Source organism: Pinus tabuliformis, chromosome 3_2, assembly GCF_031772625.1.
Source record: "Pinus tabuliformis cultivar Carrire ecotype Pingquan chromosome 3_2, CPIR1, whole genome shotgun sequence".
In the NCBI taxonomy this organism is placed as follows: Eukaryota; Viridiplantae; Streptophyta; class Pinopsida; order Pinales; family Pinaceae; genus Pinus; species Pinus tabuliformis.
This window is the reverse complement of record NC_142302.1, coordinates 446,354,700-446,931,415: the sequence shown is the minus strand read 5'-3', so window position 1 is coordinate 446,931,415 and position 576,716 is coordinate 446,354,700. Positions and strand designations below refer to the sequence as shown.

At 38.7% G+C, this 576,716-nt stretch overlaps 1 protein-coding gene across 4 annotated transcripts; it reads left to right on the top strand.

Annotated features, from left to right (window-relative positions):
• The first annotated feature begins 170,711 nt into the window (after window positions 1-170,711).
• On the top strand, window positions 170,712-484,198 carry SOS4 (pfkB-like carbohydrate kinase family protein). 4 transcript variants are annotated; one of them, XM_089416505.1, is made up of 13 exons: window positions 170,725-171,124; window positions 171,304-171,412; window positions 228,084-228,177; window positions 228,342-228,446; window positions 228,752-228,835; window positions 228,969-229,042; window positions 236,198-236,262; window positions 265,998-266,061; window positions 266,341-266,406; window positions 300,210-300,266; window positions 417,369-417,413; window positions 417,555-417,608; window positions 483,823-484,198. In XM_089416505.1, exons 1-13 carry the CDS (start codon window positions 171,063-171,065, stop codon window positions 483,958-483,960), a joined length of 1,017 nt encoding a protein of 338 aa, XP_089272631.1. In that variant the 5' UTR covers window positions 170,725-171,062; the 3' UTR covers window positions 483,961-484,198. The 4 variants fall into 4 exon arrangements, with proteins under 4 accessions (XP_089272634.1, XP_089272631.1, XP_089272632.1 ...); XM_089416506.1 differs by having other exon boundaries at window positions 171,102-171,218; XM_089416509.1 differs by having other exon boundaries at window positions 171,109-171,154.
• The last annotated feature ends 92,518 nt before the right edge of the window (window positions 484,199-576,716 follow it).

The window sequence follows — 576,716 nt, the reverse complement described above, 5'->3', positions numbered from 1 at the left end:
CATTATAAAAGTTTCCTCTTTGGTAACTTTTGACCTGCAACAATCCCTGTACTTATTGTTGAAGGCTTGTTGCATCTGAGCCCAGGTGGTGATGTTGTCCCTAGGTAACCCATGAACCATCGCAAATCTGCATCTTTGAGGGTGGATGGAAACAATTTCAACTTCTGGTCATCGAAGGTATAATCATAAGTTCGGCATGTGATAGAAAATTTAAACAAAAAGTTATTCGGGTCCTCTGAGGTCAAGCCATGGAAGTGAGGAAGGGCAGAGGAGCTTATATTTTTCATCCTACCATCTCCATTAGTTTCTTTGATGGGAAAAGCACCCTCAGATCTATTTTCATCTCCTTCTCTATCTTCAATCCCATTTCTATTTTCAGCCATGGTGTAGGTTGGTGGAATGTTCTCTTCTTCTTCCCCGATAGGTTATTCAAATATCTTTGGTTGTGCACCTAATGGGTCCTCTAAATCACAGCCACCGAAGAAGAGGGAAGGTTTGTTGTTAGATTTGGTGGGGGTATTTGGAAAAAATATTCCTAATTTGTCTCTACTCCTATGAGCCATGGTAGGAATTTGTTTTTTTTTCAGGGTCTTTTTCAGAATTACTTGCAGAACAGAAAGAAAGCAAAGATTTGCAACTATTTGTTGAATGGAACTACTTTGCAGAATTGGAAAGAAATAAAAGATTGCAACTAGTTGTTGAATGGAACTATTTTGCAGAATTGGGAAGAAATCAAAGATTGCAACTATTTGCTAAATGGAGAAAAAAAAAAGCAGAAATCACATCTACTTAGACACCTCCCCGACAACTGTGCCAAAAAGTGATGAGCACTAGTATTGCAACAAGAATGTTGCAACTCCTAGGGCTACCAACTTTACTTCATCAAACCGGGGTTTCTACAAACTTGGAGTTGACAGTGTTGTACACACAGTAAATGCAATGGTCTACTCTTGTCACTTTTCAACTGGGGCTATAGACCACTAGGGTTTTTCAAACCAGCCTTCTATTGACTAGAAGGAGTTTGACTACCAAATGGAAAAGAGAAAAATATTCTTAATGAAAAAATGGAATGCTACCTACTCTAGGAAATGAAAGTGCTGAATTGGAAGGTGTTATAAAGTGACATGAAATCATCTAGCTAAGCATCTACAGCTTTTGCTTGCAAAAGAGACCTAACTTAAACTTGTATATAACATATAGTTATCTGGACTAAATAAGCATGGAATTTTATCTAAGAACTATTGTGACTACTGCATGCATGTGCTAACTTAGAAATTGCAGGCAAAAAAAAAAAAAATCCTTTTTGGTTTTCAGTGTTATGAATGCAAATGCTAATTTAACCAATTTGTTCTTTGGCAAGGGATACAGGTATGGGGGAACATGTCTGGAATGGTTTCAAGGCCATGGAAACCAAGTGGAGGCCTAACCTAAGCTCAGATGACCATTTCTGCTCAATTCGTGCTTAAAACAGGTTGCTACAAGGTTTCCTGTAGTACTACAGGATGTCCTAGTTCTACTACAGGATGCCATGTTTTACTATAGGAAATAGGCCGAAAGCTTATAAGGAGGTAGGAAAGGTAGAATGAAGTGTGGGAAAGGTGTCTGATGGGGAAATAAGGCATAGAGGAGGTGCACACTACCCAAGGCTCAGTCAAAGGCTTCAAGATGGTTGGACTTGCTCAAGGAAAATGTCCACTTTGCTTACAAAACAAGAATTCAGATTAGGGTTTGGTGGAATTTGGCAGTGTAGGTGGAGAAGACTTGGATGAGGCTGGTGAGATGAGGTCTCCCTGCAGATTAGAATCTCCTACAACAACATACACTCTTTTCTTCATTTATGCACAACTTCATTTATACATGGAAAAGATGAGTTGAATGTAGGAAAAATAGAGTTATTAATAGCTAATGGCTAAGTTTATGAATGGAAGTGCTTCTAAACCATAGAAAACTCAAGAGATCAAAATGACAATTGCAGATACTTCTAAGAAATTTAGAGACAGTGATCTATTCAACAAGAAACCCTAGGTTATGCAGTAATCAAATAATAAATTTGTTTTTGGGTTGTGTGAATGGAACCCTCAAATCATGATCCAATAAGGGAGATGGAGCAAAGGCCACTGTCACAAGATTTTCTGAAGTGTTTACTGTCACTATTTTACCAATGATCTATCTATCCACAAATGGAAACAAACTAAGTAATCATCCAAATACTTGCAGATTAAACAAAACCAAAATCACTTCAGCAGCTAACTATGAATGTAATCTAAGCATACATGTACAAAAAGAGGAACCTCTACTGCTAGGGTTGGGCCCTAACCCAAGAGCTTCATCCCTCTGAGACAGCTTTGTGCTAGATCAAGGGAATGTTTTCCATTTTCATTAAAATGTCAAAAATACATGAGAGTTATTAGTCACAATGTCTTAGCTCAAAAATGCCTCTTGGATACAACAACAAAAATAAGGCTCTAAGCCTTCTTTTTATACAACTAAAGCTACCAACAGCTTTTTTAAATTTAGAGAGGCTTGGCTCCCAACTCGAGATCAACTTGTCTTCAACTATCACTGGCTTGGCTGCTAATGACCTCAGTGGCTTAGCTGCTTGTAACTCTGAACTGATGAGATCTGGTGGAGGAATCTTCGAGTGAGTGAGGAGTTAAGGAGGGATATCCAATCTCCTAAAATCCCTCTTGCTTGTCTACTTCGAGTTCCTCCACTTAAATTAGCCAAAATTGCTCAAAATCTTGAAATTTATGCACATTAGGACACATGACATAACATCTCATATTTACCCTTCTCACTAAGAAATATATAACAAAACATGTAAATAAATGTGAGAAAAGTTAATTTTAATAAGATGGAGAGTGGCATTAATGTCCATATAATTTACCTGTTGATAAGCCTCATCATCATCCCCCTACTAAAAGTGTTTCTCATCCTCTGAGAAACTTAATCTATGTCCATGTCTTTCATTTCTCTTGTGGCCTCTCTAACATTCCAGGCTTCTGTTGATGTATTCTCCTCTTGTGGATAAAATCTTGCATGCTTCTCTATTTCCTCCCACTGCTTTCTTTCTTCTTCTTCTTTTATTCCTTCTAACATACCCAAGAGCAATGGTGGACTGAGTTTCAAGCCAATCTAGTTGATTTTGAGCCTCTACAATTCCTTCTTATACAGTGGGGTCCTCTCAAGGGCATCCCTCATTCTTTCAGGGAAATGATACTCCCTGATCTTTAGTTTGTATGGTAGGGTGCCCCATCACCTTTGGCATGCTTACTGGATTTCATCCCCTATAAATCTCAAAGTGTCCTCAAAATGAGTGACTGCTTTCTCTTGTGTAGCTAGGTATCTTAGTGCAACATGGGGATCATTGGCGATGAGGTTGTGGGTGCTAATGACAACCATGGAATTGATATGTTCTTCTCTGATGTAAAGGGGATTTTTTCTTCTCTTTCCAACATTCTCATTACTTCCTTGACCCTGCCCTCCTCATGACTCATCCATGGTGCCAAGGCCATTAGTTGTAAGTCCCCCAACTTTGGATTGGGGTCCCACACATTCAAGTTTGTTAAGGCCAAGTTATGTAAGTAGAATTCAAATACTTTGGCCCTATCCTCCAGGGTGCTTTGGTCACAGAGGTCAATGAACTGTTTATAGTCTTGGAAAGGCATAGTCCCTCGTTGTGCTAGGGTCTTTATCTTAAATTGTAACCATTGATCTTTTAGGTACAAGGCATATGATTTTGCTGGCATCCTGCACCGGAGTGCCTCCATAGAGAGGTTTTCCATAGTTCCCAATTGGCTCTCTTTCTCTTGTACCTGCCTCCTCAACCATGTGTTCTCAGCTTCTAGTTGAGGTTTCATAACTCTTTCCCTATCTCTTATCTCACTCAACTCTCTGCCCATCTCTAGTAGCTTCTCTTCCATATGGCCCACATCCTCTACATTATTTGATTTAGCAATTTGTATCCAGCGATGTGTCCTTGCTCTCTCCTTATCAAGCTCAAATAAGAGAGGGATGGGAAATTTTTGTGGTATTACTTTGCCTCCCTCAATGAATCTGTAATAGGAGATGAGATTGGGCTATGGGCTAGGTTCTTGCAGCTCTTGGGGTTCTCCCTTTACTTTCTTTGGAGCATCTGTCTCCCCTTGTACTTTTGTTTCTACTTCGTTTCCTTTCCTTTGTTCCCGATGTCCTTCCTCCTGCTTTTTCTATGTTTCCTGTAGTGCTGACAGAATTTCTCGTAGGACTGTTTGTGTCTCCTATAGGAGGTTTTTCCCTCTTTGAAAGGGGGTAAAAGATTCTTTGATTTGCTTTGTTGAGGTTTACCTGGTAACAGGCCTCCTAACATAGGTGATTGGCGACTTTGGGAAAGCCTGTTTTGATGTGCCCTCTTCGCCTTTCATTTCTGGGGAGACTAGTTTTTCTTTTCCTTTTGGTGATTCTTCAATGATGATAGGATTATTAGTAGGTGTTTGTGGTCTCCCCTATTTTATCCTAGTGCTCCTCCTTGTTTTCAAATATAGGGGAGTCTTCCTTTGCCTTTTTCTTGTTGACCTTATGGGTGTGCTTAGGGCAGTCAAGGCAGCAACTTCCTCCTTCTCTATGGGTTCAGGAGACACTCTTGGTGATTCCTCCCCTTCCTTGGTATATGTTTCAGGGATTGCCTCATCCTTATGTGCTTCTTCCCTAGTTTTATTTCTCCCTTTGTTTATTTGTCTATGCCTCCTCTTCTTCCTCTAGTTCTTCCTCTTCTTCTTCAGGTTCCTCTTCTTCTTCTTTAGGTTCCTCCTCTTCTTCTTTAGGTTCTTCTTCCTCTTATTCATGTACTTCTTCGTCCTCACCACCACTAGAGGTTGGGTCTCTTTCATACTCAATTGCTTCAATTAAATCCTCCTTTTCCATGTTCGTAAATGTGCACTATAGAATAGGGACTCTTAATTGGCTTAGGGCATCTTCTAGTATGAGCTTGATTAGTCCATGATGCGCCAGTTGTTGATGCTTTCCTTCCTATACCTTGATGCTCATATCTATTATTGATTGCAACAAGATGTAGGGAACACTAAGTCTTCTATTAATTGGTAACTCTTCTCCAAATCTCTGATTATTTAGGAGTCTAGACTGGTAACCATAGACTATACTGAGTCTTCCCTAACAAGAAATATAGTTGAGAATGTGATAGCTTACTTCATCCCAACGATAAGGAATTCTCTCCCTTCTAATCCCATTTGTGTCCTCAATTGGCTCCTCATCTTCGAAGAAATGTTTCTTCTTGTTATAAGTGATGCTAGCTTAATCCTCTTTTCTCCATTGTAAAGCTAGAGGAAGTGTAGTGATTCTGTTAATGCTTTTAGGGGTAATTGTTACTGACAATCCTCTCACCACAAAAGTGGAAATGACTCTAGCCTGAGGTGTGAGTGACAGTGCAAATTCCCAAGCTACATCATCAACATATCCTCTAAGTATCTCGATGAATCCCAACCACTTATGCCTTCTGAATATCTCTACCACAGGGGGATGGAGATGTATTCTAGATGTCCTTGTGGGCTCCCTTCTGTTGAAACCTCTTGTCATTTTGTCTCTCTTTCAATCTAATTGTATGTAGTTTAATGGATTTAGCTTAAGAACTTTCCTCGGTTACTAAGGGTTTAGAGTTTAGGAGGGTGATGACTACAATTATTCCTTTATCCCCCACACATTTTCTCCACACAATTATGTCTATCTCTATGTACATTGTAATTACTAGGAAAAAACTAAAAATTTATTTTCCTTTTCTCTTTTCTAGCTATAAAGTCAAAACACAGAGGATATGGGCCACCTACCTTTCACTGTAATGCCCTGTTTTACGAGAATTCTTGAATATTTGGGCCTTAGGAACCCCCGCGTAGAGTTTTTGACAATTCCCGTTGTTTCCTGTATTTTTTTACGTTTCATGTAGGTGCTCACTATAGGATGGTCGAGACTAGCTTCCTATTTGATGGCTCCTCCGGGTGGTCCCAGTTCTCTAAATATCGAAATGAACGATGTACGCATGAAAGTTAGGGATTTGTTTCTATTTATGGTCGATTCCTTGGAGTGGTGTGCTGGCTGGAAGGGTACATGTTTTCTCCTTTTGGACCATTGGCCCACTATTAGTTATCACACAGCCCTTTCTCTTAATCATCACCCACTCCTGTAAAACTTAACTCAACCACCTTTCCAACTTATTTTCTTTGATGTGACCTTGCCACATGGCCTGCTGACTAGAACTTCACTCTTTTTTTTGGGTTGAGGGTGGCTAAGTTAACTGGCCACCTTTAGCTTATAAAATCAACTTTTTCATATTCTTACAGTTTTATCATATTTGTACTTAGCAAAGAGTGTGGATGAGGTTCCATACATGTGGCTTCCTTTGCTCGGTCGATGCATGCTAGAGAGTGGCTCTACTGCGCTTCTTCTGGTTAAACTACATATTCTCTTTTGCTCTTGTTTTGTTGATTTCACCCCACTGATAGGTTGGTCTTCTTTGTTGTGATGTGCAGGTGTTGGCCTCTTCTGTTGTTGTTGAGTTTTGGATAGGTGCCATAGTGCCTGCAAGGGTGTTGATAATCTTCCTCTGCATGGATGTTGAAGGAAGAGCATGGAAACTGTTGCTATTATAATATAGGTTGGCTGTTACATGGTTTCCTGTAGTACTACAGGAAATCCTATAAATGGCTCTTTCTTAAAAAAAATATTTTTTTTTTCTCTTTTGAGGAGGAATAGGTGTTGAAGTAGGAGTGGAAGGGGTGGAAATGGGGAAGATGGGGTGGTCGGTGAGGTAGACTACTAATGCTATGGCCCTTGTACTTTTCTTTGTTTTCCTTGTGTTTTCTGTTTTTTCTTTTCTTTTTCTTTTTTTTTTTTTTTTTTTTTTTTTTTTTTTTTTTTTTCAAAGTGGATTTCTTGATGGACATAGAGGGTGACATGGTTATGAAATGGTGATGGTTGAGATGTGGTGAGGTCAATGGCCTCCTCTTTAACCCCAATACAGGCCTCCATCATTATTTCTCAACCAGGATTCCATTCTTGTAGATTTTCAGGACATCCTGTAGTACTACAGGAAACTACTGTAGTACTACGGGAAAATCCTGTAGTAACCACAGGAAATCCTATAGAAGTCAGAAAATTGCCTATAAATTGGTTTTTTTTAATGGTTGGAGATGAGAATGGATGCTGGAGACATGGTGGTCATGGAAGATATGAAATGAATGAAGGAAAAATGTGGTTTTTCTTGGCTCGCTGCCCTCTAAACTTGATGTCCTTTATTTCCTTGAAAACGTGCAAAAACCATAGACTTTTATTAGTGGACAGGTTTGAGGTTCCTACCATAACATTTTTCTTTTTTTTTTCTTTTTTTCTTTTTTTGAAAGACACACAGGTGGCCTCAAAGGAGGTTTTCAACCTGTTTTCCTGCCCTAGGCGCCTCAAGGGAGGTTTTCATCCAAGGATCTTTTATTTTTTATTTTTTCACTCTTGGGTTGCCTCAAGGAGGTTTTAGACCCAAAAATTGGCCTTATGTGCCTCATGGAGGTTTTCGCCTAGGTCTCTTATTGTTTTTTTCTTTTTTTTATTTTTTTCTTTTTTTTCTTAATTCACTAGTCTTTAATAATTCGGTGAGGTGGAAGCCGAGATACCTCCAATCGCCATCTTTGCCTTACTTATACTACTAACGAACCCTTCTTTTGACAGAGGTTTTTTGTAGGCTTTCAATCTATACAAGGGGATACCTTCTTCGTCAATGGTTCTTATCTGAATAGCCCCATTGTCATGGAACTTTTATATCACATATGGGCCTAGCCATATGGTCACCAACTTGCCTTTGAAATCCTTGAACCTGGAGTCATACAGCAGAGCCCAATCACCTTCTTGAAACATTTTGTCTTTGATATTTTTGTCATGCCAAACCTTTCTTTGTGCTTGAGTCACCTCCATGTGTAGGAGATCCTGCATCCAAAATTCATCTAACCCATTGAGCTGAAGTAGCATCTCTTGCTATGCCTTTGTAACATCCAAATCCAACTATGCTACCATTCTTAAAGTGTTGTACTCAAACTCAATGGAGAGCAGAGCCTTCTTCCCATAGACCAAATCATAAGGGGTGAAGTCATTGGTTGTCCTCCAAGTTGTATTATAGGCCCAAGTGGCCTCCACTAGTCTATCAGCACAATATTTCTTGTTGCTTCTCACCAACTTTGTGAGAATGTTCTCCAATGCTCTGTTGGTAACCCCTACTTGTCCATTGGCCTGAGGGTCTAAGGATTTGATTTCTTGTGCTTGATCTTATGTTGGCTTAATAGATTCTCAATCAAGTGTGACGTGAATTGAGTGCCCAAATCAGTGACTAGCTATCTAGGGTGTCCAAACTTGTAAGACAGATTCTCCCTCAAGAACTCAACCACTTTCTCTTTTGTGCCTACCTTGTCTGCCTTGGTTTCATCCCACTTTGTCAAGTAATCAGTGCACACAATTATGTACTTTTTTGTCCTGATGTTGAATCAATGGACCCAATGAAATCCATGTCACACTTGTAAAATGGCTCAAAAATCACTTTAGGTTGCAAAGGCATTTCATCCCTCGAAGTAGCTTTCCCCATTCTTTGGCACCAGTCACATTGGCTAGTATATATTCTTGCATCTTGGTGGAGATTGGGCCAATAATAGCTAGCTTGTAGTACCTTGAACACTTTCCTCTTGGTTGCAAAGTGACCTCCACAAGGCCCATCATGAAAGGACAGAATGATGTCAAAACTTCCTCCTCCCTGACGCATCTTCTCATAATTTGATCAGGGACTGGCTTGAAGAGATTCCCCACAATCCAAGTGAATGGGGCGCTTTTCCTTGTAATTATGCTATTTTCCTTGGAGGACAAATTTGGAGGGAACTGTGCAGCCATAAGTAGTTGGCTATGTAAGAAAAGCGCGAAAATAGAAATGAAATAGCGAATAGATTTTCATCTAGTAGCTGGTCATCAACCATTCCTTCCTCACCTATAGGCAAAGCCAGTCTGGACAAAAAATCTGTAACTACATTTTCTCTACCAAGCTTATCAATGATAGTTAGATCAAATTGTTGTAACAAAAGAAACCATCTAATAATTCGGGCATTCACATATGTCTTGTTCATCAAATATCTAATACCATCATGATCAGTATGTACAAAGGTCTGGTAACAGTGATGTAATGTCTAAATTTATTGGCAAGGAATGGAGACAAGCTATGAGCTCTTTTTCAGTCATAGTATAGTTCAATTGAGCCTTGGATAGATTTTTGTTGATGAAGTAAATGGCATAAGGTAACTTGTCATCTATCTGCCCTAGAGTTGCTATTATAGCTTTGTTAAAGGCATCAACATGTATGTGGAAAGGAAGAGCCCAATTTGGGCCTCAGAGTATAGGTGCAGTAGTCAACTTGTCCTTTAGGGTTTCTAATGCCTCTTGGCAGCTTTCTGACAATAAAAATTCAGAGTCCTTGGCCAATAGTCCAAACAAAGGTGAGGCTACTTTGATGAAGTCTTTTATGAATCTCCTAAAGTATCCTGCTAAACCTAAGAAACTTTTGACATCCCTCTGCTTCTGAGAAGTAGGTACCCTCTTTATGATAGTGAATTTATTTGGTTCCAATTGCAGTCCTTCCTGGGATATTGAGTGACCTAGAAAAGTCCCTGCACTCATCAAGACCTCACACTTCTCAGGACTAAGGGATAAGTTCATTTCAATACACTTCAAGTTCAGGACTAAGGAGTCATGGACTAGCTCTGCAAAGATTTCAATACATTAATGTATAAGCAAAGGTACATGAAAGTCCTTTCTGATCTCTAATTTCACTGAATCCATCCAGGAAAGAGAAGAACTTCTTTCCTGCCATACCATCTAATACTTGGTCAATGAAAGGTAGAGGTAAATGGTCCTTTTTTGCGCTTTTTTTAGCTCTCTGTAGTCCACACAGATCCTCCACTTCCCATTTTGCTTTGGAACCAGAACCAGATGAGATACCCACTCACTATCTGAGATGGGGTAAATGAACCTTGCATCCAAAAACTTTTGCACTTCTTCTTTGACTATATCCTTGAGGGATGGGTTCATTCTCCTCTGATGTAAATGTGGTGAGTACACACCGAAGGGTGCACTCCCTTCATCTCCTTATAACTCCAGGCAAAGGCATCTAGATGCTTTCTTTGTATGTCACGTAACTCCTCTTCCTTATGTGCAGAGAGATAGGGGTTGATTTTCAATGTTCTTTCTCGACCAAATTCTATCATCTTGAAATGAGTATGACTTGATTAAGCTAGGCCCAAATCAGTCCAAGGGTTATCTTCAACTTCCTTCACTAAATCCTCAAGAGACATGGTGTTAGGGGGCTTATTCTGGAGCATTTTCTTAATCAGGTCGTCTTCATCAGGTTGCCCCCCTCCTATAATAACATCTAGGGTACATATTGGGGAAGAGTAGACTTCCTCTTCCTCCTCCTCTTCTAACCATAAAGGTAATACATGCTCCAGAGATGGTTGCGCAGGAGGGTATAAGACCAATTTTTTAGGCAAATGCCCATTTTAATGGTCATATTCCCAGCCCTGCAACATATGTAAGCAATAACAGTGGCTAACCATGGCCTTCCAAGGATGATAGGATAACCATTGAACTTGGTATTAGGTTGGAGAACTAAGAAGTCAACAGGGTATTCCCAGGAATCAATGGAGACCATCACATCCTCAACAACTCCCTTAGGAGCTACTGTGGACCTGTCTGCAAGATGCAAGACTGTTGTGGTCTTTCTTAATGATCCTTGGAGATTCAGTTTAAGCATAGTCTCCTTAGTCATCACATTGATGGAAACCCCAAGATCGATCAAGGTATGGGGGACAATGATACCATCGATGTGCACATCTACCACAGGACTTCCAGGATCTAGATACTTTGGGAAAATCACCCGCCCCAACATTAAGTCAGACAGTTGTCCAATGACATTAATGGTAGGGGTGTCTTTCTTTCACCTCCCAGGATGTTTGAAGCATTTCTCCTTGATTAACTTGTTGTAGATGGGGACATCCTTGATAGCTTGGAGGAGTGGGATTTTAACACACAAGTTTTTCAATTCACCCAGAAGTTCAGTCTCTTCTGGGGTGTGCTGGATAGGATGGATTAATCTCTCAGGAAAAGGAGGTGGATTTGCTTGAGGGACACTCTCCTCCTTTTCCTCTTCAAGCTCCTCAAGTGGAGATGGAGGTTGATTATCTAGAAGCACTCTTCCAGACCTGAGGTTGATTTCTTGAATTTCCACAGCATAGGTAGGGTAAGATGTTTCCCCATTGTAGACCTGTTGTGCCTGTCTGTTGTTCGGGTTCAGATTTGGTTGAGAAGGCATTTGAGGTTGCTTAGGTGGAGCAGGGTGAAGGAGTTGTGGTTGAGATGGAGGTGGAGGTAGTAAGGTTGAAGATTAGTTCTATGGGGGCCTCCACCCCTGGGATGGTGCATTCCACTAAGGTTGTGGAGGATTTTATGGCTGAAATGGTTTGTTGGCAGGTTGGGAATGGTATTGAGGTGCAAAAGACTAGGGAGAACGTGTGCACCATGAAGGATGAGAAGGATGGAACCAAGGGGGAATGGATTCATTCTGGTTAGGGTTGTAATATGAATAGGATGCCCCTTCCATGCCTTGTCGGTATGGTCGATGTCCTTGAGGCCTCCTTTGGTTGATATAGCAGAGTTGTTAAGTCACCCCTTCAGTTCCTTGATACACATCTTTCAATCCCAGCAGAGAAGGGCACTTGTATGTCAAGTGGTTCTCCTCACAGACTGAGCAGATCTCTATAATATTTAATGGACATTCATTTCTAGGGTTCCTTCTAGTGCATCTAGGGAAAAAGACAGCTAAGGCTCTTTCTACTTCCTCCTACTTCCTCTTTATCTACATGGTGTCCATTTGTAGAGCAAGAGTATGCAGCATTTCACATTTATATTCTTCCAACATGTTCCCAATTTCACTTTTTATGGATGTTTTGGAGGAGGATGAACTGACCAAAGCATGACTAGCCCTACCCTTCTTTCTGGATACTCTAGAATGATTTTTGAAAATTGTCTTGATATCATCGTAGGGTAACTGATAGATGTTCTCTCCTGACAGCATGTTTAGGGTTTCTAGGAGATCTTCCCCGATACCTCTAAGAAGGACTAGATTAAGTGATTATGGATCGAGGGTGCAACTGGCCCTCTTGTAGTTGAGTTGGAAAGTTTCCTCATAATATTCCAAAGACTCTCATGTCCCAAGGTCATTCTAAAATTTCCTCTTTGGTATATTTGGACCTGCAATAATCCCTGTACTTATTTTTGAAGGCTTGTTGCATCTGAGCCTAGGTGGTTATGTTTTCCCCGGGTAACCCCATAAACCAGTGAAAGATTTCAACTTCTGGTCATCGGAGGTATAATCATAAGTTCAGCATATGACAGCAAACTCAAACAAAAAGGTATATGGGTCCTCTTAGGTCAAGCCATGGAAGTGAGGAAGGGCAGAGGGGCTTATGTTTTTCATCCTAGCATCTCCATTCGTTTCTATGATGGTAAAATCACCCTCAGCTCCTTCTCTATCTTCAATTCCATTTCTATTTTCAGCCATGGTGTAGGTTGGTGGAATGGTCTCTTCTTCTTCCCCAATAAGCTCTTCAAAGATCTTTTATTGTTCGCCTAACGGGTCCTCTAGCTCACAGCCACCAAAGAAGAGGGAAGGTTGGTTGTTAGATGCGGTGGGGTTATTTGGCAAAAATTTTCCTAAGTTGTCTCTACTCTTACAAGCCATGAAAGGTACCTTTTTTTCAGGGTCTTTTTCAGAATTACTTGCAGAACATAAAGAAAGCAAAGATTTGCAACTATTTATTGAATGGAACTACTTTGCAGAATTGGAAAGAAAGCAATTATTGCAACTATTTTTTGAATGGAACTATTGTGTAGAATTGGAAAGAAAGAAAAGATTGAAACTATTTGCTAAATGGAAAAAAAGAAAGCAGAAATCACATCTACTTAGACACCTCCCCAGCAACGGCGCCAAAAAGTGATGAGCACCAATATTGCAGCATGAATGTTGCAACTCCTAGGGATACCAACTTCACTTCATCAACCCAGGGTTCATACAAACTTGGAGGTGACAGTGTTGTATACACAGTAGATACAATGGTCTACTCTTGTCACTTTTCAACTGGGGCGATAGACCACTAGGGTTTTTCAAACCAGTGTTCTATTGACTAGAAGGAGTCTGACTACCAAATGGAAAAGGGAAAATTATTCTTAATGCAAAAAGGGAATGTTGCCTACTCTAGGAAATGAAAGTGTTGAATTGGAAGGTGCTATAAAGTGACATGAAATCATCTAGCTAAGCATCTACACATTTTTCTTGCAAAAGAGACCTAACTTAACCTTGTATATAACATCTACTTATCTGGACTAAATCAACATGGAATTTATCTAAGAAATACTGTGACTAATGCATGCATGTGCTAACTTAGAAATTGCAGAAAAAGCCTTTTTGATTTTTAGTTTTATGAATGCAAATGCTAATTTAACCAATTTGTTTTTTGACAGGGGAGACAGGTATGGGGGAACATGTCTGGAATGGTGTCAAGGGTATGGAAACCAAGTGGAGGCCTAACCTAAGCTCAAATGACCATTTTTGCTCAATTCGGGCTTAAAACAAGCTGTTACAGGGTTTCCTGTAGTACTAAAGGATGTCCTAGTTCTACTACAAGATGCCCTGTTTTACTACAGGAAACAGGCCTAAATCTTATAAGGATGTAGGAAAGGTAGAATAAAGTGTGGGAAAGGTGTATGATGGGGAAATAAGGCATAGAGGAGGTGCACTCTACCCAAGTCTCAGTCCAAGGCTTCAATATGGTTGGACTTGCTCAAGGAAAATGTCCACGTTGCTTACAAAACAAGAATTTGGATTAGGGTTTGGCGGACTTTGGCAACGTAGGTGGAGAAGCCTTGGATGAGGCTGGTGAGATGAGGTCTCCCTGCAAATTGGAAGCTCCTACAACAACATACACTCTTTTCTTCATTTATGCACAACCTCATTTACACATGGAAAAGATGAATTGAATGCAGGAAAACCATAGTTATCAATAGCTTATGGCTAAATTTATGAATGGAAGTGCTTCTAAACCATAGAAAACTCAAGATATCAAAATGAAAATTGTAGATACTTCTAAGGAATTTAGAGACAATGATCTATTCAATAAGAAACCCTAGGTTATGCAGTAATCAAACAATAAATTTGTTTTTAGGTTGTGTGAATGGAACCCTCAAATCATGATCCCATAAGGGAGATAAGGAAAAGGCCACTATCAGAAGATTTTCTGAAGTGTTTATTGTCACTTTTGTACCACTGATCTATCTATCCACAAATGGAAGCAAACTAAGTAATCATCCAAATACTTGCAGATTAAACAAAAGCAAAATCACTTCAGCAGCTAACTATGAATGTAATCTAAGTGTGCATGTATAGAAAGAGGAAACTCTACTACTAGAGTTGGGCCCTAACCCAAGAGCTTCAGCCCTCTGAGCCAACTCAGTGTTGGATCAAGGGAATGCTTTTCATTTTCATTAAAATATCAAAAATACATAAGAGTTATCAGTCACAATGTCTTATCTCGATAATGCCTCTTTGCTACAACAACAAAAAGGTCAAATCCTAATGAGGCTCTAGGCCTTCTTATTTATACAACTGAAGCTACCAACAACTTAATTATATTTAGGGAGGCTTGGCTCCCAACTCGAGATCAAATTGTCTTCAACTATCATTGGCTTCGCTGCCAATGACCTCGATGGCTTGGCCACTTGTAACTCTGAGTTGATGAGATCTAGTGGAGGAATCTTTGAGTGAGTGAGGAGTTAAGGAGGGAGATCCAATCTCCTAAAATCCCTCTTGCTTGTCTACTTCGAGTTCCTGCACTTAAATTAGCCAAAATTGCTCCAAATCCTGCAATTAATGCACATTAGGCCACATGACATAACATCTCATCTTTTCCCTTCTCACAAGCAAAATATAAAAAAAACATCTAAAGAAATGTGAGAAAAGTTGATTTTAATAAGCTGGAGAGTGGCATTAAGGTCCATATAATTTACCTATTGATGAGCCTCATCATGCTCCTTAATTGAGATCTTCACCATACCAACGAGGTTTCCATATATATGGTTGAGATATGTTCCTAACTCCACTGAGATCATGATTGTCTCATGGCTACACCTTTTAGATTGAGTTTCTTCTCATCATGATTATGTCAAGACTATGTGTGCCATTGTTGGACCTTGAAATCATCTTCTTCACCGAGACTGTGACTATGTTTTTCCATTCCAACGAAAATCTTCCTTGCCATAATTATGTCGAGACGAATTTACTGAGATCCCTTAAGTCGAGACTGTAGTATGCTTTCACCGAGATATGTACCATTAAGGAGGAGGCTCTGTAATCATTAACGAGATCTATACCTATCCGAAGTTCAGAGAGATTCCAAGTTTATGCTCTTCATCTGAAGTTGTAAGACTAGTCTGAAGTTTTGTACCCAATATGTCATCTGAGATTCTGTAGTGGACTTCCGATAAATCTCAGACAAGTCTGGTATTCTTCCTTTGCTTTTGCGGATACCCCAACTAGGTATATATAGGTGTTATGTCTTCATTTTGAGTCGACTTGTCCAGGTGAATTGTTGTGTCTTTTATATGAGCCGACATGATGTTCTCTTCATTGTTTTGCTTGTAGTCTTCTTTTTTGAATGATGGTGCTTGTCTTAGAGAGCTACTTGACACTAGGTTGACCCATGTACATTACATAAATGCTCAAGAAGAACTCTTTGACGTGATTTTGATTCTTTGACTTTCCTAGACCTATGGAATGAGCAAGAAACTCATTCATATAATTTATAAAAATAATATTTCTTTTTCTTGACAAGTACAAAGATCAAAATTACATTGACAAATACCGAACCTAGTTACACTTTTCTTCAACATTTTTAATATTTCATGATAAAGTAGATATAACATTGATTTTTTAGCTTTACTATTATCATGTTGAAAATTTGTTTTAAGAAATGGGGAATTTGTAATGTTTGCTTTATATATATATATATATATATATATAGATAAAAAAATTGTATGTTATGTGTTGGGGTTGTTGCATTTGCTTGTTACATTTGGGGTTATCTGGGGTGGATGGGTAGAATGGTTGTTATCTCACTCACCCTGGTTCAATTCCTTGCAAGTGCCTTAATGATGTGGAGCCATTGATGTTGGAGTGTGTGAGTCTTCAACTTTGGAGCTTGCACAAATTCATGAACCTATGGGCCCATAACCTACGGGTCCCAGGATCGAAACCTATGGGTTATTGGCCCACAAATTAAAAGATGTTAGAGGGGTGTTATATAACATTCTTATGGCTGGGAGTCACCCTTAGTCCAAAATCGATTTGGCTTTACCTGCTTAAACATTGGATACACATGGGTCCATATAGCATCAGAAGATAAGTATGTAATGTTAGTGGACAATAAACAAACTCAAAATATAACCAAAAGAAATGTAAATTAGAGCCATATAAAACAATGAAAGATGTTGATTAGAACGACTAATAACACAGTATAACCTTGAAACCATCACACAATGACAAGATCTAATGGATCCTCATCCAACATTCTATTATCCACAAACCAAGACAAATCAGAATAACAGACACGAGAATCCCTGCAACAAGGTCAAATTGACTACATATTTTGAGGGGAATGGCATCCGAGAAATTAAAGTTAATGCACCTTGTGAATTGAGGCATAAAGCATCTAAGTAGGGTCGGATTCAATGAAGGCAACTGATAAATCAAATTTAATGCAACAACAAGATACCAATGCAATTGCAAGGCAGACACGAGAATCCCTGCAACAAGGTCAAATTGACTACATATTTTGAGGGGAATGGCATCCGAGAAATTAAAGTTAATGCACCTTGTGAATTGAGGCATAAAGCATCTAAGTAGGGTCGGATTCAATGAAGGCAACTGATAAATCAAATTTAATGCAACAACAAGATACCAATGCAATTGCAAGGCAGACACGAGAATCCCTACAACAAGGTCAAATTGACTACATATTTTGAGGGGAATGGCATCCGAGAAATTAAAGTTAATGCACCTTGTGAATTGAGGCATAAAGCATCTAAGTAGGATCGGATTCAATGAAGGCAACTGATAAATCAAATTTAATGCAACAACAAGATACCAATGCAATTGCAAGGCAAGTCTTTGGGTGAAAACAATCTTCAACCAGTTATAATGGCACGAATACCCATACCAACAAATGTGACTGTCGCTAAATACACACATGTATATAGCTTTATTCACCCTAAAGAGAGTAGAAATAGGCAAAAAGCCACGGGATTCATCACAGATCTCTATGGTGATCAGATCCGATCAGTAAACCAGGTAATGCAATTTTAATCTATCATAAACAATGAGGACAAGGAGTCGAGAAGGGAAATCTCTATTCTAATCCAAGCGGGCATCAAGACATTTCACCTCTCCTCGTAGTATTAATGTTTCGCATATTTGGAACCCACCATATACATCTTCTTTTATCATATTAATAATGGCTTACATGAAAATCATGCACGCAATGTGAATTGATTTGATGGGCATATATTTGAGACAAGTTTAACAATTCCATGGTTTTATTGCAAGCTTTATAGCCACAAAACAACTATTTCAATGAATTCACATTCAGAAAACTTATAGAGAATGAAACACATAGACTCCAAATCTTATCTTAATGTACAAACCTTAAAGAATCTTAAAGTATGCCCAATAGTGCAAAATATACATAAATATATTCATATTCAAAATATTGTAAGGGTTTGATTAAAGTGGGTAGGTTTTCAATCAACATAGTGCAAAATATACATAAATATATTCATATTCAAAATATTGTAAGGGTTTGATTAAAGTGGGTAGGTTTTTAATCAACATAACCTCTGAAGATCGATGAGTACAAAAAAAAATTAAACACTGATCAAACTAATCTCAATGGATGTCAGCGATGACAGCTTCAAGGGCTTCCTCACTCAATACTTCATTTACACAGACATTAATGGTGATCGGGAAATCTCTATAACATATTTTTTAAAAATATTAACGATAGTTTTCAAAATAAATTTAAAATGACAACATTGAATTTAATGGTTTCCATGTAGACTTAGGACAATAAAAATAGATCATTTAGGTTAGACATTGGATCTTAGAGGGATAATACATCCAAAATGTTAAACCGCAAAGGTAGGTAGGGTTTGAAAACATGATACCATGTGTAACATCCCCAAAATAAGGCATACGACAAAATACAACAACCAAGATATTAACATATCCAATAAAAATTTAAACAGTTTGGCGTATTTACGGAGTGAAGATTTCTTACTAATTTAAACATTTTGGCGTACTTACCAAGTGAAGATTTCTTACTCGCGTTTATGGTGTGGTGGTTTTCTTCTTTATTTGTTATTTTATTTATTTATTGATATATTTTTCTCATTGATAGTTATTTTATCTTTTCTTTGTTGGTTGTTATTATATTTATATATATTAATATTATTTTATTTACTTTATTGTTGTTATTATTATTATAGAGCATTAGAGACTAGGTCAATTGATTGTTAGACATAATTTACCGTTTTCACTAGTTTAAAATTTAAATTTAACCTTTCATTCTTTATTATTTTTCATTATCTTGAAAAACAAGTCGTGATGCAGCCCTAGGTTATAACTCACATCGATTATTGATTCCTATATATGCCACAAAGGTTGACAATACTCCAAGGCATTCTAGTCACACTAAAAAGTTATATATGTATTGCACACAAATTTCCCACACTCTCTTATATGCTAATGAATGCACAAATGCACTGGCGTGGTGCTTCCATTAAGATGAGGCACACCACACATCCTTGGTAACTAAATTGAGTAATAGTAACACGCATATTGATAAATAACAACACTAGACCATTCACCACACATCCTTTGTAACTAAATTGAGTAATAGTAACACACATTTATAAATAAGAACATTGGACTAGTGCTCGTTGTGATTTGTAGTGGACTGTAATCTTTGATGCACTGAAGAAAAATAAATAAATAAATATGGCACATTGAAGATGGAGCATCGATGTAAATAAGGTGCATTGGTATTTAAATCACATATTCTAATACTATTTTTAAAACTCCTTGGACTAGGTAGTGCATTAACTATTTAATGATAGGATTAGTATTAGTGTGTTATTACAACTTTGGGGCATTGTGATGTTTGGCGTGCTGTAAAATCTTATGGCATGTCAAAGAATATGCAATAACATAAATATGCTACATAGATATTTATGTCAAATGGAGGACCAAAAATATTTATTGAACTAGTAGATGTGTGAATGATTGAAGCACATTATTAGTGCATTATTTGAAATGTGGCATATCAAAGTATTCAGTGCACCATAATGAATTTATTTAAACTTAGTGTATATGTTAGTTCTACACATTTTTTATGCAAAAAGATAAAGTTTAGTTCAATTTAGTGCCACATGTCTCTCGTAATACTTTAATCCCACTTGTTCAAAGGAATGCATGTTAATTAATAAATCAAGGAATTTCTGAATTTAGGCTTTTGTGATCCATATTATGAATGTTGGGACATTTTTTGGTACTAATCACATCCATAGCTTTTCATCGACACGTTTCAGACCATCTAGTGTGGTTCATCATCAAGACAGGGTGTAGAATCAGATCATGGCAACAGATTAAATAGCGATAGCGATGAAGAGAGTTAATTTTTTTACCATTAGGGTTTAACAGTTAGTTTTGACTAAATATTAATAAATAAATTTTTAATTAATGAATGTAGAACTTAACTATTAATTGAAATCAAATTTGAAATTTATTCAACAAGAAAATTCTATTGAATAATATTAATACACCTAATTTACCTATTAAAGTCCAAACATAAATAAATCAAGGACAAAATAATTAAATAAAAAATATAAAAATAAATAAATATTTAGTTTTGAATAATTAAATATTTAATTTTAACTAAATAAATATTTAACTTTGAATAATTAAATATTTAATTTTAACTAAATAAATAAACAAATATTAAGATTTTTAACTAAATAAATAAATAAATTTATTAAGCAAAGTCTTTCGGTAGAAATCACATAAGAGATTATTTTTTTTGGCCGACGCATTTCGAACCAACAAGTGTGGTTCATCATCAGGACCAAATGATGAACCACACTTGTTGGTTCGAAATGCGTCGGCCAAAAAAAAAAAAATCTCTGATGTGATTTCTACCGAAAGACTTTGCTTAATTCATTATGGATCACAGAAGCTTGAATACAAAAAATAAATTTATATATAGATTTGACTAAGAATTTTATTTAGTTTTGATAAATAAATAAACCGCTACTAATTGGTGCTGAATAAAGTAAAGTTTTGTAAACCTCTCCATAAACCCCTAAAAATTGTGTACTGAAAAATGTGAAGTTTTGTAAAATTGGAGTGGTTTTTTAAGAATATTTTCTCGTAGAACTCCAAGCACTATTAGGCATGAGAACTAGGGTAGAAAGGAATAAAACGTCACAAACATGATTAGGAAGGAATTTGTGGCTTTTTAGGCCCATATATATATATATATATATATATATATATATAAGAAAGAAAGAAATTATTTTAACGTCCATGAGGCTAAAGATAGCATATGGGACTATCGCTTCTTCATCTACTTGATGTATTCGACCCTTTTTATGTGAAGCTTCACAATAAATGCTCCCAACTTCTCGACAAACCCCTCGCTAAATAGGTTATCCCAAGAGCTAGCTACTATCATATCCACATAACTTTCTCTGTTGTCTTTGAAGGCCTCACATTCTAAAATGAAATGCTTTTCTGTTTCCACTTTTCCGAAAGAACAAAAAATGCATACTCTTTCCTCCCACACTTTTTTTGGCATTTTCCAACGCCCTGTTTCACAACATAGTTGATGAGAATTGGTCCTTAACTGAGCAATAAGAATTTTGGCTCCCCAAGAGATATTGGTCTCTATGTATGCTTTTGGTTGATGACTATGAGTGGGATTAAACACTTCAATATAGTACTTTTTCTTTCTTCCTAGCTCCTTATCCCAAGTACGCTTGTGGAACTTATCCATAATAAAATATTTTACTCTTTGTTGTTTATACGACATGTGTTCAAGCAAATACCCTATTTACTAAACCATTTGTTATTTTGCTAGATCCAAGTTTTGTTTTGTTTTGTTTTGTTTTTGTTTTTTGTTTTTTTGTTTTTTGCACAATTTGTCATTGAAGACAACCTTAGGCCATCTACCCTCTTCAATTTGCTCAATTTTTTTTCAATACCTTATTACTTGCACCATAGCAATTGCTTCAATAGGAGCAGCCCTGTTTGACTTAACAGGATAGCATAAGGAACTGCACTTTCCAACGTTCAATTTGCACAAGATGTCTGAGAACATGATAGCAATAAATCTAAGAAATAAAATTCCATATCTTCTACAATATTAGGAATTTGTTTGAAAATAGTAAATAGGTGTATTCCTTTGTATTATTATTACTTGTATGAAATTAATCCAAATTAACACCATCAATTTGTGATTAAAGACGTGGAGATTTGCCTTAATGAAATTACTTGTGCATGAATATCATTTAAATCACCACAATATCTATTTCTATTTCTGGTGAGTGAAATATGATGTGTGTTACAAGAGCAAACTTAAAATGAAATTTTAAAACCATGACATGCTCTTAGAAGTACCAAATCTATTTAGGACAATAATGAAAGTAATTTCTATATTTGGTTTTAAGATCCTTGAATGTAGAAAATAAATCAACCAATAAGGAGTTAAGCTAAAGAATTAGAATTATTGCAACATTAGACTTTCCTTTGCATTGATTTAGCTCTTTAGACCCACTTCAATTTTGTCAATAATATGAGTTAGATCTACTCTAGTTCCATGAAAAAACAGTAAGTTCCAGGAAATAAGAGGTCATAAAAGAGACCAAACCATCCAATCATTCCACAATTCGTAGCATTGTTTTGATCATTTTTAGTGTCTAAATACTAGATCCATGTATGTTGTGTAAGATTAAAGCACAATATCTAGTCAACTTATCTCTTAATGATATGATTATTGTTTTCTCTTAATGATATGATTATTATTAGTCCCTGCCATCTGGCAATGGCCAGGGACTATAGTAATCGATTTGCGATGTTATAACATTAATTCACCTGTTTGTTATTAGTCGCTGCCACTTTTAAACCAAAGTTTTCAAAGGCATATGGTTTTCCTATTTTATATAAAGCAAAGTTTCCAGAGGAAACTAGTTTTGCCATCTTATTTGGCCTCTTCCCGAGGCATAGAGGCAAAAACCATATGTTATGTGTACTTATTTCGCAAATTTGAAACTAATGAAAACTAATGCTAGCATTAGTTTCATAGTTGAACAGATATTAAATGCTATATTCGTAACCAAGTTCCCATGTTCTAATTGTTCTTGTGCATTGAACTTGCCATGTGGTGCAACAGCTGCCAGCTTTGACAATTCGACAACAAGACCGGTGATGCATGAAGGGGAAATTCGACAATTCAATAACAAGACCGCTTCTATTTTCCTTTTGATGCATCCACCATGCCTGGAAGTTGATTTTTCTGTTGAATTGATTTTCTGTTGCAGGCTTCAACTCCTCTATCTTTGTTGTTGGGGCTGGATCTATCTTTTTTGGGTCGTTTGGTTGCAGAGGCATTCTTTTCTGAACTGGAAAGGGGGCTAGCCTTGCCCATCGAATGAATCACTGTTGGCAATCTCCCAAACTGCATTGTATTTGCGCGAACTCATATCGTACCATCTCCATTGTCCTACCTGCGATACCAGTCAGTCCATTGAGGTTCAGATGGTGTGATTTCATTTAAGCATACATTTTTGCAACGTGTTTCTCAATTATTCTATTTCTCTTTTAGGTGGGATTCTAATGTTATTTGTTGATTAAGATTATTAGAAGAGACGAGTGATATGAAAATGACAGGTGGTTACTCACCCGGGCAACTTCAACGGCGGAAATGTCTGTTTGGCCTCCTTCGTACAAAAACTTGACAGCAAGAAAATTCGGGTACGCACTGCTTTCGTCTACCTTGATAGCCATATTTTGACCTGGATACTCGCATGGGACTCTGCAATAATACGCGCATATAAATATAAATATTCACACTTGTAGCTGCAAATACCATCGATCTTATGGCTTTTTTGTTTGTTTCTGTTTTCGTGCTCACCGTTTATACTCCACGTCCAGGCCAGCCCCCCTGTTCAGAAGCTGCTCACTTTTGTTGGGGCGAGCCAAGCTCAGGAAATCCTTAACTACGCCTTACTAGTCCTCCGGTAAATAGGCTATATCTTTTATTAAGTCAAGGTTCTGAAAGAAATCACATACTACTCTTTTGATTTGACTCAGGAAGTAGCTTTACTAAAACAGATAATTCATAAGCAGGGTATTAATTCACCTGGAATAACTTATTTTTTCTTTTCAACAGGAAACTATTGTATTTCCAAGATAAAAGCTACAACATCCCAACCAGAAAGCAATTCTATTAATTGAACAGGTATGCAGTTACCAGTTTACTGACCTGCACATAATATGACAGCATCCAGACGTTTTTTCAACAATATGTTTGCATCTTGGCCACTGCTTGAAGAGTGCCATGTTACCTTTCACTTCCTCGCGAGGCGACACCTTCTTTATTTCAGTGCAATCCAAACCCTCATGCCATGGCACACTGCACTGAACGCAAATTAACCTTGCGCAATGAGGGCATTCTGACTTTTTAATAACCACAGCAGCTGCCGCAGTTGAGCTTCCTGCTTCAGGCACATCCTTCAACAAGGGTGTCGAGCAATCCTCAAAAGGGAAACAGGACCTCTGAGAAATGGGATTCTCCACATCCTAAGCTTCGAAAGGATCGCTTCACATATCTGAGGAATCAGATTCTCACTGCAACTGGGTTCTGGGCAATGAATGGGCAACGAATTTTCTTGCAATTTACCACGGATATGCAGGGCCATGCAAGAAGAGCAAAACCTGTGCGAACAAGCCATTCTATCAAAAAATTCAAATGGGTATTTCGCTTCAAAACAGATGCAGCACGATTCTTTCATAGAGTGGGCATCTTGATTTCCTTCCACCACCCTCTTCCCAGTCCTTCTCAGCCTTTTGGGCAAGGGAACCAATATCCATCCACTTATCAGGTGCTTACCCACTGAATTCTGAGGTAAAAACAAGCAGACAAAACACCCACAAAACTGATCTGTGAAAGCTAATAGTACTGAAGCAAGCCGATACAAAATTCTACAGAAAATGCAAACCATGAGTACCAGCAGCAGCACCCCAAGCAGCAGAGCAACAACAGGGCTACGTGGCAGTTAGCATACTATTTGGCCTCGCCTAAAGATTGCAGTGTGTCGTTTGGGCAGAGAGGGAGAGTGACGGAGACATTGGGTTGCTCACATGGAAGCCGATAATGGCTACACTACTCACGAACAGCTCGTTGGCCTTCCTTAAACCGATCCCTGGGATGACAATGACACAGCTGAGCGCATTTGACAAGTTACCCTAGCCGCACATGCAGCCAATGATTTATCTGCATGAGTGTTTCCACGTTGCGAGGAGTAATAATAAAATGTACTATCCTGATGACTCCGTTGTATAAAAGTTACTCTTGTCAATTGGGCTTAGCGCATTTCAATTAATCCAATACCTCGTTAAAAGATAAAATCACTTAATGGAACTCCAACTTCAATATTTGTGATCAGCATTGCGCTCACATGTAACTTAGGGAGATATAATTTTTATTTCCTTTGTTTCAATTTATAAAACCCCGCATTTACAATTTTCCCCACGGGCGTTGCAACATAGTTGGGCCTTAAATTAAAGTATTTAAATCATGAAACAAATTTGCATTATGCAAAAGCCCACAAAGTCTATAAACTTGTCGCCAACGGTGGCGTTAAAATTCCGTTTAATTGTCTGTAATTATGGCATTTTTAACATTGATTCGAGGGGTCTTAGTGGTGCTGCTAAAATTCCGTTTAATTTTCTGTAATTGTGGCATTTTTAACATTGATTCGAGGGGTCTTAGTGGTGCTTCGGGGGTTATTGAATCGGTGTTCTGGAATAATTTATACAAACTTATAGATGAGTCGGACTGTTGGAGACCAAGTGCAAGGGTGGAGCCAACGAAGTTACACCCTTGTCACTTGATGACTTATACAATATGAATCCTGCAGCCCAGTCTGATTTCGATTAAATCTACTTTGGCGATTATGCAATGCGGTGGTAATCTGTTAGCATTATATAGATAGGTACTTGTTAACCTGAAGTAATATATATACCCAGAAATGCCTTCTAATCTGTGGAGATCAATCCCTCATGATCTCTAGGTTGGCAATGTTTATTCTTTTGCTATTCTCAGTATTGTTTGTTTCTGTTATGCTTGGCAGCAGCATTGCTTGTGGGTCTCTGTATTATTTCAGCAGTATTGGCAGCAACATTTCTTAACTGTAGCTGGAAAATACTTGCCCACTCTTGCATTCTCAGGATGAACTTAACGCAGGGACTTTGCCTCGCAGCTCATCTTGTTAAAACAAGAGATAACATGTGCAACTTGACTATTATTACCTTTTAAATTGTGAGAATCATAAACTTGATAATGGCAATCTAACCATAAGAAAAACAAACTCAATTTATACCTAGATTACAAGAGGAAGGGAAAAAAAATGATTTTAAAATTGTGGTTGAAAAACACGAATGAGACCAATGCCTTTGTCCAACATGGCTATGTATTCATTCTTGGTCTTGCATGAGGCTATTTCTTTTTGTCAAGTTTGGGGTTACAAGCGACATTTGAGTGTGATGTGTAATTCCCCAATGGGAGACACTTGGAAATTTCAAGCTTCTATGGGAGAAGAATCTTATATATAATCATCTTCCAAGAAACGCAAAGTAGCCTCTATCTCTACCCTAAAGAAAGAACCAGGAATACAAAAATTGCTAAATTCAATGTTATGGATCTAGAAATAAATAATTAAAGATTACAATGTGTGAATTAACAACACTTTGTATGCTTTTCCAATTGTAGCAAGATAATGCTCCTTTGGCTTTATGCTAGCTCTTTCACCCAAGAAACTTACAATAAAACAAATGCTCCTAGTTTCCTTAGACAAACAAATCTTCAAGGCAATGCTAAGATAAATATAACTTTAGTAAATTTAAGACAAAAGCCTTTCATATTGTTCTCCAATGAGTTACAAAGGAGTAAGACAATTCTTTATATAGGAGAGATAGCTTAACAAACTCATGACTAAAAAATATCCATGTGGATATTGGTGGCCACCCACCTATTCCACTAGCTCACAGTAAAATTTCCCTATTTTGGTAGTTCTTTTATTTTGACAATTTTCAGTGCTTGAAGTTTCGGAGCCATTTTGAGTCCCTAAACAATGTTTTTTGGGGAAACGGGCCAATGTTATTCATAGATTCCCATCAATAATTGGACATTGTACTCCTTGGATGGAAATTTCCAATGGGCTATCATGCACACCAAACAGAGATGTATGCAAAAGTTACAACCTCGGGAAGTTGACATTCCAACTTACCCCTTCGCAGCCCATAAGCCTTTGGTGCTTCATCTCCTTGGGTTAGGTTTATGTTTAGGATTTCTCATTGCTTCTTCATAATAAAAAGGCCTTAGAGCCTCATTGTAACACAATTTTGAAGGGTGTAGCCGTCACATCTCTTCTTAGAGATAAGCTGCCATTGTTCAAAGCTAGTTTGCTTTCATTTTGCATGTATACAATTTTAACGTTTTCCATTTATTAATTGAAGTTGAGTTTCATTGTATCTTTATGTTTTGGTTTTAGATATGTATTTCATTTCACTCCCTTCAAAATTCAGATGAAAAATATAATAAATCTCTAACCTTCTACAACAAAATAGTAAATATCCAACAAATTATACTGGATATGGTCAAGATACAATAAAATAATGAAGGTGAGTGCAAAAAGATATTGGTTTCCTCCAATGATCCATAAATTATCATGGATATTCCACTGGAAAATTTATCACAATATATCTACTAAAATATATTATAAAATTGGAAATATATGCTATGAGGGTTTATTTCTCCTTAGATTTCTATAATTGTTAGATACTACTTATTGCATATGCATGAAAATTATAATTATGTAGAAAATAGAGAACATTGAAATAAAACTCAAAAACATAAATTAACACAAGGTAACCTAGGAAACCCTTTCGAGAGAAAACTCAGTTGGAAGGTGAGGCCACTACTCTCTTTTTCTGAATGGAAAATTGGATGCAAGTACAAATAAGTGAGGCATGTGGCCCATGTGCTACTACAGTGAACAAATCCTCTTTGTTTTCTGATGTGGATCTTGGGGGCTAATATCCAAGAACCAAGAATGTTGTGAGAGGAGGAGAGATCCAAAACAAGAAAAATAATGGAAAAATTCATGAACTGAATGCATCTCAAAACAAAATATGAAACGAGAAAACAAGATATACTATAAAACCCAAATCTTTACTAAATAACAAGGAAAGCATTGTTTCCCGGATGCGGGTGTTTGATAGATCATATGGTATGATGGAGGCGCATCGAATGGGCAGGTGTCAGCCCAAGTGCGCCACGGGTTACAGCTCTGGGCGGGCGAGCTGGTCTCGCACAAGTATATTAATGGCCGCATTAACTTCCTCCTACAGTCTCCTGGTTATCTGCGCTATGGCGTTCAATAAGTCCATCATTCCCGCGGCTTCGTCGCAGACCACTGTTGCCTTATGGGTTGCTGCTCTGAGTGTATCCCTGAGCCACTCTGTTAGTGAGCTTCTGCCTGTCATTCCCTCACTCGGCTCACGAGCATTCTCCATTCGCTTGGCTCTGGTTCCAGGTACTTACGGACTTGTCGGGGTTCCGTTTCCGCTTCTCTCTGGGCACTGGGTTCTTTGTCATTCCTCTCTGTGTATCCGCTCCTTGGACAAGCCTCTGCACGTTATCATGCCGCGTGAAAGGCCCAGAATGGGGAGCAGGCGAGGCGGTTCCCGCGGTCACGCCACCTTTCAGCGGTCCACCCCCATCTTGGACCCTTCCTCGGAGGCGTTGGAATCTGGTCGTAGCAATCCTCCAGCCACCAGAAGTGGCAGGGGCAGGGGTCGAGGGCGAGTCAGGAATGATGAATGTGAGCATAATGCTCACCCCACTGTCCGTTACCGCATCCCGTGTTCTTTAGCTAACTCATCCTTCATAGTTTCAGTTACAATTGAAAAATGTGAAGATGCCCGGGGTTCGGGAGCGGCCCATCCTGGGGTTCTTGCAGACTAGAGGACGGCAAATCCGATTGATAATCAGCGCCAGGTCATGGGAGGTCTTTCTGTGGTGAATTCTGAAGCCACTGCAGGTCCAAGCGTGCCAGCAAGAGGAGAGCCTACAGGCTCAGAGGTTCATCAATCCGACTCTGAGGACTCACTTCAGTTCGGGTGCAGGGTCGTTGAGGAGCCATATACCTCCGAGGACGATTGATCCAGCCCGTGCCTCCGCTCTTTGCAGTTTCTGAAGTAGGAGCTAGCCTCCTTTTTTGAGTCTCGATGTTAATGCATGTTTCAGGTCTCTGTCAGTCCATGTTTCGTTTATGTTTAGCGTTGGATAGTTGTGGATCAATTTTGAGTTTTATGCGAAGTCAAAAATACTGTTGTAGGTCTTCTGTGTACTGAGGTTAAGCATATTTTTGTAAAATGCCAACTTCATGGCAAGACTTTTCAAGGCAGCTGCCTTGCTGTAACTTTTTTGTATAAATAATAGGAGTAGACTGATTGAGGAAAAAAAACAAGGAAAGCATTGTTACATCTACATTGTGTGGATCGATATCTCCTTTTACAAAGTGAGGCCCAAAATTTATAGCCTTTTGGGATACAATGCCATGGGTAATTACCATGGGAAAATACCATAGGTGGATGCGACTTTCCATTTGGATCATTCCTCCCTCCTTAGGAAGAAATGGTCCCCATTGCTTAGAGTTCCCTCCTGAGAAGCTCTTGTTGAACATGAGCCAATGAAGAGAAAGGTTGTGTGGTTAACCCATAACCATGGGTTTGTGGATGACCCATAACTGTGAGATGTTGAAGACAAGGGTTTTGTGAGGTTGACCCATAACCTTTATAAACGAAGATTTGAGGATAGAGATACCATGTAATGCTTGTGATCCAACTATATTAGTGATAGTTGCGGCCTAGCAAATGGACTTTGGTGATAAGGGTTTTCTTTGGTTGACTTAAAACTACGATGAAAGAAGATACAAGGATAGAGATATCCTGTAATTCTTGTGGACCAACTGTGATGTTTACAGTGTGTGTCCTAGCAAATGGACTTCGTTGGCAAGGGTTTTGTGTGGTTGACCCATAACCATGAGGAACGAGGGTTTGAGGATAGAGGTATCTTGTAATGCTTGGTGAATATTTTATCAAAGTAATAGCTAATAAGTTATCTTTCAATGCTCATGAAGAATCAGTAGTTGTGGAGCTGAAGCAATGAAGTAAATGCAAATGGCACCATCAATCTTTTCCAGCTATAAATTTTGTTCCTACACTAGGTTTTTTTTTTTTTCTCAACCTGAAAAACTTTGTTAAGGTTGTTCCTAGGGCATGTAATATTAACATGGACTTATCATGCAAGAAACTACTCAGAATAGGCATGCCACACATGTCTCAATGATGACATGGGCATACTTAGAATAAGCCTAAAGGCCTTTTTTTCCTGAATTACACCAGAGTCAGTCAGCTACTTAACATTCAAAATTTTACTATATGGAAGTTGAAGATGGATCATGGTATTCACCCTTGTGAGGATGAAATTCTGCAAGGGACCAGGGTCGATTAACGTAACGATGGGTAATCAAAATTTTATTTTTAATGACCCACTTTTGGTTGCAGACTTCATGGAGACACATTTTCTTGTCTTCTCTTGATAAGTGCAATTGTACCAATAATCACCATAAATTGGAGGTTCTACAAGTGGATCCACACAGGAACCTGAGGAATTGAGCTTATTGGAAGCTCCCCTAACTTCACAATATCACCAATGTTTCAACAATCTTTGTCCAATAAGTGTCCTACTACATCTTAATTCAAGAATATTCTTATCGGTTGATTTTTATTCAATGGTGCATTCTTGTTGGCAACAACCAATATTTTCCTGCCTTTCTTGTGATTTTCTATAAAACCATATCCATCCCCATATGTCTGAGGAGTTACAGAATATTCCTTGCATCCAAACCGATGATGTTGTTCCAAAATGTGATCATGAATACAAGAATGTGATTGAGGAACCTCAACCATCTACTCCATCTTCTGCATGTGTCACCCAATTCCCTCATCTTTGCAACCAACAGTAGCTATCCAGAGCAGTTGCAGGAGTATCTTGTGCATATCCAAGACAAGGATCCATGATCTGAGACATCTTGTTTTCTTTTTTCTTTCTTTTATTACACCAAGTTTTGTGTTTCATCACATCCATGGTATCGTCTGATTCTCGACACAACACCTCAATCCAAGGCTTCACCTAGATTTCAAGCTCGGTCTCATGGAGGCTCATCTAATTCACCATCTATGCGATCAGACAAAAACCCAAATCAACAAAGACTAATAAGCAATGAAGAAGTCGAATTATTCCAAATATCCACAATCTTAAAATAAAAGGATCCATGACCACCAATACAAGACAAATATTAAACCGTGGTGACACAGGTTATTTTTCTCTTCTTTACACGTCAAGCGAGTGGTGGCTTGGGATTAGAACTTTCCAACTTTATAGCAAGATGCAGTAAGAAGTTCGATCCTCGAAGAATAATAATGCCACAACAACATAAATCACCTTTCCCCTTCACCAATCATGGAAAATTTTCAAAAAATAAAAAGGTACCATCCATGGAATCATCGATTCCTTAAGGTTTCAAGCTCCTCAAAATGCCAATAAAATTTCAAGTTTTCCACCATGACTGCGACACCGAGAAGCATAAAATGCATCCATCAGGTTGCAACATTTGTGATTCGGTCACATATGCAAATGTTTTTTAGGGTCGGTTCTATTAGGGCCTAAATCTACCTCAGGCTGAGAAAGGCAAGATCTAGGGTAACATCAAACCACGCTTAACCTGGTAGCTAGCCCTACCAGGTTGGGAGAGGGTTCTCTCCATGTCAATCTCAGAAAAGATGGATAATGAAGCTTGAGATGACTGATGTAAGGACTGATTTTAGGCTAGGTATGTGTACAGAGCTGTTTGATTGAATTTAAGATGGGTTTGTTGGCTCAATTGTGAAAGGCAGATTTGGGTCCAGGGAATGGACACAGTTTTGTAGAGATCTCTATGGGGAGAGGTAGGCAAATGGTTTAGCACTTCAGATTGAGTGAGATGGAGAGATTTTAGATTGGTGAGTAGTTGGAGAGGGCATGAAAGTCTCAGGGATCCTCTTCAAACAGCTGAAAACATAGATAACTAAACAAACCCTAGGTAAAGCACTACAATTTCAATGTATTCTACCTTTTATCCTTGTTTGATTTAGTTAAGATGAAGTAAAGAGAGATAATGGCATACATAAAACACATGTAAACTTGCAATTACAGAAGGAAACACAATACCAAATCAAGATGCCACAAGAATCCCATAAAGTTTTGCAAACCCTGGTCAATTCCTTAGCCAAACTACTGAAAAGAGTGTACAACAATGCTCAAAGCATTCACAAGATTCCAACCTTTCTCAATGACTGAAAAACTACTAGATACAGGCATCAAACAACTCATGCTATGCTTTAGGGGTCGATCTCATGATTTTAGGAGCTATTTCAACAAGATCTAAACTAAGAACTGAAAAGTAGGCAGTGGAACAACATGCCTCTAAAACCTAGGAAACTGATTCATTCAGTTGCAAACTACTTTTTCATGATGAATCTACCTCTATGAGTGAAAATTTAGCATAATTACATCAAAATCCATCAAGTCACATTAAATTACATCATGATTTTGACTTTTAGAAGGAGAAAAGTCAAACTGTGAAGAAACTAGGCGAAAAACAGAGTTTTCTGGCCAAAATGAGCAAATTTCCTCCAATGCGCCGCGTTGATTTCCCAATGCATAATGCCTTTTTGTAGCTGATTTTGGAGGCCTTCCCGTGCACCAAATTTGCTCCAAGTGGGCTTGTTGGAAAGGTATGCCTGTCTACTTTCCAAAACAAGTGGAATTTCTGAATTTGGCCTCCATTTTCCCATCCAAAATTGAGTTCTCCCAACACTGCTTCTTGTGTGTCCGAAAAGGGGCAAAAATGTCATTTTTGAGGTGTTTTTGACCTTTTTGGAAGCTCAAAACCTGTCAAAATTTCTTGGCCATGTGAGGGCATTCATATTTTTCCATGACAAATCCAAAAATGCAAGCCATTTTGCAAAATTCCTAGCCAAGTGAATGTGTAGCGCCGGTGGCGCGGCGCATTGGGCAGAAAAACCTGTTTTTTAGCCCAAAAATTTCAAAATTGCAAAATTTTTTCCAAATTTCTTGAAATTTGGGCTGAGTGTTCCTCATCAGGTGTTGTGTTGGGCTAAGGAAGCCTCAGCCAAGATCTAGAGTCTATTTGTCTCTTTTCTCTTCCTCATGGCTTTCTTCAATTTGGCCTTCAAATTCCTGATTCTTGTTTTGCACACCATGTTTCTTGCCAAGTAGTGGTATGCCATGTTCCTCAACATGTTTTTCTCATTGTTGGCCTTCTCCAGCATCCTCTCTAGGTGCATGTTTTTCCTCTCAAGCCAAGATTCACGATCAGCTTGAATTTCTTGCTCAAGTGTGGTCAATTTGATTTTCCTCCTCTTGGCAGCTTGCCGATTTGCCCTTATGTTTTGGAGCTCCATGATAGTTTGTTGATATTCTAGCTGCTTGTTCCTCTACTCCAAATAATTAATGATCCATTTGGCTCTATCCAAGTTGAGAGCCAAATGCTAAATGTCATCTTGCAACTCCTGAATGATCTCTTTAAGTCTTGAGCTTTGTGAGCCCAAATTGGTGTCCTCATCCTGAATGAGGATGAAATCTGTCTCATGACCTCCTGAAGGTCCCTCATCATGCAAGGGCACCTTACCCTTGCCTTGTACCTATTCTGCTGATGGAAACGAGACCCCTTCCACCCCGGGTGGAGATAGTACTCATTTTGCTGTTGCAAACAACCTTTTAGTGCCCTTTTGATATGTGATAAACACTAGCACACTAGTGGTTTGTGTTATGAAACCAGCTCAAGAAAAGATAGAAAAGATAGATCAACGCCTTAGAATTCAGCCTCTTCGAGGGGGCAACCTCCTTTACATTACATAAATGAACAATTCTTGGATCATACAAATGAAAAGACCTCCTTTCTATATATAGGAGTCTAAGGGGTCATAAAATAATCAGAGCTGACATAACAATAATAATGTAAGGGCATAATAATAACAATAGTGGGCTTCTATGGGGCACAATAGTAACAATATGGGCACTACATGGGTACACCAATATAATAAGTGGGTTATACTAATAACAATAAGGGGTTACACTAGTAGTATAGGGGCCTAACATGCCCCTCTCCTTCAAAAAGCGTTGTCCTCAACACTTGAGTAGTTCTTGATGCTTCTGTATAAAATTCTTGTCCTCCCATGTGGAATATTCAGCGGGTAAGTTCTTCCACTTGATGAGATACTCTGAAATTGATCGATTTCGTAGCTTTCAGGTTCTTGTTTCTGTGACTGCTCCAGGTTCCAATATGATTTTTCCTTCCTCTTTAATTTCTGGAAATATTGTTTGAATTGGGATCTTTTGTAACTTTTGAATAAGTGGCCATACTTCTTCGTCCTTCTTCCATTCATCCCTTGCTTCGTTTATCCAATCTGGTTGGATAATATAAATAGCACAAAACAATGCTTGCACATCCTCATCCTTGAAGAGTCTTCCCATTCGGCAAGGTCGCCATTTTTTAAGTGCCTGTTGTTTCGTTTGATTTTGCACCGAAGTGGCGTTATCCTTTAAAAGTTTGAGAACTTGTTGTTGATGCTCGATGTGATCTTTCACTGCTTGAACCTTTTTCTTCTTGATATGTCCTTCTATCTCTAGAGTTTGAGGAGTGGTAATTTCTTCCAATCCTTTACAAGATATGGTTAGATTTATTTCTTGATGCTCGATGTGATCTTTCACTTCTTGAACATTTTTCTTCTTTATATGTCCTTCTATCTTGATAGTTTGAGGGGTGGTAATTTCGAACAATGAATTACAAGATATGGTTGGATTCATTTCTTCTTTCTCGATGTGATCTTTCACTTCTTGCACCTTTTTCTTCTTGATATGTCCTATCTTGAGAGTTTGAGGAGTGGTAATTCCTGCCAATGCTTTACAAGATATGGTATGATTCATTTCTTCTTTCTCTGGGGTGGGGTCCTGGCGTATATCTTCTTCTTTTGTTGTTTCTTGATCCTTTTCTTCCTCCTCTTCATATTCTATGTAAAATAATTTCTTCTTAGTACACTTATGACCTTTAGTTCATTTGCTATCACAATTGTAACAAAGCCCTTTTTCTCTTTTTTCTTCCAATTGTTGTGGTGTAACCCTTGTAGGTTGTGGAAGGCTAGGAGAAACAACACTTCCATCTTTATAGTTGTGAGGGGTACACTTCCTGGTTTCCATAATTTTGCTTTCCACTATGTCACAAAGTCCTTTTACTCTTTCCAATTGTTGTGGTGTTGCTCTAAAGAAGGTGTTGCTCTTTGTATCCTCATAATGTGCTATCATTTCCTCCGTGAAAATTGACCACGTAACAAGTTGTTTACGAGAACAAAGCCCTTTGTACCATAAAAATTGATCTGATTCTAAATATGAAGATGCAATACATACCTTTTGTAACAGTTGTACACCATGTATATCAAAATATTGCTCCATCTGAAGTATCCAATTTACCAGATCCTTGCCATCAAACTTCCTCATCTTGCTTTTTCTTGATTTTAGGAGTTCTACCTCGAAACGACTGTAACTCTGTACTTTCGGATCTTTAAGTTCTGAAATTGTGACCTGTAGTATCCCTCTGTGTCCTCTTTCCAATGCCACCAGTCTGATCCAAATTGGATTCTCCAAGAAAGAGTTATGCACAATCTCCCAAGATGACCTGATTATAGACTAGTTCAGTAGAGAGAACTTGTACGACGTGCCATGAGTCACTGTTTCAACCTTTGGATCTAAAAAATGCATAAAATAAACTACAGTCCATCCTCTTTCTGCACCTTCTTACGAAATTTCAATCTGATCCCCAGAGAGAAAGTTATGACGATTTTCCCCAGGTCACCTGTTTTGAATATAATTCAGGAGTCTGGAAAAAGACCAAATTCCTCAGATCATATCTCCGCAAATATCACGCAAAAAGCTCTGAAATTCGGACCCAAGGTTCAGCGCGATTTCTTCTCAAATGGGTTTTTTTTGCGACTTCTGAAACGTCACAGAAAAAAAGTTATAGCGAAAATTCCACGATGACCTGTTTGGAGCAGCGAAACCCTAGAATCCAAAGCTCTGATACCAAATGTTATGAAACCCGCTCAAGAAAAGATAGAAAAGATAGATCAACGCCTTAGAATTCAGCCTCTTCGCAAGGGCAACCTCCTTTACATTACATAAATGAACAATTCTTGGATCATACAAATGAAAAGACCTCCTTTCTATATATAGGAGTCTAAGGGGTCATAACATAATCAGAGCCGACATAACAATAATAATGTAAGGGCACAATAATAACAATAGTGGGCTTCTATGGGGCACAATAGTAACAATATGGGCACTACATGGGTACATCAATATAATAAGTGGGTTATACTAATAACAATAAGGGGTTACACTAGTAGTATAGGGGCCTAACAGTTTGTGTCTCATGAATCTCTTGCTGATGTGAAGGCTCTCCCACCTCATGAAAAACTGTTGGGGGTACTTGAGGACCTGTAAAGACCTCATGTGCAATGAAATCCTCCCATGAGATGTTCAATAAACCAAGCTGATGCAAGACCACAATTTTGATTAGTGCAAGATGATATATGTTGTTATACTGCTGCTGAGGAGGCTTCTTTGGTACTAAGGAGGTCATCTTCTCAATGTTCTGGTAAATGAAATAAAGGAAGTTCATCATCCTCACCCTAGTAAAGTGCATCAACAATCTGATATGATAGGCATATAGACGAGAAAATCTACCCTCACAACTGAAATATTTAATTATGAGTTTCATCAAGGGAGCATATGTGTCCTAAAGATACTTGAATGGAAAAACTCTGTTGATATGCCTCTGAAACCTAGCCATGATGTAAGGCTCATAATGATCTTTGTCTATTAGTTGCCTATTATACCATTGCTCACCTACATTTGGAATGTCGGTTGCTTGAGCAATAGTCTCAGGTGTCAAGGTGAATGTCACACCTGCCAAAGTGACTTGGCCATTATGAAGATGGAGCACAAACAATCTGGCCAACTCAAGGTGATACTTGACTCTCTCCACCATCTCACAAAACTGATAACAAGATTGGTGTTGAAAGCATGTGACAGCAAGAGGATAGGCCAACAACTCGGCAAGTGAAGTAGGCTCCTCCCTGTTATGTTTTCCACCCTTGTGAGGCCTCCTTGGTGCATGCATTTCTCTAGAAGAATCATTGACTGTCTCCTCATCTCTGTCATAGGAAGATTCTGACTCCATGTTTGCCAATGTTTGAGCTTTCTTAGATGAGTATGAAGAGATTTTATGGTGTCTTTAGGTTTTTTTTACTGCCAAGGATATGAATGTGTGAGGGACTGTGGAGGGAGTGTGTATGAGGGATTTTGAAATGTTGCTGATAGGTTTTTGAGGAATAGAAGGGTTTAGGGGATGATTTTTAGAGTTTGGGAATAGTAATTAGGGTTTTGGGATAATGGGATTAGGGTTTTAGGGTTAGAAATTTAGGGATATGGGGTTGAGGGAATGGGTAGATGAGAATGCAAAGAGAGGGAGAAAATGATTGAGGGAATGAAGGAGTGAGGGAGTGGGAAATGGCTAGGAGTGGAATTAGCAGCAAGAAATCCAATTCATAAACCCTATGCAATTGTATTTGACAAAAAATGCAAGGAGGTAGGGTTTTAATTTTTCACCATTAAATCACCATAAACACCAAGAGAAATTCATTCATTGGTCATGGAGGGATGTTGACTTACTTGAACAAGTGAGGATTTGGCAAATTTGAAGTTTTGGAAGAGATTGGGAGTGATTTCGGGCCTTGTACCCCTGTGCGTCATGCCACCTCACAGGTGCGTCATGCCACCTCACAAGTGCGCCGCGCCTTTTGAGTGCACCACGCCCGTTACAAGTTTGCACTGCAGAGTGCAGCCCAATGCGCTGCGCCCACGACCCAGTGCGTCGCACCCCGATTTTCTCTTGTCTTTGGCACAAACTCACTCTCTTGGCTCTTGGAAGACCAATACACTTGCTCTCTTTCTCTTGAGGATGCAAATGAACTTTTTAAACATGAAAAATAATTTATATACATATAGTTTTGATTTTTCATTTACAAAAACCCACTTTTCTAATGTTTGCTTTTGACTTGCTTTTAAAACTCTGTTTTTGGGCAGTTTGCTTTATTTTTTCCTTTGATGGACTGAATACTTTGACTTTTTGTTTTGCTTTGCAGGTGGTGAAGTTGCAGAGGCTTGGCAAGGTGACCAGGGCTGCCTCTGAAGTTATTACATATGGAACAACTGAAATTACATCAAATTTGTACATGAAAAGATAAAAAACTTTATTTTTCCTCAAAACAGGGTTTTGAGGAAAAATCAATCACTGAGCATGTGATTATGGAAATTATTGTTGCTGAAACTTTATTTGACCTCCTCATGCGCCTGCTGACTGTTATTGAGCGTTTTGAAGACCTTGTTGATGAAACCCTAGACCTAACAAGACCTAAAACCCTAACAATGACTATGGTAAATTTAGAGACAAAAATTAACTGTAAATGACCCAAATGTATGAAAATGGGCCAGCAGGTAAAGGACATGAGGGAAAATGTACAATATACCACTACCATCAGATGATCCATGACCCTAATGGAATGCAGTTGATCAAGTGAGACACCTATCATGCAATGAAACAAGAGAATTTGATCACCGATGGAGGGATGAAGATACCGACACTAACATTGGCTCCAATGGGGATGGTAGCTCCTTGGAGGTGCCAAGAACTACAGACCTCTAGAAAGCAGACAGTGCCTACTTCCATTGGGGTATGGAGTCAATAACTTCAACAAACCAAAACCAATATTTGACTCAATTTCAGGACTGAAATCTGACTCAAAACTGACTCAATTTCAAGACTGAAATCTGACTCAGACTAACTCAAAAAATCCAAACCAAAACTGAAATCAAACCTTCAATTTTATAGCCTTCACTTTGGGCCCCAAACTGAATGAATGATTACAGTACACACTTGCAATGAAGGAAATAAAACGGTATATACAGTGATACATATGACAACAAAAGATATTTCAAAGATGGTACCGTTTCAGCAGTCAACCATTGACCGGCCCACCAGGACAATCGTCTCCATCCATTTCTTTCAGCAAGAAAGCATTCTGACCTCAGTATGCAACAATTCTGAAAGGTCCTTTCCACAGGTTCTCGAACTTGCCATGTTTCCCTTTATCTTCGTTTCGGGCATCCCATTTCAGCACTATGTCTTCAATTTGAAACTTATCCGCCTTTGCCTTTCGATCATATATCTTTTTTATTCTCTCTTGCAGCTTGAAGGTATTCTGAAAAACCTCCTCTCTAGTCTACTATAAATGGATCATTTGATTGATTCTCTGCTGCAAATGATCTTCCTCACTACCAGCTTCCTGCAGAAGTTTGACAACCGGAACTGCGAGAGATGTAGGAAAAACTGTGTCCACACCATACACGATCTCGAAAGGGGACATGCCTATTGACTTTTTCTGACTCACTCTATCCGCCCATAGTGCATTGACCAATTTCTTATGCCAGCTCTTCTTGTTTGTTTCTAGCAGCTTTTTGATGATGTTGACTAAAGATTTATTCGAGGATTCCGCCAAACCATTACCTTGTGGATAGTATGCAGTTGAGTGGCCCAAGGTAATTTGATATTTATTACAAAAATCAATCATCTTTTTAGATTTAAAAGCTACTGCATTATCTGTAATCAGCTTATTAGGACAACCAAAACGTGACAAAATATTGTTCTCAAGAAACTGAATTATTACCGTATCAGTGGCCTGCCGAGTAGGAATCGCCTCTATCCATTTAGTGAAGTAGTATGTCGTTGTAAGGATCCATTTATGCTGTGCTGAAGAAGTAGGATGGATCTCACCAATAAAATCTAAACCCCACTGCTGAAAAGGAGCGCTTACTTCAACCGGTTTGAGTGGTAAAGGCTATAATTTTCTCTTACCTTGAAAAATATGACATTCATGGCAACTTGTAACCGTTTTGTACAAATCAGAAAAGAGATTTGGCCAATAATATCTTGCTCTCAAAATTTTATTGGTTGTTGTCTTCCAAAATAGATGACCTCCACAATCTCCTTTGTGAAAATCATTCGTGACCTGTTTTGCTTCTTCTTCAACCAAACAATTCAACAAGACACCACCGGGATCTTTCCAATAGAGTGCATTATTCATTATACAAAACTTTGCAGCCTTTAATTTCAGGGTCCTACTTTTGTTCTTAGCCAATCCGGGTGGCGGTGAAAGATGTTGGAGCACATAAACAATATCCAAATACCAAGGAGAAAATAAAAACATTTCAACTACCTGAACAAGAGAACTTTCCTCATCGTCTTCAGACATAGCAGCAATGAGATTTATGTCCAAGGCATGCAAATTAGATTCTGCCATTAATTTGGCCAGCCCCTATCCTTTGATGAGCTTTGTTGGTTTGATCTCCAAATCATATTCTAGCAAAGCAGCAATCCATTTGCCTCGTCTCCCTTCTGGATCTGTTTGCACTAAGACGTCTTTTACGACAGTGTTAGGAACATAGGCAAGGATATGAGAACGCAGAATATAAACTCTAAAATCTTTCAATGCCTTTACCAAAGCAAGGGCTTGTTTTTCAATAATATTGTACTTCAAAGTTGCATCTCTTATCATTCTGCTGAAAAAAGCAATTGGTTTCTCAAGCTGGTCCCTTTTCTGCATTAAGACCGCTACCATAGTATGATCCGAAGCAAATGAAAACAAAATAAAATCTTGGGAATAATCCGGGCTAATCAAAATTGGAGCTGAAGAGAGGGCTAGCTTTACCAAATTGAAATATTTGATGGCTTCCTCAGTCCACTTCACAACACTATCTTTCTTTAACATGTTTGTGATCTCCCTCAAATGTTCTGCAAGATTTGGCACAAAACGACGTAAGAAATTCATCTTACCGTTGAATGACTGGATCTCCTTTTTACTTCGTGGAAAATCAATTTTCTGAATGGCCTCCACTTGAGCTGGATCAATGTGGATGCCTTCTTTGGATATAATATGACCGAGAAGCTTGCCTTCATCCATGGAAAACAAGTTTTTCTTTGGATTGAGGGATATGCCATACTTTCTACACCGCTGAAATACAATCTTCAAATGATAAAGGTGCTCTTCATCTGAATTAGAAAAAACTGTCAAATCATCAAGATAAACAACTAAAAATACATCTTTCTCATTTGCAAATGCAATATCCATAGCCCGCTGAAAGGTTGCACCAGCAATTTTCAATCCAAAAGACATCTTGGCGTAATGGAAAGTTCCCCACGGAGTGGTGAACGTTGTTTTGTCTCTATCATCCTCATGGACCAGAATTTGGTTATAACCGGAATAACCATTGAGTAGCGACATGCGAGATGCTCCAACTACTCGCTGAAGGATGTGATCCATCTTGGGCGATGGATAGTTATATTTCAAAGATACTTTATTCATATTTATGAAATCAATGCATAATCGAATCTCACCTGTTTTCTTGCCCACGGGCACCAAATTAGAAATCCAATCTGAAAATCTTATGGGAACAATTATACCCGCTTTGTATAATCAATGCACTTCCTTCTTATGGGAATGATTATACCCGCTTTGTATAATCAATTTACTTCCCTCTCTATTGAGGGCAGTAATTTTGGATTTATACTTCTTAGCTTCTGTCGAAAAGGCTTTTGATTTGGCTTGATCGGGATGATGTGTTGAATTATACTTTTATCATATGCCTTCAAATCTGAATAGTCCCAAGCAAATACATCAGTAAATGAAGATAATAAACTAATGTATTTTTCCTTTACCTGTGGAGGCAAAGCCTTTGATAACTTGACCATTTTAGGATTTTCTGTTGATCCAATGTTTACATCTTCAACTCCTTTCTCGGTGGGTGTCAAGCTCGGTTTCCGGGCTACATCATCTTGATCAAACAACTCCTCTAAAGGTATTAGACCTTTAGGAATGACATTGTCCTTGAGCTGCAAAACTTCCATCTGATTTACTTCCATATCTACTTCACCATCATCATTTTCTCCATCTATAGAAGTGTCTTTGTATTTGCCTTCATTCTGCAGAAATTCCTCAATCTCTTTATCATCTTGAAACACCTACCAATATCTTTGGTTATCTGGGACAGTAGGGCGATGTTTCACATGAATTTCAAACTTATTGTTTGAATTCATTGGAATATTGAAATTACTTGCAGCTATTGCAAGCAAATTTGCAATAACATTTTGAACACGAGGGACACATGTCAAAGTGTAATCTAGAAACATTCTCAAAATATCTAGCACCGCATTCCGATAAGCTCGCATGCGAGGATGCTTAGCTTGGTATTCACCTTTCACTTTTTTGATAACTAACTCAGAGTCGCCATATACTGAAATTCTTTTAGCATTTAACTTCTTAAGGATTTTCAGACCAGCAATTAAAGCTTCATATTCAGCCTCATTATTTGAACAATCAAAAGCCAATTTATACAAACATACCCTTACATTACTTGGCACTTTGTTTGGAAGAAATGCAGGGCTGCATATCCAAATGCCAATTCCAGCACCTTCTCTTCCTACCGCGCCATCAAAGTCCATGCTCCACAACCCGGCCTCATCTTCCAAATGCTGAAATTCATTTTGCTCTTCTTCTTTTGCTTGTTGTCCATCAACTTTTTGCTGCTGTCGGAAGGCTGATTGCTCAGCGGTACTATCAAGCTTTCGTCTTTCTTGATCTAGTACAGCTCTAAAATTTTCAGTGATCTCTGGAATATCTTCTACTTCAACTACTTGACTATTTACATCATTAAAACTATCAAAATATAAAACAAAAGATTCCAAATCAATATGTACATAGTTGATTGGATGATTTAGAGGTTTCTCCTTACTAGTGATCATGTACTTCATCTTTTTCTCCCGGTATAATCTCCTCAACTGACCGAACACGGGAATAGTTGCATAGGAAAAATCAAGCTGCAATGTCCCTTTGAGTTTTTCTCCCTAATCTTTGGAAAGAAGCATGCCAAATCTAGGAGGAATATCCGCCACAACTACATCCATCAAAAAATTCTTCGTCGGGATCTGATCTAAACTGACAACCAAATCTTTAATAAGCCCAATGCATCTAACCCTAACAGAATCAAAGGAATATAGATCATGGTACTTGCGAGTGATATCTATACCCAATTTTTCCATGATTTCTTTAGGCATGAGATTATGAGAGGCTCCGGAATCGAACATGGCATTGTGCAATACAAAATCATGCAGTCTAAGGCTGACGTAAAATGGAGCTACATCACTGTCCTCAGACTGACCCTCTAATGTTGGCCCAAAGATAAGTTCGGGTTGATCATCCTCCACATTTACCATATCAGATAATGGATCCAAATTCAAAATCTTAGACACCTGACCTTTATAGCTGCTACTTTTCATTAATTCAGTCAAAGGAATTGACACTTTCAACTTAGCAATTTCATTTTCTAAGCTAAAGGCTGATTTTTTCTCTACCTCTTTGATTGGAGTATCCTTCTTTTCAGTATTCTCCTTTGATACAATTAACTGATTTGATCTTTCGTTTGTTGATTGTGTTTTGCTGGTGTTAGGATCAGCTGTCTCTTTTCCCTTTCTCTGCGATATGGGAGAATTGTTCTTTGGCGGTGACACTTCCTTCCTTTTCTGAATTGGATTGATGGGAACTTCTCTACTCCTTAGTGAATATTTTCACTGCTGAGCTGTCAAAGCATTCATGTATCCCCTCTGATATTCATCAGACTCTTCTTCTAGAACTGTTTCATTTGCAAAGATGAAATTTTCATCTTTTTGTACAACTGGGCTTTCTGAATACTCTTCATCTTTGGTGATATAAATGAGCATATCATCAGGTGTAAAGAAATGATTCTCCTCACCAATTATGTTCTCATCATCATCTGATTCCGGACCATGTACAAAATTCTATTGTAAGGGTGTCTTCACTTGTTGTTGTGCCGCTTGGTCTTGTGCTCTTTGTTCTCGTTGCTTGATTCTGAATTGTGGTTGCTGCTGGCCACGAAAGTTTGGATTTCTGACTTGTGCTTTAGGCTTATCAACAATTGTGAGCCTATAAAACATCTTCTCAAGCTTATGAAGCAAATGATCTGAGGAAGAAGCTTCCTCTTTTATGGTCACCTTCTTTTCAACCTTTGCTCTAGCCCTCTTGGCAAGCAGATTTGCCTCAACGCTGACTGCAATTTTCTACATGTCCTCCAATGTTTCCGGATCTCTCTCCCTCAATTGATACGCCATGTTAGGATCAAAGCCATCAGGAAATTTAATCAAATCCAAGCCCATAGGTGGCTTTATATCAGCAGGAATTGCATTGTAAATAGTATTGAATCTGACACAATAATCTTGGACACTCTCACCAACATTCCTCTTGATGTTCTCATATTCAGAAAGAATTTGAAGAGGGTTTTTCTTTACCTCCCAGTGATCCAAGAATTTTCTCTGAAGATTTGTCAATGTAGTGATACTTGCAGCCGGCAAAGCTTTGAACCACTTCCGCACTTCACCTCCAAAAGTTTGCACAAATAATCTCATAGTCACATTTTCAGCATCAATCTCATGAAGGTCAAAGAAATCTGTCATCCTATCCACATGCTGTTGAGCTGTAATGCTTTGAGGAGTGCCATAAAACAATGGGATCTTACTTTGGTAGTCAGCGGGCATGTCATCCAAATTTTGAGGCAACACAAGGGGTGCATATCGGGCAGCCATTTCTCTAGGTGGATTTACAACTGGCCTTGGAGATGTAGGAGGAGTTGGAACAATGATAGCAGTTGATGATGTATTTGGTGTATGAGGTGTCGATGGAGGGGATGAAACACAAGATGTTTGAGGTGTTGATGGGGTTGATGGGGGAGAAGAGACAAGAGGTCTTTTATCCGATTTCGTGGGTTGGACGGGAATGGTGGGAATGAATGGAGTTTCAGTAGGAATTCTTGAACTAGATGCAATTGCGGATGAACCAAGGGTTGATGATGCGGATTCTAAGAACTCGGGAATATTTGAAGCCACAATGGAAGTCTGAAGATTCAAGAAGTAACTGTCAATTGATCTATTTGCCCTTTCAGTTTCAAAATCTTTGACAAACTCCGGATTTAAAACAGTGGAACCAACAGCACTTTGAGATTTAGTCTCAAACAACGACAGATCAAAACGTTCGTCAAATTCAAGATCTTCAAGATATTCAAAAACAACAGGACAAGAACAAGATTTAAACACGGGAATCACATAACTTTCTTGTTGAAGAATTCTTGGGATGAGATTTGGATTTTCATACACAGGAGGAGGATCAGGATCATCATTAGCTCTGGTGTATCGTCTGGAAGCCAGTGTGTTGAATTAATCCCAAAAATCAAATGGACAAAATCAACTTGTTCAGCCTATCAAATTCTAAACTCATCATCCAAAGTCTAGAATTGCTTAATGCTGCTGGGGTCATCATTTAGATCAGCTATTCAGTTTATAAACTAGACCGGAGATTGACTGAAGCAGCATTCATCTACTTTCGGTAATGCAAAGCAAGAGCGTTTCGAAGGCTACCTGGCTAAATTCAGGCTCCGTCTGTAGTCTACAAAGCAAAACAATGATAATAAACTTTCAGTCCCCAGTACAGTGGCCACTATGTTAGGGCCTAAATCTACCTCAGGCTGAGAAAGGCAAGATCTAGGGTAACATCAAACCACGCTTAACCTGGTAGCTAGCCCTACCAGGTCGGGAGAGGGCTCTCTCCTTGTCAATATCAGAAAAGATGGCCAATGAAGCTTGAGATGACTAATGTAAGGACTAATTTTAGGCTAGGTATGTGTACAGAGGTGTTTGATTGAATTTAAGATGGGTTTGTTGGCTTAAAGGCATATTTGGGTCCAGGGAATGGACACAGTTTTGCAAAGATCTCTATGGGGCGAGGTAGGAAAATGGTTTAGCACTTCAGATTGAGTGAGATGGAGAGCTTTTAGACTGGTGAGTAGTTGGAGAGGGCATGAAAGTTTCAGAGATCCTCTTCAAATAGCTGAAAACATAGATAACTAAACAAACCCTAGGTAGAGCACTACAATTTCAATGTATTCTACCTTTTATCCTTGTTTGATTTAGTTAAGATGAAGTAAAGAGAGATAATGGCATACATAAAACACATGTAAACTTGCAATTATAGAAGGAAACACAATACCAAATCAAGATGCCACAAGAATCCCATAAAGTGTTGCAAACCCTGGTCAATTCCTTAGCCAAACTGCTGAAAAGAGTGTACAACAATGCTCAAAGCATTCACAAGAGTCCAACCTTTCTCAATGACTGAAAAACTACTAGATATAGGCATCAAACAACTCATGCTAGGATTTAGGGGTCGAGCTCATGAGTTTAGGAGCTGTTTCAACAAGATCTAAACTAAGAACTGAAAAGTAGGCAGTGGAACAACATGCCTCTAAAACCTAGGAAACTAATTCATTCAGTTGCAAACTACTTTTTCATGATGAATCTACCTCTATGAGTGAAAATTTAGCATAATTACATCAAAATCCATCAAGTCACATTAAATTACATCATGATTTTGACTTTTATAAGGAGAAAAGTCAAACTGTGAAGAAACTAGGCGAAAAACAGAGTTTTCTGGCCAAAATGAGCAAATTTCCTCCAATGCGCTGTGCTGATTTCCCAATGCGTAGCGCCTTTTTGAAGCTGATTTTGGAGGCCTTCCCATGCACCAAATTTTCTACAAGTGGGCTTTTTGGAAAGGTCTAGATGTCTACTTTCCAAAACAAGTGGAATTTCTGAATTTGGCCTCCATTTGCCCATCCAAAATTGAGTTCTCCCAAAACTGCTTCATGTGTGTCCAAAAAGGGGCAGAAAGGTCATTTTTGAGGTGTTTTTGACATTTTTGGAAGCTCAAAACCTGTCAAGATTTCTTGGCCATGTGAGGACATTCATATTTTTCCATGACAAATCCAAAAATGCAAGCCATTTTGCAAAATTCCTAGCCAAGTGAATGCGTAACGCCGGTGGCGTGATGCATTGGGCAGAAAAACCTGTTTTTTAGCCCAAAAATTTCAAAATCGCAAAATTTTTTCCAAATTTCTTGAAATTTGGGTTGAGTGTTCCTCATTAGGTGTTGTGTTGGGCTAAGGAAGCCTCATCAAAGATCTAGAGTCTATTTGTCTCTTTTCTCTTCCTCATGGCTTTCTTCAATTTGGCCTTCAAATTCCTGATTCTTGTTTTGCACACCATGTTTCTTGCCAAGTAGTGGTATGCCATGTTCCTCAACATGTTTTTCTCATTGTTGGCCTTCTCCAGCATCCTCTCTAGGTGCATGTTTTTCCTCTCAAGCCAAGATTCACGATCAGCTTGAATTTCTTGCTCAAGTGTGGTCAATTTGATTTTTCTCCTCTTGGCAGCTTGCCGGTTTGCCCTTATGTTTTGGAGCTCCATGATAGTTTGTTGATCTTCTAGATGTTTGTTCCTCCACTCCAAATAATTAATGATCCATTTGAATCTATCCAAGTTGAGAGACAAATGTTGAATGTCATCTTGCTGCTCTTGAATGATCTCTTTAAGTCTTGAGCTTTGTGAGCCCAAATTGGTGTCCTCATCCTGAATGAGGATGAAATCTGTCTCATGACCTCCTGAAAGTCCCTCATCATTCAAGGGCTTCTTACCCTTGTCCTGTACCTATTCTGCTGATGGAGGAAACGAGACCCCTTCCACCTCGGGTGGAGATAGTACTCGTTTTGTTGCTGCAAACAACCTTCTAGTGCCCTTTTGATATGTGATAAACACTGGCACACTAGTGGTTTGTGTCTCATGAATCTCCTGCTGATGTGAAGGCTCTCTCGCCTCATGAAAAACTGTTGGGGGTACTTGAGGACCTGTAAAGACCTCATGTGCAATGAAATCCTCCCATGAGATGTTCAGTAAACCAAGCTGATGCAAGACCACAATTTTGATTAGTGCAAGATGATATATGTTGTTATACTGCTACTGAGGAGGCTTCTTTTGTACTAAGGAGGTCATCTTCTCAATGTTCCGGCAAATGAAATAAGGGAGGTTCATCATCCTCACCCTAGTAAAAATCTGTTTTTGGGCAGTTTGCTTTATTTTTGCCTTTGATGGATTGAATACTTTGACTTTTTGTTTTGCTTTGCAGGTGGTGAAGTTGTAGAGGCTTGGCAAGGTGACCAGGGCTGCCTCTAAAGTTATTACATATGGAACAACTGAAATGACATCAAATTTGTACATGAAAATATAAAAAAACTCTGTTTTTCCTCAAAACATGGTTTTGAGGAAAAACCAATCATTGAGCATGTGATTATGGAAATTATTGTTGCTGAAACTTTATTTGACCTCCTCATGCACCTGCTGACCGTTATTGAGCATTTTGAAGACCTTGTTGACAAAACCCTAGACCTAACGAGACCTAAAACCCTAACAATGACTTTTGTAAATTTAGAGACAAAAATTGACTGTAAATGATCCAGATGTATGAAAATGGGCCAGCAGGTAAAGGACATGAGGGAAAATGTACAATATACCGCTACCATCAGATGATACATGACCCTAATGGAATGCAGCTGATCAAGTGAGACACCTATCATGCAATGCAACAAGAGAATTTGATCATCGATGGAGGGATGAAGATACCGACACTAACAGGTTCCGAGACGGAGATTGGGTAAGGCCTTAACAAAAGCAGCGATGGGCATCCATCTTATGAGGCCCTATCCTACCCCAACAAAACGTTATATCCTTGTGTTGCGGCCTCAGAATTATGCTGCCAAAACATGGGGGATAACCACCCGGTCTAGCCCCTTTTCCGTTTAAAGTGGTGGCTCCGACTAGGGATAATGGGACCAGTTTCCCAATGTGGGTTTTAAAATGAGAATGGGTGGTTCATGAGTGTTTTGAAATAGAATAATGATAATCTAAGTGAATTATTCTATGATGCAATTTCCCTAACTTAACTTATTCTAATATAAACCCGGGTGTTCTTATATGGTATGTGATCTACAAAGATATCCGTTTAACATGTGATAATAAAGATTGAATACAATTAAATGGAGATGATAACGTAAAAGATAATTCCTTTGACTAAGTAGTTAGTCAAAGAAATTTATAAAATATATCACATATCTAATGAGTTATATATGAAAGTCAAAACTTCAGTTATGGCATCATACAAAAGTGCAATTAATGCTTCACAAAAACAATAAATCTCACATATAATTCATGAAAAGAAAGTTTTGCCACTAATTAAATGTAAACAGAATTATACATACACGATAATAGTACCAGATGTACGAAGTCCTCCTCATTTGACAAATGACATAAACCAAATTCTTCCTTCAAATCAAATTGTCTCCCAAGAAGACATAAGTGCATCAACAAAGGAAAGTAGTCTAATATCTAAAAGAAAAGATCATGTTCCATCATTTCACCAAAGCATTCACAAACCTACAATAGTGCATTCTTTGCAAATGTTTTTGATAAAATTTTGGACCCTTCTCTAAATGCATGAGAAGGGTATAAATACTATTCTAGCTAAGTTTGCAAAAATAGATTATACAAAATTTAAGGGGGTTTCCAACAACCTTCCTCCTACATAGGTAACTAACTCCAAAAATAAATAGAGACCAACTAAACAGAACTAAGAGGATGACTTGTTCTCTACCAGCTTGTCCTTTAAATCGCAAATATCGATCATCGGTTGAATTTGAGGAGGTGGCCCGAAATGAGATTTGAGTTGTCCTGTAAAGATTGCATCGGCAAGAGGTGGCAGCATCCTTTGAGTCGCATGGAGAGAACAGTTGAGGGTCATAATCTGGCTATGTGGCTTGACCAGATACTGCCAATACGACTCCCAGTTGGTCGTAGTCAATTTTGTAATTGCATCTCTTTGATTCCCCGCTTTTTCTTGCCAACCTTTACTCAGAGCATTTAAGTCGGGCATTTCTTTCGCATTACGCTCCTTCATGAGATTGGTTACGAACAAGGTATGATTTACTACCTTAATGATGTTCTTTGATACTCCAGCTACCCTCGCGATTTCCAGCTCAACCTGTTTTATCCTAGCATCCCAATCAGTAAAGAGGATGTCTTTGTGAGTTCCTCAATCTCGGGTAGATTGGTATTCTCTCCCTCTTCTGATTCCTGCCATTCAATGAAATCGGAGATTTTGGTGTTTAAATCATTAAACTATGTTCTCTAGTCAATGGCTTTGTCTGTGAGCTGGTCATTGGTAATCAAGTAGGGAGTGATGTGTGACAGCTTCTGGAAGAAATACTCATGCTGCTTGACTAGAAGAGAATTTAGTTTTAGAGCCTCTTTAATGAACTCCTCAGTTGTGGGAACATTCTTGTACCTATCCAAGGATTGGTGTAATTCTTGGAGTTTCATGTTTTTGGTTGATAAGTCGGCTTCATGGCTTATTTTCAAGACTTCTATGTCCTGTTGCAATTATGCAAGTTGCTCGACTTCCTGCTTGTTTGCGCTTGCTTTTTCTGTCTCGAGCTCTTGTTCGAGATGCGCTATTCTTTCATCCTTTTCCTTTAGCATAGTAGACACCTCAATAGCCTTGTCCATAGTGTTCGATGCGTATGCTCCTATGAACTGTGACAATCTACTTGTTTAGTCAATTTGGTGTCCTAAATCGCTTGCATGAATTATCAACCAAGGTTTGTACGCTGATGAAGTGTAGTGCACTATATGTGCTTAGTTAACCCTCCCTACTTCGTTGTTTTGTATTTTTATATTGTTTTGGGGGTTTCGGTTCTTTGATTCCTAATGATGTACAAACTGAATTATGAGAAACTGAATCTAAACTTCCTAAAGGTGAACTAAGAGCTTAAAACTAGTCAAAATCTAAGTTAAAAGAAGGAAAATGGAGCATTTGTCGTATCTTGTCATTAAACCTAAGTCATGAATCTAATTCTTAAAATTAAGAGGTGAAGTTGTAAGTCATGTTGAAATAAATATAGAGAATGAAATTAACTGAAGTACTTCTAGTTACTCTAACCTTCAATTTTGAAAGATAACCTTCTTGAAATGGAATACAAGCAACTTTCTATACTTCATGATCTAGAGAACTAAATAAAAACATGTAGAAGGTAACTGATTGATTTCAACCATTGTGTAAAGTGAATGTTTAACCATTTAGTTTAGGATGCGTATCAGCTGGAAATGGTGATCAAAAACATTCGTTAACACAGTGCGTTGACAATCTGAGCTAGAAAATAAATAACAAAAACAGTGAGTAAACTAGTCAACAATGCATTCTCGTTACTTTCAACCTTACTCTGTTTAGAAACAAATTCATTTCCTTTATGAAATGGAGTGGAGAAACAAGACTGAACAATTGAATTCTAACATTATGTTACTGATCAAAACTAAAAGAAATCAAACTACAAGGAATCAACCTAAGCTAGAAACACTGCTAAAAGCAAATGGCGAAATTAAAACTGAACAGAAAACAAATGAAAAGAAAACCTCCTTCAGTGCAGGGGCCCTCTTCAACTGACTGGGTTGAGCTGATAACTAGTTGAAAATGCTCTTTCAAATGATCATTGGTCAACACACGGATTTATATTATAAACAAGAACAAAAGTTCAAAATTATAGAGCTGAAAGTCTAAGCTTAATACATTGAAAACTTCGAACGCCTCTCAGTTCTGTACAACTGATATTTAAAAGAAAATATTCATAACTGTCTTTCAGGAAAATTAGTTGTAGGTGGTCTACACGTATCACAACAGGACTGCGTAAATGTTTGGTCAGCTATAGGTGACTTGAATTCGAGCAAGATGGTTGCACAGAACCGCTAACACAGATGGTTGATTCGAGTTAATGTTGCAACAGAACTATTGGATTTATTAATTAAACACGAAAGAGTAGACAAAGAGTCCTATTGCTTCCGAGTTTCATATGTTTGACTCCACCTTTGACTGTGGTCTTGAGCTGGCTTTCTTATCGATCTGGGTTTAGTGACTAGGATAGGATTCATGTGAAGTCGATTCCAGAGATGCCCATGTGGCCAATTTCTTCATTTGACACCTAGAACCTACCAGACCATGGAAATAGCTACGGAATACACAGTTAGTTGTAGAATAGGTTGCTCCTGTAGCTAATTTGCAAAAAACTTATTCAAATAGCAAAAACATAAAAATATAACATGTCAATCATTTAATTCTCTCCTTAATACAAAATCTATCATTTATCATTGATGGGGATCTGTATTCTTATGGAAAAAACAAGGGAAAGAAGTGAGAAAATTTGTCAAGGAGAGGGTAATTCTGAGGTTCAACACTACTCAAGTTCTCGACCGGATTGAAAGGCATGTCCTTCCAAACAACGTCCATTGGCTCATCTCTAGGTGAGAATTCAGGTGCATCTACCCTTCTCCTTTTCCTTTGCCTTCAGACTATAGCCTTGTAAAGAGGTCTATAGAATACATCAAGTGGAGGTATCTCTGTCACTTTCAGAACAATTTCTAATGTGGGTAGAGCAGGGATAATTTCAGCATGCTGGGATGTTGTTGTATCTTGATCCATAGGTATAGATTGTTCGCCGACAGACTTGGGTTCTGTATCTTTATGAATTTTCAGAGGAGTTTTGAATTCCTCTGTTTCTTGAGTATTTGGAGCTTTGGGCATGTCTTGCAATTTCTAATTGAATTTATCCCATTCCTACTCCAAACTAGTGCCCTGGGCTTCTAAACTTGTCTCTGTGGTCGGGGTGTCCATTACCTGTTTTTCAGCTGGCTTCCTGCTAGACTCAGCCGTATTGTCTACATCCTGGACTTTCCCTATGTCTGGTGTATTCTCAACGTTTACCTAAGAGTCCTTTTGAGAGATAGGGGCTACGCTATTGACAGTGTTACTTGGGGTAGGCTTATTCTCGGGCTTTAATAGATGCATTGGAATGACCCGGAGCCTCTCATTCGTGAATTCCTGAAATCTTTGAAAATCTTTGGGTTTCAGGTTCGCCTTTGCCCATTCAAGTGCTTGCTCAAAAGAAATCGCTGACTGTAACAAATCCTCAAAGTAATTATCTCCATGATTATATGCCTTGAGCTTTAGTCCTGTAGTGACATTGTATGCCTTGAGCTTTAGTCCTGCAATGACATTGCATGCCGCTTTGTTTGGGTCGAATTGCCTTGTAGTCAATGTATGAAGCTTGAGGGCTTCCATTTGTGTTGATTCCTTAGTAGCATGAACAAAATTAGCTAAAGCAAAAGAGCCACATTTGATAGGAAACAAGGCCATAATGACTTCTTGCCATCTTTAAGAACTTTAGTCAGGCCCTTTCCCACAATCTGGTAGGCAATCTCCCTTTCTAATAGCTTATCAGAAACATATAAGGGAAGGACGTGTAGGTCAACAGTGTTACCAAAAACCCTAATGTAGGTGAACCATTCCTCAATAAAATACTTACCTACAACAAGCAGGTCTGCTGCAGCTTCTTGGGACAACCTAGGGGATTTCTTATTGAAAATCATTTGGTGTAAGGACAACACGATAGAATGAAATATTTTATAGAAATGAGGTATGTAATGTGATTCCCATATTTGTTTATGAGTGAGATGGATTGGGTAAGGATCTTGTATGGTCCATTTCTAACCCATGGTTGGAAATGTTGTGCAAAAACAGATAGCATCCATAATATAAGCATAAAAATAGAAGGGAGGGAGGTTATCTGAAGAGGAGGCTTTCATTTGTCGATATTTAGTAATGGAGGTGGCTAAGTTGTCAAATAGGATAGAAGGGAAATCCATGATATAGGAATTAACACAAGCATCGATCAAGGGAATCCATTCTATTGAAAACATAGTGTTATTTGGCAATCCATATAGTCTACATAACATTGCTCCTGAATAATTGTAGGGTTTTGCCAAAGAGGCTATTGCATACATACCCGGTTTGTCATATTTGAATTTGTTTTCTAACATTCTCCAAGTCTAAATTAACTTGAAGGGATCTGGATTATTCTTTGCAAAGTTAGCCACAAATGTGTTGTCGTAGATTTCCTGCAAGTCAGGTATGTGATACATTGCCTTCAAGTCTTCTGCCCTAAACGATCTTATGAGCTCCATCCTAGAATTATTGAACTACCTATCTTCAATGATAAGGTTTTCGACCACCCATCTGATCATGTCTATGTAGGGGAGGATTTTGGCTCTTGCTCCTATCCTATGGAGGAAAGAACAGGAGGCATCCTTGCATTGAGGTCCTGAAGTCTTTGTTGACCTAGTTGTTTCTCTCGTAACAGTGATTTTAGGACACTTGTCCTCCAGTCTATTGTAAATTACTTCCCAAGATATTGCGCCTCCAGCTGCATCATAGATTGTATCAACAAAGATAGGATCCATCTCTGTATCCTTTGTTTCAACAATGGTCTTCTTAGTTTGAATCTACATCACCTTTCTTAAGGACATGTCTTTTTTCGCTTCCCTGAAACAGACAAGATATATCAGCGCAGACGATATCAAGTAATTAAGACTGAAATCCCCTATGAAATGACTTTGGATCGTGAGAAAGGTTTATATGAGATATTCAATTATAACTACCCATAACCTGGAAAATGATTATCCTCCCTCAGGCCGCTAAACATTAAATAACTTGTCAACTCGTTTGTTCTTATTATTTAAAATGTAATTATTCTGCACGCTTTACCTCCTTAATTGCAGATCGTGGTCTTTAAAGGGGTACCGTATAACACTTATCAGATATATTGAGCGAAATGCGACTTCGAAAATTGCAATATCGTATTTCACAAATCGTTATCGTTTGTCCTAAGTCATGTTCAAGTTTTTTTGCAAATTGTGAAATGCGATTGTGAAATGACGGGATGAGGTTATCGCAGCGGGAGACCTTTTCACATATCGCAATTTCGTCAAGGTTTTATAAAATAGTGATGTGGAAAAGCGCGATATGCGATTTGTGATATAAGTTTCCTCCTTAGCTTATTTTGCAAGGTTTTTCTAAGTTTAATCTTTAGAGTTAGGTATTATTATCCTAGGCTTAAAAATTTAAAAGGATCCCCATTTTTAACTCAAATGCTAGCTATTGTTAGTTAAAAATGCAGGGGTTGTTTCATAGTACAACAATTGGAGATTCACTTGGGAGAACCAGTTATCTCTGAGTAATTTTCTGAAATTTCTAAAAACTTTCACAGTAATTGGAGTTATAAGAATAATGATTTCATGAGTTATAAGGTAAACAACATTTCTCTTGAACCACCATTACTTACTCAGGCCCATATGCTTAATTACTTCACCCTTGTAATGATAGAAATATAAATGTTAGCATCAGTCAATAATAAGATTTAAAATAATATAGTAGGTGCCTCCTGCAGATTAGTTTTTTGGTTTTTTACTCATTTATCACAGATAGAGCCTCTGCTGCCAGCAGGCGTTCATAGCCTCAACAGGGTTACCTTTTAACCAACAATGATCCATTATCCCATCTGTATGAATTTTCAGATTTCAAAATGATATTCATTTGAATTGAATCTCACTTGGACTTTGTCCCTTTTTTTTACCTTTTGAGTGTAATCTTTTTCCTTAAAAGACATTGTCTAGGCGTGGTAACCTACTAATGACAATGCCATTCACCGGTTGTAAATAAACTGAACAAGCTGGCTCTTGATGAGACCCCTTGTCTTCTGATCAAGAAGATCATTAGCTATTACCCTGTTTTGATATGCAATATTGGTAATATCATTTTTAATTACTTCCCTATGAACATGGTAAACAAACTCATAATGAGACTCTTTATCTTTTAAGTTTTTATATTTTAGAATTACATCTGAAAAAGGAAAATTTTAATAGATGGGGTGGACCATTTGCCTTTTTAAGGGTTTTGGGTGATAATGATAGAGTTTTTTAAGATACAGATCTGCAAGAAGTCCTTGCTAGGTTAAAGATTCTTTTCTTGACTGATAACACAACTTTCATGTCCTATAAAGATAACAGTTTTTCGTAAAAATAAATGTTTTTAAGCAAGATCAAGTTTTTCCAAAGGGATGAAGTTTATTTTAGTACTCAAATGTCCTAATTGTTCCTTTTAACTCCTACTTTCTTATAGAAGCAAAAAATAGAAATGTTATCAAAGACTTATTTGAAAAGCCAAGAGTAAATACTAGTTAACCGTTATTTTCCTAAAAAGCAATATATTACAAAATTGGAAGAGGTTATCTCCTAAGAAAAGTATCTTTTCAATATTTGCCCATTAACGGGCAAAGAATCTTTCCTATCGGACAAATCTTGTAAAAGAAATGTTGATTGTCCAATTTTTTCAATAATTTGAAAAGGGCCAAGCCATAGTCTTTGGAATTTGGTATGTCTACCTTTTTCCTCATGTGCCTTGTCCCATTTTAGAACTAAGTCACCTACTTCAAAGGATTTTTTACTGGCAGAAGTTGTATCAAAAGAAGCTTTGACTAATTGTTGATGATGGAAGTGGGTTGCTTTAGCCTTTTCCTTTTCTTCTTCGAGTTTGAGAATTTGAAATTGTCTAGCCTGGAGAGAAGATGAAGGGCTTTCATTGATAAATTGTACTAGGGAAAGAGATGGGATTGCTACATTTGTGGGAAGAACAACTTCTTTTCCATAAAATAAAGCAAAAGGAGAAGAACCAATAGAGGCTTTATGAGTAATATTATCTGCCCATAGAGCAAATGTTAATGCTTTATGCCATTTCCTATGATTTTGATCAATAATTCTTTTGATAATTTTGACGAGGTTTTTGTTTGTTGATTCTTCTAATCCATTAGCTTGAGGATAATAATTAGCTTAATATTTTAACTTGAAACCTCGCTTAAGAGCATTCTACCATTGTATTTCCAGAAAAGTAAGATGCATTGTCAAACATTAAAGTTGAGGGTAAGCCAAACCGGGTAATTATGTACTGATCAATGAAATCTATGATGTTTTCTGTATTATCTATCTTTAATGGGATAGTTTCTACCCACTTAGTAAAGTAATCAGTAGTTGTAAGGATGTACATATGCTGCTTGGAAGAGTTAGGAATAATCTCACCAATTATATCTAATCCCCATTGTTCAAACGGTTGTTGGATGTTAACTGGTTGTAAAGGTAATGTCGGGTTTCTTTCTCTTCCGGCCGTGTTTTGAGAAGTTTTGCACTTCCTTGCATATTCATGTGCATTTTTAAATACCGTTGGCTAGTAATATCCTACATGCAGGATTTTGTGAGCAGTGGTATTTCCTCCAAAATGTCCTCCAGTTGGTCCATCATGTAATTCCTGCATGACCCTCTCAGCTTTAGGTTTCTCTAAGCATCTTAGCAATATTGAATCATAAGTCTTCCTAAACAATACGTCATTGGCTAGCTCATACTGATTTGACTTCAATCTTAAATCTCGCTTTGTTTTATAATTAAGGTGCATAGGAGCATATCCATTTTTAAGATAAAATCAGCATATTGTGATTGCGTATCCTTGAGGCTTACCTCTGATATTTGCACTTCATTACCTTGATCTTCCTCTGATGGCAACTGTGAAACTCCTGTTAACATCCTGCAGAAACCTTGGCCCCTGACAATTTTAGCTGACCGGATTTCTAAATCATATTCTTGGATGCAGTTACCTAATTAGCTCTTTTCTCCCCTACTTTTCTTTGAATCAGTAGTTGTCTAAATGCAGGGTAGGACACAACTATCTTTGTATGGGTTTTAAGAAGAAAAGGTCTGAAATGTTTCAAAGTTTTAAAGATGGCAAATGCTTATTTCTCTACAGCTGAATAATTTAATTCGGCGCCTTGCAAGTTAGAACTGAAAAATGAGATGGGTGCCTCGACATTTTCATCGTTCAGCTGTGTCAAAACTGCAGCATACGAAGTATTAGATGAAAAAGTATATAATACAAAGGGCTTGAGAAAGTCAGGAGTTTTTAATGAAGGGGCATTAATAATGGCTTTCTTTATCAACTCAAATGAATCTCTTTCATCCTTGTTCCATCTGAAAACTGCATTTTTCCTTATCATCGTTTGAAGGGGTAAGACTATTTGTGAAAAATCTGGGACGAATCATTTAAAATAATTTATTTGGCCTAGGAATGATTGCATGGTTTTCTTGTTGTGTGGGAATTCCTTTCTTGGATACTATAAATCCAAGGAGGTTGCCTTCTAGTAAAGAAAAATAAGATTTTTGGGGGTTTAAGGAAATGTCATATTTCATGCATCTTTCAAAGATGTGCTTGAGGTCTCTTAAATGATTGTTCCTATCCCTGGAATAGACTGGGATATCATACAAGTAGATAACAACTGATTTATTGATTAGACCTATAAAGGCAATGTCCATAGCACGTTGAAATGTGGCACCAACATTTATGAGTCCAAAAGGCATTTTCTGATAGGCATATATTCCCCACTTGGTTCTGAATGTTGTCTTTAATTTGCCATCTGGATGCACAAGGATTTGATTATATATTGAGAATCCATGTAGAAAAAACATTGATTCGAAACCTGCAACTGATTGCAGTACCTGTTCCATAGTAGGCAAGGGAAAATTATCCTTTTCGCAAGCTTTGTTTAGGTTTCTAAAATCAATGTAGATCCTAATTTTGTCGTTCATTTTCCTCACAGGTACCATATTTGATATCCATTTAGAATTTCTGATAGGGAAGATTACCTTGGCCTTCAGAAGCTTGTTCAATTCTTATTTAATTTGACTTTCAAGGTTCGGGTAAATTGTTCGAAGCTTCTGCTGAACTAGTTTTTCATTTGAAGTCATGGGTATGGTACGTTGAATTATAGAGGTATCATATATTTTGAGAATTGCATAATCCCAAGCGAAGACACCTTTATATGTTTTCAATAACCTGATGAATGATACTCTTTCTTGAGATGTTAGGTCAAGACCTAGGTTGATATTTTGAGGTTTCTCATTTGATTCTAGGTTTACTACTTCAAATCTCAGAGTAGAACTTTGAGTTTTGGAGTTAGTAATTTTCTTAAATCTATCTTTGAAATCATAAAGATCTTCCATCTTAACCACAGACTTAGGAATTGGGTTTAGATCAAGATTATATTTTATTTCTATATCATGCTCGTGCTCATCTATGATCTGCTCTTCATATGATCCTTCTGATGTAAGGAAATTTACTATATTTGCATCATTATTGAATACTCTCCAATTTGTTATATTGTCGGTAATAGATGGCCTAACTATTAATTCTATTGAAAATTTGTCTGGACTAAAGTCTTCTGATGGTATAAGTCTAGATGCCACATTTGCAAGTAAGTCAGCACTTGCATTCTGGAGTCTGGGGATTGAAGAAATGTTGAAAGCAGAAAAATGAGAAGTCAATTTTTGAGCTAAAGATTGATAGTGTTTAAGATGCCCAGAAACACAGTGAGTTGTATTTCTCACTTGTTTCACAATTATTTCAAAGTCACCATAGACTCGAAGGAATTTGACATTAAGACTGATGGCTTTATACAATCCTTGGATCAATGCTTCATATTCAGCGATATTATTTGTACATTGAAATTCAAGTCTAAAGGCTAGCATAATTTTCTCTCCTTGCAGATTGATCAAAATGCATCCTGCACCTGCACCGTCTTCTAATTTAGAACCATCAAAATAGAGAGTCCAGAACAGAGATTCATTATAAACTTTATCAACTAAATTTAAACACTTGGAAGCATTTGTTTGTGAGAAATTCTCAATTTGAAGACTATAGCATTATCTAAAAAGGGAGACTTCTGAGCATTAAAATATCCTAAAGAGGACTCAGCTGAGTAGTTTCCAATGATTTTATTAGTGAAGGCAACAGGTTCATTGCTTCCCTCAAGGTCTGTGATTGTATATTTCATGAATTTTTTTCATTCTACCCTGATTTGGTTTGGTTTACCGTTGTGTGGCAACCACATGTGAGACCAATCAGTTATAAAATAACCATGCAACTTTTCAGACCAATCCCTACTGAGAATCAAACCATAAAATTTAGGGATATCAACCACCAATATATCAATTATTTGTGAAACTTTTGGATTAGAGGAAAGCCTAATTGAAACTAATGTTATTTCTCCAAGTACTTCTATTTTCGTCATGTCTAACTGAACTATGTGTACTGCAGATTTTTGAGGTGTAATGTTCAATTTAGTACACACAGCCCTTGGCATTATGTTTGAGGAGGCTCTTGAGTCAACAAGGCAGTTATGAACATTCCTGTTGAAAATTTCATAAGTAAGCAGAAAGGGAGGAACATGAGAAATAGACATATCACTAATCAGAACTAGATTTGAAGGATATACTTTATTTGAGGATGAAGGAGGTTTTCCCATATTATAGGTGGCTTGAGCAACTACAATAGATGGCAGGGGAGATAATGTAACTGCTTTCAATTCTCTTAATAAGATTTTTTGTTGTTGTTTGAGTTTAGTGAACTCATGCAATGTGATATTAGTTCTGGTATTTTTCATGTCTTCCACTATATTGTATTCGACCATATCCGAGATTACCAATGTTTTTGAGGAATTCGGGGAATCTGGAGGAATAGGGTCTGTTTGGCTGGTCTTAGATTTCTTAGTTACTATTTTCTCTTTTACAAGAGTAGCAACTTCTTGCTTCTGATTTGTGTTAGACGTGTCAAGATAATTTTTGCTTCTGGTAGTTACTAGCATAGCTTGTGCTTCTTCTTCAGTTGGGAGAATAAAATCCCGCATTCCATTTAGTTCAATTTCTTTTTCTGTTTCAACTTATTCATCGTTTGGTGAATCTTCTCCTGATTCTTGGTCAGATTTAGCATTTGAAATGTTGTTTGGGGGTTGTGATATAGAAGAGGAGTTATTTTTGAATGATTGGAAAGGTCTTTTAGGAGCAGAAGATTCTGCGACCTGTTTTCTAATTTCTACCATTTCATTGGACATTGTTTTTAACACTTTCTGAAGGCCTTCCAAATCGAAAGGGTCCTTTGAATTTTTCTTCTTAGAGTCATCCTTAAACATTATTTTCTTGGTCTTCCCCTCATCTGTTTGTGATCTTTTTTCCAAAGCTAAGATTCTTCTTTCTATAGACAGGGCTTATTTCATGTTTTCTACAAGGGTAGCCTTATTGGCTCTATCTACAAAGATTGCAATATTAGAAGGAAGAGATGATATATGCCATTCTATTTGTACATCAACAGCAGGTTTAGAGGCAGTTGGGATTTTGTTTAGCAATTTGTTAAATCTGGGGTTGAAATCTTTGATCTTTTCATCTATATTAGCTTTTAAATTAGAAATATCATTGATCAAGGATGCTATAGTTCTATCATCACCAAATTTTGCAAGAAATACTTCTTGAAAAGTATCCCAGTCTCTAATTGAACCTGTTGGAAGGGGAAAATACCAAGATCTAGCAGATCCTTGGAAAGTATAAGGAAACAGTCTGATTACATCATATTCATGTGCAACCCCATTGAGATTCATGGCTAACATAAAAATATTTAGATGTTCTTCAGCCGGGAGAGCATCGTCAGGATTATACTTAGGCAGCCATTTTTCTGGATTTGTTGGGAGTGCATTTGGATTTGCAACCAGGACAGCACCAGGATTTGTCCAAGGTTGAGCAGGTTGATTGGCCATAACTTGAGTTGAGGACTGAGAAAATGGGAAGGTCAGTCCAAACGTAGGTATAGATGGCGAAGAACTTACTACTGGGTTAGTACCGATAATTGTAGTATTTAAGAAGTAGTGGATTGAATAGAAGTGGATGAAGGAATAGATAGTTGGAAAGGTGAAGTGATCTCGCTAGTATCTGATTCAGATAGTGATGGAGTGAATGTCCTACGTCGTGGAGGGATAGGGAACTCGAGAGGAGCGACCCCAAGTTTCTCACTTTGCAGTCTAGTCAGTACACTAGTTTGTTGTAATAAGGAGGTAACGCTTTCTTCAAATAATTCAGGTCTCTTTGGCTTCTCAGCAGAAATGGATATCTGTTCGAATTTCTATATTAAAGAATGAACTTCAGGAGATTCGGGAATATAATCTGGAGATGGTGGTTGCCTTACTACTTCAAGAGACGAGGGAGATGTTTCTATAACCTCAGATTTCTGGTCAGGAGATTCTGAACAAGATCTAGAAGGTATAGAAGTGGTGGAGGGGTTTTGACTCTTGTGAATGCTTTCCGAATGATCTTTAGGTTTATATGCCATTCACAGCTAAAGGCCCTCCTTCTAGCGCCAAAATGTTGTGGCCTCAGAATTCTACTACCGAAACATGGGGGATAACCACCCGGTCTGGACCTTAAGACAACTCCTTTTCCATTTAAAGTGGTGGCTCTAACTGGGGATAATGGGACCAGTTTCCCAATGTGGGTCTTAAAATGAGAGTGGGTGGTTCATGAGTGTTTTGCAATAGAATAATGATAATCTAAGTGACTTATTCTATGATGTAATTCCCATAACTTAACTTATTCTAATATAAACCTGGGTGTTCTTGTATGGTATGTGATCTACAAAGATATTAGTTTAACATGTGATATTAAAGATTGAATACAATTAAATGGAGATGATAATTTCAAAGATAATTCCTTTGACTAAATATTTAGTCAAAGAAATTTATAAAATATATCGCATATCTAATGAGTTATATCTTCAGTTGTGGCATCATACAAAAGTGCAATTAATTCTTCACAAAAAGAATAAATCTCACATATAATTCATAAAAAGAAAGTTTTGCCACTCATTAAATGTAAACAGAGATATGCATACATGATAATAGTACCAAATGTACGAAGTCCTGCTCATTTGACAAATGACATAGACCAAATTCTTCCTTCAAATCAAATTGTCTCCCAAGAATACAAAAGTGCATCAACAAAGGAAAGTAGTATGATATCTAAAATAAAAGATCATGTTCCATCATTTCACCAAAGCATTCACAAACCTATAATAGTGCATTCTTTGCAAATGTTTTTGATAAAATTCTAAACCCTTCTCTAAATGCATGAGAAGGGTATAAATACTATTCTAGCTAAGTGTGAAAAAATAGATTATACAAAATTTGAGGAGGTTTCAAACATCCTTCCTTCTACATAGGTAACTAACTCCAAAAATAAATACAGACCAACTAAATAGAACTAAGAGGATGACTTGTTGTCTGCCACCTTGTCCTTTAAATCACAAATATCGATCATCGGTTGAATTTGAGGAGGTGGCCCAAAATGAGATTTGAGCTGCCCTGTAAAGATTGCATCGGCAAGAGGTGGCAGGATCTTTTGACTCACATGGAGAGAACAGTTGAGGGTCATAATCTAGCTATGTGTCTTGACAAGATACTGCCAATACGACTCCCAGTCGGTCGTAGTCAGTTTTGTAATTGCATCTCTTTGATTCCTCGCTTTTTATTGCCAGCCTTTACTTAGAGCGTTTAAGTCAGGCATTTCTTTTGCATTACCCTCCTTCAGGAGATTGGTAGCGAACAAGATATGATTTACTGCCTTAATGATGTTCTTTGATACTCCAGTTACCCTCGCAACTGGTAGCTCAGCTTGTTTTATCCTAGCATCCCAATCAGTAAGAGGATGTCTTTGTGAGTTTCCTTAATCTCTGGTAGATTGGTATTCTTTCCCTCTTTTGATTCCTTCCATTCAATGAAATCGGAGATCTTAGTGTTTAAATCATTAAACTCTATTCTCCGGTCAATGGCTTTGTCTGTGAGTTGGTCGCTGGTAATCAGGTAGGAAGTGATGTGTGACAGCTTCTGGCAGAAATACTCTTGTTGCTTGACTAGAAGAGAATTTAGTTCTAGATCCTCTTTAATGAATTACTCAGTAGTGGGAACATTCTTGTACCTATCCAAGGATTGCTGTAATTCTTGGAGTTGTATGTTTTTTGCCGATAAGTCAGCTTCATGGTTTATTTTCAAGACTTCCATGTCCGCTGCAATTGTGCTAGCTGCTTGGCTGCCTGCTTGTTTGTGCTTGCTTTATGTTTCGAGCTCTTGTTCGACTTGCACGATTCTTTCCTCTTTTTCCTTTAACAGAGTAGACACCTCAGTAGCCTTGTCCATAGTGGCCGATGCGTATGCTCCTATGAACTGTGACATTCTAGTCAAGTTCTTGGCCGAATTGAAAGGCATGTCCTTCCAAACAACGTCCATTGGCTCATCTCCAGGTGAGAATTCAGGTGCATCTAACCTTCTCCTTTTCCTTTGCCTTCGGACTACAGCCTTGTAGAGAGGGCTATAGAGTACATCAAGTGGAGGTATCTCCATCACTTTCAGAACAATTTTTGATGTGGGCAGAGCGGGGATAATTTCAGCATGTTGGGATGTTGTTGTTTCTTGATCCATAGGTGTAGATTGTTTGCCGACAGACTTGGGTTCTGTATCTTGATGAATTTTCAGAGGAGTTTTGAATTCCTCTATTTCTTGAGTATTTGGAGCTTTGGGAGTGTCTTGCAATTTCTGATTGAATTGATCCCATTCCTGCTCCAAACTAGTGCCTTGGGCTTCTGAACTTGTCTCTGTGGTCGGGGTGTCCATTACCTGTTTTTCGGCTGGCTTCCTGTTGGACTCAACTGTATTGTCTGCATCTTGGACTTTCCCTATGTCTGGTGTATTCTTAGTGTTTACCTGAGAGTCCTTTTGAGAGCTAGGGGTTGCACTATCGACAGTGTTACTTGGGGTAGGCTTATCCTCGGGATTTAATAGATGCATTGGAATGACCCGAAGCCTCTCATTCCTAAATTCCTGAAATCTTTGAAAATATTCGGGTTTCAGGTTCGCCTTTGCCCATTCAAGTGCTTGCTTGAAAGAAACTGTTGACTGTAACAAATCCTCAAAGTAATTATCTCCATGATTGTATGCCTTGAGCTTTAGTCCTGTAGTGACATTGTATGCCACTTTGTTTGGGTCGAATTGCCTTGTAGGCAATGTATGAAGCCTGAGGGCTTCCATTTGTGTTGATTCCTTAGTAGCATGAACAAAATTAGCTAAAGCAAAAGAGCCACATTTGATAGGGAAAGTAGGCCATAATGACTTCTTGCCATCTTTAAGAACTTTAGTCAGGCCCTTTCCCACAGTCTGGTAGGCAATATCCCTTGCTAATAGCTTATCAGAAACATATAAGGGAAGGACGTGTGGGTCAGCAGTGCTACCAAAACCCTAATGTAGGTGAACCATTCCTCAATAAAATACTTGCCTACAACAAGCAGGTCTACTGCAGCTTCTTGGGAAAACCTAGGGGCTTTCTTATTGAAAATCATTTGGTTTAAGGGCAACATGATAGAATGAAATATTTTATAGAAATGAGCTATGTAATGTGATTCCCATACTTGTTTATGACCGAGATGGATTGGGTAAGGATATTATATGGTCCCTTTCCAACCCATGGTTGGAAATGTTGTGCAAAAACAAATAGCATCCATAATATAAGCAGAAAAATAGAAGGGAGGGAGGTTATCTGAAGAGGAGGCTTTCTTTTGTCGATATTCAGTAATGGAGGTGGCTAAGTTGTCAGATAGGATAGAAGGCCAATTCATGATATAGGAATTAACACAAGCATCGATCAAGGGAATCCATTCTATTGAAAACTTATAGAAGTCCAATTCATGATATAGGAATTAACACAAGCATCGATCAAGCGAATCCATTCTATTGAAAACTTATAGAAGACCAATTCATGATATAGGAATTAACAGAAGCATCGATCAAGGGAATCCATTCTATTGAAAACTTAGTGTTATTTTGTAGTCCATACAGTCTACATAACATTGTTGCTGCATAATTGTAGGGGTTTTCCAAAGAGGCTATTTCATACATACCCAATTTGTCATACTTCAATTTGTTGTCTGACATTCTCCAAGTCTGAATTAACTTGAAGGGATCTGGATAATTCTTTGCGAAGTTAGCCACAAATGTGTTGTCATATGTTTTCTTTGGGTCAAGTATGTGATACATTGCCTTCAAGTCTTCTACCCTGAACAATCCTATGAGCTCCATCCTAGAATTCTTGAACTGCCTATCTCAATAATAAGGTTTTCGACCACCCATCTAATCATGTCTGTGTAGCGGATGATTTTGGCTCTTTCTCCTATCCAATGAAGGAAAGAACAGGAGGCATCCCTGCATTGAGGTCCTGAAGGCTTTGTTGACCCAGCTGTTTCTCTCGTAACAGTGATTTTAGGATGCTCGTCCTCCAGTCTATTGTAAATTACTTCCCAAGTTGTTGTGCCTCCAGCTGCATCACAGACTATATCAGCAAAGATAGGCGCCATCTCTATATCCTCTGTTTCAACAATGGTCTTCTTATTTTGCTTCTACATCACCTTTCTTAAGGACATATCTTTTGTCGCTTTCCTAAAACAGACAAGATATATTAGCGCAGACGATATCAAGTAATTAAGACTAAAATCCTCTGTGAAATGACTTTGGATCGTGAGAAAGGTTTTTATGAGATATTTCATTATAACTACCCATAACCTGGAAAATGATTATCCTCCCTCGGGCTGCTAAACATTAAATAACCTATCAACTCATTTGTTCTTATTATTTAAAACGTAATTATTCTGCATGTTTTACCTCCTTAATCGCAGATCGTGGTCTTTAAAGGGGTACCGTATAACACTTATCAGATATATCGAGCAAAATGCGATTGCGAAAATCGCAATATCGCATTTTGCAAATCGTTATCGTTTGTCCTAAGGCATGTTCAAGTTTTTTGCGAATTGCGAAATGACAGGATGATGTTATCGCAGCGGGAGACCTTTTTGCATATTGCAATTTCATAAAGGTTTTATAAAATAGTGATGTGGAAAAGCACGATCTGCGATTTGCGATATAAGTTTCCTCCTAAGCTTATTTTGCAAGTTTTTGCTAAGTTTTCTCTTTAGAGTTAGGTATTATTATTCTAGGCTTAAAAATTTAAAAAGGGTCCCCATTTTTAACTCAAATGCTAGCTATTGTTAGTTAAAAATGGGGGGGTTGTTTCGTAGTACAACACCTTGCAAAATATCAAGTCGAACAGTCATATTTGTTAGTCACCACCTGGTATTGTCATCGACTTTAACAAATCTTGTTTGGCCCTCTCTGTCTTCCACCATGCCAACTACCCAAGATACCCAATTTTACAACGACAAAATGGATGACATTTTGACACAGTTAGGGCCTAATGTGAGAGCCTCCTTAGCTAACTTTAGCCTTTAAGTTGCAACCTCCTGTTCTCTAATAGATCCAGGCCCCATGCAGACGGTGGTACCAATCATTTAATAAAATAAACCAGAAATCTTTATCTGCTCTTCAAGAAGTCGTTGTCAATATCAACCACGTAGAAAAAGGGGGCATGGAGAATTTCTAAACTGACCAACTGCTCAGTTGGGCCATGAAAAAAAAGAACTTCAAGAAGATCAACTAATTAGCTTGACCAATGGTCAGTTAAATGTGATTGTGGTCTAAACATGAGCTTGGTAACTTGTCATGGTCACCACACTGGGGTTGGATTAGCAGAGAACATTCCAAAGCCGTGACTAGTGTAGCGTTTTAGCATATTAGACAGTGGGGGGCGTTGGAAAACTTGTATGCCAAAAAAGGGATTAGAAGTGGGTCGTGTGTGGCACCACAGGTCAGCTTGGGCTAACAAAGGGGTTGGCTGACTGGTGCCAAATCTGGAAGTGAGAAGTGGGGGGTCGGTCACAGATGTGCGACATTGGAAAAATCAAGTCGGTAGAAAAACGGTTTGTTGTTGGCAGAAGGAATCAATTGAGGAGTGCATAAAATATTTAGAAACTATAAATGGTAATCATAATTCTTAAAATACCAAATTTCTTGGCTTTTCATGAAACTTTCCCGTAGAGCGCAAGATGAAAAATAGAAGATTAGATTTGAGAAATTTCACTGCAAACCCTAATCGCCATGGAGTCATAACCCACTCTGAAACTAGTGATATGGATTTTGGGGGCTAAGATCTAGCATACCAGTGATATGGATCTTGGGGGCTAAGGTCCAGGAACCAAGAATATTGTGAGAGGAGGAGAGATCTGAAACAAGAAAAATAATGGAAAAATGCATGAACTAAATACATTGCAAAAAAAAATATGAAACGAGAAAACAAGATATACTATAAAACCTAGTTATTTACTAAATAACAAGGAAAAAAAATATTATAAACCCAGTTCTTTACTAAATAACAAGGAAAAAAAATTATAAACCTAGTTCTTTACTAAATAACAAGGAAAATTTCGTTATATCTACATTGTGTGGATCAATCTCTCCTTATTTTACAAATTGAGGCCCAAATTTAAATCCTTTTGGGATACAATACCATGGGTAATTACCATGGGCAGATACCATGGGAAAATACCATGGGTGGATGTGACTTTCTATTTGGATCATTTTCTCTCTCCCTAACCATGAATGGATATTATTCTCATCAATGGAACAAAATGCACTTGAATAGAATGAAACCCCTTTTCCTCCTCCTGACCTTGTTAAAACACAACCCAATAGCCTACTAGTGGTTAAGTTTGATTCCTTCAACTCCTAACTAGATTTCAATATGGACTCTTCTAGAGTTTTCTTCATTAGGGTCATGTGGTTAGCCCCTTTTACATGAATAATTGGGGCTGATGTGGCATCCTCTTGAATTATGATGGTCAAAACAAGGAGGTCAACTTCCGAGTGGCATAACTTTTGCATATAACAGAGTCTAATTAAGGTGATTCTTGCGTTGTTGGAAAATTATCTCTATGTAGAATATTTTAAAAAGGTGTCATGATTAAATGGAAAATTTTACCCTCAAAAAACACCATTTGAGGCCTCAAGTTTGTCCCAAAATGTTTCTGACCCCAATTTTCCAAATTGGTTCTCGTTGGTAAAAATGGCCCTATGATTTAATTCCTCCATTTTTTCTTCTCTAAAAGCACGAAGATGGATGACAAACAATATAATGATCCAATCTGGATCATCCCAACCATGGTCAAATGCCACAATTTGTAATTAAAAATGGTCTAAGAAGATATGTAACCTCCATAGAATGCTCTAACCACCAACAAAATGTCACACATGTTGATAAAATAGCTCAAGAAAAGGTGCACCCTCCCAAATTTATGTTAACCAACTCATCCAACTCCATGATGTGCGAATTATAGTCAACAATATGAGTGCATTGCATTGGGAGACCATAACAACTAGCACATGTGGCACAAGAATAGGGAACTCCAATAAATGATGCATGTGTAGCACAAGAAGAGAGGTGTTCCAATGCATGTGTAGTAACATAAACGCATAACTCAACAACCTCAGGAAATTATCCAAATGAGTGCAATAACCTCTCAACGCACTCCAACTACCATGACCATCTTTCACGTGTGGAGAAAAGGTACAACAAGCTCAATAAATCCACATGTGTGGGAATATTCCTCTGAGAAAACAAGTGCACCCTTAAGAGATGCTCTAGGTGGCATACATTATTCAACAAATCCACGTGTGGGAATATTCCTCCAAGAAAACAAGTGAACCCTTAGGAGATGCTTTAGGTGGCATGCATTATGATGTGGAGTCCCTAATACACTTTCCAATGAATTGTGATGGATCCTAATGTAGTGACATCTGCCCCATTAATTATACATAAATACCAATGTAATGTCATGGATCCTAAGAAAATATCATGAGTCCCAATGTAGATATATATGTCTATATGTTGGTACATGGATCCCAAGGAAATATCATTTATCCCAAGGCAATGTCATGGATCTCAATACAAGTATACAAATCTTGAAGCATAGTACACATATATCAAGTTAGATATACCACCCTTGATGCAACTAAATGGATCCCAATGCAAGGTGTCTACCTATAATAGCGAGTCACCATCTTGATATTTGTGGTATCAAGCAATAAACATATGAATGTTTTATTCTAACTTCTCAATAACTCATTTAAATTTTACACTTTGGGCTAAGTTCAACCATGATGAGAACAACATTAACCTCTATTACATGTTAAACTCCTAATATCAAGAAGTATGTCCTAGATAACTGATATGTAACTGTTGTGGATATTCCATTGGATTGTTCGTCACAACAAATGTGATAAAAATATATTTTTAAAAAAATATAAAATATACATTATTATCATTTATTTCTATTTAGATTTCTGGATGTGTACATTATTGTTTATTTTGTATGCATGTAAATTAAAATTTATGTGGAAAATAGAGAACAACAAAATAAAAACTCACAAACTCATTTGACACAAGATATATCTTGGGAAACCCTATGTAGAAAACCCAAATGAAAGGTGAGGTTGCTCTACTCTCTTTATCTAGATAGAAAATAGCTACAAGTACAAAGAAGTAAGGCTTGTGGCCCATTGGCTACTACAGTGCACAATTCATCTTTGTGTGCTCTCTCGCTATCCCTCTCAGTTACTCTGCTCAACTATGGTAAAAGTGCACTTGAAAATAATGAAGCCCCTTTTCCTACTAGTGGTTCAGTTATAACAGAGTCTGATAGCATACTGGTGGTTAGGTTTGAATCCCTCAATTCTTAACCAAAGTTACCATATGGCATATTCTATATTCTTATTCATCATAATCATGTGACTAGTTTTGGGGCAAATTTTGGCTTAGAAGACCCAATGTTCAACCAATAGTTGCCAACAAAATCTCTGTTGTACTCTAGTGCAACATCAACACTTTCATTCCTCTGCAAGGGAGAAACGTTTCATTTGAGGCGTGCTGAGACTTTCAAAGATGAAGGGGATAAAGGGATAGTGTCGAGGATCGATGGACAAATAGATTACTCATTACTTTAATAAATATGTGACATTTGCACAACTATATAGAGATCTTCATACACTTGAGAATGCAACATTCCCATAAGTAAATATCAAAGAACACATTGAAATAACATAATAAAATGTTTAAATGGATGCTTGAATCATAATCATTATGCACTCCTACACACAAAATTGACCCAACAACACCTTATTTTATTAATATAATTGAACCATTACATCACAAATTTGCGTGAGTGCACAAGATCTCTTAGAAATTTATTAAAGCAAGGCTCAATAAGACCAAATAACAATCATAAGACAAACACAAAGCTTTGATCTTCAGACCGACAACATTTCAACATAGATTAGATGTCTCTCCCTTATGCTCATTTCCTATAACCTTTTATAGATTTTTCACTTCGATCTCACTCACTTGATTTGGTCCACTTTGACAAAATCTAGGTGCTTTGGTCCATATCGTCCTGATTCTTTCAAAACCAACGTACATATCCTTCTTTCGTGGCTTCATCGAGTCCCAAAATAATCGCTTTTAACCTTTACCTGCTGCTTTCCCTTTTCTATTCTCGGCTTCTAGCTTATTTGACCATTTAATTTTATGCTTGCGTTGATCATTCCTGCAACCTTTTTCTAACCAAAACTTGATCGAAATTTTCCAAAAAAAGGACCCAATAGGCCCACCCATAGTTCATTGACTCACCCTCAAGTCAATCTTTTGATTGCACACTTGTCTCTACTTGTGATTGTGCGAATTTTGTTACTCCCTACTATGTTGATTCGCCTTCAAACGAATGACCCAACTTAGGTACCGTCTACAAAACTTGAGCTTTGAAATATGTATATTTTTTTGTAGAAAATTTCCAAGGGGAAATCAATGTAGCAACCTTATTAACAAATTCAGTTGTATTGTTGGCATTAGGATGCTCAAGACAAGAAGAAATCATTTTCTATCACTGAACCTTGAAATCATAATTAAGCTTATGAAGTTTCATAAAGTGAGATTGAGCTAGTGGCCGAAGGTCTCGCAACAAAGTCTTAGTTTTATGTGAGTCTTCCTCCAATTGATGAATTTGCTTCTCGAGTGCTTCAACTTGACTAAACAAATTGTGTTGTTGTTGAATATTGACAATGTTGAGATCTTGGTCGAAAAGTTGTTGTGTTTACATCCATAGATAATATAATGGTTGATTCCATCTAGCAAGTAAATAGACCCAATCTTGGACTTGCCAAAAGATCTCATGTGAGTCATCTGTAACCTATTGGGGGTATCTTGAAAACAAGATCCTTGAGTAATCATTTGAGCAATTTTCTTTTTGTATTGGTCCACAAGATCTGGAAGCGCTTTCCGAAACTTAGAAATAGTTCCATGTAATTCTTTATTGGCAGTGACTAACTCCATACAAGCAACTTTAATGTATTCACAATGTTTAGTTGAATAACACATAGTAAAATCCTTTGAAGCATTAAGCATAAACTCTACAGTGGTTGGATACATCTGTTTGAAATTGGAACTGATGTCTTCAATTTTTTTTCTAGTTGCTCCCTTTCTCCTCGCAACTGGTCTCCACAGTCGTACTAATGAGTTGTTTCTTTTGTTGCTCATGAATATAAACAACATCATTATATTTTGAGACAATAAGAACCAAGTGATATTCTAGTTGAGTGGATGAAGCACTGATAAACTGAAATACCTGAGAGGAAGACTAGGTTTGAATTTCATTTGCATATAAAGTGTCGGTTGGAGGAAATATGGCTTGTAGAGGCTATCCACTTGCAACCGACTTTTCTGACTATCCTTGGGGCGAAGCCTCAGGTTCTCGACTTTGTTCTTTTTGAAATTCATCCTGAATCCTAACAATAACAATGGAAGGAAAAAGAAGAACTATATCCCATGACTAGGCAATCAAATGTAATACCTCTCGATGGTGATTTGGATCTTGGCTAAATTGAGAAACTCGAGATGCTAAAATATTTGTGTTGGGATATGGCTATGTTGCAGAAAAACATTGCACAAAAAGCGTCATGAATACTTCGGCATGCGAGTGAGGTTCAGCTGTAGACTATTGTATCTGTGTAGTATCCTAGGGAGTTCCTTCAATATCTATCTCAATAGTATCCCCGCTATTGTTTCCAGGGTCAAGGGTATCAAATAGTATCAGATTGTGATCTAGTATGGGGTGATGAACCAAGGGAATGCATAGAATGGGTAGGTGAAGAAAGATGATGTTACTCAACAATTTTAGTAGCTTGAATAGGGTATTTAGGCTCATCATCAGTAAGATCAAAAATATGATAAATTTTAGCAGCAGGATTGGCTTTGACATAAGCTTGAGTGATAGAAAAATCATCAAAGGTGGAAGGGCTAGTATCAGAGATTGTAGGTGGAGCAACTAAAATTAGGCTGATGGAAACAAATGGAGCTGCTAGCAACTTAAATGGTTTACAAATAAGAGGAACAACACTAGGAATATGAGAAGTGGAAACAACAAAACTCACCATGGAACCAACTTCAGACATAGTGTTGTGAATTGAGGATACACACTCTTACAACTTCTTCATCATTGGTTAGAAATCATGCATTGGATCAGCGGTACACTTTTTCAAAGATGACGACACATCAACCGAAGGATTGCAAGGCTACATTGTGTCAGGAGAATAAACGATTGCACCATGTATATTCATGCAATGATCTCTTGGTCAGGATAGAACTTCATTATGGAATGCCTCCTCAGACATATAGTGGGGAAATGGCCGCATTTTGAATGTATCTGGACTTATGGTTTTAGGGAGAACATATGTATGACCATGGTTCATACCAAACCACATTTTATCTGCATACTGATCTAAAATTGGCATAGACACCCTATCCAACGCTTGCGTAACATCCAACATTTTAGTATGCCATTGCTCAAATGCCTTCTCATTGAAATCTTTGTTACTAGGATCAGTCTACGTTCTCCATGGAGCATAAGCGAGAGCAAGAGGCTCATCATTTGGAACTTCAAATATCCACCCTTTTGTGTACACCACTTCATCATTTCAATGGCAACAACTAAGTATCCACAGATAAAATATGTCACCCACTTGTATACATCCTCACAGGCTTCAAACAATTCATTCAAAAAATAACTAAAATAGTTCAAGGATTCAACTCGGACACAGGCCTTCACAACATATATAGCATATAAAGTGCACTCTCCCTTCGTATAATTCCACATAATTTTCCCAACAATGATTTAGCAGGTGAAATTGATCCTTCCATTATTTATCTTTTCGATGATGGCTTTGTGGCGTTTCCCCTCAGTGCCATATTTATGATACAAATTGTCATCACCTTTCTCCTTACACCCACTTTGAAAAGCACTTGAAACATTTGTTTCATTCATAGATAATCCATTAATATGGTGAATTTCCTTCACATGGAGCAGGTACTCCTTGTCAATCTACAATGAACCCCATGCAAGCGGTTGATAAGAAACTTGGTGCAATGCATCACTTCACCTATGGTGCCAAACATAGGAAAATCCTGTAATTTGATAATTGTAGGCCTTTGCAAGGAACATAACTCAAGCTTTAACCACATATTAACACCACAAGCCGAAGCAGCATGAGAATTCATATAAACCTCCAATTTTAGGGTTGGAAGGAAAGTAGGGTTAGACAAATCATTATTGACCAAGGTAGTCTTTTTTGTATTTCCATAAAGTGTCCTATATAGGGACAATGCGAGTATCTGAGAAGCTAGCAAGAACTATGGTTTTGGTACCGCGAGACATAGTTAACGACTGATGACTATAAACGAGCTACATAGATGGACGATGGTGGATTGGAGACACAGAGGAACTAGGTATAGAATTTAGGGCCGAAAACTCTAGGGAATACACAAATACAATGAGGAAATAGACTATAGAACACGACACTTATCAAAAAAGAAATACGAAGACGTGGGACTATTAGACTGTTGACAAATAAATGTGACAACTTGGAAAATCGAGCTAGATTCATATAGCGGTGAGAGTTAGGACACAAATCCCTATGACATAACGCAAAAGACGCAAAAAGGAAATGACACGACAGCAACAATAATTGAAAATAGTATGTTGAGACGTCAAAATGGAATTTAAATAAAAAATTAGTTATTACATGAAGAACGACTAGATGGATGAAAATTCTTGCATTTAATGACTTAAGAAAAGACAGAAATAACACTTTACATCTCCCCAACCAAAATGAGTTACGATGGGTCTCAACTAGAAATTTACTTACTAACAGACGTGACTAAACTAACTAACTACCTGACACAATTGACTCAATTCTAAACATAATTGATACCCCCATTCGAAGAGAAAAAGGGGTATGAAAATAAATTTATGGGTCATGGTAGGGCTTTAGGTGTGCGTTGTTGACCCAACCAGGTAAAAGAACTCCATCGAGTTGAGCGAGCTTAACAACCCCAGAATCTCTTATTTCTGCAACAAAGAGGGGACTCAACTAACGCATCTGCAGCTTACCTAAATGTTTGAGGTACTTGCTTTCATAAAGTAATACTTGACCTCCTGTTAGCGCTCGAATCTGCCTCAGGCTGAGGAAGGCAAAATCCAAGGCAACATCAAACCACTTAGCCTCGTAGCTAGCCCTACGAGGACAGGAGAGGGCTCTCTCCGGGTCTATCTCAGCAAAAGGTCTTCGAAGGGCTGAGATGACCAATAAAGAACACTGATTTTAGGCTAGTAAATTGATAAAAAGGGGTTTTTTAATAAATGATGGGGTTTTTCTGGGCTGTATGGGGCAAAGAAACAGCTTGAACTGAGAAATGTAATCAAAACACAGGTTATCTCCTGAGGCAAGGTAGGCAAGAAAGTTTAACATCAAATTGAGATTAAATGGAATGGCAAGACTGAGCTGACAAGGGCATAGAAGATGAATCCTTGTCAAACAGAAGAAAACATTAAATATGAACAAACTTAAAGGCAGAGCATATAAATTATGAATTCTACCTTAACACTTCATTTTTTCAAATGGAAACGATCATGAAATGACATGAACACATAACAGGCTACATATGAAACAAAAGAGGACACAAATGTTAAATCTCATACCACAGGAATCTCAGGGGTCAGAGCTGCAATTTTTATTAAAATCTCTGTCAAAACTGTACAATGAAACTCTCTATTCTCCACCAGCTCTCAGAATTCTCCTTGACTCTCTAAAAAAAAAAAATCCCTTACAAATGATTTTTTAATACATTAAATAAACGCTGCCAGGGGAAAAACAAATCGACCCCAAAACAGGGGCGTTGTTTCACCTACAGTTACAGAAATAGAAAAGAGCGTTTTCATCTATTCTAAAACAGGAGATCGTCCCCCTTAAAATCCTCTGATGGCTAATTAAGAGATAAATGCTGGGGCACAGATCCCTTTGAATCATTAACTGAAGTCTTGAAATAGGAATCGAATCCCATTCTTTGGCTGTGATAGATAGTCTTGACTTATTTTTAGCTTGCCACGTTACATTCGTCATTCAAGACTTTCTTCTCCATTTATCCACCTGGCGATCAACAAATCCATCCACCGGATAACTGTTGTGTATGGTTAAGTGTAAAAATAATTGATGCATATTTAGAAATCTGAGCAACAAAACCAATGACACATTCATGCCTGAGAATCCAATCTCTCATCCGTCTATCTATTTCCCATTGATCGTTTTAGCATGACTGAATAAGTAATCAGTTTTGCACCTTGTACATTTTTTCTATCGATAGTACAACTGCGACATATCACTGTGCCTCTTAGTCACAAAATCCGCTCCACAGGATATTGTCTTGTATTTTTGTTTTTTTTTTTCTGATTCTGACAGGGCTTGTGTTTCTCTCACTTGTATATTTAGTTCTTTATGTTTTACAATGTTTAGAAACAGGTCTTGTGTTCTTCCAAAGCCATTCACGAGCATCTCCATCCACAAGCGGTGAAACCTTTTCCCAAACTTCTGAATGATAATTTTTAACCATTCGATTTCTGCAGCTGACACCAAAGACAGATCAACTAGCTTACTCTGGATAGGAACAAATGTAAGCTTTTCAAATCCAAGATATGTGATGCCTCCAAATCGGTTTGGAGTCTCGACTTCTCGTACAACTAGCAGATTCTCAATACGAATGCCAAAGGATCAATCTTCATAGTATCCAGGCTCATTACTCACAATCATGCCTCCTTGCAAACCAGTCATATTTTCATACCAATAACTGATACTTTGAGGACCTTCGTGCACATTCAGTGCAGCTAAGTGTTCCATCAGATCCTGATGTGTATATATAATCATCCTTCACGGGATGAAATTTCATACAATTCAGAACGAAGGAATGTACTGTATCATGAACTGTCCTCTCTGTCACTTTCTCATAGTCCCAAATACCAATTCGACCTTTCTTATCTCCTGACATAATAATATTGTTCTTAGTAGGGTGCAATTCTAAGCAAGTCATCCGTCTACTGTGTAACTTGATGATAGCAGAGTCAACCTGGTTGGGAATAACATAAGTTGGCTTGATCATATTGATATGATTTCTGATTTGCCGTTCAAATACAAAGTCAAAGCCACTCTGGACATATTTGCGGGGGCCAGGGACAACCCCATATTCTGTCGCTATGCGATGTGGGCATGTCATCGTGGTGTGCCCAGGCTGTTTACATAAGAAACATGGCTTTTGAAGGCAATCAATATAGGTAGCTCCTTTGAACCCTGCCTCATGATCTTTCCGTTTACACACCTCTTGGGCCATATTCATGAGCCAGCGCAGAGCGTATACGCCCAATCGAGAGACTGCCCATCAAGACCATATGAATACCAAAGTTGAGACTTTGAGCCAATATACTGTGGCTGTGATCATACCATTGAAATGCCAAGAGACAATGGAAAGCGAGAGCACTGAGACCCATATATAATGAGACCATTCAGGGTTGAACCATACGAATCATACAAGCCTCAAACCATATGAACTTCAAAACAAATCAAACCATTATAATCATAGATGCAAGCCACAGGTACAGAGATTATATACGATCCTTGGATGCCACAGAGTGCGATGATATGAACCTCAGAAAAGCCCTATGCAAAATATAAAGAAGGAAGCTGTAGAACTCTAAGAAAAGAGAGAATTAAAAGTGAGGGTGACAATCCATGAACCAAACCAAGCTGTGAGAGACACCAGACTGCCAGCAATACGCTTCATATTCAAAAGGAAATATCTCAGACATTCATGACCCATGGAATTCCACCCATGCCCATTGAAAACGTTGCAATATAATTCAAAAGACCAATTAATGATAATTTTCTTGCAAGTAGTAGAAGAGAAGACCCATCAAAATGTCCCTGTATGTAGAATGATCCAATAATGAAGCAGCTTATGCACATTCCTCCTGCAGCAATCATTAGAAGTGGGCGCCTTCCATATTTGTCCATAATCAATGATGAGTGCACTGCCACCATCTGATGAAATCCTCTTTGCAATATTCTTTGCCAATTATGCTCCAACACATTATTACAAACTCTGTTTTCTAATTCCCCCTTTTTTAAATTTGTTGATTTTGAATGAGGGCTTTTTTCTTTGTCTGCTTGCAGGGATAGGAGCTGATGAAACTGCTGCCATTTGAAGAGCTGGAGAATTTGATACATATTCTAAAAAAAAAAAACACATTTAATGATTTCTTCTTCAAAACAGGGTTTTGAAGAAGAATCAATCTCACACTGACATACAAGACGGAGTCTAACATCGGCTCCACTTGGGATGGCAGCTACCGCTTCGTGGAGGTGCCAAGAACCGCAGAACTTTGGGAGAGCGGACAGCGCCTCCATCCATTGGGCAAGGGGGTCATGATTTCAACAGACAACATGAGACTTCCGACTCATTTATGGACTGAAAAGACTGAAAAACTGACTCAGCAAACCTCACACTAAAACTATAATGAAACTGGAACAAAATGCTGCCTTATGGCTGCTTATTTATTTACAAAATCTACCCTACTTTGCTGTAAAAACACTAGATCAGGTAATACTGAAGTGCCAGATCAACCATTCAAGTAAACCTGAGAATGATGCCGCTCGAGAATGCTTCCGCGAGGACACAGATGTAATTGTTGGCAGCCCTTCATGCACGTAATGAACCTGGTCACGTACAAGACAGCCTGATCTATCAATCAAACTGAAAAACGTGTCCATGTAAGTTGCCATTGGATCGCGGAAGCCGGACTCTGTTGGCTGCCCCAACTCTGCAATACATACTTCCAGCTGCACACTGTCAATGTAAACATCTGTAGGCAATTCTATGATTTCTTGTTTCAATGGAGGAAGGATTTCCAAGAACTTTTTAGGGTCTTGGAAATCATATGACTGGATCTGCTCATCTAAATCTTGAATCTCCTTTTCGATTCTTTCAACAACTAACTCACAAAATCTAGTTTTGAAACAAGGGAACTTTGGAGATTTCAACCAATGAAGCAAGGCACTGAAAACATCTTCATCAAATTCAGTATCTGCTAACTCATTTCTTATTTCTTCTACAGCTTCACATAGGGCAGGGTTTGCCACATACCCTACCATTGCATGAGTGAATCAACAAGCGTTGGAATGTCTGGATCGAATTAGAGTCGCCAGGTGAATGGTTCAGCCTGCATATGTGTCTGACGGCTGTCCACCATCAGCATCAGATCTGCAATTTGATTTCATGTACTGGGACAAGACAATCAACAAGACGAATGTTCTCCCCAGTATGGTCGCCAATATGTTAGCGCTTGAATTTGGCCTCAGGCTGAAAAAGACAAAATCCAAGGCAACATCAAACCACTTAGCCTCGTAGCTAGCCCTACGAGGACAGGAGAGGGCTCTCTTCGGGTCTATCTCGGCAAAAGGTCTTCAAAGGGCGGAGATGACCAATTAAGAACACTGATTTTAGGCTAGTAAACTGATAGGGAAAGTTTGATTTTAAATTTTTAGAGTTTTGTTGGAAAACTGAGCACAGCAATTTTGGGTGCGGGGATGAGACACAGTTTTTGCAAAGGTCTTTTTGGGGCAAGGTAGGAGATTGTCTTGATGCATTTGAATTAAGTGAATGGATAGAAATGACCGGTTAGGAGCTAAAGAGAGCAAGAAACCTTCGAGAGTTCTCCTTAGACAGATGAAAACATAGATATTAAGCAAACTTAAAGGCAGAGCATATAAATTATGAATTCTACCTTAACACTTCATTTACTTAATGTGCAGAAAAGAGGAGTAGGAAAATGATACACATAACAAACTTACAAGTACATGAGAGAAACACACCATCACAACAAATCACCACAGGAATCCCAAATAGTGCTGCAAAACCCTGGTCTTTCCTTTGCCAAAATTGCAGAGATACAAAGAGTAAAACAGTCTAAGCTTATCCCTCAAGAGTCCAACCATGAAAATGACTAAGAAAGTACATAATATAGGCAAGCTAACACACTTCCTTGCCTCTAGGGGTCGAGCTCATCATCCTAGGAGCTGTTTCAACCAATTCTAAACTGAGCACTACAATCTAGGCAATCAAAACAACTTGCCTCTATAAGCTAGGAAACCAATTCATTCATTGATTTTTTGCTATTTTATGAATGAATCTTCTAGAATAGGTAAAAAGTGTCATGTTAATCATGAAATTACATCAAATACATCAAGGAGGATGAAAAATCCAACCAAAAAGTCAAAACTAGTCACTGCTGCGTTTTCATGTGCTGAAGATGCAAAACTGGCAAATTTTCCCAACGCGTAGCGCGCCTTTCAGGCCACCTTTGAGGCACTTCCCGGCATCCAAATGAGGCACAAGTGGGCTTTTTAGAAAGGTCTAGATGTCTAATCTCCAGCCCAAGTGGAATTTCTCAATTTGGTGGCCATTTGCCCCTCCAAAATTGCAATCTCCCAAGACTGCTTCCTGTGTGTCCAAAAAGTGGCAGAAGGTCATTTTTTGCTTTTTTTTTACCTTTTGGGGGCTCAAATCTTCATGAAACTTCTTTGCAGTGGCTGAGAAAGTGTATTTTGTCATGACAAATCCAAAAATGCTGAGTTTTCATGAAATGGACCTCCCCAACTTAAGGGTAGCGCGCGACGCGCTACGCGTTGAGGGCAAAAACCTGTTTTTGGCACAAAAAATTCAAAATTGACCAAATTGCTCAAAATTTCCTGAATTTTGAGCTGGAGGTGTGTCATTGAGCACCATACTCCCTCAAAGTGGCTTCAGCCAAAATTTGAAGCGGATCGGGCCTTTTCCTCTGTTTTAGTGCCTTGGCCAAGCGTGCTTTAAGTACCTTCATTTTTGCTTTGCACACATGCATGCGGGCCCAATAATGGTTCTTCATGTGGCGGAGCATGTCTTTGTCCCTGTTTGCCTTTGCTATCAACCTCTCTAAATGTGTGTTCACCTGAATGAGCATAGAGCTTTGCTCCTTAGGTGTCAAATCACCGGGTCTCTTGCGAGCTAAGTTTCGGTCTTCTCGGATCCTCCGCAACTCATCAAGAGTGTGTTCATCCTCTAATTGCTTGTTGCACTGCTCTAAGTATGTGATTGTCCAATTTTCCATTTCCAACTTTTGCTGCAACAAGTCATTTTCAGCCCTTAGTTGCTGGATGATCTCCTTTGGCTCTAGGCTAGGAGAACTGATATCAAGGTCAGCAACATCTATGCCTGGATCACCTGATGACCCCTCATCAATCTTGGGCTGCTTGCCTCTCTGTTGTACCTGTGCTGCTGTCAAAAGCGAGGCCCCTTCCACCTGATGTGGAGATAACACTCGTTGTGCTGATGAAGAAGGCGAGACCCCTTCCACCTAATGTGGAGATAATACTCGCCGTGCAGATGCAAATAAGGCCCTGTGGGCTCTCTGATATGTAACATAAGGAGGAGTGCTGACATGCTCTGGCTCAGGAATATCAAACTGCTGTGAAGGCCCTCCCTCATCATGGACAACCTCGGGAGGTGGCTGTGGCACCATGAAGAAGTCATGAGAAATGAAATCCTCCCAAGCAATACCCTGCTGTGCCAACTGATGCATCACTATGATCTCAATCAGTGCATAATGATATATGCTTTTGAGCTGCTGTGCGGGATTCTTCCTTTGCACTATGGGCACCATCTTCTCTATATTCTGGCACATGAAAAATGGAATGTTCATCATTCGTACCCTGGTGAAATGCATCAACAAACGGATATGGTACGAATATAAACGTGAAAATCTGCCCTCACAAGTGAAATAACGCATAATGAGCCTCATCAAGGGTGCATACTCGTCCCTTAGGAATCTGAAAGGAAAAACAGCAGTAAGGTGCCTCATGCATCCGGGTTTGATGTATGGTTGATAATGAAATTTGTCTAGCATCTTGCGCTTGGTCCACTCTTCCCCAACATTTGGTATCGCGGTGGCTTGAGCAACCATTTCAAGTGATAAGGTGAAATCCACTCCTGCAAGGTTCACATGGCCATTGTGCAAATGTAGGACAAACAAGCGGACCAGCTCTCTATGGTGTTGAATTTGTGAGATCCTCTCACAATATCCAAAGCATGATTGATACCGAAAACATGACATTGCAAGTGGACAAGCTTGCAAATGAGCCAATGAAGTGGGCTCCTCTCTGACATTCCGACCACCCTTACCACCCTTATGATGCCTCCTTCGCACTTCTACCTCTGGTGTTGAATCACTGTCATAACTCTGCTCATAATCTAATTCGGATTCTGACATGGTTATGAAGGTAAGATGACTGAAATATATTGTTGACTTGGCACCCAATTAACTGTGTTTTGACTTTTTCAAATGCTGTCACCAAGGGGACATAAATACAAGGGAACTGTTAGGGATAGGGGAACATGTGGGAATTAGGGAGAATAAACACAAAGAAGGAATTTAGGGAAGACAAGCATGGGAAATTACAAAATTGTGGGCTTTTAAAGTATAGTAGGGTTTAGGAATTAAGTATGCTTTTAGGAATTTTAAAGAGGAGAATGATGAAATTTCAAGGGAAAATTTGAGGGAGAAAAGTGATGAAAATGAGGGTAAAAGGGATTTACAAATGGGCAACCTTGGACAGCAAGAGAAATTTAAAACCCTAGTACCATTGAAACTTCAAATTTTCCATAACAAGGGAGGGTTTTGATTTATCATTCACATAGCATTTGAACATATTAATTCTCTTTTTCAATTTGCAAAACCAAATCTAGGCATAGAGGAGAAGCCTACCTGCACTTTGCCTGAGAGAAAAATCGATTTGATGACTTGCTGGCAGTTTGTTGAGCTGAAACCCCAACGCGTAGCGCGCCCTGCCCAACGCGTAGCGCCCCTCTGACGCGTAGCGCACTTGTAAAATAACACTGAAAAAGTCTGCCTGACGCGTAGCGCGCCCCTGACGCGTAGCGCGCCTCTCCTGACGCGTAGCGCGCCCCTGAAACTGCTCAACTTGCTCAAGAACTCCTCAAATCGACTTTGCAAGGATTCACTTAGCTTGTAAGAGGCAAATGAGTTGTAAATGAGGAGTGATGTGCTTTTATAGGTTTCCTTTTGATTTTTACTTGCCCAAAACCCACTTTGTAATGTTTTGAGTGTTGACACTTTTTGAATTAATTGGCTCTGACCTTTGATTTATTTTCTTTGAAAAATTGGTTGAAATGATGATTTCTTCTGAAAATTTTTGCAGGGATAGCTTCTAGGATGCTTTGGCAAAGGAGACCAAGGCTGCACTTCGACATTTGAAGAATTTGAAATTTTGAGAATTTTTACAAAAATGAGATAATGACCTTTGTTTTCAAAAACAGAGTTTTTGAGAACAAGGTGAAAATTTAGCTGTACAATGATGAGAATTTTTGAAACAATGTTTAATGAAGGACATCCCTCTGGCCTGCTAGTCCTTTATGACCTCTCAAGACAAAAATGGACTCAACCCTAGACCTAAGACCTTAAAACTTAAAGCAAGATGAATGACCCTTTGAGGATTTTACTTACTTGAACAAACCTGAACCAGCAGTGCCAAACAAGAGGGGAATAACGACACAAACTCCCTCCACCAGGATTATGGCATGCCTAACGGAATGCAACATGATCACATTGATGGGACACCTAATCATGAAATGCAAAGAGCTTTGATCCCTGGTGGAGGGCTACTAGACCGACTCTAACACCTCCCATAGAGAAGGACTTCCTTTTACTATGTATGTCATACCTGTATTTTTTAGCAGTTTGATGAAAATCTGCAAGGAACCATTGCTCATCTGACTCCCACAACTCTTGTAGTCGCTCTCCAATGGATTCATCCTTTGACATTCTAGTGGCCTGGGTAATGAAGAGATTTGGGATAATGAATTCAACTGGCACTACATCTTCCCATCCGTAGACAAGCTTAAATGGAGTATATTTATGCAGTTGTTTTACAGTGGTGCTATAAGCCCATAAATTGGTTGGATCTCTCTCATCCCAATCATCCCTATTTTCATAGCAGACTTTAGTAAGCCCCTTTTTCATAATCTTTCTAAAAGATTCGACATTCCCATTTTCTTGCAGATGATATGGGTTGTTCTTGTGATGTTGGACCATAAATTCCCACAACAGTGTAGCAACAGTCTCATTAATAAAGTGTGATCCCTGATCAGTGGTGACACTCCTTGGACAACCAAATCTTGTGATAATATCTTCAAATATAAACCTGGCAGCATTATCAGAAGTGTAATCCTTAACAGGAGTTGCTTCAATCCAACACGTCAAATAATCAGTCACAGTGATGATGTAGCAGTCATGGGAATGTCATGCAACAGGGTTTATGAGCTCCTCAAAGTCAACTACCAACTTTTCAAATCCCTCAATAGCTTGGAATAAATGGAGTTTAATTTCATCACAGTGAGATGGTCATTTAACCTGGTGACAAACATCACATTTTTTTGCATAGTTATTTACATCTTTAAAAAGAGTTAGCCACCAAAGTCCAGCTTGCATCACCTTCCTTGTAATATATTTTCCCCCAACACGGCCTCCTGCAACTCCAGAGTGATACTACCACAGAGCATTTTCTCTCTCATTATCCAAAACACATCTGCGAAGATTATGATCAAGTCCCATTTTATACAACTGGCCTACAATTAACTGATAATCCTCAAAGTGTGCCACCATATGCTTCTTCTGGAAAGTAGTATAGTCATCTGGACACTTTACAATCACTAAGAATATTGCAATGTCTTAAAGGTAGTTTGGGATTGCTTCAATTCTGAATAAGCCAGAGTCAAGCAACTGGTCGTCTATTGATCCTCCTGCTTCACTAGACTCTAGGCGAGAAACATGATCTAGACCCACATTAAAACAACCTGGTTTGAAAATAAATTCAAACGAAATTTACTAAAACAATAAGAGCCATCTGCATATTCTCCCTTCCAAGACAGGTTTTTTAACAAGATATTTTAAAGAAGAATGATCGGTAAAGAATTTGAAAGGGCCTCCAAGGAGATAATTCTTGAACTTCTAGAGATAATACACCATGGTGAGATATTCTTTCTCAATGGTCGTATATTTGTTTTCAACATTGGAGAGTTTTATGTTGGAAAAATAGATGGGATGATCAAAGTTACATTCTCTTGTTTGCGCAAAAATAGCACCCAGGGTGATACTAAATGCGTGTATATGGACTTGAAATTCCTAGCTCCAATTTCGGTAAACTAGAATTGGAGCACTCACAAAATTTTATTTTAAGGTATCGAATGAAGTATCACATTCGGTAATCCATATGAAATGTCCAGCTTTCTTCAACAACTTCTCCAACGACATAGTTATCAAATCATAGTTGTGGATGAACCTACGATAATATCTTGTGTGTCCCAAAGTAGACCGCGATTGTTTAACACTCATAGGTGGCGATAGATTCAAAACCATTGAAACTTTGGGAGGATCCACACAAACACCATCTTTGCAAAAAATATGCACAAGAAAGGTACCAAAAGGAACAACAAAAATGCATTTCTTCAGATTTAATGAGATCTGCAACTGCCGACGGTGATCAAACATCACCCAAAATAAGTTGAAATGCTTCTTCAAGAGGCTATAAACTATCCAATCATCCATGTAAAATTCAAGGAATTTATGAATATAATCTCTACAAATAGCAATGATTATTCCGAAGAACACAGCTAGAGCATTTTTAAGGCCAAATATCATGACATGATAAGCATATGACCCCATTTTATTGTAAAAGTAGTCTTTGTTTTATCCTCCTCTACAATGCAAACTTGATGATACTCAGAAAAACCATTTGTAAAATAATAAGCTTCATTACCTGCAACATTGTCCAATACTTCATCGCTAAAGGGAGTAGGAAATGGGCCATGGACACAAGCATTATTATTACTTTGGTAATCTACACGAACTTTATTATAGCAGGTTTCCAGGGGTCTCCTTATTCGCTCCAATGATTTTTCCTCCTCTAGTAATAATATTAATATTAGGTTGTGATGTTGATTTAGGATCTTGAGGTTTTGCATTAATCAAATTCCCTCCTCTTTGGTTATTTCGCGCTTTGCACCTTGAAATTAGTTATGGATGGTCCTTAGTATCATGTGTATTTATTCAGCAATGAGAACACTAGGGCCTTATTGGTAATGTACAATCTTGTGCAATGTTACCCTCCTTATCACAATTATAACATCTGATCAGACCTGTTCCCCCATTTCTTCCCCCCCTTGAACCACCTCCTCCTCGTCCTCAAGGAGTTTCGTTAACCTCGAATGTTGTGTGATCAAGGCAATCATCCAAAGCATTTGCATATCTACACTGGTTTGTTTGGTGAGTAGGGGACCCATAGACCTCACAAAATAGATTATTTGTTACATTATACTCTTTCTGCAAAATAGGACAAAGACGAAGTGCATTCTCATAAGTGTAGTAAATCTCACAATACTCATTGACAGGCACACCTTGATGGTTTGGGAAAACATGATATTGAGTATGTCCTTAATGTGGAACACTTATAGTAACTTGTGTAACTCCAACAGTAGGTGGTGGCGAAGGTGGCCCCATAATCATAGTAGACAGTCCCATACCCCTCAACTATGGGAACTCAATGGCATGATGTCCCTCGACGTGACAATTAATACACCAAACTTTATGTCTTATAGGTAGCGCAGGAGTTATATCTTTCAATCTTTCAGTTAGATTGAAAATCTGATGTTGTAAACCTATAATAGCAGGATCACTAGAGGTGCTACATGGAATATACTCATGTGGATACCCTACTATCACTTCAATTTTCATAGCTTGTTCTAGCGTATCCTACAATGTATCAATATTTTTTTGCGTGAGAGGAGTTCTAGTTAACAACAATATAGCTTTAATAAACCACTCTCTTTGATAATGAGGATCAATAGGGTAAGTTAATTTCCCAATTTCATATTTAAACCTTTACATGTAATTCAATGTAATCTCCCCCTCCCTCTTCTTAATATCCCATAGTTTTTCCAAACCTTGTTGATCAATATGAGGAAGTTTGAATTCTTGGAAAAAAATATTGTTTAACTTCATCTAGAGTCGGATTTAGATGTAAATCAAACCACTAGATATACCATCAAAGCCCTCTGTCCTAAAATGTTGTCTAAAACTCAATAATCTTGGAAGCATCAAGGGTCTGTCATGCTCTCCAAATGGCTTCACAAAGATAGCAATGTTGCTCAATATCTTCATCACCTCGGCCGGAGAACTCTGGGTATCGAGTGAATGAACCCACAACATTTCTTGCCATTTTTATTTGTCGTGGTGAAACTAACACAAACCCTTGCGAACCAGGTTGCAAATGAATCTATAAAATGACGTAGTATATCATTCATTAAGCCCATAAATATATCTAGTGCATTACATAGGCCAAATGGAATGACTAACCACTCACATAAACCTACCTAGTTTTGAAGGCATATTTCTAAGTATCTTCTTCTTTAACTTGAACTTAGTGATATCTAGACCTTAAGTCCAATTTGGTAAAGTACTTGGCTTGTTGCAACTGATCTAATATATCATCTATCCTATTTAGGGGGCACCTATGCTTGAGTTTTATTTTGTTCAATGCCCTCTAATTATTACACATCCACTAAGTCCCATCCTCCTTGGGCATAATGATTATGGGTGAACCTCATGTTCAGGTACTTGGGCGAATGACACTTTGTTCTACTAGCTATTGAAACTACTTCTTCACCTCACTTGTTTCTATAGCATACTACCTATAAAGCCCAATGTTTACCAATGGGGAGTCTGGCAATAGTTGGATCTCATGCTCCACTTCCCTCTTGGGTGGTAACCCTTTAGGCTCCTAGAACACATCCCTATATGCATGTAACAACTCTTATAGTTGTCTTTATTTCTTAGTACACCCCTCTAGGGATTCCTTTTCTCTTATTGAATCTTCTACAGACTAATATTCTCTTAAAAATAGTAAAACATACTTCTTTCTATAATTGATCGGTTTCTTAGCTTGGTTGGAACTTACTAGTGAAAATTTGGACTTCCCCTTATGTGCATTGATGGTGAAGGATTTTCCATCCTTGAAAAGGTGGTACTAGTTTGATTTTTTCATGAAGGTTTCATCTCACATGTACATATAGGGATTTCCAAACACCACTCAAGATACATCAAGGGAAACTACATCTAGTTCTACTTCACCAATAACATTAGCACTTATAATAGATCTACTTTTTCCCTGTTTGGTTATCTTTATTTTTGCATCCTTATCTACCCATCCCAATGGATATGGGCTTAGATGATCATGAATGTCCAATCGCAATTTTTTGACCAGCTCTACTTGTTACAGACCATTTTTTCACATCAGCCCAAAAGGCCTGAAAACCAAATCAATCAACATACATGAACACTTTGTCATAATCCCTATGCAAAGCCCTAAGCATCAATCCTCCAAAAAGTCTAAGTTTCTGGGTTTATCTGCTCAAAAAACATATTTTTAGGGCCAACACACCCTACCCTATTGTCCACCAGTGTTGGGTGCAAGTTGCATACCTGAGCATTAGCACTTACCAACTCAAGTTGCCCCACTCTGCAGGTGCGCTAATTCTAGAAATTCGGGAAAAATAAAAAATAATTTTGAAGGCTCTTCTTCTAGAAGCTTCTAAGGTGGTTTTAACTATTTACCATGGATAGAGATATCAAATTCCTATCTTGGAGAGATTATCTCTTATCCCTTAAGCTTATCCCCCCTCATAAGTGGATCCCAAGCCTAGATTGGTAAATCTTAAACTACCATGTTTACCCTATAAATTTACTGCTTCCCATGGAGTTTGGGTTTGATTTTGGAGCTTGCTAGTGCCCTCATTCTAATGCTTTGACCTTCATGAAATCATCATTCATTTGCATTAGGGTTGATTATAAAGGTGTGCTTTGTGACAAGGAATGACAAGTCAAGTGGGGAGACAAATCTACAAAGTCAACTTCTATATATGGTTGTAACTCTCATCATGTTTTCCTATACTTGTGTTATGCTTATGCTCTTGTATTCCAATGCCATGTTGACTCATTGAATGAAGATATTGGATTATGTTATGTGGATGTTGTAGTTTATTTGCTTGTTTTAGTCATTGTTGTAGGTTCCATTAATAGGTCGTGGAGCTAGGATTGGAGCTTACAAGTGAAGAAGAAGGAAGGACTTGATATGAATTCCATGTAGGTTCCTTTTCCATATTCCAATGTATTTAAGGAAATCATTGATTCATTTTGTCCATTGTTGTTCTAGATAAGACCACTAGATCTAGGAAATTCATTTTTGTCCACAAAAGTGAAATTTTGTATAACAAATGGGCAACCACACTGGGGAACAATATTTTCCCGTAGTGGTTTCCTTGACGTTAGCATCTTTTCACCTCTCAAAATTACCTTAATCGACTTATTCAAACAATGATTGACCTTAGGAAAACACGTTTTTGAGCTTGGTTGGGTTTCTTGTGTCATTTTTTGACCAAAATAGCCCCATCACATTCCCTATTTTGAGACAGAGCGCCCAAGTGCAGTTTTTCCTCTCTGTACATACGTTGCAGTGCATTGGTTCTTATTATGCACCTATGTTGATCCTGTAGGAAGCAAAAATTTGCATGCCTTACTCTTTGCTCTACTTTGGTCCAGCAGGTTTTCCTTGTGTCTTTGAGTTTGTCTCTATCTTTGAAAGCCATCATTATGTTCGCTTTTGATTTTATTAGCCTTTGATTAGAATTTATTTGGATTTTTCTTTCTTCTTATCAATTAGGTATTTTGCAAACATTTTTCTTGATCATTGATTGGCTTAAAGAAATTTGTATTACAGTCATATTTTGTGTGATTTCTTTTATCATTAATCTAGTTACAGCTTAGCTTTCATTGCATTTGAAGATTAAGAGGAAAGAAAAGAAATTTTTCATTATTTGCATTCTATAGGGTTTTGAACTTAAATTGGAACTGTTGCAATTACAAAATCTACTTAGGAAACTTTGGTTTTTGCATTATTGTGTGTTGCATTACTCTTTGTTTCTTCCCTCCCGTAGATAGATTTTCATTGAAAAGTAAATATTTCTTATTATCATGCTAGATTGCATCATAGGAAATTTAGGTGAACTTGTGGTGAGCCTTGAAACTAAAACATAATCAAAGATCAACTCTAAAATTTATTGAATCAACCTAAGGATCATTTGGAACATTAATGCAAACATCTAGAGGTTTAGGCTAGAGACATGTTTTTGCATCTTTAAACGTAGGAGTTGTCATTCTTTGTCTGTGTTACATTCTTAAGGTAGTCAGTATTCCACATACGTAAGTGTATCGTATCATTCTCCATGTTACTTTGGGTATATTGTATGACTCTCCACACATGAAAAGTATATTGGAATGCTTCTTATCATACAAGACGCATTAGACAACATTACTACGGACTGCGCTTCCACATACCTTCGAGTATATTTTGGAAGTCCCATGTAGGTTTTTATCCCGCCATAGGTAATCGAGTCGGTCATCTTGTAACCTATGATACACCGAACACAACATTCGGAGAGATTGCCTACCCGTACGTAAAACCTTGGTTTACCAAGGTGGTATATTGCAGTTCCCAGTGACTTGGTAAACCCTTTTTCCTAGTTACCCCTTTTTTATTTATTTTTGTTGTTAATTTCTAAAAAACTTTAAACCATCGTGGAAGAACAAGCCCACCAACCCCATTATTCATGTAGGATGCAAAAATTTCCTCCTCTACCTCTTGAGGCAACTCTTGGTTGTTGAAAGAAAAAGAAGACGCAGACTACCGAATCTAGTGCTTCAGAAGCTACCCCTTCTGAACCTATATCAGAAATTAACCAACTAGAATCGTCCCTTCCTATAAGAACCTGATATCACCTCTTTACTATTTGGTGAGTCTGACATAGTCGAAACTAAAGGATTTGAAACCTTACTACCTGAGGTTATTGAACATGAATTTCCTTATTCATGAACACTACAACCTGAGTTTATACAACCTGAGGAACCTCAATTGATTAAACATGTTACTTCAGGGTCTTCCGTTTCTCTTCCCCTATCTTTGACTCAACCACAACCCGTATATCTTGGTTCTGATGGTGAACAACTTCCACTTGATCTTTTGAGTATTGAGAAAAATCCTTAAGAAGGGTCTCGACCTTCTTCTCCTGTCCATTTAATAGGGCTTCGTCTTTATCAAGTCCCTACTTTTCATACTCTGATACAAGCTCTTTTGTCTAATACTCCTCATGTCAACACGCATTTGAGTTTCCTCCGGAAATCCCCTAACCATGACTGAGACTGCCACGATTTCTTAGTCAGTGTCTACCATTATGAGTGATACAACTGATGTTGCAGTTACATCCATGTTTACAACATCACCATAAACAAATTTGTATGGCGGGTCATCATTTCCACCCGGTTACCAGTCATTATTCGGAACCTTTTCTGGTGCATCGACCAATCAACATACTTCTCCCTTGTCGTCCTCTTCTGGAATTCCATCTAGTACTTATTTGATGAGATCCATGCAACCTAACCCTCCTATTGCGCCCCAAACTTCGGTGGAGTAGTAATATGGTTTGTATATCAGTGGATTTGGACATATATAATAGCCCACTCCACCTTACACTAGGTACCCTCCTCCAGGAAGGCAGTTGCCTTCATATCCTCCTCATCTTCCAGCAGGGGGATAACCTGTTGCTAGAATGTATCAATCTACTGATCAAATACCACAACCTGGTGCTCTATCCTATTTAAATCTTCCATTTCCAGGAATGGCTGCCAATCCTTGGCATCTTGGTTCAGTTTTGAATCAATCCCAAACTTCTCAACCTGATCCAAATACACCCCAGGTTCCTACTTGCCAACCTATATCCCAATATGATCAAGCTTTATCTCAAGTAAGTCAACCTATGCAGGTTTCACCTCAAACTCAATCTATTCCGCCGGTATCTAGGATCCCTCAAGTCCCACTTACCCAGGCTCTTCAAGGCACCTTACAACCTCCATTGCTTGGTCAGGCTATCCCTAAAATGCAAGTGAATCAACCTGTACATGGCATGGCACAGATACCAACTAGTTAACCTAATGTTGGGATGATGAAAAATACCTCGGAACAACCATACCAAGGTATTTTGCAAATGCCTTACCAAGGTCAACAAATTCGAACCCAACCATTTCAACCCTTTCAAGGTTATCTTGGAAATGGGAAACATGGTTACATTTACTCGGGCTACCAAAATCCTCCTTATCCTAGAGCGTAGATACCTATTGCTCAAGCCATTCCATCTTATTCAAGATACCCTCCACTAGACTTTAATAGGTAGTTTCCATTTGTAGCAACTCTTGAATTGTCATATTTAACCTAGTTGATGAATGATCCCATTTGTCATTCTCAGTTTTGGTCGGGCATTCCTAACAAATTGTCGAGCGATATCCCGAAATTCAATGGAAATCTCGGAGAAGACCCATCTACTCATGTTATGATCTATCATTTATGGTGTTCATCCAACTCCTTAAATGATGATTTGATTTGTTTACAGCTTTTCCAGCGAACCCTTACTGGTATGGCAGCAAAGTGGTGTATTGAATTGCCACGAGCTTTGTCTAACAATTTCATTGCCTTAGCAACTACGTTTCTAACTCATTTTCAGTTGCCCATTCATTATGAAATTAGAACCGAAATTTTGACCTCTTTAAAACAATTTGATATCATATTCATGAGTGGTCACGTCAGCGTCGATTGGTCAAAACCTTTGTTCCCGATCAGTTATTGGTTGAATGGTTTATCAATTCTTTGTTTCCATCTATAACTTAAGACATTTCTAGAGGAAAAGTTGTCACTAAAGAGAAATTCATTTCTCATGCCCAATACCTTGATCTAATTTATACTCAATCTGGCACGCTCTCGACAAAATATCCAATACTCTGATACCAAAACACGTTCCACCACCTCCCGGTAAATAATCACTTATTGCTGATGGTGTGATTGGTCCTACTAGCCAACAAACAATGAGTAAACCATCTGGTTCATCCTCTGTTGTAGCTACACAAAACACGTCCTCTATTACTAATGCGACTACTTTCAAGATTGGTGTCATCCAATCCACGAAAGGAAAATCTCAGCAACTAGGAAGTTAGAAGAAATGAAAAGGAAAGAATAAGAAATAAGATTATTCACAGGAAAAACAACATAATCGTCCTCCTAAAGACAAATGGAAACCTTGTTATCCTTTATTAATCTGTAATGAGGAATATTTTACTCGAGACTTTCCACATCGGGTGGAAGTTAATCAATTCCTTAAGTCATCATATGTCGCGCCTGTTGCGTTCACAAATCCCTTTCCTAATCAAGATACAAACATGTTTGCACGGGATCCAACTTCCTCTTCCTTGTTTATTATGCTATCTTCCACCGAACATAAAAATGAAGTTACGGTGGCTACGAGAAATAAATACTATGGTAATCTAAATCCCTCAATTGGTAAGGCTATTGATCAACCTTCCAGTTCTAACTCATCTGCTTCAAATACTTCTCCAAATGTGGTTACGACTAAATTAACAATTAAACCTCCCAAGGGCATTATTCACAAATCAACATTCAATTCTCATGCGAGAGATACACAGAACTATAATATAGTTGAGGACCTGGCTGAAGCTCCCTCTGTTATGTCCACTCTCGACATTTTGCATAATTATCCCGCCCAAAAGAAGGCTTTACTCACTGCAATTGGGGGCATCAATCCTTCAGTTTCGAGTCTTGTGATCTTTAGTCAGGAGAATCATACACCAAAACTTCCACCACAACCAGCATTTATGATCTAGGTTGTTTTTCGAAATAAAACTATCCATCGGACAATTGCAGACAAAGGTGCTTCGACATGTATAATGTCACCTACTTTTGGAAGGATATTAGTTCTCCTCAACTCAACCAGTCACCCACCACTCTTAAAGCCTTTGATGGAAGAGGCTTTAAGCCTTACGGAATTTTGAATGCATTGCAATTAGAATTAGCTGGAAAAATGATTTCAATAGAAGTTGAAGTTATAGTGAACCTTTGGTTTATAACCTTTTACTAGGATTCACATGGATTTATGCTTTAGGCGCTATCATTTTGACCTATTTTAAGATGATCGCTTTCCCTCACCAGGGGGCATCATCGCCATCGATTACCTCACATTTTTTTCCAATAATTCTCAAACTACTAGAAGCATCCCTCTTGTGGGTGAATCCCCACAGTCTTATCAACATGTAAAAGTGTTATGAGGAATTTTGCATCTATGGATAAATACTAATTCCCTAGGTAGGTAGCTATACCTAGAACAACAGATTTAAAGCACTTATCCTTTTTCCATAGGCGATAAATAAGGCAATGGAATCAAAGGACTTGCTTGTTCTTTCACTTTCCTTTTGTCTCATTTGTATGGCTCTCGTCACTCCTCCTCAAACTTAACTCGCTTTGAAAGTACCTGCAAGCATAAACAGAAGATGGAGAACCAATCAAAGCAAGAGATCTATCAACTATAAGTAAATGGAATTAGATACATTCACACATATAAACATCATATATCAAGATAGGCATATGGAAAAAGTGTAACAACCCCGAAATTAAAACATGCAACTAATTAGATCAATTATGCGATTTATAATCAACACACAATTTATCAACGATTTAACATCGAATTTCGGAAATATGAGCAGAGACAACTTACCTGTGGCAATGATATTCCTTACTTGTGATTTCGAAGTTGAACGCTATTTGAATCTTGCTAACCGCAACAAAGTTTTGGGGACAACTCTCCACCCAACCGTAGGCTCAATTGCACAAAATCTTGCTACAACTGGCCACCCCCGAGCCCTCAATCAACGTACAACTACCAAGGAATCATTTTCTCACAACACTTTTCTCCCAAAAGAATGGATGATGGAATGATCTCTCATCTTCCTCACTGTCTATTAAATAGAGCAAACATTGGAAGGAGAACCGCATGCACACACTCCATGTGTCAACATGCAACTTTTATTTCTTTATTTTAAGTTTAACTTAATTTAGTAATTCTCTTAATATAATTTTTTCTTATTTTATTCCTTTTTACTTTTTGATAAATTTACTTATTTTTACTATTTTTATAGTTCTCTTAATTTAACTCTTTTTTATTTTATTTTACTTTTTTTTAACTTTACTTATTTTTAGTATTTTTACAATTTATTTTTATTTATATTTAGTTAGAACTCTCGTATTGTTATTTATTCTTTATTTATTTATTATTATTATATTTTCTTCATTATTTATTATTTATTTACTATTATTATCTTTTATTTATTGTTTATCATTTATTTTCTTATATTTTAATATTATATTATATTATTTATTATTTATTATTTTTATTATTATTAGGGGACATTACATACTCCCCCTCTTTAAGGAACTTCGTCCCAAAGTTAAGTTGAATTATTTAACATTTTATTTAGTTAGTTATTTATTACTTCATGTTTGCCCTACACCCTCTGCTGAACTAGTATAACCAGCAGGCATCGAAAGTTTTCACAACACCCGGGAAATCTCAAGGAATTTCTGTCATTTTTCCCACTTTCGGAACCAGGCATAAGCCTCCCTGGTCTGTATCCTAGTCCAAGGCTGGCCCCAAGGCTCGCACCCGACTCAGACCTCATTTGCCCCAAGGCAGGCATCCGGTACGGTACTCAATGACTCTGGGCATCTCGCAAGGTTGATCCACTCCCTCCACAACTACTAAGGTGCACAACCCCAAAAATCAAATTCCTTAGACCCCCACCATACTTCGGCATCCCAATCCAATACTAGGCACCTAACCTATAATATCAGGCACTTGGCCTCCTCAAGATGGTCTCATAGCCCCTCAAGAGCTATCCATCAAGAGCTATACAAGACAAAGGAACCATTGGCATATGTAGTGTTGATTGAGTTTGTCCCCAACCCATATGGTGTTACATATTCTCCCTCGTAGGTATGGGCTCCCACAAGATCATCAAATAAACCGGCCCTCTCGGCCCATTTGTGGAGTTCTTGTCAGTCACCACATCTCAACATGCAACCACTGCATTAGTTAAAATCATAGTATCATAGAAAATAATCGACATGCCAACTCTTGCATGTCATCATGAGAACATAACACCATTGTTAATCACCACATTCTGAATAGTAAAAAAAATTGCATACTCTTGTATGTCATAAAATCTGCATGCAATTACCACATGCTTCACCTTATGAAATACCATCATAAGTTATAACATCAACATATATGTATCAAAGATATATCATGACATAACATATTAAATGAACCACATGTCAATATACATTTTATTGTAACATCATAATCCCTATGGATATCATATCCATCATGAACATTCAACATCATTATCATACCAAATAAATAAATAAGCACCACATATATGTCATTAACCTCTCATGAGAACTATATCCATTTAACACATACCATCATATCATGAAACATCATTAATATGAGAATCATCAAATACTTTATCAAATATAGAACAACAATACACTATAAGAATTCTTATCATGAATTAATTTCATTTACATATATGAACAATGAATGCTAACTATGAATTAACATTATTTAACATCCCTCTAGGATCTATGTTATCTCATAAGTACTATTAGTGTCATGTTTTCATCACGTTACCAACTACCCTTCAATAACAAATTCAAATTTCCAATTTACATCATTCTTAGTGGATTATCATTTAGTAATCAATATTTAGCAAAACATGCAATCTACTCCATATGAATAAACTTTAAAAGTTTCTCATCACTTGGTTCTTATAGACCTGATGTTGATGTTTTATCTTAAATACCATCTCACCATTCAACTACTTAAGCTTTTAAATTTCTCTTATATTTCATGAACAACCCAATGTTATATATTTCACTAATAAATAAAAGGATCTATCCTATTATGAATCTATATTACATTTATTAACCATAATATCCAACCATATCACATTAAAATTTCTTGAGTTAACATTTTATAACTACTTATATGTTGGTTTAGCAGTTCAAAAATGGCTAGTGACATTATCAATAAATAAAAGCTCATACATATAAATTTTAAATATTAATTTAATCAATATACACTAGACTTGTGATTTTCTTAAATAATATGCAATTAACCCTTTTGTTTTTGACCCTTTTTTAATTAATAGTTAATTACAATAATTAAATACTCTAAAAATAATATAATAAAAATAATAATTTATAACTTTTTTCCATATTATTTTAATCCTAAAACATAACAAAATTATATATATATGAGATTTTCCCACTAAAAAATGGTTGGTTAAGATGTTTTAATGAGAACCAATTTTTAAAAAACCACTTAAAAACATAACTATAAACCATCAATCTAAAATATTTAATTTATAAACTTAATCCCAAATTTGTACAAGTTAATAAAATATAAAATAAAATAAAATGATAAATAAAAATATATTTATTAAATGCAAGTGATTATAGCTGAAACCAAGGATCCACAAAACACTAAATATAAATAGAACATTTTTTTTGTCCAAGTCAACTACCTTTAACAACCTAGTTGATTTGGCTAAAGGCAAGACTAATAAGAATTTTCTCCTTTAAGACCTCAAATATTTCGGTTTCACAATGATTGATAACGCTTTTCCATTCTTTCGTGCATGCTTCTGTGTAATGCATGCTTTGAATCCTGCTATTAACACCTGAATTATTATTATTATATTTTTATTTAACAGGAAAATAAGATTGGTCTCAGTGAATACAAGATTAGTCGAATCTTTTTCAGCAAATCAAGATAAAATATCATATATTAAAATCCCCAACCATATCTTTATATATAAATAAAAAAATCCTTAACTGTCCCTTAATCGAACTTGCAAGTTTCTTTGTAAAACCTATTGTAAGTTATTATATATAAAAATAACGATTTCATTCAATTATTAAATAAAAGATTTTCTTTTCGATGAATAATAAAGGATTAATATAAGATTTATATTGCATGCTCAACGTAAAGTACATGAGAATAAATTAATTATTTTATTGAAAAATAATTTATTATCATTATTTATAATTATTATATTTATTTTTTTTAACAAGATCGTCTACTTATATATTAAAAAAACTGCACAAGGCAGGGAAAGATACATAAGGTGCAAGAGAAGTAGGTGGGTAAGAAGTCCAAAATAAGGGACGCAGCCCTTGCCTTCTGTGATTCTAACTGAAGTAAAGTAATTTGAAAGAGATATCTACTATATTGTCTAACAAACAGGCCGGCTATAAGGCAAAATTTGCTATTCATGAGATTAACACCAGAACTGGTTTACAGTGTCCTCCATCTGGGCCTCCTTCTGCTCTTCCTTCTGACTATCCTTTGTGGAGGCCTCAGCCTGCATGCTCTCCGTGAGGCTTTGAATGTGCTTGACGACCTCTTCCAGATGCTCGCACTTTTCCTTGAGAGCCTCGATTTCCCTTTTTCGTTTCTCCAGCTTCTTGCGCTTGGATCTGCTGTCCGCAATGAAATCCTCACGCAGTTCATTATGATGCTTGACGAAGCGGGCAATCAGAAAGCAATGATCCTTGCAGACGGAGCAGTTGTTATTGCCTAACACCCTGTCCAGCGGGTTTTCACGGCGCGCCTCGCCTCCCTGTGCCTCGTTCTGCTGTCTATTTTCTGCCATGACTGAGGGAGCACAAGTTAGAGAGCTAAAGATAATGACACGAAATGTTTTATACCTGTTCACTGAGGGGAGGATCGGATGATCCCACTGATTGCAGATTCTGGAAACCGGAGTATGGTGATGCTGTGAGATAACCGAGCTGCCTGTCTCGAGACTCCCAGCTTTGCCCAAATGTTTCTGAGACTTCCAAGATGTTCTGAGGAAAGGAGGGACCTGAGGGGGGATATAAAGGAACGAGGGCTGCCTGCCATGATGAGGGAGCATTTTAAAAATGCCTGAGGCTGGATCCTCCTGCAGATTTGAGCAAGATTCAAAGGTGCGGAGGGGACTGATACCCGCCAAGTCGGGGGAGAGATCACGAGGAGGATGATGCAGCAGGGAGCTGGGATCGAGGAACAAGGTGAACGACGGCGGAGGGGAGGGGAGAGGATAATCGAGGGACCGGGAACCTGAGGGGGAATGATGAATATGACGATTGTGACTAGATTGGGTGGAGCATTTCTGATGCATGAGCTGCCAATTCAGCCCCTTACGGAATTGCCTTTTCAAAAACTCTGCCATTTTCGCAGACTTGTCCTTGCGGTCTTTTAACTGCCCTGTTGGCTAAGATATCAGCCTCAGCATTGCTCTCCCTTAGCACGTGCATGAAGGTGACTTGTCCCAGGTTTCTTATGTTGTCATTTATCCTCATTCTGATGCTGTTGAGGCTTGCCTTTGTAAACTCCTTGCCTGTGATCATGGAAGCAATAATAATGGCCGAGTCTCCAATGATCATGGCGTTCCTCATATCTAACCTGTGGAGAATTTCGGTCCCTAAGAACAGACTGTAAGCTTCCGCGGCGTTGTTGGAGGTGTTCCCGAGACCCCATTCATATCTGCTTATGAGGGTCCCCTTGTTGTCTTTGATTAGTCCACCTGCTCCGGCAATCCCAGGGTTGTTTTTTGAAGCTCCGTCGAAGAAGAGGAGGGGGCGATTCTGAGCGAGGATCCACTTATTTATCTCCATCTTTTCTCCTCTAAGCTTCCAGTTGTGGTGGCACTGCGTTGTTTTGAGCTGAGGGGGGAGACCTTGGGAGTGGCTAATATTGAATCTGTTGTACCAATCCTGTTCTTCCTGGGTCCAACCTTGCTGATCTGGGGGAGTTATATGGTTTGCGCTTAGAGTTTCAGCGATACCTGCTATGGTCTTTGCAACAATCTGATCCATCTTTGGCTGCCCATTTTCGAAAACATGATGATTCCTTGCTAACCAAATATTCCAGCTTAGAGTAGCCGGGATGCAATTCCAAATTCTGATAAGGTTAGTCTTGCCTTTTCTGGGCAGAGGGTAGTCTTTCTTCCAGTTTTGCTGGAGATTATGTACCTGCTCATAGTTTCCCCTCCGTTCCAAAGGGCTGATTAATTGGTTCCAACAGCTTTGTACGAAAGGACAGCGAAGGAAGGAGTGATGAATTGACTCCTCCTCTGCTCTACAGAAACAGCAAATCGAGGGGCCTTGGATGCCTCTTTTTCTCAAGTTTTCCGCTGTTAAGATCTTTCCTTTTAAGAGAGCCCAGTTGAAGTGTTTTACTTTAGGAATGCATTCATTCTTCCAGGCTGCTGAGTGCAGATGCCACTTGACTGTGGGAGTCTTATTTTGCAATGATTTGTATCCCTCTTTCACTGTGAAGCTGCCCCCACAGGTGTCCCAAACATATCTATCCTCCATCTCTTTATTGATTGGGGCAGAGCCAGAGAGAGAAAGCTTCAAATTGTGCCAAAGGTCTCTGAGATCCTGAGGAAGATTTAGCTCTCTCCAGTCACTCCATCTGTTTTGAGTCCAAGAGGAGATGTCAAACAAGGTGGTTATGTTTCGTTCTTCCATCCATTCTTGTAAAGGGCTGAATTCTTGTTGCGAATTTCGTGTGCTGGCCCCCATAATTCTATCAGACCATATTTTTGTGCTCCTTCCACTGCCTGGGATTTTGGAGACATTTTCTCGGAAATGGGGTAGGACTTTTTTAATCAATCGCCAAACTGGGGTGCAGGGCCGATCTGCAATTTGATCGTTAAGAATGTTGGAGGTTGGGCCGTTCAAATATTTTCTTTTGATGGTCTCCACCCACCAAGAGCCATTTCCTGTGAGGATCTTCCAGATCAGTTTGAGACCCAGAGCCTGATTAAAGAGGCTTGGAATTTTAATGGACAGACCCCCTTTATCATAAGGCAAAGTGACTTGCTCCCAATTGACAAGGCTGAATTTCTTTGTGTCCTGTTTCCCACCTTGCCAGAGAAAGCTTCTCATGATGAGCTCCATATGTTTATGTATGCTAGCAGGAGCCATAATTACCGCATATTGATAAGTTGGGAGGCCTGAAAGGACGGCCTTTATAAGAACAGTTCTGCCAGCAAGATTCAACCAAGAGACACCCCAGCTCTGGAGGAGACCCCTCATTTTTTCTATATGTTTTGTCCAGACTTCACCTTTGATGTGTTCTTTTGCCAAGGGTAAGCCTAGGTAAGTAAAGGAACTCCAGTTTCTTTGAAGAGGAATGTCAAGAATCTGAGAGATTCTTTGTTGTATCAGGAGGGGGACATTCCAAGTATAAATTTTGCATTTCCTGTTGTTTAGTTTGCCTCCGGATGCTAGAAGAAAATCGTCCAGGACTCTTTTGAACCTCCTTGCCATCAGACTAGAGGCTCCCCCAATGAGCAAGGTGTCATCCGCGAAGAGCGAATGATTTATCTCCTTGATTCCCCTTTCAATGCGGATGCCTGTAATTTCTTTTTTCTGACGAAGGTTTTCTAGATGAACACTAAGGGTCTCAGCTATGAGAATGAAAAGGAAGGGGGAGAGGGGGCAGCCCTGCCTTAGCCCTCTGGTGCTTCTGAAGTAATTACTGGGGCGGCCATTGACCAAAGGAGCTGTCCATGTGTTGGATATACACCCACAGATGATGCTGATGAAGTTGGAAGAGAAGCCAAATTTTTTGAGAACTGCTCTTAGGAATGAGTGGTCCACCCTATCAAATGCATTTGCCATATCCAGTTTGATAATCATACCCCTCTCTCCTCTATTGAGACTGCTGTGAATAGCTTCCTGGACTATGATGACATTGTCTATGATTTGCCTGCTTGGGACGAAGCCTCCCTGATTTTCAGCGATAAGAAGGGGGAGGAGTTTCTTTAATCTATTAGCTAGCATTTTTGTGATTATCTTGTAAGAGACATTGCAGAGCGAGATGGGACGAAATCTGTCAAAAGTTTTTGGGTTGGCCTCCTTGGGGATCAAAGCTATGTGAGAGGATTTTGTGTTTTCCCCCAACTTATGATTTCTGAAGGCATTCTTTATCATTCTCACCAAATCCTTTTTTATAGTTTCCCAAAACTGCCTGTAGAAAGCAATTGTGAAGCCATCCGGCCCCGGAGCCTTATCTTGCTGCATGTTGAAGATAGCTTCCTTGATTTCTTCTTCCGTGGGGTCTTGTTCTAGCTCCTTGTTGTGGATCTCTGTTATTTTGCTCTCTATTATATTGAGGAATTCCTCACTGTTGTGAGGTTGAGGATCAGCTGTAAGGAGATCTTTAAAATGGTTAAAGGCTGCCTGTTTTAGTTCTTCTTGCCCTTTCAGTTCGCTCCCCTCCACTTCGATTTTGTCAATTTGGTTAATGGCTCTTCTGATCTTAATGTTGTTGTGGAAAAAAGAAGTGTTTTTGTCCCCCGCCTTCAGCCACAAGCAACGGGACCTTTGTCTTTGATCCTCTTCCTCAGCGCGATTTTGCCTGTATAACTCCTTATACAGGTTTTTCTCCTTCTCAAGATCCTCAGCTGTGTATTGCATTTGTTCTTTTTCCTTGTGCCAACGTTCCATCTCTTCTGTCAGATCCTTTTTCTTTTTCCTGTCTAGTGCTGCCTGATCCCTTGCCCACTGCTTTAGAACTACCCGGAGCTGTTTCAGCTTTGTTTCCCACACGAAATAAGGTGACCCAATTACTTCTTTAGCCCATTGGGTCTGAACCAGAGAGCGAAATTCTTCATTGTGATCCCATCTTTTGTTGTATTTGAAAGGAAGAGGACCAAGGTTTACACCTTTTTCCAGCTTAATAATCACTGGCTTGTGATCCGAGGCAGTGCCATGGATGACCTGGCTCCTGATTGAGTGGAAGTTACTTGCAATGCTTTCCTGGATAAGGATCCTATCCAGCCTCTCTTTAATGTTGTGTATTCCTGTTCTTTTATTGGACCATGTGTATTTCCCGTTTGACAGAGGGGTGTCTAATAAATTAAAAAGCTGAATAATGGTTTCTAACTTATCTCTTGAGGGGTCTGCGTGGTAGCTTCCACCATATTTTTCTTCCACGTTCCTTATGAGGTTCATGTCTCCCCCGAGGATTAAATTGTTACTTTGTAGAGCATTGATGTCCTGTTCTATAGAGTTCCAACAGTTAGCTTTGTCCCTGTACTGGTTGGGTGCATAGATGTTGAAGATATGATAAGTTTCCTGCGTGCTTTTGCACTTTAAGTCTGTCCTAATCCACCATGAGCAATGATGTGAGTTGATGATTTCCCATTTGTTTTTGTTCCACAGTGTTCCAATTCCTCCAGATGCCCCGTCTGATCCTTTTGATAGGCCTGAAAAACTTTTGAAACGTTGTGTCTGGTGAAGAAATTCCTGCTCAGTGATTTTGGTCTCTTGAAGAAGAAGGATGTCCGGCTGTTCTTGATTTAAAAGATCCTTGAGTTCTTTTAGTTTTGAGGAAGAGCCCATCCCCCTACAGTTCCAAGAGACCAAATTCATTATTTACCGGCTGTGGGGTGGGATCCTGACTTCTCCCTGATTTTTATAATTATTATATTTATTAGTACTTAAAAAAAGGTAGAGTTAGTTATAGATAATAATATAAATGTTTTTTATTAAATTTTTAAGGAGTATTCTCTCATGGAAGTGGTATATAGAAATTCGAGAAATAATTAAAGTTTTTTATATTAAAATTTCTATAGGCCTTAAGAGTTTGAGTCAAAGCTCTGATACCATATATAACAACCTCGAAATTAAAATATGCAACTAATTAGATCAATTATGCGATTTATAATCAACACACAATTTATCAACGATTTAATATCGAATTTAGGAAATATGAGCAGAGACAACTTACCTGTGGCGATGATATTCCTCACTTGTAATTTCAAAGTTAAACGCTATTTGAATCCTGCTAACCGCAACAAAGTTTTGGGGACAACTCTCCACCCAACCGTAGGCTCAATTGCACAAAATCTTGCTACAACTGACCACCCCCAAGCCCTCAATCAACGTACAACTACCAAGGAATCCTTTTCTCACAACACTTTTCTCCCAAGAGAATGGATGATCGAATGATCTCTCATCTTCTTCACCGTCTATTAAATAGAGCAAACATTGGAAGGAGAACCGCATGTACACACTCCATGTGTCAACATGCAACTTTTATTTCTTTATTTTAAGTTTAACTTAATTTAGTAATTCTCTTAATATAATTCTTTCTTATTTTATTCTTTTTTACTTTTTGATAACTTTACTTATTTTTACTATTTTTATAGTTCTCTTAATTTAACTCTTTCTTATTTTATTTTACTTTTTGTTAACTTTACTTATTTTTACTATTTTTACAGTTTATTTTTATTTATATTTATTTAGAACTCTAGTATTGTTATTTATTTATTTATTATTATTATATTTTCTTCATTATTTATTATTTATTTACTATTATTATCTTTTCTTTATTGTTTATCATTTATTTTCTTATATTTTAATATTATATTATATTATTTATTATTTTATTATTAGGGGACATTACACATAAACAGAAGACAGAGAACCAATCAAAGCAAGAGATCTATCGACTATAAGTAAATGGAATCAAATACGTTCACACATATAAACATCATATATCAAGATAAGCATATGGAAAAAGGTGTAAACAACTTTATTAAGTAGAAGGAAGAATTACAACCATGAAGTCCGATCTATTGTCACTCTTCTAGCTTGGGTTGCAACCAACATCACATCAATAGCACAACACTCCGTAGCATAACAATACTTGCTTATAATCTCAATCCTCACACCAACGGTATCTCCTTACAAATTCTCAAAGTCCAGCCCCTGATCACTTAGACGAGTGCTCAATTTATAGGAAAATAGAGGAGGTTTGGTCATAAATGAGGGTATTGAATAGCCTTCCAAACTTAGAGTTAGTTTCCGTGGAGGAAGGGATGAGAGGATAGGAGGTTACTTAACTCATTCCCTATCCAATTTCGAGCTCATAGGAGATGATAAGTGTGGAAATCTTTTAAATGGTTCCAGAAGATAAGAATATTCCCAAAACCCTATGATGATTTCGCTCAAACTCGCCCAGTGCAGGTCAAAGTGGGCCTAAGTGCTCTGGAAAGCACCCTGACATGGGCCTACCTGCACTGAAGCGCACTTACCCCTTACCAAGGTTGCGCTGGTCCCTCAAGGAGGCAATTCTGGAGGGCTTAAGGCCAAGAAACTCTCAGAGAAGGAGGCATTCAAAGTGGTGACTTGTCTAGGACATGTAGCAACTGAATTAGGGTTTTATGAGCCCTAATGGTACTGATCTAAATGATGGGAGTGATGTGCCCAAATGGATCTGTAACAGTTGGCCCCTAAACCATGAAGTCGAAAATAATGATGTCGAGTGATATGCTTTACGATTTGATGAGGAGGTTCTGAAGTGGATGGTGACCTGCATCGATTGCAATACATAATATCATGATATTTTGTTTTTTTCTCATGAATCACTGAGGGAAGGCATACCCATGTTAAGCATATAAACTTTCATTACAAGTACATAGATAGTTGTTTACAGATATAAACCCATGATCGGATGACCATCAATGTAAAGCCATTGTACGGATGATTTGGTACATTTCCTGAAATCGCAGCCCAGATGGATGAAACTAGATCCGGGGTCTTCTATCTCGTTCAATCGTTCGCTCAAGTACGAGTCTAACCATGCGAATATGTGATCTGAAGTCGAACATGGGAAGACACCGCCTGATTACCAGCGAATGATGTAAGATGTTAATAGACACGAGAGAAATCACCGATAACGATAATGATCCTCACGGTACTGTAGTACATTCTGCATGGTGTGAATGGATGTTTTGATGTCGAACACCATACAAAATCTTTCGGTCGAAGGCCAATGATGTCAACCTATCATCAAAAGCGGGAAACTTGCCATTGATGTATGCAAGCCTCAAGGTACTGGAAGGGTGTTTCTAAGTCAACTTCTTGGATAATGTGTTGATGTCAACAAGAAGCGACTTGTCGTAGGAGGGCCTTGATGTATCCCACATTAACGACACGAAACGAGTGTAATGATTTTGGAGACGGAATTTGACTGATGGCACAAGGTCCAGGAATGGCGGTCATGAAGGTTTATGAGTATTGCAAAGGATGAATTTCAAACTGAGTGGCTTGAACATGTCGGCGACACCGAATGGATTGGCAGCATTGACCCAAAACAAAAGTAATGTATGGTATGATAGACCAAGGTATGATGACCATCAAGCAGATAACCTAACCCAAATAGTCACAATGATGAAGTGAAAGTGTCATGTTCAAGAGCGACCTACTGCCATAAAGTGGTTTATCCCTTTTCCCATTTTCCCCAGTCATTGCTGACCAGTACCTCTTTATTTTTATCAAGCTTGAGGAGGATAAAATATGGATTCTCCAGTAACTAAGTCAAAAGGATAACATATGCTTGTTGTATAATTCCACCCTTCGGGTGAATCCATCGCTATGTGATGTTTTAACGAGTCTAGCGAAGGTGAAACTCGGTCTTGTCATGATGGACAAGTTTTTCGTTATTTGATGCTTTAACAAGTTTAACGACAATGATAACTCGATCATTTTCATGTTTAGAGAGTTTGAAAAGAGACAGAAAGAAAACTCCACAAGTTATTTTTTGTAGATTTGTCTCTCAAGTTCGAAAAAGTGTAAAATAATACGAAAAAGAACCTATTGACCATGTTCGATCAACGTATTCCTTTTTCGTAAATAGTCTATCTCAGTCCGGAAAAGGGTTAAACTTATACTGAGTAGATGTCGTTTCCAATCCGTTTACAAGCTTTAAAGGACAAGTGCTCGGCAATCTTTTCATGTTTCAAGAGTCTGAAAAGAGTTTAAAGAGGACTCCATTTAGAGGAACGAGTGGTGTCTAGGATAGCGACTGGTTCCAGTGATATTGGAACTTCTCAAAACATGTTGATTAATGTGAAGAGGCTAGCTAATAAGACCTCATTGCAACTATTCCTCAAAAAGGGTAAAACAACTAAGTGAAAGCATATGATCGGCCAAGCAGATAGTGACGATGGAAGGAGAAAAACCAAGGCTCATCTGACGGAAGAGGCTGATAGAATGGAAATCACGAGGGTTAAAATGGATATGGGTTCATTTTTACACAAGCTTGAACCATAGGGAACTATGCTTGGATTTAGTTTCATGTTTACACAAGCTCGAAACGAAAAACTATGCTTGGATTCAGTCTCATTTTTACACAAGCTTGAAACGAAAAACTATGCTTAGATTCAGTTTCATTTTTACACAAGCTTGAAACGAAAATCTATGCTTGAGATTAGTTTACATGCCCCCAGCATGATGACTCGATTCTAGGTGCATGCCCCCCAAGCTTCATTACATTCACCTAAGTAGACTACTCATGGCTATCAGGTGGATGGAATGAAGGTTCATTTACGAGATCAAGTGAAAGACTCGACTCGGATTTTATGAGATCTACTCAAAGTATCGAATTGGAACTTCACTCCAAGGGACCTTGTTTCATTTTTTAATGAGCTTGACACAAGACAAGGAACTCTACTCAGATTCCTTGTTTCATTTTTTAACGAGCTTAACACAAGACAAGGAACTCTGCTCATATTCCTTGTTTCATTTTTTAACAAGCTTGACACAAGACAAGGAACTATGCTCTAGGACCTATTTCATTTTTTTAAATGAGGTTGACACAGTAAAAGAACTATCCTCATATTTCTTGTTTCATTTTTTAACGAGCTTGACACAAGACAAGGAACTATGCTCATACCCTTGTTTCATTTTTTAACGAGGTTGACACAAGACCAGGAACTATCCTCATGTAGACCTTGTTTACGACCCATAAGAGGTCATGACTTCCAAGAGGTTCTCATCAGATGGGAGAACAATGCTCTGGGATGGATTCATAACAAGGAATTCATTAGAGAGATCTGGTTCCAATGCCCTCAGTACCTAATGTACAACATCAAGGAACTAATTGTCAGTTGATGTAGGCATGGAACGGGTTGCCACATAATTGACCTGTGGCGGGGAAGATACCATTGGGACAAAAGGACCATTTAGGGAAGATGGTTGAATGGAAGCTATATTTGGACCGGGAAATGAAAGCTGGTCAACGGTGACAATTCTGCCTTCATGCGGGAAACACATCACTCGAAAGAGTGTTGAAATAATAGCTCCCATGTCATAAACATAGTCACATTGAGATAAACAATTTTTCCTCCCAAAGTAATAGGCAATTGAGGAAGGATCCCTAATGGTTGATTGGTTCCTCTGTTAAAAGCCAACAGATTCTGGGTGACAGTCACAATTGGCGGCGAACCGAGTGCTTGCCAAGCAGTGGAGGAAAGGATACTCATAGAAGCACCTTCATCTATAATAGTGCTAGGTACAATCATATTACAAACCTGTACTATGATCTGGAAAGGCACATAAGAAGGAAGACGACATCTTGCCAGTTGATTCCAATCAAAGGAAGTGACCAGACTACTTGGAGGAGGTACCGTAGGAACTGGAGAATTACCCCCTTGAGTTACGAGAACGGGAGGATTTTCCTCCTGTTTTGATGGAACAGGAGGGTTTCCCCCAAGCTCATTTGAATATGAAGAAACAAAGAAAACCTTAGTGGTATCATACTCACTCTCTACATGAAAGGTACAATTAACTAAAGGTGAAATCGGGTCAATTGTTACCTTGACCTGTGATGGGTCAGGTATAGACTCATGGGATTCACATTCAAAGAGAGTGGGTTTGACTTACGGTTGATTTGGGTCAGTCATTTTATCAAATAGTGAAGGATAAAGGGAGAGTCTCCTGTAACCAGATGGAAGTCGTTGTAGAGAAGCAGGATGGTTATCCAACACTTTTTGGGCTTCATCCAGATAGGGACAAAGGTGAATGGGGTGATTCCCTTCACATAACCTACAGGGAAACTTAACTTTACCCTTCTTTCCATGAACTTTACTACCACTAGTTGATGGTGTGTCACTAGCATGATCCCTAGAAGTTGATGACACAGGATGATGTGAACGAGAATACCATTCTTCTAAGATCTGAGGAATACCAGGACAATTTCGAAGAAGATGGTCTCTCGTACAAAGTTTGCATGGATATCGAACTTTGTGAGGCTTATGGGATGGTTTCTCATCAGAAGTTGCATTCGAAGCAATGGTTGCTTGGTTTCCCCCCTACTGAATTGGCTTCTTCTTCTTCTTCTTCTTCTTCGCTTTCTTCTTCTTCTTAGCCACCTGGTTACTGGTATCAATACTTTTACCAGGTGAAGAGGAAGAAACAACCGACGAAGAAGGCAAAGGGTCAACTTTGGGATCAACTGGAGGTTGATTTTGTCCAGTTGGAGGAGTACTCGATTGTGGAGAAATCACGACATTTTGAACCAAGGAGGTTGAAAACAACCATACTGGCAAGCCAATGGTAAATCTCGGAAGGGATAATGTATCCATATAAGGAGCACCAATATTTCCAAAAGGAGGAAAAGGACTAGGATTCCCATCAAAAGGAATTCCTTGATCGGTGGACTCTGGATTTGTCGCCATATGTCTCAACCTAAGATCAACTAAGGAGCAAGTGTGGAGGATGTTATCCGTGGTCAATTAATTTTATTTTAATCAAAATAACATAACAAAACAAAAGAGGTATGATCTAGGAAAAAGGATTACCAAGCAACTGTGAACTGCAGAATACCGCCCAACGAACCGAGAAGTATGGGCAGGCAATCTCCCCGAATGCTGTGTTCGGTGTATCACAATGTACAAGGCGAAAAACTCGGTTACCTAAGGATGGATAACAACCTAGTGTTGTCCTCTCATATATACCCAAAAGTACGTGGAGGCCCAATCCGTATTAGCGTTGTCTAATGCAAAACCGCACAGTGAGAGCATTCCCATATACTTTACATACTGTAACACCGCCCTATATACCTGAAGGTACGTGGACGAGCTACGATATACTCACATACGTGGAATGAGGTATCACACTCGGAATGTATCGCAGACAAGTTAGTGACAACTGCTATGTTTTATGACGCCGGAACACGTCTCTAGCCTAGAACCTCTAAATGTTTTGTGTTAGGTGACAATGCTCCATTAGGTTAATTGATGTTAATTTTAAGTTTATCTTGATTAAGAATTTGCCTTTCAAGGTTCACCACGTGATGTATTTTCAATTCCTAGAATACAACTAATATGATAAGCATCCTTTTCATTCAATTTTGAACAATGAAAACCTTAGCCAGTAGGGATAGAGCAATCGGATTCTTGTAATCAAAGAACAAAGAACACTTCTAATGAAATTTCCCTAAACTATTCCTATGAGCACACACAAACTCTTTTAATGCACAATGCAAGTTTTTCTTTTCAATTCCCTTAATGTTGTGATGAACAAAAGGAAACTAATGCACATACAATCAATCAATCTTTTTGCAAGAACGAAGACTTTACGACAGTTCTGTTTCGAAATAAATGAAGACTTTTACAACACTTTCTTTTGAACAAAGATTAATCGACTATAAACTAACTTTTACAGTGAATTGATAGTGATAAAGAAATCATTTAAGAAACACTAAACAATCAAGGACAAAGTACAGCTGGCAAAGGAAACATAAATTGATTTCAAAGGCACAAGCATCATTGACCTTTCAGCAAGCAGAAACAGAAGGAAATTTGGCAAAAAATCAACTCAAAGGAGGGATTTTTGTCCTAAGGAGGATCAACGCAGCCTTGAATGGGAGATAGTGCGCTTCAGAGCACTGTCCTCAAGCCAAGGGTGCTTTGCAGTGCTCTGTCTCTAGACCAAACCTGCGCTGGTGCCAGAGAGGCCATCCTAGGGGCTTACAAGCACAATTTTCACCAAAAAACACTTCAAAAAGGCTGAAACAAGATCAATGGAAGCAAGTAAGGTCTACTAGAGTGTACTAGGATGAAGGTAAACTACCCGGAACGATGATTGTTCCCCAGTGGAGTCGCCAATTTGTTATGAGGAATTTTTCATCTATGGATAAATACTAATTCCCTAGGTAGGTAGCTATACCTAGAACAACATATTTAAAGTGCTTATCCTTTTTCTATAGACGATAAATAAGACAAGGGAATCAAAGGACCTACTTGTTCTTTCGCTTTCCTTTTGTCTCCTTTGTATGGCTCCCGTCGCTCCTCCTCGAACTTAACTCACTCAGAAAGTACCTGCAAGCATAAACAGAAGACAAAGAACCAATCAAAGCAAGAGATCTATTGACTATAAGTAAATGGAATCAGATACATTCACACATATAAACATCATATATCAAGATAAGCATATGGAAAAAGGTGTAAACAACTTTATTAAGTAGAAGGAAGAATTACAACCATGAAGTCCGATCCATTGTCACTCTTCCAGCTTGGGTTCCAACCAACATCACATCAATAGCACAACACTTCGACAGCATAACAATACTTGCTTATAATCTCAATCCTCACACCAATAGTATCTCCTTACAAATTCTCAAAGTCCAGCCCTTGATCACTTAGATGAGTGCTCAATTTATAGGAAAATGGAGGAGGTTTGGTCATAAATGAGGGTATTGAATGGCCTTCCAAACTTAGAGTTAGTTTCCATGGAGGAAGGGATGAGAGGATAGGAGGTTACTTAACTCATTCCTTATCCAATTTCAAGCTCATAGGAGATGATAAGTGTGGGAATCTTCTAGATGGCTCCAGAAGATAAGAATATTCCCAAAACCCTATGATGATTTCGCTCAAACTCGCCCAGCGCAGGTCAAAGTGGGCCTAAGTGCTCTGGAAAGCACCCTGACATGGGCCTACCTGCACTGAAGTGCACTTACCCCTGACCAAGGCTGCACTGGTCCCTCAAGGAGGCAATTCTGGAGGGCTTCATGCCAAGAAACTCTCAGGGAAGGAGGCATTCAAAGTGGTGACTTGTCTAGGGCATGTAGCAACTAAATTAGGGTTTGATGAGCCCTAATGGTACTGATCTAAATTATGGGAGTGATGTGCCCAAATGGACCTGTAACAAAAAGTAGGATTGCTTAAGGATTCCTCTTTGATGGGAAATTTTTCCCTTCTTCCTCCTGACAACCCGAATCTAGTTGCCTCAATATGATCTCTTCTTATACTTTTCCATATGATCCTTGGATAGTGCTAGATACTTCTAATGTTGATGCATTTGGTGACTACTTGTCACTCAAACCTATTGAGCTTGAATATGAAGCTATCTATTTGTCCTGTTTGACATATTATGATTTCCCATCCTCGATAGATTGGGTTGATCATTCCCGATATTATGGTTCATCTTCTGATCCTTTCTCTAGTACATTCTATACTGATGAAAGCATCATGGAAATCATGATGTCAGATGATGTGTTGTGGGATGATAATCATCATCGTACCCCCATATCTAAAACCTTTGAGGATAATATTGGAGACATTTATTCACCCAATATTGTTGAGATATCTACGGATTCCCTATCTATTCATGACGTTGATTCTGAGAAAAAAATATCGAATATTGAAGAGACGGTTCCTCTTGATATTTCAATTAAACCTAGAATTGTCGAAAATATACACATTGGTGCATCTTGTTCTCGTGATGAGGTCAAGATATATAAAGCCCTTTTCCATGAATTTTGAGGTGTTCTCGCGTGGACATATGAAGATATGTTAGGTATTGATCCAAATATTCTTGTACATGAGACCAAAATGTATCTGGATACTAAGCCAGTTCGACAAATCTTGCATTTGTTTCATCATAAGAAAGTTGCTACAATTAAAGTAGAGGTTGAAAAACTGTTGTGTGTTGATTTCATTTACACAGTTCCTCTCACTGATTGGGTCTCGAACATTGTCCCTGTAAGGAAGAAACAAGGCATAATTTGTGTTTGTGTTGATTATCGGGATATTAACCATGCTTGTCCTAAGGATAATTAACCAACCCCATTTATCAACCAAATTGTTGGTGATTGTGTTGGAAGCAAAAACAAATTCTTTATGGATTGATTTTCCAACTACAATCAAATCAATGTACTCCCATCGAACCAACATAAAACTGCAATTATTTGTCCATGGGGCACGTTTTCCTATCGAAAGCTCCCTTTCAGTTTGAAAAACGTTGGTGCAACTTTCCATAGGGCTATTAATTATGCCTTCCATGACATCAAGCACATTGTACAACCCTATTTGGATGAACTACCTGCCCACTCTAAACATCGTGAGGATCACCTAATGCATCTTTGGGTTATTTTCTTATGTTGTTGACTTTATCATATCAGCCTAAGTCCGCAAAAATGCATGTTTTGTGTTAAATCCGACCAACTTCTTCACTTCGTTGTGTCAAAGCAAGGAATTTGTATTGATCCCCTTAAAGTGCAGGCGATCCTTGATTTTCCTGCAACTTCCTCACTTGTTCAGTCATAACACCTCCAAGGAAAGGCTAACTTTCTACGGAGATCTGATTCCCAATTATGTTGAATTGACCAAAGGATTTACTCGATTGTTGAAGAAAGGGGTTCCCTTCCATTGAGATGATACTGCCCAAAAATATTTTGGTGCTTTGAAATATGTTCTTTTTCGAGCATCATTGTTGTATCCCCCCCAATTATCAACACAATTATTTCATGTATCTCATTGTTGCAGTTACTACCATTGATATGGTATTGGTCCAAGAAGATGACATAAGGGACGAACATCCCATTTATTATTTGATTTGAATTTGAACGACACATAAATCAAATATACTCACATTGTAAAGTTAGCTTTCGCTGTTGTCCAAGTTGGACAAAGGTTTTGCCACTACATTTTGCTTCGCAAGACTATGGTCGTTTCTGATTGCAACCCAATGACATATATTTTGTCACGGAAATTGTTGGGGGAAAGTACTATAAATGGATTTTTATTCTCCAGGAGTTCGATTTGGAATTCATTAAGTCCAAATCTAATAAATACTTATTCTTTTCCGAACTGATATACAACCTTCCCTTGTCTGAAACTGAGTTTACATCTGATGATTTTATTCCTTACGAGTCATTGTTTCTGATCGATTCATCTGATCCTTGGTATGGATATATCATCATCTATCTCCAGACCTAGAATTTCTGGCTTAATACCTCTTGCTTTGACTAGCGACGTATTTGATACCAGGCTCAAAATTACATTATAATTGGTGACACACTTTATCGCCTTGGTATCGATGCCATATTTAGACAATGCCTCACTCATGAGGAGGATGAGAAATCTCTAATTGGATACCATGTTGGAGCATGTAGAGGACATATGTCTAGCTAGGCAACCACCTAAAATATTTTGTGTGTTGGTTACTTTTGGGCTACTATGTTTCATGATTGCATCATCACGGTCCAAAAGTGTCACGCTTGCCAGAATTATGATCGTAAAACTCGTGCTCCACCTGCTTCTCTACATCATGTTATCACCGTTGGACCTTTTGCAAAATGGGGCATTGACTTTATGACATGTCACCCTCACTCATCCAGAGGGGCATGGTTGCATCATTGTGGTAGTAGATTATTTTACCAAGTGGGCCAAAGTAATGCCTACATATAATAACATTAGGGAAACATCTGCTTTGTTTCTTTTTAATCATGTCGTTGCTAGGTTTGGTGTAACACAAGCCAGTGTTAAAGACCATGAGAGACGTTTTCATAATCACATGATGTCTAAGCTTACTGCCAATTTGGGCCTTTAATATGAAAGCTTAACTCCCTATTACTCGCAGGAAAATGGGAAAGTAGAAGCTATTAACAAAGTTTTGAAAAGAATGCTACAATGCATGATATGGATTCACAAAATGAATTGGCACCTCATCCTTTATGCAACTTTATGGGCATATCGAACATTTTTCTAGATTGCAACTGGAATCACACCATTTCAATTGGTATATGGTCTAGAGGCAATCCTTCCCATTGAATGTGAGATTCCATATTTGAAGCTTAACATTGAACTTCTCCCTACAACTTTCGTGGAAAAAGAGTGCCTCTTGCATCTAGCACAGGATTGGATGAAACCCGACGCGATGTCACGATGGGCAATGAAGCCCACAACAGATGTGTCAATGCAGAATATGACAAGAATGCTAAACCTTGTGCCTTCTCAGAAGGCGATCTATTCCTTCTGTATAATCAAGAAGAGATAAGTTAGGGGATGGGAAGCTCGAGTCGATGTGGCTAGGTTTGTACATACTTAAATGTGTTCTTGAAAAAGGGGCTTATGAGCTCATTGATTTTGATGGCATCCCCTTGGCGCAACCCAAAAATGGGTTGTACCTCAAAAAATACTATGCTTAGATCATCTTTACATAGTCACTGTGTATATATTTATATGTGTGTTAATGTGTTTGCAGTGTGTTTCTTTTGAAGTTTCCTACCGTCTTTGTGAATCTTGAATTACATTTGATTTAAATATGTCGGTTTCCCTTCAACCATATGTTGGTTACGCTGATGGAGCTAGTCATAGTATTCAAAATCTTTCCTCTCCAGCATGGTCTATTTATGCTCTAAGTGGCGAGTTAGTGAGTTTACAAGGGATTTGTATCATTTTCTCTACCAATAATATTGGTGAGTATAACATAGTGATCAAACTATTGTTTAATGGTATTTCAAATGGCATTCACCATTTTATGGTTAGAATTCATTCACAACTCGTAGTACTACATCTGAACAACGTGTATTCAGTACGAAGTCCAACTATGTTTCGCATGTTTTTGAGGGTTCGCCTTCTCGAAGGACACTTTGATTACATTCAAAATCAACACATTCCTAGAAGCCTAAACACATTAACTGACACAAAGGTGAATTATGTTTTATACAGAAATTTGCAACATATGTAAAATTTCAATTCACATCACACATTGAACAAGATATAGAGGAAATAGGAAACATCAATATATGTGTGTGTGTGTGTGTGTGATTTTACAAAAAATTGTGTACGAGACACATATGGCCACATCGCCTATATTATAAAAAATACATGCAGCCAAAAATATGGCTATATGGCCTCCTAGTAGACTAGCCTCGATGATGATCATGATAACAGACAATCGCGCGAGCAACTGTTCATAGTAGTTGACTGATGTGATCCAGTACTCCAATAGTGTATCATTGTAAGCACATTGGGATCTCGTAGACCCTAGCCTCTGATAAACTATGGATCTCGTTGACCCTAGTCTCTGATACACTGTGGCTCAAACCCTCGACATGACGCTCAAACTCGACAAGAGTCTTGGCCATGTTGATATCTTGCATCTCCTCCTCTGCTCCTGTAGAAACTACAACTCCTATTGGTGCAAATTGTGGCTCTCCTCGCCATTGAATATATGAAGAGCCTATTGGTCATACTAGACAAATATTTGCATGTGAAATCAATAGTTAGTCTTGAATACATAAAAACATCAAAAAAATTGTTAAATCTCAAAAATGAAAAAAAATATTCAAAATGACATTGTTTTACCTATATTACCCCATTGTTCACCTTCAGGTAAAATGAGCTTCGTATCTCCTCAAAATTCAGTTTTGGCATAGGGATAGTCCTCGATAATAATGAGTTGTACCTGCATCCATCAGAAAAAAGTAGGTATGAAGCTCATCGAATATACACCTACATGACGAGACATGAGATCTACCCATTGCCTCATTCGTGTAACTCTAGAATACGGAAGCATAAGCTCGATATGCTAAGGTCAAAGTAGTGGAATCCTCTCTAGAGAAAATGATAACATAATGGAGTCATATCCAAATTTCTTTAGTCGCCCATTTTTTTCCCTATTGAGTTGTTCCTTCATATTTTCCAACACTCCTCACTCTAGTTAAAAACAATAGTTTTTATGCATTCCAATGCATAATGTATGTAGGACTTATTGTCCAAATGAAAAGTGGCAGTGCTAAACCAACTGAACAATGACGAAAAGGATCATCCTGAGAGGAAATCGAGTCACATCCTTAATCTTTATTTTCTCATCCTTTGTTGGCTAAGAATGAGATCTCTTGTGAGAAGCTATATAATACTTGACAATTTCACCACCTCTTCTCATCCCATATAATGAGACAGGAGCTCCTCTCTGAGATAAGTTTGTCAGAAAATAAATATCCTCAACCTCTATCCTGAGAGTATGTGCTCCAATCCTAAAGCATTGTCCTTGAATATCCCATGCCCTGACTAGATATTCTAGTAACTCAAGTTGAGCTCTCATCCCTGGAAGCCAGAAAAACTTAAGGAGTCCACAATTCCTTAAGGCTTGTACTGTTGTTGGGTCATTGGAAGCTTCTAAATCTTGGGACTCATGTTCTCTTTCTCTCCAAATTAAAACCATTTTTGTTCCAGTAGATACCTGCAATACCATAAGAGAGACAATTAGAAGAATCTTATGCAAAAAATTGAGAGAAATTCAAGTGAAAATCACAAATACATTTTTTGAATTGTGCCCAACACACTTTATTTTGAGACGACAAAGTGCCCCAATGCACCTCCCCTTCTTGGGAGGGTGCACGAAAGCATTCTTCCTAGTTTTAACTAAGAAATACCAACACGCTTTTTGATACAGCTAGGGTGCGCTGGACTAGGGCGCAAATCTAAGACCCCAAATCATTGAAAACTCACAAAATTTGCATAAAACCAAAAATGGAAACAATGAATAGAAAGAGAAAGGATAGAGCTTCTACCTAGAACTGACAACACTCAAAAAGGTCCATCGGTTTGGCTGCAATTTCTTGCTGAAGTTCGAGGGTGAAAAGCACTTTAGAGCTCAATCATAAGAGCTAAAACTGAAAATGGTAAAAATGAATTTACTTTTTGCCTATTTATGGTCAATTTCATTATTATTTTATTATATCTTTATTATTTTGACCTACTTTTACCATATTACATGTATTTTTGATCTTTTGATGATGCTTTGAGCAGGTTAGAAGCTATTTGAAGCATATTTTTACGATTTTAAGTTCAATACAGGTCATTTTGATGAAAGAACATACTTTTATTACTTTTTTTAGCTCTTTAAACTCATGAAAAAGGAACTTCTTGGAGTCCTCTTTCAACTCTTTTTAGACTCCCTAAACATGAAAAGATTGTCATGCACTTGTCTTTTCAAACTAGTTAAAGTAAATGAAAAGATGTCAACTTGGTATAAGTTTAACCCTTTTCCAGAGTGGGACAGACTATTTATGAAAAAGGAATACTTTAGTCAAACATCACTAAAAGGTTCTCCTGAGTATTGTTTTCTCCCTTTTCGGACTCAAGAGACTAAATTTACGAAAATGAACCTTTGGAATTTTCTTCTTTACATCTTTTTCAAACTCTCTAAACATGAAAAAGAACTTGATTTACACCTTTTCTAGACTCGTAAAAACATCAAACAGTGTTGGTCGAAAATGACGAGATTGAACCACTCCTTCTCAAGGTTCATTAAAAATACTCAAAAGGATTCATCCAAAGGGTGAACTTATAGATCAAGCATGTGATATCCTCCTCAATCTTGTCAAAAATAAAGAAGTACTGACAAGAAATGGTTGAGGGAATTGGGGAAACAAGTTACTTAACCTATTAATGTTAGTGAGTCACTCTTCAACATGACACTCTTTCACTTCATCTCTGTGACTATTGGGTTGATAATATGCTTGCCTCTTTGGTTAATCATACCATGTTAAAAGCATTTGCATTCGGTTTTGAGTCAATGTTGCCAAATCCATATAGTTTCGTCGATATGTTCAAGAGAATTCCTTCATTTGATATATGCTACAATACTCCTAATCCTTCATTCATGTCTGTCGTTCCTGAACCAACTCTTAATCAACATCATTATGTCTCAGATCTTGATACTCGTTTTGTATCGTTGATGAGGGATACATCAAGGCACTCATGCGATGGGTCACTTCCTGTTGACTTGAGCTCATTATCTAGGAAATTGACTTAGAAACTCTCTTTGGTACCTTGGATCTTGCATACACCAATGGAAAGTTTTCTAGCTTTCGGCAACATGTCTTCATCATTGGCCTTTCACTGGAATATTTTGTGTGGTGTTCGACTTCAACCCATTCATTCACCACATAGATTGTACTAGATTGTACTATAGTATCTTGAGATCCATTAACATCATCAGTGGTTTATTTCGTGTTTGTTAACAGCTTACATCATTGGCCTGTAATCAGACGATGTCTACCATGTTCAACTTTAGCTCATTTATTCGCATGGTTAGACTCATGCATCAAGAAATCGAGTGAACGAGGTAGAAGACCTCAGATCTAGTTTCATCCATCCAGGTTGCAATTTCAGGATTAATACAAGATTAAAAAGTGTAATGGCTATGATCATTCAGATGATTATCCAAGTATGGGTCCACACTATGTCATCAATGGATGAGACTTATTGATAATTGTACATGTAATATTGACTTATATTATCAGTATGGGTATGCCTCCCTCAACAGTGATATCATGAGGATAATATGTATTGTAAGAGATAATGATATCGACCAATGTTTTCTTGATCTGGACCTGTCACAAGGTAAATCACTTCAATCCTCAGCCAATTCTTTTGACTTTTTACTTTAGGGGGAAATCTATTACAGACCATTTTGTCACATCGGCCCAAAAGGCCTGAAAACTAGGCCAATCAACATCCATGAACACTTTGTCATAATCCCTTTGCAAAGCCCTAAGCATCAATTCTCCAAAAGTCTTGAGTTTTTGGTTTTATCTGCTCAAAACCATATTTTTAGGGCCAGCACACCCTGTCCTCTTGTCCACTAGCATTGGGTGCAAGTTGCATACCTGAGTAGTAGCACTTAGCAACACAGGTTGCCCCATTCTAAAGGTGCATTGATTCTAGAAATTCGGGAAAAATAAAAACTAATTTCAAATCCTCTACTTCCAGAAGCTTCTAAGGTGGTTTTAACTATTTACCACAGATAGAGATCTCAAATTCCTATCTGATACTATCTTGGAGACCTTATCTCTCATCCATTGAGCTTATCCTCCCTCATAAGTGGATCTCAAGCCTAGATTGGTAAATCCTAAACTACCATGTTTACCCTATAAATTAACTGGCTCCCATGGAATTTGGGTTGGCTTTTGGAGATTGCTATTTCCCTCATGTTGCTGCTTTGAGCTTTAGGAAATCATCATTCAATTGCATTAGGGTTGAGTGTGAAGATGTGCCTTGTGACAAGGAAGGACAAGTCAAGTGGGGAGACACATATACAAAGTCAACTTCTATATATGATTGTAACTCTCTCCTTTATTTATTAATACAAAAAGCATCTTGTTTTCCTATACTTGTTGTATATTTTTACTTGTAGATTCAAACTGCTTATGTAATATTCTATAACAAAAGACTTGAATCTACTCTACTCATCAACAAAAAAAAAATTGATTCCTGAAAACATTAAGTAGAAAAAGAAGAATTTCAATCGCAGATAACACAATATTTTTCTGGGGAAAAAAACTGCTCAAAACCCCGACTATCTATATTGCATTAACCAGAAGATCTGAGAAGAAAATACAATGCTTTTTCAACCCGAACAATCTTTGCACAAGTACAATCTATCTCACTGCTTCACAAACCAGCTCAAGCCAACACTTAGCCAAATTTGTTGCCTTCCAAGCCCCTACTTCCTTGCACAATCCCTAAGGGAATTAGCCCATATTTAATTGGGAAAATCCCTCACCACAACTATGCAATCCATCATAGGCCTTCTACTGATTGCATGCACCATCTGTACAACTCAAAAAATTATACAATTGATAGTACATTGTCCCTAAACTCTAATCTCAACTGGGTCTTCCTTTGAACTAACATGCATGAGTTATTTATGAGTGAATCTTTAGTTAACTGGTGGAGCAGTGAAGCTGCACTAAAGCTGCTCCCCACTACTAGAACTCCTACTAGTTCCTCCAACTGACTGAACTAGTTCAACTGACTATAACTCAGTTAGACTAAGTTAATTAATTACAACATAAAGAACTCAACCTAGAACCCTAAAATTTAGGAATCACTACATGACTCTAGATTGACTTCCTACTCGAGTTTACTGAGCCAATTAAGTCAAATTAACTTAGTTAACTATTACAAGTTGCTATGACAATAGAATTTTGATTTAATTCCTAATTTAATTCAAGGACAAATTAAATTATGATTTCTTGTTGCTATTTTTAACACTCCCTCTCAACAAGAAAGGGATTATCTGCTACCTCGATCCTGCCTCTGTGAAACTCGAATTTTCATCTTGAAAATGCCTTTGTCAAAATATCTGCATCCTGCTCCTCTATGGGAATGTACTCCAACAACATGATTCTCCTATACACACAATCTCGAAGATGGTGATACCAGATATCAATATGCTTGGACCGATCATGAAAAACTGGATTCTTAGAGAGTTTGATACAACTTTGATTGTCACATTAAATCACAGTTGGATCCATCTAATGACTAAACAAACCAAGAAGAATCTTCCTCATTCATATAGCCTCACAAGTTGCTTGACTAGAAGCCATGTACTATGCTTTTGTTGAAATGAGTGCAACTAAGCTTTGTTTCCTATTGTACCAAGAAACAGTTGCTGACCCAATACTTAAGATCCCACCTGATGTGCTCTTCCTATCAGATGGAATCCCTGCCCAATCTGCATCGGTCAAGCCTTCAAGCTTCACTCCCTCTATCTGTCTGTACCAAAGACCAAATTAAGCGGTGCCTTTGAGGTATCTCAACACATGTTTGGTTGCCTTCCAAAACAATTTGGTAGGCTTAACCATAGCTTTACTAAGTTGGTTAACTACATAACACATGTCCGATCATGTGTTCACCAAATACATGAGTGAGCCCACAAGATGTCTATAAATAGTAGCCTCCACTACTTCATCGGACGTAGCATCCTCCTTCCTCCAATTACTAGCTAGAGGAGTCTCCATGGGTTTACTGCTCTCCATGTGGAACTTCTTCAGTATCTCGTTAACATACTTTCCCTGAGAGACAAACAATTCCTCATATCCTTGTCATACTTCCATCCCCAGAAAGTCATGCATGAGCCCCAAGTCCTTCATTTTGAACCCTCTTGCAAGATCCTCTTTGCAAGACTTGATCAGCTTATCATCACCTGTCAGAATCAAATCGTCAACATATAAAACAATAATCAAAATTTACCTTCAACCACAATATGGTAAAGACTCACATCTGATTCACTTTTGGTGAAGCCCAACCCGGTGAAATAACTATCGATCCACGTGTACAAAGCAGGGGGTTCTTGTTTCAGTCCATACAACGCTCGCTTGAGTTTGCACACATGCCACTCTATGTTGAAGGTCTCAAATCCTTCAAGCTGCTAAATATACACCTCTTTCTCAATCATGTCATTGAGGAATGTTGTCTTTACATCCATCTGATGTATATTCCATCCCATCTGTGCTAACAATGCTAGAAGGGATCTGATTATTGAGTACCTTGCTACATGAGCAAAAGTCTCATTGTAATCAATCCCCTCCACCTGAGAGAACCTTCTGGACACAAAATTGGCCTTGTGTTTCTCCACACTACCATAAGCTGCTTGTTTTACCTTGTAAAGCCATCTGGAACTCACCACTGATTTGTCTGTCGGTCTTGGGACCACTTCCCAAAAATTGTTCCTGATAATGGAGTCATACTCCTCAACCATGGCATCAACCCAAATTAGTTTCTACACTACTTCCTCAAAAGAGTATGGCTCAATCTCTACACTCTCACTCATCAAAGTTATGTAGTCAGAGTACCTCTCTAGAGACCTCCTCTTCCTACGTTGTGATGTGGGTGCTCCCACATTCTCTCTAGCATCATGCAATAACCTGTCAGCTTCTCTCATGTGCTTTCTCCCATCTCTGGAAGACTCTGCATGAGTGGGTGTTTCCACTCCCCACTCCTTTGCATGTGGCTACTCCACATCATCCTCAGGTTCCTCCTTTGGATCTAAAATCCCCTCAATAAGCTCCCTCTCAAGGGAACATCTCATGGCCTTCTCTTCATCGAAATTCACTTCTCTTTGAATTGTGATCCTGTTGGTTGGCAGGTACACACGATAGTTGTGAGGTGTATCAATGTACCCCACAAATATGCCCAACTTAGCTGTTGGATCTAGCTTTTTCCATGCATCTTTAGTAACATGGTAGTAGACTGATGAACCAAATATCCTGAAGTGTGCCACATCTGGTTTCTTCCCTGAAAAAGCCTCTTCCGATGTACTCATCCCGAGAATTCGATGAGGGCTTTTGTTCTGCAAATAAACAGTTGTGTTGCATGCTTCAACGCACAAGTGTAATGGTAGGCCTTGATCATGCAACATTGCTTGTGCCACTCCCACAATGCTTTTGTTCTTGATTTCAACCACCCCATTATGTTGTACGTTATGAGGTGTTATCAACTCCCGTCAAATGCCTTCTAATGCACAGAAGTTTTTGAACTCATTCGACACATACTCTCCACCATTATCGCTTCTGAGAGCCTTAACTTTCCTTCCATTATCTTTCTCGACAAGTGATTTAAATTAACAAAACTTAGTGAATTTTTGATCTTTCTTTTGCATGAAGAAAATCCAACACTTATGAGAAAAATCATCAACAAATATTACATAGTACCTGTGCTTGGCCGTGGATGTTGTCAAGAATGGTCCACACACATCTGAGTGAAATTAATCAAGGATCGCTTGTGCTCAACTGTCTTTATCATGAAAGGAAGCTTTAGTGTAATTCCCCAATGTACACCCTTTGCATTTCTCTCTCTTCTCTAATGTACCCTTGGGAAGCCTTGTAGAAATTTGTTGTAAGATCTTTAAAGTGCCATGATGCGACCCAATCTCCTGTGCCACAACTCACCGATGTCGCGGCTCTGCGCCTTATTTGCTTTAGTGCTTAAAGCAGCACAATCTTCTACCTCCAATTTTATAGGTTCTTCACTCGAACCCCTATCCACTTCACCTGTCTTGTGGCTATGTGATGAAGGAACGCCTTTCCCTTAATAAATATCATGTCATAACCTCTTTCCTCCAACATGGCAACAGAAACCAAGTTCTTCTTCAAACTCAAAACATACATAACATCTCGCGAAGTGAGGGGAGAACCAAAGTCCCATTGAAAGGTAACTGTATCGATGTTAATTGCGCTATATCTCCCATCATCACCCATCTCAATATGCATCTAGAGATCCTACTCCTCCAAGTTACTGAAGAGCACTTTGTTACTGGTCATATGGAATGAAGCTACACTGTCCAGGTACGACACACTACCCATCATCGATGACACCATACAAACAATGAGGATAAAATACAGTTCAAACTATGAAGTAAGAGATTCACCTGCCGCTCCTCCTGAGGGCTTCTTACCGGCCTTCTTGTGCAGACACTTTGTGGCAAAATGTCCTAGCTCGTGAAAGTGAAAACACTTGAGTTTTGACATGTCCTTCTTCTTGTCTCCCTGACAAGAATTTGATTTGCAATGCGATGAATTCCCCTTCCCTTTCTTTGCCTTACCAGCTAAGGCACAATTCTCCTCATCATCACCCTTTGATGAGGATCTGTTTTTGGTATTCCATTGAATCTATTCATGTACCAAGTCGGACCACAATCACTCTCACTCTTGTAGCTTCTCCCTCCCATTAATTGATTCCTAGTAACTGTGCCAACTCTTGGGAAGTCCTAGATGTGTTAGACTCACCAGATCGTCTTCGGAAATAGTAATCTCAACACTTCCAATCTAATCCCGACATTGGGTGAACTTGGTCAAGTACTTCGGAATTGAGTCGCCCTTCTCCATCTTGATCTTTCTGAGCTTTTCCTTCAGTGCCAACTTCCTGTGGTCACTGCTATTTTGAAATAGGTTCGTCAATTCCTTCCACATTTCAAATGTATTTTACTTATCATGGAGATTCGAGACAATATGATCTTGAACTCCTTCTAGGATAATCCTTCTCTCTTTTGCCACACATATTCTCCATTCAGCCAAATATTTAGCATTAGATGTTGGAGGCTTCGTAATATCATGATCTATGAATTAATTCCGCTCATTGTCTTCCAACACTACCTCCATCCTGTCCTTCCAAGCTATGTAATTCAAGTTGACCTCTAGGGTATACTCAAGTCTCAAACCATAGAATGACATCCTGATGTCTCTGAAGTATGAAACTGAAAATTCGATTTCACCTACACAACAAACTCATATTCTCCTCTTCTGTACTGTCTTGAGCTCTGATACCATGTAGAATTTTACTTGTAGATTCAAATTGCTTATGTAATATGCTAGAACAAAAGACTCGAATCTACTCTACTCATCATCTGAAACAAAAATTGATCAATGAAAATACTGCGCAGAAAAGGAAGAATTTCAATCGCACATAACACAATATTTTTCTGGGGAAAGCAACGGCTCAAAACCCTAACTATCTATATTGCATCAACTAGAAGATCTGAGAAGAAAATACAATGCTTGTTCAACCTAAACAATCTCTGCACAAGTACAATCTATCTCACTGCTTTACAAACCAGCTCAAGCCAACACTTAGCCAAATCTGTTGTCTGTCAAGCCCCTAGTTCCTTGCGCAAACCCTAAGGGAATTAGCCCATATTTAATTGGGAAAATCCCTCACCACAACTGCACAATCCATCATAGACCTTCTACTGGTTGCATGCACCATCTGTACAACTCAGAAAATTATACAACTGATAGTACAATGTCCCTGAACTCTAATCTCAACTCGGACTTCCTCTGAACTAACACGCATGAGTTCTTTATGAGTGAAACTTCAGTTAACTGGTGGATCAATGAAGTTGCATTGAAGTTGCTCCCCAATACCAGACCTCCTACTAGTTCCTCCAACTAATTGAACTAGTTTAACTGACTATAACTCAGTTAAAATGAGTTAATTAATTACAACTAAAAAGAACTCAACCTGGACCCCTAAAATTTAGGAATCACTCTACATGACTCCAGATAGACTTCCATCTCAAATTTACTAAGCCAACTAAGTCAATTTAACTTAGTTAACTATTACAAGTTGCTATGAGAATACAATTTAGATTTAATTCCTAATTTAATTCAAGGACAAATTAAATTAGGATTTCTTGTTGTTATTTTAACACTTGTGTTATGCTTATGTTCTTCTATTCCGATGCCATGTTGACTCATTGAATGAAGATATTGGATTATGTTATGTGGATGTTGTAGTTTCTTTGCTTGTTTTAGTCATTGTTGCAGGTTCCATTAATACCGCATGGAGCTAGGATTGGAGCTTACAAGTGAAGAAGAGAGAAGGACTTGCTACGAATTCCACGTAGGTTCCTTTTCCATATTCCAATCTCTTTAAGTAAAGAATTGATTCTTTTTGTCCTTTGTTGTTCTAGATTAGACAACTAGATCTAGGGAATTCATTTTTGTCTGCAAAAGTGAAATTTCATATAACACTACTATAATGAGATTAACCTATAATCTTGAATCAAACAGAGCGTCAATATTTGTCTTCTTAATATGTATATTTATATGGAAGAGTATAGTCTTTATGTTCTCTTCCTGTTGTTGAAGGATACTGAGATTCACCTCCATTTACATTGATGTAAAAATGATCTTCTCATCCATGTATGAGCTAATTTCAACTTGGTTACTTGAATCAATGGACATGAGGTTCCTCTTTGCATCTTTCTTTTTGTTCTTTGGGTTGAGCTCTGGATGCAACTTCCAACACTTCTTCTATGTATGGTCATCAATGTTACTATGGTTGTAGTGATTGCTAGGATCTTTGCACTGGTGTATTGTGGTTTTCATCTTTTTATCTTTTCATCATTTCCACTTCTTCTTCCCCTCCTTAGAACGGTCCCGATCCTCCTTCTACTTTGGCCACTTTATTTCTCTTTCTTCTTGCCTATTCCCCTAGGCATTATACTCGTACACAAACCTTGTCCACAAATCTATGTTTAAATAACATCACTTGCTTCTACAAAAGGCTATGTAGACCCCCAAAATACTTGAGGATTACATCTAGGTTCTTTGGGTAGATATCTAGCATTATGGTCATCTTTCTAAACTATATGGTGTATTGTACACTATGCCCCTACTTCTTCCTGAAATAATGATACCATATCCACTAGTCCTCTACATACATACATGGTAAGATTGTAAATTTATGGTTTTGAAATCCTTCCACCTAGTCACTGGAGGATTTCCTTCAAACCTCAAAGTCTTTGTGCGGATTTCCCTTCTAGGTCAAGGCACAACCCTCTAATTTCAACTAAGAAAATAAAATCTTTTGTTCTTCCTCTATATGATGAACACTAAAATAAACTCTTAATTATTACAACAATTGATTTCGCTTCAAAGCATCAATTTCACCTTGATACAACTTGATGTCGACCTATGCCTCCTTTTTGAATAGGGATTATCAATTGTTCACAACATTTGAACTAGGTTGATATTTTTAGGGTTCTTTCTTTGACTCCTTCTTTATTTCTTCCTAATCTCCTAATCTCTACTGATTAGACCTTTATGTTAGAACCCCCATATTCTTTGAATAGCTTGAGTTTATTAGTCAAATCCACCATGAGGAAGATCACATTATGATTTCTATCTGCCACTTATGATTCCAGTTGCGCAAAACTCTCCTCTATGGGATCATGAGGGTTATTCACAAATTCATTGACCATGACTAAGGTTATATGACTTTCAGGTTGACTGATATAAATCATTGGCAACTCTCCACAATCTATCCAAAGAAACATGCTCTAATACCAATATTATTTGTAAATTATCTTGGATATACCACTAGACAATTTGTCGCAACAAATTAGATAAATTATGCTAAAAATAAAAAATATACACTATGAGGTTTTATTTCTCCTTAGATTTTTGGATCTATAATTTTGTTATGTATTGTTTATGCATGAAAAATATAATTATGTAGAAAATATAGAACAATGAAATAAAACTCATAAACCATAATTGACACAAGATATATCCTAGGAAACCATTCTAGGAGAAGACCTAGCTGGATGGTGAGTCCACTATGCTCTGTTTCTCTTAATGGAAAATGGATGCAAGTACAAAGAAGTGAGGCTTGTGGCTCGTGGCCTACTATAATCCACAAATCCTCTCTATTTTCTCGCTCCTTAACCACTCTTTGTTATTCTTTTCATCTATGGAAGAAAATGCACTCTAGTAGAATTGAACCCCTTTTCCTCCTAGTGGCCTGTTTATAACCCAACCCAATATCCTACTAGTGGTTAAGTTTGACACCTTCAACTCTTAACTAGACTTACAATATTGACTCTTCTAGAGTATTCTTCATCATAATCACGTGGCTAGCCCTTTTGCATGAGCAATGTGTTGGACCCCTAGAATGGACTCGTTTTGTCACCCTTTTGCTACCTATTTTGCCTACCGTACTTTTGAAAGGCTACCATATTCACTATTCTATACTCCATTACAATCATTTTGATAAGAAATCATGCTTTGAACTATGAGGGTTAGACACTAGAAAATCCCAAGGTAAGGTGTCCACTCTTTTTATGTTTTCATATATTATTTTTAAAAAATAATTCAAATGTTATCACTATGGAAACAACAGTTTTGTAGCCACATATAATATTCTATAGCTAGTTGTTAATTTTGTAGCTATACCACAGGTCTATATGAAAACAATCATAATATGGAAATATTGTGAGTTGGAAGACATGGAAAAAGATAATCTTGAGCTTTTCTACCTATTAGATTCAAGCCATCCCTTTCTAGGTCAGCACGAGAGTGGAGTCAAAGTTACAATTAAAGCAGTGGTAGAGTATGGTAGAGTATGCAAGCCAGTACAAAGTTGTTGGCGCAAGTTGTATATTAGGCCTTCGAAGATCAAGATAAATCAAAATCAGTATCTTATATGAACAAATTTGTACATCTAAACACAAATTGGGCAGTTTCCATTAAAAAAAATAAAACGCAGATAAAATTTATTTTCCATAATATATTTGCCATAAAACGTGGAAACATTTTCGAAGAACATCATAAACCTGTCTACTTTAAAAGAGAAGAGTTGAAGTTGTCTCTCACTATGTAGTCGCTACCATTCACAGTCTGACGAGAGTAGTCGTTGCAAGAGGATAATCGAGGAAGGAGAGTTGTCATATTAGCTCTGCCTTGGTTCACCACAACTCTACAACCCATATCAATTTGAAGCTATTCGCGGCAGTATTCACAGTGCATATCAATTCAAAGGGATTCACAAAAGAAGAAAGATGACAATCCTTGAAGAAAGCCACTATTCAGAAAGGGTTGTCGCAGTTCAAGTTGTATGTGGCCGCACTACCTAGTCTGAGTGTACCAGAGACAAAGAGTAGAGGTATTACAGTGGAGTACACATTGATACCCACACGACCTATCACAGAGCTGAAATTTCAAGGGCAGTAGTCTCGTGGGTTTTTTAGATTCGTCCGTTAAAGAGTCCCTGCGGCTTGTTTTCAGACAAGTCTCAGTTTTTTGGTTACATCTTAAAATGGAAAGAAAATCAATAGTAAATGTTAAAAATGGCAAGGAAATCTTAGGTTTTGTGGAAACAAATAATTTGGGTCAAGTCAAAATTGTTTTAACAGACAAAACATGAAAGTGGATTTGGGTAAATCTAAAGTAAAATCGAGGCATTTTAAAGTGTAGGCTTGCTCACCTTAAATGGGAACAAAGAAGAAGAAAATAGTTCTAGAGAAAGAAAATAAATAAGAGCAACAAAAATAAAGAAGAGTCAACCATTTACAGTCCCACATCTACACCTCTTACTTGGTCATCAGATCTCTATGTCCAGGAATTGATGAAGGCCGGGACAAGGCTGGAGATTTTGGAAGCCAAAGAACAAGAAAGGGAACGCAAAATTTCAAAGAACAGAGCTGCAAATCGATGTTTAATGGAAGGTAATAGAATTTTAAAAGAACATGTAACAATGTTACAAGAGGCTCTGTAGACAAGAAAACAAAAATGGCAAAGCATGAAGACAATGTGGAAAACCATGAAAGAATCAATAGCAACAAACAAGGATGTGATCATTTCTAAAGCAACTCAAGTAGATACACAATTATCTCAGCAAACAGACCTTTCAAAAGAGAAGGCAAAAAAAACAATAGGAAAGATGGTCCAAAAGAAATCAAATTTAGCGCTAAAGACGCTAATGGTTACATAAGGACAGAGGAAGAAGAAGATGCAAGTGCTCGTAGAGCATAGGAAAGAGAACACAAAAAAAGAAAGGACAAGGAAACATAATTTATTATCAGGGGAATAAGATATTATGGGAAGAATGTAAGTACTCCCAATTTGACAAGAGACATTCTGAAAGAGAAACTACATTGGAAAGGGAAAATTTTCCAAGCAAGGAGGGTGGAGAAGATATGTGAAGAGATACCTTGACCCATAAAAGTCACCATGGCAAGTGTGCAAGACAAACACCATCTCTTGGGCAAAAAGAAATTCTTGAAAGGCTCACACTTCTTCCTAGATTAAGATTTAACCAACAAACAACAAGAGGAGAGAAGGGAAGAAGTGGAGAATATTAGAGAAACAAGAAATGAAGGGAAAAGGGCATGGTTGTACAATGGTAAATCAGTTATTACAGTGTTTGGGCCTCGGGGCAAAACAAGGCAGCAAGATGGCAGTAAAGATAGAATAGAGAATTCGATAAAGGGAGGAAAACGACAAGATCAACATGGATGAAAAGGGGTGAAGACTCAAATTTGAGCCTTATGTACCAAACTACATAGCAATCAAATCCTACCCGGGTCTACCTAAGTTTAGTTTATTGGAATTGTAGAGGTTACCCTTGGAGGAGGGGACCAGGGTTAGGGCCTATTGAGGAAGGTAGAGACATAATTTGTCTTACGGAAACTCATGAACATGATGGTTGCAAAACTCCTATGTTTGACGGTTATTTGAAGTTAGTAGTTTGGAATAAGGTAGCAGAAAATGGCAAAGGGTATGGGGTAATACTAGTTTTGGTGAAAGAAAAAGAAGGTCATCACATTCAGTTAATGAAAGAAGATGCAAATAAACAATATTTATGGTTTAAAATATCAGAGAATGAGAATCACATAAGAATTGCAACATGCTATTTTTCCCCTCAAGTCTCAAATACTTACAAAAATAAGGGGCTAGATAGCAAGGATCCGTATGCAACTTTAGAGAAAGATATTGCCACATACTCTCAGCAGGGAGAAGTTCTTTTAGTGGGAGATTTCAATGTTAGAACAACAAATCATCAAGCTAGTATTCTTTGTTGCAAAGAGGTTCACAATCTTGTTTAGCTCACTGGAGAGGAGAATACCCAATGGGTGAGGTGTTCAAAATATGGAAAAGTTAACAATCATTTTGGAGAGGAGTTGCTTACACTGTGTGGTGCTTTCAACTTAATTATTTTCAATGGTTTAGATATATGGAAAAGGTCTGGGAAATTCACTTGCAACACATACAATGGGGCAATTGTTGTTGGCTATGTGATGTGTTCACAAAGCTTGATAGAAAAGATAGACGAAGTTAAGATTGTTGAGCATATTTGGGACTTTTAGACCATAACTCAATTTATATAAAGTTATCATGGTTAGAAGAAAGGCATCATAGGAGGAAAACCCAATGCTCTTGGCAATCACTATCAAGGGGCAAAATTATTCTAACACAAGAAAATTGTACTATCTTCAAGAAAATGTTAGGGAGATTGATTCAGAAGTATAAAAATGGTTTCAAAAGCTTCAACAATCGTGAGTTAACAAATATAATTCAAAGTACACTTGAGAAGTGCAAAAAAAAAAGGAAATCAGAATCAAATTGTTTTCCTATAAATGCTTGGTTTGAAGAGGAATGCAAAATTGCAAGGAGAACCTTGAAAAAGGAAGGCAAGGAGAAGATGAATGTAAAGTTATATAAGCATATACTAAAAAGGAAAAAATATGAGTTCATGAAAACAAGGCGAGAAGAGTTAATATATCTAAGCAAGAATAACCCAACTATTTTCTGGCAGTAACTTCAACCAAGGAAGAAGCAAATTGAAAATAATAATACAACCAATCAATGGTTTGAATATGCAAGACAACTCTATGAGAAAGAATCAGAGGTGGATCCTCCCCCCAGTATCATCACAACTACAAAGCTCTTCATGTAACAGGAGGTGGAGATTGGAATTAAGAAGTTGAAAACAGGAAAGGCAAAGGACTTGGTTGAACTTCAAGCAGAGTATCTAAAATGGGGAATGAACACCCTTGCACTGCACATCATGGAAATATTCAACAACATCATTCAACAAGGATTCCCAAGGGACTGGACAACTAGCTTAGTAATACCCCTTTTTAAAATTGGAGACATTAATAATCCTTCCAATTATAGAACCATTATGATCAATCCTTTGTTTGCAAATATTTTCGATAACATGGTAGAAAATAGAATCAGTAAGTGGGCAGAAGTAAAATAAAAGAGGGCAAGAGGACAGGTGGGTTTTAGGTCAAAGCATTCTATAGTGGATCATGGTATGACTTTGAGACACAATGTTGAAAAGGTTTAGGAGGACAAAGAAGAAGTATTTTTTTGTTTCTTTGCTTCAAAAAGGCATTTGACACAGTCCCTAGAGATAAGTTGTGGTGTAGAATGGAAGAAATTGAAAGTCCTTTGCATTATAGAGTCGTTTTCCATAGAATTTGTTAGTGTCAGTCTTTCCAGCCTTCCTCTAGTGATCAAATATGCTCTTACAAAGTGGTCTCAGAGTGTCAAGGTCAAATTTTGTCATTTCAAAGAGTCTTCAAGCAAAATTTGGTCACTAGGTATCAGGTCTAGGGTTTGCTTTCACTCCTTCTAAATTTGTCCAAATGTCGGTCCATGTCATCATTCTGCTAAGTTTATCATCATTCATAGGGTTGTCATTATCATGTCAGTGTCTAATGAGTCATTTTACACCTTGTTCATGCTTCAGTTGCGCCTTGGTAAGGTCAATTTCCCTCTCCTAGGGTTTTGGAGGTAAATTCTCTTGGAGGGTCAAAAACTTGTATCCAGATGTTCATACACCTCCCCCTATCCTTCATGTACCTTATTAAACACTTCCCATCACTCAGATTCCCCAAATTCCTCATTTTTTCACAAACCCTAGTTTCTTGCTACAACCTGGCAATTTTCTAGGTTGGGCCTGTGTTTTGCCCTTTTGGACCCCTTCCCCTCACTCAATCTCTGAGATTCCACTTTCCCCTACTTCCTAACATCCCTCCCTACTCCCCAAAATTTCCTCAAGAATTTAGAAGCCCCCTATCCCCTTCATTTCGCTTCATTTCGACAAAATCTCTTGTTCCACACATCGGGGTAGGTTTTACTCAAATGATGTTTCTGAGCAATCAAAGATGAATTTGGGAAAACTGAGAGAGTTTTTTGTCCAAAACATGCCAAGGAAGAAAAACCTCCTTCACTTTTTACACAGGTGTCATGGTTTTAGAGAAATGTCAAAAATATCGTTGCCTCAGGAGAATCGAATGCACCTCTGAAGTGACCTTGGGAAAATCAAGTTTTCTCCTAGCTTGGTTGGACAAATGACTTTCTTGATGATTCAAATGATAACTAGAAATATCTTTCCAATGAGCTATCATGAGCTCAATTTGGAGTTGAGGAAGGCATTCAAAAGTTGACTGCAACAGCACTCTGCCTTGAGGCAGCCTCATTTGGCACATTTTGACCAGTCTTGGGAGATTTGATTTTTGACAGGGAAAATGAACTCCAAATTGAAAAATTCTAGTTGGGTTGGAAAGTAGACTCAAATACCTTTCCAACGAGCTATCCTGCGCCCAATTTGGACACCGGGAAGGCCTCCAAAAAGCATCTGAAAGTCGCGCTACGCGTAGGGCTCAGGCGCGCTACGCGTCAGGGTTTTGGCTCAACGCATAGCGCGCTGCGCGCTACCCTTAAGTTGGGGAGGTCCAATTCACAAAAGGACTGCATTTTTGGATTTTTCATGACAAATACACTTGCTCAGCCACTGCCAAGAATTTTCATGGAGATTTGAGCCCCCAAAAGGTCAAAAAACAAGCAAAAAATGACCTTCTACCACTTTTTGGACACACAGGAAGCAGTCTTGGGAGATTGCAATTTTGGAGGGGAAAATGGCCACCAAATTGAGAAATTCTACTTGCGCTAGAGAGTAGACATCTAGACCTTTCCAACAAGCCCACTTGTGCCCCATTTGGATGCCGGGAAGTGCCTCAAAAGTGGCCTGAAAGGCGCGCTACGCGTTGAGAAATGGCGCGCTATGCGTTGGGAAAATTTGCCAGTTTTGCACCTTCAGCTCAGGAAAACGCAGCATTGACTAGTTTTGACTTTTTGGTGGGATTTTTCATCCTCTTTGATGTAATTGATGTAATTTCATGTTGACATGACACTTTTTTACCTATTCTAGAAGATTCATTCATAAAATGGAAAAAAATTAATGAATGAATTGGTTTCCTAGCTTATAGAGGCAAGTTGTTTTGATTGCCTAGATTGTAGTGCTCAGTTTAGAATTGGTTGAAACAACTCCTAGGATGATGAGCTCGACCCCTAGAGGCTAGGGAATGGGTTGGCATGGTCTATATTATGTATTTTCTAAATCATTTTCATGGTTGGAGAGGTTGGACTCTTGAGGGATAAGCTTAGACTGTATTACTCTTTGTATCTCTACAATTTTGCCAAAGGAAAGACGAGGGTTTTGCAACACTATTTGGGATTCCTGTGGTGATTTGTGTTGATGGTGTGTTTCTCTCATGTACTTGTAAGTTTGTTATGTGTATCATTTTCCTACTCTTCTCTTCTACAAATTATGTAAATGAAGTGTTAAGGTAGAATTCATGGTTTCTATGCTCTGCCTTTAAGTTTGCTTAATATCTATGTTTTCATCTGTTTAAGGAGAACTCCTGATGGTTTCTTGCTCTCCTTAGCTCCTCACCAGTCATACCTATCCATTCACTTTCCTTCAAAGGCATCAAGACAATCTCCTACCTTGCCCCAAAAAGACCTCTGCAAAAACTGTGTCTCATCCCTGCACCCAAAATTGCCGTGCTCAGTTTTCCAACAAAACCCTAAAAATTTGAAATCAAACTTTCCCTATCAGTTTACTAGCCTAAAATCAGTGTTCTTTATTTGGTCATCTCAGCCCTTTGAAAACCTTTTGCCGAGATAGACCCGGAGAGAGCCCTCTCCTGTCCTCGTAGGGCTAGCTACGAGGCTAAGTGATTTGATGTTGCCTTGGATTTTGCCTTCCTCAGCCTGAGGCAGATTCAAGCGCTAACAGACTTAATGAAGAGGTGAAATTCAAAATTAGAACCTCAGCGGGTATTTCAAAAATCTTTAGAAGTGACATTGGAGTCAAGCAAGGTTGCCCTCTATCCCCTACTCTTTTTGGTTTATCTATTGATAAACTGGAAGAGTGGTTAAATCTGCAAGGTGGAGATGGTGTTCAATTGGGGGAGTTTGTGATAAAGGTTCTTTAATATGCTGGTGATCTTGTATTAATTTCTCGACCCATGGATTGCAGATGCACCTATATGCCCTTGAGCATCTTTGTAGAGAAGTGGGGATGCAAGTCAATACTAGCAAGAACAAAATAATGATTTTCTCTAATAAAAGGAAGCAGAGCCAACATATGTTCTTCTTTGAAGGCAACATTCTTGAATAAGTAAATGAGTGCAAGTACCTCAGGATTGATTTCAACAATAAACTTAATTGGGAGGACTGCAGAAAGAAGAGAATTTTGGGAGGATGGAAGACATTATATGCTCTTCAAAACAAATGTAGAGAGGCAAAGTTATGGGATTGGAAAACTATTAAAGTGCTTTTTTGACTCCTAGTTTGTCCAGTGATGCTATATGGGTGTGAATTATGGGCTAGCAGCACTCCCGTCTCAAAATGGAAACAAATTGAGAAAATCCAAAAACTCTTGATCATGAACAAGTTCAAAATAAAAAATTTGGTACCTTATGAGATAATGTTGAGTGAAACAGGAGCAAATCCCATCGAAGCAATTGATATGGTGCGGCTCATAAGATATTGATAAAGAATTGAGCGAATGGGAGTAAGTAGATGGCCTAATGTTATCTTCAATAAAGGCATGAGTGAAAGAAAGAAAACATGGATGAAACAAAACTACACATGGATACAAAAATCGAATATCTATTTCAATGCTTGTCCCACAAATAGCAAGGAGCTAGAGAATTTTGTTATGGATAAGTTCTGTAAACGGGTATGGGGAAAAGAGTTGGGTAGAAAGAAGAAGTACTACATTGAGGAATTCAACCCTACATGTGATCTACAACAAAAAGAGTTCATCGGAGCTAGCATTCCATGGAGGGAAAAGACTCTTATTGCTCAATTATGAACCAACTTTCATCAACTTCGGTGTGAAACATGACGATGGAAAAGGCATAAAGAAGCTTGGGAAGAACGAGTGTGTACATTCACATCTGGGGCAGTGGAATCGGAAAAAAATTTCATTTTGGAATGTGATGCATTCAAAGACAACAAAGAAAGTTATGGGAATATGTTAGCATCGGTTTCTTGGCATTGTCTTTTTAGCGAGGGGATTGTTGGAAGGTTGGGCCAGCTCATCATCTATTTGAATAAGAAAAGAATGGAATTGCAAAAGGTGAAAAGCAGGGAACTAATGTTCCTATAGACTATTTTTAGTCTCATGGACATTAAAATATCATTTCATTTATACATGGATTATAGCCCTTACTCCTTATATCATCATAAAATTTGAATGATGATATTTTAACAAAGTTGTTATAAAGTTTCACACCAAATTATTTACTTGAGTTATATAAATATATGTGAATTGGAACAATGAAAAAAATTGTTTTTTTCTCTGATAACATAATAGAAAAGTGTTGTTGTTGTTTTAAAATATTGTTGTGTATTTATATTGAATGATTTTATAGTTTAGCGTCTTTTAATAGTTAAATGCTTACAAGGATTTATTCAACAATGCATCACTGAGTCAGGAGAGCCCATTATGCAAGGGAAACTGTTGCTCTTCTTTAGTTAATTATTTTTTATAGTTGAATGCATATAGTTTCAATTCTATTCATTATTTGAGTGCATGTGATTTTAATGTCTTTTAATTACTATTTGGATGCAATGTGCTAGCACAACAAAGGTTATTCATATGAACTATCCAATTGAATAAAAGATTGTCTATTTCACTTGAAGAGTTTTATATAGAATGGTTATTGAATGAATGACTAAGCAATTATGTGAAGCTTTCATCGCAAAACTTTACATGGTGATGGTTTAAAAGTGTTTAGAACCATTGATGTGTTGATTCCTTTTTAAATGCAATTACTTTCCATAGTTAAATATTTGCTTCCAAAAGTAAACAATAGGTAGCTTGCGAGTAATTTTCAATAGACAAATTAGAGACCAAGTCCTAAATATATTGTGTGTTAGATTTCACAAGTTTACCCACTCAGATTGATGAATTAAATGTATTGAAATTCTAGACCAAAAGAATTGACCAACATGTTTGGCATCATTTCCAAGGCAATGTACAAAGGAATTAGTTTCTAATATAGGAATACAATTAGTTGCATAAGTAAAGCATGAAAAGTAAGATGCATGAATAGAGAAAGAGATTCTAGAGGTATATTTGTTAAAGGTAGAATAACTTCAACAATTCATCCACTTACCACCCCAACTTGTTCAACAAGTGGTACAGTAAGAGTTACAACATCATCAAAGTCAATATCTTGTATGAAAACATTCATGCATCTAAACATGAATTTCACATATGTGAATTGCGGCCCTAACTCATTTTGTCATCGTAAAATATGAATGTTGATATTTTGACAAAATTGTTTCACAATTTCACACCAAATGATTTACTCAAGTTGTATAAATATATATGAACCAAAACAATGAAAAAATACTTTATTTTCTCTGATAGCATAATACAAAAGTGTTGCCACTATTTTAAAAGTTTGTCGTGTGCATTTGTATCGAATTATTTCATGGTTTAGAGTCTTTTAATAGTTAAAAGCTTATAAGGATTTCTTCAACAGGGCATGATCGATCCAAGAGGACTCATATGAAAGGGAAAGCATTTCTCTCCTTTTGCTAATTATTTTTTATAGTTGAACACATAATTTCAATTTTGTTCACCATTAGAGTGCATGTGATTTAGATGTGTTTTAATTACTATTTGTATGCATTGTGCTAACACAACATATGCTATTCATATGAACTGTTCAATTGAATAAATGATTGTCTAGTTCATTTGCATAATTTTATGAAGAAAGAATAATGAATGAATGACTAAGAACTTCTATGAATGTTTCATGGCAAAACTTTACATGGTGATGGTTTAAAAATGTTTTGAACCATTGCTGTGTTGATTCCTTTTTGTTGGGAATGACGATTACCGTTAGACCAAAACCTACAGGTGTTAGTCAACGATCACATCGCCAAAGACAAGGATCCATGAGAGGTGGTTAGTCCATGTCACGAAACACAAGCAACATTGGTTTATCCAATGTCCAACAATCTCCCTCCCCAACGTGAGTCGAGTGTGTATCGAACTCGTGACCTAGAATTTGATACCACTTGTTGGGAATAGTGATTGTCGTTAGACCAAAACTCACAGGTGTTACTCAACGACAACATTTCCAGAGATAAGGATCCACGAGAGGCGGTCAGTCCATGTCACGAAACACACGGACAACATTAGTTTATCCAATGTCCAACACTATTTATATGCAATTACTTTCCATAGTGAAATAATTTTCTTTCAAAAGTCAGCAATAGGTAGATTACAAGTAATTTTTAATAGACAAAATAGAAACCAAGTCCTACATATATTGTGCATTACAATTCACAAGTTTACCAGCTCAAATTGATGAATTAAATGTAACGAAATTCTAGTTCAAAAGATTTGGACAACATTTTTTGCATTGTTGTCGGGGAAGTGTACAAAGGAATTAGTTTTTAATCTAGTCATACAATTAGTTGCATAAATAATCCATGAAAGGTAGTATGCATGAATAGGGAAAAAGATACTAAAGGTAGATTTGTTAGAGGTAGAATCACTTCAACAATTCATCCACCTACCACCACAACTAGTTCAACACGTGGTAAAATAAGAGACACGTCATCATCCACATCACACATCCCCACTTTTGTTGGTATAAGAAGGTATATAGAGGAAACTTCACAATTAGGAGAAAGAGCTAAAGAGCAGGAAGAATCTTCAACACAAGCAATTGTCTTCTATTGACATCCAATTAGAGAGGCATTCAGTGGACATCAATTGGAGATACCAATTGAAGAAACTATAACAGAGGAAAGTTCACTTGAAGAGAAACCAACTGAACAAAATACAATTGAAGAACCAAAATATTCTCATACATCATAAGCATCAATGGTTGAAAATACGCGGGAAAGCATAGTTCAAATGAGAGTTGGAACTGGACTATCAGGAGGAGGAATCAAACAAAGAATACATATACATCAAGAAGAAGAAGAAGAAGAAAAGGACTTTGGCTTCCTTATTTAGGATTCAACATCCAAAGTGAACATGAAAAATAGTTCATCATCTATGCTACCAAATTTTCATGGGTTAAGAACATAAGATCCTAAAACTTTTCTCTTTGAATTTGAGGTATTGTGTCGAAGCTATGATTACTCATTAGACACTCAAAAATTAAAGTTATTTCTTGCTACTCTTAAAGATGGTGCTTTATGATGGTTCATGGGATTAGGTACAAATTCTATTAGAACTTGGGATGAAATGTGTTAACTTTTTCTTGAAAAGTATAAATACTATTGCATAGATCATGATCTTAAAGAGAAAAAATTTAAAATGAGTCAAAAAGAAGATGAATCTCTTGAGGATTATGTAGAAAGATTTTCCTATAATGTCAAAAGAACTAAACAACACTATTTAAGTCTTAACACTTTAAAATTTGTTTTACTTAGAGGCATTAGATATGAATGGATATATATTTTGAATCTAATCGAAAAAGGAGATATATCTCAACTAAGTTTTGTAAAATATTGTGAATTGTGCGAACACATTTCGAGAGGAAGATCCAAATATGGTAAGGGACCTAGATATTCTAGCATATTTAGGGTAACTAAATCAACAATTGGTAGAGTAAGTAGAGTTGAATTGGGTTATTTGCTTGAAAGTTTTACAACATATATTCTTGTTACTCTTAGTGAGCAATTGGATACATTGAAAATCCATAATAAATAAAAAACAGAAAATGAAACCTTATCTACCTTTTGTCTAAGATGTAGAAAAAATCATCCTTTGTATGAATGTCCTTTAGATAACTTTGAAATTTGTGATATATGTCCAGAAATATAATGCAACAAAAGATCGGTCATCTTTGCTAGGACCAAAGGTAGTATATCATGGAGACAAAGAGACTGTAGAGCAACTTTGTCATGTCGCACTAAGGATACCATAATAACCATAAAAACCAAGTATTAGCTAAGATCCCACTCAATAATTTAATCCATATTAGAAATATCCACAACAAAGTTGGAATACCCCTTTACCTTGGAAAACATGGTTTCCACAAACATAAAACTATCCTTGGCAATAAGGATAACGAGGGAAAACTTACAAAGGTATGCAAAGTTTTCCTATATCCACAACGATATCTTTAAAATCCTAAATATTCACCATATTATCCCCAATATCATTCTCAATCTCAACAATCTTATCCAAATCAACCTCCTATACAAACGCAAAACCCACAATCATAGCAGTTACAATTCCCTTCCACACAACCTCCTTAAAGACCTACCCAATTACTTGCACAACCCATTCCTAATCCAAATAATAAAGTAGCTTAGCCCGCTTACAACACTGATTGCAAAATTTTCCAACCTACTATTGATGCCTCGAAAATCGCTGCATCAACATCGGGGAAAACCACCCGGTCCGGACCTTAAAGGCAGCTCCTTTTCCGTTTGGTGTGGTGGCTCTGACTGGATATAATGGGACCAGTTTCCCAATGGTTTGTAAATAGGATGGATAAGTGGTTGATTTTCTATTATCTAATGATAATGATGGATGATTTATTCTAAAACGCAAAATTATAAACAACTAATCTATCCCGGGAAATTTCCACTTTAGTGTAACTTTTGATGATCTTTATCTACAAATAGGCATATAGATGACTCCATTGATAAATAAAGACATTCATTCATATGATAATTACTTTGTTCAAATAGTTGAACAAAGTAATCATTAAAACATTATTACACTATTCTTCATATATCATTGACATAAATATGATTGAAAAAATAACATTCCTTAAACATTCAATAGTGATAAGTATAAGGAGTGTTGTTAAAACACATACATATATCCAATGATAGCAAGATTGAATAAATGTTGATTCATATAAAATAATACAACAAAGACATAGATAATGGTACCATATGTAATTTGGATCCTTCTTGATATCAATCGCATTCAGATTCCGTCTTCTAACTTAGAAATACTCTCACAAAAAGCAATAGTGCATATCTCATCAAAGTATTCTTCATTAAAATTCAGAATATAGGCCTAGTGTTCATAAAAAAATATATATCAGAAGCACAATAGTGTGACTCCCGATCCAAGTTTTATACAAAAATTGAGGACCCTTTCTAAAGACATGAAAGGGTCTATAAATACTATCTAAGCTAACTGATTATGAAATAAAAAAGCTATTAGGTGGTATAACCAAATCATGAAAATCTCCTTGAAATAGGCCTGCTTGCAGTCGGTAGAATGATTCACTGTTTCGGCCGATCATCCTTTGGCTTGAGCTGGCAGATAGCAAGCATTGGTTGCAATTCTGGAGGGTGACTCAGACGTGAATGCAGTTGGGCTGAATACGTAGCATCATGAATTTCGGGAATCATGTAACCGATCGCATCGGTTAAACATTTGAGTGTTGCCCTTTGACTGTATGGTTTAACTAGGAAGAACCAAAAGGTGTCCCAAGTTAAACTTTGGATGCCTGCGATTAATCTCTCCTTCTTTTCCAATTCTTGATTGCATGTCTGTTCCAATGCTTTGGCTGATGGCAATTTACCTGGAGTGCACTGTGAAATCAAATTAGACAGATAAAGAGTATCATTAATTAACTCAATCAAATTACTGGTTGTTGATCTACATCTTGAAGTTTCCCTTTCTGCTTTCATCAATTGTGATTGCCATTCTAGGAAAAGAATTTCCTTGTGTGATTCTAGAATTTTAGGCAGATTTGCAGCTTGCCCTTCACTGGTTTCTTTCCAGGCAAGAAAGTTTGTTAATGTCTCATCGGCCTGTTCGAAATTCTGTCTTGCGTCAACTGATTTGTCAATCATTGATGAAGCAATCTCACAGAGGGGCTCAACAAATATTATGACACAGTAAATTTAACTGTTTAATCAATGCCTTATTGATTTAGAGAGCTTTGGAACTGAACTCTGCAGGTTGAGGAAAACTTTTTCACTTTTCTATCTGTTGTGATAGTTAAGCGATTTGCTCATCTTTTGTTTTGCTCATTTGTTCATTCATTGTCTTTAGCTTGGCCAATGCTAAAGATAACTCCTTTTGTTTCTGTACTGCACTTTGGTCTATCCTCTGCTTCTCCTTGAGCAATTGCTCATTTAGTTGGTTGTTTACCTGCTGTTGTGCTGCTAACTGCTGTTCCAATTGCTCTATTCTCTGTTGTCTTTCAGATACCTGTGCCTCCAATGAAACAATTGTCTGATCTTTTTCCTTGAGTAAATTGCTCACTTCTGATGCTTTATCCATAGTGGCTGTCGAGTAAGCCCCAGCATATTGAGAGAGTTTTGTGAGGTCTTCAGAAGGATTGAATTCTTCTTTCCATACCACATTAGCCATCTCTGTTTGTGCAGGTAAAAGGGAAGATTGATCAATCCTTCTCTTTTTCCTTTGTCTTTTTACTACAACCCTATGCTTAGGGCTGTAAAAGACATCTAAAGGTGGTATTTCTTCTATATGCAAAACAATTTCATCCGATGGATCCTTAGGAATTATCTCTACATCTTTACTTATGGGTAGGCCGCTGGTTCCTTCAGTTGGAACCGTATTTGTTGCTGTCTTGTGACCAATTGTCACTTCAGGCGTGCTGAAACCCTGTGAACTCTCAGGATTTCTTATAATGGAATCGAACTGTTGCCATTCTTTAAGGAGCTTGGGATCAATCTGAGTATCTATATCCATGTGTTCACTACCTTTTCCCTGTTCTTTCTCCTGTGCTAGCACTTTTCCTTTCTCAGGAATTTTTTCCACAGCAGGAGATTTGTCAACAGTTTGTTGTTCAGGCTCGCTTGACTGGATTGCTGGGGTGGTGGCTAATAAGTCTAGAGGCAGAGTTTACAACCTCTGTTCTCTAAGCCTATTAAACACTTCCAACCCTTCATCTTGATACCTGATCCTGGCCAATGTTTTTACCTGAAATAACGATTCCACTGAGGAAAATAGGTCATCAAAGTCATCCTTTTCATGATCAAACTTTGCAAGTTTGGCTTGTTCAAGAACATTATAGGCAACTTTTCTTGGATCATATTGTCTGTTGGGAATTGTTGCAAGATTGAGAATTTTTATTTTTTGTCTCCTTTTCTGCATGTTTGTAATCATGGAGAGTGAAAACACTGCATCTTAAAGGAAATGTAGGCCATACCTGTTTCTTGGAATTTTTAAGGGTTTTGGATGTTCCTTCCATTGTTATCTGGTAGGCCAATTCCCGAGCTAACAGCTTATCGGGCACATACAGGGGAAGGACATGGGGTTTTGTAAGGCTACCAAAAAGCCTTATATAAGTGAATTTGTCTTCTTCGAACCAATTAGCTACTGCAGTCAAGTCGATCCCTGCTTCTTCGGAAATCTTGGGGGCAGGCTTATCAAAAATAGCATAATAGACAGGCAACATAAAACCATTGCAAATTTTGTACAAATGATCTTTGTAGTGAGCCTTCCATAACATTTGATGATAAATATGGATTGGCTTAGGGTCTTCGGGAGTCCATCTCCATCCGAGTATCGGATATTCGGAATTAAAGCAAAGAGTATCCATAATATAAGCATTGTAATAAAAAGGGGGAATGGTCCTGGTAGTTTTACGTGAATTTGATCTGAATTCGAGAATTGTTGTGGCTAATTTGTCGGACAAAATGTTTGCCCAATCCATCACATAACTGTTGATGGCTGCCTCCATCAGAGGGACCATTTCAATAGTAAACTTGGCAGAGTCATGTATTCCCCACATTCTACACATCATTGCTCCGGCATAATAGTAAGGAGAAGCTAATGAGTCCACAGAGTACTTACCTGATGATTCATGCTTGTGCTTCTCGGGAAAATGTCTCCACTGCCTAATCGGGGCCGATTCTGTCTCGTTTTCTTTTGCAAATTTTTCAAGGAAGGCTTTGTTGTACCGCTTTTCAGGCTCAAGCAAGTGATACATTTTCCTTAGATCATCAGGTTGAAACGAGCCAAATATCCTCCCATCAATTGTGCAAAATGTTCTGTTCGAGACTGGAATTTCCTCTACCACCCATCTCACTACGTCAGTATATGGGAGGATTTTTTCTCATGCTGCTATTCTGTGCAGATATGAACAAGCTAAATCTTTGAGAGACGCTTTCGATTTGTTACTCGAGTCAGCTGTAGCTTCTTCTGATATTTCCTCAGGCTCCTCTGCTTCTATTAGATTGTAGATGCTCTCCCAGCTAGTGTTTCCAAGACCGAGGCACGTAGTGTCTGAGATTAACCCTTTTTTGCTTGGTCCGGGATCCTTGGCTGGTTGCACTACTGCTGTAGGAGCTGCTGCTGCGGATTTCTTTGATTTCTTTCCCATTTGTTTCAAATTCCTAATTTCAGCAGAATTCTGCACAAGTGATTGGAAAAACAGTGATACAGAGAAATGCTGCTATAGACCAATATAATAATGAAAAAGAGTTACGTCGATCAGCAGGTGATAATGGATTAGAGTAAGATTGCCGCGGATAAAATCTAAAGAAAAGATCTACCCTTAACTGCTTCATTGATTAGCCGTTTAACCTGTCAATCATGGTAAAGGAAGTTTTAAATGCCCATCATGTCGTTTATAGGCCAAATGATTCATTCAAGCGTGGCTTAGATTTCTTTGATGGATAATCAGTGATAATTCGCAAATCGGCGATCGGTAATGTGAAAGGAAAGGCTTTAATGCTTGTTTTAAACATCTTCTATCACCGAAAGGTGATATAATGCATGCAAACCTTTAAGATATATCCTCGAGATACGCGTCTCATTAATGCATCGCAATCAGGGAATGGATTCGGGCTTTATTGATGTGTAAATGTGATTTCGTCGATAGTCGATTTCGATATGCTTTATCGCATCGGAGGATTTGAGTCTGCCTTCCATCATGTGTTGACTTGTTATTGCCGATTGCCGATAGTGATACGCTTTATCGCATCGGAGAATTTAAGAGGTTTTATTACATTGCTGCTTTGGCATTTAACTTTCCCGATCTTCTGATTGCGATTGCCTTTTCGGATCGGAGGGAATGGATGTGTCTTCGCATATGTTTCCTTTGTTATTGCGATATGCGATCTTCCGATCACTTTATCGCAATAATGAAGGATTTTATAATATTTTAAAGCCACACTTTATTTCTATTCAAAAGGCTTTTGAAATAATTCATTTACGTTAAACATTTTAATAAGGGTTTTTCTTATGACGGGTTAATACCAACTTATTTACACATCTAACTAAGTTTATTTTAAAAGGGACCCATTTCATATTATGGTTTTGTATATAAAAATTTTATGAAATGGGGGGGTTGTTGTATAGCACAACACCTACATGATTTCCCATATAGATCTAAATGCCATTTATCTTAGCTTTGGAAGGGTACTTAATAAAGAATCCCATGTTATCATCAAAGAACAAAATGAGGAAGAAATTCCCAATAAATTAATAGATGATATAACAATAAAACAAACTTCCTCTACGATCCAAAAAATCAACAATCTACATCGAAAGATCCTCCTTTTCTAGAAATATTATATGTAGAGAAACAATTAGATGTAGAACAGAAATTAATACCATCAAATTTTGATATGTCAGATCAATTAACGAATGTTTGCATTCGTATACCTTCAAAAAATAAAATATATTCCAACTTATGCTAAAATATTTAAGTAATTATGTTTAAAAAAAACGAAAAGAAAAAGAAAAAATTGCACAAAGTGCATCTTATTAGTAAATTAATAGATATCATGATGGTGAAAAATTGTATTAAAAAATATATTGATCCAAGAAGTCCCATTGTTAAAATTCACATCAATAATGTTGCAATTCCAAATACACTCGTAGACTTAGGAACAACAACAAATGTAATGATAAGAGGAATAATGGATAAACTGCAATTAGACAATATTTATTATACACCAACTACCTTACAATTGGTAGACAAATCTACTATTAAACCAGAAGGTGTTTTACAATATATTCTTGTCTCATTAGACTCGTAGGAGTACCCTAATGATTTCATGGTTTGGGAGGTCATCTGTTAATTTTAGGAAGGCCATGGTTAGCCACAACTAATGCATTTACTAGTTCTCGATCTAGAGACATGACTATTTCTAATGGAAATTTAACAAATAACTTTACATTATATCCTCCCACAAAAATAATCATTGAATTAGAAAATATTGAATGGACTTATGATATAGATGATGATGAAATAGTGCAACCTGTATTAACAATTTCACAAGCCATGAATTTTAAACAAGACACTGAAGAAATTCAAATTACAAATTTCATTAATAATTATGACTTTCCTCAATATATTGGGGGGTAGGTTTGTTATACTCATATTTTCGACAAAAAAAATCAAGAAAATTGCACTATAGAGAGTCTTCCACCATGGGGTAACATGATATTACTTAATTCTATGGAAGAATCTAGAAATATTGTTATACAGTTTGCTCCAAGAAAAACTTTGCATATTAATTCTAATATGGAAAAGTCTCAATAATTACTGTTAATACGGATGCTACGAAAGCATACCACTACATTTGTTAAAGTTGTAACTAGTTTCCGTCTTCATAATGTATGAAGTTGTAAAGAGTAAAAAAGAATTTATTTGAGATTTAAAAATTAAATGTTTTATGTACCTTTTGGTCATATCCCAATTACTAAGTCGGCCCTCCAAATGACAAGTCAACTCAATCATGAAAGGCAGTTTTTTGGGCATGGAAAGAACTACATATTGGCATCTATTCTCCATAATTTGGGAAGCAATTTGGCACTCTTTTGTGGAGAAGTAATTTGGGTCTATGGCATGTGAATCTAAGGCACATTCTTCTAAAGTAAAGTGAGCTTCCTGTGGCATATTTTCTCTTTGATATGTGAGCTTCCTCTGGCACCTTATCTCTGTGATCTATGAGCCTCCTGTGGCACCTTATGCTTGTGATATGTGAGCTTTCTATGCAACCTTCTCTCTATGATATGTGAACTACTTATGGTACTACATATCTGAGAGCTATATAAGGCACTTTACTCCTATGGATTGAGGTTGGTTTAAGGGAAAACAAGTGGAACCTTATGAACAATGATATGAACAATCGCTACTTGATGGAGGGTTGACTTGGCACTTGGGTAATTGGTCTACTGGTCATTTTATGTATGACTTGGATTTCTCTTGTTGACTAAGATTATATAAGGAAAGGATTGTTGGGTTTTCCCCTTGTGGATTTTTCCTTGGTCACGGCCTAATCTCTGGTGTCTCTTGTTTTCTTGTGCATTGTACTTTATATTTTGAATGTATAATTGCTTTATGACATAACTAAATGGAAACATATATATCATTCAAAAGTAATTATCATGATAAGAAATTATAGGTTACATTAGAATTTCAACATGGTATCGGACCTATTTTTGGAGTAGTTGAAGAGTTGTCCTAAAAGAATGGCACCCAAGTAGTATGATTTGAATTCCCTATGGTATGAGAAGCAAGTGAAAGTTCGAGTTATATCCATGAAAAATGAACTCTTCAATCCTCAGATCTAAATCTATGATGACCAATATGAAGAAAGCTTAAAATCCAAGTGGCATCCGAAATTACATCTTTGTGAGGCATCTGAATTTTTTGTGATAGTTTTGATCAAAGCATCCGTGTAATGTAGTTCACAGGTTCTCAAGTTAAGAATCAAGTCCTCTCCATGATATGAAGTCATATGAACTATGGTATTGATCCAATTTTTTGGAATTCCTTATACAAATCTATGTTCAAGATCAGTTATTGTCACCGGTCCAAAGTATGTTAGTCCAAAATTCTCAAGAATATGAGCCTCTATGGAACTATGTCAAACTTTTGTGAAACAATTATTAAATTGAACCTCTGTGGGAAAGTAACATGATTTTTCCTCCCTCTGAAACAAAGTCCAATTTAAGATAATGAACAAATCTAAAGTCATTCTGAAGATAAATCCAAAAATCATATTGATTATATTACAGGTTTACCACCAAAGTTCGAGCTACATCTCTGAGATTTTGGTGGCATGATCTGAGTGGAACAAGATCAAGACATAAATCAAGAAATGAAGATGGATATGTCTCTATAATTGAATCCAAATCCTTTTTGGGAAGGGTATAATCCTTAGGCAGACAAAATTCCAATGGTATCTATGTGGTATTGCTTAGTACATAATGTTGATGCGAGTGAATTCGGTATAGTCCACTCATCTAAGATAGGTCAAATCCCCTCTCCCTATGGATCAAGGTTTGAGTTACATTACTATTGCAGCCAATGAAAAAATTCATCATCTCTATGGTATAGAAAGTAAATAAATTCGAGCTATTGTATGCTACAATCTAAGTTTATGGGAGAGTGACTATCTAAGGTTTATAATTGCTATTTGTAATTTGAGGATAGGTCTGAAGTTTATGCAGAATCCTCCTCTCTGTAAGATATATATGGACATTGGTGTTTAAAGTTCAAACTATGGTAGAAGTAATCTGAGCCAAGGTATGCAGTAGGTCTGAGACCAAGCATAGTTGAAGAAATGTTTAACTACAATAAAATAAATATGACATCTAATTAGCATCTATAGGTGATCAAGTTTTTCCAAGGAGTCGACTTAATACCTGTTTGAAGCAGTCTAAAGAAATTATGTTCTGGAAATGAACACAAGGAAGGTTAAAATGCAAGAGGGTTTGGAATTAACATATTAGTATACATGTAGGACTTGCAATCTGAAAAAAAAAAAATGGCAGGTCTTGAGGATTTTATATATTGAAGTATCTAGGACTTATAAACCAAAGCAAAGGTTTGAACTAGAAATGATAATTTCTGCTGAAAGAAGAAGCCCTAGCCCTTGGGAATGAAAAAAATGACATCTTACTGATGCTGAGGACAAGGATGATGAAGTTGCAAGATAAATGCAAGAAGTCCAAGAATAAGATGGAGATGATTTTTGTCAAAAGATAAGTACTCTGTATATTCTCTCGCTAAGTATTGCTATTCTTATTATATTTATAGTCTCATGTATATGTACTTTGCTTATTTGTATTTGTTCTTCCATGGCCTCCTAGTGAGGATTGCAAATCAATGACAAGGAATGCCTAGACTTTGGTAGCGGGTGGAAGAAGTGGAATAACAAAACAAAGCAAGAGGGATTTTCAAAATTTCTACTTGAAGGATATTATAAGACCCAAGTTCAGAGGGAGTGATCTATTTGAAGTATTACTTGATTGTGCCAAAGAGAAGTCGAGATCAAGCATACAACAGATGGCAACATGGTAGCAAGATTTGAGAAATTTCTCCTAGAAAGAGGGATAGGATCATGTCAAGATGTTTTCCTCAGTTGCATTGGACTTTTTAAGAACATGAAGAAGCCTCATGATTGGAGAAGGCCTTATAATTTTAGTTTGAGTAAATGGATCAAGGATGATTCTATATAATTTATCTCTGACAAAGGGAGAAACTATGAAGAAAGTATTGTCTTCAGAAGGAGTAGTCAAAAAGTCGTGTTTTGACCCAAGAGAAAGCTGACCTCAGATTCCTAGATGGATTGTTAGTGTGAGAGGGAGTATCCAATTTGGGTATCTACAAAGCATTTGTGATTTATTGAAGGGAACATAATCGTTTATGGTCGAGCCAAGATGTGTTGCTCAACATGTGTTACCAACATGGTACAATTGGTCATGAATGTTTTGAGAACTACAACTGACGACTTAACATGGGCTTGTCGAGAATACATCTATCATTGAGAGGGAGAGTTGTTGAAATGGACATTCTCACTGTGTCTTCGTGACCTTGGTTGGAGAGTGGTCTGATGTTCTCCTTGTGTCATTATGACCATAGTTGGAGAATGGTTTGAAAGATTGGATAGCATCATGGACTGGCATTCTTCCTATGTCATGTACTTTTACCTAATTAGGGAGGTTATCCCTGTGTCAAATACATATACCTTGGTTGAAGAATGGTTTGGTGGACCGAAATTCTTCCCGTGTCATTTTAGAGGGACCTGATTAGGGTTGTAGTCCCTGTGTCACTTTGACCCGATTAGGAAGAATGGTCCTATGGATAGACATTTTCCAGTGTCATTATATTGTGACCTGATTAGGGTTATAGTCCCTTTGTCACTTTCACCTGTATAAGAAAATGGTATAGCAGAGGACAATCATTCTCTCAGGGTAATTGTATAGTGACCTAATTAGGAAGGTTATCCCTTTGTCACTTTGACCTAATCAGAGAGAATTGTCTTAGAGGTTAAAGCCTCCCAACATCATGCTCCAATCTCTTTCTAGGTTGAACTTGTTTATGTGCCATATGTAAGGGGTACTAACTGGGTTATGGCAATGTAGTTGGTGTTGGTAATGATATTGATGATGATGGTTATCCTAATCTTGATGATCCTTTCTTATATAAGTCTTCAACTCGAGAACATCTTGATACTCATTATGAATACTTCCCTAGTTAAGAGGGAGCGTTGAAGTTGTAACTACATTTGGTCTTCATATGAGATTTGATTTTTTATTTTTATTTTTAATGTATTTTTGTGTCAAATCCCAATTACCAAGTCGACCCTCCAAATTGTTAAGGAATTTTTCATTGATATCAAAGCAAGGGCCATGAATGGAAGCATGTATCATTATGCAAGGACAAGTTAACCTCTATCAAGGTAGCCCATGAACCATTCGTCACTTGAGGAAAATATTGGCTCATGTATTAATTAATTAAATATTATTTTAATTAATTAAATTCAAAATAAGCCATGTTAATCTATTATTAATAAGCCAACATCCACTCATTTGGAAGGTAGAAGCTCGATGAAGATTTCAAAGACCCAATTCAGATCGGTGGTGAAGAACATAGGTGAAGAATGCAAAGAATAAACTTAGATCAATGTAGAGGAATAAAGAGGTGTTTGGAAGAGTTTTATTTGACTATCTTTGCTTCTTGAAGAAGGATCATTCTAGAAATTTGTAGTCTGATTAAAGGATTCAATTGTGGGTTTCGTTTGGAACTTTATCACATAATTTAGACCTAGTTTTAGCCCCTTTTCAAAGCCCTGAAACTTGGCATCATTTAAGTAAACCTTGGCCTACTTCAAGGCATAAAACTTGGTCCCTTGTAGACTCTTTCAGTCCTAAAATTTGGTCTTGGAACTCTATAACTCGACCCTCTAAAAGGCTATGCTTTCAGCCCTTCTCAAGCTGATATTCTCGACCTTATTCAACTCAGTTTTTTCCCAACCCAAGACCGAAATTAAGATGTCTTATTACATTTTGGTACTAAAGAAATAATATTGTGTTTTGACCCATTTTGAAACAAAGTTCATTGTCTCTAGATAAACTCTTGAAGGCAGCCAAGAAGATAGTTCTGAAGCAATGGTTGGGTATCCTTTAGAAGTGAAAATAAGGAGTCTTTTGAGCATACATGTAGTAGTACATTGAAGCACACTTGGGAGTCCCCTTTTTTACTCTCTTGTAGTACTAGATTGGTACAGACTTGGAGCAAGGAATTTGGACTCTTTTGAAGTTATTTTTGACCCTCTCTTCTAGCCTCTTTGGAGAAAACTTATTGCAGGAGTTAAGTGTATTTTGAAGGCAGTTCTTGAGGGTGTTTTGAAGGTGTACTAAAGTTGTGTTGAAGGATCCTTTTGAATTATTTTTCGGCAACCTATGGAAACCCTTTTGGAGTAGCTTATGAAGTGTAATTGAGGACCTCCTTGAGGTGATTTGGAACAAGCTTCAAGACCTTTTTTGAGCATTTCTATAACAGCTTTTTGAAGACAATCCTAGAGATGACTTGAAGATCATTTTGGGATGCTTTGAAATGTGATCTTAATACATACTTGGATACATCTTCTCAGAGAAATATTAAAAGGGACTTGGGGAAGACCTAAATCTCATATTGAGCATACCTTGGAGACATTCTGAAAGAAGCCTTTTGAGGAAACTTTGAAGTAGTTCTTACTCTTGAATACATCTACCAAAGTAGTTTTGGAAGACCCTTGAAGTTTATCTTGAAGACCTATTGAAGACACTTGCGGAAGAAACTCTTGGAGCATAACTTGAATCAGACCTGGAACTTCCTTGAAGCATTGTTGGAGAAAGTTCTTGGATTCCTTGTTGAAGATAGTAATTATTGAAACAAACATGTTGAGTTGGTCATCCTTGAGGACATTCTTGGAGAATTCTTGGAGAACAGCCTGAAGTATCTTGGAAGCCATCTAAAAGCATATGTTGAAGAAATCTTACAGCAGTATTGAAATTATCTCCTAGAGCTGATTTGCAGGGAATTTTGAAGCTAATTGTGAAGACCCTTTAGCGACACTCTCGAAACCTTTGTTGGAGATACCTTTCATGAATTATTGAAGAAGATATTGGAAGTCTTGAAGCATTGAAGCCACCTTGAATAGTTGAAGCATATTTAGAGGGTTAGAGCCATAAAGGATTGAAATTCACGTACAAGGTTAGATCCTTGTGGAAAACTTAGTTCAAGCTCGAATTATTGAAAGGATTGGAGTCCTCAAGTAGACCAAGTTGGAGCTTAGATTGTATAGGTTGGAACCTGGTTTGTAACTAACGATTGGAGTCTTCATCTAGGGTTGGAGCTTTGAGAGAGTTATAAGTTTCTTATTGTACAAATTGGAACTTGAATTCTTATGATAGGGTTGGAGTCCTCATCATTTTATTAATAAAATTATTATTTTGTTGTACATCTTGTTTTCTCATTTAATGATATTAATTGGAATAATTTAAAAAATGAAAATAAAAACTTGTTCCCCCCCTCCCTGTATTTCGAACAATTAGAATGAGAGCCAATACCTTCAAGCACAACCTAATAGTTGGAAGGTATCTCTTACAAACACAAATGGAAAAGTCATGAAAGAAAGGCTGCAAACCTTCTAAAAATATCTCTTATATAGTCATGAAACTATAAATAAATTAGCATGGAAAAGCCCCTTTGTTTGATGGAACAAACTATGTGACATGAAGAAAAATAATGTAGTTCTATTTGATGGCTCAAGGTTTTGAGGTATGGGAATTAGTGACTAACGGAAGCTCATAAGAGTCAAATCATTTGATACAAAAGCTATGAAGACGATCATGAGCATTCTATCAAATCCGATAATATTCAAGATAGATCAATGCTCCTCAGCCAAGAGTCTTTAGGAAAAGATACAAAATTTTTATACAAAATAATTTGCGTTTGTGTCAGCTATACTAGATCCAAAGCTTGTGGAACTAGAGCAAAAGATAATCAAGAGCCAAAGGAGGTATATGAAGGAATCAATTACATAAAAGAGGATGATGACGAAGAGAACTATGAAGTAGAAGTTAAAGTAGACCTAAACGCAAAACTTGTGGCAGGCTCTAGAAGACCTATGCAGACTGGAAAAAAAAAAAAAAAATTATCATGACATTGAAAAATCAAAGGAAGAAGTTATCCTTTTAAGGCATCAAGTACAAAAAAGAGTTGAGGATCTCAACGAGATTAAGGTCGAATTTCATCAGAAAGAGAAGACACATAATGAAGAAGTCATCTCCATGACAACTCAATCAGAAGAAGTAGAAAGAAGGGAAGGCATTTTGACAAGTCATATGAAACAAAGATCAACATGAAGAAGAAGTCAACTCCCTAAATGTTCAGCTAGAGGAAGCAAAGAGAGAAGAACAATTAATGGAGATCCAACTGATAAAGAAAGAAGAAGATTGTGAAAGGCTTGAAGAAGAGATTGTTTCCTTGAGAAATGAAGTCGACAAGCTATCCAAGAGTCTGAAGAGTTCTCAAGCTTTGGATGACATTCTCAACCATCAAATATAACCATTGGATAAAATAGTACTTAGTTATATAGGTGATTCTCCTTGCAAACAAGAGACAAACTCCAAATCTCCAAGAGATAAGTTTGAAGAAAAGACGAAAGTTGTCATTCTTCAAAGACCAAATCACAGTGAAGATGGGAAGAAGGCTAAAAATGTTACTAGTATAAAAAGCTATGTTGAAGCTTTCAAGGGACCCTTACACAATGTAAGTAGAAATAAGGATCATGAGAATATTAGAACTCAAGGAAAAGCAATTTCAAGAAACCATCAAGGGAAGTCTTCTCATCTAGGTATCCAAGTATTTTCCTTAGTTATTGTTATTCTTGCACTAATAATGGGAACAAGGCTAGGGATTGTGAATCTTATAGTAGGGGTTTCCATAAAGGATATCATCAAAATACTGGAAGCATGTTTAGAAACATAAATCCTAGTGAATTATATAGCAAAAGGTACACAACATTTGCTCCATTATTTAGGTTCAATGTAGAGTTCTATAAATGTCGCAATCTTGGCCACTTTGCATGTGATTGCAGAAGCAACATGGTATGGGCTCTTGAGCAAGATAATAATGAAAAATTTCCTACTAGTAAATCGACAAAATTTTGGAAGAGAAAACAAGAGGAGATAAATACAAAAGAGCGTGATCTTGTTCTAAATTGTTGAAACATGCTTCAAGGTACCAATCAAGTGAAGACTCAAATTATTGGATACATGAGAATGAAGAATTCCCTCCCTGAGCATAATCTCCTATAGATTATACAAACTTTGTTTTAAGTTTTTGACCATGCTGCTATCATCCTCAAAATCTGGCCATTGTTAGCATCAGGTTTACACCTTTCCCTAAAGGTCCAAAGGCTATTTTTATCAGTTCATTATGTAAAGTCATGGTTATGTAAAGGGCCTATAAATTTTTGTGTGTAAATTGCTATATAAGCCTAGGGACATGTCTAATAAAGTATTTTCACCTAACCCAATGATTATCTAAGTTTTTCACAGTGCAGTTAGCTTATTGTAAGCCTACAACTTAGGACACAAGGACACATCCAAAATCCAAAAACTATACCATGAAGGTTAAGTTTCCTTATATTTTTTGGATTTATTGTTATTGTTTTATACTCATTCATGCAATATATAAATGTGGTAGCTAAAAAAAATCACTGACAAGCCACATTAACACCAAGATATGACCTAGAAAACCCTTTCGAGAGAAAACCAAGTTGGAAGGTGAGGTTGATCCACTTTTCATTCTCTAAATGGACATGAAGCAAATACAAAAGGGTGAGACGTATGGCTCGTGGGCTACTACAAAACACAAACCCTCTTTATTTTTCCCTCTATCTATCCACTCTCAATTATTGTGTTGTGCCATGGAACAAAATGCATTAGAATAGAATGGAACCCTTTTTCCTCCTAGTGGTTTAGTTATAACAAAACCCAATTGCCAAATGGGCGTTAAATTTGACCCATTCAACTCTCAATATGAGTTATAACTCCACCCTTCTAGAGTATTCTTCATAGGGCCCATGTGGCTAACCCATTTTCCATGAATAGTGGGGGATGACATGGCATCCTCTCGAATTATGGTGGTAAATCACGATAGAGCAACTTCTAAGAGGCTTAAATTTTGTGTCTGAAATTCGATTCATGTGATTCTTTCATTGTTGGAAAGGTATTTGAGTGTAGAATAGTGCCAGGGGGTGTAACGTTTAAGCATAAAAGTTTTACCCAAAAAAAATGTTATTTAAGGTCTCAAACAGGCCCTCGAAGGTTTCTAACCCCAATTCTCCAAACTGGATCCCGCCACTAAAAGTGCTCTTGTAAGATAATTTCCATGATTTTTCCACCCTTAAAGAATCGATATGGATGCCAAACAATATAATGATATAATTTAGATCACATCACCTAGACCTTTCTATGCCTTCACTAAAAATATTAAGCAGAAAATACTTTTAAGGGACTGAGAAGTAGAGAAGGAAATCCTCTTTTCTTGTAAGAGACATGTAATGTGGGTGACTATAGTTGCTTTTTCCATTCCAAAACTTGGTAGTGGAATTTATCCTAGTTGAATTCCTTATCGAGTGAATTTATAACCATTGTTCCTACTTCGCCCTATTGGTATCATAACTTAGCAAGGGGGTGGCATTCTACAGCGAACTAATTAAGGTTGGGTGGAAATTGCTTGGTCTGCTTGGTTTCACCAAACATCTTCTTTCTCACAGATAAGTACCTTAAATTGTTCTATATAATTTCATATTTAATTGTATTCAACTACAAGTATTTCTTGGCTTATGGTTAATGAAATAATTTTATGGAATTATTATCTAAGTGTTATGCATTTATTATGGTGTGATAATTTTAGTTATTTAGCTAAATAATTTGCTTACGTGTTTAGGAATAAAGACATGAGTGGTATTCAAGATTCTTTTGAGATGGTTAAATATTTCTCAAACTACAAATAATATGTATTCGTTATTTTGTTCATATGATGAATTACTTCAAATTCTAAATAGTTCTTTCACTTCACATAGAATATTTTTTTCTTTGCAGTGAAATTTGTGACTAGACTGTAAGACTTCAACACTATTTATTAGGTCCTAAAATGTCTATCAAAAGTTATAAATTTTAGATAATTCAAGGATTGGAGGTTTTAGCACCATCCCCTAGTCATATGGGCTAGTGGAGGTTGTGACTGTGGGCTTAGCGAAAAGGAGCTAATAGGTGGAGTTCAAAAGTGAGTGGATGTCTCGAATAAATGGAGTATCTAGATATTTGGACAATCAGGTCCTTTGAAAATCAAATAGTTACTTCTTCCGCCAGTTACTAGAAACTTCCTCAGAAAATGACAAAATCTCAATATCTAGAAGATTTGAATCCCAACAATTCACTATTTTCTGTTAGTTACATGGATTCTTCTTATCCTTTGATGAAATATAGGCATTTGGGAGATTTAAAATTTCTCATTTTATATCGATCTTGAAATTTGGGAGTTTGTAACTTCTTTAAATTGTGTCTTTTTGTAAAAATTGGATTCAAATGCTAGTAGGGCTAAACACGTGGAGCTATGTAGGATGAACCCTATGTAACTAAGAATGTGAGGTGGTTGTTGACATGAAATTGATGATGTGGCATGAAATTGTGGCATGTCGACATGACACAGTTGTATGAAAGAAATAATGTGACAACCAATGTGGCATATGCCATGGTGATGGTGATGTGGTTTTTGGGATTTCGGAAGTCTGACATTCTATTTAAATAAATTTGGTTGAAAATTTTGGATGATTGGATTTTAGATGTTCAAGAATCCAAATATTTGGATATGGATCTTCTAATTAAATGGAATTTTGAGATTTTTTGGGTATTTGAAAGGTTCATTGATCAATTGAACGCCTTATCTAAATCTGGATGAATCCAAAAAAATATAAAATTCCATGGCAAAAAATGGATCTAGATATGAAATGGCCCAATGGGGTGTCAATATTGTAGACGTAGTATTATGCTATGGTGACACGTGCACTAGACAACCATGTGTCAATGGTATGGTACATTATCATGGCTTAGGAAGTGAAAAGTTCTGAAGACCATACATTTGTGTCCACAACCCATAATTCAATGAAGTTTATATCATTGGAAAGCTCTCGATGTTTAAATATGTAACTAGGTTCAATCTTCATAATGACATATGTAATCATGATTTTATGTATTTGATGTAATGAGAATAAATAAATAAATTTGTTATTGTTTTCTTAAGGCATGGGTTTCATGCTTAAGGGGAACTTATTTTATATTTCAAGCTCCCATTAAGAGCTTCTAAGGCTTATTTGTCATTGTCATGTATGAAATACCCATTTGGGGCATGTTACATATTGTAAAGAAATTTATTTGAGTCTATGTTAGAGTCAAAATACCCCCCAAGACCTTGTCCAAGTGCTACAAACAAGTCGGCGTTAAAAAGGAGCAATCAACCTACACAAGATGACATGTCGGCCTAGGATGACGTCAACTTGACCTCATTCAAGAAGAAAGCAAGCAAGCATTCAACTCAAGAAAAGAAGTGTGAATAGGCAAGTAAGAAATCATCTTGAGTAGCGAAGGGAAGAAGGAGAAGAACAAAAATTTTAAAAGACAACTTTTGGGTCATTTCTCTCACACGTGATTGAAGCTACAGTAGGGTTTTAGTAGACCTTGAAGAAGCCGACATAAAGTTTAGGAAAGAAGTATTCTTTCTATCCAAATTCACAAGAAGAAGTATCTAGGTCAAGCAAAGGATAGAAGCCTCACCAATTTGCCCCAATCAACTCACATGTGCAGGATTTCTGTGATTACAGGCAGGCCGAAATTGCAGGCTTGTAATAAGAGGCCGAAAATAAAAGAGGATCTGAAATCACTGGTGTAACATTCAGTTTGACCAATGTTGACTTAGAAGGAAGAAGAGTTGTTCAAGGAAGAATTGTAACTTGGTGTTGGAGAGGTTCTTGGTAAAGGATCTAGGTCCTAGAATTCGTCAATTGAAGATTCTATAAGAAGAATAATTTTATGGGCTTTCCTCTCAATATTGGAGAGGTTTTGGCCCTGGCTAATTTCCTATATCTTGTGTCCTTTGTCTCATTGTTATTTATGTTTTGATGGTTGTTTGATGAATAGAGCACAACATTAATTAAGCTAAAGAATAACCTAATTAAGAAAAGTAAAAAGTCTTCACAAGCAGTTATCATTGAAATAGAAATCACCTACTCTTGTTGCCCTTAGATTATTCAACATGGTATCAGAGCTAAGGTAATAAGACAAGGAAAGGAAAGGAAACTTAGTAAAGGACACTCAAGTATTGAAGCAATGAAAGAAGAATCAAAGAGAAGGACAAGACATCAAGGAGAACATTGAATCCTCAAGAAGGGCTACTCAAGGGCTAAGTTCAAAAACATCTCCAAGCAGACTTGATCAAATTCTAGGCTCTATTCCTTTACTAGATCCATTATAAAGGTAGTGGAGAAGTCTAACCTTCAAAAGACCTCTTAAATGATGAATTAGATATAATATGGAACAAAAGACTGGGCTATATTCCATAAAGACATGCATACATATAGGGCATCATTTCACCTACAACAAGACCGAGTAACAATCAGATCAAGGAGCTACAAAAGGGATAAGAGAAGCATTAATAATCAAGCCAAGATCTTGAAGGGAGATTTGTTGTCCAAGCAAAGAAAATTAGAATCATTCCTTACCATATTCCTGTCACTCGTGCAACAACAGAAAGGGTCGAAAATCTCAGTCAAATTGCTGGAGGGAAGGTCAAGGTTGCAAGCAAAAATCTTGAAGTCTACCATCAAGATCCTTTGAAAGCATAATTCATTAGAAAAGAAAAATTTTAGATTATTTTCACGACTCCATGAAGTCAAACCTACAGTAACAACTGCAAATCCAAGATTCTGAGATCTCTCTATCTTTGTGATAACATAGATCTCAGCTTTAAGATGTGCCCTTGTGACATCATTACTCTACTATACTTATAAGTTCAAATCATGTGGTGATTGAGTTCATGTGGCACAAAATATGTAGTCACCAACCTCATATATATTATATGAAATTGGAAATATCTAAGGAAGCATACCTGAAGCAATCCAAGTCATCAAGAAAATGTTGGAACCGTACCATCACTAGAGACATTGTTACACCTATAGCTATCAGTTTTGCATGATATGAAGCTATAAAAATTTGATCCAAGGTCAGTAAACAAGGGCTCTATGGAAATCATATACTTGAATGAAGGAACATATGAGTACAATGAAGAATATCTCACAACAATGAAGATGATATCCAAAATTGCAAATCATTGCACAAAGGTAAGCAACCATAAGGTATGTATGCCATTTTTATGTTTTAGGGTTGAAAATATGATTCTAGGGTTCGTTAAAAAACTAAGGAACGGATAAACCCTAGCATGACATAAAGAGGGAATAGAATTTGATCTAGGGTTTGAGATTTAGAATCCCTACGATGACCTCTTGATTGCATGAAAACCCTAATTTTTTTTGCATCATGTATTGGTATCATGTACTTTGCTTGGGGTTGTTAATAAATATTGCATGTATAAGAAGTAGAGATGGATGGGCTGAAACTTTGAAAACACGATGGAAGAAGAAACTTGTATAATTATGGATGTCTGGATCCCAACAAGATGGAGAGAAGGATGAAAAAGGGCTTCACCTTGGCAGTTAAAAAGGAAAAGCATTATGACGTGATGCATCATTTAGGAGATGGCATCATTATTACATACCATTGTAGCAAGAGTTCATGACATCAACATAAGAAGCTTGAAATATAGTTGAAGTAGAAGTTTATGACAATCACAATTAGAAGGAAGTAGCTCTTGTAAACCTCATAGGAAATATAAGTAGTACTTATGGGTAAAAGAAAGACATCTAGTGTAGAGCTCATCATACATCATTCAAAAAGGAGCATTTGCAGGATGAGGATGAACAAGATCCTCTATTGAAATCTTCATTGGAAGATTCACCTAGTGGAAGAAGAAAGTGTCTCACTGAGAATTCCACCTTGTATGGGATTCATGGGATGATGGTATGATTATAAGGAAATGAAGCAGGTCAAGGTGATTGAAGAAATTTCAATCAAGGAAGTTGTCGAAGGAAGTATGGATGACCAAAAGGAAGAAATGAGGTATGTATGCATGTATTTGATTAAAAAAAATGAGTCATGTCATATAGTCGCAGATAACAGGGATATATACTCTACCTCATGAAATGGAACTCTTTCGTTGAAAAAATGCATGAAGGCATGGGTCGCTTATTGTTTAGATGAAATCAACATAATATGTCCTCATATGGAATATGAGGTGGTTGAAAAAGATGAAGGAACTTGATTGGAAGTTTATGGGAAGAAATATGTGAATAAAGAAAAGAAGAGATCATTGCAACTATGGTCACATAGAAAAGGAAATTAACATATGATGACTAGTAGAATATGGTATCTCCATGGAAAAGATATAAAGAATGTGATGTAGTCTGGAAAAGAAGGAGACCCTTGACATTGTATAAATTGAAGATGTGTCAATATGTATGCAGGATGGTGATGTGGCAACAAGCAAATGTCATGATGTAAGACCATCACAAAGGTTCATTTTTTTATTATTATTTTTGAACAAATATCAAGATGGGGTAATATAGGGCTACTAAATAAGAGTTATGAATGTCACCTACAACTGGTACTCATGCGCTAGGATAAAGGATCATGAAGGAAACATGATGTGGAGAAGGTAGTTGTATGAAGGAAAGGTAGATATGGACTAATGGATCACTTTTCGATTGTATGAAGGAAAGGTAGATATGGACTAATGGATCACTTTTCGATGAAAAGGATTACATGACTGACATGATTCATAAATGAAAGTGATGGATGGTCGATGCTCTACGAAGAAGTCCCAAAGATGAAGACTCCATAATGTTAAAGATGAAATTCATGATATCGAATGAAAGAGCGCTACAAGTAGTTGAATTTCCCATGATCTCCACTAATGAAGAGCTTATGCTGGAAATAGGTCCCTAGTTAAGAGGGAGCCTGGAAGCAAGTTTCCAATTAAGAAGAAACTTGGAAGCAAGTCCCTAAGCTAAGAGGGAGCTTAGACAAATCCCTGGTTATGGACTTGGGTATGTTCCTTTGATAGGAATGGATATATCCTCCTAGTTGAGAAGGAGAGATAGACACATCATTCTTGTCTTCACTTGGGAAGAAAGAATGGAGGATTGGGTAAGCATCTGGCATTCGATACTCTTTGAGGATGTGGTAGGGCATCCAAGGTAAGAATAGTCCTGGAAGGACATACCTTGAGAGAACCCAGGTGGGGTATGATCTTTGAGAGACAATGATGAAGTTGTCTATAAATCATAATTTGGTCTCGCCAACAATGTGCTATGATATTGTGGAGAGATAGAGTTGTTAGTCAAGGCCTTGTTATGTGACAATGTTGTATGACATAATGCTATACAAATGGGTTACCAATCGGAATCTTCTTATGAGAATTATTTAGATTGAGAATGTCCAAGTTCCTTGTATGGATTATGAATACCTCCTTAGTTAAGAGGGAGGGTTGAAATATGTAACTAGGTTCGGTCTTCATAATGACATATGTAATCATGATTTTATGTAATGAGAAAAATAAATAAATTTGTTATTGTTTTCTTGAGGCATGGGTTTCATGATCAATAGGAATTTATTTTATAGGTCAAGCTCCCATTGAGATCTTCTAGGGCTTATGTGTCATTGTCATGTATGAAAGACCCATTTGGGGCATGTTACATATTGTAAAGAAATTTATTTGAGTCTATGTTAGAGTCAAAAGACCCTCCAAGACCTTGTCCAAGTGCTACAAATAAGTCGACCTTAAAAAGGAGGAAACAACCTACACAAGATGACATGTCAAGTCAGCCTATTTGCATGGGTGAGGAGCTATATATATGAGAGAACTTGTCCTCATTCAAGAATAAAGCAAGAAAGCATTCAAGTCAAGAAAAGAAGTGCGAATAGGCAAGTAAGAAAGCCTTTTGAGCAACGAAGGGACGAAGGAGAAGAGCAAAGTTTTTAAAAGACAATTTCTGGGACATTTCTCTCACACATGTGACTGCAACTAGGGTTTATGCAGTAGGGTTTTTAGCATACCTTGAAGAAGTTGAGATAAAGTTCAAGAAAGAAGTATTCTTTCTAACCTAATTCACAAGAAGAAGTGTCCACGTAAAGCGAATGAGAGAAACCTCACCGATCTGCCCTAATAAGATCACACGTGCGGGATTTTTGTGATTGTAAGCAGGCCAAAATTACAAGCCTATAATAAGAGACCGAAAGTTAAAGAGAATTCGAAATCAGTGGTGTGGCAGTCATTTTGACCAACTTCTGACTTAGAAGGAAGAAGAGTTGTGACTTGGTCTTGGAGAGGTTCTTGGTCAAGGATCTAGGTCTTGGAATTCGTCAATTGAAGATTCTATAAGAATAAGAATTATGTGGGTTTTCCTCTCAAGATTGGAGAGGTTTTGGCCTTGGCTAATCACCTATATCTTGTGTCCTTTGTCTCATTATTCTTTATGTTTTGATGGTTGTTTGATAAAGAGAACACAACATTAATTAAGCTAAAGAAGAAGCTAATTAAGAAAAGTAAAAAGTCTTCACAAGCAGTTATCATTGAAAGAGAAATCACCTACACTTGTTGCCCCTAGATTTCTCAACACTCAATGAGTAGAAGATGATGGTTATACCAGAAAAGAAGTTTAAAGTGATTGAAAGAGGAGGAATTTTCAAACTCCATTTCCTCAAGGTAGATTAAAGGGTTGGGACTTAAACTGAATAATGAGACCATAACAAATAAATTGGGAATCAAGTTCTATATATTGTCATTCTTTACCTTAAATTTGGTTATACATATAAATGTTTAATTTTAATAAATGGGGTGTATTACACTTGACCTCCATTATGGAAATCTTGATTGAGCATGGGTAGTTGATTTAAAGGTTGGGCAACAAAATTGACAACCTATGAAGACAATTGGAGGAGCTACAACACGATGGTGCCATGGAAACTTAATATCCTTCCTCTTTAGTAAAATTAGTTTGCTTCTCTAACTCTCTCTTCCCATATTCAAATATGGTTGTTCCTCTAATGGAATTTGCAGTTCCTATGCACCCCTTCAGGACCCCACCTATAATGTAGTTTTTAAATGTTGGCCAATTTTTGTCTAATTCTTGGGGTCTTTTATAGCACGTATACTTACAAGACCACTTGTTTTTTGCAATATCTTTTAGCAATAATATGGAACGTATGTATGGAGATCAATTTTCCAACTTGGATATCTTGAATATTAGACCTCTTTATGATTCAGACTTATGCAGGAACTCAACAGAACACATATATAAACATAAACACGAATATGCAACAGAAATAAAACTTCATTTCATTAACATCAAAGAATTGAAATATGCTTAAAATATGCTTACATATGGAATGGAAATAAACTAGCTCGAGCAATGGTATCTTATCTATGAGAAGAGATGTGGCACCTACATGCCTCTGAACTATGTTATAATGAGGCTTAAGAGCCTTTTATTATTGAACAACAATGGGAAACCATAAACAACCAAAAACCTAACCCTAGGAGATGGAACACCAAAAGTTTGTGGGTTCTGTTAAGGTTAGTTGGGTAGGCAATTTCCCGGAGTCGTAACTTGGTCATATGATATTTGTTTGGCGCGTATGATACCTCGTTATAAATATATCTTTGAGTACTATAGGATTTGCGTCAGGCCCTAACTATGGGCCTGTGATGGGCCTAAAAAAAATGTCATGTAGGGAGTCAAAACAACTCTGAAAGTTGAGGACCCGAAAATCTGTTAAAAAGAGTAAATTTTGCTATAATCAAGGAAACTGATTAAACCGACTAGAGTTATAGGTGGAATAGTTGGGTGGCCACCAATATCCACCTAGATCAATCCTCCCCCATTAGGAAGCAACGGTCCCCATTGTGTGCAGAGCCTTCATGAGGTGAGGAAATTTTTGTTGAACCTGGTCCCTAGTTTGCCACTTTCCCTAGTGAAGGAGTTGGATTTCTTGGACAACTTGATATAGATGGATCCTCTACTGGTGAGCGTTCTTGATATGTGTGTCCATGATCCTATTAGTTGTGGCCTGTTCGATACAACTTAGGTTGACCTATGTTGGTGTCAACTGCTCAACAATGTCAGATGTGTCCAACAATGGGGGAAAGTATGGCCGCAACTGGTCCACATTGAATACTGGGTGCAGGCCAAGGAATAGTGGAATGCTAAGCTCGAAAGCATTGTCCCCTATAGTCTTACTGATGGTGTAAGGTCCATATCAGAGCAGGTGAAGCTTACGGTGTAGCCCAACGAGGCACTCCTTTTGAAAATGTAACCAAACTTTGTCGCCCACCTAGAACTTGTGCGACACCCATTGTTGTTCATGACGCTACCTGTACTTTTCATTTGATCTATCCAATATGTCATGGACCCGCTGGTGGATGTGTTGAATGTGCTAAATGAAATTTTTTGCCCTGTTAGCTTCAAATTGGACATGAGCCAAATCTTCTTGAGTCGCTGCAAATGGTATGGCAACATCAATGGGACATAGTGGTTGGAATCCAAGTCCCACTTGAAAGGGGTTGTGGTCAATTGAGCTGTGGAGAGCCTTGTTGTAGCTGTGTTGGACATAGGGGAGGCTCTCATCCCATGTGCGTGGGTGCTTCGAGTTGTACATGTGCAGGATGTGCACAATCATCCTGTTGACGACCTTTGTTTGGGGGTGAAAGGCCGTGGACTTAGTGAGCTTGGTATCCAACAACGAATAGAGGCTTGACCAGAATGCACTTAGGAACCAACTGTCCCGATATGAGATAATGGATTGTGGGATCCCAAAGTGTACCCATACTCGTTTAAAGAAGAGTTTGGAAGTGGATTCTACTAAGATACTCTTCTTGTAGGGCGCCAGAATTGCCAATTTAAAGAATCTGTCAACGGCCACAAAAACACAGTGATTTCCAAGCTTGGTAGAAGGAAGGCCCGACATGTAATGCATGGAGATGGATTCCCAGGGTCGACTAGAAGTAGGTAGAGGAGTATACACGCCTTGCTTCTTGATTGTAGGTTTGGCAATGGCGCAGACATTGCATGATATGATGTACTTCCCAACATCCTCTCGAAGGTTTGGACAAAAAAAATAATTATGTAGTACTGCCACTACCTTTTCTACCCAAAAATGTCCAGTGAATCGACTGTAGTGTGCCTCCCAAATCATCTTGACATGCTCATTTAAAGTTACACAAAGGTGTTCCATGTGGCATAATAATGCATTCTGGAGGTGAAAGTCTCGAACCTACTTACCTTCCAGGAGCATCTGGTATGTGGTGTCGAATTCTAGTTCACTCTTATAAAGATGTGTCCATTCTGAAGTCTTGTGTCCACAAGAGTCAAGCACAATGGTTAGCGCCATGACCGACGGTCGACCAAGGCAGTCTGCAACATTATTGGTGCTACCCTTCTTGTACTTAATGTTAAAATGGAATTGTTGCAGGTATGTGGACCATTTCTGATGGTGATGGACAATGATCTTATTCAGCGCCCCATAGTCAATACAAAGTCTTCAGGTCTTGTCCTTCTTCTGTACCAACATGATCGGGCTTCCACAAGGTGATGAACTTGGCCTGATGTTCCCTTTCTACAATAGCTCCTAAATCTACCTCTTGATTTCATTGTTCTCCATAATAGAGCATCAATAGATTGATTCATTGGGTAGCGGCATGCTCGGGGTTAGATCGATGGAGTGCTTGACCTGATAGTGTAGGGGTACCCCTATGGGTGAGGTGAAGATGTCCCTATACTCCTCCATGACCTTGTCCATCTGCTGCTGCCATGCGGAGGAGCCCTGTCTAGAGGTCGTGGATGTGGCCACAATCTTCTTCTTGCCCTGAGGGCGAATCATAATGAAGACAAATTTCCTGGTATGGGAAATGATCTTACTGCATTGCTTCGTAGAGATCAAAGAGATGGCAGTAGGCAGTGTTATCTCTAGTATCCTATATAACTTATTGCCCAAAGTAATAATAATAGTGCGAGGCTTAGACTCATACACAACATGACGCTTTAACAAGTATGGTTGGCCTAATAATACATCACAAACTTCAAGAGGATCAACATCACATAGTACCTCATCTGTGAAGGGTTTGATGTTGTAGGGAAGGCGACACTACTGGTTGACACAAAGATCTCATCCTTGGTGAAGCCATCTGATGGTGTATGATTATGGGTGTGGTGTGGTTGATAATCCCAACCGCTTCATGACCTCTACTGAAATGAGGTTCTTTTAGCTCCCGCTGTTAATAATGAACCGCAACGGAGAACCCTTCACCCACATTTGTGAGTGCAAGAGACGCTCCCCCTCCTTTGGATCTTCGGGCTCAATCTTCTAGATCTTGGTGGTGGCAACGGTGGCACTGGGATCCACATCAATAATCTACTTCCCTTTGTCATTCCCCTTGTTGGGTTATGACTCAGAGTCGGAACATGCATCTGATTCGGAAGCCTTCAGCTCAACCACCAATGATTGCTTGGCTCGACACTCACTCGTGTTGTGAATGGGGTTCTTATGGAACTCACACCATTTCCCTATGTCATTCTTTGTCTTCGTAGTCTTGTTATTTGCTTGCGGCTTTGGCGGGTTGTCCTGGGTCACCACGCCTTGGATTTGTCCTTTGTTCTGCAGTTTGGGGGCACATTTCCCTTGCTTCGGATTCATAGATCCAAAGTCTCACTTATTCTGTTTAAATTTCTGCTCGATCTTGACAGTGTATTCATAGATGATGCCTAGCGAGGAGATGTCCAGGAACTCCATCTCGTCCTGGATGTACATGTGTAAACAACCACGGTACTTGAGTACCAAATGCTGCCTAGAATTCTTGATACCCAACTCCGTGCAAAGGGTATGAAAAATATTTGTGAACTTTGGCACATCTTGGTCCCTTCCCTGTCGCATCGTGGTCCACTTTATGTATTTATCTTCATAGCTCCCGATAGGGTAATATTGTTCCTTGATAATGTCTTGGAAATAATTCCAAGTGGGTGCAGCTTAAAACAATGAGGGCTCACTCTATTCCTTTTGTTCACAGTAGTTTCCCACCAGTCCTTGACATGTGGGGTGACTTTGAGGAGTGCAAAAATAATATTTTCCCGATTGGAAAAGTCATGAACTAAAAAATATCCTTCCAATAGATTTAACCATCTATCTATGACGTCTACATCTATTTGGCCTTCAAAGATGGGAATGCCAAAGTTGACTTGTACCTTAAAGGGAGTGGTGCCTCAAGAGTGGCTGCTGGATGAAGATGCGTTGACTGTGGGTAACTGCCGAAGGATTTGGGCAAAGTTGTTCATCATCGCATTCCTTTTTCGCCTGAGGGCTTCTTTGAGGAATATTCCGAAAGGATCTCCTACTCCCTCATCTTTCTTTTCTTCTGCCATGGGAGGCTGTTGGGGTTTGCGAGACTAGTTTTGCAAAGGTTCAACCAGTTTGAGCCCTAGCTCCTTATACCTTGACCTCGTTGGGGACATGCAAAGAAAAACATATAAAGAGCAGACCGCTCTGATACTAGTGATCCAAAATTATGCAGGAACACAACAAAACACACACATAAACATAAACATGGAGAATAAAACTTCATTTCATTAACATCAAAGAACTAAAATATGCTTAAATACATAATGGAAATAAACTAGCTTGGGTGATGGTAGCTTATCTCTGAGAAGAGATGTGGCGGCTACATGCCTTTGGACTGTGTTACAATGAGGCTCAAGGGCCTTTTTATTATTGAACAACAAAGGGAAACCCTAAACAACAAAAAATTTAACCCTAGGATATGGAACACCAAGAGTTTGTGGGCCTCGGTAGGGTTAATTGGGTAGCCAACTTCTCGGGGGCGTAACTTGGTCATATGATCTTTGTTTGGCGCATACTACCTCATTAGAACGATCTCTCCGAGTACTACAAGATTTGTGGCATACCCCTTCCAATATTTACGAGCCCACGATAGACCTCAAAAAACGTTGTATAGGGGGTCAAAACAACTCCTGAAGTTGAGGACCCAAAAAACTACTAAAAATAGCAAATGCTGCTATAATCAAGCAAACTAATGAAAATGACTGGAGGTCTAGGTGGAATAGGCAGGTGGCCATCAATATCCACTTGGATCACTTTATCTAACTTTGCTATGCATTTAAGAACATATTTTGCTGATATAAATTACTAGAACATATGGTATGCTGTATATATACATTCATACTGGTATATATATATATATATATACTTTGGGAATGATGTATTGATAAGTCATGTGCTTTAGGAGAATGTTTAATTATCATTGGTTACAATATTATAAATGTAGAATGTTGATATGTGTGTGCGCATGCCCTCCGGATGATGAATATACATGTTTCGGTCCTCTAGGGACTATTCATTCTCAACAACAAGTCTTGAAGCCATTACATCAAAGCTCATCATGTCACTTGCATGAATTGAACCTGAGTGGGAAGGATGCCAATGATTCCTCCCAACCATCTGAGATAAACCTAACTGACATAGGACGTTGACATATATGATTACTTTTTACAACATAAATGATTATACTTGATTACATAGTTGTAATATACTTTAGATATATCACACATTTCCACGCACGAGCACAAATAGTTTGTGTTTGAAGGCACTCACACAAATAAGAGAACCCCTTTGGAACAACAACAATTGAATTGTATTTTTTCCCCAATTTTTTAAGGGTGGTTCACGGACACTTGGTGGCCGCTACATCCACAGGAAAAATCCAGGCAAATCAACCCGAAGGGATCTACCTATCGGCCAAACAAGCAGGGCCTAACCCCAAGGGCGTCGAGGAGATTTGACCCCGTGACTTCCCAACTGGCAAGTTACTTAACAATGAGAACTCGATCAACTGAGCTAACCCTTAGGGCTAACAATTGAATTGTATTGTCTTCATATAGTCCAACATTCCATTGGGGTGGCTAAACGAAACCCCTAATGCATATCCCATTGTCTTAGATGATATTGATCTATTCCTGGAATGTGCAATGAAAACTTGGTGCACATAATTTGAGGACAATGACTTGGGGTGAATGGACTTACATCCACAAGATGCAACAAACACTTGGTAGAGGTCAAATGAGGAGGCAAAAGGTGTTATTATTATTGTGTATCACACTTGGTGCCATATTCACCTTTATATATATATATATATAATAGGTTCTTTAACTCAGTTTTCTAGTTAGTCTTCGTCAACCCTTGAAAAATATTCTATATTTGATAACTTTAGTCTAAATTCCCAATTTCAAGTTCAAATGCGAGAGTTTTTTGCAACTAAAAACAATGAAACAATCTAGAAAAACCATAAAACATATGACTAGTCTAAATATACCTATGCATATCTATTTTAACCATTTTAACTTTAAATATTAAATATTTAAAAAGATTAAAAAAAATTGATATAAAAAGATTCCAATACTATATTATAGATATAATATTTAATTTTAATTTTATATTAAAAAGACACAGGTTATTATTAACTATATTTATATTACAATTTTACGATAATACATTTTAAAATATACCTTACTTTTGTCAATACCTTAGCATCTTAAAAGAAAAAATCTACTTATAAAAATGATTTATTTTAATATTAATTTTAAAATTTAATTATTTAGTATTGCAACCAAAATTGCTCACCAATAATTGAAAACACAACTAGGAATGCTAAAAATATACAAGCCACTCACAACAAACCCGAAGACCTATTTTTTAATCATTATAAATCGTCACGATACCGAAGACAATCTCGGACATCAATGGTTTGCAATAACAAGAATTTGGGAACTTCTATTTTTGAAGTTTCATCTAGGGAATTTCTATTTTTGAAGTTTCATCTGCAAATTTGTAATAATGTAAAATCAGTACCAATTTCCCTGCCCCAAAAGTTTACAAAATTTGGCACGCGGATATCGTGTGCACATGGATGCCGTACACTTGTATTGGACGCATATGTCAGGAGCATTTTTATATTGTACTTCTGAATCGAGGAATGATCCTCCTTCCAATTCCAACCCCATGGTCAAGCAATAGAACCGATTTTCAAAGCAAAATCCTATTCTCTTTGGTTAACGAATAATAAAACTTTGCACCATTTTCAAGTCTCGTGCAAATTGATTTCTTATTTATTTATTCTTACTTGGTTTCGTCAACGATGCCGGCTGTAAGACCATCCTTATATAAGGGATGTATCATGAGATCTCTCAGATCTTTTTGGTAATTTCCGGTCGATATATTCAGTCTCCTGTAAAAATTATTAATACCCACATTCTCATCATATGCAAAATAGTTATTTTTGTTTTGTCCCTCTGTAATTTCCGGTCAGTCTCCTGTAAAAGTACTAACACCCACAGTCCCATCATATCAAAGTAGTTATTTTGGTTTTATTGTTGCAGTATTAACACAACGACGACGAAGTCGCAGGTTCAAATGGCTCCGCTTCTGTCCGTTGTTCTACCTCAAGCCACGGGCCGTGTACTCAGCATTCAATCTCATACTGTCCAGGTGCCTAAAATACACCTGCTTGAATTTTACAAACGACAATTTGTTTTTTCATTTCAGCAAGTTTCAGTTACATTATTTGTTCGACTTATGGGAACATGCTAACAGCTACCAGAAACTGTATATCGAAGAATAGACGGATCTTGCTTAATTGGTATAGCAAGGGAATTTCTTATCCACCAATGTTTAAATTCCTTCATAGACAAGTTTCACCCTTTTGTGGACTGTATATCTCACCAAGCAAGGTGCAAGCCGGTTGCATTTGGCCAAATAGATACTATAAGCCATTGTAATATTCCCAAAATGGGATAGGTCATATTCGACATTGACCCTGATAATAGGAATCATCTTGTAAAAAAAATTGTATATCAAAGACAATTATACCATTTTAGTACTATGTTCATATGGTTTTAAGTTTTGTATTCGCAGGTCGCCATTCCTTGTTTGGGGTCAGCCAGGTTGGTTTTGACTCTGCTTCACAATAGCACCGGGGTGAGAGTGGGGCATTGGATATGGAGTTGTTTAGGCTACTTGCTTGACTAGTTATCCATTTCCAATATTAATAAATTTAAATGTGACCTTTCATTCAAGGGTGAAAAATTCATTGTCCTTTACATCATGTTTAAATGGCATTTACAAGGCACTGAAGATTTTTAGTTTATTCCTGTCTGTGTCGGAGAGCATTCTTAGTCCAGACCTTTGGTTTTTGAAATGATGCCCAACTAGTGAAGGCATGTGCCTTTGTTTTTTTTCCTTTCTTGCAAATGCTACTTCAATTAATTGGAAACGTTAACATTTTAGAATTATGCAGTCATTATTGGGTTTGAGGAGGAAATGCAAACTCTGCGAAACTACAGAAGGAAGTCTTGTATAAAAAATTACATTAGCATTTTACAAATATGCAGCCACTCTCGGGTTCAAGGAGGAAATGCAAGCTCTGCAAAACTACAGAGGAAAATCTCATATTCAAAATTCAACATGCTGAAACAAAATTGACGCTTGTAAATACTAAAGACTAACCCATCTAAACTTTAAAGATAGAAATGGTGTAACAAAAAACAAAAAAATGGAACTAAAGTCCAAAGTTTATGAGTCTGAGTTCATAAATCAAGTTTAAGTCTTTTAAGAGCGATAAACTGTACTGCAAAGGTCGATTAATCATTTGGGAATTGGAGGATTTCCTACATTGGATGGTGAAGTACCTCACCCTTCCACCTTATCCCTGCACATATTTACACTTCACCCTGCTCCATCTCCAAGATTTCTTCCCCATTCTTGGGAAGGGGGTCAACCATCAAAATTCCATACTTCCGGCCTTCCAGATGCTGATTGTATGCATGGTGCACCTTCCACCTTGGTGACCTCTGATATTAGAATGCGTCCTGCCCCCATTATTTGCTCTGCTTTGAACTGTTTTGTGTCCAGCTTGCCATGGTTAAGGTGGGTGCTCTCTGCTTGCTGTACAGGGAACTGACACCTAATGCTCTAGGTGTTCCACCAGATGCTTAAGCTCCCACTATACCTTGCTGGCCTGCTTACAAATCTGCATAAGGAAAGAGTGTGTAATATGTCTTTGGAAATAAAAATTAAAGCTCAATTCTAGAGTGGCATAATAAAAAATGGCAAAGTTATGAATCCAAAGGATTCCAAACACAATACAAAGTTTCTATCTTTAGAAGTTATCAAGCAAAATTAAAATTATAATGTCAGGGCTTATTGTCCGTATTAACGCTGTTGACCATTATAGTTGTCCATGCAAGTGAGATTTGGCAAGGGTGGAGACCCACAAACAGGTAGATTTGTCCAAGTGGCAGAACCAGAGTAAATGCAGAACCGTTTCTTCCTTGTGAGAGGTTAAAGCTCATCTTGCATAATCTATTTCTGTCAACCAGGTATTGATTGACTGAGAACTAGGTGAAAATATTTGCAGCCCATTTGAAAGTGGGGCCCCATCATTTCCATCTATTCAGTCCTTCAGTCAGGCCCAAGTGGCTGAAACAACTCTAAATTTTAGCAGCAGAGATAGATTAAAAGTGCTGAAAGAATTTTCATATCTAGTCCCTCTACCCATTAATATATTTCTTAGTTGCCAACTTTGGAAACATATCTTTAAGTAAAAGTCCACAAACACTTGATAAATAAATTTGTTAGTACTTTGAGCCTATATTTTTACTTAAGGTCTTCCCAGCTCATGAAGTCATGTTTTGGTAATTTTGGTAATCATACATTTCTGCAAGGGCACAGAAGGCTTTTTATTCTGTCATTTGCCTTTAAACTAGTGGTCCTCGGCCAAACAACTATTATCATTGTTAAAATTCTGTGCTCACCAAATTCATAGTTGGCTTGCCAAGTAACCTCTGTTGGGATCAAAGCCTCTGCAATCAAGAAAGGGATTGTATTTTTCCTTGGCAGCCCATAAACTTTGGAAAACATTTGAGCCTCCAACTCTGATGTCAGATAAGAAGGTGATAGAATTCATGAGTGAAGGCCAAGGAGTGCCAGAGGTAAAATTAAATCTCACGAGTGTTTTCTAGCTTTTGTTGTTTTACATGGGTACGACAATTGTTAATCTAGTGGCACAAAGGGATGCACCCTGCTCAGGAATGTCAAAAAGGTCTTTGTTTCCTTCCTTACTGAGGCAATGAAGTTTCATTTAATTCTAGGCTCTAGCTAGGCTGTTCTTGCCCTTACCTGGGGACCACAGAAAGGTCCTTAAGATAGAAGTCTATTGTTTATAAGCTTTCTTGGTGGGGCACTGGCAAGAGGAATAGTAAACATGGGTGGTAGTGAAAATCCTAAAGCACGCTTGAAATCTGGCAATGATGATCTTGCATTCAATTTGCAACTAATTGATTTTCCTAGTGATTTTAAGGCTCATGCATTTAGTTCATCATAATTGAGTTTCTTGGTGTTCCTATCCAATGGATAATTCGTTCCACATTAACTAAAGAAGCTTGAAAGCCAACACGATACTGAGGAATATTAAACTTTATCATGTCTTAGTCCAAGACCATTAGTATTGAGAATCCCAGAGAGGGAGGTCTTGGGTATTCTAGCAATATCAACACGTTTTTCTCCACTGAATCCTTGCCTCAAGAGCATCATAAAATCTCATGAACCTAAACTTGAAATCTGACTTTTTTTCAAAACTAAAAGAAACTCACAGCAGGAAAACTGAAACTTTGAAACTTAAATATATATAATCTGAACCTGATAGTGTGCTAATAGTAGTAAATAACAAAGAAAACAGTAGTGACATCAATAAACTCAGCAGTAGCAGCTTTGGCTCAGTAACAACAGTAGAAATTCCATCAGTATTCAGCTGCACATTTGATAGCACATTTTAAAGCACAAACCGAATAAAGTGCAGCAATAGTTACTGGCAACAATAATTGAATTTGAAATCCATAATAGATAAGAACAAAACACTCCTGAGAAGGCATGTACACGAAATTAGGGCAAATAGAATGCAGTATGGGTTTTGCTCTTGACCCAAATGGTCTCTTCCAGACTACCTGCAATAGTACTCTTGATAAAAGCTCCTTACTCTAATGCCTAAGAGTCATTTTATAGTTAGTGATCCTACCCACTTTTAAGTATTTCAGAAAAGAGGAGTTATAATGCTCAATGACTGACACTTATGAGTGGGAGTTAATAAACACTAAATATAGGTGCAGTTACAAAAGATCTCATGAGTGAGAGGTGTTACTGCAAAAATCTAGCATCTTAGTACAAAGGCTCACTAAGCAACCTAGATTGGGGGCAATATTGGGAGTGCCACCACTATCACCTCAGCAAACTGATAGAAGATTGCAATGTGGCAGCTTATTAAATCAATTTTCCTTTTCCTTAATACTTGTTTATGAACTTTATTATTCTTCTTGTGTTTCTTTATTACATTTTCTTCATCAAACAAATATCAAGAGCAAAATAATAAAGACAGTGGACACAGAAGTTAGGCTCCAAGCCAGGGCAAAACCCCTCCAAGGGGAAAACCCAAAAACTCTTCTCTTCTTATAGAATCTGCTTCAAATGAGACCACAAAGACCCAAACCCTAGACCAAGTCCTCCTCCAAGTACCAAGTCAGCCCTTCCAATATCACAACTCAATCTTGCATCAACCAACTTCTAGCTGCAACTTCGATCACAACTTCGACCTTGCAACTTCGTTCTACAACTTTGTTCTGCAACTTCGGTCATGTAGCTGCTGCAAAAAACATAATTCTGCTTCTTCAAGAGATCCTTCTTAGAGCAAGACAACTCCTCCCAAGGTCAACGAAGTCAAGACAAAATATTTCTTCCAACAACTTAATACTGCACCTCGTCCTCCTGCAACTTGGACTTGCAGTTTCGGCCTTCTTTGTAGTTGCAGTAAGCCTAGGACTTCACACGTGTGAGAGAGATAGAGCCCAAAAACAATATTTCTTTTCCTTCTAGACTTTTGCTCCACCTTCCTTGCCTCTTCAAGCTGTAGATCAAACCTTTTCAAAAGAGATCGAACTTGTTGGTGAGTGAGTGCCAAATGATGGCAAACTGCTCCTTTATTTAGCCTTTCCAAGGGGTCGAATTCCCTCCTTTAGGTTGACTTGAAGTTTCCAAGGCCGACTTGTTCTTTGGAGGTTTCCAGGGCTTTCTAGACTATAAATTCTTTTACAAGATATGTTTTCCTGGAAAGGTCTTATAAACATGATGTTGACTCTCTTGACTCATGACAATAGATCCTATGACCTAACAAACCCTAGAAGCATGAAGAACATGCTTTTACCTAGAAGGGCATCAATAAAGAGCATGAAACCCATGCTTTACAATCACTTTTTCTTTTCTTCTTTTGTTTGTTACATAAGATACATATTGAAATGAGTACAACAACAATTATGAAGACCGAAACTAGTTACATTTCCAACACTCCCTCTTAACTAGGGAGGTATTCATAATTGTACAACCAGTACAACATCATTCTCAAATTGAAGAGTTCTCATAAGAAGAGTCGGATTGATAAGCCAATTGTAAGCATCATCATTATAACCAACACTGTCACTGAGGCCTAACTTGACAAGCTCAACTTCATTCGAGAGCATTATGCTGGGAGGCTTTATGTGTGATACTGCACTACCTCTACAAGGCACATACCCCATCCGGATGTTCACAAGGTATGTCCTTTTAGGACTATTCTTATCTTGGATTTTCATTCCTGAATCCTTAAAGAATATCGGTCCTCTTCGACCACTCTTATCTTGGATACCTGTCCCATCCTCAAAGAGTGTCAGTCCCTTTCCTTTCTTGGATGCTTTATCCTCAAGGAAACCACAGATGCTTATCCAATCCTCCACCACTCTCTCTTCAAGACCTTCACTTAGACTTACGACTGTTAGTCCTGGTCAAGTGCTTGACACATGAAGAAAAGAATTCACATGTGATGTCTAACATCACTCCCTCTCACCTAGAGAGGATATCCCTATTCCCCCTTGACCAGGGAATAGATCCTTGCTCCTATTCAAGGAGACTCTTTTACTCCTCAAAACCAAAGGAAATTCCAAACTTCCTTTCAAACTGGGAAGTCAACACCACAAGCCTTATAACTTGTCTTTATGAGAGTATCCGCTTCTTGTTCTTCATAGCTACTTGCTCCCTCTTTCCTTTGCCATCGGGCTTGCTTCCTTTTGAGGTATCATGGAGCCATCTTCACTCTTCACTCTTGTGACAGGATCCAGGTCATTTTTCTTGCTCATCACTTTCATCTTGTCATCATAGATGAAGGCCTTATATTGATCCTTCTCAAACTTTTAGTTGATCATAGCTTTTGTATGAAAGTGATCTCCCTTGTTGACCTTCAAGTTATCTTCTTGCGCTGCTACCTTTTAATCCCAAGATGAGCATATCTTGACTTCATAGTTGCCAGGTGTCAGATATTGAACTTCCTCAACATTCTTCATACATTTCATCCATACAGTTGAACTTGCCTCAATTGTCATTATGTATTCCTGCAACATCCTTCCAAGTAGCAAAACAATATGTTAACCAGATAACCAACAACAATTAAAATCAAACTTACCTCACCATGATGACCTCGTTCCATCAACATCCTCATGGTCCATCTCCATATGCATCAGAGTGGGCATCAGAGTGGCCAAGGATCAAACTTGATTACAAAGTTAGAACTTTTTCTTCCGGAGATTACACTGGATGTTAATCATAATCTAGAGAAGATCTTAATTCTTTAACCATCCTTAAGTAAGCCAACATCGCATAATCATACAAAGCATGTTACAAGATTCTACTCAAATGAATCTTATCCATGCGTGACTTTCAATGTGTATTCCTATGCTTCTTTATTCCATCATCTAGCTATATATATCTCATAATGAGCTCGCATCCTGACCCATTGCATTCCTTCATCCCTTTAACAATATTGTTCCCACATTACATGGAATGTATACTAACCTTTCCATAATGCTTCTCCCAAAATGATGGTCCTTCCAGGATCATGATGATCCATCTAAGCAAGATGACTACCTCTAATATAATGTTAGATGATGAACAATATGCAAAATGGTCTATCTATCTATAAATGATTTCTACAAAGCAATTTAACCAAGTAGACTCTACATATGTCACTATCACATGCTTCTCTTTATGAGGTCACACAAAATCAAGATTCCTTTTAAAATAAACAACAATGCATGCTATCCTAAAGGAAAGATTAATCCTCATAAAGAACCTGACAAACAATGTGCCTTCTTCAATAATAGAGATCTCTCACATCTTCTTTTTTCAGCTTCTTCTCAGGTTCTCCCATTTCTTCAGCTACGTGAGCCTCGCTTCATTCCTTTCTTTTGTTGTTTTGCTGGTTTGGACAACCCCACTTAAAGTGTCCATACTCGTTGCATTTAAAGCTTGAACCATGGACATATCTTTCTTCTTGGACTTCCCAAACTTTCCCTTCTTTAGCTTCTTGACTCGAGCTATAAATGCTTGAGACTGTTCTTTTGATCCAATGTCATCCTTTGCCTTGATCATTGTTTCTTCTAGGATGCATTGCACCCACAACTCATCAAAAGGCGTTGAGTGTTTCTTCGAGTAGATGCTTGTTGCAAAGCTTCTCCATTCTGATGGCAATGCATTCAATACACAAATGGTCATTTCTGAATCAGAAATTGTCTCCCCAAGCCCCTACAAGTGATCTCTTGATTGATAGATCTTCATTAGAAAGGATGCCATGCCCTCATCCTTTGATTTCTTCATTCTATATAGCTTATTCCTCAAATACATCTTTTGTTCTGATGTACTTACAGAGTACAAATTCACTATCTTATCGTACATAGCTTTAGAAGTTTTCAAATTTACAACAAACGGAACAAGATGATCCTTTGTGCCCTTACTTCTCCTTTCTTGTACTTCGCTAGTTCTTGAGTCTTGTCTTTGCTAGGTTCAGTAATTTCACTGGTAACATATTCCATTACTTTGTGTTTTGTAAGTGTCAGGTCAATCCTTTTCTTCCATGCTAGGAAATTTGATGAACCAACGAGCTTGTTGCTTTCCTTGTAGAGAGAACCCATATGGCTTGTAGATTCAGACATAAAGTAACAATATGATACTTACTTGAAGATCAAGAGACTTCCCTTTTCTGATGATGTCTTATCTTGAGGTTTTCAAGATCTTCAAAGGGAGATTATATCAAAATCTTTTGATGCTTCCTTCAGATAGGTCTACCAACGAGCCTTCTACTAGATCCTTTGTTCAAGGGAGAACAATAATCTTCTCGTAGTCTTGTACTTCAAGCTTTCTTCTGATGAGACCTTTTTTTTAGATCAATAGGTCCCCTTTTCCCTTAGCAAACCCTTCTTGTGTCCACAAGATGATCCTTCCTTTTGCCTTCTTGTTTACCTTAGCTTTGATTCCTTGTTAGAAAATTGCAATGTGGCAGCTTATTAAATCAATTTTCCTTTTCCTTAATACTTGTTTGTGAACCTTATTATTCTTTTTGTGTTTCTTTATTAGATCTTCTTCATCAAACAAATATCAAGAGAAAAATAATAAAAACAATGGACACAAAAGTTAGGCTCCAAGCCAGGGCAAAACCCTTCCTAGGGGAAAACCCAAAAACTCTTCTCTTCTTTTAGAATATGCTCCAAATGAGACCACAAAGACCCAAAACCTAGACTAAGTCCTCCTCCAAGTACCAAGTCAACCCTTCCAATGTCACAAACTCACATCTTAATCTTGCATCAACCAACTTCTAGCTGCAACTTCGATCACAACTTTGACCTTGCAACTTCGATCACAGCTTCGACCTTGCAAATTCGTCCTGCAACTTTAATCTGCAACTTCTGTCCTATAGTTGTTGCAAAAACCCTAATTTTGCTTCTTCAAGAGATCCTTTTTAGAGCAAGACAGCTTCTCCCAACGTCAACGAAGTCAAGACAAAATATTTTTCCTTCCAACAACTTAATACTGCACCTCGTCCTCCTGCAACTCAGACCTGCAGTTTCAGCCTTCTTTGTAGTTGCAGTAACCCTAGGACTTAGCATGTGTGAGAGAGCTAGAGCCCAAAAACAAATTTTCTTTGCCTTCTAGACCTTCACTCCACCTTCCTTGCCTCTTCTAGCTATAGATCGAACCTTTTCAAGAGAGATCGAACTTGTTGGTGAGTGAGTGCCAAATGAGGTCAAACTGCTCCTTTATATAGCCTTTCCAAGGGGTTGAATTTCGTCCTTTAAGCCGACTTGAAGCTTCCAGGCCCAACTTGTACTTTGGAGGATTCTAGGACTTTCTAGACTCAAAATAAATTCTTTTACAATATATATTTTGCCTGGAAAGGTCTTATAAACATGATGTTGACTCTCTTGAATCATGACAATAAATCCTATGACCTAAAAAACCCTAGAAGCATGAAGAACATGCTTTTACCTAGAAGACTATCAATAAAGAGCATGAAACCCATGCTTTACAATAATAACTTTTTCTTTTCTTCTTTTGTTTGTTATGTAAGATACATATTGAAATGAGTATGACAACAATTATGAAGATCCAAACTAGTTACATTTCCAACACAAACAACTCTCATTTTTGTGATGGATACAGTACGGCACAAGGGAGGCTTCCCTAATATATTTTAGGGATCAAGTAATCCAATTTAACCTAGGTTAATTGCCCCCTTAAGGGTTTTACAACAAAATTTCACCCAAAATAAGGATATAACAATTAGGGTTTTGGGTGGATTAAGGTATAATTCCAAGGATGTGAGTTTAAGGGTTTCTATGGTTCAATCTAGAGGCTTAGGTCAACCAATAGAGGCTCAAATAAGTTTCCAAACACATACAATCAAGAAATTATACTTAGCTATCATAAACTAGGGTTTCAAACTAGAAATTGCAAAAATAAGTTAGTTTAAACAACAGTTAGTAAAAGCCTAGGAATTTATGATCAAAAAGTGTAAAATTAGGGCTAATAAAGAGTAAACAAGAGAATATATTACAACCATTTTTTTGTGTGGTAAAAATAAGTATAACAACACAATAAAAATGGATGTAAATTGATACCTTTGCTTTTCCAATCAATCATAAACAAACCTATCCTAGGACAATGACATCCAAGACAAATATTGCTGAAAATGTATGCTTTTGCTATAAATAAACGCTGATTTATCCTAGAAGAAATAAACTAAGAAAATATTTAGGGTTTTAGAGGATTAGCACAAGAAATAAGACTAATGCCTTTCTCAATCTAGGGTTAATGGATTCTAGGAGTAAAAACCCTTGGAAGAAAAGAGATGGATATGGATTCAAAGAAATCAAGGGAGACAAACTAGTGTCCCTTAATCCTTTAACCCTAACATCTTTCTATCTTCTTGGAAAATTCAAAGGGAGGGAGCTAAACCTAGGTCACCTCAAGAGAACTTGATGAACAATCTTGTACACGAAGATTTTAGAGCCATAAAACATCAACAAAATCTTAGTAAAATTTTTAATAAACCCTAATTCATCAACAAGAACAAGATTGGAAGAAGGTAATTCACATTTGCATAGCACATATCATAAAAAATCACCAATAATCATCGAAGAGAGAACCATCTTCAAAATATCATCCAAGAGAGAACCATCCTCAAAATATCATCCAAGACTTCACTAGTGCTCTTAACGCACAAGGGAGAAAAGACAAGTAGCTAGTACAGATTGATCTCCAAGTGTGGCGATCAATCCAAGGGTAGATTGATCTTCTATTTATATAGGATCTACTAGTTTGACTTCCCTAAAATCAGCCTAAAATCCCTAAAATAATAATAATCCATGATTACAAGTTGGATAGGTCACAACCTGACCTTTAAAAATAGCTAAATCAATGAAATAACATGAAAGTGTGCCTCAATTAACCCACACGTATTGTAGCATACGCAACCCCCAAGGTGACTTTATGGAGATGGGGTGTCAAACTTTTTATTTTCCTACGAATACCTTAGTCCTCTTTTTTGAAGTCATCATCATCTTTTGTTTGTCAAGAGTTTTCCAGTGATATAAATTTTATTTAGTTTCGAGTTCTGATCATAAAATTATGGCCCTTAGAAGATTCACAAGTATCTGCCATGTTAGCTTTCGTATGATTGACACATGGTTGACATGTGTTAGCCTCTACCCACATGTCTCCATTGTTCAATCCAATGTTCATAGCCAAACACTTCGACTTGCCTAGTTCGTTGGCAGTCATATCTGTCAACTGACCCTTGGCAATTACACCATTGGGTTAACTTCTTGCCTTCCGTGCTGTTCGATCTAGTTTCGGTGGATGGATCCATCAATTACTAGAACCTCACTTTCCCGTTGCTGGCATTTTTGTCAATTGACCACTGACCATCAGGATGCATAACATGTTCTTTTACTTAGTCCGGTTCGGTTGACGGACTGTCAACTAACGAAACACCATCAATTTCAGTTAACTGCTGGTTTTGTTAATCGAGCACTGAGTCACCGACTAATATACCCACTCTCTTCTATGTTCAAATTCGGTCTAGTATATGGGATGTTAGTTAACAGACCCATAATTCCCGTCAACTATTGGTTCTGTTAACCGACATTGGGCCATTGGGTTTTGTTATTACATCTCCCTTTGACTTGGTTTGGTTCGATTGATGTAATAGTCAACTATTAGAATCTATTTTGTCAAGTGGCATCTATTAACTGAGCACTAAGAGTTTTGGATAACTAGCTCATAGAAAGAACTTGCCACCCTAAACATCCATATTCGAAAAAACTTAAAAACACCAATTTTCCAAAGTTTTGGATCCCAGACTCCTGATCTCCACGCCACCCTTGCCACGTGGCCCCACATTAATTGTTGCATCATCTTCCTAGCCCTTTTGTGCCTCCTTGGCATGCCCTATTGGCATAACACATCAACATGCCACATCATCCGTTGTCGTCTTAGATACCACCTTAGTAGTGACTTATTGGCCACTACGTATGTAAGCCATGTTAGCAACCTTTCCATGGAATCTCCATGTGGGCCATCCTGCTAGCATTTAGATCTAGGTTTTTCCATAATCCTCTTTTATAAGAAATTTCGGATTCTCGATCTTCCACCCTTGACAAACTTTGGTTACCCATCTCCAACACTTAACGAATCCCAGATTCTCGAACATAAACACTTGATGGATCCCAAATTACGCGCCTTAACAATTTATCCAGATGTCTAGATTTCCAATTCTTCAAGATCCATCTGGAAATCTAACTTTAGATCCATTTGGATACAGAAAAACCCAAAAAGGGCATTTTTCTAGAATTCTAGATATTCAAACTTTTGTATTCCACATCCTCTCTAACATGTAGGTGCCACCTGGGTGACCATCTTAACTTCCTTGCACAATAGTGCCATGTTGGCATGCCACATCAACATGCATTGTTGACTACCACATTGCGTCATGTTTTTCGCCACGTTGTCTTCCCCATTGCCATCCAGATCCGTGTTTTCCATAAAGTACATCTTCAAGAAGTTTCAGATTTTCAGACTTCCAGATTCGAATTTTGCCATAGGATGAAAAAAACTTGGCGACGACGACAACTAACATATCTCTTAGTACCAGATTAACAAATTCTAGATCTCTGCTATCTAGATTTTGTTAGTTGACAGGAAAACTCCGTTCATTTGATGGAAAGGTGAACTAATGATTTTCAGTCCTTCTACTATCTAGATTCTGTCAGACGTCTGAAAAGTCCCTAGTGTTTGATGGGAGGGTGAGTTTTTTGCTAATTGGGTTATGTTAGGATGGAAAAACCTTAGCGGTGAGGTGACTACTAGACATATCTAGATACAGGAAAAACCTTAAGTATCACTAAACAAAAATTTCGGATTTTTGAATTTCTCATAGCTCTAACTCTAGGTTCCATCTGTAGGTTCAGCCCATCCAGGCATCCAACATCTAGGCTTTTTCATGAATCCATTTATCAAGATTTCCCAGATGCCCACTAATCTGGATAACAAGACATTCACTTGTTCTAAATATTTTCCCCTTTGGCCCTCGGTGGATAGGCCCACGATCTTGACCCCCAATCGACCCATGTGACCAAGGGTTGGAGTTAAGGCTTCCATGCTCAATTTTTTCTAAATTGTATAGGGCCAATTGGGAATTTCAAGCTCTTCTTCTCTTGACTATTTCAATCCTAAGGGTGTAGACTTGCCCAAATTTCTTTGAGGAGGCTAACTCATGCTTAACCTAATTTAGCATCCAATTTCATGAGGTTGGAATTTTACCCACCACTTTGTGGCTGATATCCTTAGGAGATTTTTTTTATCCCCAAGATGGTTCTCAACCGGCTGTCAACAACCCCTTGCAGCCACCAGATTACTCAATGTGCCATTTTCTCCACCACCCGAGCTAGCCTTGTGGTCCCTCGCCCACTTGATTCCATGATTTGTAAGCTCTTTTACTTGATTACTCTAATGATTGGTTGTATTGGAGGGCAAGGGGATGCATTGGATCTTATGCAGGATTGTAAGTGGGTCTCCATTTTGGGGTTTGATCTCCCTATATGGGGTTTAAGTCCTCTAGAGGGCCACATTGGCACTTGTAGGGTGAGCGTTGAAAGCCATGGGCCTCCACCATAGTAGAGAGTGCTTCATGGATCCCCAACACCATTTAGGGATTATTCGTGTTCTACCTTTTGAATGAGGATGATGCACCTGGATCACCATGCCCCGCTGACTCCACACATGTAACACACACTTGGCAGATGTTCCAGGGTCTAGATGAGGACATGTCTCATTGCAGGAGACAAAGGGAGGGCTTATGTCATCATCCTAGCCCTTACAGATGGTTTATAGGCATTATCGCTCCACTTGGAGAACCATGATGATGTCATTGTGCCCCCACACCCACTTGGGAGCACCACATGTGACTTGCTTGGAAAACAAGGGGCCTATTGACTACTGGAGTGGCACCTGATGATTACATGAAGACTCCATGCCCAAGGATGATCCAGAGGACACTTGTACCATCAGATATCGTCAGTCAACAGAGTTTTTTAACTCTACTTTTATCTTCTCATCATCTTTCTTGTACCCAAATTCCACAGCCTACGGGGAATTGTAACAAGTGATACTAGTAATGATGAGTTTTGAGTCTGTAACAGGCTTAGGATGTTGGGACTCGATCATCAAACGAATACACCTTGGAGTGTTTTTTTAATCTGGTTAATTATCTCATTTTTCAGAGGCGGACTCCCAAGGTGATGTGGACTCCTAAAATCAAGGAAAGGACATATGCTCAAATAAAATCGAATTTCTGGCATTAAATGAAAAATCTGTTTGGAAATTCGAATTTGTGAAGTTAATGCACATTTGGGAGGATTTGGGAGAATATTTGGTGGATATTTTTGTGGGAAATTGTCCCCACATGGGTTACCACCCACATACACTTGTCATTCCACCATAAAATTCGAATTTGACACATAAGGGAAGAAGAAAATGATGTCCACTTGCCAGAATTCGGTTTTTACACTTGGCATTGGAGCTCCATTCAACAAATTCGAATTTCTCTTTGGGATTGTCACCTTATGCCACTTGTTTAATCATTTCTACATTGTGATTGTCTCCAATGCCATTTGTCATTATCATTCTTCATTGGGATTTGCTCCCAACTCTCTATATAATAGAGCCATGGGCTCTCACATTGTATCATATTGTTATTAGCTATTGTGCTTATGGAAGCGCTGTTGCCTTGTACACTTTCAGAAATATCAATAAAGACTTTGGGGTTTCATTCATGGGGTGTTCCTCATTTTCAAGTGTGATGAATTGTTGAGTGTAAAGTTTTGTAGATGTTCTATGCTAAGAGCAATTTCACTTTTCTCACAGCAATCATACAAGTAGATAAGCAAAATGCAGATAGAACATATAAGCAGATCTTACAGAAGACAAATCAGAAACAAGAAAAATGTATGTGTTTGTTTCGGCGGTCAACAGGATGCTTCAACCAGCAAAGTCTCCTTTGGTCAGCCAGCCCAGCATGTGTCACAACAACCCTCCAACCAGTAGATGAGTCAACCCAAGTCAGTTCTACAAAAGTCAACGCTGTCCTGAAAAGTCAACGCAGGGGCAGCAAGCTAAAAGTCAACGCAGCAGCAAAACGGTCAACCCTTTGACCTCGATTTTTGTGCCAGGTAGTATGGCCTTCAAAAATCGAACCTCCCACAAGTTTTCAGCTTGTTTGGACCAAGCGTTGACCAAAGTCAACGCTGGTCAAACTTCTGCGAAACCCTAGCAGCAGAAACCCTAGCAGCAGAAAAATCCTCTTCGTCCTTCCCACGTGTGGCTGAAATTCGTCCTCCAGGTAGCTCGTACTTTTTAGGATGAGAGAGGAAGATGTGAGTTGTTTTGTGATCAAATTCTCTCCAACTTTTCCTGTATATATATATCCATCAATGAGGGTGTGTGACACATCTGTTGGGCATGTGAGCCTACATTACAAAACTCGCTGACCTTTGCACATATAATTTATTAAGAATAATAAATTCAAAATATAAGTTCTGCTCATCGGATTAAGACTATTTTTATATGGATTTTACACCTCTCAGAAAGAGGAATCCAACAAAAATATTAGCCTCTTAATCTGAGCATCAGAACATGGAGTTTGGACCTAGTTGTCCAAATTTAACACTCCCTCTCAACTAGGGAGAACTCCATCTATTAGTGCAATTAACATCGTGAGTCATCTCGCCGAAACTTGCTTTGCTGGCTTCTTTATTTCAGAACAGAAGTGGGTCAGTCACAAAGACATCATTCCCCGACTGACATAATCAGTCCAGAGGTCCCAGACCTCACAAATCTTGATCCCAGATCAAGTGGTTGGACCATGCCATCCTAGATAGAGAGTACGGCAATCTCTGATGCGTCCATCAGTCTTTGCTAATAGTCTCTAGCTTTTCCACACCTCATTGGCCAAATGAGAGGTACTTCCCATGAGCCCTGAACTCAATGGGTAGGATGCATACGGGGCACAGATTAAATGAGTGGCGAACCAGCTCAATAATCACAAGGGTGGGGCAGAAGCATTATGAGTGCTTATAGCTCCGAGAAGCTATCCCCAAAGCCCCCTAGAGCTCCCAGAGCTCATTGTCCAACAGGACCCACATCATAGGGTCTTTCCACGACACCAAGACTCTCACGGAAGGTTAGGAACTTGACCTTCCCCAGGGGCTTAGTGAGAATATCCGCGACCTGCTCATCAGTTCCTATATGATCGAGCCTTACGGCGCCTCGCTGTACCATATCCCGGATAAAGTGGTACCTGATATCAATATGCTTGGATCGGTCGTGGAACACAGGATTCTCAGTCATACGAATCCCACTCTGATTATCACAGAGTATTACAGTGGTATCTAGCACATGTTGGAACAGCTCACTAAAGAGCTTCCTCAACCAAACTGCTTCACAACAGGCCATACTAGCAGCAATGTATTCGGCCTCCGCGGTGCTCAAAGCCACCGACTTCTGCTTCCTGCTCATCCATGAGATCGAAGCAGAACCAAGATTGAAACAGCATCCAGATGTGCTCTTACGATCCACCACACTGCCAGCCCAATCGGCATCAGTATATCCCCGGAGTATCACACTCCCGACAGTGTATCTCAGCCCATGGTTTATCGTGCCCCGAAGATATCTCAAAAGATTCTTGGCACCAACCCAGTGAAAATGATGAGGCTCAACCATCTGTTGACTCAAAGTATTCACTGCAAAACATATGTCCGGACAGGTGTTCACTAAGAACATGAAAGCTCCTATGAGTTGACGATACTCAGTAGGATTGGCCAAGATAGGCCCTGCAGCGCTGCCACTCAACTTCTTAAAGTTGAGTTCCATTGGTGTCGACACGGACTTACAGTCCACCATCCCAAATCTTTCCAGAAGCTTCACAATATACTTTCCTTGAGAAAGGAAAATCTCTCCAGGTCTCTGCCAGACCTCCAGGCCTAGGAAATAGTGCATCAGTCCTAGGTCTTTCATCTCGAACTCAGCAGCAAGCTCCCTCTTACATTGATGAATGAGAGGGTCATCACCTGTCAGGAAGAGGTCGTCCACATACAGCACTAGAATGAGAGGCTTTCCTTCCTCAACCTTAAAGTAAAGGTTTGGATCAGCATTGCTTCGAGTGAAGCCCAACTTCATCAAGTAACTATCCATCCTCTCATACCAAGCTCTGGGTGCTTGCTTTAACCCATAGAGGGCTTTCTTCAACCTGCAGACATAAGTGTCTCGATCTTGAACTTCAAATCCTAGAGGTTGTTCTACATACACCTCTTCCTTTATTGCACCATGCAGAAAAGCAGTCTTGACATCCATCTGATGAAGACTCCATCCTTGCGTAGCAGCAAGGGCTATGATGGATCAGATGGTGGTATATCGAGCCACAAGTGCAAATATATCGTCATAGTCAATTCCTTCCTTTTGAGAGAAGCCACGGGCAACAAATCTTGCCTTAAACTTTTCAGCACTCCCATCAGATCCATGTTTAATCTTGTAGAGCCATTTAGCGGTGACAACAGATTTGTCCTTTGGTCTCGAGACCACATCCCAGACATCATTCTTCATAATAGCCTCATATTCTTCATGCATAGCATCCTTCCAGACTTGATGCTTGATGGCTTCTTCAAAAGATCCAGGTTCAGATTGTATAATAGTACTCATGGCAGCTAGATACCCTTGGTATCTACACGGCTTCTTGCTTTCTCGGAATGTTCCCCTTGGGGCAGCATGACCCTCAGCATCTTCGAGGGTGTCCCTGAGCCATGATGGCCTCTTTCCTAGAGAAGGGGAAGGATCAATAGGGTCCATTGGCTCTTCAACATCAGGCATAGTCTCATCCTGGGGTTCTTCCAGATTTCCAGGTCTTTCTTCATGGTTTTCTTCAGATCTAGGAAGATCTACTACTTTCTTCAGGGAAGCATCTTCGTCAAAAGTGACATCATGGCTTATCTCTACTTCCCTTTGACCAGGTACATAGACTCTATATGCCTTAGAAGTCTCACTGTAGCCCACAAACATTCCTTTCTTCCCAGTAGCGTCCAGCTTACTTCTCTTTTCTTTCGGCACATGAAAATAGACAGGACATCCAAAAATTCTAAAATGTGAGACATCAGGTTTCTTACCAGAGAAAACCTCTTCGGGAGTTTTGGAGTCCAAAGCGGAATGAGGGCATCGGTTTTGAATGTACACAGCAGTATTTGCAGCTTCTCCCCATAGAAACTTTGGAAGACCCTGGTCACATAGCATGGCACAGGCAGCTTCCACAATAGTCCTATTCTTGTGTTCAGCAACACCATTCTGCTCAGGAGTATATGCAGTGGTAGTCTCCCTCTTAATGCCAGCTTCTCTGCAAAAGTCTTTGAACTCATTTGACTCATATTCAGTGCCATTGTCTGTCCTCAAAATCTTGATCTTCTTTCCGGTCATATTTTCCACCAAGGCTTTGAAGGTACGGAACCACATGAAAGCCTCATCCTTCTTCTTCAAGAAGTATATCCAGGTTTTGCGAGAGAAGTCATCAGTAAATGTCATATAGTAAGAACATCCCCCCAGGGATGTTACAGGCAACATACCGGAAAGATCAGAATGGACCAGTTGCAATATCTCAGATGTCTTTGTGACACTTTAGGGGAAAGGTCCCCTTGTATGTTTTCCTTCAGCACAGCCCTTACATACACCTTTATGATTATTTCCAAAATCAGGCATCCCTGTCACCACCTTCCTTGCTTCGGGAAGAGCCTTGTAATGAAGGTGTCCAAATCTTCGGTGCCATAGTTCGGTTTGACGGATAGTATCACAAGTCATAGCTCCCAACGGACTCCCTCCAACCTGGTAGAGTGTACCAACTCTAAAACCAATTGAGATAGCTTCCTTGAAGCTCTTCTTCCACATGAGTACCTTTCCATCAGAGAAAGTTACATTGAATCCTTTGTCTTCCATGGCAGATACAGACACAAGGTTCTTCTTCAATTTGGGTACATAGAGTACATCTTGTAGATGGAGGACTTGTCCTTGAGACAAGTGGAGGGTCACAGTCCCGGTCCCTTTCACAGGATAAGTGGCATTATCCCCAAGGGTAATTTCTAGATTAGTATCCCTTTCAACCATGTCAGAAAGTGCTTCCTTGAATCCGGTGATGTGTCTTGAGGCACCACTATCGATTAGCCAGACATCCATAGTGTCGGGCGGAGATGCAGCTGAGAGAGCAGATATTAGAATATACTCATTTCTTTTATCAACAACATTAGACTCCTCATACCTGGTATTTCTGGTCCTTTTAGAAGGTGGATGGTTTCCTTCAAAGTGAGCCTTCCTCTTTCCTTTGGATTTGTCATTTCTTTGATTCCCATTCCTTCGGTTGTTGTTGTTGTCGTCACTATCGGGAGAATTCTTCTGGAAGGGGCATTCTCTAGCATAGTGTCCAGTCCTATGGCAGGTGAAACATTTACCCTTCTTCTTTTGAGTCTTAGTCCTTCCTTTGTCCTTGGAACCACCAGAGTTCTTCTTTCCGGAATGAGCAACATAGGTAGCATTTCTTTCATTATCAAATTCCTTCATCCTTGTTTCTTCTTGCATACATCTAGACAGAAGCTCATCAAAGTTAGGGATGGTATTATTGTTGAGAATGGTAGTTGTGAATACTTGCCATTCATATGGAAGTCCTCCAAGTGCGGTGAGAACCATCTCACGATCAGCTATTGTCTCCCCAATAGCTAGCAGATTGTTCCTGGTTTCGGTCAACTTCATAAAGAAAGTTTGAATAGACTCGTCTCGGCCCTTCTTCATATTCTTCAACTTGTTCTTGAGGAATAGCACTTGGTTCACATTGTTTACTCGGAACATAAGTATCAGTTTGTCATACATCTCCTTGGATGTGCCTAGTTCAGATATGTAGGCAACCAGACTCTTATTTATGGATTCCCTGATCAACAGTTTTGCTCTGATTTCTCCCTTCTTATACTCGTGTTTAACAGCAGTAGAGGCATTTGATGGAGGTTCTTGAATCTTCCCTGTCACATGATCTAGGAGATCATGATCTTCTAATTTGAGATCTAATAACATCTTCCAGGCATGGAAGTCATCACTTCCAGTCAGCTTGTCATTCTCCCTGAATTCAAGCTTAGAGGAATCCATTTCCTTCGATGATGATTGCTATAGATAGAGTTTGTCTTCACCTCAGCTCTGATACCATGTAAAGTTTTGTAGATGTTCTATGCTAAGAGCAATTTCACTTTTCTCACAGCAATCATACAAGTAGATAAGCAAAATGCAGATAGAACATATAAGCAGATCTTACAGAAGACAAATCAGAAACAAGAAAAATGTATGTGTTTGTTTCGGCGGTCAACAGGATGCTTCAACCAGCAAAGTCTCCTTTGGTCAGCCAGCCCAGCATGTGTCACAACAACCCTCCAACCAGTAGATGAGTCGACCCAAGTCAGTTCTACAAAAGTCAACGCTGTCCTAAAAAGTCAACGCAGGGGCAGCAAGCTAAAAGTCAACGCAGCAGCAAAACGGTCAACCCTTTGACCTCGATTTTTGTGCCAGGTAGTATGGCCTTCAAAAATCGAACCTCCCACAAGTTTTCAGCTTGTTTGGACCAAGCGTTGACCAAAGTCAACGCTGGTCAAACTTCTGCGAAACCCTAGCAGCAGAAACCCTAGCAGCAGAAAAATCCTCTTCGTCCTTCCCACGTGTGGCTGAAATTCGTCCTCCAGGTAGCTCGTACTTTTTAGGATGAGAGAGGAAGATGTGAGTTGTTTTGTGATCAAATTCTCTCCAACTTTTCCTGTATATATATATCCATCAATGAGGGTGTGTGACACATCTGTTGGGCATGTGAGCCTACATTACAAAACTGGCTGACCTTTGCACATATAATTTATTAAGAATAATAAATTCAAAATATAAGTTCTGCTCATCGGATTAAGACTATTTTTATATGGATTTTACACCTCTCAGAAAGAGGAATCCAACAAAAATATTAGCCTCTTAATCTGAGCATCAGAACATGGAGTTTGGACCTAGTTGTCCAAATTTAACATTGAGCATTGGTATAATTCCTTTTACTCATGCTTTGATCTAATTTGCTTCCATATGCCCTTGTAGAATTGTTAATGTAGAGCTATCTTGCATTGACATTTGATTTAGAAGTATGCTCTAGGTATATAATGCTTTAGTTGGTTTAAATAAATCTCTAGAGTTTCTTATCATTGTTTATTGCTAAATCTATATGGAACAGTGTTTTTAAAACCGGAACCGGTGACCGGACCGGTCCACCTAATGAACCGGTTTACCGACCGGAACCGGTCTAACCGGGACTGGTTTGGTCTAAACGAACCGGTTTTAAAAAAATACATTAAATAATTAATTTTTAATGAAACAAAACTATTTTTAAGATGTAAAACCATGATTCCAAGCCAATAGAGACAAAATATGCAAAGTTTGCTCATTTATATACCATGCAAAGGTGATTATATCAAAATGGCACCGAGTGCAATACATATCATCGACAAGTCCATCACCAACAAGAAACAGTTCTGTCTCCAGCTATGGAAGATCAACAGACAAAATCACAAAGTAATCCAGCAAATATTACAACAACAAAAGTTGTTGGGATACTTCCGACCAAAGAAAATGAACAGATAGCATACCTGGCAGAACAAATAAATAAACAGCAAAAAGAAACCAGTAGAGCTCTAGCTAGTGATGTGACTACAGAGGGAACTGTTCTACAAATTGATGCAGCAACAGAGGATAAAGGTATGGGATATGAAAACAGTAACAAGAGAAATGTGGAAAAAACAGAAAGCACAGTTGATGATAAGCAACAGTTGACCTTGTCTCCTGCTTTGGAAGAGCAACATTAAAAAATGCAGTCAGCTCCATTTATCAATGAAGTAAAAGATGGAGAGATGCTTCATACAAGGAACAATGCCTGGGAAGCAGACCCAACAATTACTTCAGGTGAACTGCACAAAGTCCTGGATCCAATAGCAACTGATGCAACAAAAGAGGTAGATGTTACAGCATTAAATACAGCAGCACAGGGGCAATGCATGGATATTCAAAGTATTAAGATCAGGAAAGCAGAAGAGACAGCAAGTATATATGATGAAAAAAAGCAGGACCCTCTAGAAGACAAGGGTAAAGACCCATATCCAGCACCACCTGCCAGTGCAGTAACATCAAACGCTAATATTCCAATGATGGATAGAACAAATGCCACACTCCAAACAGGAGAACATCACAAACTATCATGTACAACTACAACAATAAAAAAAGACATTCAGGCTGACAATGTTGCAGCAGAGGCTGTACTAGATGTGGAAATTGAATGCAAGGATATTAAAGTTGACCAGAATAATAAAAATATAGATGTTGATGAGCAACTAAATGTGTCATCTCCATCATTGAAAGAGAAATATGAGGAATCCGACATAGCTCAACCTACTATTTTAGCACTAGCAGTCATTAAGACTTTTAATGCAAAGGATGATACAGTGGAATTAAAACAAATAAGACTACAGGAAGAACTTCATAAAGAATTCAATAGGACTTCTGTCATTGATGCAACAGCGGAGGCTACTAATGAAGAAAGAGGGGATGCAAAAGTTGTTGAACTTGAAAGCAGTGGTGTTCAAGAGCTAAAAGAGCCAGAGAGCAGAAGCATTGATGGGATGCTTCCAACAGTTAGCATGCAGACAACAGAGTTGACAATAACAACAGATGAAAAGAACAAAGAATCCAATAGTTCTCCAGATGCGAATGTGGAAACAGAGGAAGATCCTTTACTCATTAATATAGCAAGAGAGACTAAAGGCTCAGAACATGGAAGGAATAATGGGGAAAATGCAGAAAGGACACAAAGCACAAGTGCTGAGCAACAATCAAACTTGTCTCCGGCTTTAGAAGAGCAACATGAAGAGTCACAGAGTCTGTGCCTAAAACCGGCCGGTTTTTACCGGTTAGGTCAAAAAATCGGGCAAGTGATGGGTTAAACCGGGTTTTTAGGCCGGTTCCGACCGGCCAGCTAGCTAACCGGCCGGTTTGACCGGTTACCGGTTTTTCAAAACGGTTTTTAAAACTATGATATGGAACTAATTCTTGATTGAAGTTTTGTAGAGGGAACATCTTGTTGGGATTACAGAATCAAGCGTGAGGGGAAGTCTTTGGAGAGACCAACCCACTCTTGATACATTCTTAAAGGAGCTCTCATTTGTTCTTTGAACCTTCATAGTCTTATCTTACAAAGTGGTTTTGCAGGGATTTCGGCACATAGCTTGTACACAAGCTGAGAACTTCTAAATTTAAATCTCTTTTAAAAAACATTGTTCATTTGCTATCTAAGAGCTTGAAGATGGCTAAGCAAAGACGAGAGTTTATTCTCACTCTTTAGCTTAGCCTTTTGTAAATTATAATTGTACATATACATTTTATCTCGCTGATTTTTCCATTAATACTTAACTTATTTTTGCAGTCATTGTTTGGATTGTTTGCTAACTCTTGTGTGGCAGATTTTGAAGAGCAACTTCCCGCAACATCTAACAAGTGTTTGCAAGACTTTTGGCAAGTGTTGGGGGTTCGATTTCCAAGGATGTCGCGAGCCCTTTTGAGGTTTATTTTGGCCAAGTCGAGTTCACTAGAGGGCTGCCCATTTTCCTCTTTAAGCTGTGGGCATTTGGAGGAAACTCACACCTTGTTTCCCTTGCTTAAGTTTTGTGAGATCTCCTCACTACTTTCTCAAGAAAGGAGGTCTAGTGTCCAAGTTTCAAGCAATTATTGTGAGGACTCTCCTTGAAGTTTAGTTGAGGACTTTGAAGGACCCTCTTCTCTTTGTAATATTAATAAAAGATTTAATTTTCTTGTGGGAGCTTGGGATTTCTCCCATGGTATCCTATCTCCCCATTTAGAGGGAGACTTCTCTTGGGTGGATTGACATTTGCTTGGTTTAAGCTTTCATACTTCATTCACTTACATGCATGCTTTAATTGGGAATTAACACAAACTCACTATCACATTTCATTAAGTTAAAGTTTGTTACAATTTCATTTGAGCTTTGCATTCTCTATCTCATTGTTGCTTGAAGCTACAAGCTTACACTTTGGGCAATTCATCCTTTACATGCAAGCATTTTATATTCTTAACAAACTTTGATTCGTTTCAATTTACCTGCGTAAATTTTTTCATGAGCACTTGAATACATGCTTCAATTTTATGCTACATTGTTATCTTGAATATTGGAGCAATTTATTGTCATTGTCTATTTGAAGCAAATTTTACTTTCAAGCAAATTACTTGTATCATTTTAATTCATTGATGAAACACATGCAACACTTGTAAGTTAATTTTATTCATCCAATTGAAGTTATAATTGCAACTTATTTTGAACACTATTTCATTTACAAGCATTGCAAATCAATCTCTTTGAAGCATTTGCATGTATCATTATTTTAATTTGGGGAATTAACACAATTTGCATTTCATCTAGGCATTTTAGTGTAGGAAGGCTCCAAGCCTCATTAAAATTTTACCTCCAACATAAGTTGGTTGAAGTAGACATCTTAGGGATTTTTTACTCTTCTATTGACTTTTCACTATGAGATCCATATCATTGGGCGAGGGTGAGGTCTGAGGATTGAAGAGTTAAATTGTAATCTTGTTGTAGAGCTAATTAATAAAATTAACCAAGAACTTTTTTCATTGCATTTACTTTACTTGTCTCTTGATGGTTTGAGTTTTCATATGCAAAGTCTATTCCAAAAGCAAGTATTGTAATCATTTTAAACAAGTGTTTTCTTTTCATGTTTCAAGTCTAATTGCATATTGATGTCTTGGTTTGGCACTTTCTTTTACATTTCCAAGCTAATTACTAATTTTTTGGTTTTGGCAAGATATGTTTCACATGTTTTGATTTATAAAGTTGATTATCTCAAAAGCATTTTGTATCTTACATATCTTGTGCTAACAATTCTTATTTACATTTCAGGGTTACTTTGTTTTTATCTTTTGAGAGCATTGCATTTTACTTTGAGAAAATATATCTTTAAATTGTTGAGCAAATTCCTTATAAGGCACTGGTTTTATGGTTTTTTTTAATCATATAAATGATTGGCATTGTTATTTCAAGTTGCTCACTTCATATTTGCTCATAAATCTTTAAAAGTAATCCATTTTCACTATAACACTCTCGTAGAAACTCACATCTTTTAACTTAACTCTTCATTAGGGACCCCCCCCCCACCTTACCTAACCTACGAGATAGCTCAAACGGAGAGAGTCGGGATTAGTGTGACAACCCCTTCTCTAAGTTCCCTGCCACCAACCACACCTTGTGGGGTTGACGGCTTTTCTTACTGACTTGTAGGTAGGTGTAGGTGGCAGGGTCAACAGGGCCAACCCCTTGTCCACTATGTTTGGAGCCTTTTCGTTCAACTTGGCACATTTGGACTCCATTAGGCCTCCTCAATGGCCCAACGACTCATCATATTCATTATTTTTCCCTCTTAAGAGGCTATTCTTTGTATTGTTGAGCTATCTTGGTGGGCTTCTCACCAAGTCATGTCATTATTATGTATTATTTTATTATTTGGGGCTAAATTAGGCCAATTAGGCAAATCGAATCCCCTTTAGAGTTGTATAAATATGAGAGAGGCTCATTCTAACCTCTCATCATCACTTGGATTGGATTGGTATCTCTTGAGAGATTTTCACACTTTTTGTTGGGGTAAACTTTTTGGAGTTTCTTGATGCACTATGATGTTTGGATTTTCGCTATTGTCTTTGGAGCTTCTTTCTAATGTGAAATTGATGAATGGATATACTCTCTCTCTCATGTAAGTTGAAATTTTGATGCTATTCTTGTTATCTTACTTGTCAAATGCATGTATCTTGTTATCATTATTCTTGTATGGGTTAATGTAATGCGAAATTCTTTTGGGACCTTGAATAAGTGATTAAATGCATGTGTTGAGCTTTGAGGGATTGGGTGAATGTTCCTAGAGGCACCTCTTAGGTTGAAGACCTTGAAACTTTGTCTCCTTCGCAAATTTGAAGTATAAATCCCTATTGATCTAGTTGTTGCCCTTGGAGAGGCTAGCGAAGATCAATTAAGGCTCCTTAGCTCACGAAAATTCTCAATCTATGTGTATGTTGATTTCATTAAGCCCAAGCAATAAGGCACTAGTCCTCGTATCCCTTTGGTGGTCAAATTTACCTCTCTTTTCTTCACTTTTCCAAATTCTAGGCCTAACCCTAGAGGGTCAACTAGGGCATCAATCGAATTCCTTTCTAGCCATCCAAACACCTCGATTTTTGGTCCACTACTATGCTGGGGTTATCTCTAGAGGTCCTCCAAGTTTCAAGCAAATCCGACAGTGGAATCCCAAGATATAACAAGCCCTAGCCACAAGACCAATTCTTGCCCTAGCTTGATTTGGGTTAGTGTCCTCATTGGGATCATTGCATTCAAAATCTCAAAGAAAATTAGTCCTTTGATCCTATTCTCTTCCCTAATTAGGTCAAGCCCCTCCTTGATTGATCAATTCCATATCCTTGACCTAGTTTGGGTCCACTTGGCTTCTCTGTGGTCCCACAAATCTACAACTCAAACTCCACAAGGATTACCTAGAAGCCATTTCTTCATTAGGATCCTTAAGTCTAGGAAACCCCTTGTCAAGGCATATCCCCTAAACCTAGACTCAAGTATCCTCTTAGCCCTTCCTGGAGAGCCCATCACCTTGCTTCTTAAGCAAGTAAGCCATATAGTTGAGTCTCTCTTGTGAATAGGCCCTAAGAATCCACTCATTGATCTATTTATCCTTTTGATTCCTTTCATACCGGGATTCCTCCCGTCGGTGAAAGTCTGTAAAGAGCAGGGAGTCTTAGCTGAGGTGACAATGGGTTATCGCTTGATTGTTGCCCCTTAGCCTAGTAGTTGCTCTATAGGATCCCCTCGTAGGACCCTTGCTAGTTTGAGTGGTAACATGACCATCCTGCAGATAGTTTCTATGAGGCAAAATAAAGCCACAGGCCACATATTCATTTTGCCTAATTGAGGAAAGCTGACCCTTAAGTATTCTCAATTAGGCAACCCAACGCTTCAAGCCCATTTCAATTACAACTGGGGAAAACATCACTATGGCTGATTTCTTCAGGAAGTGATATCCTCATAAAACTCTTATCAACTGGTTATTCATTCATACTTCAAATATGCATGTAAATTACAAATTCATGGTAGCCTGAGGGTCCTTATAGAATTTTCAACAATTTTGGGCTAAATCTATAACTGATTCAGATTACCCATATAAGGTTCTGATTCCTACTCCAGAAAACCTCCAAGACCTTCCATTCCAATAAGGCATCCCTTAGTTGTTCCATCATAAGTTGATCTCACAAAAACTCTTATCATTCCTATTCCTTTAAAAAGGGTTTTGCAGGCCCAATCAAATCCTTCGTCACATTATAATACACATCCTTGAATTTATTAGAGGACTCTTTAACCTTAAGGGCTAGATGTTTTATGAAGACTCTTTTCATTGGGTCTTCAGCCTAAAGCTAAGGATTTTGGGTCCACTTCATCAATGGAACCCATTGCTCATAGGCGGTATATTTAAGGTAACATTTGCCTCCTTGGAGATAATCAGTTTCCATGCAAATTACCCATTTATGCATCAATTAAAATACTCAGGGAGGCCTTATAGGTATGCATAACATACAAAATACATAGCAACATATATAAAGTTAGAAAGGCACACAACATTAAGCATAATTACTCACAATGGACATTCCTTGAGGAGAATATAGTTTATACACATATTAAACATTTGTACATAGGTCTTGAATACTTATTTTCTTGTAATATATTACCCACTAGCTGTAGACCTTTGGCATTCCTCCCAACCATAGACTACACTGCTCATAATCTTTCAACAGTCAATAACCCCCAAGCTGGGGCCACAACTCCATAAGGGTAAAGGCTGTCCTTGAGTCAATTTTGGATGCACAGTCCAATACCATTCAAGTATGAGGCCTCACTCTAGTATACCAGTTTGACCAATTCTCCCTCCAAGCTACAACATTTCCCTAGGCGAGCAAGGAGAACTTGGTCATATAATTAATTGGGTAGCTCGAACAATTATTCTTTCAAGCTCCAGCCTCACCCAAGACAACCAAGGGAAATTTGGCCAATTAATTCTCCCTCCAAGCTCACTCAACTCACAGGGTAATGGCTAAATGAGGCCACGAGTTTTTACAATTGTTTTTGTCATAGGGGTTTGGGCTTGCAACTCAACTCCCGATCCACATATGCAACATGCAACCCCAAAATGGGTTAGGGGTCCAACCCCATGGTACCCTCAAACAACCCCCCAAGTATGTTGTACTTGGTTCTCCAGGGGCAGGGAGTCATGGTTGAATGGTATGGGGCCTCCCCAACATAGTGGGAAAACTTGACTTATATGTGCATGTGCTTTCTTTGCCAAGTGGCACATGAGGGACTCACTCCCCTACTTTGGACTTAGGATATAATATCCTTTCATGACTATGGGTTTCATTCATAAAATGGCTTTATGAATGTTTTATCATTTCCTAGGCTTAGGAATTTATGGTTCTCCTCTTTTCACCTTTCCCTCTTGTGGAGTTCTTGCCCCCCATACTCTTTTTGTCAACTGGTCTGTAGCCATGATATATTTTTATTATCCTACATTTGATTACATTCTACAACATTAGGCTCCTCGGCCTTAAACATATAACCTTAGGCACATAGGCTCTGAAACAAATAAACAAGTAAATATACGTGGGCATGCAAGCCCTACATAATTTGACTCACCAACCTAATAATAGATATTTGAGTACATAGAAGGGGCCATCTTGGAGATGTTACATGTGTGAGTAGGTGTCCTCCAAGGGTGATGTCATCCTCCAAAAGGTGTGCGTCTCCATGAAATGTGCAATGAATAGCTGCAAGGGGCGCATCTCATTCCAATTGTCATGTATCCTCATTAAATGGACACCTAATTATCAAGTAAAGCATCCTCAAGCCCAACATCATTCATAAGGGCACACACATTATTATCATCACGGTAAACATTGTATATTCCTCTCCAGAGGGGTTCCATATTATCATCATCACCAATCATCCTTAAGAGCAAGGCAACATCCATCAAGTAGGTGCAATGCCAACTTGGGGGTGTCCTGCCATCTCAAGGGTACATTGGCTCTGATTATAATGTGCTAGCTCTAACAGACAATGTCCAAGGTATTGGAGGTGGGTGAGGGTGTCATCAATTGTGTCAAGTCATCCCAAAGTCAATGCTCCCCAATAAGTGCTCAATGCCCTTTGTCCAAGTGTCTTGTGTGATCATCACAATGGTTGGACATCTTCTCTGAAATATTGAAGAAGCATCATACAGTGCCTCAAGGGATGTTGGTTGTACCTAGAAGCAATATCCAACACACATACTCAAGGAATCAAGTTAGATCATTATCATGGGTGCAAGAACCATACGAGTATCAAAGTGGGCCATATTCAATTTTCAAGCCATCAAAGTACTTTACACAAGCATCATCTTTAAATGTCTTATTAGCATATGATTGTACACTAGTTACTACTCTTAATTATGGGAGGATTATCACATGGACCTCTTAGGTGCTTCCAACCCCAAGGGAAGGAACAATTCCTGGACCAACCCTTTTAGAAGATTAAGTGTTATGGGTTGGAGCTCATGAATGGTGTCAAAGTCTTATGCTAGGTTGTATTGTCTATGAGCGCATTTGTAGACAGAGTGCTTATCTTGCTTGAGTTAACTTTCTCAGCTTTGTTTTTCCAAGCCCTGATATTTGCCTTTTTCTTTCTTTACATAGCTTGTTTAACAAGCTTCATTGATCATCATGTATTAATGAGATAACCCATTTTAGTGATGAATAGTTTATTGCTCCATTGGGGCCATGATGTTCTTAGAGAGTTCTTTTTACTTTGATAGGCATCATATGTATGGATACTTTCTAAGACGAGTGGCTATATAAGAGGGGGTAGAGTGCAAGCTATAAATTGGCTTTTCCTTGCTTTACATCCTTTGCTATTCTTTTGCATTTTGATACTTGTCTTATGCTCTTTCTTTTCTTGCAATTGCATCAACCTTGGGTATATACCACTGCTTCTCCTCATAGGACAAGGCCAAAAGTGAACTAGTACGAGTGACTGACAACAACTAATCAAAAGATGGGATAACAGAGTAGGGGGAAATGATGGCAAGTGTAAAATATGGATAATATGGAACACTACCATCATCAGAGACCCCTATTTGTGCCTCTCCTAGACAATGAAAGAAAAGACCCTAAGGAAGGTCACAATGGACTAGGGGCAAGTGCTAACCACCAAGGTGAAGTAAAGAAACAAGCATACAACCAATAGTGGTCTATCATTCAATTCAACTTTTGATCCATATTAAAATGCCTTTGAACATTAAATGAAAGCACTTGAATACAAAAATGGCTAATGTACCTCACAATAGATGACCCACCTTCATTGGATGAGTAAGATAGATGAATGAATGCACTGATCGAAGAGTATATGAGAGACATTCGAGGTTGGCAATCTGTTGATCATAATAGGGCTGTTGGTTGGCAAACTACATTGTAGGAGTAAAAATTTCTCCTGGGGTTACCAATACACGCGGTTGGGTAATAAGAGGGACATAAATGTGAAAATAAATGCAAATTCAAATGGCCTTACAACTAGCAACATTGGCTGCCATTTATTCTGCCTTTGTTGAGTTAAGTGTCGTAGAAGTTTGCTTCTTGCTGAACCAGGATATCATTGTTGATCCCAAGCTAAAGCAACACCCTAAGATGCTATTCCTATTTGATGCATTGCCTTCCATTTGTAAGTTTGAATACCCTTGCAAGATGATGAAGACCATAGAAATCAATCATAAGCTCCCCCTTGTAAGTTGTTGGAGGTTGTCATTATTTTTCCTTTTTCACCCAGGGGGTTTGATTCAAAAATACCCTCCATTTTGTTGACCCAATTGACTGCTCCTCTATGGTACTTACCATCATATTTTAGTAATTCCTTTTCAATTTTTTGATAATCTCTATTTGAAAATATTGTGTGATACTTATTGCCTGAAAAAAGTACTTCTGGTGCTTCTTGATGTCTTTGACCACTTGTATTTTGTGATTCTTGACTTGGTGTTGGTTTTTAGTAGGTCAAGGTTTTGCAAATAATGTGCTTACCTTTTTGGTTAGCTAGTCAATTCTTTTGCCATAGTAGTTAAGTATCCTTGTTGTTTCATCCTTGTCAACATTTCTCATTCTTAATGTGGTTTGCCATTCGATTCTTGGATTCCACTATCAACTTGTCAATTTTATCTTCTTTTTCTATTAGTTTATTGATTTCATCCATTCACTTTTTGTCAGCCTCCCAACTCGTTTTTTGTCTTTCTCCTAACTCTTTCTGCGCCTTCTCAATGTTACTCAGATGAGCAGTTAACTTTTGCAAGAAATTCCACGTTCTTTTTCTTACTCGATTCCATTTTTTAAAATTATTTGTTTTTATAAAATGACTCTATAATAAATAAATAATTATTTATTAAAGTGACCTTTTTAATTGTTTTTTTTACTTGGAATGAAAGCACGGGAAACCCCGGAGTACTTCCGCACATTTCGTGGATGGTAAATTGGGTAAACCGTCAACCTCAATTACGAGGCCTCGCCCCAAGGGAATCAAATAGATTCGAACTTGTGATCAGCAACAACTAACAACAATATCAAGGAACTTAACGTCTAGTTCTAGACCAATTGAGCTAACCCTTGGAGCTCCTTCTTTTAGTTATTATAAATAACTAGTTAAATAAAAAATGACTTACTAAAGTCAATTTGTACTAAATATGATCGTGTCTATACAATTTGTGGGCACCTAGTCGATTATTGTATTGACAATACAACAATAGGGACAATATGATGGTGGGGAAGGTCGATTAATCTATTGACAATATGCCGACAGAGAATATGAGTGGACAACGATGGTGTACAATGAGTGTAGAAACTTGTGGATGTATACAATAGGCGCAAAAATTGGCAGTGACTTGTATGGCAAGCGCAAAACTAGTAGCAAAATGATAATGTGGTTGTACGACTTAAGCAAATATGGTGGAATAACAACATGATTCTGGCTACGACCTATATAGGTGGCACAATTCACACTATAGATGTACATACATGTATGGCTAGAAGTTGAGAACGTGACTCAGATACCGATGTAACAATTAGACAATTTATAATGTATATTGAATAATAATTATGAATGAAAATTGAATTGACGATTCTTACAATGATCCTTGTGATGGTTTATTTATAGCATTGACTGGTCACGAGTCAAAGGGTATGCACCCTTCGATTTTTTATCAATTTAATTATTTATTTATATTATTATTATTATTATTATCCTATGTTTATAACAAATTCGTATCTACTGAGCGGGGCCAAGCGAGCCTAAGTCACAACTAGAACTAGAGCCTTGAGCTAGAGTCAGAGTTGTAGCCAAAACTAGAGTTAGAGCCATATTCCATGAGTGTGATTTGGGTTGTGGTCTTCCTTACACCACCATTTAGTAGAAGATTTACAACTTCTCCCAAACATCTATTTGTGAGTCATTTATAAACCACCATTCGAGAAGACTTCCAACTAGTAGAAGACATCAACTTCTAGCTAAATTAAGAAATGTTCTAGGAATTGCGAGCCTTAGAGTCAAGTTTTAGAGTTTGTGGTCCTCCTTAGATCACCATTTAGTAGAAGACATCAACTTCTACTAGCCATTTGGTTTATGGTTATACCAAAACTGTTTGGTATGTATTATATTCTTTACACAAGTATCTTCATGCCATGTACGTTCAGGCACAACGCCCCCAAATTTTCTTTTGGGTGGTTTTTTGCGCCCGTTTTTGGCAGCTTTCAGTGCATGGTTTACGACTTCAACGATTTTGTGGTGCATGATGGTTTTGCCCATGGTTTTCTATTTTCGGTTAATAAACTACGGTTGTATTCTAATCCATTGTAAATGGATTGGCGGTTTATGGATGCTGTGGGATATTTATATTGTATTGTAATACTGTACGGAATAAGATATTAAAAAATCTTGTTGGTTTTCCCGGTTTGCGTTTCCAGGATAAAATCTTTGTGCTAATGCGTGTGTTTTCCATTGCATCTTTTTTGTTTGATCAAGAATCTGTTTGCAACAATTAATTATATAGGGTCAAACCTACATTTGGTATCTGAACAGTTTTGGCTTCAACGAAACACATTTGTGGCTAGGGGGTTTTGCTTGGGCCTATGGTATGCTCTTGTTATAGTGGGAGATATGCAAAATTGATTCTTGTGGTGAAAGGAAATGGTGAGCAGTTGAAATATAGAGATTGAAAAATTCAATGGGCAGAGTTTTGAGCAGTGGAAGCTCAAAATGGTGTTGAGAAAAGGTACCAAGGAGGTGTTTCCCAGTGCATTTGCCTTTTTGTCTTGGAAAACACTTTATCGCACCTTTTTAGCAAGTGACTTATTAGTTATTAAAGTCATGTGACATAAAGTCACTTTATGAGGTACTTTTTGTACTATGTACTTTATGTTATTAAAATCACTTTATGTTTTTAAGTTGACTTTATGTGGAAAAAGGTACAAAGTACAAATATAACATTAAAGTGACTAGGGAGTTCATTAATGAGGGGGGACACATAAAAAGGGGTCAAGTGAGGAAAAGATCTCCACCATTGATCTAGAAGGTTGAGATCTAATCTTAGCTCTTGATCAAAAGGGTTAAGGTTCTCTCATTTAGATGAAGCTAAAAAGGAGGAAAAAGGCTAGTAAGCTCATTTATTATACTTGTGAAGAGTTGAAGAGGAGAGCAAGGTGAAGAGGGTTTGATCGCTAAGGAGAAACACAACAACAAGAGAAGACCGTTTTGGGGGCCTGAGATTCTAGGTTTGGACTGGCACGTAGCCCTAGGTGAGCAACTGCATGATTTTGAGGCACAGACAACATACTGCTAGCGTGAATTTCGAGGCAAAGGGAGGCTGTAATAGGCAGAAATTTTTTGGGTTTGCAGATCAAGATTCTGGGCATAATTTCTGGTAATTTCCAGCACAGAGAACGAGGCATTCTCTGCACAAAATTCGAGGTGATTCTCTGGACAAATTTTGAGAATATATCAGTACAACAACCAAAACTTGAGGAGAAAATTGAGGGTTGTCTAGCCCGAATTTTGAGGAACATTGGTAGAATTGCAACACACAATTCGAGGGAGGAAGACTACTGAATGTGGCACGAAATCTGAGAAGATAAGGTCTGACAGTGGCTCAAAAACCAGGGCTCTCAATGGCTGGACAATGGTACAAATTTGGGAGAGATAAGTACTGTTTTGTAATTAATGCTGTGTAATTTTTTCTCTGAGAAAAAGCAATATCAAATCCTACTTCTAGACTGGTTTCCCCCTTGTGAGTTTTACCAGGGTCAGAGATTGACCAAAAATGAGTGGGTTAATTTGTGTGAATTCTTGCCTCTTATTTTTTATCAGCTGAAAATTAAATGAGTAGTGGTAGTCAATATTGTTTCTTTTAAAATTTGCATACAATTTATATTATCAACTTAACATGTGGGGCAATGGGTATTAAACCATATGCAAAGAAAACTGAAACTAGGAGGGCTACAGGAAACCTTATTTTTCTACATGGTATCAGAGCTATGAAACTACAAAAGTGAACCTTCAACTGATAAGAAAACATACGAGCAAGCATACCTTCTGCTAAAACAGTGAACAACAAACCAAAACCTGCCTTATATACCATAGAACAGTGGTTGAGAGGGAGGCTATTTGTCCCATTATTTTTCAGTGATTGAGAAGCAGTTTTGGTTAAGAGGGTCATGGCTAGTAGACTGAGGACGGAGGATAGGTTGAGCGGGTTTGAGAATTTTGGTCCATGGAAGGAGAGAATGATGTTGGTGATTGAGGAGGTTGAGGTGTGGGATATTGTAGAGAGTGTAGTACAACCTCCCACTGATCTAGCGCAGATGGAAGACTTCAACAAGCGGAATATGAAAGCAAGGAGAATCAGTCTCGATGCTATTAAAGACCACCTATTCCCTCATGTGACAGGAAGAAGTTTGCCCATAAGATGTGGGATTCCCTAGTAACACTTCACCAGAGCTCCAATGAGAATAGGAAGATGGTGTTGCGTAAGAAGTTAAGAAACACCAAGATGACCAAGACTGACATGGTGACCTCATACCTCACCAAGCTCACACAAGTGAGGGATGAGTTGGCTGCAGTGGGAGAGGCTATCCCTAAGGATCAATTGGTTAGGAGTCAGGACGACATTGGATGGTTTTCCCTAGTGGGGGGATGGATTCATAGATGACATTGTTGCCAGAGAGCATTTTCCTGATTGGAGGAGGATGTGGGATGATTTCATCTAGAAGGAGAATAGGACGAGTGCCAAGAATGGCAGTCAACGTGGTGGGGTAGATGAGGAGGAGAATGTTGCCCTCACAGTTAAGGGAAAGAAGAAGGCCAAGGAGGGGTCTTCTGGTGGGGCCAAGCAACAAAAGGGGGAGCAAAAGGTCGAAAAGGACATGAGCAAAGTGAGATGCATTGCTTGTAAGAAGATGGGTCACTATGCCTTTTAGTGTCCCAACAAGAGTGGGAAGAAGAAGGGTGTAACAACCTCAATATAGGTGGATGAGTTTTCTTCCAGGTTTGACACATAGTTTTCTTTAGTGGTGAGTCTTGCCACTAGTGTCATGTCTTCTAGTGTTTGGTTTGTAGACAGTGGAGCTTCCTGCCATATGACTGGAGTGAGGGAGCACTTAACGAATCTTACTGAGGATGATATAGACCTAGAGGTGGTGCTTGGAGATAACTCCAAGGTCAAAGCAACAGGAGTGGGGACTGTATCCTTTCAGAGGGAGTCATTGCCTCCCTTGAAAGTGACAAAGGTCTTATATGTTCCAGGGCTGAAGAAGAACCTGATTTCAGTCTCGAGTATTGAGGACAAGGGATATGTAGTGGTATTCCGAGATGGACAGGTGCTTATGTATCCCAAGGGATCCAACATCACTTGTGCTAGAGTGATTGGAGTTCGCAGTGGGAGGCTTTATAGGTTCATGTTTTAGCCTACTAGAGCCTTAGTGGCATAGACCAACAACAGTGAGTTGTGCGAGATATGGCACAGGAGGATGGCCCACTTGCACCATGGAGTATTCAGGATGCTGAGAGAGATGGTGTCTCGACCTTGAAAATATGACTTGGCATACTTGCCAAATGTGCACCCCTTGCACACATCATGCTGGTCAAATACGCCTTGTGGTAGTCATGTGGCTATCTATTGAAGGATCTTCAACTCCCCATGATGTAAATGTCCCATGTGATTGTGCCAAAGTTCTTCCATGTCTCTGCTCTGCGCACTTCCTGCCTCGTTGCTGAAGGCTGCACATGTCTCAACCTGCAACATGTAGAGATTCTTCATCCTCACACCAATCTGCTTCACTGCTCCATGTTGAAATATGTAACTAGGTTTGGTCTTCATAATGACATATGTAATCATGATTTTATGTATTTATTGTAAAGAGAAAAATAAATTTATTATTGTCATTCTTGAGGCATGGGTTTCATGCTCAAGGGAAATTTATTTTTAGGTCAAGCACCCATTGAGTGCTTCTAGGGCTTGTCTTTGAGTCAACAAGTCATAAGAGTCATTGTCATGTATGAAAGACCCTTTTGGGCATGTTACATATTGTAAAGAAAAAATTATTTGAGTCAAATTAGAGTCAAAGACCCTCCAAGACCTTGTCATGGTGCCTCAAGCAAGTTGGCCTCAAGGAAGCAATTCGTACCCTTGGAAAGCCTATATATAAGAAGGAACTCAACCTCATTTGGACACACCTCAAGCAAGTTCAATCTCCTCAAGAAAGAAGTTGGAAAATGACGAAAATCAAGGATAAGAAGAAGAAAAGCAAGATCGAAGTTTTTGGATCTCTCTCTATCTCTTGTGTTAGGGTTTTTAAAGTTGTTGGGCAAAGTCGAGTTGCTGGGCAAGTCGAAGTGCTGGAAAGTTGCTGGGCAAGTCAAAGCGCTGGAAAGTTGCTGAGGTCGAAGTTGCAGAAGAACCTGCTGGGGTCGAAATTGCAGAAAAACTGCTAGGGTCGAAATTGCTAAAGAAGTTGCTGGAAAGAAAACTCATCAAGGAGAAAGGTTAACATGGTCTTGGAGGGGTCTTTGTCAAGGGTCTTAGGTCTTGAAATTCGTCATTTGAAGATTCTATAAGAAGAGAAGAATTCTTGTGGGTTTTCCTCTCAAGAGGAGAGGTTTTGGCCCTAGTTGATCGCCTACATCTTGTGTCCTCTTGTCTCATTGTTCTTTATGATTTGGTAGCTGTTTGATGATAAGAACACTAAATATAATCAAGAGAAAGAAGAAGCTAATTAAATTAAGTAAAAATACATCACAAGTAGTTATCAAAGTAAGAGAAATCACCTAATCTAGATGCCCTAGATTTCTCAACACTCCAGATGCTAAGTGCATGACATAAGCCTTACCTTTGCTAAAGATGACATCTAGGGTAGCAATTGAAACAAGGTTCTTCTTAAGGCTTGGAACATATAGGCATCCTTGAGATGGAGAGAGCTACCAGACTCCTTATCAAAATTGATAGTATGAACTCCCTTAGTCAAGTACTTGCCATCATCTCCTAGCTCAATGTGAAACTGCATGTCCTTCTCCTTAAACTCGCTGAAATATTCTTTGATCCCAGGCATGTTGAGGGATGCTCCAAAATCAATATACCATAAGCTGTTGCCTATTGAGCTTGCCATGCAAGCTATCAATGAAAAGTCTTTCTCGAATTGAGAATAAAACTCATCTACCTCTGTTGATACGGCTACATGGTCCTTACTGGACCCCTTCTTCCAGTTAGGACACTTAATGACACAGTGCCCGAACTGGTGGCAATGGAAGCATTTGATCTTCCTCAGATCTTTCTTCTTCTTCTCGCCCTTCTGACTGGACTCTGCCTTTCCTTGGCCCTTCTTGCCCTTGGCTTTACTACCTTTTCCTGCTAAGCAAAGTTCTCCTCATCCTCTGTCTTCACTGATCTTCCAGCTCTCGTCCCTCTCCAAATTTCTTCTTGGACGCAATCACTCCATAGCCTTTCTCATCTTGGTAGGTTTTCTCTGCCACTAAATGCATCTTGGAGATTTCCCAAGGCTTATGAAGTCCCAGTAGCGCAAGACTCACAAGGTCTTTGTCTGCTACAGTCTCGCCCACTCCAGCTAGCTCATCCTGAACCTAGGTGAACTTGGAAAGGTATGTAATGATGGGCTCTCCTTTGCTCATCCAGATATTTCTTAGCTTGTCCTTCAGAGCAAGCTTCCTGGCATCACTAGAACCTTGATACAAATCTAAGATGGTTGACCACATCTCGTTTAATGTCTTCCTCCCATGGAGATGAGGAATATTATGGCCTTTGACCCCCTCAAGAATGATCCTCCTGGCCTTGGTGTCATTCTTGTTATGCTGGATCAACTGTTGGGCATCTTGAGGTGGCACTATTTGATTCTTTGCGAATTCTAGCACCCTATTATCTTCCAACACCACTATCATCCGCTTCTTCTATGAGTAGAAATTCGAAGCTCCCTCTAAACTGTGATCAGGCCTTAATCCTTGGAACGACATACTGCTATCCAAACACTGCTCTTCAAAACTCTAGAGCAAGCCTTCAAACTGAACTGCGCTCTTTATTGATTGAACAATTTGGTGCTGGTCTTTATGCTAAACCCTGCTTTGATACCATGTTAATTTTCTTGAAACTTTGCAACTACTTAGATGAATTAGTAAAAACAAGGCAACCTAAAACTGAAATTTCGCTAAGATATAGAGTTTCTTAACAATCTATAAGCAGCGGAATAATAACACTATATATAAAAACACATGCACACAAATTGACACACTTGTTTACCAAGGAAACCCAAATGGGAAAACTTGCTTTCTTTGTTGTGGTATTTTATTGATTGTTCTTAAGCAATTGGATCTATTACAATTCATGTTGCTTCCTGCAGCTAACAATCTGTCTTTGAGAACACACTTGTTCTCCTACTGAATAACCTTGACCTTCTTTGAGAATCCTTGATCCCTACTCCTATTTCCTTGCGCACTTCCTGCTATTTCCTAGTGCAAATCCTGGCTCCATTTTTCAACACTACCAATCAAAGCATTATAAAAAATAAGTAAAAAAGCACACTAGAGGGGTGGAAAAAGCTTGTTGAGAAAAGGGGTAACTCATGCCTCCATGATTGCTCCCTCCTTACATCTATACACTTAGGGTCATGGAACTCCATCAGCTAGCCCCATGGCTACGACACCTTGCCTTGAAGTCCTTCCCCTCCATTGCCACTATTATCACAAACACTATGGATTGAAGGGTTGACTTAGGACATGCCACCTCCCCTTAGGGGCCAGAAATACATAATAGGGTTGCCCATCTAGCCATTCCTAACACAAGTAGGGAACATTTTTAGCGGACTTGGTCTAGTTAGGTATTTGAAGGTGATCTCTATTTGAAGTAATATTATGCCCTTAACAATTAAGTATGGTCCACTATTATGCATCCGTGATCATTGACTCTAATGATTGGTGGCTTTCACTTGATCTCAAGATGGTTTTGCAAGGTGGTTTTCACTCAACGGTAGAGGCCTTTGAGGGCACATTATACCTCTCCACTACATAGCATGGCTGAGTTGTTTTGCACCTTCTAGGGAGTTGTGTTGACCTTGTAGATGTAGCGTTGCCCCTCCATAGTAGAGCATTGGGCACTTTGATAATTCCAGTTGATGATTGACACCTCGGAGTACCCCTAGATGTTGAAATGCCACGCTCTTCTTGCTTGGTGTTGGATTTACATGATGCTTTACCTAGCAGACCCAAGACACCCTCAGGTTGGCCTTAACACTGTTTTATGGGCATTACCTGATCCGGAGTCTAGATGATGATGGTTATTTGTAGGACGATAAGGGAGGACTTGTACTCACACTTGGAGCCCCAATGTTGGAGAGAGATGATGCCATGTCGCAAAATCTAGCCCTTGAGAGGGTGATGTAAGGCACTTGGAGCATGGCTTCTTGAAGATGGAGGCACTTTGAGGCATTCCTTGAGGTTTCCCTCAAGACTTGGAGTTGATGATGTTGGTGGGACATCTCACTAGCCCAACCCATGCATTTTTGTAGCATTTATGGTCCAAAAAGTGCATGTTGCCATGTTTTTGGAGGATATCAACTTGCAGGTGTAGGCTTCTATGGCATTTCTTTATTGTTTTGAGCTATAGGGTTGGCTTGTAACCCCTTGTCTTGTTAAACACTCAAAGTCAAACTTGTTTTAGGACTTGTAGGCTAATATTATTTTGTAAAGTGAAGGGATAGACCTCATATAAATAGAGGATCCCTCACTTGCTCTTTTTCATCATCACACTTGAGAATTCAACCCTCTCTTCTAGGGTATGGATTAGCTTTATCTTTTTCGCTACTTGGTAGAGATGATGTGATTTTATGGAGCATTTGCTATTGGAGATTGACTATTGTGTTGGAGATGTCTTTTTGGGATTGAAAGTTATTTTCTTGGAAGAATTTGCAAGTTTATTGCTGATTTTTTCATTATTTTGCATGTGAATGAATCAATGCTAGCGTTTCTCTATATTACATGACTAAAGGCATATACTTAATTGGAAATATTGGTTAAATTTTGCATGTTAAATATGTTCTTTCTTGAAATTCGTAGGACTCCAAGTGTCCATCTTCTATTTAATTTCTCCCTTCACAAAAAGGACAGTTAGGGTTTCACAAGTAGAAAACATGCTTCCCCACCTTACTCTAATCAATTGTCCTTTATCTCTAAAATTTCCTTTAAAACTCCAAGTTGGATTAGGCACTGGTTGATTTGTGTTGATTAAAAATCTCTAAAATTAAAATATTTTTCCCTTTTCATATCTCCAAGGCTTTTGAAGGCAAACCACTAGGGTTTTTTCTAGGGTTGAATTGTTCGTAGGGTTATTGTGGATGCATGTTTATGAATGAGAACCAAGGGCTTACCTTCTTATACCTTTTAAATGCAAATTCTAGCATTCATTGTGGTAGACTTTCCCATAATAGGGATGATGCCATCACTTCATCATAAATTTTGTGCTTTGAGAAGCCTAAACCCTAGCCAAGCTTCAACTTGAAGCCTATTTGAGGGTTTACATTATTTATTTGTTGATCTAATCTTCAAGTAAACTCTTTCCTTAGCTTCTATGTGTCTAGGTATTCCATTATCATTGAATATAAATAAACCCTAGTGTGTAGAAGCCTTTATCTAGTCTAGGGGTAAGATATGTAGCTCCTTTATAAATAAGAATTGAGCCTTATCCAATTTAAGGTATCTTTCCCTAGTCTATTTACATCACTTGGAACCTTATAACTAGATTATCCTTATAGGTGAATATAAGGAAGCCTCCCTTGTGGTGAAACTCCACTAAATAGCAAGAGGAAGATTGCTGAGGTGACAATGGGAATCTCCCTCATTGTTGCTACAGGGTTTGGCCCTTGCCTCGTTAACCCCTCACAAGGCCTACTATATTTTGCAACAATATTTGCCATGGCTAGATGAGGCAAGAAGGTAAGACTTCTACTCGGATATAGATAATAAAGGTTCATATCTATGCTGCATCACACTTTGCAAACAAGTCATTATCACAACACCATTCTAAGCTAGGAAACAACAATTGAATCATAGTAACTAGAAGAAATGCTCATGGAGTAATGTCTACTTGCACATATGAAATAAAGTGTTTGTGTTATCTAACCAACTCACAAATATATAGATCAACAACTTAAAAATTATCCTCTTCGAGGGGGAAACCTCCTTTACATTACAAAAATGAACAATTCTTGTATGATACAAATGACAAGACCTCCTTTGTATATATAGGAGTCTAAGGGGTCACAATATAATCAGAGCCTACATAACAATAATAATGTAAGGGCACAACAATAACAATAATGTGCTTCTACGGGGCACAACAATAACAATATGGGGGCTACATGGAACAACAATAATAATAAGGGGGATACACTAGTATTATAGGGACCTAACATGCCCCTCTCCTTCAAAAAAGTGTTGTCCTCAACGCTTGAGTAGTTATGAAAGCTTTTGTATAAATCTCTCATCCTCCCATGTGAAATCTTCAACGGGTAAGTTCTTCCACTTAATGAGATACTCTGAAATTGATCAATTCCGTAGTTGTTGGGTTCTTGTTTTTGTGATTGTTTCAGGTTCAAATATGATTTTTCCTTCTTCGTCAAGTTTTGGCAACACTGTTTGAACTAGTGTTGCGAACATTGCGATCGAGATTAAATCGGCGAGGGGAAAAAATCGGAAAAAAATCGTAAAAATCGGGAAAAAATCGGAAAATACAAAAAATTTCATTTTTTTTAATATCTTAAGCATCTACAACATAAAATAAATACATTGACACATAAATATAATAAAATAACTAACATATAAGATGTGTAATATTGTTTCTAGTGTTACATCACACATAACAGTGAATCATATCCTGAATAGTAAGTCCTGACTCCCGAGTCCCAACTCAGTGTCAAAATATCAACAAAAAATATAATAATGTATCTCATATCATGAGTCATAATGTCATATACAATGAAATGAACCAAATAACTAATACCACTGATTTCCTCTGCCCCTCTTGCGAGAAAATGCAATAGCTTTCCCTTTCCCTCTAGATGTAGATGCCGGTGGAGTTGGTAGTGGACTCTGCTGTGCTCTAGAAGCTGAAGAACTAGGAGCTACAGGAGGTAGACTACGTCCTCTACTGGTGGCAGGGGTAGCGTGGGTACGTGGTGTCACTTCCTCTTGTTATTCCTCCTCCTCCTCTGCCCCCTCTATGCCTTCAACTACCTCCTGCTCTAGCCAATCATCGACAGACTCCATGAGAGGCCTCTCGGCCTCAACCCTCCATGCAGCAGTGGTGTCAATCCCATCCAATGAGATGGCCTCCATATCAGGTGTCCTCTCAAGTTGCCTCACCCACAATCGAAGATTGTAGTAGACGTAGACCATGTCATTAAGTCGCTGGGACTCCAACCTGTACAAAGATCATAAAATAATAATTATAAAAAAATATTATTTAATGAATTCAAAAATTTAATTGGAAATTTGGAATATTTTAAGTTTTAAGTTTAACTTGTTGCGCTTCTTGGTGTGTATTTTTTCAAATACACTCCAGTTGCACTCACATCCTGAGGAGATACATGTTTGGCTGAGGATTCGAATGGCAAGCTTTTCCAGATGGGGTACTTTGGCACCATAGCTTCTCCACCATGCATCTACAACAAAATTACAAATAAGATAAACATAAGAAAAAAATGAAATTTGAAAATTGAAGCAAAGTATGAAGTTATGAACTTGAAGAGACAATGAAATTTGAAACAAACTAAAAAATACCTGGCATTTTAGTCTTCCTATCAACCACAACCATATCAAAGCTAAATGTGCCACCTGTGATCCTGTATATCTCCACTTCTTTGGAGATTTCTGCATGTTCTGCTGGAGATGGCACCATCCTCTGAACACAGGTGAAGAATTAATCCATGATCTCAGCATCAAATAAGAACCCACAGGGGTAACAAAATGCGGGGTTCAGGTAGATCCCTGCTGCATGAATGGGATGATAGAGTGTGTTGTTCCATCGTTCATCAATCACTTCCCATAGGAGGAGTTGTTTTTGAAACCCCTCATTTCCCTTATCATCATAGTAGGCCCAAATGGATTCTTTGGCCCTGTCCATGGCCTCATACAAGTAGCCCATTGCGGGCTTGTCACCATCAACTAATCGAAGAACCTTTACCAAAGGTTCAATAATGCTGCACACCTCCTACACTCCTGCCCAGAAGTTTTCTTGGTATGAAACTAATCTGCATATGGCCTCTCCCTCTGGTTTGCGGCTAAATGTCAAAGCACGCCACTCATCTGAAAGAAACATTCTCTTCACATCCCACATAGAATTCAAGAGGGATTGAAGAGATATGAAACTAGTGGCAAACCGTGTAATGGCGGGGCGCACCAACTCCTTGTTGTTGGTGAATGTTCTCATCAAATGAAGCACAGATGCATGATTATATATAAATTTTGTAATGCTTTTTGATGAGTCAACAATATCTTTGACAAAAGGAATTTTTCCTATGTCCTCCAACATCAAATCAATGCAATGTGCAGCACAAGGTGTCCAAAATAAAGTAGGATGCCTCTCCATAAGCATCTTGCCAGCAACAACATAATTTGCAACATTGTTCGTTATGACTTGGACAACATGTTCTGCACCCACCTCCAAAATAAACACATCCAACAAATCACATAATAATTTTGCATCTTTGATATGTGCAGATGCATCAACAGATTTCATAAACATTGCCCCCTTGGGACAATTAACCAAGAAGCTTATAAGGCTTCTCCCCTTTTGATTGGTCCAACCATCTGACATCACAGTGCATCCTATGTGTGCCCATGATGCCCTAAACTCCTCCAATCTTTTGGTGCAATCAAACCTTTTCAAATTGAAGAATGCGGCCTCTAAAGTCATCATAAGAAGGGACTTTGTACCCTGGGCCAACAATTGCAATAACATCAACAGCAGGCTGGAAAAATGGATTATTCCTTACAACGCTGAAAGGAATATCACTTCAAAGAAGAAACTTGCCCAACAACTTGTTAGCTTCTTCTTTCTCCTTTATTTTAAGCATTGAAGAGATAGATGGTTGTGAACCAGCCGTGGTTCTAGGAACAAAATATGATGAGGTAGCTACATGGTTGGTTGTAGATATTGATGCTGAAGTAGAACCAATGCCACTATCATATTCACCTCTTAACACTCTATTCCCTGCTAGTTGATTCCTTAGATCTGACTTGGACAATTTGGCTTGCTCTAATTCTTCCAATGATCTGAGGGCTCTTCGGATGATTTCCGGATTTGTATTTTTGCAAGGCCCTACCTCATGTCCAGGGATTTTTGCAAGGTGATACTTCAATCTATAAACCCCCCTTGTCATATGATGCCCACACAACTTGCAAGACAAGTTTGATCTATCAAACCCTCCATCAAGTTCACCAAATTCCCACAGAGGGTCCAATTTCCTTGGCATGTTTGTAACTTGGTTGAACTCTTGAGTTTTAATGTAAGATGAAATTTGAAGTTGAATCTATGGCACAAGAAGAATTGCAAGTTAAAAATAAAATAAAAAATTACATACATGACACAACACTGAATTTTTGATTAAAAAAAAGGCTTCAACTCAATGCAACAATAATAGAAAAAATGCACATTCAAACCCAAACAAAAATGATGCAAAAAAATAGAGCACAAGAAGAAATTAAACTAATAAATCTAACAATCAAGTTTTTGCTTTTTTGACCAAAATGAACCCTCCGCACTCTATGCAACAAAAATGAAAAAAAACACAATCAAATCCACTCAAAAATCATTGATAATCATTGGGTTATAGAAACCCAAGAAAAAACAAGAAAAAACTAAAAACAAATGGCCAAATTTGGTGCTCATACCTAGAAACCACAATTTTCCGAAGAAATTTGGTCCAAACAAGAATTTGTCTTGCTTGGGATGCTAAAATCTTCCTTTTTTCTCCTCCTCTGCCCTAGTAGTCGTCTTCCTCTCCTCCCCAGCTCTGAAACAAGCTCACTGTCTGCAAAAAATGACAAATAAAAACCAAGAAATCGCTTTTAAAACGCGCTGTTTCGGATCCCCGTGATTTTTTTCGTCGAATCACGATTTAAAAAAAATAAATCTTAAAAGATCGCCCGATTTAATCGACAAGCCGAAAAAAGCACGATTTTTTGAAAACATCACGATTAAATCATGATGTTCACAATACTGGTTTGAACTAGAAGCTTGTCACTGATAACCTTCTTTAAGCATGAAACATGGAAAACTGGGTGTACTCGGGAAGATGCAGGCAACTCCAATTTGTATGCCATAGTACCAATATTTTGCAACACCTTGTAAGGACCGTAGTACTTGGGTGAATTTATTATCCTTCTTAGCTTGCTTGAGAGACATTTGTTTGTATGGTTGTAGCCATAAAAATACCCAGTCACCTACATCGAAACTTCTTTCACTGCGATGCTGATCTGCCTGTTGTTTCATTCGATTCTGTGCCAAAGTGAGGTTATCCTTTAAGATTTGGAGAACTTGTTGTTAATGCTCGATGTGATCTTCCACTGCTTGAACCTTAGAATTTTTTCATAAAGATGATGTGATGGATGGTGGATGATATCCATAAAGTGCCATAAATGGGGTCATTTTTGCTGCAATATGGAAGGAAGTGTTATACCACCATTCAGCTAGACGTAACCACTTGACCCATTGTGTTTGTTTATCAGATACAAAGCAATGAAGATATCCTTCCAAACATTTGTTCACTATCTCAGTTTTCCCGTCAGAGTGAGGATGATAATGAGCTAATTGAGTACTAAGACAAGAAAATAATTCCGTCCAAAAATTTCCAGTGAAAATGGGATCTCTGTCACTTACTATAACCCATGAAGCTTTTGAATTGTTTCCATAAATGCAGTAGCAACTGTACTGGCTTTAAAAAGATGAGATAATGCACAAAAGTGTGCATACTTGGTAAGTCTATCAACTTCCACCATGATGACACTCTTTCCTTTAGACTTGGGTAAACCTGTGATAAAATCTATTGAGACCTCCTCGCAACGCTGACGTGGAATGGCTAAAGGTTGTAACAGACCCGGGGTCTTAATTGTGTCAACTTTATTTTGTTGGCAAACCAAATATTCTGCCACAAAATTTTGAATATCAGATTTAAGACCATCCCAAAAAAATTCCTTGTTGACCCCATGGTAAGTTTTTAAAAATCCTGAGTGTCCTCCTAAGGGAGAGGTGTGAAATTTCAAAAGAATCTTTTGTTTGAGTTGGGAATTCTTACAAAGACATAAGCGATCTTTGTACGATAATGAATCATTTTTCCAGCTAAATGTATCAGATGTACTGGGTTCTTGCTGCAACTTTTGAATGAGTGCCCAAACCTCTTCATCATTCTTCCATTCATCCCTTGCTTCAGTTATCCACTCAGGTTGTATAATAGAAATGGCACAAAGAAATGCTTCCACATCCTCATCCTTTCTTGAGAGTGCATCTGCAACAACATTTTGCTTCTCTTTTTTGTAGATGATTTCAAAGTCATAACCCAACATCTTTGTCACCCATTTTTGCTGCTCTTTTGAAGATAATCTTTGTTCCAAAAAGTATTTAATACTATCATGATCTGTTTTTACCTTGAAGTGTCTTCCCATTAGGTAAGATCACCATTGCTTTAATGCATGTAGTATTGCCAACATTTCCTTCTCATAAATAGGTTTGTGTAAATACTTTCCTTTGATTGGATGACTTTCAAAAGAAATGGGTCTTCCTTCTTGCATTAAAACAACACCAATTCCATTTCCTGAAGCATCACATTCCACAATAAAAGTTTTTGTGAAGTTTGACGTAGCTAAGACCGGTGCTTGACACATTGCCTCTTTAAGATGTTCAAAGGCCTTCGTTGCTTTTGGAGTCCAAGAAAATGCATCTTTCTTCAGTAATGATGTTAGAGGTGCCGCTATTCTCCCATAATTCTTAACAAACTTGCGATAATACCCTGTCAACCCGAGAAATCCTCAAAGATGCTTTATGGTTGTGGGGATTTTCCATTCCTTAATGGCTTTAATTTTGTTAGGGTCTACCTTAACACCCTCATGAGATACAATATGACCAAAATATTCCACCTCCTGTACTCCAAAGAAACATTTGGAGGTTTTTGCATATAATTGTTTCTTCTCCAACAGTTTGAGCACCCTGTCAACATGTTGAACATGATCCTTCCAAGACTTGCTGTAGATTAGTATATCATCAAAAAATACTAACACAAATTTTCTAAGGGTTTGAAAATGGAATTCATCAAACCTTGAAATGTGGAAGGTGCATTAGTAAGGCCAAAAGGCATGGCCAAAAATTCATAATGACCCTCATGAGTTCTGAATGCTGTTTTCAGAATGTCTTTAGTCTTCATTTTAATTTGATAATATTTTGAACGAAGATCCAGCTTGGTGAACTAATTTTCTCCATGTAATTCATCCAACAATTCATCAATGACAGATATGAGAAATTTATCTTTAATAGTGAGCTTGTTGAGCTCCCTATAATCTCGACACATACACCATGAGCTTGTGCACCAATACTACTGGAGCAGAGAAAGAACTTTGACTAGGTTGAATTATACCAGTCTCTAACATTTCAGCAACCATACATACACTTTCACTCTTTTGGGCATAAAGATATCTGTAAGGCCTGATGTTTGGAGGAACACTTCCTGGAATCAAGTGAATCACATGATCATGATCATGAATAGGTGGGAGGCCTTTGGGAGTCTCAAACACCTTGGAATGATTGTCCAATACTTTTTGGAGATTTGGAGAAATAGATGATTTCGATGTTTGAATCCCTAGTGAGCATAATTGTGCAATTACACCCCGTTGTTAATTTTCAGAAGCTTTGTCACACCGTTAGAGCTGATTATCTTTCCTGGTTTCCCTGCGATACCCCTTAATTCAACTTCCTTTCCTTCCCAAAAAAATTTCAAGAAAAGTTCTTGAAAATTGAAAGCTATCGTCCTCAAAGATTGTAACCATTGGACTCCTAGTACAACATCAACACCACCCATTGGAATGGAAAACATTGGACTATTCAATACACATTCCCCCATGGTTAGCTTGATATTATGGCAATTTCTAGAGCCATTTATAGTTTTTCCATTTGCAACCATCACTTGATACTCTGGTGTTGGATATAGGTAGTAATTCAAGTCCTTCACTATATTACAATGAATAAAATTATGGGTACTACCCGAATCAATCTATACTATTACCTTTTTCTTCTTGGTATATCCTTCTATCTTGAGAGTTTGAGGAGTGGTAATTCATGCCAATGCATTACAAGATATGGTCGGATTCATTTCTTCTTTCTCTGGGGTTGGTTCATGGTGTATATCCTTCTCTTTTGATGTTTCTTGTTCTTTTTCTTACTTCTCTTCACAATCTATGTAGAATAATTTATTCTTAGCACACTTATGACCTTTAGTGTATTTGCTATCGCAACTGTAACAAAGTCTTTTTGCTCTTTTTTCCTCCAATTGTTGTGGTGTCAACCTTGTAGGTTGTGGAAGGCTAGGAGCAACAACACTTCCATCTTTATAGTTGTGAGTGGTAGACTTCCTTGTTGCCATAATTTTGCTTTCAATTTTTTTGCCACCCTGAATGCTTTCTCCAATAAATCAGGTTCCCAAAGGCAAACCTCATGTTGGATGTTATCTTTTAAGGTGCCTATGAAGACATCAATCCTATGCTCCTTTGGAATATCATTTACCTTGATATTCAATTTTTGGAAGTCCTCAATGTGCTCCACCATTGAACCTTTTTGTTTGAGATTTATCAATTGGCTAAAGAAAGTGTTTCTCTTTGTATCCTCATAATGTGCTATCATTTCCTTCGTAAAAATTGACCGAGTGACAAGTGGTTTATGAGAATAAAGCCATCGATACCATACAAATTGATTGGGCTCTAAATATAAAGTTGCAATGCGTACATTTTGTGTGTGTTGCACATTATGGAGATCGAAATATTGCTTCATTTGCAGTATCCATGTTACTGGATCCTTGCCATCAAACTTCCTCATATCGATCTTTGGAATATGGTGGGTCTTCAATCCAAAGTTAAAGTCTATGGAATCATGATTAACATTCCTTTTATTCTCATCATGAGTTTCATCTAATACCTTTTCGCCATTAGGAAGCATTTCTTGTAGCAACTTTGTCAAACCTTCCATGTATGCTTTTAAACCATTCTTCAAATCTTCCATGTTTCCTTTCATTTTTGCTTCTATACCATCCATTTTAGCTTCCATAACATTCTTCAAACCATCTATCTTAGCTTCCATTTCATTTTTGGTTACTCTTTGTGAGAGCGAAATTTGTTGCACTTGGTCTCGTAATTTTGATATATCATGTTGCATTTCTTCCTCTTCTTCATGTGTCAAAGAAGAGCTTTTTGGTTGCTTGCTAGGTGTGTCTATTTTTTTTTGTTTTGAGGCATTTTGAAATCAAACAATGAAATCTATGCTTCACTATGCCCTTTGAATCATTTCAAATTGATTTTTCAAACAAAAATTATGCAAAATTTAAAAAATACACACCTTTTTCTTGCTTTTTAGGAGCTAAATATTGCATCTGTTGTATCTCTATAAGTGCGAATCTCCAAGATCTGAAATTCCGTCCCGTAGTAGACCTCTGAGTCTTCTTCTCAACCCAATAAGTCAGACCAAGATCAGATTCTTCAAGAAAGAGTTATGCCCAATCTCGCACGATGACCTGATTATAGATTATTTTAGTAGAGCGTACTTGTACGGAGTGCCACGTGTCATCGTTTCGACCTTCGGCCCTTAAAATGATACCTAAAAAACTACAGTTCGACCTCTTTCCGTCATTTTTTACGAAATTCAAATCTGATGCTCAGAGAGAAAGTTATGACAATTTTCCTTAGGTCACTTGTTTGAGATGGAATTTTGGAGCCTGCAACAACCCTAAATTCCTCGGATCATATTTCCAAAAATATAGTGAGACAAGATCTAAAATTTGCACACGAAGTGCACCAAGATTTCAGCTCCAAGTGGTTGCAATTTCAGCTTCCGAAGCTTCGTAGAAATTTTTTTATAGTGAAAATGCCACGATCACTGGTTTGAAGTAGTGCAACCCTAGAATCCAAAGCTCAGATACCAAATGTTATGCAACCAGCTCACAAATATATAGATCAACGACTTAAAAATTAACCTCTTCGAAGGGGAAACCTCCTTTACATTACCTAAATGAACAATTCTTAGATGATACAAATGACAATACCTCCTTTGTATATATAGGAGTCTAAGGGGTCACAATATAATCAGAGCCTACATAACAATAATAATGTAAGGGCACAACAATAACAATAGTGGGCTTCTATGGGGCATAACAATCATAATATGGGGGCTACATGGGCACAAAAATAATAATAAGGAGGATACACTAATATTATAGGGACCTAACAGTTTGAGAAGTAGGAATTGATATACCACTGCAGAATGAATTTGAAGCATAGGTATGATGGAATGTAGGAGAGAAGCAAGCCTAGATTTGAGGAGCTGGAATAGGAACATTGTACATGTAGCAACATCACACTCCTTAGGGCATGTCTCTAAGGTAGTACCTTAAAGGGGTAAGAAGTGAAACAGTTTGCAAGGTCCTTCAACTTCTAGGTCCCTTAGACAATGTGTGTGTTGGAGTCGATGAGGAAAGACTTGCCGAGGAAAAGGCAATGAAAAATTCCTCTTCCTCAGCGCAAAGCGACATAAGAAACATAAGGAGAATATGGCACCATATCACTAATGCTAGATGAGGGAGACCATCAACTTAGGATAATGATTCAGTGTGAATTGAAGAGACAAGACAAAAATGTGACTCAAGACTCATCCTATTGTCTCTTCAATACTGCTCGCCTATCAATTGCAGTACTTAAAGAAAAACAACGAGTGGCCCTCATCTAGGCTCGACCTATATGCAAATTGAAGGAATGACCATGTGAATAGATGGCATGATACTTAGAGATTGACTCAAAAGTATGGATGGATAGCAAGATTATTAATGCATTATGACCAAGAGAACAACATACTAGCTCAAACAAAGAGGATATCTGTTGGTGACACATTGGGTAGATTTTACTAAATGTTACGTGAATTCCACTGCAAAATTTCAAAGTCATTTCATCCTTTTTACAGTGTAGAAGTTTGAGCTAACATGGGCCCATTTTAGGGGTAGTTTCTAGTTTGGTGATTTGGGGTCTAAAACTTCTAGAGCCTGTTTGAGGAATCAAATGGTACTTTTTAGGGTCAAAACTTTGTAAGAATAGCTCCTAGCCCCTTGATGTTTTTCTACACATCAAAAGCTTTCCAACATTGTGAAAATCACCTCAATAGGAATTGATATGTATAAGTTATGCATCCCCCCCAGCAAGTTGACCTACCCTATTGACCGCAATGGTACCAAGTGGATTTGACATGAACCCCCATTACCCATACTTGTGGGGCTAGTCATGTGTGGACTTCCAGGAAGATTCTAGAGGGTCCACAACCCTAACACTAATTGTGGGTTTAGGCATGCAAGAAACCTAACTCTTAACTATAGAGTGCTATCAAGCTATGTTAAGTGCTACTAGGAAAGGAAGGGGTTGTTGATGAAATCTAGGGCATCATGAATTAGGTGATTTCTCCTTGATTAGTAACTATTTGTGAGTGTTTTTCATTTCTTTAGATTAGGATCTTCTTCTTACTTAGGTTATTATTCTTCTTCTTCATCAAACAGCTATCAATGCATAAACAAGATAGACAAGAGACACAGAATGTAGGCTATGAGCCAAGGCCAAAACCTCTCACTCTTTGAGAGGAAAACCCACATAAAATTCTTCTTATAGAGATTCCAATTGACGAATACCAAGACCAAGACCCTTGACCTATTTGCCACTCCAAGACCAAGACAGAAGTTCTCTTGACAGTCAAGCTTCTTCTTGACTCCTCTTCCACTTGGACCTTCTTAACACTGAGATTATCTCCTATCTGAGCATAATGTGATAGCAACGAATGGTAGATACACTAGAGATGACACCGAAACACATCAATGTAATGTCACCGAAATGTGATCACTGTAGCAGTACCGAAACACTATAATAGATCACAGAACTGTAGCTCCTTCATAGCACAGAACTATAGTATCTATACCTTTGACCGAACTGTGTGCCTCTGCTGTAGTACTGAGACCGAACTTGTCTCTTTACTAGTCACTGTAACTATGATTCGAATCAGAGAGATCTGAAACTTCTTTCTGTAATTTGTCACTGCAACTGTGTTCAGCCCTAAAGATCCTTGCTGTTCCTTCATCCCTATCCAAGTTCCTTTGACATCCAAACTTCAGAAGTATCCGAACTTATTGACTGTAATCCTATCCGAACTTTAGAGAGATCCGAGCTTGATTACTATAGAAATGCGAAGACCCTTCACTCATATATAGAGTAGTTTGTCCTACATAAATAAGCCGACATGTGCATTTGAATAGGTGTATCTTTATTAGGTGGGCCGACATGAGTTCTTCTACTTCATCTTGAGGCCGACTTGAAGAGGAGAACTTGTGATTGTCTTTGGAGGGCTTCTAGACAATTCTATAGACTCATATACATTTGTAATATCCCCAAGAAGGGTTCTTCATACATGACATTGACTCTTTTGACTTTAATGACAAATTCTAAAGGCTCTCAATGGGAGCCATCTAAAAATAAAATCTCTTGCTCAGGAAACCCATGAAGCAAGCATTACAGTAATAATTTTATTTTTCTTCTTTTCATCATTTACAAAAATCACAATTACATGTCATTATGAAGACCGAACCTAGTTACACTTTTCAATAGGGGTGCCATTCTTTTCGTATTGTTATTGTTTAATGGTTGAGCAGAGTATTTAAGAGTGGGATATTGAAGCATAATAGAGGAGGTAAAAGATCCTGTAACAGGCATTTAGGTCATTGTGTCCATGGAAACTCAATAGTGTGTGCCCCTTTCTTTTTACTTGCATTCAGAATTGAGAGAAAATAGAGTAGAGCACAGGCCTCACCTTCTAGCTTGGTTTTCTCCCGTATTGGGTTTCCCAGGTGATATCTTGTGTTCATTTGTGTTGATAGTGGGTACATTTTCTTGTTTTTTTTTTGTAAATTTCGGTTTCATTTATTTCCTTAAATTTGAGCACTACACTAGTAATATTAAATCTGATATCTAAGGTAATACACTACATAATAAAATATTTTCAGAATATTATAAGATATGTTGTGACGAATTGTTCCAGTGGAAGATCCATGACAATTTACAAATATCTTCTCATATTATCTTTGAGTCATTCCTAATACAAAAACTTTTCCAGGAACACAATATCCCAAAAGAAAATAAACAAAATAAGTATGTAAGCCATCCCAAAATTCTATGATCAGTACCTCATAAAAAGGGTTCTGGATCAAATTATGTAAGAGTGTCTTCTTGATTCTCCCATCTGTGCTACCAACCTGAAGCCAACTGCAATCCTTCTTTTGATGAGGTGTCTGCTGTCCTCTTTCTTTCCCGAAGACATGCACAAAATATATTTTAGGAATTGCATCTTTTATATTCAGGATCTCCTCATAAATGGGGCTTAGAATAATTTTTTCTAAATTTCTTTCCCCCTTCCTCCAGTCAATTACATTCAAGGAATCACCCATGATTTGAATTTTTTGAGCTCCTTTATTTATTGCCGACTTTAATGCTGTCATCTCAGCTTTGTTATTTGTGCTAAAATGCAGGCCTACTTTAATTTTTATCCAGTGGGAATGAGAAAGATATAAAATCCCTTCAATTGGCCTGCTCCCTCAATTAGTGGATCCCCTTGTGTAGCCTCATCAAAATAGGTCCAAGCTCCAGATTTGTCAATAAATTCATCAATCACCATTCTCAGAGGTTTGTTATTATTTGCTTGATTGAAAAGTTTAAGAATAGACAGTCCTTGGGTGGCAGAAGCCTGTGGAGGGATAATGTTTCCATAAAATCGACTCTTGTTGCTAGATAGCCAAACCACCCCAGGCTACAATGAGGGGCAGAGCCTTATTCAATCTTGTTGAAGAATTTTGGCTCCAGTCATACAAAGCATGCTCCACATTGCTTCCCTCCCATAGATTCCTAATTCCTGAAATAGCTTCAATTTCCTGGCACACAAATACTACATATGGGCAATGAACAAAAAAATGTGTAATGTCTTCTTCATATACCTGGCATAAAGGACATCTCCCAGGCCCCTCCCAGCTTCTTTTTTTCATGAAGTCCCATGTGGAAACCCTTTGGTTAATTGCCCGCCACAAAATTTTATCTTTAAGTGGAGACTTCCATTTCCAGACCTCTTTGTACCACCACTGCTGATTCTGAGGAAAGTCATCCTCCCTAAGCATCTTGTACCCTAACTTTGCAGTGTACCTACCACCATTAGGATTCCTATACCAGATAAGGTTATCATCTTCATCTTTAATCCTAACATGACTGCTTTTCAGGAATTGACAATATTTACTCCAGATCTGATCCTCATCACCAACGAAACCCATCCTTCCTGCGTCAATCCATTCCCAACTAATTATAGGATCAACAATTTGATATAATTAAATACCCCCTTTCTCTAATAACTTCCACCATATTCCTGATAACTTATAATTCTCAATGCACTGCACCCATGGATCTTTTCCCTACCTTACTTTGTTTCCAGCACCTCCACCATACAAGCCAATTTTCAATCAAAGGGAAGGCCGGGCCACTGCCTTCCCAATAGCTGAAGCTTTTTGAAAAGTTTTGGAACTTGATCTTCAAAAGTCTCTTCATTATTACATTTCCATAATCCCAGATCTTCATCAATGAGAGCTAACAAATGATCTACTTCTTCTGATGACTTATTTACATCTAGAAAAAATCTGCTTTTGCTGTTGTGCATCCATGAGGCCGATAAGTGCTCTGCTACAACCTTTATGATCTGAACTAGATAACAGTTGATACACAAGGAGAAATCCGAGCAAATAAACATATTTTATACTACCATCAACACTTGAAGAGGCTTAAAAGACTCAACTGGAAGCATGTAGTTGTAAAAGTGGAACAATATAGATGATTTATATACTACTACAACATTTCAGGATATTTGTAAGTTGCAACACAATGCTAACAACTAGGGATTTGGAAAAATAGTTTTTTTGCAGAACTAAACTTGTGGAAATTCTCAAATAGAGCTGTAATAATAAAAGTAACTTTGTCAGCAATATATGGACAAAAAGAACTTTTCTGAGAAGGCATGAAGTCTGGATGCTAAACAGGTCAATTCTATGAGTAATATGGGCGTTGAAGTTGGCCGAAGAGTTGGTATCAAATGTTTAATAATTTCTCTCGCTCTCTCTATCTATCAAGATTTCCTTCAACTAAACATTCCAACAACCACCTCTCTTAATCTTATGGGTCTATTTATAATTTCCTCTTTCACTTTCTCCTTCGTTCTTTGCATGTGGGATAGGTGCCTTTACATATGTGCATTGTATTCAGTATTTTATCAACTAGCAAGATCCTTGTTGACACGAGTGGTTTTACTATAGTAGCTATTCCCTAACATGACTCCTATTGGCTCTTGTAAATCGATTTTTTCTGAGGAAATAATCTCACCCTGCCCTCACACACTTCAGCAAAGAATGGGGGCAATCATACTATGCCAACCCTTGTGGAGCTCTCCCCTTTCCCTGGAATTTCAGGATGGAAGGTGAATCAGCTGCCAGTGGTGTAAACTGCTGGTAACCCCAAAACACCCAATGGGATTTGATCCCAAGACCTCTGTGGAGTTAGCACAAGAGCATCTACAGATTGAGATAATGTCTGGGGCTATTTCATTTGTAACTTACTCTTAACAATGGTTGTTGCAATAAAACCAAAATGACTAACATAAAATGTCACCACTAACATAAATCACCTATGGTTACTTAACTAACATCACGTGCAAAATTGCAAATGACTAATCACAAAGTATATTATCTTTGGGCATCATGACAAATATCAATATGTTTCTTGGAGGGATATCCAATCACTTTGGCCTTGTCTTCCTACTTGGCACATGAATTTGATATGGGCCGCTGTCTCTCTTTTGTTTGGTTTGGACTGAACTGTAAAGTAATTTGCCTTATTAAACTTTTCTGTATTAGGCCCCATTTTGATCTTGTATGGATTCTTAAGTCCAGACCATCCTCCAAAACCTTGAACATGATGCAAAACGTTAGTGGGCCCTATGAAGATTTCTTTGTCAAATTTGAGGCTAACAGTTTATGCAAGGGAAAATTTTAAAAAACTCTCTGAAGTTCGTTTTTATTGACATTTACTGATTTCTCTGCCAAACAGGGATATGTGGGGAACAAAGCTGCTGTATTTCCGTTGCAGCTTCTTGGTTTTGATGTTGATCCAATTAATTCAGTGCAGTTCTCAAATCACACAGGCAAGCCTTAACGAGACTTATTTGGTTAGGTTCACAACTCAAGTGGCCTAATATTCGATGTAGGATATTCATGATAATAGCTTCTAGGAATTTGAAATTTTAACAGAGGTTTAGGCCTACAGACTGAAGGAGGAGCATGGATTTGATGGGCAAGGAGAGTGCAGGATATCCGACGGTCCGGGGACAAGTGTTGAATGGGGAGCAGCTATGGACTTTAATAGAAGGACTTGAAGCAAATGACTTACTGGTCTATACACATCTGTTAACAGGTATGGTCAGAAGATCACCTAATCTGATCATCTGAAGTTGAGTTCAGTTAATTCTGCAACTTGTTTCTTGTAAACTTTTTCTATGGTTGTATTGTATTTTACATGTCATCTACTTGGTTTATTGATTGGTGCAGTTTTGGTTCATGAGGAAGAAATAATTTAAAGAGAATATGACCGAAATACTGATAACATAGCTTTTTATTTTTATTTTGGCAATTTCATTTTATTATAGACATTTTTCAATTTTTTTAGAGTTTGTGATCTGAAAACTAGAAATTTACATTTTTTTGCACTGGATTTTACAGGGTATATTGGTTCAGTTTCTTTCTTGGAAACAATCTTACGAGTTGTTGAGAAGTTGCGTTCTGTGAATCCAGACATGATATATGGTAAAGCATTGTCAGTGTTTGATGTAGTTGTTAAGTTATAATGGTAAAAAATAATAATATAATATCGTGATTCATTTACATCTGAAGCTTCCTTTCATATGTCTATTGTTCACCAATATATTATGTTGACCAGTTTGTGATCCAGTTCTGGGTGATGATGGCGAGTTTTATGTTCCATCTGAGCTTGTTTCTGTATATCGTGAAAAGGTAAATCTACAGCATATAATGACCTCTGTTCACAAAGTTGATTAAAATAGCAATATACTTTTCAATCAATGTTACAAATATTGTTTTGAGGAATATATTGCTGAGGGTTTGGAAAGAAACATACTGGAAATATTGAAAATTTTTGAAAAATATTAGCAAGAATAAACCTAGTTCTTTTCCCTTCAAGAAAATGAATATATACATGACAACTAAAAACATGGAAATGTGGTCCTTGTTGGTTTTTCACATAGTGAATTTTTCTCTTGGTGTCTTGTCCTTCAATATCATGTGAGGTCTGTTACCCATCCACATGCATGGGTAACTCTAGGAGATTTTTTTTCTCCTATGATGCAGTGTTGCTCCTGCGGCCTACACTTACCTACAGGTTAGTGATAAAAGCTTTCAACCCCAGAAGGTGCGGTTGGTGGCAGGGAACTCAGAGAAGGGGTTGTCACACTGTTCCCAAATCTCTCCGTCTAAGCTATTTCCTAGGTTAGCTAAGGGGGGTGGTCCCTAATGAAAAATTAAGTTAAAAGTGATATGAGGATCTAGGAGAGTGTTAACAGTTATAGTGAAAATGGATTACTTTTTTAATGATCTTATGAGCAAAATATGGTATGAGCAATAACAATGAAAAATCATTAACATGAGGAAACCACAAAACCAAAGCCTTATAAAAAATTTGCTCAACAAAATAAAATATACATTTGCTCAAAGTAAAGATGAAATGCTTCTAATAATGAAAGCAAAGTAACCTTAAAATGCAAATAAGAGAGTTTAGCACAAGATATTTGTAAGATATAAAATCAATTCATGAATCAAAACATATCTTGCCAAAACTCAACAATTAGAAAATTTATTTAAAAAAAGTAAAATAGGAGATGCTATATTCTAAACCAAGATGTCAATATGGAATTAGAATTGGGTATGAAATGAAAACACTTATTACCAATTTGAAGAATCACAATACTCACTTTGAAATGTTTCTTGAAAATAAACTTTGCAATAGAACAACTCAAAACATCAAAAGACAAGTAAAGTAAATGTGATGGAAAGTGCTCTTGGTTAATTTTATTAGTTACCTATACAACAAGATTGCAATTGAACTCTTCAATCCTCAAGCCTCACCCTTACCGAAAAGATATGGATCTCACAGTGATGAGTCAATAGAGGAGTAGAGGGTCCCTAAAATGTCTACTTCAACCAGCTTATGTTGGAGCTAAAAATTTAATGAGGCTTGGGGCCTTCCTATACTAAAATGCCTAGATGAAGTGCAAATTGTGCTAATTCCCCAATTAAAATAATGCTACATGCAAATGCTTCAAAGAGAAATAAGATAGTTGCAAAACTTGAGAGACTAGAATGTAAATGAACTCATATGTGTTTGCAACATTAAATGGAAAATAGGCAAGTAAAATAGAATAGATTGCTTTAAACTATTATTTGTTTCAAATGAATGATAGTGTTCCAATAGTTTCCATGACATATAACATAAATTGATCAAGTAGTGAAGCATGTACTTGAGGAAATTATTAAACAATTAAAACTTGCCAAAGTATGAAGTGTTTACACATGAGATAAGATTTGCTCAAGTTTACAAGTTTTAAACTTATGCATGTAAGAATTACTTTAAATATAAGATTATGAAAAATTGTATGTAGAGTGAAATGTGTTAATTTTAAGCATGCACAAAATGAAATTAAGTGTTAGAGAGCTAAGAAAAACTAGAAACAAAAATTAGTTCACCCACAAGAATCTCTTCTCTAAGTGAGGAAGGGGGATGCCATGGGAAAAATCTGTAATGTTCCTAAATAGGAATACAAGTGATATAAAGCATACAATCTGTTCAACAAAATATAAAAACGAAATACATATTAAGCACCCATGGAAATGCTGGAAATAATGAACTGCTGAGCCATTTTATTACTTCTTTGAGGGAAAAATACAATGGATAATAGAATGGTGCACTTGGGCTTGTCTCAATGGACAAGCATGACCAAACCCAAGTGAGAAATGGCTGAACCGATGACTGCTCCAACTGTTGCACCAATCTGCACTGCGCTGCCCAGAAAACTGCCCTTTCTGCTAAGTTCGAATGGTTGAAAAGTGCACTTCCTGTGCTCAAAAAATTATAAGATTTGAGCCCTAGAATCCTTGGCCTAAACCCAGAAAAATCCACGAAGGAATTTAGTTGGTTTAGACTTTTGAAATTCGACCCCCAAGGAGCCCAACTTCAACTACAACTGCGAAACTCGACCTGCTGGATTCTGCCTGTAAATCCTTCCGGGAAAATGTCCCAAAGTGTTGGGATGACCCCTATTGCAAATCCCCTGACTTCCCGGATGAGCTTCCGGGCTGTAGCACTTGCTCCTAAATCCCACGAAAATGCTAGACTAGCTCTCTGCGCTGTCCCCAAGTCTAGTAATTCGAACTGCTGGGTTGCTGGCTCTGTTGGTTCCAAAACTCTCAAGAAATGCTGGCCTATTGCTGCTCTCCCAATCCTCTACCTCTCCCGGCAAATGACTGATCAATAGTGGCTCACTCTCCTCCTGCGTATTCTTCAGATAACCCAGAAATACACACTCCTTGTATGTGGCTGAATGGCAGTGCTATAACACACTCCCGAATCTCCTGAAATGTTGATGGCACTGCCTTCCTAGGGTGGGCACGGAAGGTCCTCCAAAGGTAAGGTTGAATCTCCCACTTGAGAGATTCGTGGCTAAACAGTCGATTGACTTGGCTAAACAACAGAGCGAACAATCAAGTAATTTCGATTTGCAAGGTGTAAAAATGAATCCAAATGAGAGCTTCCTCCTCCTTTTATCTTCGTGGGCCTTCCTTACCTCATGTGGGCCCCTCCATCCAGCTATTCGAATTCCCTCCAAGCCATTCGAATGGCCTAGTTCGAATTCACATGTGAGCGCCCCCCACATTCTACTAGCAACCAAATAAAGTCGAATTTCCTCCTAAGTCCCTAAGTCGAAAACGCTGGGTTCTTTTCCTTAGCCAAAATTGTGCAAAATTGTGTAGCAACACCCTGTTACAAATGTATTTGAGAAGGGACATGACAGTCTTCCCCTTCGAAATGTTGCTTGCCCTCAAGCAACCTCAAAGCTGGGTGCTCCAAAATATGCTCACCCTCCTAGGTGGCATCCTCATCTGGCAATTACTTCCAACGCACCAAGAAATCCCTGATGGTCCCGCTCCTCAGTTTCCTTTCCCTCTTCTCCAAGATGGCCTCAGGTTCCAAAACCAAGTGGCCCTAATCATCCAGTGGGGGTAACTCTGCTGTGCCATCACTTGTTGTCCCAACACCTTTTTAAGGCATGAGACATGAAATACGTTGTGGATCCTGCTCCTCAGAGGCAGCTCTAGCTTGTCTGATCACCCGGTATGGCCCATAGAAGCGGGGCTGTAGCTTCTCGACCCCCTTTTGCTTCAGTGTAGACTGCCTGTAAGGTTGTAGCTGAAGGTACACCAAGTCCCCCTCCTCGAAATGCCTCTCTGTCCTGTGCCGGTCTGCGTACACCTTTTGTTGGTTTTGGGCTGTCACCAAGTTATCCTTGAGAGCCTTGAGGATGTCTTGGCTCTCTTGGATCCAATCTTTGGCCTTTGGGGCCCAATTGTCTCCAAAAACAATGTCAGTAAAAGATAATGCATCATATCGATATAAAACACGGAAATGAGTCATACCAATGGACATGTGGTGGGTGGTGTTGTAGCAGTACTCGATCAGATGCAAACCATCGGATGCAAGCCCTCTACTGACTTGTCACGTAGTTCCTCAAGTACCCCTCCAACCATTGATTAACTCTCTCGGTCTGCCCATCTGTCTGAGGGTGGTAGCTGGTGCTAGGAGTGAGCTCAGTCCCGACCAATCTGAAAAGTTCCTGCCAAAAACCTCCCATGAACCAACTGTCCCTGTCACTCACAATGTTCTTGGGGAGCCCGTGCAACCGAAAGATCTCTCGAAAGAACAATTCTGCAACCTGTGCAGTCGTGTATTTGGTGGGGATGGCGAAAAAGTGGGCATATTTGGTCAACCTTGTTGATTTGGGGTAGCATCGGATGTGCTCTAGCCATGAAATCTGGTGGAGAAGTTGGGGCACATGAAATCTCCAATACCCAGAAAGGGTTTGGGCAGATTCTAAACAGTGAAGGAGATATTAAAATAATTAATATTTTTAATGGAGTCTCAAAGTTTAAACTTAGGGAAAATAAAATATTAATGTGTATTAATATGACACTGTGTTAGAATGGTCCAAAAGACATGGATCAAGCCAGATCTAATCTTATCCGTTGATTAGGGACCTAATCTTGGTCGTTGATATGTCAACGAGAAAAATATAAGAGGGGGCTTGAGGGTCACTTGGAGAACACACTAGAGTGATCAATCATTCTATTCTCTAGAGCGGGGTTTGCTAAGAGAGATAGAATTAGTGATCGGGAGTTGCAGCTGAGGGGCATTGAGTACAGAGAGGCAGAGAGGCAGAGATAGTGCCGGGAGAGTAGCGCAGTAGTCGAGGAGAGTGACGCAGAGCTAGCCAGGGCTCACGCAAGGCCACGCAGAGGCAGCCGAGAGCTGTGCAGAGCCTCAGAGTGGCCAACGTTGCTAACGTAGAGGGCCAGAGGGCTGACGCAGACCCATTCAAGGTGACGCAAGGCTAGTGCTGGGCAGAGAGGGGCTGACGCAGTTTAGAAAACGCTGACGCTGGGGTTTCTGGGTTAGATTAGTGCTGAGGAGATGCCGGAAGGATTATCCGGGGTTTCAGCCGAGAAATTTGTCAGAAACTAAGAGGTATTACCGCCAAGGAAATTCTCTGTTGGGTAGGCCAGTTTCGGCACCCAGATTGTAATCTGATATTGCTTAATAAGAAAACCGTCAGATAACTGCATCGGTTTTCCCACATTGTGTTTTTCCGGCGACATTGGTCCAAAAATAATGGTGTCATATGGTGTGACTGTTTCTGTTTCCTTCAGTTGTTGATCTGTAATATGTTGAGCATGCACTAGTGTTTATTTTCAGTATTTACATTGTAAATAACTTGTTAAGTAACAGAACAAGTAGGTAGGAATAAATCAGATAAAGTGCATGGAGGGTTTTTAACTAAGTAGACTTAGAAACTTCAACATGGTATCAGAGCGTGATTGCATATCACAGGAGGACTGAGGACATCAGCCGAGCGGAGCAATAGCAGTAGAAAACAGCTGTCCCGAGGTGACAAACGTTGTTTCTAGCAGAGCAGCAACAAGGGAAGGGTGACGCAGTGCCTGCGTCATCAAGGGTGAGTCGGGAAGAGGCAACGTAGAAGCTAAGGAAGGCAAAGGGAGCCTCACGTAGAGCCACACAGAAGCTGGGAGGGCTGACGCAGTTGGCTGAGGAGGCCGGGTTGCTGGTGCCGGGATTGCGCAGAGCCTAAGAGCTCTCACCTTCAGGTTGCTGGGGTTTAGAAGGCTGCGGGAATATTGCAGAGTGGAGCTGGTGAGGTACTGTAGTCAGAATAGTATCTGACAGAGCAAGGCCAAGAGGAGTTTGCTACTGAGGGTTTCTAGCCGAGGAACCCAGATCAGTGGTGCGGTTGCACAAGACAATCAGAGTAGGGGGCATCTTGACAGCGGCAAAATGATTTCCAGGAGGGAAATCGGGACTTAGAGGGAGTCCAGAAGAGAACTTCTAGATGGGAAGTAGAGACTCAGACGAGTCGAACAGAGAACTTCCAGAAGGGAAGTAGAAGAGCATCATGGCACTACACAAAGTAAGAGACCAGGACATGCTGGACGAAGTGTCGAACTTCGCAGTCTGGAAGGCCAAAATCTTATCTGTACTTGACATAAATCGTGTCAAGAACTTTGCCTTGAAGGTTATAGCTATATCCCAGTCGACCCTAATGATAATGATAAGTACGAGGAGGCAATAGCGAGGGCCAAGAGCATCATCCTTGATGGGGTCAAGGACCATGTAGTACCACACATTGCCGAGAAGGAAACGACATATGAGATGTGGGAGGCCCTCAAGAAATTGTACCAGCATACTTCTGTGCAGAGAAGAATGTTACTTGAGAATTAGTTGAGGTCGTATCAGATGAAGAAGGAAGAACCGATTGACACCTTCCTCGGAGGACTGAATGAGATACGAGACTAGTTGAATGCTATAGAAGCCACGCCGGATCAGGAATTGATGGTGAGGACGACCCTGAATGCAGTCTCAGAAGACTGGGAGGTATTTGTCCAGAGTATACTGGGCAGAGGGACACTTCCACCTTGGGATGAGATGTGGGCTGCTCTTCGCCAAGAAGAGATCAGACGACAGTCGAAGATGGGTAGCAGCAGCAAGGGGATCAAAGTCAAGCAGGAGGAGGAAGATGTTGCCCTAGCATCTGAGGGAAAGCAGGAAAAGTAGAAGAAGAAGGATCTCTCCAAGATCAAGTGCTTCCACTGTGGGGAGCTGGGTCATTATGCGACCCAGTGTCCAAGGAAGAAGAGTAAGGGAGAGTCTTCTGAGACTAAGGCAGCGCCAGCACGGGCAGAGAAGGAAGTTTTGACAGACGATGACTGTGCCATGAGTGCACACGCACCACTTGAGCAGAAGTGGGGAGACATCGAGCTGTAGTCAGACAGACTATAGGCGATGAGGGGCAGGATCCTCGAGGTACCCAACCTCTTGGATTAGATCTTGCTTGGTGACATTTTATAATGTGCAAGAAATTAGAACATCTGGGTCATTCACATGAAGCTATTATATAACTGTTCCTTATAATTCAATTTGTTGAGCATTTGTGGCCTAGCTAGAAAGAGGAATCAAGAAATAAAAGATTATAAACTCAAAATAAATAGCATCTTCTTGCGGTAGATATGGCGAATCTTATTTTCCAAGCTTTGCTAGATATAGTACCATTGGTTTTGGTCATTCATATACTCTTGTTTAGTGTAAACTTCATTGTTTTTGCTTGTTTTTTTAATTTGTTCTAATGATTTAACCCTATTTAGTTATTGAATTGATTTCTACGGATATGAATATGCTCTACTAGTTTTAGGAATTCTGGTTAAGTTCATTTCTATTCTTGATTAAGGGTTCTCAGCCAGTTTAGCAGTAATTCATCATTGAGGCAATGCTGCTGCAGTGTTTCTATAACACACTATATTTGCATGGTATAGGTGATTCCAGTGGCTTCAATGCTTACTCCTAATCAATTTGAAGCGGAGAAATTGACAGGTTTCAGGTAACAGTCCACCTTATTTGATTATTGATATCCAATTTATTTGAACTAATATGTACTATTTTGTTTATGTTGTTTCTGAAGGCTTTGATTGCGTATAATTGTTGGCATTTGTAAGAGTTATTTGCTTCATTTCAATCATGGGCCATGTGTATGACTGTATCGTTGTATACATCTAACGTAGCTGCTTGCAGATTAAATGCTTCTGTGCTATGAACTCACACAACTTACTTCTTAATTTTAGATAACAAGGGTATGTTATATGCTTGTAATAGTTACTTCAATGTCCTTTTATTAGCCCAATGATAAAATCCACTTTAATTTCCAATAGCAATCACTTAAACCATTAATTCACATTGACAGTAACTGTAGATAGAACAAGAACCCTTAATCAATCCTTTGTATTATCAAATATCAAATGTTCAACAGAGAGAGAATATCCAATAGAGTACAACGATGAGAGTCAAAGTCAATGTGACTTGACTTTTGCAAATTACCCAAACCAATGTAAATCTGATCAGCTTGATGAAGGACTGCAATTCTGAAAAGTCAACAGCAGTCAACGTGCCCTAACCAGTCAGCAGTGAATGGTCAAAGCAGCTCCTTTTGAGCACGGTCAAAGTCAGTCAAACTTGGTCTTCCTTGCTGGTCAAAGTGAGCCCAAAACAGTCCTCCAAATTCCTATCAAACTCAGTCAAAAGAGAGAAAGTTTGCTGTAATTTTCTGCGATCAAAACAGCAGTCAACCCTGAAGTAAGCGCTGGTCAAAGTGCCTGGATTTCCTCGATTTCTGTGCCAAGCAATTCGGCCTTCCAAGATCAAACTTTTGCTGGTCAAAGTGAGTCAAATCAAGGAGAGAAATTTGGTCAAACAAAGTCAAACTGTCCTAACACAGAAAGTCAAAGATGCCTTCAAAACCCTTGAACGTGTGAAGAAGAATAGGCTGCCTGTGATCTGTACGAACCAATCAATGTAGGAGAGAGAAGGAATGATATGTGTTGGATGTGCCAAATGAGGATGAAGGTCTCTTCTATTTATATGCATTGGAGGGGAATCAATTTGTCCAACTTCTCCCCAAGCCGACCTTGATCAATTGTGCTCTTGTGGGCTTGACATCAAAAACATATTTTTCCTTGACCGATTTTAGTGCTTCCAGGGTCGATTTTGGTCCTCTCGAAAAGAGGAATATTGTCCAATCATCATCTTAAGTCAATGAGCTGTCCAAAGTGGAATTTGGCCCTAGTTGCACATTTTAACACTCCCTCTAAACTAGGGAGAATTCTACCTGCCAATATCCATCCATCATCATGCCACCCTGATCATCATGTACTATCTTTGCATCTCGTCTCGTCTATGGTAAATATTGATATAAATAATAAAAAGGGTTGATCAAGAGTGAGTCACAAGACATTACCACTCTCCACTGACGAAAGTCAGTCCAGACTCCACATAATTAGGGGTAGAACCCCAATCGGACTTGATCTTGAGCGATCAAGTTGTTGAACATCATGCATCCTAGACATAGGGAGTACTACAGTACACGATACGTTCATCCGTTGTGCTATGGTCCCTAACCACTTTTCCCAACTCATTGGCCAAATGAGAGGTACTTCCCAAGATTCCAAGATTGCAAGGGTAGGATGTATGCTGGGGCATACGCAGGAGAAGGTGAACCACTCATCCTGCTCATATGCCATAGGAGAAGATGAACCACTCTTCCTGCTCATATGCCATAGGAGAAGGTGAACCACTCATCCTGCCATATGCCATAGGAAAAGATGAACCACTCTTCCTTCTCATATGCCGTAGGAGAAGATGAACCACTCTTCCTGCTCATATGCCATAGGAGAAGGTGAACCACTCATCCTGCTCATATATCATCAACCATAGGGGAAGGTGAACCACTCACCCTATGCTCAATCATACTGGGGTATATACTCCACAGGGGAAGGTGAACCACTCACTCTATGCTCATATAGCTCCAAGAAGTACCTTGAGCCCCCAAGAGCTCCCAGAAGTCAATGTCTAACTCAAGCGGGACCCTCATGGGACGGTCTTTCCACGACTCCAAGTCTCTCACGGAAGGCTAAGAACTTGGCCTTCCCTAAGGGCTTCATGAGGATGTCAACAACTTGCTCATCAATCTTGATGTGTTGGAGCCTTATTGCTCCCCGTTGTACCATATCTCGGATAAAGTGGTCCCTGATATCAATATGCTTGGAGTGGTCGTGGAACAGGGGATTCTCTGAAAGGCGAATCCCACTCTAGTTATCACAATAAATGACAATGGTATACAACCAAATAGCTTCAAGAGCTTCCTCAACCAAATAGCTTCACAACAGGCCATACTAGCTGCAATATATTCGGCCTCGGCAGTGCCTAGAGCAATCGATTTCTGCTTCCTACTCTGTAATGTCCCTTCCTAATTATTTTCCCAAGGTGAGGAGAAAATCATTTTTGGCAATTTTGTTATTTTTGGCTTAATGCAATTTTGATGGGAGAACTTAGGAGAAAGGGGGTCGATGTGCCTTTTAGTGGATTGTGGGGGCCACTCATTCACCCAAAATATGCACCCCATGGAGGCAGTTCGATTTTCCTAAGTGGGGGATCGAAATATTTGATGGGACCCACGTGGGGCCCAAGGGAGCAAGCATAAATAGAAGGAAGTGAGCAACATTTGGGGCCTTTTGATGATTTGAGAATTTCATTGTTGCTTTGGCTGTTTAGCTAAGCTACAAGTGCTGTTCAACACAAGAGCTTCCCAAGGAGTGAAGCTCATCCCTCTCTTCGGTGGACTTCGAGTGCCACCCTAGGAGGGCTTTCTTTCCCATTGGAGACAGAGAGAAGATCACCCAACAGAGGAGTACGCTGCCTTGGCCAGCAAGGACGAAATTTGGGAGAAGCTGGGACGTAGTGAGAGAGACTGCGTGTTTGGTGGAGCAGTGGAGTCAAGGAATTCAGTTGTGAAGGTTGTTGGAGGTATCCACATCGAGTTGCCACTTTGTAGAGGAGAAATTACAGCAGGAAGGCAGTCAAATACCCTGGTGGAGCTGCTGGTTGAAGGGCCTGCGTCATCCTCACTGAGGACTACGCAGTTACTAGTGGGGGTCACTTGGAAGGAGGCTTAACCGGAGGATTGGGGAGCTGGGTTGTGGAGAAATTGTTGGGAGTCCGATTTGGGGAGGTTTCCTGACTTTGTGGTAGCAAGTTACAACAGTTCCAGTTATAGGCAGTGAGTTCCAGTATTGGAGGAGGGCCAATCCCCAAGGGGTCGAAATTGGCAGGTCGAAACCAGGGAAAATCCTTTCTAGGTTTTCTGGGATTTTGGAGAGGTGTACAGCCCCAAAGTTGCAGAAATTTCTAGGTTGTTTTGAGGGGACAACATAATTTTCTGGGAGCAACAAAGTCAACAACTGGGCACTTTTGTATTATTCAACCTAGGCTTGCAGCTTGCCTTGTGCAAGCCCAGGTGCACCTCATCCAACTTCTTTGTACTCCGACATATTTGTTTAATGAAAGATTTGGCCATTTGGGTGTTGATGAGAAATTTCTGTTCATATGTTCCTTACTGAATAAAATTTCATTGTGAATGTTATTATTTGTCTTTTTTATCACTGCAAATCTCCCATTAGGAATATTACAGTGGTATCAGAGCATGTTCTTGGCCAGGGTGGGGAACAAGAGCGGGTGATGCCACTGAGATACCAAGAACTGGTTTTCCAGAGAGGCCGTGGTAGAGGCAGAGGCAGGGGTCGAGGTAGAGAAGAGGGGCCAGACCCATTTTCAGACACTGAAGTGGAAAACATCAGAGGCCGGATGGAGAACCAGGAAGAGAATGAGCAGCCCAGGTAGAGGAACACGAACTAGGTCTTAGAAGAGTTGCTGAGGACAAACCAACAGATGATGAGGCAAGGGCAGTTGATGATGGACATGATGCAGTAGGTGATGGGCCTGCAAATGGGTGGAAGGCTGGAGGGAGAACCTCAAGGTGAAGGGGGTTCCAGAGCGGGAGGAGGCAGTCGTACCTATCAGCCTCCACACACCCCACAATGTGGGCAAGCTGACTGCCCCACAATGCCTCATTTCATGGAGGAGGCTGAGCCAGAGAGAGAGCCGGACCCAGTTGCGGATTTGGTACATTCTGTCGCATCAGGCATTGATGAGTATGAGGGGTTGGATGGCCGGATCAAGAGGGTGATGTCTTTTGGAGAGTACATCCAAGGAGAGGTGCACCAATGGGGCTGGAGGCCACTATAGGGGTGGGGCATCCAACAAAGATGTGCAGAAGCTATCAGGGAAGATTACACTCCCAAATTTCGATGGATCAACAAAGAGCTCATCTAGGGTGTGGATCCAAAAACTTGATACATATTTTCACTTGAATCCCATGAGGGAAGCTGATGACATACGTTTCGCCACCCTTCACTTGGAAGGTGATGGCCAGAAGTGGTGGTATCATGGGTTGATCACGTTGGGACACCTTCACATCACCACTAATATAGAGTTCACCAGGAGATCGTTGGGGAGGTTTGAAAGGAAGGATCTGGAGCTACACTTCCGAGAGTTGGCCCACTTGAGACAGACTGGCAGTGTAGAGGTCTACATTATGGAGTTCCAGAGACTTGCAGTGATGGTGACAGATATTTCGGAGGCACGACTGATCATGCTATTTGTGGAGGGGCTTGCTGAGCCTCTACGTGGCTGGGTGAGGGCTTACAAGCCCACATCACTACATGATGCCATTTCTAGGACCCGGGACATGATTGATGCAGTGCCCAAGAACGGGCCTTTGTTCCCACGAGACCCACAACCCACAGAGGACCAGAGATGCGAGGCCACCCACGAGACCCACAACCCCATAGAGGACCAGAGATGCGAGGCCACCACAGAGAGATGGAGGACATAGCCAGTTGGATGATGACACCCGGAGGGACCTCAGGAGGAGGAGGTTGTGTTTCACGTGCCAGGAGCCTTGGGCACCGGGGCACAAGTGCACCAAGGGAAAAGCCCATTTCATCGAGGTGTTCTCAGATAGTGAGCCTGAGGAGGAGGAGGCCGAGGCAGTAGAACAGCCGAGAGATGAGGGAGGACCATCATCGAGAGGGCCACCACCACCACCACCTAGAGGAGGGCCGTTTGCCCCAACCGGGGGAGTCCTTGCTTCACTTCAAGGTGTGTCGAAGTAATTGACGCTCAGGATCAGGGGGGCTATACAGGGACAATCTGTGTCAGTCCTGGTTGACAGTGGGGCAACCCACAATTTCATCAATGCCCAGATGGTGGAACATAGGGGCATCCAGACAGCTACATTTGATGGGTTCTCAGTTTTGGTACCCGGAGACCGGACCATGCAGTGTACTAAGTATGTACACGGGCTGACCTTGAAGATGGGTAACTACTCACTCACTGCCCATTTCTTCGTGGTTGATGATCATGTCCTAGACAGCAATGTGGTGTTGGGTGTCGAGTGGTTGTATGCATTGGGTAAGGTCACTATTGATTGGCAAAAGCTAGAGATGGAGTTCCAGGGTCCGGATGGGAAGCCGGTAATGCTGAGGGGAATGCACTCTTATCCCCCTCAGACAGTTTCAGCCCACCGGATGGAGGCAGATCTGCGACATGGAGATGTGGAGTGGGCAGTTGAGCTATGGATTTCTAAGTTGGGGGCAAAGACGCAGGCCATACATCCAAACATACTAGCCTTGTTGGAGAAGCACTAAGGGGTTTTCAGGGATGTTCCACCAGGTAGACCGCCAAACTGTGGATTTGAGCACACCATTGAGCTAGAGGAGGGGGTGAACGCAGTCATCACCACCCCTTATAGGCACTCGAAGGCCTATAAGGATGAGATAGAACGGGCCATTTAGGACTTGTTGAGATTGGGGCACATCAGGCCTAGCTCGAGTCCATTTGCTTCTTCCATGGTGCTAGTGAAGAAGAAAGATGGGACATTGCGCATGTGCGTAGACTACCAGGCTCTCAATAATAAGACCTTGAAGAACAGATACCTGATTCCATGCATAGATGAGTTGATGGACGAGCTTAGGGGAGCTAAATACTTCTCTAAGATAGATTTGCGTTCGGGTTACCACTAGATTCGCATGAGTGAGCAGGATATTCTGAAGATTGCTTTTCGCTGCCATTATGGACACTTTGAGTTCTTGGTCATGCCCTTTGGGCTAACTAATGCTCCAACCACATTCTAGTCCTATATGAATCACATGTTCTGTAGATAGTTGAGACACTTTGTCCTAGTTTTCTTTGATGACATACTCATTTACCGCAGAACATGGGAGGAGCATCTTGAGCATTTGGAGGAGGTGCTTCGCATACTTGAGGAGCAGTAGCTATATGCAAAGTTGTCCAAATGTGAGTTTGGGCTAACAAAGATGTTGTACCTAGGGCATGTGATTGGGGAGGATGGAGTGAAGGTGCATCAGGAGAAGATTTAGGCAATTTTAGATTGGCCCACACCTAGGAACGTGACGGAGCTGAGGGGTTTCCTGGGCATTTGTACGTATTACCGGAGATTTGTGAGGGGGTTCTCATAGCTTGTAGCACCTCTTACGGATTTGATGAAGAGGGGAGCTTTTGTGTGGACGCAGGTGGTAGAGGAGGCCTTCACGCGCCTCAAGAGGGTCATGAGCAATTGTCTGGTCTTAGCCTTGCCGGATTTCACGTGACCATTTGTGCTAGAGTGCAATGCATCCGGTGAAGGGATTAGGGCCGATTTGACACAAGGGGGGCCATCCTATTGCGTTTGAGAGCAGGAAATTACAGCCTCATGAGCGGTTGTACTCTGTGTACGATAAGGAGATGTTGGCAGTGATGCATGCACTAGCCAAATTCAGACAGTATTTAGTGGGCAACCGATTCAAAGTGAAGACGGATCACAACAGTCTTCGCTTCCTCCTTGAGCAACAGTCCTTAGAGGAGAGGCAACAGAAATGGGTGAGTAAGCTCCAAGCTTACGACTTTGAGATAGAGTATGTGAAGGGAAAACACAACGTGGTAGCTGATGCCCTCTCTAGGAGACCCGCAACGCTGTCTTTGATGGATGTCACGCAGGATTGGAAGGCTCAACTATTGGTTGAGTACTCCAAGGATAGGCAGGCTTGCGACATTTTGGATGGCATGCACCGAGATGACCGATTTTGGGTGATGGACGATGTGATCTACTACAAGGACCGGATCTATTTAGTGCCAGGATCTCAACTGAAGGAGAGGATCATGCAGGCAACCCATGATTCTCCGCTAGCAGGGCACCCAAGTTTCCTCAAGACATACCGTGCTGTCAGGGAGAGGTTCTCTTGGCGGGGACTTAAAGGGGATGTGCTGAAACATGTGAGGGAATGCGTGGATTGCCAGAGAAACAAGCGTTGAAGTTTCTAAGATTACTTAGTTTAGAAACCCTTCGTGCACTTTTCCTTATTTATTCCTACCTACTTGTTATTTTTTCTTTTACAAGTTATTTACAAAGTAAATACTGAAAATAAACACCAGTGCATGCTCAACATATTACAGATTAGCAAGTAAAAGAAACAAGAACAAACACACCATGTGACACCATTATGTTTGGACCACTGTTCTCAGAAAAACCCAATGCGGGAAAACCGGTGCAGCTATTTGAGGGTTTTCTTATTAAGCAATATTAGAGTACAATCTGGGAGCTGTAACTGGCCTATCCAACAGAGAATTTCCTTAGCAGCTATAGCTCACAGTTTGAAAGAAATCTCCTGGCTGAAACCCCAGAAAACCCTTTTGGCAGCTCCTCAACACAAAATTGCTCTTGCAACCCCAGCGTCTACCCAATCTGGACTGCGTCAGCCCCTCTCTATCTCACGCTGGCCCTGCGTCAGCCTTTCTTGGCCTGCGTCAGCCCCAGGAGACCCTGCGTCAGCTTTGGGAGCCTCTGCGTAAGTTATGCTAGCCCCTCTGGTGCTTTGCGCAGCACTTGGCTGCCTCTGCGTGAGCCCCTGCTGGCTCTGCGTCACCCTCCTTGGCTGCTGTGCTGCTCTCCTGGCACAATCTCTGCCTTCTCTATTCTTCTGTACTCAATGCCCCTCAGCTACTCTCCCGATCACTGATTCTATCTCTCTTAGCAAACCCCACTCTAGAGAATAGAATGACTGATCATCTGGTGTCTTCTCCAAGTGACCCTAAAGCCTCCTCTTATACTTTTCCTGTTGACATATCAACGGCCGAGATTAAGTCCCTAATCAACGGCTACGATTAGATCTGGCTTGATCCATGTCTTTTGGACCATTCTAACACATATTCATATTAATACACATTAATATTTTATTTTCCCTAAGTTTAGACTTGGGGACTCCATTAAAAATATTAATTATTTTAATATCTCATGATCTGTTTAGAATCTGCCCAAACCCTTTCTGGGTATTGGAAATCTCATGTGCCCCAACCTGTCCTCCGAATTTTGTCACTAGAGCACATCCGATGCTACCCCAAATCAACACTCCCTCTTAGTGAGGACTATGCTCTAGCAATACTCCTCACTGAGTATAACTCTGATCATCCGACATCGGTACCTGTGCTGATGCTAGGCCTTCCTGCCCATCATCCTTTTCACTGCTGCATCCTGTACTGCTGCCCACTGCATCTGTACAACAGCTCCCTCTGTATTCGTGCTGCTGCTGGTCCTTTCTCCCAGCGCTGCATCTGCACTGCACCTCCTCTCATCATGTTGCATCGTGCTGTCCATTGCTACACTGCAACTCAGTTACTGAGAAGTAAGTAATTGATCCTTCAACTGACCTCCCTGTTGGGCTAGAAACACCCATTGATGCTGAACTTCCTTTTGCCGTTGACAAGTGCTCCCTCTCTGAGCTCTGCGCTGCTGCAACAATTCTCTTGCATCTCGCACCGTTACACACCTCTCTGTGCCGTCTTGCACTGGTGCAACACTCCTGTGCCTCTCGCACTGCTGCAGCCTGCTAGCTCTGCGCTGTCTCGGGACTCCTGCACTGTAGCTCTCTCTGCCGCTCCATCCGCATCCGTCTCTACCCACTCAGCCAGTCCTGCTACTCCTCGTCGGGGCTCTCGTAGCAAGGTCTAATCCAAGAGGCTGGGTACCTCGAGGATCCTGCCCCTCATCACCTGTAGTCCATCTAACTACAGCTCGATGTCTCCCCACTTCTGCTCAAGTGGCGTGTGTGCACTCATGGCACAATCATCGTCTGTCAAAACTTCCTTCTCTGCCCGTGCTGGCGCTGCCTTAGTCTCAGAAGACTCTCCCTTACTCTTCTTCCTTGGGCATTGGGTCGCATAATGACCCATCTCCCCACAATGGAAGCACTTGATCTTGGAGAGATCTTTCTTCTTCCGCTTCTCCTGCTTTCCCTCAGATGCTAGGGCCACATCCTCCTCCTCCTGCTGAACTTTGATCCCTTTGCTGCTGCTACCTGTCTTTGATTGCCGTCTGATCTCTTCCTGGCAAAGAGCTGTTCACATCTCGTCCCAAGGTAGGAGAGTCCCTCTGCCCAAGATGCTCTGGACAAACACTTCCCACTCTTCCGAGACTGCATTCAGGGCTGTCCTCACCATAAGCTCCTGATCCTGTGTCACTCCTATAGCAGTCAATTGATCTCGGTTCTCATTCAGTCAATCGTTTGACCCTTCTTCATCTGATACGAGCTCATCTGGTTCTCGAGCAACATTCTTCTCTGCACAAAAGTATGTTGGTACAGGTTCTTGAGAGCCTCCCACATCTCAACTGCCGTTTCCTTCTCGGCTATATGTGGTACCACATGATCCTTGACCCTATCAAGCATAATGCACTTGGCCCTCGCCATCGCCTCCTCGTACCTATCATTATCACTGGGGTCGACTGGGACAACTATTACCTTCAAGGCGAAGTTCTTGACATGATTCTGTCAAGCACTGATAAGATTCTAGCCTTCCAGACTGCGAAGTTAGATGCTCTGTCCAGTCTATCCTAGTTTCTTATCCGTGTAGTGCCATGATGCTCCTCTACTTCCCACCTGGAAGTTCTTTGTTCGACTCCTCTGAGTCTCTACTTCCCGTCTGGAAGTTCTCTTCTGGACTCCCTCTGAGTCCTGATTTCCCTCCTAGAAATCCTTCTTCCACTTGTTGAGATGCCCCCTACTCTAATCGTCTTGTGTAACTGCACTGCTGATCCGGGTTCCTCAGCTAGAAACCCTCGGCAACAACTCCTCTGGCCCTGCTCTGTCAAGTATTGTTTTGACTACAGTACCTCACCAGCTCCCCTCTGCAATATTCCTGCAGCCTTCTAGACCCCAACCACTGCCTCTCTATGAACTGCGTTAGCCCCTCTTTGCTTCATGCTGGCTCTGCATCACCCCGGATGGGTCTGCGTCAGCCCTGGGATGCCCTGCGTTAGCCCTCTGCGTCAGCAACGCTCGCCTCTCTGAGGCTCTGCGCAGTTCCCGGCTTCTTCTGCATGGCTCTGGCTGGCTCTGCGTCACACTTCCTTGGCTTTTACGCTGCTAGAAATAGCTTCTGTCACCTTGGTACAACTGTTTTCTGCTACTATTGCTCCACTCGGCTGATGTCTTTTAGTCCTCCTGTGATTTGCAATCGCGCTCTGATACCATGTTGAAGTTTCTAAGTTTACTTAGTTTAGAAACCCTTCATGCACTTTTCCTTATTTATTCCTACCTACTTGTTATTTTTTCTTTAACAAGTTATTTACAAAGTAAATATTGAAAATAAACACCAGTGCATGCTCACCATATTACAGATTAACAACTAAAAGAAACAAGAACAAACACACCATGTGACACCATTATTTTTTTACCAATGTCCTCGGAAAAACCCAATGCGGGAAAACCGGTGCAGCTATTTGAGGGTTTCCTTATTAAGCAATATCATAGTACAATCTAGGTGCTGTAAGTGGCCTACCCAACAGAGAATTTCCTTAGCAGCTATACCTCACAGTTTGAGAGAAATCTCTTGGCTGAAACCCCAGAAAACCCTTCCGGCAGCTCCTCAGCACAAAACTGCTCATGCAACCCCAGAGTCTGCCCAATCTGGACTGCGTCAACTCCTCTCTGTCTCACGCTGGCCCTGCGTCAGCCCTAGGAGGCCCTGCGTCAGCTCTAGGAGCCTTTGCGTTAGTTACGTTGGCCCCTCTGGTGCTCTGCGCAACACTTGGCTGCCTCTGCGTGGCCCTGCGTGAGCCCTTATTGGCTCTGCGTCACCCTCCTTGGCTGCTGTGCTGCTCTCCCGGCACAATCTCTGCCTTCTCTGTTCTTCTGTACTCAATGCCCCTCAGTTGCTCTCCCGATCACTGATTCTATCTCTCTTAGCAAACCCCGCTCTAGAGAATAGAATGATTGATCATCTGGTGTCTTCTCCAAATGACCCTCAAGCCTCCTCTTATACTTTTCCTGTTGACATATCAACGACCGAGATTAAGTCCCTAATCAACGGCTAAGATTAGATCTGGCTTGATCCATGTCTTTTGGACCATTCTAACACAGATTCATATTAATACACATTAATATTTTATTTTCCCTAAGTTTAGACTTAGGGACTCCATTAAAAATATTAATTATTTTAATATCTCCTGATCTGTTTAGAATTTGCCCAAACCCTTTATGGGTATTGGAGATCTCATGTGCCCCAACCTCTCCACCAAATTTCGTGGCTAGAGCACATCCGATGCTACCCCAAATCAACAACAAGGTGGAGTTGGGTCACTCGGCTGGTTTGCTACAACCGCTCCCCATGCTAGAGAGGAAGTGGGAGAGCATATCCATGGATTTCATCACGGGACTTCCGGCAGCACATGGGCAGGACTGCATCTATGTGGTGGTCGACAGACTAACAAAGTTCGCCCACTTCTTTGCTATTTCATCGAGATCTTCAACTTCCCAGGTGGTCGAGTTATTCTTTTCGGAGGTTTTCCTGTTGCATGGTCTCCTCAAGGCTATGTTGCATGAAACTTCAAAGAATCAAGCGTTTCGGGCCGTACCCGTACCCGAAACTTGGCGGAAACTCGACCATCATGTAATCATCTATTAGAGTTAATGTAGACTTGTTTTTCCTTTTAAATTGCCATCTATGGGTCTTATTCCCTTTTTTCTTACAAGATAATGTGTTATTCACTTATTTATTTATATATTTATTTTTAAATATACATATATGACGTTTTGGCTGACGTTTCGGTCAACGTTTCCATTTTTGGGAGGTGACGTTTCTAAACGTCCCCGTTTCGGAAACTCTGAAACGTTTCAGCGTTTTGTGCAACTTAGCGGGCCCAAGGCCATTGTGAGTGACAGGGATAACATATTTATGGGGGCTTTTTGGCAAGAGTTGTTTCGGTTAGTGGGTATAGAACTTACACCCAGCACTAGCTATCATCCCCAAACCGATGGGTAGATAGAGATTGTGAACAAGTGGTTGGAAGGGTACCTGCGCAACTACGTGACTGGACAACAGAGAGCGTGGGTCAAGTGGCTACACCTCGGGGAGTTCTGCTACAACACGACTTATCACATGTCCATCGGTATGACTCCTTTTCAAGCACTTTATGGGTATGATGCACTTTCTTTTTTTGACATGGTGTTTGGAGATAGCAGGGCCCCAGGGGCAAAGGATCGGGTTCAAGAGAGCCAGGAGATTTTCCGAGCTCTCAAGAACAACTTATAGGTGGCCCAGAATCAACAAAAGGTATATGCTGATAAACACAGGGTGGAGAGACACTTTGAGGTAGGGGACATGGTCTACCTATGCTTGCAGCCATACAGGGAATCCTCACTCAAGCAAAAGGGAGAAGAGAAGCTTCGCCCGCAGTTTTATGGGCCGTATAAGGTGGTCCGGAAGGTGGGAGAGGTGGCCTAAGAATTAGAGCTACCTAAGGACAGCCAGATTCACAACGTGTTCCACGTTTCATGCCTGAAAAAGGCATTGGGGCAGCATGTTACAAAAACAATTGAGTTGCCTCTCTTGGATGATGAGGGGCACATAGTTTTGACACCTGAGATCATATTGGAGACCCGGGAGAAGAAGTTGAGAAACAGGGTGATCAGGGAGTACTTGGTCAAATGGAAGGATTTGCCAGGAGAGGATGCCACGTGGGAAAGTGAACAAATCTTGCAGCATCCAGTTTTGCAGTTGCTTGGGGACAAGCAACATCCGGGAGTGGAGGACTCTAATGTCCCTTCCTAATTATTTTTCCAAGGTGAGGAGAAAATCATTTTTGGCAATTTGTTATTTTTGGCTTAATGCAATTTTGATGGGAGAACTTAGGAGAAAGGGGGTCGATGTGCCTTTTAGTGGATTCTGGGGGGCCACTTACCCACCCAAAATACGCACCCCCTGGAGGCAGTTCGATTTTCCTAAGTGGGGGATTGAAATATTTGATGGGACCCACGTGGGGCCCAAGGGAGAAAGCATAAATAGAAGGAAGTGAGCAGCATTTGGGGCCTATTGATGATTTGAGAATTTCATTGTTGCTTTTGCTGTTTAGCTAAGCTACAAGCGCTATTCAACACAAGAGCTTCCTAAGGAGTGTGAAGCTCATCCATCTCTTTAGTGGACTTCGAGTGCCACCCTAGGAGGGATTTCTTTCCCATTGGAGACAAAGAGAAGATCACCCAATAGAGGAGTACGCTGCCTTGGCCAACAAGGACGCAGTTTGGGAGCAGCTGGGATGCAGTGGGAGAGACTGCGTGTTTGGTGGAGCAGTAGAGTCAAGGAATTCAGTTGTGAAGGTTGTTGGAGGTATCCACATTGAGTTGCCACTTCGTAGAGGAGAAATTACAGCAGGAAGGCTAGTCAAATACCCAGGTGGAGCTGCTGGTTGAAGGGCCTGCGTCATCCTCACTCAGGACTACGCAGTGACTAGTGGGGGTCACTTGGAAGGAGGCTTAACCGGAGGATTGGGGAGTTGGGTTGTGGAGAAATTGTTGGGCGTCCGATTTGGGGAGGTTTCTTGACTTTGTGGTAGCAAGTTACAACAGTTCCAGTTACAGGTAGTGAGTTCTAGTATTAGAGGAGGGCCAATCCCCAAGGGGTCAAAATTGGCAGTTCAAAACCAGGGAAAACTCTTTCTGGGTTTTTCTGGGTTTTTGGAGAGGAGTACATCCCTAGAGTTGCAGAAATTTCTGGGTTGTTTTGAGGGGGTAAATTAGAGCTAGAAGTTAGCTAGCAGTGTAGTTTTGAGGGGACAATGCAGTTTTCTAGGAGCAACAAAGTCATAACAGCTGGGCACTTTTGTATTATTCACTTAAGGCTTGTAGCTTGCCTTGTGCCAGCCCAGGTGCACCTCATCCAACTTCTTTGTACTCCGACATATTTGTTTAATGAAAAATTTCGCTATTTGGGTGTTGATGAGAAATTTCTGTTCATATGTTCCTTGTTGAATAAAATTTCATTGTGAATGTTATTATTTGTCTTTGTTATCACTGCAAATCTTCCATTAGGAATATTACATACTCGTCCAAGAAATTGAAGCAGATCCCAAAGAGAAGCAACATCCTAACGTGCTTTTTCTACCCACCACACTGCCAGCCCAGTCAGCATCAGAATATCCATGTAGCCTCAAATTCCCAACAGCATATTTAAGACCATAGTTGATAGTGCCAGGAAGATATCTTAAGAGATTTTTTGCAACAATCCAGTGTACGTGATGAGGCTTAACCATAAATTGATTCAAAGTGTTGAAATTTCTAAGTCTAACCTGATAGAAATTTTATCTGTATTCTCTGGTTTATTTCGTCTACTTGTTAATTACGAACAAGTTATTTAACCATATAAATACTGAAATAAACACAATACAGTCTCAACCATCTACAAATCAACAGTTGAAAGAAATAGACAAACACACAAGTGGCACCGTTATTTTTGGACAATCGTCCCTGGAAAAACCCAACTTGGGAAAACCGTTGCAACAATTTTGAGAGTTATTTTATTATGCAGTCTATCCTTGAGTACAACTAGGCGCCAAACTGACTCACTCGACAGAGAAAATAATCTCGTAGTAATACCTCTCTATTCAGAAGCAGATATTCAGAAAATCTGCCCCACGAAACCCTCTCCAGCAACCTCTGAAGCTCAGCGTCAGCCCACTTGGCCTCAACGTTAGCCCAGAACCCTCTGCGTCAACCCTCTGAGGCATTGTGCAGCCTCTACGACCCTCTGTGTCACTCCTATTGCCCTCTCTGTGGATGACGCAGGCCCTTCTAGCCTCTGCGCAGTCCCTGTTAGCGCTGCATGGCTCCCTTTGGCTCAGCATCTGCCTCTCTCTGCTTCTGTGCTGGTCTCTCAGCACTATCTTTGCCTCTCTGTCTCGTACTCACTGCCCCTCGCTGCAACTGATCACTGATTCAACTTTTCTTAGCAAACCCCGCTCTAGAAAATCGAATGATTGATCACTCTGGTGTGTTCTCCAACTGACCCTCAAGCCTCCTCTTATACTTTTCCTGTTGGTCCTTCAACAACTGAGATTACATCTCTAATCAACGGCTAAGATTAGATTTGGCTTGATCCATGTCATTTGGAACCTTCTAACCCAGTTTTATATTAATACCCATTAATATTTTATTTTTCCTAAGTTTAGACTTAGGAACAACATTAAAAATATTAATTATTTTAATATCTCCTTAATCGGGTAGAATCTGCCCAAACCATTTCTAGGTCTTGGAGATCTCATGTGCTTTAGCCTTTCCACCATTTTTTATGGCTAGAGCAAATCTGATGCTATCTCAAATCAACACAATGTATTTACAACGAAACATATGTCCAATTGCTAGTTTACCAAGAACATCAGGCCCCCCACACATTGTCTATATTCAGAAGGATTTGCCAATTTGGGACCAACAACACTTCCACACAACTTCTTGAAGTTTAGTTCCATCGAAGTAGACATAGACTTGCATTCCACCATCTCACATCTTTCTAGCAGCTTCACAATGTATTTCCCTTGATATAGGAAAATCTCGCTTGGGTTTTGCCAAACCTCCAAGCCTAGGAAGTAGTGGATCAATCCTAGGTCCTTCATTTCAAATTTAGAAGTTAGTTTCCTCTTGCATTGATAGATGAGAGGGTTTGCACCAATTAGAAAGAGATCATCAACATAAAGGACCAAAATAAGTGGCATGTCCTTTTCAACCTTGAAGTATAGGTTTGGATCAACATAGCTCCTTGTAAATCCCAACTTCATAAGATAGCTATCAATCCTCTCATAACAAGCCCTAGGGGCTTACTTCAACCCATATAGGGTTTTCTTCAATTTGCATACACGAGACCTTTGATCTTGTACTTCAAACCCCTGCGGTTGTTCCAAGTAGACTTCCTCCTTAAGTGAGCCATGCAAAAAAGAAGTCTTGACGTCCATTTGATGTAGGCTCCATCCTTGATTGGCAGCAAGAGCAATTATGGATTAGATAGTGGTATATCGAGCCACTGGTGCAAATATTTCATCATAGTCCATTCCTTCCTTTTGAGAGAAACCACGAGCCACGAGCCTAGCCTTATACTTTTCAACATTTCCATCAGCTCCATGTTTTATCTTGTAGATCCATTTGGAAGTGACCACAAACCACTTCCTAGACATCATTCTTCATGATTGACTCATACTCCTCACTCATCGCATCTTTCCATACCTGGTGCTTTACAACTTCTTTGAATGTGCAAGGTTCAGTTTGAATGATAGTACTCACGACAACCAAGTACCCTTGCTACCTGTTAGGCTTCTTACTTTCCTGAAATGTCCCTCTTGGAGCGGTATGCTTTTCAGCATCTTGAAGTGTATCCTTGAGCCATAGTGGTCTTTTCCTTGAGGTAGAGGGTTCACAAGGAGGTGGATCAAGAGGATCCATCAGGCCATCAACATCGGGCATAGGCTCATCCATCGAAGGTTCTTCTTGTTTTTCGGTAGCATCATCATCATCCTTCCTTGAGATGGGGAGATCTCTAGCTTTCCCAAGGGCAGTGTCTTCATCAAAGTAACATCTCTACTTACTTCTACATCTCTTTGACTAGGTACATAAATTCTATATGCCTTTGAATTTTCACTATATCCAATGAATATACCTTTCTTCCCAGAAGCTTCCAACTTATTCCTTTTCTCTTTAGGCACATGAAAATACACAGGACAACCAAAGATTCTAAAATGAGAAACATCAGATTTCTTTCCAGCCAAGACTTCGTTGGGGGTCTTGAAATCCAATGCTTGATGAGGGCTCCTATTTTGAACATATACAACAACGTTGGCAACTTCTCCTCACAAGAATTTTGGTAGACCTTGATCATAGATCATGACACGGGTGGCTTCCATAATAGTTCGATTCTTTATCTCAGCAACACCATTCTGCTCTGGAGTGTATGCAAAAATTGTCTCCCTCTTAATGCCAACCTCTATACAAAAGTCATTGAATTCATTGGATTCATATTCGGTCCCATTGTTAGTCCTCAATGTCTTGATCTTCTTTCTGGTTTGGTTCTCCACCAATGCTTTGAAAGAACAAAACCACTTGAACACTTTATCCTTCTTCTTCAAGAAATAAATCCATGTTTTGTGTGAGAAGTCATCCACAAATATTGCATAGTATATGTATCCTCCTAATGAAGTTAAGGGCAAGGCACCATATAGGTCAGAATGGATGAACTGAAGAATATCAGTTGTCTTACTTTCACTAGAAGGAAATGCTCCCTTTGTATGTTTCCCAGTTGCACAACCTTGACAGACTCCTTCATGGTTCATATAAAACTCGGGCACCCCTATGACCATCTTCCTTACCCCAGGTAAGGCTTTGTAATGTAAGTGGGAAAATCTCCAGTGCCATAGCTCACATTGAATAAAGGTATTACTTGCCAATGCTCCCAAAGGACTTCCACCAACTTGATAAAGACCATCAACCCTAAATCCAAGAGTAAAAGCATCTTTGAAGTTTCTATTCTATACATGTACCTTTCCATCAATGAACGCTACCTTGAAGCCTTTTTCTTTCATCATAGAAATAGACACCAAATTCTTTTTCAAATTGGGCACGTACAAGACTTCCTGGAGATGTATGGTTTGAGTTCAAGTGAAGAGTGACAGTTCCTATCCCTTTTACGGGGTAGGTGGCATTATCTCCAAGTATATTTTTTATATTAGTTTTTTTCTCAACTAAATTTGGGAGGGCCTCCTTATATCTAGTGAAATGAAATGCCTTGAGGCTCTATTATCAATTAACCAATGCTCCAAAATATTCGGAGGGGAGGCAGTAGATAGAGTAGAAATAAGATAAAACTCATCTTGTTTTTCTACAACATTATTTTCATCATATCTGACATTTCTTGTCCTCTTGGGAGGTCGATTATTTCCTTCTAAGGTAGTAAGAGCATTCCTTTTTCCTTTATTGTTGTACCTGTTGTTTTTTTTATTGTTGTTGTTGTCATCCCTTGGAGGATTTTTCTTGTGAGGACACTCTCTAGCATAGTGGCCGAACCTGCTGCAATTGTAGCATCTTCCTTTGCCTTTTCCTTTGAATCTCTTCTTAGATCCTTTACCTGTCTCCTTAAATCATTCCTCCTTTTAACATGTGTAGAGTAAGTAGTAGGTTCATTTCCATTGGAGGACTTTTCTCTCTCCATCATTCTTGTTTCCTCTTGAGTGCATCTAGTTAATAGCTCATCAAAACCAGGTATTCTGTCATTATTGAGAATGGTGGTGACAAATGTATACCATGGTCTTGAAAGACCTCCAAGAGCAATGAGAGTGAGTTCCCTATCGGCAATAACTTCTCCAATAGATAGCAGTTCATTCTTGATTTGCGTTATTCTCATAAAGTAGGATTGGATAGACTCCCCTTTATCCATCTTGATATCCTTCAACTTGTTCTTGAGAAAAAGAATTTGATTTGCATTGTTCACTTTGAACATCCCAACCAACTTATCATACATCTCTTTAGAAGTTCCCAAATTAGAAATATAGGCAACCGAATGCTTTTGAATGGAGTCAATCAAAATATTCTTAGCTTTGACCTCACCTTTTCTATTCTTGGTTCTAGCAGCAACAGGGGCATTTGAAGGAGGTTCTACCACTTTCCCTTGCACATAATCCAATACTTCATGCTCCTCCAAGGTTAGGTCCAAAAACATCTTCCATGCATGATAGTATGACTTGTCACTGAACTTATCCTCAATCTTGAAGTAAGATGTAGAGGCCATGGAGACTTGTCCAATAATATTTGTCCAACAGATATTTTAGTGATTGCTTTTCTCTCTTGCTTGGGCTTGTCCTCACCTGGGCTCTGATACCATGTTAATTTTATATAACAAGGGTATGTTCTATGCTTGTAACAATAATTTCAATGTCTTTTTGTTAGCCCAATGATAAAATCGACTTTAATTTCCAATAGCAATCACATAAACCATTAATTCACATTGACAATAACTGTAGTGTTCCACGGGGTCGCGTCCCCCCACCTGGGGGTTGAGTTTCCTAGCTCGCTCGCGCTCCGGGGACTTGGGGACAATTGGGGTCGTTTCCCTACGCTCCCAAAAAGCAGGGTATTGCGAAAACTTGTAAGGGGGCGTTTCCTCGATTTTCGGGGTTGAATCCTCCAAATGGGGTCATTTCCTAGGCGAAAGGGGTCGTTTCCCTAGACAAAAATCACAAATTTATTTAATGAAACAAAAAATCCTAATTTTTATGAACCGAGAAGGGTTTAAACTTTATTTTCAATGTTCATTTCACATTGTTTCATCTTTTCATGATATCGCTCTGCTCAATCGTCCTCTCGTCCTTTCACATTTGCTTTTCTGTTTCAGACTTAAGTTTATTTTGAATCTTGATATATGATATATTAGACTTGAGTCTTGACTCTATAAAAATTTGACTCTTGATGTATCAGACTTGACTTTTATTTCAATATTCAGTATTCATAGTTGGAACTTCAATATGGTTTAAACTTTAAAACTTTAAACATTTATTTTCATTGTACATTGTTAGTAGTTACACTGTACAATTACAAACTTACATGTATGATGTATGATTATATGATATCATGCTTTTCATTTTAAATTTGTTTCAAACTTCAGTGATATGATTCATCGATTTATCATTTATCCTTCATGATGTAAGTGTTATATATTATATAATGATAAAGATAGATACATTATAAATATTAAAATTTCAATGATATATCATATATTTTTATATTTACAAGTTTTTAAGACCCCGATGCCCCCCTACTTTTCCTAAAAATTGGTGTGGAGCTTTTGCATAGGCCACTCCTGCATATCCCTGCTCCCTTGCCCCCACGTCCTGGAAACTTGGTGGAACATTGAATAACTGTAGATAGAACAAGAACAATAAAATGCAAAAGACAAGCCAAGACAAGAGAACACAAGAATTTTGCTCAAGCTAGGAAAAACCCCAAGATGGGGAAAATCCTTAATCAATCCTTCTTATTATCAAATATCAAATGTTCAGCAGAGAGAGAATATCCAATAGAGTACAATGATGAGAGTCGAAGTCAATGTGACTTGACTTTTGCAAATTACCCAAACCAATGTAAATCTGATCAGCTTGATGAAGGACTGCAATTCTGAAAAGTCAACAACAGTCAACGTGCCCTAACTAGTCAGCAGTGAATGGTCAAAGCACCTCCTTTAGAGCACAGTCAAAGTCAGTCAAACTCGGCCTTCATAGCTGGTCAAAGTCAGCCTGAAAACAGTCCTCCAAAGACCAATCAAACTCAGTCAAACGAGAGAAAGTCTGCTGTAATTTTCTGCGGTCAAAACAGCAGTCAACCCAAAAGTCAGCGCTGGTCAAGGTGACCAGATTTCCTCTATTTCTGTGTCAAGGAACTTGGCCTTCCAAGATCAAACTTTTGCTGGTCAAAGTGAGTCAAACCAAGGAGAGAAACTTGGTCAAACAAATTCCTGGATTTATGTGCCAAGCAACTGGGCCTTCCAAGATCGTACTTTTGCTGATCAAAGTGAGTCAAACCAAGGAGAGAAAATCGGTCAAACAAGGTCAAACTGTCCTGCTGCAGAAAGTCAAAGATGCCTCCAAAGCCCTCGCACGTGTGAAGAAGAATAGGCTGCCTGTGATTTGTACGAACCAATCAATGTAGGAGAGAGAAGGAATGATGTGCGTTGAATGTGCCAGATGAGGATGAAGGTCTCTTCTATTTTATATGCATTGGAGGGGAATCAATTTGTCCCCAAGCCAACCTTGATCAATTGTGCTCTTGTGGGCTTGACATCAAAAACATATTTTTCCTTGACTGATTTTAGTGCTTCCAGGGTCAATTTTGGTCCTCAAAAAGAGGAATATTGTCCAATCATCATCTTAAGTCAATGAGCTGTCCAAAGTAGAATTTGGCTCTAGTTGCACATTTTAACATTACTTGATATATGATAACAATAATATTGTTTAATTATATGGTTAAAAGCGTTTTCAGGTCAAATAAAGTAGATATGTTATTTTTTGTCATGTCCCTTCTCAAACACATTTGTAACATGGTGCTGCTACACAATTTTGGCTAAGGAAGAGAACCCATCATTTTCGACTTAGGGACTTAGGAGGCAATTCGACTTTATTTGGTTGCTAGTGGAATGTGGGGGCCACCCACATGGGAGTTCGAATTGGCCCATTCGAATAGATTGGAAGGAAATTCGAATAGGTGGATGGAGGGGCCCACATGAGGCTAGGGAGGCCCAAAGAGTTATAAGGAGGGAGCAACTCTCATTTTGGATTCATTCTTACACCTTGCAATCAAAATTACTTGACTGTTCACTCTGCTGTTTAGCTGAGTCAACCGGCTGTTTAGCCACGAATCTCTCAAGTAGGAGATTCAACCTCTACTTCGGGGGACCATCCGTGCTCGCCCTAGAGAGGCAGTTCCATAAGTATTCCAGGAGTTCTAGGAGTGTGTTATAGCACTACCATTCAGCCACAACAAAGAGTGTATTTTGGCTTGTTGGAGAATACGCAAGGGGAGTTTGGAGCTATGAGTGATCAAGCATTTGCCGGGAGTGTTAGAGGATTCGGAGAGCAGAAAAGGGCCAACCTTTCTTGCGAGTTTGGAGCCAGCAGAGCCAGCATCCCAGTAGTGCGATTTACTGGGCCTGTGTAGAGAGCCATCACTAGGCTCACGTGGGAGTTGGAGGAAGGAATTGTAGAGATGGAGTTGGATGAGAGAAGTAGGAGATCACTTGGAGGGCCATTTGAGGAGAATTGTTGGAGTTGGGAGAGCAAAGATTGACAGGATCAGTGACAGCAATAGAATTCGAAATTGCAGGAGGGCCAAACTGTGAAGGGTCAATTTTTGAAGGTTGGAATCTAGGGAAACCCTTTCTGGGATTTTTTGGGTTTTGGGCAAGGATCATACTCCTAAATTTATAGAATTTTCTGGGCAGATCTAAGGGGTCAAACAGGGGTCCCAACTCAGCCAGCAGCTAGAGGAGCTAAGGGGAATTTGGGCCAAAATTCCGAGGTCAACATTTGGCCAATTCCTTCGTGGGTTTTTCTGGGTTTAGGCCAAGGAGCAAGGAGCTGAAATCTCATAATTTTCTAAGCACGGGAAGCAGTGATTCCAGCCCTTCGAAGTCAGCAAACATAGTAGTTTTCTGGGGCAGTGCAGTTCAGTTTGGTGCAACAGTTGTAGCAGCCTTCAGTTCAACATTTTCTCACCTAGGTTTTGTCATGCTTGTCCATTGAGACAAGCCCAGGTGCACCATTCTATTTTACTATTGTATTTTCTCCTGAAGAAGTAATAAAATGGCTCAGCAGTTCTCTATTTCCAGTGTTTCCATGGGTGCTTAATGTATATTTCGTTTTTTTGATTGCTGGATTGTTTGCATGCTTTGTATATCAGTTACATTCCTGTTTAGGAACATTACAGTGGTAGCAGAGCCATAATCTTGGCTCAGCCTGGGAAATATTAGAATTAAACAACGTGGCGGTCACCTGGAATGAGGTGGTGAGGATACAACAAATGATGATTGATGTGGGGAAGAAATTGATTCATTCCTTAGTTGGGAATCCAGACATGATTACAACCGATGAGGAGTTATTGGGGGAAAACTGGAGGGCATACCAATCATTGGGTCATGGCATTCAGGCGTCCCTCTCTTTTTGGGAATTTTGTGAACTAAGGGGTATGCACAAACCTATGGAGATTTAGTGGGATTTTGCAGGATTGATGTGAAGTACTAAGAAAAAAGATGAAATAGTAGTTGAAGGGGCCATGGTTGGCAAAGAGATAGTTGAGCATACACCCATTGATGAGGTTTCATCCATTGATGAGGTATTCGGGGTTGTGACCGTGTTCTCAGGTGGTAACAATGCACCACAGGTTGGTGAGGTGCCGGAAGACAGCTCCACTGTTGTTGAGGAGCCAATAGGTACAGAGGCCTCTAGAACTATGACGGAGTTTCCAGAAGACGACCTACAACTGACTAGTGAGCATATCGTGCATATTGGGTTGTCTATGGAGGAGCAGTCGAAGGCTCATCTTGAGCCCGTGATGGAGGAGGATGTGTAGCCATCCCTTGGGCTAGCCATTGATGAGGGGCAGCATAGAGGTCACGTGTTGGGTTTTCAGCACAGTGCACTTCAGAGGCCCACTAGCGGGGTCTATAGTGTTATCAACCCACCCTTATGCGTTGGATTGAGGGAGGCCGAGTTGTCTAGACGTACCCGAGGGGGTGGACAAGTTAGCAGGACTGAGCTGAGCATGATACCACATCAGCTTGGAGGGCTTGTTCCTTCCATAGAGGATTACACATTCGATCTCTCCTTTGGGATTGGATGGTGAGAGGTACTGAGCTGGTACTCGATGGAGCAGGTTAGGTGGTTGGATACATCCATGGCCACATGTCAGCAGAGGCCATGGATTACTAGAGGGACTCGAGGGCCGGACTATTTTTGGGATCCAGGTGGGATTTTCCATCACATCATAGAGCTGGTAGGTGATGGTAGTAGCTACGGGATGGATTTGATGCTTGAGTGCACCCACATTTTTAGATCTCCATCAGAGCCCTAGTCAGCACTAGTGACAGGATGGTTTGACAGGCGAGTAGACAGATTTCATGAGTTGTCTTGGCATATTGACGGTGCGTGGAGTCACAGGGTGACTAGCTTACTCTGGTAGGAGTTGGTAGGAGGAGGTGGCATCGACAGGCTATCAGACAGGGCATTGTATGGAGAGAGTGCTCTCTTACTAGCATATGGGACGCAACGCCTATTGAGGATAGGCACAGTGGTTTCATTTCCGTTAGCATTTGGGGAGTCGGGCCGCTTAGGTCTTTCAGAGTAGATGGGGGGATGTAGCCCACATCATGGAGGGCATACTAGCAGAGAGGTCGATATTTTGGCCCATGCAGGATACTGTATGTTACAGGGTGGTACGACAGTGGGCAGTGGTACACAGGACTACACAGAGTTATGTCATAGCGTCTAGTGTTATGTAGAGGGATGCAGTCTGATGCATACAGACCCAACGTTAGGCCATAGCATCCAATGGTGTGTAGGGTTATGGAGTGAGGAGTAGGGGCCTGCAGAGGAGCATGGAGATGCACGGTGGTGTGTCATAGTATGTTGGATTGCACTGTGGAGTGGGAGTGCCTCACATCGCATTGAGTACATGCAGGGAGTGACAGGTATAGTGACACATGAGGGACCCAGGCCAGTACAGGATGGCATAGTTGTAGCCGAGGGTATCCAGCGGTGTACAGGGGTAGGCCATGGTGTACAGTGGCATGTCCAGGAGTACTGGGATGATCGGTGGCATGCAGGGGTGTATAGTGCTGCACAACGAGGTCATGGAGTGTTGCCTCCAGGGAGACCCTTGGACAGAAACACCGGGCATACCTTTGGGCGTAGTTCACCCAGGATCGACGGGGACACAGATGAGTGATACTTGATGGTATCTGCAGGGACTCACACGCCTGACCCTCTTCTACATCCCTCACAGGCGCAGTCGATTTTGCTGTTGACTTTCTACACTTTGGGCATGAGCCACAGGGGACGAGGAGCTCACCTGAGATATTTGGGTGAGACTCAGCGCACTAGGGGGGAGACTTTTCAGCAGTGGCGTTGGGTTGGTGTGTCAGTTGACAGCCACAGGTTGGGGGATGAGGTGATCATCTGCAGGGGTGGCATATCGTTCATCACTGAGCCTACGTCTAGGGATCTAGTCTCGAGGGAGACATGTGTCACTCTTTTCTCAGGGCATGTTGGGACCGAGCATGAGCAGAGGATAGCAGTTATGACTGAGGTAGTTTCCCAATATGTGTCTGGGCTCTAGACCTTATATTGGCACATTATCGAGAGGGCGAATGGTAGACCCGGGGAGATGGTTGGCAGGGACAGGAAGGATCCACATACCCTGAGTCGATTACGAGTATCAGATACCCATCTTTTGGTTGCATTTAGGGGGTAGCTCTTTGGCACACGTGGCTTCCAGCGATCATCAGTACTACACAGTGGCAGGCACAGGGCAGATTAGCATGCATCAGATTAGCCCACGATATATGGAGCCTATATAGTGATCACATGCAGGGACTAGAGACGAGGGCCAGAGGGAATCCATTAGTTGATAGGGCTATTCCGCAACAAGTCTGGCTATGGGATGCAGGGAATCAGTTGATCGATAGATCACTCGTGATGCAGAGTCGTGGCAGAGAGTGATATAGTTCACTCTTGGGATGACACATGGGGGTTCACAGAGGGTTTCATCATATGGGGAGGCAGACATTCTCTGTTGCTGCACAAGTTTGGAGTTAGATTTGGATGGGTAGGCCTGGGTGCCATGGAGATGCCCAGGCAGGATGTCTCGCCTCTTTTAGTATTCCACCATCAAGTTCCAGGAGAGGAGGATACTGACTAGGCATGATGGGGAGTATGACATAGTTAGAGTAGCGCAACATCAGCATGGTGGCACCACTCTAGGACTAGCAGGGAATTGGGGCATCACAACTCTTCACAGCTCAATAACCTTTAGGGATGCGCTGACTACTGCAGGGGGAGATCATACAGATCTTCCATTGGGCTTTAGCGAGTCACTAATGGAGCAGGGGACTTCTGGTACTTTCTCCGGGTAGGGTAGTGAGTGGAGCTTCATGTTGGACAGGATTGCCTAGGATCCTGGTATTGAAGGATTCTTCCATATTAGGACAGTGCAAAGGTCAAGCACGATGCAGTGGCACATCTGGTACCTTGGCACATTTTGCAGTGACAGTGGGGAGCAACAGTTAGAGAGGCTGCTTGCTCAGGCATTGCTTGAGGACAAGTGATTTTTGGTGCATTGGAAGAGCTTGCCGGATGAGGATGCCACCTGGGAGGGTGAACACATTTTGGAGCACCCAGTTGTGAGGTTGCTTGAGGACAAACAACATTTGGGAGGGGAGTCATGTCCCTTCTCAAACACATTTGTAACATGCTGCTGCTACACAATTTTGCACAATTTTGGCTAACGAAGAGAACCCATCATTTTCGACTTAAGGACTTAGGAGGCAATTCGACTTTATTTGGTTGCTAGTGGGATGTTGGGGCCACCCACATAGGAGTTCGAATTGGTCCATTCGAATAGATTGGAGGGAAAGTCAAATAGGTGGATGGAGGGGCCCACATGAGGCTAGGGAGGCCGAAAGAGTTATAAGGAGGGAGCAACTCTCATTTTGGATTCATTCTTACGCCTTGCAATCAAAATTTCTTCACTGTTCACTTCGTTGTTTAGCTGAGTCAATCGGCTTTTTAGCCACGAATCTCTCAAGCGGGAGATTCAACCTCTACTTCGGGTGACCATTCGTGCTCGCCCTAGAGAGGCAATTCCATAAGTATTTTAGGAGTTCTGGGAGTGTGTTACAACACTACCATTCAGCCACGACAGAGAGTGTGTATTTCTGGTTTGCTGGAGAATACGCAAGGGGAGTTTGGAGCTATCAGTGATCAAGCATTTGCCTGGAGAGTTAGACGATTGGGAGAGCAGCAACGGGACAACCTTTCTTGCGAGTTTGGAGCCAGTAGAGCCATCATCCCAACAGTCCGATTTACAGTTACCTGGGCCTGTGTAGAGAGCCATCACTAGGCTCACGTGGGAGTTGGAGGAAGGAATTGTAGAGATGGAGTTGGACGGGAGAAGTAGGAGATCACTTGGAGGGCTATTTGAGGAGGATTGTTGGAGATGGGAGAGCAGAGATTGACAAGATCAATCATGGCAACAAAATTCGAAATTGGAGGAGGGCCAAGCTGTGAAGGGTCAATTTTTGAAGGTTGGAACCAAAGGAAACCCTTTCTTTGTTTTTCTGGGTTTTGGGCAAGGATCACACTCCTAAATTTATAGAATTTTCTGGGCAGATCTAAGGGGTCAAACAGGGCTCCCAACTCAGCCAACAGCTAGAGGAGTTAAGGGGAATTTGGGCCAAAATTCTGAGGTCAACATTTGGCCAATTCCTTAGTGGGTTTTTCTGGGTTTAGGCCAAGGAGCAAGGAGCTGAAATCTCATAATTTTCTGAGCACGGGAAGCAGTGATTCCAGCCCTTCGAAGTCAGCAAACAGAGTAGTTTTCTGGGGCAACGCAGTTCAGTTTGGTGCAACAGTTGTAGCAGCCTTCAGTTCAACATTTTCTCACTTGGGTTTTGTCATGCTTTCCCATTGAGACAAGCCCAGGTGCACCATTCTATTTTACTATTGTATTTTCTCCTGAAGAAGTAATAAAATGGCTCAGCAATTCTTTATTTCTAGTGTTTCCATGGGTGCTTAATGTATATTTCATTTTTCTGATTGCTGGATTGTTTGCATGCTATGTATATCACTTACATTCCTGTTTAGGAACATTACATTTTTCATCTTATATATGTCTAGGACTTATGATCGGTTTAGACATTTTAGTAAATAAAATGGCTTTACATACATGTTTTAGATTGTTCAGAGTTTTTGGTAGTCAAAATGACCTGATAAAATTGGTTTTTGCAGTTTTTTCACGGGACCGTTTACTGGATTGCAAGTAAAATTAGTAACTTTGAGAAAACAGGTTCATCGAATGCTCTAATTCATCATCCCTCTAAACGAGCATCTTTGGGCACAGTTAATTTAATAAAAGATTTATTATAGAAAAAATTATTCGTGAATTTGGTTATTAGGGATTTAAAGAAATATTGTTAGGAGAAGATTAAACTCTTTTAACCACTGAAATCTAAAATTGCTGGCTTAGTTTCTATGTTTCAAGCCTGAAGCCATGATCCAGAGTCCAAACAATTTTTATTTTAGACTTTGACAACCTATTAATGCTCTGAAATTTAGCAGCAAGTTTATATATGAATCACATTTTAGATATATTTTTCTGGGCACTAACCTGATGTTCTTTTACAATATAATTGAGTGTTTTATTGATCAGATTGACTGTACAATATGGCAGAAGCAGTACCTAAGGTTGGAGAAAGAGTAGCTAGTTTACAAGTCCCATTCTGAAATTTTGCAGCTAGATGAGCTACTCCAATACAAAATCTGAGACTTGACTGTCACATAAGAGTCCCCATATGTCTTGCCATTTTCACATAAATTGCACCTCCATTCACATGAACCCACCTCACCCATTTGCTTGAGTTCGGTAACATACTTCCATGGAGGATAGTACTTTTGCAGCTTTCTTGCTTGAGGAGCTCTAGGGGCTTTAGAAATGACACTATAAAAAGCCATGAATGCTGCAAAAACGGTACAAAAATTCTGCTCACCAAATAAATTTACTGCCCACAATCATTCTCTTGCTGGAAATGCACCAAAGCTTGCTTCCAGTGCTCTAAAAACACAAACAAATTGCTTGCTGCTGCTGTAGGAAGCTCTTCTTGCTGAAGGAAGTGCGAGGATTGAGTGAATGAAGTGCTTTATTATAGAAAAAAAGGCTGTTTGGTTTTCTATAGATTCTAAATTTTTATTTTTTTCAAATTAATGTAAAAGTCAATTAATGAAGTTTGTAGAGCGATTAGATGCATTCATTAGTCATTAATTAAGTGTCTTTTAGCTATCTAAGGGTCCCATATTCTTCATGTGTGCTTGGATGCTCCCACAAGCCAAAAGAATCATGGAAATGCATGTTTTTTTTGCTGAAACAGCTTGGACACACCATTGGCCATACTGTGTAGTGTTTCCAAATCAGGCAGATGTCATATGGCAGATAATGGTACGACTGGTGGTGTTTCTAGGCCATTTCATACCCGTTTCCATGTTTCCAGACCTTTCTAGAAGCGGCCTAGGCAGGTATCTCTTGCAACATAGCTTTTAACCTTTATCGTCTATGTCTTAGTAATCCTATTCTAGGGACACCCCTGTTGTACTGGAGCAGAGCTGGTCTTAAGTGAGATGAGGGTTTGTTGATGTGACAATGACATACCACTTTGTTATGCTTAGCCTACCTCAAGTGCAAGATTTTTAACATTTTGGATTTCAGTAGATGATATGCATTTTGAATAGGATGTGCCTAAATGTTTCCTAAAACTATAGTCTTTGTCTTGGAGCTGTTATTGTAGACCGAGTAAATTTTCCCATTTTGTTTACTTTTTATGTTGCTTTTTTTATAATATCTCGATTCTATCTTTAACTATTGTTCTTGAATATTCTGAGTACCCTCTTTCTTGTCGTTGCTATCCATTTCTTCCAACTGAAATGTGTCCTCCTTGGTCCATTGTGTTCAATCTAGCTTTCTGTGACTAGAATTGTTTTCAAAAGTGTGTTTTATTCCTCTTACCTGTTGACACGCTTTACATCCTTATTTAGTACTATTTGTATATATGCAGCATTTCCTCTGAAGCAGAAGCTCTAAGTGCTTGTAATGCTCTTCATTATGCTGGCCCTCCGAAGGTATGCTGTTTGATAATGTTCAATCACAATTTTCAGTCTCTAAATATAAGTTACATCTATACACTTTTTTAATAGAAAGTAAGGTGATAACCAAATTTAACATCTACATGAAAAATCCCTACATAACTATATGATATTCAAAAGTTTTATTTTCATTTATCTGGCTGATGTTTTTATTCTTGTTTCCTAAATAGGACCATTATCATAGGGTTCAAATATTATGTGATTAGCGTTACAATGAAGCAGTATTACTGATCGGGTTATAATCTGGGCATATAGGTAGTGATAACGAGCATGGAACTAGGGGGCATGCTGTTTCTAGTGGGCAGTCATGAGAAAATTAAGGTAATCTTCAAAATTTTCAATAATACATGGAGTAATGCTTTTTCAATTGAAGCATAATGCCTAAAAGCTCAAAGAGAATTCAAAGTCTTTGAAATTAATGCTTAACTGACATTTCTTTTTATAGTTCATGGCTAAAAATTATTAAACATAGCATACTTGGTAGTGTTAATATAGGTTGTTAGACACCTAATCTGTTAGGGTTATGATGTGGAATATGAACCATCATTGGGAGTCCAAAAGACTTTGGAAGATGAATCCAATGGTCATAAAAATGTATTTATATGTGTATCATTTGAATAATATGCAATCCATGCTCATCCTTCAATCCACTGCGTGCAGTCCAATGATGGTATTAGAACCAATAGAAATGCCCCTTCCTGCTCAGACCTATTCACCTTGTCATTCTGGGCATTTCTCTGCCATCCTCATGGACTTGGTCTAGTCATTCATAATCTTCAAAATTTTCAATAACACATGGATTAATGCTTTTTCAATTGAAGCATAACGTCTAAAAGCTCGAAGAGAATCCAAAGTCTTTGAACTCAATGTTTAACTGACGTTTCTTTGATAGTTCATGGCCAAACATTACGAAACATAGCATACTTGTTAGTGTTAATATAGGCTGTTAGACACCTAATCTGTTAGGGTTATGATATGGAATATGAACCATCATTTGGAGTCCAAAAGACCTTGGAAGATGAATCCAATGGTCATAAAAATGTATTTATGTGTGTATCATTTGAATAATATGCAATCCATGCTTATCCTTCAATCCACTATGTGCAGTCCAACAGTGGTATTAGAACCAATAGAAACACCCCTTCCCACTCAGATCTATTCACCTTGTCGTTCTGGCATTTCTCTCATCCTCACGGACTTTGTCTAGTCATTCTCAGTCATTTCTTGAGTGCCTATCCTATCTTAGTCATTCCCTGAGTGCCTATCCTATCTCCACATGCCCATTTGACAGCTCTATCGCATGCATATTTACCCTTCTGTTGGTATCTTGGGCATCTTGCAGTATTTATCTAAATAACCTTTTTAAACTTGTATATGTGCTTTGTTATCCCATATTGGCAGTTATAGAAGGAAGAGCAATTCTTGCTGCAGCTGAAATATCATCTCCCTCATTGTGTTCTGTGTTCGAATTTGTGGGTCGTCTCTAAATCATGTCTGAGGTGCTCAGAAAACGCAGCTGTGAGCCTGAGGCTCTGTAGGACTCCATTTGTATTTGGGAGCCAAAATGTTTCCATGGCGAAGAAATGCAAGGGTTTCTTTATATGCTGCAATTACGCGTAACCCTAGAGGATGATGAAGAAGAAGACTTTGCTCTAGCTGTTGAGAAATCTAGGGCATCAAAAGATAGGTGATTTCTCTACTTATGATAATTGCTTATGATAGTATTTTTACTTCTTGATTATGATCTTCTCTGCTCGAGTTATTATTGTGTTCTTTTCACCAAGACAATTACCAATTCATGAACAATAAAGAGACAAGAGACACAGCATATAGGCTGTCAGCCAGGGCCAAAACCTCTCAAAGAACCTCTCACTCTTTGAGAGGAAAACCCAAACAAATCCTTCAATTGACGAATACCAATTGTAATAACCAATCCAACACAGAAACTAAAACCTGAAATACAAACGCAGAACTATAACTTGAAATACGGAACCCTGAACATTAAATCGGTACATACCTTAACTGCTGCTGATCCTGCTTCTGTCTGGTGAATCTGCTGCTGGTGATGCTGTGGTTAATTTGATTCAATTTTCGAGAGGCCAATACCTCCCAACCGGACCGAGCAAACCTGGCTGCTCAATCCAGAAAGCTTCTCCACAGAAGCTCTCTGTCCCTCCGTGCCCAGAACTCAGATCACTTAAAGCTCTTCCACTGATAAGTCCCTTCTCCTGATTTCCTGCTGACGAATCTATACTTCTCTGGTTTTTCCCCCCCCCCCCCCCCTTCAGGTTCAGGCCTCCACTATTTATTCCCCGGCATGGCGGTGGCCGCCCTCCCACTTGCAGCCACCGCCTTCCATGCATTGAAGGCTCTCAGATATTTCTTCACTGACTTCTGCGTTCTGCAATAAGTACTCAGCTGGTTCGGACGCGCTTTTATTAATGGACTGGGGTGGCTCATAGGTAGGTTATTGCATAGAATATCATGAATCAATTTATGGACCTTAGCATATACACCTTTCGTATAATCTGTAAAGTTTTAATTTACATACTTTATAACATTCCTTTATATAAAGTCTCATTTATACTTTATAACATTATATATAAAGTTTTATTTATACTTTATCACATTTATACTTTATACAAAGTTAGATATATATATACATACTTTATAAAATTCAATTACATGTTTTGTAATATTAATATATATATATATTACATGGTTAAGTTATATATTTTATAAGTTTAAACTTATATATGTTTTAAATTTAAATTATATATATATAAACTTATCATACTTATAGTTTTTTAAATTTCCACATAATTGGTTTTATTATAGAGTTTAAAACTTTATAAGATAGATTAATTTAGCAGGGTTGTTACATACACTCCCCCTTCTGAAAACTTCGTCCCGAAGTTAGAGCTTTTAGGTTCAAGGTTTTAATGACCTTTTCTATCCAGGTCCCCAAGCTATTCAAACTCATCCTATCCTTCCTAATCTCTTCTGCTCCCATCCTATCCATCCTCTACTAGAGTATGCCATGGCGTCAATTCACTGACCTAACCATTCATAACACGAAGGTAACAGCGTCGGCTATACCGACCTGATTCCCAGTAGGCATCCGGCAGTCATCATCACACGTCTAGGGGAGCGTGACTCGCACAGTCCTCCCATGACTCCAGGTTTCGGAGGATAAACGGTGGGTAACACCTCCACCCCTCCAGTAGAATCAGGGCTACTACCCTATCATAGAATCACTTTGAGCTTTAACTGATCTGAGGTTCTGTCATCACGTGGCCATCTCGAAAATTGGATCAATTCTCTGCAATCATAGTCTATCTGCCTGTTTATCTGCAATCTTACACTTACCCATGTATTTGTAAAATGTGCATCAGTATATTCGAAATAACCGATGTATTATTTACATATGATACTACAACATAACATAATTTTGTCATTTTCTATGCATGTATTCTGACTTTTCTTTAGGATGTATTCACTTCATATCTTCCATTTCAGTTGCTCATCTTTGACATGCATAAAATAAAACAGATTTATATTGTTTTCAATTTCTACCAGAAGTAAAATCATTTAACGGCCTTAACTTTACTTCAACATTTATAATTTTAGTAAAATAATCACATATATTGTTTTGGTATCCATGTACCAGCAGGAATTTAAACACATATTATTTTGGTATCCATGTACCAGCAGGAATTTAAACATATAATATGCCACAAAGTTTCATGTTTATCACTAATCATTCAAATGTTTTGGGTCTCTGATAGTAGTGAAGTAGATATATACTAAACATTGTGTAAAGTTCTTCAAAATGGACATAAACTAGGGTATCTCTGACATATGTCCTCTGTATTCTCCCAAGTCGCTGATCCAGGACTATACTTGTCCCACTGGACCTTAACTTGGTCCACCAGGCGGTTCCTCAGCTGTCGAACTCTACGTTCCAGTATACGTAACGGTTCGACCGTTACGGCTCCCTCGTCCGATACCTGCAATTCTTTCCACTGGATGTTATGAGATAGATCAGCTACATAATGTCTTAATACAGAAACATGAAATACATTATGAATTCTATGCAGGTGAGGTGGCAGGGCAAGACGATAGGCCACAGGTCCAACTCTTTCCACGACTTTAAACGGTCCTATAAATCGGGGTGACAACTTTGTCCCTTTCCCGAATCGAATAGTACTTTTGTTTGGTTTGATGCGGACGAAGACCTGGTCCCCTACCTCATACCTCCTATCAGATCGGTGAGCATCAGCATAACTCTTTTGTCTATCCTGTGCTTCCTTTAATCGCTGTCTAATCTGGTTGACCTGCGCTTCCATTTCATGGATTAATTCTGGTCCTATTATCACTCGATCTTCTAACCTGTCCCAACTTAACGGTGTTCTGCACGGTCTGCCATATAAAGCTTCAAATGGAGGCATCCCAATCGAACTGTGGTAACTGTTGTTGTATGCGAATTCAACCAAGGGTAAATACTTTTCCCAGTGGGATTGCTGATCCATTACATACATTCGCAACATGTCTTCAAGTACTTGATTTACTCTTTCAGTTTGCCCATCAGTCTCATGATGGTAAGCCGTGCTTAAATTTAGCTGAGTACCTAAGGCTGTCTGCATGCACGTCCAGAATCTGGAAGTGAATCGCGAATCTCTATTGGATATAATCTTCTTAGGTACTCCATGAAATCTGATAATTTCGTTTATGAATACTCGAGCCACGTCAGCGACATCATAAGTATCTCTTACCGGAATAAAATGGGCGCTTTTTGTTAATTTATCCACCACTACCAGAATGGCATTGTGTCTTTGAGAAGTAAGAGGTAGTCCAGTGATAAAATCCATAGAGATGGTCTCCCATTTAGACATAGGTATGTCGTGGGGTTGTAAGAGACCCGCTGGGTGACAATGATCTGCCTTTACTTGCTGACATTCCATACATTTTGCAACAAATTGAGCGATATCACGCTTCATGCCTGCCCAAAAGAAGAGTTTCTTGGTATCTGCATACATTTTCCCTACTCCAGGATGAGCACAATATACGGCTTTGTGAGCTTCCCTGAGGATGGTATCTCGAAGATCTTTATCATCAGGAATGTACATCCTTCCATGGAATCGCAAGATCCCATCGCTTTCTAATTCATAACCCTCGAACTTAGATTCTTTTGTCTTAATCCCCTCAAGACTTGCCCTCACTTTTAAATACCAACTGTCTTTTATAAGACGATCTAGTACTCGTTGTCTTAAGTCCACTTTAATGGGTATGAGGGAAAATATCCGGGGTCTCCTGCTTAAGGCATCGGCTACCACATTTTCTTTTCCCTTAATATACGATATTCCGAAGTCATATTCGCTTAGGAATTCACTCCATCGTCTTTGTCTGGCATTTAAATCTCTTTGGGTGAACAAATATTGTAGACTTTGATACAACCCTGCTAAATTAATCTATCTTATAAAGTTTTAAACTCTATAATAAAACCAATTATGTGGAAATTTAAAAAACTATAAGTATGATAAGTTTAGCAGGGTTGTTACACCAATACCATGACAAAGACTCTTGACACTAGAGCCCTTCCAAGACCAAGTCACTATCTACCTGTTCACCCTTAGATCAACGCTGCCCTTCTTCTCGCTCTTCTCAGCTTCCTACAGAATTTCGGCCTCTTCTTGTAGGTCTGCGGTCCTTTAGCTTCACAACAGAAACCCTAGATCTGTTTTGGCTTCTCAAATAGTCTCCTCCTTGAGAGAGACTCTTCTCTCTCTAACTCGGCTTCCTTCAGTGAAGTTTTCACCCAAACGAGATTACCGTTATATGACTGTAATCTTTCGACCTCCTCTTGACAACTTCGGATCTGCTTCCTTTGCACGTGTGAGGGTAAACTAGCCCACAACAGTCCCCAAAACGATGTCACTTCCTTCGCTACCTTGTCTCCTTCCTTCGCCGATGTTGAGGCTGCTTCTAGTATGATTTTTTCACTTGTTGTTAGAGACTTGTTTCACCGAATTGATGTCCTCCAAATGAGGCCGAGCACTGCTATACATAGGTGTTTGTCCATGACAGTTAGGCCGACATGATCCCAAGGGTAGGCCGACCTTCATCTTTCTCGAATCATCCTTCCATTGCAGGCTGACTTGACTAAGGACTAGTGACAAGGTCTTCGAGGGTGACTTGCAAAACAAATTTGACCTTTTACAAAGTGTAACATGCCTTCAATACATGACAATGGCTCTTTAGAATTTTATGACTAGATGACAAAATCCCTAAGAGCTCACAATGGGAGCCTCAACTAAAAATAAAATCTCTTGCTCATGAAACCCATGATGCAAGCATTACAATAATTTTATTTTCTTCTTTACATCTCTTACATAAAATCGCAATTACATGTCATTATGAAGACTGAACCTAGTTACACTTTTCAACACTCCCTCTTAACTAGGGAGGTATTCATAATGGTACTTGGTCATTCTCAATTTGAAGAATTTCTCATAAGAAGAATCGGATTGGTAACCCATTTGTATAGCATCATATCTACCAACATTGTCGCATAGCAAGGCCTTGACTAACAACTCTATCTCTCCACAAGATCTGAGCTCAATGCTGGCGAAACCAATGATTTATAGGCACTCTCATCATTGTCTTTCTTGGAACATACCCCACCCGGGTTCTCAGGGTCTGTTCCATTAGGAGTCAGGACTATTCTTAATACTTATATTGGATTCCTAGTCCTCAAAGAATATCGGTCCTCTATGACTACTCTTATTTTGGATGCCATATCTCATCCTCAAAAAGCATCAGATGCCTAATGATTACTCAATCCTCCTTTCTGTCTTCCCAAGTTAAGACCAGAATGATGTGTCTATCTCTCCCTCTCAATCTAGGGAGGATATATCTATTCCAATAAATGAATGTACTCATTCCTACAGGAGGAATGTACCTAAGTTCCCTCTTGGCTTAGCAATTTTCCAAGTTTTCTTCCATGTAAGAAACTTATTTCCAGACTCCCTCTTAATTACGGACCTACAACAGCTCCTTAGGTGGAGATGAACAAACAACCAACTGCTTGAAGAGCTCCTTCCTTCGATGTCATGAATTTCTTCTTCGATATGCAGTCTTCATCTTTTGGGACTTCTTCATAGGGTACAAACCATCTATCACTTTCATCCATGAGTCAGTCATGTCATTATTCCTTTCATCAGAAAGCGATCCATCAATCTATATCTAGCCTTGCGTCATGCCATGCTGCCTTTTTTATGCTATCTTCTTCAGAAGGATCTTACATCCTTCTACATGGTCCTTGGGAAGACATCCACAGTTCTTCCTTTGGCAGTCCTACATAAGCCCATCCAGATACTTGTTCAAGAATAAGAAATGAACACTTGAATCACAATTACCTTTGTGATGGTCTTTCATAATGACATCTTCCTGTAGGCATCAACATCCTTCATACATGTTGACACATCTCCTAAAGACATGTATTGTCAAGGGTCTTCATTTTTTCCAAACTACCATCAAAGTCTTCATATCTTTCTGGGAGATATCATAGTCAAATCTTCTTGGTCTTCAGATGTTGATTTCCTTTTCCATGGTTGCATAGTCCACGATCTCTCCCTTCCTTTATTCACATATTTCATTCCTAGGAACTTCCAATAAGAGTTCCTCTAATTACTGTCAACCACCTCATTTTCATATGAGGACATATTATGTTGATTTCATGTAGTGTGACATATGCCTTCCCGCATCCTTTCAAAGGAGGAGATTCCTTTCCTTTGATCATGCTTCTCAAGATGGAGTAGTGATCCATGTTATCTGCAACCATACAACGTGACTTTATAGTATTGAATACAAGCATACATACCTCATTTACCTTTAGGTCATCTAGGCTCCTTTCAGCAACGTCCTTGATTGAAGAGAGCTTCAACACCTTGATTTGCTTCATCTCCTATGTCATCATAACATCATCCATGAATTCCACAAGTTGGAGTTCCTCATGAAACACTTGCTTCCTCTCTAGATTAGTGAACCTTTCGATGACGATTCCGTTGAAAAGTGTAACTAGGTTCGGTCTTCATAAGGACATATAATTGTGATGATGTAATAAAAGGAAAACAAAATTATTTTTGTAAGCCTTGCTTCATGGGTTTCATGAGCAAGTGATTTTATTTTAGATGGCTCCCATTGAGAGCCTTAGGATTTGTCATTAAGAATTAGTGTTATGTATGAAGGGCTCTTCTTGAGCATATGTAAAAAGTATGAGTCTATGTCTATGTCTAAACAACCCTCCAGTGACAAGCACAGTTCTCTTCTTCATGTTGGCTTCAAGATTAACACAAAACTCATGTCGGCTCATAGTTAAAAGGACACACCTATTTGATAGATCATATCAGCTTATTATGGAGACAAACTACTATATATACCCAGGAAAGCTCTTCGCATTAGCACACGGAAAATCGTATCTGTCTCTGAGATTTTCGGTTAGAAATTACAGTGAAGAAGTTCGATCTTACTCTGAAATTCAGATGGGAAATCATAGTCAACAGTTCGTGGATCTCTCTGAAGTTTCATATGAATAGTGGCAGTCATCAAGTTCGGATCTCCACAGAAGAACAAGTTTGATCTCTTTGAAATTCGGGTCACAGTCACAATGACAAGAAAGGAGTCTAGTTCGGATGTCAAGATACATAAGGAACCCGGATTAGTGATGAAGGAATGAGGAAATGTTTAGGGCTTATCACAGAAACATGAGTTCGTATGTCTCAGGAAAAGTCTCGGTGATAAAGCAGAGATACACAGTTCGGATAGGGTACATATAAGCTACACCGCGGTGATATATTGGAGACCACAACTTGGTAGAAGCTACAATACAATGGCAATGATTTGTGCTATGCTTCGGTGCTAGTATAGTTCAATATTATACAATAAGAAAGTCTCTACACTAACACAAAGGAAGGGACACTATCAACAAAGAGATCTCAGTGTCATGTCAGTGACAGTCTCGGTGATGATGGTATCTCGTTGCTAAGGAGGTCGAAGAGGAAGAGAAGTTAGAACGAACAAAAGAACAAAAGATAGTCGAGTGAACTTGTCTCTTGGTCTTGGAGAGGCTAATAGGTCAAGGGTCTTGGTCTTGGAATTCGTCAATTGGAATCTCTATAAGAAGAATTTGTGCCGGTTTTCCTCTCAAAAATTGAGAGGTTTTGGCCCTGTCTTATAGCCTACATGATGTGTCTCTTGTGTATTTATGTTCATGCATTGGTTACTGTTTGATGAAGAAGGACAATGATAATCTAATGTGAAGAAGATCCTAATCTAAAGAAGTAAAAAGAATTCACAAGCAGTCACTAATGGAAGAGAAATCAAGTAACACTAATGCCCTAGATTTTTCAACATGGTATCAGAGCTAAGGTGCTGTAGTCATCTAATCAAAGAGACATTCAAGGATCAAGTTTCAAGGAAAGGCATCAAAGCAAGTTGAAAGTTATCAAAGCAAAAGATCAAGATCTACATTGAAGAACCAGACCTTAGATCTAAGAAGCAGTCTAGAACAACAAGAGCCTTTGTTTCTATAGTCAGCATCAAAAGGTCATAAAGACCCTCATCAAGTTGTCTACAAGGCAAGAAGGCATTGTCATAATTTTCAAAGTTATCAAGCAAGCAAGGATTCTCTCCTCGCCCTTGAAGAAGTTCATCCAAGGAAGCAACAAATCATCCTCATAAAAAGAAGCAACCTTCTCTATTGAAGAAAGGCTTTTTCATTTGGAAGAAGATCATCCAAGAGGGAGTTCTAATACATCTTCTTCAATCTTGATCAAAGTGATCAAGGTGAAGATTTCATCTTCACTTGTCAAGTAAGTACCAATCATTCTTTAATCAAATTGGTAAAATGACTTTGTGTTTGCAAGGAGATCTATAAATTGGATGGGTCATCGAAATTACTTGCATGAAGAAGGAGGATAGACATATTCCTCTGAGAAGTTGAAGTCATCAAACATATCAAAAGGTCTCCTCTGAATTCGTGGAAAGGGACACTTATGAAAAATTTCCTCATATAACAATATTGGAGACATCAAAGAGATGCATATGTGTTAAATTGGCAACTAGGGCCAAACTCCATGTGGGTCATCTTATCTATGGCAGCTGATATTTTTCTTGGATCCCTCTCATCGAGAGGTGTAGGATTGATCTAAAGATCATCTGATTCCGATAAGTATTCATGGAGTTATGAATTTATTTGTGTTATAAGACAATTCGTCAAGGTCGGCCAACAACCAAATGAACCCCACATGTGCTCAACGTTTTAGTATAAAAGGAGATGACTTGAGAGTCATTTCACACACACGTCACTCTTGATTTCTCTCCACTTGTTTTGGGTTTTAGTGTGAGAGAAATCTAGGAGGAAGTAGCCCTAAGACGTAGGAGGAAATGAGGCTTAACAATCTGCCCTAGCCACAGTCCTAGCACAGCTTTAGCTTCTATGCATAACCTAGAGGACATAGCCAAGAAGGAGGGATACTACAAGCCCTAGACGTAGCTATAGAGGAGGCCTTAAGAAGTTGTACCTAGCCGCAATCAAGGAGCGATACTACAAGCCCTAAATGCAGCTATAGAGGAGGCCTTAACAAGCTATACCTAGCCACAGTCAAGGAGGGTTACAACATGCCCTAGCCACAGTAATGAAGTCAGGCCAGTGAGGGGTTGTAGGGATGTTATTCAGGTGACCGAGTGCTGGAAGGAGGGCCGAAGTACCTTGGTGAGGGCTGCCATAATTTGGGACTGTTTTGGGCAAGAAAACGCAGGGATATCTCTTGTAACAACTGAGTAAAGGGACCTTCTGTTGTGACTAGGCCGCAGGCCTATAGGCGCTGTTTCGAGGGTCAATCATAGAGCTGTAGGTGCCTCCTCAAACAACAAGGTCACATCACTTGAAGAGGAAAAGAGGTCGTATAAGTTAAGGTGTTTTGGGCATGACTGTTGGGTTGTGGGGGCCCTAACCAGTGACCAAAACACTGCCCATAAATAGAAGTGTAGAAGTATGGTTACTTGTGTTGGGTCATTGGAGAGGTCTCTTCATTTATGAAGAGATTCTATATATTGTCACAAGAATTTCTTACCAGTAGCTTAGATTACAGTGGGACAGTAGTGCTAGTAGTACAATGGCTTAGTGCAATGATGGCACAATGGGACAGCAACAACCGCAAGGTGACCCATGAAGTTTGAATGCATACTAATGTGATAGTGCAGCAAGATGCATGGGCAGCATAATAGCAACAATGACATGTGGCAGCAAAAGCACATTGGGACAACAGTAGCAATGCTAAACAATGGGACAACAACATGGTGCTGCAAGGGACAACAACATGGTAAGTGGTACAGCAGGACATGGTGCTTGTTGGAGCTTGGTACTTGGAACAACAAGCTATGACATGGCACAACAATGCTAAACAGTGGGACAACAACAAATGCAATCATGGTGGAGCATGGTAGATGGGATAGCAAGGACATGGTGCTTGCATAGGACAACAAGCAATCATGGTGCAATAGTATGATGTGTACAACATGGTAATGAGGTCTAGCATAGTGATGATGGGTGCAACACGATGCAACACAGTGAGGTGCAGCATGATGACGAGGTGCAGCACTATGATGGGTGATGGAGTCACCTGGGAGAATTAGTTGAAGCAGCAAGTCTTCAACTGAGTTCAGCGACATCATGTATCATCTACTTAGAGATGATCTATGCTCTTATTTAAGATAAGTCAAAGTGTTGACTTCTGTTGTAAATGTACTATCTCTTCTCTCTCTCTGTTGAACTATTGAAGAACATATAAGAAGAATTGATCAAGGGTTTCCCCACATTGGGGTTTGTCCCTGGCTAGCGCCACATCTTGTGTCCTCTTGTCTTGGCTTGTTTTCTGCGATCTATGGTTATGTTCTATCTGCAATTTATTTTAATGTTGATGTGATTGCTAATCTGGGAAAGATATTGAGCTAATTGTGAAAATTGAAATAAATTGCTCTAAGCATAGAACATACCTAAAATTAACATGGTATCAGAGCTGAGGTGAAGACAAAGCCCAAGCAAGAGTGAAAGAGCAATCGCCGAAGACAGTTGGAAAAAGGACAAAAGGATTAGTGGATTCCTCATCCCTCTTCAAATTCACCAAGGGTGAAGTCGAAGCAGAGAATATTATCAGAATGGCGTAGCGGAAGCTTCTGATGGCCTACCTAAAGATCACTTCATTGGGAAGTCCGGATCTAAGGGTGGAAGGAAAGGCAGATGCCTTGTTTGTAATAAGTTCAGCCATTATGCTGAGGAGTGTTCGAATGGTAGGGACACATCACTTGATGATGATAACAATCATTCTAGGGACATCTTCAATGATCGAAGGAATGATAGGTAATACAGGTCATCAAGGAAACGACCGACTCTTCAAAGAAAGCAAGGAACCCCAGGTATGAAGAATCAAATCTTGTTTCTGATAAGATAAAGAAGCGTTATCTTGTATTGGCCCTCTCCTTCAGACTCTTTGGGAATCTGGCTTATTGATTGTAGTGCTTCAAGGCACTTCATCGGATAGAAGGGTGCTCTCTCTAATTTGGTGGAGATGGAAACAATTGTGGGATTATACTTGGAGTCGATGCCACCTATCCCGGAAAGGGTGTAGGGAATGTTACCCCTCAATTGAATGAGGGTAACTCGATTCATTTACAAGAATCTCTTATGTATCTGATTGCAAGAAGAACCTGGTGTTCGTTTCAGCAATGGAAGTCAAAGGTTACAAGGTGGCACTCATCGATGGAAAGGTAAGTGTTTGAAAATGGAATTTTCAAAGATGTTTTTGAGTTCAGGGTTGGCAGTTTGTATCAAGTTGCAGGATGGTCCATTGGGGACCATGTCAGTTGTCACATCTCATCTATAGCACCGAAGGTCTACTTATTATGGGGCCCTACCTGATGTGAGTTAGATGGTGACAGGGATGCCTGAATTCAAAAAGAGCATGAAGGTACATGTTTGAGATGTACCGAAGGAAAATCTTACAAGGGGACCATTCCCCTCATGTAGTAGGTCACCAGGATTGGAACAACCCAAGGGGTTTGAGATTCATAATCGGGAATCTCATGTATGCAGGTGGAAGAAAGCCCTCTATGGCTTGAAGCAAAACACCCCAGGCTTAATATGAGAGGATTGATAGCTGTCTAATGAAGCTGAGATTCATTGGGAGTGAAGCTGATCCAAACCATTGCTTGAAGGTTGTGGATGATAGACCTCTCATACTGGCACCTTCTGAGGACGACCTCTTTTTGACAAGTGCAGACCCTCTCGTTTGCAAAAGTAAGAGGGAGTTGGATTCCGAATTTGGAATGGTAAACTGCAAGCCCATGACTACCTCGAGTATCTTAACTTTCAGAAGTTATGTGGTAGTAATGCCGGACTAGATTTGGGAAATGCCTCTGAGTTTCATAAACTCATTCACGTTGATGTTCTTGGTGAACTTCTGTCCGGACATATGTTTTGCAGTTAGCATGATGAGCTCATATGTGGTTGAGCCTCATCAGGTTGGTGCCAAGAATCTTTTGAGATATCTTCGGGGCACAATCTCTCATGGATTGAGATACACTGCCGGAAATATGAAGCTGCATGATTATTCGAATGCTGATTGGGCAGGCAGTGTGAAGGATCGCAAGAGCACTTCTGGGTGCTGGTTCTCTTTGGGTTCTGCTCGATATCTTGGATGAGCAGGAAGCAGAAGACGGTTGCTTTGAGCACCGCTGAGACCGAATACATAGCTACGAGTATGATCTCGTGTGAAGCTACTTGGTTGTGGAAGCTCTTCAGTGAGTTGTTTATACACATGATGGATACCACTGTGATCTTCTGTGTCAACCAGGGGGGGATTCGATTGTTGAGGAATCCCGTATTCTATGATTGCTCTAGCATATAGACATCAGATACTACCTTATCTGGGATATGGTACATCGATGAGCGAGAAGGCTCCATCGCATTGAGACTGATGTACAGGTTGCAGACATTCTGTCAAAGCCCCGAGGAAAGGTCAAATTTGTGACTTTCCCGAACAACTTGGAGTCGTTGAGAGACCCTCTTATGAGGGTCCTGCATGATGCATGCATTGAGCTCTGGGAGCTCCGGGGGCTTGGGGTACTTCTTGGAGCAACAAGCGACCATAGGGCGACTCACCCTCCCCTAATGGTGCACTGTGTATAGGGTGAATGGTTCAACCTTCCCCTGTGATACCTCGTGGTGACTTATGGACAAGATGAGTGGTTCTCCTGTCGAGGCATCCTACCCATGCAGTCTGGGACTCATGGGAAGTACCTCTCATCTGGCCAATGAGTAGGGAAATGGGGTTAGGGACCATAGTAGTACTATCGATGGACGCATCGTTGTATCTACCGTACTCCCTATGCTAGGATGACCTCCATTGATTTGGGATCAGTGTGAGTGGTTTGAGACACTCTCTTTTGATATTGATCTGGGATCAATGAAATTGACTTCGAGTCAGTAAGAGTGATATGACTCACTCTCTTAGAACTGATCTGGGATCAATAAGAGTGGTATGACACACTCTCTTCATATGGAACTGACTTCGGGGCAGTCGAGAATGGTATGAGACATTCTTGATCAATTCTTCTTCTTCATGGTTCAGCAGAGCAGTGCAGAGTAGAGCAGAGCAGTGCAGGGCACTGATGGCAGAGATAGTACAGTCTGGCAGATGGATTAGCGGATGGAGTTCTCTCTAGTTGAGAGGGAGTGTTAAAATTGGCTACTAGGGCCAAACTCCATGTGGGTCATCTTATCTATGGTAGTTGATATTTTTCTTGGATCCCTCTCATTGAGAGGTGTAGGATTGATCTAAAGATCATCCGATTCCGATAAGTATTCATGAAGTTATGAATTTATTTGTGTTATAAGACAATTCGTCAAGGTCGGCCAGCAACCAAATAAACCACACATGTGCTCAATGTTTTAGTATAAAAGGAGATGACTTGAGAGTCATTTCACACACACTTCACTCTTGATTTCTCTCCACTTGTTTTGGGTTTTAGTGTGAGAGAAATCTAGGAGGAAGTAGCCCTAAGACGCAGGAGGAAAGGAGGCTTAACAATCTGCCCTAGCCACAGTCCTAGCACAGCCCTAGCTTCTACGCATAACCTAGAGGACGCAGTCAAGAAGGAGGGATACTACAAGCCCTAGACGCAGCTATAGAGGAGGCCTTAAGAAGCTGTACCTAGCCGCAGTCAAGGAGGGATACTACAAGCCCTAGACGCAGCTATAGAGGAGGCCTTAACAAGCTATACCTAGCCGCAGTCAAGGAGGGTTACAACATGCCCTAGCCGCAGTAATGAAGTCAGGCCAGTGAGGGGTTGTAGGGACGTTATTCAGGTGACCGAGTGTTGGAAGGAGGGCCGAAGTACCTTGCTGAGGGCTGCCATAATTTGGGACTGTTCTGGGCAAGAAAACACAGGGATATCTCTTGTAACAGCTGAGTAAAGGGACCTTCTGTTGTGACTAGGCCGCAGGCCTATAGGTGCTGTTTTGAGGGTCAAACATAGAGCTGTAGGTGCCTCCTCAAACAGCAAGGTCACATAACTTGAAGAGGAAAGGAGGCCGTATAAGTTAAGGTGTTTTGGGCATGACTGTTGGGTTGTGGGAGCCCTAACCAGTGACCAAAACACTGCCCATAAACAAAAGTGCAGAAGTATGGTTACTTGTGTTGGGTCATTGGAGAGGTCTCTTCATTTATGAGGAGATTCTATATACTGTCACAAGAAGTTCTTACCAGCAGCTTAGATTACAGTGGGACAGTAGTGCTAGTAGTACAATGGCATAGTGCAATGATGGCACAATGGGACAGCAACAACAGCAAGGTGACCCATGAAGTTTGAATGCATACTAATGTGATAGTGCAGCAAGATGCATGGGTAGCATAATAGCAGCAATGACATGTGGCAGCAAAAGCACATTGGGACAGTAGTAGCAATGCTAAACAATGGGACAACAGCATGGTGATGCAAGGGACAACAAAATGGTAAGTGCTACAGCAGGACATGGTGCTTGTTGGAGCTTAGTACTTGGAACAACAAGCTATGACATGGCACAACAATGCTAAACAGTGGGACAACAACAAATGAAATCATGGTGGAGCATGGTAAATGGGACAGCAAGGACATGGTGCTTTCATAGGACAACAAGCAATCATGGTGCAGCAGTATGATGTGTACGGCATGGTAATGAGGTCCAACATAGTGATGATGGGTGCAACACGATGCAACACAATGAGGTGCAGCATGATGACGAGGAAAAGCACTATGACGGGTGATGGAGTCACCTGGGAGAATCAGTTGAAGCAGCATGTCTTCAACTGAGATCAGCTACCTCATGTATCATCTACTTAGAGATGATCTATGATCTTATTTAAGATAAGTCAAAGTGTTGACTTCTGTTGTGAATGTACTATCTCTCTCTCTCTCTCTCTCTGTGCTGAAATATTGAAGAACATATAAGAAGAATTGATCAAGGGTTTCCCCACATTGGGGTTTGCCCCTGGCTAGCGCCACATCTTGTGTCCACTTGTCTTGGCTTGTCTTCTGCAATCTATGTTTATGTTCTATCTACAATTTACTATAATGCTGATGTGATTGCTAATATGGGAAAGATATTGAGCTAATTGTGAAAATTGAAACAAATTGCTCTAAGCATAGAACATACTTAAAATTAACAATATTATAAACTCATTCTCTGAAGGTATGATTAAGAAGATCACATGAATTAGATCTGATCTACACAAAAGTAAAGATATCAAAGGATGAAGGATATCTTCATAAGATCTCATCTACGAGATCTAGGAATTATCATTGATCTATAATGCATTAACTAATAATCAAGGTAACAAATATCCATGGGATAAGAAAGTTACCTCATTCAACAACTTATGATTTCTATGCAAGATAGAAGATGACAAATTGAAGGCAAAAGTGTTGAAGGTTAAGGACTCAAACATTTGTTGGAAGGAAAGGAAGTTTGGAAAATTCTGAAAGAAGAGCATAGCTGAGATTCAATGCTATGAATGCAAAGACTATGAATATTACAGGAAAGATTGTCCTTAGCTTAAGAAGGACAATAACAAGAATGATAGAGAAAAAGTCCATTTCATCGAAGAAGTGGAGGACACTGAAACAAGGAAGTAGAAGCATTAGAAGCAAGAGCTCGTGACACCACCATAGGGAAACATGAAGGACCGCTGGAACAAAATCTATGGTAGTCAACTTTGGAAGATATAGCTCTTGGTGACCTCATTGAAAGATCAAAGGAAGAAGTCATCTAGGACAAGTCTCATCATACATTAGTTTAAAAGGGAAACATCTGCTGAATAAGGATATGTGAGATGGAATTCTCATTGGAGGATTCACCGATCAAGAAAGAAAGAAAGTGTTTCATCAGGAACTCCAACATGTGAAGTTCATGGGATGATGGTATGATGACATGAGAGATGAAGCAGATCAAGGGGTTGAAGATATTTTCAATCAAGGAAGTTGCTGAAAGAAGCCTAGATGACCTAAAGGTAAAATGAGGTATGTATGCTTGTATTTAATATTATAAAGTCATGTCGTATGGTTGTAGGTAACAAGGATCACTACTTCTATTTTGAGAAGCATGATCAAAGGAAAGGAATCTCCTCCTATAAAAGAATGTCGGAAGGCATGAGTCGCACTGGATGAAATCAACATAATATGTCCTCATATGAAGTATGAGGTGGTTGACTATGATTGAGGAACTCTGATTGGAAGCCCTTGGGAATGAAGTGTGTGAAAAGGTAGGAAGAGATCGTGATAATATGCAACGAAGGTAGAAGGCATTCAACATCCGAAGTCCAAGAAGATTTGACTAGAAGATCTCTCGGAAGGATGTGAAGACTCTGATGGAAGTTGAAAAAAGATAGAGACCCTTGACACTGAATATCTGTGGTAGATGTGTCAATCTGCATACAAGATGTTGATACTTACAAGATGTCATGGCGAAAGATCATCACAAAGGTAAATCTGATTTGAAGTGTTCAGTGATTATTTTTGAACTAACATCTGGTTGGGCTTTTGTAGGACTATCAAAGGGAAGATCCGTGAATGACTTCCAAGCAGACCATATAGAAGGATATAATGTCCTTCCGAGAAATATGGCATGAAAGTAGAATGACATGAAGCAAAGCCAGATGGAAAATTTGGTAGGTCACTTTCTGATGAGTTAAGGACATGACTAACTCATGGAAAAAAGTGATGGATGATATATGAAGGTACCAAAGGATTAAGATTCCTTATAGTAGAAGAAATTCATGACATCGAAGAAAGGAGCTCTTCATGCAGTTGAGCATTCTAGGATCGCCACATAAAGAGCTGCTATAGGTCCCTGGTTAAGAGGGAGTCTGAGAAGAAGTTTCTTACCTGGAACAAACTCGAAAATTTCTAAGCTGAAAGCTTAGGTACATTCCTCTATGATAGGAATGGGTACATTAAAGGAATAAAACCTCCTGGTATAAGAAGGAGCGATACACATGATGTTCTATGCTTCACCTGAGAAGATAGAATGGAGGATTGTGTAATCATTTGGCATCCGATGCTCTTGTGGGATGAGTTAGGGAATCCCATGGAAGAGTAGTCGTGGGGGACCAATATTATTTTGGGGACTGGGGAGTCCAAGAAAGGAATAGTTCCATGGAGCATATCCTGAGAGAACCAGGGTGGGATATATTCTGAGAGAGACAATGATGAGGATGTCTATAAATCATTTGTCTTGCCAGCATTTTGCTCTATGGAGAGATAGAGCTATTAGTCAAGGCCTTGCTATATAAATGTTGGTTGGTATGATGCTATACAAATGAGTTACAAATTTGAATTTTTCTTATGAGAAATTCTTTAGATTGAGAATGACCAAGTACCATTATGAATACCTCCCTAGTTATGACTCATGAGGGAGCGTTGAAAAGTGTAACTAGGTTCGGTCTTCATAATGACATGTAATTGTGATATGTAATAAAAGGAAATAAAATTATTTTTGTAAGCCTTGCTTCATTGGTTTCATGAGGAAGTGATTTTATTTTAGATGGCTCCCATTGAGAACCTTAGGATTTTTCATTAAGAATTAATGTCATGTATGAAGGGCTCTTCTTGAGCATATGTAAAATGTATGAGTCTATGTCTATGTCTAAATAGACCTCCAATGACAAGCGCAATTCTCTTCCTCATATCGGCTTCAAGATTAACACATAACTCATGTCGGCTCACAGTTAAAAGGACACACCTATTCGATAGATCATGTCGACTTATTATGAAGACAAACTACTATATATACCCAAGAAAGCTCTTTGCATTAGGACACGGAAAATCGGATCTATCTCTGAGATTTTCGGTTAGAAATTACAGTGAAGAAGTTCGATCTTACTCTAAAATTCAGATGGGCAACCATAGTCAACAGTTCGTGGATCTCTCTGAAGTTTCAGATGAATAGTGGTAGTCATCAAGTTTGGATCTCCACAGAAGAACAAGTTTGATCTCTTTGAAATTCGGGTCACAGTCACAATGAAAAGAAAGGAGTCTAGTTCGGATGTCAAGATACATAAGGAACCCGGATCAATGATGAAGGAACAACGAGGAAATGTTTAGGGCTTATCACAGAAACATGAGTTCGTATGTCTGAGGAAAAGTCTTGGTGCTAAAGCAAAGATACACGGTTCGGATAAGGGTACATATAAGCTATAGCACGGTGATATATTGGAGACCACAACTCGGTAGAAGCTATAGTACAATGACAATGATTTGTGCTATGCTTCGATGCTAGTATATTTCAATATTATACAATAAGAAAGTCTCTACACTACCATAGAGAAAGGGTCGCAGTTAGCAAAAAGATCTCAATGTCATGTTAGTGACAAAGTCTCGGTGATGATGGTATCTCATTGCTAAGGAGGTCGAAGAGGAAGAGAAATTAGAACGAAGAAAGGAACAAAAGATTGATAGTCGAGTGAACTTGTGTCTTGGTCTTGGAGAGGCTAATAGGTCAAGGGTCTTGGTATTGACATTCGTTAATTGGAATCTCTATAAGAACAATTTGTGCGGGTTTTCCTCTCAAAGAGTGAGAGGTTTTGGCCCTGGCTTATAGCCTACATGATGTGTCTCTTGTGTATTTATGTTCATGCATTGGTTCATGTTTGATGAAGAAGAACAATAATAATCTAATGTGAAGAAGATCCTAATCTAAAGAAGTAAAAAGCATTCAAAAGCAGCCACTAATGGAAGAGAAATCAAGTAACACTAATGCCCTAGATTTTTCAATAGATTCCATAAGATAATCTTGAGGATCTTGCATATCCCTATCCAACAGATGTTTCCTGATGTATGATGAGACTTGTCCTGGATGAATTCTTCCTTTTTCCAATAAGTGTCATTTGAGCTTTCAATGAGGTTCCCAAGAGCTATATCCTTCATAGTTGACTTTGATAGATTTTGTTCCAGACATCCTTCATGTTTCCTACGGTGATATCACGAGCTCTTACTTCTAATGCTTTTCCTTGGATTTATTCTTTTCATCTTCCTCCACTTCTTCGGTGAAATGGGCTTTTTCTCTATCTTTCTTGTAATGCACATAGCATTGAATCGTAGCTATGTTCTTCTTTTCTTTCCAACAAATGTTTGAGCACTTTTGCCCTCAACTTGTCATTTTTCTATCTTGCATAGAAACCACAAGTTGTTGAATGGAATAGCTTTCTCATAGGCATTTGTTACCTTTGTTCATCAATTAGTGCATTTAGAAAAAAGGAGATCATTTCCTTATTTGAAATCATCTCTCCCAGATCTTGCAGTTGAGATCTTATGAAGATAACCCTTTATCCTTTGATACCTTCAACAGATCTAAGTGATATGACCTTTTTTACGTATCTTTAGAGAATAGTTTTACCAACTTATCATAAATCTCTTTTGATGTCTCCAAGCCTGCTATATGAGAGAATCTTTGACGGACTCCATAAGAATCTCTTGAGCCCTTAGATCCTTTTCGATGTATTCAGATAATACTTGAGACCTTTGGATGGTTTAGAGACTTTTCCATTGCTATGATCAATAACTTCATTTTCTTCAAAGGCTATGTCTATCCTCGTTTTCCATGCACGGATGTTTGATGACCCAACCAACTTATAGATCTCCTTGCAAAATGAAGTCATTTTACTATATTAGATTATAGAAGAAAAGGTACTTACTTGTCAAGTGAAGATAAAATCTTCAACTTGATCCCTTTGTTGATGGTGATTGATGAAGATGTATTAGTGCCCTTTTTGGATGATCTTCTTCCAAATCAATGTTACTTGGGAGCAGGAGAGGGAGCGACATTTTCAGAAGCTCCCGGTTTGGGAGCGAATCCCGGAGCGTTTTTTTATATATATATATATATATATATATATATATATATATATATATATATATATATTTTGATACATATATGTCAACAAAAATATGTAGAATAATGAATTAGATATAAAAAACATAAAAAAACATAGATTGAACCATACAACAACAATCATCTAGAAGTTATAATCTTCATCAACCACGTCCACAAGTTAGTAACATAGTAACATACAACATATTGAGTCTCATGATTCATCAATCTTAAAGTTTCAAGCTTTCAAAATTCAATATATAACATTTATCATCATTGATCACCAAAGGTGTACTTGTAAGCTAAGTGTAACCATTACAACAAATAATATCTAACATGAAATGAAATGTTATAAAATGAAATGAAATGAAACAACTTTCAACTTTCATGAAGCATCATATTCATAATTCATTACTAATGAGTTATAATTGCTAACTTCAAACTTAAATTGTCATATATTGTTTAAAAAAATATCATAATAAATATGAAAGAGTCAATAGTTATAAAAGCTACTAGAAACTAGAAAAGAGAAGTAAATATATTATCTATTTCTTATGCTTGGGCCTCTTGCCACCACGAGAAATGTCTAATTTTTTAGTCTTGTTGGAAAATCAGGATCTTTGTCATTAATATCACCCTCTAAGCATTAATATCTAGAGGTATCTTTGTCATTACCTCTGTATCTGTATAGGGATCTTTGTCATTAATATCACCCTCTAAGCATTAACATAAGATAGAACAAGCATAGCATGTCAAGTCAAGATTTTGTTTGAGTGATGCGCACATTTTTAGGAGGGTCATGATAGAGGAGTTCGACAACCAATGTCACTAACATCAAGGTACATAGAGGGATTGGTGCTCTTGATTAAATATGAGTTCCATACCTTAATACATGACAAAATTCAATGGAAACATTGCAATCCCCCAATCCTGAAATCCTGAAAAACTGATAAGTCTACTGGATTTTGAATGAAATCTAAAATACTACTTTCTCCATATGAAATCCAATGAGGCTGGAACCACTCTCAAACATCCTGAGTCATTTCATGGTAATGTTAAAAATTTAAGTAAAAGGATGAAAATGAATATTTAACATTACCATGAATAGCATATCAATACTAGGGCCTAGACTTGATCATTAAGCTGCCCCACTAAAAAAATTATTTGTTTCTTTAAAAAAAATTTGCATTTCAAACATTTCTACAAAAAAAAAAATTGCAAAAAAGGCAAAACGCTCCCGAAATCACTCCCGAAAAGGCAGGGAGCGAAAATTTTTTTAGGGAGCACGCTCCCGACCCACTCCCGCCCGAAGCGTGGATTGGGAGCGAGATCGAGGGGGGAGGGGGCGCTCCCCCGCAACACTGTTCCAAATGAAACCCGTTCTTCAATAAAAGGTGATTGCCCCTTTTATGATGACAACGCCTTTTGATGGTGATTGATGAGGATGTCTTGATGCTTCCTCAGATGATCTTCTTTAAGGATAAGGGAGGGGTCCTTGCTTCAATGAGATGGGAATTGCCTTGTAGTCTTTTGAAGATGATGACAATGCCTTTAGCCTTCTTTGGATAACTAGCCTTCAAGATACTTCGACTTCTTCGGTGGTGAATGAGTGCGAATCCAAAAATGCTTCTAGGGTTTCGACTTTCTCCAAGATGATGTGATCTTTGTCCTTGAAGTGCTTTTCTTGGATACCTATACTTTGGGCTACCTTGCTTTGTAGATCTCTTCAACTTGATGAGGGTCTTTGTGGTCTTTTGATGATGACTAGAGGATCCAAAAGTTTTGCTGATGTAGACTTCTTCTTCGATCTAGGGTTTGATACTTCGATGTAGATCTTGACTTCACTTTGATATCCTTCGACTTGCTTTGATTCCTTTCTTGAAACTCGATCCTTGAGTGTCTCTTTGATTAGATGCCCTTCCTTAACTGTCACCTTAGCTCCGATACCATGTTGAGAAATCTAGGGCATCAAAAGATAGGTGATTTCTCTACTTATGATAATTTCTTGTGATAGTCCTTTTACTTCTTGATTATGATCTTCTCTTTTTGAGTTATTATTGTGTTCTTTTCATCAAGACAATTACCAATTCATGAATAATAAAGAGACAAGAGACACAGTATATAGGCTGTCAGCCAGGGCCAAAGAGATTCATGAACAATAAAGAGACAAGAGACACAGTATATAGGTTGTTAGCCAGGGCCAAACCTCTCTCTTTGAGAGGAAAACCCAAACAAATCCTTCAATTGACGAATACCAATACCATGACAAAGACTCTTGACACTAGAGCCCTTCCAAGACCAAGTCAATAGCCACCTCTTCACCCTTAGATCAATGTTGCCCTTCTTCTCACTCTTCTCGGCTTCCTACAGAATTTCGGCCTCTTCTTGTAAGTCTGCGGTCCTTTAGCTTCACAACAGAAACTCTAGATCTGTTTTGGCTTCTCAAATAGTCTCCTCCTTGAGAGAGACTCTTCTCTCTCTAACTCGGCTTCCTTCAGTGAAGTTTTCACCCAAACGAGATCACCTTTATATGACTGTAATCTTTCGACCTCCTCTTGACAACTTTGGATCTGCTTCCTTCGCACGTGTGAGGGTAAACTAGCCCAAAACAGTCCCCAAAACAATGTCACTTCCTTCGCTACCTTGTCTCCTTCCTTCACTGATGTTGAGGCTGCTTCTAGTATGATTTTTGCACTTGTTGTTAGAGACTTGCTTCACCGAATTGATGTCCTCCAAATGAGGCCGAGCACTGCTATATATAGTTGTTTGTCCATGACAGTTAGGCCGACATGATCCCAAGGGTAGGCTGACTTCATCTTTCTCGAATCATCCTTTAATTGTAGGCCGACTTGAGTGAGGACTAGTGACAAGGTCTTGGAGGGTGACTTACAAAACAAATTTGACCTTTTACAAAGTGTAGCATGCCTTCAATACATGACAATGACTCTTTATACTTTTATGACTAGATGACAAAATCCCTAAGAGCTCACAATGGGAGCCTTAACTAAAAATAAAATCTCTTGCTCATGAAACCCATGATGCAAGCATTATAATAATTTTATTTTTCTTCTTTACATCTTTTACATAAAATCACAATTATATGTCATTATGAAGATCGAACCTAGTTACACTTTTCAACACTAGCGAGGAGCTCTAAAGTGGAGTCATGATGTAGTGTTCTTAGCGAATTTTTACCATTAGGGTTGTGAAAACGTGAGAGGATATTGCACTGAAATTACAGTATCTTTTACAGTTTTCCCAAATGACAATTAAGATGCAGTGATAAACAATTAAGCAACATCAACAGAGTATACCAGTTGTAATTCTCATAGATTTTTTCCCTAATGCAATTGTAGCACTGGACAATTAGGAACAGTAGTATACCAGAGAATGCATTGAAAACCATTCATAATTCATGAACATGAAACCAAGTCTTCATAGATACGAGATTTGATCCACAATCCTTCAATATTCACACAACAATTAAGGCACAATTAACTGCTAAATTACTAGCTATGCTACTAGCATACTGATCTGCCTGACCTTATAACCAGCTTCAGGAATTGACTGACTGGCTGCCACTTTGCTGACTGAACTGCTATCACAACTTGACTTGTTGCCCTCAGCAGACTGTGGAGGATGAGTCTAATCTTCCACTTGCTGCTGTGCCAATGAGATTCGCTGCCTTTGGAGAATGATTTGCAGCCCTAAGGGGCCTTGGGGATGTATATACAGCTTTCAAGCTAAATACAGTTAAACCCTAGAGAGGGTCCTCACTGTTCCAGATCGCTCTTGGTGCCACAGTGGGCTAACAGAAAATCGAACGAGGGACTGCTATCCAGGAGTGGCCTCAGCTTGGCTTTGAAAGTCCTGCAATTGAGACAACTCGCTGCCTCAGACAATTCTCCTTCAGAGTTGGCCACAGACCTAACTCTGAGCTTTGGTCTGTTTGAGGAAGGGACAAACCCAGCTCCTCCTGCAGTACTTTTCCACACTTGTGCAGTTAACAAATCACCATTGTAGCTTAATAAGGGTGCCTCTGCCCTAGAAAGACCACAGGAATAACCTCGGATGCCTTTTTCTGACCTTAACCAACTGTGGTTCACAGTTAGGGCTGGATTTCAGGTTGCCATTTGGATCAGAGTGTCTGAAACTACTCCTCCACTGCCTCACTGTCCTAGAAACCGAAGATATCATATCAACAACCACAAATTACTCTCCCTTGATTGCTGAAACCAGATTTAGATGCCTCAGATCAGTGCATCAAACGGATGAGAGAAAAGACTGGCTAGGGTGGGATCATCACCACCGAAACCAACCAAAGAGATTATGGGTCTTAAAACCCTCAGAACCTTAGTTCAAAAACAGAGATATTCCAATTCACAATGATGATAAATCATAAAATAATTCCATCACTCTCCTATTTATAGATTCCTTATGGGCCTCTTTTCCTTATTTGATGTGAGGGGTTACAAGTTTAGCCCCCAATTCTGGGTTTTTTCCCCAACTACCCCAAATTTACCCAATGTTGCCCCAAAACATTGGATAATGGGTTTCCCCCTTTATCATTGACTGTAGCCTACAAGGTTGGATAGGCTACTTCGTCCTCCCTTGTACAATTAATCAATGGGGAACATTATAGTCCCCCCTTCCCGATGTTGCTTGTCCCCAAGCAAGTGTACGTTCTGGTGCTGCACAATTTGCCCTTCTATTTTCAGGAATGAGAAACTCCCTTCAATCCTTACAGCTTCCTTTGCAGCTGCCATAGCGAGAATACCAACACTCTTCTTTGTTTCTTGCAGTCCAATAATCATAATGCTGGTTGGAGATGCCACCATGCAATAGTCACTGTTTTCATTCACTGATTGTGGGGCGAGTTTTGGAGTTGGGTTTTGCCAGAAGAAATAAGGAGAAGTTTGGAGCAGTGTGACTCAGCATTTTGGAAGTGTTATGCAACCAGCTCACAAAATAGAAGAAAAGATAGATCAACGACTTCAAACTCAACCTTTCCGAGGGGACAACCTCCTTTACATTACACAAATGAACAATTCTTGGATGATTCAAATGACAAAACCTCCTTTCTATATATAGGAGTCTAAGGGGTCACAATATAGTCAGAGCCGACATAACAATAATAATGTAAGGGCACAACAATAACAATAGTGGGCTTCTATGGGGCACAGTAATAACAATATGGGTACAACATGGGCACAACAATAACAATAAGGGGCTACAATGACAATAATAATAAGGGAATACACTAGTATTATAGGGACCTAACAGGGAGTGATTGGAGGGCTTTTTCTAGGAGTTTGCAGGCAGACTGTATTTCCCAGCTGTTGGAGGAGGATGTGGTATTTGGGGCCAAATTTCGGGGCTCAGAACTAGACCAAACCCTTTTTGGGTTTTGGTGGGTTATTTTTGAGGAGCCTGGGGCTAATTTTATAGAATTTTCTAAACACCAAATGTGGGGTTTTCAGCAGCATTTTTCCAGCAGACAGTGCAGTTAACTGGGTAACATAGGGCATCATTGGAGCAACTTATTCCTTCATTTGGGTTACTATTTTATCACCCGGGTCTTGTCAAGCTTGCTGTTGAAGCAAGCCTAGGTGTACTCCTTCCACACTATTGTACTATAGCTCCAATTACTTAATAAAATGGTTTAGCTGGTTGACATTTCTGGAGTTTTCATGGGTGTTCACTGTATGTTTTGAAATTGTGTGGCATGTATTGTATTGCTTTGCATATCACCGTTTTTTCTAATTAGGAACATTACATCTGTGGTATGTGTTAGCTATGTGTTTATCCTATATTGTGCTAAATAATTTTTAACTGTTATTTCATTTGTCGGTGATAAGAACATTCTATTGGTACAAGTTATCTTAGGTGATCTGATTCACTATATGAATTAATAGTTTATCTTGAGAATTTATAGAGATTTACAGGTACGCTAGCCCTTGGGCTCCAAGTTCATAGACTGTGGGGAAGAGCCGACCTTGTTTGGGCTCTAAGCTTTCATTGTGGTAAATTATTTTGTAGAAGGGTTTTGGCCGGTCTATTTTTTGATATTATTCATCCATGCAATTTATTTAAAAAATGTCAAGAAAATTGATTTGATCTTGGGCTACAAAGAATTTATTTGCTAATGAGAGCTAATAATTTTATTTTGTAAATATTTGTAAATTATTTTCTAATTCTTGTTTTATTTTGTAGCATTTAGGGTTTTGAGGTTTTGAGATTTTTGTATATATTTGGGGTTTTGGAATTCTTTCATTAATTTGTGCAGGTGAATCTTTAAGCTCTCAAAGAAATTTTGTTGGGGTTTTGAGGCTGATCTAGGCCTAGGAAGGCAAGATCTAGCCCTCAGTCATCCTCCAAGCTCAACATCTAGCCAGAAAGTGATTCTTGGCATTAGCCCTAAGGAAGTGATTCTTGGCATTTTTTTTTGAGAATTTTTTTGATTGTAGGGTTCTAAAATTTTTTTGAGGCCTCTAAGGCCTAGCTGTCCCCTCCTCCATCCCTGTCGTGGCCTTTTCTCCTTCTCTAGGTGAGCCACTAGCCTTTTTTAGGCTGTCGTGAGCCTTAGAGGCTCCTTATCCTTGGCTGCAGGCCCTTAAGGGCCTTAATCCTAGCCACTGCCCCATTTTCCCCTTGTATGCAATGCTAAAAGGGCTTTCCTTGCCCTTGCCGCAACCGTTAAGGGGTTTTCTCTTAGGCCGCAAACCATATTTGGCCTTGCTGTGACCCTAGAGGGTCCTCAAACCCTCTCGGCGTCCTCCTGTGGCTCTTCTCCCCTAGCCACAGGCCTCTAAGGCCTTGCCACAGCCTTTAGGAAGCATTTCCTCCCTTGTCGTGGCCCTCTTTGGCCTTCCTCCCTTCATTGTTGCCCTTTCTTGGCCTCCTCTAGCCTTTTAGGCCTCATTGTTGGCCTTCTTCCAGACCTAGCCTCTTCCTCTTGCCCTCATTCAACCATTCTTCAGTCATTGGTTTGGTTTGCATTAGTGTTTTGTCTCTAACATTTGGTTTTGCAGCGATTTTGGAGCTAACTTGGTGGTTGCAGGTAGTCAAGTTCATTGGAAGCCTCTCTAGCCATCTACAAGGCCATTAGGCCTAGTGGTTTGCCCTCTAACCCTCTTTTCTCATCACTGTCTTCATTTATAATTCTGAATAATTTTATGACAACAGTGTATTCAGGGCCTAAACACATTTAAAATAAGTCTAAATTCACTCATTAATCACTTAAGACATTGAGAATTAATCTTGAGGTCAAATTGATTGCATATAAGAGAAGTTTTGTGGACTGTGGGTGAATTTCCAGATCTGATATGTTTGCTACAGCCATCTAAAATCACCTACAGCAGTGATAAAATCACCTAACAGTGGCATAATAATTAATTTGCAAGCATATTTCTTCATTGGCATATCACTTGCATTGGTTGGACTTGCATTTCATAGCATATCTTGTCATTTCTTCAAGGCTGTCATAAAAATCAAAGGTCTGATATATACTGCATAAGGTCTGATATAAACATTACAGTGGTGTCAAAAGTGGTTGATAGTCATCTAATTTCATTTGGCATTTGTTCCTTGCATCTTGAAATAAGTGTCTTCTAGTGGAATTGGGTGTTTTTCTTACTGCTGCAATCATCATCTTCTTGGCTGCTCCATCATTGCATTTTGTATCCCTTGCATCCATTTGCATATTGCATACATTGCACTTTTGCATAAGCATTCACTATTTCCATCCTCATCTAACTAAGAACATAAGTGCTCTAAAAGGATAATTGAATTGGCAATTGTTTAATAAGATTGGCTTAAAGAGTAACATTGTGGATTAATGCTCTCTTTTCCTCATTGATAGCTAGTATTATTGTGACATTGTTTCTAAAGGAATACTTCTAGTTGTCATTGCTATCATTGGTTATTGAACAAGTGAATACATTGCTTTTCATTGCTATTGTGGAATAAGTACTTCTTGTGGATTTACTAACTTGTTGCAAGTGAGCTTCACATCCTCAATTTATAATCTTGTTAATCTAAGTCACTCTTAAAGCACTTGTCTAATCATAATTGGGATAAGAGAAATCTTGAAGTAATCTAATTGTGTTCATAAGGAATTCAATTTTTCTCTTTTGTATCTAATTGGCACATTAGCAATTCTATTGTTATAATCTAAGTAATCTTGGAAGTTGCTAATTGTGTTAAGAAACATTGGACTTGTTGATTTATTGTCATTTCATGAGTAATTGTCCATTGTGATACTGATAATCTCGGCAACATTTTCTTGGGCCATATATCTTGTTTCATTGAGCACTTTTTCTTTTGGTAATACATTGTTAAATACTTCATTGTTTTAATTGGATATCATTGTAATTTATCTCGAAGTACTTAAGACACTTAACAATTTCACCTAAAAGATAATCACTCATATTTTGCACTTGCATTCTAGGATTAGCCTTGCATTAATTAACTTACCTCCAAGCATAAGCTTGGTTGAAAGACTTTAGGACCACCTTTCTCATCTAGCTTGCGAAGTCTAGACCCTCTTTAGTGGTTAACACGGTGACCTTGCAGTCGTTAGAGCCACAGTCTTTGCAGCGTCAAAGGCATCGGGTGGTTAGATTTCTAGGGGAGGTATCGTTAATATAGCCATTGCTATCTTTCCTTGGGCTTCTCTCCACAACCTACTCTAGAGACTAGTTTCAAAATAGCTAAGGGAAAGGATTCATCTAGTTAGGCATCTAACTTAAAATAAACCAAGATCTTGCATTTCACTTAGTTTTTAGGTGTTGCATTTCATATAGGATAGTGAAGCATCCTAAAGCAGCAACTATTCATGTAGTGGCTTGGTAGATAATTCACGTAAAGAAAGTATTTTGACTCCATTTGAGGCATTGGTCTTTCAAAGTAATCTAATCTAACACTAAACTTGCCAAATTAACCAAGTCGCTAGACCATTTAGTTGTGTCTCCCGGACTTGTTGGTTGTCGACATGTCTTTCATCTTCACGTTTCATAGGGACTACCCCCCATAGTTTGTTGTTGGGAGACAACTAGAGTGGAGGGGGCGGGGATTAGAGTGGCAATCCTCGTCTTGATCATTGTCGCTTCTTGCTTGTACAATTTGAGCGACAACACAACCAAAAGTGGTTTTTCATCCAATTCGACCTACGATCCATAGTAGAATGCCCTTAAACATTAAATGAAAGCACTTGAATACAAAAATGGCTAATGTCCCTCATATTTGATGACCCAATTTCATTGAATGAGTAGGCTAGATGTAAAGAAAGCATTCACTGGAGCATGGATGAGAGGCATCTGAGACTAGCTATTTGTGGATCATCATAGGGCTGTTTGTTGACAAGTTGAATAATAGGAGATTTTTTTTTCTCCTAGGGGTTACTTGCTTGGGTGGGTAATAATGTCTTTTTGAGTTGCAATATACATTTTTAACATTTGGTCATCTTGAAGGTTTGGGACTCGAGTTGTGAGTACGTCCCATTTATGGGTACATTCTCCCACTAATCCGGTCTAGCATATATGATTAAATGCAATGAATATATCTTCCATCATCATGGAATCTATTGAAGAAATCATTGTGAAACATTTATCAATTTGTGGATCGACTATTAGTTTTGTGTGCCCCCCACATAACCCAAACATATGCATCTCCTTCAAGGCACATGCACATAGATAAAATTCTTTCTTCATCGTCATGGGATGGATTCATAAAAAATTATCTCCTAATTTTGTTGAACCATATGCTAGTTGTTTTTCTTTACTTGATGTGGTATTTAGGTAGTGCAAGCTTAACTTTGTTAATCTCTGTTGTTCTAAGGAAGTTCTAGTTTCTTGAGTGAGATGTGAATGATAAGCTTTGGCTCAAGATTGGGCTCTGGGAGGATAGAGGTTACAATGCGTCATCTAAGTTTTGTCATAGTTTGAATATTTCCTCCCTGTCTTCAATCCCCATTTGCATGCACTAATTCTTCTCATGTTCCTCAGCATTAAGTTGTTCCAAAAAGCATTGGCTTCCTTGTGTCTTGTCTAATTTTTTGAATGATGTTTTTGTGTTTTTTTGACATTACCAAATTGGTACTTAACACTGTTGACTTCATTTCAATAGTGGTTAAACTTAGTGCTTATCCCTTCATTGTAACCTTTCTGGTGGATATTTTCTTGGTTGAATATGCTTTTTACTTTTACTTGTTATGTTAGTTGGTCTGATATTTAATGTATTTGTCAATTATAGGTTGGCCCTAAAAATTTACATTAATACCTCGAAAATGAGATTTATGGCCACAAAATATATTTTATGGTTTTGAAAAATCTAGGGTGTTTTGTATGACATGAACTTCTATGACATCATTTTCAAGGGTTCTAGAGTTCTTATGAGCTAGGTCTGCCATGAGGCTATTGAGGCCTATCCATGGCCTTGCAAGGTGCAGGGAACTGTTTCCCTTCAAAATTGCATAGATTGCGCTTGTTACTCTCTTGAACAATGAGACTTCTTTGAAAAAAAAATGTAGCCTGAGATTTTCCCTTGATGCATATGAAGAATGAAAGTGCTCATGAAGTAGAAGTTAATATAATTTTGGAATGTTGGAGATATTCAAAAAATAGGTATAAATGAGTTGATTTAATAGTATACAACATTACAGAAATACACATTGAATAGTTACATGCATGAAAAGTTGTGATGTTTGTATGTAGCCAACTTGAACATTGGTTGTGGTGGACCACCATGCCTCCATACTACATGATATTGCTCACTATGATCTAAGTTTTTCTCCTCACTAGTAGCTATTGATTGACTACCTTCTACACTTGATTAAATCACCATAGCTACCAATTTGCATAATGTCACGTATTTATTATCATTATTGAGCACAACCCCACTATATATACATCTCTTGCACTGCCAATGACAACTCTCATGTGACTAGGGCTTCTCGCAATTCCCAGTTGAATAAGTGAATCAAACAGGTAACATTGGCATTCCACATCATTGTCGTTATCATCAATAATAACTCTAATAAAAGGCCTTGGTGATCATCAAACACCATATGGAGACTAGAGTCTAGACACAAATATTTTTCAGCCAAGCTCCCTAATTTATTCCACATAAAAGAGTAATGTTTCATCATTGTCTTCTGGCCTATTTGTGCTTGAATAACTGCATGGAGCTTTGGATATGCACGTACAAAGTAATTGCACCTGACCTATAGTGTGTGCATTCCCTAGTAAGATTTCTTGTCCATAGTCATTGTTCTTGGATTCCAACTTGTGCGTGTCAACGAAAGCATGCTCAACTTCCAATTCACTTGTGCTAGAGCAATTGTGCTCTCATTCTAGCTTGCACCTGCCAAAGTACATCATTAGTATTTGAGATATGCAACTTGCAGAGGGAGGGGGACAATGTTTGCATTTATATAAGTTGAAATCAAAGGTTCTTATCAAGAAGATGGATACAAAAATATCATGTAATCTGTTGAAAATATGAATTTTTCATGCAGTGGTGTCCGAATACATAGATAAGATGAAGGTAGTTATATGAAGAAGCGGTTAATTTGAATTAAAAATAGAAAGTGGAGATTATTGGAGGTTGTTATGAAGAAGTGAGACAAAACCTTTGAAGTTGATCCACTAAAGAGGAGATTTTGCTAAATTAATTAGAGAAATGACAACTGGGCAAAGAAAAGAAAGAAATGATTGAGGAGTTGTAAACCTCATGACATCTTGAATCTAAATACCCGAACAAACAATTGTGCCATATATGTATTGTAGGTGGCCATGACACTCTTGAGTGTAGATAATGCTAGAAACATGAAAGTTGTTCATGTAAAAGAGGAAATAATAGAAAACTAAGAGAAATAATGGTAATCACGACAACAGTGAAGTAAACAGCTTTAGAGGAGAGTGTTGGTCTAATTAGAAATTAGTTAGAAGGATGCTAGTAATATGAAAGACAGGAAAGTCATGCTTGTTAAGGAGGGACATAATAGAAAACCTGAGAGAGATAATGGTGATAAGAACACTAATGAAAGAAACAAGTTTGGAGGATGGTGTAGCTCTAACTTGAAAATAATCAAAACGATGATTTTGCATGGCCATTGGTATAATTTATTTTTGGAAATGAGAATACTATACTATGGATTTGAAGGACCTTGAACCTTGGAAGACAAAGACATTGATCTAACAATCATAAGGTGGTATATGAATTGAACATTTTCCGATGATGTATGATTGATAAAAAAGCTTATTATTTTGTATTAGATGACTAGATATTTATGTTCCATTCAGAAAACAATCAAGAAATATATAACAATCTAGGATAATATCTTTTGAAGGTCAAGATAACATTGTAAAGTGTTTGTTTGCCTTGGAAATATTTCATCTTCTTGCTTTTGAGCTAGTGAGTTTGAAGAACGTAGTATCAACAAGATATATGAAAGATGGGTTTTCCTCTTAACATTTGTGTCATTTATGTTTCTATTGTCTATAACTTAATGAGGTTTCTATATTTAATATATTACTTGCATTTGCTATTTTATTCTCAATTGTGTTAGATTACATGATATATGGTACTCTTTTTTAGAACAGTGAGGTCATTTCATTAATCCTTGTGTGCCATTGGCATTTGTAACCTCTGATAATTGCAGGGACAACCCCCTGAACAGTTCAAGGTCATAATGCCTAAAATACCAGCATATTTTACTGTAAGTCATTTGTTTTTATCCTCAAATATGCACAAAACTAATCGCAAAGGTATTTTATGGTAAATCATTTCTTGAAGACTTTTGCATCAATTAACATCTACAAATGAGGAACGAGTGTCCATACATTATGTAGCTTAATCTTTTTTCCCATTCCTATGCTCCATTTGCCGAAATATTCAGTCTAGTTTATAAACGTGTCTAACAAGCAAATCACACATGAAAATAACATAATCAAGACACCCAGCAATTATAAATAATATGCAAACATTATCATTCTGTTAGTATGGATGAATCAAATCGAGACCCATGCATAATACAAAATACAGAAATAATAAAAAATATTAAGTGTATAAACTTGAACGAATATATTTGATACCTGTCAACATGTAAGTGAATTCCTAGACATTAATCACGGTAAATAAAAAAATTCTCTCATTACAAAAATATGAATTAATAAGCTTTGAAGTTGATTTCTTTACATGAAAGGCATCATTTCAAACCCCTTATCGTTGTTATTTATCTTTAAGCATTTCAAATATTAATTATGAATTGACTTTATTGCCATAGGAAAATTAGATATACATGCACTTACACAACCATTTGAAATGAGAATATCAAGCTATCTTTGTTGAGAGAAACCCATGGATACACATTTTTTTTCCATGTGACCTATGCCCTTGTTTTCCTAATAGTGTGTAAGTCAAGGCATAGACTATGTAGGACTTTTCAAGATATTATTTCTTTCATGTTTTATAAGTTGTCGTTTGTATTAGAAGGAATTTCTAGATTGACTACATCGTTTGTTGTGTCATTAATATTCAAGCTCAATGTCATAGAGCATCATTGGGACATAGTGAATCGATGTACGTGAAGTTGGGATTTAAGTATTCATGAAGATGGTTTGTGGAGTTAAGGTTTGAAACATTGACAACACAACAAATAACATGGTCAATCTAGAAATTCCTTCGAATACCTTACAAGCCCTTACCTTTGTCTCAGGTAAGTGACCTTACCTTGTTTGGGCTTAAGGAAGGGAAGGAATCGACTCTACTAAGTTGGCTTTAGGGTTGGTGGCCCCAAGATGCTTAGGTAGAAAGTTGGGTAATTAATAGCCAATTCATTTCTATCTAAAGTTCCATGGTAGCATTACTTGAGCAAAGGTAAGGTCCTCAAAGGTCAACCCTTTGTTAGAAGGTGTGGAACTTATACAAATCATGTGAGTATGCCATGCTTTATAAGAAATGGTCTGAAGAAAGATTGGCATGTAAGCACTACCATAACAACCATGGTTGTGTGTAGATGCTTGTTGTGCACTTCTACATTGTAACATTTTCAAATTCCCACTCTAAAATTGAAGAAATTCCTTTAAATGCAACCATTCTCATTGAGCCTTGAGATACTTTAGTTTGTTAAAACGAAAAATAAGTAGTACCTACTCACTTTTGATTGGAAAGGCTTAGAGTGTCGTTAAAGTTTATATACCCATCAATGCACTTTGTCTTTTGAATGTTGGAACTAGAATAACATTACAGTTGGCTATATTGTAGTAAACCTTCATAGATCAAAGAAGAAAAGATCTTAGCTGAGAATAAATCCTTGATTTTAGAAATACCAAAATACATCCATATCATAAAGAACACAAGAATACAGAGAAGAACCCTTAAGGTAGGGTAACAGCATCAAATATTCCTCACGGAAGAAATCACTCCACAAGCCATGCTCACTACAATAAAATAATCAACATCTAATATCCAACATATCTCAATACAATGGTACTTATATGCATTTATATTCTTTCATGAGTATTCCTAGGGCTTTATGCCAACTACCCTTTATTATTAAATTATTTCCTTTAACTACATAGTGAGCCTATTCTATGATTATGGCACATTGTATTCTTTATCCTCCTTGGATACCTCACTAGTACCCCATATTATCCCACCTAGGTACATTACATTCCACCCTTATGAAAGGGGGTGAGTACCCCCCCTGCCACAATGCTTTGTTCTGAAGTATGCTTTGAGAGGGAATGTTTAGGAAGCACCCTAAGGAGAACACCTCCTAAATGCTCCCATCTAGGAGCGTTTTTGGGAACATGCTCGCCTCAATAAAAGCACTCCTTGAACATGTGTTTAGGGAGTGTTGACCTCTACTGGTCAACTACCCATGCAGTACATCCCCCTTTTCTTGGCAAAAAGGGGCAGCACCTGATCAGCATGTCCATGCCATCCTGCCATCATCAGCAACTTGATCTTTTTGATTGTAAACCCAGTCTGCATGTATTGATTGTAAATAATCTTAGTAGACATGAGTCATGTATGTAAGCTGCCTAGGTGGACCTAATTTTCTATGATAATCTATGTCCCGGAAGGTTTTTCGTCTCACCGATCCACGGATCGGCAGAGTTTTCCTTCAAACCTGACCCCAAAGCCGGGATTGATTTTGTCATTAGAACTTTAGGAGAATCCTAGTGTGTTGATCTGCTAGATTATCGTGGTGTCGCAGAGCTGGGTGATTTATGAGGGTCTGTATTAAGTGGGCTTGTCCCCTTGAGATGTAAATTGTAAAAGTCATGATGTAATGTGTCCTGAGGGTCGAGAAATGTTTTAAATCCCCTCATGAGTCCTAAGTCCTAGGTCCTAGGTGATGTTTCCGAAAGCTTAGTTCAGTGATCCATGTTAAATGAATTAAAAAAATAAAAAAATGAATAAAAATAATAAAATAATAAAAAAAAAATTAATTAAAAAAATAAAAAAATAAAAATAAAAATGAAGCAAAAACCCTAACTAATAAAATAATAATATTTTAAGTTAATAAATCGACGGATGAGATCAAGAGATGTCTTGATCCTCATCAACGGTCGAGATCATTTCTACATGGATCACTCGAACTAGCCGTTAGGATCATTTCCTTTATATAGGGTCTTAGGGGGTCATTCCACGAGATCTGATCTGTGAGTCTGTACTGAAAAAGCTCTCTTGTAATCTGATTTTCTGGTTAATAAAAAGACTTTGGGGTCCAAATCGTGTTGGTGTTGCTCTCTGGAATTGCTGTGAGATCTTTAATTTTCTGCATATTTCAGTTTTCAGCCATTAATCATAGCTTGTTTTTAGAGTAGTGTGAGCCCCAGTTTTTAAAACCGCTCACAAAAACCGGTTACCGGTCCAACCGGCCGGTTAGCTGGCCTGCCGGTCGGAACCGGCCTAAAAACCCGGTTAACCCTGCCTTGTGACCGAAATTTAGCCCTAACCGGTCAAAACCGGCCGGTTCCGTCCTAAACCGGCCGGTTTATGGCAAGCCCACCGTAACTTATGAAAAAGCGCAGGCAGTTTGTGGTTTAGGGGTTTTGGGGGGGAGGGAAAGGTATTTTCCCTCCAAAAATGCCCTCTCCAAGCTATAAGAGACCCCTCTCACTCTCATTTGTCTCACACAACTGATTTGGAGTGTTTGTGAGTGTTTGTGAGTTTGTTTGTGAGCTTGGAGAGTGTGGAGTTTTTGCTGAAGTAGTCATCTTGGAGTTGGAGTTGGAGCTATTTTGGAGATAGTGTGTAGCTATCAGTGGAGTTGCCATCTTCAAGAGGAGGCTAAGGGAGCTAGTTTGCATTTCCAGGTAAGGATTTGCACTTGATAATTCCTCATTTGAGTCTGCTGTCCATGAATTTTTTTTTTTGTGTTATAAACTTCTCACTTATATGATCTACCATCCAGGGAGTCATCATGCCTCCAAAAGCCGAAGATACTGCATGGGCTCATTCTGATATGATTGATGGCAAAATGATCTGCAAATATTGCCAAAAATCCATTCAAGGAGGGGGTATTAACAGGTTCAAGCAACACTTGGCTGGGATAGGAGGCCATGTAAAGCCATGTGGAGCACCAAATGAAATAATAGGGCATATTAGGGCAGAATACCTTCAGAAGTTTGAGACTCAAGTCACTGAACCAATAGAGAAGTTTGTGGCTACACAGTTTGGGAGTCGAGACTCAACCAACTGAGTTTGATCATGATGACTGAGACTCATGACAAGTTTCAACTTCAAGTGATAATGTTGATCACTATTATAGTATTACTATTATCATATATGTAGAGTCTAGACTGAAGTATTGTAGTAGGCCACTGGCCCCATAGTTTGTAGGCTTTATTTTTGCACTCTAGTGGCCATTTAGAGCCTCATTGCTTATGTATTTTGTCGATGATATGTATTGCACTCGGTGCCATTTTGATATATTCACCTTTAAGGCTTTACATGGTATATCAATGAGCAATCTTTGCATATTTTGTCTCTATAGGCTTGGAATCATGGTTTTAAATCTTAAAAATAGTTTTTTTCATTAAAAAATAATTATTTAATGTATTTTTCTAAAACCGGTTCGTTTAGACCAAACCAGTCCCGGTTAGACCGGTTCCGGTCGGTAAACCGGTTCATTAGGTGGACCGGTCCGGTCACCGGTTCCGGTTTTAAAAACATTGGTGTGAGCACAGGTATCTTGTTCAGGGTTTCTGAAATAATGGCAGGTATCTCCATTATTTCCTGAGATCTAGCAACTTTCTCTCTCTCTTTGCTGATGGTTGCTTGAGATGTGCAGGAAAACATTTTTTGAAGGAAATTTTGTGGGCGTTCGGGGAAGTTCTCGGCTGAACCAGCTAACTCCCGCAAGCACTTTCTGTGCAGAGCCCAGCTGATTGTTCCCTGGGTTAATCATTTAAAGTTTCTTTTCTGTTTTACATTGAGAGATTTTCTTTCTGTTCACAGTGAAGTTCAAAAATTTCTGATATATTGAAAACATTACTGCAATTTATTGTCAAATCTGGCATTTCAGGGGCCAAAAATCTGTAAATTAATTAGCTGATCTAGGGTTTTCAAGATTCTGCTTTTTTTTTTACAATTTTTTCATTAGGGTTTTTTGTTTTCTTGTGTTTACAGGTATAGGGTTTTGAAATTTTTTTTTTTAGGGTTTCTGGAACAGAAGAAATTGAGATTTTGAGATCAGGCTATTGAGTTTCAGACATCAACGTAGCTTCCCTGGATCCATGCGTCCAGCCTTCATCCATTATGTAATAAAAGATATATGCATTTATCTCCAACAAAACCCTGGTAAGAAAATCGATTTTTATCAAAGACCCTCAGCTCAGCATCCTCTGGTACGTTTCTAACACGGTTTTCTTTCTATTTCCGTTGAAAATACGTTTTATGTCCATCATACTTCTGAAACTCGAACCTGTCATAACGCCGTCTGGTGCCTAAGCCTGCGAATCTAACAAATGTGCATTTCAATTTTTTTTTGTATATTTATGCCATATCCTTCAGAAACGGCGCTTATGAATTTTCGCATAGCATCATTGTAATTTCGATTTTGCAGTCTTAGGTCCTATTTTGATCTATCTGCGTGCATATAAATCTTCGAAACCGTAAATCAGTTGACGGCTGGGTTAGCCTTCACGCAGTGGATACCAGGTTTAAATGTCGTTGCTTTCATCAGTGGTGATTCGTTTGCTGGAAATTTCACGCATCAGAACGGCGGCGAATGTGTACGCAAGCATAACCTATGCAGTATTCAGGTAAGGTTTCAAACTGATTCATGTGTTTGCCCTCCGCCATTTCTTTCTACGGGCCAGCCTGCACTACGAAAATAGCGTCCCGCCACCAGAACCTGTGCAAATAATACGGGCCGATTCATGTTTTTCACGCGTTGGTATGCTTTAATCACTGGATCGGTTTGCATTTACTCAGTCACGAGGGTATCAGTCAAGAGTTTCATCGAAAATTCCAGGTGATCCGGCGGCTGAGGTAATATCGTTTCACGCCTTTTCCTTCAGGCATCGGGTTAAAGCCAGGATGTATTATTTACGCTGAGCGTTCTTTTTTATTATTCACTATGATGTATGCGTCTAGGTTTCTTATGCGCAAGCTATAGCCATGGTCACGTTTTAGTTTTCTTTCAATGTTTTGTTTTATGCATTGTAGTTTAGCATAGATTTTAACTTAGATTTAAATTTATTTTTATTTTAGTTTAGTTTTAAGTTAGGTTAGTTTAGTTAGAATTTAGATTTTATAATTTTTTTTTAAAGTTAGAGTTTAATTTTCATTTTTTAAATCGTTTCTTTTTTTTTTTAAGATTTTTATAATATAAAAAATAAAAATAAAAATTTAGCTTTAGACTTAGTTTCAAATTTTTATAGTTTAGTTTTAAAATTAATTTAGTTTTAGAATTTTAATTTTTTTTAGGATTTTTAATATTTAAAAAAAAAAAAAAAATTGAAAAAAGGATTTAAATTTTTTTTTTTTTTTTTTTTTGAAAAATAAAATTTTTGTGGGAAATTATTTTTGCCAGTCTCAGGAGCTTTCGCGTTGTATGTTCTATGCTGAGATGCTAAATTTTCAAGTTTGAGATACGAAATAGATATCTGGTGTCACTGTTATGCAAAGCAATTTATTTTTCTTGGTTTGCTGGATATCGTTGTTTGATGAACTTTGTGGTTTTTACTGGGTATTTAAAGTATTGTTCTGATTATCTGTTGATAAATGATTGCTGTTATGATTCATGTTCTTATACCATCTAGAAAGTAATCATTTAGGCACCAATCTCACAAGGCACTGGTCTATCAAATCAATAAAGCCATTTTAGTGCATCTCGTCTCCCGGCCCAACTGTTTGGCAGTTGGCCTTCATCTTTCCTCAGGGTCTACCCCCCTTAGCCGTGGGAGACAGGCTTAAACGGAGGGATCGGGGATCAGAGTGACAGCCCCCGGTCTGAGCGTTGTCGTGTCAATCTGCGCGACAACATTTTTTGGCGCCGTTGCCGGGGACAGAGTTTTTCTGTTCTTGGGGTTTCATCGACATTCAGCTTCTCATCTTCTCATCTCTCATTTGAGCTGGCAGATTCAAATATTTTGGCATCTTTTCATCACATATCAGCAGCATCTCTTCGGTTTTGTTTCTTGTTTGGGTGGCGACTCCATTTTTCTCATTTTTCCCAGACAAGAAGCTTTCCTCATATCTGCTTGTGTTTACTTTTTGGATCCTAGAATCAGATTCGTTGTTCAAGTGGCGACTCCACTTCTCTCATCTCTTAATTTTCTTGAGCAGAAATCTCTTTCTATCATCCATTTGATCCCCTGTTGTTCATCATGGATTATTCATGTAAACCATGTCATTTTACTAATAATCTTCATGATCTTCAGAAAGAGGCCATTTCTAAATTATTTAAGTTCTCAGGTGATGATCCGGTCGCTGTTAAACATCATTTAAACATGTTTACTTGTGTAAAGATCTTATATTTTAGATTTCCTCAATATAATCATGAAGACTTCAAGATGCGTCTATTTGTCCATTCTTTAGAGGGTGATGCCTTGAATTGGTTTAATAATTTTCCTAATGATTTTTTCACTTCTTTACAAGACATTCTCGATGCTTTTAAAAATAGATATGATAGTCCAAACAGCTTGCCTTCTACCTCTAAAACTTTGCAAAAAGAAGAAAGTAATCATATTAAAGGTCAAGCTGTTGAAGAAAGTTTTCAGGATCAGAATGTGTCATCCACCGGAAATATTGTAGATCAAGTTCATGATAGTGAAAAATCGGGGACAAATAATAGTGAAAGGGAAGAACAAAAGCAAATTATACAAGATCTAATGATGCTGGTAAGAAACATGGAAAGCAATCAAACTAGTCTTATCAATGATGTTAAAACTTTAGGCACCCACCTGGAAAAACGTAATAGGGAGTTGGAGGTCACGCAAAATCAGCATGCTAAGGAAATTGAGGCCATGAAAATTAGATATGAAACAGAAATTAGAAGCATGCAAAGCAAGATGTCAGTCTTAGAGGATAATATGGTGACCATGAAAGCTGATCATGATAGGGAAATTGACTCTATGACATTCAATCATAACAATCAGTTGGCTGACATGCAAGCGAATCATAAAGAAGAAATAAATTTCATGCAACATTGCTTGATGGACATAGAGGAAAAGAATGAGAAAGTAATAAAACACATGCAAGAACACCATGCCATGCAAATCAGCGCTATAAGGGATGAATGCTCTAGTCAGATGGATGCCATTAGAATACAAGTTCAAAAGATTCAACAATGGTCAGATGATAAGAGAAACCAGGAGCCTTCTCATTTGCCGCAACAAGTTCCATCTTACTATGAGGAGGTCATTAGGTGGATAATTGAAGGTGATCCAGATAAGCTTAAAAACGATAAAAATCAGATGCAAGACACAAAAAGACTTAGCATGCATATCTTACATGCTTCATCTGATAGTTTCGAGACAGAAAGTTCCAGCTCATCAGTAATTCATCCTGCCAGAAAGAAAAAGCGCAAGAGGAAGAAAATGAGAAGAAGATTTGACGCATCAGACGGCCGCGAGCTGCTTGATTTTCGGATAGGAAAAAGTCCTACCATATGCAAAATTGGACATGGCACATCCGACAAGCAGCCGACAGATTTGCCTGAAAGCAGGCAAATGCTCAGTATGCACTATATTGAACACATCTGATGCCGTGGGGCATTTTTTGTATTGTATTTCTAACTCTACTCCTCGTCTTTTCAACATTTCATTTCTGTTTTAGGATTAGATTTACTTTTCATGTTATTAGATAGTTAATAAATGAAGAGCTTTTATGTGCTTAATGTATATGCTGATTTTTTGGATGGACGCTACTTATTTTTGTGTGTTGTATGGGTGCAGATTCTGGATTCTCACATTCCTGCAAGCAGCAACGTGTCCCCAAGTAGAGCCAGATGTTGACCTCTACTGGTCAACTACCCATGCAGTACATCCCCCTTTTCTTGGCAAAAAGGGGCAGCACCTGATCAGCATGTCCATGCCATCCTGCCATCATCAGCAACTTGATCTTTTTGATTGTAAACCCAGTCTGCATGTATTGATTGTAAATAATCTTAGCAGACATGAGTCATGTATGTAAGCTGCCTAGGTGGACCTAATTTTCTATGATAATCTATGTCCCGGAAGGTTTTTCGTCTCACCGATCCACGGATCGGCAGAGTTTTCCTTCAAACCTGACCCCAAAGCCGGGATTGATTTTGTCATTAGAACTTTAGGAGAATCCTAGTGTGTTGATCTGCTAGATTATCGTGGTGTCGCAGAGCTGGGTGATTTATGAGGGTCTGTATTAAGTGGGCTTGTCCCCTTGAGATGTAAATTGTAAAAGTCATGATGTAATGTGTCCTGAGGGTCGAGAAATGTTTTAAATCCCCTCATGAGTCCTAAGTCCTAGGTCCTAGGTGATGTTTCCGAAAGCTTAGTTCAGTGATCCATGTTAAATGAATTAAAAAAATTAAAAAATGAATAAAAATAATAAAATAATAAAAAAAAAAATTAATTAAAAAAAAAAAAAATGAAGCAAAAACCCTAACTAATAAAATAATAATATTTTAAGTTAATAAATCGACGGATGAGATCAAGAGATGTCTTGATCCTCATCAACGGTCGAGATCATTTCTACATGGATCACTCGAACTAGCCGTTAGGATCATTTCCTTTATATAGGGTCTTAGGGGGTCATTCCACGAGATTTGATCTGTGAGTCTGTACTGAAAAAGCTCTCTTGTAATCTGATTTTCTGGTTAATAAAAAGACTTTGGGGTCCAAATCGTGTTGGTGTTGCTCTCTGGAATTGCTGTGAGATCTTTAATTTTCTGCATATTTCAGTTTTCAGCCATTAATCATAGCTTGTTTTTAGAGTAGTGTGAGCACAGGTATCTTGTTCAGGGTTTCTGAAATAATGGCAGGTATCTCCATTATTTCCTGAGATCTAGCAACTTTCTCTCTCTCTTTGCTGATGGTTGCTTGAGATGTGCAGGAAAACATTTTTTGAAGGAAATTTTGTGGGCGTTCGGGGAAGTTCTCGGCTGAACCAGCCAACTCCCGCAAGCACTTTCTGTGCAGAGCCCAGCTGATTGTTCCCTGGGTTAATCATTTAAAGTTTCTTTTCTGTTTTACATTGAGAGATTTTCTTTCTGTTCACAGTGAAGTTCAAAAATTTCTGATATATTGAAAACATTACTGCAATTTATTGTCAAATCTGGCATTTTAGGGGCCAAAAATCTGTAAATTAATTAGCTGATCTAGGGTTTTCAAGATTCTGCTTTTTTTTTACAATTTTTTCATTAGGGTTTTTTGTTTTCTTGTGTTTACAGGTATAGGGTTTTGAAATTTTTTTTTTTTTAGGGTTTCTGGAACAGAAGAAATTGAGATTTTGAGATCAGGCTATTGAGTTTCAGACATCAACGTAGCTTCCCTAGATCCATGCGTCCAACCTTCATCCATTATGTAATAAAGATATATGCATTTATCTCCAACAAAACCCTGGTAAGAAAATCGATTTTTATCAAAGACCCTCAGCTCAACATCCTCTGGTACGTTTCTAACACGGTTTTCTTTCTATTTCCGTTGAAAATACGTTTTATGTCCATCATACTTCTGAAACTCTAACCTGTCATAACGCCGTCTGGTGCCTAAGCCTGCGAATCTAACAAATGTGCATTTCAAATTTTTTTTGTATATTTATGCCATATCCTTCAGAAACGGCGCTTATGAATTTTCGCATAGCATCATTGTAATTTCGATTTTGCAGTCTTAGGTCCTATTTTGATCTATCTGCGTGCATATAAATCTTCGAAACCGTAAATCAGTTGACGGCTGGGTTAGCCTTCACGCAGTGGATACCAGGTTTAAATGTCGTTGCTTTCATCAGTGGTGATTCGTTTGCTGGAGATTTCACGCATCAGAACGGCGGCGAATGTGTACGCAAGCATAACCTATGCAGTATTCAGGTAAGGTTTCAAACTGATTCATGTGTTTGCCCTCCGCCATTTCTTTCTACGGGCCAGCCTGCACTACGAAAATAGCGTTCCGCCACCAGAACCTGTGCAAGACAGTAAATAATACGGGCCGATTCATGTTTTTCACGCGTTGGTATGCTTTAATCACTGGATCGGTTTGCATTCACTCAGTCACGAGGGTATCAGTCAAGAGTTTCATCGAAAATTCCAGGTGATCCGGCGGCTGAGGTAATATCGTTTCACGCCTTTTCCTTCAGGCATCGGGTTAAAGCCAGGATGTATTATTTACGCTGAGCGTTCTTTTTTTATTATTCACTGTGATGTATGCGTCTAGGTTTCTTATGCGCAAGCTATAGCCATGGTCACGTTTTAGTTTTCTTTCAATGTTTTGTTTTATGCATTGTAGTTTAGCATAGATTTTAACTTAGATTTAAATTTATTTTTATTTTAGTTTAGTTTTAAGTTAGGTTAGTTTAGTTAGAATTTAGATTTTATAATTTTTTTTTAAAGTTAGAGTTTAATTTTCATTTTTTAAATCGTTTCTTTTTTTTTTTAGATTTTTATAATATAAAAAAAAAAAAAAAATTTAGGCTTTAGACTTAGTTTCAAATTTTTATAGTTTAGTTTTAAAATTAATTTAGTTTTAGAATTTTTTTTTTTTTTTAGGATTTTTAATATTTAAAAAAAAAAAAAAAATTGAAAAAAGGATTTAAATTTTTTTTTTTTTTTTTTTTTTGAAAAATAAAATTTTTGTGGGAAATTATTTTTGCCAGTCTCAGGAGCTTTCGCGTTGTATGTTCTATGCTGAGATGCTAAATTTTCAAGTTTGAGATACGAAATAGATATCTGGTGTCACTGTTATGCAAAGCAATTTATTTCTCTTGGTTTGCTGGATATCGTTGTTTGATGAACTTTGTGGTTTTTACTGGGTATTTAAAGTATTGTTCTGATTATCTGTTGATAAATGATTGCTGTTATGATTCATGTTCTTATACCATCTAGAAAGTAATCATTTAGGCACCAATCTCACAAGGCACTGGTCTATCAAATCAATAAAGCCATTTTAGTGCATCTCGTCTCCCGGCCCAACTGTTTGGCAGTTGGCCTTCATCTTTCCTCAGGGTCTACCCCCCTTAGCCGTGGGAGATAGGCTTAAACGGAGGGATTGGGGATCAGAGTGACAGCCCCCGGTCTGAGCGTTGTCGTGTCAATCTGCGCGACAACAGGGAGCATTGCTCCTTAAGTGCTTGCAGGGCGCTCCTAGGAGCTTAAAAAAAGCTCCTATAGTGCTCTTGAACAAGAGGGTAAAATTGGATTTATTTATTTTTCTTTCGGGAACCAACAGAATGTTCCAAAATATTTGTTTAGGCATTGCTAGGGTTCCTTGGTGAGCATTCATTCACTCCATTTTATCTCATTCCATTTCTCATTTCACTCATTTTGGCTAGGGCTTTGAGTGGGTTGATTGCTAGTTGCTAAGTAGTAGATTTATGAGAGCTTGGAAGGAAGATTGAAGGCTTCCATTTGTGATTTTGGAAGTGAGATTGAAGGCTACAGTGGTTATAGTCAACTACCATTGGAAAGCGGAAGAGATAGGCTCTAAAGCACACTCTTGTTTGGTTTCTTTTTTTTTTTCACATGGTGTAAGGAAGTATATTTACGATGTTGAATTCTTGAATTTTCTCTTCTCTTAATCCTTCCCATTCCTTCACCTCCATGATTCTATTGAAAGCAAAAAGTTATTCTCAAGATTCAACTAGCATGATGGGTATGTCAATGTGGTAAATCATTTTGGTTCCATTTTTTATTATGGTGTTGGGTTGTAATGTCCCTTCCTAAATTATTTTGGAACATGATTAATTTCTACATTTTGGGGCCGATTTTGGAGGTGTTGGGGCCCATTCGATTTTATTAGGAGGCTAGACTTAGTAGAAGGTATTTCGATGTGGTTAATTTGTACGTGGGGGCCACCCACACTAGGAGAATACACATTCCCTAGTTCGATTTGCATGGAGGGGAAATTGATGGTTAAGTGAGGGACCCACGATGGAGGGAAAAGTGCTCCACGAAATCTATATAAGAAAGGCTATTATACTCATTTCAGCATCTTATCTTTTGACATATTGAACTCAATCTTAGTTGCTCGAGCTGCTTAGCCGAGTTACTATGCTGTTTAGCACACGAGTGTCTCCGAGCGGAGATCTCAACCCTTGCTTCGGTGGACTTCGAGTGCCAGCCCTAGGAGGGAGTTATTCTTCATCTCAGTTCGTAGTAGCAGCAAGGAGATGTGTTATAGCAGTTGTAAGTCGAGTACTAGCAGTAGGGGGAGTTACAACAGCACAATCACAGTGTGAGGCACTCCAGGAAGTTGGGGAGACAGGAGCATCCTTTCATCATTTTCAGGAGTATAGAGGACATCTACCGACAAGAGGGCCATCCTACACGCAACTCTCATTTCATCACATGCAGGACTGCGTCATCTCCTCCATGACTGCGTAGTCATTGGAGTGAGACTCTTTGGGGCAGCACCATTCGGGGGAGTTTGGAGCTGGGGTGCTGGGAGATCATTTGGAGGGCCATTTGAGGAGGATTGCTGGAGTTGGGAGAGCAGAGTTTGATAGGATCAGGCAGAACAACATAATTCAAAATTGGAGGAGGGCCAAGCTGTGAAGGGTCAATTTTTGAAGGTTGGAACCAAGGGAAACCCTTTCTGGGTTTTTCTAAGTTTTGGGCAAGGATCACACTCCTAATTTTATATAATTTTCTGGGCAGATATGAGGGGTCAAACAGGGGTCCCAACTCAGCGAGCAGCGAGAGGAGCTAAGGGGAATTTGGGCCAAAATTCCGAGCTTAACATTTGGCCAATTCCTTCGTGGGTTATTATGGGTTTCTTGCATAGAGGCTGGGATTAATTTACCAGAATTTTTTGAGCAACAGGGAAGGCTCTAATAGTAGATCATTTCAGGCAGTAACACCTTTTTGGGTAGTAGCAACGCAACTCTTGGCCTGGATTACCAACAGATTTGAGGAGGGTGTTCCATTATTCATTTTGGGTTTTTGCTAGCTTGTCTAGAGCAAGCCCAAGTGCACACATTCCAGCAACTTGTTGTACACCTCTTCCCATTTAATATAATGAGTAGACAACAGACAACGTAGTTTGGTTGCTAATTGTGTGGTCTGATGGTCGGATTTGTTTTTATGGTGTTATTTTTATTGTCCGCTTTGCATAGCACTATTTTCCTTAGTTTGGAACATTACATGGGATGTAGAAATACTAGGGATGACGTGGAAGAACTAGAAGTAGTTAGCACATACCATGGAGAGAAGGAAGAAATGGAAGTGGATGATGATATTGAAATTGACAATAATGAAAAACAAATACCCAAAAAGAGCTCAACACCCTTGTGGAAATATGTGACAAAGCTTGGGGGAGGGAAATGGGATGGAACACAAAATTTATATGCTCACATTGTTATACAACATACACAGGTTCATATACGTGTGGGAAAAAGCATCTTTGCAGGATTATGCCATGGGATGAAGGTAGGATCATAGGAGTCAAAACTTGTGAGCATGTGATAGTCACAGATAGAAACAAATACCAAAAGGAAGAGGAGGTTAAATAAAACAAATCCAAAATATCAAGGGTTGAGTTTGAGAGTCAAACCTTAGGATGTTTGGTGGTCGATCCCCGTCCTGCCATGCTAGTTGATTCTTGGTTGTGCATTCAGGGCATCGAAAAACTTCAAATTTCCTTGACCAAGGTTGTAGCGATGATGTGGATGCAATTTCTTTAGGTTTCTCTATGCATGTTGTGTACCATTCAATGTTCTTCGCTCATTCTATTGGCATGAAATGGTACAAACCATTGATGGTTCCTGTTACTGCAAAATCTGGCAGCCTAGTGCAAAGCCTCACTAGGCATTCTAAATCTAGGGAAACAATGAGATCAACCACCATTGTTGCCTCAGTGGCTTCTTCCCTACTGTTTTGTGGTTGGATATTATCCCCAACAAAGGAGGCTTTCCTAGCAAGACTTAGAAGTTAGATGACTAGGGATCCTAAGCCAAACGACTCTCTAAGGAGCTTGCAAACTGTACACCCTAAAATGGTCTTCAATAAAGAAAGGCTCGGAGTGAGACAAAGATGATGGATTGGTGGAGACTGCTGGAAAGGCATAAGAGGCCAGGATGAGGTCTATAGATATTTAGGTCAACCTTTCCACTTGCCAAGATAACTTTATGGATTGCTGTTATAAGTTAGGGTTACATGATTTACAACAACAATGGAAATAGTGTTGATTTTATGTAGCATTGGGAGATATTCTCAAATGGCTACAGAGGTCTCCAAGTCGCCCTAAGAAAATAAAAATAAAAATTTATTTTCGGAGCATCAAGTCAACCGAGGAAAGTGAAGGGACGTGTCCCTTGGGTTGTCACACCTATTTGACAAGTATAAATAGTTTATGCGATGCCTCATTTGTTCATGCAATAAAGAGCAAGCCTAATCTGATATTTTGAGGTCTATTTCTCTCTCGTGGACAACTGCACGTGGAGGATGACACTTTTGACTATCTTTGAATGAGTTCTTTGAACAAGCATTAACTGTTTTGTTTGATTGAGCATTGACTGTTTTGTTTGACTAAATTTTTGAGGCCGCACATGCGGGTTTGACTGTAGGCTGACCATAGTCTCATGTGCGGATTTGATCGTAGGTTGACCATATACGTTGACTAATCGCAGGCCAAGTTGTTCATAGGGCCGAAGTTTGATCACAGATTTGACTGTTTGACCAATGTTGACTTCTGGTTATTTTTGGTTGGTTTGACCAACGTTGACTTGTTGATATTTGACCAAGTTTGATTGGCATTTGGACTTGTATTATTGGCACAAATTTCTAGACGAATTGTTGACTTGTAAACCTCGTTGAAGAATAATTTCTCCAAAAGAAAAGTTGTTGGGTTTTCTCCCAAGGCTGAGTTTCCCAGGGTAAAAATATCATCTCTATTGTGCATGGCCATCTTTCTATGATCTTTATTGTTTCCGTTGCATTTATTGTTGATATTTTATGAAGTGTAATTGCTCAATAATATCAATGGCATAAGAATACTGTGTGAAAATCATTAGGAAGTAATTATCTCGTAGAAAATTTATATCTACTGTATATGTTGTAGAAAATTTCAACATGGTATTAGAGCTTTGTTTAAAGAGCAACTATTGAAGTTAGCCTAAGAGACAAGTGTTCAACGGCTTGATTTTGAGATCTCTTGTCAAAATGGCACCAAGTCTCAAAGTTGAAGACATGTTAGATGGTGCCATCAACTTCAGATCTTGCAAGACTAGGATACTCCTTATCTTGGAAGAGAATGAGCTTTGGGATCATGTGGATAAAGTTATTCCAAGAACCAGAGGGAGCCAAGGAGAAAACCAAGTATAAGAAGAATGAAGCCAAGGTTAAGAGAATCTTAGTAGATTCCATAAAGGACCAGTTGATTCCTCATGTTGCTGCTTTGGAGATTGCCAAGGAAGTATATGATGCTTTGGTAGGATTGTGTGAGAGCAACACCACTAGTAGGAAGTTAACCTTGAGAAATTGTCTTCGTAATGTCAAGATGACTAGATCAGATTTTGTTGTCTCATATCTTATGAGGGTCACCCAGATTAGAGATGAGCATGTAGCCATTGGTGGTACCATTGATGATACAAAGCTTGTTACACTAACTCTCAATGGATTTCCCTTCTCATGGGAGCCATTTATTCAGGGAATTTGTGAACGAAAAAAAGTGCCCAAGTTTGATAAGCTATGGACTGGTCGTGTCCAAGAGGAGAGCAAATTGTTGTCCAAGAATGACTTGCAGAATCCACATGATGAAGAAACTCAAGCTCTTGCAATGCACACAAGGGAAGGAAAGGGAAAAGGGAACTTTGGAAAGTTTGTTAAACAAAATACAAGTAAAAGACCTGCTCCTGTTCAGGATCAGAAGAAGAAGGATATGCCAAAGGTCAAGTGCTTCAATTGTGATGATTTTGGACATTATGCCTCCCATTGTCCTGAGAAGAAAAGGAAGGGAAAGCAACATGCATCAACAACCAATGTCGATGATAATGATGATGAACATCCACTTCTGAAGAAATCAAAGGAATTTTTTCTTGAGAAACTATTATTACCAATAATAGTGATGTTTGGTTTGTGGACAAGGCATATGATAGGTTTCCGAAACTCTCTTACAGATTTGTCTGAGAGGAAGTTGTCAATTCCCTACAATCCTCAGATCAAGAGATAAGTACTTTATATTTTTTCTCCCTTTATTATTATTACTTTTATTTTTTAGTTAGCCTCTTGTCCTTGCATTTTGCTTGGTTATGATTTTTTTTCCTATCGTTTCCATTGCTTCTTGAATGAGGAAAGGAAGAATAAGTCCATTGTGGAGACTGCAAAGGTGATGATTCATGCATCAGATGGAAACATACAAGTGAGTTTTGTGGTAAGAGGGTTCTCCCAAAAATAGGGAGTGGACTATGAGGAGATCTTCTGCTCCAATTTCCAGATTGTCAAGTTCTTGTATGGCCTAAGGACTCGAGCATAGACTCAGCAGGATGTGATTGATGTTCGAGAGGGAGGATTATATAGATTGTTAGGACATCTAGGACCATGCTAGATGACTGAAAGAGCTTTCAGTTCTGAGGAAGCAGATAGTCAGGAAGAATGGAAGGAGCAACCTTCCAAGAGGATGTCATGGGTTGAGATTATCAAAAAAGATGCTCAAAGACGGGAGGTCTCTAGGAGGTGTATGTGTTCTATGAGGGGACCATGTCAGAAAGAAGAGTAGGCTTTAGTGATAGAGGGAGCAATAGTGGCAAAAGAACTTGCCTACGTGATAAAGAGAGCAACCTGGATCACCACAGATGGATCTGCTTTGGTGTCAAAGGGAGTTGGCCTCAAAAGTTTGAGATGAAAGATCTTGGTCTATTGCACTATTTCTTGGGATTGGAGGTGTAGAGATTAGATGAGATCTTCCTTGGACAGATAAGTATATAGTCCAGATTTTGAGAAGATTCTGTAGGATGGACTTCAAGTCCATGGCTACACCTATGATTTCTAATTTGAAGAAGCTAAGTGATTTTGCTTTAGATTCAAATTTGGTGGATCCCACAATGTACATGCAGTTGATTGGATCCTTGATGTTTGCTTTGCAGTAACAACCTAAACCAATATATGGTTGAGTAAAGGCAGGTACATTTGGTTGCAACAAAGCATGTGTTGAGGTACCTATGTGGTACAATTGGATATGGTCTGAGATATGTCTCAAGTGGTGAAGTGAGGTTGCAGGGGTATATGGTTCAAATTGACCAGGGAGTACAGAGGAAAAAAAGAGGACCTTAAGGGTGCTGCGTTGGCATGGGATCAACAATGATAATCTAGTTTAGTAGGAAGCAGACTTTTGTTGCACTGAGTACAATAGAGGTGGAGTATATCATAGTCAGTGCCATAAGTCAGGATGTCGTGTGGCTTCAGAAGATATTTGCAAGGCTATTTGATCAGGTTGAAGCACATTGAGATCAAATATCACTTCATCCAAGACATGTTGCAGAGAGGAGCAGTGAAGCTCAAGTACATATCCATAGATGAGCAGATTGTTGACATTATCACCAAGCCTCTGTGTAGAGCGAAGTTTGTATACCTCAGAGACAAGCTTGGTGTGATGCAGAATGTCTCCCTTGTTGAGAGGAAGTATTGATGTCTTTACAAGATCAGGTAGATCATCTCTTGAGAAGCCATGCTGATTTGGCTGGGTCATGTTGATTTGACCAGGGGAGTTGGATACATTCACTTAAGTAGCCATGCTAATTTGACCGGGTCATTCTGATTTGACCAGGGTTGAATGGCTGAGGGCAAATGCAGGATTGAATAGATCTTCTCTAGAGAAGCCATGAAGGACTTTGGTTGGGTCGTGCTAATTTGACCACTGGAGATTGATGTAATTCACTTGAGAAGCCATGAAGGACTTTCGTTGGGCCATGCTGATTTGGACATGGGTGAATGGTCTAGGGGTAGATCCTCTCCTGAGAAGCTATGAAGGACTTTGGTTGGGTCATGCAAATTTAACCAGAGGAGATTGATACATTTACCTAAGGAGCCATGTTGATTTCGCTGGGATATACCAATTTGGCTAATGGTAAATGGCCCAAGTTACTCACATTGCCTACTCTAGGATGGATTGGTCTATATCTATATGCATGCATGTAACGAGACACTACATTAAAATAGCAAGCTCATGAACTTTTCTTGTGGAAGGAGAAATTTCGACTAAGGGGAAATCTGTTTGCAGTTAGTTGATTTTTGGTAGCATTGGGAGGTATTCCCGAATGGCTAAAGAGGTATCCAAGTTGGCCTACGAAAATTATAACTAAAATTTATTTTTGGAGCATCAAGTCAGCCCAGGGAACTGAAGGGACGTGTTCCTTAGGTTGTCACACCCATTCGACAAGTATAAATAGTTGATGTGATGCCTGATTTGTTCATTCAACGAAGATAAAGTCTGATATGATTTTCTAAGGTCTATTTCTCTCTCTTGGATAGCCACACGTGTGGAGGAGGATGCTTTTGACTGTCTTTCGCCGAGTTGTTTGACCAAATGTTGACCGTTATGTTTGATCAAATTTCAAAGGGCGCACATGCGCATTTGACTACAAGTTGCACGTGCGGGTTTGACTGTAGGCTGCATGTGCAAATTTGACCATAAGGTTGACCACAAAATTTGATGAGCCGTAGGCCGAGTTGACCATGTTGAAAAATGTAACTAGTGTCGATCTTCATAATTGTATTTGAGTCATGATGTAATGTACTTGTCAAAAGAAAGAAAAATAAACTTTATTGTAAAAGAAATTGACTTATTAAAGCATGGGTTTCATGCTTGGGTCAATGATTAATAGGTCAAAGCCTCCATTGTAGGCTTCTAGGGTTTTTATCAAGAGTCCTTGCCCTTGTCAATATGTAAAAGACCCTTCTTGGGCTTTATCAGTCAAGAAAGAAATTTATTTTAGTGTCAAATAAGTCATTTAGGCCTCCTCCACCAAGTCGGCCTCAACCTGGACAAGTCGTCCTAATTAGGAAGCATAATTGTGATATTCCCACTTAGCACTATTACTAAGTGAGAATACATTTTTGCTCAATTTTGATATTTTGGGTATTTAACTTAGGAGAAGGTGGGTTGGAGGTCCCCATGTTAATTTTTGAGTTAACATGTTATTTGCTTAGGTCAGATGCTTCATTAATCCATTAGCCCATTATTAATTCCATTAATCCATTAGAAATCACATTAACCATTATCATATGATAGTAATTGATTAAAGAATATCAAACATAAATGCAGAAGACAAGCCAAGACAAAAGGATACCAGATTTGGTGAATGCTAGGGAAAAACCCCAAGATGGGGAAAACTCTTTGATCAATTCTTCTTATTATTATATCAAAATGTTCAGCACAGAGAGAGTACAAAATTCAAAATTGACTTGCCAAATTGAAGTCAAAACAACCCTGTCAAATCTGTAGTCAACAACAGTTAAAATCTGCCCTAACCAAAAAGTCAACAACAGGTTAAAGTAGCAACAAACTGTCCTCAATGCAGCTCGGTCATACCCAGTCAAACTCGACCTTCAAAGGTGGTCAAAGATAGCCCAAAACAGTCATGAAAATAGTGGTCAAACTTGGTCAAACTCTGCAATCACTTTTGTGGTCAGGTCTACCGTCAACCCTGCGATTGGTGTGCGGTTAAAGTCAACGAACTGCCTCGGTTCCTGTGCCAATAGATGCGGCCAACCAGAAACAAAATTTTGGCACTAAAACCACAGTTAAAGGAGGTCAAATCAAACTTGGTCAACGTTGGTCAAACCTACAATAGTTTATGAAATTTCGACCCTATAATTCGTCCTGCAATTTGTCCTTCTGCTGCCATACGTGTGAGGAAAATACATGCCCAATAAGTTGTACGAACCAATCAGAGAAGGAGTGAGATGATTGTGGTTGGAGGTATCTCTTATTTATACAAATCGTTGAGGGTGAAGTGACATGTCTCTTGGGCTGCATGAGTCTCCATGAAGATGTGGCCGACCTTGACAATTTGCACATGTGTGGACATAAATTCAAAAACACATTTTTTCTTGTCCAAATTTGATGATCTTTAGGTCGATTTTGGTCCTCTCTAAAAGAGGAATTCAATGCAATAATCATCTCCATCAAATGAGTTGTCCAATAGTGGAATTTGGCCCTAGTTGCCAATTTTAACACTCCCTCTCAACTAGGGAGAATTCCACCTGCCAATCCATCCATCATCATGCCATCCTGTCATCATATACCATCTCTGCATCTCATCTCTACTCTGTTGAACATTGATGTAACAATGAAGAAGAATTGATCGAGAGTGAGTCACAAGACCTTGCCACTCTCCACTGACAAAAGTCAATCTAGGGGTAGAACCCCAATCAGATTTGATCCCAAATCAAGTTGTTGAACATCATGCATCCTAGTCATAGGGAGTACAACAGTACACAATACGTCCATCAGTACTGCTATGGTCCCTAACCACTCTTCCCAACTTATTGGCCAAATGGGAGGTACTTCCCATGTGTCCCAAACTACATGGGTAGGATGATGTTGGGGCAACAACAGGGAAAGAATAAATCACATCTTGCTCACAACCACACGTAGGGAAAGGATAAACCACATCCTACAGTCACATGTCACAACCATTGTAGGGAAAGGATAAACCACATCCTACATGCATGCAAACCACCGAGAGTAGGGAAAGGATGAACCACGTCCTACATGCATGCCAACCAACAATTGTAGGAAGGATCCTACACATGGGGAAAGGAAGAACCACGTCCCACCGACATGTCAACCATTGATCGTAGGGAATGAGCATCCTACATGTGGGGAAAGGATGAACCATGTCCCACCGACATGTCCACATGTGACAACCAATAGATGCCTATATGCATCTCTCACTGGGGTATCTGCAGGAGAAGGTGAACCACTCATCCTGCTCATATGCCATAGGAGAAGGTGAACCACTCATCCTATGCATATATCATCAACTATAGGGGAAGGCAAACCACTCACCCTATCATCATGGAGTATCACAGGGGAAGGTGAACCACTCACCCTATGGTCACACATAGCTCCAAGAAGTACCCCAGGCCCCCAGGAGCTCCCAGAGCTCAATGTTCAACCGAGACCCTCCTAGTAGGGTCTATCCATGACTCCCAACCTCTCTCTGAAGAAATATAATCTTGACCTTACCAAGAGGTTATGTAAGGATGACAATAATTTGCTCATCCAACCAACAATGATGGAGCTTGGTAGCTCTCCAATGTACCATATCAAGATAAAGTGGTACCCAATACTTGGAGCTGTAGTGGAACATGGATTCTCTGAAAAATGAATCCCACTCAAGAATATCGCAATATACAACAATGGTTACCAACACGTGCTCAAATGGCTCACTGAAGAGCTTCCTCAACCAACTGGCTTCATAATAAGCCATACTTGTTGCTATATACATTCAGCCTCAATAGTGCTTCCAGAGCAACCGAATCAAGAGATATAACACTAGATGTGCTCTTTCCATCCATCACACTGCCAACCGAGCCAACATCAGAATATTCATGGAATCTTAGATTCTAGTAGTGTACCTCAGATTATAGATAATAGAATCACAGAGATATCTCAATAAGCAACTATCCAATATATGAGGCTCATCCATAGATCGACTTAGAGTCTTCATAGCGAGGCATATGACTGATAGGGTGTTTATCAAGAACACTAGGGATCCCACAAGATATACATATGTAGACCAACAACTTCTCCATCTCATCAGACCTTTAAGTGCAGGGAATAATGCATCAAGGCTAGGTCTTCCATCTTGACTTTAAAAGTCAACTCCCTCTTACATTGATAAACAAGAGGGTCATCAATTAGACATCATCAATAACTGCATCTTTACAATCCAATCAACATGGCTTGTCCATAACTCCCTCTAAATATAGAGAAAGTGACCTTGCCAAAACATAATCATCGAGCCACCTGTAACCTGTCCCTTTTCCTGCTATAGACCCTTAGGTCCATGTGCCAAAGTCATCAATCATAATCATGCAACTTCCATGCAGCCTCTCAAGTAACATGGATATATCAAGGCATCATCAGAGTCATCATAATCATAATCAACTGCCATGACTTGCCTTCATCAATAAACATCAAGCAAGAAGAGTCATTGGGTCATACTGCCAGGGATTCTATAGCTCCCTCTGAAGCCTTGCTTCACGTGATCATCTAGCTTTCAATCATGAGATTCTCATGCAAGGGATGAGACTTTCCACGAGGCAACTGCAACAACAAACTTCTAGGAAGCTTGCTTCAGATCAGAGAGTAAACTCTGAAGAATCATCATGGTCCTTCTTCAACCAGAGTGAAGAAATCCTCCCATGAGATTGTCCCAAAACAACTGCATTATTCTTCACTACTAGATGATTGCAACCAACGCATTAAATTACCCAATCCATGATGAGGAGGGGTCCTTCACATCCAGGCATTCATATTCATAAGACCATCCTTCATAAGATCCTGGCACAATGCATCAAAGTGCCTAATGACCCAATCAAGATGCCAAAATCAGGGTCCTCACAGTTCCCTCTACTCATCATGCTTGCCAAGACATAGGATTTGCCATGCACATCCTTCTTCCAATGCTTTCTTCATGAGGCACCTGCAATAGCCATAGACAAGCACTACCAAGCACAATATGTGATCATAAAAGCATGAGATACGATCTAGGGTTTTCATACACTAATGAAGGATGGAATTCAAAACATCATCCTCATCAATCATATCCTAGAATCCATAAACCCTAAAAAAACAAAAGAAAGGGTTTCTTATGAGGGAACATAATAGGGTTATATATGAGCTAGGGTTTCCCATGAACCATCTATGGTTCTTATTCAAATCAATCCATCCATCAAAAGATCCTTAACACAAAAAAAAAATGCATTGCATGTACCTTGAGAGATACCATACCTTTGATTTTACATTCATACACGCTGCTACAAAGGTCTGCTCCAAAGTGCCTTGCACTTCTTCTATCTGCGAGACTTTCAAGGGTACTACCATCCTTATCCAAAGGTGCCAACATAAAGGAGTTGCATACTTTTCCTTTGCTTTAGCTGCTAGACAAAAATAGGATCACATGGAGGATTGCCACTAAACCTTCTCAACAAAATCACATTAGTTGCTAGATAATGAGCAGCTTAGTCAACAATATGACATTATGGAGGGCTTTTACTATTCTTCAAAAATCCATTTCAAATTGACGTCAAAAGGGAACATCCCTTCTCATAACTGCAACCTCTATTTTCATTGGCTTCAGGGCACCTTTTATGAAGGCTTCAAAGACATGAATATATATATTCCTTATTTATTTGCAAGTCGGCTTCAATGGAACTAGCTTATTTGCAAGTCGGGTTCAAGGGATTCTCACAGCTAGCGGCACCCCTCACAAATCTGACCAAGAAGGGGGCCTTCGCATGGACGGACAGGGCACATGCAACATTTGAGCACCTCAAGGAGGTGATGAGCAGTTGTCCAATGTTGGCTCTACTTGATTTTACATAGTTGTTCACCTTGGAGTGCAATGCATCAAGTGAAGACATTGGCAATGTATTGTCATAGGGAGGCCACCCGATAGATTTTGAGAGTCAGAAGCTCCTTAGCCATGAGAGGTTGTACTCGATCTATGACAAGGAGATGCTGGCCATCATGCATGCATTGGCCAAATTCCAACAGTACTTTGTGGGTAACAGGTTCAGAGTGAACACTGATCATAACAGTCTCCACCACTTTCTAGGGCAGAAGGGCTTTAATGATAGACAACAAAAGTGGGTTAGTAGGATTTAGGCCTACGATTTTGACATAGAGTATGTCAAGGGCAAGCATAACATTGTGGCAGATGCCTTATCCAAGAGGCTCGCAACGCTTTCACTCATGAGCATCTGCCATGATTGGAAGGCACAACTTTTGGTGGAGTACTCCAAGGATCAAAGGGCGTGTGATATCTTGGAGGGTACTCATGGGGATGAGTACTACCGGGTGATGGTCGATGTTATTTACTACAAGGGGCGCATATTTTTGGTGCAAGGTTCGCAATTTAGGGAGAGGATCCTCCATGCAGCACATGATTCACCACTGTTAGGACACCGGGGGTTCCTGAAGACTTACAAGACAGTTAGGGAGCGTTTCACGTGGAAGGGCCTCAAAGGGGACGTATTGAGGCATGTGTTGAAGTTTCTAAGTTTACTTAATTTAGAAACCCTTCATGCACTTTTTCTGATTTATTCCTACCGACTTGTTATTTTTCTTTAACAAGTTATTTACAAAGTAAATACTGAAAATAGACACCACTGCATGCTCAAAATATTATAAATCAACAACTAAAAGAAACAAGAACAAACACACCACATGACACCATTATTTTTGGACCAATGTCCTCGGAAAAACCCAATGCCGGAAAGTCGGTGCAGCTATCTGAGAGTTTTCTTATTAAGCAATATCAGAGTACAATTTGGGTGCCGAAACTAGCCTACCCAACAAAGAATTTCCTTAGAAACTATACCTCACAGTTTGAGAGAAATCTCCTGGCTGGAACCCCAGAAAATCCTTCCGGCAGCTTCTCAGCACAAAACTGCTTTGCAACCCCAGCGTCTGCCCAATCTGGACTGTGCCAGCCCCTCTCTGTCTCATGCTGGCCCTACGTCAGCCCCAGGAGGCCTTGCATCAGCTTTCTAGGCCTCTGCGTCAGACACACTGGCCTCTCTGGTGCTCTGCGCAACACTTGGTTGCCTCTGCGTGGGCTGTGTGAACCCTTGCTAGCTCTGCGTCCCTCTCCTTGCCTGCTGCACTGCTCTCCCGACACAATCTTTGCCTTCTCTACTTCTCTGTACTCAATGCCCTTCAGCTGCTCTCCCGATCACTGATTCCATCTCTCTTAGCAAACCCTGCTTTAGAGAATAGAATGACTGATCACTGTGGTGTCCTCTCCAAGTGACCCTCAAGCCTCTTATATTTTTCTCGTTGACATATCAACGACCGAGATTAAGTCCCTAATCAACGACTAAGATTAGATCTAGCTTGATCCATGTCTTTTGGACCACTCTAACACATATTCATATTAATACACATTAATATTTTATTTTCCCTAAGTTTAGAGTCTAGACTTAGGGACTCCATTAAAAATATTAATTATTTTAATATCTCCTGATTTGTTTAGAATCTTCCCAAACCCTTTCTGGGTATTGGAGATCTCATGTGCCCCAACCTCTCCACGAAATTTTGTGGTTAGAGCACATCCGATGCTACCCCAAATCAACACTCTCTCTTAGCGAGGACTGTGCTCTAGCAATATTCCTCATTGAGTATTACTCTGATCATCCGGCATCGGTACCTGCGCTGATGCTAGGCCTTCTTGCCCAACATCCTTTGCGCTGCTGCCTCCTGTACTGTTGCCCATGGTTTTGCCACTGCCACTGCTGCATCTGTACGACAGCTCCCTTTGCATCCGTGCTACTGCTGGTCCTTTCTCCCAGTATTGCATCCGCACTGCACCTCCTCTCATCATGCTGCATCATGTGGCCCACTACTGCACTGCAACTTAGTTACTGAGAAGTAAGTAACTGATCTCCCAACCTGACCTCCTTGTTGAGCTAGAGACACCCACTGATGCTGAAGCTCCCTCCGCAGCTGACAAGTGCTCCCTATATTTGACCTTTGCGTTGTTGTAACAACTCCTTGCATCTCGCACCGTTGCACACCTCTCTGTGCCTTCCTGCACTAGTGCAACACTCCTGTGCCTCTCGCACTGCTGCAGCTTGCTAGCTCTGCGCTGTCTCGAGACTCCTGCATTGTAGCTCTCTTTGTCGCTCCACCCGCATCTGTCTCTACCCACTCAGCCAATTCTGCTACTCCTTGTCGGGGTTCCCGTAGCAAGGTCTAATCCAAGAGGCTGGGTACCTCAAGGATCCTGCCCCTAATCGCCTGTAGTCTGCCTGACTATAGCTCGATGTCTCCCCACTTCCGCTCAAGTGGCATGTGTGCACTCATGGCACAGTCATCGTCTGTCAAAACTTCCTTCTTTGCCTGTGTTGGCATTGCCTTAGTCTCAGAAGACTCTCCCCTACTCTTCTTCCTTGGGCACTGGGTCGCATAATGACCCATCTCCCCACAGTGGAAGCACTTGACCTTGGAGAGATCTTTCTTCTTCCACTTCTCCTGCTTTCCCTCAGATGCTAGGGCCGCATCCTCCTCCTCCTGCTTGACCTTGATCACTTTGCTGCTGCTCCCTGTCTTCGACTGCCGTCTGATCTCTTCCCGACGAAGAGCTGCCCACATCTCGTCCCAAGGTGGGAGAGTCCCTCTGCCCAAGATACTTTGGACAAACACTTCCCAATCTTCTGAGACAACAGTTAGGGCTGTCCTCACCGTAAGCTTCTGATCTAGTGTCACTCTGTTGTGCCCTACAATAACCCCCCATTTCATATCATATTTATTTACTAAATCAATATATGAAATGGGTCCCTTTAGAAGTTAGTTGGTATCAATACTTCATTATTTGAAAAAGGTCCGCAAACCGAATGAAGACATTATATAAAACCTTTTAAAAACCCATTTTGATCGAAATAAAACAATCTTTTATCATTGCGATAAAGTGATCGCAAGATCGCATATTGCAATGGCATAGAAAACACAAATCAGTGGCACATTGGTCTCCGCCGATGCGATATCGCTATCGGCTATCGGCAATACTCCATGCACATTTTAAAGCACCCCATGCCATTAGCCCCGACGCGATGCGCAATCGGCGATCGGCCATCGGTGGTAATCTTTATACAGTCTTAAAACACCCCAACCCATTCACCCCGATGCGATAGAATATCGCAATCGGCAATCGGCAGTATCCCATGCACAATAATAAGGCACCCAGGTCATACCCCGATGCGATGCGATATCGCAATCGGCAATCGGCGATACACTATTTATGCACATTATGATACCCATTCATCCCGATGCGATGCGATTTCGCTATCTGCCATCGGGACTTCAAAATTGTCAATGTAAGGATTTAAGTGTTCTCGACGCCCGATTACTATATAGCTCGGATTTCAAAAAAGCCGTTAAATGGAGGGATATTATGATTCATTCATATTTAAAGCTTGATCTTTTAAGCAATCATTCACCCGTGCTCAACCGCCAAAACGTCCACAGCACGCTTAAACGGGCCATTCGGCCGAATAATGGTATAATGAGCATTTAAGGGGTGGCAGGTCTTAAACGACCATTTAATGTAATTGTAAGATCCTCCCATGGATTGTGTCTGCGCCCATTTTTAAAGCTAATCCCTTATTACGCATTTCTCAATATTTCTCATCACTTGCAAGTTTTCATTGCTATTTCTCTGTGTTACGTATATTTGCGCCTCTGTGCAGAATTCATCCAAAGGAGAAAGCTCAAGCAAGATGGGTAAGAAATCCAAGAAGACCACAGGCGCTTCCGCTACACCAGCTGCAGGACAAGCTCTCGTGGACAAAAAGAAGGGCTTGATATCTGATACTACATGTACAGGTCTCGTCAGAGTTACTTGGCAAGGGACCTATAACCTGATTGAAGCCGAAGAACCAACAAGGACAATAGTTGAAGCTACTGCGGATCCTACTCGGAAGTCTGAATGTACTCTCAAGGATTTAGCCGACTCTTTCCTTCACAGAATAGCGGCCAGGGAGCAAATTCTCCCATACACAGACGTAGTGCGGTGGGCGATTCAAGAAATCCCAATCTTGGATAGAACTTTCAGCACTAGAGACGGAAGAATCTTCGGATCGTTCAGGGCGGATGATCTAAGGCAAATGTATCATTTGCCCGAGCCAGAGAAGATATATAATAAGGCGTTCCTGGAGAAATTCGCAAATGAAAATGAAGTTGAATCCGAACCCATCCGGGATTGGAGACAAAATCCGGCCAAGCACAAACACGAATCTTCCGGTAAGTACTCGGTTGATTCTCTGGCTTCTCCTTATTGCTATGCTGGAATAATGATGTGTAGATTATGGGGATTGCATGACTCTGCTAATTTTACCATAGAAATGGTTCCTCTAATGGAAGCAGCATGCAATAGTATAATCATGGATTGGGCCACCATCCTTTCTGACAAATTAGCACAAGCTGTGCGTGATTTTAGAAATCAGACTGTCGTCTCTGAAAGGAAAATTCCCCCATTCTATTACAGTGCATATATCTTAGATACATTATGTTTCAATTCTGAATTTCCCGTGCTCGGCTGGAGGTGGACGCCACAAGATCCCACGACTATCCACATATACCATTAGAAATTATGGAAGTCCTCTTACAAGCACCATCTGTACCAAATATGCAATGGCTTTATGGTGCCTATTCATTATTCTATTTTTGATAAACCCATTCCCAAGATTTCCTATCAAGCTTCGTTTGATATAACAGCGGTAGCGAGTTGGTTTGGAGAGGAGAGATTTACCTACATAAGAGTTTTCGGCAGCCAAGCCAACCCACATGTTCTCCCTTTGTATATACCAGATAAACTGCTAGCAAGAGAAATCGCTTATCAGATTACGGCTGAGAGTGTTACACAGACTCTCAAGAAAGAAAAGAAGAGGGGCTGGCCCTCTTTTCCCTTGAGGTGTGGTGTCTATACTCTGCATGATCTCAAACATGCAGAAAAGGAAGCCACAAAGATTCAATCCTTAACTCTGGCGACTATCCCAAATAGGCCATATGATCCAAAGAAAGTTGCCTACAATGCACTAGAACAGGCCAAATTGACAAAATTTGAGCACAAAGAAGATATGTTTGACGACCTATTCGTTTCAGCCGAATCAATAGGTCAGGCTAAAGAATTCGCTCGAATGAAATATAATGATGAAGGGCTGACTGAGTTTAATAAGCTTAGAGAACAGAGGTTGCAAACTCTGCCTCTAGATTTACTAGCAACAACCCCGGCGACATCATCAAGCGAGCCTGTTCGGCAACAGTCAAAGGAACCTCCGGTTGTAACAAAGGATCATAAGAAGGAACAGGAGGAAAGGCAGAGAAAAGAAAAAGAAGAAAGGCAGAAGAGATCACACGAGGAGAAACAGAGGAAAGAGAAAGAGGAACCACAAAAGAAAGAGCAAGAGGAAAGGCAAAAGAAAGAACAAGAGGAACAGCAGAAGAGAGAGCAGGAAAAAGTGCGGAAGGAGTCCCAAGCTGAAAAGGAAAAACAAACCACCATTGATGTCAATATAGATACTAATATTGACCCTAAATTGCTTCAGGAGTGGAAGCAATTTGACTCTATCATCAGTGGGTTGGAATGTTCCAAGGATACAGACACTTCCAAGACAAACGATACACAAGACATCACTTCACCTCAGGTTCTAAGTGGAACCAGCGGCCCACCCATTTCCAAGGATGTTGAGGTAATACCAAAAGACCCCTCCGACCAAATCATTCTCCAGGTAGAAGATATTCCTCCCCTGGATGTTTTCTACAGCCCGAGGCATAAAGCAGTGGTAAAAAGACAAAGGAAAAGGAGGAAGATTGATCAACCTCCCCTTTTTCCAGAACAAACTGTAACGGGCAGCGTGGTTTGGAAGGAGGAATTCAACCCCTCCGATGACCTGACAAAACTGTCGCAGTATGCGGGAGCCTATTCGGCAGCGACAATCGATAAGGCATCAGAGGTAAGTCTTCTACTGAAAACCAAAGATCAAGAAATTTTTGCGCTACAGGCAGAATTGGCTGAAACAAAGCAGAAGGCAGAGCAGCAATTGTTGACACAACAGCAAGTGAACAGTCAACTAACCCAACAATTGCAGGCAGAAAAGCAAAGGGTCGACCAAAGCGCGATCCAGAAACAGAAGGAATTATCAGAGGCATTGGTACAACTAAGAGCAACAAACGAGCAAATGATGAAAACAAAGGATGAGCAAATCGCTCAATTGTCATCACAGCTCGAAAAGATAAAGGGCGCTCCACAAGTGGCTGAGTTTAGAGCAGAAGCATTACAAATAAACACTGCATTGATATCTCAAATTAGGCTTCTGTGTCAACAAATCGCTCAGGCAGAGCCACTCTGTGAGTTAACGACATCCATAAATCAGCAGGTAGAAAAGGCCAGAAATGAATTAGATCAAGCCGAAGAGATCATAACTGCATTTCTTGACTGACAAGATTCTGATCAAGGGAGAGAAGCAAATTTGCCCAAGATTTCAGAAACACATAAAGATATACTTTTCACAGAATGGCACTCTCAGATGATGAAAGCAGAAAGGGCAGCTTCAAGATGTAAATCAACTTCCAGCAATTTGGTTGAACTAGTCAACAACACTCTCTACTTATCAAATATGATTTCCCAATGTACACCAGGAAAGATGACAACAACAAACACATTGGAACAATCATGCTATCCTGATTTAGAGGAAAAGGGGAGATTAATCGCTGGGATTAATAGTTTAACTATGGAAGCATATTGGTTATTTCTGGTAAAGCCGCATACACAGAGAGCCGCCCTTAAGTGCCTAACAGATGCGATCGGGTATATAATTCCCGATATTCAGGATGCCACCTATGCCGCCCAGCTCAGTTCGCGCCTCAACAAACCTCCTGAAGTAGAGCCAATGATTGCGATAAGTCAGCTCAGATTTAAAAGCAAGCAGCCTACCTGATGAATCATGCCGTCGATTGCCAGATCGCTGAGAAAAATAGGATCAAAATTTATTGATACCGATTTAGTTGCATTTCAGTTTAATAGATATTTAGATTAATTTAGTATTTATAGACCCTTTCATTGTTTTGGAAAGGGTCGTAAAGTTTTGTACCAGACTTAAAGGCTGAAGTTTGCACTATTGTGCTTCAGTCAATATTCTTTTATGAAACTGGACCAGTTGTTCTTAATTCAACAAGGAGGCTTTTTATGCAATTGTGCACTATTGTCTTTGTTGAGAATGTTTTTGCGTTGAAGAAAGAATTACAAGTAGCGATTGATATCGGGAGTGTCAAAGCAGCTCATATGGTATTTCTATCTATGTCTGAATTCATTCCTGTTATGTGAATTGTTATTTGATTATCCTTGCTATTGTTGATTATATGCATGCGCTGTAACAGCAGATCTACATTCATACCACTATTGGATGTTTTATGATATGCTTTCCTTTTAATCATGTATATGTCGATAATATAAATGATGAGTGTGGTAATATCGCATTAATCGCTGGGCTTAACTATTTAGGCACAGTAATCTTAAATGAATTAATATCTATGTCTGATCGATGGAGTCATCTATATGCCTGTCTTTAGACACAGACCATCAAACGCTGCACTTTAAAGTTCAATAGATTCCCGGGATAGGTTATAGTTCTTGTATTCTTGTTAATAGTTTAGTTATTCGCTTACCGCTAGCTTAGTTTATAAATCATACATTCATCCCGTTTATCCACTTTTGGGAAACTGGTCCCATTATCCCCAGTCGGAGCCACTATTCCAAACGGAAAAGGAGCTGTACTAAGGTCCGGACCGGGTGGTTATCCCCGATGTTGTTGCAGCGATTTTCGAGGCTTCAACAATTTTGGCGCTAGAAGGAGGGCCATCAACTGTGAATGGCACATAAGCCAAAACCTATAAGCCATTCTAAGAGTAATCCTCCCTCCGAGTCCCCTCGATCTTCCTATTTGCATACTGGTTCGCCGGTATCCAAGCAAGAAGAAGAGGAATCAACTACCACTGCTCAAACTCATCATACTCCAGAACAATTAAGTCTTGAATCACCTGAAGTCCAGTCTCTTATCCACAAACTTCAGAGCTTCTCGATTTCACCACAGAAATCTGAGGTATCACAAAGCAGTGCGACTTCGCAGTTCAATTTACCTCACCCTCTCACCAGACTTCAGAGTGAAAAGCTCGGTATTGAACCCACTGAGTTCCCTTTACCCAAAAGGAAAAAGGCGAAGAAAAATACTGAAGGATCTGATAGTGAAGACCTTTCATCCATATCCTCCATTGCATCTTCCCCTCTGCAAAGTCAACCATCCACTCCCCCATTACATATTGTTGTTCACCAGGGATTAGAAGCTTCAACATCCCAACCTGCCCACTCCTCAGCATTATTTCCTTCCCATACATCTGGAATTCCAACAGTAGTATCAACCACTGTTGCTATTACAATGGCAGATCCATGGACCAGACCTGGTGCAGTCAACATGCCTGCGCCATTGCATCCATTACCAGATTATCCTGAAAAATGGCTACCCAAGTTTAATCCAGATGATGGAACCCAAGCTGAGGAACACATCAATAATTTCATGTTAGCAGTCAACTTGAAAGGAGTAACAGAACAAGATGTTGTTGTTAGACTTTTCCCTTACACCTTACAAGGATCAGCAGGATCCTGGTATTTCTCTTTACCCTCTGGTTCCATCACCAGTTGGAACACTTGCCAAGAGCAGTTTCTTACCAAATATGGAGATGATAGGTCTTTGGCGACCTTAATAAACGATCTCTCCAATCTGAGAATAGAGCATAGGGAACCAATTAAGGAATTTAATGCTCGCTTCAATAAACTCCTCAATAAAATTCCTACAGCTTCCAAACCTAGTGAACAAATTCGAAGCGAATGGTATATCATCGCCCTACCTGCCAATATAGCCATTTTTGTAGACAGGGCTGGGAAACCTACCTTAGCCGAAAACATGAGAGAAGCACTTGCTGTGGAAAAACGCATCAATGCTCTAGAGAAGAAAGCTGCTCTGGAGGACAGAAAAGCCAAAAAAGTCTCTTTCAAAGATGACTCAAAGAAGAAGACCCCAAAAGACCCATACGACATGGAAGGTTTGCAAAAGGTCTTAAAAACGTTATCAAATGAAATGGTCGAAATAAAGAAACAAGTGGCCGAAACCTCAACCAAAAGACCCTTTAGAACTTTTAAGAGAAATGAGTCAAAGCCCCCAAATGTCATATCTAACGCAGACTCAGAGCAAGAAGAAGAAGAGGAAGAGGAAACAATCGCACCGACTGATGATGAAGAAGAAGTAGTAGAATGTCATGGAATGTGGGATTTTATACTCCCCAACTCCGATACTGATAATGAAGAAGAGGCGTTCCCAGTCACTACTAGGAGCAAAAGTACTTCTGAACCTGTTCAGGTATCATCAAAGAAGAGGAGTGCAGGTGCCACTACAACCAAAGAAAAAACACCTGCAGCAGTTCCCCAAAACCAGCCTTCAACTTCTAATATTCCTTCAACATCCAAAACATTAGTCGTATCCGATTCAATGGAGTATAACATTGTTGATGACATGAAGAAAACTAAAGCAAACATTACTATGTTTGAGCTTAGTAAATTCAAGCATCAGCAGAAATTACTTCTTAAAGAATTGAATGCTGTTCCCTCTACACCACTTCCCAGTGCAAAAGCCGCTAATGATTCAGGCCAACCTCCTCCAGGTATGGTTGAAGCTACCGATTCAGTTCTAATTGGAGATAGATCAAATTCTCATACTCCACCCTTCCTGCTAACCTATGAGATTTACAACAGAAACCTGCACAACTGTTTAATTGACTCAGGGGCATCATCTAACATAATGCCAGCTTCAGTTTGCTCTAAACTGAACATTGAACCCTAGAAGTCTGCTATTCATATTGTACAGTTGGACAGGACCAAAGTGCAGGTTGTGGGAGAAATTAATTCCGTAACTATCAGGTTGTCTGCTGATCCCAGAGTAGTACAAAGGATTGACATCTTAATAGCCGATATACCTGAATTTTACGGTTTAATTCTGAGTAGGGATTGGTCCGAAAAATTGCATGGGTATATTTCCACTGATTGGTCACATATGTGGCTTCCCTACAAGGGCAAGCCAAATCAAATAAGGATCGATCGAGAGAAACATATGACCCATACAGTGACTGAATTTGAGCAAGAAAACCAACCCGTGGCGTTCAACAACAACATTTTGGGGAATTATTCGTCAGAGTCATTCTTTGGCAACTTTGTTGCCCAACCATCTCCTTTTTCAGTCAATCATTTTACATCTCAGATTGAGAATTTTTCACAAACTGATAGGTCTAGATGTTTCAATGATGCTGAGAAAACTGTAAATACGTTTGTTAATACCTCTTTATTTTGGTCTTTATATTTTGATGGCTCTAAGTCCAACGAGGGCTCAGGAGCAGGTTGCATTTTGGTTAGTCCACAAGGAGAAAAGACAATGCTGTCCTGTAGGCTGGAATTTGAATGCACTAACAATACAGCCGAATATGAAGCCTTAGTCCAGGGACTTTATAAAGCGATCGGTCTTAAAGTGCAATATTTGAAAGTATTCAACGATTCTGAAATTATTGTTAAACAGGTGAGGAATGCAATCCATTGTCTTTCAAATCACCTCAAGCACTATCAATCGCTAGTACAAGAACTTACTTCGCACTTTTCCGCATTCAACATTTCCTCCATCCCCAGGTCTCAAAACTCAGCAGCCGATCTCCTAGCCAATGTAGCTTCCAAGCTTCTACCTTCTGAAGACTACAGCCTAGATAGATTTTCCGTAGAATTGCTTTTTAGGCCTTCAATTCCTGACAATGTCACTAATTGGAGAGTATTCAACCATGATGAGGATATTTTACAATTTCTAACTTCTGAAAAGTCCTATGACGATCAAATTATTGAGGAAAATGACCATGATCTACAAATGAAAGAAACACCTCAGGAAAATTCAATTCCTAAGCCAGTGGTAAAGCTCGAAGATCTTTATGATATCAAAGACAGGTTTAAACCTGTAATTAATGCAAAGCTCCAAAGTTCTACCCTTAGGTTCAAATTGATAAATCTAGGTACTGAGCATGCTCCTCAAAATATTAATTTAGGATTAGGACTTTCCTTGGAAGAGAAGGAGGCATTTATTAAACTGTTAAGGAAAAATAAACAGGTTTTTGCTTGGAAGTATGATGATTTGAAAACTTATGATACATCCATTATCCAGCATACCATTCCTATGCTTCCCGATCAGAAACCGATTCAGCAGAAGTTAAGAAAAATACATCCAAATTTGGAGAGCCAGATAAAATCGGAACTTAACAAACTCTTGAAAGCCAAGATCATTTTTCCTATCTGACACTCAAACTGGGTCTCTAATATGGTGCCAGTCAGAAAGAAAAATGGCGACATTCGAATTTGTATTGATTTCAGAAATTTGAACAAAGCAAGCTTGAAAGACAATTTCCCATTACCTACTATGGAGCAAATACTCCAATCAGTAGCAGGCTCTGAATTGATGTTCTTTCTTGATGGTTTCTCAGGATATAACCAAGTTCTGGTTCATCCTGATGACCAGCTTAAAACCACATTCAGGACGAAATGGGGAACATATGCGTATCAGAAAATGCCTTTTGGACTTATAAATGCAGGAGCGACATTCCAAAGAGCTATGGATATAGCTTTTAGAGGGTTGATTAATAGAACAGTAGTCGTCTATCTAGACGATATTACTGTATTCTCTAAGGAGAGGTATAATCATTTGCACGATCTAAATCAAATCTTTCAGCGTTGCAAAAGATATGGTATTTCTCTTAACCCTAAAAAGTCTTTCTTTGCTCTTGATCAAGGAAAACTCTTGGGTTTTATTGTATCCAAAGATGGCATTTATATTGATCCTGATCGGATCAAAGAAATCTCTGAAATCCCTTTCCCACACAATAAAAAATCAATGCAGTCATTTTTAGGCCAGATCAATTTTGTTAAAAGATTTGTCCCAGATTTTCTCAAATTATTTTGCCACTTCAAACAATGATTAAGAAAAATTCAGTCTTTAAGTGGGGATTAGCAGAAAAGGAAGCTTTTGATCTAATCAAGCAATCAATAATCAATGCCCCAACTTTAAATACTCCAAAATTTTCTAATCATTTTACATTGTATACCATCGCATCCAACTTGTCTTATGCTGCAGTACTTACGCAACTAAATGATCACAATTTGGAAGCACCCATTTCATTTTTTAGCTCAAATCTTCAGGGTGCTGAATTGAATTACTCCGATGTAGAAAAACAAGCCTTTGCTGTATTTAAAGCAGTCAAACATTATAGACCCTTCCTTTTGAAAACTCACACAAAAGTTATAGTTCCTTTCCCAGCAGTTAGGCAACTATTAATCCAAAAAGAAATAGGTGAAAAAAGGGCAAATTGGGTCACAGCGCTTCAAGAGTATGACTTAGAAATTAGGCCAGCAAAGATTGTTAGGGGCCAAGGTTTTTGCAGGATATTGGTAGGAGCATCCAACATTCCAGAATCAAGCGATACAGAACAAACTGAAGAAATCAATCAGATAAGTGTTACTGATTCTGAATCTCAATATGCAGATTTAATCTTTTATTTAAAGAATGGATATGCACCTCCAAACTTATCTTACAAGAACAAAAGGGCCATTAGGTTGAAAGCAAAGAATTTTACAATTATTGATGATGTCCTTTTTAAGCAGAATTATGATTCCATCTTATTGAGATGCCTTGAGAAAACTGAAGCACAAAAGGTTTTGCAGGAGTTACATGATGGACCAGCGGGAGGACATTTTGGAGCTGATACAACAGCTCACAAAATTATTCATGCTGGTTACTATTGGCCTACTCTGTTTAAAGATGCCCACGAGTATGTAAGGAAATGCCTCAATTGCCAAACTTCTAGTGGAAGACAACGTAAATCAGCTTTCCCTCTGCAACCAGTCAACATTGAACAACCATTTGAGCAATGGGGATTGGACATCATTGGGGAGATTACTCCACCATCTTCCAAACAGCATAAGTATATCCTTACTGCTACCGATTATTTTACTAAGTGGGTTGAGGCAATCCCTTTAAAGACAACAAATTCTGAAGCAATCATTGAATTCATAGATCAATTCATCATTACCAGGTTTGGTGTCCCAAATGCTCTTGTTTTTGATAATGCATCTTACTTTTCAGGCAATGCTATGTTTGATTTCGCTATTAAAAGAGGATTCAAATTAAAATATTCTGCTAATTACTATCCCCAGGGTAATGGTTTAGCAGAGTCTACTAATAAAAATCTGATCAAAATCATTAAGCGAACTATCGAACAGAATCATAAAAACTGGCACAAATCTTTAGTGTTTGCATTATGGGCTGATAGGATAACACAGAAAGCTTCTATAGGATCTTCTCCATTCAATCTTGTGTATGGAAAAGAAGCAGTACTACCCACAAATCTTGTTCTTCCTTCTTTAGCCCTAGTGCAGTTCATTGAGGAAAGCCCTTCCTCTTCTATTCAGCTTAGACATGACCAAATTCTAAAATTAGAAGAGGAAAGAGAAAAAGCCAGGGTTATTCATGCCAAACATCAGCAAGTCATAAAGGCAGCTTTTGATTCAGTCTCATCCGGTTCAAAACAATTCCAAGTCGGTGATTTAGTTCTGAAATGGGACAAAGCCCATGAGGACAAGGGTAAACATACCAAGTTCCAGAAGATGTGGCTTGGACCGTTTCAGATCTGTGAAAAGATAGGCCATTCGACCTTTATATTGCAAGACTTATCAGGGATGAGAGATTCTCTCCCTGTTAATGGCCTTATCTTGGAAAAATTCTTTAATTGAGGAGGTAACCCCTTCTCCTTCTAGTTTGATAGATTTTTGTAGTTTGTAGGATTTGCAGAAAATAATGTTGTAAGGTATCTACTATTGACCTTTGCTGTGTTTGAAAATTTGATCTACAGGAGTACAGCGATATTTGCTTTTAAAATAATAGAACTCTTAACCAAAAGGGATAATTTCTAGGAAATTAGGTATCATTGTATTCTGAAACTACAGTTCAAGTTTTGTGAACTCCTTTCAAAGTTTAAAAGTATTGTAAATTATTCTCTGTTTTCAAATTGGTCTCAAAAGGTTATCAATATCAAGATAGAAGCCAATCCAATTTCAGCATCTTCAACTCTTACCCTGTCATCCATTAACTCTTAAGGAGAAGATTGTTCATCCCATTCACTAAAGTTTATGATTAATCAGAGTGTAATTCTAAAATATCTGATATTAAAGATAAGAGGTCTTATTACAAGCCTGCTTACCATGTTCATAGGGAAATAGTTTAACCGACATTACCAATACTGCATACCAAAACAGGGTAATGGCTTGAAATTATAAGACAAGGGGTCTCATCAAGAGCCAGCTTGTTCGGTTAGATTACTACCAGTGAATGGCATTGTCAATAGCTGGCCACCAAACCAGGACAATGGCTTTTTATCTTATCAATAACAGAAAAGGAAATGAAATACAAAATATGAAAACATGTTTTGAATTCATTCTGTTAATCACACTCTTAATTGGATGGAACAATGGACAATAGCATGGTTAAAAGGTATCCCTGTCGAAACTTTGAACGTTTGCTGGCAGCAGAGGCTCTACCTATGACAGAGGAGTTCATTTTAAAAGTTGATTTGGAAAGGTTTTCTGTTTTATCATTATAAACCAATAAAGGCCTATTTAAAACTTAGAATGTATTTATTTTCTTAAAAAAGAAAGGAAGTTAGCAAAATAGTTTTATCTTACTCGGAGTGCATATATACCTAGTTATATTAGAATCTTCCCCTTTGACTAGAACTCTATTGTGGAAAAAGTTTAAGTATTTCTATGCTTTCCAGAGATAACTGGTTCTTCCAGCGAATCGCCAATTGTTGTGCCCTACAACAACCCCCCATTTCATATCATATTTATTTACTAAATCAATATATGAAATGGGTCCCTTTAGAAGTTAGTTGGTATCAATACTTCATTATTTGAAAAAGGTTCGCAAACCGAATGAAGACATTATATAAAACCTTTTAAAAACCCATTTTGATCGAAATAAAACAATCTTTTATCATTGCGATAAAGCGATCGCAAGATCGCATATTGCAATGGCATAGAAAACACAAATCAGTGGCACATTGGTCTCCGCCGATGCGATATCGCTATCGGCTATCGGCAATACTCCATGCACATTTTAAAGCACCCCATGCCATTAGCCCCGACGCGATGCGCAATCGGCGATCGGCCATCGGCGGTAATCTTTATACAGTCTTAAAACACCCCAACCCATTCACCCCGATGCGATAGAATATCGCAATCGGCAATCGGCAGTATCCCATGCACAATAATAAGGCGCCCAGGTCATACCCCGATGCGATGCGATATCGCAATCGGCAATCGGCGATACACTATTTATGCACATTATGATACCCATTCATCCCGATGCGATGCGATTTCGCTATCGGCGATCGGGATTTCAAAATTGTCAATGTAAGGATTTAAGTGTTCCCGACGCCCGATTACTATATAGCTCGGATTTCAAAAAAGCCGTTAAATGGAGGGATATTATGATTCATTCATATTTAAAGCTTGATCTTTTAAGCAATCATTCACCCGCGCTCAACTGCCAAAACGTCCACAGCACGCTTAAACGGGCCATTCGGCCGAATAATGGTATAATGAGCATTTAAGGGGTGGCAGGTCTTAAACGGCCATTTAATGTAATTGTAAGATCCTCCCATGGATTGTGTCTGCGCCCATTTTTAAAGCTAATCCCTTATTACGCATTTCTCAATATTTCTCATCACTTGCAAGTTTTCATTGCTATTTCTCTGTGTTACGTATATTTGCGCCTCTGTGCAGAATTCATCCAAAGGAGAAAGCTCAAGCAAGATGGGTAAGAAATCCAAGAAGACCACAGGCGCTTCCGCTACACCAGCTGCAAGACAAGCTCTCGTGGACAAAAAGAAGGGCTTGATATCTGATACTACATGTACAGGTCTCGTCAGAGTTACTTGGCAAGGGGCCTATAATCTGATTGAAGCCGAAGAACCAACAAGGACAATAGTTGAAGCTACTGCGGATCCTACTTGGAAGTCTGAATGTACTCTCAAGGATTTAGCCGACTCTTTCCTTCACAGAATAGCGGCCAGGGAGCAAATTCTCCCATACACAGACGTAGTGCGGTGGGCGATTCAAGAAATCCCAATCTTGGATAGAACTTTCAGCACTAGAGACGGAAGAATCTTCGGATCGTTCAGGGCGGATGATCTAAGGCAAATGTATCATTTGCCCGAGCCAGAGAAGATATATAATAAGGCGTTCCTGGAGAAATTCGCAAATGAAAATGAAGTTGAATCCGAACCCATCCGGGATTGGAGACAAAATCCGGCCAAGCACAAACATGAATCTTCCGGTAAGTACTCGGTTGATTCTCTGGCTTCTCCTTATTGCTATGCTGGAATAATGATGTGTAGATTATGGGGATTGCATGACTCTGCTAATTTTACCATAGAAATGGTTCCTCTAATGGAAGCAGTATGCAACAGTATAATCATGGATTGGGCCACCATCCTTTCTGACAAATTAGCACAAGCTGTGCGTGATTTTAGAAATCAGACTGTCGTCTCTGAAAGGAAAATTCCCCCATTCTATTACAGTGCATATATCTTAGATACATTATGTTTCAATTCTGAATTTCCCGTGCTCGGCTGGAGGTGGACGCCACAAGATCCCACGGCTATCCACATATACCATCAGAAATTATGGAAGTCCTCTTACAAGCACCATCTGTACCAAATCTGCAATGGCTTTATGGTGCCTATTCATTATTCTATTTTTGATAAACCCATTCCCAAGATTTCCTATCAAGCTTCGTTTGATATAACAGCGGTAGCGAGTTGGTTTGGAGAGGAGAGATTTACCTACATAAGAGTTTTCGGCAGCCAAGCCAACCCACATGTTCCCCCTTTGTATATACCAGATAAACTGCTAGCAAGAGAAATCGCTTATCAGATTACGGCTGAGAGTGTTACACAGACTCTCAAGAAAGAAAAGAAGAGGGGCTGGCCCTCTTTTCCCTTGAGGTGTGGTGTCTATACTCTACATGATCTCAAACATGCAGAAAAGGAAGCCATAAAGATTCAATCCTTAACTCTGGCGACTATCCCAAATAGGCCATATGATCCAAAGAAAGTTGCCTACAATGCACTAGAACAGGCCAAATTGACAAAATTTGAGCACAAAGAAGATATGTTTGACGACCTATTCGTTTCAGCCGAATCAATAGGTCAGGCTAAAGAATTCGCTCGAATGAAATATAATGATGAAGGGATGACTGAGTTTAATAAGCTTAGAGAACAGAGGTTGCAAACTCTGCCTCTAGATTTACTAGCAACAACCCCGGCGACATCATCAAGCGAGCCTGTTAGGCAACAGTCAAAGGAACCTCCGGTTGTAACAAAGGATCATAAGAAGGAACAGGAGGAAAGGCAGAGAAAAGAAAAAGAAGAAAGGCAGAAGAGAGCGCACGAGGAGAAACAGAGGAAAGAGAAAGAGGAACCACAAAAGAAAGAGCAAGAGGAAAGGCAAAAGAAAGAACAAGAGGAACAGCGGAAGAGAGAGCAGGAAAAAGTGCGGAAGGAGTCCCAAACTGAAAAGGAAAAACAAACCACCATTGATGTCAATATAGATACTAATATTGACCCTAAATTGCTTCAGGAGTGGAAGCAATTTGACTCTATCATCAGTGGGTTGGAATGTTCCAAGGATACAGACACTTCCAAGACAAACGATACACAGGACATCACTTCACCTCAGGTTCTAAGTGGAACAAGCGGCCCACCCATTTCCAAGGATGTTGAGGTAATACCAAAAGACCCCTCCGACCAAATCATTCTCCAGGTAGAAGATATTCCTCCCCTGGATGTTTTCTACAGCCCGAGGCATAAAGCAGTGGTAAAAAGACAAAGGAAAAGGAGGAAGATTGATCAACCTCCCCTTTTTCCAGAACAAACTGTAACGGGCAGCGTGGTTTGGAAGGAGGAATTCAACCCCTCCGATGACCTGACAAAACTGTCGCAGTATGCGGGAGCCTATTCGGCAGCGACAATCGATAAGGCATCAGAGGTAAGTCTTCTACTGAAAACCAAGGATCAAGAAATTTTCGCGCTACAGGCAGAATTGGCTGAAACAAAGCAGAAGGCAGAGCAGCAATTGTTGACACAACAGCAAGTGAACAGTCAACTAACCCAACAATTGCAGGCAGAAAAGCAAAGGGTCGACCAAAGCGCGATCCAGAAACAGAAGGAATTATCAGAGGCATTGGCACAATTAAGAGCAGTAAACGAGCAAATGATGAAAACAAAGGATGAGCAAATCGCTCAATTGTCATCACAGCTCGAAAAGATAAAGGGTGCTCCACAAGTGGCTGAGTTTAGAGCAGAAGCATTACAAATAAACACTGCATTGATATCTCAAATTAGGCTTCTGTGTCAACAAATTGCTCAGGCAGAGCCACTCTGTGAATTAACGACATCCATAAATCAGCAGGTAGAAAAGGCCAGAAATGAATTAGATCAAGCCGAAGAGATAATAACTGCATTTCTTGACTGACAAGATTCTGATCAAGGGAGAGAAGCAAATTTGCCCAAGATTTCAGAAACACATAAAGATATACTTTTCACAGAATGGCACTCTCAGATGATGAAAGCAGAAAGGGCAGCTTCAAGATGTAAATCAACTTCTAGCAATTTGGTTGAACTAGTCAACAACACTCTCTACTTATCAAATATGATTTCCCAATGTACACCAGGAAAGATGACAACAACAAACACATTGGAACAATCATGCTATCCTGATTTAGAGGAAAAGGGGAGATTAATCGCTGGGATTAATAGTTTAACTATGGAAGCATATTGGTTATTTCTGGTAAAGCCGCATACACAGAGAGCTGCCCTTAAGTGCCTAACAAATGCGATCGGGTATATAATTCCCGATATTCAGGATGCCACCTATGCCGCCCACCTCAGTTCGCGCCTCAACAAACCTCCTGAAGTAGAGCTAATGCTTGCGATAAGTCAGCTCAGATTTAAAGGCAAGCAACCTACCTGATGAATCATGCCGCCGATTGCCAGATCGCTGAGAAAAATAGGGTCAAAATTTATTGATACCGATTTAGTTGCATTTCAGTTTAATAGATATTTAGATTAATTTAGTATTTATAGACCCTTTCATTGTTTTGGAAAGGGTCGTAAAGTTTTGTACCAGACTTAAAGACTGAAGTTTGCACTATTGTGCTTCAGTCAATATTCTTTTATGAAACTGGACCAGTTGTTCTTAATTCAACAAGGAGGCTTTTTATGCAATTGTGCACTATTGTCTTTGTTGAGAATGTTTCTGCGTTGAAGAAAGAATTACAAGTAGCGATTGATATCGGGAGTGTCAAAGCAGCTCATATGGTATTTCTATCTATGTCTGAATTCATTCCTGTTATGTGAATTGTTATTTGATTATCCTTGCTATTGTTGATTATATGCATGCGCTGTAACAACAGATCTACATTCATACCACTATTGGATGTTTTATGATATGCTTTCCTTTTAATCATGTATATGTCGATAATATAAATGATGAGTGTGGTAATATCACATTAATCGCTGGGCTTAACTATTTAGGCACATTAATCTGAAATGAATTAATATCTATGTCTGATCGATGGAGTCATCTATATGCCTGTCTTTAGACACAGACCATCAAACGCTGCACTTTAAAGTTCAATAGATTCCCGGGATAGGTTATAGTTCTTGTATTCTTGTTAATAGTTTAGTTATTCGCTTACCGCTAGCTTAGTTTATAAATCATACATTCATCCCGTTTATCCACTTTTGGGAAACTGGTCCCATTATCCCCAGTCGGAGCCACTATTCCAAACGGAAAAGGAGCTGTACTAAGGTCCGGACTGTGTGGTTATCCCCAATGTTGTTGTAGCGATTTTCGAGGCTTCAACACACTCCTATAGCAGTCAACTGGTCTCGGATCTCATTCAATTCTTCGAGGAAGGTGTCAATCGATTGACCCTTCTTCATCTGATACGACCTCAACTGGTTCTCGAGCAACATTCTTCTTTGCACAGAAGCATGCTGCTACAAGTTCTTGAGAGCCTCCCACATCTCAATTGTCGTTTCCTTCTCAGCTATATGTGGTACCACATGATCCTTGACCCTGTCAAGGATAATGCACTTGGCCCTTGCCATCGCCTCTTCGTACTTGTCGTTGTCATTGGGGTTGATTGGGATAGCTATAACCTTCAAGGCGAAGTTCTTGATACGATTCCTGTCAAGCACTGATAAGATTCTAGCCTTCCAGACTGCGAAGTTCGATGCTCCGTCCAGTCTATCTTGGTCTCTTACCCCGTGTAGTGCCATGACGCTCCTCTACTTCCCTCCTGGAAGTTCTCTGTTCGACTCCTCTAAGTCTCTACTTCCCGTCTGGAAGTTCTCTTCTGGACTCCCTCTGAGTCCTGATTTCCCTCCTGGAAATCCTTCTGCCGCTTATCGAGATGCCCCCTACTCTGATCGTCTTGTGCAACTGCACTACTGATCCAGGTTCCTCGGCTAGAAACCCTCGGTAACAACTCCTCTGGCCCTGCTCTGTCAGGTACTGTTCTGACTACAGTACCTCACCAACTCCGCTCTGCAATATTTATGTAGCCTTCTAGACTCCAGCGACTGCCTCTTTGTGAACTGCGTCAGTCCCTCTCTGCCTCACGCTGGCTTTGCATCACCCCAGATGGGTCTGCGTTAGCCCTGGGATGCCTTGCGTCAGCCCTCTGGCCCTCTGCGTCAGCAACGCTGGCCTCTTTGACCCTTTGCGCAGCTCCCGACTTCTTATGCGTGGCTCTGGCTGGCTCCGCGTCACACTTCTCGGCTTCTGTGCTGCTAGAAACAACTTCTATCACCTCGGGACAATTGTTTTCTGCTGCTATTGCTCCACTCGACTGATGTCTCTTAGTCCTCCTATGATCTGCAATCACGCTCTGATACCATGTTGAAGTTTCTAAGTTTACTTAGTTTAGAAACCCTTCATGCACTTTTTCTGATTTATTCCTACCTACTTGTTATTTTTCTTTAACAAGTTATTTACAAAGTAAATACTGAAAATAAACACCAGTGCATGCTCAACATATTATAGATTAGCAACTAAAAGAAACAAGAACAAACACACCACATGACACCATTATTTTTGGACCAATGTCCCCGGAAAAACCCAATGCGGGAAAACCGGTGCAGCTATCTGAGGGTTTTCTTATTAAGCAATATCAAAGTACAATCTGGGTGCCGAAACTGGCCTACCCAACAGAGAATTTCCTTAGCAGCTATACCTCACAGTTTGAGAGAAATCTCTTGGTTGAAACCCTGGAAAATCCTTCCGGCAGCTCCTTAGCACAAAACTGCTCGACAACCCCAGTTTCTGCCCAATCTGGATTGCGTCAGCCCCTCTCTGGCTCACGCTGGCCCTGTGTCAGCCATTCTTGGCCTGCGTCAGCCCTAGGAGGCCCTGTGTCAACCCCAGGAGGCCCTGCGTCAGATTTCTGGGCCTCTGCGTCAGACACGCTGGCCTCTCTGGTGCTCTGCGCAGCACTTGGCTGCCTCTGCGTGGCCCTGCGTGGCTTTGCATCCCTCTCCTTGGTTGCTTCGCTGCTCTCCCGGCACAATCTCTGCCTTCTCTGTTTCTCTGTACTCAATGCCCCTTCATTGCTCTCCCGATCACTGATTCTATCTCTCTCAGCAAACCCTGCTCTAGAGAATAGAATGACTGATCACTTTGGTGTTCTTTCCAAGTGACCCTCAAGCCTCCTCTTATACTTTTCTCATTGACATATCAACGGTCGAGATTAAGTCCCTAATCAACGGCTAAGATTAGATCTGGCTTGATCCATGTCTTTTGGACCACTCTAACACAGATTCATATTAATACACATTAATATTTTATTTTCCCTAAGTTTAGACTTAGGGATTCCATTAAAAATATTAATTATTTTAATATCTCCTGATCTGTTTAGAATCTGCCCAAACGCTTTCTGGATATCAGAGATCTCATGTGCCCCAACCTCTCCACCAAATTTCGTGGCTAGAGAACATCCGATGCTACCCCAAATCAACAACATGTGCAGGAGTGTGAGGCTTGTCAGAGGAACAAGGGAGAGTTCACCCATCCTGCTGGGTTACTACAACCGCTCCCCATTTCGGAAGGGAAATGGAAAGCATATTGATGGACTTTATCATAGGACTTCCCATGGTACGCGGTCATGACTACAGCTACGTGGTGGTGGATAGGTTGAAGAAGTATGCCCATTTCTTTGCCATCCCTACCAGGTACTCTGTTTCGCAAGTTGCAGAGCTGTTTTTCAGAGAGGTCTTCCGGTTGCATGATCTCCCCAAGACCATAGTCAGTGACAGGGACAACCGCTTCATGGGGGCTTTTTGGCAGGAGCTCTTCAGGCTAGTGGGCATAGAGCTCACTCCCAGTACCAGCTACCACCCCTAGACAGATGGATAGTTAACAAGTGGTTGGAGGGGTATTTAAGGAACTATGTGACAGGGCAACAACGAGCTTGGGCGAGATGGCTACACTTGGGGGAGTATTGCTACAATACTACCTATCACATGTCTATTGGTATGTCACCTTTCCGAGCTTTATATGGATATGATGCTTTATCTTTTGCTATCCTTGTTTTTGGAGAGAGTGGGGCCCCAAGGGCTAGAGATTGGATATAGGAGAGCCGAGATATTGTTAAGGCTCTCAAAGATAACTTGCAGACAACCCAAAACCAACAAAAGATCTATGCAGATAGGCATTGGGTTGAGAGACACTTAGAGGTTGGAGACTTGGTTTTGCTTGCGTCTCCAACCTTACAGGTAATCCACGCTCAAGAAAAAGGGGGTTGAGAAGCTACAACCACATTTTTATGGGCCCTACAGGGTGATCAAGAGGATTAGTGAGGTGGCATACGAAGTAGAGCTTTCTCTTGGAAGCAGGGTGCACAATGTTTCCCATGTCTCATGCCTCAAGAAGGTACTGGGACAACATGTGACAACAACTACTGAGCTACCCTCATTGGATAATGATGGGCATCTGGTTCTTGAGCCCAAGACTATTCTAGAGACTAGAGAGAGGAGATTGAGCAGAGTCATCATGGAGTTTCTGATCAGATGGAAAAACTTACTAGATGAGGATGCCACTTGGGAAGGTGAGAAGATACTTCAACACCCATCACTACAGTTGCTTGAGGGCAAGCAACATTTTGGCAGGGAGGATTGTGATATTCCCACTTAGCATTATTGCTAAGTGAGAATACAATTTTGATATTTTGGGTCTTTAACTTAGGAGAAGGTGGGTTGGAGGGTCCCACTTGCAATTTTGGTTAAGGGAGGCTCCAACATAGGGGAATAAAGACAAATCGATTTTTTTGTGGATGGTGGGGGCCACCCCAAAAGGGAATACACACTCCTAGTCAATTCGCACTCTTGGAGGGAAGAGGCAAAGGGAAATTGATGCATGGGACACACAAGGAAAAAAAGGAAGGCTCAAAGATAAATAGGGGAAGCATACATCAGTTTGGGGCTTTTGAACCTTTGACATTTACACTCACCTAGCACGCTTGAGCTGTTGAGCCAAGTCCACAAGTGTTGTTCAGCACATGAGATTTTCAAGCGAGAATCTCAACCTACCTTCGGTGGACTTTGATTGCCATCCCAAGGAGGAGATCTAGACTACGTTGGGAGTTGTTCCAGTGGTTTTCTCAAGCAATTCGTGGGATTATTACAACAGACTGGGCGCAGTAAGGGGAAAATGCACTTCTTGCAAGAGTTAGTTGTAGAGCAGCGTATTTGTTGGGCTTTCTGGGAGGGCATTAGGCTACTTTTTGCTGAAGATTTGGAATGCTCCTTTGAAGAATGGCTAAAAATACTTTAGAAACCCCAATGTATACTATAGCCTTAGCGAAGATTTAATCCACCATATAAATATTTGGAATCCAAGCAACAATGGTTCTTGTCCAAGTTTGTGAACTTGGAGGCCAAGGACTGAAGTACCTACAAGCACTACGAATTTATCTCAAAAAACTTTGTTAGATCACATGGGGAACCAAACCACCTAAGATTAGCCCAAAACTATCAATAGTACGGTTCTATCTCCATCTAATGAAAAAACAAATTTGACCAATATTCAACACAACATACCACAAATCATTAAGCAAGAGCACCTTGAATTGCACATCAAAGTTTTTATTATGATAGAAAAAATAGTTCCCAGTGGGACAATAGTTACAATGTTGCTTCAGCAAAAATTTTCTAGCCAAAGATCAAGATGAATAGAGACTCAACTAACTCTCTAATTTATAGATAAATCCTCCAAATGGAAAAATAACGGCTAGTTTCTTTGATCCTTGTCAAAATAATCTTGGCCGTTGATAAACACTTCAAGATCTTTTAATCTTGGCCCTTGATTTTTTATTTTTGAGGAATTTTTGAATTTATCATTTAATTTCATTTTAATTAGCTCAAAATTAATTATTTAGAGCTAATTTCCTCAAAATTTTGACTTTGACTTAACCACCAAGGTCTAAGGGTCCAAATTTTCTTGAAAAGTACAATATTCCCTTGGTGGAGGACCTTTAAAAATTGACTATTTTAAGCCCCCAAATTTTTCCATTTGAAAAATTTATTTTCCTAAGACAATTTAACTTGACTTTAATTAATTAATTTTCTGGCTTAGGATTTAATTTTATTTTGCCAGAAAAATTAATTAATTTACACATGAGGGGATTTAATTATTTTTCCAACCCTCTAATACATATGATTTTTCATTTACAAGACTCAAAGAGGGAATACACATTCGTCTTAGACCCTCAAGACACATAACCCATCTGCGACACAATATGATCTAGTAAACCAAGTGATTTGTAATAAAATAATTTAGTCAATTAGCTTAAATTATTCCCAAACCACTTTTACATCAGACTCAACTAAAATACTAGGATTCACCTAGTAATATGACAACAAATTTCACCCTAACGTTGGGGGTTTAAGTTGGAGGGAAAAAACTCTTCTGATTGGCCGTGTCGAAAAACAAAAGTCAATCAGCAAGGCTAAAAAACCTCCTAGGATGGAATTTGCCATCAAATTATAGGCTTACCTAGGTTGTTACATAGAATCAAGGTTTTACTAAGATCATTTACATTACATAACTTACAAAATGGGATAACCATGACACATGGATCGCTGATAATGTGATCTGATCGTGTTGAAAAATTTGGTACTTCCGCTTCCTTGGAACTTTGACAATCTGAGTTCAACATTTGGCTCCATTTGGGGACACATTGCATCCAAGAAGTAATGTGAGAATCCCAGAATCTATACAAAACAATGACCATGGCATCAAATGTCTTCAACATAGTGCATACTGAACATCTGCTGACTTTCCGGCAAGTTTGTGGGCTGCTTCTCAGATGTGCCATGTTGAATTTTGAGAATGCTAGGACTCTTTCTTATATGAATATCGACCTGCTCTCGAGCATCAGATGCATCTAACTTTTTCCTTCTTCTCTTTCGCCTTTTATGCTTGCTCTCAGTGGGATGTGACATTAGTGTTGACGCGATCGACATGCAATTTTCTATTTGATTTGGATAACGCTCATTTGGAAATTTTTGAATATCCATGATTTTTGTGACCTGCTCTTTCTTATTTTCATGACCCTGTTCTGTCAAAGCCACTAGATCGGTGTTGCAATCATCGATATAATTTCCTTCAGTTTTCATCCTACCTGGATCATCTTTGTTTAACCATTTCTCAATGGAATCAATGACTTCTTCATAAGATGAAGGCTGCTTGGGCAGGCTGGGAGGTTCTTGTACTGGATCCTTTGGTCTTGGCTGGAGCTGTGATTTTTCCAACATTTGTAGCTCACTTTGAAGAGTGACCTTCTCAGTTCTTATGGCATTCATTTCATCTGCATGTATTGATTCCATAATTTTCATTTGTTGTATGTGATCAGCCTTCATGTCATTAATCAAGCTCTGCAACCTATCCTCAATGGCATTGATTTCCTTGGCATGATTTTTCTCTATGGTGATCATTTGATTAGAATGATTAGTTTCCATGTTCTTTATCATTCTATTATGATTTTCTTGGATAGAATTTATTTCTTTCTTAAGATTTGTTTTTACGAAACTTGGTTCCTCAACATGCTTTTCCTTTAAGGCATCCATTTTGTTATGAAAATTAATCCTTTGATTATACTGAGTAACTTCCATTCCCTGTAACCTGTTCCCCATGGAACTCATTTCTTTGTCATGATTTGCTATTAGTTTTGCTTGACTAGACTACATGTCTTTGATCATTTGAGTTAATTCCTTAACAAGATGCTTATCGTTTTCCTTTTCATTGTCAAAATGATTAATCTGGTTATTGGTCCCTACCTCTGTACTATCGAAAATTCTTCTTGCAATGGCACAAGTGGATTCATTATGACAGTGATTACAATATCTACAATATGGCACATTCTCTTGATCACTAACATGGTGTAATTGATTCTCTTGCATCTTCTTTATGAGATTCTGCATATCAGCAAATTGATTATCCTCCTTAACTTGTATTCTTTTAACGATCTCTATTAATTAGTTAAATGCTTAGTCTAAGTCTAACCTTCCCTTAACTATTTTGAAGTTGGGCTCCAAGGTAGGTTGTGGGAATGAGGCTAACAGGAAGCAGGCTAGGGCTTGATTAACGATACCTTCTGTTAGGCTCCTATCGCCCATGCCTCCGGCGCTGCAGAGACTGTGGCTCTGATGACTGCAAGGTCACCGTGTTAACCACTGAAGAGTTGCCGAGGCCCCTCAAGCTAGATAAGAAGGGTTGTCCTTTGTCTCTATCAACTTAGCTTATGCTAGGAGGTAAATTATTAATGCAATCTAAATATAATATGCTTATGCAATGGATTATGAGTTAGATTTATCTTGAGTTAAGATTTTTTTAAGTTGTTTAAGTACAATAGTGACTCGTAATCTTAGACAAAATGAAATGCTTAGAGATACAAGTGTAAACTTCAACAATATTCCACAAGATACCAAGTAACCCAAGATGCCAAATGCTTAAAATAGTCAATCAAGATGTTAATCACAGATTTATGATGGTTTATAACTGTTGACCAACACGTGTCAACTACCCATAGCAGTGCACCGCCTTTTTGCAAAAGGGATAGCGCCTGATCAATGTGTTCGTGCTGTCTAGCTATCATTATCAACTTGATCATCATCTTATAATGTAAACCCAGTCTGCTTGTGAATAATGTAAATAATCTCAGCAGATTCGTGTCGTGTATATAATCACCTAGGTAAACCTATTTTTCTGGTGACGATCTACATTCCGAGAAGTTTTTTGTCTCACCGATCCATTCTCGGAGGGTCGGCAGAGTTTTTCTTCAACCTTACCCCAAAGCCGGAATGGATTTTGTCACAGGGATCTTAGGGGAGTCCTAGTGTTCTAGATCGAGTCTATGTAAAAGTGATTTGGGAATAATCCTAACTATTTGGTTAGGATATTTTATTACAAGTTGCTTAGTTTGCTGAATTATATTTGTGTCGTAGAAATAGGTAGTCTGTGAAGGTCTTTTTCAAATGGGTTTTCCTCATTGAGATGTAAAAAATGTAGAAAATCATGATGTAAAGTGTATTGAGGGTTAGAAAAATAATTTATCCCCTCATAGGTCCTAGGTCCTAGGTAAATTTAAATTTTCCAGAGGCAAAATTCGTGGGTCCTTTAAAAAATTAAATCTTAACAGGTCCAGGGACTAAGGTTAATTGATTATTTTGTTAAATTTTATGCCTTGGATCCCTGGGGTTAAGTCAAAGTCAAAATTTTGAGGAAATTAATACAAAATTTTAATTTTTGAATTTATTAAAATGCATTTAATTGAAAAATTCAAAATTTCCTCAATATTTAAAATTTCGACGGATGAGATTAAAAGAAATTTTGATCCTCATCAATGGTCGAGATCACTTTGACTAGGATCACTCGAACTAGCCGTTGGAAGATTTATCTTTAAATAGGAGATCATTTGTCAGTCAAGAGGGATCCGATCTTTTGATAGTGTGCTAAGCGAAAAGATCTCTTGTAATCTTTTATGAGCAATAAAGAAAGACTTTGGGGTTAATTTCTACTGGTGTTATTCTTCATGGAAATGCTGTAAGATGTATTATTTTCGTGCGTAATTTCTTTTTTGCCATTAATAATAGCTTCTGAAGAGTGATTTGAGTACATGTATCTTACTCAGTCACTGGGGTTTGAATGATAATTTAAGTTTTGAATATAATAGCAGGTATCTCTATTAAATTTGAATTTTATTATTGTTTTCTCGCTCTATGTTGACGGCTAAATTGAGTTTTGCAGGAAAATCCTTGATTATTAGATCATCGGGCGTTCGGTGAAGTTCTCAGCTGAACCAACCAACTCCCAATCTGCGTTTTCTGAAGAGCCCAGTTTGAATTTGATCCTGGGCTTATCATAAGATATTTTTATGGGTGATGCAAGCAGTACCTCCTTTAAAAATTCAATTTTTTGTTTGTTTGTTTTTGTTTTTGTTTTTTTTTGTGCTAAATCGTTAGATCTGGCTGTTGAGAGCCTCAAATCATCAGATCTGGGAGCGGAGTCGAACTCACACTCCCTAGATCTGATAGATCTGCCATTTATGTACATAGATCTGTAATTAATTTTAGTTTTATGACTTTGGTTTTCAGAGTTTTAGTGTTTTTTTGGGTCATTGTGTATATCATTTGGGTGTTTTTTGTTGTATTGCAGTTGCAGATTTGAAGCTGAAAGCTGTACAGAGTCCAGCTTGAGGCCTTGGAGGGTAAGATTTGGATCTTTGGAGGTCCATCAGCATCATGTTTTTTACAGAAAATTAATTTAGTTTTTCAGATCTGGAATTTCAGTGAGGGTTTCAAGGTCAAATCTGAAGCAAACTGATTCAAAATTTTAAATTAAGATTTCTGGAAAATTCGTATAGGAGTTTTGATAATTTTTAAGGGGTTTTTCGGCCACCTGTCTGCTGCTTGGGGTTTCTGGGTTTGCTGTAAATTTTCGAAATTATTTTCTGAGTTTGGGTTTTAAATTTATTTATTTATTTATTTATTTTTTAATTTTTTTTTGTTTATAATCTGAAAAAGCTTGGGTTTATTCTTGCCTTTCTCCTGCAAATCCGTAGCTCCTCTCCTAACCCTCCTTGCCGTACCTGCGTTTTTGCTCCATCTGCTGCCCTGCAGTCTTCTTCCATCTCTCTGCTCCCCAAAACCTCATCTCCCACGCTGCCAAAAACCAAAAAACAAAAAAAAAAAACTTTAAATCATAAATTTAAATTTGGTGACTAAGGATTTAAAATAAAATTCAGGGTTTTTTCTGCTTAAACTCTAGAATTTTTAATGTGGCTTATGGCCCATTAAAAATTTTGATTTTTTTAACCCTTCGATTAAATTAAATTCCTAAGGAATAATTAAAAAATTTTAACCTAAAGTTCCTTAGTGTCATTTGGTCATTAAATGCAATTTTTATGATTTTCCTATGGTCAAAGTGCGATAAACATTTTTAATCATATTTGGGCAGTCAGCGAAAATAATTTTAAATCTAGAATTTCTTGCATATGGATTATTTATGATCCTCGCTTTTCATCGTTCTGGATAGCTTGTTTTATTGATGGTTAATTCAAATATCGAAGGCACTGGTCTATAATTGTTTCTATCATGTGGTCGTGTCTTGTTTACGTTGGCGTTTAATCTATCAATTTGATTTAATCATTTAGATTCATCAAGTTATCCATCATTAAAATCTCCTAGAGCCTGTGATCCGCAGGCTTTCTCATCCATTTACCTTAGGGACTACCCCCCTTGACTTGCCTAGGAGAGAATCTAAACGGAGTGAGTAAGGATGAAGAGTGACAACCCTTACTCTGAGTGTTGTCGCGCTGCTTAGACATTTTGTGCGACAACATTTTTGGCGCCGCTGTTGGGGATAGAGTTTTTCTGTCCTTGGTCCTCACGAAATTTCTTCGACATTCATCTTTTATCTGTCTCATCTCTCATTCGAGCGGTCAAAGTCAACACTCCTTGGCATTGCCATTGGGGATAGAGTTTTTTATGTCCTTGGTTTCTTCGACATTGTTTTAGTCATCTAATTTTTTCCGCCATTCATTAGCATGTCAAGTGGCATAGCATTTCCTGGCGTCATTTGATTTTCATCGCCCTATCTTTCGTCTTCTCGTTAATCGTTTCATCTGCACCTTTAGCACCTGGACATTTCGGTCCATTTCTTGCTTGGGTGGCAACTCCACTTCTTCCATTTATTATTTCTAAGACAAGAAGCCCTCCCTTATATCCAGTTGTTTGTTGCCTTTTGGATCCTAGAGTTAGATTCATGTTCAAGTGGCGACTCCACTTCTTTCATTTCTACAAGAATTTCTACTAGAAGCTCGCTTCTTATGGATCTCTTGATTTTCTTGAGCAGAGGTCTCTCTCTATCATCCATTTGGTCCCTCATAATTCATCATGGATTATTCCCGTGTCATTTTACTGATGTTCTCCATGATATTCCAGAAGTGGCCATTCATAAATTGTATTTTTTCTCGGGTGGTGAGTCAGACGCTGTTAGAAAGCATTTATGCAAGTTTACTCGTATAATGCTCATATATTGTAGTTCTCCCCAATATGATCATGAAGATGTCAAAATGCGTCTATCTGCCTTTTCATTAGAGGGTGATGCTTTGAATTGGTTTAATAATTGTCTTGAAGATTCTTTCGCTTCTTTACAAGACATCGTCAATGCTTTTAAAGATAGATATGGTTATCAAGGTAGCTCGCCTTGTGCCCCTAAAATTATAAACAAAATAAAAGTGATTTTGTGAAGGATCCAACCGTCGTTGAAAGATTTCAAGACAATTCTCCATATCAGAATGTGCCATCCACCTGTACTGTTGCAGATCAAATCCATGATAGTGGAAAAGTAGGAATAAGTTATCAAATTAGTGTCGACCATGAAAATGATAAGCAAATTATAGAATGTTAAAATTGGCAACTAGGGCCAAACTCCATGTGGGTCATCTTATTCATGGCTGATAATATTTTTATTAGATTCTTCTCGTCGAGAGGTGTAGGATTGATCTAAAGATCATCCGATTCCGATAAGTATCTATGGAGATATGAATTTATTTTGATTATGGAATAATTATCAAGCCGACCAGCAACTCATGTAGGCTCAGAAGCCCAATAGTCGCATCTATTCAATCATCAACAGTTGTGTATAAATACAGGAGGTCTTTTCCTCATTTGGACACACATTGATCATCACATCTCTCTCTCTGTGGTGCGTGGCGAAATCTTGCACTGGTGCGCGACGAATCTTGGACTGGTGCACAACAAAGTCTCGGACTGGTGCATGGTGAACGACTCACCGGTGGAGACTTGACAAGTTCGATCTAGGGTTTGCTGCCCTAGTTTAGGGCTGATCTGGGGTTTGCTGCTGCTGATATAAATCAGATCTTTGTACTATTTCTCTCTGCTGAATTATTGAAGATAAAAGAAGATTTGATCAAAGGGTTTCTCCATATTGGGGTTTGTCCCTGGCTAGCCGCCACATCTTGTGTCTCTTGTCTTGGCTTGTTTTCTGTCAATCGTTTAATGTTCTATCTGTACTTTACTTTATGTATATGTGATTGCTAATCTATGGATAATAATAAGAAAAAGAAATAAACTGCTCTAAGCATAGAACATACCATAACTTAACATGGTATCAGAGCTGAGGTGAAGACAAAGCCTGAGCAAGAGCAAGAGCAATCACTGAAGAGAAGATTGGCAGGCTATCCAAAAAGAATTTATGGGGTCCTCAACACACTTCCTTGCTAAAGACAAGCTCCGTGAGAAGTTTGACTACCACGGATGGAAGATGTCTCTCGATCTAACATTAGAAGAATAGGAAGTGTTGGACCATGTGAAAGGCGAAATCGCTGAGCCTCCATCAAATGCATCTGCTGCTGCTAGGAACAAATGGACCTAAGGGTGGAAGAAAAGGACGATGTTACATTTGCGATAAAGCAGGTCACTATGCAAGGGAGTGCCTTGATAGAAGGGACTCACACCGGGACAATGATCAAAATCCCTCTCATGGCAATCAAAGGAATGGAAAATCTAATAGCAGAGGTAAAAGGAGTGCTGGAAATCAAGGAAGAGGACAATCATTCAAGAAGGCTAGAAATTCCAGGTATGAATCTAACACTGTTGACAATAAACAGGATGAATATTATCTACCAGCTGCTCTATCTACCTCTGCTCCTCTGGACTCGCTGGGAAATTGGCTTATTGATAGTGGTGCCTCAAGGCACTTCACTGGTTACAAAGAAGTTCTCCATAATCTGATAGAGAAAGAAACTAACTTGGAAATTGTCCTTGGAGATAATATGAAATATCCCGTGAAAGGTGTAGGCAATGTCTCTCTTAAATTGAATCAAGGCAATACGATCCACTTACAGGATGTATTATATGTACCTGACCTCAAAAAGAACCTAGTGTCCATTTCGGCTATGGAAGACAAAGGCTACAAGGTGGCTTTCAGCGATGGCAAGGTACGTGCATGGAAAAACAATATTAAAGATGCCTTCACTCTTGGGTTTCGAGTTGATTCATTATATCAGGTCGGAGGAAGTCCGCTAGGTGTCATGTCATGTGACACATCTCAAGCCTTGATCGAGAATCAAACCGAAAAGAAGATCAAGATCTTAAGGACTGATAATGGGACTGAATATGAATCTAACGAGTTTCATGACTTTTGTAAAGAGGCTGGCATTAAGAGGGAGACTACTACACCATATACTCCTGAACAGAATGGTGTGGCAGAAAGGAAGAATTGTACGATTGTGGAAGCTGTCTGTGCCATGCTCCACGATCAAGGACTTCCGAAGTTTCTATGGGCCGAAGCTACAAACATGCCATATATGTACAAAATTGATGCCCTCATCAAGCATTGGGTTCCAAGACTCCTGAAGAAATGTTCACCAGTAAGAAACCTAACATATCTCATTTTAGAATTTTTGGAAGCCCTGTATATTTTCATGTGCCAAAAGAGAAAAGGAATAAATTGGGTGCATCTGGAAAGAAAAGAATCTTCGTGGGCTATGGTGAAAATACTAAGGGCTATAAAATCTATGTAGCCGGTCAAAAGAAAGTTGCGATTAGTCATGATGTCACCTTAGACGAAGATATGGCTCTTAGCAAAGTGAACAATCTTCCTACATTGAGGAGCTCTCAAGAAGCTGACACCAGGGAACCGAAAGAAAAGGAGTATGACGAGATATTTGCACCTGTTGCCAGATATACCACCATCTGCTCGATCATAGCCCTTGCGGCTTCACAAGGATGGAACCTACATCAAATGGATGTCAAGACCGCATTCTTGCATGGTTCGATCAAAGAAGAGGTCTACGTGGAGCAACTTGAAGGATTTGAGATTTATGATCGAAAATCTCATGTGTGCAGGTTGAAGAAGGCCCTCTATGGGCTGAAGCAAGCACCCCGAGCATGGTATGAGAGGATCGATAGCTACTTGATGAAGCTGGGATTCACTAGGAGTGAAGCCGATCCCAACCTTTACTTTAAGGTTGAAGATGACAAACCTCTCATACTGGTGTTGTATGTTGACGACCTCTTTCTAACAGGTGCAGACCCTCTCATTCACAAATGTAAGAGGGAGTTGGCTTTTGAATTTGAAATGAAGGACTTAGGACTGATGCACTATTTCCTAGAACTTAAAGTCTGGCAGAAGCCAAGGGAAATTTTCCTATCTCAAGGAAAATATGTGGTGAAGATATTGGAAAGATTCGGTATGGTGGACTGCAAGCCTGTGACTACCTCGAGGATCTTAACTTTCAAAAGTTATACGGTAGTGATGTCGGACCAGATTTGGGAAATGCCTCTGAGTTTCATAAACTCATTCTCGTTGATGTTCTTAGTGAACTCCCGTCCAGATATATGCTTTGCAGTCAACACATTAAGTCAACCAGTGTTACTTGGGAGCGGGAGCGGGAGCGAAAACAGGAGCGGGAGCGACCATTTTCAGAAGCTCCCGGTTTGGGAGCGAATCCGGGAACGATTTTTTAAAAATATATATATTTTTTATATTTTTTTAATTTTTTATGCATATATGTCAACAAAAACATGTAGAATGATGAATTAGATATAAAAAACATAAAAAAACATAGATTGATCATTGAACCATATCACATCAATCATCTAGATTCTAGAAATTATAATCTTCATCAACCATGTCCACAAGTTAGTAAAATACATATTACAACTACAACATAATGAGTCTCGTGAAGCATGATTCATCAAATTCAATCTTAAAGTTTCAACTTCAAGCTTTCAAAATTGAAAATTCAATATATAACATTTATCATCATTGATCACCAAAGTTGTACTTGTAAGCTAAGTTTAACAGTTAACCATTACAAGAAGTAATATCTTAGATATTTCTAAGTCCTAACTTCTAATTGTTAACATGAAATGAAATGTTATAAAATGAAACATGAATAATGAAATGAAATGAAACAACTTTAGTCTTTCACAAAGCATCATATTCATAATTCACAATCATTACCAATGAGTTATAATTGCCAACTTCAAACTTCAAATTTTCATTGTCACAGTCATATATTGTTTACAAAAAATATCATTATGATATGAAATAGTCAAGAGTCAAGAGTCAAAGACTCAAGACTCAACAGTTATGAAAACTAATAGAAACTAGAAAAGACAAGTAAACTGTAAATCTACATGTGGCCCTTGCCACGAGAGTCTCCAGGAGTATAAGCAGGTCGTGGTGGTCTTCTAGGAGTCTCCCGCACAGACCGACGACCAGAACTAGAAGGCACATGCCCTCCACGTGAGGGTGTAGATGGAGGTGGCGACAACAAAGGAACAAGACTCGGACCTCGAGCACTGCTACTGGATGGTGGAGGTGGAGGTGGCATGGCTGCTGCAGCTGCAGCTGCTTCATCTTCATCCCTTATAAGTTCCTCTTCTAGTTCTTCAAGATGCACTATACCATCCTCCAAATTGTCATCCTCTGGGTGATTGTCCCAAATTTTATATGTGGGATCCTCATAAGCCCGATCACAGTAATGACTCAACAACCTCAAGTTGTAGTGCACATAAACCAAGCTTTCTGCTTGGTTTTCATTGAGTCTGTTTCTTTTCACATTGTGTATGAAGCTGTAGGTGCTCCAACACCTCTCTGCAGAAGAAGTATTCACAACCTGTGATAGAGCTTTTTTTGCCAATTTGGCAAAAATCCATGGCCGCCATATGTTTCCCACCATGTGAGAGCATCAAATCTGTCTCTGTCTTCCATTGCATGGAAGGTACCAAACAAACCAGTGCCACTGAAGTATTTGCCTATTTCAAGGCGCACAACTGCACATTCCTCCCCGTCAGTTATCAACTTTTCCAATGCTTGCAAATATCCACTAGTTACATTTGCATCTAAATGGGGTTTGGTCCTAATCCCACCCCCTGGTGCAGGTTGGCCCAACCAAGATGTAGAGTAGTATTATGGCATAAGGATATACGCCAAGCAATGTAGTGGAAGATTAAGTTTATTCCACCGTACACACACAAAATCGTGAATCATTTTGTACAAGTCGGGATCTCTGTTATGAAAAATATCTTTTATTTGCCCCAACATGGTATCCATCTGCTCATACACCTCGCCAATCACTGGTTTGTCTGTATCTGCAAACCGAATCATGTGATAAATGGGCTTGGTGAAATCCAACACTTGCCTTACACTTGTCCAAAACTGAGCATCAAGAGCGGCCTCCTCCACCAGTTCAAAACCTTGCCTGTCAGCTGCATTTGTAGCCCTTTCCTTTAATGCCTGCCAATGTGGACTTGATACCATGCTAGCCAATGACTCTCTTACCTTCAAAAGGCGCCTGAAGGTGAAGTAATAGCTACCAAATCTGGTCTTCGCAATCTTCAACAACTCCAATCTCGAGTGATTGCAGAAAAGGCCATGTGTATTGCTATGATTTGTAATAAATTTTATCATTTGTTTGCCTTTCTTGTACAAATCACCAATCCATTGGTATCGTGCATTTTTGTTCTTGACAACATCATGCATCAGAAGGTTCAATGTGTGAACCAAACATCCAGACCAAAATATGTTGGGGTATTTATCCTCAATAATTGCTCCCGCTGCCTTACAATTAGGAGCATTATCAGTGATGACTTGGATGACATTGTATGGCCCAATACGGTCAATTGTTTCAAGTAATGCTTCTGCAATGTTGATGCCGGTCCTGAACTTGTCTGAGTAATCATGTGCAGTTAGAAAGATGGCACCACTAACAGACACAACAAGAACACTTATCAATGGCTTGCCTTTTACATTTGTCCATCCATCAGATACAATGGACACCCCATGGCCAGTCCAAGAACTTGTCATTCTATTCAAAGAATGTGATATTTTTGCTTTTTCATGATCAAGTCCAATTGTTCTTGCCTTGTCATACCCAGGGCTCTTGTATCCTTTAGGGGCATCATTTATGGCATAAACCATTTCGTGCCAATAAGGTGAGCAAAGAACAGTGAATGGTATCCCACATGCATAGAGAAACCTGTAAACCTTTGAATCCACATCATTCCTACACCCCTCATCAAGGAAATCTGATATGGTTCTACGCCTTAAACCTGATGACCCTGTGCCTCCATATCCACTGCCTTGGGAGGATGCTGAAGGAGTTCTTTGTGCTTGTGATTGTGAGCTTGGTTCAAAGAAACCCCTTGATTTTTTTGATTTGTATTGGGCTTCCTCCTCTTCCCTTATGTATTTGGCTCTATCTGCTGCTGACACCGCTGGACAAGTTTTGATTCCTATTTGTTTGTCTCCATCCCGTGGCCTTTTCCCACAGAGGTGTTTTCTGGCACGGGTGTATGAACCTGTGTAATCATTGTTGCAATGGGGGCAATGAAATTTAGTGGTTCCACCCCCTTTCCCTGCTTCAGGCCTGTTAACATATTTCCACAATGGGGTTTGGTCTTGTTTAGTTTTTTGAGTCATGTTCACCCTCCTCCAGCTCCTCCTCACCGGGGTTTTCATCAAATCCACTTTCTCCAGCTTCTTCATCCCCCTCTTCATTTTGGCCCCTCTGTTTCCTACTCTCCAGCACCATAATAACCATAAAAGGGACCAAGAAGAGGAAAATCCCAAGAAATATAGCCAGGTCCATGATGTTTGATATTTGTAGGCTTTTGAATCTGCAAATTAATTTAATTTATTTAGATTAAATTTTTTTACTAAATATAGTTAATAAACTAAATTAAACTACCTAAATTACTATCTAACTAAATTAAACTAACTAAATTACTAAGTTACTTACCTCTCTGCAGGCTTGCTCCTCACTCCTCGGCACTTGCTCCTCGCTTCTCTTCGCTCCTTTGCTCTTGCTCTCATTCAAGTGATAATGAAATGCTTGTTTGCCCCATTGGGCTTTTAAAACATTTTTTTTTTTTAATAAATTGGAATTTTTTTTCGCATCCGCGGCTTTTTTCTGCCCGGATCGCTCCCGATGTTGCTCCCTAAACTGGCAGGGAGCGCAAATTTTTTTATCGGGAGTGCGCTCTCGAGCCGCTCCCGCCCGTAGTGCGGATTGGGAGCGGGAGCGGGGGGGGGGGGGGGAGCGCTCCTCCGCAACACTGAAGTCAACATATGGTTGAACCTCATCACATACATTGCCGAAGATATGACACTACTTGGATACACTGATGCTGATTGGGCAAGCAGTGTGGTGGGTCATAAGAGCACTTCTGGGTGCTATTTTTCCTTGGTATCTGCTTTGATATCCTGGATGAGCAGGAAGTAGAAGTCGGTGGCTCTGAGCACCGCCGATGTAGAGTATATTGCTGCTAGCATGGCCTCCTGTGAGGCAGTCTAGTTGCGAAAGCTCTTTAGTGAGCTGTTTGGATTTACATTAGATACCACCGTGATCCTATGTGACAACAAGAGTGGGATTCGTTTGTCAGAAAATCTGTATTTCATGATCGCTTCAAGCATATCGATATCAGGTACCACTATATTCGAGATATGGTGCAGCGAGGAGCTATAAGGCTCCAACATATCAGTACAGATGAATAGGTAGCCGACATTCTGACAAAGCCCCTAGGAAAGGTCAAATTTTTGACTTTCCAAGAACAACTTGGTGTCGTTCAGAAACCCTCTGATGAGGGTCCTGTATGATGTATGGAGCTCTTGTAGCTTCGGCCGGGGGGGGGGGGGGTGCAGGGTACTTCTTGGAGCGACATATGATCACAGGGTAAAAGAATCAAAACTTTCCCTGTAACACCCTGTGGCGACTATGTAGTAGGATGATTAGTTCTCTTGTGAGGTCTGGATGATGTGTTCTCTATGACGATTATGTAGCAGGATGATTAGTTCTCCTGTGAGGTCTGGATGATGTGTTCTCCATGACGATTGTGTAGTAGGATGATTAGTTCTCTTGTGAGGACAGGATTGATTAGTTCCCCTGTCGAGGCATCCTACCCATGCAGTCTGGGACTCATGAGAAGTACCTCTCATCTGATCAATGAGCAGGGAAATGAGGATAGGGACCATAGTAGTACCGATGGATGCATCGCTTTATCTACCATACTCCCTATGCTAGGATGACCTTCATTGATCTGAGATCAATGAGATTGGTCTGGGACCAGTGGTACATACTCTGAGATTGACTTCAGGTTAGTGAAGGACTGGTCTGAGACCAGTGGTAGGAGTGGTACCTACTATGACACTGATTTCGGGTTGGTTGAGACTGGTCTGGGACCAGTGGTACACACTCTGAGACTGACTTTGAGTCAGTGGAGGATGATACTGGTCTGGGACCAGTGGTAGGAGTTGTACCCACTATGACACTGACTTCGGGTCGGTTGAGGACTGGTTTGGGACCAGTGGTACACACTCTGAGACTGACTTTGAGTCAGTATGATACATCCTCTATCATTTCTTCTTCTTCATAATTCAGACAAAGCAGAACAAAGCAGAACAAAGCAGAGCAGAGCAGAACAAAGCAGAGCAGAGTAGATCAGAACAGAGCAGAATAGATAATAGAGCAGAACAGAGCAGGGGTCAAGCTTTATAGGGCAGTGCATTTGATGGATGAGTAATAGCGACAGACAGACGAATTGCTGATGGAGTTCTCTCTAGTTGAGAGGGAGTGTTAAAATTGGCAACTAGGGCCAAACTCCATGTGGGTCATCTTATTCATGGCTGATAATATTTTTATTAGATTCCTCTCGTCGAGAGGTGTAGGATTGATCTAAAGATCATCCGATTCCGATAAGTATTTATGGAGATATGAATTTATTTTGATTATGGAATAATTATCAAGCCAACCAGCAACTCATGTAGGCTCAGAAGCCCAACAGTCGCATCTATTCAATCATCAACAGTTGTGTATAAATACAGGAGGTCTTTTCCTCATTTGGACACACACTGATCATCACATCTTTCTCTCTCTGGTGCGCGGCGAAATCTTGCACTGGTGCGCGGTGAATCTTGCACTGGTGCACGACGAAGTCTCGAACTGGTGCACGGTGAACGACTCACCGGTGGAGACTTGACAAGTTCGATCTAGAGTTTGTTGCGCTGATTTGGGGTTTGCTGCTGTTGATATAAATCGGATCCTAGTACTATTTCTCTTTGCTGAATTATTGAAGATAAAAGAAGATTTGATCAAAGGGTTTCCCCATATTGGGGTTTGTCCCTGGCTAGCCGCCACATATTGTGTCTCTTGTCTTGGCTTGTTTTCTGTCGATCGTTTAATGTTCTATCTGCACTTTACTTTATGTACATGTGATTGCTAATCTGTGGATAATAATAAGAAAAAGAAGTAAACTGCTCTAAACATAGAACATACCATAACTTAACATAGAAGAACTAAAGCAGTTGGTTAAAGACATGCAGTTCAGTTAAATGCAACTGGTAGAAAATATGGAGCTTAATAAAAAAAAATTGTAACTGATTATGTAAAGGATATGAGAACTTTATACACCCACCTCGAAAAGCGAGATAAGGAGATGGAAACCATGAAAGCTAATCATGACAGGGAAATTAATTTTATGCAAAACAAGTTATTAACTATGGATGAAGAAATGACCATCATGACATTCGATTATAATAATCAATTGGCTACCATGCAAGCAAATCATAAGAAAGAGATAAACTATATGCAAAATTGTTTCATGGGCATGAAAACAAAGAATGAAAAAGTAATCAAAGATGTGGAAGTTGGTCAGATATGCCTTCAGAATAAGTTATTGACTATGGAGGAAAACCATGCCAAAGAAGTCAATGCTATGAAGGTTGAACACTCTAACCAGATGGATGCCATAACAATACAGGTACAGAAATTTCAGCATCGGTCAGAGGATGAAAGAAATAAGGAGACGTCAATAGATCAGAAGCCTCCTTACCTGCTGCGACAAGCTCCATCTTATTATGAGGAGGTCATTTTCTACATTGAAAAGTGGCTAATTGAAGGTGATCTGGATAAAACAGAAATTGATAAGAATCAAATGCAGAATGAAGAAAGACATGTCATGCATACCCTACATACTTCATCTGAGAGTTTTGAAACAAAATGTTCCACATCATCAGTGATACACCCTGCCACAAAGAAAAAGTGCAAGAGAAAGAGAATGAGAAAGCGATTTGATGCATCAGATGGCCGTGAGCAGCTTGATTTTCAGATAGGAAAAAGTCCTATCATATGCAGGATTGGACATGGCACATCTGAGAAACAACGGACAGATTTTCCTTAAAGTAGGCAAATGCTCAGTATGCACTATATTGAACGCATCTAATGCCATGGGGCATCTTTGTATTGTATTTCTAACCTTATGCCATGTTATTTCAATGTTTCATTTTGTAGTTAGATTTGGTTTTTCATGTTGTTAGACTAGTTAATAAATGAAGAGCTTATATCTTTCCTGTGCTTAACGTTATATGATGATTTTTGGATGGACGCTACTTATGTTTTGTTGTGTGTTGCCTAGATGCAGATTCTGGATTCTCACATTCCTCCAGTGCAGCGACGTGTCCCCAAGTAGAGCCAGATGTTGACCACTACGTGTCAACTACTCATAGCAGTACACCCCATTTTCGCAAAAGGGATAGCACCTGATCGATGTGTTCGTGCTGTCTAGCTATCATCATCAGCTTGATCATCATCTTATTATGTAAACCCAGCTTGCGTGTGTATAATGTAAATAATCTCAACAAATCCCTGTCGTGTATGTAATCACCTAGGTAAACCTATTTTTCTGGTGACGATCTACATTTTGGGAGGTTTTTTGTCTCACTGATCCATTCTCGGATGGTCGATAGAGTTTTCCTTCAGTCTTACCCCAAAGCTGGAATAGATTTTGTCACTGGGATCTTAGGGGAGTTCTAGTATTTTAGATCGAGTCTATGTAAAAGTGATTTGGGAATAATCCTAACTATTTGGTTAGGTTATTTTATTACAAGTTGCTTAGTCTGCTGGATTATATTTGTGTCGCAGAAATGGGTAGTCTGTGAGGGTCTTTTTCAAATGGGTTTTCCCCCTTGAGATGTAAAAAATGTAAAAAATCATGATGTAAAGTGTCTTGAGGGTTAGAAAAATAATTTATCCCCTCATAGGTCCTAGGTCCTAGGTAAATTTAAATTTTCCAGAGGCAAAATTCATGGGTCCTTTAAAAAATTAAATCTTAATAGGACCAAGGACTAAGGTTGATTATTTTCCTAAATTTTATGTCTTGGGTCCCTGGGGTTAAGTCAAAGTCAAAATTTTGAGGAAATTAATACAAAATTTTAATTTTTGAATTTATTAAAATGCATTTAATTGAAAAATTCAAAATTTCCTCAATATTTAAAATTTCGACGGATGAGATTAAAAGAAATTTTGATCCTTATCAACAGTCGAGATCACTTTGACAAGGGTCACTTGAACTAGCCTTTGGAAGATTTATCTTTAAATAGGAGGTCATTTGTCAATCAAAGGGATCCGATCTTTTGATCGTTTACTAAGCGAAAATCTCTCTTGTAATATTTTATAAGCAATAAAGAAAGACTTTGGGCTTAATTTCTGCTGGTGTTACTCTTCATGGAAATGTTGTAAGATGTATTATTTTCGTGCGTAATTTCTTTTTTGCCATTAATAATAGCTTCTGAAGAGCGATTTGAGTATAGGTATCTTGCTTAGTCGTTGGGGTTTGAATGATAATTTAAGTTATGAATATAATAGCAGGTATCTCTATTAGATTTGAATTTTATTATTGTTTTCTCGCTCTATGTTGACGGCTAAATTGAGTTTTGTAGGAAAATCCTTGATTATTAGATCATGGGGCGTTTGGAGAAGTTCTCAACTGAACCAACCAACTCCCAATCCACGTTTTCTGAAAAGCCCAATTTGAATTTGATCCTGGGCTTATCATAAGATATTTTTATGGGTGATGCATGAGGGTTTTGAGCTCAGTGCCTCTTTTAAAAATTCAAAAAACTTAAATTTTTTTTTTTTTGTGCTAAATCATTAGATCTGGTTGTTGAGAGTCTCAGATCATCAGGTCTGGGAGCGGAGTTGGACTCACACTCTCTAGATCTGATAGATCTGCCATTTATTTACATAGATCTGTATTTAATTTTAGTTTTCTGACTTTGGTTTTTAGGGTTTTAGTGTTTTTTTGGGTCATTGCGTATATTGTTTGGGTGTTTTTTGTTGTATTGCAGCTGCAGATCTGAAGCTGAAAGCTGTACAGAGTCCAGATATAGGCCTTGGAGGGTAAGATTTGGATTTTTGGAGGTCCATCAGCATCATTTTTTGCAAGTGTTTAAATTTAGTTTCAGCTCTGGAAATTTAATGAGGGTTTCAGGGTCAAATCTGAAGGAAGTGGATTAAATATTTTAATTAAATCTGGAGAATTTTCTATAAGGGTTTCATTGATAAATTTTAAGCATAAGTATAACATTCCAATCTGTAATTTCTTCTCCAGTTTTTGGCTACCTGGCTACTGCTTGGGGTTTTATTTTTATTGCAGGAAAAATTCGAATTTTTTTTGGGCAATTCGGTGTTCCCTTGCGTTCCCCTCCGTGGCTGCTTCATTGCTGCTCCAGCCTTCTAGCCCCGCGGCTCCTCATCTCCCTCACGCAGCCTCACTCTGTCCACGTTGAGCTCCCATCCTCCACGCAACCATCCACATCCCTGCGTCCCTTCCTCATTACCGTCCAACTCTTCCCCATCCAACCTGCAAACGCATAGCAGATCCATACGCTGCCTGCTAAACCCTTATCCATCCGCAGCTCCCTCAAACGCAGTCTTTATTTGCTGCTTTACCCTGCGTCTGTCCTTCAAAACCCATCCTCCCTTCCTCGTCGACCCTCAACCCTTCCATGCACGCTTGCACCCTCTTCCGCCCTGCATCCTCCTTCCATCAATCCGTAATCTTTACACGCTGCTACAACCCTCTGCTCCTCCCTGTTCAAATCCGCAGTCTTCCGCTCCATTCATCGCACTCCCAGCTCCACGCATCCTGCAAAGCAATCCTCATACCCTTCTGCGAGCTCCCTCAGCTGCTATCCGTCCAACCTGCACACGGACCTGTTGCTGCAAATCAATAATGTATTCAATTTCCCTTTTTTATTTTGTATATATGTGTTAGTCATTTTAATTTTGTTATGTATGCGTACAATTGGGTTTAGCATAGGTACCTTTTTTTATTTATTTCATTTTCGTTTGGTTTCAAATTTAGGTTAGGCCCCTTTAATTTTTAAAATTTGATTTCATTTTTATTTTTATTTTTGATTTTTTTATAATTTATGATTTTTATTTTTTGATTTAAAATTCTAAACTTTAAAAATATAAAAAAATCTAAAGACTTTTAAAAATCCTAAAAAAAAAAAATTTAAACACTTAAAAACCCTTTAAAAAATTTAAAATTCTCAAAATTAAAAAATTTAAAAAAATCTAAAAAAAAAAAATTCTAAAATTAAAAATCTAAAAATTTCTAAAAATCCTAAACATTAATTTTTTTTCTAAAAATTCCTAAACATTAAATTTTTTTCTAAAAAATATAAAATTGCAAAAGTCTAAAAACATCTAAAATATTTAAAATCCAAAAACTTTAAATCATAAATTAAAATTTGGTGACTAAGGATTTAAAATAAAATTCAGGGGTTTTTCCGCTTAAACTCTAGAATTTTTAATGTGGCTTATGGCCCATTAAAAATTTTGATTTTTTTAACCCTTCGATTAAATTAAATTCCTAAGGAATAATTAAAAAAATTTAACCTAAAGTTCCTTAGTGTCATTTGGTCATTAAATGCAATTTTTATGATTTTCCTATGGTCAAAGTGCGATAAACATTTTTAATCATAGTTGGGCAGTTAGCGAAAATAATTTTAATTCTAGAATTTCTTGCATATGGATTATTTATGATCCTCACTTTTCATCGTTCTGGATAGCTTGTTTTATTGATGGTTAATTCAAATATCGAAGGCACTGGTCTATAATTGTTTTTATCTTGTGGTCATGTCTTGTTTACGTTGGTGTTTAATCTATCAATCTGATTTAATCATTTAGATTCATCAAGTTATCCATCATTAAAATCTCCTAAAGCCCATGATCCGCAGGATTTTTCATCCATTTACCTTAGGGACTACCCCCCTTGACTTTCCTAGGAGAGAGTCTAAACAGAGTGAGTAAGAATTAAAAGTGACAGCCCATACTCTGAGCGTTGTTGCGCTGCCTAGACATTTTGTGCGACAACAATACCAACAATACTACTTCAGAAAATTCAGACCTTATCAATGTTGTAACAACAATGCATAAACCACTTCAAATGATGAAACTTGTCCAACACATAAAACAACGAAATTCTAATGACCAGCAAATGTAATTCAACTTTTTAAGATCACTTTAAGATGATGTATTCTGTAAAATTTCAGATCTGATTTCTCGATTTGCAACAGTAAATAAAGACGCAAGATAAAACTGCCAAAAATAGATGAGCCAATATGCCAAAAAATAGCAAAATGCACTAGAACTTAAAAATTTCAATTTTAGGGCTTTTAGAGAGTTTGACTCAGCAATTTTCAGAATTGATATGTTTATTACAACAGTGAGTTAACTACAGATCAAAAAACTAATCAAGCTTAAGATGATGCCCAATATTTCAAAAAATGGAAAAAATTTCCAGAAATTGAAAATTTCAGTTTTTGGCCCTTATTAAGTATTTGTTTCAGAAATTTCAGATCTTCAGAAAATTTCAGTTATGTAGAAAAATCTAGCAAGCTTAATTGTTAGATTTAGGCCAAAACTCAAATACCCAAGAGACCAAAATTTGTGAAAATGAAGATTTTGCAACTTTAAATGATTTTGACCATTTAGTTTGTGATTTTAGGGCTTAATTACTGGTAATTTGCTTGCTGTAATAAAAAACTGTAGAAAACAAGGGTTTAGAGGTCAAACCCTAGGCGCAAGGCCTTGAAAACCCCACTGTTGAAAATCGTTGAAACTTTGGGATCATTTTGCCACTTGAAAAATAAGAGTTTTGAGACGCTAATCCTGCAATACCGCCAAGTATTTAGCTTTAACACTTCAACTTAGGGTTTCCGTTCAATTTTGGGTCAAAAGAGGCCAAAAATTGGAGAAGAAGGCTAAGGGAGACAAATTTGCGGGGATAAAAGGGCTAGGATGATAGATCGAGGGTTGAAATGGCAAGAGGAGGCAAAAAACTGAAAACCCGTGTCTCGAAAGTTTTATTTTCTCCCGAATCTGAATTTTGCCATCAAATCTTTAGTAAATGTCCCTGCAATATTGTGTAGAGACTAGATCTTACCCTCACTTCTCTCACTTGATTCCTTGATTCAACTTGCAAAAATGAAAATAAAAACACCTAAACCCCAAATATATACAAAATTGTTAAAATTGGAAACTGCGGCCAAACTCCATGTGGGTCATCTTATTCATGGCAACTGATATTTTTCTTGGATTCCTCTCGTCGAGAGGTGTAGGATTGATTAAAGATCATCTGATTCCAATATGTATTCATGGAGATATGAATTTATTTGTATTATGAGACAATTTGTCAAGGTTGGCCCGCAACCAAATTACCCCCATCTATTCTCAACATTATGCTATAAATAGAGGTGTTTTGCAAGTCATTTTAGACACACCTTTTGTGGTCTCCTCCTCTCCACTTGTTTGGGTTTTGGTGGACGGAGAAGTCTCTAAGAGAATACGTTGTCTTTGGGTGAAGATCTATACGCTGCCCTAAAAGAGATGCCCTAGACTATAACGCTAGTCATCGAGGAGTCCTATACACAACTTCTTATATGTTGGTAGGTCTGATCCCGTTCTGCTTCTGCATCTAAGTCCTTCTAGTGGTACCTCCTAAGGGCATCATTCAGGGCATCATTCATCAAGCTCGATAGGGCTTAGCTAGCTCTTCCAGTGGTGGATAGGTTGGTAAGTGATGACCGACCCTGCTTTGCTGATCCTGTAATCAAATCTGATCTAATAAGTTATGGCAGAATAACTAGGCCCGACTCATTAAGCAATTCATTAAGTGGTTGTTATTTAAGTCCGCCCGTTGTTAAACAAGGCTCTCTGATGCGATGGAGAGACCTAATTACAGTAAGGGAGAAGCCCTAGACGTGGAGGAGAAAGGGTCTTCTAGGAGTGCCTATGCTGCCCTAAATTACAATCAATGAAGCCAACCCTATAGACGTAGTCATGGAGGATGATTATCACATTGAAGAGAGGCACCTATTTTGTCCTAAAGGAGGCTCCTACGCAGTCCTAGGAAAGGCTTTAACATAGGTAAGGAGAGGCCCTAGGTGCAGTTCAGTTGGTGCTCTATTCGCTGTCATAATGTGCCCTAGCCGCAGGCTTATGAAGAATCCTATACACTGCATAAAGGAGGTCTAAACGCTAGCAAGGGAGACCTAATCTAATGCTGCCCTTAAGTTCCCTAAACGCTGTCCTGAAGGAGTCATGAAGAAATCACCTAGCCGTAGTCAAGGAGGATGTATATATGCAACTAGGACAAGCCTTCTATATGCTACTCATACGCTGTCCTAAGCCGCAGTAAAGAGGCCTAGAAGAGGCCCTAACCTTAGACTTGAAGGTGCCCTAATCCGCTGTCACAACTAGCCCTAATCCACTGTCACATCTACAACTATCTAAGGGAGCTTCTATATGTTGCAAAGGAAGCCTAGCCGCAGCATAAAGGAGACATATATCAGCGTAAAGGAGCAGCATGGAAATTCCTGTAACAGCGTGTTAAATACTGTTGTTCTAAGGCATGGATAAGGTACGTTTGGGAGCAGCAATCACTAGATTAGAAGACAAAGGGAAATGCTGCTATTTAGGATCTTGTTTAGGCCTGTTGAAGTAGTCTACAACTACAACTAGCTTCTTTGCTAGGCTGCAAGCCAAAGCAAGCAGCTAAGGCTGTTCCAAGGCAGTATTACAGTTTGCTTTGAGTTCGGATGGCAGCATGGATTAGGAGAGACTCTCCTAGGTGGACTGAAGCCCTTGAAGGGCTTAGTTATCTAACAACTTGGAAGCATGGTTAGATGCAGCATGGTGATGGATGCAACATGGTTGGATGCAGCATGGTGATGGAATCACCTTGGAGAATCAGTTGAAGTATGATGACTGATGAGTGTGCCTTCACCTGAGTTCAGATTTGCAGTCCTTGTCATCTGAACTATCGTGTTATCTTCATGATAAAATATCTCTGATGTCTAATCTCTTATTTTGGCAAGTCAAAGTGTTGACTTCAAATGTATTTGTACCATCTCTCTCTCTGCTAAACTATTGAAGAATATATGAAGATTTGATCTAGGGTTTCCCCACATTAGGGTTTGCCCCTGGCTGGCGCCACATCTTGTGTCCTCTCGTCTTGGCTTGTCTTCTGATGTTTATGTTTATGTTCTATCTACACTTTAATATCATACTGATGTGATTGCTAATTTGAATATTGTTATTGAGCTAAGGTGAAAAATTGACATGGTATCAGAGGTGAGGTGAAGACAAAGCCCAAGCAAGAGTGAAAGAGAAATCACCGTAGACAGTTGGACAAGGTCAAAAGGCTCAATGGGTTCCTCATCCCTCTTCTCGACTAAAGTCAAGCTCCGTAAAAGGTCTGTCATGGATGGAAGATATCTCTGAATCTGACATTGGAAGAGCAAGAAGTGTTGGATTACGTGAAGGGTAAAATCCCTGAGCCTCCATCAAATGCACTAGCTGCTACAAAGATCAAGTACACTAAGGGTGGAAGGAAAGGCAGATGCCTTGCTTGCAATGAGTTTGGCCATTATGCGAAGGAGTGTCCAAATAGAAGGGACACATCACTTGATGATGATAACAATCATTCCAGGGGCATCTTCAATGATCAGAGGAATGACAGGTACAATGGCAAAGGAAAAGGGAATGCAGGTCATCAAGGAAATGGTTGACTCTTCAAGGAAAGCAAGGAACTCCAGGTATGAAGAATCAAATATTGTTTCTGAGTATTATCTTATGTCGGCCCTCTCCACTAGACTCGTTGGGTAAATTGATAGTGGTGCCTCAAGGCACTTCACTGGATTCAAGGAAGTGCTGTCTAATATGATAGAGAAGGAAACAATCTTGGAGATTATTCTTGGAGATGATGCCACCTATCCGGATAGTGTTGAAGTTTCTAAGTTTACTTAGTTAGAAACCGTCCATGCACTTTATCTGATTTATTCCTACCTACTTGTTATTTTCCTTAACAAGTTATTTACAATGTAAACACTGAAAATAAACACTAGTGCATGCTCAACACATTACAGATCAACAACTAAAAAGAAACAGAAACAAACACACCATATGACACCATTATTTTTGGACTAATGTCCCTGGAAAAACCCAATGTGGGAAAATCGGTGCAGCTATCTGAGGGTTTTCTGATTAAGCAATATCAAAGTACAATCTGGGTGCCAAAACTGGCCTACCCAACAGAGAATTTCCTTAGCAGTAATACCTCTCTGTTTCCGATAAATCTACTGGCTGAAACTTCAGATAATCCTTCCAGCAGCTACTCAGCACCAATCTGCCCCAATCTGGACCGTGTCAACCTCTCCTAGCCCAGCATTGGCCCTGTGTCAGCCTATCTTGGCTTGCGTCAGCCCCAAGAGGCCCTGCATCAGCTCTTTGAGCCTCTGCGTCAGCTACACTGGCCTCTCTGGTGCTCTGCGCAGCACTTCGCTGCCTCTGCGTGGCCCGGCGTGAGCACTGGCTGCTCCTACGTCACTCTCTTTGGTTGCTCTGCTGCTTTCCCGACACTATCTCTGCCTCTCTGCCTCTCTGTACTCAATGCCCCTCAGTTTCTCTCCGATCACTGATTAAATCTCTCTTAGCAAATCTCGCTCTAGAGAATAGAATGACTGATCACTCTGGTGTTCTCTCCAAGTGAACCTCAAGCCTCCTCTTATACTTTTCTTGTTGACATCTCAACAGCTGAGATTAAGTCCCTAATCATTGGCTAAGATTAGATCTGTCTTGATCCATGTCTTTTGGACCACTCTAACACAGAGTCATATTAATACACATTAATATTTTATTTTCCCTAAGTTTTGACTTATGGACTCCATTAAAAATATTAATTATTTTAATATATCCTGATCTACTTAGAATCTGCCCAAACCCTTTTTGGGTATTGGAGATCTCATGTGCCCCAACTTCTCCACCAAATTTTGTGGCTAGAGCACATTCGATGCTACCCCAAATCAACAGGTGCCCCAACTTCTCCACCAAATTTTGTGGCTAGAGCACATTCGATGCTACCCCAAATCAACAGATAGGATGTAGGGAATGCTACAATGTTCCACAGGGACCCCCTCCCCCTCAGGGGTCTAGTTTCCTAGCTCCCCCGTGGTCCGAGGACTTGGGGACGAGAAGGGGTCGTTTCCCCACGCTCCCAAAAAACTGGGTACGCAGGGGACGTGCCAAGGGGACGTTTCCTTGTGCTAAGGGGTCGTTTCTGAAAAGGGGGTTGTGGGGGTCGTGGGGGGTCGAGGGGGGACGTGGGGGTCGAGGGGGGACGTGGGGGGTCGAGGGGGCCGATTTTTTTAAATAAACTTTTGTTTATAATTAAAATTTAACATTTGTTTTAATTCTTTAGGGTTTCAATTCGTTTTTTATAAATTTAATTCATTATTTGCCCTGGCCCCTCACTCCATTCGCAAGACGTTCCTAGTTCTTCTGCAGCAGAGAGGAATTGGTCCACATATAGCTTCATCCACTCTATCAAGAGGAACAAGCTTACCTCTAAAAGAGTGGAGAAGTTAGTTGTTGTGCACAGTGCCCTACGTTTCGAGCATAGGAAGACACCTGAGTATTTGTAAGGACCAACAACACGATGGGATGTTGATCCAGAGAATGATGCACAGGTAGATATGGAGGAGAGACTTGATGAGAGACAAATGGGGTTGGTTGGTGTGCCACTTAGCATGTTTGAGAATGCTAGTGATTCAGATTCAGAAAGTGATATGGTTGATCTTGATTTATTCATGCAGCAGCTGGATGCAGAGACTAGCGGGGCATTACCTTGAGGCTTGAGCAAAATTATGCTCGTTTATCTTTCGATACGTTGATGTTCTTATGTTATTCTAATTCTATAAAATTTTGACTCTTGATGTATCAGACTTGACTTTTATAATTTTATGTCAATATTCACTGTCAGTATTCAATGTTCATAGTAGGAAGTGGAACATCAATATGGTTTAAACTTTAATCATAATGTATGATGTATGACTATAAATTAGAATTTTAAATTTATATGATATTAAATAATGATATTCATATCAATGATCATGCTTTGCAACTTTTCAATTCAAACCCAATTGTTATAGTGGACTCAATTTATAAATTATATTTAATATTTATAAGTTTTAATGACCCTGACGTCCCGCCACGTTTCCTAAAAATTGATGGGGAGCTTTTGCATAGGCCGCTCCCGCGTATCCTCGCTCCCTCGCCCCCTCATCCCGCAACCTTGGTGGCCCTTCAATTGAATGAGGGTAGCATGATTCATTTACAAGAAGTTCTTTATGTACCTGGTGTCCATTTCGGCAATGGAAGTCAAAGGTTTCAAGGTGGCATTCATCGATGGAAAGGTATGTGTTTGAAAAAAGGAATTTTCAAGATGTTTTTACTCATGGGTTCAGGGTTTGCAATTTGTATCAAGTTGTAGAAAGTCCAATGGAGACCATGTGTCACATCTTTTCTATGGCACTAAAGGTCTGCCCATCTTCATTGTGGGGGCCTACCTGATGTGAGACAGATGGTGACAAGGATTCCTGAATTCAAGAAGAGAATGAAGGTACATGTTCGAGATGTACCGAAGGAAATCTTACAAGGGGACCATTCCCCTCATGTAATAGCAAGACCACAGATGTGGATCAACCCGAGGAGTTTGAGATTCATGATCGAGAATCTCATATATGCAGGTTGAAGAAAGCTCTGTATAATTTGAAGCAAGCACCCTAGGTTTGGTATGAGAGGATTAATAGCTATCTGATGAGGCTGAGATTCACTAGGAGTGAAGCCGATCCAAACCATTGCTTTAAGATTGTGGATGATAGACCTCTCATACTGGTACCTTATGAGGACGACCTCTTTCTGACAGGTGCAGACCCTCTCATTTGCAAAAGTAAGAGGGAGTTGGATTCCAGATTTGGAATGGTGAACTGCAAGCTCATGACTACCTTGATGAAGCCTAAATTTAAGAAGTTATGTGGTAGTACTGCCAGACCTGATTTGGGAAATGCCTCTGAGTTTCGTCACCTTATAATAGCATTAATGTTCTTGGTGAACTCCCGTCCTGATATATGTTTTGTAGTTAGCATGTTGGGCTCATTTATGGCTGAGCCTCACTAGATTGGTGCCAAGAATCATTTGAGATATCTTCAGGGCACAATATCTCATGCATTGAGATACACTACCGGAAATGTGAAGCTGCATGATCATTTTGATGCCGATTAGGCAGGCAGTGTGGAGGATCGAAAGAGCACTTATGGGTGTTGGTTCTGCTTCGATATCCTGGATGAGCACGAAGCAGAAGTCGATTGTTTTGAGCACTGATGAGGCCAAATACATAGCTGTGAGTATGGCCTCCTCTGAAGTTGTCTGGTTGTGGAAGCTCTTCTGTGCGCTGTTTGGACATGTGTTGAATACCATCATGATCCTCTGTGACAACCAAAGGGGGATTCGATTATTGAGGAATCCCGTGTTCTATGATCGCTCCAAGCATATAGACATTAGGTACCACTTTATCTGGGATATGGTACAACAGGGAGCAAGAAGGCTCCATCACTCTAGGACTGTTATGCAGATTGTCGATATTCAGATGAAGCCCCTGGGAAAGGTCAAATTCTTGACTTTCTGAGAACGACTAGGAGTGGTGGAGAGACTCTCTCCTGAAGGTCCAGTATAATATGGACATTGAGCTCTGGGAACTCCGGGGGACTTGGGGGTACTTCTTGGAGCAATGAGCAACCATAGGGTGAGTGGTTCAGCCTTCCCTTAGTGGTCTACTATGTAGGTAGGATGAGTGGTTCATCCTTCTCCTGTTGAGATACAATCATAGGGTGAGTTGTTCAGCCTTCTCCTAGTGATTTGTTGTGTACAGGGTGAGTGGTTCAGCCTTCCCCTGGGATATCCTTGGTGACATGTAGGCAAGATGAGTGGTTCATCCTTCGCCTGCTGAGACATCCCACCCATGCAGTATGGGACTCATGGGAAGTACCTCTCATCTGGCCAATGAGTAGGGAAATGAGGATAAGGAACATAGTAGTATCGATGGACGCATCGTGTAACTACCGTACTCCCTATGCTAGGATGATATTGATCTAGGATCAATTGGAACTGACTTCGAGTCAGTAAGAGTGGTATGGCACACTCTCTTTATTGGAACTGACTTCGGGTCAGTAAGAGTGGTATGAGACACTCTCTCTTATATCTGACGGACTTCGGGTCAGTAGAGGATGGTATGATACGTTCTCGATCACTTCTTCTTCTGCATAGTTCAGCAGAGCAGAGCAGGGCTCTGATGGCAGAGATAGTACAAACTGACAGATGGATTAGCAGATGGAGTTCTCCATAGTTGATTGGGAGTGTTAAAATAGGCAACTAGGGCCAAACTCCATGTGGGTCATCTTATTCATGGCTGCTGATATTTTTCTTGGATTCTTCTCGACAAGAGGTGTAGGATTGATCTAAAGATCATCCGATTTTGATATGTATTCATGGAGATATGAATTTATTTGTGTTATGAGACAATTCGTCAAGGTCGGCTAGCAACCAAATTACCCCCATTATTCTCAACATTCCACCATAAATAGAGGTGGCTTGCAAGTGATTTTAGACACACCTCTTGTGATCTCCTCCTCTCCACTTGTTTGGGTTTTGGTGGAAGGAGAAGTCTCTAAGAGAATACGCTGTCTTTGGGTGAAGATCTATACGCTGCCCAAGAAGAGATGCCCTAGACCCTAACACACTCATGGAGGAGTCCTATACACAACTTCTTATATGCTGCCATGGAGAGTCCTAATTACAGTTAGGGAGAAGCCCTAGATGTGGAGGAGAAAGGGTCTTCTAGGAGTGCCTACGCTACCCTAAATTACAGTCAATGAAGCCAGCGCTATAGACGTAGTCATGGAGGATGATTATCACATTGAAGAGAGGCACCTATTCTGTCCTAAAGGAGGCTCCTACGCAGTCTTAGGAAAGGCTTTAACGCAGGTAAGGAGATGCCCTAGGTGCAGTTCAGTTGGTGCCCTATCGGTTGTCATAATGTGCCCTAGTCGCAGGCTTATGAAGAATCTTATACGCTGCATAAAGGAGGTCTAAACGCTGGCAATGGAGACCTAATCTAACGTTGTCCTTAAGTGCCCTAAATGTTGTCCTGAAGGAGTCATGAAGAAATCACCTAGCCGCAGTCAAGGAGGATGTATATATGCAGCTAGGATAGATCTTCTATATGCTACTCATACGCTGTCCTAAGCCACAGTAAGGAGGCCTAGAAGAGGCCCTAATCTCAGACTTGAAGGTGCCCTAATTCGCTGTCACAACTAGCCCTAATTCGTTGTCACATCTACAACTATCTAAGGGAGCTTCTATATGCTGCAAAGGAACCCTAGCCACAGCATAAAGGAGACATATATCAGTGTAAAGGAGCAGCATGGAAATCCCTGTAACAACGTGTTAAATACTGATGTTCTAAGGCATGGATAAGGTACATTTGGGAGCAACAGTGACTAGATTAGAAGACAGAGGGCAACCCTGCTATTTAGGATCTTGTTTAGGCCCTTTGAAGGAGCCTATAGCTACAACTAGTTGCTTTGCTAAGCTGCAAGCCATAGAAAGCAACTAACGTTGTTCCAAGACAATATTACAATTTGCTTTGAGCTTGGATGGCATCATGGATTAGGAGAGACTCTCCTAGGTGGACTGAAGCCCTTGAAGGGCTTATTTATCTAACATCTTGGAAGCATGGTTGGATGCAGCATGGTGATGGAATCACCTTGGAGAATCAGTTGAAGTATGAGGACTGATGAGTGTGCCTTCACTTGAATTCAGATTTGCAGTCCTTGTCATCTGAACTATCGCGTCATCTTCATGATAAAACATCTTTGATGTCTGATCTCTTATTTTGGCAAGTCAAAGTGTTGACTTCAAATGTATTTGTACTATCTCTCTCTCTGCTAAACTATTGAAGAATATATGAATAATTGATCAAGGGTTTCCCCACATTAGGGTTTGTCCCTAGCTGGTACCACATCTTGTGTCCTCTTGTCTTGGCTTGTCTTCTGATGTTTATGTTTGTGTTCTATTTTCATTTTAATATCATACTGATGTGATTGCTAATATGAATATTGTCATTGAGCTAATGTGAAAAATTGAAGTAAATTTCTCTAAGAATAGAACATACCAAAATTAACAAAAATACTAAATATCCTCAAAATTCAAGTTAGAAAAAATAATTTACAAGTTAGATCTACAAAATTATTCACAAGATCTACAAATATACAAGGGTTTTAAAAATTTTAAATTTTTGAGAAAAATATTTTTATGGAGTTTTTTCCTTTGAAGAATGGCTAAAAATACTTTAGAAACCCCAATGTATACTATAGCCTTAGCGAAGATTTAATTCACCATATAAATATTTGGAATCCAAGCAACAATGATTCTTGCTCAAGTTTGTGAACTTGGAGGCCAAGGACTGAAGTACCTACAAGCACTATGAATTTATCTCAAAATAATTTGTTAGATCACATGGGGAATCAAACCACCTAAGATTAGCCCAAAACTATCAATAGTATGGTTCTATCTCCATCTAATAAAAAAACAAATCTTATCAATATTCAATACGACATAGAAATGCCCGTAGTCAGCACACACCACAAATCAATAAGCAAGAGCACCTTGAATTGCACATCAAAGTTTTTATTATGATTGAAAAAATAGTTCCCAGTGGGACAATAGTTACAAAGTTGCTTCAGTAGAAATTTTCTAGCTAGAGATCAAGATGAATAGAGACTCAACTGACTCTCTAATTTATAGATAAATCCTCCAAATGGAAAAATAATGGCTAATTTTTTTGATCTTTGACAAAATAATTTTGGTCATTGATAAACACTTCAAGATCTTTTAATCTTGGCCCTTGATTTTTTATTTTTGGGGAATTTTCGAATTTATCATTTAATTCCATTCAAGGTTGCACGAAACGGGGAAACGGGTACGAGTTTCCGAAACGGGAAGCGATACGAAACGCGACCTCCCCAAATTTTGGAAACGGGGAAACACGAATATATATATATATATTAGGAATTTAAGAAATATGTGCAATCATAAAGCATATATGATACATTCTAATTTATTACATTATGATAAAATTGTCAATTGTCAATGCATAGACTATAAGTATCTAAATTTACATCACATTTACTCATGAATAATCACATAATGAAAATAGAAATATCCAAAATCAGCCACGAGAAATTTCTAATTTTTTGTCTCGTGGTTGATTGGGAGTCTCCTCCTACATAGTCGAATGACCTTAGTGCTCTTGATTAAATACAAGTTTCATACCCTAGTACCCTACATTCTCTTGATTATTGGGAGTCTCCCCTGCATAGAGGGCTTTGTTCTCTTGATTAAATACAAGTTCCATACCCTAGTACATGATAAAATCCAATGGAAACATTGAAATCCCCCCAATCCTGAAATCCTGAAAAATAGATAAGTCTGCTGGATTTTGAGTAAGATCTAAAATTCTACTTTCTCCATATGAAATCCAATGACGGCGAAACCACTCTCAAACATCCTGAGTCATTTCATGGTAATGTTAAAAATTTAAGTAAAAGGATGAAAATGAAAAATAAAGGAGAATATCACTTTTACTTTAAGAATTTAACATTACCATGAACTGCATATCAACACTAGGGCAAACAAATGTAAGAGATCTACATTAGAAAAAAAAAAAAAAAAAAAAAACAAATGTTTTTTTGGGGGAAACGTGGCCCGTACGGCCTGGAAACGCGTTTCCGGCCGTACGGCCACGTTTCCGTTTCGGGAAACGTGGCCGTACGGCCGGAAACGCGTTTCCAGGCCGTACGGTACGGGGAAACGCGTTTCGTTTCGTTTCCCCTAGCGAAACGCCCCCTAGGGCCACGTTTCCTGCAACTTAGATTCCATTTTAATTAGGTGCTCAAAATTAATTATTTAGAGCTAATTTCCTCAAAAATTTGACTTTGACTTAACCATCAAGGTCCAAGGGTCCAAATTTTCTTGAAAAATACAATATTCCCTTTGGTGGAAAACCTTTAAAAATTGAGTCTTTTAAACCCCACGAATTCTTCCATTCGAAAATTTTATTTTCCTAAGACAATCTAATTTGACTTCAAAAGGACATGCTAAGTCTCCTTTGATTAAGCTAATTAATTAATTTTCTAGCTTAGGATTTAATTTTATTTTGCCAGAAAAATTAATTAATTTACACAGGAGAGGATTTAATTATTTTTCCAACCTTCTAATACATATGATTTTTCATTTACAAGACTCAAAGAGGGAATACACATTCCTCTTATACCCTCAAGACACATAACCCATCGGCGACACAATATGGTTTAGTAAACCAAGTGATTTGTATTAAAATAATTTTGTCAATTAGCTTAAATTATTCCCAAACCACTTTTACATCAGACTTGACTAAAACACTATGACTCACCTAATGAAAAAACTCTTCTGATTAGCCGTGTCGAAAAACACAAATAATCAGCGAGGTCAAAAAGCCATCTAGGATGGAATTTGTCATCAAATTATAGGCTTACCTAGGTTGTTACATAAACTCAAGGTTTTACTAAGATCATTTACTTTACATAACTTGCAAAATGGTATAACCATGACACATGGACTGCTGATAATGTGATCCGATCGTGTTGAAAAAACTGGTACTTCCACTTCCCTAGAACTTGACAATTTGAGTGCAACAGGTGGAAGGCTTTGTATCGATAAGATTAGTCATGAGAGTTGCATAGCTAGAAAATCTCTAAGGCTTCTTGACTTCTCTAGATGTGCCATTAGGAGCTGCATGTCCTTCTACCTCTTCTAATGTGGATCTAAGCCATGTTGGTCTCTTGATGATCTCAGGAACTATAATTGTTTCTACTGGTTCATAATGCCCTTCTGGCTCTTTAGGACATTCTGTATGTAATGTTCCAAACTTAAATAAATAGTGATATGCAAAGCAAAAACGATTTATACACAAAAAAAATTCAACAATCAACAAATGCTCATAAAAACTCTAGAAGTAGAACCCGCTGATCCATTTTATTAATCAGTGGAGCAAGTACAATAATATGGAGGAATGCACCTGGGCTTGCCTGAATGGCAAGTGTGACATAACCCAGGTGATGAAACAATGATATCAAGTACTGGAAAATGACTGCTCTAATGCTTTGCACTGCCCAGAAAATTGCACTGCTAGTTGGAAAGGAATTGCAAGAAACTCCACTTCTGCTGCTCAGAAAATGCTACAAAATCAGCCCCAAGCTCCTTGACCAAAACCCACAAAAGCCTAGAAAGGGTTTGGTCTGAATCCAACTTCCCAAATTCGGCCTCCAAAATGCCCTACTTACTCCAAACTGCTCAAGAATACGACTTGTAAAGAATATAAGTAGAAACCTCCTCCCAAGCTCCGGAAATGTAGCAATCTCCCCCACAAATGCTTCCCTTAGTTCCCCCGGCAAAGTTCAGCCTTAAAGACTGATGCTCTACCTCCCATGTGTGCACCAAACGCTGCCTCTGCGTTGACCTAAGAAGTGCAAAAGTCACACTGCCAAGAAGCACTCTCCTCCAGCTCCCAAACTCTCCAAAATGACAACAAACCTCCTATGCCTCCTCTCCGGAAAATCTCCCAACCAAACTCCACTGCAAGACACCACAAGCAAACTCGGCCTCCTCTTCACTGTGTCCTCCAGTAATACGCACCACCTGGAGATGAATGCAACTACTGGAAACCACAATGAAATCCTCCTTTGGAAGAATGAAGAAAAACCTTCCTAGGGTGGCACTCGAAGTCCCCCGAAGAAAGGGTGAGCTCTTTGCTTGAAGAACTCTTGTTGAACCCCCGACTTGGCAGCACGAGAGTCTCGCTTTGCTAAAACCATAGGATCTTAGTATATCCTCTTGCAGGTAGTTGGATGTACTCTTGGTGTTATAGTGGCAGCTACGAGGATTGATCCTGGGTCTCCCATAGATTAGGACTGGCAGTTATCGATTCACCATGTGGTTAAAAAAAATAAAAAATAAAGCAAGTGACTCGGCCAAGCAGAGCGAGCAACCAAAGAGAAATCGATATGTGAAAAAGATGATGAAATGAGGAGAGAGGCCTTCCTTATATAGATTTCATGGAGCAATTTTCCCTCCATCGTGGGCTCTCACTTAAACATCGTCTTTTCCCCTCCATGCAATTTGAACTAGGGAGTGCGTATTTCCCTATTGTGGGTGGCCCCCACATGGAACTTAACCACAACAAAATAACTTTTCCTAAGTCTAATCTCCTAATAAAATCGAATGGGCCCCACTATCTCCAAAATTGGCCCCCAAAATGCAATAATTAATCTTGTTCCAAATTAATTTAGGAAGGGACATGACACTGTAGAACTCATACATTCACTTTTCAAAGCCTCATGTGTTACCTCATACGAGTCAATGGAAACTTCCTTAGACCTCCAATATGTGACCTCATCGAAGGTGACATCTTGGTTGACCGCAATCTGTTGCTACTTTGGAATATAAATTCTATTGGCCTTTGATGATTAACTATAACCAACAAATATGCCTTTCTTTGTTGAAGGTTCTAGCTTGTTCCTTTTTTCCTTAGGAACATGAATGTAGACATGACAACCAAAGATTCTCATATGCCCAATCTTTGACTTTCATCTAGAGAATGCTTCTTTAGGAGTCATACCTTCAAGAATTCAATGTGGGCTTCTTTTTTGAATGTATATTGCTGTCAACGATGCCTCTCCCCATAAGAACAATGGTAAATACAAATCATGCATCATAACTATGGTGTTATTCTTGAGTTATATGGTAATATCTTTCTTATCTATTGTGCTTCATGCTACTAATGTTCTAATATTGTTATTACTATTAGCTCTTGAATATTCATTGGTGTACAATTATCTTGCATCATTGTTTAGATCTCGAGAAACACTTTAGGTGGAGTAGATCTATTGGTTTTCGGTTAAATCCTTAGACTCCTCTTCCATTGTGTTATCCAAATCTCTGTGGATCGATCAAATATTTTTTAAGTGTAGAAAATAATATTGTTGATTAGATCTTGGATAATTGGGGACATTCTCAGTTGAATTAACCAACTATTCAAGGAATAGAAGCTGAGGAACCTGTCACCCACAATTTTGTGGGTAATATCCCCAGGAGAATTTTTTTCCAAGATGGTGCTCAGTCGCCAACCAACAGCTCGTTGCAGCCACCAGTTAGCTCATTGTGCCATTTTCTTCGCCACCTGAGCCAGCCATGTGGTCCCTCACCCATCTACCATGATCGTATGTTTGAAGGTGGGCCTCTTGAATCTAAAGGTATGCCTTGTCATTTGGAAATTAAGTATTGTAGCTTGCTTATCATGGACACTTCTGGGCATGGATTAATGGGGGGATTCAGCAAAAAGAATGGGCTAGGATTGTACCCTTGTCCCCTAAACCCCTTTTAGGTATTAACCTTGGATTTTAGTCCTGTGGGATCTCTTGTACTGACCATTTGGCTCTAGGGATGGTATTTCATGGGAAACCCCGATTCTGGTTGCGTGGTCCTGCTCCCTTATCCAGTTATATTACCCTCTTTCCTTTCATTTTTACCCCATTCATCATTTCTTCCACTTGGGTCCACATTCCCCCATTGGGTCCACATAGGGTTAGCATGCCCCTACCCCTTGCCCACACCTTAGTTCATGGCTTGGAATGAAGCCCAGAGGTTGATGTAGCTAAAAAGAAAGATAAAAGCATATATGGCCACATTCAACAAGAAAATGTACCACAAAATGCAAAAGATGGTCGAGACAAACACATTTAGCATGTGGGCAAAAGCCAATGCATGAGCTCTACCCCATCATCATGGCCATCACCCTCGTTCCTACAGGGTCTATGAGCCTTCTTCATCATATAGGAACCCATTATTGTCCCAACCCCTAGTGGACAATGAACCGCCCTACCTTAAAAGGGGGAATTCACTGCTATATCGTATACATCATGCTCTAACCCCTTAAGCCCCAAGCAGTTAATCAAAGAAAATCATGTAAATGCAAAAGGCATATAAAGAAGGGTAGAAAAATCAAGGTCAGGGTACCTCATGTACCACGATTGCTCCCTCCTATACATTATAAACCCAAGTGTGGGCTTCCCTGTTATTAGCTACACTCGCACCCCAGCATGTGACCCAGGGCTATCTCTTCTCATTACCTACTCCATTCATCTATCTGTCCCATGCCACCACCTCTTGAAGGATGTACCTTTACTGTACTATCCCCTTTGGAAGTAGAAACCACCTAATAGGATTATTGGTAAACCCCATTTGGAGTTTAGGAGACATTGGCACATCCCGAAGCCCATTATGGAAGGGCAGGCCATTATGAAGTCCCATCTGTGGTCCATGATTAGGTAAGTTCATTTACTCAATTTCTTTAATGACTTGTTTTACTGGAAGGCTAGGGGATGCATTGGATCTTATGCAAGATAGCAGATGCTTTCCATATTCGGTTTGATCTCCCTATATAGGGTCCTAATCCTCTAAAGGGGTACATTAGCACATGTAGGGTGAGCATTGAGAGCCATGGCCTCCACAGTAGCAGATTGCACTCCATGTATCCCCACAATCATTCAGTGGTTGCTCGTAGTTCACTTATTGGACGAGGAGGATGCACTTGATCGATCATGCCTAGCTGGCCCCAGATCTACACCATACACTTGTTAGATGATCCAGGACTTGCACGATGATGTGGCATCACCCACACCATCATCCTAGCTCTTGCACGCAATCTACAAGCATCTTCGATTTTTTTGGAGACCCATGAGGACACTTATGTGCCCCCATATGTAATTTGGAGCACCACAGGTTATTACAAGGGGCCACCCCTTTTGTCCACTGCTTTTGAGGGTCCTTCACTTCATTATGGCACCTATGGACCTCATTAAGCCTCTTAGAGGGCTCTATGACAGGCATAGATTATTATTTGACCTTTTGAGAGGCTTACTTTTTCATTTATGAGCTAGTTTGGTGGGCTTGACACCAAAAGTTGATTTATTATAACATTATTTTATTTTTGGGGCTTATATAGGCGAAGGAGGATTATTCGAACTCCTAAGTTGTGTATAAATACAAGTGGGGTGAGATCATTCTCATCATCACTTGGGTTTGGATCTCTTATATCTCTTGAGATTTTGACACTTTTTCTAAGGATGAATTGGAGATTTTATGGATGAGTTTTGATGTATGGATATTGTTATATCTTCTATTGGAGCTTATTTATTGTCAATTATGAATGGATGGATATACTCTATTACATGTAAGTATGTGCTTTTGATGTTATTCTTGTTTACTTTTGTCATATATGTTGGATTGGGATTTTTGTTGTTCTAGGGCATAATTGTTGCATGCATTTACTGCTTAATATTGTAGAATTTGTCTCTATTATAGCATTTCCTTCAATGTATGAGCCATGTAATAAGAGCGAAATCTTTTAGGGGTAAAATTTGACCTTGGAAAGTCATTTCTCTTGGACATCGAAGTATAAAAGCTGCAAGGTTGCTTCTTCTTGACCTAGAAGGAAAACGAAGTGATCTTGAGGCCTCCTTGACTGGAAACCAAGAAATCCTACTCTTACTCAACATAGACTCCATTCTCCCAAAGATTAAGGCACTGATCTACCAAGGGTGGTCACTAAAATCCACATTTTCTCACATCCTTCCGGGACTAGCCACATTGGGGTGACTAGGGCATCAATTTCCCGACAAGCTAGCCATCAAAAAAATTCGATCTCCTAGGGTCTCCTACGTTGGCCTTTCCTCTAGCCCTCCAATTTTGAAGCCATTCCAATGGTGGAGTTGGGAGAAAAGTCAAGCCCTAGCTTCGGGATCAAAACTTGCCCTGCCATCCCCAAGGCTAGTACCTCATAGGGTCAAGACAACATCTTCAAGTGAAATTCTTCTCTTGATCCTTTCCCCCACCTTGTCTAGGGTAAGACCGGGTCCACTTGGCCCCGTGTCTTCCCGCTCCTTCAAAGGACCATTTTTCAAGAACCATCCGGGATACCGATCCTAACAAGAATTTTAGGATTTGGGGAACTCCTTCACAAAGCCTATTCCCATACACCTAACCCCCAAAATCATCTCTTCCTTTCCCTAGAATCTATACTACCTTGCTTATTGAGTAAACAAGCTCCATATTTCAAACTCTTCAAAGAAAGGGTTAGTATTGGGTCACTCATATCCATTGACTTATCATTCATTAGTGACTCCAATACATATCGGGTCTCCTCCCATCGGTGAAAGTCTGTAAATAGAAGGGAGCCTTAGCTGAGGTGACAGTGGGCTAAGTCTCCATTTGTTGCCCTTGGCTTAGCATTTTCCTTTTAGGGATTCCCCTTAGGTTCCCTGCTAGTTTGAGCAGTAACATTTTGGCGCCGTTGTTAGGGACATGAAACGTGTGCTGCGTTCCCTATACAACATATTGATATATCATAATTGGCGACTCCATTGGAAGAACAAAGCCCTAGTTCTTCATTGAACTTCAAAGTCAATGCTTGTAGGGTGAAGCAAGCATTTGTTTGTTGGAATTTCTAAGTTTAACTGTTAGAAACCTTTCATGTACTTTACTGATTTATTCCTACCTACTTGTTTTGTTAATTAACAAGTTATTTACCATGTAAATACTGGAAATAAATACAAGTACATGCTCAACACATTACAAATCATCAACTGAAGGAAAGAAAACAAGCACACAAGTGACACCGTTGTTTTTGGACCAATGTCCTCAGAAAAGCCCAATGCGGGAAAATCGGTGCAGCTATCTGAGGGTTTTATTATTATGCAGTTTCTAAATATAATCTAGGTGCCAAAACTGGCTCACCCAACAGAGAATAATCTCGGCAGTAGTACCTCTCAGTCGGAGACAGATGTTCTGGCTGAAACCTCGGATAATCACTCTGGCAGCTTCACAGCTCCAATCTGCCCCACGAAACCCCAACATCAGCCTCTAGGGACAGCGTTAGCCCTTTCTGGCCCAGCATTTTCCCAGCGTCACTCTGGCTTGGCCTGCGTTAGCCTCTGGAGGCACTGCATCAACCCTCTGGCCCTCTGCGTCATCCACGTTGGCCCTCTGAGGCACTGCGCAGCTCCTGGCTGGCTCTACTTGAGCCCTGGATGGCTCTACGTGAACCCCTAGCTGGTTCTGTGTCCCTCAGTCTCGGCCACTATGTTGATCCTCCTGGTGCTATCTCTGCCTCTCTGCTTCTGTATTCATTGCCACTCAACTGCAACTCTGATCACTCACTCGACTTCCTCAGCAAACCCAGCCCCAAAAAGTCTAAATCTTGATCAACTCGATGTGTTCTCCAAGTGACCCTCAAGCCTCCTCTTATATTTTTCTCGTTGACAAATCAACGACCAAGATTAAGTCCCTAATCAACGGCTAAGATTAGATCTGGCTTGATCCATGACTTTTGGACCATTCTAACACACTTTTATATTAATTCACATCAATATTTTATTTTCATTAAGTATAGACTTAGGGACTCCATTAAAAATATTAATTATTTTAATATCTCCCAAATTGTTTAGAATCTGCCCAAACCCTTTCTGGGTATTGGATATCTCATGTGCCTTAGCCTCTCCACCAATTTTCGTTGCTAAAGCACATCCGATGCTACCCCAAATCAACACTCCCTCTTAGCGAGGGCTGTGCTCTAACAATACTCCTCACCGAGTATCACTCTGATCATCTGGAATTGGTCCCTGTGCTGATGCTAGGCCTGCTGCCCATCATCTGCACTGTTGCATCCTAGACTGCTACCCATGGCCCTGGCACTGCCACTGCTGCATCCGTACTGCAGCTCCCTCTCATTCTATTGCATCGTGATGCCCATAGCACTGTCACTGCTAACTGCTGCACTGCAACCCAGTTACTGAGAAGTAAGTAACTGATCTCCCAACTCTAACATCTCTGTCAAGCTAGAGACACCCATGATGCTGAAGCTCCCTCTGTTGCTGACAAGTGCTCCCTCTCTGACCTCTGCGTTGCTGCAACTATTCCATGCATCTCGCACTATTGCACACCTCTTTGTGCCATCTTGCACTGGTGCAACACTCCCGTGCTTCTCGCACTGTTGCCTCACGTTGTCCTGGGAATCCTGCACTGTAGCTCCCTCTGTTGCTCCATCCGCATCTGTCTCTACTGACATCTGCCCGTACTGCTACTCCTCTTTGGGGCTCACATAGCAAGGTCTAATCCAAGAGGCTGGGTACCTCGAGGATGCTGCCCCTCATCGCCTGTAGTCCATCTGACTACAACTTGATGTCTCCCCACTTTCGCTCAAGTGGTGTGTGTGCACTCATTGCACAGTCATCGTCTGTCTCCACTTCCTTCTCTACCCTTGCCGGCGCAGCCTTGGTCTCGGAGGCCTCTCCCTTGCTCTTCTTCCTTGGACACTGGGTTGCATAATGACCCAGCGCCCCACAGTGGAAGCATTTGACCTTGGAGAGGTCCTTCTTCTTCCGTTTCTCTTGCTTTCCCTCAGATGCTAGGGCAACATCCACCTCCTCCTCCTCCTTGATTCTGATCCCCTTGCCGCTGCTTCCCGCCTTGCTTAGCCTTCTGATCTCTTCTTGGCGAAGAGCCGCCCACATTTCCTCCCAATCTGGAAGGGTTGCCCTGCCTAGTATGCTCTGGACAAACACCTCCCAGTCTTCTAAGACTGCGTTCAGGGCTGTTCTCACCATCAATTCTTGATCCGGCGTGGCTCCTATGGAAGTCAGCTGATCCCAGATCTCCTTCAATTGACCGAGGAAGGGGTCGATTTGTTCTCCCTTCTGCATCTGGTATGACCGCAATTGATTTTCTAGTAACATCCTTCTCTGCACAGAAGTATGCTGGTACAATTTCTTTAGGGCCTCCCACATCTCATTTGCCGTGTCCTTTTCGGCAATATGTGGTACTACATGGTCCTTGACCCCGTCAAGAATAATGCTCTTGGCCCTCGCCACTACCTCCTCGTACTTGTCGTTATGAGCTGGGTCAACTGGGATTGCCATCGTCCTCAAGGCGAAGTACTTGACACGATTCTTGTCTAGAACGGATAAGATTCTGGCCTTCTTGACTATGAAGTTTTAGGCTCCGTCCAGCCTGTCCTGGTCTCTTACCCCGTTCACTGCCATCTCGCTACTCCTCTACTTCCCTCCTGGAAGTTCTTGGTGTGACTCAATGTTGCACGAAGCGGGAGCGAAGCGGAAGCGCGAAGCGGAAGCGCGGAGCGCGGAAGCGTCATTTTCCAAAAATCTAGGAAGCGAAGCGTCCGCGGAAGCGTCTGCTATATATATATATTTTTTTATATTTTTTTGCATTTATACTCAAAACAAACATCCCAAATACCAAATTAATTGTAGAAGACATGAAAACATGCATATTTTTGCATAAATCAAGATAGATATGGCATCCATGATTCCATTGTAGTTACTTACTAGTACAACAATCATCTATATTCTAGCTATTACAAACATACATCAAATTTTTAAGCATATTATAAAACATAAAACATTTAAGCATATTATAAAACATAAAACATAGAGCATATTATGATTTATCTAGCAAGTGAGCAACTGTCAACATTTGTCATGTCCAAAATTCAAATAATAATGTTTACAAAATATGTCACTTGGTCACCGCCAAGCCAAAAAGGTTCAAAATTCAAATTCACAAGTCTACAAGTCTAATGAGTAATCTATGACAAAAAGAAGTAGATTGTGAATATATCTACTAATCTCTCCTCCTTCCACCACGAATAGAACGTGATGGCGGGCCTCCACGTGGTGGCAATGAAGAAGATGGTCCCTGTGTAAGTCGTGGCACTGGAACTGATGAAGAAGAACCCCCTGCTGTTGGTGTTGAACCATGGAACCTAGGAACCAAGGGACCAGATGGGGGTGGGGGTGGTGGCATATCAACACGGTCATCATCATCCTAGAATCGCTCAAAAAATTCATGCAAAAAAAAAAAACACTAGTTAACAAAAAAATTAAAAACATGAATTAGAGAAATGCTTTATAAGGGAAAATTGGAAAATTCATACCACAATGGACATACCTGGATAAGAGCATCCTCTAATTGCTCTAGTCGCAACACTCCATCCTCCAAATTGGGCTCCTCTGGATTCTTGTCCCAAGTCAACAAGTCTTTATTAGACTTTGCATCTTCACAGTAATGGGACAACAATCGCAAGTTGTAATGAACATAAACCAAGCTCTCTGCCCGGTCTAAATTCAACCTGTTCCTTTTAACACTGTGGATGAAAGAATAAGAGCTCCAACACCTCTCTGCAGAAGAAGTGTTTACCACCTGTGATAGCACCCGCAATGCCAAACTCTGTAGAAGTGGAGTAGCCCCTCCATGCATGTTCCACCACTCAAGAGCAGAAAAATGCTCTCGATCTTGAATTGCATGCATGCTCCCAAATGGACCAGTGTTGAGCGTATAGTTGCTCACCTGTCTCCGTACCAATGCAGCCTCCTCATTATCAGGGATTAATCTACTCAATGCAGCCATATATTTTTCGTGAACCTCTCTATCTTGGTGTGGTTTTTTCCTGCTTCCCCCCCCAGGTGCTGGTGTTGAAAGCCATGATGGATGATAGTATTTAGGTGTCAAAACATATGCTAATGCATGCAATGGAATATTTAGCATTTCCCATCGGTTTTGCACCTCTACACGAATATAATTGTACAAGGTGGTATCTCTAGGCTCAACAATGTCTTTAATCTGCCCCAACATGCTATCCATTTGCTCATACACCTCCCCAATTACTGGTCGATCTGAATCTGCAAACTTGATCATGTAATAAATTGGTTTGGTGAATTGCAAAACATATTTAACCTGTGACCAAAAGTAACTGTCAAGAACAGTGTCCTTGACTACATTAGCACCATCTGTGTCAGTGTTAATTTCATCCCATGTTTCAGCACACACCAGATTAGTTAAAGCTTGTCTCACCCTCACTAGCCGCCTAAAGGTGAGGTAATAACTAGCAAATCTTGTCTTTGCAATTTTAAGCAATTGCAACTTGGAGTAAGTGCCATAGAAGTAGTTTACCCTTGTATGCCCTGTGATGAATTTAATGAGCTGCTTCCCTTTCCTGTAAACCTCAGCAATCCACCCACAATCTTTGTGTTTCACAATATCATGCATCAAAAGGTTCAATGTGTGAACCAGGCACCCAGACCAAAAGATGTGTGGATGAGTACGCTCAATAATTTTTCCTGCTGCCTTACAATTTGCTGCATTATCTGTGATCACTTGAACCACATTATTCGGACCAACATCTTTGATTGATTTCAATAGGAGATCTGCAATGTTTTGTGCAGTTGCACTGATGGAGGAGGAGTCATGACATGCAATAAATACTGCACCACTAGAAGAAACACCAAGAACATTTATCAAATGTTGGTTTCTAATATTTGTCCACCCATCTGATATAATGGATACCCCAGAATCCACCCACTCATGTGTAAAACGTGTCAAAGCTCTTTGAACCTTAGCTTTTTCTCTTTCTAATAACACTGTTCTAGCTTTCTCATAGTTGGGGGCCTTGTATCCTTTTGGGGCTTCATTGATGGCCTTTACCATGTCATGCCAATAGGGAGAGCGAAGCACATTGAATGGTACACCGCAAGCACAAAGAAAACGGACTATCTTTCCATCCACATCATCCCTCCCAGAAACATTAAGGAAATCCCCTATTGTTTTTCTACCTCCAGAGGTTGCAGAAGTACCATGAGGAGATGGGCAACTACCAAATTTAGAGGTTGCACTTGATTCAGAATGAGTTTTTTGTTTCTTGTTTTTTCGTTGTGCAGCCATCTCTATTTGGATGTATTTTCTTCTTTCTTCAGTTGAAATGTTTGGGCAAATTTGTACCCCCACAGAACCCTTTTTTTCATCACTGTCCAGCACCCCACAAAGATGCCTCCTCAGACGGGTATATGAACCCGTATATGGTTTTCCTCCATGACAACCATGAGGGCACACAAATTTGTAAGATCCACCACCCTTTCCCCCATCAAGTTTGGTCACATAGTTCCACAAGGGATTTGATGTACCTTTCCCATCTTGTGCTTCAGTGTCCCCTTCAAGTTCATCCCCTTCCTCTTCAAACCCTTCCTCCTCATCATACATTGGGTCACTACTATTAGGACCAAGTTCATCCCCTTCCTCTTCCCCTCTATTCCTCACCCTTGCCATCATTAAAACCAAGAGTGGAATGATACATAGAAGCCAAAAGAACACCATCTTGGAATATGGATATAGGTGGTGGACAACCTGTAAATAAAGGAGCAAGTAGAAACAATGGGAAAGAGTAGGAGAGGGAGGAGAAAAATACAAATTTTTTTTCAAAAAAACAAGGGAGTTTGGGGTTTGAACTTACCTCTTTAGCTCTTGTAGATGAAGTCCTCCAAGCTCTTGCTCCAAGCTCCTCCTCCTTCTCCTAGCTCCTCCTTCTTCACTCCTCCAAGCTCTCCTCTCTTCTCCTCTCCTTTCCTCTCTTCTCTTCTCCTCTCCTCTCTTCTCTTCTCCAACTCTCATAAACTCAAAGTGAGAAAATGAGAAGAGAATGGGGGCTTTATTCTTTTCTAAACTCACCCTAAACTCACCCTAAACTCACCCTAACCCACCCCCTCATGCTAAGTTAAGTTAACTTTTAAAAGAAATTAAAAAAAATTTAAGTTAATTTTTGCTGCCCGCGGGTTGCGTCCGGGTTGCGTGCGGGTTGCGTGCGCTTCCGGGCGGGTTGCGTGGCGCAACCGGATGCCCGAATCGCCCTCCGAAGCGCGGATCCGGGGCAACGCCACCTAAAAACCAGGAATCGTTTTTAAAAAACGGAATCGCGCTTCGCCTGGAGATTCCGGAACGATTCCGTACGGGTCGCGATTCCGGCTTAGGATCCGGGGGGGGGGCGATTCCTGCAACTATGGTGTGACTCCCTCTGAGTCTCAATTTCCCTCCTTAAAAGCCTTCTGCCAATGTCAAGATGCCCCCACTCCGATCGTTAGTGCAGCTGCACCACTGATCCGGATTTCTCGGCTAGAAATCCTTTGTAGCAACTCCCTCCTCCTTGGCCTTGCCTTGTTAGGTATTGTTCTGACTACAGTACCCCACCAGCTCCACTCTGCAACTTACCCATAGCCTCCTAAACCCCAGCAAACTGAAGGTTAGAGCTCCTAGGCTCTGCGCAATTAGGCACTAGCTGAAATGCTCCCCTAGCCAACTGCGTCGACCCTCCGGTCTTTGTGTGGCTCTGCGTGAGCCTTTTCTGCCCTCCTCAGTCTCTACATTGGCCTCTTCTTGGCTCAATCTTGATGATGCAGGCACTACGTCATCCCTTCCTTGCTGCTACTCTGTTAGGAAGAGCTTCTGTCACTCGGGACAACTATTTTCTGTTGCTGCTGCTCTGCTCGGCTGATGTCCTCAGTTCTCCTGTGATCTGCAACCATGCTATGATACCATGTTGGAATTTCTAAGTCTAACTGTTAGAAACCCTTCATGTACTTTACAGATTTATTCCTACCTACTTGTTTTTTTAATTAATAAGTTATTTACCATGTAAATACTGGAAATAAATACAAATACATGCTCAACACATTACAGATCATCAACTGAAGGAAACAAAATAAGCACATAAGTGACACCGTTGTTTTTGGACCAATGTCCCTGGAAAAACCCAATGCGGGAAAACCGGTGCAGCTATCTGAGGGTTTTATTATTATGCAGTTTTTGAATACAATCTGGGTGCCAACACTTGCTCACCCAACAGAGAATAATCTCGGCAGTAGTACCTCTCAGTCTGAGACAAATGTTTTGGCTGAAACCTCGGATAATAACTCCGGCAACTTCACAGCTCCAATCTGCCCCATGAAACCCCAGCGTTAGCCTCTAGGGACAGTGTCAGCCCTTTCTGGCCCAACGTTTGCCCAGCGTCACTCTGGCTTGGCCTGCGTCAGCCTCTGGAGGCACTACGTCAACCCTCTGGCCCTCTGCGTCACCCACGCTGGCCCTCTGAGGCACTGCGCAACTCCTGGCTGGCTCTGCGTGAGCCCTGCCTGGTTCTGCGTCCCTCACTCTCAGCTACTGCATTGATCCTCCTGGTGCTATCTTTGCCTCTCTACTTCTGTATTCACTACCCTTCAGCTGTAACTCTGATCACTCTCTCGACTTCCTCAGCAAACCTAGCCCCAGAAAGTCGAAATCTTGATCAACTCAGTGTGTTCTCCAAGTGACCCTCAAGCCTCCTCTTATACTTTTCTTGTTGACAAATCAACGACCGAGATTAAGTCCCTAATCAACGGCTAAGATTAGATCTGGCTTGATCCATGACTTTTGGACCATTCTAACACAGTTTTATATTAGTTCACATTAATATTTTATTTTCCCTAAGTTTAGACTTAGGAACTCCATTAAAAATATTAATTATTTTAATATCTCCCAAACTGTTTAGAATCTGCCCAAACCCTTTCTAGGTATTGGAGATCTCATGTGCCTTAGCCTCTCCACCAATTTTCGTGGCTAAAGCACATCCAATGCTACCCCAAATCAACATTGTTAAGGCAATTTCATTCACCCTGGTGACTCTCATGTCATTAAGGATCCAACATGTTGACCACATATTTTCTCGCCATAGATATGATAGGGACCCTAAGATGACCTTCATCAAAATCCATGAAGAATATGCCAATGTTCGGTGGGGATCCACATTTCACAGCCAACCACATGGTAAGGTTCATAAGGTACCTTTCAAAGCAAAATATAACTCAACTTTGTGACCAAATGGAATTGTTTGTCCTATCCATTGCCCCAAGTACTGATTGGCTTGAATCATGTAAACCTAAAAGCATTCCTTCTCTTCTGATGTTGACTACGCAGTTCTTGTTGCATGAAGGGCCGAGTTTCCAATCTCATGAAGACATATCCCAAATGTTAGATATGGCCCTTCGAGAGGAGGAAGTTATTGAATATGGTTTTATGTTTGAAGAAGAGCCTCTTATTGATGTGTACTTTAATAATAATGCCAAGGGAGAGACTCATGAATTGGAAAGCATATCCTCTAAGAACAATGAGGAAGATCTCAAGCCTGAGAGCCCTCAGATATTAAAAGAATGGATGATGGAATGTGAAAAGTCTTGCAGGAAACTAATGGCCACGTATGACTCAAGAGATTTTCTCCCACTATTGTGAGCAATTAGAAAGGCTGTGTAACACAAAAAGTATATATAAAGAGAGTCCTACCGATGACCTTCTTGAGGCATTTTATCGAAATCATGTAGTAAATACCTTGGAGATCATTATTTAGGAACGAATGGAGGAAAAATCTTCCTTGTCTAAAGAAGGGAATGAATGGCATTCTAACCAACACCAAATGTATAGTGAAGAATTTGAGGATTCTGAGGAAGATCATGAATCATGATAGTCAAATAAACGAAGAATCTATGAGTGAATTGGGGCTGTTGATTGGGGAATTAGGTGTGATTATAGAAATGAAGAACCCATGGTTCCTCAAGTCCATAAGAACGAGCTCAGGGAAGAAGAAAATGCTCTGCCCCTTCCAAATAACAATGTTGGTCCTTTTGAAGCCCTTCCTAGTGATTGGAAAGGTTTTTTCTTTATGTTCCAAGATGATTCAATAAAAGAAGAGCCTTCCAAGATTGTGGGAAATTATGATGACTCTAATATAGAAGAAATTGAGGAGGATGCTTCCCTAGGCCATGCCACCGATAAAGGGGTTATTTCCATGTTTGAGCGTTCTTCCCCTACCCTAGTTTGATGAAGTGCTGATTTCCCATATAAAGAACTAGGAATCATGGTTTTTCCCCAAATACGATGATGAGCCCACTTCTTGTTTTCCCAATGACCAAAACAATATCATCCTAAATATGTCTGAGTATTTCACCCCTTCTTACCCTAAGGATGATAACCCCAAGATAGTTCTCCATCAAAGATTCATATATTGGGTTACTGACATTTCCATCTCCTGGTTGAAGGGTCAAACCCAATCCTCTCAACTGGTGTCTTTTTCTTCTTCTAGGATCCCTTTCTATGGCATATGGGTCTCTTGTTTTCCCACCTCCCTCCCTCACAACCCCTCATATTATTATTCCCATTGTCAAGTCCATTGCAAAAATAATCATGGAAGCATGCATTCTTGTATTGATCGATTGACATGTTGGTTGCATTGGGTCTATGATTATACCTAGCACTTGACATTGTATCATATGCATGGTAGAGTAGGATGCATTGCATGCTGATTTTTGCATTAGAAATAACATCATATGATATTCCTCATGATAGATAGATGCATATTTTATTTTCTGTTGATTTTATGGCCTAACATATTAGCATGTGTGATCATGAGACATTGCGAAAGCATGCTGCCCCGTGTTTTTCCATCTAGTATATGTGCAGGTGACAAGTCTACGGTAACCAAGAGATTGTTGGAGTTCTCGTGACCTCTTGTTTGAGTAGATTCGCCCACTTCTTCGAGAGATCACGTCCCAGTTTGAGCCAGATGTCATCCACCATTTTGTGGGTAATATCCTCAAGAGAATTTTTTTCTCCAAGATGGTCCTTAGCCGACAACCAACAACCCCTTGCAGCCACCAACTAGCTCATTGTGCCATTTTCTCCACCAACTGAGCCAGCCATGTGGTCCCTCACCCATCTTCCATGATCGTATGTTTGAAGGCGGGCCTCCTGAATCTAAAGGTATGCCTTGTCATTTGGAAATTAAGTATTGTAGCTTGCTTATCATGGACACTTCTGGGCATGGATTAATGGGGGGATTCAACGGAAAGAATTGGTTAGGTCTATGCCCTTGTCGCCTAGACCCCTTTTAAATATTAACCTTCGATTCTAGTCCTGTGGGATCTCTTTTACTGACCATTTGGCTCTAGGGATGGTATTTCATGGGAAACCCCGATTCTGGTTGTGTGGTCCCGCTCCCTTATCTGCTTATATTATCCTCTTTCCATTCATTTTTACCCCATTCATTATTTCTCCCACTTAGGTCCACATAGGGTTAGCATGCCCCTTCCCCTTGCCCACACCTTGGGTCACGACTTGGAATGAAGCCCGGAAGTTGATGCATCTAAAAAGAAAGATCAAAGCATATATGGGCACATTCAAAATGAAAATGTACCACAAAATGCAAAAGATGGTTGGGGCAAACACATTTAGCACATGGGCAAAAGCCAATGCATGAACTCTACCCCATCATCATGGCCATCACCCTGGTTCCTACAAGTTCTATGAGTCTTCTTCATCATATCAGAACCCATTATTGTCCCAACCCCTGGTGGGCAATGAACTACCCAACCTTAAAAGGGGGAATTCACTGCTATATCTTATACATCATGCTCTAACCCCTTGAGCCCCAAGCAGATAATCAAAGAAAATCATGTAAAGGCAAAAGGCATATAAAGAAGGGTAGAAAAATCAAGGTCGGGGCACCTCATGTACCATGATTGCTCCCTCCTACACATTATAAACCCAAGTGTGGGCTTCCCTCTTATTAGCTACCCTCACACCCCAGCATGTGACCCAGGGTTGCCCCTTCTCATTCGTTACTCCATTCACCTATCTGTCACATGCCACCACCTCTTGAAGAATGTACCTTGACTATACTATACCCTTTGGAAGTAGAAACCATCTAATAGGATTATTGGTTAACCCCATTTGGAGTTTAGGAGACATTGGCACATCCCGAAGCCCATTATGGAAGGGCAGACCATTATGAAGTCCCACCTGTGGTCCATGATTAGGTAAGCTCATTTACTCTATTTCTCTAATGACTTGTTGTACTGGAAGGCTAGGGGACGCATTAGATCTTATGCAGGATTGCAGATGGTTTCCATTTTGGGTTTGGTCTCCCTATACGGGGTCCTAATCCTCTAGAGGGCTACATTGGCACATGTAGGGTGAGTGCTGAGAGCCATGGGCCTCCACAGCAGCAGATTGCACTCCATGAATCCCCACAGCGATTTAGAGATTGCTCGTGGTTTACTTATTGGATGAGGAGGATGCACCCTGATCCATCATGCCCAGTTGGCCCCAGATCTACACCATACACTTGCTAGATGATCCAGGATTTGCATGATGATGTGGCATCACCCACACCATCATCCTAGCCCTTGCAGGTGATCTACAGGCATCTTCGATTTGTTTGGAGATCCATGAGGACACTTATGTGCCCCCAAATGTCATTTGGAGCACCACAGGTTGTTACAAGGGGCCACCCCCTATGTCCACTGCTTTTGAGGGTCCTTCACTTCATTATGGCACCCATGGACCTCATTAGGCCTCTTAGAGGGCCCTACGACAGGCATGGATTATTATTTGACCTCTTGAGAGGCTTACTTTTTCATTTATGAGCTAGTTTGGTGGGCTTGTCACCAAAAGTTGAATTATTAGAACATTATTTTATTTCGGGGCTTATGTAGGCCAAGGAGGCTAATTCGAACTCCTAAGTTGTGTATAAATACAAGTGAGGTGAGATCATTTCTCATCATCACTTGGGTTTGAATCTCTTATCTCTCTTGAGATTTTCGCACTTTTCCTAAGCATGAATTGGAGATGTTATGGATGAGTTTTGATGTATGGATATTGGTATATTTTCTCTTGGAGCTTATTTATTGTCAATTGTGAATGCCTGGATATACTCTATTACATGTAAGTATGTGCTTTTGATGTTATTCTTGTTTACTTTTGTCGTATATATGTTGGATTGGGATTTTCGTTGTTCTAGGGCATAATTGTTGCATGCATTTACTTCTTAATATTGTAGAATTTGTCTCTATTATAGCATTTCCTTTAATATATGGGCCATGTAATAAAAGTGAAATCTTCTACGGGTAAAATTTGACCTTGACAAGCCATTTCTCTTGCACATCGAAGTATAGAAGCTGCAAGGTTGCTTCTTCTTCACATTGGGCTAAGTCTCCATTTGTTGCCCTTTGCCTAGCATTTGCCCTTTAGGGATTCCCCTTAGGTCGCTTGCTAGAACCCATGGTGGGTCATCTGAAGACTTATCATTCGAAATAAGAAAAGGGGTTTTCTTGCCATCTGCTTTAGATTGAATGTCATGTCCTTTCTCAAACACATTTGTAACTAGGTGCTGCTACACAATTTTGGACAATTTTGGCTAAGGATGAGGACCCACCAATTTCAACTTAGGGACTTAGGAGGCAATTCGACTTAATTTGATGGTTAGTGGAATGTGGGAGCCATCCACATGGGAATTCGAATTGGCCCATTCGAATAGCTTGGAGGGAAAGTCGAATGGGTGGATGGAGGGACCCACATGAGGTAATGTAAGCATAAGGAGTTATAAGGAGGGAGAAGCTCTCATTTTGGGATTCATTCATACATCTTGCAAACAAAATCACTTGATCGTTCACTCTGTTGTTTAGCTGAGTCAACCGGCTATTTAGCCACAAATCTCTCAAGCGAGAGATTCAACCTCTACTTTGGGGGACCATCCGCGCCTGCTCTAGAGAGGCAGTTCCACAAGGATTTCAAGAGTTTTGGGGCAGTGACATAGCACCATTAACCAGCGTAGAGCAGGGAGTGTGTATTTCTGGGCAGCCAGAGAATAAGCAGAGGGAAATAGAGGCCAACAAAGATCAAATTGTTTGTCGGAGAGTTAGAGAGCTAAGGTAGCAGCAATAAACCAACATTCTTACTAAGTTTTATAGCCAGCATTCCAGTAGTTCGAATTGCTAGGCTAGGGGATAGTGCGGAGGCCACTCAATAGTTTTTCGTGGAGCTTAGGAGCAGGTGTCTTAGGGCAAGAGTTCATCCAGGAAGTCAGGGATTTGATAGCAAGGGTCAGCCCAGCACTTTGGGGGCATTTCCGGGAGGATTTACAGGCAGTTTCCAGCAGGCTGAGTTTTGCAGTTGCAGTTGAAGTTGGGCTCCAAGGGGGTCGAATTTCAAAAGTCTAAACCAGCCAAAATCCTTCGTGGGTTTTTCTGGGTTTAGGCCAAGGAGTCCGGGGTTAAAAGCACATAATTTTCTGGGCAGTAAAAGTGCACCTTCCAACCATTCGAACTTCAACAGAAAGGCAGTTTTCTGGACAACCTTCAGTTCAACGATTTTCTCACCTGGGTTTGGTCATGCTTGTCCATTGAGACAAGCCCAGGTGCACTATCTTGTCATCTATTGTATTTGGCCTTCAGAAAATTAATAAAATGGCTCAGTAGTTCCATATTTGCAGCTTTTCTGTGAATGTTTAATGAGTATTTCGTTTTTATAAATTGCTGCACAGATTTTTGCTTTATATCACTTGTATTTCCTATTTAGGATCATTACATTTAAAATCTTCCAAATTATTTTAGAGCTTTAAATGAATAGATCTGCTACTGAAGAGCTTGTTCTTGTGAATTTGTAAATAGATATTTGCATATATTTTTTCTTTTAACCCTTGTATATATTTTGTCCATCTATGTATATATATATATATATATATATATATATATATATATATATATATATATATATATATATATTCGATTGTTTTTTCTTTTGTTCTCTTGCATATTTGAAGACATGGAGAAGGGTTTTATTTTTTATTTTGTCTGCAGGTGGATTAGCCCAACGAACCAAAGACAAACAAGTTTTTTTGAGAGGATATATCCTCATCTAGCCTAGCGGCTAAGGTTTCAGTGCAAAGATCATTTTCTGGAGGGTTTTCTAGCATCTTAACCCTCTCTCTCCAGGGCCGCAAGCCTATAGGCCATCTCTAGGCCTTTCAAAAGGGATATTTCAATTTTTTTGTGTCTTGATCTCATCAAAATAATTTTTTTAGGGAAATCGCAATTGTTTGAGACCCTTCTTCACATAAAAAACAATTTTATTTGCAAGGGTTTCCACTTATAATTTTTGTAAATAGTTTTTAAATTATTTCTCATATTTTTCGTTTGCAAATCTGATTTGGGTTCCACTTTTGCAGATCATATACACATATTTTGGGCTCAAGTTTTTATTTGGGCTAGCCATTGAATTCTTGGCTCATTTTTTGCCTAGCCTTGAGGTCTTTAGGGCCTCATTTCGCTTCAAATATTTTGTGACTAACCCTTGGTTGTTTGCAGGAGAAATCGTTCACATTTTTTAGGGATTTATCCATTGATTTTTTTGGTTAGGAGCTAGCCTGTTGGGGTTGATCCTTTGGAGGCTATTTTTGGAGACTCACCGCAGGCCTTGGGAGACCTATTTCTCCTAACCGAGGGCTTGAAGGAGACCACATACCCTTTCCAATCTGAAACGATTTCATTTTGAGGGTTATCGAAATTTTTCAAGAGGTTAAGGGCTTGAAAAATTTGCAAAGTCATCATAAAAATTTTATTAAAAAATTTTCTAGCCTTTCCTTCCAAGGTCGTGAGCTTTGAGGGTTATATTCATCAAGGACGTGGTTTTCTAGATGCTTGGGAGCAAGTTGTTTGCCATCGAGGTTCATCATCTATTGGCTTGTAGCCTCTTCTTGATATATTGAAGCTTGAGGAGCGATTTGTTGTTGTAAAGTTCTAATTATCTTTGTAATCTCCTCAAGGTTGTGGAAGATCCCTTCTCATTGTCTAAAGGGTTACTTCTGTTGAAATTTCTAAGTTCGACACATTAGAAATCCCTACTGCATTATCTGGTTTATTATCTCCTACTTGTTCTTTCCGTTAACAAGTTATTTATAAATATAAATACCGAAATAAACACAAATGCAACCTTAACACCTATAAAGATCAACAACTGAAATAATTGAGACAATCACACAAGGGACACCGTTATTTTTGGACAAACGTCCCCGGAAAAACCCAATGCGAGAAAACAGGTGCAGCAGATGTGAGGGTTTTATTATTATGCGATTTTTTAATACAACTAGGGTGCCATAAATGGCTCACCCTTCAGAGAATTTCCTTGGAAAAAGTACTTCTCCTCGGAGATAGATATTCCAGTTGATCAGCAATCGAATGATTGATCCAACAGTGACTTCAACAGTTCCTTAGCTGGATAGCGAAAGCTGATCCAAGCTTCTCTCTGGAAATACGTCACCCTCCGGGGACTGCGTCACCCTTTTCTGCTCTATCTTTGCCTCTCAGCTCCCAGTCTACACGAAAATCCCTCAACGCTGCCTATTCAACCCAGCGTCAGCTCTTCTAGCCTCTGCACAACCTCCACTGCCTCTGCATCAGCCTCTTGGCCTTCTGCGTCAGCCTCTTGGCCCTTTGCGTCAGCCTCTTGGCCCTCTGCATCTTCTGCACTGGCCCACCCAGCCTCTACGTCAATCCTGGCTGCCTCTGCGTCAGCCTTCCAAGGCTCTACACTGTCTCTCCGACATTTTCTCTACCTCTCTGATATGTATTCTCGGCTTTCTACCGAACTATCCCTCGCTGCAACAGATCACTAACTCGATTTCTCAGCAAACCCTGCCCCAGAAAATCGAATTCTTGATCAACTTGGTGTATCTCCAACTGACCCTCAAGCCTCCTCTTATACTTTTCCTATTGATGATTCAACGGCCAAGATTAAGTCCTTAATCAACGGCTAAGATTAGATTCGGCTTGATCCTCGTTATTTAGAACTTTCTCACCCATATTATATTAATACACATTAATATTTTAATTTTCCTAAGTTTAGACTTACGGTCTCATTAAAAATATTAATTATTTTAATATCTCTTCATGTGGGTGGAATTTCCCCAAACGATTTCTGGGTCTTGGAGATCTTATGTGCCTTAGCTTCTCCACCAATTTTCATGGCTAGAGCACATCTGACGTTACCAAAAATCAACACTCCCTTCTAGCGAGGAATGTGCTCTAGCAATGCTTCACTATAGAGACATCACACTGATGTTCCGCATTGGTAGTTGTGTTGATGCTTGGCTAGTTGCCTCACATCCTGTGCACTGCTACTCCCTGTACTACTGCCGATGACACTGCCACTGCCACTGTTACATCTGTACTGCTGCTCCCTCTCGATATGCTACCCATGCTGCCCCTAACACTGCCACTGCTAACTTCTGCACTGCAACTCAGTTACTGAGAAGGAAGTCACTGACTTCTCCTAAATACTGACATCCCGGTCAGTCTGGAAGCCTCGTGATGTTGAGGTTGCCTCTACTATTCTCCTGTGATCCCTCTGCTGCTACTGCACTGCTGCATACACCTCTATGCCTCTCGCATTGCTGCAACCTCCACTACGCTGCCTTAGATTTTTGCACTCAAGCACTACCTTGTTGCTCCACTACACTTTGCGCCACCCGACACTTGTCATCATGTTATTGTCGTTAAGGGCTCTTGTAGCCGGATGTGATCCAAGAGTTTGGGCACCTCAAGGATCCTGCCCCTAGTATGTAGTCCTCTTGACTACAACTCGATGTCTCCCCACCTCTTCTCTAGAGGTGCATGAGCACTCATGGCACAATTGTCATCAATCTCGACCTCTTTCTCTGCCTTAGCTGGAGCCACCTTTGAATCGAAAGCCTCTCCCTTGTTTTTCTTCCTGGGACACTGGGATGCATAATGTCCCAGCTCCCCACAATGGAAGCACTTAACCTTGGAGATGTCCTTCTTCTTCCTCTTCCCTTGCTGTCCTGCAGATGCTAGAGCCACATCCTCCTCCTCTTTCTTGTTTCGACCTCCCTTGCCACTACTCCCTGTTGAAGAAAGTGTAATTAGGTTCGGTCTTCATAATGACATGATCTTTATATTTGATGTAATAAAAGAGAATAAATTATTTTTGTAATCCTGCTACATGGGTTTCATGAGCAAGAAGTGTCACTAGGTAAAAGACTTCTTGATGTCTTTAGGATTTATTTACATGTCAAAGAGTCATGTCATGTATATAGAAACTCCTCATGAGTTCATGTAAATATGTACAAGTCTTCAATAGCCCCTCCAATACCAAGATCAATGCCTCAAAAGCAAGCCTTCCAAAGTTTGCAAGAAAAACATTAAAGGATCTTCATGTCGGCTCAAAAATGAATTAAGTAAATAAATACAAGTCATGTCGGCTTGGCAAAATAGACATGTAGGTTCATAAACATACGTCGGCTTATATAGATGGCTCACTACTATAAATACCCGTGAAGGGTCAGCGCAGTTACACCAAGAAGAACTTCTCATTCCTCTCTGAAATTCCACATGAATGTTAGGTGCAGGAGTACGCTATACATGAGGGACAGATCTCGCATAAAGGGAGCAGCAGATCTCGTGTTTTTATCTCTGAATTTTTCGTGGAGTATAGGTGCAGGGATCCGTAATTAAGAAGGAATAGACCTTACATCATCTCTCTAAAATTTTGGCATATATAAGAAGCAGATCCGCAATTTTATTAGGGCACCTTGGGGTCTAAGGGTTTGACTACACCTCAGATGGGTATAAGGTGCAGTCAACCTATGTCTCGGATAGATGGAATGGAAAGAACAGTGGATGGATGGACAGTCGTGGCATAAAAGATGTCTACTCTTTTCGAAGGAACAACATTGGCATCCTACAATCTCATTCTTGGTTTGATGGTGATCCTGAAGGAAGTGTCCCTGTAGCAGCCTCAATATTATGAACAACAGTGGTTAGGTGGAACTACTCTCTTGGAAGGCTATCTCAGTAGAACCATGTTAATGTCATAGGGTTGCATGATGACGGTGATTCTCGGCATACTTGAGTAAGCACAGTATTCAAATTTGTAATCTCAAACTGAATATATATATATATAAGTACAGTACACCTTTTCGGCAGAAGTAATAGTCATGATAGTTACAATCTCAATGAGATTGATAAGGCTCAGATCATGATGGTACACAAGGCTTGATCTTGTTCTTAAAGTTCATGATATCAAAGAATGTATAGAAATCACCTCGATAGCCATCTCTAGGAGCAGCCATGGTGTAAATGCTCTAAAGAAGCAATAATGAAGATCTCAATAAAGTAGTGGTGCAGCAATGAGGATGATCTCAGCCACGAAAGAAAGGAGGATTGATTTCTTGGTCTTGGAGAGGCAGAGTGTGTCAAGGGTCGTGGTCTTGGTATTCGTCAATGGAATTTCTATAAGAAGAATTTACGCATGGGTTTTCCTCTCCAAGAGGGAGAGGTTTTGGCCCTGGCAGAGAGCCAAACAATTGTGTTCTTGTCTCTTTTGTTTTGATAGCAGTTTGATGAAGCTAACTCACATATGTTAATAATGAAGTAACATCAAGCTAAGATAAAAATGTATAAATGTTTCACAAATTGTTATCATGTCAAAGAAGAATCACCTTAACATGCATGCCCTAAGATTCTTCAACATGGTATGAGAGCGTTTGGTTTAGCAATCAAGGAAAGGGGCAGAAAAGAGACATTCAGAGGTCAAGGCATCAATCTAGCTGAAGGATCTACAATCAAAGGACGAGACCTAGATTCAAGAAGAAGTCTATATCATCAAATCTACAGCGGTAAGGGTTGTTGAATAACAATAGTTTTCAGATCTCACAGCTACACCTTCAGCATCTCAGTGATAGTTATTATCTCAGTCTAAATACCTTTCAGGTTGATTCGAGAGCGTATTGACAGTACTCAAATCAGATGCTACACTATCCAGTTACATCATGGTGAGCAACCTCTAGTCAATGCTGCAAGGATCCGATATTCAGTTCAATCATTTTGAAGGTTTGAAGATAAGCTTCAACAAGGATCCTATCCAAGCATCAATGCATCTACCTTAATCATGGTGAAGATCTCATCTTCACATATCAAGTAAGCATCTTTTATTTTATAATCAAGTTTGGTTTAATGACTTCATCATTGCAAGAAGATCTATGGGTTAGATAGGTCATCAAAAGGTCTTGCAGTAGGATTGACAAAAATCCTTATGAATTAGTGAAGTCAATACATCAAGGTCTCCTTTGAAGACATGAGAACTCTTAAGGTTCTATAAAGTAAGAAAGGAGACATAAGAAGGTTACATGAAATGTTGGAGGATATACTCTCTGAAATGCAGTACAAAAGGTGCCAAAGAATGAAGAAATATCTTCATGAGATCTCTCAGTTACAAGATCTGGGGAAAATGGTGAGACAATATTCATCATTGATATAGATATTGATAAGCAAGGTAACAAATGTCCATGAACAAAGAGGGTTACCTCAATCAGCAGCCTATGGTCTCTATGGCAGATAGAGAAAGGCGAAATGATGAATCACATATAAGTGCAGATAAGTAAAGTTAAGGTTGATAAGACAAAACAATACTATGGAAGAAAAACTCATATCGCTGGAAGGATGGAGGAAGCTGAAGAAAGGATCAGGGAAAGAGGGAGTAATAGATCTCCATTATGAATGAGATAGTATCCCTCTCAAAAGGCATCCTATTAGAAGTCCTTGCAGATATGAACATAGTAATAAGATGCATCATGGCATCATGGAAGTAAGAGCTCGTATGAAATCATGAAGAACATAGCTCTTGGGAATCTTGATGTACATTGCAGGAGAGGAAGAGCTCATCCAGGTCAAAGGAAACATTTGCCAGATGGGGATATACTAAAGGATCTTTGATAGAGATTTCAGCGGAGGATCTCCGAGTCCTGAAAGGCAAAATTTCTTTTAGCAGAAATTCCAACTCTTGGATCTCATGAGATGGTGGTTCAATGACATGAAGAATGAAGTAGATCAAGGGATTGAAGAACCGTTCAATCAAGGAAGTTGCTGAAAGATACCTAAAGAAAAATAAGGTATGTATGATTGTATTTGTATTTGCATTTGATATTGTAATGTCATGGTATATGGTTGCAGATAAAATGGATCGAGCATGATCAAAAGGGAAAGGATCTCCTCCTCTGAAAGGATGCAGAAAGACATAAGTCCAACTAGATGAAATCAACATAATATGTCCTTATATGAAGTATGAGGTAGTTGAGTACAATTAAAGAACTCTGAGAGCTCCAGGAAATGAAAGACATGAGGATGAAAGAGATCATAAAACATGCAACCATGCTGAGGGCAGTCAACATCCAGAGGATCAGGAAGACTTGACCAGGAAACCTCCTGGAATGATGTGAAGACTCTGATGGAAGTCTAAAAGGATGAGGACCCTTGACAACAGAAATCATTGGGAGATGTGTTAACATGTATGCAGGATGAATGATGCCTACAAGAAGATGTCACTGGAAGAAGGCCATCGCCAAAAGGTAATATGTGATTTGTTTTTGGTGTCTGACCTCTTGGAAAAGTCTGGGTATGTGTGCAAGATCAAGGAAAGAAGAGTTGTGAAGGATGTCACAACTATGTACCTTGTGATCCAGAGCAATCACTGTTGAAGGAAAGTGAAGACAGATGAGCTTATGAAGGAAGCCCCAGATATGTAGCCAAGGAGGATACTTTCCGGAAAAGAAGGAATGACATGACGAAGGAAAGTAATGGATGGCTGACCCTACATGTGAAGAAATTGATGACATCAAAGTCTTGAATCATCAGTAAACTGGAGGACCCAATAAAGCACTAATGATAGAGTCCCTCGGTAAGAGGGAGCTCTGGGAAGTTCCTATGAGAAAAGGAACTCGAGCAAGTTTCTGAGTAAAGAGAAACTTGGAACTCGTCCCTGGTTAAGAGGGAGAGTTAGACACGACATTCTTGTCTTCAATTTGGAAGAAAGAATGGAGGATTGTGTAATAATCTAGCATCTGACACTCTTTGAGGATGTGGTAGGGCATCCAAGACAAGAGTGGGCAAGAGGACCGATATTCTTGAGGGATGGGAACCCAAGATGAGAATAGTCCTAGTAGGGCATACTCGGAGAACACCCGGGTGGGTATGACCCTAAGAGAGACAATGATGATGTGTGTCTATTAGTCATTGGTCTCGCCAACATTGTGTGCTCTGATCTAAGTGAGAGATAGAGCTGTTAGTCAAGGCCTTGCTAAATGGAAACAATGTTGGTTGAAATGATGCTATAACAGATGGATTGCAAATCTGATTCTTCTTATGAGAAATTCTTCAGATTGAGAATGACCAAGTACCATTATGAATACCTCCCTAGTTAAGAGGGAGTGTTGAAGAAAATGTAACTAGGTTCGGTCTTCATAATGACATGATCGTTATATTTGATGTAATAAAAGAGAATAAATTATTTTTGTAATCTTGCTGCATGGGTTTCATGAGCAAGAAGTGTCACTAGGTAAAAGACGACTTCTTGATGTCTTTAGGATTTATTTACATGTCAAAGAGTCATGTCATGTATATAGAAACTCCTCATGAGTTCATGTAAATATGTACAAGTCTTCAATAGCCCTCCAAGACCAAGATCAATGCCTCAAAAGCAAGCCTTCCAAAGTTTGCAAGCAAAACATTAAAGGATCTTCATGTCGGCTCAAAAATGAATTAAGTAAATAAATACAAGTCATGTCGGCTTGGCAAAATAGACATGTCGGTTCATAAACATACGTCGGCTTATATAGATGGCTCACTACTATAAATACCCATGAAGGGTCAGCGCAATTACACCAAGAAGAACTTCACATTCCTCTCTGAAATTCCGCATGAATGTTAGGTGCAGGAGTACGCTATACAGGAGGGACAGATCTCACATAAAGGGAGGAACAGATCTCATGTTTTTATCTCTGAATTTTTCGTGGAGTATAGGTGCAGGGATCCACAATTAAGAAGGAACAAACCTTACATCATCTCTCTGAAATTTTCGCATATATAAGAAGCAGATCCACAATTGTATTAGGGCACCTTGGGGTCTAAGGGTTTGACTGCACCTCAGATGGGTATAAGGTGCAGTCAACCTATGTCTCGGATAGATGGAATGGAAAGAACCGTGGATGGATGGACAGTCGTGGCATAAAAGATGTCTCTACTCTTTTCGAAGGAACAACATTGGCATCCTACAATCTCAGTCTCAGTTTGATGGTGATCCTGAAGGAAGCATCCCTGTAGCATCCTCGATATTATGAACAACAGTGGTTAGGTGGATCTACTCTCTCGGAAGGCTATCTCAGTAGAACCATGTTAATGTCATAGGGTTCCATGATGATGGTGATTCTCGGCATACTTGAGTAAGCACAGTGTTCAGATCTGTGATGTCAAACTGATATATATATATATATATATATATATATATATATCAGTACAATACACCTTTTCGGCAGAAGCAATAGTCATGATAGTTACAATCTCAATGAGATTGATAAGGCTCAGATCATGATGTTACACAAGGCTTGATCTTGTTCTTAAAGTTCATGATATCAAAGAATGTATAGAGATCACCTCGATAGCCATCTCTAGGAGCAGTCATGGTGCAGATGCTATAAAGAAGCAATAATGAAGATCTTAGTAAAGCAGTGGTGCAACAATGAGGATGATCTCAGCAGCGAAAGAAAGGAGGATTGATTTCTTGGTCTTGGAGAGGCAGAGTGTGTGAAGGGTCGTGGTCTTGGTATTCATCAATGGAATTTATATAAGAAGGATTTATGCATGGGTTTTCCTCTCCAAGAGGGAGAGGTTTTGGCCCTAGCAGAGAGCCAAACAATTGTGTTCTTGTCTCTTTTGTTTTGATAGCAATTTGATGTAGCTAACTCACATATATTAATAATGAAGTAACATCAAGCTAAGATAAAAATGTATAAATGTTTCACAAATTGTTATCATGTCAAAGAAGAATCACCTTAACATGCATGCCCTAAGATTCTAAAACACTCCCCGCGTTGATCATCCTCCTGATCTCTTCCTGGCGAAGAGTTGCCCACATCTCCTCCCAACTGGGAAGAGTAGCCCTGCCCAAAATACTTTGGACAAATGTCTCCCATTCCTCGGAGACTGCATTCAGGGCAGTCTTGACCATAAATTCTGGATTCGGTGTAGACCCCACAGAAGTAAGCTGGTCGCGAATCTCCTACAACCTGAGAAGGAATGGATCTATCTGCTCTCCCTTTTGCATCTGATATGACCGCAGTTGATTCTCCAATAGCATCTTCCACTGCACGGAAGAGCCCTGGTATAAGGTGGTCAGGGTGTCCCACATCTCCTTTGCTGTGTTCTTCTCAGCAATATGTGGTATGACATGATCTTTGACCCCGTCTAGGATCATGCACTTCGCCCTTGCCATTGCATCCTCATACTTCTCGTTCTCAGTTGGGTCAACTGGGATAACCACGGTTTTCAAGGCATAGTCCTTGATGCGATGTCGATCCTGGCCTTCCAGATGACAAAGTTGGAAGCCTCGTCCAACCTGTCCTAATCCCTTAGTTCGTTCACTGCCATTTTAGCTCCTCTTTTGGACTCCCTTTGAGTCTCGATTCCCCTCCTAGAAGTCTAGGTCCTGATTTTCCTTTCGGAAATCCTCTGGCCAGCTGTCGAACCGCTCCTCTCTAATCCTCCTTGTAACTGCAACTCGGATCTGGACTCCTTAGCTAGAAATCCGTTGAGGTAGTGACTGCCTCTACCTTGGCTCCGTCTCCTTAGACATTGTTCTGCTTTGATAGAAACAATGTCCCACCAACTCCTCAAATCACAATCTGCCCACAGTGCCCTAATCCCCGACAACTGAAGAAATTGAGCCCTTCAGGCTCTGCACAATCCTAGTAAAGGCTTAATCTGCTCCTCTTGGCCATAGTGTTGATCCTTCCTCGCTGAGAAAGATGACTGGGCACTGTGTAGGTCAGATCTGCCTCTACACAGACCCTCCTCCTGGCTCGAAATGATGATGCAGGCTCTGCGTCACTTCCTCTCTTGCTGCTTCTGCTCTGGAACAACGTTGTCTCTCGGGACAACTGCTTCTACTGCAAATTCTTCAGATGTCTCTTGCAAGCGTCTTCAGTTCTCCTGTGATCTATAATCCTCTGATACCATGTTGAAATTTCTATGTCTGACACATTAGAAATTTTAAATTATGGTATGTTTTTTTCTTAAGAGCAATTTACTTCAAATCTTCTTATTAGCCCAATATCAATTTCCAATATTGCAATCACATCAACATGATAGTAAAATGTAGATAGAACATAAATGTAAACAATAGAAGACAAGCCAAGACAAGAGACACAAGATCTGGCACCAACCAAGGACAAACCCCAATGCGAGGAAACCCTTTGATCAATTCTTCTATATTCTTCAATAATTCAGTAGAGAGAGAGAGATAGTACAATTTCACAATTTTTTTTTTACAACAGCAACAATAGAACCCTAACCAACAAAGTAAAAGCTGGTCAAACAACTCCCAAATGACCTCAAGTCAACCTAGGAGAACTCGACCTCCAACAACAATAGTAAGCAACCCAAAACGGTCAACGAAAGGTGGTCAAACAGCAGTCAAAGGATCTGCACTGCGGTCAGCCCTAACCAGTCAACGCTAGTCAAATTTGTGGTCAAACAAGTCAATGCTTGGCTGCCCAGCAATGCGGCTAGCCTAGGAGAGGCTACCCAACCCAAAACGCTGTCAAACTTCCTCTTCGCTGGTCAACGCAGTCAAATGTAGCCCTGCTTCTCCATGGTCAACCCTAGGTCAACGCTGCCCTAAAAACAGACCTGCGTCCTTCCTTCTCCCACGTGTGAGTGTCTTCCTCCTCCTATGCATACCCAAATAGACTAGGAGAGAGAGGAATGAGATGGTGAGATGAGTGTCATAATGCCTCAAGGTCTCCTCCTTTTATATGCCATGTTGAGGATAAACTGGGGGTGAGAAACACTGTTTTACTTGCTGGTCGACCTTGACAAATTGTCAAGAAATACAAATAAATTCATATCTCCATGAATACATGTCAGAATCGGATGATCGTTAGATCAATCCTACACCTCTTGATGAGAGGAATCCAGGAAAAATATCAGCTGCCATAAATGAGGCGACCCACATGGAGTTTGTCCCTAGTTGCCAATTTTAACAGAAATCCCTACTGTATTATCTGGTTTATTATCTCCTACTTGTTCTTTCCATTAACAAGTTATTTATAAATATAAATACCGAAATAAACACAAATGCAGCCTTAACACATATACAGTTCAACAGCTGAAATAACTGAGACAATCACATAAGGGACACCGTTATTTTTGGACAAACATCCCCATAAAAGCCCAATGCAGGAAAACTGGTGCAATAGATATGAGGGTTTTATTATTATGCAGTTTATGAATACAACTAGGGTGCCAGAAATGGCTCACCCTTCAGAGAATTTCCTTGGCAGAAGTACCTCTCCTCGGAGACAACTATTCCGGCTGATCAACAACCAGATGACTGATCCCACAGCAACTTCGACAGTTCCTTAGCTGGATAACGAAAGCTGATCCAAGATCTCTCTGGAACTGTGTGACTCTCTAGGGACTGCGTCACCCTTTTCTGCTCTGTGTCCACTGTATGCCTCTCAACTCCCAGTCTACCCCACGAAAATCCCTTAGCGTTGCCTCTTCAACCCAGCGTAAGCTTTGCTAGCCTCTGCGCAGCCTCTTACTGCCTCTGCGTCAGCCTATTGGTCCTCTGCGTCTTCTGCGCTGGCCCTAGCTGCCTCTCCGTCAGCCTTCCAAGGCTTTGCGCGGTCTCTTCAGCACTTTCTTTGCCTCTCTGATATGTATTCTCGGCCTTTTGTCGAACTACCCCTCGCTGCAACAGATCACTAACTCGATTTCTCAGCAAACCTTGCCCCAAAAAATCGAATTCTTGATCAACCTGGTGTATCTCCAACTGATCCTCAAGTCTCCTCTTATACTTTTCCTGTTGACGATTCAACGGCCAAGATTAAGTCCCTAATCAACGACTAAGATTAGATTTGGCTTGATCCTCGTGATTTAGAACTTTCTCACCCATATTATATTAATACACATTAATATTTTAATTTTCCTACGTTTAGACTTAGGGTCTCATTAAAAATATTAATTATTTTAATATCTCTCCATCCGGGCAGAATTTACCCAAACGATTTCTGGGTCTTGGAGATCGTATGTGCCTTAGCCTCTCCACCAATTTTCATGGCTAGAGCACATCCGATGCTACCAAAAATCAACAACTTCTTCAGTGTAGCATTAATAATAAAGTGATCTTCTTGCTTGAAGGGAGCTTGGGATTCAATCCCATGGTATCCCCCTCCTTATTTAAAAGGGAGGATCTCTTACCTTAGCTTTTCTTTGCTTTAGCTTTAGATCTGATTACTAACCTCTTTTCCTTTCTTTTCTCTAGCTAGTTGGTTTTCATTGTCATTTTCTCTTGTCTCTAATCTCATTTGCATAGTAGATTGGTAGTAGTTTTTCTAATCATTGTTAGCAATCTCATTTGCGATTTTCTATTGTGCTTTGACACATAAACCTCACTTGTTTTAATTGCCATAATAGCATAAGTGGAGAACATCTTAACAAGCACTATAACTAAAGGCATTTGAGATATTGTTTCTAACATCTGATCTAATTGCATCACTTCTATTGTTTCATTGACTAATATTCTATTTGCTTCATTTAATCATTGTTGTAATCTAATCATCTTGTGTTTTAAGTAAATATTGATTATAAGTGGATTGGCTTTTGCTTCCTAGAATCATCTTCTTGTAATTGGATCTCATTGAAGCATTTGCATTTGCACCTTAGATCTAAATTTGCATTCATAAAATTCTCCTCCAGGCATAAGCTTGTTCTATAGAAATATAGGACAACCTTTTTCATATCCAATTTGAGAAGCTTGACCCTAAGACAATGGTTAAAACGAGTGACCTTGCAGTTCTCTTGCGGTCAAGCCCTAGTAGGAACAGAGGCACTTGGCTTGCTAGAAGTCCTGGGTAGGTATCAACAATGAGGCCTTAGCCTCCTTCCCCAGCGCTTCTCCCAACAACCTTGTTCTAAGACTTGCTTCGGTAATTGAGAAGGCATTCACCTTAGAATAGGCATATACCTAAAATTAACCAAGATCTTGCATCACACATAGGTAGATCTTGCATTTATTATTTTTTCATTTCAATTGATGCTTGCATTTGGGATTGTGAGCTCATTTCATACTTGCAAATCTTACATTGTTGCACTTGTCATTTTCAAGTTTATTGTCTTTTGAATATCATCTTTACTTGAAGTACAAATCTTGTTTATATTGCAAACTTATCTCTTATTGCTCATATATCCAATTGTTTTAATCTCTTGATCTCTTGTACTAACCTTGTCTGGCAGCATTGCTTATCTTATAATGTGAGATATAATTTCGAGCATTGTTACTAAGGCACTGGTCTCTCACTCTTCATCATTCTAAGTGTCTCATTGATCTAATTGAATCTATTTTTATAACTTACATTGCTCATTAATAATCACACTTGCCAATTAACTTTAAATCAAGTTATCTAGAGAAGTAATTGTCTTGCCCTTAGTCTCCTAGAACTTGTTGTTCCAACAAGTTTTCCTCTTTCATTTATCTTTAGGGACTACCCCCCATAGCTTGTCTAAGAGAGAGCTTAAACGGAGTGAGTAGGGAATAGGTGACAGCCCCTACTCTGAGCATTGTGCCTTAGGTGTACACTTTGGGCGACAACAGGTCCATAACCCCTCTTGGGGAGAGTGCCCTACCTCTTGAGTTGTGTATAAATGCACACTCAATAGTCATTTGTAAAAGTCATTTTGTGATCTGTTTTGATCATTCTTCAACTGATGGGCATCATTCTTTATAATAAGGTGATTTTGGCCCAAGAGAAACTACATCTTTGGCATTCTCTGTTGTTCATGGGTTAATTTCGCTCTTATGCTTGGTGGTTCTCTCTTTATTGTTCTTATGATCAGCTCTAGCACTGCTGTTTTGGCTGTTACTGCAGATTTCACTCTCTAGTGCACTTGTGCTATGGTGTCTTTTGTGTTTCCCTAGTCCTTTTATTTTCTCCATTTCAAACAGATAAATTCTAGGGTTTCTGGTAGTTCCATTGTATCCTTGTCTCTCACTTATAGATCTCAACAATTTTGAGGCAAACCAGTTCTGGTTCAATGAGAACTGGCTACTACTATTGTAGTTTGTACCAGTTCAAAACTGGTATATCAAAAGGAATACAATTATGGTATAATGGATGTAAGAGCCTAATTTTATATACTTGCAGTTTATGACATCTGTTACAAAAATTCTACCTAGTAAGTATGGCTATCTAGTAACAGCTGAAATATGTCATTAACTGTTGTCAAGTAATAATTTAATGGAAATGAGTATATAAAATGCAAGCATTTTGAAAAGGATTGAAGGGAAGTCACTTTTTCATGCAAAAGTTTGATGCAACTTTGTATTACATTCATATATTTATGCAATCTGTAATCTCAAGGACATGCTCTCATAGGACACTTTAAATGAGCTAAAGTTTGGCAGAAAGGAATTTGGAAGGCCATGCATGAGTGTTGGGAATATATAGCTGAAATTTTTTCTTTATGTTGATCCACTTGCTATTTCTAATTAACATCATGAGAATATGTTTCTTTTTTTTTCTGTGGTGAGTGATGCAAAATGATTTTACACTCATTTCAGGGTACTGGTGACCTGATGACAGCACTTCTTCTAGGTTGGAGTGAAGTACGTAACAGTGTTTTTCTATATCCAAATTATTTAAAACCTCCTCCTGGAACTTGTGAAATTCATTCATTAAAATTGGCATTTGCAAGCTGCTATGGTAGAGCAACACTGTTTAACATTGATTTACTCTTGCTTTATCAGAAATATCCTGATGAGCTTTGGAAAGCAGCAGAGTTGGCAGTAGCAAGTTTGCAGGTATTGTTTATTCTTCTGGTGATATTTTCAGCTATTTTTCATCACTGTTTTTTCTTGGTCTCTGTAAGCCATAATTTATATTCTTTTGATTAACAGACTCGTGTCTGTGTGATGGAGTCCCTGAAACTTTTACCTGTATTTTATTTCTTGGGTATTTCCTTGAAGCTTAGTGTCATTTTGTTAGCTAACTTCGTCACATTGCCCCAATCAAAACCTAAAAGTACTCTTAGGCTACTTTTATTTGGTGAGGATTTATTATGGTTTGATAGGCCTTTGCTCTTTGTCTATGTTTAAAATTGAAAAAAAGATGGGTTATAACTTATGCCTATGTTTAACCTGCAACCAGATATTAGAAATCATTTTCCTGTCACAAAAACTGTTACTTTGTTAGAACCTATTACACTAATAGTGTTTTTTAGGAGTTTTCTTATTTTTCAAATATGTCGAGGACAGAGTCTAAATGAAAATAGCTTTATTTTCCAAATGGCTGAAATGGTATTATTTGTTGTTTGGTTGGCCTACGGAAGTAAACATCTATTACAAGTTAGCTTAAGTATAGTTGTGTTGAAGGGATTGTACCTCCTAGAAATGGATTGAATATATTATACTTAAAGCTCAATCTGGCTGTAGCAAAACATTGTATGACATTATTTATTAGCAAACTGACGATTCCTAACAGTAAGGCCAAGTCAATGTTAGTTTATTATCCAGTTTGTTTAGTTAGTTATGGCCAGTTCTTTATGGTCAAGATTTCCTTCTACAGAGTCCAGACGTGGAGACACCACCCAAATGTGATTAGTTTTGCAACTATGATCCCTAGCTGACTGCAGTGCAAGGTTAAAACTGTTGAAATTTGGGCAGCTTCAGGACGAATTTCCTCTGAGGGAAACCCTAAGCCCCAAGGAAAGTCCATCGAGCATCAAGAAGAATTTATAATGGTCAAAGAAGAATTCAAATAAATAAAAGACTATTATTATCATTTTTTGTATCTAGAGGAATCAGTAACCATGGCGGTTTTCGTGCTCGTGTGACATGGAGCCGATACCCACCGGCTGCCAATATAACCCCCAGGTGCAACCGCCCACCCCCCAAGAACGAAGCACAGGTAAAGCGATGATTGAACTTGTGACCTGCGCAGCGGCACGAATGCCTTAGCAAAACATTCGCTGGTGACCAGACCAAACCCCTGGGGGCAGAAATATTATTATCATTATTGGGCAAGCAATTTAAAATTATGTGAAAATATATTGAAATGGAAAATTGAATTTAAATCTTCCCTCCAATGCCAAAGTCGGCCTGTCAAGTAAAGGCCCTTCTCTGCATTATATAAATAAAGACTTTATTGATCAAAATAATACATAACCATGTGATTAGCATCAAAATCTTTGAGGCTTGATCACATAATGTCTGCGGCACATATTTTTCTTATGGTTCGAATTATTGGTTCATTGACTTTCTTCCAGAACTCACATTGGTTCGTTGGCAATATTTTGGAATTGGGCATAGTTCGTCAACAAACTTCTATAGCTCGCACCGCAACCTTGTGGCTCTATTACCTTTGCTGTGGCTCATTACAGAAGTTTTGTGGTTTGATACAATTATACCATAGGTTGTTTTTCTTCACTGTGAGTCATATGTCATTGTTGTGGATTGTATCTCATTGTCATGGTTCGTATTTCATCGCTATGGGTCATATCTCTTTACTGTGAGTCGTATTTCTTCACTGTGGGTCATACCTCTTCACAATGAGTCGTATCTTATCGCTGTGGGTCATATCTCTTCATTGTGAGTTGTATCTCACCACTGTGGATTGTATCTTATTACTATGGTTTGTATCTCATCTCTGTGGTATTGTGATGGCTTGCATAATTTGCACATATATGGTTCAGAATATCATTATGATAACCTTAATATGAGACAGTAACTTTATATAATGGTAAGACAATAGTCTATGCAACTATGACTAGAACATATTTGATGGTGACGTAGAAATACAGTGCGGTCTTGGATATGGCAGTAAAACTTGATATATATGTGACATTGTTTATATAACTTGGCATAAGGTTATTCATCACAATACAGTGAAGGAAGCGACCCTAATACATCTAACCAGTTAGGGTTTTGCTAACATACCTTAATCAGTGTCTTTGCTCTTATATGAAGGTAGTGAGATTTGTGATGACAGTCTTGCTTATGATACAGTGATAACAATCTTGTTTATGATACAATGATGACAATATTTCTTATGATGCGGTGATGACAGTCTTGCTCATGATATAATGATCTATATGTATGGCAGTGCCTCTATAACAGTGTTGTGTACACTGTACACAGTGAAAGCAACCCTTGATATGTTAGTAGCTCGGATGTGTAACTGTAATCTTCATGGCAGTGACCTTATTGACAATATGACAGTAGTAATAGTCACAGTATGGCTTGGATAGTATCTTTGATATATACCCTAGATGACAGTATGTGAAAAAAATGTACATGGCAAAGACCCTTGGTGTATTAGTGACTTAGTATGCAAGATACAATGATCTGCTCTTGTGAGAAATGATGACAGTGCTCTTACTCCATGAAGAATGATAATAGTGAACAATGTTGATGCTTCTTATAATGTCACTCTCGACAGTGATGTGATAGCAACTTATTTCATTTAGTTCACAAATGAAGTTGTGAACTGTCTTGGGTTGGCCCTGGGAGACCTGATGTAATTGATGGATCTTGTTATGGATGTACTTTGTATCTCAGCTGAACAATTGATGAATATTTAATAGAAGAAGAATTTGGATGGTTTTTCCCCCTTGTGGGGTTTTACCTTGGTCTCTGACCAAAATCTCGGTGTCCCCTTTGTGCATGCTTTTCTTCTATTGTTCCTTTATGTTCCGCCGCAGTATTGATGTTATTGTTCTTTCTACATAATTGCTAATACTGTTAAGATGTTATGGGGCGAATGCAATAAGTAAATGATCAAGAAATTTGTAAATGCAATTATCTAAAGCAAAGAACAATCTAGGCCTAAGAAAATTAGCATGGTATTAGAGTTGCGCTGAAGAAAAGTCATTGAAGATCACCCCCATGAAGACACCGATGATGAATCAAGCAGTGTGAAAGGAATGAAGATGACAAAGACCTAAAAGAAGCTAGGGTTTGAAGGAAACCCTAGGGAGTCCTTTTGTTCATACAAGCTAGGGTTTGGGAGAAGCCCTCGAAGTGGCCTTCATATGAACAAGGCCTGGTATGATTCAAAATTGATATTGATATGATATGCCATTCTGTTTTTCAAATTCAGAGAAACACTAGGTGAAGGGTATGCTGCAGTGGTCATCGTATACATTGATGATTGGTCTTGGTTACCAATGAGAAAAGATAAATGATACAGGTGGTATTCATGAGGATGCATCCCTTTTGAAGATGACATTAATATATGGTTGATGAACTACGGTGACTCAAGGAGACAGTATCAAGAGGGAGCAAATAGCTTCCTACAATTCCCATTAAAGATAAGTATATTCAAGGTTTATGATACTTTGTTTATGACACTACTCTTGATTAGATTTGTCATTGTTAGACTATTGATTCTTCCTACATGAATATTTTTTTTGTTTCACCAGCTTCGTGGATGAGGATGTGATCCATCTTAAGGATCATTAAGATGCAGAGTGTAGGAAGAGCAAGCTCCTAGAGGGAGCTGGTGTAGAAAATCTCAGAGGGAGCTGGAGCAGGATAATGAACAAGCCACTCAGGTTTCTAGAGAAGAAAGACAGTCTTGTCTCATCACCAGGTACACTTTCATTATGATTATTTACTTCGCTATTATTGCTCTTGCCCTTCTTCTATGGTCACAGGTACATCTAATGAATGTGAGGATCAAGCCCTCTATATCAAAGATTGAGGATGATGTAGAGCCATCCCATGACTTATGAAATGGACAAGAGCTCAAGACCTCAGAGGAAGGATTGTAGTCTCACTGGTTGATTGAAGAAGCTTCCTATTCAGAGGGAGTAGATTGAGGGCAATAGTATGATATGATACTAAAAACGATATGTCCTTCATGAAAGGACTATCCTTGATGTCTAAGATGTAGCAATATCTGATGCCTTTGCGATATGGTTCAAACCATGATAATAAATATGCTCTTAAGAGAAATAAGGCTATCCTAGCTTCTGTTGTCTGATGCCTTAGATATATGTAAAGTGAGCTTCCCCTATGATGTACTTGCAGAACTTTGAGGTGCGTAAGTAATGGACTCATGATTGCAGATTGAAGAAAGCCGCACTTAGTCTCTAGCAGGATCCTTGGGCTTGGCAGGCTGGAAGGATGAACAATTGATGTGACCCTTGATCTCTCTTATTGAAGGTATGCATTTGATATTTGGTTCTGTAAGCTAACAAATTATTTTTGACAGGATTAAGACTATTTCAACATTTCGTGCTTGAAAAGGTCAACTTCCTTCCTTGTCTTGTCAGGGTCATGGTCACCATCTTTTGCTTGCTTCTTGAGCTCCTCATTTTCCTTTTTCAAACCACTTATCTCTTCTAGGGCAGCTACAAGTTTTTCCTTGAGATCTTTGAGGTTTTCTTCATGTTCTTCATCTTTTAGGTCTTCCTTGCTCTTGGTGTCTTCAACTTTGCTTTCGGCTATCTTTTCTAGTTCTGGATCATCCTTGTGCTCTTGGCTTTCATCATTTGAGGTTATGAGCAAATGTCCTTTTGAATGAAGATCTTGAAGATTTTCCCAAAGCTCTTTTGCTGATGAATATTTCTCTATTTTGGCCTTTATAGGATTTGGAAGGCCACTCAAGATTGCCTTAATTGCTCTTGCATTAAATTCCTTGGACTCATCTTCCATTGTGCTTCTAGTAATCACTGATTCCCAAACTTCAAAACCTTGAGCCATCAAAAAGAATTTCATTCTACCCTTCCATACTTCAAAATTTGTTCCATTCAACATAGGGGCTTTGTCAACCTGGTTTTCATCTAAATTCTTGATTGAGGAAGAGATATCTTCAGATGATTTGGAGCCTTTCTTCCTTGATCTTTCCATTTGTGTTCTAAGGATCTACCTTCCAGCTATTACGCTGAAACTGAAGTTACTTGCTCTGATACCACTTGTCAGGAATCACGATTGTCGTTAGACCAAAACCCGCAAGTATTAGTCAACGATCACATCGCCAGAGATGAGGATCCATGAGAGGCGGTTAGTACATGTCGTGAAACACGCAGTGAGCGTTGGTTTATGCATTGTCTGACATGTAGATCCTGTATGCCTTTTGAGGTTTCACTATACCCAATGAGAAACCCCTTCTCTGTAGTCTGATCCAATTTGGTACGCTTTTCATCTAGCACTTGGCAATATGCAACGTTGCCAAAGATCCTGAAGTGACTAACTTCTGGCTTCTTCCCTGTGAAGACTCCTTCTGGCGTTTTCTTCCCCAATGCTCTATGAGGAGTCCTGTTCTGAATATACACTGTCGTGTTACATGCCTCTGCCCATAAAAACTTGGGCAAATCTTGGTCATACAACATAGCTTTTGCAGCCCCAACTATGGTTCTGTTTTTCCGCTCTGCTACCCCATTCTGCTATGGATTATATGGAGTTGTCCATTCTCTTCTGATGCCTTCCTTCGCGCAAAAATATGTGAAGTCTTTATCAATATATTCTCCACCATTATTTGAGCGAAGCACCTTGATCTTCTTCCTTGTTGCATTCTCCACAAGAGCCTTAAACTCTCTGAAACGATCGAAGACCTCATCTTTGGTCTTCAAGAAGTAGATCCAGGTTTTCTTGGAATGGTCATCAATAAAGGTGACGAAGTATTCGGCACCACTGAGAGCTCTAGTGGACATCGGGCCACAAATATCTGAATGTATAAGTCCTAACACACCATCTACTTTGTTGTCACTTCTTGGGAATGCTTCCTTAGCATACTTCCCAAGTACGTATCCTCTGCACACATCATCGTTTCTCTGAGCAGCTTGTGTGCCCCATGGTGTATATGTCCTATTCTTCTATGCCATAACTCATTCAGTTCCTTCCCACTACTACTGTCATTGCCTATTAGTGCCATTGGAGAATCGAGTTGCTGTGAAAATTCGGAATCCCAAATCACTATTGCAGCAATTGATTATATTTCTCCTACTGAATCAAGTTATTTACAATATTATACGGTAAACATCGAAATAAATACAACTGCGGTCTTCACAAATTAAATAAAGAGTTGAGCAAGAAAGAAATAACACACACAAGTGACACCATTGTTTTTGGACAAATGTCCCTGGAAAAACCCAATGCGGGAAAACCGGTGCAGTAGCTGAGGGTTTGTATTATTATGCAGTAATTTTTTAGTACAATTCTTCGGATGCCCAAAATGGCAATCCTATACAGAGATCTAATTGGACAAAAAGATAGTGAGATGATCTCACCCTGTCACTGGGAAATTTGGCATTGATGTGTGCTGGAGATGAGCCTTTGTGTTGTCTCTGCATAGTATCGCATAACACCCACGCAGTTACTGCGTCACTGCTGTTGGGACTGCATTGCACCTCTTCTCAATCCTTTGCTTGCTGGAAACTTTGGCCCTCTTGGCCTCCCGGTCTCACACCTCGGCTCCAACACTAGATCCTGATTGTTCCCTAGCAGAAACACAGACTCCCTCTAAAGCTTTGCACTACCACAACGTAGCTCTATGTTTCCTCTGCGTGGCCCAGTGCTACCTCTCCGAACTACTCTCTGCCCTTTCTGCCTTGCACTCTCTAAATCAGGAAAACTTCGTCCGGAAAATTTTCCCTGCCCCTCACTGCAAGAAATCTCCTCAATCACCTTCTTCGGCAACTGTTGCGCTGCTCTCTTGAGAAAATCGATCTTTGATCTCTCACCCGATGTATTTTCCAAATGCCCATCAAGCCTCTTCTTATAATCGTCTCATTGATCAATCAACGGCCTAGATTAGATTCTAATTAATGGCGCAAATCATTTTGGCTTGATCCTCGTCTTCTTCTAGAAGTTTCACCCCCAGTTTAATTAATACCCTTTAATTATTTTAATTTCCTAAGTTTAGACTTAGGCATCCATTAAAAATAATTAATTATTTTAATAAAACTATCTCTAAGTGGAATTTCCAAAACAACTTCTGGGTATTCTGGAATACATGTGTCCTAGCCTCCCTACAAATTTTGAGACTTAGAGCACATCCAATGCTACCATAAATCAACACTCCCTATTAGCGAGGAATGTGCTCTTGTAATGCAACCTGCTGGAGCATCACCCTAACTCTGTAACATCTCTCTCTGCGCTGTTGATGTTTGACATCACTTCCCACCAACCACTGCACAAATGTTGCATCTGTGTTGCTGCTAACTCTGGATGCTGCTGCCAACTGTATCTGCACTGCAACTCTGCTCCAACCATTGTTGTTGTAACTGCAACAACTGCAATGAAAAATATTGAACAGGTGTTCAACATGATGCTTCTGTTGTTGGAGTTCTGGTTGCTGCTAGTCTCTGCACTGACCCTCTGAAGCCTCTGCATTGCTGCTGACTCTGCATTGTGCCAACTGCACTGCTGCCAACTCTGCTCTGCGCTGCTCAATCTCTGGCGCTCCTAGCCAATGCAAATTTCACTCCGGCACTCCTCTACACCAACTGACACTAGTCCATCCTGCTACTTCTGATATGGGCTCCCGTAGCAAGGTATTGATCCAAGAGGTGAACTTCTCAAGGACCCTGCCCATCTGCAGTTCTTTAGACTACAGTGTTTGGGCAATCATGGCAAACTCTTCCTCCTCGATCTTAGCGGTTGCAGCCTGCAGATCATGTATCTCATCCTTGCCCTTCTTCTTGAGAGGACACTATGTAGCATAGTGACCAAATTCACCACACCGGAAACATTTGATCTTTGAGACGTCCTTCTTCTGCCTTCGCTACTCCTGCTGCCCCTTTGATGCAAGGGTTGCATTCTCTTCCTCCTCCTTGGGCTTCGTCCCACTGTTGCTGCTACTATCAAGTTTGCACTTGACTAAGTCTCGCCTCATCTCTTCCTGCTGAAGAGTGACCCACATCCCTTCCCAATCCGACAATCTCTCTCTGCCCAGGATACTCTGGACAAACACTTGCCATTCTCCTGAGACTAAATTCAGGGCCAACCTCCTCATCTTGGTGGGTTGAGGCAATGATCCTACAGCTACCAACTGATCTCGAACTTCCTGAAGCTTCGATAGGAATGGATCAATGCGTTCCCCCTTTTGCATCCTCGTGGATCTCATTTTCTCCTCCAAGTACAACTTCCGCTACTCGGAAGATCCCTGATACAACATAGCCAAGGCATCCCACATCTCCTTGGCAGTCCCTTTGCTAGCAATGTGACATACAACATGATCCCTTACTCCATCGAGAATCAACCGCTTGGCCTTCGCCACTTTTGCCTTGTACTTCTTGAGTGTATCCGCATCTATGGGTTAAGCTACCACACTATCGACATAGGCTTTGAGATTATGCTCATCCAGAAGGCAGGAGATCCTACCATTCCAGATCACATAGTTGGATGCTTCTTCTAACCGCTCCTGATCTCTCAGCCCATTAGCTGATATTTCTGCCAACAAAATGTCAAACTGCCTCCTCTCTCCTATGCAATGTTGTTAGGCTGACTTACGCACTCCCTGCTGAAGTTAGTAGATCTGCTCCTCTCTACTGTTTCTCAGTAATTGAGAAATCGAATTCCCTGGCTAGAAATTCTCCGAGGAAGAAATTCCCTCAAAAAGTGTCTCCTTCCTTCTTCTAGCGTTTTTCTACCCTAGCAACTGCTGCAAAAAACTGCATCTCACCTTAAGGCCGCTCTGTGCTGAAGCTTCTGCTGTGATGCTCCCTTTGCCGCTGGAAAATCTCGATCTGGAATCTTACCTCTCTATCAACTCACTCAGATAGAGATCTTCCTTTAGAATCTTGCCCTCCTGGCCTAGACTGTGCAATCCCTCTAGGATTCAATCTGCTGCCTATGTAGCACTTTGATCTCCCTCCTTTTCTTCAACGTTGGGCTCTTCCGGTTTGCTCTCTTGCTTCACCTGCGCTCTGATACCATGTGAAAATTTGGAATCCCCGAATCACTATAGCAACAATTGATTATATTTCTCCTGCTGAATCAAGTTATTTACAATGTTATACGGTAAACATCGAAATAAATACAAATGTAACCTTCACAACTTAAATAATATGCTGAAACAAGAACTAAGCAAGAAAGAAATAACACACACACAAGTGACACCATTGTTTTTGGAAAAATGTCCCCAGAAAAACACAATGCGGGAAAACCAGTGCAGCAGTTAAGTGTTTGTATTGTTATGCAGTAATTTCTGAGTTTCTTGCTCATTCCATAGGTCTAGGAAAGTCAAAGAGTCAAAATAATGTTGAAGAGCTCTTCTTGAGCATATATGTAATGTATATGAGTATACCTATTAACTAGATTAGCCCTCCGAAACCAAGCACAATCCTCCAAGTCAAGCACAAAGAAGTCTGCTTGCAAAATGATGAAGAGAACTATTAAGTCGGCCTCAAAATGAATATTAACATCAAGTCGGCTCACATATGGAGACACATCTTTTCGGTAGACATATCGACTCAAATACAGGGGCAAACCACTAAATATACTCGGTCAAGGTCTGCGCAAAAAAGAAAGAACAAGAATCTCAGACTTGTATGAAATTTTCGAATGTATGGTACAAAACTTCAAATGGCACAGTAAGACAAGAAAACTCGGTCTAGTCTCTGTTATCTCAGATGGGTGCAGGAAAGATCTCGGACAAGGTATAGTGATACAAGACCTCATATGGAGAAGGATACCTGTGGTTTTCGGATAAGGATCTCAGATGAAATCTCGGTCTCCTTGAAGTTTTGAAGAACTCTGTCTCAACATATCTAACATGTTAAAATTGGCAACTAGGGCCAAACTCCATGTGGGTCATCTTATTTATGGCAACTGATTTTTCTTAGATCCCTCTCATCAAGAGGTGTAGGATTGATCTAAAGATCATCTGATTCCGATAAGTATTCATGGAGTTATGAATTTATTTATGTTATAAGACAATTCATCAAGGTCGGCCAACAACCAAATAAACCCCACTTGTGCTCAACATTTTAGTATAAAAAGAGATGACTTGATAGTCATTTAGACACACACTTCACTCTTGATTTCTCTCCACTTGTTTTGGGTTTTAGTGGCAAGAGAAATCTAAGAGGATGAATCCCTAATCGCAGGTCAAGAAGGATGCCCTAGCCATACGCTATCCAGAGAAAGGTCTAAAATGCAGACATGAAGATTATAATGATGCCCTAGCCATACACTATCCAAAGAAAGGTCTAAAACACAGACATGAAGATTATAATGATGCCCTAGCCATATGTTGTCCAGAGAAAGGTCTAAAACGCAGACATGAAGATTATAATGATGCCCTAGCCATAACAATCAGATGTAGAAGTCGAAGAAATTTGAAGCCAAGAAGGCAAGCTTCATACCATTACATCAAGGATCTCATCTGGAGGAAGCATCAATGCATCTGCTTCAACCATCATCAAAGCAATCAAGGTGAAGATTTCATCTTCACATGACAAGTAAGTATCTTTTCAATTTATATATTTGGTTAAATGACTTCATGATTGCAAGGACATCTATAGGTTGGATGGGTCAACAAGATTCCTTGCATAAAGGAGGATAGACATAGTCCTCTAAGTAGTTGAAGTCATTAAACATATCAATAGGTCTCCTCTGAATTTATGGAAAGGGATGCTTATGAAAGATCCCCTCACATAGCAATATTGGAGACATCAAAGTGATGTAGGTGATAAACTCATTCTCTAAAGATGCAATGAAGAAGGTCAAATGGAATCTATTCTTCATGGAAGTAAAAAGGGTATCAAGGGATGTAGGATATCTTCATAAGATCCCATCTACAAGATCTAGGAAGGAAGATAATCATCATCGTTCTAACTGATAGGCAAGGTAACAAATGTCCATGAACAAGAAGGTTACCTCATTCAACAACTTGTGGTCTCTATGCTAGATAGAGAAAGACAAGTTGATGACAAAAATATTGAAGGTTAAAAGAACTCAACCATGTGCAGAAAGGAAAGGTAAGGCGGGTCCTCAAGCAAAGACAAAAATAAGTATAGTTAAGATTCAATGCTATAGAAAGATTTTGAAAGCTCATATCACTGAAAGATGGACGAAGTTGAAGAAAAGGGCGAAGGAAAGAGGGAGTAACAAATCTCTTTTGAGTAAGATAGTATCCCTCACAAAAGGGTTCTATCATAAGCTCCTAAATCTTGTGTTATAAGATATGACAATGATAATAAGATGCATCATGGCATCATGGAAGCATTAGAAACAAGAGCTCGTAACATCACCATAGGGATCATGAAAGACAAAATCCATGGGAGACAACATGTAGGATATAGAGCTCTTGGGAACCTCAGTGGACATTGAAGGAAAATAAGGAGTCATCTAAGGCTCATCATACATCAAGTCAAAAATGAAACATCTGCCAATTGGGGATATACAAGATCCTCAAAATTCTATGATGGAATCCTCATCATAGGGTTCACTAATCTAGAGAGGAAGCAAGTGTTTCAACAAGAACTTCAACTTATGGAATCCATGAGATGATGATGTGATGACATGAAGCAGATCAAGGGATTGAATATATTTTCAATCAAGGAAGCTGCTAAAAGAAGCCTTGATGACTTGAAGGTAAAATAAGGTATGTATGCATGTATTTAATATTATAATATCATGTCGTATGGTTGCAGGTAAAATGGATCATCACTTCTATCTTAAGAAGCATGATCAAAAGAAAAAGGATCTCCTCCTCTGAAAGGATGCAGGAAAGCATAAGTCACATTAGATGAAATTAACATAATATGTCCTCATATGAAGTATGAGGCGATTGACTACATTGAAGAAACTTTGATTGAAAGCTACTGGGAATGGAATGTGAGGAAGGAATAGATCATAAGATATGCAACCATGATGAAGGCAATCAACATCCAAATGACCAAGAAGATTTGACTAGGAAATCTCCCAGAAAGATATGAAGACTCTGATTGGGAGTCTGAAAAATATGAAGAACCTTGTCAATGGATATATTTGAGAGATGTGACAATATGTGTGTAGGATGTTGATACCTACAAGAAGATGTCATGATGAAGAGCCATCTCATAAGGTATGATTTAATTTAATATAATGTTTTGATTTCTTGAATAATATCTGGATAAGTTCATGCAGGGCTACTAGAACAGGACTTGTAAGTACAAGTGCAACCAGCATTCATGCGGTGGATGGAAACTCCTGAAAGAAGCATAGAGAGAAAAGAAGTATCCATATGAAGAAGGTTCTAGATATGTATCAAGAAGGCCACTTTACATGAAGAAAGGAATGACAGGACAAAATAAGAAGGAAAGTGATCGATGGTTGTTGCCCTACAAGGAAGAAGCTCAACTAAATTGCATGACATCAAGGAGAGAAGTTGATCAAGCAGCGAAAGGACCCACGAAGAAGAAGTTGTTGAAACTTGATATATAGAAGAGTCCCTAACTAAGAGGGAGCTCTGACAAGTCCTTGATCAAGAGGGAGTTTGAATTAGATCACCCCTGATTACAAAGGAGTGACAATTGTGTTTCTCTATTTCATGTGTCATGCACTAGACTAGGCATTTAACCTTAAGTCTAGATGAAGACCATGAATGGAAATGTAGACACATGATAGACACATCATTCTTGTCTTCCCCTGGGAAGAAAGAATGGAGGGTTGGGTAATCATCTGGCATCCGATACTCTTTGAGGATGTGTAGGGCATCCAAGATAAGAGTAGGCAATAGGATCGATATTCTTTGAGGGCTGGGAACCCAAGATAAGAAGAGTCCTAGAAAGTCATACTCAGTGAACACTCGAGTGGGTATGTACCTTGCGAGACAATGATGAAGGTGTCTATAAATCATTGGTATCGCCAGCATTGTAGCTCATGGTCTCATAAAGAGATGGAGTTGTTATTCAAGGCCTTGCATTATGACAATGTTGATTGATATGATGCTATACAAATGGGATTACCAATCTAATTCTTCTTATGAGAAATTCTTTAGATTGAGAATAAGCAAGTACCATTGTAAATACCTCCCTAGTTAAGAGGGAGTGTTGAGAAAAAGTGTTACTGGGTTCGGTATTTGTCAATGTAATTTTGATCTCTGTACTTGTTAAGAAAAAGAAATATTATTTTTATAAATTAAATGAATCAGTTTCTTGCTCATTCCATAGGTCCAGGAAAGTCAAAGAGTCAAAATAATGTTGAAGAGCTCTTCTTGAGCATATAGGTAATGTATATGAGTCTACCTAGTGACTAGATTAGCCCTCCAAGACCAAGCACAATCCTCCAAGTCAAGCACAAATAAGTCTGCCTCCAAAATGATGAAGAGAATTGTTAAGTCGGCCTCAAAATGAATATTAACATCAAGTCGGCTCACATATGGATACACATCTTTTTAGTAGACATGTCGGCTCAATACAGGGGCAAACCACTATATATACCTAGTCAGGGTCTGCGCAGAAAAGAAAGAACAGGAATCTCGGACTTCTCTAAAATTTTTGGAGGTATGGTACAAAACTTCAGACGGCACGGTAAGACAGAAAAACTCGGTCTAGTCTCTGTTATCTCAGATGGGTGCAGGAAAGATCCCGGACAAGGTACAGTGATACAAGACCTCGATGGAGAAGGATACCTATGCTTTTCAGATAAGGATCTCAGATGAAATCTCGGTCTCCCTGAAGTTTTGAAGAACTCTGCCTCAGCATATCTAACACAGTCATAATCTTGGCTCAAGTATGATGTAAAGGATCCAGGTGATCTCATATAGTCACACACTCTCATAGCCCTGGTATTATAAGAAGGATCTCGGTGCAGCATACATCCTAGACACAATCATATCATCGACATAAGTTGCATTCATATTAGTCATGATCATAATAAAGATAAGGTCAAGATCTCGATGAAGGTTGCAGCAGTAATGAAGATCTCGATGAAGGTTGCAACAGTAATGAAGATCTCAATGAAGTTGTAGTTATGGTACAACAGTGATCTCAATGAAGGAGCAGTCATGGTACATCAATAATGATGATCTCAGCAGTGACAAAGAAGAGGATTGGTGCCTTGGGCTTGGAGTGGCTGAGTAGGTCAAGGGTCATGGTCTTGGTATTCGTTAATTGGAATCTCTATAAGAAGAATTATGTGCGGGTTTTCCTCTCCAAGAGGGAGAGGTTTTGGCCTTGACAGAATGCCAACTTCTTGTGTTCTTGTCTCTTTTCTTTTGGTAGCTATTTGATGAAATATGAAACACACACTCTAATAATGTAAAGAAGAAGATTGTGCTAACAAGAAAATGAAAATTCCTCACAAATAGTTATCAAGACAAGAAGAATCACTTTAATCCCACTTGCCCTAGATTCTTCAACATGGTATCAGAGCTAAGGTGTTGAAGTCAAAGGAAAGACAACAAAAAGAGACATCAAAGCAAGGTTTAAGGGTTGAATGATCAAGTCTATAGCAAGCATTGTTGGAAATAATACTGAGAGGTGGGGGGGGGGGGGGGTGAATCAGTATTAGCAACTTAACAATATTTCATTTCCATAAACAGATTTGTATACGCTACTTCTATTAATGCAATTTGCGTATATACGCAACTGTGTTTAGAGCAACCAGCGTATACCTTGTACACTTATTATTTAGTTAGTTAATCTTTAATCTATGTATCAAAACCATATAAGCAGTAACAGGTATAGTAAAAACAGAGCAGACAATCACACACAACAACACAAGATATAAGGTGGAAACCCAATGTGGGTGAAAACAACCTGCTGCAATTTGTCTCTATCTTCTTTTAATAAGAAACTTCTTTTTACAATATTTCTGTACAAGCGCAGTCTTATACCAACACGCAGGCTTTTACCTGCAGAAGGCTACAACCTTCTCTCATTCTCCAGCTTCGCCTGGAAGGGAGCTACAACCCCCTTAGCTCTACTAGCTGATGTACTAGTACGTAGGTGCTGACCTACAGAAGGCTACAACCTTTTCTTTTCTTCTAGGGACCACGTTTCATAAATTTTCAGACTGGATCCATCAATAACATCAATCAAACATCAAACATATCTACATCAATCAATATCCTTTGCACCAACCAAAACTGAATCAAAAATCACTTTTCTGAAAGCTGTAACCAGAACACAGTAACAGTACCCAGAACCCAACCCAAAACCCAGAACACTGCAACAGCAGACAAAAGTAGCTAAAACATATTTTATGAGGTGTACAATACTTCAATGTGTCGAACCTATGTGCATATGCACTTTGCTCAAGACAAACCTGCGTATACGCTGTTTTGAAATGCTTAACCAGCGTGTATACGCGCCCTTGCTGTAATGAACCTACGTACAGATCTGTAAAAGATGATTTAACCTTTACAACTATTCAAACATCAGTGATACCCAGATCATCAGATTTACAGATTACGACATGCGCCAATAAAAGATCAAAACCACACAAAGATACTTCTTTTCAAGCGTAAAGATCTTGACCCATCCATAAAACTTTATCCTTCTTCAAGCGCTCAGGTTCCTCCTTGATTCAGATCTAACTATCCACCATAACCCAATGACCAGAAGATATAACCCAATGACCAGTGGTTTTGAAATGCTTAACCAGCGTGTATACGCGCCCTTGCTGTAATGAACCTGCGTACAGATCTGTAAAAGATGATTTAACCTTTACAACTATTTAGACATCAGTTATACCTAGATCATCAGATTTACAGATTACGACATGCGCCAATAAAAGATCAAAACCACACAAAGATACTTCTCTTCAAGCCTAAAGATCTTAACCCATCAATAAAACTTTATCCTTCTTCAAGCGCTCAGGTTCCTCCTTGATTCAGATCTAACTATGCACCATAACCCAATGACCAGTAGTCTAGATCTTGCTCTTCATTAGATATTCAATACTTGAGTGCCTTTGCCTAATGATCTCCTTCTCCTTTTATAGTCTTAGGCCTTACTCAATACCATGGTCCAAAACCACTTAGAAGCAATACCTAGGACCAAATACCTGGGGTCAACACTTCGGTCAAGATACCTTGGATCAATACCACGGGTCAAAATACCACGGACCAAATACCACGGACCAAAACCAAGTTTTCCAACATGTATGCGCTTTTCCTTGCGTGAAAGTGTGTGTATATGCATACGCGCCTTTTGGTCTGCGACCCGCATGTATACGCGGCTTGGTCAAGGGGAACCTGCGTATACTTCTTTTTCTTTCATTCTGTGAGCCTGAACTGTGATCTGTCATCTGAGTGAGTTGCCATCAAGGACAACACCTGTGTCATAGCGCCAAACCTGTGTCATAATGCCAACAATCTCCCCCTTTGGACTTGATGGCAACCCCAAGTCATTCTCCCCCTTTTTCATCAAGAGCAAAGGGTTATGCTCCCCCTGAGTACATGCTGAATTCTCTAATATGCTGAAGTGTGTTGATCATGCTCCCCCTGACTGTAAGCAAGGTCTGCAAAAAGATGTTCTACAAGAAGAACATGACTCTATACATCATAAATGACCTTCCTATCACCAAAGACTCATACATACATCCATATCCCAACCAAGTGGGGATATACCAAGATTGACTCATCCATCCAACCAAGTGGGGATATACCAAAATTTTATACATGATAAAACAAGAACATTACATCATCCATCCCAGGCATAGTGGGGAAACAAAATAGGTCGTTACATGACCTTGATAATAAAAGATATACATGACATAGAGACAAAATATCTAAAACAAGACTATGATAGTCATCAACAACTATCATCAACAACATCTGTCAATCACCATCCAGACCAGCAACCATGATCTCCCTCTGCACTTGAATCAAAAACAACTATGAAATTGTACCAAGATCTTCTAAGATAATGCCAACAATGCATTATTAGAAGTATATGCTCCCCCTGAACCTGTGCCAGATGATCACTGTCAGACCCATATCAGACTCTTTTCATCCTGAGTCTGGCCCACTGATATTCTTCAAACCAACATATACGCGGTTGTATCTATAGCAACCGGCATATGTACACGGATACGCTTCATGAAACTCGCGTACAACCATTTTTCTCTGAAACAGATAAGTGTCAACAGCAAGATGATGCATCAACTACTCCCAGCTTCTGTCTGAGGTATTCAAATGTCTCTCTAGGCAGTGGTTTGGTGAATATATCAGCAACCTGTTCCTTGGAGGGAACATACTCCAATTTGACCTTTTGTTCAAGTACTTGTTCCCGGAGAAAATGATATTTGATAGGTATGTGCTTAGTCTTGGAATGCATGACTGGATTCTTTGAAATACTAAGTGCACTTTCATTATCACATAAAATGGAGATGGGTGGAGTACATGTGATCTGAATGTCTTGCAATGTTTGCATCATCCAAAGGAGTTGTGTGCAACAAGATGCAGCAGCCACATATTCTGCTTCAGCTGTAGATAATGCAATTGAACTTTGTTTCTTGCTGAACCAAGACACCAATCTGGAACCCATATAGAATGCACCACCACTAGTGCTTTTTCTGTCATCCACACTTCCTGCCCAATCTGCATCTGTATATGCATGAAGTGTGAGATCTGTATCTCTGGGATACCATAAACCAAAGTTTTGTGTCCCTTGAAGATATTTAAAAATCCTTTTGACTGCTTGAAGGTGTGCTTCCTTTGGATTTGCTTGGAATCTTCCAACTATTCCCACTGCATGCATGATGTCTAGTCAAGTACCTGTTAGATAGAGCAAACTACCAATCATGGATCTGTAGGTTGGTTGATGTACTGTTGCTAATTCATCATTTGCGCTGAGGCTACATCCTGTTACCATAGGAGTACATACTAGTTTAGAATCTTCCATTCCATATTTCTTCAAGATCTGCTTGAGGTACTTGGTTTGTGATAGAAAAATACCATCTTTATTTTGTTGAACTTGTAAACCAAGAAAATATGTGAGCTCACTAAGAAGGGACATTTCAAATTCTTTTTGCATTACCAAAGCAATGTTTTGACTCATGGCTTCTTCATTACTCCCAAAAATGATATCATCAACATACACAACAAGTATTAGAAATTTATCATTGTCAACTTTTATATATAGATTGCTATCAGCTGATCCTTTTGAAAAACCTTGTTGATGAAGGTATTTGTCAAGATGATAATACCAGGCCCTTGGAGCTTGTTTTAGACCATAGAGAGCCTTTCTAAGTCTGCATACAAGTTTTGGATCATTTCCAAGGATGAATCCGTCTAATTGCTCAATATATACTTCTTCTTCTAGGTCTCCATTAAGAAAGGCAGATTTCACATCCATTTGATATACTTTGAACTTCTAAAAGCTAGAAAGAGCAAGGAACATTCTTATGGCTTCAAGTCTAGCGACAGGTGCAAAAGTTTCTTCAAAGTCTATACCTTCTTGTTGAGCATACCCTTTACAAACAAGTCTGGCCTTGTTTCTAATAACTTCTCCATTTTCATTCAGCTTGTTTTTTAATATCCATTTGGTTCCTATGACATTCTTATCATGAGGTCTAGGAACTAATTCCCAAGTATTATTCTTTTCAATTTGCTCAAGCTCTTCATTCATGGCCTTGACCCAACATTCATCTTTGCATGCTTCATGTACATTTTGTGGTTCGATGGAAGAAAGCAATGCTAGATAGCTTGAAGCTTCTGTAATAGTTCTTCTTGTCTGCACACCTGCCTCTTTCTGTCCCAAAATTTGAGTCTCTAGATGATTTTTCTGAACATATCTGGATGGAGTCTTTTCTTCTGCCGTTATCTGCTCTTCTGGTGCTTCATTGGTTTCTTCTTCTTCAACATTAGTCTGATTTGATGTGGAAGGATAATCCTCATCATCTTCCCACTCTTCAGTTTTTACCTGCTTTGGATTTTCGCCTGCTTCATCAACCACAACATCAATACTTTCAACAATTTTTCCTAGTCTTTTATTATAACACTTGTATCCTTTACTTCAGGAAGAGTAACCAAGGAGAATGCCTTCATCTGCTCTAGGTTCAAACTTGCCAAGTTTTTCATCAGTCCTTTTGATGTAACATTTGCTTCCAAAAACTTTGAAGTATTTTACAGTAGGAGTCTTACCATACCAAAGTTCATGAGGAGTTTGAGTGTTGTTTACCCGAACATTTGTTTTGTTGAGAATAGTGACGGCAGCAAATGTAGCTTCACCCCAGAAGGTTGCAGGAGTTCCAGACTCATCTAACATAGCACGAGCCATTTGTTGAACAGTTTTGTTCATCCTTTCTACCACTCCATTTCGCTGAGGAGTCCTTGCAGTAGAGAATTCTCTTCTTATTCCATGTTCTTCACAGAAGTCGAAGAATTCATCCGAGGTAAATTCCCCTCCTCGATCAGATCTGAGCCATTTGATTTTGCGATCTCATTCATTTTCAACCAAAACTTTGAATGCTTTGAACTTTTCAAATGCTTCATCTTTATGCTTTAGAAGTCCTATCAAACACATTCTGGAAAAGTCGTCAATGAACAATATAACATATTCTTCTCCACAAGGTGACTTTTTCCTTGATGGACCACATAAATCAGTATGGACAAGTTCAAGCGGCTTACTAGCCTATCCTTCCTTCTCAGGGAAATGTGTTCTAGTTTGCTTACCAAATTGATATGATTTGCATATTGTATTTTTTGGAATTCTGATGTCAAGAAGATCGCGAACAGCCTGGAATTTGCATGCTTTCCTTATCTGAGGGAAGCTTAGATGCCTCAATCTTCTGTGCCATAGCCAATGTTCATCATTTTTGCTTAGATAGCATTGTTGTTGTCCTCCCTTGAGTATGTATAAATTTTTTGGAGTTCTTATGCCTATGATCATTGTTTCTCCTATATCAAACTCACGAACAACACATCCATTTGATCAAAATACTACTTCATTTCCTTGATCACACATTTGACTAACACTCAACAGATTTTGCTTTAAACCATCAACATACATAACATTCCCAGCTTTGACCTTTTCTTTTAAGAGAACAGAGCCTTTACCTTTTATGACTGCAGGGGTGTCATTTCTAAATGAGACCTTCCTTTCTTTTTCTAAAGCACTATATGACTGAAGTTTTTATTTATCACCTATCATGTGTTTCGAGCATCCACTGTCGATGTACCATTGATTTTCTTGTCCTTCTGCATATAAGGCTATACGACATCTTTCGGTTTGTGGTTCCTTCTTTTTCCATGTTTTGGGACCCAATGAAGCTTACTCGTTCTAAGCTGTTTATCGAAATTTACTTCTGCATTCAGAGTCTTCATGACCAAAGTTGTTACATATAGAGCATTATATTTCATTTTGAAGAGCAGAAAAGTTATTGTAGGTCCTTTTCATGATCCCAGTCACATTCCTTTGATTTCGTGCTTCTCTAGTCATGATGGTCTTGTAAGCAACACATTGAGCAGCTTTGTGTCCAAAGTTATGACATGAAAAACATTGGCCATTAAAGAAATTCCTGCGATTATCGGATCTACTGACCTGATGATTATAGTTTCCATTTACATTCATTCTTGAAGCAAATTGAGAATGATTTACCTGTGGTTGGTTATAGCTTCTGTTCATCCTTGAAGTAGATTGAACTCGATTTACCTAGTGATCTGCTTTAAGCCTTTACTGACGATTGTCAACCTGTTCATTTCTGCTTGCTGCATCAAGATAGCTTTTAGAGGTTGATGGCTTTTGTGCTTGAGATGGTTCTTCAGTATATCCAAGACCTGTCTTTATCAAAGGAGAACACTGCACTTTGATAATTTCATCTAAAGTTTCTGATCCTTTAGCAAACTTAAGATTGAGAGCTTTTGTTTTCTCAATTTCTTTTCTTAGACCCACAATTTTACATTCTAACTTTTCATTGTGTTTTTCCCTTTCAGCAGGTTGGAATGTAAGAGTATCTATAATCATACTCTTTTCTTCTAAACAGAGTTTAAGTTTAGAAATTTCTTCATAGAGAACATCTTCATCTAAAGCATCCAAGAAATCATCATCTTCAAAAGCCATCAGAAGTCTATAATCATTATTATTTTCATCTTCATCACTATTTGATAAACCATCACTATCTTCATGCGTATAGTAGCTTTTCTTATTTACACTTTGTTTTCTATTCCATTTTGCTGATTCCTTACCTTTATCAAGCTTATCTTTGTGAGGACATTTGGCAACATAATGACCTACTCTTCCACAAGAAAAACATTTGAAAAGTAGTTTACCTCTGATTCTTACAGAACCCCGTTGAAGGTTCTTGACAAAGTTTGCTTCTTCCTCTCCTTCTGACGTATGTACTCACTCATTGAGTTCTCCTTATCCTGAAGGTTTGAATGTGGCTTCTCTCATATCTGATGGACCCCCTTTTCTCATTTCAAAAGCAATTAGGATTCCGTGCAGTTGTGACATAGTAATACTCTGAAGATCCTATTTTTCTTCTATGGCTTTTGATTCAAACTTAGAAGACAAGGATGTTAGAACCTTTTCAACTAAAGTAACTTCTTTTATCTCTTCACCCAAGTTTTTCATGCGATTAACAATCTCATCTATACGTAAGAAATAATTAGCTACACTTTCATCATTGTGCATTCTGAGAGTTTCATATTGAATTATGAGAGATTGTAGTTTTGCACGTTTTACCTGATCGTCTCCTTCATAGCTTAGAATGATCTTGTCCCATATTTCTTTGGCGGTTTTGAGCTGCATAACCTTGACAAATTCTGATTGTGACAGACTCCCCAATAGAGTATTGACAGCCTTTGCATTTGTTTCATACTGCTTTTTACCTGCTGTATCTGTAGGAGTTGCTGATGGAAATGTGTATCCTCCTTCCACGATATCCCAAACTTTTGTTCCAAGAGATTGAAGATAGGCTGTGGTTCTTACCTTCCAATAGACGAAGTTGCTCCCATCAAAGATTGGTGGCCTGATGGATGTCTCTGTTTCGCAGTTGCTCATGATGATAGATCTTCCTTCAAGCGATCAAGCTTCTTCTGAAGGACATGCTCTAATACCAATTGTTGGAAATAATATTGAGAGGGGGGGGGTGAATCAGTATTAGCAACTTAACAATATTTCATTTCCATAAACAGATTTGTATACGCTACTTCTGTTAATACAACTTGTGTATATACGCAACTGTGTTTAGAGCAACCACCGTATACCTTGTACACTTTTATTTAGTCAGTTGATCTTTAATCTATGTATCAGAACCATATAAGCAGTAACAGGTATAGTAAAAACAGAGCAGACAATCACACACAAGAACACAAGATATAAGGTGGAAACCTAATGTGGGTGAAAACCACCTGCTGCAATTTGTCTTTATCTTCTTTTAATAAGAAACTTCTTTTTACAATATTTTTGTACTGACGCAGTTTTATACCAGCACGCAAACTTCTACCTGTAAAAGGCTACAACCTTCTCTCGTTCTCCAGCTTCTCCTGGAAGGGAGCTACAACCCCCTTAGCTCTTGTACTAGCTGATATACTAGTACGTAGGTGCTGACCTATAGAAGGCTACAACCTTTCCTTTTCTTCCAGGGACCATGTTTCATAAATTTTCAGACTGGATCCATCAATAACATCAATCAAACATCAAATATATCTGCATCAATCAATCTCCTTTGCACCAACTAAAACTGAATCAAACAATCACTTTTCTGAAAGTTGTAATCAGAGCACAGTAACAGTAACCAAAACCCAAGCCAGAACCCAAAACGCTACAACAGCAGACAAAAGTAGCTAAAACATATTTTATGAGGTGTACGCTACTTCAATGTGTCGAACCTGCATGCATACGCACTTTGCTCAAAACAAACCTACGTATACGCTGTTTTGAAATGCTTAACTAGTGTGTATACGTGCCCTTGCTGTAATGAACCTGCGTACAGATCTGTAAAAGATGATTTAACCTTTACAACTATTCAGACATCAGTTATACCCAGATCATCTGATTTACAAATTGCGACATGTGCCAATAAAAGATCAAAACCACACAAAGATACTTCTCTTCAAGCCTAAAGATCTTGACCCATCAATAGAACTTTATCCTTCTTCAAGCGCTCAGGTTCCTCCTTGATTCAGATCCAGCTATGCACCATAACCCAATGACCAGTAGTTTAGATCTTTCTCTTCATTAGATATTCAATACTTGAGTTCCTTTGCCTAATGATCTCCTTCTCCTTTTATAGTCTTAGGCCTTACTCAATACCATGGTCCAAAACCACTTAGAAGCAATACCTAGGACCAAATACCTGGGGTCAACACTTTGGTCAAGATACCTTGGATCAATACCACGGGTCAAAATACCAAGGACCAAATACCATAGACCAAAACCAAGTTTTCCAACATGTACGCGCTTTTCCTTGCGTGAAAGTGCGTGTATATGCATACACGCCTTTTGGTCTGCTAGCCTGCGTGTATACGCGGCTTGGTCAAGGGGAACCTGCATATACTTCTTTTTCTTTCATTATGTGAGCCTGAACTATGATCTGTCATCTGAGTGAGTTGCCATCAAGGACAACACCTGTGTCATAGCGCCAAACCTGTGTCATAATGCCAACAATCTCCCCCTTTGGACTTGATGGCAACCCCAAGTCATTCTCCCCCTTTGTCATCAAGGGCAAAGGGTTATGCTCCCCCTAAGTACATGCTGAATTCTCTGATATGCTGAAGTGTGTTGATCATGCTCCCCCTGACTGTAAGCAAGGTCTGCAAAAAGATGTTCTACAAGAAGAACATGACTCTATACATCATAAATGACCTTCCTATCACCAAAGACTCATACATACATCCATCTCCCAACCAAGTGGGGATATACCAAGATTGACTCATCCATCCAACCAAGTGGGAATATACCAAAAGTTTATACATGATAAAACAAGAACATTACATCATCCATCCCAGGCATAGTGGGGAAACAAAATAGGTCGTTACATGACCTTGATAATAAAAGATATACATGACAGAGAGACATCTAAAACAGGACTATGATAGTCATCAGCAACTATCATCAGCAGCATCTGTCAATCACCATCCAGACAAGCAACCATGATCTCCCTCTGCGCTTGAATCAAAAACAACTGTGAAATTGTACCAAGATCTTCTAAGATAATGCCAACAATGCATTATTAGAAGTATATACTCCCCCTGAACCTGTGCCAGATGATCATTGTCAGACCCATATCAGAGTCTTTTCATCTTGAATCTAGCCCACTAATATTCTTCAAACCAACATATATGCGGTTGTATTTACAACAACCAGCATATGTACGCGGATACGCTTCATGAAACTTGCGTACAACCATTGTTCTCTGAAACAGATAAGTGTCAACAGCAAGATGATGCATCAACTACTCCCAGCTTCTGTTTGAGGTATTCAAATGTCTTTCTGGGTAGTGGTTTGGTGAATATATCAGCAACTTGTTCCTTGGAGGGAACATACTCCAATTTGACCTTTTGTTCAATTACTTGTTCCCGGAGAAAATGATATTTGATAGTTATGTGCTTGGTCTTGGAACGCATGACTGGATTCTTTGAAATATTGATTGCACTTGTATTATCACATAGAATGGAGATGGGTGGAGCACATGTGATCTGAATGTCTTGCAATGTTTGTATCATCCAAAGGAGTTGTGTGCAACAAGATGCAGCAGCGACATATTCTGCGTAAGCTGTAGATAATGCAATTGAACTTTGTTTCTCGTTGAACCAAGACACCAATCTGGAACCCATATAGAATGCACCACCACTAGTGCTTTTTCTGTCATCTACGCTTCCTGCCCAATCTGCATCTGTATATGCATGAAGTGTGAGATCTGTATCTCTGGGATACCATAAACCAAAGTTTTGTGTCCCTTGAAGATATTTAAAAATCCTTTTGATTGCTTGAAGGTGTGCTTCCTTTGGATTTGCTTGGAATCTTCCAACTATTCCCACTGCATGCATGATGTCTAGTCGGGTACCTGTTAGATAGAGCAAACTACCAATCATGGATCTATAGGTTGGTTGATGTACTGTTGCTGATTCATCATTTGCGCTGAGGCTGCATCCTGTTACCATAGGAGTACATACTGGTTTAGAATCTTCCATTCCATATTTCTTCAAGATCTGCTTGAGGTACTTGGTTTGTGATAGAAAAATACCATCTTTATTTTGTTGAACTTGTAAACCAAGAAAATATGTGAGCTCACCAAGAAGGGACATTTCAAATTCTTTTTGCATTACCAAAGCAAAGTTTTGACTCATGGCTTCTTCATTACTCCCAAAAATGATATCATCAACATACACAACAAGTATTAGCAATTTATCATTGTCAACTTTTATATATAGATTGCTATCAGTTGATCCTTTTGAAAAACCTTGTTGATGAAGGTATTTGTCAAGACGATAATACCAGGCCCTTGGAGCTTGTTTTAGACCATAGAGAGTCTTTCTAAGTCTGCATACAAGTTTTGGATCATTTACAAGGATGAATCCATTTGGTTGTGCAATATATACTTCTTCTTCTAGGTCTCCATTAAGAAAGGCATATTTCACATCCATTTGATATACTTTGAACTTCTGAAAGCTAGAAAGAGCAAGGAACGTTCTTATGGCTTCAAGTCTAGCGACAGGTGCAAAAGTTTCTTCAAAGTCGATACCTTCTTGTTGAGCATACCCTTTACAAACAAGTTTGGCCTTGTTTCTAATACCTTCTCCATTTTCATTCAGCTTGTTTTTGAATATCCATTTGGTTCCTATGACATTCTTATCATGAGGTCTAGGAACTAATTCCCAAGTATTATTCTTTTCAATTTGCTCAAGGTCTTCATTCATGACCTTGACCCAACATTCATCTTTGCATGCTTCATGTACATTTTGCGGTTCGATGGAAGAAAGCAATGCTAGATAGCTTGAAGCTTCTGTAATAGTTCTTCTTGTCTGCACACCTGCCTCTTTCTGTCCCAAAATTTGAGTCTTTGGATGATTTTTCTAAACATATCTGGATGGAGTCTTTTCTCCTGCCGTTATCTGCTCCTCTGGTGCTTCATTGGTTTCTTCTTCTTCAGCATGAGTCTGATTTGATGTGGAAGGATAATCCTCATCACTTCCCACTCTTCAGTTTTTACCTGCTTTGAATTTTCGCCTGCTTCATCAACCACAACATCAATTCTTTCAACAATTTTTCCTAGTCTTTATTATAACACTTGTATCCTTTACTTCGGGAAGAGTAACCAAGGAGAATGCCTTCATCTGCTCTAGGTTTAAACTTGCCAAGTTTTTCATCAATCCTTTTGATGTAACATTTGCTTCCAAAAACTTTGAAGTATTTTACAATAGGAGTCTTACCATACCAAAGTTCATGAGGAGTTTGAGTGTTGTTTACCCGAACATTTGTTTTGTTGAGAATAGTGACGGCAGCAAATGCAGCTTCACCCCAGAAGGTTGCAGGAGTTCCAGACTCATCTAGCATAGCACGAGCCATTTGTTGAACAGTTCTGTTCATCCTTTCTACCACTCCATTTTGCTGAGGAGTCCTTGCAGTAGAGAATTCCCTTCTTATTCCATGTTCTTCACAGAAGTCGAAGAATTCATCCGAGGTAAATTCCCCTCCTCGATCAGATTTGAGGCATTTGATTTTGTGATCTGATTCATTTTCAACCAAAGCTTTGAATGCTTTGAACTTTTCAAATGCTTCGTCTTTATGCTTTAGAAGTCCTATCCAACACATTCTGGAAAAGTCGTCAATGAACAATATAAAGTATTCTTCTCCACGAGGTGACTTTTTCCTTGATGGACCACATAAATCAGTATGGACAAGTTCAAGCAGCTTACTAGCTGATCCTTCCTTCTCAGGGAAATGTGTTCTGGTTTGCTTACCAAATTGACATGATTTGCATATTGTATTTTCTGGAATTCTGATGTCAGGAAGATTGCGAATAGCCTGGAATTTGCATGCTTTCCTTATCTGAGGGAAGCTTAGATGCCCCAATCTTCTGTGCCATAGCCAGTGTTCATCATTTTTGCTTAGATAGCATTGTTGTTGTCCTCCCTTGAGTATGTATAAATTATTTGGAGTTCTTATGCCTTTGATCACTGTTTCTCTTGTATCAAGCTCACGAACAACACATCCATTTTATCGAAATACTACATTTCCTTGATCACACATTTGACTAACACTCAACAGATTATGCTTTAAACCATCAACATACATAACATTCCCAGCCTTGACCTTTTCTTTTAAGAGAACAAAGCCTTTAACTTTTATGACTGCAGGGGTGTCATTTCCAAATGAGACCTTCCTTTCTTTTTCTAAAGCACTATATGACTGAAGTTTTTCATTATCACCTGTAATGTGTTTTGAGCATCCACTATCGATGTAACATTGATTTTCTTGTCCTTCTGCATATAAGGCTATACCACATCTTTCGGTTTGCGGTTCTTTCTTTTTCCATGTTTTGGGACCCAATGAAGCTTACTCCTTCTGAGATGTTTGTCGAAATTTACTTCTGCATTCAGAGTCTTCATGACCGAAGTTGTTACAGATAGAGCATTCTATTTCATTTTCAAGAGCAGAAAAGTTATTGTAGGTCATTTTCATGATCCCAGTCACATTCCTTTGATTTCGTGCTTCTCTAGTCATGATGGTCTTGTAAGCAACACATTGAGCAACTTTGTGTCCAAAGTTATGACATGAAAAACATTGGCCATTAAAGAAATTTCTGCAATTATCGGATCTACTAACCTAATGATTGTAGTTTCCATTGACATTCATTCTTGAAGCAAATTGAGAATGATTTACCTGTGGTTGGTTATAGCTTCTGTTCATCCTTGAAGTAGATTGAACTCGATTTACCTGGTGATCTGCTTTAAGCCTCTGCTGACGATTGTCAACCTGTTCATTTCTCCTTGCTGCATCAAGATAGCTTTTGGAGGTTGATGGCTTCTGTGCTTGAGATGGTTCTTCAGTATATCCAAGACCTGTCTTTATCAGAGGAGAACGCTGCACTTTGATAATTTCATCTAAAGTTTCTGATCCTTTAGCAAACTTAAGATTGAGAGCTTTTGTTTTCTCAATTTCTTTTCTTAGACCCACAATTTCACATTCTAACTTTTCATTGTGTTTTTCCCTTTCAGCAAGTTGGAATGTAAGAGTATCTATAATCATACTCTTTTCTTCTAAACAGGCTTTAAGTTTAGAAATTTCTTCATAGAGACCATCTTCATCTAAAGCATCCAAGAAGTCATCTTCAAAAGCCATCCGAAGTCTATAATCATTATTATTTTCATCTTCATCACTATTTGATAAACCATCACTATCTTCATGCATATAGTAGCTCTTCTTATTTACACTTTGTTTTCTATTCCATTTTGCTGATTCCTTACCTTTATCAAGCTTATCTTTGTGAGGACATTTGGCAACATAATGACCTACTCTTCCACAAGAAAAACATTTGAAAGGTAGTTTACCTCTGAATCTCACAGAACCCTGTTGAAGGTTCTTGACAAAGTTTGATTCTTCCTCTCCTTCTGACGTATGTACTGACTCATTGAGTTCTCCTTTTCCTGAAGCTTTGAATGAGGCTTCTCTCATATCTGATGGACCCCCTTTTCTCATTTTGAAAGCAGTTCGGATTCCGTGCAGCGATGACATAGTAATACTCTGAAGATCCTGCTTTTCTTCTATGGAAGAAACTTTTGATTCAAACTTAGAAGATAAGGATTTTAGAACCTTTTCAACTAAAGTAACTTCTTTTATCTCTTCACCCAAGTTTTTCATGCGATTAACAATCTCATCTATACGTAAGAAATAATTAGCTACACTTTCATCATTGTGCATTCTGAGAGTTTCATATTGAATTCTGAGAGATTGTAGTTTTGCACGTTTTACCTGATCGTCTCCTTCATAGCTTAGAATGATCTTGTCCCATATTTCTTTGGCGGTTTTGAGCTGCATAACCTTGACGAATTCTGATTGTGACAGACTCCCCAATAGAGTATTGATAGCCTTTGCATTTGTTTCATACTGCTTTTTACCTGTCGTATCTGTAGGAGTTGCTGATGGAAATGTGTATCCTCCTTCCACGATATCCCAAACTTCTATTCCAAGAGATTGAAGATAGGTTGTGGTTCTTACCTTCCAATAGATGAAGTTGCTCCCATCAAAGATTGGTGGCCTGATGGATGCCTCTCTTTCGTAGTTGCTCATGATGATAGATCTTCCTTCAAGCGATCAAGCTTCTTCTGAAGGACCTGCTCTGATACTAATTGTTGGAAATAATACTGAGGGGGGGGGGGGGGGGGCAAATCAGTATTAGCAACTTAACAATATTTCATTTCCATAAACAGATTTGTATACGCTACTTCTGTTAATGCAACATGCGTATATACGCAACTGTGTTTAGAGCAACCAGCGTATACCTTGTATACTTATTATTTAGTCAGTTGATCTTTAATCTGTGTATCAGAACCATATAAGCAGTAACAAGTATAGTAAAAACAAAGCAGACAATCACACACAAGAACACAAGATATAAGGTGGAAACCCAATGTGGTTGAAAACCACCCGCTGCAATTCGTCTCTATCTTCTTTTAATAAGAAACTTCTTTTTACAATCTTTCTATACTGATGCAGTCTTATAGCAGCACGCAGGCTTCTACCTGCAAAAGGCTACAACCTTCTCTTGTTCTCCAGTTTCTCTTGGAAGGGAGCTACAACCCCCTTAGCTCCTGTACTTGCTGACGTACTAGTACGTAGGTGTTGTCCTACAGAGGGCTACAACCTTCTCTTTTCTTCCAGGGACCACGTTTCATAAATTTTCAGACTGGATCCATCAATAACATCAATCAAACATCAAATATATCTGCATCAATCAATCTCCTTTGCACCAACCAAAACTGAATCAAACAATCACTTTTCTGAAAGCTGTAACCAGAACACAGTAACAGTAACCAAAACCCAAGCCAGAACCCAGAACACTGCAACAGCAGACAGAAGTAGCTAAAACATATTTTATGAGGTGTACGCTACTTCAATGTGTCGAACTTGCATGCATACGCACTTTGCTCAAGACAAACCTGCGTATACGTTGTTTTGAAATGCTGAACCAGTGTGTATACGCGCCCTTGCTGTAATGAACCTGCGTACAGATCTGTAAAAGATGATTTAACCTTTACAACTATTCAGACATCAGTTATACCCAGATCATCAGATTTACAGATTACGACATGCGCTAATAAAAGATCAAAACCACACAAAGATACTTCTCTTCAAGCCTAAAGATCTTGACCCATCAATAGAACTTTATCCTTCTTCAAGCGCTCAGGTTCCTCCTTGATTCAAATCTAGCTATGCACCATAACCCAATGATCAGTAGTCTAGATCTTGCTCTTCATTAGATATTCAATACTTGAGTGCCTTTGCCTAATGATCTCCTTCTGCTTTTATAGTCTTAAGCCTTACTCAATACCATGGTCCAAAACCACTTAAAAGCAATACCTAGGACCAAATACCTGGGGTCAACACTTCGGTCAAGATACCTTGGATCAATACCATGGGTCAAAATACCAGGGACTAAATACCATGGACCAAAACCAAGTTTTCCAACATGTACGCGCTTTTCCTTGCGTGAAAGTGCGTGTATACGCATACGCGCCTTTTGGTCTGCGAGCCCGCGTGTATACGCGGCTTGGTCAAGGGGAACCTGCATATACTTCTTTTTCTTTCATTCTGTGAGCCTGAACTGTGATCTATCATCTGAGTGAGTTGCCATCAAGGACAACACCTGTGTCATAATGCCAACAAAGCAGTCTACAACAGCAAAGACTTTTTGTCTATACAGCCTTCAACGGTCTATCCTACTCATAGTCTCGGGATCTCAAAATAGAATGAAGGTGTTCAGTGATGTGTCTCTACTATAAAATGATCATCATGGCAAGCAACATCAAGACTCTATGGTTCTACACAATGCTGCAAGATTCCATAATCCACTTATGTGATAGCAAGACAATGTCATCTCAAGTTCATCAACAGTTTGCTAATCATAAGAATTAGATGTAGAAGTCGAAGAAATTTGAAGACAAGAAGGCAAGCTTCATACCATTACATCAAGGATCTCATCCGGAGGAAGCATCAATGCATCTGCTTCAACCATCATCAAAGCAATCAAGGTGAAGATTTCATCTTCACATGATAAGTAACTATCTTTTCAATCTATATATTTGGTTAAATGACTTCATGATTGCAAGGACATCTATAGGTTGGATGGGTCAACAACATTCCTTGCATAAAGAAGGAGGATAGACATAGTCCTCTAAGTAGCTAAAGTCATTAAACATATCAATAGGTCTCCTTTGAATTCATGGAAAGGGATGCTTATGAAAGATCCCCTCACATAGCAATATTGGAGACATCAAAGTGATGTAGGTGATAAACTCATTCTCTAAAGATGCAATGAAGAAGGTCGCATGGAATTTATTCTTCATGAAAGTAAAAAGGGTATCAAGGGATGTAGGATATCTTCATAAGATCCCATCTACAAGATCTAGGAAGGAAGATAATCATCATCGTTCTAACTGATAAGAAATGTAACAAATGTCCATGAACAAGAAGGTTACCTCATTCAACAACTTGTGGTCTCTATGCGAGATAGAGAAAGACAAGTTGATGGAAAAAATATTGAAGGTTAAAAGAACTCAACCATGTGCAGAAAGGAAAGGTAAGGTTGGTCCTCAAGCAAAGACAAAAATAAGTATCATTGAGATTCAATACTATAGAAGATTTTGGAAGCTCATATCACTGAAAGATGGAGGAAGCTGAAGAAAAGGGCTAAGGAAAGAGGGGAGTATCAAATATCTCCTATGAGTAAGATAGTATCCCTCACAAAAGGGTCCTATCATAAGCTCCTAAATCTTGCATTATAAGATATGACAATGATAATGAGATGCATCATGGCATCATGGAACCATTAGAAACAAGATCTCGTAACATCACCATGGGGATCATGAAAGAAAAAATCCATGGGAGATAACATGTAGGTTATAGAGCTCTTGGGAATCTCATTGGACATTGAAGGAAAATATAGAGTCATCTAAGGCTCATCATACATCAAGTCAAAACAAAAACATCTATGAAGTCGGCCTATTTTAGGGGCTCAAGAAGGACTATATAAAGAGGAACTCAACCTCCCTCAAGATACACTCACTAAAACATTGAAGAAAGTTCGATCTAAACAAGAAGAGAAGAATAATATCTAGCGAAGAAGAGAGGAAGAAGAGCAAGATAAGTTCTGGTCTGTTTTGGGCTAAAACTCATTCACAAGTGCGAAGGTTAAGGCATCATTCTGCTGCAATCAATGTTGCACGAAGCGGGAGCGAAGCGGAAGCGCGGAGCGCGGAAGCGTCATTTTCCAAAAATCTAGGAAGCGAAGCGTCCGCGGAAGCGTCTGCTATATATATATTTTTTTTTTATTTTTTTGCATTTATACTCAAAACAAACATCCCAAATACCAAATTAATTGTAGAAGACATGAAAACATGCATATTTTTGCATAAATCAAGATAGATATGGCATCCATGATTCCATTGTAGTTACTTACTAGTACAACAATCATCTATATTCTAGCTATTACAAACATACATCAAAGTTTTAAGCATATTATAAAACATAAAACATTTAAGCATATTATAAAACATAAAACATAGAGCATATTATGATTTATCTAGCAAGTGAGCAACTGTCAACATTTGTCATGTCCAAAATTCAAATAATAATGTTTACAAAATATGTCACTTGGTCACCGCCAAGCCAAAAAGGTTCAAAATTCAAATTCACAAGTCTACAAGTCTAATGAGTAATCTATGACAAAAAGAAGTAGATTGTGAATATATCTACTAATCTCTCCTCCTTCCACCACGAATAGAACGTGATGGCGGGCCTCCACGTGGTGGCAATGAAGAAGATGGTCCCTGTGTAAGTCGTGGCACTGGAACTGATGAAGAAGAACCCCCTGCTGTTGGTGTTGAACCATGGAACCTAGGAACCAAGGGACCAGATGGGGGTGGGGGTGGTGGCATATCAACACGGTCATCATCATCCTAGAATCGCTCAAAAAATTCATGCAAAAAAAAAAAAAACACTAGTTAACAAAAAAATTAAAAACATGAATTAGAGAAATGCTTTATAAGGGAAAATTGGAAAATTCATACCACAATGGACATACCTGGATAAGAGCATCCTCTAATTGCTCTAGTCGCAACACTCCATCCTCCAAATTGGGCTCCTCTGGATTCTTGTCCCAAGTCAACAAGTCTTTATTAGACTTTGCATCTTCACAGTAATGGGACAACAATCGCAAGTTGTAATGAACATAAACCAAGCTCTCTGCCCGGTCTAAATTCAACCTGTTCCTTTTAACACTGTGGATGAAAGAATAAGAGCTCCAACACCTCTCTGCAGAAGAAGTGTTTACCACCTGTGATAGCACCCGCAATGCCAAACTCTGTAGAAGTGGAGTAGCCCCTCCATGCATGTTCCACCACTCAAGAGCAGAAAAATGCTCTCGATCTTGAATTGCATGCATGCTCCCAAATGGACCAGTGTTGAGCGTATAGTTGCTCACCTGTCTCCGTACCAATGCAGCCTCCTCATTATCAGGGATTAATCTACTCAATGCAGCCATATATTTTTCGTGAACCTCTCTATCTTGGTGTGGTTTTTTCCTGCTTCCCCCCCAGGTGCTGGTGTTGAAAGCCATGATGGATGATAGTATTTAGGTGTCAAAACATATGCTAATGCATGCAATGGAATATTTAGCATTTCCCATCGGTTTTGCACCTCTACACGAATATAATTGTACAAGGTGGTATCTCTAGGCTCAACAATGTCTTTAATCTGCCCCAACATGCTATCCATTTGCTCATACACCTCCCCAATTACTGGTCGATCTGAATCTGCAAACTTGATCATGTAATAAATTGGTTTGGTGAATTGCAAAACATATTTAACCTGTGACCAAAAGTAACTGTCAAGAACAGTGTCCTTGACTACATTAGCACCATCTGTGTCAGTGTTAATTTCATCCCATGTTTCAGCACACACCAGATTAGTTAAAGCTTGTCTCACCCTCACTAGCCGCCTAAAGGTGAGGTAATAACTAGCAAATCTTGTCTTTGCAATTTTAAGCAATTGCAACTTGGAGTAAGTGCCATAGAAGTAGTTTACCCTTGTATGCCCTGTGATGAATTTAATGAGCTGCTTCCCTTTCCTGTAAACCTCAGCAATCCACCCACAATCTTTGTGTTTCACAATATCATGCATCAAAAGGTTCAATGTGTGAACCAGGCACCCAGACCAAAAGATGTGTGGATGAGTACGCTCAATAATTTTTCCTGCTGCCTTACAATTTGCTGCATTATCTGTGATCACTTGAACCACATTATTCGGACCAACATCTTTGATCGATTTCAATAGGAGATCTGCAATGTTTTGTGCAGTTGCACTGATGGAGTAGGAGTCATGACATGCAATAAATACTGCACCACTAGAAGAAACACCAAGAACATTTATCAAATGTTGGTTTCTAATATTTGTCCACCCATCTGATACAATGGATACCCCAGAATCCACCCACTCATGTGTAAAACGTGTCAAAGCTCTTTGAACCTTAGCTTTTTCTCTTTCTAATAACACTGTTCTAGCTTTCTCATAGTTGGGGGCCTTGTATCCTTTTGGGGCTTCATTGATGGCCTTTACCATGTCATGCCAATAGGGAGAGCGAAGCACATTGAATGGTACACCGCAAGCACAAAGAAAACGGACTATCTTTCCATCCACATCATCCCTCCCAGAAACATTAAGGAAATCCCCTATTGTTTTTCTACCTCCAGAGGTTGCAGAAGTACCATGAGGAGATGGGCAACTACCAAATTTAGAGGTTGCACTTGATTCAGAATGAGTTTTTTGTTTCTTGTTTTTTCGTTGTGCAGCCATCTCTATTTGGATGTATTTTCTTCTTTCTTCAGTTGAAATGTTTGGGCAAATTTGTACCCCCACAGAACCCTTTTTTTCATCACTGTCCAGCACCCCACAAAGATGCCTCCTCAGACGGGTATATGAACCCGTATATGGTTTTCCTCCATGACAACCATGAGGGCACACAAATTTGTAAGATCCACCACCCTTTCCCCCATCAAGTTTGGTCACATAGTTCCACAAGGGATTTGATGTACCTTTCCCATCTTGTGCTTCAGTGTCCCCTTCAAGTTCATCCCCTTCCTCTTCAAACCCTTCCTCCTCATCATACATTGGGTCACTACTATTAGGACCAAGTTCATCCCCTTCCTCTTCCCCTCTATTCCTCACCCTTGCCATCATTAAAACCAAGAGTGGAATGATACATAGAAGCCAAAAGAACACCATCTTGGAATATGGATATAGGTGGTGGACAACCTGTAAATAAAGGAGCAAGTAGAAACAATGGGAAAGAGTAGGAGAGGGAGGAGAAAAATACAATTTTTTTTTCAAAAAAACAAGGGAGTTTGGGGTTTGAACTTACCTCTTTAGCTCTTGTAGATGAAGTCCTCCAAGCTCTTGCTCCAAGCTCCTCCTCCTTCTCCTAGCTCCTCCTTCTTCACTCCTCCAAGCTCTCCTCTCTTCTCCTCTCCTTTCCTCTCTTCTCTTCTCCTCTCCTCTCTTCTCTTCTCCAACTCTCATAAACTCAAAGTGAGAAAATGAGAAGAGAATGGGGGCTTTATTCTTTTCTAAACTCACCCTAAACTGACCCTAAACTCACCCTAACCCACCCCCTCATGCTAAGTTAAGTTAACTTTTAAAAGAAATTAAAAAAAATTTAAGTTAATTTTTGCTGCCCGCGGGTTGCGTCCGGGTTGCGTCGGGTTGCGTCCGGGTTGCGTGCGCTTCCGGGCGGGTTGCGTGGCGCAACCGGATGCCCGAATCGCCCTCCGAAGCGCGGATCCGGGGCAACGCCACCTAAAAACCAGGAATCGTTTTTAAAAAACGGAATCGCGCAACCTAAAATTTGGAATCGCGCTTCGCCTGGAGATTCCGGAACGATTCCGTACGGGTCGCGATTCCGGCTTAGGATCCGGGGGGGGGGCGATTCCTGCAACTATGGCTGCAATATAAGTTGAAATTACTATCACTCAAAAGAAGCCAAAGTTTGGGTCAAGGAAGGTCAATTTGACAAGCCAAATAGTCAAGAGGAGAAGAAAAGGCCAAGCGAAGTCAGAAAAAGGAAAATCGAACCATATTTCAGCCACACGTGTGATCTAGGGTTTTTGCAGGAGCTGAAAATTGCAGTTCTGCAACTGCTAGCCGAAATTCTGAGTTAGGACCAAAATTTGAAGTTGTGACACAGGTTTGACTAGCATTGACTTGGAGAAGAAGAAGTTCATCCAGAGGAAGCATTGACTTGGTCTTGGAGGGGTTGTTGGTCAAGGGTCTAGGTCTTGGAATTCATCAATTGAAGATTCTATAAGAAGAAGAATTCGTTTGGGTTTTCCTCTCAAGATTGGAGAGGTTTTGGCCTTGGCTGATAGCCTACATCTTGTGTCATTTATCTCATTATTCTTTATGATTTGGTAGTTGTTTGATGAAAGAACACATAATAATAAATTAATAATCAAGTCAAGAAGATCCTAATAAAGAAAAGTAAAAAGTCATCACAAGCAGTTATCATTGCTAGAGAAATCATCTCATCTCTCTACCCTAGATTTCTCAACAGAGGTGATCTATAGATGTGCATGTGAGGAGTCACATTGCTTATTCTAAGATGGAGTGATCTATAGATGTACATGTGGGGAGTCAAATTGCCTACTTCAAGATGGAGTGATCTATATGTTGAGAAATCTAGGGCAGCATTTAGATTAGGGTTCTTTAAACGATTTCTCTTAACTTGAAAAGTTCTTGTGATATCATTTAGTTCTTCATTATATTAGTGTTCTCTCCATCATCAAGACAAATGCCAAAAACAAATGAAGATCACAAACACAAGAAAATGACACAAGATGTAGGTGCACAGCCAGGCAAAACCACTATGGAGGCGAAAACCCAGTCAAACTCTTCCACTAGTAGATTCAAATCAAATTGACACACTCTTGACCTATTGACCAAATACATAGACTCACTCCATCCACCAAGTCAACTCTTAACACAAATAGTTATCTAGATTCTTGTCTTCTTCTTTCCTACAACTTCTGCATCTCAATCACATGCGTGACAAAAAAAAAACATCAAAATTTCGGTTCTTCATAGCTTGACAGACATCCCCTCTTCTTTTCTTGAATTGGCTCTCGTTTTTCTAGGTCTTCGCATTACTTTTCTTAATCCAAATTGCAAATCGAATATGGTATCGATGGTGTATCACAATAGGTCGAGTTGCTTGTGTATATATAGTAGAATGAGGCTCTTTTGAGGCCAACTTGTAGGAGAGGGAGCTGACTCAATGGAGGAGTCCTTAACATAAAAATAATTTTCTTCTTTGACTTAAGGTGCCCATGAAGGGTCTTTTACATCATGACTATTACCTTGACTAAAGATATAAACCCTAGAGCACACAATGGGTGCTTTGACCTATTGACCATTGACCCAAGCATGAAACCTATGCTTTAATAAGTCAATCTTTCATTAATAAAAAAGTATTTTTCTTTTCTTTTGATAAATACATTACATCATGACTCAAATACAATTATGAAGACCAACACTAGTTACATTCTTCAACACTCCCTCTTAATTAGGGAGGTATTCATAATTACATATATACAAAGGTACATGGAAGATCTCAAAATTACAAGTACTACAAAGAGTCACAACACATGCAGTGCTACAGATTAGATACTTGACCAAGGGGTATCTAATCGGGTGGGACTAAGTTGTGTTCCAAGCTTTAGCCACTCTAGGTACCATAAGGTTTCTGCTCTAACACCAACCCAAGGATCTAGGTGCGTATCCAAGGTTGAAGCTCCAAGACCAATGCCACCCTCTCTACTTTGAGATCTAGACATCATCACAGGCCAGCCAGATGTCCTCCCAGGGATCTTGTTGTCCCAAGATGCTTCATCTCCCCTTATCAACTAAATCAGATATATCCACCAGTCAAAGCATGCTTCAAATGGTCAAACTTATTACGGAGAGATTTTATACAATCACAGCCCCAATTAGTAATAAAAGTTCAATATATATATAAGTTAACTCAAATCTCTAGAGTTCTCAAATATACTGATGCTGCTAAGGTCATCATCATATTATCCAAACACATCTTTGTCGGAAGCTTTCTTCTTTAACTTCTACAACAACACCAAATTCAGCTTTAGCACTTCTTCTAGAACATCCAAGTCTTGTTTACAACTTTGCCACTCATAAATATCTATCTGTAATGCTTCAACCAAGATTTGTATTCTTTCTTCAAGGTCTTTATTATGATTTCCACACTATGCCCTCCCTCTTAACTAAGGAGATATGCATATTCTTCCAAGCTCCCTCTCAACTTAGGGAGATCAACAACTTTATCTGAGAAACTTCAAAGCTTCATTTCCTTCAAGAACATAATTCTTTCTTATGGAGACAAGACCATCTATTCATATTTTATGTTATCATCATTCTTACAGCTACCTTTATCCATCATGCTCATCATTATTATCAAGTCATCTTCAATTATGAACATCTTGAACCTGCAAATCTTCAACAAGTACAACCAAGTACGAATATATAGAAGCATGAAGTCAACTATAGGGCTAGCAAGTTATCCTAATGGGAGCATTTAATACTTTGAACAAGGAATACTTTAGACATGTAAAACCTAAACCTAGTCAGGTTCACAATCAACAAGAGTTACACCTTTTATATCCTAGACTTCAACAACTTTGCTAGGGTTTTGTCACAAACACTAGATTCCATAATTGAGACTTAAAACCTTTAGATATCAACAAATAAATCAAGTTAGCAATCCAATCATATCACTTTACATCTGGGGCTTCAATATTATGCCCTAGAATTTCATGTCACATTCTACTAGGGTTTTGTCATAAACCCTAGATTTCATTACTAAATCATGAATATCACCAATCAAGTTAGCATACTAGCATTTCATATCTAGGATTTCATTATTATTTCCTTATATCAATCTTTTACTATGGTTTCATTGAAAACCCTAGACACAACCATCAAACCCAAAATTAGATATATACCAAGTCACCTGACACGGGGATTCGGGATTCGACAAATACGTGGATTTGAGTATCGGATACGCACACGTTGATCCCCCGGAACAGGACACGTTCAGATATGTTATATATATATATATATATATATATTAAAAATTAGATATTTCTTACACAAATTCTCATTAATGATACAAATTCATTGATTTCAAACATAGATCTTCATCTAGATGTAAGATTTACAAATTAACATTATGCATACAAATACAATTGTGACATAAATGATAAATCATAATACATATTCAATTCATCAATGATCCAAAAGGAGAAAGACAAGATAGTAAGATAAAGATACTGTAGTTTTCTCATTAAGTCATCAAAATCAAATTGTGTTACATGGGTAGTGGAATGCCAATGGAAAATAGAAATAGCAAATACAAAACAACTACAAGTATACAACCCTCAAGGCAGTAGGTAGCTCATGACTCATGAGTCATCAACCCTCATAGTAATCATCAAAATCAGCATCGTTGTCCTAATCATCATGATCACCACTGCTCTCCTCTGCTGCATCCTCCTCCTCTGTATCCAAAGTCATCTCTGCATCTGTTGGTGTGGAGGATGACCCCTCTACAGTATCACCATTATCAAATCTGACAGACTCTAACACTGGATCATTGAGATCCAAGTTGGCCAATGCCAACTCAACACTATTGTCCAGACCCATATCATCAAGAAAGACATCCCACATCTGTGTCTTTCCCTTCAACCACTCATCCCTCCGCCTGTAAGTAAGACGAAGGTTGGTGTGCACATACACCATTGTCTCTGCCCTAGACTACTCAAGCCTGCTCTTCTTGACACTATACAAATTCCCATATGTGCTCCAATTCCTCTCGCAACAAGAGGATGAAGTCACCTGAGAGAGGAGCCTCATGGCTAACTGTTGTAAAGGAGGGCTTGTTGCCCCAAGATTTTCCCACCAAGAATAGGGCTTCTTAGCCCCCCTGTCTCTAATCAGATCATACCCTGCAAATCGACCAGTGCCGGTGGAAAACTCTGCAAAGACATCCTCCACCTCATCAAGGGATGCTCTATCTTGAAAAACCCGCCTGAATGCATCTTTCCTCCCCTGTGAGATTTCACCATCCATGTGAGAAGGGAATCTGCGGGAAGGTCCACCATTTAGCCACTCATGGTTGTAGTATTTTGGGCTCAATGAGTGAGCCAAACAATGTAAAAGTGTGGAATTCTTGTCCCATCTGCTGACAAGAATGTCCTGTATAGTGGTGAAGAAAGCCCCGCTGGTGATGTCTCATACTCAGGGCACTCACTTTGTAGAATAATGTTCTTCACAGACTCAATCATGGAATCCCATCCCTCATAAACCTCACCTAGGATGGGTTGGTCTGTATCTGCAAATCGAAGCAAAGAAATGATAAGGTCCATGATCTGAATAAGTAGATCTACCCTCTCCCACCAAGCATCATCTAACACTGTGTCCTTCACTCTTTTAGAGACTACATGATCTGTCTTTCTCCAAAAATACCAAAACTCTAAAATAACCATGGCCCCAAGAGTGGTCTTGACCTCCCTCAACCTCTTCAACATGATGAATGAAGAGGCAAACCATGTATTTGCAATTTTCAACAATGATAGATTGTTGTACTCCTTGTAGATTGTGAGGGCATTTGTATGCTTTTGTACAAAGTTACGGATATGTCGTGCATCCTCAATAATGTTGCCAATCCAAAGCACATTAGAAGCAATGGATTTTAGTGCTAAGTTAAATGAATGGACAATGCAAGGTGTCCAATTCACTTGTGGATATTTAGCTTCCACAATCATGCCAGCAGCCTTGCAAACAGGTGCATTATCTGTAATGATTTGCACACAAGAATCAACACCTACATCTTCAATAACTTTAATAAACAACTCACCCATATATTGTGCATCCTTGTATTGTCCAAGTGCATCCACTGCTTTCAAGAAAACTGGACCATTCAAGGAAGACACCATGAAGTTGATGAGTGGGTGTCGTGTTGGATCTGTCCATCCATCAGAAACAATGCTAACCCCAGATGTTGGCCATGATGCTTTAATAGGCTCAAGCATTTTTTCCACCTCTTTTTTTGCCTTCGTCAACAATGTGGTTCTAAGCTTCTCTAACCCAGGAGGCACATACCCTGATGGAGCCCCTTGAGTTAGAGCTCGACACATCTCAATAAATAGAGGTGAGCGTGCAACATTAAAGGATATGAAGTTTTGATAGAAAAAAGAGGCAATGGTGAGATCAAGCTCTTCCCATTTCTCCTTCTGAAAAATCTTGTCCATTGGACCAAGTGAAATTGCCTTTCTTTTTGCTGCTTGTCCCCCACCAGAACTCTCAAATGGGAATTTGTTGCTACTTTTCCTCAAGAATGGAAGGGGGTCATCATTCTTGGTTTTTTTTTTTTATTTATTTTGCAGCCACATTTGCCATACCAACATTGGACTCTCTTAGCATTTCTTTCCTCTTTGGTAAAGGCACATTTGCACAAGCTCCAATTCCACAACGTGGTAAAGCCAACAAATGACCTTTCACACAGAAATATGTGCTCATGAAAGTATTGTGGCAATAGTTGCATTTCCAACTCACATTGCCTCCTCCCTTCACCTTGCTGGGTGGCCCTTGCTCTCTTGTGACATATTTCCACAAGGGATATTTCTCAATGTTACATTGAGAAGGAAGTCTTCCCTCAACATTACTTGCAATAGAGGGAATACTTGCAGCAGACTTTGATGAAATTGGGAGAGGAGGGGCATCTCCAATGGGGACATTCTTCCCCTTCCTTTGCCCCTTCCCTGTTGCCTTTCATTGAGCCATGAATGTTGTAAAAAAATAAAACAAAAATGCACAAATTTGTAAAAGAAATGCATATGCAAACTGCTGTAATAAAAATGCAAAAAAATAGAGAGAAAATGCACTTACTTGTTGCTTGAATCTCCTTGAAAACGCTCCCACACTCTTTGCTCCTTGCTCCAAAACACCCACAGCAAAATAGACAAGTGAAAGTGAAAAGAAAAGGTAGCAAACTTGCATTTTAACGTCGCGCGGGTTGCCTTTTTTTGGATTCGTGTTTGAAAATTGAGACACGATCCTGATTCGATCGTGTCCCAATCGGACACGACGTGTCTCTATTTTCAGACACAAATTGTGTTTGATTCGTTGGATTCGTGATTCGTGGACCTTCGAGGATGAATCTGGTTTCATAGGATATATACAACAATTTTTATCAAGCTAGGGTTTTAAACATATAGAAGCACATACACCTAGGATTTCATTTCCTAGGATCTTACTTTTAACTATTACAAGGGTTTTCTTCATTTTACCAAACCCTAAGAATCTTGGGTTTCATTATGTATTCTAAACATCAATAACAAACCCTAAAAGACTAGGGTTATGACATTACCAAAACCCTAAACATTAAAAGAGTAGGATTTTATCATATCATCATTTATCAACAAACCCTAAGTAGATTAGGGTTTTATCTATATTGTCAACATACCCTAAGCATAAAAAAGCTAGGGTTTTGTAGCGAACCCTAAAGGTTAGGGTTTTACTAAAGTATACAAAAGATAGAGAATATAACAAGTTGATTTAATCTAAGGATTAATCACCTTAAACAAGAATCTTAATGATTCAAAAACCAAGACATGAGAGAGTAAATTCTGAAAATAATTGTACATTTTATGTGAGGAAGACTAGCAATAAATCATGTGATCTTTGAACATACCTTGAGTTGCTACTTTTATAAACCTTGTAGGGTTTCCTTTATTGAAGTGCTCTTTCTGAACTATGACAACGTCTTTATGATTCATTTCCTTGTGAGTCAACTTGTGCCCAAGGATCCAACTCGATTTACCAAGTTTCTATTTTAGTATACAACTACAATAATTATTTGGCAAACACAACAAAATATACAAATATAATAGCATAACATTTATCTATGATTTCATTACCTCTTAGAGAATGAATTTCAAGGGATTTTGAGTACAAACCTTTGAGTACCTACAAACCCTATATTCATAAAAGATTATCACAAATCCTAAATAACATGGATTAGGGTTCTTTAGAGGGAACAAGAGAATTTTTTTTCGGATGAGGTTTTCTATGTATTTTATCTAGGATTTATAATCTTACAACATTCTTTATTATGACGAAAACTTGCAAACCTTAGAGGCACCTAAACCTCAAAAATATCTCATACAAATGAACATGCTTTACTTACCTCAAGATTACATACCTTAGACTTTTATGCTTGAAAGATTGATATTCCCTTGAGCTTGTTTCCCTTTTTCTTGCAAATTGAAGATAATTTGTTAGATAACTAAAACATAAAGAGTAATGTGAGTACTTACTTGTATTTGATGAAGACTTTAGGCTGATCTGCTTTCCAAGATTGTAGACTAAGTTCACTTTAACAATCTTCAACTTCTGAGCTTCACCAACCATTGACTATATATGATTCTTAGTTTATAGGAGTGCTCAAAAGAACTGCTTTGGATGTTATAGTTTATCACTGAAGGAGGCTTGAATGATCACCAAAAAGTCAGCTTCTATATCTCTGTTCAGGTTCAAACTTCTTATATATATAATCCACAGGTCTGTAGCTTCTATTCCAGGTGTCACGACTTTTATATGGAGACTGCAGTTTGGTGATAGGTCTTCAAGAATAGGCCTAAATACCTTAAATGATTCGGTCTTCGATTTATTTGACAAGTGTTCTTTATTGCTTTCTGTGAGGGCTCTCTTTTAATACTTTTAGATATATTTTGGTCACTCATGAGTATGCATAGGTCTCTGTAATTTCGTATTTCACAAAAAGTTCAGATTCCTTTTGAAGTAATTTCAGAACCTAACATTTGAGCACAAAACTTCACTCTCTCTAGCAAAAGATTCGATTTGAATAGACTATATTCTTAGCCTTTCGGATTTCCAGAATGGTGTCACCAGTGCTTTCTCTAAATGCATTTGTTCCTTTAGTTCAGGCCTGCGGCCTAGTCAAAGGGATATGCCCAAAATTGACTTATTTCAATTCGTTCCTTCCTTAGAGATGCTTGTTCTTCATGACAAGGCTTGAAACTCTAGTTCTTTTGCACAAGAATGATCTTCTAGCTGCCTCAAATCACTGTCCTTAGCTCTGAAACCATGTTGTGAAAATGGTGTAGAATATCACAAGCATACTTGGACTGGGAAAAGGAAATACCTTCCTTGGATTGCAAGACTTGAAGACCAAGAAAATAATGTAAGTGTCCTAAGTCTGTCATTTCAAACTTCCTTTTAAGGCTAGACTTCACATGCTTTATAAGGTTGGGATCTCTACCAGTCAGGATAAGATCATCAACATAATGAACAAGAATGATAAGAGACTTGTCCACTTTCTTGGTGTAGACAGTATTGTCAGAATGACACCTAGAAAAGCCATTTTCTAAAAGAAAGTTATCCATTTTGGCATACCAAACTCGAGGAGCTTGCTTGAGACCATAAAGGGATTTCTTAAGCCGACATACAAGGCTGGAGTCTGTTTGTATAAAGCCAATAGGTTGTTCCATATAGATTTCTTCATGCAAGTCCCCATGCAAGAAGGCAGATTTAAGATCCATCTGATGGACTTCCCATTTGAAAGAGGCAGCAAGGGAAAGAACAAGGCGGATAGAGTTCATTTTGGAAACAGGGGATAAGGTTTCAATGTAGTCAATGCCTTCAACTTGTGAAAAACCCTTAGCAACAAAACGAGCTTTATGTTTATCAACTTTCCCATCTGGTCCATACTTGGTTCTGTAAACCCATTTGCATCTAACAAGTTTTCGTCCCTTTGGTAGAGGAACAAGATCCCATGTATCATTTGCCAATAATGAATTATATTCTTCATTCATAGCTGCTTCCCAATCTGGATGGCCTGAAGCTTCTGCAAAGGTGTCAGGATCATAATTCACTGAAGCTTGAACCAGTAAAGAAGAGGATCTATGAAACTGAGAACGTGTACGTCGCTGATCTGTAGGATCACCGGCAAGATCACCTGCTGCATCCCGAGTAGCACGGACCCATTTTGGAAGTTGAGGAGCTGAAGGAGGATCCTGAGAATGTGGGGGAGGATTTTCATCCTCGCTTTCATCATCTGAAGAAGAAATATTTTCAGAAGTAGAAGAGATAGGGAGAGGTGGCACATCTGCCGAACTAAGCTTGTAGGCCGATATATTTTCAGCAAACTTTACATCTCTTCTAATGATAACATTTTTGGACTTAAGTGGAATAAGTCTATATCCTTTGACATCTTCAAAATATCCAACAAAAATACATTTTTCATTCTTAGGTTCTAAAGCTTTATGTTTCTCATCTGGAATATGGGCCCATGCTTCACTTCCAAAAACACGAAAGTGACTTACATCTGGTTTAATTGAGCTCCATGCTTCTTCTGGAGTGATATTCTTTAAAACCTTAGTAGGAGTGCGATTTATTATGTAATTTGCACAGTTAATTGCTTCTGCCCAATAATTAAGACTAAGTCCTTTAGATTGAAGCATACAATTAGCCATTTCCTTTAAGGTGTGATTCTTCCTTTCAGCTACACCATTTTGTTGTGGAGTATATGGAACAGTGTGTTGCATTTGAATTCCATTCTCAATGCAAAAGTTGATGAATTTGTTGTTAACATATTCTCCGCCATTATCAGATCTTAGCTTAAGAATTTGATGTCCAGATTGTTTTTCAACAAAGGCCTTAAAGGCCAAGAACATGTTAAATACTTCACTCTTGAGTTTTAAGAAGTATACCCAAGTGTGTCTAGAGAAATCATCAATGAAAGTTAAGAAATACTTGTAGCCAGAGAATGAAACAACTGGAAGTGGACCACATAAATCACTATGCACAAGTTGTAAAGGGGCTGAGGCGTGTTAAGAGGCACGTTTTTCAAAACTGTCCCGATAATGTTTTCCGAGTACACATCCGGAACAAACACCATCTCCGCAAGATACCATTGGAAGACCTGTCACCATATTTTATTTACATAGATTCTAAAGAGAGCGATAGTTTAAGTGACCAAATCGCTCATGCCAAAGTTTGCTCACTTCATCATTATGAGCAACAAATACCGAGGGAAGATTTGATGACCCAAAGTTGTGAAACTTATACAACCTTGTAGAATCATCAGCAATGCCAGTAGCTAAAATCTGTCTAGGATCTCTTAGGTCCTTAATTACAACATCGTGAGGTGAAAATTCAACGATTTTACCTTCACCTGAATGAGTTATCCGATATACAGATAGAAGGTTGCAGGATAAGGTTGGAACACATAATACATCATTAAATTGACCATTGTCTATATGAACAGTTCCAGTCCCTACAACACTAAGAGATCTATCATCACCAACATATATATTTTTGGTGTTACAATCATTTAAAGAAGAAAACATGGCTTTGTTTTTGGCCATGTGATAAGAAGCTCCAGAATCAATGAGCCACTCATGAGAATGAGAAGAAGAAGATACATTTAGTGCATAGCCAGACCGAGATGCTTGACAACCACATGCAGAAAGTGCTATCCCTGAAGATGAAGTTGAAGTTGAAGAGTGCTCCAAATGGATGTTATGCTTCTTCATTGCTGCTTCCAAGGCTTCCATCTTCTTAAAGCATTTGGATTCTAAGTGGCCATCTCGATTACAAAAGTTGCAATGTCTATCAGTCTTCTTCCCTTTGTTTTTATTTGTCTTATCATTTTGTTGAAATGATTTTTCATTTTGAGGCTGAAATTGCTTAGGACCCTTGTTTGGTTTAGGACCATTCCTTTTAGGATACAACTTCTTAGGATTCTTTGAATTTGGTTGCTGCTGGGCAGCTAACGCTTTCTTAGAAGAGTTTCCAAGATGAAGAAGACCAAGGTGTAAGAGTTTTTCTTGTTCTCTTATTAAAGAATCACAAAAGGAATCAAAGGAAGGGGACTTGTAGGCTTGTCCTTGAGAAATGAAGGCTTCTCTTGTAGAATGGAAGGTGGAAACAAACACAGAATAGGCTGGTCCCAACTTAGTGAGAATGGAATAGATAAGGTTACTATCTTCTTTCTTAACCTTAACACCTTCCAAGAGAAGTCTAAGGATCTTGAACTTGGACAAAAAATATTCAATGCAAGAAAAATTATTAGGGTCCAATGTAAGCAACTCATTTTCGAGTTGATGGGCTTTAAGTTCATTTTTAATTCCAAAAACTTTAGTGATCTGTTTCATTGCTTCCTCAGGAGTATCAAGTTCTGCAATATGGAATCTAAGATCTGGAGAAAGAGACAACCCTATCAACCCACGTGCTTGATCTTGCCTATTTTCCCATTTAGCTGCATTATCTTCATCTTTCGGTTTGGTTTCTTGGCCTGAGGCTATTCTGTAGAGACTTTTACTTCTAAGTAAATCCACAATGTAGGACCACCATTGGAAGTAATTGGTGCTGTCAAGAATAACTTGGCATGGACTTTCCATTTTAACAGACACTGAAGCTATAGATGCTGAAACTAAGTGTTCCAATGGAAAGATCTCGAAAAGTTAGGCTGGTTCAAAAAAACGGCTCTGAAAACGGCTTCCGAATGAAGAAGTTATGGCTTTTTGAAGAAAAGTTGATGAAGATGCCGACGAAGTGCGGGAATGTGTGGAAATGAAAAATCCGCCCCCACAAAAAGGAGATTTGAACTCAAGACCTCTACTCTCATAAATTAGCTTTGGACCAAGTGAGCTAAACTAAAAGTTTGAGAGAGAGAGAGAGGGGGGGTGTGTTTTTTTTAGTCACTGAAGCTTTGGGTTGTGTGCTTGCTTGAGAAAGCTCTTTTTCCCTACAAAACAAAAAAAACACAAAACCCAAACACGGACATACAAACACAAACAAAACGGCTTGAGGTTAGCTTTACCCGGAAACTAAATATTTTCCTCAATGTTTCTGATTTTCCGAGATTACACTAAGGCGCAGCGGAAAAGAGCATACGCATGAGAAAAATCCTTCCTTTCTGTTTCTGATTTGCTCAGATCGCACAGAGTCACGGGGCAAAGAGCATACGCAGAAATGAAAGGTATAGATCCGGTAATAAAAAAAATAAAGCTAAATAAACCGAAACCGAATAAACAGAGAGAAAATAACTGTAAACTGCAAATAAATACTGTATACCTCCAGATCTTAAAAATGACATAGCTAGGGCTACCAAAAACCTTTTCATGTGAAACGAAAGGGGTTCCTCACTGAAATAAATGCTTCTAACACAACAGAGCAGTCCTCTCGGCCCGAAAGCAGTCAGAAACATTAGATCTAGGAAACGGTAGTCGGATGCAGTTCTACCGGCTTCAGATTTGGATCACCAACGGACGCGGCCCTCAAATAGCTCTGATACCATGTAGGAATTTACAGGGTAAGTTCCTCAGACAAAACACCAAAGGACACCGCTCACACACAGATCACATATCAATACACCAGTATTTTGACGTGGTTAAAACCTCAAAGAGGGAAACAGTCCACGGCCTGAACCAACGCGGCCACTTCAGGCAATTTATTAATAAAAGAATGAAATTTTACATAAGCTTCTCTCATGAACAGTTAACCTACAAATCACCCTCCATGCTCTTTAAATAGAGATCATGGACCAATCGGGTGTTAAGCCACGGATCAAGTGTCGGTAATACCGAGGAGAGAATGAACCGTCGAATCACTACATATCGTGACCGTCAGATTGTAAGTTACAAAATGTACATAGTAAAGAAACACACTTTACTTAACTCTATACTAGACCAAGTTATACTTAACTATTTCCTATGTGTCGGAATATCCTAACATTTATATTAGGTTTCTTTAAACTATTTCTTTTAACTTGACAATTTCTTGTGATATCATTTAGTTCTTCTTCATTATATTAGTGTTCTTTCTGTCATCAAGACAAATGCCAAAAACAGATGAAGATCATAAACACGAGAAAAGGACACAAGATGTAGGTGCACAACCAAGGCAAAACCCCTATGGAGGGGAAAACCCAGTCAAACTCTTCCACTAGTAGATTCAAATTAAATTCACACTCTTGATCTTTTGACCAAAGACATAGACTTACTGCATCCACCAAGTCAGCGCTTAACACAAATAGTTATCTAGATTCTCATCTTCTTCTTTCTTGCAACTTCTGCAACTCAATCTCTTATTCTTGGCCCTTGCAACCAGCTTCAAGATCGCAAGTCCGAGTTTGACCAAGCTAGTTTGACTGCAAATTTTGGGTACTTTGACCGGCAATTACTTTTGACTATTTTGGATAGTTTGACCAAACTTGACTTGTTGGAGTTTGACCATATTTGTTTGCCATTTTGATTTGGGTATTGGCACAAATTTCTAGAGGCAGGTTGGTGATGACCTTGCAACTGTGGGGGAAATTGTGCATGATTCAGAGTTTGTCAAAGTTGCTCTGAAGGGGTGCATGAAGCAGTGGTCCACTTTGGTGGACGAGATTCTTACTCGTCAACAACCTCCTGATTGGAGTCGACTGTGGGACAATTTCACTGAGAAGGAGATCTAGGAAAATTCATTGACCAAAGGACAGCTATCAAAACAAGGAGATCAACAATCAAATCAAATGACAATACCTCAAAAATGTACCCAAACAATTCTTTCTTGTTGCAACTTCAGATAGCACAATAGGTCTGCAACAACACTATGACAGTCAACAAATGTAATCAAGGACAGGCTCACATATCCTTCCTATACCTTCGCTTTCCTTGGAGATTGATCTCACATATCATGACCCTTTGTCTTAAGCTTGGAACGAGCCTCCTTGATGCCAAGAGAGTGACTGTCCTAGAACAGTGAGGACAGATCTGCAAACTTCAGTATACAATCAATACATGCGAGGAGGGTTAGGGCTATTCTAGCCCTCCTATGACCTCGTTCTCCTTGCAAGCTTATTCTAGATAGCTTTCTCCTTCAAAATGCTTCAAGATCGAACCTTTAACCCAATAAGACAACCATACAAGATGATGCCCTAGCTCGGATCTATTGCCGCACGTGTGAACAAACTTCTATGTAACTCGAATGAGGGAACAGACTTCTTCTTCGTTGCACTATGACTCCTTTCTTCAATCTTTTCTCTTCATTTATCCTTCCTTGTGTGAGTGAGAAGAATGCGTTTGAGGAGGTATCAACGTGATCCCTTGATTAGGCCAACATAATAGGAGGCTTCTAGAATTGTCCAAATAAATTATTTCAAGCGGCTTCTTTGCATCAATTCGGTGGGTACATTTTGGAGTATTTCGTTGATGATCTAAAAGGACTTTTTGACTTACAACAATTACATTTACAAGTGTAACAATACATGATTGTCTTCATTTTACATAACTCAACCTAGGGCTCTCAATGGGAGCCACAACTAGACCAAGAAACTTCTTGAGCATGAAACCCATGACTCAAGCACTAATATAAAAATTTCTTGATACAAAAATTACATTATTACAACATTTGTCATCATGAAGACCAAACCTAGTTACACTATTTTTCAGCAATAGCAAGTGGCAAATGTTATCACGAAGCCTCTAGTGAAGGGAAAGTTTGTGAAGTACAGGGATAAGTTGGCGCTGGTAGAGAATCCCTCTTGCTAGGAGGGAGTGTTAATGTGAGTAGCATAGAAGGTCTTCTACAATTGCTTGGTGTCTTCGCATGTGGAAGACATTATTTCTGTCTTCTAATGATTTATGTCTTCTTTCCTAAGTTTAACTTAGGAAAAGTACAATAATTGAAGTCAAATAATTATTGTGGACCATTGGTGTTGATTTGGGGTAGCATCAGATGTGCTCTAGCCACGAAATTTGGTGGAGAGGTTGGGGCACATAAGATCTCCAATACCTAGAAAGGGTTTGGGCAGATACTAAACATATCAGGAGATATTAAAATAATTAATATTTTTAATGGAGTCCCTAAGTCTAAACTTAGGGAAAATAAAATATTAATGGGTATTAATATGAATCTGTGTTAGAGTGGTCCAAAAGACATGGATCAAGCCAGATCTAATCTTAGCCGTTGATTAGGTACTTAATCTCGGTCGTTGATATGTCAACAAGAAAAGTATAAGAGGAGGCTTGAGGGTCACTTGGAGAACACACCAGAGTGATCAGTCATTCTATTCTCTAGAGCGGGGTTTGCTAAGAGAGATAGAATCAGTGATCGAGAGAGCAGCTGAGGGGCATTGAGTACGGAGAGGCAGAGATAGTGTCGGGATAGGAGCAGAGTAGCCAAAGAGAGAGACGCAGGAGCAGCCAGTGCTCACGCAGAGGCAGCTAAGTGTTGTGCAGAGCACCAGAGGGGCCAGCGTAGCTGACACAGAGGCTCAGAGAGCTGACGCAAGGTCTCCTAGGGGTGACGCAGGCCAAGATAGGCTGATGCAGTGCCAACGCTGGGCTAGGAGAGGCTAACGCAGTCCAGATTAGGCAAACGCTGGGGTTTTTGGGGCAAATTGGTGCTAAGTAGCTGCCGGAAGGATTATCCAGGGTTTCAGCCAGTAGATTTGTCAGAAATTGAGAGGTATAAATGCTAAGGAAATTCTCTGTTGGGTAGGCCAGTTTCGGCGCCTAAATTGTACTCTGATATTACATAATAAGAAAACCCTTAGATAGCTGCACCGGTTTTCCTGCATTGGGTTTTTTCGGGGGACATTAGTCCAAAAATAATGGTGTCATATGGTGTGTTTGTTCTTGTTTCTTTTAGTTGCTAATCTGTAATATGTTGAGCATGCACTAGTGTTTATTTTCAGTGTTTACATTGTAAATAACTTGTTAAGGAAAAATAACAAGTAGGTAGGAATAAATCAAATAAAATGCATGGAGGGTTTCTAACTAGGTAAACTTAGAAACTTCAACATGGTATCAGAGGCAGGTTGCAAATCACAGGAGGACTAAGAGACATCAGCCGAGCAGAGCAATAGCAGCAGAAAACAGTTGTCCCAAGGTGACAGAAGTTGTTTCTAGCAGCGCAGAAGCCAAGAAGTGTGACGTAGAGCTAGCCAGAGCCACGCAGAGGAAGTCGAGAGTTGCGCAGAGCCTCAGAGAGGCCATCATTGCTGACGCAGAGCCAGCGTGAGGCAGAGAGGGGCTGACGCAGTGCACAGAGAGGCAGTTGCTGGGGTCTAGAAGGCTGCAGGAATATTGCAAAGTGGCGCTGGTGAGGTACTGTAGTCAGAACAGTACCTGACAGAGTAGGGCCAGAGGAGTTGTTACCGCGGATTTCTAGCAGAGGAACCTGGATCAACGGTGCAGTTGCACAAGACGATCAGAGTAGGGGGCATCTTGACAAGCAGCAGAAGGATTTCCAGGAGGGAAATCAGGACTCAGAGGGAGTCTAGAAGAGAACTTCCAGACGGGAAGTAGAGACTCAGAGGAGTCGAACAGAGAACTTCCAAGGGGGAAGTAGAGGAGCATCATGGCACTACACGGGGTAAGAGACCAGGATAGACTGGACAGAGCATCGAACTTCGCAGTCTATCCTATTACCTTTGTACATTAACAAAGATTAGACTAGGTTAAGCAATTAAAAAAAAAAATCATCAAACCTAATTAACATTGCACAAAATCAACAAACATTAACCTGAAAAATTATAAATAAAATAAAATTAGTAACAATAATAATTATATTTAATTAGTATCTCTTTAAAAAAATTTAAAAATAGAGCATAGATAGTAATACATTCAATAAACATAATATGATAATATTATAGGAATTAATCAAAATAAGATTAAAATAGTACTAAATAATCAATTGGTCGGCTTAACAGCTTAACAACCCACCTGCTCCATATTTATCACACACTTTTCACTTTTCTGTAAATCAGTGCTGATGATGAGTCTTGGTCTAGGCTCGAAACGTCGACTAATGAAAAGATGAACACTGTGGAATATCCGAATTCAGCCTCTCAGCTAGAATCTTATCATTGCTTGACAGGAATCGTGTCAAGAACTTCGCCTTGGAGGTAATAGCTGTCCCAGTCAACCCCAGTGATAATAACAGGTACGAGGAGGCGATGGCGAGGGCCAAGTGCATTATCCTTGACGGGGTCAAGGATCATGTGGTACCACATATAGCCAAGAAGGAAACGGCATTTGAGATGTGGGAGGCTCTCAAGAAGTTGTATCAGCATACTTTTGTGCAGAGAAGAATGTTACTCGAGAATCAGATGAGGTCGTATCAGATGAAGAAGGGGCAATCGATTGACACCTTCCTTGGAGGACTGAATGAGATCCGAGACCAGTTGACTGCTATAGGAGCGACACCGGATCAGGAGCTGATGGTGAGGACAGCCCTGAATGTTGTCTCAGAAGACTGGGAAGTGTTTGTCCAGAGTATACTGGGCAGAGGGACACTTCCACCGTGGGATGAGATGTGGGCAGCTCTTCGCTAAGAAGCGATCAGACGGCAGTCGAAGACAGGTAGTAGCAACAAGGGGATCAAATTCAAGCAGGAGGAGGAAGATGTGGCCCTAGCATCTGTGGGGAAGCAGGAAAAGCAGAAGAAGAATGATCTCCCCAAGATCAAGTGCTTCCACTGTGGGGAGCTGGGTCATTATGCGACCCAGTGTCCAAGGAAGAAGAGTAAGGGAGAGTCTTCCGAGACTAAGGCAGCACCAGCACATGTAGAAAAGGACGTTTTGACAAACAATTACTGTGCCATGAGTTCACATGCACCACTTGAGCAGAAGTGGGGAGACATCGAGTTGTAGTCAGGCAGACTACAGGCGATGAGGGGTAGGATCCTCGAGGTACCCAGCCTCTTGGGTTAGACCTTGCTACGGGAGCCCCGACGGGGAGTAACAGGACTGGGTGAGTGGGTAGAGACAGATGCAAATGGAGCAGCAGAGAGAGCTACAGTGCATGAGTCCCGAGACAGCGCAAGGCTAGCAGACTGCAGCAATGCGAGAGGCACAAGAGTGTTGCACCAGTGCAAGATGGCACAGAGAGGTGTGCAACGGTGCGAGATGCAAGGAGTTGTTGCAGTAGCGCAGAGGTTAGAGAGGGAGCACTTGTCAGTGGCAGAGGGAGCTTCAGCATCAGTGGGTGTCTCTAGCCCAACAGGGAGGTCAGATGGAGGATCAGTTACTTACTTCTCAGTAACTGAGTTGCAGTGCAGCAGTGGGTAGCACAATGCAACATGATGAGAGGAGGTGCAGTGCGGATGTAGTGCTGGGAGAAAGGACCAGTAGCAGCACGGATTCAGAGGGAGTTGTCATACAGATGCAGCAATGGCAGTGGCAGAACCGTGGGCAGCAGTGGAGAGGATGATGGGCAGGAAGGCCTAACATCAGCACAGATACTGATGTCGGATGATCAGAGTTATACTCAATGAGGAGTATTACTAGAGCACAATCCTCGCTAAGAGAGAGTGTTGATTTGGGATAGTACCGGATGTGCTCTAGCCACGAAATTTGGTGGAGAGGTTGTGGCACATGAGATCTCCAATACCTAGAAAGGGTTTGGGTAGATTCTAAACAGCTCAGATGATATTAAAATAATTAATATTTTTAATGGAATCCCTAAGTCTAAACTTAGGGAAAATAAAATATTAATGTGTATTAATATGAATCTGTGTTAGAGTGGTCCAAAAGACATGGATCAAGCCAGATCTAATCTTAGCCGTTGATTAGGGACTTAATCTCGGCCGTTGTTATGTCAACAGGAAAAGTATAAGAGGAGGCTTGAGGGTCACTTGGAGAACACACCAGAGTGATCAGTCGTTCTATTCTCTAGAGCGGGGTTTGCTTAGAGAGATAGAATAAGTGATCAGGAGAGCAGCTGAGGGGCATAGAGTACAAAGAGGCAGAGAGGTAGAGATAGTGTCGGGATAGGAGCAGAGCAGCGAGTGCTCATGCAGAGGCAGTTAAGTGCTGCGCAGAGCACCAGAGGGGCCAGCGTAGCTGACGCAGGGCCTCCTGGGGCTGACGCAGGCCAAGATAGGCTGACGCAGTGCCAGCGCTGGGCTAGGAGAGGCTGACACAGTCCAGATTGGGAAAACACTAGGGTTTCTGGGGCAGATTGGTGTTGAGTAGCTGCCGGAAGGATTATCCGGGGTTTCAGCCAGTAGATTTGTCAGAAATAGAGAGGTATTACTGCTAAGGAAATTCTCTGTTGGGTACGCCAGTTTCGGCACCCAAATTGTACTTTGATATTGCTTAATAAGAAAACCCTCATATAGTTGCATCGGTTTTCCCGCATTGGGTTTTTCTGGGGACATTAGTCCAAAAATAATGGTGTCATATGGTGTGTTTGTTCTTGTTTCTTTTAGTTGCTAATCTGTAATATGTTGAGCATGCACTAGTGTTTATTTTCAGTATTTACATTGTAAATAACTTGTTAAGGAAAAATAACAAGTAGGTAGGAATAAATCAGATAAAGTGCATGGAGGGTTTCTAACTAGGTAAACTTAAAAACTTCAACAATTGGGTTATTTTCTAAGGATTAATTTAATCATTTAAGTGACTTAGAAATAATAATCTCAACTGTTGATCTTCAAGTTGTTTCTCTAAGGAATCTTCAAGATGTTTTTAGAAGGAAAATTCAAGGTGTTTCTACAAGGAATCTTCAAGATGTTTCTAGAAGGAAGATTCAAGATGTTTCTACAAGGAATCTTCAAGATGTTTCTAGAAGGAAGATTCAAGATGTTTCTAGAGGGGAAATTAGGGTTAGAGATTTGGATTCAATGAAGATTATAAATGGAGACTAGCAATGGAGGTGAAGACACAAGGAAGAGCTCAAGTGTGTGAGCGAGTCATCACGAGAGTGATTCTCTATGCAGTGCGAGTGGCTCAACACAGCAAAGAGCTCAAGTCTGTGAATGAGTCATCACGAGAGAGACTGGTTCTCTTTGCAGTGTGAGTGGCTCAACGCAGAGGACAAGTGTGTGAGTGAGTCATCACAAGAGAGAGCGATTTTTTCTACAATGTGAGTGGCTCAGTGACTAGTGCATAGAAGAGGAAAGTGCAAGTGGGTTTCAGCGAATCTAGGAGGGTCGAGTTGGAGGAGATTGCAGGGATGAGTTGTCAGAAAGAGATCGTGTTTGTATGGAGGGGGCCGAGTTGCTAGAGTGCTCGGGTTTTTCCAGTGTGCATTAGTGGTAGGGCGCATATCAAGTTGCTGGAAAGCGCGTATCTGATTGTTGGACGCCGATTTCTTCAGAGTGATTTCATCTAGAGGTAGATTTCCTTGAGGTCGATTTACTTGGGCCAAATTCATTCTAAAGGAGCCAAGTTGTAGGTTCCAGATTGTATTTTTCCTTGTATCTTTGTGGGTCGAAAAACTCATATTTTCTAGATAATGAAATGACAGAGAATTGTTTGTGGGTTAATTAATTTTGCAATGTGTGATTGATCTCTTTGGTTTATTTCCACTACATATTTTTAATTCTAGAAGTTAAATATACCAGTGATTTTATTTTTCGGTGATTCAGTTATTATTTGGGTAAATAAATAATAAACTGGGGATAAATTAAATTGTCGTGAGAAAATAAATCTGGCTGGTATTATAAATTTAATGAAGTGGTGGGAAAGGCTTACAGTTCAAAGGTAGCATACATGCAGCGGATGTGATTCCAGGATCAAAGTCAGTTCCATGGGGGCAGAAGTACCTCCCTTGCTAAGAGGGAGTGTTGATGTTTGTAGCTCAGGCAGGTATTCCTACACAAGCCTAAATGTCTAGGCATACAAAAGCCACCCAAAGTCTCCTTAGACACTTGCTTTAGTGTGAGCAAGTTGCATTTGTAACTTAGCCTAATTCTAACTTAAGAAAAGCACATACTTGTTATGTTACCTTATTGAACTAAAGAAACATTAGGAAAAGTAAAATATTTACTTTAGTCATTATGTTTTAATCTCACCCATTGATCACAAGAAAGGCGAGATCTAATCTCAGTGATCAATCACATTGGAGATTACAGTTAGGGATTTAGCTCAATGAAAAGTTATGAAAGCAAGGCTAACGAGAAGGAAAAGGCACACTATACAACAACACAAGACTGAGAGAGGCATCTCAGTGACGAATGTGATACTCTACTGTGTTGGGTTCAAGGAAGGGGGCAACAAGGAGATCCAGATCAGCCAAGGAGGGCTTGATCAATTGGATTAGATCCAGTGTTGTACATGTATTTCCTTGGGCCATTATCCTAGGATGGGAGCCCAAGTAGGTTCTAAATCAATTTAATGATGAAATGATTTGATTGGACAAAATTTGTTTCATTTTTATGTGAGATTTGGTTATGTTTTTGCTTCTGCTAATTTAAATTAAGAACCTAATTGTGCTTTCATTCAATAGATTTGTAATTTGCTAGGACAATGGATTGTTGGGTGCTAGGTTTGTAGGAAAATTAACAACATATCCTTAGTTCCAAGCATCCACATATATGGGATGAAATCCTTTCTTATGTACATGGGATAAAATCTTGCCTTATGTTCAACATAACTACAACAAAAACTAGTCATACTTCTATTGGCCACAACCCCTTTTAGTTGTGCTTGGGGTTCTAACCATTGGCCACCCCAATCAATGTAGCACTGCGCATTGTATCGGCAGAAGAAGAGTCATCCCATGCTCAAAATGATGCAGGCAAAGCAAAGGAATTTTTTGAATTGATCTAGCACATCCAAATACAAGTTCATGGTATTCTATAGAAAGTAAACACCAAGTACAAGCAACAACATGATTAACATCAACTTTCACACAAAGTTTAGGTTGGTGACAAGGTATAATTACACTTGTAGAGAGACTGACTTACATACCCCTACTATTTGACATAATAGAGCATTTCCACATAAGACGAACACCTTAAGCAACCACTCACACAGCCACATCAAAGATCAATACACTAGTGTTTTTACAAGGTCAAAACCTTCAAAGAAGGAAACAATCCATGGCCCTAGCTAATGCGACTACTTGATGCAATTTATTGCGGTGTTGCAACCATCTGATTTTATCATGAAAAGATCGTAAAATCACGATTTTTTGGCCTAGCCTATGTTCGCTGATTTTTACTGATATTTTGTTGGCATCTTAATTTTGTCATTGTTTAGCGATTTTTTCCGATATTTTCTTGATTTTTGCATCTTTTTGGTTTTCCAAACCCTTGCCTATTTTATCCCGATGTCAATGTTTGTAACATTGATTTATTGATGCAAAAGAAAAGATTGTACGTAAGAATTTCTCAAAATTGATCTACAGCAAGTGCCCCTCTATGCTCTTTAAATAGAAATCATGGGCCAATCCAGTGTTAAGCCATGAATCAATATAGTCATTCATATTGAATAGAATATGATACGTTGGATCACTTTATGTCTAGAACATATCGTGATCATTAGATTACATAACTACAAATGCATACTAAAGAAACACACTTTTACCTAAAGACACATTAGACCAAGTTGATATTAAATAACTCCTTAATGTTTAAATATCCTAACACCTACAAGAAGTTCAAACCACTTCAATATGGGCCTTACACTGTCACCAAATCTCTTAGTGGGAATGCATTTGAATTGGATTTCCATCCTTCCTCAACTTGCACCTTGTCTTTAATGTGGAGTTTCGTCAGCCATGCATCCTGCCTCTATTGGACACGTTGGAGGTCATAGAGCACTTGGCCCCTACATGGCTCCACTTTGATTACATTGAGCAAGTGAAAATGGTCTAAATCATGGACATCAAGATGAAGAGAACCCACCAGTAGAACATGCAACTCTATTGGGTTGTCAAAGTAAGCAAACTAATTCAAGGCAAGTGATTTACCAGGAACCACATTTAGTGTAAGTTTCCCCATATTACTTTCAAAGGGGGAATGATTGATCTTGGTGTTCATTTGGGTGTATCATTGTCTCAAAAATTGTCATGACCCTTGTCAAATCTACAACTATTTTTAATGGTCCTAAACTGCCAACTCATTTTAAGTCCTTTCCCATACATTTTTGGCTATTTACAATTGTTTGACTTACCAAACACATAGAGATTGGAATAAGCTTTTTAAAGGTCCAATGAACATCCAAAATGAAGTTGGTATGCAAAATTTTTAGCCCGAGGAAGTTGACATACAAACTAGGTTTCTCAAGGCCCACATCCCTTTTGCCACTTCAACTCCCAAGGTTTGGGTTTTTGGATCTTACTGTTTTTGGTATTATGTTAAAAGGTAGTTTCAGCCTCTTGTTGTTGAGAAATGGCAACAAGAAATTCCAGTTTAATTTGTCCTTGAATTAAACTATGAATTTAAAAATAGAATTATTTTCTCATAGCAATTTGAAAATAATTAATTAAGTTTAATTAATTTAGGAAATTCGAATTGGAAGTCTTTTAGATGACATGTATATGTTCTACTTCTCCCTAACTTATAGGAGTTCAAGATGAGTTATGAACGAGCTGTAATTAGTTAACTCAGTTTATTGGGTTAAGTGCAGTGAAATTAGTTCTAATCAGTTTTAGGAACTAATAGTGAGTAAACAGTCAGTTGGGACATTAGTGACCTAATTAGTGCTACTCTAGTTAACTGAAGATTCCACCATCAGAAACTCATGCATGTCGATTCTAAGAAAGACCCAGTTGAGACTAGAATGCAGCGACAGTGTACTATTTATTTTAGATTTTTCTGAGTTCAACTGATAGTACATGCAATCAAGCACTGATCCTTGAGGGATTGCACTATTTTTAGAGGCTTTATTTCCCTTTAAATACAAGCTATTCTTCATAGGAATTACACATTGGAATAGAGACTTGGAGAGCTTGTGAAGTGGCTAAGCTTTGGCCTTGAGCTTGCTTATGAGTTGGAAAGTGAATTTGTTGCGTGTTGGGATTGTTCTAGAGAGAACAAACATTGTAATTTCATCTTGATTTTCCGGATTAATACAAAACAAATAGTGGGGTTTTGAGTTGTGGCTTTCCCCAGATATTTGTTGTATTATGTGCTTTTGATTCTCTTCCTCTATTGATTATTGTTTGCTCGATGTTTATGGGCTTCTGCTGTAAAGAGTAGAAGTAGATTCTTGTCTCTTTTTTAGTAGATTACATGAGCTTGTGAATCCATAGGTTTTTCTACATGGTATCGGAGCAAGATTGTTTTTTGGGCCGAGAGTTTGCGAAGTAGATCTAAGAATTTCTGTACAAAATTTTCAAAAACAAATTGCAGATTTGGATTCCTTGGGAAAAGATACCCAAATTCAAAAAAAACAGTCGAATCGGAGTTCAGATGAGGGAGATATCGTTGATTTAAAATCAACTCTCTAGAGGAGATTTCAAAGTTTTAAGTTTCTAGGTTACAGGTGAAAGTTGAATTTGCATACATACTTCGGGATCTGCAGATGGCGTTCCATGGTTTGAGGCTCGAGCATGCCTTGGAAGGCAGCTTGAATTTTATAGCCTAGAGGGACAGGATGGAGGCTGTGCTAGAAGATAATGGCTTGAAGGAATTCATTGATCAAGAATTCCCCAAGCCAGCAACTATGGATGCACAGAACATGGCTGAATGGAAGAAGTGTGTGGTGAAGGCAAGGCAGATAATCCTTGAGGGAGTTCGAGACCACATTGTCTCGAGTCTCCATAGCAAGGAAACTCCGCATGCTATGTGGAAAACATTGACGGACTTGTATCAGAATAGCAGTGATCAAAGGAAGTTGGCACTGAAGGATAAACTTCGTAAAATCAAGATGGAGAAAGGCGAGACGATTCCAAAGTACTTGACCAAGTTCACTCAATTTCGGGATGAACTTGGAAGTGTTGGAATCACAATTGCCGAGGAGGATATGGTGAGCCTTGCTCTTCTTGGACTCCCAAAGAGTTGGCATAGTTATCAGGACTCTGTCAATGGTCAGGAGAAGCTGCTAGATTGGGAACGACTATGGTCGGATTTGATGTAGGATGAGATCAGGAGGAACACCAGGGATGGCTCTTCATCAAAGACTGATGATGAAGAGAACTGTGCCTTAGCGATTAAGGCAAGGAAGGGGAAAGGTAAAATTTCTCGTTCCAAATCAGATTCTTATCATGGAGGTAAGAAGGACATGACGAAAGTTAAATGCTTTCATTGTCACAAGATGGGTCACTTTGCTACAAATTGTCCATTGAAGAAGTCCAAGGAGAAGTCCTCAAGAGGAGCGGCGGGTGAGGCTTTGGCCTCCCAATTTGAATTGGACTTTTCCCTCATTGCATGCATGGTGTCTTCAATGATGGGAAGTGTCTAGTACTTAGACAGTGGAGCTTCTTTCCACATGACTGGCGACAAAGAGTTATTCAGTGAACTGGAGGAGAAAGATCTCAAGATGCATATCGAGATGGGTGATGACAGTAAGTATAGTGTTACTGGTGTGGGCACTATTACTTTTCAGAGGGAGCATGCGGCTCCACTCACCTTGAAGAATGTTATGCATGTACCCGGACTGACGAAGAACTTGGTATCCATTGCCATGCTTGAGGATAGAGGCTATGATGTGATCTTTTCAAAAGGAAAGGCGTTCCTTCGACACATAGCCATGGGTCAAGTAAAGAAGATAGGGATTCGAGTTCAGAATCTCTATAAGATAGAGGTAGAGGATTGTGTTGCTTTGAGTTCAAAAGCGAAAAAGATGTTGAGTCGAGATGTCGACGAGTTGTGGCACAAGCGATTGGGCCACTTGCATCATGGTGCTTTGAAGATATTGCAGTAAATCTCTACCAGTCTTCCCAAAGGTACGCTTGAGCAAGTTGATACATGCAAGGGTTGTACTTTGGGAAAATACACCAAATCTTCCTTTGAAGATAGAGACAATCAAGCAGAGTCTATTCTGGAGAGAGTCCATTCCGATGTGTGTGGACCATTCTCGACAGTATCCACCGCCAAACATAGGTATTATGTTATATTTGTAGATGACTATTCTCGTAAATGCTAGATATTTTTCATGCAGAGAAAGGATCAGACATTCACAAAGTTTTGTGAATTCAAAGCATTGGTCGAGAAAGAGTCAGGCAAGAAGGTTAAAGCTCTACGGAGTGATAACGATGGAGAATATGTCTCCAATGAGTTTAAGAACTTTTGTGCAGCGGAAGGGATTAAACGAGAGTTGACGGCACCTCATAACCCTCAATAGAATGGGGTTGCTGAGAGGAAGAACAGGAGCATTGTAGGGGAAGCAAGGGCGATGTTGCATGATCAAGGCCTACCACTACACTTGTGGGCTGAGGCATGCAACATAGCGGTTTATGTTCAGAACCGTAGTCCACATCGGATACTTGAGAGTAAAACACCAGAGGAAGCTTATTCCGGTAAGAGGCCAGATGTTGGTCACTTCAGGATTTTTGGGTCATCAGTTTATTGCCATGTGACCAAATATGCACGGAAGAAGCTTGAGCCAATAGCAAAGTTGGGGATCTTTGTGGGGTACACTGATACTCCCCACAACTATCGAGTGTACATGCAAACCAGTTGGATGACAGTGGTTCGCAGGGATGTCAAGTTTGATGAGGAGAAGGCCATGCGAGTATCCCTTGAGAGGGAGCTTGAGCTACATGCGGAGGAGGAACTTTTAGTTCCTAAGGTTGAGGAGCCTCAGATTGATGTGGAGCAGCCACATGCAGAGGTTCCGGGAGTGGAGACATCCACTCAGGCAGAGTCTTCCAGAGAGGGAAGAAAGTGCACTAGAGAGGCTGACAGATTGTTGGATGATGCACAGGAGAATGTGGGAGCACCCTCTTCTCAGTGCAGATAGAGGAGGTCACCAGAGAGGTACATTGGATACATGGCACTTATGGGTGCATGTGTTGTGACAGAGCCATCTTCCTTTCAGGAAGCAATGCAACAGTCAGTTTGGGTTGATGCGATGGTGGAGTATGACTCCATAGTTTGAAACAGTGTTTGGGATGTGGTCCCAAGACCAGAGGACAAGTCAATTGTGAGCTCTCGTTGGCTTTACAAGGTAAAGCAAGCTGCAGATGGTAGTGTGGAGAAGCATAAGGCCAGATTTGTGGCCCGTGGATTTTCACAAGTAGAGGGGATTGACTATGATAATACCTTTGCTCCTGTTGCAAGGTACTCATCTATCAGATCTATTTTGGCACTATCTACACAGATGGGTTGGAGTATCCATCAAATGGATGTGAAGACTGCCTTCCTCAATGGCATGATTGAAGAAGAGGTGTACATAGAGCAACCCGAAGGTTTTGAAACCTTGGACCGTGAGTCACATGTGTGCCGACCCAAGAGAGTGTTGTATGGGCTGAAGTAAGCACCCTGTGCTTGGTACACCAGAATAGATAGTTGCTTCACTGGGTTGGGCTTCTCAAAGAGTGAAGCAGATGCAAACCTATATCACATAGTGGTGGAAGGTAAGTTGTTGATCATTGTACTTTATGTAGATGATCTCATACTAACAGGTGATGAGAAGCTCATCAAATCTTGCAAGGAGGACCTTGCAAGAGAGTTTGAGATGAAGGACATGGGGCTCATGCATTACTTTCTTGGCATGGAGGTATGGCAAGGAGATGGGGAGTTGTTTGTTTCTCAAGGAAAGTATGCCAATGAGATACTCAGGAGATTCCACATGGAGAGCAATAAACCCATGGAGACTCCTCTAGCTAGTAACTGGAGGAAGGAGGATGCTACTTCAGGAGAAGTAGTGGAAGCTACTGTTTACAGGCGGCTTATCGATTCACTCATGTATTTGGTGAACACACGACCAGATGTGTTATGCAGTTAACCAGCTTAGTCAAGTGATGGTTAGGCCTACCAAGCTATATTGGAAGGCGGCAAAGCATGTATTGAGATACCTTAGAGGCACTACTCAGTTTGGGTTATGGTACAGACGGACAGAGGGAGTGAAGCTTCAAGGCTTCACCGATGCAGATTGGGCGGGGAGTCCATCTGACAGGAAGAGCACATCAGGAGGGATCTTTAGTATTGGGTCAGCTACAGTTTCTTGGTACAGCAGGAAACAGAGATCGGTTGCACTCAGTTTGGCAGAGGCAGAGTACATGGTTGCAAGTCAAGCAGCATGTGAGGCTATCTGGATGAGGAAGATCCTGGTTGGTTTGTTTGGTCAGTAGATGGATCCGACAATGATTTATTATGATAATCAGAGTTGTATCAAACTCTCTAAAAATCCAGTTTTTCATGATTGATCCAAGCATATAGATATCCAGTATCATCATCTCAGAGATTGTGTATTGAGGCGGATCATGTTGTTAGATTACATTCCCACAGAGGAGCAAGATGTTGACATCTTGACAAAGGCATTGCCAAGATGTAAATTCGAGTTTCACAGAGACAGGATCGGGGTAGTGGATAATCCCTTTCTTGTTGAGAGGGAGTGTTGAGAAATGGAAACAAGAAATTCCAGTTTAATTTGTCCTTGAATTAAACTGTGAATTAAAATATAATTCTTTTCTCATAGCAATTTGAAAATAATTAATTAAGTTTAATTAACTTAATTAATTTAGGAAATTCAAATTGAAAGTCTTTTAGAAGACATGTATATGTTCTCCCTAACTTATAGGAGTTCAGGATGAGTTATGAATGAGTTGTAATTAGTTACCTCAGTTTATTGAGTTAAGTCCAGTTAAATTAGTTCCAATCAGTTTTAAGAACTAATAGTGAGTAAACAGTCAGTTGAGACACTAGTGACCTAATTAGTGCTACTCTAGTCAATTGAAGATTCTTCCATTAGAAACTCATGCATGTCAATTCTGAGAAACACCCAGTTGATACTAGAGTGTTGGGACAGTGTACTATTTGTTTTAGATTTTTCTGAGTTGCACTGATAGTGCATGCAATTAGGAACTGATCCTTGAGGGATTGCACTATTTTTAGGGGCTTTATTTCCCTTTAAATACAGGGTATTCTTCATAGGAATTACACATTGGAATAGAGACTTGGAGAGCTTGTGAATTGGCTAAGCTTTGGCCTTGAGCTTGCTTATGAGTTGGAGATTGAATTTGCTGAGTGTTGGGATTGTTCTAGAGAGAACAAGCATTATAATTGCATCTTGATTTTCTAGATTAATACAAAACAAATAGTGGAGTTTTGAGTTGTCGCTTTCCCTGGATATTTATTGTATTATGTGCCTTTGATTCTCTTCCTCTATTGATTATTGTTTGCTCGATGTTTATGGGCTTCCGCTGTAGAGTAGAACTAGATTCTTGTCTCTTGTTTTAGTAGATTACATGAGCTTGTGAATTTACAGGGTTTTCTACACTTGTAATGGGATTTTTGCAACTGAGCATTGTTGTCACATCTCTCATCAGAGATTAGCTATCACCATTCTAACCACTTTGTATTGCTGTGTACATCATAGTGTTTTTCACCATTTTATTCATGAACGGAATTTGGTTTTCACTGTAATACTCTGCTTTCAACACTGTATTGTGTGTTTTCTCTGCAATATTGTGTTCTTTCATTTTGTACTCAATCCAACCCAGATGACCATTTGAATGCACCATAGAGCTATGGGGAAAATGCATGACCTAGTAGACTGTAGTATAACAAGTACAAAACACTTAAATTTGCATTGATATGAATTTATCAAAAATTGAACCATAAAACATAACAGAAAGGAATGTTTGTGGTAGACCTATTATATCTGTAGATTTATTTTCGAGTCTTTTAGTATAACAAGTTTTAAGAGCCATAAAGTGGTTTTTTAATGGAACATGTTGAAAACACAGAGCTATGAGGAAAACGCATGACCTAGTAGACCGTAGTATAATAAGTACAAAACACTTTACTTTACATTGATATGAAGTTAATTTATCAGAAATGGAACCGTAAAGCAGAGCAGAAAGGATTGTTTGTGGTAGACCTATTATATATGTAGATTTATTTTCCAGTCTTTTAGTATAACAAGTTTTAAGAGCCATAAAGTGATATTTTAGTGGAACATATTGAAACATTTTTTACATTATTATCATTTTTTGCAGGCGGTATTGCATAGAACAATTCGTGATTATAAAGCTGCAGACATTAAGCCGCGTATAAAACAGTTGGAAATACGACTGATCCAAAGTCAGGATGATATAAAGTCACCCCAAGTAACATATTTTGCAGAAAAATATTGAATGAGCACATCTTGCCTACAAAGTGTCTGCCTGTTGAAGGAGTTTGCTTGTGCAGAAGCCATGGAATGTTATGGCTCATACTGTTTCTAGTGCAATCATAATATAAATTTTTTATGGTAGTTAACCGCATTGCATTGTTTGATTCTTGGAGTTCATACGGAAGAGTTTCAATATGATTTTTAATATTGTTTCTTATTAACTCTACTGTTTTAATTTTAATATTTTTGATGGTCTTATACTTGATGGTGTCAAATAATGTGCTAATTACAAAGTGTGTAGATTTCCATTTTTTGTGGTGAAACTGCATGGCATCAAAACCAATGGAAATCTTAATTGCAGTCAAGCAGCATGTATACAGTATGATTGTCATGGTTGTGTATAATTTGGGGATATTTGGTTATTGTGCTTTTAATCATTGTCATGATTACAGGATATGCTCATGACACGAAATGCTTGCATCCAGAAGTACAACAATCAATGCTTCTTGTTACGCATACAGTCTAATGAGCACGTGCCTTATATATTTGAGATATTGGCAAGAAAATGTGGTATGCTTATCATTATTATGGATAAACATCTTCACTGGCAACCAGTGTTGAAAATATCGGTATCGGAAAAATATCGGCGAGGGTCCAGAAAATATCTTATCGGCAATATCGGCAAAATATCGACAAATATCGGCAAGCATAAAAAATGCATAATATATTCATTTTTTTTCAGATTTCTAAACATATAAAGCAATAACAACATGAGCTAAACACATTGGCACATAAATATGAAGAAGGCACTGATATATATGATGTCAAATAGAAATGATACATCAAACTTCAAAGGCGATACCAAATCCTGCTGATCCCTGATAATTGTCCAATCAAGGACTCAAACAAAATAACATCACATATATAAAACTTTAAAAGCATTTCATCATCATGAGTTATAAACTTATATGTAGCAAAAGTTGCAAAACAAATAAAACTTGCAGCTATCTATCTGAGACCATTGGCCTCTCCCTAGCAGCTTTCTTTCTGTCTTGTTCAACAATTGCTTCAAGAGCTTTATGTAAAACCTCTGCACTAGAAACCATACAAGGCATTACATCTGCATCATGTGCAGAGAGTCTAGCCAGATGATATTTCAATCGTGTAACCCCTCATGACATCTTGGTCCCACACAATTTGCATGATATATATGCCTGATTTGCCCCACCAACAACCTCCCCATACTCCCAAAATGGGTCCAAGGCTTTTGGCATATTTGACATTTGTAGTGAACTAATTCAAACTTAGGGCACAAAAAAAACAAAAAATTGGCATTAAACCCCCCAACACAAAAAATAGTAAGTAATAACCACCTCATTTAAAAAAAATTACTACATTATTTGCATTTTGCAATGTGAATGAAAAATGGCAATAAGAGGGTGCATAAGAAAGTTGAAAAAAAATGAAGTTTGCTGTCCAAATATGGAAAAAACCCTTGCATTGGCTCATGGGCATGAAAATCATAGCAAATGGAAAAAAACATAGAAACAAAATGTTGGTAGGCAAAGAGGCAAGCAAGCATAACCCTAAATCTATGAAAAAAATCATTAACATAGGGGTTTTTAAGAACATACCTGTTAATGGAAGAAGTGAAGTTTGTCTCACTATTCTTCAATCTTTGATCCACAAAAAAATCTTAGTTGGTGGTGATAATCGTTGTTTGATCCTCAAACCCTCCTTGAAAACCACCACAAAACTCTTCTCCTTCCTTCTGCCACACTCAGAAACAAAAATGAAGAAAAAAACGATTTTTCCTTTTTCTAGCCGCGGCAAAACACCCCCAGCAATATTTTATATCGTCTCGCAATATTTTGCCAAGATATCGCCGATATCTTGGAAATGTCGCGATATTTTCTCGGCGATATTTCAGCTCGCCAAAAATATCACGATATTTCCGATATTTGGCGATATATCGCCGATATTATCTTCACTACTGGCAACCACCCAAAGTTGTGGCATTAATGAAAAATTCTTTTACGATTTGAACAATTTAGAAATATGTTCAATCAAGTGAGGTTGACCCTTGCTTTCTTTAGACCTCTCCGAAAGGTGCCTTTTAGAATATGGTAAAATGTATCAGCATATGAGTAACACCTCTCCAATGTTAGCATATGAGTCATATTTTCCATTCAGTTTCCTTGGAGGGAGATTTGACATGTTAGAAAGCTCAGCACAGTTTCACTTAGATTCCTTTTCACATAGAGAACTGTTGATGGAATTTTTGGTTGCTGGATTGGAATTTTTTACTATTGCCCAGGTGTAAACCAAAAATGCAAATAAATTTGAGGAGATTTGAAAGTCCTCTTCTGACTTTTGTAAAGATTAGTGTTCCTTCATATATCAGCAGCTCACATATGAATTAAAATACAGGCTAATCTGATGTAGCAGCAAGTACGAGTTGGGTGTAGTTATCGTCGCTTATGGCATTGATGAATGATGTTTTGCATGCAAGTGCGTGATGAATCAACATATTAAGCATTGGGAACTAGAAAAATAGAGTGCTAGAAATCCAAATAAAGGTGCAGAAACATGAAAACATGTCCATCGTTTTTCCCCAGTGGATGATGAGTGGGGTGGCTCACTTCAATACAGATACAGATCTAAAACATTTCTCACTAGAGGGTGAGAGTGATTGCTCACATCAATGCATGTAAACGGTCCTAAACCCCTCATCCCAGGAACATACCATCCTTTAAATCTGAGAAGAATGGGAAGAACAAAAATAAAAACCAGACATGGCCACAGAGACCAAACACAAGACAATTTTCAGAGAAGGATAAACTTAGTTGAATACAGAGATTCCCTCTGCACAATGCTAATTCACTCCTCTTCAAAATGGACCAACAACAAAATACTTTGGATCTGAAATTAACTAAATACTAGATAGAGATGAGAGTACAAAATGTAAGTCCTCAAGTATGTGCTCTGTGGACAGAGCTCTAACCCTCCTGAATCTTGATCTCAAACATTTAAAGAGGAGATGGAGAGAGAATGCTTGGACAGCGGCTATAATGTAAAGAACATCAGTAGGAAGAATGCAAATGAATAGAAAAGCAAAAGGAAGATAGCAACAGGACAGATCTAGATGGTAGGCTCCAAAGGCAAAGGAATCCTTGAAACCCTGAGGAAGACTTCCCCTCTTGGGCAAGAAGCTCTAGCTCTTTCTCATCATATGGTGTTCATATGGGGATAATTTTTCAGATAAGTTTCAGTAAAACACTGTTTCAGATGCTATTTTACAGTAGCTACGTAAGAGTTTTCCAGTATGTGCTAGAGAACTCATCTCCAACATTTACCCAATTCCAGTGCAATATAGGCAAAGTGAATTTCAACGCAAAACAAAACATTCAAACCAAAAAATATTATATTCCTAAAAAATGACGTCATTGGAATTTCTTTAAAAACATACGTCGCATAAAAATAATAAAAGATAAAAAATCCAACAATGGACATGCAGAAGTTTATTTGGATCCTCTTGTTTTTACTCTTATATTCTGCTGGAAATTCTTGGAGATCACTGCAAGAATGAAAAAACCATAGTTATGTTAATAAAGGTTGTGATTGATGTCAATATGGCATTATCGAGATGGAAAATATTCTTGTGATACATAACCCTAACCCTAGACTATGTTACCCTAATTCTAAAAACTATGAAACCCTAACCCTTGTGTTGTAACAACCTTTATATAAATGGCACTATTAATGATGGCATGCTTAACCCCTAATTATCTATTGACATGCTTAACCCTAAACCCTAAACCCTACTTTATTGACATCCTAAGCAGTCAAATATAATCCACATTGTAATGGCTCAACAATAAGAAGCAGAGAAGGACGAAATATAATTGTCGACCCTACCAAAATTGAATGATTGTAGATCGCAGTGGACAACCTGAATGCTAAATTAGATGGTATAATATTGGTGGTTGAGCTGCCAACTATTGGAATGCTCAAGAAAATATTTGGCACAATGGATGTTCATGAAGGAGGGGCATTGAACTAGTAAGAGCCCACAGGGGTAGCGGTATAAATCCCTGAAGATATCAATCCTCTCCAAGTTATGGAATGGTCAACATGAAGACGTAGGTGTAACTGGAGCGAATGGCGACAAATTAGTAAAATCATGTTTTGTAAGCACATAATGTATTGCACAATCTTCTCGAAGCTCTACAAATTAAATGATTGCTAAACAAGAATCGATTAGTCACATAGTAGCCTCAGACCTATAATAAGGCTCCTTCAAGCTCGGACTTACTACAGTCTTCGAACTTATCTGAGTTTTTCTTTTTAGGAGGCTCGGACAGCTCAGATTGCAGACCTCTGGTGGACAACCTTGGGTTTAGCGTTGAAGACTTTGATCCATTGCAATCATTTTTGGAAGGAGTCTAATTCTCTTTGAAGTAAAAACTTGTGCAACTTATTAAAGATACCTTGAAGCATTACTGTAGACCTTTTGAAGATATCTCGAGGTTGTCATTACGGACATTATTGGAGACCATGGTGCATGAGACATCATGAGGTGACTTGAAGAGCTTTCTTGGGTACAATGAAGTGCAGTGGCAATACCTTTTAATTGACAAGGTTGTCATTGATGATGTAGTGTGGAAGACTACAATGAATCTGGAGATTGACATGGTTGGTTGAAGAAAATATTGGAAGCAATGAAATACTATCAAACACATCTAGACAAAGTACGAGAGTGGGTTCGAGCCTAAAGGGCTGGTGCCCGGAGGTTGGAGCCTCGAACAATAAGGTTGGTGCCTTGGAGAATAGGGTTGGAGCCCCAGAGGATCGAAGTCCTCAAGATTTCAGGTCGGTGTCTGAAGAAGATAAAGGATTGCAGTCCTTGGGGTTGGTGCCCCAAAACTGATAGGGTTGGAGCCCTAGAGGATCAGAGTCCTCAAGAAACCAGGTCGGTGCTTGAAGCAGATATAGGATTGCAGTCCTTGAGGTTGGTGCCTCAAATTTGACAAGGTTGGAGCCTTGGAAGTCCAAGTCGGTGCTTGGAAAATACAGGTTGGAGCCTGGAAGATTGAGGATTGGTGTCCTTGGAGTTGGTGCTTCTAAACTCAAGGTTGGTGCCTTGGATAAGATAGGGTCGAAGCCCTAGAGATTGGAGTCTCACCAAAGTCCAAGTAGGTGCTTGGCACATCCTAGGTTGGACCCTGGGTGTCTTCATCAAGGGTTGGAGCCCTACCCATATTGTACTTGATTCTTTATAAAGATTATATTAATAAAAGCATTTACTTCTATTGTTCATTTTTGTGTTCTAAATGTAAGTGATCTAATTGGAAAGTAATAATTGAAAAGAAATACTGATTCAGCCCCCTCTCAGTATTTCTGACAAGTTACTGTAAAAATGACCTCAACATGCAAAGATTTTGTTGCAGAGTGGATGGGATCTTTTTGTTCCTCTTTCCTTTTGTGGCTGAGAATGGGAGAAAAACCCAATGCTCTCGGAAATCACTATCGAGGGACAAAATTCTTCTCACACAAGAAAATTGTACTATCTTCAAGACAATGTTAGAGAGATTAATTCAAAAGGAGAAAATTGGTTTCAAAAGTTTCAACAGTCATGAGTTAACAAATATAATCCAAAGTGCACTTGAGAAGTGCAAAAGAGCAAAAAATAGGAAATCATAATCAAATTGTTTTTTTGTAAATGCTTGGTTTGATGAGGAATGCAAAATGGGAAGGAGAACCTTGAAAAAGGCAACCAATGAGAAGATGAATGTAAAGTTATATAAGCAGATACTAAAAAGGAAAAAAGATGAGTTCATGCAAACAAGGCAAGAAGAGTTAATATATCTAAGCAAGAATAACCCAAAGCTTTTTTGGCAGGAACTTCAACCAAGGAAGAAGCAAATCGAAAATAATATTACAGCCCAACAATGGTTTGAATATGCAAAGCAACTCTATGAGAAAGAATCAGAGGCAGAGCCTCCCTCCAGGATTAACACAACTACAAATCTCTTCACGTTACAAGAGGTGGAGATTGGAATTAAGAAGTTGAAAACAGGAAAGACAAAGGACTTGGTTGAGCTTCAAGCAGAGTATCTAAAATGGGGAATGAACACTCTTGCACCGCACATCATGGAAATATTTAACATCATTCAACAAGGATTCCCAAGGGACTGGACAACTAGCCTAGCAATACCCCTTTTAAAAGTGGAGACATCAATAATCCTTCCAATTATAGAACGATTATGGTCAATCCTTTGTCTACAAAGCTTTTCGGCAGCAGAAAATAGAATCGATAAGTGTGCAGAAGTAAAAGAAAAGAGGGCAAGAGGACAAGCGGATTTTAGGCCGAAGCATTCTACAGTGGATCATGGTATCACGTTGAGACACATTGTTGAAAAGGTTTGCGAGGACAAAGAAGAAGCATTCTACTGCTTTGTTGACTTCAAAAAGGCATTTGACACAGTCCCTAGAGATAAGTTGTGGTGTAGAATGGAAGAACTTGAAATTTCTTTGCATTATAGAGTCGTTGTCCATAGACTTTATGAAGAATTGAAAGTCAAAATTAGAACTTCAACGGGTATTTCATAAAGCTTTAGAAGTGGCATTGGAGTCAAGCAAGGTGGCCCTCTATCTCCTACTCTTGGCTTATATATTGATAAATTGGAAGAGTGGATAAATCTGCAAGGTGGAGATGGTGTTCGGTTGGGGAGTTTATGATCAAGCTTCTTTTATATGCAAATGATCTTGTATTGATTTCTAAATCGGCCCATGGATTGCAAATGCACCTATATGCCCTTGAGAATTTTTGTAGAGAAGTGGGGATGCAAGTCAATACTAGCAAGACCAAAATAATGATTTTCTCTAATAAAAAGAAGCAGAGCCAACATACGTTCTTCTTTGAAGGCAACATTCTTGAAGAAGTAAATGAATACAAGTACCTAGGGATTGATTTCAACAACAAACTTAATTGGGAGGACTGCAGAAAGAAGAGAATTTTAGGAGGGTGGAAAGCATTATATGCTCTTCAAAATAGATGTAGAGAGGCAGAGTTATGGGATTGGAAAACGACTAAAACACTTTTTTGACTCCTACTTTGTCCAGTGATGTTATATGGGTGTGAATTGTGGGTTAGTAGCACCCCCGTCTCAAAATGGAAACAAATTGAGAAAATCCAAAAATGCTTGATCATGAGCAAGTTCAAAATAAAAAAAAATTGATATCTTATGAGATAATGTTGAGTGAAACAGGGGAAACTCCCATTGAAGCAATTTCTATGGTGCGGCTGATAAGATATCTAAAAAGAATTGAGCAAATGGGAGTTGGTAGATGGCCTAATGTTATCTTCAATGAAGGCCTGAGTGAAAGAAAGAAAACATGGATGAAACAAAATTACATATGGATACAAAAATGGAATATCTACCTCAATGTTTGTCCCACAAATAGCAAGGAGCTAAAGGATTTTTTTATGGAGATGTTTCGTAAATGAGTATGGGGAAAAGAGTTGGGTAGAAAGAAGTAATACATTGAGGAATTCAACCCTCCATGTGATCTACAACAAAAAGAGTTCATTGGAGCTAGCATTTAGTGGAGGGAAAAGGTTCTTATTGCTCAATTAAGAAACAACTCACATCAACTTCAATGTGAAACAGGACGGTGGAAAAGACCTAAAAAAGCTTGGGAAGAACGGGTGTGTACTGGAAAAACATTTCATTTTGGAATGTTATGCATTCAAAGACATCAAATAAAGTTATGGGAATATGCTAGCATCAGTTTCTTGCCACTGTCTTTTCAGTGAAGGGATTGTCGGAAAGTTGGGCCAACTCATCATCAATTTGAACAAGAAAAGGATTGAATTGCAAAAGACGAAAAATAGGGAACTAAAAGTCCCATAGACTATTTTTAGTCTCGTGGACGTTAAAATATCATTTCATTTCCTAAATTTTCTTCATTTTTTTCATTGTAATTTGGTCTCCCTTTGTAACATTCAATGGATAGCTTTGTAGGTTTCAATCTTTGGTCTTTTGGTAAAAAAATTTAGTATAAGCTAGTTGGAAATTAGATCTCACATATCAAATTATTTCTCCTTAAAAGAACATAAATCTAGGTGTTAACTTTTCCTTCTATGGAATAGAACATACTATTAATATAGTGGTAACTTTGAAAATACTAGGAAATTGTAACATAATACCCTTTATGCACTTTGAATATATGGTATACTCGTTTAACCACTCAAATTGATATCAATTTCTTACCTCTGGTACCAAGATTAATTATATGGATTTGTTGTAAAATTTCGTAGCATAAATAAAGCTACAACATTTAATCATCAATTTCAAACTCAACAAGTGCATGCTTCATAGAGAATTTTGAGGTTTAAAATTGGCTTCAAAACAGGGAAATTAACCAATCACATTTTAGATTATGACATCATTCCCTATAGTTAAGTTGTCATTGTTTGAATAAAAAAATAAAAAATAAATAAATATTTGTCACAATATAAATGATGGATGAGAAACCAAATTAATTATGAAGGTAATTTTAAGGTAACTACTCATAATATAAAAGGTACTCATAAATTACTTTTTAATATAATATAAATACAATTATAAAATAAAGCGATCTTTATAAACTATACTATTGAATAGCCATACAGTGTTAATATCAATTCATATATCTCACAATTTATATCTAAAATTCAAAAATAAATATAGCCTTATATTCATGTATTGTACTCTATATTTCCAATTTAAAATATGAATATTTATAGTCTAAGTCTTATTTTATTTATTAGTTTTATATTTCTCTCATTCTCATATTAGCCGTATGTATTAGTTTTATTCTTAAACATTAGTCTTATAAGTCTTACATATTAATTATATTATTTTACATATTAATTTTATGTATTAATCCTAGTCTATCTTATGTATCAATTAAGTAAATCTGATGTATTAGTTTTAGTTTTATTCTTACATATCAGTTTTACATGTTAGTCTTATTAGTTTTACATATTAATCTTATTAATCCGACATGTTAGTTCTATTATTATTACATATTAATCTTATGTATTAGTTTTATTTTTAGGAGTTATTCTATATTATCTCTTATCATATCATACTAAATTCACAATTTTATATCAATTCTATAAGATGGCTCCAATGGATAAAATACTTCAAATGTTGCTCTGATTCAACAACATATATCTATCTTTTTAAATAGAGTCATATCACTTCATCAAACCCTCCCCATATAATAGTAAAGGTATTTAACATATATCCATAGATTTCAAAGAACCAACCGCTTAGTAAAATTATGAGATTTATGTTATTAACACTAAACTCAAGTTTGTATTCTAACCCTAGGGTTTGAACTTACAAAGGGTATAAGGATTTGTTACCTAATATAATATATTATTATGTAATATTAATTACCTAGTATATTGCATATTTTATTTTATATAGTATCTTAATTACACATTACTATGTGATTTTAATTATATAATATATTAAGTGGTTTATACTTTAACTAATAATATACTATATAATTAAGAATTCATGAATTTATATTTATATTTTATTTCAAGGTATTAGTTGTTGAAGGATAAAAGGATAAAGACATTTGTTGTAGAAGGGAAATGATTGTTTGAAAAGCTCACTTATATTATTTGTTATATTGTTTTTAGTTACATTAATAGATTTTTTTTTAATATATTGATTTTACTTCTAGGTAACTTTTTTAATTTAATTTAGTCATAGTCACATAGATTATAGTGTCAAAAGTGAGTTGTAAATACACCTTTCTCACAAAATGATTAATGCATGATATTTTATTATATGTTTTAGGAGGTCCATTTTAAACCTCAAAATTTTCCTAATGAAACTTCATAATAATTTCAACCAAGAATACGCAAATTAAAATCATAAGCATAGAAACACCCTAATTGGGAATAATACTATACAAAACATAAAGCACATTAACCTTGTATTTCTCAAAATGACTATGTACTTAACTTTTTGGGGAAATATTCCACTAATTGGCTATAAAAGGAAAATGTTCCACCTAATCGTAGGTTCCCTATTAGACTAATTCTCTCTGCAATTGAGGCCACCTTCACACTAAGGTTATGAATCGACAAGGGCAAGCTTTTCCTATGATTAGCCTTAATTCTATTCTTATAGCCTAATTCCTAGGTTCACAACAATATTTACTCCTATAACAATCTAATCCACATCCATCTTTCCTTTTCATTGTGCACAAACCAAATAATGGGATCCCCTTCCTTATTCAAAAGGTCCTTAAGTTATTCCACTTCCCTCAAGGGCTCCAACACACGCTACTTAGGAAATATTATTGTTGGGATTTTAGGATTTATCAATGATAGTAAAATTCCTAAATGACAAGGATATGCAGCTACAATTCTTTCATAAGTTGTGGTTGTAGTTTTTCATAATTCGATTAGAGTATGTTGATGGTAGTTCTAAGGGATAAGTCTCTCGACTTGCTCCAACAAAATGATAGTTGGAAAGGTGTTTCAAGGGCTTGGTAGTTTGAGCTCCCTATTAATTTGAATGACATCCAAACAATATTTGAACTCTTCCCCCAAAACCTTCAAGCGAATGATAGTCCGCTTGCATGGAACAAAACTTATAGCTTAAGTTTGCTTGGCACGGAGGGGCCACATACCCTTATGGGCATCGATGGACCTTCTTCATCCACTAACCCTCAAAGATTGATTAATAATCAAGGGACATAATTAAGGTTGCAAGGACTTCAGGTTAAGTCAATTACCAAGACGTTTTTCCATGACCTACTTAAGCCCCCTTGTCTTTATCTGCTTGTGGAGTTATGACGTCCATTCTTTTTTCCTTCTCTTAAGTAGCTTGTAATGTGTTTTTGATCATCATTCAATGTACAATTTTACATATTGCATTATTAGGATTTTAACCATTCATTATATATATGCACAATACAAAATTAGGGATCAAAATTGGGGTAATACATTCCCTTTTCCCTAGATTTTATATCATCCTTGGTGTACATCATCACTATATATATTTAAGATAATTATTAAAAAAAAGAAATAAAATAAATGTGGATATGCATCTTGCATAACATCCTTTGGCTCCCATGTTGCTTCTTTGTTCTTTAGTGGCATATACAACACTACCCTTTTCTCTGCAATTTTGCATAGTTGTTGGCTATCTTGTATGCAATGCATTTACATTGGCTTTGCACTGCCTTGGATAACTTCCCAAGATTGTGTATTGGCATATACTTATGTTGATATTCAAAAAAATATTAGTCATTTTTATGCAATTATCCTATTCACAAGAATCCTCTCTTTCACAATGTAATCATTTATATTCATAGCACAAAATAAGTATGCAAATCTAACCTAATACATATATGTAGGTATATTCTTTGCTTCACAAGGTTGTCATAGGCAAGAGTTCAACTCATTGTCCTCTCTGACACCCCCCATGGTTTCAATGTTCACACCACTTGAATATCTCACAACAAATTCATCTAAGTTGTCTCTTACTTGATGCATTCACCCTTCTAGGATTAGGCATCCCCTTCCCTACTAAACAATCCCTAAGGCAATCCATCTTTCGAAGGTTTTCATGTGCAAGAAAAGTGCCAACTCACTATTAGCCGTTCACTAGTAACCTCTAATCAATTAATAACTTATGGCTATCATAAGATTCTAGTATCATCATAATGGCCTTTTCCCTAGCTTTTCATCTTTCAACAATTATCATTTTCCATAAGTTTATTCTCCTAATAGAGCTTTCATATAGCCCATCCAGGTACCACTATGGTATACCATCTGTTCATTGCAACATCTTAATACCTCTTGAAATTATTTCAAAACCCATGAATTTATCAAAAGTTCCATTGCTTCCATTGTAATTACATTAATTGCATTGAAACATAACACACACATCCATTCAAATGATACATTTGAGCATATATGCCATGTATATGTGTATAACCACGAGTTGCACATTTGCATAATTTATTCATGCACATCTACTTAATATGTTCTTTCATTGATTCAAGAATACCATTTTCCTATGTCATGTATTCCACCATGAGGAGTTTGAAACCCTAGCCAACGTTTTAGTGCATCATTTAACCACCTCCTTGATATTTTTTTGATCATTTGAACACCTTCATTTTTAGCCCAACATAGCATTAGGAATACACCTTATTTTCTAAACAGTCTCCAATGCTACTAGAAGGTATTTTCTTTCTCTACTCTATGTTGATTTTCCATGGCACTAGAGAATCTAGGTTTGGGTCTTACAATATCAGACACAACCAACTCAAATGCCACAACAATACTATTTTGCACAGCATAATAAACATAGCAGTAAATCAATTAGTGCACAATAGACAAATTTTTACATTTTTTACGCAACTTCGTTATATTAACAAACTATAATACAATTGTCTAGGGCTCTCATGCCAGGGAGTATGGCCCTCATACAACCACTGATACAAGAAATACATCTAGGGTTCGATGTCAACAATTATGACTACTAATTTACCCTGAACAAGATACCAACTTACCTACTCGCTAATATAGTCGGCCTCAACTCCCTTCGGCCCACATATCTTGAACACCACTGCTGGCCCTTCTACTTCCAATCTACAACAACACCAATCTATCAGTGAATCCTGCTCCTTTAGGTCAATGAACATGGCTCACCAAGTGTTTGCCTTCTAGCTGATCATTAGTCCATCAATGAGTCAAAACATAGGGTCTTCATCAGTTTCCCACCCGTTGCTCCTTAGTCCTTCAAGAACACAACACTTTGGGACTTCACAACTCTTCCCACTTCTGCCATCCTTTGCTACTATATGAAGACAAACTTAGGGCATGGAGGTTGCCTCTATTACTGTAGAATGTCCTCTTCAACAGTAAGCTTAGAGCTTGTTCACAAGCCTTCTTGGTTGCCCTTATTCCTTCAAGAAACAGTCCCTTTGGCTTCACCAATTCTACCCTTCTTACAATTAAGAGATCATTTACTTGAATTGATCTTAGGTCTTATTTGACACCTAGTACATTCTTCCCTTTCTGTCCTTAAGATTACAATCCAAAACTGTCCAACCTGGATTATCATCCTGCTAAATTCATCAACTTAGAATGGCATACATACCTCTTGAAGACTCTTTCTTCCAATTGTATAAAAACCTCGACCTGTGCACACTTCTTCCTATAGTTTTTTGGCCTAGTTAGGGCACTAAACCAACCCATAACCAATCCTCAAAACTAGCTCCAAACTCTACGTTTTTCCTTCTACAAGACTTGTCCCACTAACGTTATTGTTCTAAGTTCATGCGACCACATTTACAGTAGTTCTAACCATAGTCCTGTTGAAGGAAATGTAACTAGGTTCGGTCTTCATAAATGTACTTCTGATATTTGCATTTATTCAAGAAAAGAAATATTATGTTTATAATATATGTCAATGAGTTTCTTGCTCACTCATTGAAATAGGTCTAGCACATGTTAAAGTGCTATAGGTGAGTCAAATAGTCAAAAGAAAATGTTGAAGACCTTAAGAGCATGTTGCACCATGTATATGTTTGTATAAAAGTCAAAGAATACTCCTCCAAGCAAAGTCAAGTCTCCTCCAAAGCAAAGGCGCCATCAAAGAGTCTCCTCCAAAGCAAAGGCACCATTAAAGAGTCTCCTCCAAGCATGTGACACCACCAAAGAAGCCATCCGAAGCAAAACATAACAAGTCGGCTTGCAAACAGTCTTCAAGTCAGCCTTCTAATCAGCCTAAAAGTAGGGATAGTCCTCTATAAATAGAAGTTGTCCACTCCATTACAATGTCAAGTATTACCTCTGAAATCAACGAAGGTAGGAAGTCGAGTAAAGGATAAATAAGGACAAGGAAGTGGTCTCCGAGTGCAGCGAAGAAGGTGAAACCTAGACCGAAGTCAAGAGGACCATTTCTAGGGCAGTTACAATCACACGTGCAAGAAAAGGGAAGGTTGCTTGCGGTCATAATAGCAGTAGTATATCAGCTTCACATCTCTCATCGTTTGGGCTAGAAAGATAGGCCTAAAGGGCCTCCCACTCAAGCAAAGAAACAACGAAGAAAATCGAAGGTAAAGGGTTGTTCTAAAGCCTATTACAGTCACGTGTGCAAGGAGCAGGAGGTTGTCTGTGTTGTCATAACAGCCCTCCCATTACAGTCTTACAAGTTCGTTGGTTGGTGAAGAGAAGGAAGGGATCATCATAATGAAAGGGTCTCATCAAAGGTATCTCTTTTAGCGCAAGTGCAACAATCTCTAACAATAGTTGGAAGGAGGACAAAGTGTCGGGAAAGAAAGTGCCGAAAGAAGGAAGTGTCGGGGAACAAAATGCAGAAAGAAGGACTTGACTTGTTCTTGGAGGACATTCTAGTCAAGGGTCTAGGGGTTTGGCAATTGATCAATATGAAGCTTCAATAAAAGAAACTTACGAAAGGGTTTTCCTCTCAAGAGAAGAGAGGTTTTGGCCCTGGAAGAGAGCCAACGTCTTGTGTTCTTGTTCTTATGTTTTTGGTAGCAGTTTGATGAAGTACTCACACATGCATTAATAAGAAGAAGAAAGATTAAGCTAACAAGAAAAGTAAAAAGACTCCACAAATTGTTATCAATTCAAATAAGAATCACACTACACCTAATTGCTCTTGATTCTTCAACATGGTATCAAAGCTAAGGTGACACATCAAGGAAAGGGCATCTCAAGAACACTCATCAAGGAAGGACATCTACAAAAGTTGAAGCATCTAGCCAAGAATTCTCAATCACTTCAAGGACAAGAAGGTCTACCATATATCTTTCATTGGGGAAGACTACAAAGCAAGAAGAGCCTTACACAAAGGCACCTACAAGAAGAGCAAATCAAAGAAGGACCTACATCAAGCTACAAGTCATCAAGCAACTCTCATCATCAAGAAAGTCCACTTGGAGAAAGCAACTTGAAGAACATCAAGATCTAAGGAAGGAAAGCCATCAAGTCTTCAAGAAGAAAGCAAGTCTACTACATCTCAAAATCTATCAAGTAATTATATGTCCCCTTTTGAATATACATCAATGTCTTTTGCAAGGAAAGCAATAAATTGGTAGGTACCAATAACTTTCTTGTATGGAAGAAGATGATTGATCTACTTCTCAAGGAGAATGAACTCTTAGAACACATCAAAGGGAATGTTACTATTCCTACTAAGGAACAAACTCAAGCCTTAGCCAACTATAATAAGGATGAGACAAGAGCTCAAAGGATTCTAATAGAATGCATCAAAGAGACTCATTCCTTATGTCTCCAAACTTGAAACATCAAAAGAAATCTATGATAAACTAGTAGAGCTATTCTTGGTAAGCACAGCTGGAGAAGTGATATCTCTTCGAAATGAGTTGTACAAGATGAAGATATCAGAGGAAGGAATAGCTCCATACTTCATGAAGATCTCTGAAATGAGGGATCAACTTCAAGAGCTAGTGGAAGTCATGTCTGAAGGAGAAATGACAATTGTAGTACTCAATGCTCTACCTGATGATTGGGGCAACTTCACATCAAGCATTTATGCCAAGAAGGAAGCCACCCCGCTAAGTGAAATGTGGTCTCTATGAAAAATAGAGGAAACAAGACTTAAAGCAAAGGAAGATGTGGGATCAAAGGATCAAGCATTTGCTACCATGGCCAACAGAAAAGGAAAATTTGGCAAATTTGGTCCATGAAGAACAAACAATAAAGATATGTCCAAAGTCCAATTATTTGGATGCCAAGAATATGGAAACTACAAAAGGAATTGCCCTAAACTAAAGAAGGACAACAACAACAAAAGAAAAAGGAAGAAGCTCACATGACTCAAGAGGTGAAAGAAGAAGAAAAGAAGTAAAAGAAGGAAGATCCTTCGGATCTCTACTATGACTAAGTCTACTTATTTACTTAAAGTCTTCTTTCAAAGTTTTGAGTAGTATAGGAGCATGTAGGAATAGAAGAAAATTGCATGGCTAGAAACATATTCTAGAATATAGAAGCATGATGTACATAGAGTTCAAAATACTCATGTAGAAGGAGCATTTATAAATGAGAACAAAATGCATGGTTAGAAATATCTTCTAGAATATAGGAGCATGGTAGATATATCTCAAGATATTCATATAGAAGGAGCATACCTAGTATAGGACCTTATCCACAGTGAAAGAAAATTGATCATGATTAAGAATCTTAGAAGACCTCCATCATCAAAAGGAAAGAAACATTTGCAGGGTAAGGGTCTTTAAGATCTAATGATGGAATCTTCAAAGGAAGATTCATACACAAAAGAAGATGTCTCATTGGGAATCCCATTCATGGGATTCAAGAAAAGGATGATATGCAGGCAAGCTAAGATGAAGCAAGAAAGGCCACACCAAGGACAACCAAATGAAGCCAAGATATTCAAAGGAGAATCAAGATGAGCTATGTATGCATCAACGTTTAGTCATGTTATCATTTGTATATTATTGGGTCATGGGAATAGGTCTATGACATGATCAAGTATGAAAGAATCTCTTTCACCAATTACATGCTCGAAGGCATGTACTACAATGCAATGAAGGTCAAAAAAAACGAAATACTCACATAAGGAGTATAAGATTGTTGACTAAGAAGCAAAGGAATGTTGATTATTCCTAGAAGCAAGCAATGAAGAAGTGCTCTCACAAAGAGCATAAGGTGGTTGACCAATCTATCCAAGAGGAAGCAAATGAAGAAAGAAATGGAATGTGAAGGACACCATGATTACAAAGAATCACTATCTGACAAGATCCATTGAAGACATCTCCTGAAAGAAGGTAGGACAACTTTGACTAAGAAAGGAAAAGATTAAAGGACGCTTGACACCTATGAAGGCCTTGGAGATATGAAAGGTGCAGATAATTGATTCTACTCTACAAAGATGTCATAATGAAGAATCCATCCAACAAAAGCAACATTTAATGTTGAAGTAATATCAGGATGAAGTCATGAAGGGCTACTAGATCAAAGCATGGGAACAAGCAAGTACAAAGAAGCATCCATGTAAAGAGTACTCTGAAGCATAGACAAGATGACTAAGAATGACCAAATGACAAGAGAACTTGATATATGACAAGAAGTCCACTTTCCACAAAGGAAATAATGACATGACAAACCAGGAAGGAAAGTGATCGGTGGACAATGCCCTACCAAGAAGAAGTTCGACCAAAGACTTCATGACATCAAAGGAAGGAAGGAGATCAAGCAGCTGGAGGACCCACAAAGAAGAAGTTGTTGATGAATGGACAAGTCCCTAACTAAGAGGGAGTTATAACAAGTTCCCAATTACAAAGGAACTTGCACAAGTACCTTGTCAGAGGATACTTGGGCATGTCTTCCTCAATTGAAAGGAAGAGATAGACACAACATTCTTGTCTTCACTTGGGAAGAAAGAATGGGAGGATTGGGTAATCATCTGGCATCTGATACTCTTTGAGGATGTGTATGGCATCCAAGACAAGAGTATGCAAGAGGACCGATATTCTTTGAGGGTTGGTAACCCAAGATAAGAATAGTCCTAGAAGGCCACATTCAGTGAACACCCGGGTGGGTATGTACCTTGAGAGACAATGACTAAGGTGTCTATAAGTCATTGGTCTCACCAACATTGTGCTCTAATATATTGATAGATAGAGCTTTCAGTCAAGGTCTTGTTGTGGAAACAATGTTGGTTACTATGATGCTATAACAGATGGATTACCAATCCGGTTTCTTTTATGTGAAATCTTCTAGATTGAAACATAGCCAAACACCTTGTAATGTTGTATGAATACCTCCCTAGTTAAGAGGGAGTGTTGAAGGAAATGTAACTAGGTTCGTTCTTCATAAATTTACTTTTGATATTTGTATTTATTCAAGAAAAGAAATATTATTTTTATAATATATGTCAATGAGTTTCTTGCTCATTGAAATAGGTCTAGCACATGTTAAAGTGTTATAGGTGAGTCAAATAGTCAAAAGAAAATGTTGAAGACCTTAAGGGCATGTTGCACCATGTATATGTTTGTATAAAAGTCAAAGAATACTCCTCCAAGCAAAGTCAAGTCTCCTCCAAAGCAAAGGCACCATCAAAGAGTCTCCTCCAAGCATGTGACACCACCAAAGAAGCCATTCGAAGCAAAACATAAAAAGTTGGCCTGCAAACAGTCTTCAAGTCGGCCTTCTACTCGGCCTAAAAGGAGGGACAGTCCTCTATATATAGAGGTTTTCCACTCCATTACAACATCAAGTATTACCTCTTAAATCAACGAAGGTAGGAAGCCGAGTAAAGAATAAAGAAGGACAAAGAAGTGGTCTCTAGGTGCAACGAAGAAGATGAAGCCTAGACCGAAGTCAAGAGGACCATTTCTAGGGCAGTTATAGTCACACATGTGAGAAATGGGAAGGTTGTCTGTGGTCATAATAGCAGTAGTACATCAACATCACATCTCTCATCGTTTGGGATAGAAAGATAGGCCTAAAGGGCCTCCCACTCAAGCGAAGAAACAAGGAAGAAAATCAAAGGTAATAGGGTTGTTCTAAAGCCTATTACAGTCACACGTGCGAGGAGCAGGAGGCTTCCTATGTTGTCATAACAACCCTCCCATTACAATCTTACAAGTTCGTTGGTTGGTGAAGAGAAAGAAGGGATCATCATAATGAAAGAGTCTCATCAAAGGTATCTCTTCTAGAGAAAGTGCAACAAGATCTAACAATAGTTGGAAGGAGGACAAAGTGTTGGGAAACAAAGTGCCGGAAGAAGGAAGTGTCGGGGAACAAAGTGCAGAAAGGAGGAAGGAATTGACTTGTGCTTGGAGGACATTCTAGTTAAGGGTCTAGGGTTTGGCAATTGATCAATAAGAAACTTCAATAAGAGAAACTTACTAAAGGGTTTTCCTCTCAAGAGAAGAGAGGTTTTTGCCCTGGTAGAGAGCCAACATCTTTTGTTCTTGTTCTTATGTTTTTTGTAGCATTTTGATGAAGTACACACATGCATTAATAAGAATAAGAAGATTAAGCTAATAAGAAAAGTAAAAATACTCCACAAATTGTTATCAAGTCAAAGAAGAATCACATTACACCTAATTGCCCTTGATTCTTCAACAAGTCCAACACCCAAACAGGGTTTATCCCTTCCTGTAATGGGCATGTATATCTTCAGCACTATTCACTAGATCATACCACCCAAACATATACCAAAAACTTCCCTTCTCCTTCGGTGCCTTCTCTCATCAACTGGGTCTAACTGTCACAAGGAGAAACACACCAAAATAGAACTTCTCCTTCTCTTTGTTAGGCCTCCTTATGGTTGCGGCTACCTCAGACTATATGCCTCTTCGCTATGATTAATTAACTCTTGGTGATGTTCCAAATGAGGATTCTCATCTCCTTATTTATTTGTCTCTCTAGGCTAAGGTCTATCCCTTCCAAATGGGTTTCTTCAAGTCAAGGTCGACTTGATTCTCTAGTCATTTAGCTTGAAAAAAACACAAAAATAATAATAATAATAATAATTAATTAGTTAATTAATTTCTTGCAATCTACAAGGTCTCTCTTGGTGTTCTTGGCAGCCCCTTTCTCCATTAAGGGTGCCCCATCTTTTCCCCATGTCAAATTATCAAAACAATGCTTGGTTTCACACCCATAAGCTTGGGTGCAAAACCCACCTCTTGGGTACTTAGCCCACAAATGACTTTTGTGGTGCCAATTCCTCCACAACCTTGTACCCTAGGGTTTGGAGTAGCTCTCAAGCTAGCAATATCAACACTCCCTCTTAGCAAGGGAGGTACTTCCAAGACTAGGAAGTAACTCTTCATCACTGCCACTGCTGGCAACACTAGCCCAACTCCTAACACTCACCACTCCAGCATACCATGTAGCATGAACTACACCCGTCTCGGAAGTGTCACTACCATGAGAGTCCTCATGCTTATTCTTCTCTTGAAATGATTTCAGACCATCCCATCGTTCCTTCTTGCTAGCTATAGAAGCACCCTTTCTCGCCATTGACCACATGCTCTTCTTGAGTTGCACATTCTCCCTCTAAACCTGTAAACTCCTGCTAGAACTCGACTCCCTTTGAACGTATGGAACCTGGACCTGCTCCTGCTTCTAATTCTCATGATCTATAAGCTTTCCCATCAGCCTATATAGACCATGCTCCCTAACTCCAATGAAAACCCTACGAAGTTAGAGCCTTTGGGCCTGAGTCTCGCTTTCCCATCTTGGAAAATCACATCAAACCCCTTATGCTCGATCACTGAGACTATTAACACGTTATATTTGAGTTATGGTACAGATAGTACATCCTAAACTTGCATCCTCTGACTTGACTCCATCTTGAATGGCACAATACCAAATCCTCTAATCTCCTTCTGACTCTTGTCGTCCACCACCATGTGAAACTTCCAGTCCTTCTCAGCTAGAGTCTCGAACACCTCCTGTGAACTTGTCATATGCTTTGACACACCATTGTCCATGCACCATACAATCTTGTCGATGGCACCGTCAGAGAAATGAGAAATCAAAGAAAAATCATCACTCTCTAATCTCCTAGAGAGGTCATCTATCTCGATAGAAGTGGCAACACCTATAACTTGCTTCCCCTTCTTCTTCTCATCATCTCCTTGCTTCTTCTTCGAACACTTCGTCAAATAATGACCATACTCACCACAATTGAAACACTTCAACTTACTCAAGTGACAAGTCATTCTTTTCCTTACCCTTCATCCTCACTACAAGAGCCATGTCATCATCAGAAGCCTTCTTCTTCGAATGAAGATCCTTATCTCGCAATTCTTCCTTAATGAAGTCATCCCACAACTTGTTCCAGTCTGGCAGTGTTTCTCTGGCAACGATTCCTTTGATGAATGACTTCCATACGTCGGTAACCCCTTCAAAGCAACCCTCACCATCTTAGAATCTGAAACAGTCTCTCTGATGGTGACAAGCTCATCTCGAGCCTGATACAATCTTTTCATATACGAAGTCACTCCTTCACCATATATCATCCTGGTGGCCTTCAACTTATCCTTCAATACCGACGGTTAGTTCTCGTTCTTTGAAGCAACAAAACTAATAGCTTGTTGACTTAAATGTAAAAATACACAAGAGGTATTTTGTATATATATATATATATATATATATATATATATATATATATATATAAGTGATGATTGAATGTTACAATGAGGGCCTTTATATATACCTAAGTAGGTGCCCCTTGATGATTAGGCATGTCTTTTAGACATGCCTTTTCACTTAACTTAATGACTACTTAACATAATCATTATTTTGATTATTTAATATTTACATTATTTATTTGTATTTTATTTTATCTAATTTATATTCATAACATTTCCTTCCTCTTTGAAAAGCTTTGTCCTCAAAGCTTAATCACTAATAATTTCTTCATTTTTCTCACGTCAGTTTTGATAAGTGTTAATTCGTTAATCATCTCGGCACGTATGACTTGTCAATAATCTGACAAGTGGTTCATCTGGTCCTGATGATGAACCACACTTGTTGGTTCGAAACGCGTCGGCCAAAAATTTCTCTTATGTGATTTCTACCAAAAGACACTGTTGAATATTCCCTTGTTTTTTTCAATATATAATTTATTTAATTTTTTTTAAATGATAATTATTTATTTATTATTATATACTATATTATACAATATAGTATATATTTATTTATTAATATATACTATATTATACAATATAGTATATATTTATTTATTAATATATACTATATTATACAATATAGTATATATTTATTTATATGTTTAATGAAATATGTCACTCACCACAAATAAGTCACCGCAAAATTTAATTCTTCAGAATCGTGATCAACGTTTTGTCTAAAAGGACACGACGGATCAATACACTGACCAGTATGAATTTACGCTACAGATGTTTGACAGTCAACGAGATGTTAGGACGGAAGCTTGGAGAGAGGAACCTACTGCGTGGATTGTGGAGTCTAGTTGATTGGTTAGCGTTCGATGACCTGGTGTGTGCTGGCACGGTGGTCGATTTGTAGGCTGTCGGAGAAGAGGGTACAGAAGAGCACATGCTGCAACAATTGTGCACTGCGGTTGGGTGGCAACAATAGAGATGGGAACGGCTACAGCGAAAAGGATGGATTGTCTACGATCGTGAATGTCGTTCGGGTGTACAAGATATTTGTAGCACATGGGCAGGCAACACGTAATGGGTTGACGGTAGCAGGGACATGAGGAGCGAGAGACTAGCGGGAGACCCGTGGGTTGACGTGGCTTATTGAATATTTTCATCTGTTGGAAAAAAGGTGACATGCCCACAATATAGACAACGGACGAGGGTAGTGGAAAATGACGGAATGTTACAGCGAATACGTTGATATGTATTTCTGCAATGAAAATAAATTGTCGGATGGTAGCGCTAGGAGGACCGTGGGCGTGGTTGAGCACTTTACGCATGGCACAGAACCGAGAGAACTGCCAATGACACGATCTATGTCTGAAAAGGGTAGAAACCAGCAGGGGGAAATTGGCACATGCCAATTGCTCTGTGAACTTGAATGTTAAATCAACCAAAGAGGCCATTACAAACTGCGAAACGTTTATCCCATGCTTTTGGGCTTCGGCCTCGGCAATGGTAATCACTGCTAGACGGAGACATTCCTTGAGATTGTAGGATTCCCTTTCCATGGCGTAAAAAGAGATGAGCCTGGTCATGTCTTTCATCTTGAACATTTAGATCAAGCACCTCATTCCTATAAGCAATTGCAAACTGCCATCTGACCATCTCACAAAGCGAGCATTGTTTTCATAAGAAATAGTACCATTACGATTTTGGACCTTCCTCCATCGCACTATATTATCTTCCAATCTAATATGTTTCTTAGTTCCATATTCATCCATCTCAAAAGTTTCCTCTTCAACAAATCTCTTCAGGTCAAACGGTTTTGGCTCAATTCCCACGATATTTGACACTCGCACAATATTCATCTTCTTTGACTGACCTAGAGGTGGGCATAATGGAAACTCCAGCTCTAAGGGAGGTCCTACTGGTTTCTCCTTTTTCCTTTGCTCATATTGTTGTTCTTCTTATGATTCATATTGATCCACTTCATCATGTATTATATCTTTTGGATGTAATCCCCTTTGTTCACTTCCTCCCTCCTCTAAAGCAACCCTACCCGCATTGTGCTCTGGACTATGTGGAGCAGCATATTCTAGTTGTTCTTCCTCGCCAAAATAACAAAAAAAAAATCACACATATCTATTGTTGAACGAGTTACATGGTGACCATCACCTTGATCACTTAGTTCTCTAACTTGTTCAATTTCTCCATCCTGATCCTCTAGATTTTTTTGTTCATGAGATCTTTCAGAGACACTTAGATTGATTTCTTGTCTTCTACTAGTTGCCTCTTTTACATCATATCCTTCTGCATCACTCTATGCTTCCTTTCCTTCACTCTCAACCCTTTGATCACTAATATCTCTTTCTGGCTCTGTATCTGCTCCTTCTCCTTCACTTTCGACATCAACTTCATCTGGATCATCATCTTGATCTTTTTTCGTTTCTTCATTGTCACTATCATCTTCCTTGTTATCAATTCCTGCATAAATTTTCTTAAAACATGTTGTAGCTTCTGCACATGATTTTTCTAAATGTTGAAATGCTTCTTGAATTTTACTAAATTTCTCAACGCATTCAGGACATAAACGTAATGGCATATTGTGCGGTGAACTATGTTCAAAGACCCGCATGATTATATTGTGTGCCATGGCTCCAATACCACTGAAACAACAAAACTGATTGCTTGTTGACTTAAATGTAAAAATACACAAGAGGTGTTTTGTAATAATATATATATATATATATATATATATAAGTGATGATTGAATGTTACAATGAGGGCATGCATATATACCTAAGCAGGTGCCCCTTGATGATTGGGCATGTCTTTTAGACATGTATTTTCTCTTAACTTAATGACGACTTAACATAATCATTATTTTGATTATTTAATATTTACATTATTTATTTTTATTTTATTTTATCTAATTTATATTTGTATCATTCTTACTTTGGAACAGAACTTGAAGAGTTTTCCACATCTCATGGGCAGTGTTCTTCCTAGACATATGAGGTATCAAAGAATCCTTGACACCATCTAGGATGATTAGCTTTGCCTTCATATCAATCTCTTCGTACACTTCCAGATCCTTAGGGTCAGTCGGTTTCTTGATCTGTTTCTCAACAAAGTCCCAAATCTTATTCACCATCAGAACCAACTTGATGATTTCCTTCCACAAACTATAGTTAGACAACCCTTCCAACATGTCCTCATGTCGCAAACCAACTGACAACCTTGACATTGCCATTAGTCCTTCAACAACAATCGAACCAACTCCCTCTTTACATGTACTCGTTGTGCACACTCTTATTCACTGGCCCTTCAAAGTAGCTCTAAAACCATGTTGATTTTCCATGGAACTAGAGAATCTAGGTTTGGGTCTTACGATATTTGACACAACCAACTCAAATTCCACAATAATACTACTTTGCACAACAAAATAAACACAACAATAAATCAACTAGTGCACAATAGACAACATTTTACAATTTTCAACCCAACTTCATTATATTAACAAACTTTAATACAATATTTTAAGGCTCTCGTACTAGGGATCATGGCCCTCATACAATCACTGATACAAGAAATACAACTAAGGTTTGGTGTTAACAATTATAACCACCAATCTACCCCGAGTAAGATACCAACTGACCTACTCGTTGATATACCTGGCCTCATCTCCTTTCAATCCATGTACCCTGGACACGATTGTTGGTCCTTCTACTCACAATCTGCACCAACACCAATTTGCCTCTATCAATGAATCCTGCTCTTTTAGGTCACTAAACACGACTCACCAATTATCTGCCCTCTGGCTGATCATTAGTCCATCAATGAGTCAACGCATAGGGTCTTCATCAACTTCCCACTTGTTGCTTAGTCCTTCAAGAACACAACACTTTGGGACTTCACAACTCTTCCCACTTTTGTCTTCCTTTGCTTCTATATGAAGAAAAAATTAGGGCATGAAGGCTAGCCTCTGTTATTGTAGAATTTCCTTCTTCAACAATAAACTTGGAGCATGTTCACAACCCTTCTTGGATGCCCTTATTCCTTCAAGAAACATTCCCTTTGGCTTCACCAATTATTCCCTTCTTACAGTTAAGCGATCCTTTACTTGAACTGATCTTAGAGCTGATTTGACACCTACTACAGTCCTCCCTTTTTGTCCTTAAGATGCCAATCCAAAATTGTCCAACTTGGACTATCACCATGTTAAATTCGTCAACTTAGAACGGCATACATACCTCTTGAAGACGCCTTCCAGTTGTCTGAAACCTCGCCCTGTGCACACTTCTTCCTGTAGTTTTTCGGCCTGATTAGGGCGCCAGACCAGCACACAACCAGTCCTCAAAACTAGGTCCAAACTCTAAGATCTTCCTTCTACAAGACTTGTCCCACCAATGCTATTGTTCTAGGTTCATGTGGCCACATTTACAGTTGTTCTAACCATAGTCCAACGCCCAAACAGGGCTTGGCCCTTCCGATAATAGCCCTATATATCTTGGGCCCTTTTCATGGAATAATAACACCCAAACGTATGCCCAAAATTTCCCTTCTCCTTCGGTGCATTGTCTCACCAACTAGGTCTAACTGTCACAAGGAGAAACACACCAAAATAGAACTTGTCCTTCACTTCGTTAGGCCTCCTTATGGTTGTGGCTACCTCAAACTATTTGCCTCTTCGATATGATGAATTAAATCTTGGTGATGTGCCAAATGAGGATGCTCCTATCCTTATTTATATGTCTCTCTAGGCTAAGTCTATCCCTTCCAATTGGGTTTCTTCAAGTCAAGGCCAACTTGATTCTCTAGTCATTTAGCCCACAAAAAACATATAAAAATTATTTTCTTGCAATCTACAAGGTCTTTCTTGGTTTTCTTAGAAGCCCCTTGCTCCATTAAAGGTGCCCCATCTTCTCCAAGTGTCAAATCATCAAAACAATGCTTGGTTTCACACCTACAAGCTTCGCTGCAAAACCCACTTGTCAGGTACTTAGCCCACAAATGACGTTTGTGGTGCCAATTCCTCCACAACTATGTACCCAAGGGTTTGGAGTACCTCCCAAGCTACCAATCTCAACATTTTACAATACCTTAGGAAAAACTTCCCCTATAAAGGTGTTCTTAATGTTGACAGGAAAACTAAAATGAGATACCAACACAAGTAGGAAAACCATTAGAGACTTGTGTAGCACTTCAGTACATCACTATGCACTCACACTTGGCTATCTCACATAGAATGGTAATTTTACAACAAGATCAGAATTCATTAATGGCCTTGCATATTAGTCATAAATGGCCTCGTACATTAGGTGGAATATGGTTCACATAAATATATTCAAATCACACAGACATATCAATTTATGGCATCAAATCTTTGACTAAATGAATTCTTACCTAAATTCCCTTGAGTATTTATTCAACATAAGCATGTTAAATCCATACTTGCCTGGTTGTCATCCTCATCTTTGATGTTACTTGATCAATTGGTGCTATATGGACACTCACATGATCTTTCACCAATATATTGATTAACATTTTATTAACCTTATCATTTCTTTAAAAGGATAACTATTATACGTAACAATAACATTGACATCTTCAGCCAAACTTTTACCATTTTTTATTATATAATCATCGTATAATCATCGCTAATTTCAATGAATTGCATTGATATACTCTTAACATATTTAACAAACTAATATCAATCCTTATGCAACCTCTTAGATGTTCTTACACATCTATATATGCACTTCAGATGGACTCATTTCAAGTCCATTTTACTTTGCAGCCAATACCAAATATAAATGTACTTCTTATGTCACATTCCTTCTTTATACTTCCATTTTGGAAGTAATTACAATTGTTATGTCTTGCTTTGATTTACTACCCTTGTACACTCTATTACCCACCAAAATGGGTAACCCCATAGGAGAAAATGTTTCTCCTACACTTGATAGCTAGTCGGATAGCCAACCAGCCTGCAACCCCTGCCAACCACTATTTAACGATGACATGCCATGTGCCTCTAACATTTGTGTCAGTGATATGCCTCTCACCATCTGACATTTACACTTGGATGAAGGTGGGTTGCTATTCAAAAAGTACTTCGATCATTTTGTAATCAGGTGTTTATACTTATTTATTTTAGGAATTTAGTATGGATAAAGGGGTGATCAAGAAGATCAACTGATCTTGACTATAAATTTGTTCTCTCACCTTACCATGGGGGTTAATTCTTAGCCCTGGTCTAGTGGGACCTCCCTTGAGGCCTTAGGGTTATAGGAGGGGCACTACTTGGGAAACTCGGATTGAGATAACATGTTCATTTTCCTCTACGCCATACTTGACACTTTCCATGCCACTTTACAAGCCCCATACCTCACCTCCATTCTTTAGGTCTAACTTGTCATTAGTTCTTTGGGATTTGGCACCCTCATGTTCACATCCTTTGAGTAGAGCTGAAAAACTATTGCCTAGAAGTTAATGCACCTAAAATAATGGAAAATCATATCATGGCCACAATGAAAGAAAAAGAAGATAATCAAAATGCAAAAGATGGCCAAGGAAATACGTTAGCACATGGGAAAAAGCCTAGCATGAGCTCTACTCTCCTCATTAACCATCACATGGTTCTTAAGCACATGATGCTCCTTCACATCAAAAAGAACCCTTGCATGTCCCAACCCTGATGAGTTATGAAGTGACTCATTTAAGGGGTAATAAAAATGCTACATCATAAATATAAAACTCTAACCCTTGAGTTATATGCGGTAATACAAAGCATTATCAAGAAGAAGTAAAAGGTTTACAAGAGGGGTGGAAAAAGCATGCAGAGCAGGGTAACTCGTGCCTCCACAATTTCTCCCTCCTTTACATTCATACACTTGGGATATGGACACCCCATCAGCTAGTCCCCTTGACCATGGAACTTAGCCATGAATCTCTCCTCAATGACTTTGTTCCCTCATAAAATGATAGCTAGGGTATGAAACTAGGGATTTTCAATATCTCTTACTCTATTATAGGGTTTGATTTTTCATTAGTTCTCCCTCTATAATTCATCACCCAAGATCAAGCACTAGACTTTCCACATTGGCGACCACACCAAATCCATAAAACCTAATCTCTCCCTCCTCTCTTAAATTTTCAACCCTTTAAGGCAAGCTGTTAGGCTAGGGTTATGACCAAAATTCAACTAGGGTGCATGTGTTGGCTTGTGGAATGGTTTCGCATGTGTTTGATAACACATTGCCTCAATATCATCCTTTTCTTATGGATCATTCTTTTTTTTTTTTGGGATGACAATACAAGCCCTAGGCAATTGTTGCCTTAGGTAAACCCTAATCTAGCCTTAGGCTTCAACTTGGGGCTTGTTGAAGGCTTGTCGTCCCTAAAATTGATCATATTCATCTATTCAAGCCTTTTCTTGGCCTTGTGTACCTAGGTAAGCTTGTCAACCTTGCCTATTCACTAACCCCAGGTCACTTATGCCTAGATAGGCCTTTTGGAGGGTACAATTTGTCTTATATTAGCTAGTTTGAACATTGTACTTAAGTTGAGTACCTATCATAAGCCTATCCTTGTGACCTCCAAGCCTTAGAATTGTATTCCCATTAGGTGACCTACATAGGGAAGCCTCCCTTGTGGTGAAAATACACTAAAGAGAAGGAGATGGTTGTTGTGGTGATAGTGGGGCACACCTCATAGTGTTGTCACTCAGTCTAGCTCTAGTCTTGTGAGCTCCCCTCACATGACCTGCTAGATTTTGAGGCAACACACTCAAAATGAAATCAATATTCCATACCCTCAATCTCATTCAACAATTCACATTCATTAATGGAATCATTTATATCATTGATGCAATATTTTCTAGTTTCTTAATCATATATTTTATGGCATACCATACTCTTATTTTTAGTTTCATAATCTGTATCTAACTCTGGATTTTCTCTCCATTCCATTGGATTATTCTCAATCGATTTCAACCCGGTTGTATAAGACAAATTCATGCTATAAAATTCTTTATTCCTCCATTAGTTGTTTCCAAGTGAGTGGAAGAACATTATTTTCTTAACAATCTTTACACATAAGTTTCTAGTTCATAACCTACAACCTTTCCAAACATATCTATGAATTGCTTCCAAAAATATCTCTCCCATCACACAAGCCACCCATCACCTCATGAATTCCTTGTTCTCTTTTCATGGTAGATTCCTTCTATAGTACAAGGATTCCATAATTGTTTCCTTTTCAACCTACATGATGTAGATTCCCTTCACTATCTCTAAGATTTATAGATTTGTGTCCTCCTTTATGCATGAGGATGTCATATCTAAATGTCGGTGTATGTGATGCCCCTTTTACATGTCACTATTTCCTTATTGTATATAGTAACCAATTACTATGAAAAATATCTCGCACAACCCTTCTTTGTTTTCCATGTTAGGATAATGCACCATCAATCACTCTTAATTCTTTCTTTCATCATGATTGTTCATACACTACAATTTGCAAGAAACATTAGCCTAAAATATCCTTACTTATCAAGAGTTCTTTTGTGATTCCAATTAATCCTTAAATATCACTAATCCATTTTTCAACCTGCTAGCAAATATGTGTTGGGTATATGTTATATTCTTTGCGCAATTACTTTCACATGTTGTATGTTGTGTTGAGTGTAGAAAGGGGGTCACAGGGTGGAAAAGCCCCTGCTTGCTTGGGGATTTGGGGGCAACACCCTCAAAATTATTATTTTGGCAGGTTTTGGCACACAGTTTTCACTCTAGTGATTTTGTGACACATGGTAGTTCAACCCATGGTTTTTTAATTCCATTTAAGGAACTACGGTTGTATTCTAATCCATGGTAAATGGATTGGGAGTTTATGGATACTGCAAGATATACATATTGTATTTTAATATTATATAGAAGATATATAATAAAAAAATATTTATGGTTTTCTCAGTGGGTTTCTAGGGTAAAATATCTATGTTAATATGTGCCCATTCCATTGCATATTTTCTATTTTACTAATAATATGTTTGCAATAATTGACTATATAGAGTTAAAACCTAAAATATGCAACTTAGACTACCATGTTTTTATCCATCAAGTTGTTCCTCCAAACCATTGTGCAAGCACCATTATGATGTTCATACAATCATCCTTAGACAATCACATGCATAATTTGAGCACTTAAACCTTCTAACATTTTTATCTCTCCATTATTTTTCAAATGACCATAAGCATGCTTTATTTGGAATTCTAAGGTGAAAGTTATGGCTCTTTAAAGTTGCCACATCTTTTCATTTTCACATTTTCTCCAAATATATTTGTGCACGCAACACACACACACATATACTATATATTGGTGTAATATGGGTGATGTGGCATCCTTATTAACATGTCATCTTTGTTGTCTAGCATGATATGGGTATCTTGGTGTAGCACTAGTGTCCACATGTCAACATTTGATGTTACCATGTTTCCTCTATAACACTCCCTCCCACCCCCTTAAACCATCTCAGGATGTGGAAGGTTTTACTTGTGAATTAAAGTAACCTCCAAAGTCTGTTATCAATATGGGGTCACTAAAAATCCTTCTTCTCTATAGTTTGTGGAATTAAATTCGGATATCACCATCATGTCTGGCTCATTGAGTGTCTTTCGGGGATATAAATTTTATCTCAATCTGACTCTCGGATTGAGAGCTTTTGCCTTTTAAAGTCTAACCATTTAAATTGTGTCAGCTTAGCAAGGTACCACCACATGTATCCCACATGGCTCTTCCACAACACCTCTACCAGTCCCACATCACTAGTGGAATCAATGTGTCATCCACATGCCCAATACTAACCCTCTGTGGTGCTTTCCACCTCACACAAGCTCACGAGTCCCATAAGGCATGACCCCTTTGTGTTTTATTATTGTTCTTAGTAATATTTGGTCCAGTTGAAATCTGGGGTGCACACATACACCTCTTTAACACACCCCAAATTCCTTGGACCTTGGGATCATATGTATGTATGTTGGGGCAAAGAAGGGATAAGGGAAACTTTTGAAACTTTTCCTAAGTGTGGAAGTAATGCATAGGAAAGGATGGCTATCACAAGAATAAGACTGTGTAGATGCTCGACAAATACCGAAGATCACTACGCATTAATTATTTTATTCCTCAGCCAACAGGGTATCTTCCAAATATGCAGATCAATTAGATATGGACTAAGGTGGCAGATTTGGCAAGGGATAATGTGATAAATAGTTAAATTTGGAATGCACAAGGACAACTCAGCTAAGTGAGTTGGCAAGTTGGGCTAGAAAAATATTCCTTGAGTCGGATTTGGACGATCTCCACTATAAAAAAGGATCACAACAGGTGACCATGGGTTATTTTCCAAGAGTTTTGTTTTTCTACTATTGAAAGTTCTAATATTGTGTTGTTTGAGTGCTTTGTTCTACTTTGTATTCTCTCTTTTGTATTGTTATTGCTATTTGATATTATTGTCAGTGTTTTATCGATGACTCCCATGGAGATAAATGTATTGAGGTTACAACATAGTGTATTTTTGTAGATATTGTGCTAAATTGTACTTTATGGCGTTTACCAGTTGCGTACTATGAGGAATTGCTTTCTGATTTTGTTGTTGGACTCATGAACTTATGTACAATTCTCTGTTATTGGTTATTATGAATATATGAGATCCTCATGAGTTTGCCTCAAACTTATACTGTTGATGTTTAAATACTTTATGTTGACGGTGAATGTCATGGATAGAATTTGAGTTTTCATGAAGTCTTGGTTTATGTCTATATAATTTCTTTATTTGTAGTGCATAACTATGTTGGTGTATAAGGAATGAACCTTGTTTTCTATTTTTTCCTCTCGAAGTTACTATTCTGCATATACTATGGAGGATTGTCAAGGAGTGAGTTTCTATATAAACTGTGTTATGTGTGACTAGTGTTGAATATAGTCTTTGAATGTTGTAATATGTGTATTAAGGGTTAGGAGTGTATGCTTTCACCATGGGATTATCTGTGACATTTAATAGTTGCAATAGCTTGGGTTGGGCTATTGTGATCCAGAATTGTCTCTTACTCAACAGTCTCCTCGCTTAACCTTTAATGGCTATGCATACCTTGGGTGAGACCTCATCTACTTGCATATGTTGACAATGTCAATATCCATGGGGGTATCATTGGAAAATTACTAAACCCTAGGTCATTTCCCCCGCGAGCACCAACAAATGGTTCCATTATGAGGACCATTAATTTCTATGGTAGAACAGGGGATGTGGAGGCCAACGCAAGGATAGATTGAACAATGGTTTGACTAGAAAAGGTACGAGTATGTAGTAGAGAAAATTAGGAACATACGCATTTCTTTCGAAGCTTGGTTGCAGAGATACTTGTGCTTTGAGTTCCACGAGATCTTATTCTCAGATTTCCCCATCATTTTGTGCAAGTATCTTAAATGCCAAGTGGAGTGACAAGGATTGAGACCCCAACCCAAACCTTATCGTTGTATGCCTAAGCTATTGTGTAGAGTGAATATTGTAAGTAATTTCATTCCTAGAGCGGTTGATTTATGGTTAACTAGTGTGATAGAAGGGTATATAGTATAGTTTGCAAGAGTCCGCACAATCTTTTAGTGCATCCAAGCAAGACTTTTTTAGTGAACCATGGGGTAGATATATGGGGACACTATCGAATTGGATTAAAATTTTGTTTTGTGGCAAGGGAATGATGTCATTAGAATCTGATACCATGAGCGAATAAATCATTGAGTGAATCGAGGAACCAAGGGGCTAACTCGGCAATGGTTTGACACAAAGAAAGGACAAGGGGTGCAAAGAGCGATGGAGATACATAGGAGTGCGTAGCAAGTGAGCTAGGGACTTAGGAGATAAGTATGGAAGGATGCCGAGGAAGATACCAGTGTTTTGGGATGAAACATATTCAACGTTAAAGGATGGATTGTAGAAGGATCGACGATCTCCCAAAAGGCAAAGAAGTGTCATTGGCATAGCTAGTCAAGGAGCAGAGGAGGCTTTCCTGTCATCACGAAGAGTTAACGAGACAAGCAGCGCAGCTGGAATTTTGCGCAATGGGACCATGTATGTTCGTAGTCCAGACCCAGAGAAGCATTAGAGAAATTTTTTAGGTCTAAAGTGGGTCTCCTAAGGAATATTATAAAATAATAGTGGAAATAATAAAATAAGATTACATTACATCTTCAAATTTTAGAGGGAAAAAAAGAAGAAGAAAAAACTACTTTTTTCAGGTCGTATTTTCAACTTATATCCCTATGGTTTTACTCAAATTTTGAGGGGGTACACTCGTTGGATGCCTAATTTAATTCTTCATCCAAGGAGTACCCATGTTGCATACTTTTGATACACCCTGCTACACAAAAAATGAGAAATACATGAAAAAACATGATTGCAATCATGCTTTTTCATGTATTTCTCATTTTTTGTGTAGCAAGGTCCATCGAAAGTGTGCAACATGGGTACTCCTTGGATGAGGAATTAAATTCCATATCCAACGAGTGCTCCCACTCTAAATTTGAGTAAAGCCATAGGGAGATCAGTTGAAAAAGTAGTTTTTTTTTTTTTAATCTTTTTACCTTTTTACTCCAAAAATGGTGAATCATCCCCCATGGTTGACATCATCATCTTAATTCCTATTGGTTCTTATAAATTTTATTTTGGTTGTACATTTTTTTAGGCCCATTTTAGACCTCAAAATTTCTCTAATGGAGGATTGTGATAAAGCCAACCTTTGATGGAAAAGTTAAAAAGGAGGTGTGTCGTGCAAGATCAGAGCATACAAATTGGGTGAAGTTGAGATCATCGCGAAGGTAGAGAAAAAGAGAGAGTAGAGAGAGGTGCAGAGAAGGAGTGCCTGCATCAGGAGTGGAGAGTAGTCCCATGGAGAGGGACCTCCACCCAAAGCAAAGGAGAAGGACACCACAATGAAAGAGAAGAAGGGGAAGTGTGATATTTGAGTATCAACAAGGAAGGAATAGAGGAGGAGGAAGAACAACTTGATTTAAAGGATCCATCACACCCAGTTTTCCTAGTAATATTGATCCCATGGATCAAACCAATGACCTTGCACACATCTTCTAAACTAGAGGTAAATTCTTCCTTGTTTGCGATTTTTCTCGGTTATCGATATAAAGAAGTTGTGAACACCTAGATAGCGAAGGTAGTAGTATGGAGGGAGAGACAAAAATTGAAGGGGGAGACACAGGCACATGTATAGGTGTAAGAGAATTTGAGGGAACACAGGTAATGGAAACAATTTAGGTTATTACATCCGTGACAAGGACCATGAACTCTGAATAGGTAGGCACCCGAATAACAACCATGGCATGTGTCGATTCTACATTGAGACTACCAAGATTCCACACAACCATAAAAAAATCCCCTACCAAGATTAATTTGTGTGTGAAGACATGTGGATTTTTAAATACATTACAAATGAAGGGACAAAAATAACTTAGAAACTATTTTCTAGGACCTCACACTCGTGTGGTATATGAATTATAAAGCCATTATACCCCCAAGGCAGCCTCGCACTTTGGATAACATCAAACGAGAATTATTGAAATCATTCTAGAAGCCCAAGTTGGATTCCCAATGTATAACTAAGATCAAAGAGATTAAGCAGGTTAGTAGTGAGTCAGTATGGGACTATGACCAAAGGTTTAAAATTTTAATGAACAAGTTAACATTCCAAATCCCTAATGCACAACATTGGGAGTGGTTTATTGTAGGGCTACTACCACATATCCACATTCCACTAACATAACAAAAAGTGACCTCGTAGCCTAAGGAATTGGAGATCGCTATGCATCTATAGGTTACACCGATGAGTTGGGAGAGCAGGACAAGAATGGTGCAAGTACATTCATAGTTAGCCACCTTGACTCTACAATTGTAGGACCTCGCAAATAGCAAGGAAAAACATGAGGAAGTATCATGCACAATTTGTAAGAGGGAGAAGCACCATCACAACAAGTTCCCAACAGTAACGGATTATGTAGCTATAGGGGAAACGAAGCCATTGGCCTAATGTAGGGGCCTATGGTGTGAGATTTGTAGAGTATAGAGGAACTTAACAACAAATTGCCCAATGATGCAGAAGTACCAAAGCTCAGTGATGATTTATGTAAATCAATTGGGCATGACATTCACTTTTATGGCCAATAATAATCTACAATTGTGGTCAACCAAGACAATTGGAGAGGGACTATTTAAATCCATGCACAACTTGTACCTACTACAAGTAGCTTGACCATGCCATGGAAGATTTCCCACAGTTAGTGAAATGGTAGGAGAAGTTTGAACCAAATATGCAAATGGTTACAACAGAATCCCACCAATACATCCCACAAGTATGTGCATTGACTTGAGGTGGGACCAGGATAGGTATGGATGTAGTAAACCCACCAGAGTAGCCTCAATAATGGGTGTGGAAGACTATCAAACCTCTTCTGAGGTTCAACCTTGCCAAGGAAAAATAGAGGGATTTTTTAATAGTGGATTTGGGAGCATTAACTCAGCAAGGAAACCATAGGGACTACCCATACATGATGCTCTGCTGGTCTATGACAAGCCTCTGCCTTACGTGGTTCCAAGGGAGGAAATCCCCATTTAAAATTTCTTGAGGAGTTGTTTAAATATGATGATAAATAAACCGACTATGGAGAGATTCTACAAGTCTATTGATCATTATACACAGGAAACCACAAAGCACAACGTGTAGGACAGGGAGATTGATTCCATGCATGTACCTCTAAATATAGTAAAGCAGGTGTTGCCAAGAAAACGCACTAACAGGGAATTCAGGTTCAGTGCCAAAATAGTTGAATATGGTAGGGAAATACCATTATGTACTTGGGTTTTCATGTCAATATCCTACCAAAGAAAATATGTCAATTGATGGGCAAGCATTGTCGATTTTCTAGGTGTAATAGGTACTAGCACAATATTTTTGAAAAACTAATAATTACCTTTGATGTTGATCTTCTTTTAAATTATTCCAATATATCATTCAACAATTTGTTGAATGGTGTTGCCATTGATGCCAACATCTGGTATTGAACACACTTAATATTTGTCATCAGTTGGAGGATCCAATGGCCAAAGCCTCTAGAAACCCCTTGTAGCTCTGCACTTATTAATGTTTTTGAGGATAAAGGTCAGTTTATTTTCTCGCACAACCATCCTTATTGGATTCTCCTCGTCATACAATTTCCAATTGTATGTGGATTGTCACGTGGGTCCTCCCGATTTGAGACATATGTTTGTTTAAAGTTTGAAACCCCATTAGGTGGGAAAAAACCCCATGGGTTGATGATGTGGCATGGTATCATTAGTTCACTAAATATTTGTAAATGATGAAAGCCCCATGATTAAAATAATGACCTAAGAAGCATTAAAAGGTGATCAAAACAATTATTACAATGGGTTATTATTCAAATTATTTCAAGAAGGGTTTAATTTCCAACCCTAAGTCGGCTAGGGTTTTGGACTATATTTTAAATTTCAATTTTAAATATTTTCCCTCCAAGTCGGCTCCCTCCAAAAAAAATTCAATTCTTCTCACCCCAAGGGTCATGACCATTCTCTTGATGAAATAATTATAAATTGGCACATAGACTCTCCATTCAAACGAGAAGTCTGTTGATCTTTCTGTGATGATTTTTTGAGGCTTATGCGAGTTTCATGGAGGAATTTGTCTGGGTTAATGCGATTTTTTTATTATGAATAATATATCTTAGGAATGTGAGATTTCTATCCATCCAATTCAAGTTTCTTTTGGTTATATTTTTGTGGGATCCACTAGGATATTTTTCTCCATATGGTTCGTTGGGGCTTTCTCTTACAGGTCCCTGTTGAGAAGTTTCAATACTCTTTTGAAGACTGATCTGTGGCTTAAATAAAGTGTTGGAAATCATCATCTCTGCAGCAGTCTTTGTAGACCCCTATGACATCTCATTTTAGGACTGCACTCTGAGCATAAAGGATCTATAAAATGTGTATTACCTATGCATGTGGCTACCTAAAGTTCTTGTAGTCTAAACTAAGTTGGTCATTTCTAAGCATATATTCTTGAATGAATGTGGCTCCTGGAAGTCTGAATTTTGAGCATAAGACCTTGTTTTATTTCTATGGAGGACGAAGGCCTATAGTAGTCATTCTATACAAAGTGATTTGATCACTTGATCTAGTGAAGGAGCCACTTTACCTCTACGAGTTTGAACCATCTTAAGAAGTGTTATTTTTTTTAGCAAAAATTGGTTGCATTTGAGGGTTTTCAAGAGTTCTAATTTTCTACTCTTAAAAATTTATATTTGTAGCTTTTGATACCTCATGTTAATCTCATCATAAGGCACAATAGCAATGGTTTTATGCAGCAAAGTAAGGCAGTCCTGAGAAGTAACATTCCTTCAACTGTTGTATAATTTCTCAAGCACTCGGTCCAGTTCATTGGAATGTTTTAGCAACTGGTTATGCATCATAAAGAAGAAAAGGCCTGCGTTCCTCGAAAATACTTGAATTCTGAAGCAAAGAAGTGTCCTAATTTGAGCAGTCATTTGGAGCATATGTATATTGTATGTGCAACTCTTAGAGTTGGCTTCTGTGAGCAGAGAAAATGTGTGAATGTTAACCCTACCACCTATTCTATAAGACTAACACATGACAAGAATTCCATTTAAAATTCTATATTCATTAGCTAGGGTTAAAGAAAGAACAGGAATAAGGTCTAAAGCATCCTACAACAATGATAATTATCTAAATGAATTGAAGGGTTGAGAGACCACAATGATAGTATTGATAAATAATTGTGCTAAGGCTACTCACCTTGATTACTATTGAATATGAATTGAGCAAGAGTTTATTTGTGTTATTCTTTGTATTGGATCGGTGTGGAGGTAGTCTTCTAAATTAGGCTTTGGGTTAACATACTCCTATGATTAGTGACCAGCTATAGGATTATTTGATACTTTAAGAAACATATCGTCAAGCTCAAACCATTGGTAGGACAGACATTGGAAAAAAAAAAAATATTTGCTTCAACATACTTCAATATCCATATCTTAAGATTGTATTGATAATCCAAAATCCCAGCCTTGTATTGGCAAAGGTGTTGAGGATAATTTGTTTATGAAGAACATACACAAGTTGTTGATATGCACATTGCAATGTGACTTACATTGTTTGCAAAGAGGGATGTTACAGTAAATTATTGTACCTGAACAAGTAGGATTTGCAGTACTGATAACCAAATAGTTGGAAGCACTTGAATGATGCTTAGGCTCTCGGTTGTAAGAATTTATTTTAGTATGCTTTGATCTCATAGGATTGGATGTGAAATTGTGACATCATGAGGCAGTAACATTGTTGAGTTATATTGAGATCTAAATATGACAAGTTTAAGACTTGTGTGACTCTCTTGTATTGATGAACAAATTTTGTATAGCTAAGTTGGAGGACGTTGCATGCAACAGAAGACATGTATACCTGACTTTGAGCATTGATTGACATAATGTTGAACTATTGAGATTATGGATGTTGCCTTGGGTTTATCTTTATCTTATTGATAGTGGCTTCTCTATTGGAACCTTGTTAACTAGATGCATGAAAAATGAGTAAAATGTTGTTGGGATTATATTACAAGGATAGTGTTGGTTACATATACCTGTGAGATGCATTGAGTTATTGATGATTATGTGGTAGAGATATGAATGTATATGCATAGGGTTTTGTATACTTTGATGAGTATATGTTTGTTTTAGTGATGATGATAAGAGTTTTAGTGAGCAAAAGTTTGACTTGGTCTTTGATAGAATTTGGCATGTTTTGTTGATCTAGGGTTTTGGGATTTATAAATATTTTGAACAAAGTTATATGACTAAGTTATGGAGTGACAATACATTAATTGTAGAGCACTGAATTAGTCGAGGTTGATGTTTGGTATGACTAGGGTTTGATATGCATATAGAGCATAGGTAGAATTACTTGACAATGATCATATAACAGTTTCTTGTATCGCAGTTTATTGTGTATTGATATTTGAACACGAGTGGATCTGGTCTGAAAATTGTGAAACATGGTTTGTCGTGGTAAGCTAAAGGTTGGATCCTTCAAGGCAAGTGGCGGCTTGTTGAGTAGGGTGGAAGGGTGGTGCAAGGTAGGAGAGTGGAGTCTCCTTCAAGTTGGAGCCTTAGAAAACTTCAAGACGGAAGGTTGGTGTTAAGGCATGTTGGAGCTTCTATAGCGAGTTGGAAAATCCATCTAGTGACACTTGGTAAACAGGGTGTTGAAGCATCCTTCAGGTTGGAGCCTATAAACCTAGGTATTCGAGCATCCATCCAGTGGTAGTTGGTAAACATGGTGTTGGAGCATCCTTCAAGTTGGAGCTTGTAAACCTGGGCGTTGGAGCATCTTTCTAGTAGCAGTCGATAAACAAGGTGTTGGAGCATCCATCAAGCTATAGCTTGTAAAATAGGGGGTTGAAGCCTCCCTCGATTGTAGCTAAAAATGATGGAAGTTGGAGCTTCCACTACTACATTTGGGCAGAAATTCTCACGGTGGAATCCCACAGAATGGATAAAATTAGAAAAAGTGTGGGAATTAAAATGGTTTTTTTTTTTAATCTCAACGGTCATTGATTATTCAACGAGTGCTCTTTACCCATCGAGTATTCGACGAAAGGTTTTTACCCGTCGATTATTTGAAATTTTGTATTTTTTTAATTATAATCCCTACAGTCATCGAATATCTGACAATAATTCTTTTACCGTCAAATATGCAACATTATATCCAATTTGAAAACATGTTGTCCAATATCCGACAAATGGAAATTAACCATTGCATAACGTTGGATTCCACCATTAATGGCTTTTTTCCGTTTACAACATCTAATATGGAACCACTTTATGTTGACTTTAATTAATTATAATAAATATAATATTATTATTATCATTATTATTCTTATTATATATAATAATATTATTATATAATTAATATATATTAATATTAATATTTTATTGTATGATTATAATATAAATTATATATATAAAGTTATAATATATATGCCTAAACATCATATAACTTCGATATAGTTGTTATATTTATTAGTTGTGATTGTTTGAAAGGTTGTAGGCTTATTTAAAGGTTAATTTTTTAACAAAATCATCACTTGAAGTTTGGTGACAAAAAATGTCAATCCCTCAAGGAGACCAAGGATATGTGGGATCGGCATTAGGGGGCTTCTGAGGATCAAATATGTTATTTCCCTTGTAAAAATTGCAAGGGCTTGAGGCCAAGGAAAATTCTAATAAAATTAGCTAAAAAGCATTGTAGAGACTATGGACACGCTAAAGGCAGACATGAATATCATCCATTAGTAAGTTAATCATTATATGTCTTTGTATTGTAGATTGTTTTTGTAAATGTTTATATGTATATTGTATTTTATAATATTATTTTGGAAGGTGTTTGACCTATATTATCATATTGATGTGGACTAGAAATAATATTTCATTATTTTCGTTAGGTTCGATTGCGGGGTTAGGTTCAGTTGGGGGTTAATTAATTTATTCGCTTAGGGATAAAGGGTTATTGTTTAAGGGTTTAGGGGTTAGAGGTTAAAGGTTTAAGAGCTTAGGGGAATGGGGTTAAAGTGTTAGGGGGTTAAATAGGACCTAGAGGATTTAGAGGTTAATCATGGGCTATTATGGAGCATTGTTAATAAGTTTTTAAAGTATATTATGCACATAATTTAAAAGATGGGCATAGTGAATACATTTTTATAGGAAAGAAGAAAATAATTATATAATATATTGTAATAAAATTTTATAAGACAAAATAATAAAATATAAATATCATTAAAAAATAATTAAATAAAAAATTGATTAAAAATAAAATTATTATAGAGAAAGATGATTGGATAAAGATAAAAGGAGTCATTTTATTAATTTAGGTAAGATGATAATTAATAAAAAACCATTTTTATGAAAAAGATTATATAAAAAAAGAAATTACTTTATTTATTAAAAAGTTTAAATTTATAAACCACAATTTATTAAAATGTTATGTTCCTAACCACAATCTATTTTGCTCATAAAAGAGACTCTTTCTCATTTTTTAAGGAAAAAAGTATGGGACACAAGCCTTGCACTTGGTGTTTCAAAATGTTTTAGGTGACAATGAACTTTTGAAGCTCAAGTGACATAGAGTAAAGAATTCTCTATATAAAGTATTTTTTGTGATAAGTAAAGGGTCTCATTTGTTGTAAATTGTGAGAAAACTAATTGAAGTAATATCAAAGCTATAATAGTTCTAGCAAAAGGGTAGATTAATGAAATGTTTGATAAATCATCAATGGTTATTTTTTCCAAATTTAACTTATTATCACTCATGCAAGGTAGAACATTCCATTTTGAATGTCCTTTGAAGTAGGCACAATGTTTTTATTCTATAGCATTCACTTACCACTAAGTACAAAGGAGTGAGTTTTTGACATTTTGGTCAAATAAAATAAGTAGTCAAAAAGAAATAATATCACATTTTGTCTAGAAGGAGAGATATTTGACGTCGTGCCTTAGTAAGAAAGGGTTTCCTATAAAAAAATGTCTTTAGTGGGTTCCCTACCACTTGCCTAAAGAAAAAAGTGCACTTCTTTTATGCAAGCTTAAACAAGCATAGTACCGTCCATCAAGATAGTGCATGTGTGATTTTCAACTCATGTCGACTGTTAGTAAGCACTTTTGTTGATAGTTGCCCTCACTTTGGTTGCGTTTGTACTTCTATTTTAGTGAGTTTTCTCAACTGTCATCTTTTGCACACTTTATTTCGCTTTCACATTCGCAGGTGTCACTTTGGCTTGCTTTCACTTTAATAAGTTGCATTTTCATGTTATATTTGCTCTAACATGTATCACTTTCAAGGTCGCTTTCATGTGGAAGTGTCATTTTCATGTCTTCTTACAGTCGCAGGTGTTTATTTTAAGTATGTTCACCCCTATATGTGCCGCATCTTTGCACATCACTAGAGTTAGTTATGGTGCACTTCTCTGCATTAAACACTCTTATATATCATTAGAATATGTGCCAGACACATTCCTACATCTCACATGTGTTCAATGTTCCTAAATTTTTTCAACATAATCTTAGACATCTTGCCAAGTTCTTGCACAAGCTTCATGATCGCATTGATTTGTTTTATTTTTTTCTTGCTCTCACCCAAGCTCATGGTTGCTCACTCATCCTCTTAAGACTTTTGGTCAGTGAGTGAACTTAAGAAATAATATGACATTATAATGATGAATGCAAAATAAGTTTAATATGTTTTTTTATTATGGTTGTTATTATATATCTTAAAAAGTGTCTCAATTCCCACATGTCAAGAAAAGTAAGGTCTTTATTAGAATTTTTCAACATATTCTAAAATATATTGATAAATTGCACAAGCATCACCATTGATTTGTTGTCTTTGTTTTTTGGCCTCGCCTAAGTTGTCTTTCTTTGTCTTTCTTGTCTTTGTTTTCCTTATATATTATATTTGTAAACAATTATTATATAGATGTTTAAATATTTGATATACACACACACACACACACACACTAATATTAATTTATTGTTTGTAAATGTATAGTATGGGCCCCATAGGGCATTTCTCGACGAGGAAGAGATGGTTGTAGTACAAGAGCTTGTTCAAGAACATGGAGCGATTAATATTGGGGATCAAGATAATGATCCTATGGAAGAAGATAATTATGTTGATAACATGGTGAAGAAGATGGGACAAATAGATTGATCCATGAGACATTTAATAATGTTGGAATGGATGACAATGGAAACCAGTATGATGACTGTGATTTTGATATACATGTACTTGAGAGGGAAATCAAACCTCTTTATGAAGGCTCAAACATCTCTTCTCTTTGCGGTATTGTTGTTGGTCAACTTAAAGGTGGTGAATGGTTTGTCAAACACATGTGTGACACAACTCTTAAGGTATGTAATATATTTTGTGACATTTAGTACTATATACATGATAAAGAAATTATTTTTTCCTTTTTTTTTAATGTTAGTACATTGATCATCATTTAATTAATTCGTAACATTTCGATACAATATATATGATTAATATTGTTTAGTACATTAACCAGTACTACTTTTTTTATGTTGTAGATTATTAAGTGAATTTTTGTTACCACCATCAAATGTTTTACCTCGTACGTACCGAGATTTACATGCCATTATGAAAGATATTGGAATGGAGTATCAAGCTATTCATGCATGCCCTAATGATGATATTCTCTATTATAAAGAACATGTGTTAAAAGACAAATGCCCAAAATGTGATGAGAGTAGATATCAAACCGATAAAGTAACAAAAAAGGTGTCTTGCAAGGTTCTTCATTATATTCCCATAATTCTGCATCTGCGACAATTGTTCGCGTGCAAAATCATAACAAAACTTATCGATTACCATGGAAGGAATAGAAATGAAGATGGTGTTATTCAAATGCCTGCAGATGGATCTGCATTTAGGAATATAGAGGAAAATTGGCCAAAGTTTAAAAGAGAACCTCGTAATCTTAGGCTTTCATTAGGATCTGACAGTGTCAATCCATTTTTAGAGCCCAAATCTACTTACTCGGTGTGGCCCGTTTTTGTTATCAACAATAATGTTCCTCCGTGGAAGTCAATAAAGAGGGAGCACATAATGTTGACAATGATTATTCCAGGTATTAATTTCTTTAGAATAATTTTTTTAACACCATAACATCTCATTTGTCTTATTTGTTTCATAATTATGTCTTATATTTAATTTTTTTACTCATATATGTTCAATTATGCCTTATAGTTATGTGTTATAAAAAAATTATTTAGTCTTATATGTAGTAATTATGTATTGTATTTTCAATCAATTAGGTAAGTACTAGGTCAAAGATAGAATGCATATATCAAACATCTTATCAATGAGTTAGCGGAGTTATGGAACAATGTCACTATGTATGATATCTCTAAACGAATAGATGCACAAAGGGAATTTGAATTCCATGCAATGCTTGTATGGACAATTCACGATGCCCCAGTGCTAACGCATTTCCCTGGTATGTTATAATGTTACCCTACACTTTAATAGTGTTTAATTTTATGAAGTTCATTTCATGTATGTTTTTTAAATAGTTTGACCTTCATTGTACATACTTAAAATAATTGATATAAAAATCATTCCATCTCTTCAGGACTTCAAAAAAAGGGTAAATTTTCTTTTATGGTTTGTGGTCCTAAGATGAAATCTCGTCTTTCAAGAAGCTTAGGAAAGGAGGTGTTTGATTAGTATAAGCACTTCCTTTCTAAAAACCATAGGTACCAAAGTATCGAAAAACATCTTTTAAATGGGAAAGAAGAGACTGGATTAAGACCACGGAGAATGACACCTCATGCATGGAAGTTGTAATATAATAGAGTCTCTATGTATGGATCAAATTTTCTATGTATCAATATACATGATATGTTGGATTATTTTATATTTTTATGGAATTTTCTCATTGTGCTAATTGACAAGTTATATTGTTGTTATAATACCTTTAACTATGATTCACGTTGTAGGTCGTCAATGCATTAATAACAAGGCACTTCCACAAGGAATGAAAAGTTAACCCAAGCAATTCAATAGAATCCCCTACTATGAGCACCTAGAAATTTTTCATTTGTTTGATACAATGCACATCGGGAAGAATGTAACAAATACCTTGTCGTGAATCTTAGATGGAAGGACAGATAAAGAAAATGTTGCCAAGATTTGTAATGACATTGAGGTGGCTAACCATGCATTGCAAAGTGATATTCATTCAAATAGCAATGGAGACAGCCAAAATATAAGCACCCTTCCATGGTTATTGACAAAGCAACAAAGAAAGGATGTTAAATAGGTTAGTGAAAAAATCAAATTTCCAACTAGATTTTCTTCAAACATAAAGAATATCGTAACAAAAAAAAGTGAATTAGGTGAGGTAAAAACTCATGATTGGAATACATTCATTAAGGTAATTAGTTTGGTGTAAATATATTTTATACATTGGTGAAACATCTTGTTAATTAGTGTTTTTTTACTAATTTGGGAAAAAATAATGATCAATCATTATTTTTGTTATAGTATGTTCTACCTTTATCTCTCCCAGAAAACTTTGACAACAATGTCAAACAAGTTATATATGATCTTGGAAAATACATGAGGTAAGTGGAGATTTATGTGCAAAGTGTAATTTGTTCAATAAGTTGTTGTGTCGCATATTTTTTACTGCATGTGTTTTTCTTGTCATCATGTACTATGTATTTTTTTTGTTGAAACCTGTGATTTGCTTGCTTCATTTGTAGATGGTTCTCATCTAAAGAAATCGTTAAATAAGATATATAGTATTGGAGGAAACAAATTCCTTGTCTAATGTGTGAAATCTAAAAGTATTTACCTTGGGCATTTTTCAATGCACAAGAACACTACCTCATACACCAAGTCAAGGAGATTGAAAAGTGTGGACCTATACACACAAGATCAATGTGGATGGATGAGAGGCACTTGCAATCACTGAAGGTTTTGGTCAAACAAAGAACACGTCATGAGAGCTCTATGGTAGAGGAATATATGGTATATCAAACCATAGTTTATATTTGTCAATATAGTCGTGCAATAGCAAACAATATTAATGTATTGGATCGCATTTGGGATGTCAACTCCATGGACAAATTTGAAGGGGAGCACCTATTAGAGAAAGGTAGAATGAGCAAAGTGAGATGTAAGTAGATAGTGGAGATTTATAGCACATTTGAATTTTTCGTTTTTATGTACGTCGTACTTATTTAATTGTTAATATTCTTGCATAATCCATTATTATGAGGTATAACATGGTGATTAATTATATATATGTGATTTTTTTTTTAATACATCCTATCGAGAGTGGGATGAATTACATTTATACATTGTGAACAATCTTTGATTGGATGAAGGTATGGATTGAATGATGCAAACAAGCTAATATTAATAGGTTATCATGGTATGGTGTGTCTACATTGGTCAAAGAAGCTCAACGTAGCGGAGATACTAATCTTACACAAAGGTAAATTGATTTAGCATATGGTTTAAAATATTATCAAGAAATCATATTCACCCATACTACTTAGTTTTTTTAACAATTATATTGATGCATATGGTGTGTTCTTTTCTTAATTTGCAAATTTTACAAGTATAAATATGCTTATCAATTGAAAATGCAATTTTATGTGTTTGGTGTATCACATTTGAAAGACCACAACAAAATGTGGTGTGATGGCCACCAATTTCTCATCAAAAGGTTGGATGAAAGGATGAAAAAATATTATAGTGGGATAATTGTAGTATTTCATGTTACCAATATTGCCTCTAGAGGTGACAGACATCCATAAGTATCTGACAATCGATACTATGGGTATCTGCATGATATACTTGAGTGTGACTTTGAATCCTTCAAAATAATTGTGTTTGATGCCAAATGGTTTAGGCTACGAATCCATAAACAGGGCCTTAATAGAACTGTTATTGAGCATGCTAATGGATTTACCATGGTTGATACAAGGAATATTGAGTCGAGACCAAAGCCATATGTTCTTCCAAGCCAATGTGAACAAGTATTTTACGTAGACATTTCGGGTAAAGCGGGTTGGTCATATGTTGTTAGATATGATCCCAAAAGAAGTCCCATGAAGTATAATGTAGCAGAAGAAGATGGAATTGAAGAATATGATGATGTAGAGGAGTAGGGGGTTCATGCAGTGTCAGACAAAGACGTCAAAGAAGTTGAAAGAATATATGCTAATTGAGACAATGTTAATTTGGATGAGCTATATGATTTTGGCATTGTGTTGAATGAAGAAGTTGAAGAAGTTTAACCAAATGTAGAAGAGCATGTTCCACATGATGATATAGACGATGATGATGATGATGATATGGCGAATCCTTTGAACATGAATTATGAACTAGACGATACAAATGATGAGTTGGATGAGGAAGAATATCAATGATATCAAAATGTTAAAAATTATGAGGTATGTACTTATATGTTTTTAGTTTGTTTGTTCTCTTTTGTTCACCTTAATTTTTTATTTTCCTAGTTTTTATGTTTGAATGTTATTGTGTCTCTTTCAAATATACTATAGTATATAGATTGGGTATCAGGGAATTTAGAGTGATGTGGGGGGGGAGGGGCCATATGAGCTTCCACCTTCATGTGGTTGCCCTTGTTCAGTAGAGAATATATTATTCTTGAAATGAAGAGAAGCTCATTTACGTTTATACCATCATTTCCAATTTTGACTTTGGTTCGTTAAGCAGACATACTAGGTGAGTTGGGCGATGGGTGAACCAAGAGACACGGTGGTCAGGCAGACGTGTGAATTAGTAAGGTCGGTGACTGTCCATGAACTGATTTCCAACTAGGGGGTCTCATAATGATTTATAGAAAATTGACTAAATTAATGTTTAGGTGTTAAAAGTCGGTTTATAATTGATTGATTATCCAGCATAGTACTAACAAATGATAATATTTTGTTTTCATTGACGATCTAATGATTTGTTTTCATTGATTTTCACAAAAAGGTGAATGCCCACGCCATAGGCACACCTTCAAGAAGGCAGGGTGCCCATGGGGCACTGCATACTGGGCACGCCAGGGCACCCACCCGATGAGGGCACCCATGCAACAAGTTGGTGGGTTGTCCTAACTTGGAAAGGGGCACCCGCATAAAATAAATAAGGTTGGCCCATGACTACCCATGAATAATTTTCCCACCAAGGGATCTCATAATGATTTTTAGAAAATTGACTAAATCAATGTTTAGGTGTTAAAAGTCGGTTTATAGTTGATTGATTATGCAGCATGGTACTAAAAAATGATAATATTTTGGTGTCATTAATGATCTAATGATTTTTTTTGACTGGTTTACACAGCAAGGTGAACGCCCATGCCATGGGCGCACCAACACAAATGCATAGTGCCTGGGCGCCCCTGGGGGCTTCTTGTGTTGGGCACGCCAGGACATCCGCCCAACAGTGGTGCCCATGTGAAAAGTTGGTGGGTCGACCCAACTTGGAAAGGCGCACCCACATAAAAGAATTAAGGTCGAACCATGACTGCCAATAAAAATATTTACCACAATGGGTTCTCATAATGATTTTTAGAAAATTAACTAAATTCATGTTTAGGTGTTAAAAGTCGATTTATAATTTATTGATTATGCATCTCGGTACTAACAAATGATAATATTTTGTTTTCATTGATCATATAAGGATTTTTTTTCACTAATTTGCATAGCAAACCGAATGCACGCACCTTGGGTGCACCGACATGAAGGCGGGATGCCCATGGGGCATCGCATGCTAGGCATGCCAGGGCACCCGCCCGAAAGGGGCACCCGTATGATAAGTTGGTGGGTTGACCCGACTTGGAAAGAGACACCCACATAAAATAAGTAAGGGAATGACGTCCCATGAACAAAGTTCTCACAAGGAGGTCTCATAATGATTTTTAGAAAAATTGACTAAATTAATGTTTAGGTGTAAAAGTTGGTTTATAATTGATTTATTATGAAGCATGGTACTAACAAATGATAATATTTTGTTTTTATTGATGAGTTAATGATTTGTGTTCACTGATTTTCACAGTAGGCCGAACGCCCATGCCCTGGGTACGCCTGCACGAAGGCGGGGCGCCAATGGAAGCGTCATATGTTGGGCACTTCAGGGCACACATGCAATAAGGTGGGGGTCAGATCAAGTTGGAAAGGGGTGATCGCACAAAATAATTAAGGTCAGACCATGACTGCCCATGAAAAAAGTTCCCACAAGGGAGTATCATAATTATTTTTAAAAAATTTATTAAATTAATGTTTAGGTTTTTAAATTCAGTTTATAATTGATTGATTATGTAGCATGGTACTGAAAAATGATAATATTTTGTTATCATTGATGAGCTAATGATTTGTGTTCATTGATTTTCACAACAGGGCGAATGCTCGCCCGGGCGCCCGTGGTGGTATCGTGTGTTGGGCATGCCAGGGCACCCATGCAACAAGTTGGTGGGTCGGCCCAACTTGGAAAGGGGCGCCCGCAGAAAATAAGGTTGGCCCATGACCGCCCATGAACAGAGTTCCCACAAGGGGGTCTCATAATGATTTTTAGAAAATTGACTAAATTAATGTTTAGGTGTTAGAAGTCAGTTTAAAATTGATTGATTATGCAACATGGTAGTAACAAATGATATTATTTTGTTGCCATTGATGATCTAATTATTTGTGTTCATTGATCTTCAAAACAGGGCGAACTCTCGCGCCCTAGGAGCACCCGCACGAAGGCGGAGCGCTCTGGCGCCCCTGAGGCATTGCGTGCTAGTCGTGATGTGACTTAAGAATGGGGCTAACATTGAAATTTTTTCAGTTTGTGCTCGTATGCACTGAAATTTGACATGGTTATAATAGATGCATGCATTGGCGATATGGGATGGTTTTGAGACTCAAATACGACTCACAGAAAGAATTTGATAATCAAATGACAAAATTATAACATATATAAATGTCAAGTAGATGAAATTATTTATTACTATTTACCAATTGCGGGCTTATAATGTACTTCATAGTCCAAAGGTCGAGAAAACTCCTTACCCTTCCATTTGAGAAAACTTCTTACCCTTCATTGTCATATTTGTCATCACTATCATCATCACCATCATATTTGTCATATTCATCATCATCATCATCATTTTCATCATTGTCATCTTTTTCATCCACATCATCTTTAAAATCATCACCGTCGTCGTCGTCATCATCATCATCAAAATCATCATCGTCATCATTGTCATCATCATCGTCATCATCTTCATCATCATCATTATCATTGTCATCATTGTAAACAGCATTTATATGAAAAGGAATGATGCCTCAATGAATCACACATAATTTATTATATGTCTCTTATGCTCCTACTTCCAATCTTTAAGGATATGAGTCCCCATGAATGTAAAAATGATGGCTAGCTAGGAACCAATTATCATTGTTGTTATCTACTTACCTAGACCATGATTAAGGACCCAAGACTCAGTTGAAACACCAAAAATAAAAAGAATTAAATATACATATCAAAAAAGGGGGCCATTGAAGCCACCCTTTGCCTTTTCTCCCATGACCACATGTCTTAATCTTCATTTGTTGAGGCATAGATGGTTTAGTCAACTTCTTAATGAACTCCTCTTAATGTAAAACTTCACCTCCCAAATTAGTATACAACCAATAATATGGGGAACTCATAGAGGACCCATACAACACATGGCCCACTCCTCCAAGTGTTAAATAAATCTCTTATAGAGGTTATTATACTAAACCAGAAAAACTACCAAGGCATCAAGTAGGCATGATAAAGAAGTATGCATGCATGTCCAAGAAATACCATGATATGCCCTTTACATGTTACATACATAGATAGAAGTACATATAACAAACAACATTTCATGGAGATATAATATATAATGTAATATAATATATTAATATAATGTAATACAAACAACGTAATATGATATTCATACAATATAATATAATATATTAATACAAACAACGTAATATAATATATTAATATAACGGAATACAAATATTATAATGATTTAAAATCATAATACATTATAACCCCCCCCTCTTATATAATTGACCTGCCCATCAATAATTAGATGAAAAGTATATAAGGACTCAACCCCTCCTCAATTTAATAATGTTGATATAAGATTAAATCGAGATCAAAGTTCCTGAAAGAGTCGATCCTGATCAGTCTCATTCATCCCCACCGACCCTAAGACTCGTCCCTGCTAAGAAAACCCTGAAGGTGAATTCGACCTCCTTGCTGAGAAAACCCTAAAGGCAAAATGGGGAAGGAGATCAAAAGACAAGAGGAGGATTCAACATTGAAGGCCCCAACGAGTAACCTGTATCCTGCCTTGCAAAATTCTTAGTTTTTATTTTTTGGTTTCATAAATGGGTTATTGGTTTTCGGGTGTGTTCCATATCGTGTGCATAATCATCCTTCATTGATGAATTTGGAGACTTTGAATCCATTCCTACACAATTGCCTAATACTAGTTCTCATGTGGAAGCGGAACCCACATATTATAGCCATGTCTGATGTTGGGACGATACCCACTCCACAATATGATATAGGTTCAGCCTCGTACACAACACCTCACACTATATGACTCAAGGTCGAAGAGACCAAACCCTAAAAGGAGTTTCAAACCAATCTCAATAATCATGTATGTGAAGAAGAAATTCATAAAATAACCGATCATAAAAGTGATACTGAGTTTCCCAAATTCAAAAGGCTCATTATCCTGCTTGTCTAAAGCTTTTGTATTTTTTTAACCAACCAGATCCCTTTGTGGTCTATCCCTTTGTATTTTTTCCTATGCAATATTATATTTTGTGGGGTTCACCTTTGCAACATATACTTCTATGGAGTCCCCTATTGTGGAACCTATGATTAGACACTATGAGTGCTCCATTTGTGGGAACTATGAATGTGCCAAAGTAAGCTGACATATGATGTATCCTTCCCCTAGAATTGGAAAGTAGCACAAAAAATTTCCCATAATTCTGATCAATAATTCAGAAGTTGCCATTTTTTATAAGTAAATACTAGTTCCCTAGAAATGGCTCTATGGTTTGCATAAATTTATGCACTAATTACTAGAGTGGAACATCATGTGCATCATTTAGTGGTTTTGACAACTAGCCAGAAGTATGAGTGGGTCAGAAGTTCCACTAAACTATAGAAAACATGACTATTGCTACTATAGATATTGGTCATAAGAAGACGATCCATTTACTAGTAAAATACAAGAATGGGATCATCTCACCCACCATTTTCCACTCATTGATGACATACACAAGTACTTAGCTCAATGAGCGTCCACGTCGCATGAACCTACTATTCTAACAAATTTGTTTCCTCCACTATAGCAACAACTTGTGATGTCTAATCCCCCACCCTCACAAAGGGGAAATGTGGAAATCTCACAAAATGGGAGTTCTACCTCAAGTGCATTTGTTTATTTATGTGAAAAAGACACTCACAAACTCAAGCTTGCAATTATGATGCATTAGGAAAGATTCCTATTACAAATAATCCATTGACTTCACAAACTAGTTCCCTCTCCACATAGAGAAGCCACATGTTGACCCTATTCCATGTGTCCCACATGTATTTTGAAGAAGTCCTCCAAAATTTCCTTTTACAAAGGAAGGCATTATTGAATGCAATTAATGGCGTCGACATATACGGCACATTTCATTCGACTTAGACCAAGAAATACCTAGGATTCCTCATCATGTGTCTTTTCACATTCAAGTTAAGTTGCATAGTATAAACATTTATTGTCGTGTAGATGTTAGGTCCCTACAATAATAGTGTATCCTTCTTATTGTTATTGTTAGTGTAGCCCCTTATTCTTATTGTTATGCCCCATAGAATCCCGCTATTGTTATTTTTGTGCCCTTACATTATTATTGTTATGTAGGCTCTGATTATATTGTGACCCCTTAGACTCATATATATACCAAGGAGGTCTTATCATTTGTATCATCTAAGAATCGTTCATCTATGTAATGTAAAAGAGGTTTCCCCCTCGAAAATGATAACTTTTAAGTTGTTGATCTATCTTTTCTTGTGCTTTGTGAGTCGGTTACATAACATTTGGTATCAGAGCTTTGGATTCTAGGGTTTCTTTGCTGCAAACAAGTCATCTTGGCATTTTTTCTATATATTTTGAGATATGGTCTGAAGAAGTTAGGGTTTTTGCATGTTCTAGAATTCAGTGTCAAATAGGTGACCTTTGGGAAATCGTCATAACTTCCTCTATGAGCATAATATTTGAATTTTGTAAAAATTGACTGAAAGTCCATAGACTATAGTTTATCTTGTATCAATTTCAAGGTTGGAGGTTGAAACAATGACACTTGGCATTCCTTACAAGTTCGCTCTACTCAACCAATCCATAATCAAGTCATCGTGGGAGATTGGGCATAACATTATTTTGAAGAATCCAATTTTGATCTAACTTGTGGCATTGGAAAGAATACTCAGAGGGATACCACAAGAAAAAACTTCATATGTTGGAGATTCGAAATTACAGAGTTACAATAGTTTCAATATTGAGCTCCTAAAAAGCAAGAAAAAAGTGTGTATTTTTTTAAATTTTGCATAACTTTTGTTTGAGAAATCAGCTTGAATTGATTCAAATGGCACAGTGAAGCATATATATCATTGTTTGATTCCAAAATTCCTCGAAACAAAAAAATGGGCAGACTTAGTAAGCAACCAGAAAGCTCTTCTATGATGTATGAAGAAGAGGAATAAATGCAACATGATATATCAAAATAATGAGACCAAGTGCAACAAATTTCGCTCTCGCAAAAAAACAGAATTGGAAGCGTTGCTTTGTGCCATTTCTATTGTCCAACCTGATTGGATAACCGAAGCAAGGGATGAATGGAAGAATGATGAATAGTTGTGGACACTCATTCAAAAGTTGCAGCAAGATCCAAGTACATCTGATACATTTAGCTAGAAAAATGATTCATTGTGGTACAAAGATCACTTATATCTTTGTAAGAATTCCCAACTCAAGAAAAAATTTCTTTTGGAATTGCAAACCTCCCCCTTAGGAGGACACTCAGGATTTTTAAAAACTTACCACAAGGTCAAGAAGGATATTTTTTGGGATGGACTTAAATCTGATATTCAAAAGTTTGTGGCAGAATGTTTGGTTTGCCAACAAAATAAAGTTGAGACAATTAAGACCCCGGGTCTATTATAAACTTTATTCATTCCAAATTAGTGCTGGGAGGAGGTCCCAATGTATTTTATCATAGATTTACCCAAGTTTGAAGGAAAGAGTGTCACCATGGTGGCAGTTGATTGACTTACCAAGTATGCACACTTTTGTGCATTATCTCATCCTTTTAAAGCCAGTACATTTGCTACTGCATTTATAGAAACAATTCAAAACCTACATGGAAACCCAAAGATTATTGTAAGTGACAGAGATCCCATTTTCACTGGAAATTTTTGGATGAAATTATTTTCTTGTCTTGGTACTCAATTAGCTCACAACTCATCTTATCATCCTCAAATTGGTGAGCAAATTGAGATAGTGAAGGAAGGATATCTTCGATGCTTTGTATCTGATAAACAAACACAATGGGTCAAGTGGTTACCTCTAGATGAATGGTGGTATAACACTTCCTTCCATACTGCAGCAAAAATGACCCCATTTATGGCACTTTATGGATATCATCCACCATCCACCACATCATCTTTAAGAGGAAATTCTAAGGTTCAATCAATGGAAGATCACATCGAGCATCAACAACAAGTTCTCCAACTCTTAAAGGATAACCTCACTCTGGCACATAATAGAATGACACAACAGGAAGATCAGCATCACAGTGAAAGAAGTTTTGATGTAGGCGACTGGGTATTTTTACGGCTACAACCATACAAACAAATTTCCCTCAAGCAAGTGAAGAAGGATAATAAATTACCACCCAAATACTATGGTCCTTACAAGGTTTTGCAAAATATTAGTACTATGGAATACAAATTAGAGTCGTTTGCATCTTCCCGAGTACACCTAGTTTTCCATGTTTCATGCTTAAAGAAGGTTATCGGTGACAAACTCCCAGTTCAAACATTGTTGCCATAATTTGACGAAGAAGGAAAAATCATATTTGAGCATGAAGCAGTCATGGAAACAAGAACTTGATAGCTATGGAATTGATTAATTTCACAGTATCTCATTAAGTAGAATAACTTAACCACTAAAGATTCCACATGGGAGGATGGGAATTTTATACAGAAGCATCTAGGACTACTCAAGCATTGAGGAAAACACTTTTTTGAAGGAGAGAGGCATGTTAGGTCCCTATAATACTAGTGTATCCCCCTTATTGTTATTGTTATTGTTGTGCCATTACATTATTATTGTTATGTATGCTTTGATTATATTGTGACCCCTTAGACTCATATATATACCAAGGAGGTATTATCATTTGTATCATCCAATAATTGTTCATTTATGTAATGTAAAGGAGGTTTTCCCCTCGAACAGGATAACTTTTAAGTCGTTGATCTATCTTTTCTTTTGCTTTAACAGTGGATGATGAAAGAGCCTCGATTTGTGTCATGTCTTCATCTTATTGGAAAGCTTTGTGTTCTCCCTCTTTGGTTTCCTCAGGAACCATGTTGTAGGTGTTTGATAGCCATTCATTTCAACCAAAGCGAGTCATATCATCATTTCCCTTCAAGTTAGGAGGCAAATCTATCAATGTAGAAGTAGAGGTCGTGGATTCAGATTTGGATTGCAACCTTCTATTTGGAGGAAATTGGACCTATTCTATAATTGTAGTAGTCTCATTATGCCAGCAAAACCAAACTTTCTAGGCAAGTTTGTCTCTTCATTACACTACATCTTAGCTAAATTAAATATAAAAATTAACAATAAATAAATATAAATAATAATAATAATAATTATTATTATTATTAATAAATATAATAACTTTAAATTTTAAAAAAACTAAATACAAATTAAGAAAAAACACATTATTGAAACTATGTTTCATTTCCTCCTATGACACGCCTCCGGCACTCGAACCCTCCTATGCCACGCCAACTCTAGATCTAGTTGAACCCTCCTACATCGTGTCTCTGGCTCTCGAACCCTCCTATGTTGCGCAACTTTGGCGCTTGAACCCTCCTATGTCCTCCCAACTTCAGATATGAAGAAATTGTTTTTCTTTCCCTCCTACGCCCTACCTACAGCTCTCGAACCCTCCTACACTATGCCAACTATGGCTCTTGAACCCTCCTATGTCGCACCTTCGTCTCTCGAAGATTTGAATATATATCTCTCTCTGGCCCTTAAACCCTCTTACGTCACACCTCTTACTCTCAAAGAGCTCAATCTATATCTCGCTCTCAAGCAGGAGCTTGCTCTGCTGCAGTTCATCACTGCAATTTGCACCTAGCTTGGATATTATTTCAAACTCCATTGAGGTAATCTAATTTGGGTTAGCATTTTGCATTAAGCTTGGAGTTTAATTTGAGGGTTTTCTTTATATTCGGTTTTGCTACTGTCTTTTGTAGGAGGCTACACAACCCCACTTACAAATCCATCCAAGGATAAGCTGACACCACCTACACTATGGAGTGATTAACAAACCCAAAATGGTAAATTTAAGTAATTTTCTTCCATTTTTTAATTTGAATTTCAGTTATTATTTGTTATTATAGTAATCATAAAATCCTGATAACTAGGGCTATAAAACACATAGGGACAACCTAGAAAAGTGCTACTACCTTAGCGTTGAATAAACTAATTTCTAGAAACTATGAGTTTCGGGCGCCCGAACCCACGTTGTATCATCGGTTTGGAGGTTTGGTCGATAGATTCCCCATTTTGGGGTGCTCGTAGCCCATTATGAAAGGATTAACATAGATCTACTCCTTGTAGTAGTTAAGCTCCAAAAAAATGGGCTATTGATCATAACGAGAAAATCAATCTATCATGTTTAAATTGCACTCTTTCGTTACCCTCCTCGCTTTTCCAAAAGGAAAACCTAACTCCCACTCATTGGTTTAAGAATGAAATTTCTTTATGCCCCACCTGACTGCTCCCAAAGCTATCCAATCCCGCTATGACAACATACTTTGCCTCTAGTAATAAAATCCTCTACAGAAAGACTCTCTCTTGTCATGCACAAATTATAATGGATTTATGTAGGATAGATCACTAGAAGTGCTATTCATTATCAAAATTTTAACATGAATGCTTTTATCATTTTACCAAAACTCACCATGAGGATTTCTAAGGTGAAAATTAACCATCAGGCACTTATTCAATGAAGTTCTTTAGATATCACAGCCAACATATTTTCCTCATGCTAATAAGACATTGACTTTGAGGAAATTATACGTTTAAAATGTAAGGAGTAACAAAAATGTGCATGTTTCCTTCAACATGAATCTAAAACCCTTATAGGCTAATGTGATTCCATATCCAATGCAAGGTCACTTCGCCAACTCCATTTGCATGTGCTCATCAAATGGTACAAATTTTCTCCCAAAAGCAACCAACTTGATAGTGCAACTCCTTGGTGGCCATGGTTTCAATTTTCTAGTCTATGTAACCAATGTGATCTATCTACTATGATCTATTTTATCTCCACTTTGTGAAGATTCTTATGAACCTACTCTAATACCATGTTAGATTAATATGTAGAGATAGATATGACATGCAATGGAAACTATTAGAGGTAAGCTCGCCCTTTTTTTAATTTTATTTTATTTTTTAGCACTTGCAATAACTATCTTCTTTGGCTCTCACAAAACTTTCTTCCAATGTTCACACTAAGGCCTTCATCACCAACTTTTTCACTTCATGCAAAATTTCAATAGGTCTCAATTAGTGTCATATTGGGTCTTATACTATATAGTCCCCATCTAATTCTTTGAACTTCAAGAGGTGGAGTTCCTCTTAAAGATCTTCTTATAACAAATAAATCTGTAAGAACTACCTAGAATTAATCTTTAAGAAGAACCAGATCTATTGTATTGCTTTTATGATCCATTTCTTTCCCTTGTATATTTCAAAATTATCACAAAACCTAGATATGGACATCCCTACTTATAGATACCAACTCTTCAAGGGCTCATGGAAAAATCATGGGACCTTAATGTTGACATATAACTTATGGAAGGAATATTTGTTTCACAAGTGACATACAAGACTAATTATAAGGTTTGGTGCACCCATAGTGCACCAATGACAGGTCTTGTGGGCCAAGGAATCATCAAGGGGTAAAAACTACTAGTTTAGGCCTTAAACATGACTTTTAAGTTTTTTAATCCACATATTGGGCCTTAAAAAATAACATAAGGTATATAGAATATATATTTGCCTCATGAGTTTGTTTTGTATTGATTCTGATGTATGACACACTAAGGATACGTTTTCTTATCAAATGCATTGTCCAATTGAATTATCATCACCATTAGCATTATGCACTATTGTTATGGTCCATGAATAAGGCCCTTATTCAATACAAAGACCTTTATAAAGAGTATTTATCCGTGGGCCAAGGAATGATCAAGGGGTAAAAACTACTAGTTTAGGCCTTAAACATGACTTTTAATTTTTTTAATCCACATATTGGGCCTTAAAAAATAACGTAAGGTATATAGAAGGAATATTTGCCTCATGAGTTTGATTTGGATTGATTCTAATGTATGACACACTAAGGATGGGTTTTCTCATCAAATGCATTGTCCAATTGAATTATCATCACCATTAGCATTATGCACTACTCTTATGGTCCATGCATAAGGCCCTTAGTCAATACAAAGACCTCTATAAAGAGTATTTATCCCATAAGTGGAATATTCACATGAGTATGAAGCTCAAAATATTGGGGATAGGTCTCCTTATCCAATTTATGGTTAAGGGATGAAACCTAGGATCATAGGCCCTATACAATGCATTTAGTTTTCATGGGAAAAGTGGAAAAAGTGTTCATGGAGGAAGATCATAGACTTCATGATTTTCCTAAAGTAATAGTAAGTGACAGAGATAAAAAAAAAATCGCAAGAAAAAATTGGAGAGAGTTATGGAAGATGAGTGGAACAACACTAGCTACAAGTTCAATATATTGTCCACAAATAGATCGTCAAACATAAATAGTTAACAAATGTTTAAAGGGTTATATATGATGTTATTCTTCATAAAAGAATTATTAATGGATGAGGTGGCTTCCTCTAACATAATAGTGGTATAATACTAACTATCAAAAATCTACTAAAATGTCCCTATTTTAGACCCTCTATGGATATCCAGGTCCTAGTATCTCATACTTTTTACAAGGTAAGTCCAAAGTATATGAAATAATGTCACAGATGGAGAATATAAAAGACACTTCAACTATTCTTAAGGAAAACCTTCAAATGGCGAAAAATAGGATGAAACATCAAGTAAATCAACATTGAAGAAAAAGGCAATTTGAGGAGGGTGATTGAGTATTTTTATGACTACACCCTTATAAGTAATCTACACTTGAACAAAAGAAGAATCATAAATTCATACCAAAAATTGATGGACCCTACAAAAAGTATTTGTAGGATTGGATAAGTGGAGTATGATTTATATTTTATTTCTTCTCACATTCATAAGGTCTTTCATATATCTTTCCTCAAAGAGGTTTTGCAACAAGCTATGCTAGTGTAAACAGAATTTCCAAAATTGGATGAAGAAGGGAATTTAACGCTTGAACCGAAAAAGGTTATATATCAGCGTTCTCTATCTCTTCATACTAGAACCATTATGAAGTACTTAATCAAGTGGAAGAATATGCCTCTAGAAGAAGCTACACTAGATAATGATAAATTCATGAAGAAACCCCCTCAATTTCATGCTTTTAAGGGAAAGCTTTTCTAAAAGAGAGGGGTTATGTGAAGGCCCTAAGATGCATTATGTTAGTTTATTTGTTATGGTTAGGTTAGTCTCGTGGTAATTACATCACATTTTTTTATCTCCTAATTATATAGAAAATATTCATTTGTATAAGCACCATATCTTGTCTTATATATTGATTTAATTGTAAGAGGAGGTTCCTGCCTTGAAGTGGATTATATTCATTGACTTCTTTTAATTTTTATGCACTTGGTCCATAAGATTCAAAATATATACACAAACCTAAACAAGTGTTCATTTGACATGTAAAAGAATTCAATATTTGAATTATATCTTGGGTGAATACAACATGTGTGTGGATCTAGTCAAGATCAAAGTCATATGTGATTGGTGAGCCTCAAAAAACTTATGGAGCTTCGTAAAAGCTTCTTTGGCATCACAACTTTTATTGTAGGTACATGTTGGGGTTCTCTCATATTGCTTGGCTCTTGAACAAATTGATCAAGGATGGAACCAAGTCCAAGTTTGTCTAGACTAAGGTATAGTATAAATTATTCAAGGAGATCAAGTGGCACCTCTATATGGTGATAGTGCTTGTTCTTCTAGATCTACAAGAAAAATTTAAAAGAAATATAGATAATTGAAATTATGTTGTTTGTAAAGTATTGTCACATCATGGACATTTGGTTATTTATCACATGAGGACACTGTTTCCACACAATCTAGAAGGGCCCTAGGAGGGAAACTTATGGGACAACAACTAGACCAAGTGACAACAATGGGACAAAGACCCATTGTCACCTCAATTAATGTCCCCTGCTCTTTACAGACTTTCATGATGGGAGGAGTCCCGGTAGGATAGGAATCACTTGAAATGGATGTGCTAGTGATCTATTTGTGAAGTGATTCCACTAAGCCCTTTCAAAGAGAGGCTCAATTAATACGCAATGCTTCCAAGAAGCTAAAGGCTCTCCAAAAAAGACTTAGGATGGAAATCAAGACTTAAGGCTCATGATTTACAATAATAATAGGCTTACTTAAGATCAAGATTTCCATATATGATATGACTTCTCAAGAAGCTTTGCAGGATGATTTGTCACCTCAAATAGTGTTTTATATTTACTTAAGAGACCTAGAAAGAGCTTATGCTATACCTAGGGTTTTTAGGATAAATGTGGGAATAAATTCCTCCAATATATGCTCTAGGTCAATGTAAGAAATAAGAAAGGGTCTCTTGTGATTTATTCTATTAAATACTAGGTTCATATGACCCTGAAGAAGACCACCTTATCCTAGGAAAATTAACTAGGTTTCCTTTCTGTGGCACACCTAAGGCATAAGGATTTACGAAGACTTAATCATGAGAATCGCACCAAAAATTTGAGTTCTCCAAGAGGAAACACTAAGGAAGATTTATATCCAAGTGGAATCTCAAAATTCCTCCTCTAATGGATTTCGTTGGATGCCCTAGATAGTTGTCTAGGAAAAAGGGCCTAAATATTTGGAAAGAGGAAAAGGGAGATAAGGGAAGGTTAATCACCATTTTTTCTTGGACTAGATCCTATTCCTTGGGCTAAGGAATCTATTATGATTCAATATTTTCCTTTTCTTTAAGGAGGCTAAAGAATGATGCCCTAGCAACCACTCTCTAACAATTACCTACTCAATATCTATGTTTTTTCATGGAATAAGAACAAAATCCCATCCACTAGGAACATTCATCTATTTCAATGCAATGAGTAACATGTGCAATTTACAACCAAATAACCTTTTACAATGATATTCAACAAATTAGGGCACAAGAGAATCAACTAGTTGCAAAAATTCCACACATTAAACATTATTCAAGAGAAAAAAATTCAACAATAAGTACATACAAGATGACAAGAGATATATCCAACCATATAAAAAGAAGCATCTTCGAGAGAGATCAAAATTTAGCTTCCAAATATATTGAAATGCATCAAAATTCTCTACTAACATCTAAGAGAAAAGTGTGAAATTCTTGTACAAGAGAAAAAATACAAGTGATGATGATGCTCTCTCACAATGAGAGCAATTTATAATTTATATGAGTCTCTAATAATTCGATTTAGCCTAATTATCTCCCAAAAGTTATAAAATAATGTGTTAGATACAAGTCTTGGTGACAAGCCCACCAATTAGCTAGTAAAGTAATGAAATATCCATCCATTTCTAGGCCAAAATGATGACATCATGATGAAATGAGGTCGTTGGAAGGCCACATTGAGTCCTTAAAGTTCCAAAATGAATGGTAGGGATTCATAAATCATGCACAAAGGGATGGCCCCTTAGTGTCCATGTAAGTCATCATGTGTTCCTCCAAAGTGGCTATGGGGCACAAATACTAGTCTCATGGGTCTCCTAGTGAAAGATAAGATTTTAGACTACTCTAAATGAGGGCACTGACAATGGTGCTTTCCCTACCAAGTATTAAGGGTAAGACAAACCTCCTTTAGGCCTTGGATCAACTGTCAAACAAGGTGTACATTATTAAGCGGGTTGGGGGCAATGTTGGTCCAAGTGCATCATCTCGTGAATAATGTGGGGCAATGAACAATTTGATGAAGGTGTTGAGGGTGCCCATGAGATGAGATAATGCTATATCACATGACGAACTCCCATGGCTCTCAACACATCCCAACAAGTGTCAATACGATCCTCTGGTAGGCTTGGGCTCCAGTGAAGTTTCACATCCCATGATGAAATGACCTACTAATTACACATAAGATCTAATGTGTCTCCTCACCTTCAGGTACAATAATTCATTAGTGCATCTAAGTGAACCAAGCTTGTTAGTCAAGGGCACAAATGAGACTTCATAATAGGCTTCCCTTCCAAATTTGGGGCTTTGAGCATGTAATAGTGTTACCTTCCTAGATAGGAGTGGCTAATAAAATACCCTATTAGGTGTTCCCAAACCCTAAAGGGAAATACATGTCCAAGGTGCATCCTTTAATTGATAGGGTTCATGTGGATAATGATGAGGTGGATTGGTGCATAGGGGTCTCAAGGCCAAATGCCATGGGTTCAAGGGTGGTAATGATGAGGGATGTCCACTTATTTGAGTGTATAGATGTAGGTACATGAGTTACCCCGACCTTTGTTTTTCCACCCTTCTTCATTTTCCTTTTGCCTTTCTTGAATTTTATTTTATTATACTACTCGAGGCTCTCGGAGATGAGAGCATGTTGTGTATGATATAAGCAGTGATTCCCCCTTAAGTTGGGGCAGTTCATCGCCCACTAGGGGTTGGGACAAGCATGGGTTCCTTAATGATGCAAGGGGCACTCAAGGGGCCCTAAGAACCAAGGTGATGACCATAATGAAGGGGTAGAGCTCATGTTTGGATTTTTCCCACGTGCTAATACAATGTCCTAACCATCTTGTGCATTTTGTGTTATTAATTTCTTTTATAAGTGGCCATGATATGCTTTTAATCTTCTTTTTTTAGCTACATCAACCTCCGGGGCAATGTTCCAGGCCTGATCGAGACACATGGAAAAGGGGAGGGGGAGTAATAGAGCCTTGTGGACCTAAAGGTCATGTATACCCAGAGAGGGAAGATGATGAAATAGGGCATGTAATGTGCGTAGGGGAGTGAAAAATATGAAACAGGAAAATGAGACCTCACTACCAAAATCAGGGGAGATCCCATAGTACTATGGTTGAGGATTAACCCCCCATTTTAGGTGAGGGAACAAGACTACAGTCAAAACTCTTCCTTCATCCAAGTTGTGCAATAATTCATACCCAATGTGCCCAATGAAAAACAAGCATAAGCACCTGATTGCACAATGAAAAACATACCTTTACGATTGGATGACCCACCTTCAAACATAGTCTTTCAACGTATGTGCGAGGGGACATATCACTGGCTCAGGGAGCGGAGATCAACTAGTACAATATATCAGCTACATTGGTGGCTGCCAGTGGTTGTCCGCTACTGACTGAAGACAAATCTAGGAGAAAAATTCTCCTATGGGGTCACCCATTGGTGGTGGGAAACATACACTCTAAAAAATGGTTCATGGAAAATCCACCTATGACAAATAACTTTACTCCATCATCCTATCTTGTTACAAATGGAAACATTATATTAAGAAAAAGGAAATGGCCATCCACATCAATAATGGGCCTCTATTATTTATGCAAGTGCAAGTAAAGCTATAAAATGACTTCCATCAAAAGTGGTCCAAGTACTCTCAACAAATCCACCTAAAAATCAAGTATAAGAAGGGGATCATCAATTGAGTTGCACATTACTTCAGTTGACCACTAATTATGGTATTAAACTCAATCCCCATTTCTTCTAGACATGAGACTTCTTATTAGCTCTAGTTGTATGACAAGAACCCTAAATTCGCTATTGCTTACCAAAAACTTGTCATGTGTAAACAATTCTTAATCTTTTAATTCTAGGATGGACTTATATGCCATCTAGGCCATCTCTATGTTCCTCCCTTTGAGTATGAATAAATGGTTTTCGAGGCACATCATAGTTGAGTTGTAGGGCTTTTAAGTTTGGAGAAGATAATGGAAATGTTATATAAGTACTTCTTCTAGGCACAATTCTAATAGGATGTAAACAATAATATCAAGGCATGCACTACTTATATCATCACTAAACATTTTCTTACCAAGGAAAACCTCATAAGGAGACCCAAAAGATGCTTCCATTCATTCATGGATGACATCTTTAGTAACCCCATTGTCGTATATTATTTTGCATCATTCAAGGGGATTTAAACCAAGCAATTAGAGCAATGGAACTAGTGAAATAGCAACAACAATAGCACTAATTGGTTGAGTTAACCTAGTGGATTTATCATAGTTAAACCTATAATCAAGAAGTAGGGATTGTACACTCATTTACCCACTTTAAATAAACTTTTTAGGAGTCAATATCCATGGATTTTATGTTAGGTTTTACCACAACCAACCATGATTGTGTTTTGATGGTTTCTAATTGGTTCTTTAACATTGAAATTTTGGTAATCTACAAGAAGTGACACAATAAAAGCTACTACTAAGCTCTTCTTTGAGCACATTTCGGCCACCAGAATGAGAAACTCTCATAAGATGTAATTGGTCTGTTTTCATTTCCATTGGAATGAATTCATGCTTGTTTTTTTTATTTTTTTGGGTGCATTTCATCGTTTCAATGCACTAAAGAAAGGAAAAACAATAAACATTTCAAATGTAAATCTTCTCTCTTGGGGCAACCAACACAAACTTGGTTGATCTAGAAGAAGATTTCGTCTTAACCCATGATGATTTGTGTGTATCCCACAAAGTTTCCCCATTGAATGTGAAGGAGAAAATCTAGTATGGTTTTTGACTTTTTTCGGCATTCTTTGACCCAATACAAGGTCATTGGTTCAATTATTGTTGATTTAATGAACTTTTATAGATTTATTTCACAAATAATTACATTGTTTTTTTTTTTTTTTAATTTGTAGTTGTTTCAATTGATTACCATTTTTTGTTGTAAAGATAAATTATCTTCATGCATTAGGCTTGTATATTATTGTTGGTTCTGGTTTTCCCTCGTTTACCACTTGGGAAACCAAACCAATGAAAAAACCAAATTTCCTTCAACATTCAAACATTAAAATTATGAAAATATGAAAAACACATAAAGACTATTTTGTAGGTCTTTATAGCCTAATCTACCCTCTAACATGTAAATAAAAAACCAACAAAAGGAACTAAATAAATGAGAGGAACTATGATCCATCATTTAGAGATAGAAGAGACTAGTGCTTCCACTATGATTGGCTTCTTGTTTCCACCTAGCAAACAACTTGGATCTAGAGGAAGGCCCAGATGGTCTTCAATTTGATTCAAGAATTTTTCTAGGTTCTTCATGGAAAGTTGTAACTCACCCAACATGAGGAATATTTTATCCTTGGCCTCATTACAATCCAGTAATACAAAGCCTAACAAAATTTTCAAATGCCAGTAGATATCAACATTATACATGTATTAGCTATATCTTCCTCTAGAGTGCCCTGTGTCGGGTTTGCTACCTCTCCAGCCACTTCAGTACCTGTCAAACATCCATGCTCTCTTACAATGTCATGTTCCACCATTTCATTTTCGTCCTAAATATTAAGTGGAGTGTGGGTGTGATACAAATGCATTGAATATTTAGCTCTTTATTCGGCTTGAGAGCCTTCCTATTCTCTACAGTAGGTCATTCCTCACTAGCTTTGAGCATGTTGATGAGGCATTGTAGTCTCGAACCAAGGATAACGTGGACTTCCCAAAAGATGAATGTCCAGTCGAGAGATGAAAGCCAAGGAGGAGAGAAGCTTGGGAGATGAGGGATTCTCTCATGGATGGATTGGTTTAGAGAAAACTCGAAGGAGAAAGATTGTGATGAGAAAAATAAATTCAAAGCAAAGGGGAAACCCATCTAGATTTGACTACATTGGTCCAAGGGATGGGACAAGAGTTGACACAACAACAAATAAAAGAGGAAACGTCGTAACTAATGTCTAGGATATGCACTGAGGCAGAACACCAAAAACAAAGGAAACAATAGAGATAAATTCATCCACTAGACATGACTTAAAGTAGTATCCCCAAAGGTAACCTCCCATTGCATTATCATAATTGAAGAACAATAGACCATGAATGCTAATAATTCACCATGTTATAAGGCCCTGTATTATGAATTAACATATGACTCATGCAAATTATGACCACTTCGTTGAACAAATGGTTGCACCTGCAAATTATGAGTGTTTTGCAGGGGTTCATAGGTTGAGAATGAACCTGATGGAAGCTCCATAAATCCATACCCCGATATCATAGCTACTATTGATTTCCACTTGATTGCAACCATAAACCAATATTAATTCTAGAGGGTTTTGACACCAAATTGGAGTGATGTCAAATGATCATTCATGTAATTGCATGATGGCTTGTTGATGACATCAAGGAGGACGCATGACCACCTCCTCATCCAGGAGTGCTTGACAGGATGGTGGCCATGCACCCTCCCACTTAGCGCATCTTAGTCACCCCATCTGGGTGTTTCAATAGATTACCACTTTTAGAACTACGTATTATGATTATATCATATAGGGATCATTTCACTATATTAAAGAGGAATGGTACTGAGAATAGTGCAAGGGAAGTTAAGTACTATAAGCATGTCAATGTTGACACCACAAAGATACAAGGCATTACCTTGTAGTATTCTAGGTGCATAGAGGACGGGGAAAAGGATAGTGTGTTACAAATAAGTAGTGAATAGAGCAAGGAGGGCATGTGAAACAATGACAAGTGGCATCATGTTTAGAGATAATATGATAGCTTCTTCCATTACTTCCTAGAGTATGCCAAAGTTGAATGTGAAGTTGACCATGGAGATCAAGGTGCACACCATGACAATGGAAAATGTGACTCAACGGAAAGTCAAAGGTTGAGGCAATTGACATCAACAAGTCTAGGCAAATTTATTGTCATTAATGTAATTGACTATTGTATCTCAGACAAGGTGGCAAGTTAAATTTATTATTGTGGTGAGAGGCGCTCTCCAACCCAATATGGTAGAGATGTTGTAATGTAATGTAATGTCTTATAAACATTTTGGCTAGGTAAAAAAAATACAAAGTAAATAAAAAATAATAATTAATAATTATCAAGAAAAAAATTTAACCGGAAAACTACATAAAAATAAAAATAAATGAAATATAAAAACAAAATTAATAATCATGTTTATAATTATAATTAATAAATAAACCATCGTATACCCATCTTAATTGAGGATCTATCAAGCACTTAGAGGGATTAAATCTCTTGCAATACAAATCTCTTTTAAAGTGAAAAGATATTTGATCCCTTTGGGTGCTTGGTAGATCCAGAATTAATATGGCCCAAAATTAGTTGATAATTTAAAAATATTTTTTGTAATTTGTAAAAGAGATTTGATCCCTCTTGGTGCTTGGTAGATCCAGAATTAATATGGCCCAAAATTAGTTGATAATTTAAAAATATTTGTAATTTTTTTAGCAATTCCTCTTAGAAGTAAGTTCTTTAGTCATATCATCGTACTTCCCAATTTGGAGAAAATAGTATCCTTTTTTTAATTTTCAAAAAAATAAAATTAATAATCAAAATTCAATGAAGTTTAGATAACATTGGAATTTTTACATCAAAAATGGAAATTCAAATCATTTTGACTTTTAATAAAAAAAACTATAATATGTTGATTAATAAGCTTTTGAACTAGTAACCAACATAGGTTCATCTTAACTTGGGATCTACCAAACTTTTATAGGAATCAAATTTCCCAAGCTATAAACATCTTTTTAAGTCCAAACTTTAGGATGGTTTTTTGATAAATTTAATTCATTTTAACGCTTGTTAGATCTTGAGTTAATATGAATATATGCAAATTCTTAATAAGTCTTTAATTATGCCTATAGGCATACATATTTTGAAATAGAGCTTCTAGAATTTCAATTTAATTATAAATAATTATTAGGTGGATGGTAGGGATTTAAGCTTCATGGAATATTTTAAAATATTTTAAGTAGTATTCACAAATCAAAAGTTAAGATTTATCTCCAAAGTATTTTAGTCATTTTTTCCATTTTAATTAAATTGATTAATTACAAAAAAATCGTATGAACAAGTGTCAAATGAAATGAGTGATGATTTTTAGGCATGTGGTATTAATAAGCCATGGTATTGACCCATGATATTGTCACAAAGCCTATTTACAAATTAAGAATGTCATGATAAAAGTGAGGTGAATCTTGTTATATTTTTTTAATTGTGTATTTACTATATTTTTAATTTTAACAATAGGAGATGTACCATGAAATAAGTGTTTTGATATTCATTATGAATTGATACCTATCATCTTTTACCAACTATTTCATTTATATAGTTGTTTAAGTAAATTTAAATAGAAATTTTTAAAATATCATAATTACAAATTATTATTATTATTATTATCTAAACTTGAGAAAATAGTATCAATTTTTTTTATTTTTCAAAAAAATAAAATTAATAATCAAAAGTCAATGAAGTTTAGATAACATTAGAAAATTGTTTAACAAAAATGAAAATTCAAATCATTTTGACCTTTAATGAAAAATAGATTAATAAGCACTTGGACTAATAACTAACATAGATCCATCTTAACTTCAGATCTACCAAGCCCCTATAGGGATCACAACTCTGAAGCTACAAACGTATTTTTGAGTGCAAAAATTGAGAAAAAGTTTTTGAATAGATTTGATTCTTTTTTATGCTTAATAGACTTAGAATTAAGATGAATCTATATTAATTCTTAACAAGAGTTTCATAACAACTTACCCTCTGCCAAATATATTTGAATATACAAATATTTTCTTACCACTAAAATGTGTTTCATGAGAAAAGAAACAATGAATTAAAAAATACAAGATTTTGCCATGAAATATAAATATTTTTAATACAAAAATATATAAGATGTATATATTTCCCCAAAAAAAAAATATCATCAATAATATATGTTTTTAGTTATAACTTCTCATTTATTCAAAATTAATTATGCTATCAATAATCTATACATTAGATATATTAAATTGCAAAAAATATTGAAAATAGTAAATATTTATAATCAAAATAAATTCAATAAATTAATTGCTATAATTCTACCTTTTTCAAATTACTACCAGCCACAAAGTCACATTTACTCTCTCTCGTCTTCTACCAACTATGTTTGGTGATCTTATAAGCATTGTTGCTTTGCTTTGTTTTACTAGATATTTAGATATGAAGACTTATAACGATAAATTTTGTGGGTTTTGTATGGTGATCTACATTTATTATTTATTTTCTAAAAAAAATTGTTGAGTTAAGAGGTTTATTTTACAGTTCATTATGATGTGTAATGTTATTTGTCTGTTATAACGTTGAAATTGAAATTTGCTCATATTGGCAAAAATAAAAAATCTAACAAAAAATAAATAAATAATTATACAAAATATTTAGATAATATCCGCTCATAAAAAATTTGCACGTAAAGAAATTGGATATCTCAACTCATATTAAATCAAAAGTTAAAATAAATCTATGTAATTGTAAGTTAGAATAGATAGAGTCCGAAGTCTGGTCCCGGAGAAATTTTTCGGTACATGCTTTGCAAATTGGACACATAGATATCCACAAAGGCCATATAAATTTAGTACGACAAATGTGTTGCTACTTATGACGCTAGAGAGGCTCTTCGAGAAGGAGAAAATTACAATTCACAACCTTCGTAGTCATGAATTAACACAATTAATTCAATGCGCACTTGCAAAGTGTAAAAGAGCAAAAATTAAGAACTCTGAAACAAATTGCTTTCCGGTTAATGCTTGGTTTGACGAGGAATGCAAAAAGGCAAGGAAAATGTAGAAAAATTCAAACAAGGATAACATAAAGCTCAAAGCTTACAAGCAGTTATTAAGCAAGAAAAAAGGTCGATTTCATGGTTTCAAGGAGGGAAGAACTAATCTTCCTTGGGAAAAATAATCCCAAATTATTTTGGAAGGAGCTCCAACCGAAAAAGATACAAATTGGAAATAAGATTACAGCTTCTAAATGGTTTGACTATGCCAGACAACTCTATGAGCAGGTTCCTAAGGTTGACCCTCCCCCCTTGGTCAACACTGATATTGAACTCTTCATGGTACAAGAGGTAGAGATGGGTATCAAGAAGTTGGGTGTTGGAAAAGCAAAAGACTTAGCTGAACTCCAAGCAAAATATCTAAAGTGGGGCTCAAAGATTCTTGCACCTCACATTACAAAAATCTTCAACAACATCATACAACAAGGGCTCCCCACAGATTGGACAACCAGTCTGGAAATACCTCTTTTCAAGAGCGGTGACGTCAATAATCCCTCCAATTATAGGACCATCATGATAAACCCTTTGTTTGCAAAGCTATTTGAAAGCATGCTAGAAAACAAAATTAGCAAGTGGGCAAAAGAAAGAGATAAGCGTGCTAAAGGGCAAGCAGGTTTTAGACCTAAACATTCCACAGTTGATCATTGTATAACTTTAAGGCACATCATTGAAAAAGTTTGGGAGAAAAGGAAGAAGTCTTTTGTTGCTTTGTTGATTTTAGAAAAGCGTTTGACTCAGTTCCTAGGGATAAACTTTGGCACAGAATGGAGGAACTTGGGGTTCCTAAACATTTGATAGCAACGGTGCATAGGCTGTATGAAGGGTGAAAGTCAAAATTAGAACTTCAACAGGCATTTCTGAAAGTTTTATAAGTGATATTGGGGTCAAACAAGGTTGCCCACTGTCTCCTACCCTTTTTGGTTTATATATCGACAAGCTTGAGGAGTGATTAAATTCACAAGGGGGTGATGGTATCTATTTAGGCAAGTTTGTTATAAGGCTTCTTTTGTATGCAGATGACCTTATTTTGATTGCTAAATCGTCTCTTGGTTTGCAAGAGCACTTACCATCCCTTGAGCATTTTTGTAGAGGTGTGGGGATGCAAGTCATATCAGCAAAATGAAAGTAGTGGTCTTCTCTAAGAAAAGAAAACATAACCAGCATAAGTTCTACTTTGAAGGCAATATTCTAGAAGAAGTTGCGGATTACAAATACCTTGGAATTGACTTCAACAAAAATCTAAGTTGGAATGGTTGTAGAAAGAAAATAACTTTGGGGAGTTGGAAAGCATTTTATGATTTTCAAAATAGATGTAGAGAGGCAAAGTTATGGGCCTAGAAAACCACCCGAACTCTTTTTGGGCTTCTAGTGATTCTGATGATTCTCTATGGTTGTGAACTATGGGCCAGCAGTACATCCGACATGCAATGGAGACAAATTGAGAAAATTCAGAAGCGTTTGATTACAAACAAATTTAAGATTAAAAGTGCAGTTCCTTATGATATTTTGTTAAGTGAAACAGGGATTTCTCTTATTGAAGCAATTGCTATGGTGCGAGTCGTTAGGTATTTAAAAAAAATTGAGCAAATGGAAGAGGGTAGATGGCCTAAGGTTGTCTTTAATGATAGATTGTGCAAGAACAAAAAAACTTGGATGCAAAAAAATAACAAATGGTTTAGTAAATGGGGTATTTGCTTGAACGTGTGTCCCATAAACAACGAAGAGATAAAAGCTTTTGTTATGGAAAAGTTCCACAAGCGTACTTGGGATAAGGAGCTATGAAGAAAGAAAAATTACTATATTGAAGTGTTTAATCTCACTCATAGTCATCAACCAAAAGCATACATAGAGTCCAATATCTCTTGGAGAGCCAAAATTCTTATTGCTCAGTTAAGGATTAATTCTTATCAACTCCGTTGTGAAATAGGGCACTGGAAAAGGCCAAAGGAAGTGTGGGAGGAAAGAGTATTCATTTTTTGTTCCTCCGGAAAAGTGGAAACAGAAAAACATTTCATTTTAGAATGTGAGGCTTTCAAAGACAACAGGGAAAGTTATGCAGATATGTTGGCAGCTAGCTCTTGGGATAATCTATTTAGTGAGGGGTTTGTCGAGAAGCTAGGAGCATTTATTTTGAAGCTTCACAGAAAAAGGGTTGAATACATCAAGCAGATGAAGAAGCAATATGTCCCATAGGATATCTTTAGCCTCGTGGATGTTTAAATAATTTCTTTCTTTCTTTCTTTCTTTCTTCGAGTCTACGTTTACATTGAAAAACTTGTGTCTTTGAATCACAAGAGTTACATGGAAAAAAATTGTACATCCCATTGGTGCAATGAATGGGATATATTGAGTTATTGAAAATTGTATTTTAGTGAAAAATATGATCAATAAGTTAAATAATTAATTTAATTAATATTTAAAAATATAAGAAGATGGAAAAAATATATTTGAATATAATTTGATTATAAATTTAAAAATATCTCAAAATTATAATTATGTAAGAGGTATTCTCCAGCTTAGTATGGGAGAGAGGTTGTATGCTTTATTTTGTAAACATTTTGATTAGGTCAAATTACATAAAAATTAAAATAAAATTAATAACATGAAAACATCTTTACTGAGTCAAAAAAATAATAAAAATAAAGATTCATCCATGGTATGAGAACCCATTTTATTGACTCATGATATTCATGTGAAATATAACCTATTTAAAGGGGAAAATTAAACTAGCCTAGATCCATCTTAACTCTAGATCTACAAAATAAAATTTCCTAAGATGAAAACCTCTTTTAAAGTGAAAGGAGGTTTGATCCCTCTCTACCCATGCTAGATCCAGAGTTAAGATAGATCCAGGCTGGTAAATATATGAGATAAATCAAACAATTCATTTAATTAATATTTAAAATTTAAAAATATTGTTATGGATGTTGAGAGTCTTTTGGTGAAAAATCATATAAGAACTTTAAGTTGACGCATTTTGAACCATCTAGTGTGGTTATGTTCACGTCAAGATGAAGAACCAGATCATGACATTAGATTAAATAGATGAAGACAAATGTTTTCTAGCCATTAGAATATGACTCTCGCTTCTGGAATTGTCATGGTTTTCCATAGTGTAAAGGTCCTATCTTAAGTTGGATCTCGAGTGATATTGATCTTATTCTTTTAGTTGAAACTTGGGAGCATGACAAATCTAGGGTCCCTCACCTTGACGGATTCACTCTTTGGTCTACTTGGAATAAGAAATCCTCCAGGAGAGGTTTTGGTGGTATAACATGTTATATTAGGAACATTGTTTCCTCTCACATCCAACTTCATAAAACTGACCCCTTCAATCAGTACATTTGGATCAATATCTCTCATTCTACAACCAATAGGATATTTCTTACAATCTTCTATTTCACCCCTATCAACTCTACATCCTATAAGAAAAACAATCTGGATAAGGTTTGTCCTTTCAATACCTTAGAAAAAGACATCTACAATATAAGGAATGAAGGTAATATCCTTTTGCTTGGGGACTTCAATGCTCGAACTGCTGCTAACCAAGCTATTATGTTAAGTAACAACTCTAACCCCAATCAATTATCGCTTGAAAAGGATGGTAACTTAACTAATAGATTCAAGAGAAACTTTGAAGACATAATTGAGAACTTATTCGGCACCGAGCTCCTCAAACTTTGTAGTTCCCAAGACCTAATTATTTGTAACGGTATTAACAAGTGGCCTCTCTCCGGTCAAATGACCTGTTTCCATGGGTTGGGTAGCAGCGTCGTCGATTATGCGATTTCTGACACCCATGTCTTCAACGATATTACAAACTTTGAGCTTCTTAATGGGTATGAGTCTGAGTATGACCACGAACCTTTGTCTTTATCCATCAATCTTGTTATGCATACCACCCACATGCAGGAGACCAATGAAAGAAAAATACACATTCACCTCAATAGAAGTAATGTCGACTTTTTCTTAAGGGATTAGATAGGAATTTAGGCTCACTGACTTATAATAATAACATTGGTCAAATCTATTACCATTTTACTACCACCCTTTCCACTACCATTAGCAAGTTCTCTAATGAGACTTTGTATAAAAATAATAATAGAACTTCCAATCCTCGGTATGACAAACACTGTCAAATTGCTAGGAAAGTGATCAGAGACGCCCCTAATGAAATCATTAAGCTCCAAAATATAAGTATAGACAAAGCTCTCATCAAGAGTAAGAAGAGGTCCTATATTAATAAGAGACAAAAGCATATTCTCCACCTTTCTAAAGTTGCGCCCAGAAATTTTTGGAGGAATGTGCTTGTTCGTAAAGCTAAAGATAATCATTCTATCCCCTTAGAAAATTGGGATAACTATCTTAAGAAATTGTATGCACCATGGGCACCATCTTAGACACTCCTATTATGGAAGATATATTTTCTCTGGAAGACATTGAGTCTGGGATTAATAAGCTCGCTAATGGGGAAGCTAAATATATTGAAGGATACCAAGCTGAGGTCTTTAAAATGGGAAGATCTATCCTCATTTCTCATCTCCACAAGCTTCTCAATTTGGTTGTAAAACATAGCTTCCCTAAGCTTTGGACGCAAAGCCTTATTGTGCCTATCTTCTAAAATGGGGACAAAAGTATTCCCTCTAACTACATGACCGTTATGATTAGCCGCATCCTAGCCAAGCTTTATGGGCTCATTTTAGAAAAGAAGTTTAGCCTTTGGCTTGAGAACCAGGGTAAAAGGGCTAAAGGGTAAGCTGGTTTTAGGAGACATCTCTCGACTATCAACCACCTTGTCACTCTTAGGATCATTGCAAAGGAATGTCACAATAGTAAAATCGATCTCTTCTGTTTTTTTGTTGAATTTAGAGAAGCTTTTGACATTGTCCCTCGAGATAAGCTTTGGGAGAGACTTGAAGAGATCATGGTTCCTCCTGAACTGGGGATTATTGTAATCTGCCTCTACGAGACTGACATTTTTGGGCTTAAGACCAACGAAGGGTGGTCTAAAGATATTAAATGCAATATCGGGGTTAAGCAAAGGTGTCCCCTTTCCCCTACCCTTTTTGGTATTTACAACAATAAGCTAGAAGAATGTCTGGAAACTGTTGGTTGCAAGGGCACTGAGCTCGCTAGTATAATCATTACTCTTCTCCTCTATGCTGATGATATCGTTCTTCTTGCAAAAAGCCATGATGACCTAGACAAGCAGCTTAAGACTCTTCATGTCTACTGCTCCAAGATGGGTATGACGGTTAATACCGACAAGACTAAAGCCATGATCATTAAATATAAAAATATCACCCATGGTAGTTTCGTCTATGATAACCATTGTCTAAAGAAGGTTTCTTCTTATAAATATTTGGGTATTGACTTTCCTCATCGGCTCAACTAGAATTATAGCATCGAGAAAATAATTATTGGAGGGAAAACTTATTATGAGCTTGAAAACAATTGTAAGTCGGTCGATCTTTACATTTGGAGTAAAAAAGGTTCCTCTTTGAGACTCTCATCACCCCTGTTATCTTATACGGATGTGAAGTTTGGGGTTGCAGTATATCTAGAGAGTTGTGGAGAAAGATTGAGATGATCCAAAAGCAATTCATAACCTATAACCTCAAGATCAAGGGAAATACTCCCTATTCTATCCTCTTGATCGAAGTTGTTCTGTCCCCCATTGAAAGTACAACTATGTTCAGATATCTGATGTATAAGAAGAAGCTTTACAACATGGAATCCAAGAGGCTCCCAAAAGTTTCTTCTAACTATAGTCAAAACCCCCACCTACGCCTCAAGCGCGGGTGGCATAAGGATGCGCAGTCTTGGCTCAACCTCTGGGAGATTAAGGAGGAGATCATCATGGGAAGCAAGGATAGTATGAAAGATAATATTACCTCCAATTTTAAGGACAAGATGTGGGAGGATAAGGAGCTGGAGGGTACAGGAAGCTAAGATACTATAAGGAGATGATCAACCCCACCCTTGATAATCATAACTATCTCTTTATGTTGACTATCACTAAGAAGAAAATGAACATCGCTAGGACAAGAACTAATTCTCATGATCTTGGAAGTGAAACCGGACGGTGGTCTACTCCCAAGACTCCCTAGGACGATATAATATGTCAAATTTATGATATTAAGAAGGTGGAAGATGTAAAGAACTTCCTTTTAGACTACCCGAGTCTTGCCCACATCCACTCTCAATTCCCTATCATTAGCGACACCTCCAATCTTCTTGAATTATTAAGCCAACCCAACTATAGCGATCTTGGAGGGCTTCTTTCCCTTCTCGTTGATCGCAGAAACAAGATTTTGAAGAATGACAATTAAACTCTCTTTTCTTGAGGTCCGATAGACCACATTGGTCTTAGTGAACATTAATCGTCATTGTTGTCATCATCATTAATTAAAAAACACAATTTTAATTTAAATAAAGTAATAGATTAGCTGTAAATAAAGAATAAAATTAATTTTATTATTAATATTATTTTAATCAAAACTAATGTCCAATAATAATAAGGACAAACTTAATTATTCTAAACAAAAAAAAAACTAAAAATACTAATAAGAAAATGAAAAAATAAATAAAATAAAAATAAAAAGGTCAAACTTAATTACTCTAAACAATAAAACTAAAAATAATAATAAGAAAATGAAAAATAAAATATAAATCAAAATAATGAATTAACTCAATTTCTTATTTAAATCAAAAGGAAGGGGCTATACAAAAAAACAAAACAAAAATATGGTAAAAACAAATGTGAATAGTAAATAAATATGAAATAAAGGAATACCAGAAATTCTGATTAAAAAATAAAAACTTAGGAAGACAAGGTAGGAATCCAACACTTTCTAATACTCCAACTATCGTCTCTATTCAGATTGATAGGCCTCCTTTCAATTTCCAAGTCCTCCCTAAACTTATGGTGATGAAAATGAGCAATCGTTGCAATGACCCTGACCTCTTCAATGCAAATGTGATGTTTTGTCTTTTCTACATGTTCTGCCAAAGCGGAGGAGTAGGACCTTCCATGTTTGATGTTAGTTGCATGCTCATGAATCCTCTGATTAATTGAGCTAACAATTTCACCAATGTATGGAATCCCATAGGAGCAAGGGATGACATAAACACCTTTCCCATCTTTAGGGTTCACAAGGTCCTTCACTAATATTAGGGAGCTTCAGATAGTGTTTAAGGGCCTAAATTTTGAAGGAATCTTATACTTCTTTAGGATATTTACAATTTTTTCAGTGGTTCCTTGGATAAACGGAATATGCACCCCTGAAAACCGATCTTTAAGATCTTTTTTAATCTTAGGGCCTTTTTCAACCTTAAGGAAGGCTTTAAGACACTAGCGCCTACTATAACCATTCTTATTAAAAACACTAAGGAGATGGTTTTTTCATCATTGAGGTGGTTTTCATCAGAAACTTGTAACGCCCGAGTGGCTAAGGTGTTGAGAACACTTAGCTTTTTAGCAAGGAAATGATGCGAATTCACATGAAGATATTGTTCAGTGTGAGTTTTCTTCTGAAAAACCTAATGGGAGAAAGAACCACCATCTCTCTTTAAAATAAAAATGTCGAGGAAAGGGAGGTTGCCATAGTAACTTTTATGGAACTAGATTGGTTCTTACAATGCTAGAAAAAGAGCTTCAACTTTTCCCAACCATGAGACCAGATGACGCAAGTGTCATCCACAAACCTTTTCCAAAGCTTTGGCTAGAATAGAGTTGAGGACAAGGCCTTAGATTCAAATTCCTCCACGAACAAATTCCCCACTACTAGGGAAAAGGGGGACCCATGGCAACACCACAAGTTTGTTCATAAAATTCACCTTCAAAACTAAAGAACGTAGAAGTAAGACAAATTTCAACCAAATAAACGTTATCTACATCCATAATGCACTTATGACTTCAATGGCTTTAAGAATATATATAAACCACGTCAAACAATTAAGCTGATTAATATACATGAAATGTCTAAAATATTTAAAAATATCCAATTTTTATTTACTGTATAATATCATTTTGACAATCTTTCCCTAATTTTCCATTTGCTATTGCTTTGTCATCGAAACGTTCTTCTTTGTTGAAAGGTGACCTTTTATTATTATTATTATTTTTTTTTTTTTAATTTAAGCTATAGAAAATTAGAAAGGAAGAAAATATGTTATATCTTAAAATATAGAAAAATAACAGGTAATACACTTCAAACAACCTACCAATTACATTTTGAAGGTCTGCACTCCATTTATTTTTCTTTAATCTCAAGGTAATTTCGATGAATTGGAAATCAAGAAAGTAACACATAAAATCTTTATTTTTATATTTTAACTTCGAGAAGGCAATCAATAACTCCATATCTTACTATTTATTACCTCATTATAGATCCATGATCAACTTTAAATGATTCAATGCTACTGGTAATTAACCACTACTTGTAAGATACAAATATTGTATTTTTTTATTAACATCATGGGATTTGTTGGTCCTTTAAGCAACTTCTCTCTTTGCATTAGCTTTATCAGAAACTTCCTTATGGGCAGTTTTGGCCTTAGTCCATGTCCACACCTGGTTGTTGCAGCTCTGACGATGAAGTCTACAATGGAAAGATCCCACATGCATTGTAGGTAAGGATAAGTAGCTAGAACCTCCAGAATTAGAAGAAGACTCAAAAGAATTGTTGCAATTACTATTGGACTGGGATGTACCTTTCTCCATCGATTCTAAATATTATAAGCCTTCAGGCACTCTACAACAAAGTGTACTAGTAAATTAAATCATATCATTCAACAGAGCATTTAAAAAAGAGACCTAACATAGATTTCTGTCGATGAGAATTTATGAAAAATCTCCAAATACTTGGAGTATTTTTGCGTCATAGCTACGTCTAGCTGCAACTTTCATGGCAAAATTGGCTTTGAATGCTTGGGAGGCCACGTCTGTCCCAGAGATCATAGAATTAAGCTTGGCCCAAATCCACCTCTTCTTCAACTGAAAGAGGATTAATTTGATGCCCGATGTACAGGTTGTTGGCATGACAGACAAAATGTTGAGGATTGTCCAACATGGGCTCTGTCATGTGGGTTTGAATAATTTTACAACTTCCACCAACAGCCACCTTCAGTTCGTGCATTTGATGTACGCGAGTAGTTGTGGTCCATTGGATATGAATCCATATTGTATAGAAATGGGCGAAAAGAACTATTGGGAGTAATGATAGTGATGGAAGTTGCAAAAATCTTGACAGTGGCATAGAATTCGATTGAAAAGAATTATTGGGAGTAATGATAGTGATGGAAGTTGCAAAAATCTTGACAGTGGCATAGAATTCAATTGAAAGAACGATTATTTTATTATGTTCCATTATACTTGTCGTGAATAGGAAATAAGAGTTTCAAAATATAAACCAATAAGATGATTACAAAATAGTTTATATATATAAAGTTGAACATTATAAAATATATTCATCTAAGCTCAACTAATGGGTAGTCAAAAGCAAATATAATACTCTATTGATCTTATATATAAATTTCACATATTCACATCAAAATATTTTTTTTAAACCCTAATAATAAATATAGTTACATATACATTAATTTAATTTTTTAATATGATATGTCATTGAGTAGGTTTGTATAGTTTAGAAAAAGAGTTTATTATAATTATTAAGATTTTATACATTTATTAATTAAATTTAAATATAAAGCTCTAAAATATTATGATTATTATTATGAATTATTATTATTTTAATTTATATGGTAAAATTGATTTATTATTTTTAATTTTTATTGTTTGTGGGCCTAACAATTAAGAGCATGTGTTTTCACCCGGATGCGGGTGTCACTGCAGAACATTTATGAGGATTTACTCCTCGCCGGCAGCTGTCCCTACACTTGGCTCGCGGACGCGGATCCCACAATCCCACAGCATTCGATATGAATTCGCCAGGGTACAGAATAATGGTCACGCATTTGGTATTGAATGCGCGCTCGGCTTGAGAGACTGTGCGCAGCGATTTATCCATGGCCTGGTCTCTGGTTTATGCAATTGCCCTCCTCAGCTCTTTCTACTTCCGCCCGCTATTCTTCCCGCACCCCTGCTTCGTTCAGGCTGCTTGGAAGCTCATCTGGTTTCTAAGTCTGGCCTGGTCCGCCTGCGCTCGGCCCTTTCCCCTTTGGTTCTGCCAATTTCCCTTCCCTAGTCTCTCTGTTAATTTGGAAATGGTTCGTCGTCGTGGAGTCTCTCGCCGTGGAGGCACCACTGGCAATCGAGGTCGTGCCTCTCAATCTGCTCCCCAGAACATTGTCCCTCTCACTTCTGCCTCCCCGTCCTCTCCGCCTTCTGGTCATGCCAGGCCTCTCCCGCACAACTCCTTTCAAACAACCCGCTTCAAATTCCATAGCAGGCTCAATAGGCCCGTTCTGTCAACCAGTATCACTGTAATCCTTGCTGAGGAGGAGGATAAGCCCAGCAGCTCAGCCCACACCACCACATCTCAGTCTTAAGATGATAGTGTTCTTCAGGGAGAGGTGGCTGGGGTCGTGTTCAACGGTGACAACATGCAGGAAGAAGGCAATATGCCTGAAGCTCCTCAACCTCCGACAGACTCTACTCAGCGCAATGTGATTGCAGGTGAACCGGAACATCCTCCAGACAGCATTTTGAATTTGGTGATTCCTCCAGATGGTGGTGTCACGGGAGATGCAGATAATGCGGTCGTCACGTGGATTGGCTCTCCTAGCCAGGTGGACAAGGATGCTATCGACTCTCCTAAACATGTTTAATGAATTTGGTTCAATGCCATCTGATCTGTTTCTTTTTATGTTATGTGTCTCTGGATATTGTCAACTCTGTTCTTGCTTCAGTTCTTGTTTTTGTATCGGTGCGAGCCAATATAGTCTTATGAACAGTAACAAGTCATGGCTCAGCAAGCCTTGTTTTTGCTTTAATTTTGTATATGGCGGTTATGACAGAATGTTTATCAGCAAAGCCATAGTCGGCGATAGTACTGTAGTGTTAAACACAGAACTGGTTTACTTTCTTGTCTGTCAGGGACTTATAAATCATGTTTCAAGGTCTCTCAATCCTGGAAGGGCGGTTAAAAGGATCTGTATGTATCAGAATCTCTGGTTGAGGGCTGGCTTCAGCCCCCCTCTGAGGTCTTGACCTCTTTGTACATATTTTTTCTCTTTTTTTAATAGAAATAGTCTTTACGCAAAAAAAAAAAAAAAAAAAAAAAGAGCATGTGTTTTCTCCTCAAAGGTCACAAGTTCAAAACCAGAGGGGGGTAGAGTATGTATGCCTTCATAGACTTAGCAGTGAAATCGTTGCGTGAAGGTGGATCCCTTATTCCACAAACAAGGGGGTCTCATACACCAATTTGGAAATTGGATAATAATATTAATAATAATAATATATTTCATACTTTATATATATATATATATATATATATATATATCATTATTTATAATTATATGTTTATTAATTATGTTGATAGAGACGTCTATTTGACATAGTGAATCTTGTTACATTTTTTTAAATGTATATCTATGATTTTTTTTTTAATTTTATCAATATGAGATGTACTATGAAATAAGTGTTTTGATGTTTTATCATAAATTCATACTTATTGGCATTTACCAACCATTTAATTTATATACTTGTTTAATTAAATTAAAGTAAAAATTTTAAAATATAATAATTACAAATATATTATTATTATTATTATCTTAAAAGAAAAAAATAGTATCAATTTTTTATGAATTTTCAAAAAATTAAATTAATAATCAAAATTCAATGAAGTTTAGATAATATTGGAAAAAATTTCAACAATAATTGAAATTCAAGTGGTTTTGACTTTTAATGAAAAACTACAGTATGTAGATTAATAAGCACTTAGACTATTAACCAACATAGAGCTCTCTTAACTTCAGATCTACCAAGGGGATCAAATCTCCCAAGCTATAAACATTTAATTCCTTTTGGTATTTGGTAAACGTGGAGTTAAGATGAATATATGCTAATTCTTGATAATTATATTCATCTTATATATAAATTTCACATATTCACATTTTTTTTTTATTTTTTTTTATTAAACCCCTCATAATTAATATGGTTACATATACATTAATATACATAGTTTTAAAAAAAGGTTTATTGTAATTATTAAGTTTTTATATATTTATTAACTAAATTTGAATATGAAGTTATAAAATATCATGATTATTATTTAAATTTATATGGTAACATGGATTTTAATTTATTATTATTATTATTTACACACGCGCACACACACACACACACACACATATATATATATATTCTCAAGGAATGGTTAGCATTTGTATTAAATAAAAAGACTAAATTATGGGCTAGGTCATTTACAATTGTCTTCATGCTTCAACAAAACATTACTATCAGAGATCCACAAAAACGAAAACGTACTATTATGGTAGCATTTGCTTATTGTTCTAAAGGGGTGTCAGTTATAGTCACGACAAAATACTCCTAATAACAATAAAAACTTCCATAACATAAACAAATTTCAACATAAGCAAAAAAGGTCCAGATTCCCCATCTCCTTGTGTCACATAAAGCTCAATTTCTATCCTGCCATTCTAGTTGTTCCTCCATCCCACAATGCCTGGCCTTTTTCATGTCAAGCTCATTGTTGGTTCCTTCCTCTCCAATGTTGAACGCGACATCACCTCTAAAATTTTCCTCCAAAGTTACCTGAGCACTATCGCTAAGTCTTTCCTCCATAATTGCCACCTTGATGTCTAGAGTGACCTGGTGCTTCCTAATGTTAGCCTAAAAATGCTCGAGCTTCCCTTGTATCAATTGAGTTTAGTGTTTATAAGTAGTTGTAAAGTTCATCGCTCTTGGTCTTCCGTTAGATTTTTCAATTCAAGGGCATGCAACTTTACATCAATCGATTCTAGTAACCTCGCCAAACACTTATTGCATTTGGATTGCTCGTCCTCTTGTGTATGGTCACCCACATCTCCATTACAATAATGAGGTGCTCTACACTCCGGGTTTTACATGATAACAACCTCCTCTAATCTCTTCTAAAAACACTCAATAGTAGCATGGAGTATAACTAAAGAACAATACAATGCCGTTTATAAGAAAACTTTCCTATGGATCACCTCTCAATAGCATTGAATAACGAGGCTGCCAAATCCAAGCATAAATCTCACCATGCTCTTGAAAGTGACCTTCACATGCTACAGAGGTTGAGGAGATCTAATGATATCCTGCAATAGATTGAATGCTCAACTAGGGTCAACATTCCCATTACTTGTGTGAATGGATTAACTTCCCGAAGTAATATTACTATCTGTCATATGTTCTTGCAATTCACCACCAAGGTTCGCCAGATGTTTAATAGATTTAGACAAGAGTTTCAGTCCAGGACATTGTGTGGCCAAGGAATTAATATATTCCACTGAGTCTTGATTATATAAATCATCTGACATATTGTATTCCATCTACTTGACATAAGGAATGTTCGGGTGACCTTCTCCATGGAGATTTGTTTAGACATCCAATTATGAATGTCATTAACTTGAGAATTAATGCTTTGATATTTAAATTCAAAATTCATGGAATGGGTGAAATATGGGTTAACCCATGATCTATTTCTAACTTCCCTTGTTCAAGCATGACTCCTTTGTCATGTTAACTTCGATCTACCAAAGGCCTACAAAGATCAAATCTCCCAAACTATAAACGTCTTTTTTAGTGCAAAACTTGAGGAAACGTTTTTCGATAGATTTGAAGTTAAGATGAAACTATGTTGATTCTTTATAATTCTATTTATCTTATATATAAATTTCACATATTCACATCGAAATATTTTTATTTTTATTAACCTGATAATAATATAGTTACAGATACAATAATTTAATTTTTTAATATGATATGTCAAGTATTGATTGCATGTTTAGAAAAAGGGTTTGTGTCAATTCCAAACATTATCGGGGAATTCTAAAATGACTACTAGCTCATCTAAAATTGGAGCAGACAAGGAAAAAACCCTCTCAAAGGGAAAGTACTCAGGCCCTTCGTAATAAGCATTCAAACAAGTCCCCTCTGCAAGCATTTGGCAACAACAAGCCTAGAGGAAAATGTTGGAAAATCAATGTAAATAGATTATGGTTTGATTCTCCTTTCTTGATAATTACTTGTGAGTATTGTTGGCTTCTTTTACTTCTTTATTATCTTATCTTTCATCAAGAAATTACCATATTATGTTTGTATGAAAATCACAAAACAAGAGACACAAGATATAGGCACTATGTCAGGGAAAAACACCCCTCGAGGGGAAAACCCAGTCAAAATTTTCTTCCTTTCAATAATATTCTTTGAGACTCTTCACCCTAGACAAAGACCAAACCTTCCCTCCACACCAAGTCAACCTCCCAGATCTTTGACCTCTTTTCCAGCAACTTCGATTATGTAGCAGCTTCTGACATCAACAAAAATTGGAAGACTTTGATCTCCCAAACTAGGGCATGAAAAAAAAGAGAGAGAGAGGCACCAAAATTTCATTTTTCTTCTTCTCCTTAGATTCCACCTAACTCACACTTCCTTTGGCTTCCTTAGACCCACTTCACACTTCTCTGACTTCCTTAGATATATTGAATTTTTTTGAGATGAGATGCTCCAAATGAATTCAACTTGCTTCTATTTATAGGCTTCAAGGGAGGTCGAATAGGTGTCCTTAGGCCGACTTGATCTCTTCTAGACCAACTTGGTGTGGAAGATACATAAATCATATTTGAATCAATAATAAACCTTTTTACACGATTCAAAAGTGATCGGATTTAAACAGGAACGCAACAAATTACAGAGATAACCATAAACACAAAGATGCAACAAAAATAATACTTCATGTCATTAACGTAAAATACTGAAATATGCTTACAAACATAATGGAAATAAACCAGCTAGGGTGATGGTAGCTTATCTCTGAGAAGAGATGTGGCGGCTACATGCCTCTGAAATGTGTTACAATGAGGCTCGAAGGCCTATTTATTGTTCAGAAACAATGGAAAACCTTTAACATCTAAAAACCTAACCCTAGAAGATGAAACGCCAAACTGGGGGCCCCGTTTGGGTAAATTGGTACATCAACTTCCCAGGGTCGTAACTTTGGCATACGATCTTCGTTTTACGCGTACAATAACTCGTTAGAAATATCTTTCCGAGCACTACAACTTTGGGAAGAGAAACATCAATCCATGGACCCATGTTGCTCCCAGATTTCCCAAAAGACGTCGTTTAGGGCCTCAAAACGGCTCCGGAAGTTCAGGACCCGAAAAAACTGCTAAAAACTACAATTACGGAAATAGAAAAACTGAAAGGGACAGTTGTGGGGGTCCAAGTTGGATAGGTGGGTGGCCATCAACATCCACCTGAATCAAAAAGCCCAAGAAGGGTCTCTTTAAATACACAATGACTCTATATACTCAATATTAATCCTGGGAGTCCACAATGGGGACTTTGATTAATATAATGATGACCCAAGCATGAAACCCATGCTTTAATAAGTCATTGTTACAATAATAAAAATTATTTTCACAAGTACATTTCATGATGACTCAAATACGTTCAATGAAGACCGAACTTCGTCACATTTTTCAACAATTCCTTTTAACTAGGGAGGTATTCATTATATACAAATACAATGGAAGATCTCAAACTATATGAACAATGAAGAACTTTATGCACCGCAATGTCATGGACTAGATTCCTGACCAGGGAAATCTATCCATTGGTAACTCATCAATTTAGGCACTTCAATTCCATGGACTAGATTTCTAACCAGGGCAATCTATCCATTGGTCTCTCAACAATTTAGGTGTCGCAATGCCATGGACAACATTCTTGACCAAGGAAATCTATCTAGGTGGGACTAAGATGGACTCAAGCTTTCAGCCTCTCTAGGTACCATCAACATTACTTGTTAACCATCAACCCAGAAATATAGGTGTGTGTCATATCTCAATGACTAATGCCACCATTCCAACTTCGGGACCCAGGAATCAACAAATTTCCTCCCAGGAAATGCTTCATAAAGCCTCAACAAATCTCTTCTACATTCTTATCATCAATCCAATCAACAATATCTACCAAACCAAGCAAGTTCCTTAGATATTAAAACTTATTATTAGGAAGAGCCTTTGTTAGTATGTCTGTTACCTGTTCATATGTTGAGACATACTTTAACTTCACGATCCCATCCTGCACCAAGTTCCTAATAAAGTGGAACTTATTGTTAATGTGTTTCATCATAGCATGAAACATGGGATCTCCATATATCTTAATATAACTTTTATTGTCACAATTAATCATAGTAGGACCCAGAGACTTCTCGAACAAATCTATCAGAAGCTTCCTTAACCAAACAACCTCCTTTCCTACTTCACATGAAACCACATATTCTGCCTCAGCACTACTTAAAGTAACGAGATCTTTCTTCCTACTCACCCATGAGATCATAACAGTTCCCAGACTAAAACATCCTATGGTAATTCTCCTTCCATCGGTCTCACTACCACCTCAATCTAAGTCTATGAAGACAATTAGCTTGACTTCCTTACTATCATACTTTAGGCAGTGATGTATAGTGCCACAAAGATACCTCAATATATGTTTGACAACTATCCATTGATCATGATGAAGCTCCAACTGAAACTGACTAAGAATGTTTACTGCAAAACATATATATGGCCTAGTATTTACCAGATACATTAGGGAACCCACCAACTATCAATAGGAGGTAGGATCCATGAGATAAGAGTCAGAGCCCCTCAACTTCTTGAGATTGGTGATCACAGGAGTAGTCATCAGCATGGAATCCATCATCCTAAATTTATGCAACAACTTGATGATGTACTTTTCTTGCCCCAAATATATCTCCCTGGGTCTTTGCCATACTTCTAGACCCAGGTAATAGTGCATCAGTCCTAGATCCTTCATTTCAAATTCTACTACCAACATCTTCTTTCATTCTTGAGTTCTTCGCTCTACACATGTGATGAATAGATCATCCACATATAGTAGAATAATGACAGGCTCATTATTCACAACCTCCATGTAGAGATTCAGATCAACAGAACTCTTCACAAACCCAATTCTAAGTAGATATGCATCCATCCTTTCATACCATGCCCTAGGTGCTTCCTTCAAACCATATAGGGCCTTCTTAAGTCTGCAAACATGAGATTCCCTACTAATAACTTCAAATCCTTCGGGTTGTTCGATATACACTTCCTCATCAATGGTCCCATTCCAAAATGCAGTCTTCACATCCATTTGATGGATATTACAACCCATTGTATCAGCCAATGAAACCAAAGATCTAATGATAGTGTACCTTGCTATGGGATCAAAGGCTTATTCATAATCAATGCCTTCCTTTTGAGAGAAAACTCTTGCAAGGAATCTTGCTTTGTAATTGTCTATACTTCCATCAACAACATGTTTGATCTTATAGATCCATTTGGATGTAACAACTGATTTGTCACTAGGTCTAAGAATGATTTCTCAAAATCCATTCTTCATGATGGATTGATATTCTTCCTGCAATGCATTCTTCCAAACCTCTTGATTCGCAACTTCCTTGAATGTAGATGGTTCAACTTCAATCAATTTCATCATATATGGAACACAACTAGAATATCTCTTCGATCTGTTACTTTCTCTGAAGGTTCCTTTCACAACTTCATGTCCTTCAACGTCTTCTAATGTGGCTTTTAACCAATCGGGTCTTTTCCTTGTGGTTGGAATGACCACCGATTGAATAGGCTCACTTGGTCCTTCTTCTTCTTCTTGATTTGTAGTATAGTTTTCATGATGAACTTCTTCTTCTTCAAATATGGGGACTTCTTCATCATCATAATCAATAGGAATATCCTTTGATTTCTTGTATGCTTGATTTTCATCAAATATGACATCCCTACTTACTTCAACGTGTCTTCCTTCCTTTATGTAGATTCTATATGCTATTGAGGAGAGACTATATCCAACGAATATTCCCTTGATACTTGTAAAGTTCAACTTCTTTTGCTTGTCCTTTGGAACATGGATATATGTTGGACTTCTAAAGATTCAGAGGTGATCCACACTCAGCTTCTTTCTTGTGAAGACTTATTCAAGTGTAGTATTATCAAGACTCTCATGAGGACTTCTATTTTGAATATATGTGGTTGTCATTGCTGCTTCTCCCCATAAGAATTTTGGTAGGTCTTGATCAAGGAGCATGGTTTGAATGCCTTCTTCAATTGACCTATTCTTTCTTTTGGCCAATCCATTTTGTTCGATATTATGGGAACAAGGAGAACCCTCTTAATACCCGATTCCTTACAATATGCAATCAACTCCTTAGAAGTGTATTTCCCACCATTGTCAGACCTTAAAGTTTTTGGTCAGGGTTTCCACTTCAGACCTAAACTCCTTGAACTTATAAAATAATTCATCTTTTGTTTTGAGAAGGTAGAGCCATGTCTTTGTAGAATGGTCATAAATGAATGTCACATGGTAGAGATGACCTCCAAGTGATTTGACAGACATGGGTCCACACACATCAGAATGGGTGAGGTCTAATATCTCTTTAGACCTAGTTCACTATTCGGAAATGGTTTTCTTGTATGTTTTCCCAAAGAGCATCCCTTGCACACACCTTCATGACCTAACTTCATATTGGGGATACCATGAACCAATTGACTAAGAGTAGGGATGACCTTATAATGTAGATGACCATATCTCCTATGCCATAGTTCGATGGGGCTGATTTCCATATGAACCAATGCATGAGGAGGTGGTGTAATGACTTTGTAAAGGCTTCCTTCACGAACTCCAATAACCCTAGCTTTATCAACGTTGGAGTCTTTTCCCCAAACCAATACTTTTATGTCAAAAAAGCAATTCTTTCCCCTTTATCTTCTAAGCAAGAAATAAAAATAAAGTTCTTTTTCAAAACTGGAACATATAGAATGTTATTGAGATGCAGCTTCGATTCATTTTCCAGCTTCAACGATTTTGATCTTAGGCCTCTAACAACATGGTTTTTGTTGTCACCCAATTCCACTGCATGAGAAGATGGATACCTTGGTAGTGTATGAAGTTGTTTACCTTCTCCTGTTATGTGTCTTGATGCTCCATTATCAATGATCCATGCATTGTCATCATTACGAAAACTTGTAAGAGCAACCAAGAATCCTTGACTTTTGACCTTGTTGAATAAGTAATGGATCACATTCTTGATCCAACTTCCAACAATGTTGATACCCATTCCTATGTAGTTCATCAAAGAGGGAGAATCCATGCCAACAAAGTGATCTTCAAATTTTCCTAACCTTAGCTCTGATACCATGTTGGAAAATCATTGTAAATAGATTAGGGTTTTATTCTCCTTTCTTGATAATTATTTGTGAGTATTTTTGGCTTCTTTTCTTCTTTATTATCTTATCTTTCATCAAGAAATTACCATATTATGTTTGTATGAAGATCACAAAACAAGAGACACAAGATGTAGGCACTATGCCAGGGAAACCCCCCCCCGATGGGAAAACCCAGTCAAAATTTTCTTCCTTTCAATAGTATTCTTTGAGACTCTTCACCCTAGACAAAGACCAAATCTTCCCTCCACACCAAGTCAGCCTCCCAGATCTTTGACCTCTCTTCCAGCAACTTCGACTACGTAGAAACTTCCAACATCAGGCAACTTACGGCATTAGCGAAACTTGGAAGACTTTGATCTCCCAAACTAGGGCACGAAACAAAGATAGAGAGAGGAACCAAAATTTCATTTTTCTTCTTCTCCTTAGACTCCACCCAACTCACACTTCCTTTGGTTTCCTTAGACCCACTTCGCACTTCTTCGGCTTCCTTAGAGATATCGAACTTGCTTGAGATGAGATTGAATTCGACTTGCTTCTATTTATAGGATTCAAGGGGGATTGAATAGGTGTCCTTAGGCCAACTTGATCTCTTCTAGGCTGACTTGGTGTGGAGGATACGTAAATCATATTTGACTCAATACTAAACCTTTTTACATGATTCAAAATCCCAATAAGGGTCTCTTTGAATATACAATGACTCTATAAACTCAATATTAATCCTAGGAGTCCACACTTGGGACTTTGACTAATATAATGATGATGCAAGCATGAAACCCATGCTTTAATAACTCATTGTTACAATAATAAAAAAAAATTCTTTATTCTTTTGACAAGTACATTTCATGATGACTCAAATACATTAAATGAAGACCGAACCTAGTTACATTTTTCAACAAAAATGTCATTAATGATTATGCTCTCTATAGTATCACATCCACACCTCTCACCTAGTCATTTGATTTTTATGTGAAAGAATTGTTAAATGTAAAATAGAGGTTGGAGGTTTTAGAAGCTAAGAGCAGGAAAGAGATCATAAAATTCATATAATAATAACTAAAAACAAGGATTTAGTAGAAAGAAGTAAAGTTTTGAAATAACAAGTGACATTGCTACAAGAATCTCTCCTGATAGGGAAGACATAATGGCAACACATAAAGGCGGGTGTGAAAAACATAAAGAAACTTGTAGTGGAAAGTACAAAGGTGGTGAATGTGAAACCATCCCAGGATAAAGGGAAAGTGGTTGCCCAAATAGATAACCATGAAGAGAAAGCAAGAGAAGAAAAGAAAGGAGACCCTACAAAAGTTTCCAAAACTTGGGCTCAAGTTATTAGCAATTCTGCTAGTACGAAAGGAGAAACAAACATTGGGGTTGGCAAAATGCAATATATAGAAATCAAGGAAAGAGAAAATAGAGCAACAAACATAATTATTAAAGGGGTGAAAGACTATGGGAAAAATGAGTGTACTCTTGACCTTGCAAGGACTTCTTAAAAGACAATTTGCTATGGCAAGGATGAATATGCCAAGCATGGAGGGTGGGTAAGTTTAACAGCGAGAGAGCCAAGACCATAAAATTCATCATGCCTAGCTTGCGTGATAAATATATCATTCTAAGCAAGAATCATCTCTTAATTGTTTCTCGTTTTTTTCTAGAATAAGATTTAACTATAAGATAACAGGAGGAAAGCAGGGAGGAAATGTCAAAGGTTAGGGCAGCAAGAGATGAAGGCAAGAGAGCATGGATTTATAAAGGTAAAGTTGTGATAGCGCGATTTGGACCTCCTTCCAAAACAAAGCAACAAGATGGTAATAAAGAAGAGGCAACAAATTCTTCAACAAGAAATCAAGAAGCAAGGTTAGTATGGGAAAGCAGGGACAAAGACTCAATTGTGAGTCTTGCATGTCAAAATAAATAGCAATCAAGTCATACCCAAGTTTCCTTAAGTTTAGTTTGTTGGAACTGCAGAGGTTACCCATGGAGATGAGGACCTGGGTTAGGGCCTATTGTGGAAGATAAAGACATAATTTTCCTCACAGAAATACATGAACATGAAGGGTGCAAGACACCTTTGTTTGAAGGATACTAGAAGATAGTTGTGTGGAACAAGGCAACAGGGAATGGAAAAGGACACAGGGGTATCATGGTATTAGTGAGGGAAAAAGAAGGTCATCTCATTCAGTTAGAAAAAGAAGACTCAAATAAACAATTAATTTTCTTTAATATATCAGAAAATGGAAATCACATCAGAATTGTAGCATGCTATTTTGCGCCGCAAGTTTAAAAAATTTACAAAAGTAGAGGGCTTGACCACAAAGATCCCTTTGCAACTTTAAAAACAGATATTGCAACATATTCTCATATAGGTTAAGTCCTTATAGTAGGTGATTTGAATGCTATGACTGCAAGTGAGAAAGCCAACATTCTTTGTTGTAAAGAAGACTGCGACCCTATTTGGCTTACATAAGAGAGTAATCATCAGTGGGAAAGAATTTCATAGGGCAAGGGCTACAATCTCTTTGGTAAACAATTGCTTACTCTATGTGGGGCCTTGAATTTAGTCATTTGTAATGGTTTGACTAGATGGGCAAAGTCCATTAATTTCACTTGCAATACTTACAATGGAGCAAGTGTAGTAGATTGTGTATTTTGCTCGCATGGTTTGTGTGAGAAAATGGAGGAAGTTTTGATTGGAGATCAACTTTGGGACTTAATAACATATCACAAGCCAATTTATTTAAGTTTCTCTTGGACTGGAAAGAAGCAAATAGAGTCAAAAACTCAGTGTGTTCAACAAAATCTCCCAAAGGGCAGAATTCTTTTGACTCTAGAAAATTGCAATACCTTCAAAATGACACTAGAGAGGCTTTTTGAGAAGGAGAAAATCTCAATTCACGACCTTCATAGTCATAAATTAACACATTTAATTCAAAGCACACTTGCAGAGTGCAAATGAGAAAAAATTAAAAAGTCTGAAACAAATTGCTTTCCTATTAATGCTTGGTTTGACAAGGAATGCAAAAAGGCAAGGAGAATGTGGAAAGAGTCAAACAACGATAACTTAAAGCTCAAAGCTTACAAATAGATATTAAGAAAGAAAAAGGTTGATTTCATGGTTTCAAGGAGGGAAGAACTAATCTTCCTTGGGAAAAATAACCTGAAGTTATTTTGGAAGGAGCT

What these genes read in the sequence shown, in the direction of transcription:
- SOS4 (XM_089416505.1), top strand. Translation starts at nt 171,063, where the DNA reads ATGCCGGCTGTAAGACCATCCTTATATAAGGGATGTATCATGAGATCT. An exon ending in GAATCCAGACATGATATATG is followed by an intron (nt 228,836 to 228,968) that starts GTAAAGCATTGT and finishes TATGTTGACCAG; the next exon opens with TTTGTGATCCAGTTCTGGGT. An exon ending in GAGAAATTGACAGGTTTCAG is followed by an intron (nt 236,263 to 265,997) that starts GTAACAGTCCAC and finishes GTATATATGCAG; the next exon opens with CATTTCCTCTGAAGCAGAAG.